General features: G+C 40.7%; 29 protein-coding genes and 2 long non-coding RNA genes across 51 annotated transcripts; 15 read left to right on the top strand and 16 right to left on the bottom strand.

Moving 5' to 3' along the window:
* Positions 1-5,429: 5,429 nt before the first annotated feature.
* LOC108875401 (guanine nucleotide-binding protein G(i) subunit alpha-1) lies at positions 5,430-15,949 on the bottom strand. Of its 2 annotated transcripts, none has more exons than XM_018664317.2 (9): positions 15,455-15,949; positions 11,879-11,921; positions 10,828-10,969; positions 9,615-9,772; positions 9,314-9,442; positions 8,412-8,541; positions 8,154-8,307; positions 6,598-6,790; positions 5,430-6,507 (listed from the first exon to the last, which is right to left on the bottom strand). In XM_018664317.2, the coding sequence occupies exons 1-8, from the start codon at positions 15,570-15,572 to the stop codon at positions 6,600-6,602; spliced, it is 1,065 nt and encodes a 354-aa protein (XP_018519833.1). In that variant the 5' UTR covers positions 15,573-15,949; the 3' UTR covers positions 5,430-6,507; positions 6,598-6,599. The 2 variants fall into 2 exon arrangements, with proteins under 2 accessions (XP_018519833.1, XP_018519832.1); XM_018664316.2 differs by having other exon boundaries at positions 5,430-6,511.
* Positions 15,950-28,039: 12,090 nt separating this feature from the next.
* On the top strand, positions 28,040-30,956 carry LOC108875222 (muscarinic acetylcholine receptor M2). Its single transcript, XM_018663975.2, has 3 exons — positions 28,040-28,265; positions 28,474-29,343; positions 29,921-30,956. Exons 1-3 carry the CDS (start codon positions 28,110-28,112, stop codon positions 30,230-30,232), a joined length of 1,338 nt encoding a protein of 445 aa, XP_018519491.1. The 5' UTR covers positions 28,040-28,109; the 3' UTR covers positions 30,233-30,956.
* Positions 30,957-33,236: 2,280 nt separating this feature from the next.
* On the top strand, positions 33,237-42,473 carry LOC108875430 (S-adenosylhomocysteine hydrolase-like protein 1). 2 transcript variants are annotated; one of them, XM_018664391.2, is made up of 17 exons: positions 33,237-33,586; positions 37,313-37,424; positions 37,883-38,020; positions 38,240-38,340; positions 38,483-38,585; positions 38,687-38,781; positions 39,146-39,252; positions 39,337-39,453; positions 39,542-39,605; positions 39,693-39,781; positions 39,915-39,985; positions 40,361-40,455; positions 40,586-40,684; positions 41,510-41,578; positions 41,743-41,821; positions 41,919-42,039; positions 42,126-42,473. In XM_018664391.2, exons 1-17 carry the CDS (start codon positions 33,323-33,325, stop codon positions 42,130-42,132), a joined length of 1,731 nt encoding a protein of 576 aa, XP_018519907.1. In that variant the 5' UTR covers positions 33,237-33,322; the 3' UTR covers positions 42,133-42,473. The 2 variants fall into 2 exon arrangements, with proteins under 2 accessions (XP_018519907.1, XP_018519909.1); XM_018664393.2 differs by lacking the exon at positions 33,237-33,586 and adding an exon at positions 36,944-37,052.
* Positions 42,474-50,682: 8,209 nt separating this feature from the next.
* On the bottom strand, positions 50,683-60,856 carry LOC108875413 (ubiquitin-conjugating enzyme E2 H). The gene is made up of 7 exons (XM_018664347.2): positions 60,710-60,856; positions 56,887-56,963; positions 56,582-56,656; positions 56,431-56,470; positions 55,800-55,852; positions 55,006-55,134; positions 50,683-53,815 (listed from the first exon to the last, which is right to left on the bottom strand). The coding sequence occupies exons 1-7, from the start codon at positions 60,760-60,762 to the stop codon at positions 53,691-53,693; spliced, it is 552 nt and encodes a 183-aa protein (XP_018519863.1). The 5' UTR covers positions 60,763-60,856; the 3' UTR covers positions 50,683-53,690.
* Positions 60,857-60,917: 61 nt separating this feature from the next.
* Positions 60,918-71,397, top strand: LOC108875293 (kelch domain-containing protein 10). 3 transcript variants are annotated; one of them, XM_051073446.1, is made up of 12 exons: positions 60,918-61,058; positions 63,771-63,929; positions 65,317-65,401; positions 66,063-66,155; positions 66,290-66,511; positions 67,461-67,615; positions 67,744-67,892; positions 67,984-68,068; positions 68,159-68,225; positions 68,326-68,373; positions 68,455-68,594; positions 69,030-71,397. In XM_051073446.1, the coding sequence occupies exons 3-12, from the start codon at positions 65,317-65,319 to the stop codon at positions 69,237-69,239; spliced, it is 1,254 nt and encodes a 417-aa protein (XP_050929403.1). In that variant the 5' UTR covers positions 60,918-61,058; positions 63,771-63,929; the 3' UTR covers positions 69,240-71,397. The 3 variants fall into 3 exon arrangements, with proteins under 3 accessions (XP_050929403.1, XP_050929404.1, XP_018519619.1); XM_051073447.1 differs by lacking the exon at positions 60,918-61,058 and adding an exon at positions 63,139-63,424; XM_018664103.2 differs by lacking the exons at positions 60,918-61,058; positions 63,771-63,929 and having other exon boundaries at positions 65,022-65,401.
* Positions 71,398-71,399: 2 nt separating this feature from the next.
* On the bottom strand, positions 71,400-81,596 carry LOC108875290 (uncharacterized). Its single transcript, XM_018664100.2, is given in 21 exon segments — positions 71,400-72,003; positions 72,571-72,679; positions 72,790-72,868; positions 72,950-73,044; positions 73,131-73,276; positions 73,413-73,525; positions 73,967-73,998; positions 74,096-74,217; positions 74,994-75,093; positions 75,349-75,532; positions 75,647-75,788; positions 75,890-75,989; positions 76,098-76,283; positions 76,412-76,459; positions 76,461-76,565; positions 77,710-77,771; positions 77,863-77,979; positions 78,406-78,514; positions 78,602-78,708; positions 78,806-78,961; positions 81,305-81,596. Coding segments are annotated over 21 exon segments (2,256 nt in total). The 5' UTR covers positions 81,375-81,596; the 3' UTR covers positions 71,400-71,929.
* Positions 81,597-85,851: 4,255 nt separating this feature from the next.
* LOC108875292 (zona pellucida sperm-binding protein 4) lies at positions 85,852-88,359 on the top strand. The gene is made up of 8 exons (XM_018664102.2): positions 85,852-86,332; positions 86,552-86,736; positions 86,853-86,950; positions 87,033-87,193; positions 87,294-87,486; positions 87,665-87,812; positions 87,893-87,968; positions 88,049-88,359. The coding sequence occupies exons 1-8, from the start codon at positions 85,903-85,905 to the stop codon at positions 88,183-88,185; spliced, it is 1,428 nt and encodes a 475-aa protein (XP_018519618.1). The 5' UTR covers positions 85,852-85,902; the 3' UTR covers positions 88,186-88,359.
* Positions 88,360-89,240: 881 nt separating this feature from the next.
* On the bottom strand, positions 89,241-93,290 carry tmem263 (transmembrane protein 263). Of its 2 annotated transcripts, none has more exons than XM_018664106.2 (3): positions 93,129-93,290; positions 91,522-91,592; positions 89,241-90,896 (listed from the first exon to the last, which is right to left on the bottom strand). In XM_018664106.2, exons 2-3 carry the CDS (start codon positions 91,586-91,588, stop codon positions 90,598-90,600), a joined length of 366 nt encoding a protein of 121 aa, XP_018519622.1. In that variant the 5' UTR covers positions 91,589-91,592; positions 93,129-93,290; the 3' UTR covers positions 89,241-90,597. The 2 variants fall into 2 exon arrangements, with proteins under 2 accessions (XP_018519622.1, XP_018519623.1); XM_018664107.2 differs by having other exon boundaries at positions 91,522-91,616; positions 93,129-93,286.
* A 172-nt stretch (positions 93,291-93,462) lies between these two features.
* si:dkey-103i16.6 (SIRT1 domain-containing protein) lies at positions 93,463-105,109 on the top strand. The gene is made up of 8 exons (XM_051073448.1): positions 93,463-94,765; positions 100,501-100,735; positions 101,442-101,654; positions 101,821-102,053; positions 102,176-102,276; positions 102,372-102,533; positions 102,642-102,854; positions 103,050-105,109. The coding sequence occupies exons 2-8, from the start codon at positions 100,509-100,511 to the stop codon at positions 103,233-103,235; spliced, it is 1,335 nt and encodes a 444-aa protein (XP_050929405.1). The 5' UTR covers positions 93,463-94,765; positions 100,501-100,508; the 3' UTR covers positions 103,236-105,109.
* ric8b (RIC8 guanine nucleotide exchange factor B) lies at positions 103,680-115,054 on the bottom strand. Its single transcript, XM_018664101.2, is given in 11 exon segments — positions 103,680-106,313; positions 108,452-108,571; positions 108,696-108,840; positions 109,035-109,179; positions 109,476-109,571; positions 110,020-110,170; positions 111,706-111,773; positions 111,775-111,801; positions 113,602-114,231; positions 114,320-114,367; positions 114,840-115,054. Coding segments are annotated over 11 exon segments (1,623 nt in total). The 5' UTR covers positions 114,924-115,054; the 3' UTR covers positions 103,680-106,204.
* A 2,111-nt stretch (positions 115,055-117,165) lies between these two features.
* Positions 117,166-135,731, bottom strand: rfx4 (regulatory factor X, 4). Its single transcript, XM_018664380.2, is given in 19 exon segments — positions 117,166-118,589; positions 121,546-121,684; positions 121,783-121,844; positions 121,846-121,949; positions 122,071-122,232; positions 123,190-123,309; positions 124,513-124,630; positions 125,135-125,229; positions 125,544-125,688; positions 125,811-125,869; positions 126,003-126,103; positions 126,916-127,079; positions 127,172-127,249; positions 127,729-127,942; positions 128,352-128,413; positions 129,802-129,925; positions 132,827-132,887; positions 133,049-133,135; positions 135,465-135,731. Coding segments are annotated over 19 exon segments (2,211 nt in total). The 5' UTR covers positions 135,508-135,731; the 3' UTR covers positions 117,166-118,316.
* Positions 135,732-138,670: 2,939 nt separating this feature from the next.
* On the bottom strand, positions 138,671-160,358 carry polr3b (polymerase (RNA) III (DNA directed) polypeptide B). The gene is made up of 28 exons (XM_018664352.2): positions 160,177-160,358; positions 159,831-159,863; positions 159,337-159,393; positions 159,195-159,259; positions 158,991-159,066; positions 158,411-158,511; positions 158,122-158,213; positions 157,863-157,980; positions 157,189-157,297; positions 156,257-156,379; positions 153,518-153,634; positions 153,299-153,433; positions 151,867-152,028; positions 150,841-151,041; positions 149,792-149,954; positions 148,359-148,512; positions 147,972-148,046; positions 147,759-147,857; positions 147,517-147,644; positions 146,231-146,440; positions 145,853-146,011; positions 145,086-145,203; positions 144,789-144,931; positions 142,621-142,724; positions 141,265-141,431; positions 140,030-140,143; positions 139,715-139,888; positions 138,671-139,036 (listed from the first exon to the last, which is right to left on the bottom strand). Exons 1-28 carry the CDS (start codon positions 160,246-160,248, stop codon positions 138,907-138,909), a joined length of 3,399 nt encoding a protein of 1,132 aa, XP_018519868.1. The 5' UTR covers positions 160,249-160,358; the 3' UTR covers positions 138,671-138,906.
* A 1,007-nt stretch (positions 160,359-161,365) lies between these two features.
* On the bottom strand, positions 161,366-163,936 carry endouc (endonuclease, polyU-specific C). The gene is given in 9 exon segments (XM_018664160.2): positions 161,366-161,781; positions 161,865-162,015; positions 162,143-162,180; positions 162,182-162,256; positions 162,973-163,094; positions 163,184-163,295; positions 163,373-163,472; positions 163,562-163,618; positions 163,787-163,936. Coding segments are annotated over 9 exon segments (945 nt in total). The 5' UTR covers positions 163,801-163,936; the 3' UTR covers positions 161,366-161,505.
* Positions 163,937-165,108: 1,172 nt separating this feature from the next.
* Positions 165,109-185,620, bottom strand: ppfibp1b (PPFIA binding protein 1b). Of its 8 annotated transcripts, none has more exons than XM_018664162.2 (28): positions 185,419-185,620; positions 179,436-179,517; positions 178,489-178,694; positions 177,385-177,474; positions 177,181-177,294; positions 176,561-176,692; positions 175,658-175,750; positions 174,804-174,896; positions 173,994-174,111; positions 173,765-173,809; positions 172,588-172,649; positions 172,413-172,497; positions 171,625-171,764; positions 171,002-171,099; positions 170,620-170,689; positions 170,224-170,398; positions 169,800-169,832; positions 169,022-169,163; positions 168,731-168,862; positions 168,306-168,456; positions 168,063-168,174; positions 167,831-167,919; positions 167,428-167,550; positions 167,203-167,328; positions 166,926-167,114; positions 166,568-166,732; positions 166,283-166,348; positions 165,109-166,166 (listed from the first exon to the last, which is right to left on the bottom strand). In XM_018664162.2, the coding sequence occupies exons 2-28, from the start codon at positions 179,503-179,505 to the stop codon at positions 166,083-166,085; spliced, it is 3,003 nt and encodes a 1,000-aa protein (XP_018519678.1). In that variant the 5' UTR covers positions 179,506-179,517; positions 185,419-185,620; the 3' UTR covers positions 165,109-166,082. The 8 variants fall into 8 exon arrangements, with proteins under 8 accessions (XP_018519678.1, XP_018519679.1, XP_018519681.1 ...); XM_018664163.2 differs by lacking the exon at positions 185,419-185,620 and adding an exon at positions 182,798-182,925; XM_018664165.2 differs by lacking the exon at positions 173,765-173,809.
* A 451-nt stretch (positions 185,621-186,071) lies between these two features.
* On the bottom strand, positions 186,072-189,031 carry si:ch211-245j22.3 (uncharacterized protein LOC563798 homolog). The gene is made up of 5 exons (XM_018664174.2): positions 188,742-189,031; positions 188,035-188,167; positions 187,747-187,896; positions 187,458-187,563; positions 186,072-186,654 (listed from the first exon to the last, which is right to left on the bottom strand). The coding sequence occupies exons 1-5, from the start codon at positions 188,810-188,812 to the stop codon at positions 186,518-186,520; spliced, it is 597 nt and encodes a 198-aa protein (XP_018519690.1). The 5' UTR covers positions 188,813-189,031; the 3' UTR covers positions 186,072-186,517.
* Positions 189,032-191,883: 2,852 nt separating this feature from the next.
* On the bottom strand, positions 191,884-202,676 carry bmal2 (basic helix-loop-helix ARNT like 2). Of its 3 annotated transcripts, none has more exons than XM_018664170.2 (17): positions 202,285-202,676; positions 197,827-197,956; positions 197,683-197,736; positions 197,418-197,459; positions 197,077-197,234; positions 196,568-196,647; positions 196,218-196,310; positions 195,373-195,490; positions 195,131-195,280; positions 194,783-195,026; positions 194,547-194,653; positions 194,146-194,296; positions 193,975-194,045; positions 193,779-193,893; positions 193,550-193,640; positions 192,774-192,873; positions 191,884-192,625 (listed from the first exon to the last, which is right to left on the bottom strand). In XM_018664170.2, exons 1-17 carry the CDS (start codon positions 202,343-202,345, stop codon positions 192,468-192,470), a joined length of 1,923 nt encoding a protein of 640 aa, XP_018519686.1. In that variant the 5' UTR covers positions 202,346-202,676; the 3' UTR covers positions 191,884-192,467. The 3 variants fall into 3 exon arrangements, with proteins under 3 accessions (XP_018519686.1, XP_018519688.1, XP_018519689.1); XM_018664172.2 differs by having other exon boundaries at positions 193,779-193,890; positions 202,285-202,675; XM_018664173.2 differs by lacking the exon at positions 196,218-196,310.
* Positions 202,677-207,708: 5,032 nt separating this feature from the next.
* Positions 207,709-213,799, top strand: LOC127142891 (uncharacterized). Its single transcript, XR_007813999.1, has 5 exons — positions 207,709-209,168; positions 209,325-210,333; positions 210,416-210,507; positions 210,759-211,253; positions 213,402-213,799. It is a non-coding gene; the product is annotated as an uncharacterized LOC127142891 (long non-coding RNA).
* Positions 213,800-214,801: 1,002 nt separating this feature from the next.
* LOC108875422 (paramyosin-like) lies at positions 214,802-219,663 on the bottom strand. Its single transcript, XM_018664360.2, has 2 exons — positions 217,279-219,663; positions 214,802-214,975 (listed from the first exon to the last, which is right to left on the bottom strand). The coding sequence occupies exons 1-2, from the start codon at positions 219,661-219,663 to the stop codon at positions 214,802-214,804; spliced, it is 2,559 nt and encodes an 852-aa protein (XP_018519876.2).
* A 3,890-nt stretch (positions 219,664-223,553) lies between these two features.
* slc17a8 (solute carrier family 17 member 8) lies at positions 223,554-234,974 on the top strand. The gene is made up of 12 exons (XM_018664264.2): positions 223,554-224,117; positions 225,687-225,942; positions 226,319-226,437; positions 228,061-228,175; positions 228,953-229,040; positions 229,732-229,818; positions 230,716-230,858; positions 230,988-231,137; positions 231,258-231,390; positions 231,960-232,070; positions 232,508-232,635; positions 233,065-234,974. Exons 1-12 carry the CDS (start codon positions 224,017-224,019, stop codon positions 233,392-233,394), a joined length of 1,761 nt encoding a protein of 586 aa, XP_018519780.1. The 5' UTR covers positions 223,554-224,016; the 3' UTR covers positions 233,395-234,974.
* A 1,632-nt stretch (positions 234,975-236,606) lies between these two features.
* Positions 236,607-248,055, top strand: nr1h4 (nuclear receptor subfamily 1, group H, member 4). Of its 2 annotated transcripts, XM_018664265.2 has the most exons (10): positions 236,607-236,768; positions 237,368-237,542; positions 240,187-240,564; positions 242,625-242,765; positions 243,788-243,930; positions 244,032-244,130; positions 244,343-244,442; positions 244,582-244,728; positions 246,734-246,847; positions 246,928-248,055. In XM_018664265.2, exons 2-10 carry the CDS (start codon positions 237,446-237,448, stop codon positions 247,164-247,166), a joined length of 1,458 nt encoding a protein of 485 aa, XP_018519781.1. In that variant the 5' UTR covers positions 236,607-236,768; positions 237,368-237,445; the 3' UTR covers positions 247,167-248,055. The 2 variants fall into 2 exon arrangements, with proteins under 2 accessions (XP_018519781.1, XP_018519782.1); XM_018664266.2 differs by lacking the exons at positions 236,607-236,768; positions 237,368-237,542 and adding an exon at positions 238,735-238,919.
* A 108-nt stretch (positions 248,056-248,163) lies between these two features.
* On the bottom strand, positions 248,164-250,493 carry c1qtnf13 (C1q and TNF related 13). Its single transcript, XM_018664270.2, has 2 exons — positions 250,258-250,493; positions 248,164-250,121 (listed from the first exon to the last, which is right to left on the bottom strand). Exon 2 carries the CDS (start codon positions 250,078-250,080, stop codon positions 249,061-249,063), a length of 1,020 nt encoding a protein of 339 aa, XP_018519786.1. The 5' UTR covers positions 250,081-250,121; positions 250,258-250,493; the 3' UTR covers positions 248,164-249,060.
* A 2,880-nt stretch (positions 250,494-253,373) lies between these two features.
* On the top strand, positions 253,374-259,648 carry ube2na (ubiquitin-conjugating enzyme E2Na). Its single transcript, XM_018664271.2, has 4 exons — positions 253,374-253,536; positions 256,837-257,083; positions 257,619-257,759; positions 258,325-259,648. The coding sequence occupies exons 1-4, from the start codon at positions 253,507-253,509 to the stop codon at positions 258,369-258,371; spliced, it is 465 nt and encodes a 154-aa protein (XP_018519787.1). The 5' UTR covers positions 253,374-253,506; the 3' UTR covers positions 258,372-259,648.
* Positions 259,649-260,676: 1,028 nt separating this feature from the next.
* nudt4a (nudix (nucleoside diphosphate linked moiety X)-type motif 4a) lies at positions 260,677-272,645 on the top strand. Its single transcript, XM_018664356.2, has 5 exons — positions 260,677-261,197; positions 265,385-265,495; positions 268,138-268,182; positions 268,477-268,564; positions 270,807-272,645. The coding sequence occupies exons 1-5, from the start codon at positions 261,099-261,101 to the stop codon at positions 271,031-271,033; spliced, it is 570 nt and encodes a 189-aa protein (XP_018519872.1). The 5' UTR covers positions 260,677-261,098; the 3' UTR covers positions 271,034-272,645.
* Positions 272,646-272,728: 83 nt separating this feature from the next.
* Positions 272,729-291,516, top strand: eea1 (early endosome antigen 1). Its single transcript, XM_018664279.2, is given in 33 exon segments — positions 272,729-272,888; positions 276,115-276,192; positions 276,306-276,418; positions 276,531-276,585; positions 276,684-276,749; positions 276,882-276,912; positions 276,997-277,101; positions 277,399-277,520; positions 278,166-278,321; positions 279,328-279,342; positions 279,646-279,762; positions 281,199-281,537; positions 281,898-282,047; positions 282,333-282,452; positions 282,664-282,699; positions 282,701-282,868; positions 283,111-283,311; positions 283,453-283,566; positions 283,708-283,863; positions 284,047-284,186; positions 284,319-284,415; positions 284,417-284,650; positions 284,746-284,754; positions 284,756-284,848; positions 284,939-285,133; positions 285,316-285,498; positions 285,611-285,796; positions 285,880-286,011; positions 286,417-286,602; positions 286,690-286,928; positions 288,167-288,287; positions 288,408-288,506; positions 288,616-291,516. Coding segments are annotated over 33 exon segments (4,203 nt in total). The 5' UTR covers positions 272,729-272,864; the 3' UTR covers positions 288,739-291,516.
* A 472-nt stretch (positions 291,517-291,988) lies between these two features.
* plekhg7 (pleckstrin homology domain containing, family G (with RhoGef domain) member 7) lies at positions 291,989-304,422 on the bottom strand. 2 transcript variants are annotated; one of them, XM_018664372.2, is made up of 17 exons: positions 304,115-304,422; positions 302,685-303,451; positions 301,858-301,880; positions 299,334-299,437; positions 298,652-298,692; positions 298,199-298,300; positions 297,593-297,742; positions 297,246-297,341; positions 296,630-296,728; positions 295,872-295,985; positions 295,266-295,440; positions 294,116-294,231; positions 293,736-293,823; positions 293,526-293,605; positions 293,279-293,432; positions 292,753-292,850; positions 291,989-292,279 (listed from the first exon to the last, which is right to left on the bottom strand). In XM_018664372.2, the coding sequence occupies exons 2-17, from the start codon at positions 303,321-303,323 to the stop codon at positions 292,169-292,171; spliced, it is 2,190 nt and encodes a 729-aa protein (XP_018519888.1). In that variant the 5' UTR covers positions 303,324-303,451; positions 304,115-304,422; the 3' UTR covers positions 291,989-292,168. The 2 variants fall into 2 exon arrangements, with proteins under 2 accessions (XP_018519888.1, XP_018519885.1); XM_018664369.2 differs by having other exon boundaries at positions 299,319-299,437.
* Positions 304,423-307,385: 2,963 nt separating this feature from the next.
* On the top strand, positions 307,386-360,781 carry itpr2 (inositol 1,4,5-trisphosphate receptor, type 2). Its single transcript, XM_018664216.2, is given in 58 exon segments — positions 307,386-307,797; positions 312,571-312,641; positions 313,271-313,389; positions 313,479-313,565; positions 314,412-314,570; positions 315,389-315,487; positions 315,599-315,682; positions 315,810-315,956; positions 316,887-316,982; positions 317,348-317,392; positions 319,185-319,336; positions 320,190-320,289; positions 320,544-320,705; positions 320,805-320,945; positions 321,211-321,369; positions 322,828-323,000; positions 323,681-323,800; positions 324,040-324,222; positions 324,407-324,658; positions 324,750-324,897; positions 325,033-325,180; positions 325,448-325,473; positions 325,475-325,636; positions 325,737-325,860; positions 325,968-326,025; positions 326,125-326,290; positions 326,633-326,800; positions 327,311-327,397; positions 327,483-327,608; positions 327,743-327,865; positions 328,153-328,353; positions 328,703-328,954; positions 329,106-329,231; positions 329,437-329,565; positions 329,906-330,026; positions 330,248-330,429; positions 330,605-330,747; positions 331,384-331,492; positions 340,864-340,984; positions 341,266-341,453; positions 341,559-341,739; positions 342,522-342,775; positions 342,877-343,077; positions 343,243-343,353; positions 343,614-343,709; positions 343,805-343,924; positions 345,715-345,849; positions 345,933-346,125; positions 346,338-346,463; positions 347,490-347,665; positions 347,790-347,954; positions 348,103-348,286; positions 349,521-349,607; positions 350,638-350,759; positions 350,908-351,073; positions 351,161-351,321; positions 357,714-357,875; positions 359,460-360,781. Coding segments are annotated over 58 exon segments (8,070 nt in total). The 5' UTR covers positions 307,386-307,705; the 3' UTR covers positions 359,541-360,781.
* A 711-nt stretch (positions 360,782-361,492) lies between these two features.
* On the top strand, positions 361,493-365,281 carry LOC127142883 (uncharacterized). Its single transcript, XR_007813983.1, has 2 exons — positions 361,493-362,906; positions 364,097-365,281. It is a non-coding gene; the product is annotated as an uncharacterized LOC127142883 (long non-coding RNA).
* Positions 364,656-371,060, bottom strand: sspn (sarcospan (Kras oncogene-associated gene)). The gene is made up of 3 exons (XM_018664205.2): positions 370,638-371,060; positions 368,677-368,763; positions 364,656-366,670 (listed from the first exon to the last, which is right to left on the bottom strand). Exons 1-3 carry the CDS (start codon positions 370,863-370,865, stop codon positions 366,311-366,313), a joined length of 675 nt encoding a protein of 224 aa, XP_018519721.1. The 5' UTR covers positions 370,866-371,060; the 3' UTR covers positions 364,656-366,310.
* Positions 371,061-371,664: 604 nt separating this feature from the next.
* bhlhe41 (basic helix-loop-helix family, member e41) lies at positions 371,665-376,478 on the top strand. The gene is made up of 5 exons (XM_018664204.2): positions 371,665-372,724; positions 372,819-372,885; positions 373,058-373,165; positions 373,317-373,428; positions 373,790-376,478. Exons 1-5 carry the CDS (start codon positions 372,663-372,665, stop codon positions 374,734-374,736), a joined length of 1,296 nt encoding a protein of 431 aa, XP_018519720.1. The 5' UTR covers positions 371,665-372,662; the 3' UTR covers positions 374,737-376,478.
* Positions 376,479-377,547: 1,069 nt separating this feature from the next.
* Positions 377,548-391,066, bottom strand: LOC108875346 (ras association domain-containing protein 8). Of its 4 annotated transcripts, none has more exons than XM_018664201.2 (6): positions 390,704-391,066; positions 384,972-385,173; positions 382,696-383,483; positions 382,286-382,483; positions 381,541-381,685; positions 377,548-379,609 (listed from the first exon to the last, which is right to left on the bottom strand). In XM_018664201.2, the coding sequence occupies exons 2-6, from the start codon at positions 385,072-385,074 to the stop codon at positions 379,488-379,490; spliced, it is 1,356 nt and encodes a 451-aa protein (XP_018519717.1). In that variant the 5' UTR covers positions 385,075-385,173; positions 390,704-391,066; the 3' UTR covers positions 377,548-379,487. The 4 variants fall into 4 exon arrangements, with proteins under 4 accessions (XP_018519717.1, XP_018519718.1, XP_018519715.1 ...); XM_018664202.2 differs by having other exon boundaries at positions 381,547-381,685; positions 382,690-383,483; XM_018664199.2 differs by having other exon boundaries at positions 382,690-383,483.
* A 2,484-nt stretch (positions 391,067-393,550) lies between these two features.
* kras (v-Ki-ras2 Kirsten rat sarcoma viral oncogene homolog) lies at positions 393,551-404,657 on the top strand. 2 transcript variants are annotated; one of them, XM_018664273.2, is made up of 6 exons: positions 393,551-394,112; positions 396,258-396,375; positions 397,283-397,461; positions 397,941-398,100; positions 399,577-399,701; positions 402,149-404,657. In XM_018664273.2, the coding sequence occupies exons 2-5, from the start codon at positions 396,265-396,267 to the stop codon at positions 399,694-399,696; spliced, it is 570 nt and encodes a 189-aa protein (XP_018519789.1). In that variant the 5' UTR covers positions 393,551-394,112; positions 396,258-396,264; the 3' UTR covers positions 399,697-399,701; positions 402,149-404,657. The 2 variants fall into 2 exon arrangements, with proteins under 2 accessions (XP_018519789.1, XP_018519791.1); XM_018664275.2 differs by lacking the exon at positions 399,577-399,701 and having other exon boundaries at positions 393,574-394,112.
* Positions 404,658-428,274: the final 23,617 nt, after the last annotated feature.

The raw sequence follows: 428,274 nt of genomic DNA on the forward strand, positions 1-428,274 counted from the left end.
CCTCCCTACAAAACAGCATTACTGTACACAGCCCCCTGTGCATTTGCAACCAGTAAATAATCCATGAAGAGCAGTGGATTCACTTTGACTGTCACTTTGCTTACTTGAGTGTCTTGGCATTTAGGTCATACTGTACGTTCTGGTTACAGCAGATGCTTTTGACACTAATTCTAAGCAGATGATGATGCAGACTAGATGGTTATTAAAGACTAACCACCACAGTGCAGAAAGAGTACTGGTATAATCCAGAAAACTGGCTGGATTAGGAGATTATATACTCAGAGGGGAAATGAATCCCTGCTTTGCTTTATTTGTGCCTCTGCTGGCAGATGTCAGAACTGCAGCTTCAGGAGGCCTGTAGCCTGCACTGAAATATAGTTCAGGGGTGAGGAAACACACACCACAGAGGGCTCAGAGTCTGCAGGTTTTCACACTAACAGCAGCTCATTTAAAGTTGATGCCGTACTAAATCGTGACATCAGCTGAGGTTGCCTTCAAATAGGATGCTAATCTGGCACCTTGTTGCTTTTTTTGTCACATAAGTAGTAGTTTTTTGTGTACAGGATAAATCATACACTAAACTGTGCTCATCTATCTATATCTGGATCAGAGTATTTCACTATTTTGGACCTTCCTTTGTGAATACAAGAGTGATAGAAGAACAAAAAGAAAAGCCATCAGCTGTCGAAGCTTTGAGCTGGAGAGTCTAAATTTGGAGACACTTCAAGCAACTCATAGCCACGCAAAGATTTTCTCCTGACAGGACAGTAAAGTACAGCAGTAGCTCTCAGTAGTAGTGTCATGGTGGCCACTCACGTGGACAGTGTAAGGGAGAGGTGTGTTTACATGAGCATTGTAACAGCATTGTAATGAAGTCCTTTGGTTTGAGAGCCATTGTGCTGCGTGATGTCTTGGAAGAGAAAGAGCTTCAAAAGCAAGAGGTGCTTTATCTTTGCTTTTCTTTTTGTGAATGTTGTAAGTTTGAGCAGCTGCAACAGCTCCATCAAATCTTTTACTTTCTGTCAGAATATTAATGATCCAAACACGACGGTTGTATTAGTGGTGATCGTACGCACCAGAAACATCCACAGAGGCTTCCTCAGGCTGTCTGTAAATACATTTGGGAGAAGAGAGAAATAGGATATTACTTTATATCATCATTATAGACAGAAAGTAATGAGCATCCTAAAGCAGACTGCCAACAACAGAAGGCAAAAATACAATAACATGAGGCAGTCTGCACACTCAGAGGGGGAATTTCAATAGAGCTTATATGGATTTAGCTCACTGCCTCCCTCATTGACTCTCTGCTTTCTGCATTTGCTGTTAGGGAAGAAATGCACACTAAGTTGTTTTTATTGCTCGGCAAAGATGGGGGGAAAGGGGGTCACCTTCACACAAACGCTCACACACTCTCAACAGGGTGAACAGACTCCTCCCGTCTTTTTCATCTTTATTTTCTCCACGGATGTGCCAGAGCTTAAAAGGAGAAAACAGACTGCAGACAAACATATTAACCATCATCTACTGCCTTCTGAGACTTTAACAATATTTGGAAGACATTTTAAAAATTTAAAATTATATAAACAATACAGTGGCATCAGTGAGATACCCAGGGGTGTGCTGGACTAGAGAAGTGGTTAAAAATCAGTTTCAAACATGCACCCACACACACTCAAATGCAACACACACACACAGTATAAGTTAATTAGACCAAATGGCTTAAGGGAATTGGCAACTAAATCACGTTGGCTTTTTCTCCAAGCTCACAATGAGATTTAATTATGCAGTGAAACTTGTGGTGGCAAGGTACACCTGTAGAAAGTCCAAACTAGAGCCAGAATGATGAAGCATTCAGGCTAATATCAGCTGATATTAGCTTATCACACAGATATTATTATATGTATCAGGGTGTATGTCAGCCCATAAAATAACTGCAGAACAGAAACACTGATGATATGTTTAAGGTAATTTAGACAGAGTGACACCATTACATTTTTCAACCATAAAATGTCCTGACTTCGGATGTATCAATATTATTAGAATAACAATGTGTGAAGCGACAATGTGAAAATAATGTGATATTGTGTTTGTAATGATGAACTGAAAGAAAATTATCACCTGTATCTGTAGGTCCTCTTGGCTTTAAGGAGGTTTAAATCCAGTTTCAGCTCATTATTTAACTCTGCTGACCACAGTTTTACTGTTCTGGTTTTCATTGTTTTCATTGACCACATGCTTCACAGCAGACAACAATACTTAGCACCAAACAACAGACAGATACATTTAGCAACTAGCTGGTGAACACAGTGGGGCATTTAGCAAATAAAGAGCCAGATATATTCTGCAGGAGGTGGTAGAGGCCAAAAACAGAGCTAAAAGAGTGTGAATATCAGACTTACAGTCACTAGTTAGCTACAAAACACTATAAACACACCTACAATGTATACAAATGCATGCAACATACCTGAATGTATAAATAGGCGTAGTATTTGCTAACAAGTTCATCATATCAACTTAAAGGGATTGTTCAGCATGCTGGGAAATACACTTATTTGCCTTCTTGAGAGTCAATATTGCTCTCATGTGTACAGTAAATAAGTAGCTAGAGCTAGCATCCAGTTAGCTTAGCTTAGCACAAAGACAGGAAATCAGGCAAAAAAGGTTTGGACTAGCTCTGTCTGTACCAAAATCTGCCTATTAACACCTCCAAAGCTCCCTGATTACTAAGTTATATGTTGTTAGTTTAAGGTTAGTTGTTTCCCCCAGTCCCGTCTTTGTGCTAAGCTAAGCTAACAGCTGCTGGTGGTAGCTTCATATTTACCACTGAGAGAATCAATCAAACCTATATCCTAACCTAGAAAGCCATTTATATATTTCCCTTTCTTTTTTTTTAAACTATTCCATTTTCAAAAATATATTTATTAGGCTTATATTTAAAAATAAGAATATCAGCCAACATATCATTAAATTATTTTTTTAAACTCCCAAACATCAGTACCAGCCTTAAAAATTCAGTATCAGTGGGTTGTAATCCTCACCCACATGGACACATTATTATCAGATAAAAAACTCAAACATAACTTACAAATTCTATTTCTTCCAGTCTTCTCAGATGTTAACTCTTTTAAGTGGTGTACAGCTTGACTACAGATCAAAAAAATGAGCTGGTTATTACAGTTTTCAAAGAGTTTCTGCAGATGGGATATGTGGTTTGCATTGGACTCCTTTTGCTTTGACTTTATGGTCAGCTGCAGTCTGCAGTGATTTGCTCTGTTTGATCACCTTCATTAGCATCATCATCCTCTTCTCTTTCACTTTTTTGCCAACTACATACCTTCGTTTTGAAGAAGCTTCATATCCACACTGTTTGATCTCCCTGGGAGGGCTTTAGGGATTAGCTAAATGACTCTGCAGTTAGCTTTTAAATCACACAATGCCTCCCAAAAATAGTGTCCTCTCAGCTAATGCCTAATCATTGTGCTTGAGCAGTGATGGCTTAGCTAAGTCTGCAAGACAGGAGTCAGCCTTGGCACTGCTGTGACCCATTTGTAGGATGTCAGTTGCCATCATTTTGCTGTTTATGAAATCTATAAAAATGGAGGGGAAAAAAGACTGTAGTATGACAGTTGCTCTGATAATCCTATCACTATCTCTAAACTAATTCCTTTAACGGTTGATTGGCTCATGAATACTGGAGAGGACTCTGGGCCACAGTTCTTGCTTTAAATCACCACAGCTTGGTAGAAAATCACTTTCTCATTCTAGTTCAGGATTAATTAGCCCTAATCTTGGGGCATTTCCAATGGAGATTTTACATAAAAGGCTAGTACATCTTTGTCAGGAACAATCTTTGTTAATTATATTAAAACTGGTGATTAGATTTTCCTCAGTTGTCTCCTTTATGATCATCAAGCAGCCATTGGTCTTGATCATTAATTACTCAATGTGTCCACTAGATGGAACTATTCACTGATGAGCAGTACTGGCAGCTGCCAATAAACCCTCCCTCTAAATATCACCCCCTGCTCAAGGTCCTGCACAGTTTTAAATACTAAAGGCCCCTTCCAGTCGAAAACATACTTTTCTTATTGTTCTGTCACTTGGGTGTTTTACATTCACTCTGCAGAATAATGTACGTGCAGAGTTTGACACTAGAAAGATGTTTTTTTATCTGCTGACTGGGGAAAGTTTCTCTGTGCTCACCTTAAATCTCAAATTAACTTGTTTCTACATGATCAGGATTTTGTGACGTCACAAGTCTGGAAACCAATCGTCGTCCAAAATGCAACAAACGTGATGAGGAAATGTGAATTCTGCAGGACACATGCAGTACTGTAACAAATAACTTTTCAGTGAAGTAGGAGATGTCCAGCAGTAAAACGTCTAAAGCTAAAACATATTTGCATGTTTATAGATTCTGGACTCACAGGGAGAAGGAGTGGTGTGTCTGCCACTCCTTCAAAATTTCTGCCAAGGAAAGTTTTTCCTTCCCACTGTTGCCAAGTACTTGCTCACAGTGAGAATGGTTGTATGATCTAGATCTGCTCTATATCAAAAGTGCCCTGAGATAACTCCTGTTGTGATTCAGAGCTATATATAAATAAAATTGAGCAGTAGAAGTAGTTTACTGAGCTTTTTTGTCAATAGAAACAGATAAATTATTAATGGAAGAGTATTTTTTATATACAGTATATATATCTGTGAACATACTATGTAGACAGGGCTCTTTAAGATTCTCTTGCTTGGCCACAAAACCCGCTCTTAACTTGGTTCATATGGTGCAAAAATACAATCATGGCAGATTTCTCAGATCCAGACTATCTGATGCTCACACTTGAAAAACCAAGACAAAAGCCTTAAGTGAAGCTGCTTTCTGTAGTTCTGGACCCCGACTGTGAATGTCAGCATCTGAATCTGAGGAGACCAACATCAGTTCTGTCCAACATCAGAAACACACAAATGAATGCAGTTTGATATTTTAGCTTGTTCAAACTTTCTGCTGTTTATTTTTTAGAATACATTTCATGTGTGAAAGCCAATATATAACATTCATTGTTATTAAGGGATGAGATGTGATTTAAGAGGAAGCAACTATGTCTATCATTTAATCTATTTTCTCTATTCATTTTAGCAAATTATATTTTTGTGACCAATGTCCAGTAAAATTCCACAGAACCAACTGTGATGTTCAAATGTTGTTTTGTCCAAACAACCCAAAACATATTAAATTTACAACAATAGAAAACATAGAAAAATAGAATCAGCTATTTAATTGATGATGAAAATAGTTGCCATTTGCTTGATCTATAGAAGCGTGATAGTTTCAGTTTTGCTTCTGTGTTATTGTTGTGTGTAGTCGGAGCAACCTTTGATGTTTGTCACCGTCAGTCAAATATTCACACACAAAAACACACAGTAGAAACAGGTGTTGCATAAGTTGCCATGGTTTCACCATAGCAGCTCTTTTATTAGCAAAATCATGGATATTAGTCCACTAATGTCCCCATCCAATGGAAACAGAGGGGTGGGGGTCTAGGGGGGGATATGTAACTTGAAACCATCACAGATCATAATCAATAACAGTGCACTTGTACCCAGCCACCTGTCTGTCTATGCACTGAACACAGATCTACATATGGTCCTACTGTCTGCTACAAGGCCGCCATTGGCATCCTCTTTTCAAAGCTTCTCTTTTACTTCGTGATTCAATTGGGAATGTTTCAGTTTGTAGCAGCGCACCAACAACGTGCGCTAATTAATTAGAGAGAGTAGCTTCTTTTTGGTCTTAGAAAAATAAAACTTTGAAAGAGGATGACAAGTAGAGGAATAAAGTCCCTTTGTTTTATATTGTGCACACACTGACACACACAGTCACTCACAATCACACAGGCTTTCGGCCTCAATCAAAACAGAGATTCCACTCGCAGCACACATGCAAACCACACATCCTGAAAGGTTTACACACAGCTCTCACAGTATGTCAGAGTCAGAGTGAATTGGTCTACAGAGTTAATTGGTCTTGCTTGGTTTGTACAAGGAACAAAAATGATACAACAATGAAATAATCAGAGAAAAAAAAAAAGATAATATGGACTCCAGGGGGCTTGGGGAGAGTTGAATGGTAACATCTACACAAACCTAACATCTAAACAAAAACCAAAAACACTGTAACTAAGGCATGCAAGGCACAAGCACCTACAAATAAAAGACAAAGTGTGTTCATTCATGGACACAAAAAAAGTGAAGGCCCCCCTTTTTATATAAAAATTAAAAATAATGATAATAAGGTAAAACAAGCACATTTTAAAAACTGTGAAAAATCCCCGGGCAGACAGTTGTACAAATATTTTACACAAAATGTTTTTTCTACACACCGTCTTTAAAACTTTTAGAGATGAACATAAGTTAATAAGAGGTTAAAAGTGACATTCTCAGCAGGGTCCATGAAGATCCCTCCAGTCAGACTCCCCTTGAATAAAGCCACTTGGTAAGTCGGCCACCAGGCTGCCTGAGTGGAAACACAACATGATCAGAAGAGGAAAAATGTAACGCGGCACACTTCATTCAGCTCGTCCTTCAAGCAGCAGACATTACCTTTAGAAAAGGCCACAGTCCTTCAGGTTGTTCTTGATGATGACGTCAGTGACGGCATCGAACACGAACTGCACGTTCTTGGTGTCGGTGGCACAGGTGAAGTGGGTGTAGATCTCCTTGGTGTCCTTTCTCTTGTTCAGGTCCTCAAACTGGCACTGAATGTAAGCTGCTGCCTCCTCGTAAGTGTTGGAGCCTGAAGGAGAGAGGACAAAGAGGAGACATTACTAGGAGGGGGAAAAAAAAAGCACACACAAAAAACTGGCCAATAAAGACCAAAAACATAAATAAAACTGCAGGCTACATAATGCCTGATATTTGTGTCACTTAATTGTTTGAATATACACTGTATAAACTACACCTGCACAAGGTAATACAATCCACTACAACTCTTCTCCTACAGCCTTCTTTTATGACACCTGTTATCGGTTTTCTTTTTTGACGCAGTCATAACTTTTCCATAATACATTTTAATACCATTTGTTTATTTCCCTCTGCCTCCTCAATGACTAACTTCTTTCACACGCTACACCTCCAGTTTGTAACAGACTTTGTTGACAAATTGGAGGTGTCAAGCTGAAATAACCCTGATGACCCCCATCATCTCCTCCAGCACCACAGGAAACATCATACAGCTGTTTTCATAGCCTGAGTAGAACTCGTCACAACAAGCAAACTGAATTTCATGTCAGAGAAAAATTGCTAAAGTAAGTTTTAATTTTGTTACAAATAACATGAATGTTGTTTTTATCTGAGCTGGCTGCTAGACTTGTTTATAAGCTGGCTTTGTGGCTCACCTGTCAGTTATCTGACTGGTCAGCAGTGGTAGTTTGAACACTGCAGAGAAACTTTACTGACACTGAACTGCTTTGCTCCGTTTCATCTGACAGTGGTGAGATTTCTTACTGGAGAGTAGCTGAAGGGAAAGGCTGGACACTTTTTGCGTTTGCTTTATCAAAACTTCAAATAAGTTTGGATTGTGAACATGTGAGCACCAAGAATTCCCGGTGACCCTGACAAGGACATATTGTTTAAACATGAAGCAGCCCACACAGTTCAGGAGCAGAGCAGAGAGGACAATAAAGAAAGATCTCTGTGTCCGATGTAGAGACTGCCACACCTTAGAGCAGCCACACGAGGCAGAAAAGACTTATTGCCTAAAAAATTGCCTTTCTGTGTTTATAACATTATTCAAATTATTGTGATGGCATAAGTTTGTTGATTTAGACTACATGTGGCTTTTTTAGCATTAATTGCCAAGCCTCCACTGCTCAGACCCACTAGTGGATTTGAGACTTCTAAGACATGATTTAAATTACCTTGTTTGACCATTCTTAAAACCTTCAAAAGGCCTTGAGTTGAGATGGTATGACTGAAGACATTTTTAAGATGAAAGGACCTGCTGACAACCTCACTAATAAGCTCTATGCTTTCACTTAAAACCTCCAAATATACTTGACATCCCCTAATGGTTTATATGCAAAATACAAAGTACAGTATTTGCATGTATAACACACCTGAACAGTGTGCGAGTGCGTCTGTATGTCTTTCTTTCTCACCTGCATATTCTGGGTAACAGATTGTGAGAGGGCTCTTTTTGATCTTCTCCTCAAACAGGTCTTTCTTGTTGAGGAAGAGGATGATGGAGGTGTCTGTGAACCACTTGTTGTTGCAGATGGAGTCGAACAGCTTCATGCTCTCGTGCATGCGGTTCTAAACGAGGGGAGAAAGGCACAGCGGTAACCAAACAGAGTTCAAAAAGCCAAATAGGGAGACTGAGTGAATCTCAGGGTGCGTTACGGTCAGACGGGTCTCACCATCTCCTCGTCCTCAGCCAGCACCAGATCGTAGTCGCTCAGGGCAACACAGAAGATGATGGCAGTGACTCCCTCAAAACAATGGATCCACTTCTTCCTCTCTGATCTCTGTCCACCCACATCAAACATTCTGCAGCGAGATCACAGAAACACACTGTTAAATAACTGTAGCACACAAACAACACATTTTACTCCTAAACATGCATCTCAACTCTTTGTGTCAGTTATTAATACTAACTCCATATTTCCCTGTAGCCATGCTGTATCCTCAAGGGGATCCTGGAAAGTATGACTCAGACCCTCACCACTTCTACTGCTCCTTTATTTAAGTGTGGACCACTTTATGACAATGTGCCCACTCTGTGATCTTAATTTGATTCAGGCAGTGGGAATGTTTATTCCCTGGTGTAGAAGCTAGCCTGAAGATCAGACTGAATCGCCATTTTGTTTCACCAAATTCATTCAGCCTGACGATGTGTGCAAGTTATTCGATTTCTGCAAGCTTTTATTGGGAGTGTTATGTTCTGTTGTTTTGCCCTAACCAATCAGCAGCGAGTGACATGTCTGTCCCGTTGACACCATTTTCAACAGTTACTAGGAGCAGTCAACATTTTTCATGTTGATTAAAAAATGTCATTTTTAAGAGTTAAGAGTTTTTTCTGTATGTTGTAGAGCTGCGTCATCTCACTCATGCTTGCCACCATATTTTGTGACTACTTTTCATTATTTGTAGCTAATTAGTCATGTAAAAAGATGACGCTTCCCCTCCCCCGAAATCTCTAATTTCTCTGACTGTTTTTCTCAACCAGCATGTCCAACACAGACAACAGTGAGAACAACACTGTACCTATTTGAATCAGTAAACAAATTGCGGGCTGTTGAACTGTGGCAGTTGTACTCACTTGAAGTGCAGGTCCTTGAAAGTGAAGTGTGTTTCCACAATACCAGTAGTTTTGACTCTGGTCCTCAACACATCCTGTTGGGTGGGTACGTAAGCGCCGTGGGATATCCTGTCCAAGTCATTTAGGTAGCTTTGGAAAGGAAAAAGCCAAGAGACAAAGAGATAAATATTGAGACTAGATACAAAAAATGTATATACTATATAAAAAGGATAGCAGTTTGCAGGCTAAGATTTAAGAATGTTATTTTGTGAGCTGCAGCTCCACATTAGTTCCCACGTATGTGTCAGTGCATCCTACTCACTATGCTGCAGAGTCGTTGAGCTGGTACTCTCGGGAGCGGCTGAAGCAGGCCTGAACTCCTCCGTCCTTCCACAGCCGCTGGATGACCCCAGCCAGCTCGCCTGTCATGAATCCCTCCTCTGCTGAGCCCGCCAGGACAAACAGCTGCCGCGCATCATCCTGACAAGACACAGCCATCTCCCATTTAAGTCATAAACCACAACTTTTCCACCTGAATTTCAGTTTTTATGTCAGCAAGGAAAGTATATGTATTTGTTAGTTACCAGTTGTTCATTTTAATTTTGTTAAAACTCAATAAAGACTGTTTATGGTGCATTTGTTGTCAAAAACAACATTTATTATATCACAGCAGAATTACAGTACAGTTGGTGTGGGCGTAATCCTAACCCACTGAATTCTGACTTAATTATGTGAAGTCATTTCTCATAAAATCACACTAAAATATTTCTGCCACTCACAAACAGCCTTGTTTGAGAACAAATTAATGATGAATTGAAAATGACAAATTAGTGTTGTCAGTTCTGGTCATTTTAGCCGCGCCACTTTGCATAAAATTAGATTTCAAAAGCTGCATGGTGTCTTCAGTGGGTCAGTGGCCAAAAATTGATATCTGTAAGAGCAGAAAATCAGGAGCCAAAAGCTTTGGCTGTAAAATTGGTCACGATGACAGAGCCAGGCCAGTCACGCTTAGGCAATGACTAAGCCTCTTGTTATGCCAGGGAAAAACAGATTTGTGAAATGAAACAGGAGTCTGTTTAAAATAAAGGAGAAATAAAATACTCAGCAGTCTGCATTTTATTTATTTGCAGCGCATGGTAATAATACACTACATCACAACACCAAACCAATGTGTCTCCAAAAAATAAGGAACATTGCTGATTATTACTGTAAAACTCACTGTTGACAGGGAGCTCTTTTGTAGACATGTACAGACACGTGCAGCACAGCAGGGTTACAATATGAACTGAGGGACACACTGACAGTTCTCATGTAAAAAAAACTTCAGCTTTAAACAAGTGAATTCATTTTGAATGTTATGCTAAACATCCACCAGCTCTGTCAGACCTGCTGCACAGGAGGGAGTGAACAGAAAACTATCCAGTGGGTCAGGTGGCAGTTGACCTCACAGCACTGAGCTATACATTAGCACCATAACACAACCTGTAATATTCCAAGAACAGCGCAAATGCCAGCTTTGTTTTCCCTTCACTCACCGCTCTGGCTGAATCAGCAAAATCAATCTTGAGGCGTCCCATAGCTCTGATGATGGCAATAATGGACTGGATGGTGTTGCTGTAGACCACGGCCTTGTACTGCTTACACTCCTCCTCTGAGTAACCTGCTTCGTGGATGATCCTGACGCACAAAGACACGACATCAGCAGTAGTCTCCAAGTAGCATGGATTCGTTAATAGATTATTATGATTAACAGAAAGTTTTAGGCTGGGAACAGCAGACTGTGGGGTGTGTTTTCCAGATCTGGATTCAGACTTTTTGTTCTGATCTGTCATCAAATTTGACCATTCTGAGATAATTAAACTGTTACAGTTTATATACATATATATATATATATATATATATTTTTTTTTTTTTTTTTTTTAAGGAAAATTTGTGTAATACTGACATTTTGTACTCATTTGTATTTTTTCATCAAGTATGTAAGTTTGTCTTGGAGGGAATTTTTGGCTGTGAAATATTCTTTGTTTATTATCTAAGTCACAACATATACTGTCCACAATTTTATCTGTGGGTCCCATTTCTGGGTGTAAAATTTATGTGTATATTGTGCCCTCAAACTTCAAACAATGGGAACAACAACATAGAATCCATAGCATGTGCAGCACTTTTTTTGCTAGAACTCTGACGGTTACCTCTAAAAAAGGTAAGGTAACATAAACTTGCAAAGTGATGACGCAAGATGATGATAACAGGTGTCCATCATCTCAATTCACTACTCGCTCTACAGTAAAATACAGTTTTATACCCTTATTATAGGGATATGTGAGTGAACAAGCAAATGATTCCTGTCACAGGGGATAAGTGTGCAGAGGGTGTCTCACCTGTTGATTATTAATAATCACAGCAGCATCAAGTGATCTGGTGCTTCTATATAGTAAAATGTAACATTAACTCTCTATGTGGTCTGAGGAGAGTGTAGGACTGAAACACTGTGTGTTGTAGATGATGCTCTGAACAAACAATACTTGAGGCGTTGGAGTCATGCTCAATGAGTAGTAAAATGTGATGTTGCTCATGCACACTTACTTCATCTGTTTAACAATTGTACTTTTCCCAGACTCTCCAGCACCTGAAACAGAGAGACAGACAGACGGGACAAAGAATTAAATTACAGTCAGTGCAGTGATATGATATTATTTTAAGTATAAATCACAGAGAGGTGGGTACACTGTCTACAGAACCTACTAAAAGTCACCGCAAGTTCATTGCTGATGACTGGAACATAAACACACTATTTTTTAAAAATACTTTTTTGTTGATAAAGGATTTGCTCTGTCATGAATCTTAATCTGTTTGACATCAGAATACTTAAAAGGATTCTGTTGTTTTTCCTCTCCTGTCATTCATTTACGTGCTTCTGTACAGACAAACTGTCACAAATAGATGTAATGTAAATCCCAATAAAATTATGGATTAATTCTTGTCAAAGGTTCTTTAATACTTCTCTGCTTCCCATTCAGTGATGGGTGACATATCTGAGAGGAAATTAATCCCTTAAAAACAGGTCACTTTATTGCACATCCATGTCTTTTTGTTAGCTTGAACAACAGTTCATCAGGCTACACTGATCAGGCATTTTCAGAGAGGCTTGCAATGATTTTGCAACTGTCTGATTCAGCAATCAGTGTGTGCAACCCTTCAGTCAACACACAAGAATCACACCTAAATTGCAAAATAAATAGATTATGATGTCAGATTAAATCTCAAACCCAAAACAAAAGATAAGTCTCTGCAAAATACACTTTCTCTAAATTCTATTTACTTTAACCTGAAGCATATCAGAGGCTTCACTGCCACAGAACGCAGTGGAGAAGTGTCTAAGGCCCAGGTTGAACAGGTCACAATGCAATTGGATTAATCAACTAGATCCTCCCGTCAATGAGATTACACAAAGCTTTAACATCCCTGGGTTAGAAACTCACAGTGCGTCAGACTGACTGGCTGGACTCAAAACTGTCACATGCATCTCATATGGACTCGTTGATTTGAGAACCATCAATACAGAACACTGTGTGAGGCAGTGTGATGGCACCACGGCCTTAAAAGGTAAAAGTTATGAAATATAAGAAACACATAATGGTGTAATTCTGACATTCATCTGAATTAGCCAAAGAGGTGTTTGGTGCACAGTCTCTCATACAGCTCTCACGCAGCTCCCTCTGAGATCCAGGGGTGTTTTCAGCTGAGCACACAACATTTTAATTACCATAACTCTGTAGGGACCCACTGCTCCCTAGTGAGGAGAACTGTTCATCAATTCTTCGTCCCATATGATAAACAGCCACACACCGCAGACACAGAGCTAACATTACCGTAAACACCGTGACACACTTAAAATTAATTTCCAAAAACATGTTCACGCTTCAATAAGCTGCTGAAATTGAAGGGCTTAATGGCTGGCAATTATGGCAAAAAGTGGGAAAAGTAAAAATGGTTCAGGTTTGTCACTAAGCTATGATGTTTGACAGAGGTACACTGGCCTGACCAGGGAGCACACATTCCTCCCAGACTATATGAGATGCAGATAGCTCCCCAGCAAACATTTAACACTGTGCCAACATCTCTTGTGTGGCTCTTCCTCTGCTACTGTACCGCAAAAATGCAGCTCCACAAAAACAAAGATCAATCTTTATGATTTGTATTTGTGGAGTACACAGTACCACTCAGAACACTCGTCTCAAGAGCACGTCATTTGCAGACTACTGCATTAATGCAAACACCCCCTGCCGGATGCTTGACAGAGCAGCAAACTGCAATATGCATGTAGGGTAAAACTGCCTTTCTCTTTCGTTCAGAGACACACACACACACACACACACACACACACACACACACACACACACACACACACACAGTGTAAAGGACACTCAACGTCACAAATGTGGAAGTGAAACACACCCATGAGTTCAAAGATATATGGTAATAGCTACATCAGATGATAAATCCACAAACCATTCCCACATGTCTCGTGCAGGTGCTTGTGGGAATCATGACAGGAAAAAAAAACAACCATGAAAATTCAAATCAAGTCCATCTCAAATGACAAACACACACAGAAGAAGCGGCTGCTGCAGCTGGGTATCGCACAGAGTGTGTGACTGTGGTATGGTCACATGTCTGAAAGTAAGTGGTGCCACAGACACCTGCCTGAATAGAGATTAACTAAAACATGCACAATACATATTGCATCTTCCAAACAGCTTGTGGACTACGTGGCTCAGGCAGACGTCGAGTTAGCACTCACTAGCTGTCTCTGTTGTGTGTATAGTTGCCACAGATGCTTATTGCTGTCCACCAGGCTGAATAGGTTGCTATGCAACCTCTCGCTCGTCTTTTCCAGACTGAAACAGCCAGCAGTGGTCATCAGCTACCGGTAACAGGAAGAACTGAGAGGAGGTGTGGCAGCTTTCTTTGAAACAATGAAATAGAGAGATGTGAATCTGGATATTGTCTGGAAGAAAAGTAACTGTTTTACCATCACACAATGTTGAACTGTGTCTTTTAATAGTCTTGAAGGCTGCATTACAGTTTAGTGATACCATTTTCTGAACAGATTTGCCTGTTCTAGCTGGATGAAACGTGAGTGCAAGGCTCTGCCTGCTTGGCCACCACATTCAAATGACCATAGTAATGTTTTTTCCATCAGACACCCGATCAGCTAACCTCATTTTAGATCACACTGAGAATAAAATCATCATTTGCCATACACAACGGATCAATACATTATACATAAAGATGATAATTGAAAAAAGACTGTACTAACTAGCAATTACAGATAAGACAAATTTTTCAAATTTTTCCTCCATGTCTGGAGTTCAAAGAAACATTCAGACTAGTTGAGCAGCATAGCTGGCATTGTCTCTAAAACCACCAGTACAAAAATGAACTAACTGCATAAAATGATATTTCCAAAAACAACTTTTCTACAGTGTATATGTATTCAAAATCTTCTTAAAAACAGTAGCTAGTAACATCCAGTGTGGCAGACTGGTCGTTTGTTTATAGGGAGTGAACCGGCCTAAAGTACGGATAGTGTTTATTTTAAGTGATGAATGGCTGCCTAACAGAAAGACTGCTAGCTACTTTGATTTAAATAATGATAATGACAGCAGTCTAGCATACTAATGACAGCTTTACAGACATTTCAGATTTGTTGAAAGATAAAATCTCATTCACAAATTTAAGCTTTCTGCTAGCTAACTAATCCGAGCTAGCGTCGGGGCGCTAACCTAGCTAAGTAGCTAACTGCTGAGCTAAATTAGCTCACTGATTTAGCGGCTGGGTGCGGTGGGATTAAAACTAATCTCACTGAACTGATAACTAGTTTATTGTCTGGGGCGATTTAAATTTGCTGAGGGGAAAAAGACAGAAACTCATGTGGGTTTCCAACTTTTTTTTGCCAACTAACGCCTCCACCGTGCCATTCATACAACGCCGTGAAACGTCTCCAACTCTGCCGCTTGTGTCGTCAAGTTATTTAACGATAAAACTTTTAATTGGGCTAAAACATAAACACGCTATAACACATGTTGACTATAAGTTTGTGGCAGGCGGTGGACGGGATTAAGACCCAGTCCCTCTGTCCCCCTGTGTTTCTCTCACCGAGAAGCAGCAGCTTGACCTCCCGGGCCGCCTTCTCTCCGTCGTCCCGCAGGTTCCTGTCGATCATCTTGCTCCGCTCCTGCGCCGCCTTGTCGTCCGTGCTCAGAGTACATCCCATCTTCTTCTTCCCCTGGCCTCCGAAAAAATAAATTAAAAAAAGGACGCAGACTACAACGCAACTTGAACTATGAGTGCATCAACATGCAAAGGCTACCGAGCTAGCATCCACTGAAGAAGAGGAGGAAGGAGGGAGTGAGTCTCTCCAGCACTCGAGATTCAAACACGCCCTTTGCTTCGCACTCAAGCTCCTGATCTCGCGTCTCAAATATTAGTTAACCTCAAAGTGCGGCCTTCAGGGCGCCTGGCTCTCCTCTTTGTGCCTGAATCATTCACGGACAAAACGGAGCAGGGAGGAGCAGGGAGGAGCAAACATCTACTGTTGCTCTGAGAGTCCAAGTCCGAAAATATTCGTTTCCTGTCCTTCGTCCAACATACCCCCGAACTGCGCATGCGCGAAAGAGCAACAAGCTTCTTTCAAAATTTTAATCTTCGTGCTGAAGTTTCGACCTGTCTGCTGTCAAATTATACATTTGTTTGATATGAAGAAGTAAATATGACTCCTGCAGCAAACAGACTAGTTTTAAAGCACTGTTTCCTTTCATTTCATTTGTTTAAAATAGCCAAAAATTCAACAGTAATTGTGGTATGTGCAAAAGCTTGTGCACCCTGCTCTTTGTAAAATCACTACTTGGTCAGTTTGTTAGGACTTATAAACCAGATCAAAGATCTGTCAGCTGATAACATCTCCAGAGTTTAGGAATTCTCTGACTCTGCAAACCCTCTGGTAATATTCAACAACCATGGTCTCCTCTAAGCAACTGACTGAGGCTATGAAAAGTTATCAAAGCACCTCTACCTTTATGTTACAACTGTCCGAAATGTCATACAGAAATGGCAGTTAAGGGGAACTATGGAAGTCAAGACAAGATCTGAAAGTCACAGGAAACATTTGGATAACAATGCACATTTGCTGGACAGAAAGGTGAAGTAAAAACCAAAAGCAAAACCCCTTTTGACTGCAAGGGAGCTTGACACAGGAGTGGTGGTGTGCCAGTACAATTGACGCACAAACAGGATCTACATGAAAGAGTCATCAGAGGGAAACCTTACCTGCAACCTCATCACAGAAGTCACTGTCTGAAGTCTGCAAAACAATCATTGTGAACAGCTGACGTTTCTACTGAGCTTTATGGCTACAATCAGTAAAGGTGTTTGTAGAAGCAGCATTTGATGCAAGAACACCTTGAAAATGGTTAAACATGAAGGCGGAAACATTCTGCTTTGGTGCTGTGTGACAGCCAGTGGCTCAGGAAACACTGCAGAAATACAGGGAGGAATGGATTCTACTAAATATCAGTAAATTCTTTAGGCAAATATCCTGCAGTCAGTCGTGAAAGTGAAAAGAAGCCAGCATTAACAATGGGACAATGATCCAAAGCAGACCTCAAAATCCACCATGAACTACTTCAAGAAACACAAGCTGAGGCCTCTGGGACGACCCTCACAGTCCCCTGACATGAACATCATTAAAATCTGTGGATAGATCTTGAACATGCAGGACAGCCTAAACATTCACAGACTGTCATGTGTCCTTTCAGGGCTGTGTAACCTCATGTCTGTTCACCATCTTTTCACTTTCGCAAAAATCAACAGAATATGTAACTTGCCTGGGGTGCCCAAACTTTTGCATACAGAGCAAAGTGTTTTAGGTACTTTTTCAACATTATTAAACACTGAAAAAAATGGACTTTGTATTTGACAGTTTTGATTTGGTAAAACAAAATTGTGTCTACTTCATTATTTTGATTTACTACTTCATTACTTTTATTTAATTAGTCACAAATGTTGATTTAATTCCCTATTTCATCATTTGTATTTATTAAGTCATATCTATCTCATAATTTGGAGCAACGACCTAATAGTTTTATTTAATTAGTAAATAAAGTAACTTATTTTCTTGTTTTGATTTAGGAAGCAATGATTTTTAACTCATAACTTTGATTTATCAAGATTATTCATTTTCATTTTTACTCTGTCTAACTTTTCATCTGTTACACTTTTACTGGTGGAAATTTGCCTCCAAAGCCAAACAGTTATTTATGGAGCAGTTCTTCCTGTCAGGTGTTTACAGTTACAGTGTTTCCCTGCCACACTGTAAAACATGATGGTGTTCAGACATTCAGGCGACAGTTTGGGCAAATCAGCTGCAATTAAACTTTAGGGATATTTGTTACGATTGGGTATGCAACACATGAATAGGACAGAGAGATATCAGTACAGTGTATTCTTCATCCATGCTGTCACTGCTGATTTGCATTGCAAGCCTCTGTCATGAACTACCAATGCTCAGTAATATCTTTGCATGAGCAGCTCACAAAGACAAACTGCTCAAACAGAGACACCATTGGTGCTGATGGGATCAAATGTTTGAGAATCTGATGTTTTAAAACAGAATGAGTAAATATATATGTGGATACAGATGGAAGAGAAAAATAGTGGTTTATTTCTTTACAGCTTTTCACAATATTCACTGAATTTCTTAAATTTGTTTCAATTCTAAATCACCACAAGTAAGTTCAAATTAAAAATGTCAAAAAGTTTCTTTGTCATTCCAATTATTAAAGAATGCAGATGAAAATACATACGGTCTCTTCAGGGATCAGGATATAAAACATTAAGAAACTTAAAGTAAGTAAAGTGTATGAATTCATCCTACTATTGTTCTTATAAAATGTAAAAGTGGACAAGTATTTGTTGAAATAATCAGAAGTTAAAAAGTCAGAATGAACTCTAAAAGAAATTTCAACAACACTGGGTACAAAGATCAGTTGGTCTGATGGCGAGGGCCTTTAGTGTTAAACATCTCTGTCAGGTGATGGAAAGATAAGCTGAGGCTCACAAATTAGGGTCACACCCTGTGGTTAAGCTTAGTCCATGACCACATCCAGGAATTCAAATGACCGGCAGATGATTGTGTGATTCAACCTCAATCAAAAGAGCTGAAATGAACAGACGACATGAATATGTCATTTCCAAGCAATGAGACGTGAACAGTTTAGATGAATAAAACTTGGATATGCATGATCCTCTGGTCATATCATTGTCTTGAAATGACTGTGTGATTATGCTCAAACATAGACACATGTGGTGCAAATATGGTGAAAAAAATCAATCCAAATCAGTCATGTTGCAGAGCAGTGCCTTCATAATGATCAGAGTTAGTTTGACCTCAAGTGAATGATCATGTTCTCAATGGTATTATTTATAAATGGGATGGGAAAGGGTTGAGTTGTGGTCATAATTCATCTCCCCACTTTGCATACAATTTCCATTGCAGATGGCTGCTGCAATATGCAAACAAGCGTTATATTTTGTTTGCTTTGCTCTAAATGAGCGTGGAAAGATTTTCCTGTGCACGTGCAACACATGAAAAGAAGAGGCCATCAGGCAAAACCCTTCTCTTAACATCAGGCAGCAAATGATAAAGCACACTAGTCAGGTTTTGAAAGGAGGATGTGTTTTGATTTTTTTTTCTGCCTGGGGAGGGGGTGTGTAGTATTGTTGCCATGGCACAACTGTGCCACAGCACCCCCAAGCAACAGGAAATGTTCTGACTCTTTCAAGTGATGGAGCCTCATGAGTGTGAGTTGAATAGTGAAATGACGGAGCACCTTGTCAGCACTCTGATGCTCGTTACGTTCCACAGAGATCAGGGCCTCCAAGTGGGAGCTATTAGTGTGTGTGTGTGTGTGCTACACAAGTCTCCATGTCACTGCACAGATTACTGCAAAACTTTCTCATTCTGTGAGCCTCAAACATCACGTCAGACTCTATGTTTAAGACATGGATGGTCAAATAATCACTGCTGAGTAACTCTAGGACTAGTCAGCGGGTGGAGGAAGATAAGGAGGACATTTACAAACAATTCAGGACGTCAAAGACCACCCTACAGTGGAGACAACCCCTCCCTAGTCCTCCCCCCGACTACATATTAATTAAGCGCCACCAGCAACTGAGCAAACTCCATCATCTGATAAAAAGAGATTGTTACTGAGCTGAAAAAAGCCTGTAAAAGCTGTGATTTTTGAAAAATAAAATGCTACAGGCACGGTTAGATAATCCCCAGTTTTAAGTTTTTAAACATCCAATCAGTTAGCCTACTGTTTCTTTTCTTTTTTTCTTAAGATATTTTCTCTCACTCTGTATTAATGCAGTGCTCTACATGACAGTCTTTTCCAGGTTTATCAGGGAGATGAGACTGTATGAGGAGCTGTTGGAGAGAAAGGGCACACATTCGCCCTGTAGATGGCAGCAGAGTCATGAAACAAACAAACAGGACAAGACAAAAACATGAGAGCTGTTGACCAGTGGCTGAAGAATGGACATTTAATGGGACCTTTACGAAAAGAACGAAACCTTTCATCTGTGTTTTTATGTGTTCATAAAACGTAGGAACTTAAAGGGGCACTCCAACAAGTTAACACATGAAGGTTGAGGTTTAAAATCAGAACAGAAAAGCCTTCATTACAAACTGTGTATGTGTGTGGTTTTAAAGATGTGAGTGGACATTCAGAACAATGTTATTGATCTGCATTATGGGATATGTAGGGTTTAGTGTTTTTGTAGGATTACCTACACTATCCTGAAAAACAGGATATCTCAGCCTCAGCTGCTTCTATTTTGACCTTCCATATTTATTGATTGATTTATTTCATCCGTCTTGTGTGAGTCCCCCAACACTATGGACGAGCACTATTAAAGGAGCTGTATATAAATTTAAAGTATCGCTACATAGCCAATGTTAACATTAGCAGCTGTTTACTTACCAAGAGCTTCAGCCATCATTATATTTTCTCTTCTGTATGAAGTGCTGCATTAATGTTTAGTGTTTTATCATTAATTTGGGAATCGGCCAACAGTATGGCAACAGAAAATAGTTGAATGTAGTTCTGCTGTACATTAGTGGCAATCATATTATCAATTGTTAATTTACAATGAAAATATACCAAACTATAGCCACCATTTGTGTCCCTATTACCATTGTATTGGAGTCACAGAGCCAAGAATCTATTCTGCCAGTGCTATTCTGATGTTATTTCCAAAATGTTTGAAAGCTCTTCCAACAGTCTGAATGAAAAATATTGTATCCATTGCATGATAAAAAAAAAAAAAAGATTTTCATTTATTTTTTACCTGTTTCTACCTGAGTATCACCACTGTTACCAAATCCAAATAAAGATGGTAGTTGAAAATGACATACAGTACATGTACATGTTCAACATAAACATAAAACAAACAAAATGTAATTATCAGTTGTGTCTTCATTGTCTATTACTTTGTATCGTATTTTTGTACATCTTATTTTCATCTGAGCAGAGAGAATGTGTTTGAATCCAGATGATTAGAAGAACCTTTGACAATTTAAGTGAGTCAAGTATTGCCAAAATTGCATGGTTATATATTTTTCAGAAAAACTGAGCTCTGTGACTTGAAGCTAATAGTAATGTATGAGGCACACAAACTAATTCATCTAAAGAGGTAATATCAGTGCCAGCAGTTGACCAGAGTCCAGGTGGACCAAATCCCAACTGGCCACAATGATGATTTATAGCCCATCTTTGATGAATCATCAGAAGAGATTATAAAGTCACGATCTGCTCGGGGCCCTGAGGAGAGTTACAGTAAATGTCTAAGTGTCATCAGCATCAGCCTATTAGCACATGATTGTAGTATACAATTATACTCAGAGAAAAATAAATCCAGAGATCACGAGAGGGGCAAAATTAGCAATATGACTGAACTTTTCTTTCTCCTGTTACGCTCTTTGTGAACTCCGTGGTTTTGTTGGTAACTGAATGCATCAGTAAATTTCAGTAAAAAAAATACAAGGCTGGTATTATGTGTTTGTCCCTTCTCCATTCAAACAGCTGCTCAGGCTCCAACTAGATGACCTCATTTCCTTGCAGCCTTTGGGCTTTTCTTCATATAGTGAAAAGGAGAGAGCTCCATTGTTAGCTGTGTTTTTCATTTTTATTATTATTCCTCAGGCACATAAGCGTGGTGGAAGACAAAAATCTGAATGAGGGTGTTCCTCTTATGGTGAGGACTCTTAGAAATGTAAATCATTTTATAAGAATTATGGTCTGAGACTGTGGTGCTCTATGTGGGCAAAGAAAAGAGGAAAGCGTATAAATATTAAGAGAAGGAATGATGGGAGAGGTGATGTGTGAAAGGGCAGCGTATGTGTGTGCGAAGAGTAATGGCTTTTATCACTCATGGTGCTATGCATCATATGCCCTGCAGCAGTGCATCCTTTATGTTTTCTTACTGTCCTCCTTTCAACTCTGAACACTTCCTGAATGTATACGAGACAGTCTGTGTTGGGCTTTTGATTGTAGGTCTGCTCGTGTGTAACTCTGCTGGAAAAAGCGTATTCCAACCCACACAATAAAACAAAGGATGAAGCCCTTTGATGAAACTGAGACCTTTAACCAGCCCATTCACATATGCACGAAGAAGGATTCGAATGAAGTTACTATGCAAAGCAATTGCCAGTGACCAGCATGACTGTACGACCCTCATGAATTATACATTCAGTGTCGAGCTTTAAAACCACACAAGCCATCGCCCAGAGGAAGCATCATGAAAACAGTTCTCCAGTTATGTTTTGACATTTCACTTGGAATCATAAGAACCATAAAGTATGCCACCATACGATACACATGTGGTCCATTTCACAAAGTACAAATGATGAATCCCTTCCTGCTGTCACAGCAGACACTTAAATATGCTTCTCATGTGGTTGTCTATAATGCCACTGCAAGGTTACAAAACTACTCTTTTGGCAGATTGCTAGTTGCAATGCAAATTGTGATTTTGCAGGGGTCATGGGCGAGGTGCAGTAACTTCTAGCTTGCTGTTTCACCCTGTTTCCAGTCTTTCTGCCAAGCTAACCTGACTGTAGCTTCAGGTTTATTGTATGACGGTGGTATCAATCTCCTCATCTAACTCTCAGCAAGAGAGCAAATAAGCGTTGAACTGTTCCTTTAACTGTTTTACCATTGATATGCTACTTATCCTAATCCTAAGTGTTGTATGGTCTATCATTAATCTTTGGTAATACTGATTACTGATTACTGATTATAATTATAATTATAATAGTAATACATGCCAGAGTTTCCTTGAAATTCAAGGAGCTTCTAGGACACAGGAAACCAAAGACACACAAAGCCACACACACACACACACACACGCACACACGCATGTCGTGGAGACAGAGAGTCAAAGCCTCATATTGATCTGTGCTCATGACAAATGGTTAAAGCAGAGGTGAAGCTCATGGCTTGTGGATAGTTGCGGACAGTTTTCTACAGAACCATCACCATGTCAAAAAAAGAAGTGAAATGTAAAATGATACAAAGGTTGTCTACAGTTTACATTATATTCTAGGAAATAATCTAACAAACTAATGTTGATGTGATCATTGTGGACCAGGACAAGCACAATAAATCATGTCATATTTTCTTGTATCACATTGTGTCTACATGTCTGGCTGAGGCCTGTTTGATGGCACGCTCCTCGTTTCATTTGCAATATATTGTTTAGTGGATAGGGTCCATTATTCTCTGTGATAATTCCATCAAAGTAAGGTCATCCACCAACTGGGGCAGACTGCGTCACCGGTTTGGTTAAAAGGTCAAAACAGCAGAGTCTTAAAGGTTAACATCCCGCAGCAACAGAATAACAGAGAGGCGACCCTTCTCTTTTGTCCTCTTTTTAATAGTGCTTTACCATTTTATTTCATGCCACAGCTACACAAACTTCTCTCCACATGATTGCCTACAGCTTTACGGCGCAGGAGAGCACGATGTGTTTGTGCTGGAGAGGCCAGTGTTCTCCATGGTTCTGAAACAAACATCTCTCTCTGTCCCTGTCTGTCTCCATCTCCTGTTTATTCAAATTTGCGACCCTAGCTTAAGGGATCCAACACAACAGTCACTAATAGCCCCTGTAACCCCTCCCTACTCTGTCTGTCAGTCTCTCTGTCTAACACACACACACGCACAAACACACACGCATACAGACTGGTTCTTGTCAGAGGAGGAGCAACATCAACGTTGGGTTACTTTCTCCTTCTCTCTCTGCTCCAGTGTGTCGACAGAAGTGACAGTAACATGGACGAAACTAAAACAGCTCATCCATGTCACTCCCTGCAGACAAGGTAAGATGACGTTTCTCTGTGGATTTCTACAAAAACTGCTGCAGGTAAGGATGCTTTTTTTTTTTTTTTTTTTTTTAAGTGAATGAACATAACTTATGGATCAGTGACTTTCAAGAGATTTTAATACCTTTTGGCTGAGGCATTAGTGAAGCCAACTATGTTTTTCAGCAAATCTAGAAAGTTGAAAAACGTATTTTCTATATTTTGAATTTCACAAAACTTCCAAGAGGGACTTCTTGGTTTGAAGTCTTGCCGTGAAGTAAAAAAAAAAAAGAAGGTTGATACAAACTGACACACAAAAGCAGAATTCTGGGAATATAATGTGATACGTCAATATATTGACTGAAATTTTACCCTGCACATGCTGTTTCAGCTTCCTGATGAAGTTTCTATTTATTGTAAAGTAGAACTGGGCTTTATTGTTCCCCTGAGGCTACTCTAGAAAACATTTATCTTCATGTCTGTCCTGAGCTGAAAGGTTTCAATCAGCCAGCAGCATCAGATCCTGACTCTGGATTCCCCTGTCTCCCTGCTCCCGAGGAATCCCCCCTGCCCTGGTTACACTGTGTTTGTGTTTAAGAGGGAAATTAGATTTCAAACAGACAGCTCCTCCCTGAAAACTGTAGGTCTACAAGATGAAATCAAGTTATGTTTGTTAATCTTTGCTCATTAACTCTCTCCTTCTCCTGTCCCCTGAGATGGACTTCCTCTGCTTGTGTGACACTGCGGTGTCCATTTTATGTTATTATTTTGCTTGTGTGTTATCTCCTCTGTGCTGTATCATTCCAGTTTTATTTTGTAGACCTTTCCACCCTGGTCACTCTGTTATTTTGTGCCCCTTTTTTTCATCCTGGCTCTGCTGCAGCACTGCAGAACAGACATTCAGTGGTTTTCTCTTCTCTCCGTTACACTGCTGTGCGAGGTCAAAACTCAGAATGATGTGAAATTTCCCACTCTTCAGATTCAGGACACACTCTTTTGAACTCACAACAAAATCTACTGACAGTAACTGGTGCAATAATATCAAGAAATATGCTGCAAAAAAAGGCCATAAAAAATATATGCTGAACTTTTCTACATTATTTTATGTCACATGTATACATACTGTATGCTTACGTGTTTTGCAGTTGAAGTCCCATCTGCACAAACATCCAAAATTATGAGATTTCCAGTCAGAAACATGCTTGCCCTGAAAAGATATAGTAAATAATAAAATAAATTTATGAGATAAAAATCTATTTTGCAATGAAACAATTAAAACCGACAACACTTTGATCCCTGTCGTCATTAAATCCTTCTTTTGATGAAACTGTGTACTCTGTGTAATGTCTGCAGTCACAGGTGTCTCCACACCTGCTCTTGTCTCTGCAAACAATCCTCTCATTTCACTGCCTCATCTGCGGATGACTACTGACTCTGCACTCGTCGTATCGCTCATGATTTCAAAGACAAGTACAGATTTTTTTTAAAACAGGGTTCACCCTGCCAGATGAGTACTACTATACCCTAGAAGCGTATTACCGGTACAGCTGTTGCAGGCAGCATCTGCTGGATCTAATTACTATGTCTCTGTGCCTGTCAAAGAAATACTGTTTGCCTCAGTGACTCTCTCCAGTTGCTCTGAACAACAATAAGGGAGGTCCAGTAATGTAGGTCTTATTTGTGTGAATGGAGGGATAAAGTGAGGACAGGCAGGCAGTAATCACCTGCTCTCTTACCAGCATCACATCACGTGGAAACATCTTGACACAGTTTGATAATATATGAGGTCCAAATTTACCTGGCAAACTAGTAGGGTTTGATATTAACTTAGTGTCCTGATTAGCCTCTAGAAACTCATCTCTGGAGAATGTGAGGCTTGTAATAAACAGCTAGCTAAATACACCTGACTGTACTCATAAAACATTATTGGAGTCATAATGAAATACTGAAATCATCTTTTTTCCTTTTTTTTTTTTAAATCACTCACTTCCTAGCTCCTACATTACCCACAACGCAGCTCAACCTCAGACAGTTTGGTCAGAGATTTGGGTGTGTTACGCTAGTAGTGGCTAATGTAGCCTCAAGCTGCTACCTTCAAGCATATATGGGTAGCAAACTGCTTAGGTCTGGTAAGCTCACGTCTTTCTCTTTTCTTTTTTTTTTTTTTATATATTTTCAAACTTGTAGTCTTCAGACCCAAACAATGCTGACTCAAGTGACATCACTCGAAGCAGTCTATCAGATTTCATACAGCTCCCCATAGAGCCACAAAAGGACCTTTAAGATTTTATGTACAAAACATATCATCAGTGTAGAATATGATGCATTGTTATAGATTAAATTAATAAACAGAAAAGTACAACTAGGTCCTCTCGCTTCTACTACACTGAAATAAATACACCCTGAAACTGCCTATGCTGCAGAATGAGTACTTTAACTTTAGATGTTTAGGTACAGTTTGCTGAAGGCATTTCTTTACTTTGAAAATCATTAATTCAGGATTGAAATTATATATAGTATTTCTTCATTTTGTTGCATTTCTACTTTTCTCGAAAGACACCCAGACACTTCCCTGACCACTCTGCAGGATATTGCATTGACATACATTAACCATTACTGCCACATGGCTTACTGTGACACAAAGCCTAACCCATAGCTAACTTTAACCTAAAGCCAAGTGGACCTATTGCCCCAGAATGAGAGGTTCAGTATGATCAGGTAAACAGACTGCTGCCCATTTCAGCCTAACCCCTAGTCTTACATTAGTCTTGTGTTTGCTCTTAATTTTCTATAAGACCAAAATGTCCTCACAACTCAAACCTAAGAATCACAGGCTGTCAAGACTAGGTCACACACACACACACATCAGCTCTTTCTCATCTGTGACAGAAAAGCCTCAGAATGGGTCTTTGATGAGTAAGTGATAGAGTTAGAGATGCCATAATGAAGTTTCATGTCGCTGTAAGAGCAGGAAGGAAACATCTCTCAGGTACAGTATGATGTTATCGTGTAGTCTAATGGAGTCACTTACAGGGTTTCAGCAGTATGCAACAACCCTCATGGTCTCATCTAAGTGTCTTTACATTGATTTTCTGATCAGAATACATCAGTTAATCACATTGTTATGCTGTGTGCATAGTGTAGGTCTATTTCTGATGTTTCTTGTTTTTTTGTTTAACATAATAGTAACTGTAATGATACTTTGCCTTAATTGTGGTGTCTGCTCGACTGCCTGGGGACATTTTGAACACACAGCCCATTACAGATACAGAAGAACAGGTATCTCTGTACACATCGTACATTGTTTAGTAGATGCTTTTATCCAAAGCACCTAACAGCACCACGAGTGCCTGGATGTTTTAGCGTGGGTGGCCCCAGTGGAAATCTGTCTGTGCACTCACTGAAACAGTCTCTCATAACTCACAGAACACCACCCAGAAATTATTCTGCAGATTAGCTTTCTTTCGCCTCAGAGAATCTGACCTGTCTCGTTATTAAAACCAAGGGTTATTTGGACATCTGTCTCAAAGAGTGAGCACACAAGCACAAATAGACGCCTGCATGCACACTCACACACTTCCCCAAAAAATGAAAATCCAGTTTTCAAAACCAGGCAGCATCTCTTCGTTATCCAGGGGCAGAGATGTTGTCAGGAAATGACTTCTTTACGCCTGCGGGATCAAATAACAACTTGACATTTTTGAATTGGCTCTCACACACAGATTAGATGCTCTCAAAGGGCATTTTATGACTTTCAAGGCGGAAATTTAAATGAACTCTCTAGAGGTGTAGATGGCCTCGTTACATGGTCTCCTTCAACCTGTCAGGTCAGATTTGATCAGACTTCCAGGTCACTAAAGATGTAGGTGAAGAGTAGCCTGGCAAAGAAACCATTCATATCCTTATATGAGCATATATTATATCTGATACCATTTAGGTCTAATCACATCTACAAGTTAATTTTACTATAGTAAACAGTACAGTATAACTACAGATATAACACCTACTGTGCAGATTTAGATATAAACTCCAAATCAGTTTCAACTTGTTATTCCTGACAGGAGTATGTGCTGTATATTTTTAAACACAGCTGCAGCCTTTATTTGCTCACCTGCCCATCCTTCACACCTGAGCCAAACTACAAGCTCAGAAACACTCCAACACCTGCCAGCTGTTTACACGCCCCGCAATTACCCATGATTTTGCATCTGAGGCTGTGTGCGGGCAGATAAATGCAGACACGAACACAAACATGTATCTAAATCAGAATGATCAAAGATACTGCAGCTGTAGAGACGCTCGTTCTTACATAATGTTTTTCATTACCAGGAACTGTACAGATGTGACTCAAGTCTAAAGCATCTGTGAGAAGGGTTTCTGAGAGGAGACAGAATGGAGACTCTGAACTCATCCCACCCCACCAACATCACCAGTATCTTCTCTGGAAGTCCATACACGACGGTGGAGATAGTGCTCATCATCCTGGTGGCTGGATCTCTGAGTCTGATCACTGTCATTGGAAACATCCTGGTCATGCTCTCTATAAAGGTTTGGGTTTTTTGTTGTGATGATTAATGAGTGTGTTTTCAGCATCCATCTCTGGACACCTTGAAAAGCACGTCCAGACTTAAGAGATAAGACCACAGCATGTGCAGCCCTGTGCAGAGGGTTAATCTAATAGAAATGAGAAAACACACATCACATTTTGCAAAAACGATTAGCATCTGACAGCCCGCTCCATGTTGTTTCTCTAAAGGTAAACAGGAACCTGCAGACCGTCAACAACTACTTCCTATTCAGCCTGGCCTGTGCAGACCTCATTATTGGCATCTGCTCCATGAACCTCTACACCGTCTACATTGTGATTGGCTACTGGCCTTTGGGAGCAGTGGTATGTGACCTGTGGTTGGCTGTCGATTATGTCGTGAGCAATGCCTCGGTCATGAACCTGCTCATCATTAGTTTTGACCGTTACTTCTGCGTCACCAAGCCCCTCAGCTACCCAGCACGCCGCAGTACCAAGATGGCGGGCCTCATGATAGCCGCGGCCTGGGTCTTATCCTTCATCCTGTGGGCTCCAGCCATTTTGTTCTGGCAGTTCATTGTGGGTGGGAGAACCGTGCCAGCAGGTGAGTGCTACATCCAGTTCTTCTCCAACCCAGCTGTGACGTTTGGGACAGCCATAGCAGCTTTTTACCTGCCGGTGGCCATCATGATCCACCTCTATTGGCGCATCTCCAAGGCCAGCCGCAGCCGCGTGAGAAGGGAGAGCAGGAAGACCTCAGGTACCAGTCTGGGAGAAGGCCCCTCTCACAGCCAGGAGGAGGGATGTGAGAGCCAGAACAACTGCATCACAACAAGAGAAGCTCAGGACGAGGCCGGAGATGGGAAGGAGAAGGAAATGTTGCAGCAGCAGCAGAACGGAAGCGGCCCATGCACAGAAGAAGGAAATGACCAGGTGGAATCAGAGAGCATTCAGCCTTCAACATCTAAAGACATAGCTGCTGTCCCTGCGTCATCACAGAGAGGATCAAATGGCAGGAAAAAGACAAACCAAACACAGCCACCTTCCCCAGAAAACTCAGCTGCTGACAGGCAAAGTCTGGTCACAAGGACACTGTTTAAGGTAAATTTGAATATAAAAGTCTGTACATCAAACAAATGATAAATCACAATATTTTAATGGCGTGGCTCTTGGTCAGTTGGTCAGTCCACCATTAAATCATGGATGGATCGCAGTAAAGGTTTTTTTTTTTTTTTTCATTCATGTTCATAATCATCAGAGAATAACACTAGTGGACTCCTGACCTTTCCTCTGGTGCCATCATGAGGTTAAGTGATCTCCTTGCTTTTACTCTATGGCCATCACTGATCTCTAATTCTGTGATTTATCACTATACACCTGCAAAACTAGTCATTTTTGTGTTAACTATCAGTATAGTTTGCATGGTAAAAAGCCTTAACTCAGTTGACGAATACATAAACATGTTGAGCTAAAAAGAGAGTGAATAATAGCTTTATATCTGTAGGTGGCCAGAAACAAAACTCCAAATGAATCATAATGTTGTCTGCTGGATATTTAAAAATAACAACTTGATAAAGTGATGTTAATGTTGTGTTTACAGCTAGCTAGCCTCCACAAGGCCAAAAAATCTACTAATATCATTTTGAAAATGAAAAATGTCCTCTTCTTCTCTTTCCAGGTAACAAAGCAGAGTGCTGTGGCAAAGTGGAAAAAGAAGGGCATTTCCTCCAGGGAGAAAAAGGTGACACGCACCATCATGGCCATCCTGGTTGCTTTTGTTGCCACATGGACGCCGTACAACGTGATGGTCCTGATCAACACCTTCTGTTCCATCTGCATCCCAAACTCTCTCTGGACCATTGGCTACTGGCTCTGCTACATCAACAGCACCATCAACCCAGCCTGCTACGCCCTCTGCAACGCCACCTTCAAAAACACCTTCAAACACCTGCTTCTGTGCCAGTACAAGAACATACGTGCAGCGCGATGAGAGTGGTAAAATGTTGACTCATGTCTGTGATGGAGTCAAAATAATGTGATAAAGAGGAAACATGATGAACATGATGAAGTGAACATATTGTTGAAATATAGACCAGGTGTGTTCTTATTGTGCACAATTTTTTTTTCAACTTAATCCAGCTGCCAATGAAAATGAAAGTGTGTTTTAAATTAATAGTTGTAATTTATTTTTAATTATTTTACAAAAGACATGGCACTGTATTATAAAGCTCCAGACATGAATGCATTGTCTAGGATGCAGTTTATTGTGAAAAAGCACATTTGGCCAAGTGTCATTTGGGCTTTTATTTTGACAGGAAGTTTTCCTCTTTGCTCCTTTTACATGAGCTTGTGCAGTATGTTGTTAGATATGCAGTCTGTTAAAAGTGTGGTTGATGTGATAAAAGAATAAGGCTACTACAAGAAGAACATAATAAACTACAGAAAAATTGTTATTATTGACATGTTGTTGTGAAAAAAGAGTGAATTAAAAACTTTTACCACACTGATTTACGAGAGAAAATAAGCAACTGTAAACTGCTGTGTGTGTGTGTGTGGTGTGTGTGTGTGCATGTTTCCTCAATGGTCAGCTTTACTCAGTCATAGCTAATGACATCTGTAATCCATGTTGTTGTGAAATGAGCCCAAAAGTGAGATTTGTCCATATCATCCCCTCCTTCATGTATAAATACATGTTTTCTGTAAATAAAAGAGATCGTGACAGAACATTTGATGTAGTATCATTTTTCTTTGTCATTAACAAAAGATGTTAACAAAAGAATAAATGCTCAGAGCCTGATTTATCGACTGCACCATCACACTGGGCTTCAGCTGGACTGGCTGCAGGTGTAGAGGGAGGATATGATGTATTTCTACACATGACAGCCTGTGGATGGAAAAGAATCTGATGCCTTTTTGTACTTGTAACAATCTGTCACTGAAAACTGTGTCAACTCTACACATGCAAAAGTTTCATTATACCCAGTGAAAATGCTGCAAATAATTGTGCAGCATACAAATATGATGGTATATTTAATACCAGAGTTCAGTCAATTATCTGTCTCTTTGTCTGACTGATGCTCATGTAACCACAACCCTAAACAAGAGTAAAGATCCTTCATAGCAAAGGAGAGGTGGTTGTGGTGGTGGTGGGGCAGGTAACCCCGGACAGATCGTCAGTCTCGTCAACAGAGTTCAAACCTTAAGTCTTCTTGCAGTGAGGCAGTAGTGCCAAACACTGCACCACCATGTCACCCCACAGACACTCGCTACAGTCACTTAAAATGCTTTCAGTGATAGAACAGATCATAGACGAACAAACCTGGCTGACAGAGAAAATAAGAGCCGCTGTAATAAAGAAAAATAGAACAAATCCATGCAATCATGCAAAGCCATGAAACAACCCTGTATAATAAAAAAAATTGACCATATAAAGGGTCCTAGTGAAAACCACTATAGCTGCTTGGGAGGGACATTTTTACGCCCCTTCCAATTTAACACCAGAGTCTGAAATTCCTGCACTGAATAGAAATGAGGATCAGAGAAACATTTATGCAGAGAGACAGAGAGAGAGAGAGGACTGGATACAATATCCCTCTCCCACTGCTCCTCCCCCCTCTGGACTGGGTGTCATAAACCTCTTCTGGTTCCCGTCAGACACAGAAACAGAACAGAGGGAATCAAACTGAAATCTTCCCACAGCTTTTGCACTAAGAGAAGAAAGGACAGAAAGTTTCTCTGTCTCAGCTGTGGGAAACCTCCTGTGGACAGCTGTGGACCGTTTACGCCCTCTAGTGGAACAGAAAGTTTGTCTCTTATTGATACTCCTGCACCTGAAGACTCACTGGTGGAAACCTGAAAGCTTTACAGTCACATCAGTTGCAATATTTGTTAAATATCTGGGATGTGTGTGTAATACTGTGTGAAAGACAATCCAGAATGAACTGTCTTTGTGTGATCACTGAGCATCCACAGTGCATGAGAATAGAAACACAATCACAAACACATGAAATTTAACAAATCAGATAAAACAACAAATCCAGGTGTAATAATGGCTCTCACAGCAGTTTACTTATATGGAGCTTCAGCAGTCTGAGCTAAACAAATCAAGTGGATATCAGTCTTTTTACCACCAAATTATTGCTTTTTGTTAGTACCCACACCACAGCACAATTAAGAAACACTGTCCAGTGAAAACTTTTGAAAACATTTAGACACAAAACAAGGACTGTGTCCTTTTGTCCCTGATCACATACATTGAAAATACATTAAGAAGAGCTCTTTTAATGTCATGAGCAATGATTACAGCAAGAACAACCTGTTTCAGTGTTCATACGGGCAACTGATGATTGTTTCAAGACAGCCATATTAAACTTAGATCCTTAACATTGTGTATTTTAAACCTGATAACTTCATTAGTCTATTTCAGGGGCCAATCACAGCACCTCTGCCCATAACTGTGGTGTGAAAAATGATTTAACTGTGCATACTTGGATCGGCCATTTTGCTTGGCAGACTTGTAACTGGAGGGGGTCGGTTGCCATGGGGCCACTATTGATGCTGGTGGAGTTTAATGTAAACATGTCACCTTGCCTGTTTGTTTATAATGTAACCCCTGGTCTGAGTTGCATCCATGTCTCTGTTATCCAGTGTTATCAAAGACAACACAAAAACAAAGAGCGGCTCCACAAGCCCAAATCCAGTAAGTGCTTATTTGTAGCATAAACAGGAGAAACTTCCAGTACAAAAAAAACTGTATGAGGGCCCAGACAGACATCTACATGAGGCTCTTTGGTAGCACTCAGGCGTTACATTCCTACATCTCCAGGTTACATTTCCTTCTGTGTCAAGATGCAGTGCTCACATCAGTGTTTACCCTGTACACACTGCATCCAGGACTAATTATCTACTTTACATTTAGTCAAAGTAGCCCAGAGCTCCTGATGTTTAGAGTAAACAGACAGCTTGCAGGAGGAAATATCAGCTATATGTAGGCAGCGTTTGGCTGAGCTGTCACTTGGTTTGCTCTCAGATCAACTGAGCAGGCATCTAATTCATTTCATTACTGGCTGCCAGAGGAGTCATGGCAGAGGAAAAGGAGCAGACAGGAGCCTCCTGGGAGGACCTGCCACTACCTGATGATTATCCTGAACCACATATGGAGGACAAAGCTGTGCTGAATGGAGAGGCAGAGGGAGATAAAGATCAGGTGGTAAAATGCAGCCCGAACCTGCTGCAGATGCTGAAGGCGGCAGAGAGCAGGTGGACCCCTCAGGGTCAGGACAGAGACAGGGCAGGGGTGTCTGGGACAGGAGAGCCTGTTACCGAAGCTCTGAAGACTGACATGGTGAGCAAGGACACTGCTACACTTCCTGACTGACTCCACAGGCAGCGTGTATCTGCATACACTCAGGCTGTTAATGATTTTAGCTGCAACATGCAGGCCTCTATCAATGTTTGACCAGCACACCCACACACATATTGCACCCATTTTATCTCTGAAAAGACAGAGCAGATGCAAAGGAGTACACACACTCTGTATACATGATAGAACAAGTGTATAAAGCCTTTTGTGGCTCCAGTGGGTGCTGCATGAAAGTTCATGTTGCCTCAAGTGATGTATCTCGAGTCTGTGCTGATTTACTCTGAAGAAAAAAATCACCTGAATATCTAAATTAACTGTCTGTGGTCGAGTGGCATTGTGGGTAATGTAGTCGCCAGGTTTTGACAAGGGAGAAGAATGACAATATATCTGGTTCTGCTGCATCAGCCGTAGATTGTGAGTCTGGCAATGTTAATCTTTCAAGCAGATACTCCAGTCATCTGTGTCAGACTTCAGTAAAGGTTGTAAGCGACAGATTAAATATATTATTGTCAACATCAGAGCAGCAGAGGGTGAGATATTCTGACTTTTTGTTTCTAGAATGGGTCTGACTGCTACATTTCGCTTAATGATAGCATCTTTTATTATACCCTCCCTGCCTGGTAAACATCCACATGACATAAATTTGACCTCTCAAGCCCAAACCAAGATAACCCTGATGACATTACTATGACATCATCAGTGTTTTATTTCTGATAGGCAAGATAATTTCTGATATACAACTGCCTCTCCATGACGCCTAAACTGATCAACACGTGTAAAATGGGCGGAGTGCCCCTTTGAGAGTGACACTGCAGAGCTGCTTTGGTAGTAAACAGTAAATTCCAGCTCTATTGTCTGATTTATTAGAAGAAATCTTAGCTGCTTTCTGTGTCCCTGAACGCCACTCTAAGGCTCCTCTGTCCCTATAGCTGTCCCTCTTCTTTGTCTCTCTCTAACAAATGAATGTATGGTCATGTATGTACAGCTCGCTGCTCTCTATTGAATCTATACCCTGAGAGCAGAGTGCACTTTACTGCACACACTCATATTCATCTTTGGCCTCAAGTAACACTTGACTGAGCTTCTCTTGATTTTCTCCATTTCTAACCTGTCTCTCTTCCCTATATTTTATTTTCCCAGAGCTCCCCTATGTAAGCCTCACAAAGACTCCATTTATTCCCATTTTCCTCTCTCTCTCTCTGTCCTCTCTCCACCTGCCACCTGGGCCTGCTGGGGCGAGGGTGTGGCAAAAGCGTCACTCTGTGAACTCTGTAGTTAGTTCAGCAGCATCAGCTTGCAGCTCTGCTGGGTGGTTGAGTGTCACTGTGGGAGCGCTCTGCATGAAGCATGAAGAAAGTGTACAGTCTAGTGAACATAACTAAAGCCAAGGACCAGGAGGCAGTGCAGTCCATCTGTATCAAGGTACCACTGCTTTTGTCTTGGAAGCACTGTTACGCTCTGTATAGTAAACATTTTTTAGCTTTCTTCTGAAGGGCAGTGAGTCAGGTCTTCGTGTGGAATTAGGTAGAAGTGACCATAAAGCTGTTTTAATGGCAGTACTTGAACAAACTAAAATAATCCTTTATAGCCTACCTGCTTTTAGAACTACTACAGCTGTGAATTTTCTTGTCTTCTCTAAGAGCAGAGAAAAAAATGTAAAAAAGGTTAAAAAGTGAATGAGTAATTTTCACTGTTTCAAGGTACAAATTAAAGCACAAATTGTGTTTTTACAGCCACTTTAATTAAGAGTAACTATTGGCTCTAATTGTAGTTTCACAGTAGCCTGCTTGAATTCAAACCAATTCTCTGAACCCTGTAAGAGACAGTTTTGTGACCATTAAGTTAACATTCACATAGCTCCAAGTCACAGCTTAATGTCTTTCTGTGTTAAAGATTAAGTAGCTGCTTGAGTAAGAACCAGCTGTACTCAAAATACTGCGTGCTCAAGAGATCATTACTTAGAAATAATGAGTTAAAGCTTTCATCAGTTCGTCTTTGAATAGGCACAAGTGCTTGAACAATATTATTTTATTTAAACTGCAAACTCCAGCTGTGTAAATATTACTTCATTTGATTTATTTACTGACTTTTTAACCTCAGTTGATTGATTGGCTTGTGGACGTCACTGTATCACCTTGTCAAAGGTAACTGAGGTCACTTTTTAAACCCTACAGACCACCAGGATGCCCCTTTGTGATGACATACTGAAACATATAACTAAAATCAGAGGAAAGTACAGTGCTGACAAAGCCCTGCAGAGATCCTCATTACAGATGTTTGCAGGTCTCAGATTTAATTGCTCCTGACGAGGATTTGAGAGCTCAGCTTGAGCAGCAGCATCACATGAAAGATGCCTAACTTAATCCTTACTGATACTGACACCTTTCCCCACTTATTTCACTAATGCAACTATAATGAATGTCATTAGTTTTGAACTGAAGGGTCGCTGCAAGAATTATCTCTGAAATACCTGGAAATTTTCAGATGACAGTTTCAGTTTGACTTGTGTGACAAACCTCTAATAAATGACTTGATACTGACCTTTAATTCACAGCTTGTTGATACTGGCACAAGGTCACCTCATTTTATATGTACTGTATATATATGTCACTCAGCCTCAGCTGAGAGTCCATTTATATTCTAAAAATGTCTTCCTGGATTCTTTATTGCTCTGTCATCTGAACTGACAACTGATGAGGAATTTGTGATGACCTTTTACAGAGGTCACAGTACAGCAGAGGGGTAGAGACACATTGCACCCCTTTAAGGGTTACTCCAGTGATCTAACATTGTCATAAAACTGGTGCACTTGATCAAAATGGTCAAAATCTATGCAGCTGAGACAGACTGACTTTTAGACCCTTGTACCACAAAGAAACTGGATCCTGCATTTCCTAGGAAACAATTTGATAGCAGCTTTCAATAACTGGTGATTCCCGCATTTTTCTCCACACACAAGCTTTGTGTTGAAAATTTGTCTCACAGCCCACAACCATGATGACATTACCATGATCACTAGGGTTATTTTCTCTTAACAAAGTTCCTCCAGCGCCACTGAGGAGATTATACAAGTGTTTACACATATACTGACCTTTACAGGTAAAATCAGTGGAGTGCTGCTTTAACTAAAATCCCTTTAGGATTATCTCCATACACAAACTTGCAGCCCTAAAGCTTCAAACAATCAATGTGTATGTGTATTTTTTTTTTTTTTTTTTTGGAGGTGGGGTCAGTGTGGGGGTGTGTCTGGGTCGGTGGGTGTGTGCATGCGTCTGCACACAAGCCCTCAGTGAGATTGCAGTCTGGGTTTTTTTTTTTTTTTTTTCCTTGGAGCTGGACTTGAAGCTCAGGCTCAGGCAGCAGAGTCAGACTGAGCAGCCAAGGAGCAAACATGGCCAAGTGGGATTCCTGTGGCAGCAGCCCAGCCTTCAGAGAGCCACACTGGATGGTGAGACAGCAACAGATACAAGGGATGAGTCAGGACATGAGAAGGAGGTGTATGACAGTGACATGCTGTGGAACAGAAAGGTGCTAGCTGAGAATCTGCTGTGATGTGCGGTGCTTAGGTGCAAATCATTATGTCTGCAGCAGGTCTGTCTGTTAGAAGCATGACGTTGATGAGACTCAGCTTGTGACCTGTAGTGGAATGATTGATGTACTCTCTCTCATCCATTCTGTGCATTTGTGTCTCCTTTTCTGTCTCCACAGCAAATACAGCTCACTGACGAGAAGCAGGAATTCAACAAACGTCCCACCAAGGCAGGTCGTCGCTCTCTGTCTCGGTCCATCTCACAGTCCTCTACAGACAGCTACAGCTCAGGTATGGAAACATGCAAACGCACGCGTATGCTCTTAAGTCTGATCACATGTCTTTGATACGTAAACTGAGCCGGTTCTGATCCCAGCAACACAAGAACCGCAGGCCCCGAGGATTAGCCTCTGTGCTTTTTCCCTCTGCTAAACCTTAATTAAAAGGAAAAGTCCTCTGTAGAAATAAGTCTCTTTAATTTGGTCCTAATCGGCTCTGTGAGCCTTTCTCAAACACGTCAGTCACTGCCAGAGTTTGTGCAGACTTCAAAGGCTCAGAGAAAAGACTCACTTAGCTGAAGTCTGATTCCAAACATGGAATCAGAAACAATAAAACCAGAGCCAAGTCATAACTGTAAAGCTTTCCAACAAATCATGTGTCTCTGTGTGACTTTAACCACATTTGTTCCAGGATATTATATTCTATCAGCTGATTGTATTCACACACAGTGACTAATGTCTGTGTTTCAGTGTGTAGCGACAGCTCTGAGGATGAATCAACACCCAGAGACAAGCTTCAGAAGACCTCCATGGGCCTCTCAGACTTCTGCATCAAAAACATCAAACAGGCTGACTTTGGTCGCAGAGAAATAGAAATCGCACAGCAAGGTAAAAACACAGTCCTCAAACCTCTGTTTATGTCTTCACTAGTGATACAAATGATACGATTTATGCAGCACACATCTGATGAGCCTCTACAGAGGAAAAGTAACACACTGGAAGAAAAGATCAAAATCAGAATATTAAGCCGTAACTATAAAATATGTGTGCATTCATGATGTGTGTCCTTATGTTGGATGTGACTGGGTCACTGTCTGTGACATTTAGAAATGCCAGCACTGATGGTCCTGAGGAAAAGAGCAGGTGGGGAGAAACCTCTGGCTGGAGCCAAGATTGTGGGCTGCACACACATCACTGCACAGACAGCAGTCAGTTGAACACACACACACACACACACACACACATACATCTTTCCTTATCTGTATTCTAGATGATAAAATAACAGTTAAAAAGGACTGACAGAGGGTTATCACATGTCCTGTTGACTCTGTATGTGTTGGACTCTTGCAGGTGTTGATTGAGACTCTGTGTGCGTTGGGGGCTCAGTGTCGCTGGGCGGCCTGTAACATCTTCTCCACTCAGAATGCCGTCGCTGCTGCTCTGGCTGAAGGAGGTAGCTGTGCACCAGCTGCTCCTCATCCAGTTTTTTATTTTTGTTCTTCTTGACTTTCTCTCTTGATCCTCACATGCTCTTTAACTCTCACTCCCTCTAAGGAACCTCAGTGTTTGCGTGGAGAGGAGAGTCAGAGGACGACTTCTGGTGGTGTATTGACAAGTGTGTCGGTGCTGAGACCTGGCAGCCCAACATGGTGCTGTAAACAACAAACAGTAACACCACTATGCTGTTATTTGTCTCAGAAAAACAGTTAACATCTCTGAGAGAATAAATCATCATTAAAACCTGGAACTGGTTTTAATGTTGTGGCTGATTTGGTTTATTCTAGTTGTGGTTTCAGCATGCTTAATGGTATCTGACTGATGATGCTTGACAGCTATACAGGAAAAATGCAATATGTTCTTAAGGAAACTTTTATTTTGATTTATTTATTTAACAATTAACAATAAATATCTTATGGTTGGGTGAACTGCGCCTTTAATTTGGCTTCCACTTCATTGTATTTAACAACTACAGTTACAAGGGCTGTGGTGATCTTGTTTTGTCACTCTTGTCAGATCCTGGATGACGGAGGTGACCTGACCCACTGGATCTATAAGAAGTACCCGGCCCTGTTCAAGAAGACCAAAGGCATCGTGGAGGAAAGTGTTACAGGCGTCTATCGGTGAGTTTCACACAAAGTCAAACCTTTCAACAGGTGCACAAAGTTATTCTCCAGCTCACACGTGTGTCTCCGACTGTGCTTCAGGTTGTACCAGCTGTCAAAGGCGGGCAGACTGTGTGTCCCAGCCATGAATGTTAATGACTCAGTGACCAAGCAGAAATTTGACAACCTCTACTGCTGCAAGGAGTCCATACTGGACGGGTGATGAATCATGTTGTGATGGTAAACAGGTAAACACACCAGTGCAGCAGCTGAGCAGAAACTTGACTGTGTTGAACTCTTCTTTCAGGTTGAAGCGAACCACTGACATCATGTTTGGTGGGAAACAGGTGGTGGTGTGTGGATATGGTGAGGTCAGTAAAAAAAAAAAAGAAAGAAAGAAATTCAACAAACTATCAAATTCAAGCAACTCTACCAACCTCTTTTCTTTCTCCTTGTAGGTTGGCAAAGGTTGCTGCGCTGCCCTGAAAGCGTTGGGTGCTGTCGTGTACGTCACAGAAGTGGATCCCATTTGTGCCCTTCAGGCCTGGTATGAATGCAGGGAGTTTTTATCAGCACAGATATGAAGTGTGTTTCCCTCCTACCAAAGGTACTCTGTAGCCAAACATCATAAAACCTTGTAAAAATTTGAACCTCACTCTCTCATCCCCTGTTCCTCTTAGTATGGACGGCTTTAGAGTGATTAAACTGAATGAGGTGGTCAGACAGGTGGACATGGTCATCACCTGCACAGGTAACCTCTGTCCTCTAAAAATTAGTGCACTTTAAGGTGATGAATGTGAGTTTTTGCTCTTGTCGTATAGCCAGCATTTGCATTAACAGCTGTTTACTCACCAAGAGCATCTTCATCCTCTCATGTTGGACAGAGGGCAGACTGGATGCTACAGTGACTTTGGCAGAGTGGTATGGGATGGGGTAGCTGGTTAGCATGCAAAATAGAAGCAAAACAAGAGTTAACGCTGATGTTAATTTCTACTGGAGACTGCACTTTCTTCTAGACAGCTGTTAATGCTAATGTTGGCCATGTGACAACAGCAAAAACTTAATAGAGAACACCATACAAATGTTTATTTCGATTGTTTTGTATTTAACTGTTATTTCTCTGTAGGCAATAAAAACGTGGTGGGGAGGGAACATCTGGACAGAATGAAGAATGGCTGCATAGTCTGCAACATGGGACACTCCAACACTGAGATAGATCTGGTAAAAACATAGACTCACACTGTGTGTGTGTGTGTGTGTGTGTGTGTGTGTGTGTGTGTTTCTACATATTTTTTATGGTTTATCAGCCTCTCTAGCTTGTGTGTGTAAAATACAGACTCTTACCTTTTAGGTGAGTCTGAGGACTGCAGAGCTGAGGTGGGAGCGGGTGAGGCCTCAGGTGGACCATGTAATCTGGCCTGATGGCAAGAGAATTGTCCTGCTGGCTGAGGTGATGATACTGTTACTGTTGTTGTTAATTAGTTCCCCTGCCAAGGGATAATGTACAGACACACATCTACTATAAAATATAGCCCTGAAGTATTGAATTTAAATTAGTGTAAAGAATTTGAACAGCCACTGGTTTATATTCAAATATGAGTGTAGGCTATATAGGGAGCTACATTGTAAGCTAATTTACCTGCTAAATTGAAAGAGTCATTGTTATTGAGATTGATAAATAAATTAAAAACTACATCTAAAGTCTTTGGCCACCATTAAACCACCAGTTTAATACAAATATGCAGACAAACCAGTGATGTTTGTCTGATGAAAATACAGCATCAAAACTTTAATGCCGAGTGAGTGAAGTGTAATAAAAAAAAAACTGAAATGTTTTAGTATAGGGTGTGGCTGGTGGCGTGTGGTGCCAAGTGGGCTTTTTCAGATTGTCTCATTTGAAGTGCTTTTCAGTGGGGCTTTTTGACTTGTTTCTGTAGGAAATGCACAAGTGTTACTAATAACATTAACGACGGCTCTGTTCAATTCAAGTGTCCCTCTCAGTGTGACAGTGAGCCTGTCTTATGTTGAAATCACTTTCACCCTCAAGTGGTGTTTCCCATGTCGTTGACCTCTGTGGCTTAATGCTAACGAGCTGAGCAGCAGGAACAGATTTACCTGAACAAGTGTGCTGCCCTTTATCAGGTGTTCATCAGGAGAGTTAGAGGGATACAAACCCTGAACTATATATTCCATAATTATTTGATATAATACATGTTCTGGAAGTCTGTAAATTATGTTCAATTATGTTCTTTAAAAGTATTTATTTTTCTCTCAGGGCCGTTTGCTCAATCTGAGCTGCTCCACAGTGCCTTCATTTGTCCTTTCCATCACAGCTACAACTCAGGTATGATCATGTTTTTTATAAAAATTTGTTTAACAAAGTACCACAGGAATCTGTTTGTTCCTCTCCAGATGGATCAAAGCAGGAGTGTCAATCGCCTCCTGTTTTGAGACTGGCAGCAGTCACCTGCAGTTGTGTTAACACAGACTTTCACTGATGTGTTTCAGGCACTGGCTCTCATAGAGCTGTACAACGCTCCAGAGGGACGATACAAACAGGACGTCTATCTGCTGCCAAAGAAGATGGGCAAGTCCTCTGCTTAAACACCCAGAAACAACCATTACCTTTATTGTTGTCCTTATCAGTACATCAAAAATGATAAAGCCTATGTTTATATTTCCAGATGAATATGTGGCCAATCTTCACCTGCCAACGTTTGACGCTCACCTCACAGAGCTGACTGATGATCAGGCCAAGTACCTGGGCATCAGCAAACACGGGCCCTTCAAACCCAACTACTACAGGTCAACACAAGTACACTATTCCTCACACACAAACAATACACACATATGATGTTTTTTGCATTTATCATGAAGCCTTTTTCAAATAGGTATTAACATCTGGACATAAAGGTGAAGGACAGAAGCTCCTCAGATGGGCTATCATGGATTTTACTCAGTCCTGAGGACAGAGCACTGACGCCCTCTACAGTCTGAAGACACAGAGACACAATATTGTGGAGATAAACACTGCAATTTAGTTCACTTTCTGATTTCTGTATCTGTTTTATGTGTTTGATTGTTCCTGGTTATAAATGTTCACAGTATCATAAATGTAATCACAGTGATTTCTGAACCAACTGAAATATGAGGAGAAACACAAAAAGCTGAATGTGTTATTATTTACTTTTCTGCTTGAAAAAACAACAATATCATTTATTAAACCTATAGGGTTTGCAGTTTGTGGTCTATTAACTCAATATCTGCTGATTATCAGTGAGGAAGAAACACATTTATACATATAAAATAGTTTCATGTTGTGATTTAAATCTAATATTGCTACTTTTATCTGGAGTTATCAATAACCTAAACTGAAGCCTCTGACAGTCTACTGATTTGAACAGATGAACTTGAAAATCAGTTCATTAACAGTTGACCTGTTGTTTTATCAGTTGTGACAGTGTTGTTGCTGTTTTAACATCTGAGGCACCGTGAAGGCAACAGTGGACCGTGAACATATTAAAGCAGTATATACTTTGTTTGGTGTCAGAAACAACCACAGATTATCTGTGCTCACACTTAACATCCATACAAACACACAGCCCTAGTCTAAATGATGACTAATGGTAAAGTGGACCCTGCTGTTGTAAACAACTACACATAAAGCCTGCAGAGACTCATTTTAATTTAACCCACTAGGGGGCGACTATTTCCTTTGAGTGACACCAGCAATGATCATAATATACAGAATATCTGACAATGAAAGGCCTCTGTGCTTCAGTCCCTCTGTAAGTAACTCCAGTGTGCTTCGAATCAACTCCCTACTCTCTCTCTCACACACATATCACAGATTTTCTTTCTTTATTCATTTATTCATTATTATTATTTTTGCTGAGCACTGACATAAAAGCTAAATCCAGCTACAAGATAACAGGGTCTGGGTTTGTTAATCTATTAATTAGGAGATGCTGTAGATGTGAGATTGTGGAGAGAGTGTGTGGGGCTGTGCATACAAACATAACATTGACTCATACACAGGAACAGATGTCCAGAGCTTTAATGTTTAGATATAGATTCAAGTTGTTAACTTTAACACTGTAATAGAGGCAGTCTGTTGGTGAATGAATTAGACTACATATGTAGACTACATGCTCAGGTACCATGCCTGGTACCACAGTGGTCCCCACTTCCCCACTGGCCTGCACTCACATGAGTACATCCTGATAGATATTCTTGTGTAATATTCAAAATATATTGATGATATAGTTATTATGAAGTAACAATCATCATTATTATGATGTAAAATGGAAACATTAAAAGAAAAATACACAACATGTGATTAAGACAACACGTGGTTAAAGATGTATTTAACCAGTTTAAATGTTTGTTTTTTATGTAATGCAGTCTATCCTATATATAGATAATTTATTAAATCACTATCATTTGTAACATGATGTCATATCTTTATTTCAGGGACTTGCTGTCACTGATACATTGAAACATTGCATTTAAAATTCCATTTTTACTAATTCAAGTAGTTTGGAGACATTTTAAATAGTGTTTTGTTTTCATATGAATCTTCTGACACTTACAGTAGCTTTACTTGCAGAATGATCAATCAGCATTAGTTTAGGTTCCTGCCAGACACTACGTAATTAACTCTTCCAAGAAAATCCAGCCGGTCATATAACAATCGTTATCTGTGTTCCTCGATTGTTGCATCCTGTCTGTGTCTGATCATGAAGAACTAAAAATATCCCCCCCCGTTCCTGGATTACTCTAATCCAGCGCCTCCCTGCGTTCATGTGTGTGTGTGTTCATGTGTGCCAAGGCATGGCCTGGCTGAAGATCCTTACTGAACAGTACACTGTGTTTCTCTGGGACAGCAGACTAAAGGTGAGTCACTAATGCTAATGCAACAAGTCTCTCTTCCTCCTCCTCCTCCTCTCTGTGATAATTAACACATAGTATTTGACAAATTTCCCTCAAATGTTTTATCACAGTGAGAATAAATCAATAAACTCACCAATAAATCAGCAACATTTGGGCCTAATTTTGATGATCTTTCTTTCACTTTCAGGTCACTTTTGGCAGCAGGTCACTTGTTCTTTGTATCATAAACTAATTTCACATGAACTGACACTCGCCACACATTTCAGATTAGTGTGAAATACCTTTATTGCAACAGAAAAGACGCACAAGAAAACAGAGCGAAGGAACAACTGAGACAACAGCAATTAAACAGCCATTAGTGCAAGAAATTAATGAGCAGATCCATTAACTTCCACACCCAATCTAATCTAACGACATCATCCATTCTCCTGTATTACCAGTATCTTATGGTCAGAGGGGGGTTAGTGAGTGAGGATGTGTGCATGTGTGCGTGTGTGTGTGTGTGCCCTTGCCCCCTCCCCCGTTAGGGGATTCTCCCTAAAGAGCTTTGATGCCTTCTCTGCATCACTACGAGGCCTAATCACCCGTACCAGCTGTCAGTGTGTGTGTTGGCCTTCCTCCTCCCTCTCTCTCTCTCTCTCTCTTTGCGTCCACTGGCACCACTTAACCTCACATCCTCTGCAGTCGGCCATAATGGACTCTCACAGTCTTCATACTGAAACATGATGAACATATACGTCAGCGGCCCTGACTGCACCTTCCAAACAAACCCTCACAGAATACGTTTGGTCCTTGTTTGAATGTGCTGTACATTTGTCCAAATAATCAGCTAATTTGTGGTGATATATTGAATTGTGTGCACTTGTACTGTCTTTTCTCCGTCTTATCCTCTCTCTGTCTACCTTCTGGCCACTGCTGCTTCATACACTCCTGATAATCTTGTTGAATTCCCCTAAAATCAGGTAAATCATGTTTGTTACACTTAAATCAAGTTCACTGTATCTGGTGTACCTGTTTCAGTTTATCTATAACACTTAAAAAAAACTAAAATATTTAAATAGACACAACTCAAAAGGCTGCATTACATCCAAAGACATATCCTATATGTCTTAGTGCATCATTTTATACTCATCTTACTGTAATTCTGCCTCTTTGGAAACTTTTGCACCTTTACAAGAATGCCCAAGTATCATTTTTGTATTTATTTCAATTTGCTTTTGACTCAATAAAAACTCACCATGTGTAATTAGTGTTTAATCGTTCTCCTCAGGTCATTTAAACCCTTTAAATTCCCAGAAACAATACAGAGGACGTGACCTCAGTGGCAGCTACGATCCTGTAAAGAGCTCTAGGTTTTACAAATGCTAATACAAACAACAGGAGTTTATGATGATGCATTTGGCTGTGGGGTTTAAAGGTTTGGTGCAACGCTAACACCACTCGCTCAATTCAGACCTCTCGTGACTGAGCAGGATCAGGTTGCACCATAAGCTGAGCCATCCGCCTCAACCTGCTACTGCGGCTAACACCAACTCTGTGGATTTACAACCATGGGCCTTCAACTGCTGGTTTCACAGCCAAACGCATGAATGCCATTGATTTATTGATTAGAGCAGATGATAGTCAGCTCAGTGCTTAATGGTCTGTGTATGGATTCATGGGTTACGGCCCAATAGTCAAAGGCCTCCTTTGGTCCATACCTTCGGTGTTTGAGGGCTAAGATTACACTCAGGGTTTGATGTCATGATCAGCTAAGTGTGGCCGAGACAATCCCTGAGGGACATCACACATCTGAGGGAGGAGAGAGGCAGGAAAAAAGAGGATTTATAATCTCTAATGATGTTTTCCTAACCAACAGACTTGTTGAAGTTTTGTCTGTAGCTTGTTCTCAGGTTATTCCTCTCAGAAATGGCTCGCTTGTTGAATCCTTGTTGAGTTTTTTATGGTGTGACTGTCAGAACGCTCACTGCTCCGCCTGCAGTCAGTCACACACCCAGCATCTACACCCACACCCCAAACCTGCCACCTAAAGTCTGTACTGATGATGAGAACTTTTTATCATCCTCTTCCTGAGATGAGTCCCGCAGTGATGGTGGAGGGGGGCGGACTGGTAAAGGCTCTCTGTCAGTTGTTGGCAAGTCTAGAACCACCGGATCCTTCCAGCCCACCAGAGTGAGTTCTACCATTGCCAAACACTGTGGAGAGAGAGTGCGCAGGTCACCACCACCAACCACCACCAGATCTGTGTGACAACCTGGGAGAGGTTCAGATTACATGGGGGATGGCGTCTCAGAGATAGAGCACGGGCCTCCATGGCAACCGGTGATATCTGAGAGGGGCGGCGTAATCGATCAGATCCTCGGTTCACCCCTCCCTCTCCTCTCTCTGTGTGTTTCTCTCTCACACAGAAGAACTCAGGAGATGCCAGAAGGTTTCATGAACAGCTGAGCGTCTGTCTCGTCCTATATTGGCACTACACATGATTGCTCAAACAGCGAGAAACAAAGCAAAAATGTGCTAGTGCCAAAATGGGCAAAGAAGATGGGGTAACAGCTCTCGGTTCAGAGCAGCTCTGTCTGCGGTTTTACATTTAAAGTTAAAGCAGAATCTGGACACGGGCACAGGCAGTGTGGTTCTGTCTCTACTCTGTTTATGGCCCTATGGTAATTCACTGATAGTGTGCTGTGACAGTGAATTCTACCAGTGCCATACACAGAACAGGAGGAGATATAAGTGCAGTTCCACATTAATGCTAACACAGCTTTAACGCTACATCAAAACCTCAATCTCTCTTCCCCCCAAACAGGAATTTTGACATCCTGTGTGCTGCTTCAGACTCAGGATCTACTTTTATGTCTGCTGACCTGTTTGTAAGGTTGGAAATGAGCAGACAGAACCATAATCAATGGCGTCCTTCTCTTGCATCTGTTTTGTCTACCTCACAGGACGGAGAGTAAATCCGGCCATGCCATCTGCTGCCGAGTCAGACCGGCCCTGCAGCGCTCATTTCCCCATTCACGCAGATTCTTTTAAGGAAATCTTCACAGATGCAGGGTTGTAGTTGTCTCTCTCTGAAAGTTACAGCTGAATTATTGTCTGGGACATTTCTAACCTCCATGAGCGCCTGCCTCCTGATCCTATAGTGAAGGTGCAGGTTCTGCTGCTCAGATTGATTCTGGCTGTAGGGAATGATGCACTAAGTGATTTTTGAGATGCTCCAAATGGGTCCCAAAGCAGGGCTCATCTTCCCGTTTCCGGGAGAGATCAATAGAGTAAAAAGCTTGAGAGAGAGAGAGAGAGAGAGAGAGAGAGAGAGAATGAGAGCATAAACAGAAATCAGAAGAAAACAGAAGTCGCTGGACTCAGCTTCATGTTTTTAGTTTCCCCTCATCTCTTGGTCACCGTCATGATTACTTGCTCTCAATCAGGAGAAAATCAAGAAGATAATAAAACATGTTCAAGTCCTTAGGGCAGAATCAGTTCCTGTTATAATCAAGGTCCCAGGGGAGGATAAACCAACTACACTTGTAATCACCGTTTTGTTTCTTTACATGGTGTTATTTGGAGAAGTCTTTGCCTCAAACAAAAACATTAACTCATCATTTCCAAATAAAAACTCTTATTTTTATGCATTTTCCTTGTGATAACTAAAGGCCATCAATACCCACTTCTTGATTTACACATACTGATAATAATAAGGTATGAAATGTGGCCTGGTTATTCTCGTTTTGGGTAGGGCCTGCATGCATTTATCAAAACCCTACATGGGACTTTGCCACACTTAACGCGGAGGCCTGTTTGTTTTTTCTCAGATATAGTACTGGGCTTCTTACCTCAGACAGTAGATCCAATATCCTCATAGCACACAACAACATATTAGTTAGAAAAAGACAAGAGCCAAGCCTCCAAATGCATCCATCAGGAGAATGTCTCCACAGCCAAAGATGAGAAAACTGCCCAGTGATGTGTCATTCAGTTGGATGGATTCGCTGGAGGAAAACTGACTTCTTCTTCTTCTTCTTCTTCTTCTTCAGCCCGCTGGTCCACACGGTGTCAGTTTTCTCTACCATATCTCCATCTCTCCGTATCGCCCGGCTCCCTGCTTGTTTGGGCTGTATGGCAGGGGATTTTCTAGTGGACAGGTAATTAGTTGGTAAGCATCTTAACCTACTGGCAGAATAGTAATCCATGCGCGCCCTCCTCCCTCCCCTTCTGCCGCCTCTATACGCAGGCCTACAGCACATTTCCTCTGCGCCCTTTACGCACAGAGCGCGCACTGCAGTGGCGATGATGAGAGACACTAGAAAACCGGATGATTGATGATTTAATGCTGCTCATATTAGTCTGGTATACTTCAAAGACAATCTGGATTGTGATCATACAAAAATGACCCATTAAAGTTAACTTTATACTACAACAGCCTGAAATATAGCAGATTGATGTTAGACGAAAAAACAAGTAAACTCCAGCTTCCATTCATTTACCCTGCGCCACTTCCAATCCTCTGTCACTCTGACTCTTTACATGCTACACAATGAAACCCTGAACCGACCTACCAGCATCCACCGGGTGTGGCATCCAGCTGCAACCAGGCTTGTAGCTCCGCTCTCTCTCTCTCTCTCTCTCTCTCTCTCTCTCTCTCTCTCATCCCTGCACGGGACTGAAAGTTTCTCCTAGCCCAGGCCTCCTCTGCTCCTCTTTATATACCGGCACCCAAAGGTCCCTCCAAGGGCTCATTTACCTGCTGTCGGTGATTATTAGACAGATTGCAGGTGGAAAAAGAGGCATCATCCTTTCACAGCTGATGTGAGTCCATCGGGGTGGGATGGGGCGGGTTTGGGTTACGGCTCTTTTTAAAGTTGACGCTGAAATCCACCCGGTCACCCTTTGTCGTCTCCATACATTATGAAGGAAGCGCAGCCGGTCGGCAGCGTCTCACCGCCCTCTGCGCACCGCTGCTTCTCCTGCTGCTCGCCTTACTCTAAAATAACTTTACTCATTATAGATGGGACAGAATTTTAAAAAGGTGATATTAATGTTTTATCACTCATGAAACTCGTTTCTCTCGATGATTAGCTGGTTGAAGTGGCTGAATTTCTTCCACACTGTCAAAATTAATTGTTAAAATAACACTGGTAGCTGTATTTCATACCACAGTATAGTTAGTGTATAACTGACAGCAGTCGTTTCAGCGTATTATAAAATATAATTCATTACTGTTTCCTCACAGTTGCCGCAGACATGGACGTACCATGAAACAGTGGGCTCCTGGGCACAGAAAAGTCGCCCACATAAGAGCAGGACCCCCGGTCTGAAACACACATAAAAAACATATTATTTTGTGTGTCTCGTCATTTTTCACCGCTGCTTTTTTTTTTTTTTTTTTTTTTTTTTTTTTTTTTTGTGTGTGTGTGTGTGTGTGTGTGTGTGTGTGTGTTTCCTTTAAAAAAAAAACGATTTGTGGTAGCGGTGGGTGTTTCTTAAAAAAAGGAACATTTTCATTTTTTTTCTTCTTCATCTGATCTGAGTTCAAAAACCGATACTGTATGAGGTAAAGTAGTTTAAGACAGATAATTTAATATGACTCTCATACGGGAGCTAATCATACAACATACCTTTTAATTCACATATTATGTTGCATTTTAAATACTTCTATTTAAAACTAAAAACATAGAGAGAAAATAATTGAATAGCTCAAAAGCTCAGTCTGTGTTACAGAGCGTGGCGTTTCTACAAAACTCCAGCCAAATTAAACTGATGTTGAAACAGGAAACCTGCTCAGAAAGAGGCTCCATGGCCACACAACTATGAATATTTCATAAGATCATTATTGTCTGCCTGTGTCTGTTAAGGTGCGTCATACCCCAGCATCTCAACATGCAGTGAAGACTGTGAAGGCTTTTTATTTATTCTTATTTATTATCATAAATCAAAAATATCCTTTGTAAAACAAAAACAAACAAGAAATCTGGAAATCTGTGGATTTCCAATCAAGTCTTAATTTTGTTTTTGTTTTTATAGTGTGTGCAAAGAAAAGTACTTACTATGGACTATCCAACTAGAAACCTTGACTTACTTTAACTTTGTTTAAATTCTGAGATAGTATTTCATAATGTGACACACTGAGAGCATTTTTATTTTATTATGACTAACATCTATTTTTACTGTTACTGTATTCAGTGTACTTAACTCTCATCAATCGACCTTTTTCACATCAGACATTTTTACTTGGTAGTACAGATGTTACTAATAACATTAATGATGGCTCTGTACTGTAAAAGTGTCCCAGTAAACCATTTTAGTGTGACAGTGACACAGCATGCACAGTACCAGGACCCTGAAACTGAAGCAACTAAATGGAATTCAGCCCATCTTGTAATATTTATACCTGTGTTTTTCCTACTGTGACAGGTCAAAATGTCTCCTCATAGACATAAACACAAAAAACAACAATTTCCTGTAGATCTGAGACATGTAGAACTTAGCAATATGATTTCATAGGTTACAGATTTTATTCTCCTTATATGTTTACAGAATAAAGATGGGAATGTTAAAAACAGGGAAAGACATAAAACAAAGTTTATTTTAAAAATGGTCTAACTTTGTTGGACATGTGCAGTCTGCAAAACAGACAGACAGGACTGCCATCTAGTGGACAGAGGAGAGACAGGCGTTAGAATCATTCAGTCAGTGTTAATTTCCCCAGGACACTATCTATCCCCAGGACATGACTTTAAATTCATTATGTATGTGACAGGTATGAAGCCCTACGAGATAAACGAGTTAAACAAATCTTTGTTTTCAAAGCTGACATTTTGAAAACAAAAGGCAAAAACACAAACTCATGTTCTTCCTCAGCTCTTGAGGTGACCTGACAGTGTGTTATACACAGAGGCATAATACTGACATAGCTCATATTAATTTTTTGTTTTTGTTTATTTTTACTTTCTTCAAGTTACAAGGGAAGCACATTTATTCATTTTTTGCCTTTAAAAAATCAGGGATATCTTGACTTGTGTCTTGGACATTGGGCTTAAAAGACAAAAATAAAAACATTTAAACAAATTATAGGCATCAAATATATGTCTCATTAATAATAATAATAAAAAAAAAACATAATACACTGATGAATCCAGATGATGACATACAAGAAGGCTGGACAGTGGTTTGTTTTTGTTGCACATGACAACTGACTGTGTATCATGTTATTCTAAGACCTACACCAACATATATTTGGTTACCAAGGCTAATTAGAGCCGTTATAACTAGGCTATTTAACAAATAAATTCTTAATGCCATGTCAAGAACTATGACATGGTAATTTTATTAACCTATGTTATTCTCAAATGAACGTAAACCCTCTTTTCAAGACACCATGGAAGAGATCCTGATATCATATTAATTCAATTTTTGCCTATAATCTTTTTTTTTCTCCAAACTGGAAAAAATAGCCCATTTTGATGGTGAAGAAGTAAGATACTTTTTGTTTCCTCACAGAAATAACACATAATACAAACTGATCTGCAATATGCGTTGAGCGCATGTTACAAACATGTACAAGGATTCAAGCCTGCATTACACACAGACCAGTGAACCATCATGAACTTTAACAGTAAACTTCTCTGGTTCACCTCCTCCACACAGTCGCCAACTTCTCGGGGGTAAATCAGGACAAAAGCTGTTGATCTGTCCACTAAAGACGAAGAAATCTGTGCCTGAATTTAAGTTTTTACTAATCTGAGATGGCCACTCAAGAGTTTGACACTTTGAAATGTTACACATTTATCTTCTCACTTAACATCAGAGTAAACTCTTTATCCCCAAATCCAGTCTGAGGAGGACTTCCTATGTGTGTTGTTGGTGTTTTTTTTTCCTTCTTCTTTTTTTGGTTCATGTAAAGCAAAACTTGCAGATCCATTACATTTTGGTCCCGCCATTTTGGAAAAACAACAGGCCATCAACAGCATGACAAAAGTAAACGCGACAGTGTTGAATGGCTGAAACAAAGAGCACTTCTGTCTGACAATGTAAATTATGTTTGATGGACACATTTGCATAAGAAAGGGGTGCAGGGGTGCAACATGTCTTTGGGGGATTTGATTCAACAAAGAGTCATCCCACAGACAAAGATGTATTAATTCTCCTCATCTTTACAGGACAATTAGTCTTTAAACTAGTGTGTTATATAAGTATTAAACCATACATTATGATAGAATTCACCACCCGCAAAAAAACGAACTATCCCTACGCAAGTCAAACACCTATTATAGTTCAACACAAGCAATAGGCAAAGTAAATAATCCCCACCAAACCCCCGCCCCGGCTCACAGAGGGCCCTGTACACAGGCGTTCTCTTCACGTCTACAGCGTTACAGCTCCACAAAGCCCTACACAAACTTCTGTGTCATGCCACAATATACAAAGATACTCAGAGAATGACAAACACTTTCCTAAAACGGAGAGGAGGAGGAGGAGGAGGAGGAGGAGGTGGGTGTTGAAGACGAGAAGGATCAGGATTATGAACCTTCTCCTCCACTTCTGCTGAGCATCTGGGTTCAGTACAACATGGGTTATCAATATGCCATGATTCTCCCTGGATTACATTCATGCATGCTCACAGGCACACACCTAGAGACACCCACCCACACATCCACACACACACACACACACACACACACACACACACACACACACACACACACACACACACACACACACACACACACACGCTGCGGCGTTGTCATGGTTGATGCATTGGTTGTTTGACGTGTGATGTGTCAGCAGGTCTGCACAGAGGGCAGTCCTGTCAACAGAGGCCGTCTGCTGCAGCCACGCCAGTCTGTACACGATGAACACGCAACTGCCCTGAGGCCTTCTGGTTCTTCAGCTCCTCAGAAGTGATGATTGTAAAGGGCAGTTCCTCAGGGCACCAGTCAAAAAACAGAAAGGTGATGTTAAAAAAAAAAAAAGGGGGGGGGGGGGGGGGATCCACGATCATCTGAAATTGAGACTGCTCAGAAATAGTGGATTGTCATCCTGCAGACCTCTGTCGGTGAGGAAAAGATGCCTGATGATGCAGTAAAATGTTGAAATGTTGAAAAACTAAAAAAAACTAAAGAAAACTCTGAGAATGTTACAACAGAAAAGCTGGTGAGGTTTGACTTGTGGATCCAAATAAGAAACTGAGTGTAAACAGTCTTGTTTTGATGACGTCCTCCTTCCTCCTGCACTGGCCTCACTGCTCAGTTTAGACTCAGTCAAGCAATGAGAGCTTTGACTGAAGCTGCTAAAGATCATGGGATTGAATGATGCACTCCTTTCTGATCTGAACAGGCTCTGTCGGGGTCAAGAGGAGGGGGAAGGGGACAGGTGACAGGTCATGAATTCCTAAGTAAGGGTTAATATTCTGCAATATCATACTGCAAATCCTTGTATAGCAATAAAAATCCTTGTGTTGCTGTAAAAAATTGTCTTGTTTAAATATGAATATAGTACTGAGTTTTTGCTCTTTAGGAAACGACAGTCAGTTGTGAGAGGTGAAGCGGACAGGATCTCCCCCTTCACTACAACTCCATGTCCTGAGCCTCGTCCTCCGAAAAGTCTGACATGGAGCTCTCAGAGGAGGAGTCGCCTCCCCCCTCCTCCTGCTCCTTTAGAGCCTCCTCTGTGGCGTACTTCTGGATGTACTCTGAAAGAGAGACATGAGGAGGGAGAAAGATGGGTGACTGAGTCCATGTGGTGTCCACAGCAACTTAGCAGCGACACAAGAGCTTTACACACTTTACACAGCCACACATGATTTCAGGTATGGCGGTCATAGATGATAAACTCCTCTGTAACTCTGTAAACCTAGTCAGAGTTAACAGCAATTAATAATAAATACTTTTACCTCTTGACAAAACGATCTCAAACGACGATCCACTTACTCAGTTGTTTAGAAGCTTTCAAATGTACTTCATGGTCTCCCTCAATAGACTGAGACTGCCGGTGATACAGAGTGTGTTTCCATCCAGTTGGTTTTGTGCATGTTTTCCAATTTGTGCTTAAACAATTTTTTTTTACACTTGACCGAGGACAAAAATTTAGTCCATTGATAAAAACAAAATGAAAACATCAGACCTGTGAGGAGGAGCGAGGAGAATATAACATTCCTCAAATTAATGCATGACACAGACACACATTGTTTCCCACAGTTTAAGGTTAGAGCGACGCTCTTGTCATGACGCCATTTTGTTGTGCCTTCTTCTTCTTCAGTGGTATAAGGGCACCCGGCTGGAGAATTAGCACCACCAGCTGTTTAGCTTAACGATACAACTCATTATACCGATGTGGCAAAAGCGGATGGATGGAAACAGGCAGTAACTCACATTTTTTTCAATTCAAGCTGAACATGAGCAACTTTTGGACAGTTTTTGGGGCTGTGGTTGAAAGCTCCAGAACAAAAGAATATGTGGACCTTGAGTTGTGATCGTTTTGTCAACTGATGTTATCATGTCTACTGATAAAAAGGAAGTAGAATTTAAAGTTAAAATTTAACTTGTTTCTATTAATAGGCACATGCACCTTCTACATTAGTAATAATAACTTTGTTTGTTCTGTTTGACTTTGTTTGACATCTGTGTGTCTGTCCTGTTAACAGCTGACAGACACACAGATCTAAAGTATTGGAAATACAGACTGTGGTTTGAATACAGTTTGCAAACATGCCTGACATGGTATCTGGACTTTTAACTTCCCTGCAAAATATCAGCTGCATGCAGGGACGCCACAGAAACTAAAGAAAACCCTCAACACCCTACACTATCCACAAATGTACTGTCTTAAAATCTCAACAGCCTCCCTATTTCAGATTTTTACTGTAAGACACCAGTGTGCTACCTTTGATCTTGTGTTTATAATCCTCTGGTCGGTGCAGGTACATGGCGGCTGCATCGCCGTTGAGAGGATCGATGGGGTTGGGATAGGCGAGCAGCTGAGGGAGGAACGACTCAAAGATGTTGGTGAGGTCTGGTGGATGTGGGGAGAAAGATAAGTCAGTACAACAAGCCTACACAGGTCGTAAGAACTGTCAACAAGCTGGACTTGTTTCCATTACTTCAGCACTGAGTCATTACAGCATGTGTGCAGCTACATCATCATCCACTAGAAATCATTTAAAACAATTTCACATGCAGGTAACACCTCAGAAAGTATTATAAAACAACTTTTTGAAGCAGTGACATACTGCTGAGATAGCTATCAATATTACTCACAACTTGATCAATGTAAATGATAAAAAATTAATGTATCTGTTGGATATTAAGGCCCAAAGGCTCAGGAAGTAATCAAAATCTGGGCGTTAATCAAAATCTGGGCACTACTGATAGAAGTTTCAAAGAGTTTTACAGTCACTGTAACGCTCACATGAACAACAGAAACAAAGAAAGTGAGAAAGATCCCCTCCACGTGAGCTTGTTCACTACATCCTGTTAGGAGTCCTCTCAGCCTCAGGACCTTCTTATCTATCAGCACTCAATGCATGACCTCAATACAAGTGGCAGTTATCACAGAAGTGTAAGCTGATTAAACTGAGATGCTCTGCCTGAAGCTAAACTGTACAGCCATTACTTTCGGTTTAACCGTGTGACCAGTGAAAACTATATGAGGCTCTCACAATGAGAGCTGTGACCTACCATAGAGAGCTGTCCATGTCTGGTTGATGACATCTAAACACACAGTGCCTGACCTGAAAAAAGATCAAACACAACACTGTGATTGATACAAAATAAGAGCCTGGCAGAGGCTGTTAAAGCAAAGGAGGGTGGATTTTGGGTGATGTCAACAAGACAAGCAGCATTTCATCAACAGCAAGTTTGTGGAAGACTTCAGTTTTCATACATGGTAGGGGGTTTAAGGGCCCTCCTCCAAGAGAATTTTACATTATTCAATTAAAAATGTGCAATTAACGTCATTTAGAACCATTACTAATACCATATATGTGTATAAAAATTTGAAAAGACAAAACTTTCTAAAGAGGTCTACTGGAGACCAACTACTACCATCAGCTCCGGGAAAACTCTTTCAATTATTTTTGCTCTCCGTGATGGTTTTACTTTAATTTGCTTAGGTGGTTCCCAAAATGGTTTGGGTGCTGCACCTAAGCCTTGTAATGGTGGGGAAAATCCATGACTGTAATATAAAAACATTACGATGTACACCAAGCAACAAACTTTACAATTATGAAAATATTTGTTCGTAGGTGTCAGGTTGTTTCCATAACATATACAACCACTGTATACTGACATTTAAAACAGTTCTACTTACGCTTCATCAATGTTGGGATGAAAGATTTTATTCATGAATCCTATAAAATAAAAAAGATGAAGCAGGTTTTAATAGGTGTCCACTGGTTGACAGCACTGCTTGATAATATAAGAATAACAGTGGTTCAACACAATGAATGATTATTTCATACCTATTGATGGCGATTTGAAGGGGTATTTATCTGGCAGGTCAACCCGAACCTTCCACACGCCCCCTTCATACGGTGCTGGAAAAAGTGAGATTGATCAATATATTCTCAAAACAAACACGCTACTTAAATAAAATGGTGTCAGATAAAACAGTGTCATTGTCCAGGTTGTTGAAAGAATTGTTCAGCATTTTGAGAAAGAAAGAGAATAATTTTTATTGCTGAGAGTTAGATGAGAGGATCGATACCACTCTCATTCATTTATATAACACTGGAGAAAAGCTGGGAAAGACTGGAGAGGCTCTTACTTCCAGGTGGTCCATGGAACTTGACCACAAACTCATTGAGTCCACTGAGGATGGTGACCTCGTGCTTGCTCTCAATGCTGATTCTTGGTTGAGGAAAAGGCACATCCAGAAACACAACCCAAACACCAGAGGCAGAAAATTCAAACAACATCAGGCGTATTTTCACCAAAACAGTCTGTGCCGCCACGTCTGAACTTGTCTGGGCAGAGATCAAACATGGGATCAATAACATGAAGCACAGAGATCAATAATGCAGCAGCCTCTGTCAGACAAACTCAACCAACAGACAACAACTCTCCTTAACAACAAAACAACTTCACTTCAGTAAAACATATCTAAAACAAAAATAAAAGCACAGTGTGTACAGAAAGCCACAAACCACAACTGTGTTAGAATCAGCAAAGTGTGGTGGGTGATTTGTTACTGGCAACAGATTATTACCCTTAATAGACATATTCAAGCAGGAAAACAACACTGAAGGCACAGACATCAGAGGAGGGTCTATCAACTACCAAACATTAAGATGATCAGTGTGCTGACGGTAAACCTGCTGTCCTCAGCTGTCTGAGCTGTAGAGAAGACTGATGGGAACTTTCATCTGTGTTGAAGGTAACCACGGCTTTAGAAGATGGAAGGTGACTTGGGTGGAGAGGATGTGTCATAATCACAGCAAGAAACTGAGTCAACTGTCTGACCGCTACACAGAAAGGCCCAGTGCACTCAGTCAACGGTGACAGATGGAAAAAAACAACAACAAAATACAAAAACCACACAAGGAACTGTTACAGTCTGTTTCATCATCCTGTCATAAATCCTTCTGTCATCTCCATCCCAGCAATCTAACCAAGGTAACATCAGGATGCCAATTTAGCGACACAAATAAGAAACGCTGGTTTACATAACTGTCAGGCAGCAAAGAAACTGTTCACGTTTACCAGAGAAGAAGGTTTAAAAAAGCTCAGTCACTCAATTGTAAAAGGTTTCAAACCACTGACCAAGAAGACAGAGTAGCACTAAATGTGATCTGAAGCAATGGGTCCTATAAATAAAACCTGTTATAGAGGCAGACTTGTGCAGTAAAAATGTGCATCTCTCTTCTGCCTTTCCCTTAGGGTTATCCATAGAAACCCGAGCATATGCTCACTCACGGGTAAAGTAACTACACAGGGGAGACCCTGTATTTTAACAAAAGCTCTCAGTGTACTAATTTATTATCAGCACTAGACAGCACTGGTTCTTATCAGCTCGATTTCCACTTGTGTGATGAAACTACACGTTTTAAATACGGAATCTCCTCACCTGCAGTCAACCATGTGGCAGTAAATCTGGTCCAGTGTACATGTGTTGAACACACAGTGATGTTTGTAAGGATGGTAAAATATCTGGGCCAGAACTGTCACAGTGGTCCAGCACAAAAAAAAATCTGATTTAAAGCCACAACATGAGACTATAAATGGTGTCTTCTGTTAAACACTGGTGCTACACTCAGGTTTGGGAACTGAAAGAGCACGATCCATAACTGCTAGTGAGAGTAGTGAGTTCTACTATCTACTCTGGGGTTTCTCATCCATATTTTATAATCACATTGACGAATAACAAAAACAGTTTTCAATTTCTCCTTTGTCTGCATCTTTTTATAGACGTGACTGCACATCCATGATCACATCTGTGGTAAAAATGTCCTTAGTTACTATCACCAAGCAGCGCCTCCTTTAAAGACTCAACAGTGCATGAACTCAGTTTACCTGGGTTTACCTGGTTTATTTATTGATTATAACATGTTCAATGCCCGATAAATATGAAAATTTGTAAAATATCTTTTAAAAAATGTAAATACGTAAATGAAAGGAATAATGAGAAGTGTTAAATTATCAAACGGATACAAGTGAATCCTGGAATTGACACTGAGTCTCAGGTCAAATGTTCTGTTTTCAAACTGATTGTGTTAAAGTCAAGTGATTTGACTGTTTAAATATTAGCCTGATTTCATACACTGATAGCATATGAAGTAAAAGACTTGGGGAAAACAAAAGACAAAAAAACAAACAGAAAAAACAATGCAACCATAACATACTCCACTATAAAGGATTAAAGTTTTACTCACTATGAGTGTTGTCATTTGGGCTGCAATTAATGAGTATTTTCATTCTCAGTTAAGATTTTGGTTAACTATTTATGTTGACTAATTTACTTTAGTCTATAAAATGTCATAAAATTGTGAAATATCCAAGCCCAGGTCAAGGTGATGTCCTCAAACTGCTTGTTTACTCTGACCAACAAGAAAAGATAAAACCAGAGGAAAAACAGGAAATCCTCACAAATTGGAACTAACATTTCTGATATGACTTACAATGACTTTATGGATTACCACGTCATCATAAATTACATGAACTACTTTGATCAATCAATCGTTTAGATGTCTCAACCCTGGTTGTGTGACCCTCGTTTTGCGACGGTAAAAACAACACGTTCACCCACTCAGATCCAAACAGTGTGCGGACCTGTCCCTGCCGTGGACTGGATGTTCCCAGCATCCCCCACCCCCTCCACCTCCATCCCTGCATGTGCCCCGGACAGCACGCTTGTTGTTCCTCGATCAGCTGTGTGTGAAGCCCCGCCCCCTGCCATGTTCCGGATGGTAACAGGCTGACCAATCAGAGAGCAGCATCTAGCTGCAGGACAAAAACAAAACAATGCAGCTCACGCTGTCAGAAAACCTTTCACGCAAACTTCACCTGAAAACTGCGAATAACGAGCCACAACAGCATAATATAACATAAAAAGACAACACCTGTCAGCTGCCGGCAAATTAAAATATAACATGATTTGATATTTAACCGCAAAGAGAGTAATATTATTGAAAAAATTAAGATTATGAGGACAATATCACATCCATTCATTTTTTTAAACTCCCTATTTTTAGCATCTCCGCAACTCTGTTAAAATTATTTTTCAGCTTCATACTCCTGACTGTATATTATGGGCTAAACACACCAACCGTGACTTATACACTATAAACACAATTTATGTTCTGTTTATCTTCAGATTTTCAACATTTTTAAAATTGGGCATACATTTTTAACAAGCACAACATGTCAACGTCTGTTTTTTTTTTGCTGTTATCTATTGTTATTAAATGTAGTTATCTGTCGACTTTCCCTGTGTCATTTGTCAAAGATCGTCTCTGTTACGCTACACCGAGCTCATTTGTTCTCTCTCGGTGTTAGCATGCTACTCAGCTAGCTCCCCCAGCGTTAGCGTTACTAAACCATGAAAAAAATACAAGTGTCTTTTCAAAGAAGAGTTTCCAAAATGTAAAAAAGTCCTCCCCAATCCTTCACATTGTGTTGTCAGTCCAGTGAGACCACATATTATTGGCTAACAGGCTAACTTATCGCTCCCGAGCTAAGGCTAACATAGCTAACACAGAGTTTAACCAGGTAGCTTTATGTTGCGACAGATAATTCTCGATGGATAGAAACACGAAAAAAACAAAAACGTTACTAATGTACTGGCGAGCTAACGCTGGTTAACAGACAAGTGAGTCCATATAAATAACATTAAACGTGTAGCTCCCTGCTAACTTAACAGTGAGCTAGCATTAAAACACACAGCTGCCCGTTTACATCACGGTGTTTAGCGCTACTCACTTTTCTCTAAATATATTGATCTCACATAGCTAGCAGCCTTATAATATACATCGTTACAACAGCCATCGGGAACAAATGATGCAATCAACACCATAGAGCTGACAATGGCTATCAAACAAGATGTGCCTATTTAATTTGGCTATTTCAGCTTGTTTATGTTCTGGGAAGGATACAGTTTCACCACGTCGGTATCCATTCGCCTCTTGCCCGGACTTGGAGACGACATTTTTGTATTCCTTTCAAGAAGTGATCTAAAAATACTGCGGCGACGAGGCTACCTCGACCTCTCAGCTTGGATGGACTGTATCAGCAGCCTTCCCAAAATGTCCATAAACAAGATCCTAGCTGCAACATCGCCCACTTTTCCTCCTCTCGGTGGATCTCCAGGGTTTGTCTGAGACCAGCTCTACCTAGTTGTGTCCTGTCCTGAGGACTCTGCCAGTGACATCAACCTCCAGCGACCAGGGTGACGAGAGGAGGGGCCCAGCTACAGAAATGTACCCCACAGAAAACAACTGCACTGTTTGTGTCTTATTTATGAGCGTGAGTGCGACTGCTGCGGTCATTTCTGCAAAGACCCGAGTTAATATTTAAACAAACAAACAAAAAAAATATTCTGGCTTCTTTGTCCAGAGGCTGCTCGAATAGTGCTAAAAAAAAGAGAGAGCGCTTGTCTATCATGTCTAGATCTATGGTGAAATTAGCTCACTTAAAGGGCTCAAAAACAAGCACATTAGGCCAAAGTTGTGTGTTTTTTTCGAAAGGACTGTCCACGAATGACATGAATCATAAATATGAATGGTTAATAAGTGTTTAGCCTCTTATCCTCATATCTTTTGAGTAAATATGTTGGTGAGGAACGAACAACTCCATAACTCTCATTACAAGGACACAAGGTAGCTTCCTCAGCAGCTTATGAGATACACCCAGCTAAAACTAATGCAGTCTAATACAACACCTATACAAATATAACAAGTCTTACCTTCATAAAGACTATAGTATAATTCTTTTAACCTGTTTTAAAGAGGTATCGATTTAATTACATGGTCATTTCGGAGGCTGTAGTTAATGCTGCTATTTAATTGCATTACATTACATTAAGAGGTGTTTCTCTTTGTCTTCCCTCAATGATATATGCAATTAAATGGATTCCCCACAACTGGAGTAAAGAAAGGAAAAACTCAAGAAATGAGAAAGCTGCACCAAGGTGAAATAAGAAATATGTATATAATATAATTAAAAACAAAGAAACAAGAAAATCTCCATGTTAACCAGGCCCATGTAGTCCCACATCACAATCCAAAACTCTACATCTGATAAGAGAAAAAGAAATAGATATAATTACAAATTAATTGGCTAATGTACTGCTAGTAAATTATATACCAATAATAATACAAAGTGGAATTGATTCAAATAAAATGGACTGAAGCCAGTTATTACACATCAATCAATAGTTTTTTTTTCTGTTCAAATTGAGATCTGCCGTAGTTGTTAAGATCCTGTTTCCATGTCTACAAAGTGATAAAGTCAGATGTCTTTGTGTCCCAAGTCAGATTCAGGTCTTAAGAGTCTCACATGACCTGAGATGGCTTGGTTGGTAAAAGTTTGACCTGCTGCTTGTCATAAGATGACAACCACAAGTAACATCCCCAAATCATTTGTTATGCTGATGTACATGCAAGACTCATCACACGCACACCTTTTACCTCAAAACTCTGGTATTCCAGCCATGTGGAGCCAAGAAGAGAGAGCTGGGTGTGACTAAAACAAAATGTCTGACTACCCATGCACCTGGAAAAGGTTAACACAAAACAAACCTTGGCTTGACATTATGAAACTGTCCATTGCCTGCAGTTATTAAACTGTTTTTCTGAGTTATCAGATCATCATGTCACTTGTACTGAAGTTATCTACACCTGAGTATGTAAATCTCTGTGTTTGTGTATTCAGGCTGTGTCCTACGGGCTGGTGACTCTGAAACGGTGTCACCTTATGGTGTGTGTTTGCACCACATTGCTCGTCGCATTATGATTTGCATTGCTTAATCATAACAAAGGTCTCACTCCAAACGCGGCAATGTATGTGGAGACACTCCCTTGAAGTCCAGTTGAAGTTGTTGTGTTCTGTCGTACAAATCCACAAGCACAATTCCTATCGCATCTTCAAAATATTAAGGACACCTAGAAGTGTGTCAACACTCAGATCTTGTTCTGTTTTGATAAACCTCCACACAGCCAGGAGCACGTCATCTCAGATATGTAACACTCTCATACGTTCCATGTTTTCAGGTTGACACAGAACCATGAAACAGCGCTTTGTTTAGCCTGTCTTACATGGCAAGTTAGAACGAGCTTTGGCAACTTCATTTACAGTAAGATCATTTATCTACTCTAATCTCTTCATGCATGAACAAACAAAAAGAATGAATGAATGCAGTGGATCTCCCAATCATGCTAATCACTTTGGAAGTCACTGGGAGGAGATTGTATTTAGGAGATTGTATTGTAAGTGCTGACCTTTAGAAATCTGTGAGTAGATTAGTTGACGGGACAAAAAGTTGAAAACTCATCTCCTGTTTAATCTCATTAACACAGCTGCAGCTCATTGTTCAGGAATTTCTTACTGTCTGTGACATTTCAAGGACCAGTTTCATTTCCTACTCGCTCTCAGTCTGTTGGGGAATTATTTGGAGAGGTAATGTTACATTAGCCACTAACACTCTGACATTCTGACAAATGATCTGTGTGAGCCTCAGGTTAACATTTTAGCCACCTGGTGAGGTGAAGCTGCAACACAGAAGGAAATTTATGAAGGAACACAGTGAACCCTGTTAAACATCAGTGACTCCAAGCTGAGTGATTGGTGAACTGCTGTCTCCACAGGAACAGGTTAGTGCAACGGAAAGTTTACCACAAGGGTTATTTTACTTTAACAATCGCAGGGCCTGGACAGACAGCGAGGGCCTTAAACGTTAAACATTAACACCAGTGAATGTACATAATAAAAACATATGTGCTGTGAGGTGTTTTCAGTGTAATGTTATGAGTGTGAACTGTGGGGAAACAACACTGAGAAGACAGACATTACAGCATGTTCAATCATTATTATTGTCACTAAAACTCTTGATTACAATTCTTAACTGTTTAATGTTTGTTTTCACACAGTCTATGTGAATGAGCTATGCTAGCTTTCCATGGGATGGCTGATCTTTCTGTTCTGTTTTGCTGCTTTCAGCCCATCCCATTGAGCCTCAAATCCAGATTACCACATGTCAGCAAAGCAGCCCCTGAAGATCTGGGGGAAAGGTTGACTCTTGGTTCAGTCGATCAAAAGGAATCTCGCCAACCACTTGTCTCTCTGCAAGTAACTGACCAGTTGTCCCTCATCTAAGATGTACAGTAAATCTTTTTTTATATCCTGCAAATAAGTAAATTTCTGTCTCATTCATTGGTTCCAGCTTCTCATTTGTTAGAGTTTGTTGCTTTTATTTGTCCAGTGAGATAGTAAATTGAATATATTTGGATTTTAGACTGTTAGTCAGAAAAGCCAGTGATTCAAAGACGTCAGCTTAAGCTCCAGGAAACTGTGACAAATATTTTCTGACATTTCACAGACCAATTCATCAGTTGATTAATAGAGAAAATAATCTTCTGACTAACTGATAATGAAAATAATCGTTTTGACATTTTTAAATGCACAGTTTTTGTATTCAGGTGCTCTGCTGCTTCTCCTCTGACTTTTACCTGTGGTACTGAGGTGTAGTAATGAGGGGAACTAAGTGCCCAGGGCCCCAACATGTGTAGGGCCCTTAAAATGTGTGTACCTAAGAGTTTATATTCATTTTAAATTGAAAACGTTGTATGTTATTAGCATTTCTGGTGGCTGATTAAACAGTATGACAGACTCTTTATTGTATCTAAATCAAAATTAGATTCTCTCAGGAGACCTCTCTTCCTTAGAAAGGTGCACATAGTTTAGTCCACTCCTGCAATACAGTGGACAAAAATAGTTTGTGTCTAAACATGATACTGTGCTAATGCTGGTGAGTTCAGGTGAGGCATCTGTGTCATTACAAAAAGTGAAATCAAGCTGCAAAGTACAGGAAAGATAGAATGGGAAAAGAGAAATAGTAAATAGGGGCCAAGGTAAAATGTTTACCACCTTTGTGAGTATAATGCCATAAAAACCAGTGACAGAAATAATGTTCTTTAATGTCATAGTTTAAGCTTTATAAAGCCATTATAGTATTTTAAGGAAAAAAACGTTCTTGGACGTCTTATATACAACATATTGGTTATTTGACCAGGTGTGACAGTGGATGTATTGAAAGAGGAAGGAGTCCCAGTGAGGCTGCATTGTTTTGGTGTTACACCCCTGGCTACTAGTCTTAGATACGTGAATGAACTGTCTCCTTATTAACCACACGGATGATGTAAAGCTTTTTATGTACCATCATATTTCAGCTTGTTCTTCACAAAGACTGTAAACATATAAAAAACTATAAACATCTCCATGTGACTCTTGAACGCGACATGCAGGGTCCCCTCTTCTTTGATTGGTCAGTTGAGGTCAGCTGTCTGTGACGTTGCAGGCAGCAGCAGGTGTGGACGGCTGCTCTGTTGTGTTTTGTTGTTGTTGTTTTCTTCTTTACTTTGGTGTGTTTGCCAGAGTCTGCAGTCTCATGCCACAGCGTTTAGTTAAAGCGAAGCGGGTTGTTGTCCAGGTCTGGGTGTAACCCCTCTCCTCCACTCTCTCCATCTCTCTGTGCTCTCCTGTAAAGATGTCGTCGGCCCAACACGACGGGACCTTCAGTCAGCTCAATAAGTTTGAGAAACTGTCGTGGAGGCCCTCCATCCGAGACTCAGGTTTGTAAACAGCACCCACCGACCGCTCTGTTGCTTTTTGCACAGTCAGCAGAGCAAACAGCGACCTTGAAAGATTAGCCCTGTGTGTAAGGTTAGTCATCGCTGGATCCGTCTTTGTGTGCACCAGGATGCTAGTTTGCCTGTGAGTTAGCGAGGCTAGCTGTGGTGCATCACCGCCACAGCACACAGGCCAAAGTTAGCTAGTGCTGCTACGGAAGCCAGAAGAAATTAGAGAGTGAATGAGCCCCCAGAAGGCATCTGCAGAGCTATTGTTATTAATGTCGTTAAATGGAGATTAACAGAGTCTGTGAAAAAGACGCAGGACGAGGGTTAGCTTCATGGAGGGGACAACAGAGCATGCACAACGTTAGTCAGCCATACCACATTGATACAGTGAAAAAAGCAGACTTAAACTGGATGTTTGATGTGCATATTTTTCATTTTTATTGTTTCACAGTACACTAGCTGAGAAGGTTGAAACTGGAGACAAAAATAAACAATATTAACTCCTATATCAGTGGCAAGAGCCTTCTGTAATGTTGCCTGCCATGTTCTGGACTGAAAAGATTCAGTCCAACGTCTGACATACAACCAGTATATAAACTATCCTTATTTCAGTCTGCCTCTGTGTGACTCTTGCTGTTTGCTGACTGACTAACAGGCTCTAAGAAGCGGGCACGGTGGCTTCAGGCTCGACGCATCTTCTCCCCCTCTTGCCCGAACCTGCGGATCCCCAACAGGTTTCTGAGAGAAGGTACAATATAGACATTGTACTGAAACCGTAATGTTGTAAAACTCATCAAGTGCTAGGCCTTTTTATGCCCAGTCTTTGTATTTGAGGACAAGATGGCTGACACAGTGTCTCTCTCTCATATGTTCTTCCCACAGGACACTGTGTGCCCCCTGCCCGCAGTGGACACCGCTGTGTTGCAGACAGCACCAACCTGTACGTGTTTGGAGGCTACAACCCAGACTTTGAGGAGGCAGGCGGGTCAGAGAATGAAGACTACCCTCTTTTCAGGGAGCTTTGGCGGTTTCATTTTGCCACAGCCACGTGGCAGCAGGTCCGCACGGAGGGCTACATGCCCACAGAACTGGCCTCCATGTCAGGTAGGAACTCTGTAGAGCCATCAGCCAGTAGGCTCAGGTTATGAAGCACTGTTTTTTTTGTTTTTTTTTTTTACAAGTGGGTCCCTGTTTTGTTTGTTAATGTGCACATGGGTGACAAAGCTACAGGTGGCTGTAATGCACCAAGAAATGCAGCAACATGCCAGCAAAGGCAGTGAAGAAGATGTGAACAACGTAGGTTCCAAACATATGAGAAAAATCAGCGTTGCAAATGATGTCTGAGGAAGAAAAGCATTAAACATGTTTGTTAGACCTCAAGGCTACACAGAATGAGCTTTGCTGAGTAACACTGTAAATAAACAGAAACTTTGTTCACACGAAAACTCCTCAGGTCTCCTTTAAGGCCCCCTGTGTAAACTGACACACTGCAAACAATCAGTGCATTTACATGAAGTTAAGTAACCAGATTACAGTCAGCCCTCTGCAGTAACCTGATTTCTACAGTGACAAAGGTACATTTTCTTGTTCTGACGAGTGAGACTTGAGCTGTGGTAAGAAAACACTTGCCTCGTGACACTTTTGCAAAAATTTCATTCTTCATCTCCCTACTTGGCTCATTTCTGCCTCGCACAGTCTGTGTTATTGCCATCAGCTGTTGATACGCATCGCCAACCTCTACAGATGGCAGAAATGTTTAACACATCGCATCAACCTCATGCGAGCAGCGAGTATTTGCATTATGCACATGATGGTGTAATGTGAGCTTCAAACAACATGGGAACCTGCTCTTTAAAGCTTTGCTCCACAGCACCTCCAAAGGCTCTAATATATATAAGTCCCATTTTATTTACTATAACTCTGAAAGAGTAGCTCAAAGCTTCAGGGAGTGAAATAAATCTGTATGTAGGTCTGAGCCAACCTTACCAGAGATACTCTGCAACACATTAAAACTGTGGTAGAGACTGACTGTGTTGGTGTCTGTCGCTTTCAGCTGTTTTACATGGCAACAACCTGCTTGTGTTTGGTGGCACTGGGATTCCATTTGGTGAAAACAATGGCAATGACGTCCACGTCTGCAATGTTCAGTACAAACGATGGAACTTGCTCAACTGCAGAGGGAAGAAACCCAACAAGATCTACGGGCAGGTAACAGTGATTGCCTCTTTATAGCTGGTTGAAAGTCCAAAAAGTTTGTTGTGTCATCATTTATTCATAACTCTTTGATATCTGTGTATTCCACATGTGAGCATCCATGAGTATTCTCCATTTTCCAGGCGATGGTCATCATAAATGGCTACCTCTATGTGTTTGGAGGGACAACAGGCTACCTTTACAGCACCGACCTGCACAGGCTGGACCTGACCACCAGAGAATGGACCCACCTCAAACCCAACAACGCACCCTCGGATCTGCCTGAGGAGAGGTCAGTCAGCAGAGATCACCTCTATTTCACCTCTGGTCAGTTTCAGTAACATTAATTAAAATGTGATGAAAACAAACACCTGATTTTACAGGTACAGACATGAGCTAGCTCACGATGGACAGAGAATATACATTTTAGGAGGAGGAACTTCCTGGACATCGTATCCCCTGGACAAAGTGAGAGGAACCAGCACGGGCAAAATGTTACATTTAAAACAAAGTGTTACTTCTTCATTTTATCCATTTAATACTGTCTGTCTTCATCAGATTCACGCATATAATTTAGAGACAAATTACTGGGAGGAAATGATGACCAAACCCCATGAAAAAATAGGTTTGTGATCTATGTTCAGCTGTTTTCTTTCTTTCCTAATGAGGAAGTTGAAAAGGACACAATGAATTCACTTTGTTTTATTTGTCATTCACCATGGCAGGATATCCCGCTCCCCGCCGTTGTCACAGCTGTGTGCAGGTCAAAGACGGTAAGGAGTATTTCACACTCACACATCTGAAAGGGTTTTTGTTTTCTTTTTAACCATGTCTCGCTCTGTTTTTACTCTTAGAGGTATTTATATGTGGGGGTTATAACGGGGAACTGATCCTGTCGGACCTGTGGAAGATCGACCTGCAAACTTTTCAGTGGACCAAGCTGCCTGCCCTCATGCCAGAACCAGCGTACTTTCACTGTGCAGCAGTCACTCCGGTTAGTAAATTTCATCCACACAGCCTTTAACTTAGCAGATTTCTCTCCTGCACAGAGGATGAAAAGAAATCTACTTGAAGGTAGACACCAGTTTTATTTGCTGAAGGGCCGCAGCTAATGTTTGTGATCATTTTCATCAATTAATCTGCTGATTATTTTTTCAATTGACTGTTTAGTCTATAAAATGTCACATAATGTTGAAAATTGTCCATCGCCATTTCTCAGAGCCTAGTTCAGTTCTGTTGATTTTAAAAATGAGAAAAGCAGCAAATCCTCACACCGGTAAAACTGGAACCAGAGAATATTTATTTCCCTTAAAAATTACTTAAACAACAAATCAGTTGTCAAAAGAGTCACTTATTTGAATAATGAATTGAATAATGGATGAATGGACTAATTGTTGTAGCTCTAATCTGTACTGCTTCTCTCCTTCAGGCCGGCTGTATGTATGTCCATGGCGGTGTCGTCAACATGTCCGGGAACCGCAGGACTGGATCTTTGTACAAAGTGTGGTTGGTGGTGCCCAGCCTGCTGGAACTGACCTGGGAAAAACTGCTGAAAACTTTCCCTCACTTAACCCAGCTGTCCACCCTTCAGCTGCTCAGCCTGGGACTGACACACACACTAATTCAACGGCTCAAATAGAGGAACACAGAGACTGAAGGAAGGCAGTACGTGATGGAACAGCACCGACTCTAACTAGGCAAAAAAAAGGTTCTTGAGAGAAAGACCAATGTCAGATGGTTATGAAAATACTTTGAATGCCTTCTAAATTTAGTCTTATGTAAATGTGTGTGCTTTTTTCCCCCTAAATTCAAAGTGCAATGTTTGAAGTTTGTCTGTATGTGGATGTGTCAGATTTGAGTTTGCACGTATCTGTCAGAAGCCATGCATCAGTGCAGAAACCAAATCACCGTATGCCGATTTCCACTTCCTCGTCGCTCAGAGGTATCTTGTGTAACACTCATCATTTATGTAGCGCATTCCTCCTTGTTTTTTTTTTTTGTTTGTGTTTTTTTTTAACCACACATTATCGTCACAGAAACTTGTGGAGCATGAGCAGGAAAAGTTAAGTTAAATGTTCCAAAGACCTCTTCTTTAAAGGAAAGATGAATGTTGCTTCTGCTTAGCTTCCACTCAGAGGCTGAGATGTGTTTGTTAATCATTGCTCAGTGTTGCCAGTCAGCTGCTGCCATGCTCACTGTGACACAGGTTAGAGATGATTGTGGTTTCAAACAGGAGGAATCTGTGACCAGTGACGCTGCTGATAATGCACATTGTAACTGTGACACCTCTGAACAGCCTAACTAGGTCAATTATTTAAGGCATCATGTTTTAGCCTCAAGGACTTTCCAGTTGCATGCTAGAATTGAGCTGTGTTATAACTCTACCGTTCAAACTGAAAATGTTCCCCTCATTGCGGGTCACATTAGGCCTTGTGATCTGACGAAAAAACCCCAAAGCCCCATCTGTGACATTGCCTCACTGTGAATATTCCTGTGCCTCTTTGATTTTTCTTCTTGGAAAAATGAAGCTGAGTTAGACATGAATTTACACACCTGTAGCTCCACCATGATTCTCCAGCCTTTTTTATGTTCTTCATTTGGTGCCTTCTGGATTTCCAAAATGTCACACACATTTTTTTTTTTTTTGTTGTTGTTGTTTTTTAAGACGTACATAATAACTCTCTGAACTGTGTGTGTATTTGTAGGTTTTATTTCCCATGAGATTTACCTGGTGCTCTCCATGTGAGCCTTTTGTTGCCAAGTTTTCCTGCTCATGATTAATCAGGAGATACCACTGCAGCTGAAGATTTTTCATTAACTTAAATCCACAGAGACATTTTTACTTATTTATTTAAATCACAGTGCTGCTGTTTTATTTTATACAAAACTTTAAATTGTAGCAGATTGTGTAGCTACATTTCTTTTTTCCACCTGATTTCACTGTTATTTCATTCTTTATGCCTAAACTCCATTTTAACCTTTTTATACTGTCACATATTATTTTTATCTTTTGGTCTTATTTCTCTTGAGAACATTGTGCTGTGGGACTTGGGACTATTTTTTTTTTTTTTAAACTAGTGACAAAGTATGAGTAGTTTGTGAGGAGTATGTCAGGCGTACTCAGGATGTAAAATACTGTGATCAGACTCAGTCTGTAGAGCTCTGCAGACATTCACCATCGTTCAAATGTCAGCAGGCTCAGTCATTTCTGTGAAATCAGATTTAGGTACGCCCTACATGATTTTGATGAAAACAGACATTTTGCTGTTACTGTAAATCTTAAATACTGTAGTGACTCTCCCAGCTGCTTGTATCGAGCCACAGGCCTCTTTCTCTCATCTGTTTGGTTAATCTCTATCTTGAATTTTGAATTTAGTTCACACATTATCTGTAACTGTGTTGATACAATATTTAGCAAAACTCATCTGAAAGTTATTGTATCTTGCCCATTTTCACATTCAAAAATTCACCTTCAGTTACTTTTTTCCTGAGTTCGACACGTTATGGCCTTATTTATATCTTATTGTGAAGCAGCAGTCTGCTTCACTACATGCTCAGACTTGGTAAATGTACTACATTGCTTAAGATTGAGATGTTTATATTTGCATCATATTTGATGTTAACGAAAGTTAAATGATCTCTTTTGCATGTCAGTTCGGTGTGCATGTCACTTTACATAAACTCGTGGGAGAAAAGGTGAATATCTCCTCAAAGGCAATTATGGCTGCAACGTACATTATGTTTTGTAATTCCTGTCTGTACAAACAATAAAAACACAGGCAGCCAGTTTTTCAGAATATTGTATTAACAGATGTTTTTATTGTTGCTATGCACAGCCAGCCATGCCACTTTTCAACTGTATTGTTTGACAAAAAGTCACTTATTTCATTAAGTCTAATAGACATGTACCATTTTTACATTTTGGAGTTAAAAAGTATACAAATGTGTCACAACAGGCCCTTAAACAAAATACCATTAGTACAGTTTCTTTACATCATAATATCCATTTGTATTGTAAAAATACTGCTTTTCTCTCCTTCACCACAGTTTACAAAGACCATAAGGACAGGACTCACAGTTAGGTATGTTAGCTTACAGACTGTACTTTTTTTCAGTAGTAGGAGCAATATGTTTGTGCAGTCAAAAAAAAAATACCTACCTGAGATTAAAAGTTTCGGTTTTGCCATTAATGCAATTTAGGATACAGCATAGAAAACATAGTACAAAAGTCCCACAAGATTATTTCGACGTCAGGGAGTGTTGTTGAAATTTGCACATTCAATTTCTTTTCTAGGTTTAACAAGTGGGGTGAAAGCCACTGATCCACACTCAACAGCCTGATGGAGATGGAGCGAAGTAATACAGAGCCAGCAGGATAAAGTAGACAACCACCAGAGCCGTACCTGAGGAAAAACAAGACCAGAAATGAAAGTGAGTAGAGCGTCTTCATGCAACTCTTTTGTCGTAAGAGGTCATTTAATAATATCACCATACTGGATTAGCATGGTTCAGTTCTTTAACATTAGATATTATCCTTGAGATACAGAAAGTCTCCTGGGTTTCTTGCTTTTTGTGTAGCCATTGTATGCAAATCAACCTGCAGGGATCTGAAATGGTCTTGGGGTGGGTCATCTATCTCAGGAACAAAGTTCAGTCAGTGTTGATATTTATAAATCATACTGAGATTCAGGTGCACACAGGGACCGTTGGGACAGCTCTTCCTGGGGCATGTTTGGCAGGTCTGCTCAGCTCTCCAGATAATTTCAGACAAATGTCAGAACATCCTCAGGATCATCAACTGACATAAAAAAGACCAGCGTACTCTTGACTTACTCAATAAGAAGCACAGTAAATGTGATGGGTTACTGATGGATCATCAACAAGATTCAAAACTTCTGAACATTATCTTTCATTTACATGTACATGAGAATAACTGCACTGTAAACATTTTTAAAACACTTGAAACTCACCCTGAAAATAATCAGACTTGCCATCCATGAAGATGTAGTTGACTACTATCACACTAAAGATGCTGGCCCACAGGTGCAGGTCACTGAATAACAGCACAAATCCCACATCCTACACAGAGCAGAGATGGGGTTTGATGACAAAAAAAAACTACAGAACAGCAAACATTTGATATTTATATGAACAAATCAATGATGAAAATGAAGAGAGAGGTGTCTTACACAGAAAGCATTGAAGAGGACCAGTATTGGAATCTGTAGCATGCAGACCTGCACAGCAATGCAGCTCCCCACCTCCAAGCTGAAACAGAGAAATATTACTTGGACACAGACATCACTTTTTAACCTGTGTAGGTACTTTCTTTAATGGGGTATTATTTACCTAAGACTGATGTTGTTTTGGAGGGCAAACTGGATACCATTAACAATCTCTGGGATCTCAGGAACCATAGCGAGAACTGTCACCCCTATGAAATACTAGAGAAATACAGAGAAATGTTGGCCAGACCAGAGGAAATGAGCAAATAAAAACTGCCTGAGTACGATCAGATGTGTGTCCTGACCTGAGAGATGTTGGGTTGGTTTAGTATGGGCTGGATGTGCTCCGTGGCGAGATCAGCACAGGCGGACATGAGCACAGTGGCCATGATGAGGATGACCAGAGACCTCCACCGTGACCAGTGGACCACCGGTCCATCGTGGCCTGTCACTGCATAGACATACACAGAGAGACAATGATGAGGTAAGTAGACATTAAAAGATGAACCCTCACTGTATTGTGGTGTAATTATACAAGGAACAATTTAGTGTTAGCTATTGGCCGTGACCATGAGAATGATTCATACCCTGTCCTTCTCCAACATGGATGTTGTAAATGTGGGAGTGTGTCTTCAGTGTGAATATCAGACCAATGAAGTAGGCAACTGGTAAGAGGGCAGACACTGTGTACACCAGTGGCCTGATGACAAAAACACACAATAAATGAGAGGGAAGAAATATACAGAAGGTATTACAGCTTACTGATTTTTTTTTAATAAACTCTAGGGACCAGATGACAGTTGTACAGGTTTGAGCTTATTTAATTATATTAAACCTTACACCAGTGCAAACCACTTTTTTTCTTAGTTTTGACCTGAAACTTGCTTGAGAACAGTCATGAGCAGGGACTGTTCTGAAAACTGCTCATCAGTGCATTCAGGGATATTCCCAAAATCTGAGACTACAGAGGCAGGAAACAAGCAAACACGAACACTGTGGTGAAATCTTGACACTTCAGACATGTCAGAAGATTCAGAAGATTCCTTGCAGCTTTGCTAAAACATGCAAAACCACCATTATGGTCCTTTAATTCTTTTACATGACAATCGATGTATAAATTAAAAAAATTATAACTTCTTACTCAACATGGCTGTGGAACAAACTGCCATTGTTCTGTTGAATAAAAAAATCATATTAAATATAGTACAGTGCCTGTCAGTCAGTGTGTGTTAGCATGTGTTTAGAGGGTTTGTGTGATACTGATGCTGACCAGATCGTAGTGACAGTTGTGGCAGACAAACGGTCCACTGCTGTTTCCTCCAGTGGAGTTGGTGCAGGCGTCACACACCAGGTTCCCGTAAGCCTTGGAGAATAGTGTGGGGGCAAACACACCTGCCATTGACAGTTAATGAGATTATTCTGCTTTTATTACTGCAGCTACTTTCAATGCTGACAGACAGGAATCACCTGAGCGCCATCAAACAATTTATTGTCAGATTTGATCCATGTGTGAACCTTTTCTGATCATGTGATTTTACTATTAACTTCTCTGATGGTCAAATTTACAAAAAAAGATCCATGTTAAACCCATTGCATGTCCACATTATTTAGGCAGGGAATCATTTGTAAATTAATTTACAAATTCTCCAACAGCAACATTTGTGTGTTTTATACTAATTGAACTATTTATTTATTTGATTATTTAATATCTGATGGAGATAAGTGTGACACAATTACGTAAATATTTTAGAATTTATTTTAGCTAACAGGTGCAGCATGAGAACAGCAGGAAAAAAAGAATCAATTCAAAAAGAATCAAATCAAAAATTAATCAGCAGCAGGTGGCGCAAGTGCTAGAACATCTGAGCAGCTACTTTTTTGTCCTCAGGAGGCAAAAACAACATGTTTGCATAAGGAGGTCTGAACTGCTCCTGCTTTTCCATCCTGTAGATGATGCAGGCAGATGCAGACAGTGTGGAACATGTCTGAGAATGAAGCACAGCTTCTCCTCATGGAGAAACTGTAGCAAACCAAATGTGAGTAAGTGAGGAGCCAGTTTCATGAGGTGGTTGGCTCCTAAAAACACAGCTAGAGAAGGGAAATCTTTCTCCTTACTTCCAGAAATGTACAGTAACTGTGCAACAGTACGTTGATTTTTGGAGACTTACCTCCTACAGAGATGAAAAGCAAAGCAGAGCTCACTCCTGTAGAGCGACTGTTGAATCTTTGCTCACTGTGTCTCAGCCCACCGATTATCATGCAAATGCCCTGAGAGGAGGACAAAGCAAGGAGCCTCATTCATACATGCTGAATTAGTGTTATGTGTCTGAATATGATTTTTGTAGCGTTAACACTGCAGTTCAGATGACACTTATAAGGAAGTGGACTAACATGCAAATTAAAAAAGTTCCACTCACACTGAGGCGAGACTAGAAGATGTATTGAGAACTTAGATTTTTTTTCTACATAATTCAAGAATTTTAAGAATGTGAAATGTGCAGTAAAATATGCAGTTTGGCTCACAGGAATAAAGAGGATGCATCCGAGCAGCGTGCCAGTCAGCGCCGCCTTAACAATCTCCTGCAGACACGGGTTGGCTGCCTGGTGACCTCTGAGCAGAGCCGTGATGTAAAAGGTCAACTCGGTGATGGAGCCAAAGGTGGCGTTCACCACAGCACCCACAGCAAAGTTACTCTGGGCTGAGATACTGCGCAGGCAAAAATGATCAACAATCAACATCAGAAACTCTTGTATGAAATTATCGGTAATTTGACCTAAAGTCACTTCACAGGTTTGTTTCAAGGTAATGAAAACAGCTCACCTGGCGATGCCCATACCAATGTAATAAGACAGGGGTATGATGGAGCCGATTGCTATGGCGAACTTGACGTCAGAGCTGGCGTACTTGTTATCTCTGTCAATATATCCGATTAGTATGGCAACTATTACTAAAGGGAGGAGGTCTGAGATGGCAGTCAAAGATGTTAACAGGTCTTCACATGACGCACACTGACACACACACACACACACATACACAGACCTCACATATCATGGTAAAGGATACTGACAGCGAACACATTGATCCCATCAACAGTGTACTTGTAGTAGTACCAGTTTGTAGCATGGTAGCAGCACAGCAGCGCTCTGGTCTCGTAGCCTTGATGCTACAGGTTAGAAAAAAAACATAAAGTAATTGGTGCATAAGCATTAAACCGACAATGAGTTATCTCTCCAGGTTTATGTGCTGCGGCTGATAAAATTCTCTCCCTTGCCTTCCTCTGTGAGGAAACGGACACATCCTCAGGAGGCAAGAGAAGGATGACAGCCAGGGTACGTGCGTTCATCTTCGAAACAGGGATGGTGAAGATCAGGATCCAGGAGAAGAAGCAGGCCAGCGAATGGATGAGCACCAGAGGGGGGTATCCCAGCAGCAGCCACACGTAGGTGGAGAAACGATGCTACACAACAAGAAGGATGCACATGGTAATGGTATCCTACACTTGATTTCCATGGAGCAGAACTCAGCAAGTCAATGGTGCTCATGTATTTTCTATATGTATGTTTTCTATATAGTGTGGAAAGTTACCCAGAAGGGAGTGCGCAGAGGTCGTCCTGGCATCTCTGCGGACTGGCACCTCTGTGGGTGAAGGCAGCAGAACTGGTGAGTTATCCTCCACCCCATCTATGTTGCACTCACAGTCTGGTGCTTGCTCACAACATCTCCTCAATGTATTTCCAATCTGGAGAAACACAACCAGAGGAAAGTGTGATTTCTGACTCATCAAAGCACAAACAGTTTCATTTAATAGGATGTAATCGCAATCACTGACACACTCTCTGGCTACAATCACACACAAGGGTACAAAGAAGGCTCTGCTATTTTTCTTAGGGAAGAAAACCCCAATTAAACAACCGTCTGTCACCAGAGCATCAGAGCCTACAGTCACGGGTCAAGTCCCATAGTCACAGGGCATACACAGACTAACAAAACTGAACCTAACTAAAACTGAACCTACAGGAAAGCCACATCTGCAGGAGAGGAAGTGGCAGCACCAATGTATTTATTACACCTGTTGACTCTATAAGAAATCCATGAACAGCGACTCCTGACACAGCTTGTAGCCAATTAGTGGATGAATCGATAAGTCTATCAATAGGCAATTATTTTGATAGTTGAATGAATTGAATGGTTTTAGTCACCTGGTCTCTGGTTGCAGCTTCTCAAATTTCAGGATTTGCTGGTTTTCATTGTAATATCTGAGAGTAAACTGAATACCTTTGGGTTTTGGACTGCTGATTGAATACAAGTGGGAAATTACAAAAGGTATTTTTCACTATTATAAATGATTAATTGAATAATAATTTAAAAAATGATTGTTAGCTGCACCACTTTAGATGATCATTATACTCTCATTCCTACAATAGAAACAAATGAGGAGTCCAGTGGAAATATTATCCAGCACCAAACACCTACCCACAGCTCTGTCCTCCATCACTGACCAACTGAACATATAAGCAGGTGTGTTTGTGTCTCTGTGGGGTGTAAACTTTAAAAAACTTTAAATACCTTATTATTGGGAATCTTCCTCGTCTTTAAGGCCTAACTTAACAAATGCACAGAGCAGAGGAAGTTCGATGGTAAACCATGTCAGCTGCATCTCCACAAGTGTATTGCAATAACAAGTTGCTGCAAATGACTGGTAGTGTTGCAGATTTGTGGTGGTGTTCAGAAAAGTAAGACTTCTGCTTTCACCACCACAAGTTAGGGAGGAATGATGAGGAAGCTGCAGGTTTTACTGTGCATCTACCAAATTTCAGTTTGTAGAAAAAGGAATAGAGACAACAGGGGGAACGTCCCAAGTGTTAACTGAACTCAGACAGTACCTCGTGGACTGACTTGCCGAATGGCCACAGGAAGTAGCAGGACAACTTCCAGCAAAGCTTCCCTGAAGACAGAGAGGGAGAAAAGAATAAGGGGAATGGCTGATGATCAGTAATGAACACTATCATTACACTTTACCTACCATCATTACCTACCATATGGCACACCAGTGACAGTGATGAACATAAGTATGCTGACCAGGAAATATGCCAGGGAGACCCACCACCCAAAGAGAAACACATACGCTACATTTCCGCATGTGATGAGATGACCTGACACCAGGAAGACAAAAAAACAAAACATTAGTGCTCCAGCAGCCACATTAACGACTTTTATTTAGTTTTTTTTACACTTGGATTTTATTTTTGCAGCTCTAGCTGTTGTTTCCTTCTGTAATAATAGAACTGTACTTGTCAAGCTGCTTATATCTGAGAACACAGTGCTTTCAGTTTCACCTCCAAATACAGTGGCTGAACTGCTTGTTTACAATTTGATCATCTCACCACTCATTTCCTGCCCTGTCAGATATTGTTGTAGTGTTCTCACATCTCAGCAATTACTTTGGTGATTTCATTGTTACCATAAAAAATACAAACAATGACCACAGCTATGAAAAATAAGGCTAATTGTAATGAACTGGAATAATCCATCTACAAAAAGCTTAAACACAACACAAGGATAGTAACGTGTACCTGTACCTGAATGTGGCTTAATGACGTTCAGTTCAGAGTAGAGCTCTTTCACGACCTCTGACCTGTCTTCAAACGGACGCTCGGTCACGTGGCTCTTCCATTTTCTAAAACCAAACTAGCACACACATCAAATATTGAGTTTACCAGCTCTGCTGAGCTCAAACCACTTTCATTTGCAGTGGAAAACCTTCAGATTTCTCACCCTGTAGTTGTTGACCAGTTTGTTGGCCTCCACTTCGTTCTCTGCTAAGATGGTTCTCTTGCTTTGGATCTCCTCCCAGTTATCATCACAAGCATTAAGGTTCGGACCTAAAATAAGCGACAACATTGATGAATAAATGTCTATAAACCTACCAGCACTGCTGTGGATAGGAAACATTTGAGGAACATGGTACCTAGTACTCACACGTGTGTGCAGAAATGCACTTTGTCGTGCACAGTGGAGGACATACGGAGTGATGTGTGGGTGGAGAGCAGGTGTCTGGAGAATTAAGCTGTTGACCTTGGTCATGGATCTGTTCATGATTGTAACCCTGCTGGGGATGATGCTCCCACGAAGCATCTGCAGCACCAAGCAAGAAACGAATTACTCTAAGAAAAAGATGTTTCATACATGTTTCGTACCATTTGTCCATGGACCAGACGGTCACGTTTCATTTCATTGCTGGTAATTTAACTGGCATGAAATAACATGATGTTTACTTATGAAGTCATAATGTAATTTAATTGATTGTTTTGACATGGTTTTGTCATTACCTATGCCACTTATCCTTAAGGGTCGTGGGGGAGGTGGAACCAATCCCAGCTGACACTGGGCAGGAGGCAGGTTTCACCCTGGACAGATCGCCAGGCAGGGCCAGTGACTGTATAATAACTTTTTCGATGTTGTTAACATATTAATAAGGTGCCTAAACCTGTGAGTTTTTAGATTGTTACGCAGTAGTACAGTCCACAGTTTCATCTATATAATGTTGGAAATTATGTAGTGTTTTCATTTAAACATGTAAAGGGAGGATTAAAAGTTGCAGACTGCTTCGCTGCTATCAAACAAGTCTTTGTCTCGAGAACAACGTCCTTGTGCTCTGACTTGTTGCTTGTCCGTGTCAGTTACACACTGTATCTGCATTGCAGTACATTCCTTGTAGTGCAGAGTCAGAGGGGCTGAGTCAAATTCTTGGCTCTCTCAGCGTTCACCGTACAGCCCAGAATCAGTGGTGACACAGCTGGGACAAAGATTCAGATGTGTTGGAATCACAGTGGAAAAAAAACTTGTATCATCCACACTGATTAAAAAATCATTACCTACTCCAGACCTTAGCGACAGAGCCATCACACGCATCGTACTCACAACAGCCCGACGCTGGGCAATCAATTCTTCACATAGAAAACAAAACATGTTTTTGCACAAGTATTGTCCATTCTGCTCTAAATACATTACCCACTGACTGTGTACAGTATTTATGTCCACACACAGACATCAAGAATCAGTGCATTTGTATCTATATGTGTCTTTTTCTAGATGTGTGTTAATGTCTTGAGGCCTTCACAGAACACTGTAAAGATGAACTTCCCCTCAGAGGCAAAAAGCGTTTCTAACTATCTTTGAACTGATCACTGCCTCTGACAGTCTGACAACAGCTGCATTTGTTCTGCAGGGAAACCAGAGGCATGACTGTAATTAAGTAAAGGGTAAAAATCGCCTTGGGTCATTTATTCATTCCTTCATTCATTTTCCATGGTTTGTCCAGGATGCTGCCTTAATGAATGAACAAATGCTAACGAACCAATGGCATCATGAGACAAGAGAGCACAATAGTCATGACTTCCCCTTTATATCTGTTCACAGCCGTCCACACACTTTTAGGTAGAGTCTTGTTTTGTTTCCTCTTTCTGTTTCTGTATTTCTGTATTTGTGTAATTGATGCCACTGAGTGTTACTGACTGTATTAGAAATTGTGCACTGCCTTGTAGCCTGATTCACTGCTCATTGTTTTCTTCTTGGGTGTAGATGAGGAAGGTTAATAATCTGACAGTTAATCATATCCCCACAAAAGAAGCTGTGTAACCAGTAGATAACTGGTCTCATCAGTAGCATTGATCAAAGAGAACAGACCATCTGTTCTTTAGTTTATCACTGCCAAGATAAACATGGGAATGAATTCAGGACAGAATTCATGAACCTGCATTAGACTGTTGAAACTTTAAAATGAGATATGTTGCTGACACAGAGTGAATGAGAAAGTCTGGACAAGGACTGAAACAATTATTACATTAATCAATTAGTCCATAAACCAATTATTCTGATAATCAATTAATCATCTAGAAGTAAGAATGTCAAACATTCCCTTGTTCCAGCTTCTCCACTCAGGAGATTAGCTGGTTTTCTCTGTTTTATTCCATTGTAAATCTAACATATTTGGGGGCTGTTGTTAGGACAAAACAAGTCATCTGAATAAGTCACCTTTTACTGTGTGAAACTGTGATGGTCATTTTATACATTCATTGAAAAATAATCCATAATAGAAATAACCAGTTGCTGATAGAGGCAAACACTACAACTTCAAGGCTGGCTGAAGGAAAAAGAAAAGGTCATATGACACTTTCGTGTTTCCTTTATACATTTATAACCTCTGTCACATTGACATCTTGGCACAGACGGCACTGGCACACATAAACACACACTCACACACGCTGTGGGAACCACCTCGTAATCAATACGACGTGACTGCCCGACATGCAACAGCTGTGTGAATACTGCACAGACCGTCATACTACTTCATCCACATAATAACTCCACGGTAAATAACAGCTACTGTTTACAATATGCTGACAGATTTAAAATGGAGATTACTGTTAAAGACACAGTCGGCTTGGTACAAATAAAGTTTTTTCAGCAGCCGCTCACCTTGTGTGTGTTCAGCCGGCCTCCTCCTGAGGCTGCTAGTGTCGGAGCTCTGTGTGGATGACACAGACATGTCCGCCGGTTAAAAAAAAAAACACACCACACCGTTAAGTCTTACATCAGTTTAGTCCATCAGTCTGCGCCGCTCCTCTCCTCAGTGAACGGACGCCGCGGACGCACTAACACTGAGGATTTTACCACTTGGAATTGTGGGAAATGTAGGCCTCCTTGGTTGAGCTGCTTAAAGGGAAAACCCACTCTAAAAACCGACTGTAAACCTGCACTAAAGTGTTAAAAGTACCAACAGTACAATGAAGAAATAATCAATTATAGTGAATATACTGAATTCAAAATTGCTCTGAAGTAGTAACAAAATATATTTTATCAAAAGTGAAAGAAATCATTAATGTTATATTGTGTATTTTAGAATACTGGGCTATTGCTTATGTATTAACGTGTTAGCAGTTGTGAAATGTTGTAGCTGCATGTGGAACTAAGTTAAACAACTGCTAGATGTTTAAATCTATTACAAGACTTGTATTTATGTAAAATTAAAAGCACCAATGCAGCTGCTGTCTAATAAATATAGTGGCATAAAAACTACATATCATTCTTAAAAATGCAGTAGTAAGTAGTAGTAAGGTTAAATTAAGTAGTTACATCTGTCCCCCCAGAATGGAAATCAAGACTTGAAATGAAGGTGACAATTTCTGCAGTTTGTCTGCTGGTGAATTTAAATAAAATTTTTGACCTTATTTAGCAGATGTTACTGTTATAGCCAAACATCTGTATTTTTCTTGCATTTGTAATTTGGTGCAATGTATCAATTTACCTTCACCTATAAAATCATTTCATTTTTCAGTAATGACTCCCAAAGCATAACAAACAAATCTGACAAAATATAAATAAACAAATGCATTGACAATGCAATACAACTGACAAAAATGAAAAGACATTTCACAAAACAAATTAAGAAACACAAAAAAGTAGCTATTTATTTACTTCCTGGAATATTGTATTTTTGCTTTTGGTTATATTTGTGAAATATTTTGTGAATTTTGTCCTATGGTCCTTAATAAATGCTTATTCTAGCTGTTGTCTCCAACAAGAAACACAGAAGAAAACCTCATATATTTTTTGTGTGTGTGCGTGCGTGCGTGCATGCGTGCGTGTGTGTGTGTGTGTGTGTGTGTGTGTGTGTGTCTTGTCTTGCAGAGACAAAGAAAATAGCTCCACAACATGGTCAGACACAAGTATTACATGGATTTTTTTCTCCCTTTTATTTTCTAAACCTCCAGCACTACAGTCAGGTTTTCATGCAAACTGCTGGCAGTTTATTTGGTGAGCACAAAGACCTATTGTACAATGCTGTGTTTTTCCCCAAAAGAAACTTTATGAAACTGATTCAGGTAAAGATAAGGGCACTCTGCTCATGGCAACTGAGTTTTTTTAAGCATTTGAACTTTTTATAGTATTTTTATATTTATAGTATTTTTATAGTATTATTATCATCAATAATTTTACATTTGGTCAGTAGATTTTTGGTTTTTGTCTTTTTGGCAGGGCAAGAATTTTGCCTTAATCTGTGCTTCAGTCAGAATGATCTTCCATTTAAAGCAAAAAAATACAACTTTTAGAAGAAGAAATAACATAATCCTTCTCTAACAAATGAAAGTTTGATGAAGAATTCACATTCATCCTTGCTCAATTCAATACACTCAGGGGCTTTGCTACTACAGCTGTGACCAACAAGCTATGTTGGCTAATGTTATCATACTACAGGTAGATAATGATGTGTAAGCCTGACAGACATTACTGTGTCAGTTTGCTGACTTTAACACTTCGATACCTGGCTGCTGTTATGCTACATTTGAAAACATTTTGTCTCTCTCAGCAGGTGATGTATTTTTGTTTCCTGCCTCTGGTCATGTTCCCATTTTCTTCATAATGATGTCTTTAAAGAAACCAAAATCACAGAATCTTTGAAACCAAAGGTGTAATGCTGTAGTGGCTACTTGTAGCCTCAAAGGTACCTTTTTAGCAAAGGTTATTTATTCTTTAAGTAGAATTACAGAGAATGAACTTATTGGTGGCAAAGACCTTTGAAAAGGTTTTTGTGACCTAATTTTTGGACTTGCAAATAAATGCTTTCATGTCAACAACTGCCATCCACACCGTGACCTGATCTGACACAGGAGTCCCATCTCTTTGTCCCTCCCAACTGATAGAGTTGGTTATATTAAGTAAATGGATGGATGACACAAATATTTAACACAAGTATCCTATAAAAAGTTTCTTTGTTCAACACTCAACTTTATATCACACATTTACCATAATATTATCATTCAAAAACATGATGCAACTCTTGGATCAAACTTATAGAACCCTTTCCTCATTTACTGTATGCTCCACACCATGTTCATAATATTACAGTGATCCTATTAATGAGGCCAAGATGTCACCTGATTTGGCATCCTTCAGCATAAAACAAGAAATTATTAAAAATAATAATTTGATATGTTTAACTCTGTCATCATTACTGTTGTTGTATTTTGTTATTAAGCCACACTAGCATTGTGACTCTGGCAATGGCAATATTGGTAAAACCACCATTTTGATCCAGAGTGAAATATCTTGAAAAGTTCAAAATCAAGATTCAGCATATTCAAGATCCCCATTAGAATGAATCCCAGTAACTTTGAGGTGAGGTCAAATTTTCATTTTGTCCAGTACCTGCACTGTTGTAATTGTAGTTGGTTCTAAATGTGAATGAATGAACATCCGCATGTTTAAATTGTCATTATGAGCATCTTTGCATTGTGATAATAGCATTAAGCTTGTGTCACAGCTGTACCCTAAGTAATACCTCAAACAGTTGCTGGCATGGCTGTGGACTCATAGTCTCGTCACAATTTCTTTGATCAATAATATCTAACCACTCAGTCTATTGATGCCTGTTTTTGTGCCACCAGTGACTGTCCAGTGCACCAGGGATGCCCACTTCATTATGGTAGTGGCCAAAGATGCCACTCTGCCCAACTGCCCAAATCACTTTCCTTCTCTGATGCTGTGAATGTATTTGAAGGAAGGATATTATTATTTCCACCATTATTCACTTTCTATGGAGAAACTTCAGGATTCATTTCAACATGACATGATCACCCTGTGATCTGTGTTGTTCAGTCTAAGAAGAGAGGACAGTGCAGTGTGCAGTGTGCACTGTGCAGTGGAAATTTGTGCAGTAGACATTTTATTTTAGAGTGGATTTTCTCTTCAATAACACGGCTCTTGCAAAGTAATCCCAGAAAAATAGGTAAATACTAACACTACGATTTCATTCATCAAATGCTATGATTGCTATGATTGAATGATTGCTATTAGCTAACTAACTTCTGCCAGATAACATGATGTTAGCTTACCAACACTAAGGTTAGGCAGGTGACTACTCAGGCCAAACTGAATCATGTCTGACATCTATATAAAATCTAATGCATTATTTTGTTGTACATCTCATTTTAAGAGCATGCATCATGGATAAGTTGATTAATTTGTCATCAGCTACTGTTAGATAACTATCTTACACTCAAGACAGCAAGAAAAGTAAATGCTTGTCTAGTGAAAAAAAAAAAAAATCATAACAGTTATCTTGAGGCACTTTTCAAGTCTAGACCATACTCTTTATATTATTATAGTAGAAGCCTATTGCAGTCAGCTTGTTAGTTTATGGATGTAATGTTACTGTGAACCATGCACAGACCTTCAGGCACAACTCACTGAGGCACTGAGGGTTTTGCATGTACAAAATTTTCTCTTTAAATGGGATAATTCCATAGTCTATATTTAATTATTTGTTTTTTGGCATCTGGCAATACTGACACTATCAGGTTGAGCTAGTGTGTAGGCAAATTTCAGAGCAGGGATTTTAAGAGAGGGCATATGAAAAAACTAAATAGGAGGGGTTATTATTTTGTAAATGTAAAAGTACTGAGTAAATTAAAAAAAAAAAAAAAAAAACATCCCACTATCATCACCATTAAAGACCTTTACCCTTTTCACCTGTTACCTCCAAAGGTACAGTAATTATTATGCAATACTGTATAGAGTCATATTTAGAAAGGTCCTTGAAATTTAGAGATCCATTGATCAAGCTTTTCAACACATTTGTCATGCCATAGATTCAGAGCTCTCAGTTTAAAACTCTATTTCTTATTTAAACTGCAACATGGTTGTTATTTTATAATAGCAGTATGAGTGAATATGTTCCTAACAGGTACACAACAGCGGAGTGGAAATATAGCCTGACCTAATTGGGGTTAAGTGTAAAACTCTCTCACATTGAGAAAATCAATACTGTGTGTTTACCATTGTGCAATGGCAAAATAAACATGGTGATAAATAAACACCACAAAGACCTTTAGAAAGGTTTTTGTGACACAGATGTTGGATTTGTCAACTGTCAACCACCCTACCTGATAGAAAGCCTTTATTGGTGTTTTTTTTAGCCCAGGGGAGGGGTCGGTCAGTAGTCGGTCACATATAAATAAGGCAGCACACATGAGTGCTACACTTGAAGACTCTTCTGGTCAATCTGCTGCGAAACCATGGCAAAGTGGAGTGTCACTTCTTTAGTGGCACTAGCACTGCTAGGCTGTGTGGTTGGAACAGATGTAGAGGAGGCTCAGGACTTTACGTGGCGGAGGCCTGCAACATCGAAGGGAGCTACACCTCCGCAGACACCAAAGATTCCTAAGCGTCCTGAACCGCCACAAGTTCTTCCGCCTCAATATCCTAAAACGCCAAAGGTCAAACCAGGTCCAGCACCAACGTATCCTCAAAATCCTCAAGCATACCATGATCAGTCTCCCCAGCAGCCAAAGGTCATTCTACCAAAGCCACCACCACTTCCTGCCCAGAGTTGTGAGGTGGCACAAAACATGAGAGTCCCATGTGGACGTCGTGATATCTCTCCTAGTGAATGTGAAGCCATAAATTGCTGCTGTGATGGCCAACAGTGCTACTTTGGAAAGGCAGGTGAGTTTTTTTGAAAAGGCTGTCATTCTCTTCAGGGACAAGGAAATGAACTTTCTTCAGATGCCTTACATACTGTACTGCAAACAGTGATGGAGGCTGTAAAAACTTTATACTCGCAAAAATAATCTTTTAAAAAGATGTTCTACATCCAAATTTTTTTGCATTTGATCAATAATATCTAACCACTTAGTCTATCGATGCCTGTTTTTGTGCCACCAGTGACTGTCCAGTGCACCAAGGATGCCCAATTCATTGTTGTAGTAGCCAAAGATGCCACTCTGCCCAACTTAGACCTTGAGACAGTCTCACTGTTGGGGGGAGGTCAAGGCTGTACACATGTTGACTCTAATTCAGGCTTTGCCATCTACCACTTTCCTGTTACTGCCTGTGGCTCCATTGTTATGGTAAGATCATGGTTTTCTATATCTATTCTCTATATTTGTGACAAGAAAAAGAAGCTTTAAATAGAACCTGTGTGAATGTTAAGTCTACAATGCCAGTTTTATTCTGCCTTTTGTAGGAGGAATCTGGTGTTATAATCTATGAGAACAGGATGACATCCTCGTATGAGGTATTAATTAGTGAGCTTGGAGGCATTACCAGGGACAGCCACTATGAGTAGGTGATCATTTTTTAGAACGTTGCAATGTTAAAACCCAGGCTCTGAAAAAGCCACTTAAAGCCAGTTTTCTCTTGTCAGGTTGCTCTTCCAGTGCAGGTACATCGGCACTTCTGTTGAAGCTCTGGTTGTACAGGTATTCCCAATAGATAATCCTCCTCTATCAGTTGCTGCTCCAGGACCTGTCAAAGTGCAACTGAGGTTGGCTAACGGGCAATGCCATACAAAGGGTTGTAATGAAGGTAAGTGTATTGCATCCTGGCAGTATTGCTGCATGTGTAGATTATTTCATAATGTTGGCTGTCACAGTAACTCTGCTATAACGTAACCCTGATCTCACAGTGGATGTAGCCTATAGCTCTTTCTATACGGAGGCAGACTACCCTGTGCTCAAAGTGCTGAGGGACCCTGTGTATGTGGAGGTTCAACTCCTTGAAAAGACAGATCCACTCCTTGTCTTAACTCTTGGTCGCTGTTGGGCAAATACAAGCCCCTACCCTCACAATCTGCCCCAGTGGGACATTCTGATAGACGGGTAACTAAAACACCAATTTACATTTTCCTGTTTGTGTGACAACATGTTGGGTATTTGTGAACTTAACAATTCTGTCAGGTCTGCTCACAAGGAATACTCAACAGAGAAACTAATGCTGATTTCCTCATTCAGTTGCATTTCATTGTCGTTACTCTGATATAATTTGCTCTCCATCCAGGTGTCCATACAGAGATGATCGCTACTTATCCTCAGTGGTTCCTGTTGATTTCTCCTCTGGCTTGGACTTCCCAAGTCACTACAGGCGTTTCCTTTTCAAAATGTTTACCTTTGTGGAAACTGATTCAATGGACCCTCAGACTCAGCAGGTAAAGAATATATCAACCATTGAGAAACAGCTGCAACAAAATATTTTCCTGTTGTTCTACCAACTCTTGTCCCTTTTCAGATATACATTCACTGTAATACAGCTATATGCGCTGCTGCACCGGGCCGCAACTGTGATCCATCATGCCTCAGAAAAAGTAAGACATGAACTTATAATCTGCAGAATTCAGGAGCAATACGCACTTAAATCTGACAATGTTTGTGTGTCTGTGTGTAGAGAGAGATGTCGAGGCTGTGGACCAGAGGACGACTGAGCCAAAGGTTGTGGTTTCTGTTGGACCTGTGGTCATGAGCGCCCCTGAGCAGTCACCACCAAAGACTGTCTTACTCAAGAACTTGGCTGGGAACATTTAGTAAAACACCTGTAGTATTAACATAGTTCAGTTACTTGTAAATGAAATCAAACAGACATACTGTAAGCTGTAATGTATGTCAAACAACTGAAGAGCCAAAAGTGTGCTGCTGAAAGAAGGAAATGAATCCCCAAAGTTATGTTGTCAAATTCGTATTAAAAAATATTGGCATTGATGTGTTGTAAATATCTTCTGATTAAAAATCATATTTCTTCTGTTTACTGTGAACAAATAGAAAGAAAAATCAATTTAACCTAACTGTTCTGACATAATAACATCATAAAACTCAGTAAAACTGATAAAACACAAAATTTATGAAATCTTATCAGTACTGTGTCTGTGTCACCTTGGTCAACAGACTTACCCAATATTGACCAGACTTATATTGTATTAACGAGGTCCAAACATTTAAGGACAAATCAGAGGAAATATTAAAGTGCGTACAGCAACCGTGCTTCATTATAACTGAGATTGTACCTCACTATTTCAAATAAATGCAGTATGTTGAATATAGCATCACAAAGACATTATCGACGGTGTACATTTTTATTTAATTTCAATAGTTAATTGAATCCCACTGGAAAAAAACTTCCCTTATTGATATCATCCAAAGGCTACTGATCTTTTTGTTCTGCAGAAATCTAAAGTTATTTTCTTCAGTAGAGGAGAGAGCAGAGTACATAAAGTTTTATATTTACAGATTGATTATTAAGGATATATACAGTAGCTAATGAACTAAAGAATGTAATAAAATATCTATGGTAGAGGTTTTCGTACAACCAAGATACAAACTACTGAAAAGAGTCATACTGAAATGTCACATCAGTATTGGCTGTAGAGAGAAAAAAGACACTTTGAACAATAAAAGTGATTCTACAAAAAATATAAATACATTTAAAAGTCTACAAATAGAGCTTTAAAGATGCAGATCAGAATCTGAAATAAAACATGTAGAAATTTTGGACTTAATAATAAACTGAAATTTTCAATGTTAGGATCATTCAAGAAAAAGTTTTGTAACACTCATTTTGTGACTGATGGAACACAATACAGTACTTACACAACATTCAGCATGTGTTTTATTTAGACAAGTTCTGAAAGTAATATTGACATTTTTTCTTTATAAATGCTCACTGTTAAGCAAACTTCCAAACATTCAGCAACACTGATAAAACATAATCTACATCATCCATCACAACTTGAATAGCATTTTACAGTTAATGTTAATTTTTCTTAAATCTGCCTTTACATGTTTGTCAGCTTAAAATGTACTTGACACTTGAAATTCAGACTGTATTGTCAAGAAATCCAGCCATCAGATTGCTACAACAATAAACACGGTCACCCTAAGGAACATGGAGGAGCACTGGAGAAACGTTAGGGTTGAGAACAAAATGTCTTTGGTACAGTAGCAGAGATTTATGCCATTATCAAGCTTCTGTGGCAGATTTATTTTTCCAAGGGAACATGTTAACATACCTCGATCTGAGTGCGACATTAACAGACATGTCACAGCAAGTATCAAAATGTAGTTAGTCAAAGGAAGTGTAACGTGTACAATGTTAGTGAATGAACTTAAACTCAACAAGCACAGTCACAGTGATTCAATTAACACTGTAACTGGAAATAAAAAGTTCATTACAACCAAAATCTTCTACTTTTTAAATATTATGACACAATACTTCTTGTAATAAACTGGACACTATCTCAAAAGTAGGAGTTGCCTTCCACTGAGCTGACAATATAACTTCCAGAGAGAAATATGAATTCAGAGGAAAACTAAAACTGTCGCAACAATACACAGGTAAAATATCCACAGTCCACAGCCAGCGGGCAATTTAGATATGAAACATCAAGCATCTTTGATCAGACTTATTTAAAGGTCTTAAAGGTGATTAACTGAAGTGTTTGTCAGTTGACGGTGAAATATTCCCAATCACCAAGAAACACCTCGTGTCAGTTATATATCGTCATTGATCAGTGATTGTCTTGCAAGTGAAAGTTGAGTGCATTTACACTCTGAGCTGTTCTCTTCCTGTGCTAAGGTTAGCTAATGCGACAGGTACAACAGTTTACAGTCAAAACAGTGTTGTGGCTTATTATAAAACATGAAACACAGACAGGTAGTTATAATCTGGTGTGTTTTCCTCTAACAACAGTCTGAGAGTCTTTGTTGGTTCTTGCTTTGCAGGTCCTTGCCACGTAACTGTATGAATGTGGGTTCACCAACAATCACATAAACAAAAACAAACTAACTAAAGAAATAAATGAAGCTGAGACCCCACACCAAAATGTGTACACTGAACTTTTAAGTCCTTTTTTGGTCTTTTCCTGCTCATAAACCCTAAAACAGGCAAACACAGTGTGAGCTCATACAACTCAGCTGTGTGTGTTCACTCTCCTCCTCACCCCATCAGTCAGACTTGTCCTTCTTTTTGCCTCCTCCTATGGGAACTTTGCTGACCACTGCAGAACCGACAGCGCTCACTCCTCCAGCTACAGCGCACACTCCTCCTTTAACCAGCCCCACTCCCATGGCAGGCACGGCGGCTACAGAGGTGACCGCGGTCTTGGTAAGGTCCAGACCCTTTCCTCCTATCCAGGTCACGCCGCCCACCGTCGCTCCTAAAGCTCCCTTGGTGACACCGTACACGCCCCCCGCCAACCTGCCGAACATGCCCGGCTGTGTCTGTGGGTGGTCCTTGTTGTTGTCTGATTTAAAAACAACAAAAGCAGCATTTTAAATTGTCCATGACACTTGGGCTGCATCTTATTTTAATTATCAGCTACACACTAAATTTCTTTCTTTCTTTTGTTTTTGGTTAATTGATCAATCATTTAGTTCATGTAAGAAAATAATGAATCACTCATTTTTGGTTTAAAAAATGGCTTAATGGGGCCTCCTGGTGGCCTATGGGTTTAAGACGCTGGCCATGTAATCACACCACCACAGATTTCCTGTCATTTCTTTGCTGTCCCTGCCAATTAAAAGCAAAACTGACAGAAAAAAATACTTCAAGCAAGAAGCTGGCACTCTTCTATGTTTTTGTTACCATCTAAAAATTGCAGTTTGTCTCTCAATACTTTCTGGCAACTCAAAATATAATATAAAGGCAGAGTTCATAGTAAAGAAGTACAACGTGTCTGATTTATGTGGGTTTTTTTTATTACAATGGGTCAAAATAAACTATATCAAGCATTGGCTGCACATATTTACAGTATGTAACTGAAGAGGAGAGCATGAATGTAAAAAGATTTTTCAAAACCATGGAACTGGGGTTGGGAGGGGATGAACAGAAATGTCTTCTTATCAAAAGACCTTTGCAACTGAACTTACCTGTAACTTCTGGCTCATCTTTGAGGTATGCAGGCATGTCCTCAGGCACCTGCTCCGCCTGACTCATCTCTCTGGGATAGAAAACGATACTATTACTGAGAAAGACAATGACACACACAATAAACACAAATTCTGCAAAATTACATCCAACAGTGCTCCTGCCTCCCAAAAGACTTTTCTCCCTGGGATCCTTAGAACATGTCTGTTATGACGTAAATCTGTGCCTCTGCTTGTTGTTGCATATTTTTATGTCTTGTATGTTAAGAGGTCAACAGCAGAAACAAATCCTGATCTTTTACATTTTTTAATTATTTCAAAATCTCAGATTGAATTATCCTACACAGCAATCAATAGTTTCACCTTGCTCTACCTTGTAAAGCATTTACTTTGAATTGAACTGTGATTGTGATGAGGCTGCGTACTGTACATGTTATTAAACACATTTATTCAAACAGACAGTGTTTTATATGTAACAGAAAGCCTGAACCTGAGTGATAATGTTAGGAATGTGGCTGTAATAGGCACAGGGCATGTTAAGAAAATAAAGCTTGCTTTGGGTGTGCTGCTGATCCCAAAACAAGGCAGACCTGTTCACAGTCACACAGCCATACTACAGGTTTAGAAACACACAGCAGGGACAGACTTTATAAACTTAAAACCACCGATGTTGAAATATTAGATGTTTAATATTAAAAGTAGCAGTAGTAGTAACTGGCCTCTAAACTGTATTTAAAAACAACAACAACAACAACAACAAAAACATCCATATTGTCAAATCGGAAATGATACACCAGCTTTCCTGACTTTTTATTTAATCTGAAAACACTGTTTGACTTTGACTATAGATCGCATGCTGTTTTGATTCAGCCGTAATGTCATTTTTTAGATCTTGGAAACTGTATAAAGCCTTGTTGAGAAGTTATGAAATCTGCTCAGACGAAAGAGTCGTTAAGTTTACGATGAAGAAAGGGGAAAGTAATATTACTTCACAGGAAGCGTTTGGCAGCTGTGGCGACAGTTAAGTACAATCATCGTGTATATCATGGGTCTCTGATAAAACACGTTAATATAAGTGAGTAATTAGTTGAATAAAGGCCTAACGTCTACGTTAAATGTTGTACGTTAGCTAGGTACAACATTTGTTAACTGCGCGTACGTTAACTTTACGTCAACCTAAGCTAACGTAAACAGGCAGTTAAAACGCGACTTGATTAAAAGTTGTCGAGTTTCTGTACTTTTAAAGCTAAAAAATAACTGGACTGGTGATTATCACGCCTAACTACAGTATGTGGTGGTTCTGTTGTCAGTCTGAGCGCCATGAGCATATTAATATTTATAGACTCTCCTGGCTGAGACGAGCAAACAGACACGTCACTCTCGAAACACAGAACATCATTTTAACGTTTTGAACCGTTAATAACCTCCATGTTTATCAGTGTTTCATCAGGCTGTGTCTCGGTCGAGAGAGTTTGCTTTGTGGCTTGTCTGCGAGATAATACGGTTCAGTTGTGTTTTTTTCATAAGTGACGCTGCTGGTTCTGCAGAAGTTCTCATGGCTGACTCTTATTAACACAAACTACACAACAACCAGCTAGTTCAGCACTTACCTTGATTTGTAACGATAACAAACGGATCCAGTCTACTGTACAGTATGTGTACGGCGCTTAAAACTAACAAAGCAAAAATAATTTTCAGGTTTTAAGGCCTGCAATTATGCAGCTGGTAGTGGTGAAGCTGACTTAGTGTTGTCTGTCTCTGACTGTTTTTGGGAGGAGGACCTCAGTCTCCACCCAGAAAAGCACACAGAGGTACACACTGTCCACAGACTGGAGCTCCAGCTGCTGGTTGACTTTACAAAAACACACGTCATGCAAACACAAGTTAGTATTGTGTGTTTGTGTGTGATAATAGCTATCAGGGTTGTGCAGTATTTGCAGTTCACTCTATCACAACTGTGCAAAAAAATGTATTTTTAAATTACTTTAAAAAATATTTTAAAATTCATTTGTGCAGAGCCGCTGAGTATAACTTTTGCAGGGAGGGGACACTCACACTGATGGGAATATCACAACACTACCTCCTCCACTCAGACTGACAGTGGTGGAAGTCCTTATTTTAGATCCTAAATCAAATCAAATTTGATTTTGAATGTATTTTATCACTGGAAAGAGTAAAAATGCATCAATGCTTGATCACCAACCAGGCAAAGCAGAGAACTGCTCCATGACCTCAGGACCCCATCCTGGAGGCCACATTTTTGCCAGCTAGTTTGTTGTGATACGATTATTTTCAAATTAGTTTGGGGATATGTAAATAACATGATAAAGTGAAATGATTAGGGCCTTCATGCCTATCTGTTTTATAGAGGAGACCTTTGTGAACATGTGTTCATTCCATTAATAAAAGAGCTCCCATTATGGACTCATTTGTGCATGAATGTAGAAGAAAGCCTAAGTTAATCTCCACTCCAGATACAACTATGATAACCAATATAAACATTTGCAAAACATTTTAACTATTAAGACATCTATCTATGCATTTATCCACCCATTTGTTATCTTCACATATTTATCTTGTACAGGGCTTTGAGTGAGCTCTATCTGAGCTCACAGCGGGTCAGAGGCAGGGTGGGATCTGCACCTGCACAGGTCACCTGTCTAAAAATACTGTTAAGACTCAAATTTGAAATGCAAAAATGAAAAGTGAGTACCAGCGAGACTGTTTGTTTTCAGGTATAAATCCACAGTAACAAAATATCTACAGTCTAGATATGTTATTATTACAACCTTAATGAAGCTAACATTTACTGCAGGACTGTTTTATGTGACTGATTAACTGGTAACTGACTATGACATCCACAGTTCCCACTTGCCTCCCAGTTTAATTTGAAGCTGGAAACCGGAAACTCCTAGTACCACGTGACTCCGGCTCTGTTTCCCGCCCGTATTCGTAATGAATTATTTAGTACCCGGAAACAGCGGCGGAGTGACAGCTCTGTCCTGTAAAACTTACTCTCCGGGCTGCGTTCAGATAAAGAGCCTGTGCTAGAGAAGAGGGAAACGTCTTTACTACAAATGACCCAGATGTTGTTGACCTGACTGCATCGGCTGGTGGACTCACAAACTCAGGAGTTTGATGTTAAAGAGGCTCAGCGAGTTGTGAAACATCCCAAGTGGCCCAGCAGTTTGCAGCAGTCTGCCGTCGTCTTTTCATCCTCCACAAGTTCCGCCTTCTGCAAAGACAGGTAGCTAAAAACAATGATGTTAATGATATCCTTTTTATAACGGTGATTGTATTATTTGTTATTAGCACAGGATTGAAAAAAACAGAGTCATTGATTTCCTGCAGAGTGGAGCTGAATTAGCCCATAAACATGTTTCAAGGAAAAAAGGATGTATATATATATATATATATATATATATATATATATATATATATATATATATATATATATTAATTTCACTCCGTAATCACGACCACATTAGTGTGATTAAGAGCAGCTGAGTATGTAATGAGTCCCTGTGCTTTTTTTTAGAGAGATAAAAGCCTAAGTTTCTAGACTGTCCTCAGGCAGTTCACTTTTTGAATGTTTTGTTTACTTCATGTGACACTGCTCAGTCTGAGAATAAAAAGGCTGTTTCTCTCTAATGAAAAACAGTTATGTATCCCCTAAGTTTAAAGCCTCCTTTCCAAAATCTGCTTTTGGTCCTATTGTTCCTAAACATGTTTGAGCTTCACTTTGCAGAGTGACGTCTGTGCAGCTACCACATCTGCTTCTCTGTGCTCACCTTAAATACTCTGCTTGTAATGTATCTATGTATCTATAAGGTATCAGCAGTCGTGGTCCAAAGTGAAACTTGCACCTGTGTGATGTGGAAACCTGCAATGCACACACACACACACACACACACACACTGAGACTGGACTTTTTTTAGTGAAGTCAGAGACATCTTGTGTCCAGCTGTTAAACACCAACTATTATTCTAAGAGTATTTTTTATTTCTCAACACGTCTGGAGGGGATTTTTTATATAACTGAATCCAGTAATGCTTGTACATTCATGTTACACATGCATAAAAATTGTAAAATCACTGTATAAAACGTTTTTAAAAAAGATGTCCACCACAAGACTTGTCAGTTTAATAAGCATCCAAAACAACACAAGATATACTATTCATTTTGTAATGATATAAAACAGAGCAAACCAAAATTTCTAAGACATTTATCAGAATTATGTTTAACTTTTGCTGATCGAGTAATCAAATCACTTTCAGCTACACAAGGTATATAATCTGCTTACCATCATGTAACTGAAGCAGCTCCATTTTGTGCTTGTGCCACATGTTATCTCTGTGTCACCAAGACAAATGGCTGTGAACTGACTGATTTAACAGGGTTAACAGTGAGTGGAAATCAAACTTTGTGGCTCTTTGTGAACCAGTAAACCCTCATGGAGAAGCTGCTAACAGTTAGCACAGTGTATGTTGCGTTGATGGTTTTTCAAAATGGACTGTTTTTCATCATATGTAATGAGATGTGAGCTCCAGCAGGTGGCAGTGTAGCCTCACTGCTAGTAACTGCTGCAAAATCTGAGACTGGATGCAAAGAATTTGTCAACTTATTTTATCTGAGCGTCTGAATTCACTCAGCAGTTGTACAGGAAGGGGAAAGTGTTGCAAGTTCAAAAGTGATTCTTTTCTTTTCTAAAATCAGGATTTGGTCACACATAGTTTGATGCAAAGTGTCCTCAGCAACAGACTTTGCTAACAGGCTGAGTTACTGTTATTTTTATTATAACTTAAAGGTAAAAACTACAAAGGTCTATGACTGACCGTCGTGACTGCTTTAGTGCTGAAACATTTAATCATTTAAACAATTGATAACTTCTTTCCAGCTGCTTTTTCCCTATCATTAAAATACGTACCAATGTATTCAATCAAATATTAATGGGTTTAAAACTGAGATTTCAAATAAAAAAATCACCTTAGTATGAGCATTTTCATTGTTTTCTAACATCACAGAGACTAAATACTTACCCCATTAATTGGCAGATTAATATATAAGCTATGATGATAATGATGGCTTGTTGCAGGATGACGTAAAAGCACAGTGATTACTTTCAGATCCTGTCGTCTAAAAACAATCTGCATGTACGTACAAATAACATCACATCCCATTATTGGTTGATTGGTGTTTAATTTAGGGCTGGTGCTTCCTCAGAGGAGTAACAGGACAAGAGTCATTAGTTAGTCATCGACCCACCGGACAAAATTAGCTCTCCACCACCCACCTTCAGCTCTGTGTGAGCAAACAATATACTAACACAAATTAGGACTCGCTGCTTTGTGTCAATTGAGGGTCCAACAAAGATGCTACACAGAGTGATATGTCATTAGTGAGCAGGTGGGGAAGGAGAACATAGAGCTGTTGCCTCTCCAACTAAGTAATGAAGAGGTTTCCATGGTGACCGGGCTGCCTGGTGCCGTCCCTGCTTTTTTTGGGGGGTGGGGGTGCTGCAGAGATCAAAGTTGGCTGTCCTCAATTCTGCTGTAAGTGGAGGGTTAAATGGTGGGGCTGCAGGGGAAAAGCCCCTCATTAAACTTAACCAAATCTCCTTTAAGACACAGCTGACATGTTACTCACCAGGTACATGTTGTTCACAGTCAATGAGGATCTGTTTTTGGATTTGTTACCTTTTTTTTCCACTCAGGCAAAAGATTTATACTGGACACAAAAAAAACAAAACAAAAAAAAAAAATTGCCACTGCTAATTATAGACAAAAGGCAGTTTATTAGTACACTATATTATCAGGAACATCATTATGAAGAATACAAACTCAGTTACAACTGATTTAACTTGACCATTGTACAATACAGGAAAAAAATAAAGATAAACTTACCAGACTTGCCTTAGCTAGTTTAATTCCTTATAAGCAGACCTGTTGATATATTGTTGAGATGATGATAGTTGCTGTTTGTGTTGTATTGTATATAAGCAAAACTGTCAAACATTTTTGGTTTCATCTTCTTAAATGTGAGGATTTGTTGCCTTTTCTCTTTTTTTATTTGATCGAAAATTGAATATCATTGGTTTTGGACTGTTGGTCAGAGAAAGTAAGGGATTTGAAAACGACACTTTAAGGCACTGGGAAATTGTGATGGCCATTTTTTACTGTTTGGGTAAGGGAAGATAATCTTTGTTACAGTATTGCAGTTGTTTTTAGTAAAGCATGAAAAACAGCCTGTATGCTGGAAAAAACAGTCTTTGTTGTCATTACCCTCTACACTGAGTTTTCACTTCTGTTGCATGTTTAGACCTCCTCTCACAACTGTGTGGGTGTGTGCAGACTGTTTTTAATGGAGCTTTTTTTACAGCAAACATTTCGTCTAGCAAAGGTGTGTTTGGTAACATTAACAGTGGTTCAGCACTGTTATGGTCTGTATCGTGTCCCGGTCAGTTGTTCTAGTGATCCAGGGGAATGCAGTGTTATTAACTACACTTGTGCTTTTGCTCCTGTGACCATAGCCCATATAGTTTGGTGTTATTTGCCAGCAGACTGTAGCTTTGCCCTCCCTAAGCCTGACTGGAGGTCTAATCAGTGTGACTGGAAACACCTGTGTGGGTGTGCAAGGTCTTTACATAGCTAAATGAAATGGGGATAAAAGATGTTGTTGTGGTTTTTAGCATTTAAACTTCTGTTCTTTCCATTTATTGTTGGGTCGTTCTCCTGTGTGTGTGTCTTCATATTCACTAGATAAAGTTTATTATCTTTAGATGATCTTTGAATCTCACATTGATGTAGTGTTTCAGACAAGAACTTCTGTTTTATCAGTGAGCAGTAGATGTTGAGGCAATGTTTCATGTTTTTATTCATTTTTGTTTATTTGACACAAACTTTTTACCTGCTGCTGGGTCCTAGCCTCTGAAGTTATAAAAGGATTACTTTTGTAAATGTATTTTTTTTTTTTTTTTTTTTTTTTTTTTTTTTTAGGGTGTGTGTGGGAGTAATGGTAAGAACCACGGTGTGCCAAGTGTTGTAAGACTGTCCTAATTCAGTGACTGTAACCCTCATATGAGCAGCTACACTCCTGGTGGTCTGGTACTGGGACACACTGGGTTCAGCTTTTTGACTGGGGAGAGTCGCGAGAACAAGTAGAGTGAAAAGCCAAGAAAGAGGAGGGAGGAGGGGGTGAGGCTCTCAAATCCTATTTAAGCCTTTTGTCATTTATACAGGGATTTATTTGTCATTAAAGAATAATAACAGCATTTGTGGCACAATTAGGCCTTTATCAGATAAAACGTGGACATTTAAAACACTGAAGGGAAATTTGATTTGATCTCATAGCACATCACTTGTGCGCCTGCGCATGCACCTTACCTTGCTTAAGATTTTTTTCCATTCAGTAAACTTTGACCTTTGCTGCTGTTTTGACTGGTTGTAACCTGCCGCTGTCTTCACCTTGACACAGATTTCTCCGGCCACATTGACTTTTGGTTTTCTGTAGATGAGCTCCCATGTTCAAGTTAACATTTTTCCCATGAGTCAAGTTTAATTTAATTTCATAATTTCCAAGAAGGAATTCGGCCAATGTATGTTTTCCCAAATGCGACTGCAGTGTTAGAGAGTGGCCTGATCATGTAGATGTGTTGGGTCTACTGCTGCTGCACTGCACCATCTGTGTGTGACCTTAATAACTGGGCTGGTGATTTATTGCCTGTACTCAGCAGTGTCTTTTTGAGAGGAGCCCAGACAAAAGCTGAGACCCTCAACCTCCTGCTGTTTTTAATAGTTCTTTAGGATGTGCAGAAGAAAAAAAACAGTAGTGATGGGGGGGCTTCTGCCTTTTTTAAGAAGGCAAAGTGAAAGAATATTGAGTGCCTAAAATGAAAGTAATTTGGAGAGTGTGACATTTTTAGATAGCTCAATGGGTTTTCTGCAAAACTTTTTAGAGCCAACATTAATATCAGTTTTAAGTTTGTTTATCACTAATTTTCTTTAAATTGTAATGTAGCAATTAAAGACAAGCATTCATATGTTATTTTCTGGCCATGCTGCTGCTTTGTAAACCTCCAGTGACCCCTCCTCTCCTCTCCCATCTCCCCCCTCCGGAGGGCGATAAGGTGCTGGAGAAGAGCTCATCTTATCTCCCCGCTGCCCTCTGAGGCAGTCGTGTTTTATGGGTTGTAGCTCTTTTGTTTCCTTGTCCTCTGCCTCTCCCTGATCACTCACACTCATTCCTCATGGAAGTTGTTTGAAGGCCTAGAATAGCTTTGGAAAGAAGCCCCCTCCTCCACCTCCTCCTCTCTCTCCTCTTCTTCTTCTACTCCTCTGTTCCCTCTTTATTGAATCCCGCCTCCATATCATTTATCTCTGCTCCCTCCACCCCCACCTTTCCCTCAGTTTGAGGGGGCCGTTAGGGGGCATCCTCTTTTCTCTCCCAGCTGGGTTTGTTGACACACAGTCAATCTAAGGTTCTTTTTCACCTCTGCCACCCCTCTTTTTAACTCTCACCCCCCCACCCCCCTCCACACCCCACAGCTTGACCCTCCGCTTTCCCTGAACAGTAAAGCTGCCACAGCTGTGGACTGTATTAGCATAGCTGCTTGGGGGGGTTACTAAATATATTGCAGCCGTTACCTTTTGTTCAACAGTTTGACAGTTTTATAAACATTTCAGCTTCTCTCCGTGCAAAGGGAGTGAGCAGGAAAGGATGCTGTGATGATTTCAGTGTAACAACTTTTTAAATATGGGACACAGAAGACGGAGGGAAAAAAACACATCACTGGAAACAAGTCAATATCTCATTAGTGCATTCAAAGAAAATCAAACCAAAAAGAAAGTGAATTGAAAAAAACATGTTTGGGAAAATTAAAATGTCATTTGGATAAATCTCGTTTCAACATTACAGCTCATAAACAATGATTGATGTTTCATTTAGGCTGAATCAATTCATTTTTTTCTTTCTTGCTGTCAACAGGTGTTGGAATGAACAGGTCCAGGTCCAGCTGGAATAAAAAAGCCCCCCAACCTCCGGTCACCAGGATAACCCGCAGCTCCAGCTCCCAGGCCAGGCACCCTGACCCCGCTGAGTCTCTGGACTCTGGGCCAGGCCCGTATGGAAAACAACGAAAGAAGCAGGCCGACTCGGCTTTGGCCCAGGACCTCAGCCAAATGAGTGTGAGCGGACAGGATGTTTATACCCTCCAGGTGAGGCCACACAACAGTGACTTTACACTGTATGAATATTAAAAAGGAGAAAGGAAGGGAATATTACAGCTCTCAGCAATCGAGAGAAGTCATGGGAAAAACACTGTGTTGTCAAGATCAGTGAAGATGGAATATAATAAAAGAAAACATGCATTAGTAAGTAGGAAAATGACCACTACATATACTTAAATGCCCATATGTACATACATTTGTATATACATGAAACAGTCATTTAAACTACACAACCCCTGGTTGAAGTGGACAAATTTTCTGGTGTCCTGTATACTGTAGTTCAGTCAGTATGTTAAAGTGTGTAAGTGTGCAGCAGCTAGCTAGGTCTGGATTCACATTTGTAATCCAATTCAAAACAAACCCATGTGTCTAAAGCCTTGCCAGCTGCCTTGTGAGGCTGTATTGGAGCTAGATGCTAATGCTAACATTTTGATCTGATAGTGGCCTAGAGGTCAGAAGATTCTTCCTCTGAGGAACACAAATGTACACACACAAATTAAAACTCTGTAAAACTCTCAGAGAAAATGAGTATCTTGAGTTGCGTGGCCCTGGCCCTGTCATTTACGCACCCTCTCACATCTCTTTTGCTATCTGAATATTTAGATCGGATAAACCCTGACAATTTAAAAAGATATTAAGTATTTTTGTTGTGTTATTATGTTGGTGATAGTTCCATATTTGTCTTTTCCTGCTTTCCAGTAAGGGAAAGATGTCCAAATATAGCAGTGACCCTGTGCAGGACAGTCAGTCCTCTGGGTCCAGATCTGCTCAGGGCAGCCTGTCTGCTACCAAGTCATCATCCCGGGGTGGCCTCGCCTCTGTGGCTCGACTGGTGAAGCTCGGCCGCTGTAAGAACGTGGTGGTGGTGGCTGGAGCAGGAATCAGCACAGCCAGCGGCATCCCGGACTTTAGGTTGGTGTCTTTGAGTTTGTTCTTTCTAAACCCTCATCTTTATCCTTCTCTCTACCATTATTTGCACTGTGCTTCAGTGTAAATCTGTTCAGTGGTTATAGAGACAGACTGGGTGAGCTTTAATGAGAAATGAACATGTAAAAATGTCTCTCTTCCCTTTTTTCAGAACTCCAGGAACTGGTCTTTATGCCAACTTGGAGAAGTACAACATCCCTTACCCAGAGGCCATTTTCAACATCGACTACTTCTCCAACGACCCACAGCCTTTCTTCTCCCTGGCCAAAGCTCTGTATCCTGGCAGCCACCGACCCAACTACATACACTACTTCATCCGAATGCTTCATCACAAAGGCCTGCTGCTCCGAATGTACACACAGAACATTGATGGACTGGAGAAATGTGAGTGAGAACATCCAAACATACACAATAACATGTAGTCCAAATGCATACTGTCAGTTCTTCAATAGATGACCTTTGTTGCTCTTAATGTTCGTTGTAATACTTGCTAATTTTCTTCACAGTATGTGGCATCCCAGACGACAAACTTGTGGAAGCTCACGGTAGTTTTGCCACAGCTTCCTGCCACTTGTGCTACACTCCGTACCCTGCTGAGGAGGCTAAGGTATGTCTGCCTCTGTGATCTAAAACCAAACATAACTCAGTAATTCCCTGCATTTAGAGCAAGAGTCATATTTCCTGTATTTGTTTATTTCGCAGTGCGCTATTATGAATGACAAAGTTCCCATATGCACATTCTGTGCTGCTACAGTCAAACCTGATGTTGTGTTTTTTGGAGAGGACCTTCCTCAGAAGTATTTCCTCCACACGAAAGACTTCCCCAAAGCAGACCTGCTAATCATTATGGGCACATCTCTGCAGGTGAACACCAACATTTTTCAGTATCTGTCCTCATTACTCTTTCATTGTTTTTTGAGAAGGTAAATGTTTAGCTCAGTTATCATCTGAACAAAAAACTCATTCTTTCAGATTGAGCCATTTGCCAGCCTGGTGAACACGGTGCGCTCCACGGTGCCACGTCTGCTCCTGAACCGACACGCTGTGGGTTCCTTTGAGAAGGTCCCACTGCGGAGAGGAGACCACATGGAGCTGGGCGACCTGGAGGATACAGTCCGGAGGTTTGCTGAAATGCTCGGCTGGAACAACGAGATCGAAGAGCTGATGAGGAGTCAGGAAACAGTGGTGAGTTCTGTCTTAAGCACTAGGCTTCTTGCAGGTTATTTAAGTCTCTGTTAAGGTTCTTTTTTAAAGAAAAGGAAAGAAAAGGTTCTAGTGATCAAACCCAAGCCAGTCCCACATACTCATGCAACTTAAGTATCTCTGGCCTCTGTTCTTAAAAACACTCCTGCTGACTGTAAAAATAATTTCTCTCTGCAGAGCATCCCTACACTGATAAACAGTGGACAGGTGCCTTTCCAGGGCAGAGGTACATCAGAGCCTCCAGGGGGGATGGAAACATCCAGGTCCAGACCAGGAGGTCAAAGAGCAGCCAGCAGTGGCAGCGAGGAGACGGACTCAGAGACGGACAGCAAGAGCTCTGCATCATCCAACCTGAGTCACTGACGCTGTGTGTTTCATTGAGGACAACACTGGAAAGGTCTGAGACAAGTTTCCTCAGTTCACACTAAGACTGCTCTCCCGTTAACTGTCCACGCATTTCTGTCCAGGTTATTTTATAATCTTACCTCTTCATCAGAGCGTTTGATGTTTATTCTGTGTTCATATGTACAAATCAAAAGGTTTATCAACTTCAACAACCATATTTAAAGCACTTATGGAGTTATTACGGGGGAGTGCCTCCATCCAGAACACTAGTAAATGTTTGAGCCCTGTAACAAAAATTTTAATGGTTTTGCAAGTGTTCTTCTACAACAGCAACAACCTATTAATGTTTAATATCAGCACAACACTGTATTTTAAACAATATTTAATAAAGGTATTATGTAATTTGCACCTTTTCTGCCCTTTATATGATTTCCGATGTATGGGTCCAAAAAAGACAAAAACTCATATTCTCCAGTTTATTAACTTTTCAGTGGACACCTCACTACATAAAATAAGAGTGGTGCTATTTACAGTATGTAAAGAATGTGCAAAAAGAACAAAATGATTCTCATAACATAGTCTTTCCAGATGGAGAGAAGGTGATCAACATGCAATTTAAATTTATCCTGTGATGATTGTGGAGGGAAAAGAAGGCATTTACATGGGAGTGTGAGAGAAAGAACTGTGATCCACGGATGCATGTTAAAGGGAAAAACCTGAAGAAATGAGAGGAGACCCCAAACAAATGGCCACTGGATGATTTAAGTATGGAAACTGTGTGACTCTTATGCTATGGCCTTTGCAGCCTCAGACTGCTGATCTATGACAAGGTGCATTGAAGCTGTTGTGGCAGCTCATGGTGGCCTCGCACCTTTACTAAGACACTTAATGTTGGTTGTCCCTTTAATTTGTCACCCAAATTATCTGCATTGTTCTTGGTGTGAAGAGGCAGTAGTATTCACAGGTCAGGTGAAACGTACGCTCACTATCAAACAACTGAGCTTAATCCTGTGATAACATGTGACACATGTTCTCTGGTTAAAGCAATTTTCATTTTCTCTAGATTGTAATCAGCAATTAAAAGACTTTTTTTCTCCTTTACAACAAATGTATCAGTAATCCAAAGCAGGATTACAATTAGGAAGCCAAATCTGTTGATTTGAAACTTGTATCTCATCATGCCGCTGACTTCAGAACTGGCAGCTTTTACATTTAATCAAAAATTGTACCAACACAAAGAAAAAATATTCTGTTTATACATAGACTAAACCTGTGGATTTATATAAAATTAGCCAAAATTTCAATCTAGAAAACAAATCACGTTACTGAGAACTGATTTAACATCATGCAGATTTGGCAAGAGTAATGTAGATTAGAAAACAATCATTTCAGTTTACACATTTCTTTGTCAAGAGTCCACAACAGGCAGAAAACATCTCATCTGTTTACTATTGTCCACCACAGGAAGCTGTAGCATCTCTTCATTCTAAATGAAAAGAGGAAGTTTTCTTGTCCAAAACACCTTTCAGTGACATGACAGTAAGCAACAAGCCCTGAATCCAGAAAGTTTCCTTGGCGACTAACTGATGTGCAACATTCATGATAATTACACAACCAAATATAGATTCACTGTGAGCTGCAAGTTCAAACTATCCACATTGGCACTGCCTGATTTCTAACTATACATCAATCCTGTGGTCCAGTCTGGACAGGCCCCATGATTTTAAACCGAGGAGAAACTTCATTGTTAACAGTTTATACTATGATTTCATGTTTAAATGTGTGTGTATAATGTGCACTTGAATTATCTAGAGATACAAACAGTGGACAAAACATGTAGCAGAAAAATAATCAAGAGAAACTTAAAAAAAAAAAAAAAGTCAAAAAGAAAAGCACAGGTGAAGGAATGATAATTTAAGATTCAATTACACTTTTAACAAACTATGACAACAGTGTTTTCCATGAGAAACACATGATCCAGCAAACATTATGTTACCTACCTCTACCCTCTCAACTTAGGAAGAAAGTAACACAAATGATGAAGGTGCGACAGTAACCACAGAGGCCTCCTATGCATTATAGTGCATTGCACATCCAAGTCCACTTCCACTTTGAAGAATGGCTTTCGGCAGCAACAAGGCCCCTAAAGTCTCCTGTGAAATGTTGAGCTATGTCCCATTTCAGGGCTGGATCATCTTAAGTGCCATTTCTAGACTGAGTATGCCGTAGCGAGCCGACAAGACCTGAACCATTTCAAAGGATACTCTGAATGAGGCTGAGGAAGGAAGAGTTTCTAGTCTGGAGTGTATAATTTTCAGCCCTCACTATCCCACAATCCACTGCACATTGGACAATTGTTTGTTGATGTGATAAGTTAAACCACATCACCTTGAACAAACTGCAAAACTTGGCCACATCACATTTACCTGATAGCGTATTTGCATTCGAGTGGTCATGAGTCTGGTAGATGTCAGCTGAACTATAAAGTGACAGTAATTAGAAGTTATAAGGACCCTTAACATTATAACTTGTAAGGTTAACTCTGGTCAGCCAATTTAGGGCTACTTCCTAATGATAAAGTGGGCTCAACAAGTTGAAAAGAGGCGCCTCAATCCACCGTTTGGGTTTCTGTGTGGGTAGAAGTCACACAACACACTACTACTACTACTACTGATGACTGCCATTATTTTAACTAGACTAATTTATAGGGTGCTATTTGTACAGCATGTGGATGTTTTGTCTGACAGCTACTCTCAGTTAAACATTTCCTGATCCAGCTCATGTAAGGGCTTTTTTGTGTAGACAGCTACACTCTGTTGACTGTAGATTTTTAGACTTTCTCTTTCGGCATTTTGCTCCTCTGAAAGACCCTCCTTCATGGGTACCATCCTCCAAAAGAAAGGATTCAGCCCTTGAAATGGGACACAGCTTAAGATGGGAGGCCTGATGGGCTTAGTCTGGAAAATGTGGCCTCAATGTGCAGAGCACTAGTCAGAGTCTGATCCTGAGTTGTCCTCAGATCGATCACAGAGTGTTTCTTCAAGAGGCGCTAACGTCCCATCCGGCCTGACGCCCATGGGTCGAATCACGTTCTGCCTGTAGACACAAAGACGAGAACATTAGATACATGGATGGAGATAAGTTAGATAAGAGGACTGCGTCAGAGCAAACATATAAACACTTGTCTTCTTGTGTATTTTCAGAGTTCACAAAATTTGTAGACAAAACCCAGCTCTGTTCAGGACCCTTTGTGTTGGGACAGTCCCAAAGAGGGTTTTCACTGGTACATCTTTACTCTCTTACATCCAGAACTCGAGGACCCTCTCTCAACAAACCCCTCCCCCCCTTCATGGACACTGGCCCCTGTCTGGCCATCCTCTCTCCCTTCTCCCCTCCTCTCCTGTGGCAGTTTAATTACAGGATCAGCGCTCAGACTAATCTCCTCAAAGCCACGGCTGCCCCTTCATCCTAATCCAATTATACCTGCACTGTGTGTCACCACTCCCTCTCTGATGATTTATCATCAAAGATTAAAAGAGGACCCATTATCATTCATTTGAAAGATTCAAATACAAATGGCCATGTAATTCCTGCTGATTCCTGCAATTAAAATTCACTTGATCCTGCAAAAACTACAGGTTAAGTTCTTTAAAAGGAGATGGAGGACAACTGTGGGGTTGTTCAATCTGAGAACGTCATAACATTGATTTAATACCATTTCACAGATGAAACCTGTAGAGAGGCATCAGCAGTCCACAGCCTCATATCACTGCTCAAAGTCAGCAGGTACAATGAGGACTAACAAGACAAAACAAACAAAAACATGGACCACCATCTCTCCCAATTAGAGAAGGAAAAAAAAAAACCACCATCTCCTCTCCTACTCATCAGTGACAGAGGCCTGGGCATCTGGCAGATGTGAGGGGTGGTGGTGGTGGTGGTGGGTGGGGCTGCAGAATATGTGCTAATTGGAGGATCAGTTAAGCAGTTAGGGGAGCGCATTCTTGCAGGGCTTTGACCGATCTCCTTAGAGCAGAGAGTGTAGTGAGGAAGCACCTCTCAGTCATCACTACGTCTCCTTCACTGTGGAGGAGAAGAAAGAGGATGCAGCCTCAGAAAGGAATCTTCCTCTTCTGGCCGCACGTGCCTCATTACAGCTCAACCCCCTCTTTTGGCCCGGCAATGACGAGGTCAGCTTTCTTATGTCTGCGCATTTGTTCACCCGCGTCTCTCCTTCTCTTCGTCCACGTTCCACCCAAATTGCTTTGTCTAGCTGTACCTCTGTCTCAGTCCACTCCCTGTCTGGCCAATGATTGGCTCCTCAGAATGAGAAGAATAAAGTCGGGACACGTGTTATTAAAAACCTGAATGCGGCACATAAAGGAACCGGGACCGACAAGCCGACTCTGTGTGCCAATTAGGTGATAATTAATGGAGTGGTGGTAATGATGCTGCAGCGGCGTGCCGGCAGCTTCCATTTACTCTGGCTGAATGCTGCAGCGTGCTGGAAGTCCGGGCCTAATTGAAGCTGCCGCTAACGGCAAGAGATTCTTCCTTTGATGAATCGGTTGGCAGGGAGAGAGCTCACTGTTACTTTTGTATAGGCATCGTGCTTGACTAACGTTAGCGTCTGCTCGCTAAGGAAAGGTCAACATAAATGTAGAAGGGCCCTTTGCAGAGGGAACAATAAATAATATGATAATTTGAGCAGGGAAAGCAACAGTTGTTCAAAGAGAAGAAAAGTCAATCATGTTAGTCGAGATTTTGCAAAAGGAAACGTAATTGATTATTTGTCAAAGAATTCTGTGTTTGTCCCATTTGTTTGTTTCTTAGCAGGATACCTGAAAAAACTTTTTTCAAATCAATCCCTCTATTCAATTTTCCATTATACAGATGCCCCCTGTCATCACATACCAACAAATCATCAACAGTAGACATGGCAACCTGCTTCTTGCCATTCTTCTAGAGAACTACTGTCTCCTCTTACATACAGTACTAAACATCACAAAAACCTGTCAAACCTGTTGGTGTGGCTCTAGATCCAAAAATCTGAACCTGGACAGGATTAAACTTAAAACTTAAACTTTTTGCCCTAACCAACACAGCCCCTCCAGTTATTGAAGGCACAGTGCTGTTTTTGGCCTGAACACCTGTTAGCTTAAATATAAATAATCCAATACATTTATCTTATGACCTTCTAAGTGCTGATGAAGATTCTGCAGAGGTATTGTTACCTTGACAACTTGTCAAACATATTGACCAGTTTCTGGGCTTCATACTCCTTCTGCTCCTCTGTCATCTCTTCGATTGGGTTCGGCATCGGTTCCTCCACGTGACCAGTGATGGGGTTGATGCTGAAACAGGCAGAAGAGCAAGCTTAATGTACAGCTGTGAATGAATTCATATATTATCAATGCGTATGCAACAATAACATAAGATTGTCAGAGCTTTATTCTAAGCCCTGGGCTGACTACTCACAAGGGTTTGGCAGACTTGTATTCCTCTGTATCTGAGTCTTCATCTTCAGAGTACTGAGTCTCTCCCCTCCCTCCTCCGAGAAGTCCTCGAGCCACCAGCAGTCCTGCTGCGTTCCCATATCCTGTGTACTTCAACAGGTTGTCCACTGGAAGATGAAATCACAAATACACAAAGGGGTGTTGCGTCACATATAAACAATGATGAGCCAAACTGCAGTTATACTAATGCAGGAGTCACTGAGTACAGACATTACTCCTGCTGCTATTCCCTTATTCTTTCATCTGATCTGCTGTAATCCCTGTTTGTCCTGTGACCCGACCACTGCTCGCCCCCTCTTACCACTCTCTTTGCAAAGAACGAAGAGAAACTCTGCAGCCGTCTGCTTCACACCCATGTCAACATGAGTCATAAGGCGAACCAGCTTGTTTCTGATGGCGGTGCCAATTTCTGGTCTGATCTTCACATCTTTCAGTGGGGGAAGTACCTGAAAATGAAAAGATTTTCAATAGTTCAGATTAGTGTTTTTTATTATTCTCATGTCACTATAAACCAGGCTGTTAAACCAAGCCACTGGATAATGAGCACAGAATACAGTCACACACTTTTATATAGCTATAATGTAATTACAGTCTGGTTAGTGTCCTGTTGAGATTTCTGTACTTTACTCGGACAATTTATGAACTCAGCTGCTCACCTTCCATATTAAAGATGCAACTCAGACAGAGCACCAGAAATGCAACACAGACTCTCTCTCTCTAAATCTGTTTGCAGCTACTGTACCTGAGCTTTGATATATCTGCGGATCTCTCTGTGGTGTCTGGATCCTTCAGTCAGAAGGCTGAGCACCGGAGTGAGTCCCTCTTTGTAGTTGGAGCCCTGCTTGGAGTGACACAGACCACAAACACTTCACAAGCTGCCCCAGCTGCTCGAGCTGCAACACTGGATAGAAGTCCACCAGTAACGCACACATGGGTAATATGAAGGAAAATTAAGTAAAGACAGGGTGGGCAGATGAGAAACGGAGTGATATGCAGTAAGACTCTGTGTGAAGATGAGAGACGGTGTACAACACACACTCAGATAAGAGCCCAGCCAGGGACTTTTGTCATGTCTCTCATGTTTCCTGTATCTCTGTACCAAGGCTTGCTGCATGTGAGTCTACCTGTGTTTGAAATATGTGTATCTTTGCTCAAAATATTTCTGTTATGTTTCGTACTGTCAGTTACAACAAGTGCACTATCTGCAACAAATGAACATGTATGTTGAACGAGTAATCAGTAATCTTTCGGTGTGTTCTGTATTGGCTGCAGAGGATGAACTTTACCTTGTCAATCCTCTTCTCCATGAAGTCTAGTAACACCTGGACTGCATCCATGTTTTTCCCACCATATTTCTCAAGTCCTCCCTGGACAGGCACGTCGATTAACACGTCCAGGCAGGACACAGGCAGGTTGTTAAGCAGGTTGACGGCATGGCTGAGAGTAAAAAAATGAATAAATTGTATTTTTTAATTATGCAAACCTTACTTGAGAGGATAAAATCAGTGGTTTCTGAGATGGTGCTGCCAAAGTGAAGAGGTCAAAATCTAAAAAATGAGGTTTAAGTAGTAAAGAGGATGATTAATAGATGAAAGCTTTGGAACAACAGCTTTTGAAAAGATGAAAGCTTTGGAGCAGTTTGCCTGAGAAGAGTTGATCCAAAGTCAAAGACCCTTGATGGCAAAGGACCAGTCACCTCTTGTTTTTAATCTACGTTTTGGAACAGCTGATGGGGAGATGCCAGATGACCTCAGGGTGCGATCTGGCTCACGTCGGTGTAAACAGGCATCTTATTAATAACTTTTCTAACATGCATCTGTCCACACTGTTTAATCTACAGATTCTGTCCAGACAGCAACTTAAGGGAAATAATGTTTTATATTTGAGAGGGGTAGAGAGAGACATTAGGTTTTATGTCCACTTTAGTAATTGTGCTCCATGCACAAGCCATACCTGCTGCGTTTTAAACAAGCTGAACAAGAGGGGAATACCTCAATAAAACAAGAAACCAGAGTAGTAAATAGTTTTAATCTAAATCCAGATTGCAGGAGTGTTGGGCCACACTATTCCTGATTTCCCAGCCAAACACGCCCTTGGTTAGTTTGTCTCTGTATACTTAGACATGTGGACAAATTATAGTAAAACGTTCCCTCCCTAACTGCTGGTGGATTCATCAAGCCACTGAGATTATCTGACAGTTGTGAAATTGACATTTTTATACTTTACCACTGTTTTAAACATTAGCCAGTAAATATTTTTACTGAGTAAGTTTGACTAATCCTAATTAAGTCAACATATTAATATAACTAAGTAGTTTAGTCACTCCCATGACCAGGTCAGCCATCAGCCTGACAGGTCAAGAGGCACATCAATCACCTTTACATGACACTGTTTAAATTTCAGTCCATGGCCAAAGATTCTTGGCATTCCTGCATTAAATTACCATGAGAATTAGATACTGCTGCAGTATTACGACAAGCTAAACGCATTTAGAAGATGAAACACCCCACAAAGCTCCAAAGAAACATCTTTGTTTTGCCTTAAGTGTTTGTTCCCATGACGCTGCAGTCTGCCACCATCAGCTATCTGTCTTAATTTGTAGTGAGCTGCGAACTCACAGCAGCTCGACGGACACTTGGTGCTTGTCCGAAGTGGGTGCTTACATGCACATCAGCAGCAGGTGATTTTCCAGTGCCGTACATGGACCTAGTTTGCTGAGTGGTGGAAGTAAGTTGTTGATCTGTGTGCTTTTCTATGCAAATCAGTTTCAACTGACGTTTGTCAAATCTCTCAGCTCTGCAGCAGTGTTCTTGTTCAACACACAAGCACCAGAGACAGAGGTGAAGATGCACAATTACATCCAGTAAGCTACTAAACATAGAAGCATTGTCGGACTGAGCCATTTTGTGCTGGTTTTGCACCCTTTCACATGCTGTACAGAGCGCCTACATTCAATACTGTAGCTCTCTCACCTGTGTGCTTCCTCTGTTTTCACCTCTGTCTCAGTCTTCAGCATCAACAGATGACGCAGGATGGCAGCGAATCAGTCGAAACTGGTGGTCATCCTCCTATCAAATCAAGGATGTACAAAAACATTAATTCCAAGCCAACCTTTTAACTGTTCAGAGAAACAGCCAAAACAGTAAGGGAAAAAAAAACACTTAAACTACAAGGACAGGAAGCCTGGAAGCAAAGGCCTAACTGCAAACTATAGGTACATGAACATTTAAAGAGGCATCACAACCGGTCTAAAGAAAAATAAGAGCAAAGCACAGAGGCAGTCTGAGGTGAAAGCTTTTTCTTGGGATTCAAAAAAGAAAGAGGAAGGGAAGTTTAGATTTCTAAGACCTCAAATAGAAAAGCGGGGTTATACATGAGCCTAAGAAGTAAAATTAAATGAAGTCATTATGATTTAAACGGTGTTAGAGGCTGCCTTTGTGGTTGTGTTTCCTTTTCAATCTAAATCGCATGAAATATGGCAAGCATGTTTGAAATACACTCTGAGACAAGACTGACAAGTTTCACTCAGATTCTCTAAAATCAGCTAGAACACTTAAACTACATCAGTCACAACTAAAACGTATTACATTCCTGACATATTGCCCTTGAGCATATGTTCTAAATATCAGCTAATCTGATTCACAGAATAAGAAGATACAAGTTCTGGTCTGTGTTTGTAGCCCATGAAAGAGAGAGAGAGTGTGTCATGTATGAGTAGCCTGAATACTGGAAAATACTGGAAAATATGGTAAGCTTAAAATCCACCTCTTTCACAGAGGATATTTTGACATGTCACAGTGAAAAAAATCCCAGGTGTAAATAATACATTAAATGACAGCTGAGTTTAATTTGGCTCTTCCAGTATCAAAGTCCTGGTGCATGCTGCCTAACTGTCACACCGGCATGTCTTATTGGGACACATTGTTACTGTCATTAGTGACACCTGCACATTTATACTGTAACAAGACAATGAGGTGAAAAAGGCCTATTCTGGATTGAATATTGTTGACAGTGGCTGAAAGACTAGGGTTATTACACAAACTAAATAAGAAAGTCTGTGCTTGCTCTGTCCAATTAGTCGTTATTTCATGATTAACTGAAACTATTGGAAAACCAGTTTAATACTGACACACATATAAATGGATTTATATGAAGCAGATTTTAGTTTTTTAAAGGGTGTCAGCTGGTAGATAGACTCATGAATCACTGTCTCCTAAATGAACCTTAAATTCTCCTTGTAGACATCTTGAGCTGTTGTAGATGGAAAAGCACATGTATATCTAATAACATTAACAATGGCTGTGCACCATTTACACGTCAGACTGGCTCGTTTGTTTCATAAGGTCTCCCCCACACACCTGATATTGAATTCACCATTGACTATCATGGCTGTCCTGGCCCTTTAAGAGCCACAGATTAATGCAGTTAAGAGTTTGCGTATAAACTGAATGTTGAAGATGTTATCTTAACTTGTTTTAATCAAGTTGCTCCACATTTTGTCACAGTTACATTGTGGGGATTCAGCTGATGTGTTTACCAGGAGTCACTGATAGTGAATTAGCAGTGAGAGGTTGAGTGCCTTCCCCAGAAAGATGTAAACAGGACAAATGGTTAGTGATTCACATAATTCAGCTGTTGTGGGGATTGGTTATATGATCTTTGTGGCTGAGGACAGTCTAATCCATAATTGAGCAAATGACTGAGCCAGGAAACATTTACCTTTACATACCTAATCTGTTCCAAAATCCTCCATTCATACTTATATCAGCGTCATAAAACAAACTGTAATTAGTGACGTGCAATGTGACTCCCTACTGTCTCATTACACACTTTACAGCCTTTGCAACACATAACCATAACACACTCACCTCACCACCAGCGTCAGACAGAGTGAGGTTGAACAAGGCCTTGAGTGCTTCCATTGCTCGCTCATTGTCCTCTGCAGGCATGGGCAGGGCCTGTGGATCTGGACGGGCCGCTTCATAGGGGCCTACCCAGCGCACATCGAGGGTGTGCTCCAGGACCTCTGTCAATAGTCTCACCGCATGCCATTCTCTCCTCAAAACCCCCCTAACATCAGGCCGCAGGGCAGACAGCAGGAAAAGAAGGCGCAGTGTGAACAGGCCCACCTCGTGATGCCATGTGCGGGCTGTATGCAGGCTGGCACACAGGCCGTGAGCCAGCTGCACATCTACACTGACCTGCTGAGCTGCAGGGCTGTTGAATACCACATTGCATAGGCACTTCAACGCCTCCACCACCACCCTCTCCTCCTCCTCTGACTGTGTGTCTTCCTGAGAGCTTGTCTGGTTATCACCTCCTTCCTCTCCAGCGTGCAGCCTCGCCATTCTTCCCAGGATCAAGATGCCTTCCCTGGTGGCTACAGGTGCGAGGACACGCTTGTCTCTGGACAGGATGCGGAGAGTCTCCAAACATGTCTTCTGACAGCTGGGCTGCACCTGTCTCCCAAGTACTGACAACACACTCTGACACAGCTTCTGCAATGATAGAAAAACACTCCCATTACAGCAAAACAGGACTAACTTAGTCATATAATAACAACCTGCTCAGATAAACAACACTTACACTCCGCAGTGCTTCTTCCTTTGGGTCAAAAGTGAAGGTGTGACTGTTCTGAAACAGAAATGATGCTCATTGATGACACAGAGCCACTAATAGTAAACATGCCTTATAACAAATGTTTGCTGTGGTTTTATTTTGGCAACCAACACTTAACACCATTGCTCAAATAAGTCTCAACCTCTTGAAAACGAACATAAATGCCTCCAAGATACTTCAAACATATAGCTAAAGTTTGCTAGCAGTGCTGTTTGATACAGGCAGCATTAGCATCATCAGCACTACGTGGGTGTTGTAAACAATGTATCAAGCTCCTGTTTGGCTCGTTCATAGTTTTGCTGCTAACATGTTTAACGATTCAACACTAGATGTCATATGACAGTGCTAACATCAGTTTAATTGGCCATTAATATGTTTAGCTAACTCAAAGTTAGCATAGCTGTTCGGCTAACTAGCTAACGTTAGCATTGCCGTTTGTTTTGGTTGACGTAAAAAAAAAAAAGAAACGAGCAGAGTCGCGTCTCACCTCTCGATTATACTGCTGCAGAAGCTTCTCGATTTCCTCCTCGTTGGCAGTTTCAAGCTGCGACAAGATATTATTCAAATCCATGGCGGATATCTAAAGAAAACGGATAGGCAGTTTGGTTTTGACGTTACCAATGACTGTTGTGCAGCTAGCGAGCTAGCTGTCAGGCTAGCTTAGCGTGTGTGTGTGTGTGTGTGAGAGAGAGAGAGAGAGAGAGAGAGAGAGAGAGAGAAAGGGAGCGAGAGGGAGAGAAAGAGAGTCAGGTGCTGTCAACAAGGAAACTCCCCTGACTGTCTCCATCAGCAGCAGAGTTGTCCTGCTCTCCACTGGGTTTATTCAGTATTCAGCACAAATATACAGTATCCGTGCGCTCACTTATTCCACTCAACAGTCAGCTGGTTATATTCAACACAAGATATCTGATCTGTAACTCTCACATTAATATTCTTATAACTGTCACCAAGTGTGAATGACATCCTCTTTTCCAGGCAGGACACATGTGGCCTATGCATATATGTAAATGTATAGTATATGTGGTCCCTATGTTATTTAAAAAGATCAAATAAACAAAGGAATCAGAACAAGCATGTAAACAACTAAACATGCACCAGTCAGCTTTAGTAGTTAAACACTAATGGTTGGAAAAGGGATGAAATGTCAGGAAATGTAAAGAAAACATGCAAATGAACACAGGAAAATGAGGATCAAGACTTAGTTTTGACTTTGTGGCTCACGTTGTGTAATTTTAAAATTAATCAATTTAAAAGCCAGTCAGGCTTATTCAGAATATTATTATATATCCCATCAGAGGTTTGGGTACTTGTGGTGTCAAAATACTTTGTTTTGAAGCAAGTTGTGCAAACATAATGTCTTCTTGTTAATCTGTTCAGTGTACCTGCTGTTGCTGCACTGGCATTGCCAATGAAACTGACTTTGATTCTTTATAAAGCAATTCTTAAATAAAATGTACTCACATTCTAAAGAAAATATGATAATTTATTGTATATGACAGTGATGCTGCAGATGTTGAGGAAGTCATAAGTGTCAGAGCCACTTTGGCATCATATCATTAACTGGGATCAGGATATCCGTTGGCTGCAGCTGCCTTGCAGTCCTGGGTTTAACCTCAGTTGTTTCTGTGCTGTGAACAGAAGATTACCAGAAAATGTGAGTGTGGATGTGTGTATTCCTCCTACAGGCTGCAGGCTCCCTTCATTATCCTAAATAAAAATATTTTAGACAATGCACTGTTGCACATGGCTGCTTCAAATGAAACATTATCCATGTGTAAATACTGTGAGTTTAGAAATATTGGCCCAGTTTGAAATCCAAAACAAGAACTGCAATTGTTATACTTTACACACAAAGTAAGAAATTACTTTTTAAATAAAAAATATATTTTAGATTGTAGAGCACATTTCTTTTATAGCCTTCTTGAGCACATGACTATTTTTAAAAACAAAAGGGGGGGATTTGGTGAAACCACAGTATAAGCAGTGTTTCAGTTAAACCTACTGGCAGCATGTTTCTCACAGCTGACACTGTCCCTGTTCACACCCACACTCACCAATCTTCTTCTAAACTCCTCAGCGGATATTGATATTGACACTCAGGTCAGGTGATTAAATCACAATGAAAGCGGTCTTTTTCTTTTTTCTCACTATAAGCAAGTTTTCTGCATTCATTCAAAGTCTCAGTTGTGAATCCTGCAGGATTTCAGCGAGACATAACACAGAGGATCTATGTTCCAATAAATACAAACCTCAGCAGGGGTCAGAGGTCAAAGGTTACGGGACTGAGGTACAATGACCCTGGCACAGCAGGACATTCTCTCTATAGAAATGTAATTCTTTCTGCAGTGTGGCCCCTGTGCTACTCACCCAACCCCCCACTGTGTTGTCACTGGGGTGCATGGAGAGAGAAGTAAAATCAGCTCAGAGGACTTCAGAAAATGTTTTTCTTTTTCAGTAACAAAACATATATCAAGATTGTGAGGGACAGCTAAAACGAAATGATGAACTTTCAAACGGCAATGAACGTCAGAAGTTATAAAGTCAACACAAATATACCTTAAAAACCTCTATTTAAAACATTTGTTCAATAACATCTTATATTCAAGCATATAAAGTATAAACAGAGCAGCACTTAAAAGATCAAGACTCTGCTCCAGTGCTGACACTGATTACGACTATTAAAACAATACAATAATGTGTTCACCGTTTTTTTAACGTTTGGACATTTTTGTGTGTTTTTCCACAGACGGAGTAAAAGAAACAGAGGACAGAACAGGCAGAATAGAGAAAGAAGACAATTTGACAAAGATGACTCACTGTTTTAGATTGTGAAATTATTTATGTGGCAACATTTTCCCCACATACACATCAGTTTCAACCGTGATAGTTTAACAGTCACCACAAACGGTTTCCAGTGCTTTTATTTACAGAAAAGTGACTAGACTTGTTACTGTACACTTTGATATTTTCCCTTTTTATAAATACCCATAGGGTAATAGGTCCTCAGTAGCTTTGAGTGCATTATAAAACACACAACCCTAGGTTAATGCGTCCTTTACTAACCATACAAAACAGAGAACAAAGTACCAATTGTGACATAGAAAATAAAGGATACACCATGTTACAAAGTTACAGAAAATACATACTATATATATATTGTCACAGGAAAACAGCAGAAAAGCTTGCGACAGAATACACTCGTACAGTTGTTTTTGAGTCACAGCATTCAATCATTAAAAAAAAAAAACACTATCCAAGATGAGGACACCTCAACACACTGATCTCGGTCTTTCATGAGTTCATATCTATCACTTGTGATGTTTTGGCTTTGTGCCACTGTATGTATCTGGTGTCCCAGGAGAGCGTTAAGGCAGTGCAGTTCATCATCTTCCTGCAGCAGACTGAGGTTTATCTGCTGCAGCGAGCTCACGACAGGATGCTGCACAGTGCTGAGCAACAAGAGGAGACGGCGGTGTCACTGAGACTGTGCTGGCGTCAGTAACAGCTTGTGACACACTGATCTGTCAGACGCTGACACTACTGTCTGACGGCAGGTGGGATGATGCACGCACTGACTTGTGAGACTGATGAGGGGGAAACTCTGGCAGAGGTGTACATTCCTAAAAACAAAGGCACAGCTTGGCAGCAGCATTGCACTCTTAAAATGATTTTGCTGCAAGTTTTGACAATCTGAATGATTTAATATTTTTTCTTCCATCAACTGCTGAAGATTTTTTTTTTTTTAGGAAATTACACTGCAATCATCAGCGTGATTGACGTAATGAGTCTTTTTGAATTGCCAGGACGTCCATACCATGATTCCTACTACCTTGCATTGGTACTCTCCACTCCCTGCTCCTCTTTTTATTTGATGAACTTGATTGGGAAGTGTTCAGAGACTTTGCATCCACCAGTTTGGCAGGCCCGGAGCTTGTACATGGCTTTCCAAATCAGTGTTTAAAGGCTATTTTGCCCAGCCCGTGGTGGCCTCTCCGTTGATGTAGGCAAAGCCGGGGAAATGCTGCGAGTGTTCGTACTCTGAGTTCCTGCGTGGGCCCAGGGGAGAGTACATGTCCCCGGAGGTGGCATAGCGGGATGAATGCATAGGTGGGCTGGTGTAACAGCTGTTAGCGGGCGACACGTCCGGCCACCGGGGGGCGACAGGTGTGGGGTGTAACCGAGGAGTGCTGCCCATCAAGCAAGGCTCCATCCGAGACATCTGGCCATTGAGCTGGTACTGTAGAGAAGAAGAAGAGCAGAGAAGTTAGTGATGTAGTAAAGTTGAGAGAAACATTAAGTATACTGTAGACAGAGAAAAGCTGCAAGTACTAATTAATTTAATTATTAATTAATCTGCTGATTAGTGTCAAGAAAAGTGTCAACTCAACACATTTGAGGAGGTGGAGTCAGTTAATGTTTTGCACTTAAGTTGAAAAATGACTCAAACTATTAATTGATTATCAAAATAGTTGCTAATTAATTTTCTCAATTAACTGACTAATTGTTCCAACTCATTTCTGACGCATATTGTAAAAAAACTGTACATCAGCCAAAACAGCTCAAGGAGTGGACACAGAGTGATAAAAACTGAGGAGAAACATTATAACTTTCTCATGGACAACCTCTTAAAATATAAATTTGGCAGGAAATTAAAAAAAAAAAAAGAAATTCAGATCAGATTTGAGAGACCATTTCAGTTTTTTCACCCCATAATTTTTGATATGAATATCTTTCATTGATAATCTATCAATAAGTTTATCAATAAAAGGCTTCCAAAAGTTTTTTTTTTCCTCTGTTATTTAGGGTTATAGCCTGATTTAATTATTCAGTTAACTATTAAATCATATTATTTGTAAATGTAAATTCTCGTAAAGGAAAAGGAAGGGAAATAAGCTTGTTCACTGATTCATCATATCTGTCTGTTAAACATAAAGCTACAGACAGCAGCCAGTTAGCTTAGCTTAGCTTAGCAACTGGAGACACAAGGATACAACAAACCTGTCTCTGTCCGAGAAAAGAAATAGTTTAGCACATAACCCCTCCTATGCAGCGAACTGTCATTTTTACACTTTGGTTTTTGTGCAAAATAAACAAAAAAGATATCATGTGTGTATAAAATTAGAGGTGCTGTCAGGTGGATTTGTATTTCCAGACAGAGCCAGAGCAAGAGTGTTAACGTTTACAGTCTTTATGCTAAGCTAAAGGTTGAACGGTTTCATTAAATGAAAGTTTACATGGAATAAACTGGTGGAAAAATGCTGAATTGTTTATTCATTTATTGGTAGCAGTCACATTTTAACATACTGAGTCAAAAAATACTGCACAGGTGGGACTCAGCCTGTGAAACTCACTGTGTGCAACTTCTTAGCTGCAGTATATAAACTCCCCCCCATGCTGCTGAAACCTCCAACTCCCTAGAACATTTACAGAGGACATGACCTCAGTGTCCCCAAATGTAGCTACAGTCCTGCTGATATCATATTTGATCCTGTGTTCATCATGTAGCACTGGGTGTGAACTGACCCTGCCAATGGTAATTTCCTGTCAGGGGAAATTGCTTCACCAGTTGTACCAGACTGGTCAAAATAGAAAATTTAAGCCACTTAAGAAAATTAGACATCAGATGAAAATATGGTTTTTCCTGTGTTATTTTTGTTGCCTATGGTGACTGACCAGAAACAGCCCTGATGAAATCTGCCTGTTGACAAAAATATTTTGGACAGATGGGGACCCGTCAAAGTTTTCTGTTCACTTCAGCTCCATCTCCAACTTCTCACACAGACAAAGCTCCGGCATTGTGCCCGATTTAAGCTCAGACAGGCTTAAAAAAAAAGTGGAAGTAGCACCCTTTTCCCTTTTCTCACTAAATATAAACACGACAGTCGATTCCATTATGAGGGATCACGGCATGGAAAAAGACAGTCAGCGCAGGTCAGAGAGCAGAACAGACGGCTCAGCTGCCTCTTGTTCACAAGCAGAAAAGAGACCATTGAATAACAATATTTTAATAAACGCCCCCTTGCCCTGCTCTGTGGCTACTGGCTCAAACAGATGAAGAGACTATTGAGAACTGGAAAGAGGAGTAACAGAGCAGGGCCCCTCTTGGCCCTGGCCTGAGCCACCTTTCACTGTCTGCTTCCGCTGTGTGGAGAGGGTGAGTCGGGGACTTTTAGAAACACTGCGAGCGCTGAGGCCCAGCTGATCTCCTCCCACTAAAAAGGCAGCGGAGGCTGGAGGGCCCTTGACAGGAAATTACCATCAAAAGAGTAAACTCACACCAGTTGCTACATTAGCTGTAACATCAGCGACTCCATCTCGTCACAATAACCCCCTTCTCAAGTGTGCATCTTCTGTCTTTACAGGACAGTTCAAAGTCTGAGAGGCCAGTTGATTGATATTTTCATCCAAAAAACTCAAGAGCTGCTGATATAAAAAGGATCTGTGCTTCAGGATTTCCCCATACACTGTTTATTAAGATTTACATATATTTATACAGACTGTATTCTGACACATACTTCAGGGCATATTTATGCACATATGCTACTTTGTCCCCTAATTCTCACAATTGAAATAGCCAACATGGCTGCAGCTCGGTATTGTGGCTGCATTAGTTACAGTTTGGACAGTCACACAGACATATTTGCACATCACGTTCGTACTTTTTTGTGTTATTTAAATAATGTGACACTGGTTTCATTCCTCTCTATGGACATCAGCATAACCTGCAGCTTTCACTGTAAACTGCTCTCAGTGATGTGAAGTGACTACATACATTTACTCAAGTATTGTATTTGAGTAGAATTTAGAGGTATTTGTACTTACTTTCCATTTTATACTGCTTTATGCTTCTATTCCACCACATTTCAGTGGGGACATTGCTCTTTTAATTCCACTACATTTACCTGACAAGCAGTTTACTTTGCAGAGTAATATTCTGTTAATATATTGTTATAGATTAAACCACCCAACAGCATGTAAGGTGGATAAAATTAGTTCCACCTCAAGAAACTGCAACATTTAAATGTAACTCATATATTAATGTTAATCAATAATTCAGTTATTTATAATATTTGTCATTTACATCTTAAGTTATACCAACATAGATTGTGATAGGAAAAGAGATTCAAATTCATTGACTGATTCCATTTTTTGAAATACAGCATGGGTGAAATACATGGGTGACTGAGACTGACCTGTGCAGACGAGCGGTGGTAGGCGGAGTAGTGGAGGGGAGCTGGGATCGCCGGCTCATGGGCCAGACTCGGGTACTGGCTCTGGATGGAGTGAGGATGCTGGTTGGCGTAGCTGCCATAGTTGTAACTACCAGTATACCTAGAATAGAGTAAGCAATTCATTAAAAAATATTCAACACATTTTTAATGTTTCCAAAAGGCTTTGAGAATTACTTCAATCATAAAAATCATAATTACCCATGTTCCTCTCTGTGGGTGTAGACTGGCATCCGGTGGGCGGAGGATGGAGGAGGGACTGGAGCAGCTGCTCCTCATACAGGACAGCTGCTGCCCGGCCTCTGGAGTGGAGCCGCCTGCTGTTGTCACTGTGTATGTAAGGGACCAGGTATATGACTGAACAGCGCCTGGTAGACACATATATAGACACAGAGACAAATGTGTTGGCGCAGAAAAACTATGTGCAGTGAATCCTGTTAACCCCTGCTTATTTAAGATGTGTGTGTGTGACTGTGTGGCCTGTCTCACCTGTGGTGGTGGGGACTCCTGTGTACTCTGGGGACACGGCTGCTGTCGGGGAGCTGGCCGAGGAGACGCCCACAGAGTGGACTGACCGAGCAGGAGAGTAGGATCCTGGGGATGGGGAGGTGGGAGTGGTTTCTGTCAGTGTGAACTCCTCCTCTCTCTCTGCTGAAGGTGCGAGGAGACGACAGGCCATTAGACAATTTAATACGAGAGAGACGCCATGTTTGGTGTTTAGACGCCAAAATAAATCTAAAATATGCGATAAATGAAAGGATAATACCCGTCTGATAAAGTTCCCTATCATCCCGATTATTACTGCAGGTTTATTACAAGCTGGCAGCTATTTATGAATTTACTATAATACATCTAATACAGTAAATAAACCATTTATAAGAGAAAGGTCTGGATATAGGTACAGTTAACTGTCCCTCACTGCACTTTCACGTCACCAGTAAAATCTACAACAGTAAAACCAAGAACTGATGAGAGGAAACCACCTCATTTGAGCACTAAACACAAAAAAGACCAGGAAGTCTGAAGAGTTTCTGATCAGTCACCCCTAAATTTAGGTCCCAACATTGTCAAGACCTCAGTAATTTGACATTTCAAGTTGTACAGTCGAGAGATTTTTATGCTTTATATAATATTTTCAGAAGCACAGAGACTTCAAATAGAAACCAGCTAATTTTTAAAGAAAAATATATGGAACAAATTAGTAACTAATAATTATTTTCATTACTGATTAATCTTAGTATTTTCCAGTTCATTTTCTCAAGTAAAAAATGAAAAAAAATGAATAAATAAAATAAATGAAAATGCGCATTATAATTTCCTAAAACTCAAGATGATGTCTTCAGTTCAGTTCAGCTTGTTTTGTCTCACCAACAGTCCACAACCAAAGCTTTTAACTTTATTATCATATAAAACAAAGAAAATCAGCAAATCCTACAGTTGGAACCAGAATTTTGGGGATTTAAATGATAAATGATTCAACCAAACATACATTGTCTTGGAAATTTCCAGTGACATGCAGCTCAACTTCTTCCCCCAATAACTACACAAGACATTTTTTGCAGATGTGCTGTCAATGGTATTGATTAGCCCTGCAGGTAGCGGTCTCACCTGTGCTGCCCTCCCCCTTCATGGCTCTCATGAGGTCGTTGGCCCTCTCCTGGCAGTGCAGGGACTCCAGCAGGTAAAGAACATAATCGTCAAACATGAGATGGATCAGGTGGAAGGATCCTGCACGCAGACACACAGGAGAAACAAGTGTTATTTAGTTACATGTAATTAATTGTGGCTTAATGATGTGGTGACGGAGAGTGAGGCTCAGTTGTGTAAGAAAAAAAAAAAGATGCCTACGCATGTTTTGGGAAAGACATAAATGACGATGACCATTAAGACTGAAGTTTCTAAAAGCATCTGTTTGATGACATCACATCCTGCAGACTGACAGGATGGCCGCTGTTATTAAAAAGAAGCGAACGCGCCTGTTTCCTTGAACCGATTCAGTGCCAGAAATATGTCAGCTGACCCCGGGGTCGCACGGAAGATGAGACTGTGGCATGTGAGGGAGTGTCACAATTGTGTCATTGTGCCGGTCACTACTGCCGCTGCCGTGCGCATAATAAACACTTGTGGCTATTCAGGGGAGCAGGGTGTAATACTGACCGGTCATAAAATGGAAAAGACAGGCAAACACGTCGGAGAGAGGGGAGGGGCGTCTTTTGTTAATTAGCTGTTTGTGCACAGAGACCTGCTTTATCAAAACACTGCAACCAGCTGTGTCTTTGATATTCATAGACAGGGCCAAAGGACACAAGTACAGGAAAGAGAAGCCATTTTCTTTTCTTCCATTTCCACAGCTCTTCACTTATTGCAAACCTAAGTCATGCACAACAAGCTATTAAAACAACAGCCATTTTACTAGTTCCTTCTCTCCTGGTTCGACAATCACATATTTGTTAGTACCGAACTCATTCATAGACAATTTCTGAATGTTTAAACCAGTTTTGGTCATTAGTGGTGATGATATGGGGTGGGAACCTGCAAACAGACTTGTCTGAACAACTGGGCCTTTTAATATGGACATCCCTGGATTAGGCTAGATAGTGTGTTGTAGAGCAGAATGTAACTAAAACTCAAAGATCTCTAAAATACCATTACAAGATACAAGACTGTGTTTGCTATGTGATGTGAAGTGATGACATTGATGCTCATTACATGATCATTTAAGAGCTATACTTTTAGTAAACTTTTTAATGAGTTCTTCAGGTTGGAGAATATAAAAAATGTAAATTGGTTTGCATCAGATTTTATTTTTTGATCAAGCAGACAAAGCACCGCTACAGTATTGTTTGTGTCCTATAAATCCATGTGGTATGGTAACTCGTGTTTTTCCCATCTGTTGCATGAAGGAATGATGATAAAGCACAAGCAGCTCACCAAAGCTGGGCGCGCTGTGGAGGGTCATATCCCGGATAACTCTGGTACCGAAACACGACCACATCAGCAGGAACTGTTGGGCCACCTTCTTCAGGCACCCGGGCCTCTTCCCTGCCACCTAGAGAGAACATTTCCATGAGAAAAGATGGGGGAAGGGTGGGGATGGCGGGGTAGAATTAACCCCTGGGTCCGTATTGGGGCTTAACCCTCAGGAACGAAAAACATGTCAACAAGTCAACTATTTAATTTGCCCCCGGGGACACGCCTTCCTATTGAACTATTGTCTGGGCAGTCCAAGACGTTTCCAGGGCAACCAAATTTTACAAGCCCATATCTGGCCGTAATGGCCGCAAATGGGAAGCTTGAAGACATCATTAACTGGGAGGATTGCAGTGTAAGTGCCTCTGTGTAAGAAAGACACGCAGGGACGAGTGGCTTTCAGACGCAGGTGTCTTTTAAAGGGCAAAATGATCTGCTGTGCAAATACTTGAAATGTTTAGTTAAAATCACTTTTCAGAGACAAACATTTAAACTTCACCCATCCATCTTGAACTACAGACAAGGTAATTTAAACAAAAATGTGCTGAGTCAGACTGTGTATAATTTTTTTTTTTGGTCTGACCTTGACGACACAGCGGTCCACCATTGAGTCCAGCCACTCGATGTACGCCTCGATCGGAGACTGCTCCTCTAGTAGACGGTCAAACTCCTGATACACTGTGACAGGAGGCAGAACATCAGGTAACATAGGATTTAACAAATGGCAAGAGGCAAATGGCATCTTCATGTGACATCTTCTGCGTATCTGTGACCTCTGATCCCGTCAGGACTGATGATTGGAGATGCTCCGCAGGGTGTTTCAGAGGAGAGTGAACTTATTTAACCTTTTGGTCTCCATCATTAAAGCTTTGACTCTGCTGGTCGTGGGAATGATTGTCCCTCAGGGTGTTGTTTTTGTGGGTGAGTTAAGTGTAACTCTCTGTCTCTGTCTGGTGTGTAAGATTGAAGTCAGTTGAAGTGCAGGGACTTACAGTGGATAATAAGCTGCCTGTGCTCCTCCTGTGAGTCCTCCATGGTGTAAAGTGTCTGCTTGGTGATGCTGTTCAAGTCCACATTCCTCCAGTCCTCCAGCATTTGGAAGGTGATGTCGGCACTGTTTATCACAGTCCGCGATGCCTGGGGACAGATATATCAACAATATTACTTACACAAACATACCCATATCCCTTATCAGCTGTGTTTGTTCATATGGATTTTATTAAAAAAAAAAAAAAAAACATTCAGACCACGATAGGCACCTGACAAAGATGGTTTAATGATGTTTGTCGCTTTAGAATCTGAGAAAATCTCCTCGATACTGGAAACAGAAAAGGAGAAAAAACATGGTTACTCCTGTGAATCATTATTTCTTCTCTTCTGTCTTTTTAAAAAAAAATAAAAATGAAGAATCTCTATTTTCTTATGATGTAAAATGGGAATTTCATACTCACATTCAAATTTGATATTTCTCAGGTTTTCAGGAAGGTCATGAAGTGCTATTTTAAGCCACTCATCAAGCTGTTTGGCAAATTTCCGAATAACCTGAGTCAAACTGTGTACATGAGGGAAAACAGAAACACAATAAATACCTCAGCTTTCAAATAGGTCTTCTACTCACAATATCAATTCATAGCAACATATATATTTAAAAAAGCCCATTACAATCCTCAAATTGTTTCTTTTGAACAAAACTTAAAGCTGAGAGCAACTGAGATGTGGTGAAAAGCTACAGAAAAAGCCAGTAAGTGGACCTTGAGTTAAGTTTTATTCACGTGTGACAAATCCACACATTTGAGAAGCTGGAACAGTGGAGGATAGTTGTTTTTTTGAAAAGTACTTCGAATAATTAACTGAGTTTTTCACCTGACTTTATCCTCCTCTTCTTCTCAAACTATCTTTTAAACGTAATTGCTCTCACATTTTCAACGTTACTTGTCAGAGTAAAGTTGAAAAATGTTGCTGCACACCCTTAAATAACTTTTTTTTGGGAAAAGAAGTAAGTACAAAACATGCTATGGAGGTGCAAGAACAATTTGTTCCACATAATAATACACTACCTATGCAGCAGTGTAATATAGTAAAAAGTATAGTATAGTAAGACGTGCATAAGTCTTGAGGTACATGATATTATTAATAAGACAAAAAGTCTAAAGATCAGTAAACTGAACTAAATGATGCTGTCACTGTTAATACAACAGTTTCACTTCACACTGAAGGTTCACACAAATAAAAACAAAAGTCTGTTGATAAGTCAGAGCAGTGAAAAACATACCTCACATCCAGCTGTAAAAAAAAAAAAAAACAGATCGGAAAATGATACAAAACTGACTCACAGTAAGAGCGAAGGTTAGAACACCCACTGACCTATCAGGCAGTGCTTGCAGGACGGTGGGCATCAGCACCCCAGAGATGGCCTTGTAGAGGATGGAGTCACAAACACCGACTATGTTCACCACCGTGGGGGAGCCGAGGACAGGGAGCATGTGGGGCGGCATGCCCTGCCAGAAGTGCAGCAGGAAGCTTTGGACCTGCGGACACCACAGACACACAATATTGTTCATTTTAACACAATTTGATTTTTAATTTTTTTTTTAATGGCTTAAAACAGAAGGATCCTTGCCTCGTCAAAGTTGGCTCGAATAACAGTGTCCAGTATCCTCTGACAGTGCGTTCTGTACATCATGATGAAGGTTGACACCTGTGGGCAACAACAAAGTATTAATCTAATTGCATCACAAGCTTAACAGCTTTTTTTTTCTCTTTTGGGGAAACTACAAAAACAGTGGTACAAAAACAGGAGAATAAATCTTGAACAAAGCATGTGAACCAATAAATACATGTAACAGGTCTACGCTGGAGCGGAGTAATATAAAACGAGCTTTAGAGATCAGCAAAACACAAACCATTTAAAATCATGGCCCCTCTTTAAAAGCCGGACAGCTAGTGCCTGTCCTTTGTCCATTGCTAGATCTTATTATCTCCCCCAAAAGATTAAGAGTTAGTGAGGAGCCAGCATATAAATCCTCAGGGTCCTTCTCTAAACGCAAACCCAGTGAAAATCCAGATAAAAGAGCCAGAGGGGGCGCAGAGATGGTGAGATGGCAGGGAGAGATGGGACGAGAGTGGTGAGGGGGGTGGGGGGGTCTGTAAGGATGGACTTTTAAAACTCCTGTTTACCCTCTCTTCTGGCAGGCTGGCGGGCAAATTTAGGTCTTTGACATTTGGAAACTCTGGCAGGAGCGTCCCCAGTTTGGAGCGTGGTGAATACGCCACTGTCTGCTTCGTGACCTCTTTCTTCCCCGTCTCGTTCACCCACGCCGCTCCCTTTTTGGAGTACATCACGTCATAATACTGAGAGCTCTCCTTCACCGCTATGCCATAGTAGTGATACCTGAGGAGGACAGACGGTGCACAGTTTGTTCTTCCCTTTGTCAGATTTTATATAAATATACAGCATATCACCGTTTCATCAAATGGCCTTCTCCTATCAGATATTTATTATTAATTTAAAAAATATTGAAAAAACCTAGATGTATGCTACAATATCAGATCTTTATTTTTATCATCTGTGATAAATCAGATAAATTTCTATCAAGCTGAGTTACTGTAGATTTCCAGTAAATTAAGAGAATAGATTTCCTTTCTTATTTAAAAAGAATGCCCCATGTTTGCTCTAATTTTTTTTTTTTGTTTTGTTTTGTTTTATTTATTAATCTATTTTTTGGTTATTTTGTTAATATTTGGACAACTGTATTATGTTTTGAATGTTTATGACAAAAACTGAAACTAATCCAACTTACTTCGACTGCCCTCTTGTTCCCAGTCTCCTGGTAGTCAACGCTGGAAACTGCTGCCTTATGATCTGTTCATTGTAGGAGAGAAAAGTTGTCAGTGTGCTGCAATTACACAGAGAGAGGATGAACTTTTTTGTTTTTGGAGTTATATCAGATTCATCTCATTCCTAACAGTAAAGAGAAAAATAAAAGGAGATGGAAACAGGTGACACAGTCAAATAAGATCTTTATAGTTGTAGAAATTACTGTATAGTACACACAGTAATACACAGTAAAACCTTATACATTACTTAACAGAAGACACTGTGCTTGTACAGTATTTTCACTTCTTTATGATTAAGGGTTTAATAAAGTTTGTCAGCAGAACAACATGAAGGTCTTATAGCTGTGTCCACAGGGAGGTCTGTGAGGAAAATAAAAGCTTTGAGAACCATCCATTTATGACATCCAGGGGTATTACTTTTTTTTCTATATCAACATTCTCCCCTCATCCATCCACCCACCCATCCTCTCTCCTTCTCACTCTCTTTCTCTTCTCCACTCCCTCCTTCTTCCTTTCCTCTCTTTTTGTCCAAAGAGATTGGCTCCTTGGTCCAGCTCCTGGTGCAGAAACTTTAGCAAACAGTGTAGCTCTCCATTGTGTGGGATGAAAAAAGAGGCCAAGCTGTGAAGTTTCTGTCAGGCCCCGCTTGATAAATGAGCAGACAGGGAGGCAGTCCGGGCCCTCTCTCGTTTTTTTGTCCTGAATCAATGAAGCCTTCCTAAAGGACACCCCACACTGCTCCAGCCACTGATCTAACATTCCGCAACATCTCACCCTTCCAAATTTCCTTTAATTACACATTAATCCAGGCCCCTTCTCTTTTTCAATATCTTCCGACAGGAGCTGTGGAGGGGCGGGGGTGGGCCCAGGGTTGGGGGTTGGGGCCAGAGTCCAGGGTACAGGGGATGGCTGGGGGTAGGAAGGCTGAGGAACTTCTTGGGGTTGTGGGAACAGACGAAAGCACATCTCCTTTGGCTCTAGATTATGTGTTCAGTGAACGACCGCAGAGCTTTGCTTCACACTGAGCTGCAGTTGATATTACTTCAACACAGCAGCCAGAGCTGCAGCACAAAACCAACCCAGGCATGAAATGGTCAGGCTAACGCTTATGGCTGATTGACTGGATGAGATTACTGCTTTCATAGGGGCTAAAACATCTGACTGTTGTTTGTATCTTCTAATACATACTAAACCCTAGAAAGCTGAGAGAAATCTCTGCGATCAATGTTGGGGTGCTGCCCTGTTTTCAAAGAACTGCTCAATTGCAGCTCATAATCATTAACCAAAAAACATTTTCACAGAAAAACACTCACTGCAGATGTTACAGACATTACAAGACAGTTTTGAGTTAAACTGGATGCAGGTGGGAATGTTGAGTTTAACCTTCATCTTTATGAACGTTTTGAATCTTACCTTTCCAAAGCTGGCTGCGTTCACTGGCTGCGTGTCGTGCTTCTCGCTGAAGTCTAGGTAATGCATGTAGAGGGCACTTCGGGGGATGCACACACCTTCGGCTATCTCATAGTTCTCCTCTAGCCTGTGAATGACAAGGAGATTCATCAGTATCTTAAAAATAAACAAAGTGTGGTACTTGTTAACACAATATTGTTAACATTAATGAGATGAAATGAGAGGTTTGTGGAATTTCTTCTAAATATGGTGAAAAATATGCAAGAAAAATATGAAGTGTGACACACAAACATAAAGAGCCACAATCAAAACTGAAAAACCACAAATCATATAACATTAAAAAATGTTTAATGTTATATTATATAATGTTATATTTAATGTTATACAATTAAAAAACAGCATCTTTATGTACATTAAAGTAGCAACAAGTCTGCACATTCACAGAAACACATCATCACATAAAGCAAGATGGACAATTAATGCATCTACATAGACGTTAAACGCTATAGATGGCTCCAAACAGCAAGCACCATGAGACAAGCTGTCTCACTTAGCAACGCATACTGCTGCACACATCTTTTCATCTGTGATATTTAGACCCTAAACACGACAATGTGGATCTTATTACTCTCAGGGTTACATCATCAACTGCTCCTGTGGTGATACATATGTAAAAGAGAATCCAAAAGCTGATTTTCCTGGTGATAGTAAGCAATCTTGTTTTGTTAACAGCTACAGTGGAAAAATTCTGATAAATTCTAGGCATATTAAATTTTTAATGAAATATTCCCAACATCGGACATTTTATATTTTCAAACCTTTTACAGTGGTCATGTATGTGTATGTGTGTGTGTGTGTGTGTGTGTGTGTGTGTGTGTGTGTGTGTGTGTGTGTGTTTGGATTTTTATCTGTAAATGGTTTCGTCATCTCCATTAAGGTATATTTTTGGTATTAGCACTGATTAAAATTTCTCTTAATGTGAAAGGGTTGTGAGTACTGCCGATTCCAATGAGCAGCAAAATGAACAGATCTCTTCACTTTCTCCATGTCACTGATTTGTATTTTGTTGTGTTGTGTCACAATCAGCTGTCTGAAAAACTTTGTTGGCATCACTGATGTGGCTCTGAATTGGTTCATCTCTTATCTGTCAGGTCTGTCTTTGTTATGCTTGGAGATGCCTCCTCTCTTTCGTGGGGTCCCCCACGGGTCTATTCTGGGTTCCCTTTTATTTACTGTCTACATGCTGCCCCGGGGGCCAATCATGTGTAGACATAAAACTGATTTTCATTGCTACGCGGATGATACACAACTGTATGTTCAGATAAAGTCTGGAGCCATAAATGTGTCCTTTTTTATCTCCTGACTTTCTGAAATTAAAAACTGGATATCCAAAAATGTGGTATTTGTTGTAATTGTTTTAAATCATTTCAACATGTTTAATCATTTATATGTTGGATTGTGTTTACTTCTATTCTTTGTTTGCTATAGAATAAAGTTATTTTTAAATGCTGTGATACTTTTTGTTTGTGTTGCAGTATTTCTGCCCCCAATGGTCCATTAAAAGTAATCATGTAATGCAGCTTTAAAGCCTCTTCACTGTCAGTGAAACTTCTGAACGTGTCTTCCAGTTTGCAAATACAAAATGTGTTGAGGGACACATCATTACCACTGACCTCTGATGTAGCATTAACCACACACATGTTTTTCAGCTTGAGAATGATTTCACCTATTTTTGTGCACACATTGATATTCAGATTTTAGTTTGAGAATTTGTGTATTTACTGTAGTCTTCGATATGTTTGGAACAACTCCTTTTCTAATAAATCAAATATTTTTATAATAGGAGGATGTTATTTCTAGTAAATTTTAATGTCTATCCTCTTTACACCCACAGCCTTAAACACTGAACCATGGAAACTATCATGTGCAGTTTGGACCAGGTCACTTCTCTGACGGACAGAATGGGAGAGTTAATGTTTAAAGGAGCAACAAATTGATTACAAAGGGGGAAATTCACAGCCTGGACCTTCATGAAGTCAGCAAACTACACATTCATTTATAATGTTGATAAAAATATTTTCTATGCCTTTATGAGATTTTTTTTTACTTTATTTCTAAATCGTATATAAATCCCTGTTATATTGCACAAATATATAGACCTGATTTTACTTTTGTCCAATACTCCTGTGAGCATGTGTCCTCTCTGGTTTAACAATGAAAAAAATCAAAGAAATCATCATTACCTTTGTAAAAGCAGATATTGTTTACTTTTAATGAAACAACCTGCTAAAATTTAATTATCACAATCATTACAAGCGCCAGTTACAATAGCATTAATGTCTATAATGCCTCTCTTTATAAAGGACATATAATAAAAGATACATTGACTCCACTCATGTTCCTCACTCTGGGTTTAAGCCCCCCACAGTGCAGGTTAAATCAGTATTAATATTCATTTAAGCCCATGTGTGTTTTGAATGCCATTAAGTGGTCATGGGGCGGTGCAACAGGCAGGCACATAGAGACTAAAAGTATGTGTGAGGTTTGTATTTTACACATGTGGAGGATGTGAAATAAATAAAACCTTATCTGATAAGATGCAAGTTTAAGGTTTGAAAAACAAAACAAATAAGGTTTCTCTAAATTATCTTCCCTGTTATTACTTAATATACAAAAATATGTTCAGTATGTCTCACAAATATTTTTTTTAAGTATTTGAGCTGTGCCTGTGATGCAGTGGAAAGAAACTAGTGTGTAAACCTGTACAACTGCAAAATAAAATGGACTTGACGTTTTACATTCTGTTATGTTGAACACAATGAAAAGCTTCAATTAAAACAATGGTTTACTAAAAAAAACTTTTTTCTGGCCACATTATATTTACATTAATTCACTATATTTGATTCTAATTATTGCTATTTGACAAAAAAAATGTTATTCACATTTTCTCACTGTTATCTCATTCAATTTTACAGATGAGTGAAGGAAAAAAAAAAAACAACAACATTTAGCTTTGTTCTTAACTTACCATTCCAGAGTAGCCGGTGTCGAATGTGGTTTAGAGGCTCTGTTGTTTTCTTTTTCTTCATCTGTAACATACAACACATTTAGGATTTTACATACAACCCACACAGTGCAAAACATTGATTTGAGATTTACAAATGACGTCTGGGAAACACACAACACAGCAGGTTACCAGATTCCTTGGTGAAGTCAGTAGCTTTAGTGTAATAGTGTTTGTCCTGCTTACGTTCATCGTTGGACATGTTCCCCAGAGACGTGTGACTGGAGTATCGCTTGCTCTCGCTCTCATTGAGGCATCTTTCAATCCAACTCTCTAAAAACACATGAAGGACCACAGATCACTTCTCAGTACCACTTAGAAAAAATACATTTTATGTTGTTATTTAGACAGAAGTGATTATGAAATTAAGACTCTGCTCAGAAGAATATAATTGTAAGAATTTAACAGTGCACCCTTTTTTTGTCATTTGGGCAAAATTAGTTTTTTGTTTTTCAATTTTCACTCAAACTGTCAATTTAAAAACTCACTTTCTGTACTAAACTCAGAGCTAAAGCTTTATTTACATTATCAGTGCCACTGCCTATATAGGACACTTTAAATGTCACTTCTGTGACAGGGCGAGCTGACAACAATCGATTGTATGGGCAGCGCTGCAGCCATGGCTCTATTTGAGATGTTTTCACCAAGACGGCAGGAATCCAGCATTGTTCCCAGGAGACCTACGAGCGTACACACTTGCTTAAAAGAGCCTGTGCGCATTACTGAAGCAGTCTGCTGGAATAGAGGCCATTGTCCTGTTTTAATTTCTACTTAGAAATAGCTCGACTGGTGTGCTTTCTGTGACCGAGCTGCAGCAAAACACCAAAGCTTTCATGTAGAAACTGCCTGACAGAGTGGAAATCCATTTAAAATTCTTTTATTTGTTTCCAAAAAAGTATTCAGTGTTTGATAATGTAGTGTAATTAAGAAGGAAATTGGGTGTGATTCATATTCTTCTTGTTTATTTAAATGCAACAAAGCATTTTCTGAATTTTATTTTTCTGTGATTATAAACTACAACTTCCTCTTCATCAGCCAGTTGTATAAAACTGAATGTCCTAAACAGGGAGAAGTAGAATATTTTCAATTAAATCAGTGAATAAAAACTCTAAACTCTAATGTAATCTAAAATGGAAATGAGCAGCAAAGATGCCTCAGAAGTTTATGCAGTACATACACCAGTAAAGTAAAAGTGCTACATGAGTTACTTCTAACCTCTTCAACAAATATTCACATAATATTTCTTGAAATTGTGTAAATCTCTTTTTTTCCTGCATGTGAACTGACAACAGTCACCATAGCAGCTGTTGCTAGGACAGACTGTTGGCAGGACGACCTGTTGGTGCAGCTCACAGGGGGATTCAGAGGAGGTCACAGATATTGAAAAGTTTTAGAAGTTTACACTTGATGAGGATCTGCATCTTGATGTTGGGCACGTGCTGACAGGAAAAAGATCAGGCTGCAGTTAGCGCCTCATCGTCTCTGTACACAGACGTGGAGGAAGATTTTTCTATTTATGTTAAATAAATGATTAGCTTACTCTTTAATTGTCTGTAGTGAAGTAGTTGATTGTAACTACATCACCACCTTTACATTACTGCTGATTATTAGTAATGTGATGCCTGTTACACAATAAAAAAACCTCACAGCCTAAACATTTGCATATTAACTTTGAATAAAACGCAACAGGTGTCACTGACATTTCTCATCATTTGCTGACAGCATTTGTTTCTGTCCACCTAAAAAAAGAAAAGAAAAGAAAAACAAACCCTGGAAATGAAAAAGTGAATCCACTGAAGTGAAGCTAATTCTCCACAGAGGCTCAGATCTCAATAAGTTGGGGATCTAAATAATTGGATTAAATTTGATCAACAAGTGAAACGGATGTTCACTCATCTATTAACACACATTCAGGACTTAACTACTTTACACTGCACTACTGCACTGCAAATGTGCTTTTTTTGTGTGTCCGAGGCTAAATGATAATTCACTGACCAAACTTTTTTTTTTTAAACAAATAACCCCACAGCATAATTAGTTTTCTTCAACCCTCTAATCAGATAATTTTACTGATGAATTCACAGTAAAATTCAGTTTGAAGTTTAATAAATGCTTTAGTTTTGGACTCAAAAAACAGAGAAATACAACAAAAAGAGCAGGTGCATGATACTTTAAAAAGCACCACATTGTTTTTATTTCTCCACCACTGATGACCAGTGCAATTTTTAAAAATAGACCGAAAATAAAAAACCGCAGGAAACTACTTGCTCAAGAAAACACTGTAGATTAAGGACTGTTCCCTGCTTTCTGTGACTTTTCTTTAATCGACGGACAAGTGTGTTGTGTAACTTAACAGCACTTCCCATAAATGTGTGTGACCAAAAAGACTCCTTCATGAATAACACAAGTAATTTAAAACTCTAAAAAAAATGAGAAAAAGGACAAAATCAACACCCAATCATCCAGACGCCTCCTCTGAATGACTACAGAGAAAGTTTGAGACTTTCAGTAAAGTGCAGCGGCAGAAACTCGCCCCAACATTTCTGAACAGAAGCTGATTTTCTAAATGCACCCATATAAGCAAGAGTTTAACAGGACTGACCTGTGGAATCCATATCAGGCTCCTCCAGCAGCCCGCAATGCATCCTCTTCCCATCAACAACACTGGCTCCTCCAAGAAAATGGCTTAGTGCACGTTTCCCCCTCCTCAGCGGCTTCTCCCCTTGTCTCGCTCAGTGTTTTCCGTGACCACTGCCCGTCACAGGAGATGTTGAGGATCTGAGGTTCGCCCAGAGAGGGGTGGTGTTGGCGGAGGAGAGGGAGGGGGAGGTGGGAATAAGGGAGGAAAAAAGAGGGGCGGGTGGGGGGGTTGGGGGGGGTAGAGACTCCAGAAATCCAGCGGGGGGAAAGCCAGACCCGTCAAAATGTTTGCTGATGTTTCATGGGAAAGGGGCTGATTTTATAGGAGCCCTGATGGGGACATGTCATTGATAGGCTTGGAAGGCTGATGAATGGCCCCAAGTCAGATGGGGATGTGGCAAGGCTCACTGGAAGTCTTTTGTGGGGCTGTTTTGAATAAGAAAAGCTCCCTCCCAACGAAAAAAAAAAAGAGGCTTAGATCTACGCAGTCCTAACACTGTGGCCTCCCCGTCTTCCATTATGGCATTTAATACGTTTTTATACACCCCCGAGCTCCAAATAAACATACATCCCTACACAACTGCGACTCCTGCCTTTTCCTTCTGATTGTAACTCCCACTTCACATCCCACGGACACTTGTTGCCACATTTCCTCCGTTTATCACCTCATCTCACCATTAAACCATCTTCGCGCTAACTTTTCCACAGAGTCGACGTGTCATGCCACGCATCCCGACAAGCTAAAACTTCACTGAGTGTGAATTTTTTTGATGGAGTTCTCACCTCTTTTTCGCTCACTCTTTTGCTGTGGCAACCTTATTTTTGGTGTGCCTCTGAGAAGAGGGAACGGTCACAAAGGGGGGGAAGTAAAAGTGCAAAGCCCGAGGCTGGGAGGGCTCTGATGGAGTGCCTGAGAGCTGGAGAAGGGAAAGCTGTGATTAGAATATGAATGGAACCACAGGAGAGGGGGAGAGGAGAGGGGAAAGAAGAGGGGAGAGGAGAAAGGCGGATTATGGCTGAATTACTCACCACACCATGGATAGCAAAGGAGGACTTTCTCCTCCAGTGCGCAGGCGTGGGCACCGTCGCCGCCGCCGCTCACCAACACACACACCGTGCAGCCACCTAGGAGCACGGGTGGGACAGGGTGACAGCAACACGCCGTGGGACGCTGTGCACAGGGTCAGAGTTGAGGGTTAAAATGGGGATGTGCATCTGTTAAGACTGATGTAGGAAGCTGCTGGAATAAGTGAAAGATGAGATGATTTAACAAAAACAGAATAATTTTTGATGCATCTTCACAGACTCTTTAAGTTAAACAAGAAAAAAACCATAACAACACTTTAATGACTCAATATTCAAAGGCCTAAATGGTGGCTGGTGCAAAGCCGTGACCTCAAAGGAGGATCTAATTAATTTCTGTCAAATAAGGAGAGGGTGGAGTCTGTATCTCCCACAGTGGACGTCCTTTTTTTTCATCCTGTTATCTGCTTATTAGAGCCTCATAAAATAGGACAGGTGCAGCCACCAAAAGACCCTCTTCCACCCTTCCTATTCTCACACACTCTGCCGGCACAAACGGATGTGTACTGCTTTTGTTCAGTGAAAAGGCCCCAGTTGAGTTGTGTGTGTATGTGCGAGTGGGGGGTATGGTTACGCTACATACGACATGTTGGTGGTATTAAGGCTTCGGTTTAAAAGAGGAGACCCTATGATTCAAAGCGACTTGTTCTTCCTGCTGACATGAATGAAGCTGTTGCTGTTTATTTCTACGTGTTGTCACTGAGCAGTGTTTGAACACCCAGCTGTCTGCTTATCATATGACGTTTAAATGAGACTGGTTCTCCTCTGTCTACTGAGAAACCTAAAAGAACACAGGTTCGATAAATAAATAAATAAATAACAGCCACAAATAAAACTCCCTGTGATGGTTTTGTGAGCAGGCACTTAGTTTCTTTTATGTGTCAACATAAAATCTGGATGTTGGTCTAATACAGACTGAGCAATATATAATATTATTAATGATTTTCAGTAAAGATTAGTTGCTTCATCAACTGACCAGCAACAATTCTTATAATGAATTCATCATTGTAAGCCATTTGTAAAGAGAAAATGCCAAAATTGTCTGTATCCAGCTTCTGAAATGTGAATAAATGTAAATATAAACTGAATATCTCTGGGCTTTGGACAGTTTGATGAAATTTTCTTGGGCTTTGTGAAAATGCGACGGCCATTTTTTTCACAGTTTTCTGGTTATTTTTTATAGAGCAAACAATTTATCAGCTAACCAAGACAAAAACCGGCATTATTAATGATAATGAAAAGAATCAATGGTTGCATGCTAAAAAAAACTAACATTAGTTACTTAAGTTTTTACTCTACACACATGAAGAATTTAGTCTAACCTAATGCAAAATATTTTACGATGTAACATTTACACATATCAGGAAAATAGCCTAATTTGACATTATACTTCTGATAAATGCTGATTATTTTCTTCGACAGACTGCTGAGTATTTCAGTGTATTTGTGTATTTTGCATCTGTCTTTGAGCTCCCAGCGAGGAGAAATGTGATCTTTCAGGTATAAGTAGGAGTGCTTTCTCACCATTTTTGGGTTTTAAAATATGTTGATTTATAATTTATGTGCTGAAATAAAATAAAAATAATTTGTATTTTACTCTGTAGGCTGTTGATCCATCATTCACCCATCAACACTTGGCAGCTGAGCAGGAGTCATCCCATTCACATTATTATTCTCACTAAGTCTATGTTTACTCTTTGTTGATGAAAAATTTAAGGAAATGCAGTTCAACAGCCAAATGTCAGATCTCTTTGCAGGAATCAAACCAGGGCTGTCACCTGGACACCTGAAGATTACACAGTACATCTAACTATATATGTCTTCTTGGTTTGAAAATCTTTCAGCAGACTTGTAAAGAATACAACCAATGATTTGTGAAGAAAAAAAAAAATCAATGTTTCTACCTTTTTAAAATACAAAAATGAAAAGGTGCTGCTGCTTTTTTCCCCCTCATATTAATATTCATACTTGATAAAATGTTGCACATAGATTTCAGAACTTTTTCTAACTAAGTACCTATTTTAATTTGTCAATAAACACTAAATACTAAGTTTTAAGTAATCAAATTGTACGAGACACAGCAGCTTTGCAATAATACTTTTGTGTTTATTATGTACACATTCAAAGAGTGTAATGGTGAAAAAGTATCAACATAAGAGAAACAGGAAAAACATGTCACTGTCCAACAAAAATCTTCAGCCTGTTTCTTGCTCCTCATTCAAAGCTCAAACAGCTTCTACAAATCAACCTGTTTCAGACTTTGTAAATGACTCTGACTCTAAACCTTTCACTCACATACACTGTTTCTGTCCCTGTCCTGCTCACTCGTTGTAACGTGACAGTTTGAGTCGGGGGATGATGTTCATGGACTGCAGCTCCTGGAACAGCAGCTTGCAGGCGTACGGGATCCGCAGGGAGGAAACATGGCAGGACGACTTACAGTAGTGACACCTGGGGAGGCAGAAAGTAAGAGTCAGACTGGACACAAACCAAAATAGTACTGACTGTACAGTCATCACGTCTGAGGACTTTTTATCCAGACTCCACGGCACTTTTTGGTCTGTGCTGTTATGTGCTAAATGATCATGTTTTGGGTAAGTGAAACTATTTCAGCATTATCACTAGCACTCATTATGTTGCAGGCCACTTCAGGGAGATGAGGCAGAAACATGTGACCTGAAAACAATTACATAATTTGAATAATTCTTTATTTTTAAGGAAACAGCTCTGAAAATATCTGGGAAATTCTTTCACTGATAAATCTGAATCCACACATTCAGATCTCTCTACATATTTAAATGATAAATTCTCAGTTTATTGTCCAGTTTCACTTTGTGATGAATGACAACCAAATTATAGCCCAAACATGCAGACTCCTTTGCCAACTAAACTATAAAGACACACATATTAACTTCCCATATCACAATTAAAATTATTGAGCACCCATAGTAACTTACTGACAAGGTCAAGCTGTACATTGATTTCCAGGAAAAACTGATCAGCAGATGGATCTATCATCCAGGCTCCATGACAGTTTCTGCTCTGCATTATTATCAAGATGATGCAGTTGTCGTGCAGTAGGATGATGCACCTTCGAACTGTAGTTGTCGACTGAACTGTTCAACTTACCAGCCAGAGTATCCCAACAGGCCACACTGGCCACAAACGTCCACCTCGAAGGCATCGCTGGAGATCATGAGACGCTCCAGCAGCAACATACTCGCTCCGTAGCCGATCAGACAGTCGCGCTCCATCTCGCCCAGACGCAGACCTCCGTCTCTGGAGCGACCCTCCGTTGGTTGCCTGTAGGTGGGACAGACACATTCACAGACAGGTGAGACAGAGGCATATAGTTTATTGATCAACCTGCTTCATTTTTTGATTACACACAGGTTTATTTCTATTCTATCATTTCTTTTAAAAGAATGTGAGTTTAGATTTCACCTGGTGAGAACAGCTCTGGGGCCTCGGGCTCTGGCGTGCATTTTGTCAAGGACCATGTGCTTTAGTTTCTGATAATACACTGGGCCAAAGTAGATGTAAGCCTCCAGTGGTTCTCTGAGGAAAATACAACAGTCAAAAATTCATATTAAGATAAATCATCCATAGATATGATGTCAACTCTACAATACAGAATATCTTCATTAGGATACAGTTCAGTAAAATAAAAATCGTTTATTACATTTTTGATGATATTTGAGGGATGGCTGCTTCTGTGTTTTTTTTAACAGGAAAAAAAAGCCCCACATAAAACAGCAGATACACCTACATTCACATGACCAAGGAACGGCCTCCACGTTGTTACAAATTCAGGCACCCTGGAGTGCTTCAGACAGATCAACAAGTCCAGTGGGATATGTTCCATTATAATTTTAGAGAGTGTGGAGGCCACTAAAGGAAATCCAATGGAGTAACATATCCTTTCTTGCACAGAATGACAATACGCTGCTTCTATATTTTTATGTGATTGTGAAATGAAATGTGAAATTTGTGGATTTTTGCTTTTTTCAACAATTCAAATTATTATGTGCTCTGGTAAGTTGTGATTCACTTCTGTGTCTGGACTTTTCATTGTCTTACACACTCAAGGATTCCTCGAATAATCACAGCTGCGTTGCTATCTTGTGGTAACGCAAGTGAGACTCTTTATGCTGAAAACCTCATGATGACGATGGTGCATTCAGGTGTCTCAGGGAAGCTCTGACATCCTACATTTGAGATCTTGCCTTTACAAGCTATGCTGTTGGAACACTAATCATAAAAAGCGGTACGGCTGCAGCTGTAGTCAGTCTCACTCTCATTCCATTTTGGGAGGCAGATTCATGCATGTATGAACTTTACTGTATCAAAAGAACACAGACATGTGAATGTGCAGCCTGGAGAGGCACGCTCCTGTGTTAAGCAAACCTGTACAAACGTTAAAGGATAAGACTCAGAAATCCGAGTGTCCTTGAACACACCAACAAGGAAGAGGGATCAAACAGTCTCTTCACAACAGCAAAAATCACAACTTTGAGAAAAGTGTTTAATAAGTTGGATATGATGAAGCTTACACAAGCTGAAATAAATAGACATAGAAAAAAATCACAACCTAAAAAAGGGACATAATTTGTGAACTGTTGAGCAGTGATGTGACGTGTTTGTGAGTTAAATGACATAAAACATCATGTTTTTATTACCCAGTGATTCCTGAGGTGACGTAGTCCTTGCCCTGGTAGTTGTATCCGTAACGGATGAGATCCTCACACACATCCTTCACCTTGCTGCCTCCGAAGGCCGTACCATAGTGAAACCGTCCATCGAGGACTCCTGCCTTCCCAGCCAGCAGCTCGATCAACTTTCCCACCTGACAGAATCAGACACACTCTCAGAGGTCCAGAAATAAAACAATGGCTCTGTCCATAACATCTATTGTGATGTACATCGTCTCCTGATACCAAATGTTGATATTGTGGGTGAGATTAGATTACACATGTACCCCTCGGGGTGGGACCAGCAGTCTAAGGATGACTGATTTCAACAATTCCACTGAGGTCGCACCCCGAGGACCCCTGACCCCATCACATAAAAGGAAACACCTACTCTCATTTCACTCTCAGGCCACAGAAACATCCTCCCGAGCCAAACATTTCAGAGTCTTTTCCATGACAACCACGGCTTGCAAACACGCTGGCACTGACAACTTCAGCAGTAAAGATCACTCAAGTTTTTACAGTGCAAGGGACAAAAAGCAGGCAGATACGGGGCCAAGTTTCATGTCATTCACATTCAGCGCCATCCTGCAGTTCAGATGTACTATGTACTGTGCACGTTTGATAAAACTTCCACACACTGCTACAGGAGGCGGCTCCGCTGGCAGCCGTCTCTGCAGCAACAAATATCTGTTTGTGAACAGTAAGATTGCTGCTTAGTGGCGTCAATGGACGTGTGCTCTGGAAGCCAATGATAACCCAGAGTGGAGAGGAACGGGGATAATGAGGGGTTTTGTCTCAGAAGAGCTGACACAAACTTATGAAGAGCGACGGTCAACACAGAGACTGAGGTGATTCAGACTGAGCTTGCAGCCAAAAAACACAAATAACAAGCATGTACAGGTTGTGGATTGGGTGTCAAATTATCACTTTTACTCTAACGCAAAAGTTGATGTAATCTCCCCGATAAATGTCGTGTAGATCATCAAAACTGAAAGGATTAGGTGATAACTGACTGAAAATAAATAAAAAATCACTTTGATAACTGATTAATCATTTGAGTAACTTTTTAAGCAAAATGCCAAATCTTGACAGCTGCTAAAATATGACAATCTGCTGATTTTCTTTGTCTTTAATGACAGTATATTGAATAGATTCGGCCTTTGAACTGTTGATCAGACAAAACAAGACGTCACCTTGGGCTATGAGAAATGTTGATTCTAAGATATTTTCATTTTATAGGAAAAAAAACAAAAACAAAAAACAAGACAATTCTGTGCAGGTTGACTGATAATGACACTGACTGTTAGTTGCAGTCCTACAAAATATGTTGAAGAGTCGTACCGTCATTCTGGAGGGATATCCGTGAGGGTTCATGATAATATCAGGACAGATGCCAGAATCACAGAACGGCATGTCCTCTTGTGGGACGATGAGGCCACAAACACCTGAAACACGCGTGCACACGCACACACACACACACACACAGAGAAACATATTGAAGTTAATACACACATCTGTGCGCACACTGGCATGACTGTACCTTCGCAGAAATCACAGATGAAGCATAATGAGCATATTTAGTTTTGCAAAAACTAGTCGATCAACATTAAACAAAAAGTTATTTATCAAAGAAAAATGCCAAACATATGTGATCTCAGTTTTAGACTAAACCATAGTAAACATTTAGTAAAACTGTTTTGTTGTGTGTATTGCTGCAGGAGGCTTGGTGTCGACCTCTGACTGAGGATGACATTTCCATACTCATGTGGACAGACAGAGTCCTTTTGATTCACATGACATGGGGGGACAAGCGCCCTGGTAGCCAGGAGTTTAAGTGTGAGGGCAAATGTTTGCAGAGGGGCCGAAGCACTCTTCCCTGGCCAGGGTAAACAGATTGTAGGCCCATTTGCAAATGAAAAAAAAGAGAAAGAAGAGAGAAGAGAAGGAGAGCAGGAAGTGGAGAAAGGTGCTTAGTTTGACTGGGAGACCGGGATTACACATCCATGACTTTCAGTTCAAGTCAGAGGAAGTGGAGGGGATCAACTGGAGAGGAGAAACTGAACCCGAGCACGTGGGAAAAATTCACTATTAGCCAGCCCAGTCAGGGACACAGCACACACAGCAGACTGCTGATGCCTTACAGGATGTTGTAACAGGATGTTGAGCGGGAACAAGTGCAACGATTTACTGGAAAGTCATCCAACAGCAGGAAGAAGGTGAAAAGAAAAGAGAAAAGGCGAGTAAGACGGGGCCAGAAGAGAAGGTGAAAGGGGAAAACAGAAGAAAGAAAAGGCAGTTAACAAAAAAGTTGGAATATCAGGGTAAAAGTAGGATGAAAGAGGAAAGGGAGGAGAAAAGCAAGTGGAAAATAGTGGAGGAGGTGGACAGAAAGATTCAGAGAGAGAGAGAGAGAGAGACACTAGTTCCCATAGCAGACATCCTCGGTGTTGTTTGTTTTGTGTGAAAGTGAATGATAAAAGAGGCATGAAATCAGCAGAGAAAGGCAAGACAACAGCAAGGGTCCAGAGCCCTCCATCACAGCTCATACAGCTCCACGCTGGCGGCTCGCACAATGGGCCCCTACTACTGACAACCTCTCCACCTCCTCCCCCACCTCCACAGCTGTGTGTGTGTGACCGGTAAATAATTAACTTATTCTGCTCTGCTGACCAGGACTTATGAGACTAGTCATGAGTAGCTGGGAGATCTATCGCTGCAGCCAAATTCACTTCTAATCAAATAACAAAACCTTGCATTTAGGATTCAGTTTGGAATTCTATTTAAATATTTGTCAAGCAAGAAAATGTGGTTATTTTCACACAAAAACCCCAAATGGAGCAAAAATACACGTGTTACAAGCTGTTCTACTTGAGCTGCAAACGCCTCATCATCACTGCTCTGAACTCTGATAAAAACTGACAATACATCAGTTGCACATCTGGGGCTTTCCACCCAGTTCTCCTCCAGCTAACCCCCCAGCGACCCCTCTCTCTTCGTCACTATCTGAGACAGAAGACATTGTCCCATCCTGAGCTGACCGCCCAGTGGCCACCGCGTTAATGAAGAGAGTAAATTATGCATGGCGCCAGTTAGCTTTTTGATTAAAACATCATACAAGCCCTCTATAGGGGAGGTGCTGCAAAACAATGAAGGTTGTAAACACTTTTTCCCCAGTAGCAGCAGAATAGTGCTGGGGTGTAATAAATTTGCATAGTCTGGCACAGGACAAAGAGCCAATTAATTGAAAAGAGCCCTTGAAAGATGAGGACAGGGGGGCAGTGACAGAGCAACAGCCACTGGGACTTGACTCAACAAATGCTCCGACACAGAGACGACCAAACCTTTTTTTTTTTGTTCAGTCATTTACAATCTTGCACAACAGTTTCAAATTTGGCCTTGAAGTGGTGAATATTAATGAAATCTGTGTGTGTGGTGCACATTCAGGTTTGAGCTCAACATGCTGCCCCTGTTTCGAAGAGTGAACGGTGTGACAGTGCTGAGGTTGGCACCTTTCTGTCCGTGACGACTGCTGAACTTGTCTCCTATCTCCGGTCTCCTGGTCTGCCTCAGGAGGATCTTGATGAGGAAAGCGTCTTCAGCGTTGGACGAGATCATGACCTTCTCGATGTACGAGTCTGTTGAGCCCTTATAGCTGCGAACAAAAAGACAAAAGGCCAAACTGACTTTTCTTTCTCAACTTTTGTGCCATGTTTTTTGTTTTCCGAGTCTGTGTGCAGTAACTGAACAGGTGAGACACAGTGAGGTGACACGAGCTGAGGTCACAGTAAATATATAGGGGTGGTCACCTGATGGGCACGTCTCTGTACTGGGGCTGGCCTGGCTGGGTACTGCCCTCCAGTGGTGTCTGGGTGACAGTTGGCATGGACTTGTTCACCAACACCTGCTTGTTCTCCACTCTCTCACCTGTGGCACACACACAAGACAGACCATAGATTACAATATGACGTTAGCACGGCCTGTTAACATAAAGTAAAGGCCATTATCTGCTCTTTAATGGGAGCTGTTGTGGCTGGGTCACTCATTTTCTGTCGTGGTCATGCTCTGAACCACAACAAGAGACTGACAAACACCAGCAATAGTGTCTCCATTCACTTCCTTTGAATCTCTTACAACTGGTTTTCAAACCACAACAGGGTGTATGTTACCTGTAAATACAATAATGTATTTCTTTTTTGTTCTCTTACTTCAACTAAAACCTAACCATTATTGTGACCATAGTGATTAATGTATCTCTCCACCTAAAGAAGTAGCTGCTTTTCAATGTGTCCAACTCGACCTCTTCTGGATACTGTGTCACCCAAACCTCTACTAAATGATTATTTATCCAACTTCACTGTTATGAAGTAATGCTTAATTAATCAGTACTGTCAGAACTAGACAGACTTCAGCCTACTGTGTTATTATGTCCCACTCTCAACATGTTCCAACAGCCATTATATCATATTAACTAAGTAAAGATCTGGAAACATCTGAGAAACACTGCTTATTCTATAAAACACTGGTCCAGAGCAGCAAATCGTGCTGGGTCTCCCTCAGTCCCACTGGTACTCACCAGGGGAGCAGATGCCATCAGCATCCAGGATGCTGTGCCTCCAGATGGGCTTGCGTGTGGCAGCATCCAGCATGGGTCCCATCACCTTGTCGAAGGTCTGATTGGTGTAACGCCGCAGTGTACACTTGGCATTTTTATAGACGAGGCACCGGCCAAACCCTGGAAAGATAACACACACATTAGAGTTTCTAAATGTCTGCTACCTGAACTGGTTGGTGATAAAAGTCAAGTCAAGTCAAGTCAAATTTTATTTATATAGCGCCAATTCACAACAGAAGTTATCTCGAGACGCAAAAACATAAGTAGTGGTAGAAGCTTCTTTTCCAGTAACATTTAGATCAGAAGACTATAAACTGCTCATTTTCAGGCAGGTCTCACCTCTGTCGAGGGAGGCTTTGTTGAGGACCAGAGCGTCCTCAATGTCGTAGCCACTGTAGCTCATCACGGCCACGGTGGCGTTCTGGCCAGCAGGCAGCTTCTCGAAGTCGATCAGCTCGATGGTTTTTGTTTTGACCATGGGCCTCTGGGGATACGCCAGCAGGTACATCAGAGTGTCGATGCGGTTCCTCTGGTTGTAGCCGATAGTACCTGGAGAGATGAATACGATATCTGTAATATTTGGAAACATCACTTATCTATAGATCAGTTATTAGAGGTGTTTGCTCCTCGTGTTGGGTGGGTCAGGGCTGGGCCTGGTTAGCACTATTTCAGTGCAGCGCAGTGGAGGAATGGGGTGAGTTATGGCATAAAGCCTGGCCTCCCTGGAAGCCTTGACATTTGTCAGATGCTATTACTTCACAATCAGGCTACAAGCACAGAGTCTGTGATAATAGGCCTGGGCCACACAACCAGATTTGCACATGTATAGGGCCGTCCACACAAAAACAGACAAGGCAGAGGATATTGTGCCAAATATAGTTCCAGTCTGTGTTTTTGTAAAGATGGGGGGAGGGGAGGAAGGGATGGACGGAGGTAAAGCAGTGGGGTTTGGGGGGGTGGGGGGTGACAGAGGTTCTTACGAATGTTAGCAGGGCCGTTTGGGGAAGTTTTGGTTACCAAGGAGCTGCGGGTGCGCACTCTGTGGTCTTTCGCAGCTGAGCACACTGACCCCCTGAGCACAGCCAGAGCAGACACAATGAATTGCTAATGACACTCTGGGTGACTGGCAGGGAAAGGGCCTCCGCACACACAGCACAATGGAGAACCTACGCAAGCGCCCCATGTTTGATGTCCGTGTGCATACACACACTGACACACACACTGACATACACTGACATACACACTGACACACACTGACACACACACACACACATAAGAAAAAACACTCAATCACACATACAAATGTATTCTGACAAGAGGTAGAGCAGGAGCAGAGTTTTGAGGGAGACGAACCAGCAGGCTTCTTGTATCTATGCTGTTTGTTATTCTAATGTCCTTTTGTATGATTTTAACTTGTGCAAATAAAACTCTACACTCTGAACCAGCAGATTTAGGAGGCTTAAGACCAGTGTTCATGCAAGATTAAATTACTGTAAGTGTGTTTGTTGGGCATGCACAGAAGTACACACTGCAGCTGTGTGGGGGATGTTTGAGGAAGGATTTGAGATCTTCACACTTTAATGACCTGCTTGTTGGCTGAAGCTACCTGCTCAGCTGAGTCTTACCCATGGCCTGCTTGCCCATAGCGCACTGGTATGTGTTCCTGGGTGACTGGTTGTGGTGGGGGTAGGGAATGAGGCCGGCACACACACCAAGCAGAGTGAAGGGCTCGATCTCCAAGTGTGTTGTGTCTCTGCAGATACAAAAAAATACAATACCAAGAAATAAATACAGAAATAAGCACATCATTTGGTTGACATGAATAAATCAGAAGGATCTTTCTCCATTTTTTAAAATTATCACTCACTTGTTAATCATGTGTTCATACAGGGCGATCTGACAGTCATTCTCCTCGTTGACATCCAGGTACTCCACCAGGCCCTCGTGCAGGAAATCCTCAAAGGATCTGGGGTCAAGAAAAGTATGTTTCAGAATGATAAAAATGAGATGACAATTTGTATGAAAAACTAATTATGCAAACAAATACATGCTCTTTAAACTCTCCCAGTAAGCAGCTCACCTGTAGCCCTGCGACAGATCTTCAATGTGTTTGTTTTTCACCATCGGCTGTCCCTTCTTCACTATGATGTACGGCCTGAAGGAGAACAACAACACAGAAAAACCAAACAATGTCAAACTAATAATGACTCATTTTTGATATTAAAAACACCACCACATGGGACGGAAAAGTTTTATAAGTTTACTAAATTTTGTAATTCTGATCCACACAAGAAAATTGAAATTTCCTGTGCACTTAAATAATATGTTGTACAAAGAGCCAGTTGTATACAGACATTTATTGAAGACCCATTACAGAGTGTGTTCTAATTAATACCTATCAATATCATTTATTTTTATGCTTCTTAATGCTTTAAGTGTAAGTTTGGACATCTACTGTCATCCCCACCTGCAGAGGCGTCCTCCATCAGACGAGATGTAGACGCAGCGGTCAGTCAAATTGGTGGAGATGGACACAAACTCGTTGATGAAACCTGCCCTGCGCATCAGTCTGAAGGTGTTGACCAGCTTGTGATGGTCTCTAATTACACCAAGAATATTACCTGTGGACGCAACACAGACATATACAAGAATATTCTATTTTATAACCTGCAAGCGACTCGGTCCTGTACAAGGTTTAACTAACGTTAAAATTATTAAACCTAGATTGAAGGAATAATCTGACATTTTGTGAAAAAGGTTTGTTTGCTTTCTTCTCAGGAGTTAGTGAGAATATTGTTTAGCTAAGCACAATCTCTGGGCGTAAGGACACACAGATACCATTCATTTCTTTGTTCAGTGTAATAACTGTCAGATGTGTTTATTTCCTGCTTGTGTTTCTCAGTTTGCAGTAGGGTTGCAACTAGCGAATAATTTCATAATCGATTAATCTGTCCATTATTATCTCAGTTCATCACCTTGTCAAAAAACTGTCAAAGAACAGTGAGCCTAATCTGACTTCTTCAAATTACTTGTTTTGTTTGAACAACAGTCTGAAATGCAAAGATGTGGTGTTTTCTTAAAATATAAGATGCAGAATGGCAACCAATTTTGACATTTGAGAAGCTGGAAACAGGAAATGTTTGGCATTTTTGCTTGAGAACAAAATTCAAAAGATTAATCAACAGTCAAAATAAATGACAAATTTTCTGGTAAACTCATTGTTTCAGCTCTGCTCTAAAGAAAGATCCATGACGGATCAAAACAGTCACAGCATGAGGTGATAATGGGAGTATTTAACAGTGAGCAGATTTGACTTTGGGTTAAATTCTAACTGAAAAACTCACATCCACAAATTTGAGGCTGAAAGAAAGAGAGAAGCAGCATGCACATACAGTATAGTGCTCTGAACCTCCACGGCTGGTGAAAGAGGAGCTCAAACTGCCTGCAGGGGTTTTTTCATATCACGTCTGACAGACAAATGACTGGAGAACAGAGGAGACACTGTGCTCTGCCTCTGTGTGAGGGCACATTTGCAGTGAACACACTCTGAAGGGCTTTGACACCTGCTGCTACCAACTAATTAAATGGTATGGCAGCTAATATAATTTGACAGTTATCAGTGGTGAGACAAACATATACAGTAATTAAGGGGCCAAGTTCTGACTCAAGAATAATACCTACTGCTGCCATGAAATTAATGACTTATCAGCCTTCCTGCAAAATACAAAATTACCTTCTGTAAACTAAACAGAATATTTTCCCCTTCATGTTCATAAGCAATGCATTCAAAACAGGGAGGATTAGACTTTCTTTTCAAGTGATCTAAAGCAAAAGCATCCAGAGTTAATTCTTTCTGTGTTTATTTATTTATTAGACTCTTCTGGTACAGAGGAGTTTTACCATTGAGGAAGACGAGGAAGACGCTCGGGTAGGAGAGCTCCTCTCCGCACAACAGGTTGACGTCCTCCACCCCGAGGTTGAAGGCCAGTTTGATGATCGGACCGTCTTCCATGTCGGTGGTGATGTGGGTCATCAGAGCCAAGTTCTTCACCAGACCACAGGCCTACAGAACCAGAACGACAACAGAAAACCGTGTACAGGTGTTTAAAAGCTTAGGTTTCTGTGTTTGATCTGAGTAACGCTGCACCTGACACACAAGGATACTACACAACAAGCATTTGTGAAAACCAATAATATTTAATAGACATCTTTGAGTCTTTGAGCTGGAACATGCAGCTCCGATCTGCTCTGTATAAGCAAACCTGACAATAACTGTTTCTCTGTTTAACGGTAGCTAATAGTCTGTAAGCATCAAAGGGGTAAGAAAAAAGAACAACAAAACACGTCAAATCTTCTCACATGGGAAATCAATGGATTTTATTCGAAGCTCTTTTTCTTTCTTCCCTTTCCTTCCATTTTTCTTTCTTTCTGGAAATAGTTTAGAAACAGGATACTGATAAAGCAGTGTTTTAAATTTTGCACAAGAATCTCACATGTACATATGTACAGTACACACCCTGAAGGTTTAACACTGACTGATTTATACCTGGTGGGTCATAAAACCAGAATCTGATCCAACATCTGAAGATGTTGAAACCTGTTATCCAGCAAAGAGCTGCAGGTTTTCAAGCACTCTGAATTGTAGGCAAAAGTGACCTATAAATTGTCTGTTTTGCGTCTTTACTTGTGATATTCTATCAAATAACAATCTGAATTTGATCCTACATTTCTGACATTGTTTGAATTTTGTTGAACCATGCCTTTGGTCGCCAAAGCTCTAAATCAGCCATCATCAGTCGATATGTGGCATCTATGACCGCTGTTGTGCCACTCTTCTCCAACAACAGTAACAACAATTTACATCTTGGACAGCCTAAAGGTCGCACAGTGCAAAGGGGCATTTATTGTCAGTAGGAACAGGTCAGGTGTGGCTGCTGCAGCTCACTCACCTCTCCCTCAGGGGTGTCGGACGGGCACAGCATTCCCCACTGTGACGGCTGCAGGGAGCGTGGCCCGCTGACCTTCCTAGTCTTCTCGAACTGGGAGGAGATCCTGGTCATCATGCCAAGAGCCGAGATGTAGGAGAGACGAGACAGCACCTGGGTGACACCCTGACGGTCCATCTTGAATCTCTTCAGAGACCAGTTTCCCTGCAGACACAGAAAAGCAAGAAAAAAATAATCCAACATATGTTTACGCTTTTCTTTATTAACCTGCTTATAAACACATTTTCATGAACAAGAAGTACAAATGAACACCAAAATTACTATATTAATTAGGCTTATAGGAGATATGCATGATTTGAATTGCGACTGTGAAAACTCTACCTGTTAATACCATACTGCAGCGATGTGACTGTGTAGTGGTCTCAGATAATGCCTGTGTAAATTCTAGTTTTGAAATATTTATGCTGTTTCACTTTTTTGTAAACCTTCATACTGATGTAAAACACCTGATAAAAAATAACGATGATGTATTTTGAAGATGTAGTGTACACCTGACTGGTACTGAGTCTTTTAGTCTTTTAAAGTACACATTAATTTAGCATGGTGGTTCACTCCTGACCTTGGCAACACACATACTCTGATAAAAAAAATAAAAATAAACTCAAGGTTCACTAACTTAGCTATTGCCAAAGCTTTCTTTAACAGAAGAAAGCCATAGGATACAGCTGAAAGCTATGCTAATAACAAAGTAATTAATCTATGACTTAAAACTCACTCTATATATGTTTTAAGAAAAAAAAATAAGTTAAAAGTTTATGTTTGTGTATGTTTGTTTTGTAACTAATCACTGTTCATGTTAATAAAAAAATCTGTTTACTTGTGTTTACCTCCAGCACTGTCCACAGAGACAGAGCTGGGAGAGACCAGATGTTTGTTGGTAAAAAGAAACATGTTCCTCCAAAGGAAAGGTGTATCCTTTTTATTTAATTATTTCATCATATTTATGGTCTCAGACCTGCGCACACTCACCGTGGATATGGCATTGACCATGCCATTGGTGATCTGATCCTGCCGCATGTGCTTCACCACATCAAACTGAGCTGCTCTCTGCTTGGGGATGATCTGATCAGCGATTTTCTTCAGCTCAGAGTTAAACTTCTTAAACAGATCTTCAAACAGCAGAGAAAGGAGCTAAAAACACAGAGAGACACCACTGTTACTAAAAACGTTTCTGACTGATATTATTCACTTGTCGAACCTTCAAACTAAACACAGAGTGAGACCAACAATCATGTCAGAGTTTGAGGTGTCACTGTTTCTTCACACAGTCTGACTCTAAGATCTCCTGGCACGTCGCATCTGCTCATGTCTCTAATCAGCGCTGAGGTGCATTTACAGTCAGATTTAATAACCAGGTGTGCCGGCTCACTGATAAGCCTGACCTGGCCTTCGTCCCAGGTCCCTGTCCTCCTCTGCCAGGCCTACAGGAGGCAACCTCTCTCACAGCCCCCACCTACCCATCCACCCACCCACCCTGTGCATTAGCATACATCAAAACAAACAGGCAGCACTGCTTGAAATTAATAAAGAAATTAAGCTTCCGTTGCGCAGCCAGGCCAATTAGTTGAATGTCAGGGAACCATAATTGGAGAGTGAGGAGATTGCTGGCGTTGTTAGTGTGTAAGCCCCCTATTGAAAGAGGGCTCTGCGCTCCCCCTCCTCCCATCTCTTGCTCCTTATACAGAGCAGGTTGGGGGGGAAATTAAAGGCCTTAAGACAGCAGTAATTACATTATCAGAGCCGGGCCTGCGGATTAGCTCAATCGCTCCAGTCAAGGCAGCAATTCTATTGTCACGGTGCTGAAAAATCCCCATGCTTCCACAGCCTTGGGATTTTGGTGCCACCACATATCTCTCCCCTGACAAAGCCAGGCTGAAATACAGGGGGAGTGGGGAGGGGTAGGGGGACGAAAACAAAACAGGGAAAAACAAAGCTGAGGGAAAATAATGAGAGTCTTATTAAAAGAAGGAGGCAGGAACAAAGATGCAGGTGAGAGATCAGGGCCAGAGCAGCCGATGTCCTTTGGTCCACTCCTGTGATCCATTCGCACTAAAGCGTGCGAGTGTTATTGGGAGGTTTCTATACACGTAATATTAATAAGCATCAAGTGTGTTTTGTTTTCTGGTGGCTCTATGAGTAAAGAAAAGGTAGTAAACACATTTCACTTACACAGAAATGAATGAAATGAATAAACACCCAGTTCAACAGGGAGCCTGAACTGAACTCCGGCTAATTTACACTTTCCTGTTGATCAGTTGACAAATTAACAAATAAACTAAATGAGTCTGATGTTTTTGTTTCAGTGTGAAATATAAGGAGACTGACTGAATGGAGGATTAAATTAGGTATTGTACAAGCTGTAAATGAGACCACATAGAGGCAAGTAGCACAGAAGCCTTACCTGTCCAGCCAACTCAAGACGTTTGTTGCCATAGTAATCTCTGTCGTCCACCTTGTTGTCGCCCTGGGCCAGGATCACCCTCCTCACCATCACAGCCAGGTAAATACACTTAGCCCGAAAGTTAAACTCCTTCACCTGCAGACAACACACAAAATTATTATATTATTAGGAATATAAAAAGTATTATCATCCAGGATTCTTGTCTGTGTGAATACATACAGGCACATGTGTGAGGATAAGAGATGCCAGCAGTTCTCTGGCCTCCTCCATCTTGGTTTTCTTGGGACCCCCCCACATGCGCTGTCTCCGCACTTTATTGCCGAGGTACCGCAGAGCCTGAGACACAGAGCAGCAGGAACAGCAGAGGTCAGTGGAGTGCTGGTATCAATATGATGAGTTTCAAAAACCAAATCAAAACAATTAAGTTTTTTCCTTTTTTATTTACAAACTTTATTTGAAACAAAATACCAAACTACTGGGTATAAAACATTTGAAAACATTAACAAAAAATGAACAAATGATTAGTAACAACAATAAGTTAATTAATAAAGTAATGAATTAAACAGTAGAGAGGGTCAGGGATGTGAAGTGATCATCTGTCAAGGATCCCACAGTAGTAGTGAAAGCCAAGACCTTTTGCGACATGCCAGAGAGCTTACTGTCATAGGAAAGATTGGGAGTAATTATAACATCATGACCATTACTATGTGTTTAATATTTTAGTCCATTAGTCAGATAACTCAGTATCTCACATAACAAAATAAGCTAATAAGCTGAGATATTCTGCCTGTTTTAACAGCAGAATAAAGGAGTAAGAGAGGGTGAAGGACATTACACAAAGGTCCCCAGCTGGAGTCATACTGGTGTTGTTGGAAGTACATGGTCAGATTTTTAGAGTCCAGTTTCCACAAGTGCTCTGAAGGTACTGAGGTATTGATATTTGATACGCAGCCCTGATCAACAATTAAAATAGCATATGTGGAATTTTCAAGAGGAAGAAAACACATGTATCAGGGTTGTGGGAGGTCAAGTGAATCACAAAGGTCATAATGTGCGCACACACACGCACGCAAGCACTTACACACACACACACACCAAACACCTGAGTCAGTGTGCCTCTGGAGCCCTCTACACAACTAGAAAAGGTCAAAGGTTAATGAGGCTGAAGACCACCCACTCTGCCCTCCATGACGCATAAAATATATGAACATAATAACATATAAATAACCAAAGGGCAACTGTGTAAAAATCAAAAACGAGTTATTGTCTATCTCAGTGATATTATGTATATACATATATTCAGTACATACACATATATATATATATATATATATATATATATATATATATATATATACTAATCTGTGTTCAGATTTTAATGTGTAAATATACATCACTAGAAAAAAAAAGATGACATTCAAATTTGTTTTAGGCAGATTACTTATCATAATCTGATAACAATGTTTCTTAAGCTTTATCTTCCTTTAATTATATAGATTTAGGCCTCATTGTGCACAATACAATGACCCAATGAATACCATGAAAAGACATCATGGAGGCTGGCAGACAGACGAACATGAGAGCTCCGCCGACCGGTTGCTAGGAAGCAAATATGGCCTCATCAATGCATCAGTGGTTCCTCTAACAACATAATCTTTATGAAAAACAAATTGGTCGATTGCATTCATCTGTAGATGTCAAAGAAAACACGTGGGCCTCCTGAATAACCCATGAAAAGCATTACTTAACTGGCCAGTAAGACAAAACCTTAGTCATCTGATCACAGAGAGACAAAGAAAATACCTTCTGTCAACAGCGCTTAATGGGCACACATCAGAGCTGTCTGATGATTTAATGTTGTTATTTATTGGTTTGCAGCTGAATCATACTGTAAAATGTATTGTATTATTCATTCTACCAATTTCTCTTGTCTAATTTAATTATTCTGAACAAGTTATGATTCAAAATGTATTGTTTAACAGGAATATTTGCTGCTTTGGACCATCAGTTTGATTACTTCGATGTGTGATTTGTCACATCATGATATATATATATATATATATATATTATATATATTATATATATATTATATATATATATATATATGTCTCGTTAAAATTTTTAAAAAATCCTTAAAGGAATAGATCATCAGTTCTGCAGTTGGGAATTATGCTTATTTGTGTTCATGCTGAGAGTCAGATGATGACCACTGTTGTGTTTGTTGTGTGACTTTCTGACTCTTGCTGTCACCTGTGAAGTTGCTAGGCAACCAGCTGAAGCTCCAATTAATGAGCTGTAGATGTGCTAACAGATGAATTTTGCTACTGTTGCTCAAAGCCAGGCTAGCTGCTAAGCTAAGCTAAGCAGCTGCAGGTTGGCAGCTCCATATTTACTGAACAGACATGAGAGCGAATGTCAATCTTCTCACTTAACTCTCAGCGAGAAAGAAAATGAGCGCTTGACGATCCTACTTTTCCTTTTCATTAGACAACATCAGAGGTTATTTCCTCAGACTTTACAAGCTTCCTCCTCATTTGTTTAATGTGATTAAAAAAAGAAAAGAAACACAGTGAATATCATCAACACATTAAACACATTAAAGTCCTGGTTCTACTCACTATTTACTTCTGCACTTGTATTTTCATATATTTTTCTTTTTTGTCATTACTATTGCTGTTTATTGTTATTGCCAGTTTTATTTTCATCCTTTGATGAACACAGTTTAAAAAAGCCTGGGCAACCAAAGCTGGAACATTTTGTTACAATGACTACATTACTGTAAAATTGTCTTTGTAAATCCAAATAAAAAGGGATTTAAAGTTCCCTCCTGAGGCGGAGTAGGACTCCCTGTGACTCCTAAACTGACTTTTATGTGTAAAATTGATGGAACACCCCTTTAATTTTTAATGAACCTGACATCAGCCACATTGCTATGGCAAGTATGGACGACTGAGGTACCTGAGTCTGTGTGAAGATCTGGGCTTTCTGGCACTCCTCCAGGCTCGGGGCGAAGCTGGCCATGACATGCTCCTCTGTGCCGATCATCTGCACTATCTCCTGGTCGCTCTCTACCCCCATACCCTGTGTGTATGACATGAAAACTGTGTCTGAACTCTGACATGTGATGAGAGAGAATAAGTGAACTCATCTAAAATGAAAAACTATTTAAATATTGACTTTGTGTAACCAGGTAAGAGCTTGCTGGTGAGGTGAAACGCACAAACAGAGGACATTTTGCAGATGGAGCAAGAGGTGAGACATAAGAAGTGTGTGTACAGGGAGGGAGAGGTGCGCTGGGAGTCATAAGGTTGTCTGACATTTGCTTATGGAAATGTGAGGCTGTGGGAACTGATCCGTCTGTCCCACACTGCATCTGAGGTCGTCTCTGCAGCCGCTGCCAAACGCAGCGAGAGACGGGGAAGAAGTCGCCCGAGTGCACGGCAAACAGAGCGAGCACGCAAACTGTGTCCTGTGGATAATGACTTCAGCTCCCAACACTCGACGCTCACAAGTTGACATGTTTGGAGAGATTTGTCCTCAGAGGGTGAGAAGTTAATGAAGCCAGCTGGCTAACTGACATTTTCATTGAGAGCAAAGGGAGACACATGAAAATGAATCTGATGAAGAAAGCACTGACTTCTACTCGCTAACTTGTAACAAAGCCTCTCACTAAATACATGTATTGTATATGTTGTATGAAATCTTCTATTAAAGACAATTCAGAGTTAAACATTAAAAGTTATTGACTGTACTCTGCGAACAAACAGACGTATTTGCTTCAGGCTGCAGGGGCAACAACATCAAAAACAACAGCTTTATCCAACATCATCAAACTGTTTTGTAGTGCCCTCTGCTGGACACATCAGCTATGTCATCAAAATCTCTCTTACCTTGAATATGATGGCGATGGGAGCGTCCTCTGACAGCGTGTTGTGTCTCAGGTAGAATCTGCCTTGTTTAACAATCATATTAGTTCTGCTTTTCTTCTCATGAGTGGAGCTGGAATTAAAAGGATGAGATAAAAAGGGTTTGACAAAGAATGTGAGTAGTTTCACAGAACAACAGGAGAACCAGAAACTAATTAAAGCAAAAATAGCATTGTTAGTTTTAGAGGATGAATGTGTTTTTCTTGCAAATGTAGTTAGAGACAGTTTCAGGTGTTTAGAGTGAGTCGATGTCAAACTTCAGGAAATATTTCTTTAACTAAAATTAACCAGAAATCTTCATGTCTAGAAATTAAATTAAGCAATAACTCACAAATCAAATTCACAGATTATATAAAATCTAATGTCTAATGTTTGTTATGTCTGAATGTACAACACTAAAAGTAAACAGAAACTTTGTTTGTTTGTAGGAAAACTCTTTAACTTTAACTGTACTTTAACTTTTCAGGTACAAATATTTAAAATGCCAAAGGTGTGAGTTTCTGACCCCAGTTTAAGAGCTTGTTTGACATGGACTGAGTCTGTGTTTGAGGTTGAAGTTTTGAGTGTTTCACTAGCGGCTGTACAGTCTGCACTCGCTTCAATAAGTAAAAATGTCAGGGGAGATGTAGTTACAGTACCTGGTAACTGAGGCTCCAACTGCGCCCTTCCTGTCCTGCTCCACAATGATTCGATTCTTGGACAGCTGCTCTTGGATCAGAATGACTTTCTCCTGACCTTTCACGATGAAATAACCCCCTGTTAAGAAACAGTGTGGTATAATTAAATCGCTACTGAGAATCAACACCAGAAAATAACTTTGGCTGTTGCTCTTATTCTGCGTCATGTTTTTGTTTCCATGAGCTTAATGTTTTTTTAGGTTGTATCATGATTGTGTACCTGGATCCAGAGGACATTCATTTAGTTTTGAAAACTCCATGGGTGTCTTTCCTGTGAGAACACAGTTTGAGCTTCGCAGCATGATCGGCATCCTGGGAAAAGCACAGCTTTATATTAATAGACACATACAAGTAATGCTCCGACAATAAGCTGTACATGACTGTTGATTGTTGCAGTTATGAAAAACACGACATCACTGAGAGTGAACATGATTTCTGCAGATGAGGTTTGAAGGTCAAAGGTTAAGCTGCTCTGGCAGGATATGATACTGTGGAACAAACTACGATACCTTCCAATGGGCAGGGCATTACGGATGATTCTCTGACTGCCGCGGGTGTATTCTATGTCCACTGTGATGGGCGCTGAGTAAGTCATGTCTCTGAGACGACACTGTAGAAACAGTCAGGAACGATGAGAGTTTGGACCATTTGGACCTGTAGAGTTATTTTAATGCTTTGACAGTGAACACTCTCTAATGTTACCAAACTTATTATTCAATGTCCTTGTAAGGGCCACAAATATTGATAATTTTAAGTTATCGAGTAACCAATTAATTAGTTAATCCAAAAAAGTTCCTTGAACCCACAGAGACGTCTTCATGTTGTTTTTTATGTCTAATCAACTGTCGAAAACCCCCAAAAATCATTTTCAATTATCTTAAACAGAGAAACCAGCAGATTCTGACATTGGAGAAGCTGGGACCTGCACATTTGACATTTTTTTTTACAATTATTAAAATTGTTGCAAATTAAATTTCTGTCAACTGACTTGTTGTTTCAGTTTTGTCTCAGCCTGTTGAACTGTAGTTAGACAAACTTAAATGCAAACAATTTAACCTGCTATTGCCTTTAATAATAACCTACACTCACCTCATGAGGAGATACTGGTCTGGTTACGTTGAAGCTTTCTTCCACATCAGGCATGCCAACGTAGATATTGAGGTATCTGGAAGGAAAACATTTAAATATCTGGATTTCAAACCGACAATAAAAGCTGACGCATGTATATCTGTGAGAGGACATTTGAGATCACTGTGAAAGTTAAAGCAGGAAAAGATGATTCATGTGACTCACTTGAGGTACCACATTGGATCAGCATCACTTGTGATTTTCTCATTTGCTTTCATTATTTTCTTTATCTGTAGAAGAGACAGTCACACTGAAATCAGGAAACTGAGGCAGCTGTAACACACAGTAATGCTGGGACGTGTTTTACCTCCACATTGATGAAGTAGTTGAATGAGTCGATGTGCTGTTTCACCAAACCTTTCACCTGGAAAACACAGTAAGCCATTATGCACAGTGAAATAAAATACAGTTTGTGATGAAGGCAAATGATAATAATTTCCTTTATGTGAGCAGAGAGATACAACAATGGAAATAAAAAACATTCAACTGCAAATCATCAAGATAAACGGAGGCCCAGTGTCAAAACCTACACATCTTATTATCTACGTCTTTAATTTTACTGGGTGTAAAAAGCCTTTAAAAGCAAGGCTTCAAATCAGTGAGCAGGACTGTTTGGTGGCAAAATCTAACTTTAGCATAAGTTTCACATTAGTGTGATGAACTTTCTCCATTTACATTTTACAATGCATATCAATACCATATTTTAAAGTTACATAAACCATGAAACAGGATATATAGATCATCAACGGTTAGTGAAATGTTTGGGATATACAGCAGGTGGATTCAGGTGTGTTCCGTTACCTTCAGGAAAGCTGGTAATAGTTTCCATTTTTCCTGTCAAAAAGAAAAGAAAAACAAATGAACACCGCATCAGGTCTGTTGTTGACAGGCACTAACTCTAACAGCTGCTCCGAATAAATGTAAATAAACGAACAAACAAAGTCAAACCACAACACACTGACATATCATTTGTAGTTAAGGTTCATATAACTCCCCCCGCGCACACACACGGACACACACACACACACACACACGCACACACACTGTATGTAAAGCTTTGTTATGTTGCTCTGTGCTGCCAGAGTCCACGTTAGCTTCTCTGTACTCGTGGTGTGAAACTTTTATTCTTTATTTCCTCTGAACTCACCGCCACAGTGTTGACAGGAGCCGCCAGCTCCTGAGGAGACATGTCACAAAACTCTCCTCCTAAAACCTCCATGGTTATTTCTCCTGTTCACCTGTGAAAACATAAAATTATGGTCATATCGTCAGTGTTGATGTGCGGCACCGGAAGTCGCTGCAACATGCGTTCATCTCGCGTGTTACGCTGTAAATCGTCCGTGCGCACGGAACCAAAGAAAGCGTTCCGCTTTTGGTAATTTTCTGATGCTGACAAATCGAAAACATGACTGTAGCTGATTTACCTGTTTGTATAATCAGGTATCCATGTATGAATGTATGTATGTATGGTTACCTTGCAAGCGTCTGGACTGTGTGAAAATACACATCAGTAAAAACTCATCTCAACATACAGTCTATGGTTATAAATAAACATTTATTATTTTGAAATACTGATAGTTTACTTGAGCGTTTGTACTTTTTCTGCATTTATCTCAGTGCTGGACTGATCCAACATCATCGAAACAAAGCAAAAAAAAAGTTTTAAATTACCAAGATTGCCATGCAAACAGGTTTAGTTTGTTTTGCCCAGGTTTTCAGATATCTGCTGCTGAACTTCTCAGAGCTTCAGAGCTGTAGAGTTGAGACTTGAACTTTACTATTTCAGCGCCAACTTTCTAAAAACTAGAAAAAGAAAAAAATTGAAATATTTTGATCTGATAAAATCGCAGAACAATAATAATAAATAGGAGAGGGAGGGGGAGACATGTCCTCACACCTGATCTATTAATTTATTAGTCTTTTGCACTGAGGAAACTCGGTCTCTGATATGTAAGAAAAAAAACACAAAACACTATTAACACAGTTTTAAAAGTGAAATGTTTAGTTAGTGACCAGCACTCAGAGAATGACCTGCAGCGTGTGTCATGATTAGTTTAAAAAGACTTATGACTTGACTTGGACCAATTCAGAGACTTCACTGTCTGCTCATATACCTCAAAATTATAACACTCTTAAATGTATTTTTGATAATATGAGAACATTTTTACTGCAAACTGTGTAGAACAACATAATGTCATGGACTATATGGTGCTGCAGGTTCTTCCACACACTCATAATTTAATTTATTACAAGACTGAAAAGAAGTGGTTTATATTACAAAGGTTAAATGAGGGTCATTTTATTTGTAGACTCACTGCATAAAAAGACACCAAATATTTGATTTTAAAAAGCAGTGTTTATTTTTATTGACACTGTTGTTTATGACAATAATTGAGTCCTGATGAAAACAGACTAACCATTTGTGCCTCATGTCATCAAACAAAGACATGGGTATCACTTTGTATGAGAAGTGAATTCAGTGCGAGTGCTGCCTGACATGTCTGCTGTTGCTGCTGAGCAGTTTGGGATACGCTGTGCCGAGGGAGCGTCCATGTCTGATGACCACCAGCTCCATCTGACACTGGTCGATGTTGACCAGCACCGTGGTGCTCCTCTCTGTGCTCATGAGGAAGATGACGGTGAAGATTGCCATCTCAAACTCTGGGCTGGTTCCGATGAAGGCGCTTCCAACGGGCTTCACCACACCGTGCCAGCTGAACTGGAGGTTCAGGACGTGGTCGTCTTGATCAGGCTGTGGACAGAGACACACAGACTTTAAAGACAACAGATAACATTGTCACACAGCTTTCTCTCTGATGAACTGTTAAAACTTACTAAGTCATGCTCCCTGGCTTTGTATCCTTTGTAGTGCAAGTGCCTGTTTTTTTCTTGCAGGTAGAACTGGATCCAGTTGTGAAAACCAATGATTTCTGTTCCAGATTTTGTTTCTCCAACAAAGACGTGCTCGAATCCACAGGAGTCCAGGCTGTTGAGTGTTTCAGTATAGGAAAACAAAATTCCTTAATTGTTTCCTGTTCACACACTGATTTGTTAATGAATCTAATCAATGGATAAGCATCTGCATCTCATCATCAGCTGTTTAGGAATCTCACCCTGTGTTTCTCTGTCTGTGGTAGAGGTGAAACCAGATTCAGGTTTAACTGATTCTTAAACAGCCTCAAGTCAGAGCTGGACTGTCCTTTGCTCACCAGGTACCTATGAGCCCGCTGTGGAGAAATCACATATTTGACATTCACATCAATGCCAACCTGACTCTGCTGCAGGACACAGTTTTAACATCTGTAACTTTCATCTCTTAATAACAGGTAAAACATTTCAGAAACCTGATTATAGTAATTTAAAAAAATGGTGAAAAAAGCATTTTCTACAGAGATATTCTGAATAATTATACTGTGAGATGCCTCTGTATTTTGTAATAAGCTTGACTAACAGAAGGAACTGCACACAAAAAAATGTGTATCTGTCTCATGGAGAGGGAGTACCAGGACTTTTGTCAACTACAATCATCAGGTCCATCTAGTCTAATGTGTTTCTTCCAGATACAACAAGTACTGCATGTCCACATTTTTCCAGTGATCCTCTTTGGGGAGAGTGCTGAGGCCAGCGCAGCATTCCACAGCTGCAGACAGATGTTTCAGATGTTTTTTTTTTTTCTCTCTGACTTTATGAAGTAATGTGTTCAGTGCTGTGCTGAGGCAGGAAGAGACAAAACTCCCACTGGAGTTCAGCTGCAGCCTCAAAACCACAAAATGTAGGAAAACAACAAACTAAAAACAGTTGGTGGGAAACAAAACACCCTCTGAGTCTGAGAGGAAAAAAACAGGTGTAAGAAATGAGGTGGAGTGAAACTGACACAAGAAACTGAGCTGTTAAAGTATATGTGGCTTGTTAGATGCAGCTTGTTGTAACATGTCATATGTACCTTCATGACTTCTGTCTGTAAGACAGCATCCAGGAAGAGATTAGTCTCAGTCTGCTCCTCTGTTGTGACTCGTTCTGTCACGCCTGTGGACCTCTCATAGTTGTCCAGGAGTTTCATGAACACTGCAGACACAGAAATCCCATTTATCTTTGTGAAGTCTCCAAATGATGAAAAGTGAGAATCTACTTCTGTCTGTTTCATAGCCACTTACAGGAGGTGGTGGTTGTGTTCTTTAGTTTGTTTTCATTAACGTTGGAGAACAGAGGCTGTGAGGCGTGATCCGGTACAACATGGCTGCCCTGACTTACAAAACTGGCTCGACCCTAGACAGTTTAAACACAGCACACATCTTTGTAAAAACAGAAGGGAGGCATTGTACGAACAAGAGCGTGCTCCGTACCTGAACAGATATGGTGTAGTCTATCGCAGGGCTCATGCGATTCACATCCAACCTCCACAGCTCATTGAAAAGACTGGACAGTTCCTGGTTTACAGCTGGTCTGGTTCAGAAAATACAAACAACTGACACATACTGACAAACAAAATAAACATGGTTACTCATGAGAGATTTTCATCTTAGCTGCTGTACCTTGATGCATTCAGTCTATTGAGAGACACTGCAAGAAGAACAAGGACTCCACAAAACCTGCACATCACACATTTGACACATTTTAGATAAATAAGTTAAAAGTGAGAAAACAAACTGCCTGGTTATTTTGGACTTAGTCAGTAGTAAATATGAATATTAGTAATATTAACAAAAAACTTTTATACTTTCAGACTTATGTTAGGGTCAGATATAAAAAATACACACCTTACAGCCGTCATACTTATTGCAAGTTTCCACTCCTTCAGCTCAGACTGCAGCAAAGTTCTCACTTGTCTGATTCACTTAGTCTCCACCAGGCACATGGACAATGTCCATTAACTGCGCATGGGCAAATCTGGACAAGTATGAACTCGTTTATCTCCGAGCTCCATGCATTCAAACTCTATAGACACCAGAGGGCGCTTTGTCGCAGGGATACAGTTTTTCTCCATGGATTTCATGCATTTCTGTAAAGAAATGATCACAACTTCAAATGCATTCATATTCTTCTTATACTGCTCCCTTCACTTTTCACATAGGTGTCACATAGAAAACATGGTTTGTAAAACATCTAACACAAGATTTCACTTGGAGGCCACAGTAGCTCCTATCATATAATCTAAACTCATGTCTCAGTCAAATCTCTTTGTTGTTTCAGCTCTTCACATTGTGTTAGAATATGCATAAAGGCACAAAACTGTAGATAATCATAAGCAGTGTTAAGTCACAGGTGAAGGATCAGACAGGATGGTGAGATGAGAGAGCAGGTTTAGGTAATGCAGATGAAGGTAGGGGTGAGCATAGGGGATTACAGAGCTATGACTGATGCTGATGAGCAGTAAACAGACTGTAGGAAATATTTTAATGCTGGTGTCTTTTCCCCAGTTAGGAACTTTTGTAAATAAAAATGCATCAAAACGAGAATAAAGCAGCAGCATCAGACATCATTCAGCTGTATAGGATTAGGACAGTGCTCACACCCTGACGCTAGTTAACCAACTCTAGGCATGTTTATTTTTATATTGTTTGCATTATAGTAAAATAAAATAAATCAACACAAACTAAAATAAATGGTATTTATCCATAGATGGAATAATAGCATGGGCTGGTGGGATTTTGGAGACAGGAGTGCATCATATGAGAGATTTTTTTTTTTTGCCCCCATGACATGTTAATGAGGACTGTTTTGATTTGCACTTTCAGATATTAATAACTTTCCATTCTCTACAATATTCAGGCACCTGCAATACAATCTCAGTTTTAATTGTCTAATAATGATTCTAAATCTTAACCTTAATCTCAGTGTTACTCTGGGTTGTTTATCATGTGGTGATTCAGTCCTCCTGTCTCCTGACCATGTCCTGCAATTTGCTCTGTGCAGATTTCTCAACATGATCAGAGTTGAGTGATGATACAAATACACAAGAGTGTAATTGATATAATACCTGTAATTCATTGTCTATTTATGTAGTTAATAATTCAGACAGGCTGCTTAATTCTTTAATGGCCATGTTTTTTTGATGTTGTCCATTTGAGGAAAATCCCAATTGATTTTGAAATTACTTTATTGATCTCGATAGATAAAAAAAAAAACACACACACACACTATCTTCTTAGGTGTGGTCGAAGGCTGCGTTACAACATCATTACTGTGAGACATGATCTTATCTCACAGATGTGAACATGTCACAACACTTTCAAATAATAACTCTGTGTCAGCCAACAGGTTTCCAATAAAATCAATTTATGGTTCAAATAAAATAAAAGACAAACTCATATACGAATGTGTTGGATTTCAATACCATGCAATGATATCCATTAGGCTTTGTACTGTATGATATGTATTGGTGCAAATGCATGCAGAGTATTACTGTTGAGTGAAAACCTGTTAAGTCCTCAGAACAGGATCAAATATAAGACAATGATCAATTAATTAACAAGATTTAGTTCTGTAGAAAAACATAGCAGCTGTTTCTGAGTTATTACTTTACACTAACTTCTAAAAACGGGGAAATCTGCTCAGCACATTACTTCTATGAAGTCCATCTCTTTTTTCCCAATATTTCTACAGTCAGAAGGCAATTTAGAAAACATATATTAAATCTATATTGGCATATTCTAGAGATCATCTTTCCACTGGTTGACACTGCAGTTCTGTCATAAAAAGAAAGATGCCGGTACATAACTGAGTACAAAATATCTCCAGAAACCAGCTGGCAGGCAAGCAGTGGTGTTGCCCTAAATGTTCCCTCTGTCCTCAGACGACAGTAACGAAGACAAAGTTCAGGAGTAATAGTGGCTACTGGACTGTAGGCTTTCACAACACCATCGTTTAAAACAGAAAAATAAAAATAAAAAAAATCAAGGACACTGTAATACTTTTGGCTCATCTCTGACTGTAACACTAAAAGGAAATGTAGGAGCATTCTTGCGTTTTGTTGAGACAAGTCTGTGTGTGGGTGAAGAGGGTTGGCACAGAGTTTCATTCACAGCAGGACCAGGTCTCGCGGTGCTGACAGTCTCATGCGTTAGACTCGTCATCTGTTACACTGGGGTTCGGTGAATTAGAAATCTCTTTGAAGAATTCATCATCTTTCAGCATGCTCTGGTAAAAACAGAGGAAGAAATATATCAACTCCACAACAAAAATATAGAACACATCAGTACAATGGTACTGATGAGCACAATGTGCTGTGTCTTGGTCAACGTTTAGATTCTTACCGTCAGGTTTTGAATACCCTCAGAGAAAGCTCCAATCTGTCTCACAGTTCCCTCAGAGTCCTCCATCTGTGAAAAGAGAAGCAGCTTTCAATAACCTGAGACCCGCAAAAGTAGAAACCACCACCACTGGTGAAAATGCAAACACAACAGAGAAATATGACACACATAATAAAATGCCTTTGACACTAGCAGATTTCAGATGTTCTTGCAGTTACATATATAACTGCTGATGTTCCAAGTGATATAAAATCATCATTCAGTTTGCTCTCTGAAGAACAACATCACCTGTTCTAGCCTGTCAAGGTCGTCCTCGTAGATTTGGAGCTCGAAGCCTTTCTGGAAGCTTCTTCCCTTTGGCATCTCTACATCCATTGGACAAACATACTCTTCGCTCTCATCCTGCTTCTTCTTCCTCAGACTGCCAAAATTACCAAACGACAGTTTCTTTGGCTGGTAGGAACGAGGAGAGAGAAGACAGAGAATTTTTGCTTTTAGGTAAAATGATGAATTCAGTATAATAGTATCAAATGTAAATACTTTATTTATACTGTTTTTTCAAAATCCATCCTCTTTCCAGCCTCATCCAGGCATCTAGCAGGAGTATTTAGATGCACGGATGGTCCATCTATAACTCATAACTTACCTTGACCTTGGTGGTGGCAGTAAGCAGAGTGTAGTCTGGGTTTTCAAGACACTCCTGTTTGAGCTGCTGGGCCTCTGAGCCAATGAGCAGGTTGAAATGTGTGGCGAGGTGGCGACGCAACAGAGTCTTGTTTGGGGGAATGTTCAGCAGCAATGCCATGGTCTCCACGTTGAACCGCGGCTCCAGAACCTGAGGAGAGGGGAGATGTATTAGGAGTGGGTGCGTTTGGGGAGAGTCTGTATTTTTGCCGGGAAGACTGAACACCCGAAACTCTCACCATCAGTCCTCCATGTACACCGCTGCCTCTCAGGTTGGGGGCGTACTCAGCGAGGTCCACGGACCGCAGCCACTCCATCACCCTGTGGTTGGTCCACTGGGAAATCTCTGCTGGAGTAATGTTGTTCTATGGACACAAAGTGCAGAAAAAGGGTGAATAAATCACAACTTTAAAAATCTAAGCAAACTGTATTATAAAATGTCAAACAGTAGAACAGGCTAAAACCTCGTCAGATGGCCTACGACGCAAGCAGTTGGGCTCGTAGTTGTTGAGTCGGAGCACTTGGATAGCTCTCTTGATACTGAGGTGATGCAGGACACTCCCCACCTTCAGAGAAAGCAGGTCATCCTGAGGGACAAAGTAAGACATCAGTGACTTACTGTAAAATTCAAGCAACCGAAGCAAAGTTCTGCTGAAGCTGTGAGTACATATATTATTAAATACAATCACAATTCCCAGAGAGGATTTAACAGAGCCAGAGGCTTCAGCTCTGTCACAAGTATCACAGACAGTGAGACCAGGCCATCTCTACTGGAGCTCAATCCTAATGTGAGATGGCAATGGAGTTGTCAGATCTATTTATCCACGGGGTCCCGAGAGGAAGCGCATGTCTCTTGGCAACACTCACCACTGTCATGTAGTGTAGCATGCGACCATCCACCCTGCCCTCATCAAACTGGGTCTTATACTGAGGCAGACCAATGTCATCCAGCCATCCTGTGAGGGAGAGGAATTAACAAAGTGTCATGAAAAGGAGATCAAGTTGACAGTCAAGTACAATTCAAAGTCAAACTGGCCAAGTAGAAATAAGAAAAATGTCCCAACCAGCCAAAAATTTTTAACTAGCAGCTGGTACTCACTTGTCACCCAGTTGTAGTCCAGCTTTCCCTTCATATCCTCCTCCTCTGAGCCCAGGGCCTGCAGAGCCAGCTGAAGCTTCTTTCTGTGCAGCGGGTGTTTGATGCCCAGCTCCTTAACATCCACAAGACGACAAGTAAGGTCTACACATCCCCGGGTACTACACAGTAGAGTTTAATAACAAGAACCATTTTGCCTGCCTGCCAGCTTTAGTAAACTTATTAAATTCTTCTGCTTCATCTCACCCTCTCCAGGTCCTGTTGTGAGGCCTGTAGCAGCGTCTGTCCAGAGGAGATCCACACACGAGCCATGTTCACATAAAGACCGAGACCCTGCTCCTGCAGCCAGTCACACACCTGATCCTTTGACCAACGTGCAAAGGGAGCATCAACATCACTGAGGAAAAGAAAAAAAAAAAAAAACACAGAAGAGCAAAAAAATAAGTAGACTTCCATAAGGTATGCTGGCTCACCCTTGTAATAGTATTCAAAAAAATAGATATGTTTAAATTGTGAGACATAGTGCATACACTTTTGATGTCTTTGTTACCCTGACAAAGACTGCTTTGTGAAAAATCCCTGCATTATGTCTACATTTCATTGTACACCAGATTCAAAACAAGGAAACCACATTCTGAGTCTCATTATTCAGGCTGAATGCACAGACTTACTTGTTGACTCGCTGGAGGTCACGAGACCAACCCAGTCTGGGTCCCGCTGTGGCTCGCACTCCACCCCTCTTGAACTCACCCTCTGGTAGGTTGTCATCCAAGTTAAATGTGGTTGACTGACTTCTTTTTAACCTTAAAAAAATATGACATTCAAGTCTAAATATAAAAACATTCTCACACAAATTATACAAAACTCCATAGTAGGCTATTTAAATTGTTTAACCAAGTTTTATTATTTAATTTAAGAGTTACTTAAAATCAGGAGGTCAAGATTCTTTATTTTCTACTCACTTCCCAAAGAGTTTCTTGATTCCCTTGGACTTCTTCCTACTCTCTGGGGTTGTAGGGAGTGTGTGGGTGCTGTCACTGTTACTTGACCTTTGCGGCAGGCCGGCCAGATCCAGATGGTCAGTGCCCTGTCGCTCTGTTTCAGCTGTACAAACAAAATGCCCACAGAGCATCATCAGCATCATGAGCATCAGTGTTGGAGACATACACAGATCAGTGGAGACAGAGGGCCAGAAAACACTCAGGCAGACAGACGACGGCCTTAGACCTAGACAGACTGAGAGGTCATGGCAGTGGGTATTAAAAGCAATACCCTCTCTAATATACATGCATCAGACACGGCTGATGTTTGCCTGAGGCTGGAATGAAAAAGCTTTACTTCATTAGACTTCATTTGTTTTAGATTTTTTGTGAAGGTTTATCCAAGATCCAAGCTGATAATTTTAGCTTTAGCTGATAATATGGATCTCAACACAAATTTGTGTTTGGGGAAGGTTTTGACAGAAACAAGAGAGAGTAAACAAATACATGCAGGCTCGCAGGCAAATCAACATAGACAACCAGCTGGCTGTATGTTGGACAGACAACATTTGTAGTGACAAGGGTGTGGTTGTTAATGCACTGCAGCTAGTGAAACATGGTATGATAAAAAGATGTCAGCCTGATGAATGAGTGTAGAAAAGGCAAAGATATTCAATCACATAGGATATGGTCAGTAGTTTCCTTTGCTTTCTTTGGAGAACTACTGCAACCCTACAATGACCTGTGGTCTATACTGTACCTAGCATAGGTGCACTCGCACTCCGGCTGCGGTCTTCATGTGTAACAAAGCACACACAATACACGACAGGGTCCAACAGAAAAAGAACAAGACAAGAGGGCAGAAATTATGATTGAAATAACAACAGGACTGGGGAGGTGGAAAAACACAGACATACATGTATACAGTTCACACACACACACAGAAAAAAAACATATATACACAGGATGAAGGGCATACAACAGCACAGAAACAGACTTCCATAATTAAATGGGGACCACAGTTTGTGTGGGCTGCAAATTATGGTCCATATAGTATACTCCATGGGTGTGGCTTGGGAAAATAAAAAAGTTGTCCGTCACACACAGTGACATCAAATACATGCTGAGTCACCTTGCAGACATAACTCCTTATCCAGCTGTTAACTGTTGTCATGTGCTCTTACCAAGGTTAGGAGTGCTGGCTGTTTTCTTGCCCCCGCGGATCTTGAAGAAACCCTTTCCGAAAGACGACCGAGCCTTTCTTGAGCCAAAGCTGTCATCCTCTGTGGTGGCAGGTAAGGTGGCAGAGGGACCCAATGGTGGCTTTTCACTCATCTTACTGATTTCTTCACTTGTATTCTGACACAACAAAAAACATTACTCACATACACCTTCAGTGTTTACAAAAACTGTGCTGGATGTGCTAGTTAAGTAGAAAATTCTGATGTTACAAAGAGAAGTTTTGGTCATGCCCACATGTATTCATAACAAATCAATATTTTTCTGAAATGCATTAATATTCACATGATATTTTTGGCAAACCTTATTATTTCAAATATAACTTCTTTTTTTCCTTTTACCTTTTCATTATTGCTCCTTTCACTCCGATCCAGGTGGTCCTGGCTGCTAGTCTTTGTGGTATCTTGTGTGCTGAAATGAGGAACAACAGCAATACACACTTCACTCATGGCAGTATAGCTGATAGTAAGCTTGTCTCGCATGGTCATGAGAAGCAGCAGTGTGGGGCTCCAGGTTAAGAAGTGCTGTTACGCACATTGTTCTCAAGTGTAACTTATAGAAGGATACTGAGACACTTCCTCACACACCGTATGACTGCAGCGAATCGACAAAGTATAGACAGAGTGTGCTACTGTGAGTAGAGTGCTGCTCTTACTATACACAGAAGTTAATATGAATATGGTATAGATAAAATATTGTGATTGGAGGATTATCATATTTTACCCCTCTACATCTGTTGGTGTGGGCTCGGACACTTGTTCTGGAACTGAGGGGCTTGGTGTAGGCGAAGGCTCTTCACTCAGTCCATTGAGACTTTCCAACTAAGCACAGATCAGAATGAGAAAAGAAGACGAGTCAAAATTAGACTGCTTAAAAGCTCAAAAGCGTGCAGTGCCTTATAATATTAACTCATATACTCTCCCGGGGCTGCGAGAAAACAGCAGTCTAAATCGGCACACACGCTTAGTGAACTGACAGGAGACGTTATTTAATTAATTAGATGTCAAGTCCTTCAACACATTTCAGAAGTGTGAAATTTAAGGTTTAATAAGATTTGAAGTTTGTTGAGGGCAAAAAAGAGTTACAGCCAATTAATAATTATCAATAAACACAACAAAAATGTTTCCCAACGAAATATCTCCATCTACATTTTTGAAACACTGAAATTGCTTGTGAAATACTGTTATAATACATATGTAAGACATCACATTTTCTGTATTGTTTAAATTACATTTTTTCATGCTGTATCCTGTTAGTAGTTACTTTTCCAAGTACCCCCTAACTTACGACTGTAAGACTGATTTTTAGATGCAAACATTTGTTACATCATATCATGCTGTACAAACCTCATCCGGGCTCTTCCTTTTCAGCTGTTGAACATCTGTAACTTCATGTTTTTCTGGTTCCACAGACACAGGGCTGGTCGACAGAAATGCGAGGGATCCATCACAATGACTCTCAACGTGCTCATTATCTTTGGTTTTCTCTGGAGTGGAGAATGAATAAGATGCAACTGAAAAGACTGTATAATTTAACATGTAAAATAAGGATTAGCTGTTTTATTTGGCACTAATCAACCCATCCCAGAGCTATGAGCAACAGAAAAAGGTTAGCTGAGATATTACAAGACAGCCTAAAAATAAAGTCAGATGAAATCTGCTGCAGAAACCTACAAAATAGGGTTGTATAAACCAGTGTAACAGCAAACAGCTCAGAGCGATACAAATACACCCATTGAAAAACAAGCAGGCCAACAGAAAACAAAGGTTGTTGTTTGCCAAGTTTCAAATGTAAGAGTGTTCTTAAACACACCAATGAGGGCATTTTCCAAAATAGCCCTTACTCTCAAACACACAGATTCGACATACATTTGAGAAAAATCAAGCTCACTACTTTTTCTCTGTGAATTATCCCTAGCTTTATCTTCAAGACTCTATGAGGAGAATTTCATATTATAATGAATAAGGATTGCATGGGAAATTGTAAATCATTATAAAATCTAAGATATGCATTGAAAATGGAATGAGAGTAATGTTAAGTGTACAGAATGTAGAGATACTGTTAGAGGTATGTACCTGTATCTCCAACAGTAAATAGGTATTATTCACCTACTCTGACAGAGGAGATGTCTCACCTTTTTTCCCTTGCACTGACATCACCATGTCTTGAACTTTCTTATACCGCAGCAGCGACTGCTTTAGTTCCTCAATCTTACGATCCTTCAAAGGAAAAGACAATTAAAATACACAGATCAGGAGAGTTGAATCCCTTAGCGTCATACAAAGTGAATCACAACCTGTCAAATGTACCTTCTCTTCATTGGCTGCCATCAGTGATTCAACTGCCTTTTTCATTCTCTGCACTTCCACATCTAGTGAGGAAAAGAAAATGGTTACAGACGAAGAACTGTAGTTCTCACAGTGTGTGGTTGAAGGTGGTAAAAGGTGGGGATGGACATTAGGCCTGAACACACAGGGTGAAAATGGAAGATTTAATATGTTCAGACCATACTGGCTGCAATATTACTGTCATCCCAGGAACATCACAGCCACATTCATTGTTTTTTAAGAATCCTTTAGGCTGATATATCATAACCTTGTGTGAGCAGGTATTTCACATATTTCACTTTTTGTAGAGCATTTTCAATTTTCAGGGCACACACTCTGCCGCGAGGCTCTGCGAGCAGTCAACCCTCAACATTAACAATCTTAGGGATCTTCTGTTATTAAAGCCTTTTCCCTGCAGATTAATTAGCTCCACAACAAAGGTACTTCAATGTGTTCTCTAACAAGAAACTGGCACGCTCTGGTCAATGCTTTTAAACAATATAAATCTGAAAAGTGTTGATTGAGAATTCCTTTGGTGGCCAATTCTAGTAATAGACTACTAAATGTGCAGAGTCAAAAAATGAAAAATGAAATTGTTCTACTTAAGTGAAAGATCACTGATGGGAGAAGGAGGAGATATGAAGACAGCACTCATAACAAAGATACTGTCACACAACACCAAACATGACAATGACATTACAGGTTATTAGCAGGGCACACACTGGTTGTTGGTGTGAGCAGTTGAAGGTATAGAGGAGTTTGGGGACAGATACTGGGTGGTACAGGAAGTGATTATTGTTGGAGGACATGAGGCAGGAGGATGAGTGAGCAGCCTGAACAGTTATGACAAACAACACAGTTCATTCCTCATTCCTGTTGAAAACACAAAAGCAGACATTCCTTGTTGCTGTTCCAGGATGGACGATAAAAACACACAGATAAGGGCCTTTGGACGACCACGGATTTGTTCAGTTCAAAAATCAGAAAAATCAAAGTTTAACAGAGATGTGGTGCTCTGTGGTCAGGTATTAGCACTCCAATGGGTTATACAATGGACAAGCAGAGTTCAGATGGCTCATGCTCGTTCATGCAAACAGGGGTTGAGATGGGTGCAGTAATAAAGTGCAATGATGAACACAAACATGAAAACCCCCCTTACGTTTTTCTTTGAGCCTCTTTCTAAGAGTTTCATCTGGATGAGAGACTAAACAGGACAAAGAATTATGAAACAAAAACTGGTTGGTTGCAGATTCTAACGTCTTGTAGGACTTATCCTAGGTATATACAAATATTACCACTTAATTATATAACATTAAGTTGAACATGTGAGGTTAATAATAATGCATGCTCATCTTCACTCAGGCTTGTGATTCGACAGGCTTCCCCACCTCTCTCTAAGGGATCCGCACCGCTCAAGGCGACGGCTTTGAAGCCTGTCTCATCCTGTAGTCTCCTCATCTCTCCGTCTTTGCCCTCCAGCTGCCTCTTCAGAATGGCTAGCTCCTCCTGTCCAACAGAGGACAACAGTGAGGATATTTCCTCTTCACAGACAACACCTCCCCCACCTCACCTCCACACTACAAACAAACCACAACACAAAGGTTCACAGATGCTGACGTGGCGTACAGACACGCAGGCCACACCTGCTCTGAGGGGTAACGCATGTGAGGTGGGTGGTAAGCACTGGTGTCTGGGAGTAATAACAAATGCAGGAGCCATTGTAAAAGAAAATAGTTTTTAACTGGAACAGGAATCAAGCATGGAGACAGACAAATTAAATTCTAATGAGATATTAAAGATGATCATCAGGGCAAATGAAATCAGTCGGATGAGTGTATGAAGGGATAAAAAAAAGACCAAAAAAAACAGAGCTCCGGCCAACTCTTCAAGTTAAAGCATACCTGTGGTTTGAAAAATGTGAATGTTTGATTGAACTGGTGTCTTGTAAATGCAGACTTTAAGATGTGGTATTTACAAATACACTTTTCAGCTTTTACTGTAAGGCACAGTTCAGTAAATGATTTAATTATTTGCAAAATATGACATCATATTGCCTAAAAAGAAAACTTGGAAAACTGCTGCAAAGCAGATTTAATGATTTTTTCCCTCAAAAATAACAAACAGAACAGGAGCCAAAGGGAGAGGTCAAAAACCATAATCATATGGCAAGCACAACAGTCATCCTGAGAAAAGCCAACCTTCATAGCCTGGAGTTTGTGCTCCTTCCTCTGTTTCTCATACTGCATCTGGCCCATTTTGATTTTCAGGCTAGAAAGCTTGGCCATTAGCGACTAGCAGCAGAGACACAAACCAAGGAAGACAGAGAAAATAGGGGATGCAAGAAGTGAAAGATAAAAGAGGTCAAGTGGGTGGAATACCCAAGATTCAAACCAAGATATTTACAGTATAAAGCACATTCAAAAATAGACAATGTTGATCAACATAGTCAAAAGTTCAAGAGCAGATTTACTCTCTGTGGTTAGAAGTGCAGAGGAGCAGTTCCTCCTTAAGTTTGAACTGAGATGAGACTTGTAACATACTACACCTTCATATCCAATGAACAAGGTATCCTACAGATCAAATGGGGTCATGGCAATCATAAATAACTCAATTCAGCACATTAAAAACAGCCACCAGGCTCTTTAACCCAGAATAAATCATGAATAAAATGTATAAATCATACTGGTAGTGAGCTGATGTGATGTTTTTTGACTCAACTAATACTGATGCACAACAGTTTTGCAATAGAGATACAATAATCCAGGAAGGACAAGACGGTGACATGAATGATTTCCTGCAGATCACAAGAGAAGTGTGAAGGCTGGATTTTAGAGAATATGAAATAAAGTGGAATGTTCTAGTGAAGTGGTTTTAACTAGTGAAGTAACTTGAATTTTAACTATTTTAAGCACACTGGGTTCCCTACAAAAGAAGTTTGTTTAGCTGAAGTAGACAGCTCCTGGAGATGAATAAACAATCAGGAAAGAATAAGATGGCAGTCTCAGAACAGTATAAACAATGGGAGTGTGCAAACTGTCCTTTGACAACTCACCTTTGTGGATTTAAGTTTCTTTTCGTACAGTAGTTTCTCACTCTCCAGATCTGTCAGTCTGTACCGCAGTTCATTAATTTCAAGAATCAAATCCTGAAAGAACAGAAAGTGCATATCACAGAAAGGTAGTAAAACAGCAAGCAAACCTAAAAGACTGGTAATACTTTAACATCACACTGCACACACTGATAAATAAGAGAACTGTGCAGACGTCCTTATTTCTTTTCAAATGGTTGTATAGAGTTTGTAGCATGAACAAACCTTCTGAACAAAATCTAAATACTTTTGAAGGGAATGAATTCATTGGAGAGCAGATGCTTCAAGGCAGCAGCAGTGATACAATTAAAGGAAGCTGCTTGTAGAAAAGAAGTGATTTATGTGGTTGTGAGGCGGAACATGGACAGCAACTTTTTGTTCCAGTGGGGTGGAAGTGACAACCATGCCGGTACACCAATAACATGATGTGTTTGAAAGCATTCCAAGTTTTCTACATAGCTTATCTGGGAGCAGAAATCTCCCCATCTGTAGTAAACAAATGACTGACATCTTAATGATTGTACAGATTTTATTAGAGGGCAATAAGTAATGTCAAAAAAAAAATGCATACCACAGTTTTTGATCTATAATAACAACAAACACAGCAGGCATATTTGTCTTGGCTAGTTCAGAGAATGCTGATGGTTCTTTTCCTGACATTTTTTTTTTCTTTCTCAACGCACAGCTGCTTTGAGACAGACACTGAAATAAGACATCCCTCTCCCACACAGGTGTCAGACAACATGAATGAATGTTTGTTTGGTGTGTGTGTGGGCAAGTGCGTGTGTGTGTGTGTACTTAGGCGAGAAAGAAAAGGACACAAGCAGAAACAAAGAGGATTCTTGTCCTAGGAATGAGCTCACATACCTCACTGTCCCTAAATCTGTCATCAAAGTCCACTCTCTCCTTCTCCATGGTGTTAAGCTTCAGCTTTAGGTTGGACACTTCAGACATCAGCTCAAGCTTCTGGGTCTCCAGCGCAGTTCTACACAGCAGCTCCTACAATGATAAATGAAGACTGTTACAAAAAAAAAAACAAAAAAAAAAAAAAAGCTCTGTGGCTGTGATGTGGTCAGTATGGGCAGCACAAATAAAACTAGCTGTCTGGGTATTGTTTTTGTAAATATCTAAAATAGTAATATGGTCACCAGCAAACATTGTGTGTAGTCTTGTTGTTTGTCCTGTTTCAGTATGATGATGATTTCCTAAAATATGAACGCTCAGTGCTTAGCGCTAAAGGTAGACACAGTCAGCTGCCAGCATGATCCCAATAGCCAACAGCAAACACAAGGAGAAGCCCTTGTTATAACAAACACTAGTAAATACACATTCATCACACACAGCAGATGTCTGCTGACAAGAGGAGATGAACTCTGATCTTCCAGCTGAAAGTCGAAGTCCATGCCACAAATGCACTAAGCTTTCACTACAGGGTGACTCTTGACCTTAACCCCCCCCCCACCCCCCAACCACCACCACCACCACACCTGTTGCAGCATCTCTTCAGTGGCGTTGAGTTTCTCCCTGTGCTCGTCCAAACACAAGTCCAGGTCCCGTATCTTCTCACCCTGAGCTTCCACCTGGTCTGTCAGAACACTCACCTGCATGGAAAACAGACATTTATAGGTCTCTGTAGTATGAGCATGAATATGAGATTTGAGTTTGTTTTTTTTTCATTGCTGGATGGGTACCTGAAGCACCAGAGACTCTTTGTCACTCTCTAATCGGGAAAGCCTTTCCTGGTAGTGGTCACCCCCACCCAGAGAGACGTGCCCATTGGACTGCAGTGACAGAAGAAAATATGGATTAGACAAAGAATCATAACATAGTTATAACCTTTAAAAGTGCAGACACAGATAAGTGGTGTGAGTGAGTTAATTCACTCTACTGATCTTAAAAACCAGGAAGGTTTCAGTGCCTGGTCATGATGGCAGATAAAATGCTTCATATCAAAGTGTGACTGGTTACACTTCTTTAGCCTGCACAAACAAAACCTTACATGGCAGAGAAGAAGGCTCACATTCAATGTGCTGAACACAGAGTGAGTTACAGCATTACACAAAAACTCTGGCATTTATCTGGCCTATAGCCCATCACTCTCCCAAACACTGTTCTGGTTCCCAAGACATTAGCGTGTTTCTTGCTGCACACTGACAACACCAGCATGTCATCTTGCATTCCAAGGGAACTCAGCAGAAAGGGACAGTCATGTTTTCGCTTAGCAAACAAGTTGGTCGTCTACTTGGACACAAGATTGTTTGCCCACGCTTGTCTGCAGTTTTAATGCAGCACACACAGTGAGCTTAATCAGCAGCAAACCAGATGTGCTAAAGCTTGTTTGGAATACATTCTATCCAGTCACGAAAGACAAAACCTCCTCCATGATTGCATAACTTCAACTGATTCCAACAACGGAAGTGTTTGTTCCTTCATAAATATTTCAAGGGTGAAATGAAAAGAAAATCTCAAAGTAAGCCAAAGCTGTAAAAAAACAAACAAACAAAAAAGCTGAGTGTCACCAGCACATACAGTATGGAGTCACTTTCACACAGTTAAAAGGCATTTTTTGACTCCTTTTATGTCTAGATAAACCAGTTATGTGACATTACCAGTGAAACTGATCTGCCCTTAGGCTATGCTTTTCTGATGAGGATACATGATCCTTAGTTCAGAAACCTCCATACCTGTGTTAGTTTCATTACTAAGTCTGCTCAATTTGACTAGCACTGTTATTTTACAGATCTTATGAGTCTCAGGCAGCACATATGTGTCTTTCCTTCATGTGAAGCTCTCACCAGATGACCATGGAGCCACTCAACCAGGCTGTCAGCTGTGGAGTCAGGGATCTGGCAGCGTAGACTCTCCCTTTCCTCTATGTCCATCAACTCCAGGACGCCCCTCAAGTCTTCCAAAAGGTGAAGTGCCCGCAGGCTGCCCATGAAGGGAGAGGTGGGCGACTGGCAGTCAAACAACCCATTGGAGTAGTCTAGAGCCTTGGAACCTGAGGTAAAGAAGCACAACCAAAACCAACCAAAAAACATTAGGAGAGACTGGAATGCAAAGAAAGACACAGATGCATCATTTCATACCTAATTAATTAATTTGAGAGGTTTTACTCACTAACACTACTGTTCTCAATAGTACAGAGCAGAAGACAATAGACCATTTGGTGACTCAGGTTCTCTTAGTGATTAAAGCACACACAGTAACAATTCACTGTCCCATACAAGGGACATTTTATGTGTTAATAATAATATTGTAGTTACTAAACAGCAGTCTGCCATCGTACTCTCAACTAAAGTGAATAATTTGAATCAACCCAGTTATTTGAGGACAACCATTAATAAGTACTAATTTGACCTTCAGGAGTGACATCCAGTATTTCTAAAGTTATATAATTATATAATAATATAAATAAACATATTAAATAGTCCACTGATAAACAATACATGTTTGCATTTACACATATCTAACAACAGCACTGTAACACTGGCAAACATAGCTTAGAGCCACACAGCCTTAATGAGGACAGAATAAATGCTTAACGCTCTTTGACAAACACAGAGCTTCAGAAACCACGTGACGACCATCTAAAATGTCAGCTGTGCAACAAACCATAACAAAACACCAGATTTACTCTTATCAATGTTGACTCAACCTGGAAGAGTTAAATACCAGAGACTGTAGCTTTATCCTTTAACACAACTGGAGAAAAATGTTGAATGCTATAGGAGAACTTTACCTGCTATAATGCCATCCATCTGCTCCAGGGCAGCTGCCAACATGTCACTGGCATCAGACATCATCTTCATTCACTGATAAACCTGAAAGAAGACAATTAAACCATCCTGTGTTTTAATCGTTCAGAAAGCTGAAAATGTATATTTTGTCTCTTTTTCTGAGAGGCATCAAAATACAGGTACAAGTACAATAGTTCACGTGAAGCAGAGCATTTAAACAAGACACTTCATAAAAATCTCTGGAACTGTAATGAGCTCAAAGCAATAATACATAAAAAGAAACACTAAGATTCCGAATAAAATGTGAAGGAATTTATTTATATTTTTTATTGTGACTACAAACTCAGCAGTGTGATGCACAAATAATAGGAATCTAGTCTATGGAATGACAAGTCACTGTGGCAGCTGCTCTGTGTACTTGACATGTGAATATCAACAGTGAAGAAAGAGGACAAATCCAGCAAACCACTTACAGTTGAGTTCAGCTTTCCCGACAGAAAAAGTGCAGTAATGTTGGCGTTAAGCATGTCATTACAAAAGGTTCCCACCCAGGAATTAGGCTTTAACTGCACTACATCCTCAGCAACCCTCTATGCCTAAAAAAGGACAGTGCCTGGTAAAATAGCATGTTTGTGAGGCAGGCTTGACTTTAGGAAAACGGATAAGCTGAGTGATATTTAAGAAAAGCACCCTAATCTAAACCATCTAAATGGTTATATGATAACCAGCCTATGTGGCAGCTTAGAAAATGAGACTGAAACAAAAACAACTTAAAGAAAACGGTATGTGCTCTGCTGAGTTGTTCTGCCCTCTTGAGCTCTATAGCTGCAGAGATCTTATGTAAATCTTGGCTGTGCGACTAATGAATAATGCATTTCAGAATATCAATCAGGCCATTTACCTAAAATATTGGCACAATGAATGTCCTGCCAATGGGACACTGGACGCTCTGTTTTGAGCTCAGTGAAGATACATTTTAGTGTCCCAGTCTTGGACATCTTCCCAAACAACACAGCAGTCCCTTTCTCTCTGGGTGTTTAATCAAAAGGCTCTGCTGTATATTCATGCATGCACAAACATGCATGCAAAGACACTCACTCACTCACTCACTCACTCACTCACTCACTCACTCACTCACTCACTCACTCACTCACACACACACACACCTTTTCTTTTAATCAGCTGCCTCACATCCTGGGAGTGCCCAACACTGGGATGTAGGACCATTTTCAAACTTTATGGAAGCCACCCACAGACCTTACACTGTTATTTCAGCATTCCTGTGGTCACATTTTCCATTATGTGTAAAATAAGCATGCACTAAAACATAAGAATCGTCACAACACACAGTAGCCAGAGAGGAGATGAGAGGAACCAGCATACCATCAGTCAGCTCTCTAGTAAAATGCTCAGTGGTTTCCAACAATAAAATTGTGAATGTGGGTATAAATACTTCTCCCATTGCCTACAGTAACTGCTTGTCCCACTTCTTGTACAAATGGGACAAGCAGACATATACCATGACATTTACAAAAGGCACAGCAGTGTGTCCAAAAGATGAAAAAGCAAGTGTTCTGCCATTTTAGTAAAACATACAAAAATAACTGAGTTTCAGAGATAACATTTCAATTGGCGTGTTTTCAGAGGGAACCTAAAAATGTCATGCTGACTGAAAAACTAGTCAGTGGCATTTTATCAGAAAGACACGCAACATTAGACAGAAAAGCAGAAGGAGACCCAAAAAAAAAAAAAAAAAAAAATCTGACAAAGAAGAGGATCAAATCCCTACATTTGGAAGATGGAACCAGTACAATTAATTCTTTATCAAAATACTTACAAGTTTACTTTTTGTTGATTAATTGTTTCGGTTCTAATTCAGATTATTATCACATAAGATAAATACAAACAGAAAATTCTCAGATTTATAAATTAAAATTAAGGGATAATTTGGATTTTTTTTCATGAAAAATTACCTTAATAATCGATCATCAAAATAGCAGCTGATTATTTTTCCATTAGTCAACTAATTGTCAACTAATAGTTTCAGCTCAGAAATACTGTTGGGGCAGACTTGCCTGAAATCTTGGGATGGTTTCACTTTTCCAATAGACTGGCATTTTAATTCAAGCATAAACAGCAGATTAAGGACAGACCTTCATTACTGTGAGAATTTATCCTTGCTGTGGTGGATCCATTGGAAAAAAAGAGTCAGGACTGGGACCAACTACAACCAACCCACTACTCTCCAAAAACCGACACAACAGCAGAAATCCAGTCTTGAACAGAGGATAACGCAAAGTTTGGATCATGATGACTCAAACTGGAATGAAGGCCTGTGGGGCATCCCCCTCAAAAAACCAGAGTCAGCCTTTCTCTCACATCCGAAAGGCAAATATGGGTAAGGTTAACACGTGGCCTTCAGCAAACATACTTCAAAAGCACCAGGCCAAGACCAGACATGCTGCTCGGAAACCTGCTGTCCATGTGTCAGTCAGTGCTAAACAAGTGTAAAGACCCTGTCTGAGCACTTCTATGGCTTCATCCTGGATCCAGTGGACACAAAGTCCAGCACAAAGAAACACCTTAATTACAGAGAAGTGCACTGTGTCCTCAAGTGGTGGGATGCATCCATGGTATGTGAGTCATATGTAAACAAAAGAGAGTTGAAAAACAGACAAGGTGACTTTGCTTACACTGTCTTTACTAAACACAGACTATGGACCAGTGTGTCTATGTCTGCAACTAATGATTATTTTCTTAAAAAGTCCACTCAGAACATATGAAAAATATGCATTATTACTTCCCAGAACCCAAGAGGACATAACCATATTGCTCCTTCTGTTCAACCAACAGTGTAAAACCCAGTTAACTATCATATATGACAAAGAACAGTAACAAATCCTCACATCTGAGCAGCTGGCACCAGTAAATGTTTGGCATTTTGCTTCAAAAAATTGTTTTAAATGATTATTGTTTATCTGAATAGTCGCAGATTCCAGGAGGGCGAGATCTGTACCTGTATCAGCCCTTAAGTATGTGTGCAAGCATACTATCTAAAGGTAACATCTCAAAAATCCCAACAAGCAAGCATCACTCTCAAAAACAAAGTCTCACTGTCTGCCCCTCTATAAGCACTACTTACACCAACCATAAGACACACAGAGAGAGCTATTGTTCATAGTATCAGGGTATTTTGACCAAAAGGCATGAGAAGACAAAGGATAGCAGAAAAAAAAACTGCAATGCAACGCTACAGTACGCATGGCATTTGCAACAGCACCTGCCTGCCTCCTGCCTGTATTCAGACCCAGAGAGCCTCAAAACAAAACCAAAGGGAAAAAAAACATTCAAAAAGCAATCTTACCCTTTGGTGAAAACAGCCATATAATTCATGGAGACATGCAGAGAATAATGAGCACAAGGGAGAGGGGGGAGAGTGGACCACTATAATGGCTTTTCAGATCCATCAGCTCTGGACCCTTCAGGCAGGGGAACCATCTTAACCCATCTTTGCTGGACACTCGACAAAAAGTGTAAAAAAAAAAAAAAAAAAAAAAAGCGAGAGAGAGAAAATCTCGTAATTCCTCAGCCCTGAATGACCACTTAACTATGCTCTTGAACACACAGGAAATAGAAGACAAAATATATGCCTCAGAGGCACTTGTGTCTGAGGGGAGAAAGTGTTTACAGCAGTCATGCAACTGGCTTTAAAAGCTCCTGTTGAGAGAAGTTGTGCTGGTGGTAAAAAGGCCTGGGGAGAGAGGAATTTACAATCTAGGCATGAATCATAAAGCACTTTACTTGAGCTTTTCAACGATAAATTTACAACGATAAATCTGTGACGATTTCTGTGGATATGAGGGGATAGATCCAAGTCTCACCGCATAATGATACTCTCCATGTTTTGAATCATGCAGGCCTTGACCCAGTCTTTACCTTCCACAAAATGTTTCCATAAAAAAAGCTTAACTCTGGCTGGCATACCTCAGTCTGTTTTACCTCACACAGTGAATGCTCTATTCAGCACTCAAAACCTTAAAGTATGCTTCAGGTTAAGCTTTTCTTTGGGCATCATCTTCTGTAGGTGTATTAAGGCACTAACCACAGTGGTGTGTCGTACACAGATGCCTGCATTACAAACAATTTTTTCTGCTGCAATTCAATCTCGTGACAGGGCTAATGTTATTGTCTCCAAGTTTAAGCGTGCATGAAATGAAGCAGTGCAGTTTAAAAGGCTGGGTGCCCAGTGATTCACCGGGTGCAGACACAGTTGAAGCATTCATCAGCCGCCTGCAGGGCGCTGCTCTGGAATAACCTGCAGCTATTTCCAACCTGAGTGAGCAGGCAGAACACACCATCACTAATTTTATGCTGCCAAACAACGAGGCCTGTATGAAAACGAGATGTGGGTGTAAAGTGAAAGGAGCCTTTTCTCTATCTTTGGACAGGCTGGAACTAAAAATAAGAAACCGAAAAGGCATCTGTGCAATGGGTGAAGCAGTGTAAACACACTGAACAAAAGATGGAAATTGGAGTTTTTTTTAAATAAAGAGCTTCCATGTGATAAAATCTTTAAGATTTTTTTCCTGCCCATATGTATGCAAAAGATCACAGCAGCAATTCATTTATGTTGGACAGCTGCACACATTCTTTTCATGTTACTCACAACTGCTCTGCTTGTACCTTAACATGACTCCAAAGTTATTCATCTTTGACATCTATGCAAAAAGAAATGCAACACTGAATACTACACATGTGGTACAGAGGGTTAGGTGATGTAAATCAAAACAGCTGAAGGTGTATGTTATTTCGCTGTGAAGAACACTTCCCAGCAATACTTCATATCAGTAAAATAACTGAAACTGTTGCTTGCTGCAGTTTTTCAAGTATTATTCCAACATAAAATCCTTGCATTTCTGCTGCTGTAAAGACAGGAAGAAGCTGTACTGAAGAGCACTGGGGGTTTCCCTACAATAATAATAATTATAATTAACATTTTAAAGGAAATCCCCAGAGGTAAATCACACAAAGAGACACCTAAAATACCACACCTAACAGCCTCAAGAGGTCTCCTGCATTGCACAGCAAAGAGTAAAACAGACTCAAAGCCATTAAATTGATGGGGATATATGGTGAGTACTAGCAAGGTTATTACCTTGAGAGCATCTGGTATCTGGTTTGCAGACAACTCTGTTGTTTTGGAAAGCATTTGAAAAGGGAGAGCAAACAGTTTTAAGAGGTCAACTGGGGGGCAATACAACAGCTGATCAAATTTCATAGCTTAAAAAAAAACAGACTCTACACAACTTTATTTACAGTCTGAGTTCATTCACCTTGGATAACATCGTCAAACTCGGTACCAAAGTAAATCTCATCAGTCAGCTCCACCTAAGGGCAACATAAACCACCCAGATGAAGTGTAGTGTGTACGAAAAAAAGGTGGCCTCGGGCATTGGGAGTAACTTACCACAATGTGAGGCAAAGTCTGGAGCTGTGGTAAAGTCATAAACTAAGGTTAGACTGACTCTCTCACGTCAGGAAACTTGAGTTTGATTAACCGTTGTCCCATCGCTGTGAGGGTGAATATTTTAGTGTAAAATATTAACGTTAACTTCCAGATAAAACTGCTAACACTGAATGACGTGTAAATAAACGTTAACAACAGTTGCTAACAACGTTTTCTTACCGCGCGATTGTCCAAAAAAAGTTAAAGAAAAGTGAAATCTAACTACCGGTGACTTGTAGCGATGCCCGAAGCCGCCCGGAAGGTATCCCGCCGGGTACATGGGCCGTTTGGGAACCGCTAATGAAATGTCACCATCGTGAAAAAACTAAAAACAAGTGACCGTTACTGCGTTAGAAAAACGTGCACATTCATCTGCACGAGCCACTACAGCCGTTTGCTTCGTCTAAACGTTAGCAACTCCTAAACCTGAGTTAGTGGGAAAAATAAATCACAGCCAAAACATCGTCAAACTCACTTACCGAATCTCTACTTCGAGGAAGTTTCAATATTTCCGTTAGTTTTCTTAATTTGTTGGTATAAAATACTCCACGGTGCTTGGTTCATAAACTTCTCTGTGCCCACCAGTGCTACCCCCCGTCCGTCCACATCGCTACGCCATGATGTCGAAGTGACAGGGTTGCTGGAAAACTTGGGACGTCACAGCTGGAAAATCCCGCCCTGCTGCCGCCTGGATTGGCCTGGGAGCAGCTTCTTTTTATACAACGGGAGTCCTGGTGCGTTCAAAGTAGCATGGGAGATGAGAGTTTCCTGCCGGATGAAACCATTGACTGTAATTGTCAAAAATGAACACGCCACAAAGATTTTTTCAAAAGCGATGACTCCTTACTTCCCTGTTTATCCGCACGAAAGCTGGCCAGTAATACCCACAATCAAAAGTTGCTTCCAGGCATAACGGTTGCCGGCTTCATCCGTATTTAAGTAAATAACGCGGGAAATTTTCCGTGTTTTTGCTGAAACATGAAAGCAGCATATTCCTCAAAGTCTGGGAGGTGCCTGCGTGTCAGTTTTACACAAGCACTGCGACATCAAGTGGCCTTCAAGTGTCGGTGGTGGACGAAATATCCTTTATCCTTAGAAATTAACAACAATGCAATGCAAAAAATAGTCCACTCCAAAGTTTTATTTAAGTAAAAGTAATGAAATATTAACAGCAAGAAGTTCTTAAGCATTTAAAAGTAACCTACAATTTAGAGAATGTGTTTTTTCAGGTTGTATATTATTGGATTACTGTTACTAATGCATTAACATTCAAGTGGCATTTTAATGCTGTAGCTGATCAAGGTGGCGTTAGCAACAAATTGCACCAGAAAACATAATACAAAATAAAACAGCAAGGCAGAAACGAATGCTAATATTGTGACAAAAAATGCTATCTACATTACTGTATGCACATTTCCTAATGCTCTCCAGTGTCTATCTTGAAGTTATTCAACAGACAGTGATATAATTTGTTGCAGCAAATGGAAGCTACACTGCTGAAATGATTCCTGGAAATACCAGTCTGAATTCAACTAGTTCACTTCTCTGCAGCCAGTGAATAGAATACCCCGCTTCAGGTCAACCATGGGTCCCCAAAGCGGTGTCCCTCCTCTGGGGCCTCTCCACCTTCACCGTGCTGGGGTCGCATTCCAGCATCTCTCTGATCCAATCATCGTCCAGCGCTCCCTCTACAAACTCCTCCAGACTGATGATGGCTACAGACATAACAAGGACAGGCAGTGATTAGAGACAAAGAACAGAGGACAGACTCTATTAATATCATCTGGTTCTGTTTCCTCCTAAATCTGTGCCTGCAAGTGTTCTTATTAGTAAGCAGGATTTTATTGTGTTTTATTGCTTGTTAACTACTGTGTCATTAAAAATGTACAAATACTGTATATAACCATGTCCTGTAGGAAGGGAATGGAAGGTCTATTCACTTAATTTTCTCAAAGTGAAGCTATGTAAAAGCTCACATTTAGCATTTATAGAAAAATGATATATCTCAATGTATTTTTTAACATTTTGTGCACATGACACATATTGTGGCTTATCTTCTATTAGATGAATTACCTCAGCTTTAGGTATGTGCTTACTTCACCTGTCAAACTCTCTGACTGAATAATGATCTTTAAGACTTGTCCTGACTGGTAAAATAAAGGGGTGTCTTTTGGTTTGCATCACAGCAAAACCTTGTTTTCAGAATTGACTTAAGGTCTTTAAGATGATAAAAACTTTTCAAAAACCACTATAGACTTTTTATTCCTTTTTATTCTTTTATCTAAATTAACATGGTACCACATTGACTTAGAAAACATGCAGCAGATTGGAAAACATATCCCCTTGTTGGATGTTTTTGCTACATGGGTCCCAATAGTCCCACAAAAACACATTAACCCTATGAGGTCAGCTTATGGTGGGAAAAAGCCCTGCAGTGGATGAGTGTGATATCCATTGTTCCCTGCTGAAATAACACTGCACCATGATTTCAAGCTGAAAGGGAAAATAATTTCTTCACCGTTATTGTCTTTATCTAATCTCACAAATATCCTGTTGGTACATTCTTCGGCTGTGAGTGGGTTGGGTTTGGTCAAAGCTGCGGCTACACTCATCTTATACACAGCCTGTAAACAAAAAAGGAAACACACACCAGTTGAAAAAGTGACAGTAATCATCTTGAAATGTGCAGCCTGACTTGTTTTGTACAGTGTTTGTGGACACACACACACACACACACACACACACACACACACACACACACACACACACACACACACACACACACACACACACACACACACACACACCTGCATGATCTCCAGCATTTCCTCCTTTGTAATGGCTCCGTCCCTGTCTTTGTCATAGAGCTTGAAAGACCAGCTCAGTTTCTCCACAGCTGAACCTTCAATAAGCATGTGGATGGCCATGACATACTCCCTGAAATCAACCACCCCGTCCTAAAGAAAAGCACCCTCATTAAAGCTTAAGACAGAATGGCATTTATCACTGCGGTCCTATTAATGCTTTAAGAAAAGCACTGGCTCCAGACTTATCAGATGTAGAGAGTATAGTGTCATTCAGCAAGCTATGCTTACCCCATTACTATCCAGTGTGCGGAATATCTGTTCTGCATACTCAGCTGACTCACTGCCCACTGTTCCATTGCAGAAATGCCTTTGAAACTCATGAAGAGTGATCAGCCCACTTGGACATTCATTAATAAACTTTCTATGACAAAAAAGAGAGACTTATTTAGGAAAAAAAGATAGAATTGTTTCTATTGTAATACACAAAGAACATGGAGGCAGTTTGAATGCAGAGTCAGATTAGTAGCAACGTGAGAAACCTGTCCTTTAAATTGAGAATTAAGAGAATTAAGGTCAACCCATCTCCAACCTGCAGAGATTACTTCTGTTTGAAAGCTTGTTTACACTTTGGGATATAAGGGCAAAGATAATTAGGCCAAATGATTTTGAACCAATTTTCTATAGCATGGTAACGTGACACTAATCAGCAGTGAGTAGTCATGGAAATGAAGCAGGGATAAAGTTACTCAAGGTTACACTGATGCTCACACAGCAAAATAAATGGAAAGAAGAGGTAAAGTGAGAAAAGGATCCGAAGTGTGTGTAGAAAATTACATATCCTACATAACAGACAGACACATAATGATGAAGTTCCTGAATCTAGCTTCACCAAAAATCCGCTGTTTTCCACTCCGTCTCCTCTGTCATTTACAGATAGAACAGAATAACTCAATAATTTTTATGCAGAAATCTCAAAAGCCAAATTAAGATCTTACCTGAACCATTCATACAGCTCTGTAACATAAGACTCCCCTCTCCTACAAGGCAGAGTAGCAGCTTGGCCCATTCTGTAAAGGAGCACCAGTTTTGCATTTACCACTGACTTTATATACACAACAAATCCCAGCTAATGCCATGCTTTCTTAATTGCACCAACCACTACCTTATCACATTTGACAAATTACTTAAAGCTAATCTTCTCAGAGAAGGGGTGCAGTAGACAGCAAATGTAATTACTAAAAAAAGATGGCTGCTGCTTCGCCATCTGCCTCACTAAGGAAACAAAATTGCAGAATGACAAGCGACAAGTGTTTGATGAAAAGTTCTGAATTTAGCGTGGCTAAAAGAGAGATTTGAAAATATGTCCAAACGTTCCTGGTGAGGGTTTAGTAAACTAATATTTATTAACAACACGACGACCTGGGAAGACAGCCCAGGCATGTTGAAAGTAGCAGCAATAATGCAATTAAACAAATACAGTAAGTGCTTCCTCTGGAGCCCACAAATCAAGAGGGAACTTATAAAAGTGGCAGGAAGTGGTACAATGGAGGCAGTAACAAGCTCCAAACTGCCCGAAATAAGCCCAAAGGTTAAGGTCCTTCCTCCTGTGCGATGACAGTTGGCTGTATCTGTCTTAACTTCCCAAGTCTAATGATGCAACATACTTTAAAAAAAAAAACAAACAAACAAAAAACAAAACAACTAAGAATAACAATAAATGACACAAGAACAGCATGCAACTAGACACAAAGCAGAGCATGAAATCAAAACATAATGTTCCCTAGCTTACAAAGTCCACTGTTTTATTTCAAATGGAGAAAGAAGCAAAATGTGTGACCTCTTTGCAAGGTTTATCACTCAGCCAAATAAGTTGAGGTGAGAGCAATGTTTTCAGGGGAAATTACAGCTACAACAGTGCAATGATTTAACAAGAAGAATGAGAACAAAAAAAAAAAAGGACTTTTTGCCCTTAAAAAAAAAAAAGACCAGCCTGCGTCTATGGCACGACTCCATAGCTCTGGTTGTTTGGTTAGGTAGTGAGTGTTGAAGCCAACATGTACAGCTCCCGTTTCATCTGTGAACAAGCTTCCACTTCATTCATGATGTGCACAGTGTGCCATGTTGCATCAAGTTAATCCAAAGATACATTTTAGCCCTCCTTTCAGTCTGCCAAGGTGGAAGAGCAATCTCCAAAAGCAACACAGGTTTATCGTGTGTCCGAGCAGAAGGAAGTCCAAAGGCACTTCAGACACAGGCAGGAGGGTCCTCGTGAGTTCAGCTGCTCCGTCCACTGGCTCCTCGTAATTCAAGCATTAGAGACAAAAGACAGTATTCTTCATGATTCACAACAACCACTTCTATCCTCGAAACTAGAGTTCTTAGAAAATCCTTAACAGTCCTCAAGAGGTGACTACAAATTGTGGCTACCAATATGAACAATGGCATGGCATAAAAGCTACAGTTCTATATACTGTGCACATACGCAATCTAAACACTTCTGACAAAAACTTGTTATTCTTAACTATCTTGGGAAAAAAAGTTAACATGTACTGACTCTGCCTTTCATTCCACTAGAGCAGTGTTCAAAGAAATGTGTAAAACGTGTGAAAGAAATGTGATTTAATAACCGTAACATACACACCAGTCTATGGGTTATTAAACAAGCTAAACAAAGTAGCTGAATGTCAGTAGTTTGCCTTCTAATTTTCTTTACTTAATAATTTGCAGAGGTTTTTTCTGGAGGTTTTGTTTGTTTCACTGTTTGAACAGGGGATGTACATAAAAGTGCTGCACTGTTTTTTTAAGCATGCCAAATCAATCATTTTATCACATCACTTGGGTCTGAACTGGCACCAGAAAGGCTTAAGCTGCCAATCTTTTTGAATTTCAGCACGTGACATATTTTAGTCAATTCAAATTTGACCTTACATCAACCACCATCACATAATGGCCGTCAAATTCTAAGATGTGCAACCGTAAGCAGGGGCAAAACAGAGCTGTAGATGAGGTAAGTGAAAACAGGATCCATACAACTTAGTGACTTCTTCAAGTTCTCACCAAATGTCTTTGCTTCCTGGAGGGTTGTTTTTTTGTTTTTTTTTTGTCATGCAGTGATGCATGATATCGGAGTGACACTTGGAGGAGAGGGAAAGAGAAATACCTTAAAGTTTATAACTAATGGAATGACAGCTCTGCATAGCATAATCCCATAACAAATTAATGCAGGTGAATGACAATGCTGTGCGCCTCTGACAAGCACAAAACATAAACGTGTCTTTTGAAAGACTGTCAGTGCATAATAGTACATGAAAAAAATAGCTAAAGCTGTGGCTTACTTGCATGATTAGAGAGCAGACAGTAAGTGTAAGAAAACAGATGTACAAGTGAACAAGTACAGACCTATTACACAACATACCATATGTATAGTGTGTAGGAAAGTATGTAAAACTTAAACTGGAGGACAAAATACTGCTACACTTCATAAGGACTGTATCATTTTTTCTATGGGGCAGCTTTGCTTCCATCACTCCCTGAGTTATCACTTCTACCATCAGACTCAACCTCAAACAAGTATTGATAAAATGTCACACATGTGAAATGGGTTTGCTGTTCAGCTGTTGCTACCACACCTCCATTTCAGCACCTCTAAAGTGCTGTTTGGCTTTGCATGAAGTAGTACTGTAGTGCTCATAAACCTGTAAGAGTTCATGAATGGTCAACACCAAAGATGACAGCTCTCTAACAAATATATGAAGGTGGATAATTTCTTCAGAGAAATATTTAATGTTTAGAGCTAGGGCAAATAACATCTAGGAATCTATAGAAGAGTACATGTTACAAAACTGAAAATATTCTTCCTATGCAAACTATCCCTTTAAGACAGATATGGCCTGAAGACAAGGTGTTTGCAATCATACTGAATGTACACATATACAGTATGTTCAAGTCAGTGTACAAGAGAGGAGGTTACTGGACCGTTTCCATGGAAAATGTTCAGATACTGAAAAGTAAAGAGAAAATCTCTGAGTGGCACATCATTAGGTGACTCTCAAAGTTAGAGGTTATGGAAGTGTGGTCTTCCGTGGTACGCTGCCTACCTACGGTTTGGATCCTGAGGGGTCACAGAGATGGGCCAGGTTGTCAAGGTGTCTTCTTCTCATTTTAATTAAACATATAGTACCTAATCAAATTACAACCTTTTATAAAACACGAAATCAGTTCAGTGCAATTTTTTTTTGCATTGTCACTCCCAACCTTTGTTCAAATGTCGGTGGAGGAGAGAAATACAAGCTGGAATCCCGAGCCATCATGATGTATGCCTTTGTCACCGTCATTTAAGTTCATGGGTTCTTCAACCTTGTGAGTTTGCCTCTTCAGTTAAACAGAGGATGACAGTAGATGTGAGGAAAGCAGTGAGGAACAGCGTTTCAGGGCAGGCAGACCGCTGTAAGGCTTTAGAGGCACATCCTCCTTCTGAAGAGGGAAAGCAGGTGTCCTTTATTGTAGTCGATCCCGCTGCTGTTAGAGCAGCCACCCGAAGACTACCCAGCTTAGGTTGAAAAAGGTAACTAATAAATTAAAAAAGTCTTTAAAAAACAAACCAAAGAAAAATCCAGAATGCTGCGTCTTGGAGTAAGCATTCAAGCAGTTCTCGTCATCAAAAAACTGATGGTCCAAAGTGTTTTTCAGTGTGCTTCAGCGTCACACTGCAAGAGAAGATTCTATAAAGACCAGTGCATCTCTTCAAAGTCCACAGCCTCGCCCAAGTTTGTGTCTGTCTCCAGGAGGCTCATGATCACTGCCATGGCTGCTTCATCGTTGCTGAGACTGCTAAGGCCTGGTCCAACCACACTGTCCAAATCCAGCTGGGAATTCTCCCCTGAAGCAAGATGAGGTGACAGAGGAAAAAAAACAAACAAACAAACAAACCCCAAAAAAACACAAGGTGATGGAGTTGTAAGTGGAGATAATTATACATGATCCAACACATTTTATAAATGAACTATTTAACAGAATGAGACAAGTACCCATGAGCGTTTCTCCTCCTGAGAACGAGGCTCCCTGGGGCTCATCTTCTGAGCTGGACTTTCCTGGCATCTCCATGTCCGTTGCCTCTCCATTTGGCACCTACAGACCAAAAGAGGAGAAAATTATAGCCCCAGCAGCAACATGGCAAGACTTTAGTCATGAAGGGGGAAAAAAAGAGGAAAGAATCAAATCTGTGCTGGTTAAATTATGCCTTTCAACCTTTGGGAGAAACTTCACCATAATTTCCAAGCACATGCAGCTGTGACTGCTTCACATTATGGTTGGTCTACCTCTGAAAAAATCTTTTTGCTGAGGTGTTTGAAACAAAACATGTAAAACCACACTGAGCTTGTAGAACCAAAATGTCAGTGTGAAACATATTTCTTTGCAAACACCTGTGTAATTTTGTTCAAGCAAAGAAAAAACACTGTTACAGATATCCATGAAGGTAGGTTATAATCATCAGCTAGTTGGACAAATAGCTGTATACATCAGTGGAAGTATTTTTACTGCATTTGGCCAAATGCTGGGACAAAAAAAAACAAAACAAACAAAAACAGTATGTTGCCATAATATTCAATGCTGACTTGGTGTTACTTCTGTGAATGAGTGATGAACTTCATGTGACGTTAGCACGTGAAGTAGCACTGTAAGACATATGCTCTAAAATAGACCTGCTCCCTGTGCAAACTACACGCCCGTAAGCACAAGCTAGCTACCTCATTAATGAATGAGACAGAGGCACCAATAACAACATACATGTACAGAAACTTACATTGTTGCTGATTTGATTGTGAGTTTGTGGAGACTTATCCTGTGGTAAACTGAACGGGCTGACGTTACCACTGGAAGGTGATGAGTTCATCCTAAAGCAGCACAGATACAGATGAATTAACACCTACAACAACTGTTCAGCATAACAACTGTAAGTGTAAAAAAAAATGCTGCTGTATTACTGTTACAGAAAAGTAGAGAGGACATGTTCTGTTGTTGTGAGGCCACACCTGTTGAAATCCAGCAGCTCATTGGCTATCTGCGTGCCTATGCTTCCAGCATAAATCATAGTTCCAGGTGTGGTGGAGATGCCTGGTATGATTGGAAGGGACTTCTTGCCATCTTCTAACAGAAACACAAAGTTAGACATGACAGAACAAAACAGAAAAATCTCCACTGATTTCTTCATATTCCGATGTAACCGACCTTCAGAAGTCTTGGAATTGCTCGACTGTTCAGACTTGTTTCCCGACCGACTGGTTCGACTGTGATCGTGCCTTGTCATTGGATGAGAAAAAAGATGAAGCTCTGATGTATATACATTGATCTCAGGTACAAAGATAGTCATGAAATGCTCAGATTGAAATGTACACTCACGATATGACTGTATTAGTTGACACTATGTATTCTACTTCTTTGGTCCAGGGATTTACAAAACTAAACCACTGACTTTGCAGAGTCACAAACGAGCCATATTTTGTTTTGAACTTGTAGCAGTTTGTCTCAATTTTCTCTTTACTCCGCAGCACTGTGGAGGAAAAACAGAACATCAGTTCAACTACCACAGGCAGAGAGCAGTACAAGCTCAGGACGATCAAACAGAGAATATGAGGAAACTTCAACAACAATCAGGATTTTCCAACACAGTGACCTACTTGAATAAATATGTCAAGATACACAGAAATCTGGATCTGGATTGGACTACATAATTAAAGAATGTGGCCTTCACCTCAATTAGAAGACAGATGAACACTAGGTCACTGAAAAATGGAATTTACCTTTTCGATGTCTATCTGCTAAATGTGGCAAGTCGTCTTGATGGAAATACTCATAGCATGATGTCCCAAGCAATTCTTGGGGAAGATAACCAAGAACGGTTGTCGCTCTGCAGAAGAAAAGGAAAAAGTGTTAAAGAGCACACAAGTTTATCAATGTTGGTATAAAGGACTCAAAAACATGTACTTTATTTATTATAAAATTGGACAGCCACTCCCTAACTGAAATTCATTTCTACCTTTGATCGACAAAGGTGAATTTTCCATCCATGGCATAGCGCGTGATGAACTCTGTTGGTTTAACTCGGACTTCTCCGTTGACCTGGGGGGATGAGTGAGAGTGGACGCGCCCCACCGCCACCAGGCAGCTGAAATGGGAGCTATCTTGCTTGTCTGCCTCACCCTCCCCCTCCGCTCCCAGCTGACTAGTAGGCCAGCTGCGCATGTAGCCTGTACAGTGAACTGTGCAGTACTTCTGTGACTCTGTGGGCGCACACAGACACAAACCACACACATCAAATAAGAGACACACATAAACAACAACAAAATATAAGTAAATTTGTTGATCTGCTGTGTCATCTCCCTACCTTTCTTTTTGGAGGTGCTGGCCTGGAATTCCTTCTCCTCCACTTTGACAGAAATTTTGTTGTACTTCATGCGGCAGAAGAAAGAGCGCCGTGCGCCTGAACACAGCCGTGCTGCACCAACTGGGAGGTCAGCCTGGACCTGCAGACCGGCTGGGAACATGACAGGAGTGTTAATGTGCTCTCTCTCACTCAATCACTTGCACGCACTCAGTCACTCACTCACACAAAAATAATTGCTTTACTTTTAGCATCTATTAGCCGTTCACGAGGGTACAATTCAGAAGCCGACAGCTGCTCCTTCACTTTTCCCATGTCTTTAGGGTGAATGTAATCAAACAGGCTCTGTCCAATCAGCTCCGCCTGTAGGAAGAAAAAGCAGCTCATCAACCTGACCTAAACACGGTTCCCATGCTGATAAAAAGAAACGTCAAAACCATTCTGCATCTAAAGCAATTCCTGCTGACAAATAACAAATTTAACAAAGTACACTACTTGTAGACTGTTGGCCCCGGAGCACACCAGATACTGTATGATTATGATCATCTGTATATCATTTCTTAAAGCTTTCTTGAAGGAAAGCACATGAGTGTCCCTTCACTCCAGTAATCCAAAATATTGAGACCCAGTGAAGGTTTAGCTGCACCAACATCATCATTAAAGCTGTTTCCAGCTGGCATCTTGAATAGCAATTTGGCAATTTTTAGCAAAACCTTAAAAAAATCTATCAAGATTTCAGAAGCACTAGCATATCACTTTGATAATGATCCACAAACTAACATACACAGCCTACAACCAGTGGTTTCAATGGCTGCAATTTTGTACGTTGTGCTTTAAATTAAAATGTAACAAAATGAAGCTTTAGGATTAATATGATATTCATCTTAACGTGAATTTACATCAAGACACATTCATGTGCTTTCTAAAATGACATGTGCATAACATAATCATCAATTTGGATTTTCTGAAGTAGTCGGTGGGTTTTGCTCTCTTAATGTTAGTGCTAAGACAACACAACCCATCTGGTGTGTCCAGGGTTTTCTCATGAACAAAGATGCTGCTGATACAGTAACAAATGTAAAAGCGTTACCCGACTATAATTTAATATTTTCGTGACGGATTCCGAGACAAAAACTATTTTCCCACGATCACAGCCCACTACAAACAGGAACCCATCTGCAGCCTGCACAACAAACAAAAACAGGGGAGAACAGAAGGAGCCAGTGTGATGACACGGTCAAGACAAAAGTAAGAGGCCTCTGAGTAAACTGCTTTAATAACTGTATCAAATGCAATGCAATATAGAAAATATTGTATTTGATATAGTTGTTTTTTTTTTTAACTAAATAGAACAATTACAGTTACAACCTCAGCAGCTCTGTTTTGCCAAAATTGTGGACACATAACTTGTCAGCTTTCACTGTCAATGTTCATGTTTACCTTGAGGACAAGGTGTTTGAGCTCCTCATTAGGAAGGAATGACGGCTTATAGTTGGCTTCAGAAAAGGAGCTTGCTGAACCTGAAAATAGAGAATGCCATTCCAATTTCAGATAAATACAATACATTTAGACAATGGTGTTAAATGACCCTTCTTTTTCATTAAAACATGGATCTTAGTTTTAAGTCATCAATCCTATCTGTGATAACATAGCACCCACTAAATGTACTGTTGAGAGCTAAGAATATGATCATGTCACTAAAAACTGTTGGATTGTCTGGCTGCTCATTTCTTTCCTAACTTTCTTGTATCAGTGTTTTCTTATTTCCAGCACAGTGTTTAATACTGGAGAGTACAGTGTTTTATAAATAGATGTGATGGCTAGAACTACAAAAATAAAGTCCAAGTTGTAAGAAACCTGAATTCTCTCTAAATTAACCGAATAAATCAGTGACAACAACATTGGGGTAAGTTATTTTTAACACTACTAGCTATCAATTGACCTGTTACCTTTAAGTGATTTGAGGTGCTGCACAGCCATTCTGAGCACAGTGAGTTTGTCCAGCTTGCGAGACATGGGGTTACAAGTTGGGATCATGGCTGATAGTTTGTCAATGAGGTTGTTCATTTTGTCCCGTCTCCTCTTCTCAATTTGGCTGTGTGGTTCCCTGCAGAGACATGAATATAGTAGTCATTTAGAGGATTCAAAGACATTTCCTACTTTGACTTTTCAAACCATCTATCAAATGTAGCATATACTCAATTTCAGAACTTGGACCCAAGTGGACATTTTAAGATGGAGTATACAAAAACCTAGATATGTTTCATAAATGTGGTGTCAAATAACCCACCTGAAGCATTTAATTTTGACATGCTGGTCCTCTCCATCTGACCTGCAGAGAAGAAAAACACACATTTGAAATGTACAAATGCCGAGCAACAGAAAAAAAAAAGCAGCACATCCTCTCATTTGAGAAGCTGGAATCAGAATTTTTTAAAAATATTTTTGCTCATACAAAATCACTGAAACCATTCATTGATTAACAAAATGGCTGCAGATTGTTTTCTGTCACTGACTTATCAATCAGCTAACCGTTCCAGCTCTACATGCAGTACCTGTTTTGGTCATCTTCCATATCTGCGTCATGGATGGAAGCAGATTTTGTATCCCTAGTGAAGAAAAATACTGACTGTTAGTAATCACTAGCATCAATTTGGGTCAGTGAATTTATGAGATTTTCTTCATACACTCATACTCACTGGTTGTCCATGCTGCCCTTGCGTTTCCGGGGCATCTCCATACTCAGGGACATACCAGCAGCTGAGGATGGGGTCATCAGGCCGGGCAGAGAGACAGAACTGCTTTGGTTTTCCTCAACCAGCACATCCTCTGAAACACATAAAACAATGAGAGGCAACTGGTTGAAAACTGATGTCATTTGCACGCATGTCAAAATGTTCCTTTGCACTGATGCATTTCCAGTCTACTCTCCCAGCAGCTCTTGACATAAGTACTACCTTTAATCTATTGACTCGTGTACATGGACAGGAAGTTTCCTTTTTATGGTAACAGTCTACACGACTTTAAAACTAATATATTTCCACTGGAAATATATTTTACAAAGTGCATGGTCGTCACACCGAAGACCAGGGTTCAAATGTGTATCTATGTACATTAAATCCATACTTTTCATGACTATTTCACAAACTGTCATGAGAATGGGTTGGCATTTCAGAAGTGATGTGATAAAGAATCAAACAGTTGAATTATCATATTGTGGGCTAGGCCAAACACCATCACTTTCTTATTAGGAGCTCATAAACAGTCTTAATAAGGCACTTACTCACAGACTGTATTTGTCACACCTCTCTTTAAATATGGCCCTCTATCAGTCCACATAGCAGACTAATAGCAACAGAGTACTCCATCTGTTAACCCTGGCTGAGATTTGAAATGATGAGGATTAAATATTTTGCTTGATAAATGACTAGAATAATTAATCGATTAACAACTGCAACTATTGATCCACAGGACTTGTATATTTGATGATGTTTAAATGTATTAAGTGCTGACCTTTAATATTTCAACAGGGGGAAAGGTGATAGAAGAGTTGACTTGTGACTAAACGGTCAAAACTGCAAAGCAAAAAGTTCATTCTTGGTCAAACACCAAGTAAATATACAACAATCCGCTCTCTTTCAAACTACTGTCTACTACTACACACCCTTAGGACAAATCCCGATAACCTTTCTCAACCAATGACCAGCCTCATAACTAACTCATAACTGGTTGTTCTGGTGTAGCTACTCTTGACAAGTTTCTCTGCACAACAGGTTCTGTCAGCATCGTTATTTCAGAGATTTTAGGTCTAATACATTTTGGCAGATGTCAATTCCACATTCAATTAAGGCTACGACCAAAAATGTATTTCATAATGAGTTCTATTCATCACTACTTCCCTGAGTCCAAATCCAAATTTATTTACATTACTGCAATATACTGTATCATGGATTAAAGCAAAACACTTGTATGGGTACTGACACTGACTCTAAATTTATATGAAAATATCTAACTAAATAGAGTATTTTTGCTTCGCACGTGATCGACTGCAGTGTTGACCTCTGCAGTGGCAGTTCAGAGTGAAGAGTAACAACAGAAAACAGAAAGGCAAAACCAAATGTCTGGAGCAGAAAGCGAAGACCTAATCCCTTGAAACAGATCATTATCTATTGTTTGGGAGCATTTTGGATTTAGGTGATAAGTGATGTTAAGCAAAAAAAAAAAATCATATTCAAAGAGTGACTGAGACTTGTGTCTGTACTGCAAAGTAACACAACTAACTTGTTCAACCACCTGGAAAAACACCACAAAATGTGGTGCAATGAATGCATGAAGAATAACCTTGCTGACCTCACTGAATCCACAAACTTGTCCAGCATCGACACAGACATCCATCACAGTGATGCTGTGTAACAGTGCTCTGTTGTTTTAACTTTGGGTTAAAACTTTTGGTACAATTTCGTTTATATTTTCTTTCTAAGAGATGCACTGTAAATAGGGATCAGTCTTATTTTGATGCAAAGATTTGTATATTAGAAGGAACGTAGCAAAACATGGAAGTGAAAGCAGTGTTCTGTTTATTTAAATGTTGTCCTCAGAGGTACGCGAGCATGTGTGTGGGAGAGAAACTCAAGAGAACAGCACGAGACAGACCAAACATGGCTGATATCCACGATACCTAATTTTAGCTCCACTTCATAGATCCTGTGACCCCAATAGCCATTAAAAAGATCAGTGACAACCTGATTTTTAATCCCACTCCCCCTGTAAAGATCTGATGGATTACAGGGTTACAGAGAAGGCAACTAGATTACTGGACATTGCACTAAACAGACATCCCTCTGCCAGCTCCCACAATCCCTCTGTCCAGCTCACGTGTTCATTAACTTGCTCATTCACTCAATCCTTGAAAGAGCATCTGCTGCACTTAAATAACCCCACGCCCTATACATCCCATTCACATTGTCACAGAGCAATAGTATTACAAGAAATGATTAGTGTCTAACTAATCTCAAGTCAAGTTTCTAAGTTATATTTTCAACATTTGTGCAATAACAGCTACAAAAAACTTTATTGCAGGGATGTTTACATTTATGCAACAAAATCCTGTGCAAAACAGCACTGACCATGGATGTGCAAGGCTAGAAAAAAAGGCTGGTCAAACTAGGTCATATTACCCAGTGCCACTCATCACAATCATACACACAGGATCTGCACAGTAAGTCCACAGTCTTTAATTGGTGCCAAGTTAATGGCATGATTTGATCTCAGTCAAGTCACCATCAAACATTTATGCTACTGTGACACACAGTTAACTGCATGATGATTAAACACGAATTAATGTGTTGTTGTAATTAATCTGTTCAGTAACAGATACTGTTGAAAACTACTCAAATGAAAGTAGACAATGAGTTCTGTGGCATCTTGACTGGGTATTAAAAAGAAAATTAATCAACCATTTAGATAATCAATTAACTTCAATCAATTAGCTTCTCAATTGTGAGACCCTGGACAAGATACTGATGATTGATGGTGACAGCTGACGATTACTTTCACAAGATTGAGTCTGATCAGTAAAAGTATTTTTAGTAGGCGAATGGTGTTTGTTGTCTATTTAGAGGTCTGCAGGCCAGCCCAGCCGATATACATTGGTGGGTCGATTTAAGCTAATTGCAGATAAATATCCAGCAGGGGTTTGATTTTCTAGTTATGGAATGTATTTGCTGATATTGTTACAATTTCCCAGGTGTTTACTGAAAGCACTGATCTGGGGAAACACCACCACCACGCTGTGGTAAATAAAATTCACAGCACTGTATATTTACTAACAGCAACTAGACAGTGTTAATGGAACCTTTACCTTTGACAGAAATATTTCTGAAACATACCGTCAAATAATTCAGCCATCTCCATATTCTTAAAACCATAAGCCTGAATACAGATGTAATGACAATTACATTAGCGGAGTATTATTTACAAAAATTTGTTATTTAACTCATCTACAGTTGTTTTGAAGCTCAGTCAGTTGTTGAACTTGACAAACTCCTCCTCTATTGATTCAAGCTTTATTAGACAATGCCAGAAAGATAAGCAATGCAACTGGCCATTGTTGTAACACACAGTCTTTCACATTATGAATTCATCACTACCATATTCTGTTTCTAAATCCAGCATATTTGAGGAAATTGAGCAATAAGCAATAAATAGAATAAATTATTCTGCTGTTTGACCTACATTTCATGTAACTATCTTGCAACCCCACGGAGGCTACACAGACGACAGAGGCATACTTCGGTCTAAAATATGTTTCCTCATTTCTATGCAATATATAGTCTTCAAATGTTTTTGATTGAACGTGACACACTTAAAAGTAATTTACAATTCTTGCCTCTATCTCACTTGTAGTCTGTCTATATTTACTGTCTATATTACTGTATATATTTACTTGATTTCAGTTATAAGGGGTGGTGAGTGTTTTTGACATCCAGGATGTTAAATGAAAATGGTACAGTTAACCTACAGTAATGCTTCGACCTAGCTAACATCAGATCAACGGTTTAACTGGTTCAGTCGCCGGGACGAGCGACCGTACATCCAGTTAGGCCCAAACAGCACCAACATTAATGTTTATTTTACATAATGTGACACCAGGTCGTCCAGAAACCATAGTCTACCAAATGTCCCAAAACTACCCACGGTGAGAAACTGTCATGTATTGTAAAACCACCTCTGACGGAATTGGCCGATTTGAGACAGCTGCCTTGGTAAACAGGCCATGCTACATTTGCTAAGCTAACATTTGCTTGGTTTGGTCGCTTGGGGTTAACATTAGCCAACAGACACCACACTACAATACATAAAGATGATATTTAATAAGGTTATCGCTCATGACAAGCCTAAATAAAGCCATATTCTGCACATTACGCTGGGTGATAGGACAAACAACGTCGTGCAGTGTTACATAAACGCCGGAGATGGCGAGTTTGCTCTACTGATCTACTGACCTAGTTTTGGAATAGCGCAAAGTTACGGGCAACCGGTGAAAAAAACACCGCCACACTTCTTTCATTTGAGGTAAATCTTAACATCGTACATACGCTGGGTCGCTCGGTGTGAACATGCAAACCAGTTAGAAGCTCTAGTAGTGTTTCATTTACCTGCCGGTTCGCCTCCTCCCGCTCTGTCACCGCCACCGGCCGATGCATTCCTGGCCGACATGGCTGGAGCCGGGGCCGGTGCGATGGGGCCCAGGACTCCAATGCATGGATGAGGCGGTCGACTACTCCGCGATATCGCTGTGTTGACAGGACAGGGTGTGAGAGACCCGAGACGCAAGCCAAAAATGTTGTACTTTGTCTTTATTTCCCCTCCCTAGACGAAGAAAAACAGATTGAGAAAGCGCAGACACAGGCACAACGACAGCAGCGTGAGCTGAAATTGGGACAGTGTGGAGAACTGGGGTCAACGCGGAAGGCAGGACGCAGTCTCCTCCTGTCGGTTCAGCGGAGTCACCGCTGCAGCTTCACGGCTCCTGTGCTCCCTTCACGTCTGTCGGAAATTATCTCCTCTGTCCAAAAGTCTTTTAAAGCACATATTCCAATCAGGTCCAACAATTACAAAATTAATTTTGTAATGGAGTGGAAATCTATCTAATTCAAGAAATATTTAATGGTCGAAAGGAAATGGTGACTTTATTGAAAAAAGGGGGGGAAATTGAGAAATAGAAAATATATTTTAAGGGAGGTATAAGTTGAACTCCAGGAGCCACTATAAAAATTTGCACAATTTCCCAGGAAATTTCCACACTCCTTAAGCTGTATCCTTGGTGAAAGGAAAATAATCCCCAGTTGTGTTACTGAAGCTAAAAGAGGAGACATTAATTATGAATGAACACAACCAGAGACTCATTTCTTAAGTTGAACACCTGAGGTCAGCAGTACATGACCATTAGCATCCAGTTGAGGAGGAACGAGGAGGAGGAACAAGAGGAGAGTGTCAAAGATGAGGTATTACAGAAGAAGTTCACTCTGCAGAGTTTGTCTGATGGCTCCACTTGCTCTTTCTCTGCTCCTGGAGCTGTTTAACTAGATCAGTCAGTGAATTCTCTTGGTTTTCCAAGTGGACTCTTCCCTCAGATCTACTTTGGGTGAGTCTAGCCTCACTATCCCTCAGCTCACACCATACCTCTTCTTACTGGCAAATGAGGTGGAAGTTTATTGGAGGTTCAGCCTTCACATGAACTCATTTAGGTAGTTTCACAGCTGTTAGGCTGCTATTTACACAAAACCTACAAAGCTCTCTTTTCTTCAAACTAGTAACTGTTTATATTGCCTGTACAAAATGTGCCAGTTTGTGTTGAGAGTGTGTTGGTGACTGGCTGTACCAGGTCAAGACTGGACAAGAAATTAATTGGGCAAGTAGTAAGTGATGTGGTGTACATGATGCAGGCATGACTATAGATGCTGTTAACATCTCATGGGTGCATCACATTGATAAGATGATACACCCATGAGATGTATTGTCAGATCAACATAGTATCCTTATGAGGAATTTCAAGCCACATTCATCAGGTATTATGCAGGTCACTAGACATAAACCATAGCTATTTAAGAAATTTACCATAAGTATTGACAGCGCACAGGAGTTGCATTATAGATGTCATTCACCACTCACATCAGTGTAATGTCACACAGATCACTTTAAACCTCACTCACAGAAGTCATACCAGTCCCATTTGAACCTGTTGCTGTCCTCGTCCACAGGTTGACCCCCATGTCAACCTCAGCACCAACTTCAGGTGGGTTTTGTGTGTTGTTGTTTTCCTCACTCCACCATAATAAAAAATTTATGACAACCTACCTACATCAGCTTTACATGGCATACATAATATACATTGCACTATACAATAAAAGATACTGCATTATCTGTCCTTTTTCATCTTTATTTTGCAAACCATTATTAAATATAATTACCTTTGTACTCTTACACCAGTACTACTACTACCACCTTTTTTGAGCAGCTTTCAAGTTATATTTTATGTGTCTAAGTGTCTAATTTCTAATTTACCTTACAGAAACAATTCCACATCAAAATGTATTTTTTGAGTTTATTTTTTATTTTTATTTATTTTTTGTTGTTTTTGTTTTTTTTGTGTGGGAGGAAACCGGAGTACCCGGAGGAAACCCATGCAGTCACAGGGAGAACGTGCCTGCATTCTCCATTTGTTTTTTTGTTTTTGTTTTTTTTGGGGGGGGCGGGGGTTTTTGATTATGGGAAGAAACCGGAAGAAACCCAGGCAGGCACGGGAAGAACGTGCCAGTGTGTTTTGGTGTTTGTTTAGAAAGGATGTTGTCCTTGTTGGAAGTTGCAGTTGGACTCTAGCAGACTGTCAAAGTTCCAGCAGTTGGCACTCACTTGGGCAGTCAGGATAGCTGCAGGAATAAGGATACCCACAGTGCTAATGCCTATATGCAAACCTGCTTTCAGAAGCCATTTAGCACAGCGACGCCACTGAGGTTCTGCAGAGGAAGTCTCCAACTGTTGAGGTTCTGTAGAAGGAACCTCCAACTGTTGGGGTTCTGTAGGAGTATCTTGTAGGGTCTGATCTCTGGCCTCCTCAAATATTTCCAGTTGTTCTGTATGTTCAGCACAAGCCCTAGATTCCTCTCTGAAATTCTGTGTGCCATCCAGTATGTCCTCCTCCTGCTTCATTGCCAGCTGATCCTTAAGATCACAGATTGATTGTCTCATTTCAGCTGTGATGTTCTGTTTATAATCAATTTCCTTTTTTAGTGTTGTTATTTGCCTGTCTCTAATCAAGATTCGCTCCTCACCATCGTCTACTTGATACTGAAGATCTTGCACAGTTAACCTCAGGTATTTAATCTCTTCAACCTGTTTCTTTCTCAAAGACTCAAGTCGGGCCATCTCCATTATGACTACGTTATTCGCCTCAATCATAAACTCTTCCTTTTCGTGAAATTCGTGCATTGCTGCCGTCAACTTTGTGATCTCTGCCTGTTTTTCCTCCAGCAGAGATTCCACATGACTCAGCTTCTGCGTTACTTCATCTTTATCACTGTGGTCTTCCTGAGCCACTTTTACTTGACACTGAAGATCACGCACTGCTGCCGTCAGATGTTCAATTTCTTTTTGATTCCTCTCTACTTCATCTGTGAGGTTTTTGTTCCTTTCATTTATGACTCTCTCATTTTCCTGGAGAGTATCAATCTGTGCCAACAGGTTTTTGTTCTCTGTCTGCAGTTTCTCTGACAGGTGTTCATGTTCAGTCAGCTTTTGCAAGAGCTCAGCTTTATCACTGTCTTCTTGTTGAGCCTCCTCTACTTGGTCACACACTGCTGCAGCAGGAGTTTCCTGTTGGCGCTCATCTCTCTGCTCCTCCTTGAGATCATGACGTGGTGGTCTCGAACCGCTTGTGAACATACAGTGCTTCCATATCACTTGCTGATTATAAGCTATTTCCTGGTCTTTCTTTGCTATTAACTCATCTTTATTCAAGATAAGTTGCTGAGCGTCCTCCACTTGGCACTGAAGATCACGCACTGCTGCTCTCAGATGTTCAATCTCTTCTTGATTACTCTCACCCTCAGCAGCGAGGATCTTGTTCTTCTCATTTAATTTTTTCTCGTTTTCCTGCAGAACACGGATCTCTGTCCACAGATTTTTATTGTCGATTCTTTGTTTCTCTGTGAGGGATTCAAGCTGGGTCAGCTTAGCAGTCATATTTTTTTTCTCTTCGCTCACAACCAATATATCCACCTCCAATTCTCTTTTGAGAGTATCATGTCTCTCACTTATACTTTTCTCTGTGGACAAAAGGTTTGAGACCCGGGCTATTTCTTCTTTAAGGTCTGGGATTTCGCAGAATGACTCACGCAGTCTGGTCAACTCAGCCACCAGCTCTGCCATGTCCAGTACCTTAGCACCCAACTCGGAATTTAGCTCTGTGTGCTGGCAGAGCAGTTTATGAAGGTCTTCCTGTTGTTTTTCGTAGTGTATCTCCTTGACCCTCAGCTTCTTTAACTCCAGCTCAAATTCCCTTACCTCTGATCGGAACATAGTGTTGTTCTTATGACAGGTCCTGCAGTCATCTGCCATCTCTGAAGTGCTTGGAGAAGTGTTGAAATTTTCTTGAGACATATTTTTTCCTCTTTCTTTCACAGGCTCTCAAAACAAACAAATATTCAGTTCTTTGTTTCAGAATAAGAATTCGTGAAATAGATGGTTGGGTTAATATGTTAGATGTGACGTCATCAATGACGTCTCATCTGAGTTCGTTTGATGACATCATCACAGACTAAAACGTCATAGAATGTTTACACTCAGGATGTTGCCATGGATTTTTTTGAACAAACTCATCTGAGTTCGTTTGATGACATCATCACAGACTAAAACGTCATAGAATGTTTACACTCAGGATGTTGCCATGGATTTTTTTGAACAAACTTTATTATCATATTAGACACTAACAAACAAACATGACATCATACAAGCATACAGGGAGACACAAGGAGTACATAATGAATATCACACAAAAAGCAGAGAGAAAAAAAAAGAAGAAAAAAATTATCTATTGATATGAGCTATAATACTTTCTAAAAGATTAGATGTCTTGAAAGCTTTCTTGTTCTTACAAATTTTACCTATAGAGTCATTAAAAGATTTGCACTCCATATAAAACAAAGTTACATTTGGCATGGCCTGGAGAAATCTAGCCTTATGGATGTGAAATTTACCCAAGAGACACAGCAATTTTATTACATTTTTAACTTCCCCATTGTTACATTCAACATTTAAGAATAAGACCATATTTTCAGTAATAGTGATCAAAACTTTATGAGATTCCCAAATCAATAAAGATAATTGAGTTAGTAGAATAGGGACATCCATAAAACAAATGAGATAAAGACTCTCTTCTCTCTTTTCTGCAGGAACATAAAGGGGGGTCTAAATCTGTTAATGAATTCATTACAGGGATAATATCTATGTAAGATTTTAATAGGTATTTCTTTAACTTAATTGGGGACAAAAAATCTATTAAATTCTGTCCAGATATTGTTACTGATTTCAGGAAACATCACTCTCCAACGATGAAATGAGTTTGGATACTGGTTATGAACAGAAGTAAAAACTGATCTAATATGAGCACTGTTACATGAACATTCCTCAAGAACCTTTCCACCCAGCCACAGAGCAGGAATCATTCCTGAGAAAGGTGTGTACAGAACAGGCGCTCTAATAAGAGACAACAAACTAGTAGGTATACTTTTGAGTACTCTGGAGTGCAAAGAGCGAGATAAGTCTAATCCTTTTCGTTGGGTGAATTCATCATATGTAGCTAGGTCCCCGTTATCATTCAAAAGATCAAAAACAAACATAACCCCCTGATCGTACCAATCTTTAAAAAATAAGGTCTTATTCTTGTAAACAACATGTTGATTATTCCATAAGATACATGTGTGAAACCCCACTGTGATTGTTTCTTGCCAGTACCCCCTCAGCTGCTGGCCATTGCCTCACAGCTGGGGATACATGGCATTTTCACATAAGTAGTCCTCTTATACTATCAGTGTATCTCACATGAATATCAGTTTCTTTCTGACAAGTCAAAATCTTTTCTTAACTTTGGTTGGAACATTTTTTCATAGCATACAGAGAGCCAAAATCCCAGCATTCTTTAAGGCCCGGGATAACAGCAGCCCCACCTCTTCCTGACGTTTTTTTTTCTTTTCTTAAATGCTATGAGAGAGAAAATGTAAGCACATGTTCAGTTTTGTAACATGGATATCGCACATGCTTCTCCTGTTTGTATCTCACCATCCTGGATTCATCATCACAGAGTGTTGCCCCTGTGGAGCCACAGGAGGACATGGTCCATGATGAAGGTATGGAATGTGTGTGATATTGTTTTAACCATTCCAGTCACTAATATTGAGGTGTCTTTCTGTTTCTCTTATTGTGTATGTACTGTTGTGCTTTATTTTGTTTGTGTTTTACAGCTTTACCTTGTCCACCCCCTCCTGTTATGCACCTTGCAACCTCTGTCCCTTCTGTGACTCCACACCAGCCAACTTCCTCTGTCCCAACCTAAGATCAGGACGTTGCCCAGTAGAACTGCTCCCACCAGCAGAAAATATACTATATGAGATGGAGGTGCTGGGGCTATGGCCAGGGTCACATCCCATACATCACCCCATGAACATGCTGTCTCTGTGGTGTTTTCCACCTCAGTCTGAGCTCATAGGCTCAATCTCTGACCTGCCATCACCAAAATACTTTCAACTGCATCCATTTTTCATTTGGAAGCCAGAGCATATGATCACAGAGAGGCTTAGGAACAATAACATCTTGCTCTGTCTTCATGGCTGTAGGTAGCTTCTTCTGGCGTAGGAAGGTACGAGAGTAATTATTGGCATCAGTGGCCAGTACTACATTTTAGCATTGAGGCAGACCTGCAAGATTTGCAAGAAGTACTGGTATACTGACAAGCCCCAGTGACTGGAGGAGCTGCCAAAGCATTTTACTAACATCGTGCCAGCTTTCCTCACATATAAAAAGGATGGCCTTTTTATATGTGAGGAATCTGTGATGGATGAGCTGAGGCGCAGTGGCAGATCACCTGAAGACATGGCAAAGCAGCTGACCGAAGTGAGAGACTATCACTGGGCTCCTCAGTCAGTCAAACACCCCTGCTCCTTTGGTAGATACTCCGATGCTGATGGCTGGTGTGGAGTATCTATTTCCTCACACTACCTGGTCGACTCCCTGATTTAGGAATGTCAGCGGCAAGAGCAGCTCTCTGTTGCTGCAAGGGACATTTGGCTGGGCCCTCAGGTCAGATCATACCTGCAAAGTGGCAAGAAAAGTCCTCGTATGCCATAATGAATGACAACTGGATGATCATGTCCTGGGTGATACTGCAGTCAGAGGGCGACTGGTCCCTTTATCCCATGTATGAGGGTCTGTCTCAATGCTACACTGCTGCTGGAGTAGAGAAGGCAAACTACCAGTGGGTGGACAGGTAAAAAGAACAAGTTTCAACTCAAAACTTTTTTATTAACTTACTGGACTTGACAAAGTTTGACATAGTAAATACTAGAATAAGATAAGATACACTTATGTCAACGCGCTCAAAGATATTTTCCAGCTGTAACTACATTTCTTTTTAATGTTGTAGGGACTGCTGCACTGCCTTCAAGGTCCTCAACCCTGGAGCTCAGGAGCACCTCTTGTGGGACTGCTGGAGGACCACAGAGGTTATTGTGGCAGAGGTGACCTCTGGACACCTGGTTAACAACAGTGCTTCAAGGAGCAAATTTAACAAGGACACATCCGTAAAGTTAGACTTGTTTCACTGCATGCGGCACATTACCAGAGAGTGTGTCTCAGAGCATCACCCTCTGTACAGCTCTTTCTGCCAGTTCATGTCAGCAGCGTTTGTTGTGGTGGACCAGGGTGATCTGCAGAATCTCAAGGAGGTGTACACCTTTTGTGGAATCTTTCCTGTAAATCCCACCAAGCAGCATATAAGAGAACACTGTAGGACAAAGGTGCCACAGCCCAGAGAGCTGCTGCAGAAAGTAGAGGATGTCCTCCATCACTTCTACCAGGCTAAGGACGTGAATGGCTTGCACCTTTTTTAAGCCCTCCATGCTGAAAGTGTGGAGGATTCAACGTGTCCACATCCTGAGAGGCTGCCTGAGCGTTCCTGTGGTGGGGGAAGGGATCCTTTATAGATACGGTGGCATTACATCAAGGGTAAAGGGGGTGCTGTTCCTATTTGGATCCCTGTGAGAGGCACCTCTCAGCAGGAGGGATTCCACTTTCACCAGGCAAAGTGGGTGGCAAGTGGGTGTCCAGTGAACCTTTTCAGGCCCAGACCATGACAGGAGTGGTGCGCTGGAACTTCCAGAGGCTGGTGGACATGAAGCAGCCTGGTGTGGAGCTGCCATCAGTCTTTGACCCTCTACCGATGACTGAACTGAACAGGTGTTCAGTAGAAGTGACTGGGAAAGCAAAATATCCCACCCTGCAGGTCTCAAACAGGGACACAGGGGAACATTTTGGCCTTCAGTATGCTGAGCCAGGCTGTCGTCCTGTTCCTCTGAACTGTGACATGGCAGCAGTCCTCTCTGCACCGCATGAAGTCCATCACTACCCCGCTACTGCAGGTCCAACAGACTCAGGTAATCCAGACTGATCACTCAACATCGATCACTGACTGACAGACAAACTGACTAAATCACTATATTTGATGCTGTATTCCAGGAGACTAGTAGCACAGCTCAGGATGATCCTGTCTTCCCAGCCTCCCTGGATAACCACAGCCAAAACAGAGACTCAGTCCTTAATGGATACAGGTAATTGAATTTGCATCACAGTTCACAACACACTCGACACTGATTAGTATTAATGATAATCATGAATATTTTTCCATTAAGAATAATTATCATAATGTAACTAGTTTATGCAAAATGTAAAAACTACAGAAAAATTCAAGATGTTGAATGGGACAAACTGAATCATTCATTTGTAATTCCAAAAAATCTTTACACAGGCCAAATATATAATGTTCTGATTCTGATTTGCCATACATCCTCCTCTCCTCAAGCCACACGCACTGGACCCATTAAGACAGGAGGCCTTATTCAAGTCCTGGACCATAGCTGGTGCACAGAACCCATGAGAGCCACTACTGATGGTCTTCTGGTTAAGTACCGTGGTGCTAAAGATCTTCTGATGCGTGTCGATGCAGAGGGTGTGCACTGAGCCCAACAACCTTCTCCATCCCACCACATGCCAACACATCTCAAGATGCATAAAGCATCTGGCAAAATTAAAAAAACACAAGCTCCTCCCTGAACACCAGCTCTGAGAAGGTTTTGGAGACACAGCAGCTATAGTTTGACCACAGGCAGCCAAACAGTCAGTGTGTCTGTCACAACTCTCCTGCCTTTCTCAGCCTTCCACCTGTGGCTTCCCCCAGGAGGAGTCACTGACCCGAGCGACTGTGGAGAGGATTGCAACAGAGATCCTGGAAAAACAGCAGCAGCAGCCACAGCTGCAGAAGAGGAAGCTGACCAGGAACTGTTTAGCCAAAGTCATGGTATGCTGACAATAGCTCTTCAATTCATTTTTTTAATCAGTCCAAAACAGTTAAGTACACTACTCACAATAAGTTAGGGATATTGTTATTTACATGAGTGCTTTTCCTATTTGGTCTGAATTTTAATGAAATAAGTAAAAGTTCCCTTTGATATTACTAATAATGAATGAGAAGAAACACCATTTTCATTAATTTAATATTTATTACCCCAAAAATTTAGACAATAAGAAGGATAGCCACAAATAACAAAAATTGACAATGTCAGTCGAGGGTGTTTCCACCATTTGCCGCAATGACATCTTGACAGCGACGTCTCATGCTCTTTACTAGCCTCATGATGTTGTTCTGAGGCAATGCTTTCCACTCTTTAACAAGTGCTACACGCAGTTCTGCCAGGTCACGTGGGGGTGGGGTACGATCATCCAGTCTCTGCTTCAGCTGGTCCCAGACGTGCTCTATGGGGTTCAGGTCAGGGGACATTGCTGGCCATACCATATGAGGCACTCTGACTTCCTGAAGTCGAGCTGTGACAATTCTGGCACAATGTGGTGGAGCATCATCATCCATGAACAGAAAGTTGGGGGTGTGCTGGCGGAATTGGGGGATGATGATGGGTTCTATGATGTCTCTGAGGTAAGAACGTGCAGTGTTTGAGCCTGACACTCATCAGTGAACAGGATGGTAGACCACTGCTGCATTGTCCAGGTCACATGGTCTTGCGCCCACTGCAAACGTTCACGGCGGTGTCTTGGTGTCAGTGGAGTCACCTGCAACAGTCGTCTGGCATTCAAGCCAAAGCGGTGGAGTCGGTTGCGAATGGTTTGTCTGGAAACCCTAGTACCCCTCACATCTTGTAAACGGGCCTGCAGCTGTGTGGCAGTTGCTTAATGAAGCCTGAGTGCATAGGTCCTTAGGTACTTGTCATCGTTGCAGTCTGTCACTCGTGGGGCTCCACTCCTGTACACACTGTACACAGTGAGACCATTACGAGGAAAACACAAAATGAGGTGTGTCTATCACCCCAATACAATTGCCTCCCTATCCCAAAAATCCCTGAAGTGAAACAAACACCGTATGTATGACATCCACTGAGTCTCTCACAATATCCCTAACTTATTGTGAGTAGTGTACTTTAACTGCTCAACTAAGGTGTTTAAGACCTACGCAGAAGACGACCTCACTAACCCCAGGATGTCCTTTGAGGAATTTTCTGGCTCTTCTTTTTTTTTTTTTTTTGAGCGGGAGCGTTAGGCAGCCAGAAAGAGGGGGGCAGAGTGGAAGAAGGTGGCAGAGGAAAGGGCAAAAAGGAAGTCAACAGTGCAGCTGCCAGCAGGCCACCTGTGCGGGTTCTGTCACCAGCCACTTAAGCAAGGCCCTGATAGTCCGCATATTCAAACTGGTTTTCCTGGGGTGCCAGGGAAGTACATTTACTGCCCCTCCAGAGTCTTTTCCCTCTATGAGGAACAGGGCATGGCCAAGGAGATGACCTGGGCAGAATTTCAGCAGTCTGCGTTTTATAGGGGGCAGATAGGTTGCTGAGAAGTAACCGCCAACGGTCCACCTTCAATCACACCCTCACATATATACCGTCGTCAGGGCTAAGTCTGGTAATTCTGGCAAGTAGGTCATGAATGTGGTGTGAATGGTTGTTTGTCTATATGTTGGCCCTGTGATGGACTGGCAGTCTGTACAGGGTGTACCCCGCCTCTCACCCAGTGTCAGCTGGGATAAGCTCACTCCGGCCCCCCTCAACGGATAAGCGGTATAGATAAAAGATTTACTGTAAATTCCATTTATTGTTTATTTGTTTTATATATTACAATTCAGAATTCTGCTTGTTTTTTAATAAAATGTCTTGGCAGTATTAATGTAACTGCTTTTATGTGGGTGGTAATAGCATAAGTGAGTAAAATAATCAGACCAATACTGCATCATACTGCACAATACAGTACAGTGCAGTACTACACAGTACTACACAGTACAGCACCGTACTGCACAGAACAGTAACTTAGTGTGCATTTTTCATCTAGTCAGTGTAATATCAAATACAGTTACCTAGTTAATAAGAATGCAAATTAATGTAAAGTTTGATTACATTTGTAGTAAATAATAGTAATAATAATAATAAGGGTGTTTTGCTGTGCACAGGAAATGAAGACGACTGTCCGCTTCTTCCCAGGAAGGATGAGGGTGACTTTCAGGAAGAGTCGATCAGAGTGAGGAGCAAGGATTCTGCTTTCACCAGGATGCCAACACATACTGTTACAGTATTCAGTTTCAGATAATAGAAAGCTGAGAAAAACTACAAATCCTCAGAGTTGAGGAGCTGGAACCAGAGAATGTTTGCTTGTTTATGATTTGTTTATGATACACTGGATTGTATATTCACTAGTAAATTCTATCTACTGTCCGTTTGTTTTATATATGATGTATTTAGGCATGTCAGTGTTGATTTTATGTGTGTAATGATGAAGAATTCAGCTTGTTTTTCAATAAAGTATCTTGAAAGCATTGCTGTGACTGTGACTATTTCATGCAGGTAGCGATAGAAATAGAAAATAAAATAATCACACCAAATACCACACCAAAATATACTCAGCTGTACACTAATTTGTAATAATTATGTCTTGTATATTATGAAGACATCCTGTAGCAACGTGCTGTGAGGAAAACGCAGAACGTTTCTTTGGATAGCCCGGGACTCGAACCCTGTTCTTTCCTGAAAGCAGCAGATCATCCTTTACACCTATTCGCGGCTGGCCACCGCGTGTCAACTGGTGATAGTCACAACTGAACATAAACAGTCACTGCCTACTTAATAGCGAGCATCAAAAACACACAGTGTTATGAAGGATACACAAGCGTGGCGACTAATTTTGTTTTTTGCCAAAAAAGTGGACAGCTATTGTCCCTACAAAACCAAACACAGCTTGTGACTGAGGAGGAAGCAACGGTCACCCATATCAACACAGCGGACTCTCATATGGCGTTCATGTGTATAGTAAGCAACTGTGCTTTTCATCTGTCCTCGGTTCACATAAACACATTGCTGGATCTGTTAAGATTCCATGTTTCCTCAGCTTCTTTCTTGCTAAAGTTGGTGGATGTGATTTTAAAGGAGGAGGTGGTGGATGTTCCCTTAGAAGAGCAGGAAATCAGTCCTCTGAGAATGGACACAGCTCTAAAGCTCAACAAGGAACCAGGCTGGTTTACATTTTACAGTGGTGCAAGTGCTAGTCTGTTTATTTCAAGAGATAACATGACAATAATCATTTACTCAAAGTCAAAGTCAGCTTTTATTGTCAATTCTGCCATATGTACGCACATACAGAGGATTGAAATTTTGTTGCTCTTGGACCCACAGTGCCGCAAGGTGAACCTAAAAGTAGAAAAAATATATAAAAAGATATTTAGAGAGCAATAATAAAAAATAGAAATAAAAATAAAACATCTACAATACAACAACAGTTCAATAAATATTCAGGAGACTCCGCAGTCTCCTCCCTGATGGCAGCAGACTGAAGAAGGTTTGTGATGGGTAGGTGATATCACCCGCAATACAGAGGGCTTTGCGGCTTTATATGCTGCATGACCAGCCGCTCAAAGCACTTCATGAGGATGGGGGTAAGTGTTACTGGGTGGTAGTCACTGAAGCAGCGGGGAGATGACTTCTTTGGGACCGGGATGATGGTGGTGGCTTTGAAGCATGTGGGGACAACAGCCTGATTCAGAGAGATGTTGAAGATGTCAGTAAAGACATCGGTGAGTTCCTCTGCACAGTCTCAGTACACGAGCAGGTATGTTGTCAGGACCTGGAGGTTTTCCAGAGATATTATGTGGTTTCCCTCACCAAACCCTCTTTAGTAAACTCCCCATCAGAGAATGGTGTCCTGTTTTTTTGCGATCTTATGAGATATCACAAAACTGGTCTTGACCGCTCCATTTCTGGATGTGTAAAGCTTGGTAAAAAGTCCTTGTTGCGTTTGCAGCTTCACTCACAAAGCTTCAGATGTCCATTCCTGCTCTGCATCGGCCAAGTTCTTGCATTTCTCAGCGTGTTTAGTCTTGTAATTGCGCTTCAGATTGTAATCTTTAAACACAGCGGTCTGTTCTCCACAAACTAAGCACACAGGTTCACCTTTGACCTCAGTAAATAAATACTTAGAACTCTTGTTAAAAACTTTACATTCTGTATCAATATTTCTTTTTTTAGCATGAGCTGACAACTTTGGAGGCTACCAGCTAACTCGCATTTTATGTCTGTTAGCTAATGCGTAAGAGCATGTACATGCACGCACACGCATACGCCTGAACGGACGTATGTACTTAATTTGAAAAAAAAAAAAAAATCTACTTCAAATTCCATTGACCGTACAGGGGCCAGTCAAGGGACTGTACTTATATAGCACTTTTCTAGTCTTTTCAAACTCACACTTTTTTTTCACCATTCACACAGCACATGTTCTATACAAAGTGCTTTTTCTATACACACACCGGAGGCAATGTAGGGTTAAGTATCTTGCCCAAGGATACTTCGGCATGTGGACTGGAGGAGCCGGGACTCGAACCACCAACCTTCTAATTGGTGGGCGACTGCTCTACCTTCTGAGCCACAGCCGCCCCAGCCAAGGAGCAGCATATGCCCAGGTCTGTTTTAGTCAGCAGGAAATAAAAGTGAACTATCAAACAGGACCCCCGCTTAGTAGACACTTGGTTTTGTCCACTGCGAATCCTACATGGTGAGCTATTACTACCACGTAACCTCACTACACATGCTAATAATCCTACAAATTATAATAAGTTTTGAATAATAATTAAAAAAAATAGACTAGTCTAAAAAATGTAAACAGTATTAGGCTATGTGGTGGACATCTAATTATCAAATGCAGGTTGAAAATAGCAAAAACTTTGCAATGTTTCAGCACAGACAATCCATTTAACATTAAATAAACAATCACTGTATAAACTCAAACAGGTATGGTCTGACATCAGACGTTTTATTTATTTATATTTTTTTGGAACAGGTGGTTGAGCAGCTCTTGCAAAGCGCAACTTACGCTCAACCTGACAGAAAATAATTTAGTTAAAAAATGACATGCATGGCCATTCCATAAGACACTGATCAACTTCAGGCCCTCCACACTTGTCTCATCCATTGCACTATACAAGATACTATACTATAAAAGATACTGCATTATTTGCATCATATTTTCTCACGTCTGCCCCTTTTCATCTTTATTTTGTAAACCATAATATATAATTACCTTTGTACTCTTACCAGTACTACTACTACCACCTTTTTTGGGAGGGGAGTCTAATGTTATGACACTAGTTTTTAATGTTAAAAAGTTCCTGTAGTTTAAAACTCAAACTCTATACAATTAACTCCATCATCATCACAGTACTAATGAATAATAGATGACAAATGTTTTGTCACCTACCTCAGCTTCACATAGTATACATTGTGCCACAAATAAAAGATACTGCATTTGCAAATTTGTACCATATTTTCTCATGTCTGCTCTGTTTCATCTTTATTTTGCCAACCACTACAATATATCATTACCTTTTTACTCTTTTCTAAACCATTCTTACCACTCCCACCTTTTTGAGCAGTTTTAAATCATATTTTACATGTGTGTATAATTTCAAATTTACCTTACAGAATCAATTCCACTTCAAAATTTATTTTTTGACTTTATTTTTTTTATTGATTTTTTTTTTTTTTTCAGAATGTGTACCATTCAATGGGCAAGTTGAGGGTTTGTCTATATGTCATCGCAGGGCTGACATATAGAGACAAACCAATTAAGCTTACCTACAATTGTGGGAAGAAACCGGAGCACCCGGAGGAAACCCAGGCAGGCACGGGAAGACCGTGCCAGTGTGCTTTGGTGTTGGTGTTAGCTCACGTTGTCTGTTTTGTTTAAAAGGGATGATGTACTTGTTGGATGTTGCAGTAGGGCTCTAGTAGGTGGCAGACACATTGCCAGTAGTTAGGATCTGTACAGCAGTTGGCACTCACTTGGGCAGTCAGGATAGCTGCAGGAATAAGGATACCCACAGTGCTAATGCCTATATGCAAACCTGCTTTCAGTAGCCATTTAGCACAGCGACGCCACTGAGGTTCTGCAGAGGAAGTCTCCAACTGTTGAGGTTCTGTAGAAGGAACCTCCAGCTGTTGAGGTTCTGTAGAAGGAACCTCCAGCTGTTGGGGTTCTGTAGAAGGAACCTCCAACTGTTGGGGTTCTGTAGGAGTATCTTGTAGGGTCTGATCTCTGGCCTCCTCAAATATTTCCAGTTGTTCTGTATGTTCAGCACAAGCCCTAGATTCCTCTCTGAAATTCTGTGTGCCATCCAGTATGTCCTCCTCCTGCTTCATTGTCAGCTGATCCTTAAGATCACGGATTGATTGTCTCATTTCAGCTGTGAGTGTACAATACTCCTCTATGGTTCCCTGTTTATAACCAATTTCCATGTTTAGCTTTGTAATTTGCTCATCTTTAGTCAGGATTTGCTGCTCAGCATCCTCTACTTGATACTGAAGATCTTGCACAGTTTCCTTCAGGTTTTTAGTCTCCTCAATCTGTTTTTCTCTCAAAGACTCAAGTCGGGCCAGATCAGCTGTAACTACGTTATTCTGCTCATTCATAAACTCTTCCTTTTCCTGAAGATCATGCAGTGCTGTCCTTAACTTTGTGATCTCTGCCTGTTTTACCTCCAGCAGAGATTCCACATGACTCAGCTTCTGTGTTACCTCATCTTTATCACTGTGGTCTTCCTGAGCCACTTTTACTTGGCACTGAAGATTACGCACTGCTGCCGTCAGATGTTCAATTTCTCTTTGATTCCTCTCTACTTCATCTGTGAGGTTTTTGTTCTTCTCATTTATGACTCTCTCATTTTCCTGCAGAGCATCAATCTGTGCCCACAGGTTTTCATTTTCCGCCAGTTTTTTCTCTGTCTGAGATTCAAGCAGGACGAACTCAGCACTGATGGTCTCACACTGATCACTCAGAGAGTTATTACTTTCCTGCAGATCCTGCACTGTTGCCAACAGGTTTTTGTTCTCTGTCTGCAGTTTTTCTGTCAGGTGTTCACATTCAGCTGACTTCTGTAATAGCTCTTCCCTTTCTTTCCTCATCTGGTTCTTAAGCTCATGGAGTGATTGTTCCATATCGCTGATCACTTGCACTTTAATAGCAGTTTCCTGGTCTTTCTTTGCTATTAGCTCATCTTTATTTAAGATAAGTTGCTGAGTATCTTCTGCTTGGCACTGAAGATCGTGCACTGCTGCTCTCAGATGTTCAATTTCTCCTTCATTTCCCTCTCTCAGATTTTCAAGGTGGGCCACCTTATCAGTGAGATTTTTGTTCTTCTCATTTATGATTTTCTCATTTCCCTGCAGAGCATCAATCTCTGCCCGCAGGTTTTCATTCTCTGCCTGTTTTTTCTCTGTCTGTGATTCAAGCAGGACGAACTCAGCACTGATGGTTTTACACTGATCACTCAGAGAGTTATTACTTTCCTGCAGATCCTGCACTGTTGCCAACAGGTTTTTGTTCTCTGTCTGCAGTTTCTCTGTCTGAGATTCAAGCAGGACTAACTCAGCACTGATGGTTTTACACTGATCACTCAGAGAGTTATTACTTTCCTGCAGATCCTGCACTGTTACAAACAGGTTTTTGTTCTCTGTCTGCAGTTTCTCTGTCAGCTGTTCATGTTCAGCCAGCTTTTGTAGGAGCTCAACTTTATCACTGTCATTTTGTTGAGCCTCCATTACTTGGTCACACACTGCTGCAGCTGCAGTCTCCTGTAGGCTTTCATCTCTCTGCTCCTCTGGATCCTCCACCTGCCTTGTGTGGTTTTTAAGACCATGAAGTGATGGTTTTGTATCGTCTGTGACCATACAATACTTCTCCATCACTTGCTGATTATAAGCTATTTCCTGGTCTTTCTTTGCTATTAGCTCATCTTTATTCAAGATAAGTTGCTGAGTATCCTCTGCTTGGCACTGAAGATCGTGCACTGCTGCTCTCAGACGTTCAATCTCTCCTTCATTTCCCTCTCTCAGATTTTCAAGGTGGGCCACCTTATCAGTGAGATTTTTGTACTTCTCATTTATGATTTTCTCATTTCCCTGCAGAGCATCAATCTCTGCCCATAGGTTTTCATTCTCTGCCAGTTTTTTCTCTGTCTGAGATTCAAGCAAGACTAACTCAGCACTGATGGTCTCACACTGATCACTCAGAGAGTTATTACTTTCCTGCAGATCCTGCACTGTTGCCAACAGGTTTTTGTTCTCTGTCTGCAGTTTTTCTGTCAGGTGTTCACATTCAGCTGACTTCTGTAATAGCTCTTCCCTTTCTTTCCTCATCTGGTTCTTAAGCTCATGGAGTGATTGTTCCATATCGCTGATCACTTGCACTTTAATAGCAGTTTCCTGGTCTTTCTTTGCTATTAGCTCATCTTTATTTAAGATAAGTTGCTGAGTATCTTCTGCTTGGCACTGAAGATCGTGCACTGCTGCTCTCAGATGTTCAATTTCTCCTTCATTTCCCTCTCTCAGATTTTCAAGGTGGGCCACCTTATCAGTGAGATTTTTGTTCTTCTCATTTATGATTTTCTCATTTCCCTGCAGAGCATCAATCTGCTGCCCGCAGGTTTTCATTCTCTGCCTGTTTTTTCTCTGTCTGTGATTTAAGCAGGACTAACTCAGCACTGATGGTCTTACACTGATCACTCAGAGAGTTATTACTTTCCTGCAGATCCTGCACTGTTACAAACAGGTTTTTGTTCTCTGTCTGCAGTTTCTCTGTCAGCTGTTCATGTTCAGCCAGCTTTTGTAGGAGCTCAACTTTATCACTGTCATTTTGTTGAGCCTCCATTACTTGGTCACACACTGCTGCAGCTGCAGTCTCCTGTAGGCTTTCATCTCTCTGCTCCTCTGGATCCTCCACCTGCCTTGTGTGGTTTTTAAGACCATGAAGTGATGGTTTTGTATCGTCTGTGACCATACAATACTTCTCCATCACTTGCTGGTTATAAGCTATTTCCTGGTCTTTCTTTGCTATTAGCTCATCTTTATTTAAGATAAGTTGCTGAGCGTCCTCCACTTGGCACTGAAGATCGTGCACTGCTGCTCTCAGACGTTCAATCTCTCCTTCATTTCCCTCTCTCAGATTTTCAAGGTGGGCCACCTTATCAGTGAGATTTTTGTACTTCTCATTCATGATTTTCTCATTTCCCTGCAGAGCATCAAGCTCTGCCCATAGGTTTTCATTCGCAGTTCTGTGTTTCTCTGTCAGGGATTGAAGCCGGTCCAGCCCAGCACTCTTTCTTTTTTCCTCCTGGCTCAGAGCCGATATGTCCTCCTCTAATTCTCTTATGTAAGTTTCATTTTTCTCCCTTACACTTTTTTCCAGGGACAAAAGGTTTGAGACTTGGGCTAGTTCTTCCTTAAGGTCTGGGATTTCACAGACTGACTCCCACAGTCTGGCTAGCTCCTGTTCCTTAACCTCCAAGTTGGAGTTTAGCTCCCTCCACTGGCTAAGCAGTTTATGAAGGTCTTTCCTCTGTTTTTTGTAGGCTCTCACCTCTGTCCTCAGCACCCGTAACTCTAAATCAAGCGTCCTTGAATGGTCCATAATGTCGTTCTCATAAACTGTTCGTCGAAGCTCATCTGGCCTGAGTATTTCTGGCTCCTCTGTCACAAACAGGTAACGTGATTCCTCTGTCATCTCTGAATAACTGCGAGAAACGTTAAAATGATCTTGAGCCATTTTTTTTTGTTGAAGATAAATCGTATTCGCAGCTTCACAAAAGACAGAAATATTGGGTTAGTTGTTTCAATGGTTATGAGTTATGCTATCAGTGACATTTTCATCCGCGCCTCTCGTGTGTATGCTTTTAGTGTGACGCAAAGCGATGACGTCATCATCAAAGAATTGTTTTCAAGAGGTGTGCGCATGACTTTACGTGTCGTTGCCAGGGATGCCTTAGGTGTGTTCGACTCTGAAGACACGCAGAACGTGTTGTACGTTTTTATTCTAAGTACTTCTCCCAAAGTTGATCTAATTTATTTGATCTCCTTCTTCTGACAGCTCATGTTTTACATATGTGCACCAACACTATAGTTTTAATCATCAGACAGAAGCTGGTCATCAGTTTAGTTCAGGAGTTTGTGACCACATAAAAAAGTAAAATCCCTCAGTTTTTTTAGCTTTCATATTTCCCCTCTTTTCTCTCTCCTGGTAATGTTTTTTATTCTCAGAGATATGTAAAAAATGTGATCTCATCAAAATCTCATATATACACTTCCATCCAGTTGTAAAACACATTAGTAATTAATCTAAAACAGACCTAAATTAATCATCATGCAGTGACCTTGTTATTTTTCCTTCTAATGTTTTATTGGAGGTACCCATAATCCAATGAAGTGACAGATGGAAGTCTGACCTGACAATCAATGAAATGCTGTATTTTGGATACATGGTCCTATCAGCTCTAAGTATGTTGTTGCTTTTGGTGTTCCTTTTTAAGAACAATGCAGAGAACAGCAGTTTCTGGTCATATCCCAAGCCAATTCACTTTTCTCTTTTCATTAATATTTTTGAAAAGTTTATTGCAAATAAATCACATTAATTCAACATCAAGAAACCTGATTTTTATGTACATTTATACATACTATACAGATTATTATATTTATACTTTTTTTTAGTTGCAGTAAGGAAATGACAACACATTATCTAAACCTCCACAGGAGATTGGGGGAGATGATTGAAGTAAGTGTACAAAACATTTAAATAGACATAAAGATGAACAAAGGACAGATAAAAAATATATCTTTAAATGCACTCCTTTATTGCAAATATTTCCTCGACATATGCAATGTTCTCACTAAACACTTACGATAAGTTTTCATACAACTTAATGTTACCCGTCAACCATCATATTTAGTGACTTCTGAGGAAGAGATCTACAACTACAGAGAGGTGCAACTATAAAATGCTTATAATTTCTCACATCGGTTTTACTTCCACAGTAAGGACTGTAGTGGATAGATGCACCATCACATCATGAACTCGTGTCACCTCCTCATTCCAAACACTAGATGGCAGGCATGATTTATTTAGAAATAAAAAGACTTACTGATATTTCTGTTCATATACTTCTTGGTTTCATGTTCAGATATTACCCTCAGAGATGATTTTACATCACAAGTCCATACATCACTTTAAAGCAACTGCTAAGTTCAACATTTGTGTTACTGTTGATTATGTCTGTAACTCCATTAGAAGGAATTATTAGAGTTGAGTCAAACAGAAACAAGAAGACTGCCAAATTGCACATACAGGGTATTTAGCGTTCAGAGTCATGTCTGAAAGTGTACATTTGTTTTCCAAAGACTAATAGTGTTTAATGCACCGCCAAACAACCCAAAGTCATCTCATCAAAAAAGCAAGAAGCATTTTCCATCACACAAGAACACACATCTTATTTTCATGCTATACAGGCAGTTCTGCTCATGTTTCACGTAATGAAGTTTGTTCTGGTACAAAGAACCTTATTTATTGAAAGAGCGTCCACTGGGGACCAAAAGTTGATTTGTGGAGTGCATAAAGAGCTGGAGCACTGGCAGCACCATGAGCAGTCACTGTGCTACAGACCATTGCTAAAACAGATTCTTAGGGCTCAGGCCCACATCATCCAGTCTACTGTTTAAATTTTAAAATCTCAATTTCTATGTTTTTTTAATGCTGCATATTTAATGATCTGCAAGGAAGGAAATTCACTCTGGAAAATTATGAGTTCCCTTGTGCTGGCAAAATAAGCATTTCAGAGAAACTCTCAGTGTGAAATGGTTAGTGATATGGCATCCAAGAACTATACATCTTTATGGCAGCAGTTATGATTTCCCTTACTCCTTCACACATGCATAAAATTTGAAAAGCCAACATGGAAAAGCTATCAGAGAATCTAAAGGAGTGTAAACCTGGAGCTTGATGGCCCTGTCTTAGATTTCACTCGCTCACATTTTACACCACAGCAGCCCGGCTTCTCCTGTCTCTCCTCAATGCAACTTGTCAAGCCCATGCATATTTAATTGTCCGTCCACTGGGCTGCTATCAGATGAACCTAACTAGGAGAAGGGGTGGTGCTAGGGAGACAATAATGATGATGACGATGATGATGATGATGATGATGATGATGTGTAAGGCAAGGGGCTGGGTTTTGGAAAACCAGCTACACCTGCCCCTCCTCACCAGGAATGGAGGAGTCATGAGATGGAGAGGAGATCGGAGCGGATCACTCAGTTCAGCTGCAGACAAAGAGAGCTCACAACGCCTAGAGACTAAAAACTGGATTCTATACTTTCATTTGCTCCCTTCCTTATTTATCAGACTTGGATGGATTTTCCAGAGATTAAACAAGTTCCAGAGGCTGTGACTGAATGGTACTTTGGACGGAGGAATACTTCAACATCATCCCCCCTCCAGCTCTTCTCTGAATCATCTCTGAAAAGGAGAAAAGAAACTCCTTGTTACCTCTGAGGGACCCTTGGCACCACTGAAAGGTGGAGCCAACCACTGGTGCCACAAACTCTGGGAGGATGAAGACTACCTTCTAGTGTGTGTGTGTGGTTTTTTATTTTGTTTTGTTTTTTGTTTTTTTGTTTGTCTTTTCTCAGAACAAAGTGTGCAAGTGAGGTGTCAAGACGCTGTTTTGAGATAAAGGTGGAGAGAAAACTTAGAAAAGAAAAATGCCTTTTGGTGGGTTAGCAGGTTTGAAAGAGCAGGTGCTTAAACCTGGGAAGGAGGAAGTGAAGAACACTGTGGGGGACTCTCTGGGAAAGCTGCAAAGGTGAGGTTTGTATGGAGAGTGGTTTGTAAAGAGACAGTGTGTGTGCAGGGTATTTTATCTACACTTTAGAAATAGCTGTTGTTGGACTGTATGTAATAAGCTCAGCCGTTTCACTCATATGTCCATATATTGTATTCAAGGTGGAGATTTTTTTAAAACAAGATTGCTCATCTAAGACAGCTGAAATATCCACTGTCAGAGAGTCTGGAAGCGAGCACATTAAGCCCAACGTGTTCTCCGAGATCCTGATGATAAATAAATATTTGATTCTTGTGCTTACCAGGCAATGCCAGTGATGTAATCACAGATTTTATTTTAAGACATTAATACATATTTCATATCTGATACATATTTTACAGAGGGATGTGTGTGTGGTGGTGGGAGTCTGCACATATAAGGGAGATTGTTATCATTTTAAGAGATAAAGCACTAAGTAGACAATTTCCTGGAAAATGAGTTTTGTGTGTGTATCATTAAAGTGTTGGACTTTTTTCATGTATAATTCATGTAGTATAATAATGGAATGTAGTGATGTTATGAATAAGTGGAACATAGGAAAAATGTAGTCGTTTGCTTAGTCAATATAATACTAATACTTATACTGACAATAATCATCATCATCATTATTGTTATTATTATGAAACATCATTTTAGATTTTTTGAAAATAGCCGCAAAACTTTATTTTCCCTTCCAGACATTCTTTCAATAAATTATTTTTTATTCAGCGCAAAAGGTGAAACAGTCTTATCCAAGAAAAAAATCAGTTGAACATCAGTTTGTTCATTCATTTCTTTGAAAAACGTATGTGACAGTTTTCATCTTGCAGTTTATACATATATGAGGTTAATAGCTTTATCCTGATCCAGATGTTTCAGCCATTTTTGGTTAATGTACCAATGGATAACACTTTTTGATACTTGAGCACATGAAGTTAATCATCACACAGTAACTCTGAACAACACTTTGCTGTCATGTGTTTTTAGGAATTTATTGTTATTATACCCTTTCTTTGAGAATAACTGATTGTGTCCAGGTCTACTATCAGACTATATTTCTGACTCATACTTTTAACCAAGAAAGATTTGAAGCAGAATTTTGATATTCTTGTGTTACATGAATTTACAGAGCAGCATATTCCACATTATATATCATGACAAGAAAGAGCAGTTGTCACCACTGTAAAGACACTAGTAGTTCAAAATATTGGGGTTTAAAAACAGAAATTCATGCTTGAAAACAAATAATGGATCCTAGTTTCCTGTCAATGTGTGTCTCACACAGCAGCTCACAGGAGCAGGTAGACTGTGAAAGAGATTAACTCTGGGTTGTGGAACAGGTGCATTGAGTGATGCACCTGAGAGCAACCTGATAATAGCAGTGCTGTGACCTTTTTAGTTGTGTGTCTCAGCTTCAACCTCCTGCCCTCTGCGAGAAGGAGAGCAGAGAGACTTGTGTTACTGTGCTTCTCTGTTGCCACATTTTGATGAAATCACAGACAAAATGGTTAGGATAGGACACTGACATGCAAATATTGCACAAAACCACATTCTATGCTATTTGCTCCTTAGGAAAATAGATGGTAGCAATGTAGAAGAAGAGGACAACATTGAACTGACTGAGGATGGGCGTCCGGTGGCATCAGCGCCACGTCCTGCCCCGCTGCTAGACTGCAGCTGTGGTGGTCTCCCTAAACGCTACATCATCGCCATCCTTAGCGGACTGGGCTTCTGCATCTCCTTTGGCATTCGTTGCAATCTTGGTGTGGCCATTGTGGAAATGGTCAACAATAACACTGTCTATATCAACGGTACTCCAGTGCTTCAGGTAGGTAGAGCAATTGAACAGAACCCCTGAATTATTGCCTTTTTAAGACTGTGTAATGTGCATGTCTTTTCTTATGGCTTGATATACCCTCAGAAAATGGTCATAACCCAATACTATAAAGTCTTATGGGGATGTATTTGGGACACTGGCAGATAGAATACACTAAATTAATGCAGTACTATACAAACTATTAGGTTAAGGTAAATAATAGAACTTAGTTTAATGTTGACAAGTGAATTAAAGTCCATAAGCAAGTGGTCATACCAGACCAAATACACTTGTAATGGCAAAAATCTTGGGTGTTGAATTGAGCAGCAGTGCATTTTAGCACTTCTGACTTCAACTTTGCATTTTTTTTTCCTCCCCCCTTTTCCAGAAAGCTCAGTTTAACTGGGACCCAGAGACGGTGGGACTGATTCACGGCTCCTTCTTCTGGGGCTACATTGTCACTCAAATTCCTGGTGGTTTCATCTCCAACAAGCTCTCTGCCAACAGGTCACATACACTTAACAACTTCATGACTGTTCACAGTTTCACTGTAACACTGTAATCTGTGTTTCACATCAAAACCAACTGAAGATTTCTGGGTTTCAGACTGTCAGTTTGAAAAAATAAGTAATTTGATGATGACGATTGAATTTGATTGGTGTGGGTGGTATTTTTCACTTCTGTCTGGCAGTTCATTTACCAAAGGATTAGTCAGTACTGAAAATAATTGTTTGGCTGTAGCCCCAGACACAGTGTGGTGAAAACTGGCACTGTTGATAATGAGACAGAAACTGTTAGATGTTACATGCGAGGTGTGACAGATGATGTCTTTTGTCGACTCTTTCCCCCAAGGATTAGCCTCAATCATGGTTGCTGCAGCCCTGATCATGTATGTTAAGGAAGGATCACAGGAAGAACTAGAAAGAGGTTAAAGGTTTGAGGTGGAGCACCTCCTCAGCCTATGCAGTTAAAGGGTTAAAGCTGTATGGTGCGGTGAGCGGTGCTGATGGAGCAGATAGCAGTCCTGTAATAAAAGCTTCACAGGAAAAGAGGACACGCCACTGACAGAGTTAATAATGAAAGATCCTGCCTCTGATTTCTCTCTGAAACACCAGCCACTGGAATATTACAAGTGTCACTTACACACTGTTTTGGAAAAAGAGAAGGAAGGGGGGGATGAGGTGAGAGAGAAAGGAGAAGGGAGCCAAGTGGCACTGTGGTGATGAGGCAGAAACTTGTGGATTGAAAGGGATGTCTTTATCTCAGTCCATGAAAGGCAGAGGCGTGATGCTTTGATATTTGAAGATATACTGGCTGCCAATATTAGACATCTACAGTAACTTTCAGACACTGGGTAGCATGTGTTTGTTGTGTTTTTACCTGTTACAGACAAAATCACAATATACAACAGTCAAGGCATTAAGCATTATTGCAGGAGTCCATAATTTCTCTATAACTTCCTAATAATTTTCCTGGAATTAACTAGATAATGTGGCACTAATAAGTGAATGTTTAATTGTATGACTGCTTGAGGGATAAAGTTCCCATTTTTGGATGTTTAGCTGACTCTAGGGTACACTGAAATGAATTCATATTAATTCATTGAACCAATTCAACACTGTCTCTGTTTTCTATCTAATCATTACATTATTTGCTCCAGGAAAAGGCCTTAAAAGAATAGTTCATTGTTCTGGGGAAACCGCTTAAGTTAGATGAGATTGATAACTCTCTCATATGTGCAGGGTAAATATGTACCAGAAACCAGCGAGCCATTAGCTCGCTAGCTTAGCATAAAGACTGGTAGATTGTCCAAAACTAATGTAATCCACCTACCAGCACATGTAGCTGTTAAAGTTCACATATTCACTCAGTTCACTAATAGTAGAAAGTGTAGAAATGGCCATCTTGGGTTTATGTGGGGGTTACAACAAATGGCACTTTTACACTACTGCCTTTTCCCTGTCTTTATGCTTAGTTAAGCTTATTGCCTGCAAACTGTTGTGAATAAGAATATTTTTCAAAATATCAAACTATTCCAAGTGATACCATAGATACATGTTTTATGTGTGATACTGATGCTACCCCCTTTTCTCTTTCGCATAAAATGACGACATTTCACTTTTTCTATAGGGTGTTTGGGGCTGCCATTTTCCTGACGTCAGTGCTGAATATGTTCATCCCATCAGCAGCAAGGGTCCACTATGGTTGTGTCATGTTTGTTCGCATCCTGCAGGGCTTAGTGGAGGTAAGTAGAAAAATGTTGGAGGCAAATTAGTGAAAATCATGACTGGTTCACTTAACACAATAGTTCAACTTTAGCTGCAAACAATGTCTCAAAGTAGTGGTTAACATGAATAACTGTAATGTAAAAAAGAAATGGAAAACCAAACTCCTCAACATGAAGTTGTGTGTGTGTGTGTGTGTGTGTGTGTGCTTGGGTGTGTGTGCGCATGTGAATTCATGCACATGAGTGGCATTTGACACTCAGGTCAGAGTGGGCCTTGCAAACATAGGCATCACATTTGCAGAATCTCAGGCTTATTTTGTTGTCTGTAGGGGCACAGAGCTCACAGCGCTTCCTTTTCTGCCCCTGTCCTTGTTGGGGGAGAGTGGCCAGGGCAGTGGCTGGGGCTTGCACACCAGACTAACCAGACTGGCAGAGGCTGGTGCTCTTCATCTTGTTCTAAGATCTGGTCCAGGGCCTCTCTGACAGATTACCGCTGATTTGACCCAAACGCGACAGGAAGGTTAACATGATCAGAAAAGCAAATGACTGTAATGGATTGGTGATCTGTCCAGGGTATACTCCGTCTCTCGCCTAATGTCAGCTGGGATCGGCTCCAGCCCGACCTTAATGGATAAGTGGTATAGATAATGGATGGATGGAAAAAAGCAAATGAGTGTATTTCCCAAACTATTGAACTATTCCTTCAAAGCATTTCCACTTTTGTCAGATGAACCCCAGGTGTCTTCTCAAGTGAAACTTTGACCTTTGACATCTTCCATACCATGTCCCTGCTAGGGTGTCACCTACCCAGCATGTCATGGGATGTGGTCCAAATGGGCACCACCTCTTGAACGGAGTCGACTGGCCACCACCTCATTCTGTGGTGAGTGTTTCCAGAGACTGCTCCATAAAACTAACTATCAATGTTTTTCTCTGTTGAAAAACCTGTTTGCTCAGTTTACACAACCTTATAAGTTAAAATGGGTCTGGTCAGTAAACAGACGTGAAAGAGCTTGTTTTGTTTTGCAGATGTAGTCCACTGCCGTGCCCCCTGAAATTAAAATAACCACGCTGCACATTAAAGTGGTACCATGACAACCCGTGCACCCAAACCCTCTTGACATTGTCTACAAATGAACACGGCTCACCTGCGTAATCTGAAGGAGCCCGTCTATTCACCTAAATGAAGTGTCACATTGCTTACTGTCCAAAAGCACTCTGGTGCTCCCTGCTCTATTCAAAACAACAGTGTTCATGAATTTGTCAGATAATAGAAAACACATTAAATCACCCTTTCTGTCAAGGCAGTGCCAATGACTCGTTTTGGCAGCATTATTTCAATTAAACTAATGTATTTCTTTGATGTGTTTTATATTAGGACACATTTTCACTATGCAGTGTGAGGTTTTTTGTTCAGTTGAAGGTTGTTTATAAGATGCAAGCTTGTGATAAAGAAATGTAAACAAGAGACATTTTTTAAGGATAAAAATGTTTGAAATATTTTTGGTTAATTATCATGTTACTGCTACCACAATAACACCTTGGCATTGAAATCTGACACCGATTGTTCCCAGGATCATATGCAGGAGCGGTGATCGCCATGCCTTTAGCTGGAGTGCTCGTTCAGTATGTTGGCTGGTCTTCGGTCTTTTATATCTATGGTAAGACTGATTTTTGAACACAAACATAAAATCACACTTCATATGCGCTCATAAATCATGTTAAAGTTAAAATATGTTCATATAAAGATGAAATAAAACAAAAGTAATTTTAAAAAAGCCTAAGATTTAAAGGAAGTCCCTCTTTCCTCCACATTTGTAAGCCATTAATAAAAACAGCCTTTGAGTTGCCAGGTGTGGCTCTGTGGTTTATCATCCAACAGGACATTTGTCTTTTTAGCTCATTAATTAACCATGTAATGGGCCACTTACCTTCTGAAAAAACCTGTAGAGAATATCCATGCATTACGAACTTATTAACATGTGTAACTGCAGCCTTAATGATTTATTCAAGAACTAGTACATATTAATTGATCACCAACATTATTACCAAATAGAAAGGATAGGTTTATAAAACCTATATGTACAGTGAACCATGCAGAATGTTTATCAGGTGTTGAGTCAACACTAGATGTCAGTTTAGTGACATGCAAAGTGGTTTTCTTAGTCCTTGACTGGCACGTTGCTCTGTGGTAGTTATACTTTGTTATCTGAATTGCTTTTGAGTTTGATTAAACTGATTAACACCCAAAATTCATACTTTGCCAAACGTGTTTTAATAAAACACTACTCTGGTTCTGCTGCGATATAATCTCATGATTTATTGATGTAAATTAGCATTTTCCTGTCTGGGCTCTGTGACTCATACCTTGCTCATTTCATTTTAATAATGAAAATTCTTGTGGTCCAGAGAAGGTCTTGGCTCATTTTAATTTGTCTGTCCTGCCCTCAGGTTGCTCTATAACACTTTGCAAAGCTTTCACTACAAAGATAAACATCTTTAAATGTACACATATAAAGGAATTCATTCACTTTTTGTTGCTGACTTTCTATGAAAAGGTGTTTTTGGGATCATATGGTATGTCCTGTGGCTCCTCCTGGCATATGGGAGTCCTGCTGATCATCCAACAATCACAGACGAGGAGAGGATGTACATCGAGTCCACCATTGGTGAAACAATGCACCAACTGAGTGTAACTGAGGTGTGTATATGTAATATGCTGCCAGTTTAAGTGTGTCACAGTGCAGTTTTATCATTCAACTAAAATCCTGACACACACAGACACACACTACATGAATGGCATACACTGATTTCTGTCTCCCAATCACAGAAATTCAAGACTCCGTGGCGTCGTTTCTTTACCTCCATGCCCGTCTATGCCATCATTGTGGCCAACTTCTGCCGCAGCTGGACCTTCTACCTGCTCCTCATCAGCCAGCCGGCGTATTTTGAGGAAGTGTTTGGCTTCCCCATTAGCAAGGTTGGCCTCACATTGTCACCAAAGCAATTTGGCTGACAATGAGAAATATCTGTAAAGACAGACTGTTCATTACAGGACTCATTTACTTTGTTGTTTCCCGAATGTGTGAACTCCCAACAGGTGGGGATCCTGTCTGCTGTCCCGCACATGGTGATGACAATTGTAGTTCCTATCGGGGGACAGCTGGCTGACTTCTTACGCAGTAACAAAATCATGTCCACCACGAATGTGAGGAAACTCATGAACTGTGGAGGTATGCCATAGTAAATTAGAAACAACACATTTTTTCATTCTTTATCTTGACACTAGAAACTAAGAGACTCTCTCATTTCATTACATTATAGTTTCACCAAGTCATAAATTTCAAATCATAGATAGTTTTGACTGTTCTAAACCATTCTTGCATTAGCCATTAGCAGCGTAAAATGCTATAAATTGAATAAGTTAACATTATATATCATGTCATTTTTTTAAAATAAGCTCTAGCAGCCATTACTATGTTAGCTTGGCAACTGATACTAAAATGTTTCTATTGTGAAAAATGGAAGTTAAAAATTCAGTAAGATTAAGTCTGATTTCTTTTGTCAGTTACTGTATTTCCTTTGCTGTGCAAGTTCCTGTAAGTTTCATAAATACATATAGGTATATTTTTAATATCTTGACCACATCCTGTAGGAATTATGCAGGTATTGTGCAGGACTTGTTTGTAACCTCAGACTCATTTCTTACAAATACTTGGTGTACATTTGAAACTGGAATGATTAATCTCTTTGTTGCTTATATGTGCTAACGCCCCACATTCTCTGGTCCCGTGTTTACCAGGTTTTGGTATGGAGGCTACTCTGCTGCTGGTGGTCGGGTTTTCTCACACACGAGGTGTCGCCATCTCCTTCCTAGTTCTGGCTGTAGGCTTCAGTGGATTTGCCATCTCAGGTATAAACAACATCTGCACCAGAGAAAACTCAAAAGTGTTTCATCTGAAATTTAAGATGTTTAGTTTGACTCCGTATTGCACCAAAAACATAAGGTTTTGGTTTTGGCAGTCATTTGAAAACACTCAAGCGTGCAGGATGTTGCAGCTACGCTCTTTTTCTGTTGTGTCACTTTATATGTCTTTTGGATTATGAAAGACTCAACTAAAAAAGGAAATGCAGTACTGCTTTTCCTTTGGGTACATGCATTCGCCTGCCAAGCTTTCACACAGGCCCTTCTCCTGAATATTTTATAGATTGTTGTCAAGGCAACAAAAAAGATCTAAATGTGCATGTGGAACTACACCATGTTCAGTTTTACAAAATATTAAAATGCCCACAAAATTTAGGAGAATTTTGTCACTGATCACAGTAATAATTTGCATACTCTGTTGTTAGGTTTTAATGTCAATCATCTGGATATTGCTCCTCGCTATGCCAGCATCCTGATGGGCATTTCTAACGGGGTGGGAACATTGTCTGGAATGGTGTGTCCCCTGATTGTTGGAGCTCTGACAAAACACAAGGTAACACTTTTAACATACATTTATTACTTGCTTCACCAGTGGCTCATACGTAGTGTGCTCCTATCTATAAATGAACTTATAGGTCCTTTATTCATCGCATCGTGTTGAAATTAGTTTATTTATGCTTTTTTTGTTGTTTGTAAAGCCATATAGTGTCCTATACTGAGGTTTTTCCCCATTATATGTATAAAACATATCAGGTTTGCTTTTTAGTGAAGTTGCTGTATGTAATCTTGCAACTATCAACGGTTATTGTTAATAATTTATTGCACTGTAAAATTTATTATACACATTGCAGCTGTAGGATAGTATTTCCAAAGCCATGAGTAATTCAGAGGATTTACAGTGTTACCTCAGTGGTGCATTGTGGAAAGATCAGTAAGTCTGCTTCTGACAGGAAATTCATTGACTCTATTCATCTCCCCACAGACTCGTCTGGAGTGGCAGAATGTCTTTGTTATTGCGGCCATGGTGCATTACTCAGGGGTCATCTTCTATGCTATCTTTGCCTCGGGAGAGCAGCAGGAGTGGGCCAACCCTGAGAGCACGAGTGAGGATAAATGTGGCATTATTGATGAGGACGAGCTGGCTGAGGAGTCAGAGCTCAACAGCGAGAACATGATGGCTCCCAAAAAAAGTTACGGAACAACAGACAATTCATCTGGTAGAAAACAAGGCTGGAAAAAGAAGAGAGGCACGACCATGCAAGAGGAGGAGGAACATTACGGGAATGGGGACTACCAGGACCGGTACCAGTGAGACCTGACTTGCCCAAACACTCAGACCCAGTCAAAGATGAAGGTTCAAATTCACACCTGTGGAACTGTCAGAAACATCAAAGAAGCACCATCACATGTACCTCAAGACCTCTCGTTTTCATCTTTGGTCAATACACCACTGTCACTACAATGTAATATAATGTCAGCAGAAAAAAAATCATATGGAAACACAAGATTTAAAAAGTCAAAATGCTAAATTTAACATATTTTTTATTAGAAACCCACCTGAGCAACAAAGAAACATCAGCAAATACATGACAAATCAGAAACTGAACAATAAATTTAATTTACACTGACATATACTGTAGACTGGTATACTTAGTATAATAAAAAGTAAACCACTAACCAACTACTGCTGTGTTAAAGACACATCAGAACAACACATAAGCTTTGATTGTACTCCATCTGTGCAAGCAAACGTTGACTGAACTTTATGTAGCTTATTTTGAAATATGTGAACAGTTTTTGACATGTTTTGTGTCAGCTATGCAACATGAAAAGAGACGTGCTTCTGGAATGTAATAATGGGTTTGGCAGCAGACCACAGTGTTAATGTAATGAGTCTTTTTCTTTTGCTTATATGTATTTGCTGTTGCTGAATGAGTGCAGTCTGTCACCGCTTTGCTGGCTCTCCTTTGTCTGAGCAGATCTCAGTTAACCATCCGTTGGTGAGGCACTTCTCCCAGAATTATAACAGCTTCATTATTTATAGAGCTCTGAGTTCATAATGGGATGAAATGGATGGTGAGTTCAGTGCTGATGTTACTCCGTGAAGCATTTAGTGTAACTCTATTTATTGTGTTTGTCTTTTTGCAACTTCTGAATGTTTGATACATGGAAAACCAGTTTGTTTCTAAAATATAATATGGGGTAATGTTTCACTTTGATCATAAAGGAGTTTAGGAAATGTACACTCACTGTTCATCATTTCTGCTACAGAAAATAGATCAATTTTGTACAGTTAATTCATATCTTATTGATTGAAAGAGCATTGATTTGATCTGCACTTTACTTGAACACACCAGAGATGTAATAAACTACATTTCTATTCTGTATTAAGATTGTTTAGAAACATAAAATCCATAAAGAGCTTCAAAGTTCTGGATTATTGAGTAATGTGCATGAGGTTATTCAACATTTCATGTCACTTTGTGTCTTCGAAAATACTATAAAAGTCATTTATCATCAGTTGGTGTCAGTTGGTGTAAGAGAGGCAGTATAGGCTAAATGCTAATGCTAACATCCTAACATCCTAACATGCTCACAGTGACAGTGCTGACATGCTGATGTCTATCAGGTATAATGCATACCACTTTTAGTATTTATGAATTAGCACAAGACATCTAAACATCTCCATCCAATACTTGTTTAGAGATTTCACTCAAAACCATAAATTTCAAAATCTGAGGATCACCAAAGTCAGTGACTTCCTCTGGCAACCATGAATGTCTGTATAAAATCTAATGGTACCTGCAGTTGAGATATTTCAGTCTGGATCAAAGAAGTGGACCAAATGACCAACACTGCCATCCCCGGAGCCACAAAGAAAGAAATAAACAAGCTGAAAAACAAATGCTATAACACTTTTGAGCCTTCTCTCTCTGTAATATAGTTCAGTTTTCTTGATTTTATTTCTTTCCCCCTCTACAACTCATTTTCACACTTTTGTTATTACTAACACAAAACTGACATAAAGGCACAGTGCACCATCTATACAAGTTACATTCTCATTATCTTCTGTAACTATGTGACAGTATAAGCTGTCCCTAACACTGCCTGTTTATGTAAGTGTGCTTAAATTAGACATTTTTAAATATCCCAAAGATCGCTCTGTTTCCCATCACACTGTGGTAAACATCCTTTGTCTTATCTGTCTTTATCCGCCTGCTTCTTTTTCACCACGGAAGACAATTAATGGAGAGGATATTCTTCGCCAGCATCAAACTTGCTTCTCCAAACTGCTGCCGCTTGAAAAGAAGCCTCTGAGCTGTACACATACACATGTTTAATGCTTACAAATAATGCTTTCTGTGCATTTGGGGAAATATGAAAATGTAGCAATTATTCCCTCTTATGTGAAAAGTATCAAGGTTACAGACTTGTTTGCTGGCCATCCTCGCAGTGCTTTTAAGTCCTTGAAAGCATGTGGCCAATTATGTCACTTCCCAGGGTGTGTTTCTGTTATTTCATGTGTACGTCACTCACAATCTGGTCTGTCTGGAATGAGTAACAAAATACCAAGGTGAAAGGAAAGACAAAAACCCAAACCAACACCTAATATCTGTTGTAGTCCTCATTGACCAAACCCAGAGAGATATTTAAAATAGTTTTAACATAACCTCACCAATACTTGTGAGAGGTTTGACTACTGTACATGTAAATTATAAATATGTTCAGTGGAGTTGAGTCTTTCCTTTCCCAGAGGCCATCTCTGCCAGCTCATTCCTCACATGCTGTCAAACACAGACCACATAGTCCACAAACAGCCAATGGCAAAGGTTCTGTTTATTTCAGAGAGACTGTCTGTTGACTCAGAAGGGCCTCCTTGGATGGAGCAACAATCCATCAATGATTAAACTATTGTTTTTGGACAAATTAAGGATTGTAAAGACATTAGGGATTTTTTTTTTTTTTTTTTTTTTGCCCTCTGTGGATGTTGATTTTAAGGATCACAAAGACAACAGGTCAGGTACATGGAGGTATTAAAGTGCCAATATAAACAAATCTGGTGTAAACTGGCACTGCACATTGCAGTGACATGATAAAATGGCTTTGATAAGTTCAAGGACAGATGTCGACGATTACCACACAGTCTGCTTTCTATGACAACCCCAATATCCTGATGTACAGATGAAAATATTGTAAAAGTACAGTGAAATGAAGTGGAATCATTTCACACAAAAACACACCACGATCCTCTGTTTTTATTCAAAGATAAAAAATATAAACCATTTGAGTGATAGCAGCTCCTCTGCTCCTCTTGCTCAGACTCATACCAGATGTTTGCGTCATGCTAATGACTGGATGTATGTTCCATGTGCGATGTTTGTGTATGTGGGTGGGATTTCTGGCCCTGGTCTGCTGGAGAATTTGTGAGGAAGCCTCTTGTCTTGTTAAGATAAAAAAGGGATTTTTTAGGGGGTGGGGGTGGAGTGTATTTGGAGGGGGGATGACATGGACAGTTTAATTAATAACCACCATCCATTTCTCCCTGACCTCAACTGATCACACATGCTCTCACTGGAGTTCAGACACAAGCAACTTAATGTTCATTAGCTAATATTGATGGAGCTGTAGCAAGGCTGAGGAAAACTGTTAGCGGGCAGGAATTCAACATTAACTGAACGGGAAAAGGTAAGAAATTTGAGATTGAGTTGTAAACACATTTTATGCTCAGTGGTGAACCAGCGACTTCTTACGAGCCCACGGTGGGCTTCTGTATTTGACGGGTAGAGAGGTATGCTTGGCTGTTGTGTGGGCTGTTAGTGTTGACTGGAGATTTCTGAATCCTTGTGGGTTGCTTTTTTATCTCAGGGGAAATTACACTGAGTTAATTAAAAAAGAATGTGGCAGGTGAGGTCTATAAAAGTAATGTCTCACATGTTGTGGCCTTGAAACCAGAAAGACTGTAGACAAACATGCCTGCTATTCAAGAGATATCTTTAAGCTCATCTACAATTTGGAATGAAATGGAACAGGACATATAATTACTATAATAAAGACTCCTTCTATGACTTGCTCTTAGGGAGGCCTGACTTTCATCCCCCACCTCTCTGCAGACAGCCACTCAACATGTCATCCCTGTGTGGGAGAGGAGAGCTGTCAGGTGTACTGATGTAGAGGTTCCCTGGTTGATGTTTAATTACTTTGTGGTGGAGATTTCAGAGCCATAAGGGTGCTCACGAGATCCTCACCATGGTTCACAAATCACACAGTTTCTGTGCTTGTTACAGAAGCAGACAGAGGCTCACTACTACTCTGTGGCCCAGTCCAACCTGTGTTTTCTGAGTTGTGCCCAACGACGCTCCTGAATGAATGAGTGGGTGGGCCCCGACATCAATGTGGTGGGACCGCTGCAAATCCCACCCAGCGATGAATTCTCCATCTCAGAGAGCTCCCACTTGTTTGGTAAGTTTACTTGGCAGAAACTAGTTCACGCAAAAACAAAACAAGACTGAACACTGCATTGACTTGAGCTCAATGCTAACATCAGCATGCTAACATGCTCACAGTGACAACATTAGCATGCTGGTGATGTTTAGCAGCTATAATGTTTACCATGTTCACTAAACACAAACAACAGCTGAGGTTGATTGGAAAGCCATTATTTTTGCAGGTATTTGGTCATGAACTAAAGTATTGGATAAACTGAAAATCTGACCACATTATGGCGCCAGAGGGGATCATCACACTGAATACAATTCATCCTGAAGGTCCTGAGGGGCACATGAATGTCTGTACAAAGTTTCATGGCAATCCAGCCAGCAGTTGTCAAGATATTTTACTCAAAACCAGAAAAGTCAGGGGATCACCATCATTGTTAAAATTCATGGAAATCCATTAGTCTGGACCAAAGGGGTGACCTGACTGACGGGCAGACTGACATTGCCAAAAGCACAACTCTTGTTTTGTTCTGCATGGACATGACAATGTTTTCACCACAAATGATCCTCCTCACCTGTATCTACTGTATACATGAGCTGTGATGGCATTAAAAATCCAGCATTACATCACATGGATACACACTTAAACAGGAGAAAGATTAAATATATGGCAAGAATGCTTTGCTATATCCATAGATTCATTTGCCTTTGAGATTACAGACAAATCCACAGAAAACATACAAAAAGCAAAAGGGAAGCAAAGAAGACGACTAATACAGCAATAGATGCCTGTTACTGTATTAATAAATAGTGGTGAGACACAAACTTGTGATTCAGTCATTTCTATTATTCAGTGTACCCTCATTGATATAAATGGGGTGGACAAAATGACACAAACACATGTCAGCATAACACACTACAATTCAGCAGCTAAAAATAACTGATAAATAATTGTCCAGCTTCTGTCACTCTTTGTGGTTGTAGTGTCACTCCACATGTGCATCTATAAATTCTTATGGCAGCACATGTTCCTTCTAATGATTGCATGGACAGGTTCATGGCTGAGCACACTGCACAGCAGCAGTCAGCTGGTACCATTACCCGAATCCAAAAATGACTTATAGGTAGCTACCTGTAATGATGAAAAGAAATGTGACTTTGTGGTTAATGAGTAGCCGTGGCAACCTTTGCTCTCCCTTGGCATTTCTCAAGCAAGCACCAAGTAGTTCAGTCCTTCATTGACGTCTTTGGGGGAAGAAATAAAAGGAGGATGATTTTTTAGTAAGGAAGGACTGACCCACAAGACAGAGCTGGACTGTGGGAATCAGAGAGGAAAGTCTCTGGACTGTCAGTGTGCTTGGTCACACTGAGATGGCCATGGTCCAGACCAAGTCTTCAAGAGGTCAGTGTTACATAGAGTTTACAATTATTGTATTAGTATTAAGAGTGTCTGTTTGTTTTAATGACAGATTTGAACACCTGACAATATTTCAGTACAGCTGAGGGTTGATTCTTGTGGACTGCACATGGTCTTTGAAACTGCACCCTTCACTCAACTGATGTTTTTCAAAGAAGTGTCATGTCACGAATAAAGCACACAGACTCTGGAAATCAGTAATGATGAAACAAGATTAGGATCCTATTAACATTCTTGTATCAGTTTCAAAAGCGCAGGTTGTTTGGAGTGGAGTTACATGTCATCCTAAAAGACAGTGTGTGCTCTGTGCAAGCGAGTTGTTAATCATTTATGGGTTTATAGTATGTGTTGTGTGCCTTACCGACTACTGCTGACTCCTGCTCTAACAAGCTTCTGCAGGGAAACAAGAAAACGAATACTTTTTTTTTCTTATCAATACTGAGGTTTTAAGGATAGAAGGTGTTGTAGGTTGCACAGATTTGTAAGGGTTGACCTGTAATGTGAAAGGGGTCACCTGTGGCGATGTTCCCACTGAAAATTATCACCACTCTGCAGTTCAACTCAGCACCTTTCACCCCTGTATTTTTACAGCCTGCAACTTAAACACTTCAGTTCAGTGTCTTCATTTTCAGCTGTTTTCAGCTTAAAAGCTCAGATGAATTATTGCAGGTTGTAGGGGTGGTGTCTTTTACAGATTTTTGATCTCTTTGAGACAAATTTTAGGATCCACAAGTAGATGTGATTTAACTTTACACTATTTCAAATAACCTTCCTATGGTGTTTTACTGCTTAACTTAACTCCAGGTTATATTATTCTTAACCTTGTCGTGTTCAGGTCAAAGCTGACCGATTTACTACTTAAAACACTCATAAATATTGTGTTTTACATCTGATTGCCTCAAGGCCTTATGATATCCTCCATACTGTGCAGTTGAACATGCATTGAATTTTGAGTGTTTTAGTCAAGCTTGTTATACCAATAACCTTGTCAAAAGTGACCGCCATAGAAAATTAATGGGTATCCCAGATTATATTCATCTATCAGATGAGAAAACATCCCCATACACACCACCCCAACACACACACACACACACAAACACACACACACACACACCACACATTTCAGACTGAACAATGTCTTTTGTGCGTACACATCTCTTTCTCACGCTTATGTGCAGATCATCTCACGTGATTTTTCTTTTGGTCAGACTCCTTTACTTGCTGTTTACTTGTTCTCCTCTTCTTTTCTTAGATATTCTGGCAGATCACAGCAGTCCTCTTCTGCAGGATCCTGACATCTTACCCTACACCAGCTATCCCAGCATGCAGTACCCCTCCATGGAGCCAACCATGTCTTCCACACCATACTACTCTAGTCAGAACTACTACCCTCAGTACAATGAAGATGAATGGTACACACACACGGGGATATATGAACTGAGGAAAGGACCACTGGAGGTTAGCTACGATGCTGAGATGGAGGAAACGTCTGCTGTGCTGCCCACTGTGTGCAAGAGACCCCGGCACATGTCGCAAGCTGGAAGGGTCAAAGGGGAAGAACTGTGTGTTGTGTGTGGAGACAAGGCCTCTGGATACCACTATAACGCTCTCACCTGTGAGGGATGTAAAGGTGAGATTCAAAATCATAACATACTGATACCCACACCGTATGTAATTTTAATCCCTTATGTGGTTTGCGTTTTTTTTTACACTGGACTGACATAATAAGGGCAGTTGATGTTAAAGGGACTGTACTTTACAGATATTTTAAACATCACAAATAGGGCTGCAACTAATTATTATTTTCATCATTAGAAAGTTAGTTTTACTCCATATTATTATAGTTTTGGCCATAAATTATCAGACAGTAATAATAAAAAATAACAAGCTGACTTGTTTTATTCAATGACTTTGAAAAAAAAATGTTGCAGAATTAGTTTCTGTTAACTGACTAATAGATTAATTGACTGATCATTTCTCTAATATAAAACATCGGTTGTACACAATGTTATGTTGTGTTGTACAGGTCCAGGCAGAGTTGCAATATATGGCAGTATAATTATGAGTAGAATGACATTTGGCACACATAGCAAAAATTACATTGTTGTCTTTAGTTGTTGACTTTTAGGGGCCACTGTGTTCATATCTACAGTCCAAACAGCAGCTGGTGAAGAGTCATGTGAGCATGTGCTGTTTAATATTCTTTGGATATGACTCATTTCACGCCTGCTAATACAAACAGATTAAATATTATTTGATTGTACTTAGCAACTCTTACTACTGCTGCTGCTGCTGTACACTGTGGCATAATGCTGTTGATTCTATGTTTAATCACATGCCAGGAACAGGCAGTAAATCCATGCAGTTAATAAGTATATCAGGTCAGATCTTCCTGAGCAAAGAGAGCATTCAGGCTGGTCTAGAGAGAACAATGGACATATGAGGAAATATCACAGTAAGAGCGAGTCCTTTACAACCTCTCCCCACATAAAAGTTATCCACACAGTGACAGTGGAGTCAAGGCCTTCAGCAGCTCCTCCCCAAGTTTTTATGACACTGTGAAATTTGCTGTGATTCCTGCCAAACCACAGGGTGAATAGATATGAGTGTAATTCCACACTGGGAGGTTGGACAATGCCAGGAGTGCAGCAGCTGTTCTGCCATTTGACTGAGAATAGGCTCAGGTCTACCTGGTACTGCTGCCAGATTGGGTTCCCTCTCAGCTTTCTGCTGTACAATGCAGGAGCAACCTGAGCTCAGTTACGCTAATGCATGTCATTGTGCTTAATGTCGTATGTCAGAATGTCTAATAACTGTTCCAAAGTTATTTTGTGTGTGTGAGAGAGTTCATGGGATTCTCTGTGTGACATTATTAGAACAGTGTGTAATCTATGAAGCTGTAATTTTATTTATTTATGATTATCATCATTACTTGTCAATCATCATGGTTACAAAAGCTATAATCCATATGGTACACTGTGCAGTAGTGGAAGTATTTGTTTACTGAAGTATTCATATCATTTTTATCAGTTTTAAGTACATATTAATTATCAGAGAAATATCAAAGTATTAAAACTCATTATGCAGAATGCCCCATTTCAAAGTGTCGCATTATTATCTACACTCCTATTATTTCGTTATTATTATTGACACATTAATATATAAGCAGCATTTTACTATTGTAGCTGGTAGAGATGGAGCTAATTTTAAACACTGTATCTACTGTTAGACGGAGAAATCTATAAGAATGCATCAAAGAAAATATCACTACAATGATATTAGTTTTTTGTAGACAGGGTCCCCATTACATACTTTGTCTTTAACAACAAGTAATAGGTTTTATTTTGCAACTGTGAATTGTCCCACTCAGTGCATATCTTGGTCATTATATATTAATATCCAAGTTGCATGCATTGTCATCAAAAATGTCTCTTATTATATTTGGCATTTGTATCCTAAAAAATGAGTACTGAGGACGCCTTGGTTGCATCAAATGAAGTACAACTTGAAGAATGAACTCAAGTGCAGTATTTGAGCAAATGTACTGAATTTGTCACAACCGCTATACTATAGTGTGGTCCAGAAGAACGTACTGTATTTGATCCATGTCGAAATGTCGAAATGCAAAGTCTTTGTATCAGCATCATCTTAACTTTGCTTGTGATGATTCTCTGCTTTTACCATGTTCAGGTTTCTTCAGACGGAGCATAACAAAGAATGCTGTGTACAAATGCAAGAGTGGTGGAAACTGTGAGATGGACATGTATATGCGCAGGAAATGTCAGGAGTGCCGGCTAAGGAAGTGCAAAGAGATGGGCATGCTGGCTGAGTGTGAGTATCACTGCTCATCTAGAGACTCTGGAACCTGCTGACAGGACGCTGAAACAATCGTTGATTACTGCGATGAGGAATGAATAAACTTTAGGCATATTTCTACTTACTGTCATGCACCAATTCAAACTAATATGTAGCATCCACATGAACACAACACACTGTCTATTCAGTGGTATCAAGAGAGGCTGTCAAAGGCTGCATCGGTGAGCCCTCATTTTCCATTCTGACATGGGCTGCTGAATTTTACTGGGGGATAGAATATCACATAACAGACAATAGAAAGGTCCAGCTTTTGTTACTGTTACAGGAATAGAAGCAGTTAAACAGACACCTTAAGCTTCATTTGAATAAAAAATTAACTGCCGGTGAAAGGAATTTGTGTTCGTTTTGGATGTTATCTCAACACCTCAGTCATCAGTATTGTCAAATACGAAGCAAGCCACAGTATGAGGACAGAAATTATAAATGTGAAAAATGCACTTGTCTCTTTAGAGGATTATTAGTTACTGGGTCTTTTAGGAACTGTCAGTTGAAAAGAGCAGGAGGACGGACTGGACTCCTGTTGCTCATAAATAGTGCAGGGAAGTTGTGATGAATATTGCAGGGTGGCAGGCTTTCATGACTTTACCTGTTAGTGCAACAAGAGCTCAACAAATTAGTCCTTTTTTGGACACAGTGTGAAAAGACAGATGCAGACAGACAAATATAGATGTGATGGAATTACAAGGTATTTTATTCTATTAAAAAATGTTATATAATAATATTAATGTATAGTATGGCTGACAAGTAAGGAGACAATGTATCATGTTGAAATATTAATGATAAAAATGACAAAAGTGTGATGAAGATTTCAAAATTCACCAGTTTTTCTATGCAGACTGGTGCTAATATTTAATACAACTCTGATATGGTCTCATGATAAATGAAAATGAGCATTCATAAGTACATGGCATGGCTGATGAGGGAAAGAGCTGTGAGGTGTTTAACACATACAGTGATACCTTCATCACTGCTGGCAGGCCTGCTGACAGAGATCCAGTGTAAATCTAAGAGGCTACGGAAAAACACCAAGGCCTCCCCGGGACAGTCAACCGGAGATGAGACAGAGGGGGCAGACAACACAGACACCAAACAGGTCACCTCAACCACCAAACCGTCAAAGGTAATCACAACTTCACCACCATGTCCTGGACCTTTTATGCAGAGAGAAAAAAGTGTCACCAGTTAATGCTGTGTGGTTTTATTTTCTCTTTTTAAATCCAGGAAAAAGTTGAAATCACCAAAGAGCAGCAGGCACTCATGAGAGTCATTGTGGAAGCATATAACAGACATCAAATTCCTCAAGATGTTGCCAAAAAACTGGTACAATACCCTTAATATTGCCTCATTTTTTATCTATGTGTAGGACAGACAGCAACAGAGAGTAGCAGCTCATGTCCACCAGCACTGATGTCAGATTAGACTGACAACATACCACTGCTCTAAAACTAAAGAGTTTTAGCTGCGTGGTCTGTCTCTTCTCAGATGATCTGACTGTTTTTCTGTGCCATTTACTGTTGTTGTTTCCCCCACAGCTGCAAGAACAGTACAGTGCAGAGGAAAATTTTCTCTTGTTGACAGAAATGGCAACTAGTCAAGTTCAAGTGCTGGTGGAGTTTACAAAAAATATTCCAGGTATTACTATTTGCAGATCCTGTCGAGACTTTTATGTGGCTGTGGTCTGTTGCGTAACACACACTGGTAGTGTAAATAAAAACACAAGTTGCCTCATTATTTCTACCTTATTGAATGAGTGGCATTATACCTCTGGCAGGCTTTCTGTCTCTGGACCATGAAGACCAGATCGCACTGCTCAAGGGTTCGGCTGTGGAGGCCATGTTCCTCCGCTCAGCTCAGGTTTTCAGCAGAAAGATGCCCAACGGACACATAGAAGTTTTAGAAGAGAGGATACGCAAGAGTGGTGAGTCAACTGATGCGGTACCTTTAAAAATGGCTGTTTCTCTACTGTAACATATCTCAGTGAAAATAACTGTGACCCTCCAAACCTCCATCACACAAAATCTAGTAATACTTGTACATGCAACTTTTAAATATGGAACTACGGTAGATTAACTCCTGATTCATGACCTTCAAGAGTCTTGGTCCTTTGCTCCACCAGTTGCAGCGGGCTGAACCTGCAGCATCATGACTTTTGTAGTTCCACCTGCAGCCAAGTCTAGTCAGCTCCTCCTTTAATAATTGATCTGTGTGATGCAGCTGGGAGATGTGTGCTGACCTGTTGATCTCTGGCTTGGTGTAGGTTACACATACACACACACCCTCACTGGGTACAGTTTCACTCATTTTAGGTGTGTGTGTGCTCGCAGCTAAAGGAGGGCATTCAAAGTGAACTCAGCTCTTGGGGTTAATTTATTAAAACACACACCAAGTTGTCTCTGGAAAGGTTTTTCCTCACACATACTGTCTCTATTTACACATATATGCCATATCAGACTGGCTGGTGGTTTGAAAGATCATTTATATGTATACGAGGTGTCATTATGTCAACTAGGCTCGGACAGTTAGACAGACAGTGGCAGTGATGGCAGAAGTGTATGTGTGTGTGTGTGTGTGTGTGTGTGTGTCTATGTGTGTCGCTGGGTCCCTGGGCGCAGCACTGGTGTGAATGGTGGGGACGGGAGATATTCACACTAAAGGCCAGTCTGGGAGAATAAGGGAGCAAAGCTGTCTGAAGAGACCATTGTTCCTTATCAAAACATCAAGAGTGCTATTGTCCACTTCTCTCCCTCTGAGCCCCACTGGCATTTCTGAAAGCTTGATGATGTGTTCGAGCAGACAGACACCCTCTGCTAGTTTGAAAACTGAGAGCAAACATTTGAAATCGTATGGAGAGCGGTTTGTGATATTCGTCCTTATTTATTACTGCATCATTACCCAAAGAAGAAAAGCAGGACTGTAAATATACTGTACAGTTTATTTAATAATGTAGTCAAGGTTTCCTCCTCCTCTCCAGTTCATCCGTAACAGTCACATCAACACAGCACAGCTCACCTTTCACCCTGTGATTTTTAGGTGAAGATTTTATAGTTAGTGTCTGAGCCTCTGAGTCATCAGCGTTGCCAAGCGCTAACTGTCGTATTATTGATTTTCCTTCACAGGCCTTCAGCATTAAAATGTCAAATGTGTTCTACAGAAATGTTACTGCAGTCTGGTTTTTGATTTATCACAGATGACGGCTGCAGCTCAGGTCCCACAGTTACCATGTGAACAACTTATGGAAAACATATAGAAAACATAAAAGGCAAATATACAGACAGTGTTTTCAGATTAGTATTTTTGATTCATAGTACTATAGATGACAAATTGTCTAATGAACTACATACTTTATGTGGAGAAATACACCTGCTGCTGTCCTTTTATGTAGGACTGAGTTTAATGTCTCTGCTGTGGATGGTCATACTGTACAGGTGAACAATAATGCAGATTACAGAGAAATGCTGATTGAATGTCCTGGCTCAAAGTGCAGAATGTTGTGCAAGACAAACTCTCTCTACTCCTCGTATATTTCCTGCTCCTCTCTCAGTAGTTTACCTCTTATTTTGAAAGGTAATCAGGGTCAGTTTAAGTAGATTGTGGGGAGATTACAGTTGATTTAAAACTGCACTGCTTAAGTTAATCAGTCAGAATCTCATTGTTGATAACGACAAAAGTTGCCCTCAAGTTGTTTGTTGTAACCACTTATCTTTGATCTGAACTCAGGCAGTCTGATTGTGGTACTGTACATGAGCTGAAGCTACTGTAAGTAATTAAACTGAGACTTAAAGACAGCTCATTACATTGTTCATGTTATCTCTGATCCAAGATCTGTGCTCCACTGTTAAACAGGAGCTCACTGTGCCAATGCACAATCAATATTTTTGAAATCTGACCATAAAGCCAGAAATCTTTTTTGTCCTCTTCTACAGGTATATCAGAGGAATTCATGACACCCATGTTCAACTTTTACAGAAGCATTGGTGAGCTCCACATGGTGCAGGAGGAACAGGCTCTGCTCACAGCCATAACCATTTTGACACCAGGTAACCTAGTATAAACAACTCACTGTGAGGTGTTTTACCAATATCAGAGCCCACCAACGGTCCACTCTTTTCTCCTCCAGATCGACCTTATGTGAAGGATCAGCAGGCTGTTGAGAGGCTTCAGGAGCAGATGCTGGATGTGCTGAGGAAGCTGTGCACCCTACAGCATCCGCAGGAGCCGCAGTACTTCGCTCGCCTCCTGGGCCGCCTGACGGAGCTGAGGACGCTCAACCATTACCACGCAGAGATGCTCACATCCTGGAGAATGAACGACCACAAGTTCACCCCGCTGCTCTGTGAGATCTGGGATGTGCAGTGACACAGCAGGAGAAGGGAAGAAAGTGGCACATTGAGGATGATAACATGAACATTTAAACTTGCAAGACAAAGTCAAGGTCCAACTGCAGGACCTGGAAAATCCCTGCACAAGCTGTTTGCCTGACCTTGATGGCGGTTTAGAGTATTTTGTGTGTTTATTTTGCTCATGGATTTTTTCATGGCTCACACCATCATCATGTCTATTTGCTGTGTAATTTATCCAACTCAGACTTGTAGAGGCATTTAGAATTATGTCAGAGTTTTTGACATAAAGAGGAAACTATTCAAAGGTTTGGATTAAGCAGACATCTTCTTACTGTGAACATCATGTAAACATCTTGACGGCCCAGCGAGATTAGACAGGCAAGTACAAACACTGGAACTTATTCAAAGCAAAGATGGTGCTCGTATGAAGTGTAAGGTTTAGATTGCATTGAGTTTAATGATGGCTTCATTTATTATTTTATTTTAACTTAGTCTTCATTTTCAGTGAGCAGTACACACACAGATACATCATCTGGCATATCTGGAAAATTGTGATCCTTATTCCTCTTTAATCTTTCTGAAGCTTTACTTCAAAAAACTGAAGTAACATATGCACAAATTACTCACTGAAATATAGACTAAATATTAAAAATAAAAATGTCGATGTCTGAGGGTTTCCCTGCTGAAATGAGGTCTCCTATTGTGTACGTAACGTAACAACAACTAACAAAAACATTTTTTTTTTTTTTTTTACACTTTTTATGCCTTATTTATGCCTACATTTAATCCAGTGCTAATGTTTCACTTCAGTGGGGCATCAGAACAAATGGACCTCAGTTTAAAGACCATAAATGTGTTTTTCCATGTTTTTGCCAATTTTCTATAATTAAAGAATATTTAACATTGCTGTTGACCATTTTAATGTATACTGTTACACTTGAACGCTGGTTCATCCTTTTTCCCTCTTTGTAAAGGTCTTTCTTGGTTTCTTTCTTTCTTTCTTTCTTTCTTTCTTTCTTTCTTTCTTTCTTTCTTTCTTTCTTTCGTTGGTATAGTGGTACCTGGCATACTGCAATTATCACTGTAGTTGTTATTAATTGAAGTTGTTGCAATAGCAATGCTGTTACAGTGCATAACAGGAGCTTAAATAGTTGTTGCATCATCCAAGTGTTCCACCCTCCCTCACTCTCACATTTCAGTGCGATCAGCATAAATGACACCTAATTTACCTTGTACTCTGTTGAATATTTTGTATCATTTGGCAAAGAAGAAAAAATAACTTTCTAATTGATTTGACTGCATAAATTTATTCAGATTAGCCTGAAATGCACACAAAACATTGATATAGAATATGCACAATATAAAAGTTTCATATTTAACATAACTATCACCTCTCATGATGTATCTCAAAGTCTCATTTTTACAGTAAGTAAATTTAACTAACAAATAAGCTTTACATCATTTACATACTTGCCCTCATGCCACACAATGTTCATTTTTACATGTAAAAAAAATGACGTTTTTCAAACATTTTAAACACACTTTTAGAAGTACATGTATTTCTGTACCAAAACCAAATTTTATAAGTTAATCAAGAATGTATCCTATATAAACACAAATAATACATTCTTTTTGTGTTTCACAGCTAATTGCACTTTAAGAACAAAAATAACCATCTTTCATGCTGGTTAGTGTCCATAATTGTATTGGAGCACCATCTTGTGGTGGAAACAAATACTAGGCCTGGGATTAACATGATTAACTGCAAAGAAAATAAAATGCAAACAAACAAAGCAGTAAATGTACTTACACTATACTGACCACAAATTCAAGATTTTTTTTCTTCTTCACCCACATGAAAATAACCTAGTATGTTCTGCTCTGATATTTAAAAAAAAAAGAAAAGACATTTAGAGGTGAGTTCTGTCCTGCTCGGTTGGAGGTGTGAGCGGCTCTGCTTCAGGATAAACCAGGAAGCCAGAGAAGGTGGTGTACCTCCCCTGGTTGCTGTAGACAGCGTAACGCTCATCCTGCTGACTGTACAGCCAAACAGTGTCACCCCGATGGAGAGACAGCAGCAAGCTTTGACTCTGCATCTCCCGCCTCTTGGACGTGTCCTCATCAAACACCATCGCCTGCACCTCGCCCTTTCCGGTCATCAGCTTCACAGAAATAGCCTTACGGGGGTGTTTCCCCACAGTGAAGGCAAAGAAGTAAGCCCCAGGGAAGTGGCAGGTGAACATGCCAGAGGTTTTATTGAAATGGCCCCCGATGTTGACATACTCCAGATCAAAGGTCAGAGGTGGCTTGTGCTGCTGCCTGCTACTCTGACCCATGAATGTGGACGTCCGGGCCACAGAGAAGGCGGACTGTGGCTGACTTCTGGCCCGGGGATCAGCCTGAGGGGGGCAGTTTGCGTAGGACAGCGCTGGTGAGGACAGGTGGTTGTTGATATAGCTAGTTGGGGAGAGGTCAGGATAGATGAGGTAACCAGAGAAGGTGATATAAGGACCAGCATTGCTGTACAAAGCATACTGAGGACTCTGCTGTAAACGCAGCCACACTGTGTCCATCTCATTCAAATCGATCATTACACTTTGGCTCTGAACTTTCCTCCCTTTCTTGCGGTAGTCATCGTACGCTATAGCCTGCACCTCTTCATCATTCTTCACGAGTATGACCGAAAGCATTTTCTTTGGAAACTTCCCCACTGAGAAGGAGAAATAGTAAGCCCCGGGGATGCGGCAGCGGAAGTGGCCAGTGTCCGGATTGAAATCCCCTCCGATGTTAACCTTGAGCCTGTTGAAGGTTACTGCCCTCTGCTTGCCTCCCACTATGCTGTTGGTTTGTGTGGCAGAGAAAGCAGAGCGGAGAGCTGTTGTCACTGGAGGGGCATGAAGCAGAGAAACTGGTCCAAGAGAGGTGATCATGATGAGTAAACATGCCAGGTAACAGTGTGTGCTCCAATGAGCTAAAAAAAAAAAAAAAAAGGAAAATCAAGGAAATGACAGTTACAGATAACAGACATAAATCACTGAAAGTATCACTGGGTTAGAATACTTAAGAATGTTTTTGCTCAGGTGGCAAAAAAAGCGCTCAATATGTACCCCGGTTTCCTTGGCCCAGTCTGTCTCTTGTACTTCCACATCTGGGCTGATTCCAGCTGTTGATGCTTCAGTGTTGGCTGACAGCCTGGAAGATTTTGTGTCTATGGTCCAGATGTGGAAGTAGTATCTGACAATTGTGCTGTATGTGGGCTGCAGTTGGCCTGAGGAACCGGGCATATATTGAGCCAGAGCAGACATAATATATGCCCAAAGTAGTTGCCTGTATCATTTTTCTATCTGGTCACAAACCTGGACCCCAAAGGCATCTCAAGATAAATCTTAGGGGGGGTCAACAGATAATTGAAGGTATAGCTCAACAATTTTATTATTTTTATTATTTTATTATATATTCACTTTCTTGCCGAGGGTGAGATGAAAATATAGACAACACTCCCATGTCTGTACGATCACATGAAGCTACAACCAGCAGCTGGTTAGCTTAGCTTAGCACAAAGACTGGACACAGGGGTAAACAGTTAGCCTAGCTCTGTTCATCAGTAACACAAACCTCCTACCAACACCTTTAAAGTTTACAAAAAACACAGAAGTGTAAAAACAACAATCTGCCAATTATGTGCCACACTATTTCTCAGTGTTAGGTTCTGGTAAGTGGATTTTTTTTTTTTTTTTACTATTGGACGAAGCTTGGCTAGCTGTTTCCCTCTTTTCAGTACTAAGTTAACCTAACTGGCTGCTGGCTGTTGACTAATATTTACCCTTCAGATATGAGAATAGCATTGATCATCTCATCTAACTCTCTATCAGGAAGTGAAAAGATGTTGAAAATGTGGAACTTTTGCTTTAAGGGGTGAGAAAGAAAAAAAAATCTTTTACAGAGCTCTTTATTCTCTCTGGCCTTTCTACAATGTTTGCCTCACTCTTGTAAATCAAAATGTTATATATGTAAGCATCTAAAAATAAACAAATCTGAAATGAAACAAAATCACAGTTTAGTTGAACTGCTCACAACTCATATCCATCACGTCGCATAACTTCTGATGAGGAATCACAAATAGACAATGCTTCATTTTAAGGGGTTACGAGCCAAAAGGGGCTGACAACCACTGTCAATATCAAACTAAGTTACACTTCTATAAACTGAGTGTTGTGTATCAGACTGAACTTGATCCATTATGTCTCAAAGTTAAATATTTCAAGTTGACAGGGAAGTCTGGTTAAGCCCTGTCTATATAGATCTTCCCACTCAAATCAAGGCTCATTGTGAGCAGCAGCCCCTGTAATGTGGCTGATACTGTCTGTTCTCTCTGTGCACTGAGAGAAGGGACTAGATTAGGTGCTGGTTCATCTGTTCCTGTGTGTGTTAAACAATGGAAAAATTTCGGAGGGTCTGTGAGGTGGGGCAGGGCAGAATGCTAAAAGACAACACTGCAAAGTATAAATGAGTTGTTACTTTGAAGTGTGGATAAGTTGCAGCAAATCAGTTAGTTATCATTTTAATGAAAACTGTGGCTTTTTGACATTTTTTTAGAGACTTAATTTGTTTATATTCCTGAAATTCTGCAATTTTCCACGTAGAAAAGCTACTAAGTTACTAAACATATTTTATAGTGTTTACATACATGTACAGAAATAGATCCATTTAAAATCCAACAAGGTCAGAAGCCCTTCAGTGATCATGACTAAATGAGCAGAAACCTTGCAGCTGTAGAGGCAACAAACATGAGTCATAATTATGGGTTCAAATTTGACACCTGGCAGTTTCCCCTGCTGCCTGTAACATGCATATTTTACAAAAGACTAATGATAGATGTTTAGTGCTAAACTGTAGCAGTGTAGTGGCAAACCCTGGGTGAGGAGTAGGAAATGACTCATACTGAAAATGAATAGTACTATTCTGATACTCTCACCTTTGGGTTAAAATAAACTTTTCACCTTTGGGTTAAAATAAACTTTTCACCTTTGGGTTAAAATAAACTTTTCAGAAAAAACATCTTGGTGTTCCAGTACAGTCTCTGTACAATACATATCTAACATCAATGTAAAACAGCGTGGATAGTATGAAGTAGATTAAGACAAAATTCAACAATAGCAACAGTGTCTGGAGACATGTAAAACTTACTATACTTCTGCTGTGGCAAATACAAAACAGATACATTTCTTATTCCATTCCAGTTATATATATATGCAATTTGCACCAAAAAGATTAACCAAGTACAAAAATATCAATCCCACCTGTTGGGCTATGTTGGGGCAGAAATGACATGCTGGACTTCTTCCTCTTCTTGGTCAGAAAATTTAATTAAAGTTCTACTTAGTTTGCTGTACTGCTAGTGTCCATGTATCAGGCCTGACACCCAAAGGGACAAGGCTTTTGTCCCTACGGATGTGTCAGGGAGGAGCTCCAAACTCCCCCCAATCTATAGCACCCATTCCAACCTGCTGTGGAAAAAAAAAAAGGAAAAATGCAGCTGTACCCTGCAGCCTTACTGGCTGCTAGTGTTACGTCTAATTCATGGTCTGTTTTGTCTGACAAAGTCTGGAAACTTAAGAGAAACCTTTGCTTTACAAAGGAAGCAGCCTTGTATAAACAGATGATGGGAAAGTGTTCCACAAAAAACCCCAAAACAAAACAAAAACAAACAAACAAAAAACACTCTATAAGGGTGATATGATGCAATAGTATGAACAATGTGGCGGATAAGTTGACACATCAGCAGTTGCAATCATAATAAATAAAAATACTTTTCAAATTGTTTAATAAATAATTGTGTCAAACGACTGTAGCCACTATTTTCATGTTGTAAAGTTGATGCCATGATATCACCTGTATTTTGTTTCACACAGCATTTCAAATATATGTCCCACATCAGTATAAAAAAAATGTTAAGAGAAATACATTAATGAAAATAAATAAATTGTTTTTGTGCTAATGTCACAGAATCAAAGGGATTCAGAAATACCATTAATACATTTCTTTATTAACTGTTTTTTTTAGGTAATTAAATTAAAAAATATATACTTTTCTGATGCTGTGACAAAATATTTGTTATCATAAGACCAAATGAAAAGTTGCAAGGCTGAGTCTGTTACACTTTCTAACCTTAATACTGATGTATGTTTACATGATTTCTGTGTTAAACACCGACTGTACATGAGATGAGCAGCTGCTCGGCTCCGCTCTCCATCCTCTGTCAGGACCACGCAAAGGACCCGGAAGACGTGTGTTCGCTGTCAATGCCAACGACAGAGAGGAGGCTCCGAGAGCTAAAAGCCCGCATTTAAGACAAGATGGCAGGACTGCCCCGCAGGATCATCAAGGTAATTGTTTCAGACTCAAAACAGCGCTGTGTGTGACTTTTCTGTCACGGCTAGAGACTCTCTGAGCTCCTGGGGCTCTGCCGGCGAACAGTTTAGTGTGCTAACGTTAGCATCCAGCTCGCTAACGTTACTTTGCTAAAGTAACTTCCGTTTCATTCCTGTGCCCAGATACACTGACACACGGCGGGTTAAAAATACACTAGCGCTTTGTAAAGATGGCGGATAAATGTGCTCTGCGCCGGGCTTGTCTTTTTTAAAGGCACTTATTACGCATGGCGGTGGTCTCAAGTTGCTACTGATCGGATTGTCATGCTAACTGAATGGCTGGCTAAACAGGCTAACTGTGCTAACCCCGGCTAGTTTGTTAGCCATGTTTCAAATTGAATGATTACATTCACGAACATTTAACAAGGTAACGCTACTCTCTTAGCCTGATACTCCCGGTATTATACTTTTAATTTAACCACACTTGAACTGAAGATGGCATGTTGTAGTTGCCCTTTTGTCTTTATTAAGTTCTTAAGGTAGAGGCTAGCCAGTTGAATCTTTGCATCATAACTTGGTCGCAAATGTGTTAAGGTAGAAACTAACAGAGGAGGATGAGACTTTATCAGACTCCCTGACTCTATGGGGCAGCATCAGCAGGTGATCTTAGCTGTGTAACTAATAAGGACTGTCAGTCTGCTCAGCATATGAAAGATGTTATTGGGGGAGTTGCATCTTTTGGCTTGAACAGCGTGATACCGTGTCGTCAATGGCGTTTGGCAGCTGTCAGTCCTTTAGTTTTAAGAGGGAGTGTCTTTTACTCTCTGCACCACCCAAATGCAAACCCATAGTTGCATAATGGAGTTACAAGAACATTTCCCTACCTTATCAGCCGTAGTACTGACTGAAAATGAACATTACTGTGCTAAAGTTATCTGCGCTGTAAGTAAAGGACAGTAGGATAGGTTGTTCCTAGCATCTTGGAGATCTTGTCACAGCTCTTCTGTGGATTTAGGCAGTTTAAGTTGTTTTCTGTTGCTTCGTGTAATCCCAGGCTGATTTTTTTTTCTTAATTTTTGTTCCTTTTTATTTATTTATTTGAAATCTTGCTGAACTGTGGTGCTAATAGACAAGCCACACTGAAGCAAACATTACTTCCTCTTTTTTCTTAAAGAAACGCTATCAGAGCGATTGTTGTAATATTGTATATTTGCAAATAACATCCATTCATTGGGTTTATTTACCTTACTAACTGGGTGTACCTTAAATTGAGATTGATCAAAACTGCATAATGGGAACATGAAGGGTGTCTAAGAGGAGGTTACACAGGTGGGTCAGTAAACAAACCACAGACAGGATGCTGGTGGGAAAAGGTGGGAAGGCTGGGAACAGTACTTAGTGGTCCGAGCCCTTGAGCCCTCAGAGCGTGTGACTGGGACTGGGAGCCCCTCTCCTGTCTGTGTTTTCACTGCATGGTTTTGTCTGTGGGTTATCTGAAACATTTCAGGAATCTCACTCACAGTTGCATTCAGGAGAAGAAAACAAGAGTGGCGACTGTTGACAAGCTGCATTTGATGTTGTGTTTTTTATACCTAGTTGGTTATACAACAGTATTTGTTTATTTATTGTCCTGTTGTAGTCAGCTGTGATGTGTATATTATAGGAGGCTGCATTTCAAACAGGCACAAAATGATACAAGGTTTGATTAGTATGTGAAAATAATCAAAGGGCCTTATATAGCAAGAAAGGAAAGGTGTTTGTTGTGTCATCAGTCACTACAGTTTGGAGAATGCAAATTGTACAGTGAAGAGTTATAGTTACTATAATGACATACAATGCAGTGAGCATGTGAGCATGAATGTAGTTTCCTTGTTGCAGTCATCTCTCGGGCATGTCACTCATGCTGCCTCGTGCATAACACAAGCCAGGTATCTGCTCCTGTTTTACAGTAAAGGTGTGTTTGTGTAGGCCACTGGGCTGTTGGTATGAGTTTGAAGTAGCCTTGCTGCAGTGGCTGATGGAAATGGCAGTAATGGTCTCCTGTGGCATGGTGGCTGAGTCAGTGTCACCTCTACAAGACAGTTACATACTGCACAGGGAGCCTTCAGATTCACAGCATTGAGTCACTGCTGTAGTCAGCGTCAACCTCCCCTCTGCCAAGCACACTACAGTCCACCTCCTGCTTTCCATCTCTGTTGTTAAAATAAAAATAACTTTTAGCTCTCAAGTGTGAACCAGGGCTTTTTTTTTTAAATCAATCCTTTAATTGATACTTTTTTTTAGTTAGGTTTTTAGTAATATCCAACCAAAATTCCTGAGGAGATTTCTAATAAGATGCAAATATTCAACACCATCAATCAGTTCAACACCATAATGTGTAGTTCCTACCAGTGCAGTTGACTGTAATGCTTGGTACAGGTGTAGCTGTGTATAAATCACAGTTGTATTTGTAGCTCTCAGAATTTATTACACTGGCTCCCAGTGTCTGCAGTCACTGAAGGAGGTGAGCACAAAATACTTAAGACTCAAGAGCATAAAACACATAACATGTATCTTTGTCAGATATCTTGGTTGCTTGGTTGTTCTGTAGTTGTTAGAGCTTTATAATCTTGCTTTTAAGAGGCTGACTGTGTTACAGTACCTTAAATAAAGAATACGCTTACGTGAATGTGAAAAATTAATAAATCATAAACATTAAACCTGAAACAATTAGTCAATTAATGGAATAGTTAAACATCAGGAAAAAAATCAACTATTTTGCTAGTCGATTAATAGTCGTCTTTTAAGCACAGATGGCAGAAGAATGATAAATATTCTCTGGTGTCTACCTCTCAAATGTTAGTATTTTGTGCTGCTCTCTGTTTTTTATCACCGTAAACTCAATATCTTTAGGTTTTAGACAGTTGGTTGAGCAAAACAAGACATTTAAAGACAACATGTTGGACTAGAAAGTGGCAACAGGCATTTGTTTTACTGCTGTTTGACATTTCATAGACTAAATGACTTATTGATTAACTGAAAAAATAATCAGCAGATTGATTGTAAAAGTAATTGTTTGTTGGAGTTCTAGTAAATGGCAATGATCTCAAAAGTTTTTAGAAAGACACAGAATGTTAATGGTTTTATCCTTTAAACTTTTTTGCCATTTACAAAAGAAGCCACTCTCATAGGTCTCCTGAACTGTATTAACACTAGAAGTTGCATCTTTAGACACTGTTGTATGCATAAGTCTGAATGGGGCATTATGGTTGAGACAGAGGTGTTTTGTTTTTTCAACCAATTAATTTTTTTTCTTTCTTTCTTTTTCTGTACCAGGAAACTCAGCGCTTACTGGCAGAGCCTGTCCCAGGCATCAAGGCAGAGCCAGATGAAGGCAACGCCCGCTACTTTCATGTGGTCATTTCTGGACCTCAGGACTCACCTTTTGAGGGGGGCACATTTAAACTAGAACTCTTCTTACCAGAGGAATATCCCATGGCAGCTCCTAAAGTACGCTTCATGACCAAAATATACCATCCCAATGTAGACAAGTTGGGAAGAATATGCCTAGACATTTTGAAAGGTAAGTCAGTAAATTATAAAGTCACAGTTACTGGTTATAGAAGATTGAGTGTTTCATGACCTTTTCTCTGACATGGAACCCATTGTCATTTGTCTCCAGCTGTTACGTGTGGCATACAGTATGTTATACTTTAAAAGACATGTATTCTTCCTCTGATAGTTGAAAGTAAATCTGCTTCATCCCAAGCAGCTTTAACAGGTACTTTGCATTTGTTCTGTCTTTGCTGTGTTGAGTCAGGCTTGTTACTGTAGGAAAGCCTGAATGTATTGTGTCCTGTGATGCTTGGCCTGTGAATGAAGTGAGGGATTTGCCCATTTCATCTTGCTCAAAAGATCAAGGCCCCTAACTGGAGCTTTCTGCTGCTACTGCTGCACATCACCACTGTCTCCTCACTGCCCCTGCAGCTTAAAATAGAAACACTATTCCTGTGCTTCCTCTTTACTCTTTTTTCAGCATCTTACACTCACTTGTCCCTTTGCTTTTTTTTCCGTCTCCATTTTAGTCTTATTAATCCCTCCCTTTTAATTTTTTTCAGACAAGTGGTCACCAGCTCTGCAGATTCGCACAGTGCTGCTATCAATCCAGGCGTTACTAAGTGCACCCAACCCTGATGATCCTCTGGCAAATGATGTTGCAGAGAGGTGGAAGTCCAATGAAGCTGAAGCCATAGAAACAGGTGAGAACTGTAATCTGTCCAGGTTCAGCTGAGGGTTTAATACACTTTATATCCAGCTCTTGTCTCGTGTGCTGTTCACTTCCCCATCTGTCATTTGGCTTAAAGGAATATTCAGCCTAGATACACACATCCATACACAAAAGTAAAACACAGTGTATAAATTACTTTGCATTTCCACAAGTGTTTGTATTTGGTGCTGCATCCTTTTTCCACTATTTTGCTATTCCATATCGTTATTATATACAGTATATGTCAGTTACTGAAATATGGTGAAACTACAATACTTCAACATTGTTTAATGAACACTAAAACTACAAATTTTCATTTTTAAAAAGCTGTTAAAATAAAAAACAGAAACATTTTTCAAAGTCCAAATAAATTCTTGCTATGTTTCTTATTCTGTCCTGACTTTGTGACAGGATACAGAGGCATAAAAGGGACGTAAGAGAGGTAGTTAGTTATTGTATTAATGACATAAAAATGAAAGCTGTAAGCAGCAGTAAGGTGTCTCAAAGTTTAACTCATGGTATTATTGTGTTTGTTTGTTTGTTTTTTCACTCCTCAGCCAAGACATGGACCAGGCTTTATGCTGGAAACAGAAATGAGGTGTAGAGCAGCCTAACAAGTGGAGACACAAATGGAAGTCAAGTGTGAACACAACTCCTCATGTTCTGCCATGACCTCTTCCTACTTCATTTGCATTTAAAGGACACAGTCTTATATATATATATATATATATATATATATATATATATATATAATATATATATATATATATATATATATAAAATAAACATGAATTTAATGTAAAGGAAAAAACAACTGCTGACAGTTGGTGATTTAAATGCACACTAGTAATGAAATGACTCGTCTTTGTCCTAACTCACTACTGTTAAAATGCATGGGCAGAGGTTTTAGATCTTCTCACCTGGCTTTCTTTGTCCATTGATTTTTTTGGAGAGGCTTTTGCCAACTGCTGCTTGAACAAGCTCGTTTAGAGGGGAAGTGGGGGTTATGGGTTTGGGGTGTCCGGAGCTGTGGAATGGGTGAGGAGAAGAAACTGGCTAGATGTGGTCAATATGGTATACATTTTATGTTTGTTTGTTTCTTTTTTTAAAACTTTGTTTTCTTGTGTTGCTGTTTGTTTATTGAAAAGCAGCTAACTACTACTAACCCACTGTATGTAGACACTCACCTGGAGACGGACCAGTTTCGTCCTTTGTAAATGGCTCAGCAGGTCACATAAGCAATCGTAGCCATGCGTCGTCTTTAAAAGTCACATCTGGCTTTATTAAATACAAAATAGTATGGCTGTGAGTCTGCCGCATTAACTTTCAACCACTCTGAGTGTAGACTTGGATGTACTGTAGGCTTGGGGATGGTGAGAGTAAATGGAGGGTAGGGTGGACATTGTGGACCTTTCCTTAGTTTTAGCACTTTGTGTATGTTTTATTACCATATCCAGTCTTTTATATGTGAATCTTTCTTGCTATTGCCATACTAACTACTCTGCTTGTTTCCCCCATATGTCATCACAGTCTAACTCTGCAAGACTCAGTGGTTTACTTTTTCCAATGGCATTTATTTCACAAAGCACAGATTACATTTAAACTGTCAGTTGTTTGATACGTGAGTGGGTGTTGGGGGACGGGGTGTGTGAGGTGAAATGCTGGGTTGTTACGGGATCAAACTGCAGTAGACTGATGAAGGCTGTGATTCTCGATTGTCGTAATTGGTCTTTGGCTGAAATGTCTGTATTCAATTCACTGTTTGTAAATTCATTCTTTCTATTAATCTGGGGTGGAAAAGTTTTCCTGCCCTCAGAATGCTTTGAAACTGTTCACCTGCATACTTTTATGTTCTGTAAATAAAATCTATTGATTAATAAATGGCTGACTGCTTGTGGTTCTTGATGGGACACATATAAGACAGGTGTGATAAATACTGCTGATGGATGTTATAAATTCGACAGGAATAGCAGGCTGGTTGGATTGTGACAGTGGTAACAATGCTCATGAACAAAGCCAGCCACCCTATTAAGACATGGACAGGCTAAACGTAGCATTTATTTTTATTAGCTCGACCACTGGTAAAAACTAAAAGCTTTTTAGCCCCTGAACAATCATGAAAAGAGTCCACAGTGAACACACATCCAACTAACCAGGCTTTGACTCTTTTAAAACACATCTGAACATTTCCACCTTTGAACATATCCCACGGTTTACGGACTGTCCTCTTACACTAGAGGGAGCCCCTGAGCTCTGTAGCTTTTATATTCTGCAGTACATGACAGACTTCACCCACTTCATCACAACAAGTATGCTACTGTAAATAGCCAGTGAGTTTGACCACGACCAGGCTGCTTCACTGCACTGAAAGTGGTTTAGAGGTTGTGTTGTTGTTGTTTCTTTGACATTTGACATTCTTTGACAACAGCAGGGAACGGCCTTATGTCTCCTTCAGTTTCAGTTTCAGGGTATGTTTGTTTTGTATTTCTGTATGTGTCCCTGTGGAAATCGATCATCCCCTTCCATGCTGTATTTAGATATATAATAAATACGTAACATAATAAAATATTTAATTTCTGTATATGTAACAGCAGATAATGATGGGAGGCAAATTAGAGACATGTATGGGTGGGATGTATGTTTGTTAAAAAAGTTGATAAACAGAACATTTTTTTTCTGAAATAAAACAGCCCTCATCTTAAACTAACAGTTTTAAATAGCCTGATTTATGCTGGTGAAAGCCACTCACATGATCTTGGATCTTGAAGTTGCCTGGTTTAGGGTTGAAGTGCTTGAAAGCAGCATTAGTTATAAAGGCTTCACGCACGCAATGTTTTTTTTTATTTTTTATGATTACTGTGCCGCGTGCAGCTGCCGGCTGTGTAAAGACACTTGATCCACGTCTGGCTTATTAATCGCCCTGTTAATGATGAACACGAGCCTCGCGGTAACGTGGGGACCTGACTGGCAGCTTGCTGCGCAGCTCTTAGGTCAGCTGGTAGCAGCTCGCCGAGCACAGATGTGAGTGAGTTTGTTGAATCATGCGTGTTGACAGCGGCACTAAACCACCATGGTAGAGCACAATATACGACCAGATGCAGCCTGACATCGTCTCATAGCACAGGAATGAATGAAGCGAAGGCACACATTTTAACTGGGATTGTCTGAAGAAGCAGAGCTGGGAACATTGGAGGGGATAACGCTGCCCCTGCTGTCTTCCACCACCGAAGCCACTTTCTCCAGCGTTTGGTTGAAGACAGAGATTTTCGCTGTTCCCAACATTTTTTTTTTCTTTTCGACGTTTCCTGGCACTCGACGATTGGGAACATATATGATGAAGTTTAAGCCTAACCAGACCAGGACGTACGACGGTGAAGGGTTCAAAAGACGAGCGGCGTGTTTGTGTTTCAAAAACGAAAAAGAGGACGAGGTAAGATGTGTTTGCTGTGGTCGACATGAGGAGAGGGCATTTACCAACAGGCTTTAATTTTGACACAGTCGTAGCTTAACTCCTGAACTCTCCCTGACTATCATACAACAGCCTCTCTTATCTGACAGTTTCAGTTTAATACTATGTCCGCGCGCTCGTGTGTGTATGAGAGAGTGCGTTCACGCGTCAGATGTTAGTTGTGGTGCTGGGCAGAGGTGACCATAACTTGGCTTAAGTGCCAAGTATTTGACCCATTAAACAACAGTAGGTCTCACAAGCTGGCACCCACTGTGACCAGCACCTACCAATTATGCAATACACCCCAGCCTATAAATACCACCTGCCATCATAAAATCTTGCATCTACATCCACTCAGACACACTTAGGCTGGCATCAGCTGATGTGGTCATTATACAAGAGTATTTCCATATCTACACATGCCATTGTGGTCACTAATCCTTTGCTGAGACACCGTACAACTCTGTTGCTGATGCATTTCTGACAACATCCCATTTTTAATTCTGTGTTTGATTGCGCTGGAGGGTTGAAACATTTATCTTTCCTATTTGGTCTGTATTTAATTATAGGACAAGAAAATTTAGCAGAGACATGACTTTTAAAGTTTTCTCACACTCCCACTAAAAAAATTGTTACCTTTAAAGTAAAGTAGGGATTTCTGTTGTTGACTATCAAATGTAACCTGTTTCCTTATACACTAGTATCAGATCTGACAGGTCAAGTCACAGAGTAATGTGGCTAATGAGAGGCTTAAATTGCAAATGGTGATATACAGTGTATGGGCGCTGACATTAAATGAACAGGTTTGAATGTTTCCCACTGTTTAATTCTGCAGCCTAAATTCACTCTTAGAATAAGCACATGAAGAACAATACAAAATACTATTTGAATTTGATACTGCTGAAACTAAGGGTTTTTAGTTATGGTAATAATTAAGTCTTTGAGTTAGTTAATATTAAAGTAGTCATAGACTGGGAGTGGGGAGGTGGCCTAGATCACAACGTGTCTGCCTAGTGACGGCAGCCCATCTCAGGACTACATGTGATAGGGGGAGTGGGGTCGTAGGGGGCTGCATAGAGGGGTTGAGTGTTACACTGTGTGCTAAACACCAAGTGACCTATCAGCTGCAATTTATAGAAACAAGGTGCAGGCACTTGCTGTCCCCTGACAGATTTGCTTTCCTGCTCCTCGCACTACACAAATTCCTCTTCCCATCACTCTCTCTCTCTCTGCTCTCCCTCTGTGACATTTGTGCTGACATATGCTAAAAGTCACCTTGATTATTGCTGATTGCACTGGAGGGTGATGAAATGGTCTCACACCATATGCCATGCTGATCTTGTCCTTGATATTCTTGATAGTCTTTGCTTTGATTGCATGTGTCTCACTTTATGTGGTAAACTATCCCATCCAGTCTGCATGCTTGGTTTACAGTCACTTCCTCAACATGTCAGCTGGAACCTAGGAGCACAAGAGCAGCTCTCTGCTGGACAGGATGACATCACAGTTGTTCATCTCTTTTCACTTTGCAATGCAACGAAAAATAAGAATTTTATTTTATTATGTTAAATCTTTATGTGATGATACATGCTTTTACTGGGTTGTACCAAGTTGTTGGTAATTTTCTTGTGCATGAATAATGCCTCAATTAACTCGTGCATCTAGTTTCCAAAATTAGAATCTGTGGCAGGGGTTGGGAAATATGGTTGAAAATAGCATCAATAGCAATACTAACAAGGGATAACAAAATTCGACAAATGGATGCAAAATCACATACAGAGTGATCACATTTATTTGCATGACATCATGCAAAGTGATGACATAAAACAGGCTCTTCAGTAACTTGTTTATATATTAACTTAAATGAGAAATATTTATAAAGCAGTATCACACAGTAGCACTGTTTGAGCACAGTATCAACAAAAATGGAAAATTATACTTATTATATTTGAGTATTTTTGCAGTTATGTTATTATGGCCTATTACTATACATGGGGTCACTGAACCAGAAATAATAATGATAATTTGAAAGAAATAGCTTTTCCTTTTATGATTTTACTTCTTGCCTCCTAATACCCAATTCTATTTAAAGCCTAGTAAAATATCTGTCAACGGAGTTTCAACTGGATTGTTATGAGGTGTGATCACCTTAAAGCTGATGTGGATGTGCCCACTCGAATCCCTTCCTCACTATGAGCTCTCAGTGAGGTGTGTGTTGACTGTTGGGGTCATTAACCTCCTCTGCTAAGCTCTCTTGTTTTCATACAGAAAGGCAACTGCTGATCCAGTGGTTTTTTGAAAAGCCCTCTGGCTGCGAGTGTGTGTGATTAGCTGCGTACGTGCAACTGCCTACGTGTTTCACATGGTGTTTGTGTGAAATTGCGCATGCATGTGTGTGTTGTGTGCATTTGTGTCAGTGAGACAGAGGCCAGTATTTCTACAGTCCCCAGGGACTATCTGTGCAGGGGCACGGAAAGAGTACTTTATATAGGCACCCTACTCTAGGTTTGCAGAATGAAATATTTTATGTAAAATTCTGCTACAATAAAGAATCAAAGGTGCAGGATTACTTTAAGAGATGCATCCTTTGGCGACTTTATATTACTATCCATATTTTAACAATCATAATCTGAAGTATGAAGTTCATGTTTTTATGCCCTACTAATCTAATAAGGAAAGTTCTAACTCTGCAGATTTTAGTGAGTAAGTGGCTACTGCAGATTCAGGTCATGACAGCGAAATCATTTGTACCTTCTAACTTGGCCTGTTATCCATACATAAATATTGACAGTGTTACCTGTGTTAAGAATAAGTCATATGGTCTCCAGAGAGTTTGTAAATGGCAGGAGCAGAGACAGAGAATGAATTTTGTCACACCCACATGCATTTAAGCATTTATACCAATGATCCAGAGCGTGTAAACAGGAGCTCTTTGTGACTTCTAAGTTGTTTTATAGTGTGATAATTCTTGATGCGGTTGATGAATGGATAAGCTCAGCTAACCTTTGAATGAAGTTCTTTCTGATTCCTGAGATTTCCTTTGGGGTTTATCTTACTGGGTCTGACCCAGTTACAGACTGAGTTACAGCTGAGGGTCACACAGCATGAAGTTTCACTCACCACAGTAATTTCTGTGCAACTGAGACCATCCTTGATTGCAGTGAAGATGTTATCATTAGTGCTCTTCACATATTGCCATAATAAAACTATCAGGTCTCAGGAGGAATGCAGACACATCTTAATGTTGAGAAACCTCTGCTGGAGTAGCAGTGTTCGGCTGTTCAATATGCTCAAAGAACTAGTTTTTATTTAACCTTTGCTGTCAAGAGAGCCATGAGAGGGTTTTCAAGTGCCGGAGGATGTAGTGGTGGCTACACGTGTCCGATTAGCTGAGGGCAGAATTCAGAAAGTATTCACACATGAACTTAATGTGGGTCAGTGTGATGCCAGATAGGGTTTGAGGTCAAATGACCTTATCTCCTGAGGGGCACTGCGCTGAAAACAGACCAAACTGCATGTGTTTGAGGTCAGTTAAACATAGTGTGTGGCTTCAGTTATTATTTGAGATTAGCAAATGATGGTTAAAATGGGCCATTGCAATGGTTCTTGTGGGACTGTTGCAGAGGTTTTTATTTTTAACTGAATTCAATTTTTAGGTCGTAATTTATGATAATATCTAATTGTTTGGCATTATATCAAAATGTTTACAATCCAGGTTTTATTGTGGCCACTTTCTGTCATATATTTAAAGAGTTGGGCTGTATATTTCAAATAAAATGATATTAAATGTAAAGTTTCATACCCACAATAATAATAAATCTGAAGGTGGCTGTTTTTTTTTAATGAGGAACAATGAACAACAGGCTGATAGATGAAAAATCACATTAGTTTCTCTCATTAACTTATTTTATTTATGTGGTGAAGGGTGTATCATGCACAACAGCCCAATCCACACCACGCTCATGTTGCATTAAGTAAATGAAGTGAATCACTGGGATGACATGTGAGGTGTTCCATACAAATGTCCTGCCAAATGAATAGCTCAGCACTCAGCTGCCACCAGACACCTGTGGTGAGGAGGGACTCGCTCAATAAACTTGGGCGTGCCGATGGCGTGTTTTTGGCACCCAGAGCAGCAGAGACCTGACGAAGGACTTCCTCCTTGGCAGGTGCTACTGGTGAGCAGCAGTCGACACCCAGACCAATGGATTGTGCCAGGAGGAGGAATGGAGCCTGAGGAGGAGCCCTGTGGGGCCGCTGTCAGGGAGGTGTTCGAAGAGGTGAGCTCCTCAGACGCATGTACAAGTGAATGTACTCACCACTTGACACCAATTTCAAACCCCCAGTAAAAACTTCAAATGTTGCGTGTTGGATGTTTTACTACAGATTACACAAACTTACAGTCACTGCTCACTGTTTTCCAAAGCCTACTGTATGCATTTAGATTGGTTTTATACCTCCCAGGGCACTGCTGTTTACAGTTCCTGCCAGTGCAGTATGAAAATAAAAGTTATAATACTATGCATGATAATGCAGATGAGAGAGAACTTTTTTGGTTTGTGTGCTCATTCGGTTGTGGGAATTTCCATCCATGTGAGCTGTGAGAGTCAGCTGATCAGCAGCATTGCTTTCACAAGCTATGTTGTCATAAAATGAAAGTGGAAGATAAACAATAAGCAAACATGGACATTGTGAACTAGGTCATTTTGTGTGTTGAAAAAGTCTGGTGTGGGAGCCAACTCCCCCAGGACTCAGATGGTGGAATTTCCCACAGTCACGTGAACGTATCAATAAGAACAGTTTTTAAAATGTCATGTCATGACTGCGTTGCCTTGTCATGATAACCTTGACACGATAAAGCAGCTAAACCCTGCAAAACCTCTGGTATGACCCCTTAACCTTACATGGCACAAGCAAAATTGCACTGTCATGAGTCAACATTGCGCATTCTAAAAAAAAAAAAAAAAAAAAAAAACTTTCTGCATGTATTCTATTAATTTTCATTGGCTAGAGGCACGGACACAAATGATCATTGTCATAAGCAGAGATTCTTGGCAGTTATTGTCGTCACTGTTCACAGTATGAGATGCTTCCGCTGTTCTGCGAGCCAGATCCAGATGAGGGATAGAAATATTTGGCAGTGATGCATAAATGACCAGTTAATTGTTCTGTGGTTTAGTAAAGCTTCTTGCTGGTAGTTGGCCAGAGCGTCCGCAGTGGAGTGAGCTGTGAGCTTCTGCCTAGTGTGCTGACAGCTTTGAAGTATGGCAGTGACATTTGGGAAGGGTTTTCAGTTACCCACATCCTGTGCCTCCCAGACCAAACATGTACCTGAATATAGATGAGCTGAAAACCAACCACTGTGGCAAGTGAACAATTCAAAACGTCATATTTTAATACCCCGCTGTCAAGTTCAGCACATCAACCAACATCAACATCACATCCATGTGATAGTTTTAATTTGTGCACATGTGTGAGATTTTTGACTCTTACTCTATTGTGTGTAATTCATCTGTAAGCACCACAGCAGTTGTAGATCAAGGTTTGACAAAAGTGCTGGAAAATATCACCACAAATACAACCATGACAGTGATAGATCTTTTGTGGTTTGTTACTATAGACAGTAACTGTGTACCAGTTCTATAATGCACGCTAATTTGAAGCAGGTTTTGAGTAAGTAGTGTGTTCAGAGTGGAAAAGACAATATAGTATGTTCAAAGGTCGAAAGACAGCATACTTATTGAAAAACACTTGATTTTTGTGTGTTTTACCACAACAGGAAATTGAGGAGCTGCTTGCAGCTGCACATAATTAAAATAAATGGCAAATTATGGTTAAACTACCCCAGAAAGATCTGTGGAAAACAAGAAACGTATTAAATCTTTTAGAAAGACATTTTTGCTTTCTCCTTGTAAAGTTCAGCTTTCATGTAGAAATTCATTCCATTTCTTGTGAACTAATTTGAAAATAAGTATATCGTTTATACTTGATATAATTAGCATGTTGTATAGATTTGGGACTAAGCATAGATTTGGGACTAGTGTGGGGTTCCACATGTCCTAACTGATCATGGCAGCTATAAAATGAGAGGATAAGTCTGAAATATGCCACACAGCAGCGGTCAAAAATGCTAAACAAAGCCATGAGCTCCTGGAAAGATTCTAGCATCCAGCAACAGAGATTTTTTTTTCTTACAAAAAGTTGATTATTCATGCCATCAGTATCCACTGACTTTAAGTATGCTGCAATTTCTGCCTTTTTTGCCTAGGAGAAAAGGGGTTGAAATCCTTAAAGCACTCTCTGCTTGTGACTCCCTCATCTCGGGGTGTAGTATGTCTCTTGAGTTTCAACTAGATAACCTAAGGAATGAGAGGTTAAATACATGAGAGTTGCTAACATTTCCACGGCAAAATTCAGTGGCCGTCGTCCCCTAAAAATAAACTTGTAACAAACTGTGCATAAGCAGAACTGGATCTTGACTCGTGCAGTGTACTTGTGTTAAGCCCCCCTGTCTCGTCATCCTGTCGTTCAGGCTATGTTTAGCTCTACCTGCTCATCTCTGGCATGTGGCTATGCTAGCATGGTACCAAGCCACAGGGTTTCCTTTCCTAAATAAGAATGTTTTTTTTTTTTCTCAACTGAGAAAATGCATAAACATTAGAACAGAGACAAGCTGTTAATACCAGGTCATGTGTTCTCGCTGTGTTGCAGCTGTGTGAAAATATCATACAGTGAGCGTTTTCATTCAGCTTTGTTAGTGTTGGAAGGATAGATTCATCAGTCCCTATGAACTTGAATAAAAAAAATCTACCTCACGAGCTATGTGCAGTGCTCAGCACTAGCGATATACAACACTGTGTGTGTGGTGACTGACATGAAAATGTATTGAATGACTTTTGATAAGATTTGTGTGTGTGTGCAGGCTGGTGTGAAGGGAAAGCTTGGCAGACTACTTGGGATTTTTGAGGTAAGCTTGTCAAACTGTCATGGAAAATTGTAATAAATTCTCTAGTGGTATATAGTACATTATTTAACAGTGTTCAAAATCCTGTGTCAGCTTAGCTGGTAACCCCATTATCATGTCTGGCATGCCTTCATGTGCCAGTCCTCAGTCTGTCAGAGCTGTTGAGATGTTTCGTTCATGTGTCGTCTATAAAAGAAACAATTAATCACACTTTATACTTCTCTTAACATAAAAGCTTTGCATGCATTGCATTTACAGAGTTCATATAAAGCTGTGTCTTAATCTGAACTTTCACAGCACAATCAGGACAGAAAGCACAGGACATACGTCTATATCCTCATAGTAACAGAGACGCTGGATGACTGGGAGGACTCTGTCAACATCGGTATGTCTCTGTGTTCAATTTTGATATTACTAATAGTTTTGCATGGAAATTTTTTTTTTTTTATCCATAAGAAATAAATAAGCAGCATATTATACAATAGTTGATAGACACAGATCTTTCACACAGACTTAAAATACAGCTGTCAGACAGTACGTCTGGTTGAACTGACTTGATTTGATTAAGGTCATCAAACCCATATTTTTGATTTTTGGGGCAATAATGCTCTTATTTATTTTTGGAAGCCACATGAGATGAGATATACTTGAATCATTTTCTCTATTTAGTCTATTTAGCTACTCAGAGGAAAATTAAAAGTGCTCCGTGGAGATTTCTTGTATACAAACAGAGTCCCTGTTTACATCCAGTGTTTCTCACTAAAACACAATGTGTGTGTGGTTGATGTTTAACAAATCTGTGGAGTGTATTTCCTTCTGTATAAAACACTTGCAACACTATTTTTTTAAACTATAAATCATGGAAGGCATGTTTCCTTTGCAGTCTTCCTCTTCCTTGCCCTTGTCAGTGCAATGTTGTGCTTCTCTGTGTATTGATCAGTGGATCAACAGAGAAGCACAGCGTTGCACAAATCAAAACATTTATGTTTAGATCATAATACTGTAGCATATAGTTATTAAGTTATTCTTATTAAATTATTCTGACCAACGTGACTGTCTTTTTAATGATAAAAAACCCATCTGTAGATGAGAGTCACAAGGTTGATAAAACATACGGCTGCATATTCAGTTCACCAGTAAATTACAGCAAAAGTTGATATTTCAAATTGTGTTCAAATTGAAGTGAATAACTGAAATCTCAGTAAAGGAAAACTATTCAGAGACTGACCTGACCTATACTGTTTACAGCCTTAAAATACAGACAGAAAAAATGTAGTAATGATTTGTCTTCTTCTCTTGAACAGTTAATAGGTATTAAATTAACTAATTCTGTACATATGCTCCATATTATTGATACTTTGTACCAATTTTTCTCTTGAACATCAGGAGGTGCAGAAAAATCCCTAAGTGAGACATTGCTTCTTTAATGTTATAATAATAAAAATCCTCATATTTAGTTATTGTGGAATAATCTAACAACATGAATTTGTCGATCAGCAGGAAATTAATTTGCAGTAATTGATTAAGTCATTTTTTAAATGACTTAATCAATTGACAATTTGGTGTTTTTCTTAGTGTTTTGGAAGTGATCAAAACAAGATCAGAATCTAATAGATCAAAAAAATTAATCAAGGAAATAATCAGCAGATAAACAATAATGAAAATAATCATTAGTTGCAACTGTTGAATAAATATTCTGTTGTGCCATTGCCCATCTTTTTTTCTCACTATTACAAAAATTGCTCTCAATGCAGAGTATGTAAAGGCATGTAATGAAGTATTGCCAAAAATAATAAGCACTATTTGTTTTGAATGTGTTTGGTATTTTAAATCTAATGCTTCTCAGGGGACTTAGTAACCGAAAACATAAACTATTTCTATCTGGTCTAGAAAAAAGTGGTCATGATTATTTACTCCCTTCACCTACAGAAATAGAGTTCACACTGTTCACAAGAGGGAGGAATGTTTGCTGTGCCCAGTTGTTTTCTAGTTATCATCACTCACCACAGCCCCCTCCTTACTTGTCCCCTCTTGCCCCGCATGAGGGCTGAGAGTGAATGGAAAGGGTTCGGCGCTGCTGGTCTAATTCGCTCTCCCCCTCTGCTGAAAGGCCAGCGGTGGTGTTGTACTTCACGGTGTCAACATAAAGTGGGTGAATCCTCCCCCCTCTCACACCACCCTCTGATTATCACAGACCACAGCGAATTCCTTTTGCAAAATGCTGTTTGGAATTGAATAGGAGGAGGTGATGGGTTTGAAGAGAGTATAAATAACTCCCAGCTGACACTTTACTAGACAGATCACTTTTATGACAGATGTTTTTTCTTTTTAAGAAAGGTTTGCTGACATGAAGACTTCATAAACACTAACTGAAGTAGGTCAGGAATGTCCATTTCCACTCTGACATTAGTGCTGCAACATGCTGCAGTTTATTCTTGAGTGTGTTGCATAATATTGTGGTAAAGCAATTTGGATGTTTTTGAATGTTTGGTAGCACGAGACCAATCTTCTTGTGGAGGGCAAAATAAGTGAAGTGTCATTGAGTGTAACACTGACCTTCTCCCTGTCAATCAGCCTAATCCATATGCTGACAACTTGGACTTGTCCTTCCTTTGATGTTCTTGCAGGAAGGAAGAGGAAGTGGTTCAAGGTCGACGAAGCCATCAAGGTTCTGCAGAGCCACAAGCCAGTCCACGCAGAGTACCTACGTAGACTCACAAACACCTGCAACCCCACCTGCGGTCCTGTGTGTAACCCGACTAACGGCAACAGCCCGAGCTCCCAAGTGACGGACAACAACGCTCCTCACTACGTCGTTTGCTCCACACAGGGCTCAGATCTAGTCAACAGATAGGACCATCAGCGCACCAGCAGTGAGCAGGACGCCAGGATGGACATCGGATCTGAAAAAGACTTGTGCATTCATTACATTGTTAACACAGCCTCTTAGTATGTACAGTACGGACCTCTCAAAGTTGATTTGAAAGCCTTTTGATGTGGGTGTGAAGAGTGCCAAAATGTTCTCCAAGAATATTTAAGATTTTATATGTATATTTTTTACCATCACCAGCTAATAGAGCAAATGTGTTCCTTTAAAGCATTAAGCTTTAGATGGATTTTCTCAGTGTGCTGCTTATGCAATGTAAAGATCCTTCTTAGTCTTACATGCTGAATATTTGATTGGCAGCAGACACAGTGTTTGGTTGGTTTCCTGGAGGCCAGTACTGGGAAGTGTTGGCTCTTAGAGGAAGTCCTATCCCCACAGTGACTCAGTGCTTAATGATGTCATTCTGCAAAACATTTTGAGGATGAGAAGCTACATGTGTATGAATATTTTTATTACAGCAAAACTAATGTCACGCCACTATGGTTCAAGTCTTCTGAGGTAAAGAGAGTGAGGACAAAGTCTACTTTGATGTGACAACATTGTGCCTCTTGTAATTACCACCTTACAAGTACACACAATATCTCTAATCAGTAGTAACAGTGTAAAATTGTGATAAAGATTAGAAGACCATCTGTGAACCAGCCACCACACTGGAATGAAGACTTAAATAGTCCTCCCTTAAACATCCTTGTATTTTACATATCTGTAACGGTGACAGGCTGAGTGTTGAATTAAACTAAATACAGTATATTGGCTGTAATAATATATCTTCTGTGAGGCAGAACAAACCTGCAGTCAAGTAATCAAAACTAGAATATGCCAAAGAAAGAAAGACAGTATTTGACACTACAAACACACAGGTTGTACCATTCAAGAAATAATACATATCTTTTGAGGAAACTGTTATTATTAAGTGCATTTGACAAATGTGATCATCTGTTCATGTCTAAGAATACAATAAGGAGGCCTTGGTTTTAGAGGGGAGTTGCAATGTGTTGTGCTTTAGTCTGATTTTATTAAGTGCCTTCACAAACACAACAGTAAAATGTGTTTAGTCTATAAATACTGTACTTACAGCACTGACTGGAAGCAGTGCAGACTGCCTTACACACACTATTGAAACCAGCCCCTTTTACTTCTCCTATATATATATATATATATATATATATATATATATATATATATATAATGCCCCTTTTCTGGTTAGATTTGAACTATGGGATGTTGAAGGAAACTTGGGTTTGTTGATACAATTGAATGAACAGTATTTAGTATGCGTTGACTGAAATTATTTATTTATGTTTCCCAGGGAACTACCCCCTCCCGTCACCAACAGGAAACTGTGACAGTTAGTCATGATGACAATGTGGCCAGACTTTGTTCCCCCCAAAAGAGTAACAGTTTAGTTATAATTACAGTTCATTGACCATCAGTGGCTCTTGTTATTAGGAGCATGGGAAATTATTTAATAACCATCTTTTCTATTTGTGCATGTGTGACAGGATTATTCTGGTATGCACCATCATGTTGTATATACAACCGTTTAAATAAGAATAATAAAAAACGTTTGTTGATAGTCCCCCATTGCCACAGTGATTTAATTAGTGCAACAGAACAGGACAGCGCTTGTGAATAATCTTGAATACAGCCAGACTGTGTCCTGCTCAACCATCCTCTCCATGACCCGCCCATTCGCCGCTGCTCCCTGAGCTTGGTCAGGTGTTCGTTGTACAGCTACGTAAGTCTTGTATTTGGAAAACTGATTGGATTTTGTGTCCGGACAAACACAGTCGAGGCCATGCTCAGACGGATACTTCAAATGGTAAGCTTCTGGGGCGACAAAGTCAGCCGTTTCGCTTTTGTTTGGTTAAACCGAGTCGTTTTCCTTGGGAGACACGGGGCCTATCCTTGTCTGTTTTCATGGTGGGATGCACGTTTTTAAACGCAGTGTGTCGCGGGTGGGCGGGGTTCTTATTTTTAGCTAGCGGGAGTTCCTCGATTGGAAAAATCTCACTACTCAGTCAGATCGTAGTGAACATATCAAGCGCTCCTTACGTGGGGTTCGCACAGCTAGCCATTAAATGCTAACATGGTTCGTTTGATTGATGCTACCCTTAACAGGGAATGTAGCACATTGGCAACTGGGTATATAACGCACCAGCAAATTAAGTTAAGGTGTCCACCTCGCCAGGGTTAGGCCGAATAAAGAATAAGTTAGCTAGCTAAAGACCTTATTCACTGAGTCGTTTAATTTTCGTGGTTTCCGTTAGCTAGCTATGTTATAGCGCTGGATTAATTCATCGTCCTGTTATCACATGCTAACGCTGACGTTAGCCACAGATTGGGAAGTCCTCTGTCAGCAGGCTCACCGCAATATGTAAATAAAAACACACGTTTTAATTAACTGGCCTCCTACTTATAACAGTAGTTAGCTGATTGTTTTACCAGCTTGTCACTAAAGTTACAGGTGGGAGTAAGATAGGATAGCTGCTTAGCCTAGCTTCTATCGTAGGACTACATTTTCCACAGTGCATTGCTAGCTGCATCATAGTGTACACTTTGAAGTCTCGGCCTGATAACCAGGAAAATCCATCTTTGAACACTTTGCATTTAGGTCAGGGTCAGTCAGACTGGTAGCTGTTACCTCAAAGGGATTTGACTGCAGACGTTTAGGAGGATAAATCTATATTAACGTTTTATGATAAGAGCTACTGTTTTGGTCCGTTATCTCTTTACATAAATCTATATCGACTCCTACTGTAGCCTGTTAAATTAATTATTCACACCGTGTAGTTAACAACACTGATATTATCATGGGCTTAGGGTCATTTTATGGGAACAAACACTCCTCCACCACATTGCCAAAATAATAATTACAATGCATTTTATTACTGTATCATGTCGGAGCTACTCTCTTACCTTTGAGCAACAACTACTTGTCTATACAGCACTGATGAAAACGATTTCAATATGTTTTCAAATGTAGGCCTAAAGGTATAGCAGGTAGACTAAAACCATGTTGTCAACCTGTTACAGTAATATGATAAATCTCTAAAAATAGAAAAACTCACATTTATGCATAAGACACATGCTTAAGTAGATGTAGTAGGGAATTTGCCTATTTTATTGTCTTCTGGTTGTTCATGTTTTTTTTTTATTTCAGTAAATCAGTCTATTGTTGGTTTATATTTGTTGTTTGTTTGTTGGAGGTAAGTTTTTCCATGATGCAAACATTCAGCCGACAATGAGGTGTTTATCAACCCTACAGTAGGCTCTGAGATGACTGGTTCAAAGTGCTAAAGGTTCCCCTCCCAACACACACAGACAGACAGACAGATATACACACACACATACATACACATACACACATACACATATTTTGACCTAGTTTATTCATGCAGACTGTCACCAGCCCAAACAAATCCTTTTTGTGAATGGCTCACCAATGGCACATCCTCTCCATGTGTTTGTGCTTCAGGCCAGTGGACTGAGCTGACTTCTGATGAACATATCCCAACCTTCCCCTGAACTGTATAGACAGTTGTTCTTTATTTTTTTCTCTCTTGCTGTGCCTGGGTTGTTTAATATGACCTGGCCAATTGCCCATTGCATGACCACACAGTTTTGAAGGGCTGCAGAAAACACTCAAAGGCAAAGACTACCCAGTGAATTGCAGCATATTAATTTTCAAAGTCACCAAGTTGAACTGGAACCTGAGGTTAAATGCACAATCATCTAGAGGGTCCAGCAGTTTGCTTGCTAAAACTATATTGAACCTTTCTAAAATATTTAGAGTCAGGTAAAAAAGTTTCAAGCAGTGAATATTCCTGTCACAAAGTCAGCTATAAAAAATGGAAAAAGATATGATATGGCTGTAAATCAAGCACTACTCAACACCAGTGAGGGAGACCACAGGCCTGTGGACACACAGATGGGAGACACCGTGCATACTTTTGCCTGGGTGCTTTATCAGTTGCAGCTTTGTGGCTGCTCGAAGAAAACAAAACAAAACAAAAAAAACACATATGACATCTGGCTCACTGTTTGCATCTGGAGGCTGAAACAAAGCGAAACCAAGTTGTGTGGTCCTATGAAATCAACATTGAGGTTTCTGGCCATCATACTCAACACTGTGTTTGATGTCAGCCAGACACCTCAAATCCCCAGTCCCACATCATCCCTACCATAAAGCAGGGTGGTGGCACCATCATGCTGTGGGGGTCCCTGCTTGAGGCCCTGAAGTGGCTGTGAAGGAATAAACAATTAACAATCCAGCAGTTGCACCTGGAAGAAATTGTCTTTTTCATATAAGATGACAGTCCCAAACATAAAGCCACAACAATGTAAGTGTCGTGGAGCAGCCAAATCAGAGACCAGACCTCATTCCAGTTGAGGATTTGTAGCTGTTGTCCACTGACAATCTACATGCAGCTTGACAGATTTTGAGCAGTTGCACGAATATCCCCGTACACTTAGGGCCCTAATCTCCACCAACAGGGTCATCATATGATTATTTTGGTGTTGTTTATTGTCAGTAAAGCTTGATTACATTCACTATCATTCAGAGTTGTAAAACTGTGAAACCTGAAAAAGTCAAGGGGATAAATACTTTTTATAGACAGTGTACAGCAACCAAAAGAACTTTTATCTGCACATAGTGTTATTAAGATACAACTGTCTTAAGTAAACATGCTTTGAGAAGTATACAAAAATCTTGTGCAAAATTTAAGTCCGATAAGTCACATCCAGCATAGTTGCTTTTGAGACGTGAGCCAGGACTGCCTCTTTTCTGGGAAAGCCCAGTGCTCTTCAGTGACATTATATATTGTTCACTTGATCCAACTTTTACCCAGTTGCAAACATTGTAAACAATACAAGTACAGGACACAAGCATAGTGTGTTGATTTACTAAAATGATGATTTAAAAATCATTAAAAAAAGGATAACAATCTGTTCTCTTAATTGCTTCTCAGGTCATTAAATGTGTATATGGGATATTAAGTGCATGTATACATTCAAACTAATCAAGTCCATTTTCTACTCTCCAGACCCCTGGGAAGGGAGGCTCCCAGAATGCAGAGTCAGAACAGCCCAGCACAGACCTCAATCATGATCAGACGTCTGAGGTAACGTGAATGTTTTTTTGTATATTGATAACTTTTTCTAACCTGCAAACCAAGGTACAGTATTGAAGTTATTGTCACATGGTTGTTTGTGATGGTGGGTTTCTGTTTTTCAGGGCTTCATCTGTCCTCAGTGCATGAAGTCTCACAACTCTGCAGAGGAGCTGTTCAAGCACTATGAGCTGTTCCATGATACCGGAGACCTCCCTGCTCATGTGGCCCCCACTCGGTGAGACTGATAATAACATTGCATACAGTAAATTATGACAGAGTCTGACATTGTGGTGCACTGATAGAAGTTAACTTTATATGTTTATTCATTCACTCTGTTCTCCTTTTAGGGAAGACCTTACGATGCTCCGGCAAGAGGTTCAGGACCTGCATGCTTCTCTCAAGGTATAAGCTGAGTTTCTGAACTGTGGCTGTTACAGATGTGTGTAAATTGTTGGTTAATACAAAGACTTGACTGTATGTGTGTGTTTTCACCTTATTAGGAGGAAAGGTGGTTCTCTGGAGAGCTCAAGAAGGAGTTAGACAAAGTCCAAGGACAACTGAAGCAAGTAATTCCCTCAAGATATTTAACATATATCTTTATGAAGAGTTGGCTCTCTGAATATGAAACTGTTTCATAAAGCATGATGGTGGTGCTTACCCTTACTGTGCATGTTCCTCTCTGTCCATTGTTTTCGCAGAATGATGGGCAGATGAGCTCAGAGGATTCAGGTCAGTGACATTATATTAAAAGAGTACCTTTGACAAAGATATAAAAATGTCATTCGCTAATATGTGGTGCTTTTTTTTCGTCAGTCCTTGAAAGGAAGTTGAATGAAGCTGAGACAGAAAAGTTCAACATCAAGCAGATGAAAGACCTATTTGAGCAGAAGGCCGCCCAGCTGGCCACAGAGATAGTAGGTTAGTGTTGGGCTGGGAAACTGGAAGGCCAGTGTCTGCATCATTTAACAACACTGAAGTACTCTTTTACTCTGTTAAGCTCAATCCACCCATTGTGTTTTTATCCAGTCTTGCATAAGCTGTTGTTCATTATTCAGCGTTTGGTTTTACAGCCTGAAGGCACAGGCTTTGCATTTTACACAGTGATAACATTTTCCTTAAGTCAGTTTGAGTAAATGTGACGACAGGTGAGGTATATGTGTTGCTTTAATTTGAATATGATTAAATGGGATATTTTTGAATTGTTGAATCCGACAGACTTAAAATCCCGCTACGATGAGGAGAAGAGCCTAAGAGAGGCTGCTGACCAGAGGCTTTCCAAATTGACTGAACAACTGCAGAAAGAGAAACAGGAGAATGAGAGACTCCAAACAGAGCTGGTACAACACACACTTCAGTTTCTATTGGTATCTGTTCTCTTTTCACCAGGCTTGACAGACATACTTTGTAGTTTGTATAGATCTTCTATGAATGTTGTGCTTTGGATCTTGAAAGAATAACATTGAATCGACACCATGAAATCAGTTTGGCTCTGAGCTGTGTGTTGGAAGAATCAACACAGCTCCTACCCAGACAGTCCCCTCATCGTTGTCATAGAAACGTGAAACAGAACTTTACTTAAAGAATTTATATCAAAGAGCTAAAGTGTACTTTAAACTAGAGATGTGTGGTTGTATTTAAGGATATAATTAGCCACAGTGACCTGTTATCTGATCTGAAATGTTCTTAAATATTCAGTGGTATAAAAAGGCTTTACACAAATATAAGTTTAGTGCTGAAAAGAGACACCCCCTGTTGATGTCTCCTGTTTATACTTCATTAAAGTGGGCTTGGATTTATTGGGATGGAGGTACAGCGCCTCATTGTTGCCATTGCCCAGATTTGTCTGGAGGCTTTCATATACACCTCAGTCATTTCTAAGGACACCGATATTTGATTTATCTCCATAACAAAGCGTCTTTTGCTCAGCTTTCCCCCGCCCAGTCTCCGTGTCTTCAACACAGTGCCTCTGCTCTGCCCCCTAGCTGCAGCGCCCAGGTGTGGAGGATGTGGAGGTCCTGCAGAAAGAGCTGGTGCAGGTACAGACTTTGATGGACCGTATGACTCGTGAGAGGGAGGAGGAGTCTGAACGCCTCAAAAACCACTACGAGCAGCTGCAGGCTAATTACACTACCTCAGAGGTGAGGAAGGCAAATTGTCTAATGTCTCGAACGTCTAATGTAGTTCTGCTGATGTGTTGGAACATTCTTGGTCTGAATTTTACATTTCACAAGTTCATAAACATGCACATTGATTCCCCCAGTTTACATAATCTACACCATTGTGTTGCTGATCAAAAATATAGTTTAGTTCTAATTTTACCCCCTTTCCATTTCACCACTCGTTTACTCAGACCACCCACTACACATTTGAAATGATCTTTAGATTCTTATTCAAAGCTAGCTATGAAATGACTTATGTTTGGATGTGCTGTCATCATGTCATATCAGATGGCTTTGTGCCTAATTCTTATTAAATGATGTCTGGTGAATAATTCAGCTTGATTTCCTGCATTTTTGATCCCAGAATGAGAGTATTTATAGGGCTCTGTCAGGCAGCTCCAGGCTCTAAAGCTCTCTCTCTGCACATTTCTGTTAATTATCCTGGAGCACAGATTAATATTTTTATACACTAAAAAACCATATTGTGAACATATTTGAAAATTGTCTGGTTTTTGATTACACAACATCTCTCAGTCATAATTAACAGGTTGCTTTGGTACAGTTTCCTGAAACAGTATCTGACTTTAATTGAGTTTTAAGTTCCATGTATGAGTGTATAATTTATGCAGTTAGTAGCTGGTCTTTAGGTCAGCCAGGGAAATGTCAAAATTACATTAAAAAAAAGTTGACAGTTAACGTTACATTCAGGTTCATGCATTGTCTGCCCCTGCAACAGTACACAGCAGTAAATACACGATCCCCTCTTTGTGTGAAATATTCTGCCTAATCCTGTGATAGTAAGATGTCATAATAAGTTGGATTAAAATGATGTTCATTCACTTTCTGAGCCCAGCAGCTCTGTGTTACAGACTCGCCTCTCACTGTTATATGGTGACTTACCTTTGTCCACGTCTCTCTCTCCCTCCCCTCCTTCTTCTGCTTCTTATTTAATGTATCCCTCTCCAACACTTACTCTTTCTTCAAGATTCATAAACTAGAGGTAAAATACGTCGTTTCAACTTGGCCCCAGATTTACTGTCATTTCTTGAGTTTTGCTTACGTTTGAAAAGTTTTTCAGAGATTGATTTTTTTAAACAGTGTGTTAACTCTTTGTGTTAACTCTGTCTTATGTTTTTGTTGGGTTTTTGTGTGACTCTAGCCTGATTGTTACTAATCCATATTGTTTTATTTTATTTAATTTTTTCCTTCTATGTCAGTCCTTCACAGTGGTGCTTCCGTTCCTTGATTATACTCTAAAATTTCTTGCTAAAAGAGTCTAATGTGCCTGTTTGTTGTATTACAGATGACCATATCCCAACTAAAAGCAGAGCTGGAGAAGGGTCCTCAAGAAGCAGCTGTCTACACACAACAGATCCACGAGCTGCAGAGCAATCTGAATAATTTGCAGCAGCTAAGCCAGGTAACACACGCACACTCTCACACCTCCAGAACAGAACCAGACAGCTACGTTTATTATTGTCATGTGACAGTTTTATGATTCTTAACAGATTACAGCAGGCACAAACATGTTTGCCGTATCATCTGTTGCACAATATACAAGATTGTGTTGGATTTTAACATCAGAAATGTTACCAAGCCACACCAGCTGCCCCTTAAGTGCAGAGCACACCATCTCACTTTCTGTAAACTTTCCTCTGTTGCTCAGCATCAGACTTTATTACAATGCCCTGCTGTCACCAGCCATCTCTGGCAACCTAGACATGTTGATAAAAATCACACGCAGCACTATAATTAAACCAGTGGGGGGGGGGGACTCTGCCATGCCAGCTTTGTCACTTGGGGTGAAATACAAATACAGGTAACTGCGCTGGTGCAATGGGAACTGGGGAATGGTTCTGTGTTCCTGCCAGAGATTAAATCCTCCCTCATCGCCCACATACATCAATGCCCTCCCTGCCAAGTAAGTTTCCGGGTAAGAGGGGGATTACAGAAATGGATCTCCAGCGCAATGACCCCACCCCACACCTCTCCTGGAAACTGGATACCCCGAGACCTGATACAGATAGTTATCCCATGAGAATAGAGACAAAAATGATGGGGCAGACAGTGAGACACAGAGGATCAGGACTAAGAACAGACAGGTGATCAACCAACGGGGATTTCGTGAGGTCTGTAACTCCAGAATTAGAGAGGAGAGACACAGCAGGGAGCTGTGACAGTGACACAAGAGAAGGACGATGACAAGGCTGTGAGAACGAGGAGAGAGGGGAAAAAAACAAAGTCTCTGCAGAGGGTCGTTAATGTTGGACAGCTGCTGTGGTGGCATTCAGAAGTTTATGGGATGCCTGTGAAGTCCAGGTGACTTGTCACACCCCCTAGTTAGCAGCACACTGTACTATTAACAACATTTTGTTCTTTATCACCTTGTTGCCAAGTTTACTGTCAGAGCTTAGATCAGGGCCAGTGCTGTACACATACCACAGTATTTCAAGTCCTCTGTCATAAAACCTCCTCAGAGATGCCATACCTCACTTTACTTTTGACTCTTGACAGACTGTTCTTTTCATAGCTTATATTCATGCCTCGGTGCAGCTCCTATCACACTAACTGTTTAATTTAGAAATGTACTAATTACCAATGGTTCATGTTTTAGTGTGGCTTAATTAATGACTCAAACCATTCCTTATTTACTTTTCAAATGGTGTTGATCATTATCCTTTTATATGAGACATTGCTCTTTCAAGGGACATTAGAATGTTATTTAATTTTACTATATTTAGTTTTTGTTATTTGTTTCCTGGCTATCAAGCCTATTCAGACACATCTTTCACCCCCATGATTCCAATACCAGTGCTCATCAGACCCTTGCTGTCTTTGTATCTTCTTCTCTCACAGAGCCTGTCTGAAAAGCTGGTGCGTAAAGAGAAGGAGCACCAGGAACTGGAGCAGTGTCTGGGAGCTGAGAAAACTGCCAAGAAGGGAGTCCAAGACAGCCTGAGAGAGAGAGAACTGGAGGTCCAAGAGCTCCAGGCTCGGGCCACAGGGGCTGAGGCCTCCCTGCAGAAGACCCAGACGGAGCTCGGAGAAAGGACTGAGGAGGTGGCAAAGCTAAAGAGAGAGATGGCGGAGCTTGAGGTGAAGCATGCGGAGCTGAAGGTTGAGAGGAAACAGCTGGAACAGCAACGGGAAGAAAAGGAGAGCCAGGGTGCTCAGCAGCAGACTGAGATCAGTCAGGTGAGAGAGACTGACAGAGACACTCACAGACTACTGCATGCAGTACAACATGACAAATGATATGAAAAGGATTTTTATGTTTGCTTAGAAGTTTCAGTTTGAGTTGTAGTTTTTCACCCACAATGGCAGAGACCCATGCAAACCTGTTTTTGCATAAAATCGCTTATGGATGAAGCAGAAGAAAATTTCAAAATAGCAGGATTACCAAGGAAAGAAAACATTATAACTTATGCACAAATATCATACAGTTATGTTAGAAAAGGACTCCAGGCATCAACCTTCTTGATCAAAGTAGCTGCTGTATTTCTTGCTGTTTGTTCTCCATCTTAAGCGTCACCCCTGTCTCTGTACTCTTCCTAGCTGCACGCCAAACTGCTGGAGGCGGAGAGGCAGCTGGGTGAGGTGCAAGGTCGTCTGAAAGAACAGAGGCAGCTGTCCGGGGAGAAACTAAAAGACCGCGAGCAGCAAGCAGCCGACCTGCAGCTCAAACTCTCCCGTGCAGAAGAACAGGTAGGCATTAAATGAAACTTTAATGATCACTGCGGGGAAAATGAATTAATGCGTCAGAACATCTGCCTTGTAAGATATAATGTACACTGTAAGATATGCTAATGTAGTTTAGGTTTATTTATTTTGCTATCTGAAAAGCAGAGTGATTAAAACACTGGAGAATCAAAGAGCTGTCTACAGTACAGTAATACACAAAATGACCATGAAAACAACATTGCTTTTAGCTTTATGGTAAAAAAAAAACAAACAAAAAAACCCCAAAACAAATGTGGTTTTCATTTTCAGTTAAAGGAGGGTGCCAGTAAGAACACAGACCTGCAGCACCAGCTGGAGAAAGCCAAGCAGCAGCACCAGGAGCTGCAGGCGCTGCAGCAAAACACCAACGGCAAACTCAGAGAGGCACAGGTACCGTTCACAAGAAAAACCCTCACATTTGAGGCATTGCTAACAATAGTGGTGAGCATGAGAGTTACCACTGAAGAGAAGCTATACTGTACAGAGGATTTTGACTTGGAATGATATGTGACATAGTCTTATACAAAGTAAATAAATAAAACTACCTGTCAAAACACCTGATGTAACCTTTCTCCTATGTCGGTTTTTCCTCATGCTATAGAATGACCTGGAGCAGGTGTTGCGTCAGATTGGGGATAAAGGACCAAAAGATCCAGAACCTGGAGGCTCTGCTGCAGAAGAGTAAAGACATTGTAAGCCAGCTGGAAGCAGAGAGGGAAGACTTATGTGCCAAGATCCAGGCTGGGGAGGGAGAGACAGCTGTCCTTAACCAGCTAAAAGAGAAAAACCACGCTCTACAGGAACAGGTGAATGAAAACACAAAACACACTCACTCACAGGTTCACGCCTATGTTGCAGTCACTTTCTTGTAGTGCAGATGTGACAGAAGACAACAAAAGATACATGCAAAACCCACACAACATTGAGAATGTACTGTCACAACTAATGAACTAACACCATATACGAAAGTCTTCAACACTGGTCTAAAACAATTATGACAGAATAATTTTTCAGCTTATGGCCTTTTGCGTATACGTGGATCTTAAAGGTGACACAGTTGACCGACAAGCTGAAGAACCAGTCGGAGAGCAACAAGCAAGCCCAGGATAACCTACACGAACAGGTCCAGGAGCAGAAGACTCTGCTGCGCTCAGCCCAGGACAGAGCCCACACCCTGGAGACCTCAGTCACTGAGCTCACCACCCAGCTCACAGACAGCAAGGAGAAAGTAGCTCAGTTAGACACCCAGGTAAGCATGTCTGTGTAGTATGTGTTGATTATGATATAGTGGTGTCATTGATTATGTTTCATTAACCGTAAAATCTGTTTTCAAAAGCTGATCCAAATGCAATGTGAGAATAACAGCTTTCGTTGGTCTGTTTTCCTGCAGCTGAAGGCAAAGACAGAGATGTTGCTGTCTGCCGAGGCAGCCAAAGCTGCACAGAAGGCCAACCTGGAGAATAGCCTGGAGACTGCTCAACATGCACTGCAGGACAAGCAGCAGGTGAGCTTCCTCTTTCTGCAGCTGATGAGCTCTGCACTTTCCTGTGTAATGTGCCATATGTCTTCCACTCCTTCACTTCACTCACTCCTTAACCTCTCTGTACTCCTCTTATCTCTCCTTCTCTCTTGCTGTCTTGTGTAGGAGCTGAATAAAGTTCAGAAGAAGGTGGAGGAGCAGGCCCAAAGGCTCAAGGAGCGGCAAGAACAGTGCACACAGCTGGAAACCAGTCTGAAGGAATGCAAAGACAAACTACTGGCCTCAGAACAGCGTGTAGAGCAGCTGGAGGGGCTCAGTAAGGTGTGTGTCTTTAGTGTGTCAGATAGAGCATGATGACTACACATACTACATCATATGTGCACAATGTGATCATCTTGTAGTCATCTTTAGGTTCATTTTCAGCCTAAATTCTTTTTGTTACTAATGCCTTAGTATGCTTAAATGTTTTTCCTTAAAAGTGAATCTGGTGTTTTAAATTGACAGAAATTGGAGTCTCAGGTCGGGGAGTTGCAGGCTACAAGAGATCAGGTGCAGCAGGAAGTAGAGAAGCTGCAGAAAGAAGGGTCAGAGGTTAAGCGGAAAGCTAAGGAGCTGCAGCGCTCGCTGGAAAAAGAGAAAGCAGGGTGAGATAAAGCGTCACAGTGTTGTAGTGTGCTGGTTTTGATGAATATATGATAAATACTTTCAAGTGATTTTTTGTTTGTTCCACTATATTTTAATAATGTAATTCTAATACATATTGTTCCTCTTTTAAGGGCTACAACACTACAAGAGGAGTTAAAGAAAAAAGCAGCTGCTTTGAGTGACATCCAGCAGCAAATGGAGCACAGTGAGCAGGATAAAGCTGCTCTGAAAGATGAATCTGGACAAGGTGACCCAGGAGGGAAACACTCGGCATGCAGAGCTGGACAGGAAAGCTCAGAGTCTGGCAGCAGACTTGCAAAAAGCCCAACAGGAGAAAGAAGCTCAAAGGAAGGAACTTGTCTCTACTCAGGAGAGCCTAGGAAAGGCTAATAAGGCACTGAAAGAGAGTCAGAGTCAGCTGGACACAGAGAGGAAGAGCCATAAGTCAGCCATGGAGGAGAAGGTGGGTTCAGCTCAGACAAATTCAATATTTTTTCTTCTATTTTATGGTTTACAACATCAGGACATTCACCAACATTAATCTGTCTCAATCCTCAGGATAAGTCCAACTGAGAAGGCCCGACAGGAGCTGCTTAAGAATAATGAGACGATCACCAAGGCAATGAAAGAATCTAAAGAGCAGTTGGAGCAGATGAAAGAGGTTTCTAAAGTTTCTAAAAAAATGGAATATCAAACACTATTGTTTTGAATGAATCACATGAGGAACTGTTCTGTGTCTACAAATTATCAGGCAGAGAAAAAGCTGAAAGGGCAGCTGACCTCATTGGAGCAGCAGCACTCAAAGACTCAGGGGGCACTGAAGGAAAAGGAGAATGAGGTAGAGAAGCTGCAGACACAACTGAAGACAACCCAGGGGTCCTTTGAAGAGGAGATGAAGAAACTGAAGGGCCAATTGACAGAGCTGCAGGAAGTCAATGCCAAGAAAGTAAGTAGCAGTTTATTTTACTGTTTATTGCAGACAACTGTTATCTCACCTAACCACATAGCTACTGCACCTTTTAAACAAGCCTGTATTTTCCACAGGCTTGTTGTGCTGTGATTACCATCTTAAAACCTCTGTAGCTGCGTATTTGTTGAGAAATGTGTGTATTTGACTCTTATCTTCAGGCAGAGGAGGAGAGTAAGTTGAGCGGTCAGGTGTCAGGGCTCAGCCAGGAACTGGCCTCTGAAAAGAGTCGAACAGCAGAGCTGCAGAAGGCCTTGGAGCAAAGTCAGGAAAGTCTCAGTAAGCTTCAGTCTGACTTCTATGGCAAAGAGTCTGAAGTTTCTGCACTGCGTCAAGACCTCAAGGTATGTCAACACAGAGACTGATAACGGCTTGACAGATTTGTCTGTGAATTTGATATTTTTGTACATTTTTTTGAGCTATTCTCAGTGACTTTCGACCTTTATCTGGCTGTAGGCATCAGAGGAGAAGCTCAGCTTAGCCCAGGAGGAGCTGGCTGCTAATCGAACCCATCAGACAGGTTTAGAAGCTCAGATCCAGGAAATGAAGACAAGCCGCAGCTCACTAGAGCAGGAGCTCACCAGACGGGCCCAGAAGAGCCAACAGCAGGAACAAGCACTGAAGGAGCTACAGAAGCAACAGGTCAGACAAACAGATTAACACACATGCACACTTGACTTGATGAGATTAAGTTAATATATTCTAAAGTGTATCTGCTCACCCAGAATCACGTTAAGGAGGAGCTGGAGAAGGAAAAGAGCAAAGTGGAGGAGCTGAACAAAGCCAAGAGTGTCCTGGAAAAGAATAATGGCAAATTAACCTCTGAGTTAAAAGCACTAACAGAGAAGAGTGAGAAGGTCAGTTACAACATGTTTCTTTTAATTTGAGGGAGAAGAGAGGCTTAAATTCAAACTGCACTTCAGAAAAATCCTCAATAGTCTAACTGTTAAATCCTGGGATACTGTAGACAATGACCACCATTTTATGTCTTCATACTGACATGACCTGCTTCCCATGCTTGTGTCTTACATAAACTGCTTAACTTTGGGTCACTGCAGGTCATCAGGGCCACATTCTTCAGTTATAACTAAGCATGCTTGAGTTGACAATTTTTCATGAGCCTGGATTTTTCAGGTCTTCAAAGCTGTCTTAAAATTGATCTGAAGCCATTGTCAGAGCAATAACTTCCCAACTTCCCAAAACAGCTGAAGCTGTCTCATTTTTTTGTTCATGCTTATGGTTACTTATCTGTTGCTTTTCAGGAGCTGGGAGAGTTACGGGAAGCCAAACAGCTGTTGATCCAGCAGAAACTGGAGTTGCAGGGGCAGGTGGAGGCGGCACAGGGTGCACTAGAGCAGGAGCAGAAAGAGCACCAGGCCACCAGGGACAGCAGGAGCCAGAGAGAGGAGCAGCTTCTTGCCCAAACCAAGGATGTCCAGGATCAGCTGGTAGACTCTCTAAATTTAAGTTCAAATGTAATTCGCTCCCTCTCATGATTTCATTTTAATGATACGATTAAACGTTTCTTTCTAAAGGTGGCAGAGAAACGAGCGAGAGAGGAGCAAGTGAAGCACAGAGAGGAGGCTGAAGCGAAGCTGGGCGCACAGGTGACGGCTCTGAATGAAAACGTGGCCACGCTGAAGAGAGAGTGGCAGGGCAGCCAGCGGAGAGTCGGTGAACTGGAGAAGCAGACGGATGAGCTGAGAGGAGAGATAGCTGTGCTGGAGGCCACTGTCCAGAACAACCAGGACGAGAGACGGGCTCTTTTGGAAAGGTGCGTTGATATTGTCTCCTCTGACTAGCCTGTCACCCTGCACATAATGCCTCCTATGAATACAATTAAAAGGCTTTTGAATGTGCATCAAAACTCACTGAAGTGTGTGGTAAGTAACAAGCAGCAGCAAGAAAATGTCACAGAGGGAACGCTTTCATTCCCTGTGTCTGAGTTGGTGACGTGGGTCACTTCCATCCACACCCACCACCACCGCAGTCAACAAGGTTTTCTCATGTTGAGCTTTTAAAGAACAAGGTTTTCCAGTGTAACTTAAGTTCCTTTAAAACAAGCTTGCCGTCAGTTCCAAGAAAAAAAACAATAAGACAGTGTGAACTGACTAAAAGCTTCTCTATTAAAAGACTGACTACATTATAACATTATCACCCTGAGCTGTTGAACATTGCTTCGGGGAAGTTTTGCCCACATTTCTCTCACAGCTTTGAATTCACCCATTTATAATCTTCAATTTTTAAAGAACTTAATTTGCCTGTGCATAAGAAATGATAATGAAATGTGAAATAGATTATATATTAGGCCTATAAAGGGTGTTGTATGTACCACACACACACAAAGAGAGAGGGTCATCCATTAGCTTGTAAAGAGCAAATATACAGCATAATACAGCAAATATAGGGAATTAAAGAATTTAAAAATCTGTCTTAAATATTTTATTGTAATAGTTACATTGCTGTCAGATGAAATTCATGGGGAAAAAACTGGTTAGAGGACCCGCTGTACTGAATAAAACTGACTGTGTGTACATGCTGTGAAAGCACCTGATTTTCCAGTGAATAACTGCTGACACACCTCTGTTTCAAAGACACTCCACCCTGTTCACATACAGTAGCTGTCAGGGATGTGTGTCATTGATGAGCTATCTATGAAAACATTCATTAACTTAGCACTGTTAGTTACTGAATATTAAGGTTATTTAAATTTGACATATGTGCTAGTGCTTCCTGCTTAAGTGAATGGGTGTAATGTGATCAGTTGAAATTGAATTGAAATGAGGCAAAAACACCTGTTAACAGCTAAGCACTGTGGTAGCACTGAGCTGTGGTGAATAAAAATCACCCAGAGGACATCATCATTATTCCCCAAGCACTGTGCTTTTAAAGTATTAATTAACAAAGCTATTATGCAGCCGGCCAAGTAGTACTGGTGATACGAAATTCTCATGAGCTGCTAATTAGCATGAGCGCACACAAATCGTCAACAGCTCTGTGGTTGTGTTTCAGGTGTGTGAAGGGCGAGGGTGAGATAGAGAAACTGCAGGCCAAGGTGGTGGAGCTGAGGAGGAAGCTGGACGATACAACAGCAGCCATGCAGGAGCTGGGCAGAGAGAACCAGTCGCTCCAGGTCAGTCGCAAAACATCAGGAGTGATAATCTTTACAAAAATGTCTGGCAGTGATGTGCAACGCTTGTCAATAGTTTCTTTGCTCTGAATGCTCTGTTGCTTTTTCTGTCTGTGCTTTTAGATCAAGCAGTCACAGAGTCTGACCAGGAAGTGGGCTGAGGATCATGAAGTGCAGAACTGCATGGCCTGTGGGAAAGGTTTTACCGTCACCGTCAGGAAGGTTAGTATAAGTTTTCTTCTCTTTATTTTTTTCTTTATAAAACCAACAGTACATAATGTTTGTTTTCTCTGTTGCCTTGTGTCTCTCCTCCTCCTCTATGAATATCCAGCACCATTGCAGACATTGTGGAAACATTTTCTGTGCCGAGTGTTCATCGAAGAACGCCCTCACGCCGTCCTCTAAAAAGCCAGTACGAGTGTGTGAGACGTGCTTCGAGGAGCTCCAAGGCTGATTTCCCTCTTTATCCCTTTACCTAACCCCTGACACCCTCACTTCCTCACACCCCATTCCTCTCCCTTACTCCAACAGGCAGAAGGCGTGTCTTTGTCGTATTTAATGTGCACTATAAAGGACAGACCCGGTGCAAAGACCCCCACCTGCATGTGACTCGTGGCTCTGCAGAGGGAAATAGACAGACAGACGCCAGAGCCAAGTGACAGGGAACAGGGTGGGATCGGTTGGGATTGTCTGTATCTGTTTCTGTGCCTTTGCTACTCCTGTGGACTGCCAGAGAGCGAGACAGTGAGAACTAAGCACCATCCATCTCTTTGAGTTCATGTTCACATCTCCATTTTTGTTTGGCTTCATTAGCAACTGCAAGGTGGCTGCTTTTGTTCATTGTGAAATGTTTGCTGTCTGTTGTCAGGAGGTGCGAGGTCAGTGTGACACTGCAAGAATGAATGGGGAAGTAAATATTGTGATAGTGATGTTGAAAATCACTGCTGCCCTACAAAGGTAAATACAGGTAACTACATTGTCCCAAAAAAATCTGTAAATGCCCAATGTAACATATTTTCTGTGTATAACTCAACATATACAACAGTCTGATCACTAACAAAAAAATGATGAATAAATCTAGCTTTTTATAGCAAGAAAGTTAAGTAATATGTAAGAACAAAAATATTTTTGTAAAATTTTTCAGTTGAACTGACAGGCTATATTTAATGTATGTAATGCAGATATTACTTTTGAACACAAAGGTGTTTCTCAAAGGGTTTTCAACTGTCAACAGTTCATTTACCCCACAACAAGGCAGCCAAAACCTGATAGTTTATCAGCTGACGTTTTGCTTTGATGTTTGTGGACAGGGTTTCATATATATGCATTATATTCTGTTAATTCACATTGGCAAAGATCGCTAGGATCCTTTTGTTAACATTGTGTTGTATAGTATAACAGCAAAAGGGAAGATATCGCGGCTTGAGATTTTTCTTTGAGCAAAATGGGGTAATTTTTTTCTTTCTTGGATTATACACGTCCAACTGTAAAAACAACAGTTGTAGCTTAAAAAATATAATCAATTTACGCACCAGCGTTTTTCTGTACAAAACTTGAGGTTAAAATAGTTACTGCATGTTTCCTTTGTGTGGCAGCGTGTTTGTGAATTTGTCGAAATTGATGTTTTCAGCCTATTTCATGACCAAAGAATGTCTGCAGCAGGAACACAGGCCAGATGAAAGCCCTGAGTTTGTTTTCATATTTCAGTATTTTTCTAATCGTCTCCTTTTGAAAGCTTGAAAGTTTTAAATCACAGGGTCTGATATTTTTATCTTGAACACAGCACGTATGACGATCTGAGAGGCTTTTTTTTTTTTAACGTACAGTCAGTTTTTGCTGTGTCACATTTCTCTTTGTGTGTTAATTTCTACAAATTGTGGTGCTTTCTGCAGACTGGTGATGCAGTCATTGAAGGTGCCTGTATGTTTATTTTTTAATGTTTTTTTCCCTGCTGCTTGTCTCATCCACACAACAGCAGTGACTACTGCTCAAGCTGTATGTGTGTTTGTTTGTGTGCATGTGTGCGTGCGTGAGTGCTCTGCTCTGAAGCAGTAACCGTGGCTGTGTGTGATGTTGCTGTAACAGAGTGTGTGTGTCTGTGTGTTTTTAGTGTTTAGGCCTGCTGTGCTTGTCTGCTGAGATGCACTGTGCGAATGTCGGCCGCTCAGAGCCTCACATTGTGCGGGGATGTCGGTGCTGCTTTCAGGTGCAGTGGTTACTGTCGGTTCTCTGTCCAACCTGCCTGAAGCTGAGAACACTGTAAAAGTTAATTCCTGCTTTGTTTAATTTATAATTGTTGACAGATATCGGTAAGATCTCTTGTTCAATTGTTGAGCAGCGACAGCCAGGTGACAATGCAGGCTGCTCTGGCATTTTGCAACAAGCAGCTTGTTTAAGACTTAGGCTTACCAAACTAACTCTAAATGCTCATATTCCTATTCCAAAAGAATGTCCATCTCAGTTGCAAACTCTAAAAAACACCTCTTTTTGCGTTGCATTGGTTTTTTGTTATGTCTACCTCAGATTGGCACAGGAAAAGCACTATTTCTTAACCTTAGACGTCACAAATGGTGTATTATTGCCTGCATTTGATCAAGCATTTGTGATTGATCTGTCAAGTTGTACAGTCCCTGAAACCTAGAGAGATGATTTGCACCTTATTTTACTGTGGGCTCATCTGAATGAGAACCCACCCACAAACATAGGACCACCAACTTTATACAGGCTTCAGCATTTCTAGCTCCAATTACCTGCTCATTAATATGAAGTCAGTCATAATTATCTTTGTAAATGTTTGTAATGAAAGAGAAAAAGGAAATATATAACACTTGTGGATGTAGAAACATGACAACAGTGAAACTGTGTGTGGATTCATCAGTGTCTTACTCATTTTTACAAAATGGCACCACAGTCCTGTGCACACTGAATTGTGGCTTGCTCCATGTTGCTCAGTTATCATGCATGATGACTTAACTGGCCTGTGGCTCACACGTTTTCTTCATGTTTAGAGTCATCATATCTGGTGGTGGTTGTGAAGGTGTGCCTTAGGCCAACATTGTGTACATCACTGCTCACCATTAGTGGTGATGTGCACTGTATTTTACCAGAGTCAGGGTGACTTCATTTCGCCTGAAGGGATGAGAGAAATAATGTAATTTCTGTTCACATGCACCAGTTGATTTTCTAATTCATTGTCATGACAAACCTAAATAAAACCTACAGTATGTTTCTATTTTCATGTGATGTTTTTGGTTACACTGCAAGAATTACTCTTACAGCCATTTAAAGTTTGACAATTTATAAAGTACAAAACACATTTAGAAATGAGCTAATTGTAGCAACCATATTCATCAATAAGCCTTATCTTCCTGGAGTAAAAAAAAAAAAAAAATCCACCAAGCAAAACCTTAAATTTGAGGTTCAAAATATATTGTCAACCTTGAAAATCTCACCTTGAGTAGCTGTTCTGGAGCTTTCAGACACATCACATGATCTTGCTCAGCAGATGGACTCTGTTCAGACGTCATGGAACTGTAAATGTTCCTTTCGTCCACTTGTTCACGCTGACTTAAACTTGAGAAAACTTAAAACTTTGTGCTGGCGATGATCATGTGTTCTCTTTAGAATTTGATGTAAACCTGATGAGAAGCTTTAAAAGACAAAGTGATGTCTGCTCTTAAAAATGAAAAACACTCAACAAGAACTTTTACTACATAATCAGACATTTATTGTACACCACTGCAGCAGCTGCCTTTAAAGGCAAACATTTAGTTAACAAAATGATCCTAGTGCTAGTACAGTCATTTACAAGACTTCAGGGGACAGTGAAGTGCACCGTTGACAGTAAAGATGTTGCTGATGGCTTCTAGTGCTGTTTGAAGGGCTCATATCTGTGAAGACTCTAGCCACATGGAGGAGCTCTTGAGTCGCGGCTGCTGAGAGTCCAGCTTCAGCAGCGCCATTACAGCATCCTCTATCTTTGACATCCACACTCTCTGAAAAACACACATGAAGAAGGTGTCATCAAGTTTACTAGGCCAGACGATATTCATGCTAAAGCTAAAGCTTAAAATGATGCCTATCCAGTGACTCTTAGAGATTTAAGAATTAATGGAAATTATACTATAATATTCCTAAAATTCGTTAACCTAATATAATGCTCAGATAAAACTCAAGACATAATGCATTTCGAAAAATCTAAAATTCTGTGCCCATACATAACTGTGCGTCCAGAGAAAATCTAAATTCATGTTTAAGTGACATACATACAAAACTGCCTTGAGAAATACATATAAATACATATATATATATATATATATATAAAAAAGGATACAAAAAACTCCTAAATGAAATCTTGTGTTGATGCTGTTCACACAGCAGAAATGTTTGGATATAATTAACATATCCACACATGAATGTAAGCAGTGCTCTGACAACTTCTCCGGAGGTCACAGCTGAATTGATCTACCTTGGCAGACTCTGACGCAGCTTGCAGGATGAACGCACCAATACACTGCTGGTAGCGGTTCTGGTGCATGATTATGAAAGAATGAGGCAGCCCTGATGCTGTGGAGAAAGCACAGAGAGACAATTCTTCCATTAAATAACATCAACAAGCAGGACTGGCTGTGAACAGAGCGTGATATTTTCATTCAGCTCAAATCAAACTCATATTTACTTTCTAAGATTACATCAGTGGTTCTCAAACTCTTTCTGGCAAGTTCACGCCCCCCCCACCCCACAATATTAATCAATCATTAACAATGATAGGGGAAGCAACTAACAAGCTGAACTGCAGTGAAATAAAGGTCACCATGATAGCATCAGCATACTGTTGTTTATTTTGCCAACATAATTCCCCCCACTTTGAGAACCACTGGATTAAATAGAAGCACTGTTAATATAAAAACGTGTCACCATGGACTACATCTAGTCTTTAAAATCCAAACAAAAACAAACAATGTCTGAGATACTAGAGCTGTAATTGTCATTACTTGAGGCGTTCAGCTGATCAATGTTCTTGAGCTGGAGTCGGTCCAGAGAGACGGGCTGGTCGAGAACAGTAAAGGTGCATCCCTCCTTCAGCAGCTGATCCAGCTCCAGGTTCTGTGGCATCCTCAGAGGGTTCTGCTCTGGACCGATGGACCTCTGCGTAGAGAGATGGGATATGAGGTGAAGTTATGATGCCTATGTGGTTACTTCTACTGAATATCTCTCACTGGTCCAGAATGAGTGACGCACCTTCTTGTTTCTCTTTATCTTTGTGATCAGCAGGAATTCGTCAAACAGGAACAGATAAACATCTATCAGCTTTGTGTTCTCTGGTGATGAACCGGAGAAAGATGCTTTTAGATTTTGCTCAAATCAAAACAATGAACGTGTAAAATGTGTTGGATTTATGCCAGCTGTACACACACACACACACACCACACCACCACACACCACACACACCTGTGAGCACCAGTTTCCCTTCATGCAGCAGACTTCTGTGAGAAATAAGATTCTCCAGAGTGACAGCCTTTAGGAGATGTTTCAGATTCTGAAAGAGAAGCAGTTAATCAGGTAAGAAGAGAACATTTTCACCTTCTGACATGTAAGCTGATACGCTGCGCTGTAAAACGTGAGTACTCTGAAAGAGTTGTCACTCGCTTTTCGTGAGATCTGATTTCACATCCAGATAAATGATTGGATCATCTTATCTGCACACAAAAGGTATTGGAGGGTGAAGTGTTGAAGTGAATCTGTGAGTTCCCTGCTTTGCTCTGTCAACACAGCTCTCACAGACACACAAAAATATTAATAGGTACACAACAGCACACAACCAGACAGACCTCAGGGACGAAGGCACGCTTGTCTCTCTCCCATACAGGCAGCCACACCAGGGCATCTCGCAACTGTTTCACTTTCTGGTAGTTGTCCAGCCATTTGACCTTTCCCTCTAAATCACCTGGGAAAGAGAAAGATCGTCAGACTCTTGACAAGAATGTTCTGCTAAAAATACTTTTAGGAATGAACTGTTAATTACTTATGAGCACAATTACATACGTTAGTCGCATTAATGACACCTTTTATCTTGATTGACAGATGTATTAGTCTTCATAGTGTGAGGGCATGGCTAATAAAACACTATCTGTCTTGTGTTTTCCTCTTTGGTGATGGTTGCCTACCAAACATGGGTGTGACAGTGTCGTGAGAGATTACAGCTCACTCAGCTTTCACAGTAAATACCCCCCCACCCCACCCACCCACACACCCAGAGGACATTGGACTACACATCTCAGCTGTGGCCACGAGTGCTCTGCGTCACCTCTGCCACACCTCTTTAATGGTTATATAAAAGTCTATGATTCAAGATCTGCGAAGCGGCGCTGTTTGGTTTCGTAAGGGTTATTTGTTCAATACAGCTAAAATGACACTGAGGTGCAGCGCTGCACAACATTTCCCACAGCCTGTCCATCTAGTTACAGAGTAAACCGCCACAACAGGTCTGCAGGCACAGGCATGCTGTGGAGAAGAAACGGTCAGGGCTGCTGGCGGCTGTCCAAGGCATGAAGCCTGTTTGCTCTGAAAGATACAAGCTGCTCTGTTTGTGTTGATGGAGATAACCTCTCTTACATCTGCTCAACATCCCTCTTGTATTTTTATGTTTGTAAACCACCTGCTAACAAACACCTGGCTAAAGAAACGCTTGAGTCATGATCAGCTGAATGACATTGCTGGGTTGTCTGACGACTGAAGCACAGTTTGTCATCAGCAGCTGATAAAATTTGTGTAAAGTGCTTCAAGGCATATAACTAGCCCTGCTACAATACATGCTTACTCAGGCAGTGAGAGTCTGCTGATAGGGCAGAGCAGAAATTCTGAGATTGCATGGGACAGTTTTAACAAAATAAGAGCATATTCTGTTATGTACTGATGTGTTTTATTAATTAACATTAAGTAAATGGAAAGGAGTCAGGTGATGATATGTGCGCCGCTCACATATAGATGTGTCCACTTGCTCCGCTATAGTCTGCAGGCCCCTGGTCTCGTCCTCTGTCTGATATCTCTTCGCAATATTCCGCAACAGCAGTGGGTACCGAGTTAGTCTCTGCAAAGGTGCCACCAACAAGTCGCGCAGCTGCAGCCTTCGGCACTGCTCGTTCCTCTCACACCACTTGGGAGAGAAAATGGGGGAGAAGAGAGAGAGAGGACAGGGTGAGAGCAGGGCTGGAAAAAGGGTGAGGTCAGAAGGGGTGAAAGAGCTCGTCACGGTGATTGTTATAACAGAGGGAGGAAAAGGGGGGGATGGGCAGTGAAAAGAGTGCGAAGAGAAATGATATCCAAGACCAAAACACAATAAAAGCCTTAACAAATACATGAGCCCGATGACAGGGAAGGTTACACGAGGGACAAATGGTCACATTCCTCTCTTTGGCAAGCCTCAGTGACACTGAACTGGTTGTTTGCTGTTTAGGCAGCAGTATTGCCTGCGTGTCCTCTCTCATACTTGGCACAGCGTTCGCCTGCCTCGTTGTCAAGGTACACGGCGTCCTTGCCACCGCTCTGTCTCTCGTGCACGCAATTTAGCGAAATCACCTCCCGTACCTTCACATAAGATCCAAAGTCCTCTCTGGGCTTCAGGCTGTCCAGATAAAGCAGAGCTGCAGAGTAGTTGAGGCAGTACTTCTGCAGGCAGTGACATATACTCTCCTGGAAGGCCTGCCAACAGATAGGAGAGTTATACAAACACTGGGTCACATCAGCCATCTATCTGCAGATAAACAGATCGTAAAAAGGGAACAACTTTAGAGCAGGAACTTATTTATTATCAAAGGACAAAATATTAAACTAAGATTGCAGAGTGTAAGAGGAAGTACAAGCTATTTCCAGACATTCGATCCAGTCAGAACTGTGCATGATTCCTTATTATTTGTATTTTATTCTGAAAAGGCTCCTGACATGTGACGTGAGACGTCAGATTAGCAACAGATATCAAATCCTATATTGAGTGAGTGTAGTATTTAACTAACATTTACCACCAGTTAATGTAATGTTGTCTGCTTCCTATCATAAGTGTAGATACAATACAAAAAACATAGAAATCATATTTTGTGTACAATAATACAACATGCAGTAACTCTAATAATCTTTAATTATTGATTATTATTATTGATTATTGCAAACGGAATTGTGTTTGATGTGTAACCTCTAGTCTCTCTAGCAAATATTTTGAAAAAAGTCAGGGTGCAACGCTTCTGTTGTCTCTCAGCTGCTTCATACAACAGAACGAATTATCTAATGCAGAATGCTGAGGCTCAGAGTCAGCATGTTAGTGTGTGTCCACGTGCAAGTGTCACACTTGCCTTGCTCAGCAGCTCCTGCAGGGTGGGCCCGCCACCCTCAGTAATCTCCAATGTGTCCTTGATGACGCGGAGGAGGTTGTTCAGGAAACCAAAGCTCACCTGAGGCAGAAAAACACTGAGTGTCAAGTGTCACTGCGCGGCCATGAGGCAGCTGTCGTAGCTCTCTCACTTTCAGTTCAACAATAGAAGAAACATTACGTAAAAGAGGAGACAGGTCAGCAGGCAGCTGTGCAGTTGCACATTAAAATGAGTGAATGAATTGATTAATGAGTAGATAGAGACAGATCCATCTTAGGAGCCAACATTAGGAATAAGGAATAGGTTACAATAATATAACTTTTAGATCATTATTATATCGTTTTAGGCTTCTCTTTGGATACTTCAAGCTGCTATTTAAGTTGTTTTTTAGCATAAAATCTTTTGTATGATGCATTAGAAACTATTCATTAACAGATTTTGTGGCATACTCTATCTTTGTTAGCAAGATTTAACATAAACTCTCTTGTAATGTTTTGATGCTGCACAACACACTGTTCATGGTGCCATGAAGGCTGCGGTGGTTTGTTGTTATTTACATACTACAGGCCTCGTGCTACTTATTTGTATGAAGTCTCACCAGGCAAAGCTCATTGAGGTTTGCGAACAGTCTCCAGGCGTCTACGTCAGTCAGGCAGCTCCTGATCTGCAGGTTTGTGAGTGTAGCCAAAAACACCTGAAAGCAACAAAAGAAGTCAGAGAGAGAGAGAGAGAATGGGCTCAGGCTATCGGTCATGCTAGTATTAAATTTCCACTGTTGTAAAGACTGGAAAATCCAAGGAAAGTTTTATATGAACCTCAATGACAGGAATGCAGTGGAAGGACGAAAAACACAAAGCAGCAGGTGTTAGATTTCATCTGGGTTTGGTCTATTTATTTCTGGTCTTGCGTGTGTGTATTTGTATGTGCGTGTGCATTCTATGGCACCTCTTTGAGAACCATGAGCTGGTCCAGGAAGTAGATGCACTCGCTGGTGAAGAGTTCCCAGATGGCCTCTTGTCTCTTGAAGCCCTGAGGGTCAGAGGCGGCGCTCACCTGGGAAGACTGGTCCCGCAGGAACTCCGCCAGAGAGTAGTCCTGCACACAGAAGAAAAAACTATTAAGAAAGACACAAAGAGGGAATATGTATCTTCCTAGAACAACTCAGAGAATGAGTTTGTATAATAGCCATATAATCTGTCACTGTAAACTTCCTAGCACCACCTTGATACACTCCAGCAAACGTATGTCAGTGTTTGTTTGTATATGTGTTCAGGGTCAACCTGACTGGTTATTGCCTAGAAATTCTGGTTCTTGCACAACACGTGTCACTTAAAATTCACAGGAGCTTCCCTTTAACTGCTGTCCTGTTATTTCTAAGTCACTTGTTAAACACAGATCTATTTGTATTGAAAATCTGGGTCTCTTAGTTGTTCGAACTCTGTGTTTGCTTGGATTAGAATTTACTGTACAGACAGAATCAACATGAAGGTTTACATAAGGAACAACATGGATGCTTAAAGACTTTTCCTGCTGCCAGAGCTCAATTCTCACCTTATACTTCTGGAAGTCAGACTCTCTCCAGTCTTGAATCTGTGCTGTTGAGAGATATTTTTCAATATCTGACACTGTGCCTGTCTGTGACTTCCCTTTAGTCTGAAAGATGAAGGAAAAGACACACAACGACATCAGATTGTTTGTGTGTGTTGATCAAGGGAAAGAAGTGTGCAGATTTGCTATTGTGTTTTGGTTATTATCTGTCCATATAAAAGTCTAGCACTCTCAAAAACTAAACTAACAAGTTCTTCATTTCAAGTGTTGACTGATTACAAAATCTGTGTGGGCCAGAAGGGATAAGAGGAACCACATTAATCTGCTTTGAGAAGTGGGTCAGAGAACAATGTCCAAACTAACTACCCACTGCTAAAACAAAGTACATCAGTACAAACCACAAGCACAACACTGGCAGCCACACAACAATCACTAACAGACAAACAACACACCTACCGTACTACGCCTTGAAAAAGGCCACTTCGACTTCTTAGTATCTGTGAAAATCAAACATGAAATGCTGATTGTTAACAAAAGTAAAAGGGCAAATGTGTGCTCTCAAACAAATGGGATTAGAATCAAACAAATAAAACAGTGTGTTAGGATAAAAACCGTGCTGGACTTGAGGAAACAACTCACAAAAAGGGCAAGTAATTTGGTTATTTCTGCAAATGTGACTGGTTACACACACAAAATAGAGCACAGACAGTGTGTGTGTTTCCCTTTTGCCTTTTGGACATAATTTGTGGTTTTGCAGACAAACTGATAATGTGAATTTTTTAAATCTCAGGCCAGAAACAGTTTTAGTGCTAATTCCATTTATATGGCTCTCAAAGTCTCTAATTAGCCTCAAATATGGATGTGTCACACACTATCTCTTTAATTTTTAACGGTCGTTGAAGAAAATGCAGATGTGGATAACTGCATCTGCATTCAAGATTTAAGATCCATTATATAAATGCAGAAGTATGTAGATGGATGGGCTACAGCCAATCCTCATAGCTCATTTTGCTCTTAAGGGTCATTGATATGTGGATCAGTTGATAGGGTTAAATCATTGACTTGGTTCACAGTGTGGGAAATAATACCATTAAAATATATATAGTATAATATGTAATTTTACCAGAGAAGTTTATACCACTTAATATGCCAGCTGCTCCATTGGAGACAAAAAGGTCTCCTGGTGAAACGTCCATGCCGGGCAGGCTGACCACCACAGAACTCCGTCTTCTTTCCTGAAGCCTGTGGGAACAGGAGGCAGACAAACACGCAAACATTAAAAGTGAATGCTTGACATTTTAAAACCAGTGTCATTTGACATCTGAGACTGGACTGTTACAAGTACCATTATTATTCTACTGTCAATGTAATACAGCACAAAGAGAGCAGACTTAGTGCAAGCCACAGGAAATAACAGAATTCCTTTTGTCATTTTACATGGCTGAAATACCACTGAAATACCATCTGCATTGTGCGGCAAATTGGCGATTAACATGAGTAGCGGAAATTTTAAAGGATAAGTGTTATGTGTCGGGCTTGTGGGGGGATGGCTGCTGATTAATGGATCACCCTATTTTGTGTGGAAGGAGGCAAGCTGTCAGTGTGCCGGTTATAAACCTCTCAGTCTCCTTTTCATAGTTAGTAACCAAGGCATGGCTGTGGCTGGAAAAACACAGGCCTGCCTTTTAGCCTCAGGCAAATCTCAAACAGCCACTGTTTTCAAGTGTTTTGACTTATCCTTTGCTATTTTACTTCAGGGACTACTGCTAAAATAAAAAATAAAAAAATCAATATTCATGTGTTGAAATTCAAACTCAGAGATACTAATAAATTTAATCCAATTATGTCACTAAGGTGTGGGTGATATTAAGTGTGCAGACTAAATATCTAGAAAGGGCATGCCCACATGAGTGGTTTCATTTGTTACAAGGATAAAAGATTTGAAACATAGTTAAACTTGATCGGTGACTGTGTGACTCCAACAATTACAAACTGTGCCAACGCCGACAGGAGACTTGTAGTCGTTTAATGTGGTTGCAGTCAGCAGAAATAACCTGCACAGTAACTAGACAGGCTGGTTTTGCCAAAGGTAAGGTTCACTTTCAGCATGCTGACACTGATCGACAGCTGGTTGGTGACCTGTGTCATCACGCTGCGGTTTCACGTCGAAATTTTTCAGGGTCTTGCCTTTAAAAAGAATAGTCCTGAAGTAGATAGAGAAGGAAGTGAAAAAGGAGAAACAAGGCTAAATCTAAGAGAAGATCATTGTTACAAAATCCATTTTAAGTCTGATAAAGGTTATCAGGACATGATCAGATCATAAGGAAGCCTGGTTTACAGGTGAGGGCTAATGTCCCTGTTTATGATGACAATACAATAAACTGGAGCAGAAGTACAAGCAAGAGGAACAATGGTGGTCCTGCTTGGTCTCTGTCCGCTATTGTATGTAAAATCTTCTTTGTTAGACTGAATGATCGGTCTTCCTCTCGCAGCAGATAACATCCCCTAATACAGTAGGTGCATTTCTGCTGCTGTGCCTGTGCTGTTGCACAAGCAGAGCAGGAGACTAAGTTAAGTGCACATGTAGGCCACATGGCTCCAGGGCCCGACCTGTACAGTCAGAGGGTAAGTTATAATCTACAACTGAACAGGAGTAACCAGGACACTTTTGTTGAACTGTGAAAGCACCAACTGTTCTTTGCACCCCCTGGCAGACACCGTGTTCTTCCTGGTAAACTGATACCCCCCCCCCACTACAGATCACTGTATAGGCAGACAGTGCTGAATCAACAGTAAAACAGATAATAGTCAGCGGGAGCAACACCTGAGCGCTGTAGAGAATACATAGCTGATGGGACAGTAAGAGAGGCACTCCTCTAAACCAGGTCAGTGCCTCCTTGCAGTTCATTCCACAGCATCTTCACAATGACATCCTGTTGCTTTTGTGACCACACAGAAAGCTCTCTCTGTGTCAGCCTCTCTGCCACGGAGAGCGCTTGTGAAAATGGGTGCTTTGTTCCCGCACAACAAGAGAAATAATGATGCCCCAAAACAAAACTGTCCCAACCAATGGCTTGCAGGGCCCGGTCACTGTAATAGGCCCACTGCCAGGGCGTAATTACTGGGACAATAGCTGCCTAATTATCCAGTGAGGGGAAGAGCCCAGCAGCCCATTAGGAGGGGTGTGGGTGGCAGTAAGAGAAAACAGCCTTAATGAGAGTTTGTCTAGCCCATACATAACCATGGGACTCTCAAAACTTAACCCACCAAGCTTATGCTCCATTAACAAAGACATGAATGACAATGAATGCACAATGGGGCTCCTTAAACCAAAAGGTCCCGTCATCCTCGCCTGCTCATGGACGTCCAGAGAGCACACGAGGCAGAGGCGTTAAGAGACATGTTACAGCTCAAAATTTTTTTGTGTGTAGATGAAATGATTTGACAGATGTTCTGGAACAAGCTGCAGCAGCGGCTCATCGTGCAAATTAGACGGGACAAAAGGGACATTTTCCTGTGGGTTATCGGTTACAGGAAAATGTTTTTACTACATTCCTGATATGCAAACATGTGCTCACAAACTTGAAAGTGAAGCCCCGGCATTTTTGGCTGAGCTGTCAGGTTATACAGGCAACATGCAAAATAGTGAAAGATACACCTACCTGTTGTAGCAGTGGTCTTTCTCCTGCAAAAAGACAAAAGTATCAGTAGGTGGGAAACTGTAACCACACATCACTGTTCACTGAAAACACACATAACAGTAGATGTACTGAGATGATTAACTTCTTTAGTTCTACACTGAAAATTAGAAACAGGCGTGAATCTTGTAGTGACCTCAAGTTTCCGATGCTCTAATTAAACTATTTACATGCCAGTCTTACTGTACGCTCAGTATTAAATACAGGGAGCAAGGACCTCCTACTGCTAACAACACCACTATATCACTTTCAAAGACATTCAAATTTGAATCAGTGTTTTAAGTGGTCGCTTGGATTCAAAAGCCTCTGATATCTGAGGAGAATGTCGGGACTCTATTGAGAATGTGCTCGCTTGAATAGCACGAGCTGATGAATAGATCTCCCCATTATCTTTTTCCATCGCTCACTGACCCCTCCATTATTGGGTGACTGCTGACTGCGGTGAATAGGGGCCCAAGGAGAGCACTTCCCAGGGCTCTCCGGGCAGTGGGTTTGGTCAGAGCTGTCAGTGCATGTAACTGCTGATTCATTTGCTGTCAAAAGCTTGCATTGTGAGTGACCACTGCAGGAGGCAATGCAGAATGAGGGAGAGAGAGTTTCCGCAAGGAAGGAATGTGTAACCATTTAATTTATAGGCTCTAAAAAATCCAAGCCAGACTACAGCACATGGCTTGTGGTCTTGCCTAGAGGTTTGCATGATGATTAGGGAAGCAAATGATTTCTGCTGGACTGTGGTCTTCTTTACTATGTTTCAGTTAAAATAATGCCTTATCCTACAAGTAAAAGCTTACCTGTACTTCACCATCAGGAAATCCAAAATCTTTAATAAGAGTAGGATGAGCACTGCGACATTCTTGTCTTGTGGAAGCGACACCATTGTCAAAAGTCCTTGATCTATGTGATCTGGTTCTCTGTCGGCCAGAGGGTGAAATGGGCTGATGATCGTGACAGATCTCTCCGTCAGAGAGGGGGCTTGCTGCAAGAGGAGACTTAACTCTGTGTACTGGGGACTGGGGGGATGTCGTGCTCGCAGAGGAAGGCTCTTCCTGCGTGCTCCCCATCCTCGCAGGATCCCGAGGATCTATCAGAGGGCGTCGGGTGCTCCTCATCCTCCTTAAAGTGGGAGATGTGGAGATGCGGCCGGGGGCCTGCCGGTCGAACTGGAAGAAAGGTGCTACCAAGCCGTCAGTGTCCCCCACAGATGAATGTCTGAGCTTGGAGTTCATCCGTGTGAGGTCTATGTGCATGATGACCGGGTTGCTGGTTTGACACTCCTTGTGCTCAAACGTCCCCGAGTCCGTTTGTGTCTGTGCATTCGCCACACCTGTGGTGACCACTTCATTTTCAGCCCATTCAATGTAACTCCAGTCCAGCTTCTTTCCGACGTCCTGGTCTTTATCCTGCAGAATAACGTGCTTCAGCGAAGACATTGTAACCTCAAAGGCATTGTAGTGCAGCAAAGATCAGAAAACGTGTGATCTAATGGTCTGGTTGCCTCGCCTCCTCTGAGTTAAGGTCAGATGATAATCCTGTTGCATTCCAACCACTCTTCAAGTCTCTGGGAGAAAAAGCAGAAATGTGTCAACACACACAAGCAAAATGAAGCAGGCTGGGCACAAACCTGCCTCCTAATCTTCTGAAAGGGGATTTGATCAGGGGTGAAAATGGTAAAGTGGCAGTGCAGAGGTCTTTAAAAGATACAGTATGACCACAGTTCAGTGTGCATTAATACATATGTCTGGGAAGGTTGGGTGGGGGCGTCAGATGAACTAGACCTGGTCAGTGGGTGAACAATGATGCTACTACATACATATTGCAGTGTACAGTAACTGCACTGTTTCTCAATATAAGGCTCGGCAATGTGGTGTGAGACACAAAGAAGCAAAGGAGCTCGTGCACCTTATTTCTTCTCTTCTGTCTCAGACTATTGTCTGGTCCAGTGTTAATATGCTGATACTGATTATCTCTTTAAATAACCTAGTGAAGATTTTAAACTACCGTTTTTATTCCAGTTTCCTACCATATCAGGTTCATTTCATTGTTTAATCAACGAGCTGTTAACTCCGAACATCCACGAGGTAACAAAGGTAAAAGAGAGAAACAATAGATCTGAGTTGTTTACAGCGATAATCAGCTGTACCGAATATCACCTGTGTGAAAGTAGATACCGCACGTGCTCGGAAAGAAACTCATTAAAATTTAAGAAGTCTGGTTTACTTACATCCAGCCGGCGCCACGCGACGACTTGAACGACTGGTGGATGGAGTGAAGTGTGACCGGGAGAGAGTCCTGCTGCTGGTGTCGGAGAGAGCGGCCTCAGCATGAAGCTAACTGATTTAGAAAAAGATAGACGTCTCTGTCCGACGGTGTTTTAGTTTTAGTGTGACAAAACACGAGTGAATGCTACAGCCCACTGAGAAACAGGTCTGAGTGGTGCGGAGTGAAGGAGGGAGCGGTTTATTGTCCGGAGCTGGTGGAAAGGTGCGACTGCTCTGCCTGCATGGGAACATCAATACTCTCTCTCTCTCTCTCTCTCTCTCTCTCCCTCTCTCTCCCCTTCACTCGAGACACACACACACACACACACACACACACACACACACACACACACACACACACACACACACACACACACACACACACACATTAGATGTATCAGTCTATTTTTGTCACAGTGGTATCACAGGAAATGGAAACAAAACATCACCTGACTGTAATCTGTAAAGAATAATATATTATGGTAAAAATATATCAAACTTTATAGTTCTGTTTATATCCATTTCAGTCTATTTTCATCACAGGTTCTCACCATTACCATTCTGTTATTTTGTATCATTTGTTTGTTTTTCTTTCATCATGGATAAGTACTAATACAGTTGTATAGTTTAGTAGGCCATAGTGAAAGAAGTATTTCCTTTACTTAAGCAACAATACCACCAAGTAAAAATACTCTGCTGTAAGTAAAAATCTGAAGTAACTAAAACTGTCAAATAAATGTATTGGAGTAAAAACTACAATATTTGTCTCCAAAATGTAGTGGACTATAAATATTAAGTAGCATAAAAAGGAAATACTCAAATGAAGTATCCATACTTCACATTTGTGCAGTCGTTGACTAAATGTACTTAGTTTACATTCAACCACTGAGGCTATGGTGGAATAATTTGGAAACATTTTTTGTCTATTTTTCTTACAGTATGAGTTATTACAGTGTATTTACAGTATACAGTAGCAGTAGTATACAGTTCTCAGTTGTGCTGATGCCACAAAGGGAAATTTCAACTAAACTGAACCATATGAAATGAAAAATAGTAACTGTAAACTCCTGTATTTTAACTTCTTATTTTCTGTTTGAGGTTTCTTTGTATCAGAATGAATACTATGCAGGTCAAGGCTGTAAACATTGTACTTCCTGGCAGATATAAACTAGTTTGTCTGTCAGCATTAAATCATTTTACAGCATAAAAATGTCAGTAGAAATCAGTGACTGAAAACTGTGTCACTGTGCCTCAGCCACAGACTGTGTCCAGGGCCTGAGGAACCAGACCTTGGTGCCAGAATGAAATAACCTTTTGTGGTGCACTTGTTTGTATTTAACACACAGACAAACCTGGAAGAGCAGCTGAATAACCTGTTGATTGAGTAAATTTCAACACTAGAGGGCAGTATAGGTTAGATAATGGGACTGACATTGCAGCTGAGACTGAACCTGTTGAGGCTTGATCTCTAGCAGCCTCTGGTGTATTGAAGTAAGTAATGCATTAAAATGCCAAAAGCCACCTCTGTCTTGTTCTTTGAGTCTCTGCAGCTCAGTTATACCAACTACAGCTGCTCAAAGCTTCCCAGTGTACTAAAAATTAGGTAAGTGATAAGACAAACATCAGCTGAATTTACATTAATGCACTTTCATGTTTTCACATCTCTGTGCAATGACTTTGACATTTAGTATGTTTTGTGGCTCAAAAATCTATAAAGGTTTCCACAGAAACATAAACAAAACCACCACTATCATCATCATCATTACCATCATCACTGTCATAATCATTGTTGTCAGTGTCAGTGATGGAAGAAGTATGTAGACCCCTTTACTTAAGAATGTGCTCCATCACAAGGCCTGCATTCAAAACCCATCTATCCATTATCTGTACCACTTATCCTTAAGGATCACCTCAGCTGACACCTGGCAATATTGGGCGAGAGGTAAAGTACACCCCTGGTACCCCACGTCCCAATATTGCAGGGGTGACATATAGAGACAAACAACCATCCACACCAACATTCACTCACACCTACTGGCAATTTACAGTCGGTTTTAAAGAAGGAAGAAAGTTTGACATTTACTTTTTTGTCTGTGTTCTTTGTTTTTTGTTTGCAAAGAGTGTCTCTGTCAGTCTTGCTCCTGTAGCAGCATGGGAACCTGTAATGGTCACACTGAGAAACAGACTCAGACTTCTTTAACCACGTCTGACTGTTGCTGTCCAAAACAAAGTGCAGTCAGGATATTGTGCATAAAGCAGCCAGACGTTTGATTGGCTGCCAGACGTTTGTGAATTAGTCTGGAGAGACAATGCCTGTGGTCTGGAACGATTACACACAACCTCAGGTTTTTGATGTAGACGAAACAGTTAATGTGAAAACCTTCTGAGACACTGTCAATGTGTGATCTATGATCTTCACAGCTGGGTGTCCTCTCTCTTGCTCAGTTGTTACTTTTAATGTGCTTTTAATCACAAATATTATTCACTTGCATTGTAGTTGTATGGATCAGTAATGTTGTATGGAAGCCCAAAGTGTTCAATATTATATAATCAAATTCAGTTATTTTAAAAAGTAATGATATTAATAAATACAGAGAAAATTATGTAATATAACGATATGACTATGAAATAATAATAATAATAAATAGAATAAATAAAGTTGTATCCTCCCACAGAATACATTGGAGGTAATTTTCATTTCATTTCATCATTGCAGTCTCTTTTTTATTTTGTAACATAATTTTTTCTATGACTTTTATTTTACAATGCCACTTTTCATCACAAAGTGTTATGTGAGTGGCAAACTCTGACACTGTAAAAGAAGCTGAATGAAATATTAGTTTAAAAAACTACTGGATTATCTCACAATTGTATTTATTTATTTAATACTGAGCACTATGGGTGTACACACAGCTACTCATCTTATCTGCTTGTCTCTTTAAATACATACATAAAATGAGTATAGTTTTCATAATTGAGACATGTTCATGTGTTTATATCCATACATTCATAAATCTTATGTAATATTCCAATGGAGACAAGTTGGCTTCATCTGGACTTTATGGTATAGCCTTGATCTCCCATACAACATATATATATATTCATCAGTTATCTGCCCCTACAGCAACAGGTTTATTGTGATGTGTAGTTTTCTCTACTTTAACGACTTGTGGGGGGCCTGCTCTGAATAAAAACAAAAACATGTCATTGAACGGAATTTGCTCACAGCCCTGACAGCAGCAGTCTCCTCCCCCTGAAGTGGATGTGAAGAAGCGCACTCTCGGGTCTGTCTGACATACAGGAAGAAGTTGAATAAGTCTCAAAAACCACAGTGTTTTCTTAAAATTCGCCGGCAATCTTTCTCAATTTTGCACTTTCGCTTTTTCTCCATCGACTCGTTCAAATGCAGAACTGGAAGAAATGAAGGTGAATCTGTGGACTGCTGCTAAACTGGAGGCGCTGTAACGCGTGGATTACTTCACCCGAAGAGAAGTGCCATTCGTTTATAAATGGAAAACCGGGACAAATCTTAAACGTATCTTCAGTCAAACAAAATGTCAGAGCACAGATCCAGTTTCCTTCACATTGGAGACATTGTGTCTCTTTACGCGGAAGGCTCGGTGAATGGCTTCATCAGTACTTTGGGGTATGTTTCTCTTGTCTGCTTCTCATTTTCTTTACTCACTGATGAGTCCACATGAGTTAATCCTCATTTATGCTCTTATTTTGAGCACTTAGCGTCCGACACGAGTTGCCGCTCACTTCATCTCTAAACGTTCACTGTGAACTGCTCAAGTAGGAACTTAAAGTGTGGGACTTGTGGACAAGGCCTGTCACCGCGCAATCTGCTGCCTCTCAGGAAATTCTTCACGTTTACGCAAATGCAACAGGAATGCAAAGCAGCGTGTTCCCCAGGTAGACAAGCGCTAATGGTTACAAGCTGTTTTTTTTTTTTTTGACGTGGTAGGATATGGGGGCCCACAGGGCGACGTAAAAAGGTGTCATGGAGGTCCTCAGCAAAATATGGTAGATCTCTAACGAGATATAGAGACATTTACAGACAGTTGATTTGCGTCTCTAGGTGAGTTTAATGGCCCCACACACTCTCCCTTGACAATTCTGCAACTGTTTGTGGTATTTATTCTAAGCATTTTGCATATAGAGAGTGTAACACTCTCTTGTGATTTTCCACATTGCAATATCAAAGTTTTAGGAGGTCTGAACCACATTTTGATTTTGGAGAGACTGATTTGGAGCTCAAAATTTTGCAGAGCAAAAAAGTTTGCAGCCAAATTCAGCCTCTAGACCTGCATTTAAAGCTGTGGTTACCAATCCCTTCTGTGGTCCACAAGATAGGAAACTGAGGGGTCACAAGATGAGTGATGGGACAGGAAATCTTAACCTTTGCCTTTTTTTGTAAAATACTCTGGTTGATAATGATTAATCGAGTGAAATGACCTGTGAAGTTTTGGAACTGCTCATACACAATAATTTACTAGTAGGGTAGGTCATTTTAATGGGTTATTGTCAAAAAGAGTTTGGGAGCCTCTGCTTTAAAGTGGTTCTTCCTTTTCTTGAAGGATGTCATAGCACATAGCCAGTCAAGTGTCGTTATAATTTCATATTTTGTGTAGGTGTGATGGAAAGTACTTTTCACTGTGTCACTCTCCACATAGCAGTGCAAAAAAAATGCTACAAGCCAAGTTTGTTTGGCTGTAGTTCCTCCTCAGCTGAAAGCTTCAGTGCAAGGTGAAATGCCAGGTGCACTCTGGCCTCTGATCCTGCAGAACAAGCGTGGAAAGATCGACTGGCCCTGAGGAATCACCGTGCCCCACCCACCTCCTCTCCCTTTTCCTCATTTTCAGTTTCTCAGTTTCTCTCTCTTTTCCTGCCTTAAATTCCTCCTGTAAGTGGTAACTTCACAAAACTTTGCAGATTTTGATATAAACACCTTTTGTTTAATTCCCTGTGCTGTAGAGGATCAAAAATAATCAGAAGTATCTGAGCAAATGGCAGCTGAAATATGTCTGTACCTTGACTTAGAACCCGGTTGTACACAACGTTTCCTTACTCGCTGTCTGCAGGAATGCACACAGCCAGTCTACTTTCTTTTGCTGAAAAGTTGCTTTTACTGCAAAGGTCTGTGCCAATGCAAATGTAAACAGCACACACAAGGACCGTAAAATTCAAAATGCAAAAGTTCATGGCAGCAATTGTTCACACCTCCTGTTGTTGTGAAGCAAAGCAGTGAAATTCTTATCAGCGATCCAATAACTCATGTAGTTTGACAGGAGTGCAGAGTATTTTATCAAGGGCTGTGCTGTGCCAGAGCTCACCAAGGTCCAGAGAGAGAGAGAGAGAGAGAAAGAGAGAGAGCGGCAGTATCTAAAGCAAAGAGCTTGAAGGAACCTCCCAGAGAGCTCAGCCCTTGTGTAACCTCGGCTACACAACTCTGCCCATGCCCATGTTTGCTTAGGATAAATGAATTTGTTCCTCACACTCCTTACATTGTTAACACTCAAAAGCCAGTTGACCTTATAAGAAACGTGAAGGTCATTTTGCTGATCCATATCCACTGGTGACCTTGACCTTTTGGATATTGTGCTTATCAGGAGGCTTTATTTTGGAGATCTGTGCTATTTTTCTGTTTCATAGTAATCAGTCACTTCACTGTATTATCTGGACCTTTCAACTCTCATTCAGGAGGCTTCTTCAGTTCAATTCAGAACTGACAATTCACTATATCGTGGCACTCTAGATAAGTAGGGATTTATAAGTGGAAGATAAAATAATGATGTCGCTGTAATTTAAGTGTTTCTGTACATACTTATTTTCCCATTGATTTATGGCTTTCACCAAAAGTGAAATCATCATAGGAGGAAGTGTATGACTCACTTACTCGGCTGCTTTGTCAACAGGTTGAAACATGCACCAAGAGAAAATGGCTGTAAAAAAGTTTTCACACATATACACTTTTCCACTGAGTTGCACTTGTTGCACTGACACATTATCAGACCTGTTGCTGTGCATTACATTCTGTAGCTTTTTTCTGCATTGTTGTCTTAGCTCACTCCACACAAGCAACAGAGCTATAATTAGCTTGTTTGTGTCCAGCCTGGTGGATTTATCTTTGGTTCATGTTTAACTCAGTTACACAGCACTTACACTCTTGCACTGGCTGTGAGTGTCAGGCACCGTCAAAGCCTCTCTGTTTGAACTAACGCCCGGCCCTCTGTGGACTCCAGATTACTTATTTATAAGCTCGGGGGACTTTTCCAGAGAGCCTTCCTGTTTAGCCATTTAGCACTTGATAATGTTTCCTGTTGGGCTCTATTGTCTCTAATTTAGATGTAACTGTGATACAGGGGTTGAGGAAATAATACGAAAACAGCCTGTGGATTGACACATTGATCAAGTGCCATGGCATAAATAGGAAATGGCTCAGCTCTCTTCAGTGCGGCTGCCAGCTTTGTATGAATTGGAGGAATTGTGCATTGCATTATGTTTCTCCTCAGTGGATGGGATGAATGGATGTGCTTGTGCACCTCAGCCCTTGGTGCAAAAGGGATAGAGGAAATGGGATGGACTCTTTTGTATAGAAATCCATAGCTTCACAGTCACATTGAATATATTTCAGCAGGTTTAAATTGCATTTATCTGTGACTGTAAAGCTGTAAGCAAGACACTAAACAGCACAAAAGAAAACACTGTGACCCTTGTTCTAAGAAAACTGGTTTTCCACACATGAATTCAACCTAGTTCTGGACTTAAATGTCCTGTTAGACCAGATTATCTCAAACTTACTTCCTCTGCTTTGACATGGTTCGGTTGGCTTGAGCCTTGTCTTGACTTAACTAAACCAATTTCATGAAGGAGGATTAAAGTTACTCTAAGATACTTCCAGGACAGGTGTAGCTTCAGATAAATGGATTATTAGTTCTGTTTGAATGAAGACCAACAAGCAGCACTGCATTTTGGTCACAAAAAGGAAAGCCTGCACATGCCCCTGATCACTTTAGTGTTTTAGGTATTCTGTTCATGAACCCCTTTTTTTCAGTCTCCATTGTTTTTCCTGGTTTCTATGCATCCAATTCCATTAAATAATGGCCCTTCCGCCATTCCTCCCTCTATGAGCCTCGTCTCCCTGAGTCCTGTCAGTGTTGACTGCTAACATGGGTGGCTAAAATCAGTCTCGTTTAACTTAGTCCAGAACTTTATAATTCAGACATAACTCATCAAAAGCCACCTTTTAAACCAGGATTAGATATTGTAGATTACTAAGGACCTGCTCCTGTTTTAGTTACACCCTGACAAACTGTCCAGTTACAAGGAAATCCTTATGCAATCAGACATTAGTCATCTTTTCCTGTCATGTTGGTACACATGTGATGTGACAGATGAATGCGTGCTGTTGCTTTACATGTTCTTTCATGAATGAGATAAATTAGCAGTGTCTGCAAATGTGTTTGTGTGTGTGTGTGTGTGAATGAATACCTACCATGTGCACACTTGGCACAGTGCTTATTTAATGCTCTTTTGCAACATTAATTTAGAACCAAAACATTTACTCAAGATATCTGTTAACACCAGCCAGCTTTGTAATTATAACTGTCAGTGACACTTGTGTAGCGTGTTAAACAGTGTGCAGCATAAAGCTGGGATGTGGGTAACAGGGCAGTTATTAACTGGATGACACTCTTCGAATGCCCTCTAATCAACCGTACACAGAAACCACATGGTTTCCTCTGGTGGCAGCAGCAGCTCACTGTACTCTATTTGTGCTCCAGGAACCCACAGTTGACTTTACCCCAATGACCAAAACAATGTTGTTTCTCAAAGATTCATTTTACAGTTTACACACACTGCTTTGACATCTGGTTTTGTTATGTAATATTTAATATATTTTCCATCCAACTGTTTTACTTGATGTGAAAACCACAGAAAGTTGGATGCCGTTTTAGCCCATTGTATCTATCTCAATACAGACCACAAGGCTGAGCAGATCTCCCCCTGCTGGGCCAGGAAGCAGAGATCAAAGTGGTGTTAAATTAGATGAGCTTCATCCAGAAATGTTCAGAGCATTGGTCCACTTATTGGGAAAGCTCTAAGGAGATAGATATGATAGTGAACAGAGCTCTTTCTTGTGTTGCCAGTTGAGCTTTTCATCCTGCAGGTGGCCAGTCAACTGTAGAGCAAGAATTCTAATGATCGACGTTAGCAGTAATCTGAGATCTTATTTTGTGTATTTGCATTTGTCTGTGATACCACACCACAGTTTGTGACATGTAAATCTTCATTTTTTTCTTCATTTTTGGCCAGTAGAACCATTGCTTATCAATTTTAGTATTTTGACATAAATGTTAAAATTAGCTACAACTACTTGTACTTAATTTTTGTCATTTTGTGCTCTTTTCTACAGACTTGTCGATGACAGGTGTGTGGTTCAGCCTGATGCAGGAGACCTGGCAAACCCACCCAAGAAGTTCAGAGGTATGTAGGAGTATACTGGATTGAAGTTACACACACACACACACACACACACACACACACACACCACACACACACACACACACACACACACACACACAGACAGTCATGTCTCCATGACATCAGAGGACATTACATTATCTGACATTCATTTCCTGGAGACTTGTGCTAACTTTAACCATAACTACTACCTGCCTATGCTGTCCCGTACTCTAACCTTAACCTAAACCTAATCTTTAAACATGTCTTTAGTATATAATGCTTTACGTTATGGCGACTTGCTTTTGGCCCCATAATGAGACAGATGTAGGTCCCCACAACATGAGTAGTACCAACACACACACACACACACACACACACACACACACACACACACACACACAAACACAAACACACTCTCTCTTTTTTTTAAACCATCAAGGCTGACCAGATCCTTTGCCCTCAGTGTTGTTTAACACAACATTGTGGTTTTCATACAGCTTTTATGTGTTAAACTGGCTCTTCAGGCCCCTGGTGGGTAAATAATCATTAACCTCAAAAATGAAGTTCTGCCACATTAGGACCCTTGAGTGGCACTTAACCTGACCCACAGAGAGTGACTCCTGTGTTGCCTGAATCTTTCTCCACTGCAGATTGCCTCTTCAAGGTGTGTCCCATGAACAGATACTCAGCCCAGAAGCAGTTCTGGAAGGCAAAGCAGGGAAAACAAGGAAATAACAACACACAGGGAGATCTGTTCAAGAAGTTACAGGTAGAACCTTTTTTATCACAATGTGCATCTAGATCCTCATTTTCATTTGCGATCCAAAAACTTTAATAAATCCCTGTTTCATTACTCAGCATGCAGCAGAACTGGAGCAGAAACAGAATGAGTCAGAGAACAAGAAGCTCCTTGGAGAAGTGGTCAAATACAGTAATGTTATCCAGGTACAGCCCATCTCTTCAGCAAACACCTGCGGTGTCAGACTGTCCCCAGTCCAGAGCTTTGTTTTTGTTTTCTTGTTTACAAAGGTTGTGTTACTGTCATCTAATCCCTGATACCAGGAGCAGTTTCGGAGAAGTCTGCAATGGTAGCGTTTGGTTTCACTGATTGCTGAGCTCTTGTTTTAGGGTTTGAATTGAGAGAAGAAACTATATGTTTAAGTGCTGTTTGAAAAATGCGTTCAAGGCACTTACCATTGTTGTGCTGCTTCAGTAAACATGTCCTATCAATAAGCAATTTGTTAGGTTTGACTTCGAAAACTTACCTCTTGTTTGTTAAATGGAATCAGGAAATGTGTTGCCTGTTAGGGCAGACCAATTTTTTTGAATCAAAGAAGAAATGACCTTCAGGTGATAACAAGTCTCTGCTGTCTGTGGCTGTGGCTCAGAGGTTAGAGTGGGTCGTCCACTAAATGGGAGTTCAGTGGTTTGATCCCCAGCCTCTTTAGTCCACATGTCAAAGGGTCTTTGGGCACAATACAGAACCCCAAATTGCCCCTGATATATCCTCAGTGTGTGTGATAGAAAAATGTAGCATGAATGTGGCTGTTAGTGTAAAGCAGTCTGATATGACTAGAATCTCTAAAAAGTGCATTTCCAATTTCTCTTGCAAAGTGGTGGAAGGTAACTAAGTACATGTACTCAAGTACTGTTGATGTACATGTACTAAATGTTTTCTTTTCCTAAGTCTTACACTTGTACCTCACTATAAATCACAGGGTAAATATTGTACTTTTTAATCCACACAGTTTTTTAAACACATATCTAAACATCCTGATTCCTCTGCCTCAGCTCCTGCACATTAAGAGCAATAAGTACCTGACAGTAAACAAGCGTCTCCCTGCTTTGCTGGAGAAGAACGCCATGCGGGTTTCATTGGACCCGGCCGGGAACGAGGGCTCCTGGTTCTACATTCAGCCCTTCTGGAAGCTCCGCAGCGAAGGAGATAATGTAGGTTTCCCTCTGCCCGGAGTCACATTTCTGTAGATACAAAGTACTGTACAGCAACTTGACATTTCTCTCTGTTTAGACTGTCAGTTCATTGTTTGTCCTGTTCCAGTAACATTTCTGATTTTGTCCTCCCCCTTTGGCTTTAGCATCCTATGGTTAAAGGTATTGCTCTTGATTGTGCATGGTGTTTGTGCATTATTAGGTCAGATGCAAAATATCATGTAAAAGCATGGATACACTGGCCTTCCCATTGCATGTAGACTCTATGGTCGAGCTTACATTATTTTCAGTCAGTTGTTACTTCTCTCTATTGTATGGAGCTGATGCTGCTTCATTATAGTTAAAATGTTTTTAATATTCCAGCACAGAATTGGAATAAATGTCATGAGCCACCCACTTCAGATGCCACAGTGTGCTTGTATACAGCTGCTTAACATGAGATACAGTCGACTGTGTGCAGTCTATTATATCTGATGTTAGACTGTGTTAGAGAGCATGTATTATGCAAGCAATGATCCAATAACAGGTAGTGTACTTTTCAGTCACCATGTCTCTCTATGCTGCATTCATGTCCTCTCACCATGGTATGAATAAACCTGTTTGCTGTGAACAGCTCAACCACCCTCTCATGTGAATCTCAGCCTGTTGCTGCTGCACATAGCACCCTTTTAAAAAGACATAAGTGTATGTTTGCAGATCTGAGACAAACCTCTTGCATGGATACACTCTTATTCTCTGTTTAATCTATGTGAACACTGCTGGAAGTTTACAAACCTGTGTCTCCTGCTGCGACATGACTTTCGATAATTTGGTTCAAGGTGGTGGTTGGAGACAAGGTGGTGCTGATGCCAGTGAACGCAGGGCAGCCTCTTCACGCCAGTAACATCGAGCTGCTAGACAACCCCGGCTGCAAAGAGGTGGGACTCATTTACTTATATTGCTTCTGTCAGTGCCGAAACATGTAGCTGTGGTGCATGATAAAAATCTTGATTTCATGGTGTTTTGTTCCCTACTCTCTGCTTCTGCAGGTTAATGCTGTCAACTGTAACACCAGCTGGAAAGTCACCTTGTTCATGAAGTTCAGTGACTACAGGGAAGATGTTCTGAAGGGGGTGTGTTGTTTTATTGCTTCTAAGTTTGTTTATTCAGTCCGTGTTTTGGAACAATTGTTTGTACTTTGCATATCTTTTTTACAGCAAAACAACAGCAGTCTCATGCTTTGTACGTGTCCTCTGTCAGGGAGACGTGGTGAGGCTGTTTCATGCCGAGCAGGAGAAGTTTCTGACCTGTGACGAGTACAAGAAGCAGCAGCATGTCTTTCTCAGGACCACGCTGAGGCAGTCTGCCACCTCTGCCACCAGCTCCAAGGCTCTCTGGGAAGTCGAGGTAAAACACTGACAGGAATAAACAGTACTGCTCTTTAATTTTGAGAATATCACTGATGCTGCTTTAGCTACTTTATTAAATTCATTGTTTTATAAGGAAATTATGTTCATTTATCATATTGTGGTGACTTTTCGGACTACTTAAATAGAAATGTGTGTTGTTCCCTCAGTAACAATCAGCCATTAACATATCAACAACATGAAGACCCTGCTAAAGCCACTTGAATCATGAACTTCGTCCAGCTTAGTTAGATAAACATGATGTATTTTTTAGACACAGTTTTGTCATAATTAAGAACTGTTTCTCACAAATTGAGGCCAGAATTTTGTCCTTTGATTGCACACACTGTAAATGCCTGCCTGTCTGCCACTTCAACCTTTGCAGTTCTTTGCAGTCCATTGTTCATTGTACTGCATGTTCCTCTTTATCAGCTTGCATTAAGTTGAAGTTCCTCTTGTCCATCTGCTGTTTGTGCCAGAAAGTGCTTATGTTACCATATCAGTTGTTGACATGTTGTTGTGCCAGTGAGACAAACACAAATTCCTGTCGTACTTGGCACATAGGATGACTCTCAGTCTGACTCATTCTGACACCGCAGCAGTAGGACAACCTGACGTTGCTGCACCAAGTGCTGAAAATGAAGACATACATCTTTGTGCAAACTAATCCTGACCCTGATGGACCAGAGAACGTTTAACAGAAATGATCCTAAAACTGACTTTATACCTGTCCTCTGTTTTTGTTCAATAAATCCAAAAGTGTGTTTGGCGTTGTAATACTCATACAGATATAAAATAAAAAACAAAAAAGTCCTGCCTTAGAACACCAAAGCACAGACTAGCTGGAGACAAAAAAGAGAAACATGATCTACAGTGTACAAAAACTGCTGCATCTAGGTGTATCATTCATGATTTTGTGTTCCCACGGCAGGTCGTGCACTATGACCCCTGCAGAGGCGGAGCCGGCCAGTGGAACAGTCTCTTCCGTTTTAAACACCTGGCGACTGGGAATTACCTCGCAGCTGAGGTGAGTTGTACTCCTCAGCTTGTGTCAGACCTTTTATTTTCATTTGTTTAATTTTGTAGGCACTCATCATTGTGTGTAATTACACAGTACTTTTTTAGAAAAGTAGCTTGCACTTACAATCAATTTGCCTCAGTCACTTTTTCTTTTTTCGAATTGAGAGCTTCTATATTTCAGTGTCTGGATAAGCACAGATGAGGGGGACTTTAGGTGATGTGCTGTAGGTGGCAGTGTTCCCATTGATATGGCTACTATCACCCATCCTCTGCTGTTGAATAGCCTGGATTTGGGTGATGGGGATGATAATGATGGGGTGATTGTCAGAGCTTTTTATATCTGACGCCGCTGACCACTCAGTATCTCTGCAGGTGAACCCTGAATTTAAAGAGAACACGGTGGAGTCCAAAGGGGAGGTGAGTCAGTCAAACAAGCACATTAAGCTGCAAAATGACATACAGCTGACTTCAGACTGGGGTGTTTTACTTGCTACTACTGACAGATTTATACATTACCTAATATACAAGGCTGATATTTACAGTTCAACACATTAGCAATGCAAATAGTTTGTTATTTTACACCACGGATGAGTCAGATAGCACTTGTCGGAGACACAACATGAGTTAGTGAATAGGAGAGAAAATTATGAGTGTTTTGGGGGGGAGAACGATTATCTCAGCAGTTATTCATTGTCTGTCCAATTTCAGGCCCTTCTCCATCTCCTCATCCTTTGGTTATGCAATACCACCAGCTCTCTCACTCACACTGATGTACTTGCACACACACAAAAACACACATACACACAAACTCTGCCAAACTCCGAATCTATATCTAGACATTTCTTTCAGCTCTTAGCTGCCTTGCACATTTGTATTCTGGCAATGCAAGGAACACGCACACAAACTCTCTCAGCCTCACACACTTTCTCATGCACATGCTGAATTTCAGACACACAGGGGGCTCCTTACATAACGTCTGGGTGTGGGGGTGCCCTGTGAGAGGAGATGGAGGGGAGGCAGACGTGCTGTCTGCTCTGCTCTACTCGCCTGTGCTAAGCTGGTGGGGTGAGTCACCAGCAGAGGGGAGGTGAGGGGGAAGGAGGAGGGGGAGGGAGTGGGAGGATAGAGAAGCTGAGGCGTTGAAGCAGCTCTGGGGAGCTTCCCATTGACATGCAGAGAACAGTGGGAGAAATTAACCCTCACCATTATCTGCTGCATCTGCACAGCGCAGACTGTACCAGTCTACATACTGCAGTGTCTAACACAGCACACAGAGAAGTCATGGCTCTCTGGCTACATTTCTGTGTAATTTGATACCTCATTAGTGTAAGAATCTGTGACAGCATAGTTTGGCTCACATCCATCTGCCCTCAGTGGGAGATTTTATCAACAGTTGATCTATCATCTATCTATCTTGATTTATTAGTATTTATTGGCGCATGTGTGGAAAGATACGGCAACCTGACACAAAACACGTCCATACTCATCCCTATGGTCACAAAAATGTACTATTTACTAGACTTACTAACCAACTGAAAAATCTTTTTCACTTAAACTAGGCTGAATCTTTTACATTATGGCAAGATATAAATAATTTATGAAGACTATAAAATGTACAGTATGTGAGTGCAGTTTAAATTTATGGCCTTGTGGTGAAGGGAGGTGAGTTAGAGTACTGCTGCAGATGAGGAGGAGAGAAGGTGCTGTCCTGCTGTGTGAACTGCTGGTGGTGCCTCATCAATTAATCAATTAGAACAATAATAAATGGAAATTATAACTTCGGATCAATCATGTGTACTCTAGTAATGTGACACAATTTAACAAATATTTCTCAACTAGAGCTGCAACTAATAATTATTATCATGAAGGTTTATGTCTTGATTAATCATTTGATTGACTTTGTCCATAAGTCATCTGAAAATAGTAAACCCAATACCCCATATAATCTGTTTAAGTTGTTTCTTTTGTCCAACCAGTAGTTTAGAAACCAAATATATTCAGTTTATTATCACATATGACAAAGAGAAGCATCAAAAATTTCACATTTGAGAATCTGGAACCAGTAAATATTTGGTTTAACTAAAACTAATTTTGTTTTTTTAATGGTTGGTCAACAAACGAAGTTATTTTAAGACGTCAATCATACAATTTCTACTGCCTGTGTGTGTATTTATCTGTATGTGTGCATCCTTGTGTGTGTGTGCTGCAGAATGAGACCGACACTGTGTTCTCCAAGAGGAAGCATCAAGCGGCAGAGAAGATTGCTTTCACCCTGGTCTCTGTTCCCCATGGGAATGACATTGCCTCTCTGTTCGAGCTTGATGCCACCACTCTGCAGCGGGCTGACTGTCTCGTGCCCAGGTCAGTAACCCACATGGGGGCAACACTAACAATAACAAGTTACGTTTGATGTGGTTGTATCCACAGGGGGCATTTTTCACTAGAGTTCACAACACAAAGCACAGCAGCTATTCTTAGAGAATCTACCATTAGAATGAGATAATGTCACTTATGTTTTACTCCAAACCACCTGCTTGTGTGAGTTTTCTTCAAGTAAGTGTCATTTTGTTGTTGACAATAGAGCAGTCTGAAATATTTTTACACTTGTTACTGGACAATTTCTCAATAAAATAGAAATGATTTTTATCATCCAAATATAGTATATTATAAAGAGTCTACAGCCATGCTCGTGGGCGAGGCTGTACTTATGCTCATCAGTGCCTTGAACTAAATGCTAACATTAGCATGCTAAAGTGCTCATAATTACAATGTTAACCTTCTGATATTTAGCCGGTATAATGTTTTACAAGGTCATATTATTTATTATATTTTATCATGTTAGTATGCTAAAATTAGTTAATCCACACTAAACACAGGCTGATGAGAATGTCATATGTGTCTCAGATATTTGGTCATAAAGTATAGATTTGGACAAATTGAAATTTTTACCTAATGTTGCTGCTAAATGAAAAATCACAGGTAAAAAAGTTCCTCTCAGGGGCAACAGTCAGGGGATCACCAAAATCAGTAGGAGTCATTTCTGTCTGTACCAAATTTCATGCCATGTCGAGATATTTCAAACAAAAATGTCAACCTTGTGGTGGCAATAAATGAAAAGACATAATCAGTCAGAGCCGTCCTGCAACACAGCTGCTTTCATACAATCAACTAGAAATAATTTCTGCTGCAAATAATTTGTCCCATCCTTCCTCAGAAACTCATATGTGAGGCTTAGGCACCTGTGCACCAACACCTGGGTGACCAGCACCAACGTCCCCATCGATACAGAGGAGGAGCGGCCGGTGATGCTAAAGGTCTAAGCAAGCGCACTCACTCACTCACTCACTCACTCACTCACTCACTCACTCACACACACACACACACACACACACACACACACACACACATTCATGCTCACATACAGTGGCTTCAGAAGGTATTCTAAAATCTACAACGCAACAAAGTGTGCAAAAAGTGATGGGGTCTGAATACTTTTTGAAACCACTGTACTCACACAAGTAAAACCATGAATGCATTACCTGAAAATTTGTTTTGGCTGTCACAACAGATTGGCACCTGTCCCACTAAAGAGGACAAAGAGGCTTTTGCCATCGTATCCGTTCCCCTGTCGGAGGTCAGGGACTTAGACTTCGCTAACGACGCCAGCAAGGTCTTGGAGTCCACGGTGAGGAAGCTCCAGTACGGCAACATCGCTCAGAATGAGAGGAGGTACAGAGACATGAGCATGATGACACTTGTGACCCCAGGTGGTGTGCATATTTTGTGATTTCACATGTTATTATTTTTTGCCCTCATATATATTTCAGGATTTGTGACTAAGCTCCTTGAGGACCTGGTTTTCTTTGTGTGTGTGGTACCAAACAACGGCCAGGATGTCTTATCTGTGGTCACGTCTACACCCAACCGAGAGAGGCAGAAACTCATGAGGGAACAGAACATCCTCGCCCAGGTCGGCAAACAAACAGTTGCACGCATACTCACACACCTCTGTCTGTCCTTCTAGTCCTTCATGTTGGAACTACATACAGATTGATCTGAGGTGTAACAGAAAGACTGACGGTGATGCCCAGAGCAAATCTTGATTGTACTGTATTTCCATTAGTGAGATATTTTTTCATAGCTACAGATTAGCCTCAAAAAGTGTGTTTAGTAAATTTTCTTGCTATTGCAGTCTGTAGATCCTCATCACTGTGTCCTTGTTTCTGTTCCTCCAGATATTTGGCATCCTGAAGGCACCATTCACCGATCAGGGTGATGGTCCGATGCTGAGGTTGGAGGATTTGGGGGACCAGCGCTATGCTCACTTCAAGTACATGTTGAGACTCTGCTACAGGGTGCTACGACATTCCCAACAGGACTATCGCAAGAACCAGGCACGTTCCCATCTTCTACACAAGTCTAATATTGAGTGTTAATTGTCATCACGACCATTAATATGGTCATTATCAACAGGATGTAGGGTGTTTAAGGATAGGTTATCAGTATAGGTTCTCTCAGGTTGTCTGGGAAAATCTGTGCAGGGACCACAGATGCTGTGATGAGGCTCCTAATCGAGAAACCTAAGTAGTGCTCTCAGTGTAGTAATCGATCAGTGGATCAACAGAAAAAATTCTTGACAGGTTTTATAGTGAAAGCTCACAGCACATTTCCTCTTACATAAATGAAATACATACAGGATAAACTCAGTACTCTCTACACTCACTGGTGTTGCTGCTACAGTTTCCTTGGTCAGATACAACCAGTGGCCAACGCTAACTATTGGCTAGCTATCCATTAAACTAACTTAATCTAGATACTTCTGACTGACTTTGACTGACATAGGACTTTATTTGTGCCACTGTTATGCTGCATCTTTGCATCACAGACAAAGTAAAACGAGAAGTAAACCTGCTAGAAGAATTTTAATTTCCTGCTTTTATTCTTGTTCCCTTCATTCTCTCTCAGCTCAACAAATAATTGCCTCAATAAAGATTTTTCCACAGAAGACATTTTGACATGTCACAGTATGGCTTAAGTCCATTTAGCTGCTTGAGTTTCAAGGTCCTGGTATGCTTCATGGCTCACTGGGACACTTGAATAGAACAGAACCTTCACGATATTCATACTCCCATTGCTTTTCACTAGATATGACAAGCGAAAATATCTGCTGTGAAAAGGCCTACACTAACTGAAGAAACTTGTGTGGAGACATTCAGTATGCTGTAATTACCACTTGTGGCCCCAGTGAGCAAAACTACATATACTTTCTACAACTAATTTCATCTAATAAAAATGCCAAATATTTACTAATTTTACTCTTTAAAAGAGGAGGATTTGCTAATTTTCTAGATTGTGTTTCATTATAAATGACATTTTCAGGGTTTTTGTGCTCAGTCAAGCAAAGTAAGTGTTGGCATGACCTAATTTTTTTCTCAAGTTTTAAGTGTGCTTGTTATTATTATTTTTGACATTTTGTAAGATAAACAATTAATCAGTGGTCAGAAGTCAGTAGATGAACTTACAAAACTCTCACCCTTAATGGAAGTAAGCAGCTCTTGACTAACCACAAATGGCTCCTGTTGAGCTGCTCAGTGGCAAACAAGCTGTGGATGTGACAGGCAGCTCTCAAGTGTATAACTGTGGGTAGCTTCATGAATGTGAATCAGGGTGTATTTTCAAAAGTTATCTTGTTGAACAAGTTCTCTCTGGATAATAGTTAAACTAACTAGATGCAGTGATTCAGCACATTTTTTTTTGCTTCTGTGTTACTTACTCTGACTTTTGTTTGAACTTCACTTCAACACCATGCATGCTAGTAGTCTTTAAAACCATGTGTTTCTCCTTCCACATAGGAATATATAGCCAAAAAGTTCTCAATCATGCAGTCTCAGATTGGGTATGAGATTCTGGCTGAGGACACAATCACTGCCCTGCTGCACAACAACCGCAAGCTGCTGGAAAAACACATCACAGCCAGAGAGATTGAGACGTTTGTCAGCCTGCTGAGGCGCAACAGAGAACCCAGGTCAGACACATATACCTCCCGAAGATTAGATGACCCAAGGGATCAATTTGATAAAAGAAAATCAAGAATGATCCTTACACTTTGCAAGATAATTAGTAGTCATACATTAGATTTCTGTTCAGGGACTGAGCACTATCACAGGAACACAGTATAATGTAGAATAATGCAGTTCAGTACAATATGTGAATCTTACCTATTGACCTTATTGTCAGGGTGTTGTATTGGAATGATCCACCTGCTTTACATGTCAAAACATACAATGCAGTACATGCTGTGAGAGACAGAAAACTCACACAAAGCATAAAGAATTTATCCAAAGCACTTACATAGTGCTTGCATGTACATATTGTTTTATTACTGATAGGGTATATTTTTATATTTCTTTATCTTTATAGTTTAGATTGGGGGTTATATTATTACTATTATTATTATTATTACTTTAATTTATCTTATTTATTTTTATTGTATATGTGACTTGGAGCACTGCAACTCAACAATTTCCCACAAGGGATAAATAAAGTATTTCTGATTCTGGTTCTGATTCATAGAAAAAGATGGCCAGACAAAAATGCTATGTACAGTCAGTGATACCACAAACTTTCATGTTTACAATCAGTTCATGTGTTTTGTGCTGGAACTTTTGTTAAGTATGGTGATTCATGTCTGGTCTTCTCTTCCAGATTCTTGGATTATCTCTCTGATCTCTGTGTGTCCAACAAGACTGCCATCCCCGTCACACAGGAGCTTATCTGTAAATTTATGCTGAACCCAACCAATGCAGATATCCTCATCCAGACAAAGTGAGTCACACCCTGTGGTATCTGTAGTTAAAACCTACTAGTTGATCCTGTCATCTTTAAACATGTTTAAACATGCACATACTCCCCACAGCATGTGAGGTTGCTGTTTCCTCCCATGTGCCTCTTATGAAATAGATATTTTCAGCAACAGCTCTGCATCCAAGTGTAATGTGTGCAGTTTGGTCTGATAACTGCTTCATGTCACACTCTCTCTCTCGCCCTCCTTCCCCAACCCCTAGACTAATCTCCAACACAGAGAACACCCTGGAGTCCTCTCTGTTGCAGGAGGAAGTGGAGGAGGAGGAGGTTTGGCTCTACTGGATCGACAGCCACAAGGAGCCTCACGGCAAATCCATCCGCCACCTGGCCCAGGATGCTAAGGGCAACCACAAGATGGATGTAGACATCATCACCTACTACAGGTGACAGTGGTACTCTTACCTTTTGTTCCGCCAGTGTGCCAAACCTTCCTTTCCCAGAAACACAAAAATGGCTGAAACAAGCAGGCGAGAGCCAATGTTTTCCCTCTTTTCTTCTGTTTTTAATGTGCAAAGCAAATCTCCCTTCACATATTCTTTTTCCTCACGTCCTTCACCTCCTCTGCAGATACCAGCTGAACCTGTTTGCTAAAATGTGTCTGGACCGTCAGTACCTAGCCATCAATCAAATCTCCTGTCAGTTACCTGTGGATCTGATCCTGCGCTGCATGTTCGACGACTGCTTACCCTACAACCTCAGAGCCTCCTTCTGCCGCCTCATGCTGCATATGCACGTGGACCGTGACCCGCAGGAGTCTGTGGTGCCTGTGCGCTATGCTCGCCTCTGGACCGAGATCCCTTCCAAGATCACCATCCATGAGTGAGCGTCTGTCTGTGTGATTGTACTTTGTATGATGCTCTGAGAATCACCTCATGCAAATTCAGATTTAAAAAGAAAAATGGTTCTACAGGTTTGAGTACGAATCCACTGACACGTCAAGAGAGGAGATGAAGAGGAAGTTTGCTCCCACAATGGAGTTTGTGGAAGAATACCTCAAAGATGTGGTCAGCCAGCATTTTCCATTTGGGGAGAAAGACAAGAATGAACTCACACTAGAGGTAAAACACACTCAACATATGCACATATTTTTTAAATATGATCAGAACACTTTCCTCCACACTCACAAACTCCATTTACATGTCTTTATGTGTCACTGTTAATTTTCTAGTCATTGATTTACTTCTCTCTTGTAGGTGGTGAATCTGGCTCGTAACCTGGTCTACTTTGGTTTCTATAGCTTCAGTGAGCTGCTGCGTCTTACACGTACCCTGCTGGCCATCCTGGATATTGTCCAGCATCCACTCACCTTCATGAACAAGCTCAGCAAGAGTCCAGAGGCTGGTCAGTGCAGTTACAAAGTATCAGTGCATCATTTCGCTGCATCAGTTTACTTTTTTGTGTAGCCCTCTTTATGTTGACAGTTCAAAGCTAATGAGTGAAACTGTATTTTCAAGTTTCCATATTTAAGACCCTAAGATAATTGAACAGGGGGAAGGGAGTTTCACAAACTGGGAACAGATAATTAAAGAGAAACATATGATTCAGCCTAGAATTATGACCAAACAAACAAACCAAAGCAAAATATGTGAAGATGAATGTCTCCTTCAGGTAACAATGTCCTGCGAACAATCCATCGGCGTTGGAGAGATGATGACCCAGATGGTAATGAGTCGAGGAGTGCCGCACAGCCTCCCCGACACCTCTCCCTCCCTGCGCTACAGCAAAGGACACTTCTTGCCAGACAATGAGGACGTCATGGTGATGGACACCAAGCTGAAGATAATCGAGATCCTGCAAGTAAGCGCTGCCTTCTGGATGTATATGGTGCTATCTAATATTTTTCACCTATGTCATAAGTGAGTTACTTTATTTTTGTGCCTTTTTCCTTCCCGTTCAGTTCATCCTGAGTGTGAGGTTAGATTACAGGATCACATACTTGTTGTCCATCTACAAGAAAGAGTTTGGGGACAAGTCCATAACTGACAGCTCTGTCTCATTGGCTGAGATGCCTCTAGTGACACGTGAGACTATTTTCTCTTGATGCAAATACTAAAGTTATCTTTTTACATTCTAAATGAGCTATTTCATCATACTTAATCAGCCTGTGTTCATTTTATTTTGTCTGTAGCTTCTGAACCAGACATAGATGAGATTGCAACCAAAGCAGAGAGCATGTTTGCAGGAAGGTAGGTGAAGTTATGCTTAACACCCCAATGTTTTAATACATTTCCGATCACTCACCAAAAGAGCTTGTCAGATGTAAGTGTGCATATGTGTGATTTCAGCTCAGAGTTGAGTGCAGTGGAGCTGGATGACGAGGGTGGCCGCACTTTTTTGAGGGTTCTGATCCATCTCATCATGCAAGATTACCCACCACTGGTGTCTGGCTCGCTCCAACTCATCTTCAAACACTTCAGTCAGAGAGCCGAGGTGCTGCAGGCCTTCAAACAGGTAGCGACATAGCAGTGACACTCAAGCACTTGATACTTGGTAAGCTGACAGAGTGCGACATTAGGCACTTCCGAAGTTAAGTGATTTTTGTTACAGTTGATGTAATCATTTTGGATTAGGAGGGTTCTCCAAAGGGGGCAGACAGCAGAGAGCCTCCTCAGCTGGAATCTAGAGCTGCATAAGCTCCCATTTTAACAACATGCTGACTTTCTAAAGTGGTGCACTGAGACTTCTTGGCAGAGATTTGCTTTCACACACGTTTGTTCTTTTAATATCTCTGTCTGGTTTATTTCTCATCCAGCGAGGTGTGTGTGTGTGTATGTATGTTTGTGTATTTTCCAGGTCCAGCTGCTGGTGTCAGAGCAGGATGTAGAGAACTACAAGCAGATCAAGGCAGACCTGGACCAACTTCGTCTGACTGTTGAGAAGTCAGAGCTGTGGGTGGAGAAGAGTGGCGTCTACAGCGGTGAAGACCTGGGGGTCAGACAGGGCAAAGAACAGAACATCGAGGTGCTGTACCATCATTTAATGGTATCCAGCATTTAAAAGCAAAGTTCCATATTTTATATTTTAGTTTGACATTTAGAGCTCTGCAGGAAGTTACTATACTTGTCTTAAACATCCCACCAGTTGTTCAGCTGCAGGGTGAACGGCTTCTATTATCTATTTGTTGCTACTGTTAATCAAGGTTGGTGGAAAGCTAATGGTGCAAGCCCCTTTGTTATATAGCTTAGTACTCAGGAATAATGAATAATAATGTCTGTTGGAACAGGAAGCTACCGCCAAATCAACGTTTATTATCGAGCCTGTAACTTGTTTTGTTTTAAAAACAGTATTCTTCCTTTTATTGTTTATAAAAAGGAATGAAAAGGATCCGTGCAGGGATTTTTCCCACCACATTATGACAAATGCTCAGTAACTAGAGGCAGGATACAAAGGTTGTTATGTGCCAAAGATAAACCTTTTGAGGGCTGAACGTGACTGAAGGTGTGTTTTTTCTTCATTTATGTGTTTTGCCAGGAGGCTGTTCTGAGCCCAGTGCAGGATGGTGACAATAAACCTCAGATTGACAGTAACAAGGCAAACAACTACATCATTGTAAAAGAGGTGAGGTCCATGACTTTATTTTCAGGTTATTCTCGTTAATCTTTCTGTTGTGTATCTATAAAATATTTGTCTGTCTCATCTGTAGATTCTACTGCGGCTCAGCAAGCTGTGTTTCCCCAGTAAGAAGAGTCGCGTGCAGCAGCAGAGGCTGCTGAAGAACATGGGGGCCCATACTGTGGTGCTGGACCTGCTGCAGATCCCCTATGAGACGGTGAGTAATCACCACGACAGCTAACTGAATTCCTTGAGTGAAATCTGTTTGTATCATGCTTTCTTGATATCTCTCTGTCTGACCTCATTTTTAATCATCTTTACTTTCGTTTGTTTGGATCTGCTTTTGCACAGAGCGATGAGAAGATGAATGAGATCATGACCCTGGCACATACATTTCTGCAGAACTTCTGCAGAGGAAATCCTCAGAACCAAGTCCTGCTACATAAACACCTTAACCTGTTCCTCACTCCAGGGGTATGTTGATGTGACCTTGCTGTACTTGTCCCTTGTTGACATGCCTTACTTTTAGTGATGTCCTCTTTTCCAGTAGAACACACAGTAGCATCAGCAGAATTAGCCTATAATAAAAAAAAGGTCCAAAACAGCAGCAGCCTGACAGTAGAGAGGTGATATGATGCCCTAGTTTTGTTATAAGCAAGAACATTTTTCTTTGTTTCTTTTTTTCTGTTACACAGATGAATCAACATTCTGTTTGTGTGAAAATGATCACTGTGAAAGACTGAATCCTGTTTTTTCACCAGTTGCTGGAAGCTGAGACAATGCGTCACATCTTTATGAACAACTACCAGCTGTGCAATGAGATTAGTGACCGTGTGGTTCATCACTTTGTCCACTGCATTGAAACACATGGGAGACATGTCCAGTATCTCAAGTTCCTGCAGACCATTGTGAAAGCTGATGGGAAGTATGTGAAGAAATGTCAGGACAAAGTCATGACAGAGGTGAGATTTTTTTATTTTATTTTTTGCCACCCACATGTAATCTCACACTGCATGGATTATGGTTATGGTTTATTAAGGTGAAAAAGAAAGCAGTTAAGGAAGAATGTTTTCTGAAAAATTATAGCTTACAGTCATTAAACTATGCGTACTGTTAAGTTTTAGGAGGCCTTAAATCGCATTAAAATAATGCAAATCAATGCTTTAAGATATACAGCTCATTGTGATATTGCCTATGTGTATATAACTGTTGTTTATATATTTATGTGTAATGGTGATAGTGGCAAGACCTCAGTTAGACCCTGAATTTGCTTCATGTAACTTTTCTTTGGGTGTCTGTTTGTGCGTCCAGCTGGTGAATGGAGGTGAGGACGTGTTGGTGTTCTACAACGACCGCTCTTCGTTCTCAGTCTTGCTGCAGATGATGGGCTCTGAGCGGGAGCGGACCGACGAAGATGGAGCTCTGGCCTATCACAACACGCTCGTAGAGCTACTGGCTGCCTGCACTGAGGGCAAGAACGTCTACACCGAGCTGAAATGCAACTCCCTGCTACCACTGGATGACATAGTCAAAGTTGTCACTGATGTCAACTGTATACCAGAGGTAGGAGCCAGATAGGTTTACCAGAAAATAATGATATGGCTTGAGTTGTATTGTAAAGATGAATCAATGATGTTTTCTAACATTTTTTGGGTACCTGAAAGTAACCAGACATCACACTTATATATATATTCATATTTTCTTTATCCCCCAGGTGAAAACTGCTTATGTGAACTTTGTGAATCACTGCTATGTGGACACAGAGGTCGAAATGAAGGAGATCTACACCTCCAGCCATATCTGGAAGCTATTTGACAACTTCCTAGTGGACATGTCCAGTGTAAGGCTCTGTCAGACTGAAAGGTCACACATGTATGCCTGATCCATCCCTAATGAGGCAGTGTATATGTCAAGATACATGAAGGCTTACTTACAGTATATGCTAGATATAGTCACACACTGCACATGGAGAGAAAAATGACAGAGATGTGATGTGAGGATTTATTTGTTCAGAAATTACACTCTGTATAATTTTTGTATGTAAGGTATGCAACACAACCACAGACCGTAACCATGCAGATCTGGCCCTGGAGAAGTATGTGACAGAAACGGTGATGGCCATTGTCAAGGGTTTCTTCAGTTCACCTTTCTCTGTCAACCACTCCAACCTGCAGGTATTGTTTTCCACCCCTGACAAGCAGGTGAAATGTGCCCGCAGAGGGAGGCTCATTCATGGCATGTCTAAAATCCTTTGCCAAGTTTTAGCTACTTTACAGTAAAAAATATTTGACAGCAGACTGCCTCCTTCACTGCACCTTCGCCTGGGACCATCTTGTTTCATTGCAGACATTTGTACCTAGGGCAGCTGCTTGAAGTGTTTTGCACACAAGTCAGCGTAAATGTCTGCTATCAGAGACAATGTTGAAGTGTTTCCATCAGGATTATATCTGTCTTTCTCTATGCTTATGCCCTTTAAAAACACAGTGTCCCCTGCTGTCTCTTCCTTTTCCACAGACAAATCAGTCTGTCTTTATCAAGCTGCTCCAGTCGTCTTTCAGGATCTACAACTGCACTTGGATAAACTCCGCTCAGAAGGCTAATATTGAGAGCTGTATCAAAACACTGGCTGATGTGGGTGAGTGTAGCTACTCAGCTGTCCAGCCTTGATGGAGAAAGAGGCATTTTAATACATTTAGATTCTATTATTAAAACAATAAACAGAATAGTATATGTGTTGATTGTGCTGGTTTTGTAACAGCAGAGGAGGGCTGCAGTTTTGGTGCCTGAGCTATGTTTGCTGTCAGAGTAGATAAAATACATTCACACTGACATCTAACCCTTTGTGGTCTTCCTCAGCTAAGGCACGGGCCATAGCCATCCCAGTGGACCTGGACAGTCAGGTCAACACTTTGTCTCTCAAGGTCCACAGCAACATGGTGCAGCGGGCAGCCAAGGACTGGAGAATCTCTGCCCGCACGCGACCACGCAAGGAGCCCCTGGGTGGCCCTGACTACAAGAACATCATTGAGAAGCTGCAGGTGCACAGACCAAGACAAGCCTGAGAGTCTATATACAGCCATACGAGCAGTGCACGGCCAAGAATTACATGAGCAGATTTCAAGTTGACTTTATTAGGGCTTTATTTATGCTTGTTAGCAGTATCAATATCTCCAGGACAGCACTGGATCAGAGCTTGTGTGTGTGTGTTTGCAGGGGGTTGTGTCCTGTCTGGAGGAGCAGTTCAGCCCTAAGGTTCAGGCAGAATTTTCCGTGCTGGTGGATGTTCTTCACAGCCCCGAGCTGCTGTTTCCAGAGGCTGCTCGGTTACGCTGCGAGAGCGGAGCTTTCATGTCCAAGTGAGTCTCTGTCCATAACCTGTGTGTACAACAAAGAACACATCTCTGCTTTTTGATGGCCTGGAGGCCACGTTTTAAAATATTAGTCAGGCTACACGGATGGCCAGCAACGTGTCTGACATAGTGGTTTGGGGTTTGATGAGTTAGGATTTTTGACAGAAGTTACTGATAGCTCTTGTTTTTTTTGCTGATATTCAGTATGTGCTAAGTTAAAGACTGGCATGTAAAGAATAATAAGTTTTTGGCAGGATGGAAGATCTAGCATTAACCAGAACCTCCACTAATTAACTACTATACCAACCAACAACTGTTACTGTTGGTCAGGAGGCTTTGGAAAAGAACTGAAAAGGAAGAAGCAACAATCTAAATGAACATTATGAATGCTATGTGTGTAAAGAAAACAAGTATTCATTGCATCTCTGGTGAGTGGAGTGCTCAAACTAACATATTAGATGTGTCATAAAAAGTAGTTTGATACATGATCAAACCTCCAGGGGTGCTGTTACTCTGTTGCTGCTGCAGCTGTCTGACCTCCCTGGAGAGCAGGAATGGAGATTTCACCTGCTGTGATCAATAAAATATTTCTTTGTTTTACTTGTGAGCCAATGACTGTACAACACTGTCACTGTCACACAGGCTCATCAAACACACCAAGAAGCTTATGGACAAAGAGGAAAAGCTTTGTATCAAGATCCTGCAGACCCTCAGAGAGATGCTGGACAAGAAGGAATGCTTTCAGGAGTCTGTGAGTACTTGTCCCTGCACGGGAAGGATGTCACTGAAACATGGTTTCATTAAATAATGTGTCACTTTACAAAGTAAAATTTCAGGATTCTACCAGAGAATTGGTGTTAATCTCTCTGACTCTCACTGTTACATAAAACCACATTAATTAGGTGAAATCATTCAAAAGTTTGCTGTGGATTTAGCGCTGTCTTCGTGTGCCAGCAGTGCTGTACTCCTATCAGCAGTGCAGTGTAGTCCTTGTTTTCTCCCAGGTCTGTCGGCCCAGAGCCCAGACTCCCCTTCATCAGTATGCTGTGGGCCTTTCTATGTTACATAAGGCAGGGAGGCACTTGAGGACACACTCACACTGAGAGGGAGAATAGGGAGGGAGGAAATAAGGGAAGAAGGAGGAGGAGGAGTGGGGGGGGGCAAGCACTGAACAAACAAATCAATACTGCAGCGAGCGGGGTGCAGGAGCCTCTCTCCTGCTGCACGCCACCCCACCCCCCTCTCTCAGCCATAGAGACCTGGAAAGTGAATGACAAGAGTTGGTAGAGGAGACTTGAGGTGGTGACTGTGTGTGTGTGTGTGTGTGTGTGTGTGTGTGTGTGTGTGTACGTCTTTGTGCACCAGAGTTGTGAAGGCCAAAGAACAAAAAAAGTCAGGTCTGTAATCACCTTTGGAAGGTTTTAGGAGAGTTTGTTGCAGCTGTTTGGGGGTGGGGGGGGGGTACTGTGCAATTCACTCAAAACAAAATATGCTACTTCTCTCTGACTGAGGAGACAACAACTCCAAAGAATCGATTATCGCACTAAACACTGTCCCGAAATAAATTGTGAGAAAGGATTTGTTCTCCTCTGACCATGTGGGATTTTATGCAGATGATTATTTTTGACCAACAATTTTTGACTGTCCTATTGAAGGCTTTTTATGTTGCATTACTTATTAAAATAGGATGGATGTATGTATGTACCTTTACCCACTCTCTCAGTGTAATTGCATTAGTAATACTGTCAAAACTATCTTTCTCAATATAGTACATGCCAGCCAGTGTCACTTACAGCTGCTTGAGGAGTCAGAGTTTTGTATTTTGTATTTGTGTTTGCATCTTGTGTCAGTCAGCCAAGATATTTTTCGAGAGGCAAATGATTCAACAGTTGTGTGGAAGAAGATCAGAGGAATTCAAAGTGGAAAAACAGTCACTTTTTAAAAGCGGCTCAGTGCATTCGAGAAGCCAGACAGTGCGGTAACGATATGTGAAATGTCAGTTTGTGTAGGTGTGCGTGAGTGTGCTCAAGCATGTATTTGTGGCCTCTCTTTGTCATATCCCTGTAGCCCTGAGCGTGGAGCTGCAGCCTCACTGCACAGGAGAGAGAGAGAGAGAGAGAGTGTGAGAGAGAGAGAGAAAACGATTGATGGAAATAATGAGAGAGGGAGAGGCAGACAGACAAAAACAGAAGGAGGGAGAGAGAGAGAGACAGAGTGACAGCATAGGCAGCAGAGGTTGGTGGCTCCCCTGGGGTGCAATTGGTGGGTGGAGGAGAGAGAAGGAGATGGAGAGAGAGTGAGCGAGGGAGGGAGGGAGAGAGGGAGAGAGGGAGGGAGGGAGGGAGGTAGTGAGGCAGCCATGTGAGGAGCCATGTGAGTGGAAGGGAAAAAAAAAGTGGGCAGCGGCTGCAGGGTGAGGGATTGGAGAGAAGCAGAGTCTGCTCAGTCCATGAGGAGACAGGGCAGGGGGTGCGCTTACGTAACAGCCTGCAGTGGCTGAGCCAGCGTCACGTGGACCATCACGTTCTCCCTCCCTCCCTCCTTACTCTCACTCTTCTGTCCACTTGCTGCCTCCCTCTTCCTCCTTTGCCCCTCCATGCTTTGTCCCAGTCTATCGTGTTCTGTCTGCTGGTCCGTATTATTCTCTCTATCTCTCTTCCCTCTAGTCCCACCCAAGCCCTGCTCTCTGTTTGCCTGGGTCATGGCCACGGTAGCTGGTCAGACAGCCAATACAAGATCTGCAGCAGTCTGAGTATATAGAGAGATGTGTTGGCTCTTATTTCTGCACTTCACTTGTTTAGGCTGTCAGATAAGGGAAGCTTTATAAATGCTTGTGCTCCCGTTTGCACCCAAGATGTCTTGGGTGAGTGAGGGTTTTTTGGGAAAAAAAAAGACTTGAAAGATTGTTTGATGCATACTGACTCTGTATTCTGAGATAACATTCAAATGTTACATTTGAGGAAATTAGCATTAAACACCATGATAGACTTTTAGTTTGAAATCTCATCTTATGCACTTTGTTTTTTAAAGAAAAAGGCTGACTATACTTTGTCATGAAAAACCAAAGCCAACAATTTGTTAGTCTGTCTCTGACATCCCCACATTGACTGTGGCACATAACTACACAACTATAAGAAATCATTAAAAACTGGTCACTAATATATATATACTCTAGTGTCTTTTTCTTTTTTCTAAAAATGAAGTAAATTGAAGTAAAAAAACAGCTGGGCACTATAATTGTCAGGAAACATCACTCAAACAGGAGTAGACATTTGTTGGGGACTATTTTCCTGCTGAATAATACACATTTAATGCGAACAGGTATTATATATATACAGGACAGTCTAAGTAGGACTGACTCGAAATAAACTGCGGTGCCTATGTTGATTGTAATGAAGGCGTGGCAACTCTGTGACTCATTTTTGGACAATAATGGAGGTCCATGGTACAGAGGAATAAGATATAATGCTTGTTTGTTAATAGGATCAGTTCATTGTTGGTTTGGTCTTGTCGTGGGATTTGTTGACAGTGAGAAAAATATTTAACATCCTTACTCTTTTGACACAATGGCAACTAACAAAATGTTTTTTGTAGTAGTGTATATCTTAGTTATTTCTGTGAACACATGCATGCAAATGTATGTAATGTGCTGTCCTGTCTATGTACGTATAAGCATGTCCTCATGTTTACAGAGGACTGACAAAGCCAGTTATGTAATAAAAAATCACTCTCACTCTCTTTCTCTTCCCTCCCTCTCTTTCACACTCATCCCTGTCATTCACACGCTGTCAGTCTCCCTGTCCGTCGTTCTCTTCCTGTCCCTTGCTCCTCTTTCTTTCTTGCTTGCCAAGTTTCACACCACCTGCCCAAGGCAAAGCAGATTTACAGATTACCACCCTCTCGATGCTAAGATCATCACATGCACACATGTAGACGGAAAGCCTCGCTCAGACACACACGCACAAACACCCACGCACACTCCCAGGCATGCAGTGCCACGCTGGCTGTCCCTGGGTGAGCTCATCCTGCAGGGTTTTCCCTGTTTATCTGTCTACTGATGGAAGTAGTGGAACATGGCTTAGATTCATCAACAGGGAGCGAGGTCAGGCAGGCAGGCAGCAGGCTGAGCTCATGGATACCTCGTATGGTTTGACCTTTGGCTGGATTCAGGCTGACACAGCATGCTGGAATCAGAAAGTTGAAGTTAGGAACAACAAAAAAAAATCTGCAACCTGAATGCTTTTATAGTTGGTGAACTTTTTAAGTAATACCAAATAATAATAATAATAATGATCATGCATGTTTTACTACCTGAGCAGAGGTTGCTGAGGTTGTCTTTCCTTCCTCTTGCCCTCACTTCTCTAGATCCACCAGTCAGGTGTCTGTTAGTTGAGTATTATGCTTTGGTTTCCATAGCAATGAGGGATTAGCACATGTTGTTTGTCTGTCTGGTCTTGCCCTGACTGGGCGCAGGAAGTCTGTGTACCCTGTGTAGAAATGCCCTCAGACCAAAAGCACAGTGCCTGCTGAACTTTTTTAGCTCTAGTGGAGGAAAGAGGTGTCTTGTAAAAAACACTTGCAATTGCTGGGCCACTATGAATGAGATTAATTGTCCCTGTGAACAGTGTTTCGACACAGTTTGTAGCCTGTTATTTGAATCTGATTGCATGTGAGTTAGGCCACTTGTGCTCGTGGAGGCACATGACGAGTGACAGGATGAATTATATGAATTACAACTTGTTTGTACTGATTGATTCCAGGTTCCTGTCTTGCTAATGCAGAGAGCTGGTGGACTAAATAATGGAAACACCATAGAATACTTTACAAAAGCCACTTTATGCATTTTGCAGATACTGTCTGTCATCATAGTCTGAGACTACTCCCTTTGCCACATCGCATAATTTGGCAATATTTGTGATGCACCAGTAATTTAGCTTGTAATTATCGACCTATTGTGCCCTTTTGAAAGTTCCTATATGCTGCCATGATAACTCACTTATGACATCAGTGATTATACCTCTATTAAAGCAAATCTGTATTCACTCAGGTAGACTATTTAATTGTGTTTGGCTGAATTGCTGTGGCAATCGTCAAAACTACTGAATGGATTGCCATCAAATCTGGTACAGACATTCAGTAGTTTTTGAGACACCCAAAACCACAAATGTGAACCTCACGGTGGTGCTAATGAAAAGTCAGGGGATCACCAAAGTCACATACATGATCTGGGAACCAGACAATATTTTGCACCAATCCAGCTAGCAGATGTTAAGATTTCACAAGATAAGTGACAACTTTGACCTGGTGTTAGTGCTGAAAAGTCACCAAAGTGAGATGGATTCATCCTCTGAGAACCATGAGTATGTGTACAAGTTGTCAATAGTTGTTGATAGTTGTTGAGATATTTTAGCCTGGAGCAAAGTGATGGGCTGACTGACAAGTCCTCAGCAAAATGTTTTTTACTTAAGGGATATTTTATTGTGAGGAGTTTCTCATATTTTGTCCATCTTTTACACATGCTCAGGTACCGGTGAGGCAGATGAGAAAAACAAACCTTGCCTTGCCAGCCAACCTAACTTCAACATCACAGTCTTTCTAACAAGCACAATCAGTGTTTAACAGTGTTAAGCACGCTTCCATAGTGATCTCTCCAGATAACAGTTGGTCTTTTGCTGAATGCTTGTTTATGCTGCTGGTCTTGTATTTCCCTGAACCAGTCTCACCAATTGCTCTCACATGTGGGCTTAATTTGTTTTGCTGATGTGCCTGCTTGTTGGGTAAAAGCATTTTATGTGCTGTGGAGTTGCAGCTTGAAAACATTGTAAATGACGGCACGTGATGCGTGCATCTGCACGTGTCTCTTAAATAAAGACGTCTTTGCAAGAAAATCTCTAATTCATCAACTGCTTATAACTTATAAACATTTAACTACAGTAATTGTCTCAGAACTTTTTCTATTATTAGTACCAGATTAAATATTTCCAGGAGTTTTAGGAACTCTTCTAGGAAATAATTTGGAAAATAACAATCCATAAAGTAAAGCATTACCATTTTGTTTCCAAATATAAATGTCTAAATGCTGTCTCTCTTTATGCTGTGAGTGAGTAAAACTCTGGTGGAGAAATATAGATTCCTGGATAAAAAATGTAAAAAGAGTTGGGTCTAACAATACTGGAATCTGCCTAAAATGAAAAAAAATGAAAAATTTCAACTGAAGAATCTAAATCTCGGCAGTGTTGCCAATGACATGACCTCAGTGTCATCTCTGTCTTCACTCTCTCTCTTCATATTCCCATAGTGTTTGCACAGAAACTGGTATAAAATGACTGTATGAGTCTTGGTTTTGTGATTTCTTTCTCTCCTGCTCAGGAAATAACCCCCTTGGTGAAGAAACCTTGCAAACTTTGAAATGGATATGTATTATATTACTGAAGGCTCGCACTTCCAGCTTTTCATTTTCCCCTCCAGTTCCAAGCTCTCTTACTCCTTAGAGACAACAGCATTCTTTATTAGATAACATGCAACACCATGCTTTTACACTGTACATGATCAGATTGAGTTTCTAACTGAAATTTAGTATCGGGTACTAATGATGAAAAATAATGCTCAGAAGGTAGAGTTTCAAACTCTGTACTGAACATAGTGTGTTGACTGAAGTTTCTGCTGAGACCAAAATGTGGTTTCCTGATGGTAAACTTGTCAGATGTTGCTTAGCCCTCACGTAGCCTATGGGGAAACTCTGCTTGTGCTGTGTCACAGTGTACTTGATCAGTGCTCCACGCTGTTTACAAAAGACACACACCCAGGGTCCTCTCTTGTTTCTGTTGTGGGAAAAAGTAACACTGAAAAGCAAACTGTTAGCCCACCCCCCCACCCCTCAATCTGAACCTTGTTTGGGTAACATTTTGCCCCTCTGTGGCTCGAGTCTCTGCTATAATCGACCTTGTCTGACCTGAGTGGCTCAAACCTCCCCCGCCTGTTCCTGGCACTGTCTGTCTTGATTCACAGCTGGTGCTGCCCTCCGCTGCCTGCGTGCGTTTCTCAGACCACCTGAAGAAGCATAGGGCAGGCTGTGTCTTTGTCTTTTTCTCCGCACATCTCTCCGGAGCTGGAGAGATCTGCAAGACAGCAGGGCTGCAAGGGGGATGGAGGAGGGAGGGGAGAAGAGGGGGGAGTGCGAGGATGCCGGAGATGGGGATCGGCAGCTCATCCCCAGCTTGGACACCAGAGCCGCAGTGTGGCGTGCCGGTGCACATTTTAAAACGCCACGACTGTCTGCTCCTTGCTAGGTTTTGTTTGTTCCTTTCCTCCTCTCCCTCACCACCTCCCCCTCCTCCTCCTCCTCCTCCTCTTCTTATTTCTGTCAGTTTTTCTACCTCTATTTCTATCTCTCTTTCTTTCTCGTGGCTCTTACATCACCTGACTGGAGTTTTTCTCGTCAATGCAGCAGCAAGCAGATGAGTCAGGCTGGGCTGACTCTCCTCTACAGCCATCCTGCCTCTCCTCTCCTCTCCTCTCTCTCTGCAGACCTAGCCAGCAGACTGCATCGCTCAGAAGGGAGGTGAACAAGAGCAAAACCCTGCCACCCCCCACCCCCTTCAAACCTCCCCCAACAAGAACGTTTCTTGCATTGGTGTTTGAGAGTAGTGCAAAACCAACACGTCCTCTGTCAGAAAAGGGGAAATGTTAAGTCAAACATGATTCAATCTGCAATCAGTCAAAGTGTGTGCATTGGGATGCATTGCCTTACAGAGTGTAGTGCTGAGTTTGTAGTTGCACTGAGTGTGTGTCTGTGCATTGCTGTGTAAAAACGAGAGAGGCTGGCTCAATGGATCCTCACCTTCAATTCAAGAAGTGTGCGTGCCTGTCTGTCTGTCTGTCTGTCTGTCTGTGTGTGTGTGTGTGTGTGTGTGTGTGTGAGTGTGTGTGTGTGTGTGTGTGTGTGTTTGTGAGACAGTTCAGCCAGACAGTGCAGGCAGACAAGCGTCTCTGCTGACTGCAGATGAGATGGAGTGTTTACTGACACAGGGAGCATCAGCTACACGTGCTCCTCCACGTCTCCGCTCTTCGGTGCATTTAGTTTGAGGCTCTTCAGCTGGACTCTGTGTGGGTGGCTTTCATGATGACGCATGGAGGTGCCTCATTTGTCTGATCTCTCACTGTCAAAATATTGACAGTCTCTTTTTGAAGGTCCCAGTTTGGAGTGTTGTTGAGAATAAACCATCAATAGTGATCACTTTCTCATTGATAATTCAGTTTTAGTGTCTAGCAGAGACATAGTTCTGTGATGTTTGCATTGCACCATATATTTATTGTAAGTGGCAACTACTTTAAACAACACTTCCAAAGAAGCTACACAAATGAGTCATATCAAGCTGAATACTAATTAGCAGTATGTGTCAGCTTTAACGGAGGTGTGACAATCACAATAAGGGAACTTGCGGAGGGACAAAGAGGCCAGATAATCACTGCCTGGTGCATCACATAAACACTGCTGAATAATGCAATGCAAAAAAGGTTCAAAGCTTATGAAAATGTATGCCAGATACAGGAAATCTGCATTAACTGAGAGGAACAGTAGATTGTTTTTATTATTCATTAATCCAACCATTAATTTATTGATTAATAAGTGAACTGTTTGGTCTATAGAAATGCCCATCAAGAGCCCAAAGTAATGTCCTCAGATTATACATTCTGTCCCAGCAACCAAATATATTTGATTTACAAAGAAGCAGGAGCAAAATTTTGGCATTTTTGCTCATCAAGTGATCATTCATTTTAATTATCAATCACCTATTAAAATTCTTGGTGATAAACCTTTTAGTGATCAGCCCATCGACTAATTATTGCTTCATAACACCGCTACCTACAGCCTAAAAAATGATCAATAAGGCGATTCAACACCTCAAACTGTTGAGTTTCATCAGAAACTGCTAGTGTTTTCAGGTGTTATTTTGTCCACCACCTGTACAATAGATCATGGAAAGGCTGATTGTCCTACTAACACGTTTCCATGGAAACCACAGGTGGCTCCCCACAGTCATTCATTCTTTTGCTCCTCCCTTCAATCAATCTGTTTATCCATCTTTTCATCCATCCTGCCACCCTGTTGATCAATAAGGACAAGGCCATTTTGAGTTGTCAGGTTGCTATAGAAACTGATGCTGACCACCTTGCTTGTGTTCTTTATATACCATCCCATCCATCTTCCATCTGATGCTTCTCTGCTGTTGTACAATAACAATAGGTGGTGACAAGCACATTGCAAGTCACCCACCTGTCAATCACTCTTGCACTTGGATTACACAACCATCATAGGGAGATTATCTCCATGAGTCCTCTCATCTCATTTCTGCTCATCTGCATCACAAGAGATAGAAAATGCAGTCTTTAAATAGATGTGAAGTAAGAGCACAGTAGTTTTGCTAATGCAGTATTTCCTAAATGTACATGAAACCTGATGGCTATAGTGTTTGCAGTTGTTAGGTAATGCAATCATGAGACAACCTTGTCTGATCAGAAAAAGTCTAAGTTGATGTCAACTTTCATTTTCATATGGTCTCATTTTCTAGACCAGAATAAAGAGACCATCAATATTAAAGATTTCAGGAAAGACCAGCACTAATTATAACAAACCTAAATATAACTGCTTTTTATCTTTTTGTTAGCTTTTTTCTGTCTCAGCTGCCAACTGAAAATCTTTCATAAAACCGGAGTTAGGATCTTGTCGTTGGACAGCACTATTATTTTCATGCTCCTCAATAAGAGGCTCCAATTTCTTTGTTGATAAGAGCATTGTTATTCTACAAGTCACCGCTCCCATCAAGGAAGAGGGGCATCATGGGATGATGGTGATCATTCCCTTTAGGTAGAAGATGAAATCTGCTCAGCCCTCTTAAGGGATGGTTTTCATGCCAGTGAAAACGCACTCACCCTCACCACAATTATTCTCTCGAATGGGACATTTCTTAATTTGTCCTTCATTTTGGCATTATCTTTATGGTTAAGTCTCACAAAATGTCTACTTTTTAAAATGTAGTAAAAATGTGAATTTCCTAGTTTGAGGCTGGTATTCTCTCAGACTGTGATATGGATTTAACATTATGATTTCTGTCTCCACAGGGAAACGAGTTAAGAAAGATTCTCCTCACACGCTACTTTGGAAATCAAAAGCTTCTCTCCAAGTCAGAGCTTGGGAGTGGAAACAGCTCATCTGGCGGCTTTGTCAAGCCGTCATCTGGAGGTACTGAAAACCCCAAATAAACCCACCCAGACACTGCAGTGCAACTCAGTGCAACTGCAGCTAACGTGACAGCTAACATGCTTCTTAGGAAAAGTGCTGTTTGACAATCACTGGCAGACTTGAGGAATCACTTTAGCCAGATTGAAAGCACCACATAAATATATACTGTATTTCTGTCCAAACAGTTGTGGAATATATTTATTAGAATGACAGTAAATGACAGTAATGTCTGCAGGTAGATCTCTTCAGTTATGTGAAATGTTAATATTAAATCTCTGCAGGAGGTACTCCCATGCTGGACTCTGACAAGCCAGGCAGCAACATGGTGGAGATCCAGTGTCTCCTGGATAATGTTGGGGCATCAGAGCTGGTGATTGACCTCATCGTCAACACCAAGAATGACCGGGTGTTTGAGGAGAGCATCCTGCTGGGCATCGCCCTTCTCCAGGGTGGAAACACACAGATACAGGTCTGTGACATAGGCATCCAAATACACATTTACTGGCTAAACCCAGAACACATTCACACGATCTAGGAGATTTATACTCATTGCCACTTTCACTCCCACCCCCAGAACTCCTTCTACACCCAACTGTACAAGCAGAAGAAATCTGAGAGGTTCTTCAAGGTTTTCTACGACCGCATGCGTTTGGCCCAGCAAGAGATCCGAGCTACTGTGTCCGTCAACATGTTTGAGCTCAGCTGCAGAAAAAGGGACGATGACAGCGATGTCAGTAGCGTCAGGCTCAAAAAAGGTACAGTCAACTAACAATGCATTTTAACCTGTCTGTACTGAAATGATACCCAATGCACCATGGATCCTCACTTTAAGTTCTGAGTGAGACCAGAAAACATTTGTCACCTCTTCCACCTGCAGCAGACCACCGTGTCAAACTGAAGGTGAGAGTAAGTAAGTAACGTTTATTTAAAGTGTACCCACTGGGTGATAATGAAGTACCCAGAGATGTGCATTTAAGTGACTCACTGAGTCATAGAGGTCATTTCCTGAGAACTGGCAAGCATTTCCATAGAAACGGGCCTGAACTGGATGAAAAGCCACAAACTCAGCTCAAATATAAACTCAAAAATCTTAGTGGTTTTACAGTATGTGTGGTCCTGAAGTTCAGCTCAGCCTTGACTTAAAACAATAGTGGCGGATAAATCCAAAATGTTGCTCTGCTGACCTCTGTGCAGACTGTTGTTCCAAACTCCCGCAGTCACATGTCAGAGGCCATGTGACGGCCCACATCACAAGCCTATCAAAAGACCATTGTATTGAGATCCAATGCTTTCATGCTACAGAACCCCACTCAATATTCACCCACTTGTTGAGGGGGGTCTCTGAATGTCATTTTTTAATATGTCTAGAATGTCATAGTGCAGGCAGACATTGCTTTCAAAAAGGTTGTGCATGTTTAAGGCAAACTTGTTAACCTCTATCCAGTGAGACCCATCTCCTGCCAAATGTTGCTGCACTGTCCAATAATTAATTAACTGACTCTTCCATCTTTATTTCTCTCTCCACTCTTTGCCCTAGGGAAAGACTCAGGCCTTCATATGAGGGAGGACATGCGCGGGCAGCTGAAGGAGGCCTCCTCAGCGACGTCAAAGGCCTTCTGTGCCTTCAGAAAGGAGCTGGATCCCGACCTTGAGGGCCTCGGTCAGAACAGTGAGATAACTGGGGCCGAGGAGGTTATAGAGGAAACTCAGATGAGCCCAGCCATCACCATCATGAAACCCATCCTACGTTACCTACAGCTGCTCTGTGAGAACCACAATTCAGACCTGCAGGTACTGGCATGCTTTTGTCATTGACAGTAAAAAGCTCAATGTCCAGTAACTGTTAACTTGAATGCTAATTGATTTTTTTTTTTTTTCTACTCTGAATCCAGAACTTTCTGCGTAACCAGAACAACAAGACGAACTACAATCTGGTGTGTGAGACTCTTCAGTTCTTGGACTGTATTTGTGGAAGCACCACTGGAGGCCTTGGGCTGCTGGGCCTTTATATAAATGAGAGCAATGTGGATCTGGTCCGCCAAACCCTGGAAACCATCACAGAGTACTGCCAGGGACCCTGCCATGAAAACCAGGTAGGGGGAGGGCTGGTTAGGTTAGGGTAGACAACGGGCATAGTTCAGTTGGTAGTTAACAAGGTAACACATTATGCATGACTTAGCAAGTAGAGACACCTTTTTTTCTGACAAATGTTTTGTTTTTGTGCTGCGACTCTAACTATACCCTTTTTAATTTTCCAGACCTGTATAGCCAAGCATGAGTCAAATGGCATTGACATTATTATAGCACTGATTGTCAACTCCATCAACCCCCTGGGGAAGCATCGCCTGGACCTGGTACTGGAGCTCAAGGTAAGCAGCAATGTCTCTGAGAGTCCCGAGAGGCTGCTCTCTATAACATACACATAACATACACTAACAAATAATTGGAGCCTTTTGGACTATACTTTATGTTTAGTTGTTTGCAGAGGTGTTCAATGCTTTTCCTCTTAAAATGAATCACATTACACATTCACATCACATTAGTAATTTTGCTAAAAAATTGCATTTGTGGAATCAATAATTCCTAAATTACAGTTGTGTGAGCTCATTAGTGGATCATTTTGTTGTAGAACAATGCTTCCAAGCTCCTATTGGCTATCATGGAGAGCCGCCATGACAGCGAGAACGCAGAGAAGATTCTCTACAAGATGAGACCCACCGAACTGGTAAGTCTGTGTGTGTAATGCAGATAAGTCCCATGTAAAATCTGTTTGCAAGTGAATACACTGGAAGGAGCAGTGACATAACCTTTGTGCTTCAGGTGGATGTGATGAAGGAAGCCTACACCCAAGGTCTAGAGAGTGAGGAGGATGAGGACAGTGTTGGAGACCAGATCAAGCCCAGAGACGTCGGGCACAACATTTACATCCTGGCCCACCAGGTAATAAAAATGCCTGAGCTTGTTTTTGTCTGTGACTGAGGCATTACTGCATTTCCTCTCTGTCTGTCTGACCTTCTGCTCACCCCAGGGCCTTCTACTGCAGGAGCTGCTCTATGTGTGTGTGTGTGTCTGTCTACACAATGACGGAAGACTGCTCTTCTGTGGATGAACCACTCTGCCAGTTTGCTTAAATTAGTTTTCAGGATGTGACACTGCTTCTGCAGACAGGTGGGCTGCAAGTGTTCACTGAGGCAGTTAGTCACTATACTACTAAACAAATGTGGTTTACCAGGGTACCAACAGCAGAGAAATGAGACGGGTGTGTTGTGCCACTGAGGAAGAAGCTGTACCGTGAAAGCGTGTGCATCTTGTGTGTCTTTCCCTACAGTTTGGAGAGGGCAGGCTGAGTCTAGCGGGTTTTCACTTCTGCTTCTTTAGAGCCAAGTGTCAGACAGGGTATTTTGGTCCAAACAACCAGACTAGTTTCATCATGACAAGGAAAGGGTTTTTGACTGTCCCACTGTTGATTTCTTTTTGACCTCAGAGTACGAGAATGCAAACACACACACACACACGCACACACACACCCGCACACACCCACACAATAATGACACACAAACTTAGAAAATGTTTTTGAAGATATTTATGGCATTAAGTGTGTGGGATAACAAGTGGATAATCAAGAGCAAATGTTGAATGAACAGCAGATCATAAAAATACAAACAGTAAAGTACTATACATATTTTTTCACATGCAACCATAGGATTTAGATGAGCAGAATTACAAAAACTCGTTATTTGTCACCCTGTTTTGACAGTTATATTCTTTTAAAAAAGCAATAAGTGCAATGTGAAAAACAAGAAGAAAAAAAAAATCCAACCCTAAAATACAGTTTCCATTACATCCCACTGTTACAGGACAGACATCTCTCAAATCTGTTATAATTATAATATAATAATATCTCCTTATGCACCGCGGTACACCCTGCATTGAAAAGTAGAAAAGAAGGAATATAAAATTTCCTCTGAATTTTTAACATCTGGCCATATTTCTCTGGCATCTGTTATTACCTCAAATAACTATATACATGTTAATATGCATAAGGTGAATTTATCCTGTTGTTACATTTAAGCAGTGACAAAGTCATCATCATTGTCAAAATGACGACCATCTCTGAGTGTGCAACATCAGGTGATATAGGGCAGCTGTTGGATAAGTTCAAATCGACATTTGGTGAATGACTGCACAAAGACCAGTACAGTCCATTTTGTCAGACAGTGCTGACTAGCAATTTTTAATTACCTGAAACAGAAATACCACAAAAGTTACTTCAAACTCTGCATCATCACATGCAGTTTGTTGAACTGCACGTGTATGTAACTGAGAGCTGTTTAACTTATCAACTTTTACTTTAGGCCACGACCTTGTATATACTTTGTGAACTATCTCTATCCATTCATCTATCATTAGTACCTCAGTTTGCGCCAGGGCTGAGCTATTAATAAGGCAAGGCTTTTTTTCTATTTAGTTTTTTCTACTGTCATGCCAAATTTCATTTTCTTGTTTTTACTCTCTGTCACTATTTAAAGCCTCGTGGTGCAAGATGTTGAGATTAATCTTGGGAATCATAGGCAAGGTGGAATTTGAATTTCTCCCAAGGGTTCATCATTGTTATGAAAAATGTAAAAGCTTTGTGATGATCTTTAATCAACTATTGACTGACGTTGTCTCATGATTCAAAGTTCCTTTTATGGTCATTCTGAAATAAAACTTTTCTTTTTGAATCCCAGCTGGCCCGGCACAACAAGATCTTGCAGCAGAGCCTCAGGCCAGGTTCGGTGTTGGGGCAGGGGTCAGGGGTGGACCCCGACAGTGAGAAGGATGACGCCCTTCATTACTATGCCAAACACACAGCTCAGATAGAGGTAAACCTCGCAGTCACTTCAGACTTTTACAATGCAATACACAGCAACCAGTAATGAGGATATACTGGATATCTATTTTCCAGATTGTGCGTCATGACCGCAGCATGGAGCAGATAGTGTTCCCAGTCCCTAACATCTGCGAGTACCTCACCGAAGAGTCCAAGGTGCGTGTGTTCACCACCACAGAGAGAGACGACCAGGGCAGCAAGGTTAACGACTTCTTCCAGCAGTTTGACAACCTCTACAATGAGATGCGGTGGCAGAAGAAGATCCGCAGTAAGTCTTTACTTTCTGAATCCAGTGCTCGGAAAATAATGATGGTAGCAGCAGAAGCAGGCTGCAGGATGGTAAATCATGATTATCATCCAGAGTGTCTGGTTATTGTTATTTCCAGAATAAATTGAATGGCCTGCAGTGATTTTGTGTGTTTGTGTGTCCCGAGTTTGTGTCCCTGTACTTACTGCGAGTTTCCTGTTCTGTTCGTGCAGAAAATAAGGCTCTGTTTTGGTTCTCACGCCACATTTCTATTTGGGGGAGCATCTCCTTCTACCTGGCCTGCCTGCTCAACATCGCTGTGGCTGTATTCTACCCATTTGGTGATGACGAAGATGAGGGTGAGTTGTTAGGTGGAGCTGTGGCTTTTTTCCCAAGATAAATCTCTTGCTGTCTCAAACCCATGTGTTTTTTAATTCATCAACCAGTGGACCTATGAGTAAATTAGGTGACCTGTGGTCCACAATTAAAATGAGATACATTTACTCCCTAATAATCAATACATCCAGGAGGAGACAAATGGATATGTGCTTTGTTCTGCACCATAAAATTGACAGATGAAAAACCAAACCAAATATAAAACCTTTTTAATTATAAAAACACCATATTCCCTATTAACCAAATAGAATTTGAGTTCTACAATCAAAAATGAGGAAGAAATGATTTCATTGTGTTGCACAAAAAGGGTCATTAGCCCGGGACTTACCTAAAAGCAAGATAAACACCCACTTTACGGTCTGTTCTGACCCATATTCTTCTTGATATTGGCATTGTATATTGAGACAGGTGACCTCATGTAATACCCTGCATAGCTCCACCCATCTTCACCCTGAGGTCTAAGCAGTCAGGTTACCTGAAAACACTTGTGTGGGAGTGCAGAGCCTTTAAACAGCATGTATTACTTTATCCTATTCTCGAACTTCTTGATTCTCTACATGGCATTTACAATATCCTAAGTGTTGTACTAGCTGTATCAGTCATATATCAGGGGCTTATAAAAATCTTACATATAATATGAGCAAAATGAGGTTGGTTGGTGAGTCATGATGCCAAGCCTTACTGATAAGTTTTACATTTTCCTGAAAGCCTCCTCTATCAATAAATCATCAAAACACTGCACTTTCCTGAAGAATCGTGAGTTTCACTTTGGTGGTCTACAGTGTGAGCTGAAGAGGAGATGGCTGTTTTGAGTAATGAAGTTGATGGTCCCTGTGGACCGCTGTTTGACATTTCAAAGTGTTGCCTCCGACTGCGTTGCGCTAAGTTAAGCTCTTAGCTCAGGTGAATAATTCATTAGAGAAATGCCACAATGTTTCAGAGTATTGATGTGTGTGGTTCCTTGATTGATATTTTACTCCTCTGTCCAGGCATCTTATCCTCGCCCTGGAATGTCTTACTGTGGGTGGCACTGGGGGTATTTACTGCATTACTTCCTGTCTTACCCAAGCCGTGGGGCATCCTGTTCTTCCTGGTCTCCCTTATTCTACGTGCCATCTACACAATGGGCCTCGGTCCTGCTCTGTTGTTGCTGGGAGCCGTGAATGTAAGTAAAGGAGGATTTGATCCAGTGTAGTAAAATGATAGTTCCATTCATGCCTCTTTATACATCAAAGCTCTTTACTTCTTTTTTTATTATTATCTCTGAGCCTTATTTTCCTCTCTTTCAGCTGTTCAACAAGCTAGTCTTTCTCGTAAGTTTTGTGGGCAACCAGGGGACGTTCACTCGAGGCTACAAAGCAGTTGTCATGGACATGCTCTTTATCTACCATTTGGGCTACGCTATCATCTGTGTCCTGGGCCTCTTTGTGCACGAGTTCTTCTACAGCTTTTTGGTGAGAAAACTCTTCCACATTTCACTTCCATTACATTGAGACTGATTGATCAGAGCAGTACGTCAGAGACAAACATTCTGATCACGCAAGAACAGTTATTCTGAATAAATCAATTTGCAGATAACTCACTGATGTTGATCTTCCACAGCTATTCGACCTGGTGATCCGAGAGGAGACACTGCTCAACGTGATAAAGAGTGTGACGAGGAATGGCCGCTCCATTATTCTGACGGCCGTTCTTGCCATCTTTCTTGTCTACTTCTTCTCCATCATTGGCTTCCTGTTCCTCAAGGACGACTTCCGCATGGAGGTGGACCGCCTTCCTGCACCAGGTCTTAACTCCTTAAACTTTTAAAAGACTCTTAATCTTTATTTTTCTGTGGTGTGGACAGTGAAGGGTCTAGACCTTCTACCTTACCTGAGGCATAGTTTGACTCCTATTGTGGCAGTTTATTATTCACAGGGCGTCCTGGTATCCTAGTTGTCTAAGATAATGACCATGTGCTTGTAGTGTCCCTGGTTGTGGCTGCGCCGCTCCTGAATTTAACCTTAGTTAACCTCAAACATGTCCTAAACCTGCACTCTTTTACAGTCCTGTCATAAACATCTGTATGTGTACTTTGTGTTTTCTTCTTCTCAGCTCAGAGATTGCACGTCCTATCGGTTAATGACTTTAAACCTCAATGCAAAAGTAAAGATAACTGATACAAACTGGGCAGTTGGTGGTTCTGCATAAATAAAATGTACAGTCTACTGTATATACATACTGAGACACATGTTTGAAAACACTGTGCAGAGTGTGGGTGTGTTAATGAGCTCCGGCACAGTGTTCAGACGGTCAGGAAGATAACCTGCTAGCACGTGCACCTGTTGCATAACCTGGTGGCCGCGCCATCCTGTGTTTTGCTGAATAGAGCGCAGCAGACACAGCAGAGCAGTGGTGGGTTATGTAACCAGCTGGGCTCACGCCTGTCTGTCTGTTAGCTGAGGGGTGAGCTGAGGCACAAGCGGAGCTCCATCAAAGCCGAGAAGCGCCCTGTCCGCACTGCTGCCGCCTTGGGCCTGCAACCCCTGCACCCCCTGCGCCCCGCCTCGGCCCTCCTGTCCCTCCTGTCCCCACCGCTCTTCTTCTCCTTCATCTTCTTCCCCCGTTGCCTCTTGATTCCCTGCCCTGCCCTTTGTCCTCCAGGCCGTCAGGGAGGAAGGCCCTTTTGGTGACACTCTGGCCCATGTGTACAGTTCTCCTTCTGCCTGTCTGCCTGAGCTGATCACACTCAAGTACAGCTCCTCTGCTGCTCAGGGCTTTGCCGGTGTGCAAATGATTTGTTAAGGTTTTTCAGCAACACTTCACCACCCACCCAGCAGCTGCTGCCTCAGTTTACATAATGTCTGTCTATATCTTTCTTGCTGATTTTAATGCTGCTGATGAGAATTATCAGGAAGGAGTTTTAATGCAAGAGCACAATTTAATCATCTCCTTTCGTCTGTGAATTCTCAGTGCTTTAATCATTAATCAACTACACATCATTCAACACTCCATTTTTTTTTCTCTTTCTTACTTTGTAGGAAAAAGGGATTTATGGAGTAACAATGGAGTTTCTGATACATGTACAAAAGATCACTGCCCTGTTTCACCACCCACCTCTGTTCCTGGTGAGTTTTATGATTAAATCAAATTAAACAATTTATTTATGTGACTTGATTTGATTTTGTTTTACAACCTATCCATTATGAAAATCACTGTTGAGTGGACAAGTATTAAGATCTTGACGTTGGGGTGTGGGTGTGTATGTGACCTTTCTGGTGGTAGTCAATTCCTCAAAGGTTACCCACACTCACACTGTCATACACTGTTTCGCACACATACACACTGAGAGGCATGCACACAAAGAAACTTGACGAGGCAGAATGGGTGACTCACACTCATGTTTGTTCTCTTGCGTCTCCATGGATCACCTGCACTATAGGGGCCCACATGTGATCTCTTCCACATCCTTCACCCTACCTCAGCAGTCATGCTGTGCATGCCATTTCCTATTTACAGCACCGTGTCTATATACATTTCATATGTGACATAAATAATCCATCACATTTCTTCATAGCACTTTAATTCTTGAGGAGGCAAAGGAGGTGAATATCATATCCTTTTGATCTTTAGTCATACCATTATCAGCTGTTCCCATGAAAAAGTGTTTTATTATCAGTCAGTTAGAGAAGTCAGCTGGGTGTTCATTCACTGCATTTGAATAATAAAGAGTTTGTCTTTCCTGAACTTGAACTTGAGTTTGCTGGTGTGCAAATGAGTCTCAAAATCTTGTGCGCACTCTTTAATTTAATTTAATGCATTTCAGTTAAATTAAGATTGATAACATGAAAATTGAAATCAGAAGTAGTGGTTATGAGAGTCATATCAATCTAACTGATGTGAAGAAAAATAACAAGTTCAGATGTACAGCATGTTCATCTGTATCAGACCAATCTTGTGTCATTTTTGGCTTATTGGATATTGATTTATCACTGGACGTCCTTTTGCTGCAACACAAATTTAGATATTAAGCTTTCACTGCTGCACATTCAGTCTTGTCATCTAATGTACTCTTTCTCTCATTTTTTAATCTTATTGGTTTTTCTTTGTCACTTGCCACTCACATGTTGTTCTGTGTGTGTGTGTGTTTTGTTGTAGATGAAGATGATGGGATAGAGCGGGTGTGCGACACTTTGCTCATGTGTATAATCACAGTGTTGAACCAGGGTCTGCGTAATGGAGGTGGTGTAGGAGACATTCTCAGGAGACCGTCTAGTAAGGTAAGAAAACCTCAAAATTAACAGTTAAATCAGTGAGTTTATTTATTCTAGCATTTTTTAATACTTAATATCTGTTTGTAAATGGCATTCATGTTCTGCCAGCATCTGTGTAAAATGATTTTCTCCTTGTTTTACCTGGATCATCCAGGAGCCTCTGTTTGCTGCTCGAGTAGTTTATGACCTTCTGTTCTTCTTCGTCGTCATCATCATCGTTCTCAACCTCATCTTTGGTGTTATCATCGACACCTTTGCTGACTTGAGGAGCGAGAAACAAAGGAAGGAGGAGATCCTGAAAACCACCTGTTTCATCTGTGGTGCGTACAGCCATTGTGGTTTAACTGGAACTGTATGCAAATGATCAGAACAGAACAGTGTATATAAATAAAGATAATGTTTTTCAGGCTTGGAAAGGGACAAATTTGACAACAAGACCGTGTCCTTTGAGGAGCACATCAAATCTGAGCACAGCATGTGGCACTACCTTTACTTCCTGGTTCTGGTGAGGGTGAAGGATCCAACTGAGTACACCGGCCCTGAGAGCTACGTGGCTCAGATGATCGCGGTCAGTAGCCCCAGGAAATAATCACACACTACCATTGTAATACGGTTTTAATTACTGTAAAAACTGCATTACACAAGCTGCTTTATCATCAAACTAGTGTGGCTACAGTGAGGCTTTTATTTTGTTTTTGCATTGTACACAACAGCGAGTGTAATAATTTAGGAATTTGAGACTGCGCTGTTTTTTAAGATGGCACACAAGCACATAAACACACCCAAGGCTGAAGGATTTTGTTATATGGAACATATGGAAAAACAAACTCATTCATTTCACATACTAATTCATATTTTGCTGGCAAGCCATAACAATCAGCACACAGATGTCCTAGTGTTGGGAGTCTTAAAGTAGTGCAGCCTTCCTCAGTGAGCAGACGTCCACAATGTGCCAGAGAAGCGTGTGCCTCTACAGCAGACGAGCGATCGAAAAAATGAGACTCAGCCTCTAGGCCTGTGCCAAGCATCCCAATTTATTCTGCTTCCCCCTCACTGCTGGAGAGAGAGATGGGTCTCTGTGCCGAGGTAGTCTCTTAGTCTGAGCTCCTAACCTGCTGGGACACAGTGTGGTTAAATAGTAATTAAACCCAGTCCAGGTCCATTATCATCAATGCACCAACTTGCTGCACTGACACACAGACAAGAAGTTGAAGGATGTAAGGGCAACTAAAGGTGTTGCCGTTAGGTTAATGGATTCATATGAAGCCTGGGAGCACAATGGCACATTTTGTGATTAACATTCGGCCGTGATGGGCATAAGAATGGTTGCATTATAATGAACAATTTGCATAACAAAAAGGTGACAGACATTGAATTAATATGCATCAGCAGGTCTTCCAACAGGTCGGTTCTCTGAGTCCAGGCCAAGGTATTGCTGTGTGATGAGGTAATGATGAGTCAGGAATTTATATTAACACCTCGTAATAAGCTGCAGAGCAGAAAGACACATAGGAGGGTAACAGACTCTAGTTATAACAAGTTTTTATGTCTATTCTGTTTCCTCATGTAGTACCTATGTGTATTATAAATGCAATACAGTCATTTCTAAGTTTATTGTCATGCCCAAGGTTTGGTTTATAACAGAAAGCCTGTGCAACAAAAAGTTTGAAAGACACTAGACAGGGAGGGAGTAAGTTAAAGATGTTTGAATTGTATGACTTTTCAAAGTTACTACCTCTGCTAGTGCTTAAAAGTCAGAATATCTCAGGTTGCATGGTGTGTAGTGTAAACAACACACAATGACAAACAGTGGCACCCAGCAGAAAGGAAGTGCAAAATAGATTACTTCAACAGATAATCTGTCTTTGGTTAGTCAGCCAACTTTATGAAAGTCTCAACTCAATGTCTCCACTCTCCCCAAAAAGCGAAGGAGGCTCTCTAGATGCAAAAAGAATCTATTTTATGCATAAAAGGTGACAAAAGATGAATAAATGTGACTGTAAAGGGCACATTTCAGGGAACTTGCTAGGATCCTCCTTTAGGCAAGACCTTAACCAGCTCACACACCGTACGTTAGTCTGGATGAGACAGCATTGGTGCAGGGACAGAGGCAGCAATGGAAAAACAGCTGAATTATAAAGTAGATTAAAGTAGATGTTGATCTCTGCAGCAGCCTGCTCCATCTGTCCTCTCCACAGTGCAGACCAGAGTAGGGTCTGACTTAGTGTTTAGGTAGGAATACTAAGTGTCAAGTCTGTAGTCTGAGTCTCCACTTGTTAAAATCCATCTTTATTGTAATCTCCTGCACTACTGCACTATAGTTTTGGGGCGACGCCTCAACATGAAGCTCCTGGACTGATTAAAACTCTGCCCTCCCTTCCCCTCTCCTTTGTTGGAAAAGAGCTGAAACTTGATGACCTCAACACACACACACACACACAGAGTCTCTGACTCTCATAATGAGTGCATCTGGTTGGGTAGGATAGAGTGATGTGGTGCCAAGCAAAAGAGTAGGATCGTGTTACACTGAGTGTCTGCTCTGTTGCTGTGTTGTGCATGTGGATGTGAATCAGTGTGCGGGTGTTTGTGTGTAAAATTATGACAGCGACTACAGGCCTAGCAGGTACTGCAGCAGCCACAACGCTGTTACATAACCCATCTCAAGTGGCCTGCTAATAGCTCAGCCCTGCCTGGCACGTGCTCTCCTGTCCCTGTCTCTCTCCCTCTCTCTCTCCTACACATATGCACATATACACACACATATACACTCAGACAAAGAGTCATTGTCACATCATGACCCTTTCATTTACTTTACAACACACATGTGACATGTTGTTTGTTACAAAAGCAGAAAAAGAAAGTAGGGAAGGAGCCTGCACTTGTGATTTAAAGTGAGGGCAGAGGTCAGAGTTTGTTTTATGAAATGTAGGTCTGTGGCTCTTTTTAAAAGCACTCAACTGAAGAACATGTTGGTGTGTGTGTTTGTGTGTGTGTGTGTGTGTGCATGCATGCGTGCGTGCATATGCGCTGGTTACTGTGGTCATTGACATTATCTGCAGACCTTAGTGGTACATTCTTTGTGTGTGGTGTGTCATTGTAACTCTTGACACTAGGTATACATAGGTAAACCATGAATATTACTATGAATGAAGTTCAACTAAAAATTCAGAGAGCTGCAGTAATGTTTATGTGATTTTACTTAAACATTGTACATTTTTCTTGAGGTATGAGGGGTGATTGTTAAGTTTTTGGCCTAAGGTAGAGGCAGATGAGTTAAACAGCTGTCAGTTACATGCACATGCAGTTCAGCTCTTTGAGTGATGATGCAGAAAGTTTGAACTTGAACTTTGAACTTTTCTGGTATTTCTGTTTTGGGTAATTGAAAATTGCAGTTCAGCACTGTCTGAGAAGGTGGTCCACAGCAACGATGATGTCATCATCACTGTCAAAATGGCGACCATGTCTGAGGGTGCCAGTTCATGTGAATAGGGCAGATGTTGGACAAGTTCAAATCCACATTTTACAGATGACTGAATGAAGGCAAATATAGGTTATTTTTCTCAGACAGTGCTGACTTGCAATTTGCAAAGACCTGAAACAGAAATACCACAAATTTTTTCAAACTTTCTGCATCATCACTCAAAGACCTGAACTGCACGTGCATGTAACTGAGAGCTGCTTAACTCCTCTGCCTCTACCTCAGGCCAGTAATGTAACAATCATCATTCATATTTTCTGTTGATCATCTAATGGATTACCATCACCAGCATTACTGAACTGCTCCATTAGAGAGGTTTTACAGAAGAATGACATGAATCAAGTAGTTATGTAAAAGATTAGATGATTACAGCAGGTTTGAAAGCATAACCTGGGAAATGGATTATTGTGTTGTTTTAATCTCAAAACTCAAAAACAAAGTGATGGCCAAATATAATCACTTTTAATTAATAATACATTATGGACATTTTCAACATATGGTAATAGTAGTAGTTAAGACAAATAGCAACCATAGCGGCAGGACAAACTTTCTAGTCTTGCTATAGTTTGATTGTAGTGTCTAACATCTGAGGTTGTTCCCACAGTCTCTTAAAAAACACCAGCTGGACTTTTCTGGTTTGTGTTTTAGCTCTCTGCACAGCTGAAGTACAGTATCTAACTCTAGTGAGACACAGTAGCGGTATGGTGACAGCAGCAAAGTGAGAAGCATGTGAAAGTCTTAAATTCACGCTCACCGAGGTGTTTCAATGGATCAGTGAAGCAACACTAAAGCCTGACTCATTCAGACAGTGCAGCACAGTACACAGTTGACTACTGTACAGTCTAATGAATAGCAACAAGACCTTGGTGGGGTAATTCAGATTCTGCACAGTCACTATTTCATGTTATCTCATTAATCTGAAGAGGATGCATCAAACAGCACGAGTGAATATATGTTCAAACAGGATATTATATTCACCATTAGTAACATGTCTTTGGTCTCTTTGTTGAAGCTTCAAGGTTATTTAATCCATCAGATATGGATGACTTGGTAAAACAAGTATCAGATAGTCCTCAGTTTCAGTGATGTTGAAGCTTTGTCTTTAAGCTCACAGAGCCTTTGCTGTGTTTTTGAAATTGTGATAAAGGAAACTATTCTTTATCATGGCCTCTTGATGCCAGAGGCCCAAATTAGCCCAAGAGTTTCAGGCAAGTTCTTATAGAATAACTCAATTCATACTGTGTAGTTCAGCAGTCATAATCGGTCTAAGTACTTCCTCTGTGGTCAGCAATGGAAAGAGTATTCTAGTCAAAAGTAAAATTAGTCAAAATGTTGAAAACAAGTACCATAAACAAGTGTTGTACCTCTGTATGGACATGTGCATGGTTACATGTGATAGCTACAAAAGGACAAATGTAGCGACAAAAGTGGCAGCCACTTCTATATCAGAAAAAAAAACTCAAATAGAGTTACATTTTTAAGTGCAAAGAAGGTCTCATTATGTCATAACGGTTGCAAAAGCGGTAGGGAAGAATGAAAAAATCTTAAGTGAAAGAGGAGTGGGATCATTTTAGAATGTATGAATACACAGAAAACCACCTGGTAACAGTAATATGTGCACTTGTAATCAGTTAGATTTCACCCCTACCTACAGTCTTCACATGCCTGCCTCAGGAAACCTTAGCTAAAGCCTTTAACTGAACTTTGAGCTAAATTAAATGTTAAGGTGCTTACATGGTAACATGTTGATTATCAACATTTAGCAGGGAATGATGCTAAATGTTGTATGCAAAATGTAACTGTTAACATGTTAACATTAGCATGTTGGCTTTAAGCTCAAAGCACAGCTGAGCCTCAAAAATTGCAGCTAGTGGATGGATAATGAACTAAATGTGAAAGTCTTAAATGTACAGTTTAGCCTGATAAAGATTGAGAAAGGGCAGCAAAGTAGAGCTGAACGTGACAAACTGAGTTTGAGATTGCCTGAAATGACAACTGTAGGGAGGATAAAACTTTTTCTCTGGTGGTAAGGGAATATTACACGGCTACTGTTGTGTCAGTTGACTTTTACTCCTGTTTTTTATCCTCAAATTATTGGTAAGAGCAGCTTTGCAGTGCCTTTCTATTCTTATGTAATGTATGGTATAAATTATTGAATATGGCATGCACTTTATAGCCAAAAGCAGAATATGTCTCAAATTTAAAACTATTTTCCAGCTTTGGACTGACTTCAATTTTAGAATTAAAGTAAAGTTTTGTCAGCGCTAGTCATTATGTAATAATAATTAGAATTTTTGGAATGGACAAGAAAAGCATTTTTTTTTTTTTTTTAACATAGTTTCTGAGTCCTGATGATTTTCACAGACAGCGTGAATTAGATTTGGAGCGGGAATCCCATGATATGTCACGGAAAACTGTGATAAACTCATTAATTAAAGAAACAAAAACAAATAACCCACACACCCCACATTCCTCTCCATCCTCAGACTCCATTTGCCTCATGTCCTCCTCTCTGCCCTCAGCGTCTCACACTGATCCGTTTTTCTATCCCTTCAGTCTATTCTTATATAAGAGTAGGTGGGAGAATACCTCACTCCTCCTACTGGACTTAATGTGGTGCCAGTCAAATCCCACTCTCAGCACCTTTTAAGTAATTTTTATCAGAGGAACTGGCAAAGGAGTATTACATAAGATCAGCTGATGGCAGTCTGTCTCTGTGAGACCTATCTCACTTTCAGAGATGCACAAGAGCATGTGTGTTGTTAAACACACACACTCGCTCACAGCTTTCTATGTACATATCCACGCACATGCTCGCCAACAGTACTCACACCCACACATGTACAAACACAGACATACACTTAAGTCCATTACATAATGCTATAGGTTCATTTTGCTCGTTGTTTTCTCATGGCATTACTGCGAAAGATTTGCTCTGTCCACTGCACTGTTGGAAAAACAGATAATAAACTAAATGTCTCAGTTCTGCATGTGAGCTTGCACACACAAGCACACGCACAGATAACACTATACTCCCAGTTGTATTCTTGATAGACGACAGTGACTCATACCCACATCAACAGTGTGTTTATGGAGTGGGTGAGAATTGAAATGCCAGTTACTGTTCATTTAGTGTATAATTGCTATCTGCAGTATCCAAGAGACAGCAGTGCTGCTTAAAAAATTTTACACTGTCGAGTGCTAAATGGAGAGCAGCCTCCATTCTGATGGAATGATTAATATTAAACCTCCACGCCTGTCTCCAGTTACCAATACCTCTCTGTTTACTCTCCTGCTGCAGTCTGGCTTTAGCACTGTAATGCTCCCTCTATGTCTATGCAAATCCTCCATGTTGTTGTCTGTGCCAACATGCTGTTGCTGCTGTCTCTCTGACCCACTGAGTCAGCTTTATTTCAGCCTTTTATCCCCTTCACCTTTCTCACTGTTCCTCTCACATCCCATCTCTCCCTGTCTCGTCCCAGGAGAAGAACTTGGAGTGGTTCCCCCGAATGAGAGCCATGTCTCTGGTGAGCAGCGAGGGAGACAACGAGCAGAATGAGATGCGCTCTCTGCAGGAGAAACTGGACAGCACTGTCACTCTGGTGGCTCAGCTCTCCAGCCAGCTGGCTGAGCTCAAGGAACAGGTAGAGTGCCACTTCAGGCCATTTTTCATGCTGTGGTGGTAAAAGCTTGAGTCTGAGCACTGTGGTAGTCTGAATTGAATGCAAAAAGCACAGCAAAATCCTCCTGTTTAAAAAATCATAGTAATATCCTGTGAAGTCTGACCTTGAGACTTATTTCACCTAAAAACACCCACAGGGCAAATGGTCACATGGAAGAGGCTATGTCAGCAGTCTCATTTAGCTATCCATCTCTGTAATGAGTTCAGTAGGCGGATTCCGTCTGAGCCTTGATGCTCCTGAATGCAGCACGACAGGTGACTATCACGTTAGCGATCAGCTCATCTCAGAGCCGCCAGTGAGCCTCTGGCTGTTTGGATGACTAGCTCTGCTGCTGCAGTGTGACTGATCACTCTCATCACCTGCCTCCCCTGCATGTGATTCCAGTCACAGGCCTGTCCTTGTTCCTCTTCTGCCAGATGTGTGAAAAACAACTCCTACTGGGGGAGGAACACACTCCAGTAAACAAAACAACAACCTCTGTCGACCTCAGCAAGCGGCAAAGCCTGAAACATCTCCCTGCTGTTTGTGTGCTGTTGATGTGCCTTTGAGCAAGACACCTTATCTCCAGATCTGATGTTTGATTAAACTTAAGGTTTATTGTTCTAATCTAGGTCTACAGATGTCTATATTGACTAATATGGAGTCATGGGATTAACCAGGATGCCACTCCACCTTTATGATAAATAGAATTTTCAGTGTAAATCACAAGAGGTGAGTGTGTTTGTGCAGATCTAGGTGAGGCCCAACCACAGTCACAAGGGGAAGTCTGCAGGTCTCACACCAGCTCTGAACACAAGACTATTTCTGACTGGGAGGAAAGTTCTGCTCCAGCTCCTCCCTCATTGCAACCTCTGCTGACCTCAGCACTTTACAGTATCTCAGCTGAGGTTACGTGTTTGTGTGTGCTCCTGCTGTATTTGTGTGGGTTTGAGGATTCTGCAGAGCATGCTCAGTTTCCTTCAATTTGCATGTACAGTTTATGGTTTACAAAACCAGTGACCTTCATTTATGACGTCAGCACTGAAACCACTGCAAATGTGATGGTTGTGGGAAATTAGAAACTTCCCCCCACGCTTATGCAACACCCAACGTGCAGGTCATAGTTCTGCACAATAACACACCCACACATGATGGTGTCCTCTAATGAAGTTTCCAAGGGACATTTTAGTTTCCACTCATAACAGTGGTACTGAATAAAGTGATTTGCATATAACTGTGGGAAAGATTTATCTCTTTTATAACATCCCAGTCTCATGTTGAGAAGTAAATTTAGAATTAAAACAAAACTGTCAGAATAATTGTCCGTTTGTGTTTGAAACAACAAGAGATTTAGAGTGTCATTTTACCTGTTCAAATAGATAAATCCCTCCCTCTGGAATGTGATAATTATGTGTGAACATAGTGGGAACATTGTGTTTTGCATAATAAAGTGCCCACAAGAGCAACAATAGCACATGCACAGGTTTGCATATCATGTGAATGTTACATGCAAAATTAAAAGCCACACTAGATTGATGTTTTTTTCTCTCACTGCATCCTCCACAGATGACAGAACAAAGGAAGAACAAGCAGAGGCTGGGATTCCTTGGTCCTCCTCAGCCCAACCATCACATCCCAGCCCACTGAGGAGCTCAAGGTTCATACAGGACACAGAGACGGGCCTCTGGAGTGCAGGCTCACAATAGAAACCAGAAAGAAATGCATTCACATAAACTCCACCTTTAAGAACAATACTTGTACTCAGACGTACACCTGCAATTACTGATGTCAAATTGCAAGAGGCCAACTTTTTACATAGTGCCTTTTCAATGAGACAAACAAACAGTGCCTCGTGTGCTCAGTCAGCCACTCCGAGCACACGCTCACATACAGAGGAACTTGACTCTGTGAATGATTGGCCAGGCACGGCACGCATCTGCCAGTGTAGTGTAAGTGTGCCGGACAGAGATCGAGGGAAGTGTTCTGGTAAGGTTAATGGTTAAGTGCTGTCAAGTTTGTGGATGGCTATGTCTTGGCCTTCATTCCTCAGCTGCCTCAGTGCTGATAGACTGGCCGCACAGAGGTCAGTGATTTGGTGTTAACAGAGAAGCTGGGGGTGTCTTGCATTTCCGATTGGCCTCCATGGGAAGAGTGTGTGCACTAACTTCAAGTATTCTCACTTTTATCCTTCGCTGATGGTATTTATAAAGAAATAAACTGGAGTGTTATTTTCATGCTGCCTCACTCATTAACTTTTCTAGATAGTAAATTGCAATCACTGAAAGTGCACTTTTTCAAAAAAAAAAAAAGGGGGGGGGGGGGGGGTAAAATGTCAAGCCTGTAACTGGAAACATTTGTTTGGGGTATTATTTTTGAATGGTTTGTGTTGTGTTTAAAAAATGCATTTGCTGAATCATTCAGTCGCCTTTTTACAGATTTCTACAGAGTATATATAGTAACAGAAATGTGAATAAAAATAATGATTACCTGTTAAGAACTTACTTGAAATCTTTTAAGTCTAAATCTTATATTGGTACATAATGTAGTACTGACTGAAGATGGTAAGCTTACAGTTCCTTGTTACAATATGAACATCCTCATGTCTGTAGAGGTGTCAGCTAATACTGTAATATTTACTGTATCTGCTCATATCATCTTCATCTTCTACTGTTTCTTAAAGGTTTTTTAGTGTAAATCATCTTTACTCGTCTCTCTTGGACTGCAGTTGATTGTTGAGTGTGACTTTGTGTTTTAAACTTGCACAAACCAATGGCAGACTATGAGTGCATGCACTTGATGGTGTCTGTCCTGTGACACTTTCTGTTTAAAAAAAGTGTAAAGAAAAATGATTTTATGTGCTCAGATGTTGTAATAAATTTGTAACAAGACTCATTGACATGCTTTGAGCTGGCAGCTTTCAAGCAGAATTTGCCTCAGTCCTTGTCATTGGGGATGAATGAGTACTCCCCCACACTCACCCTGACCCACTCTGCACCCACCCCCTCGCCCACACACTTAGTGTTTACTCACGCTCACACTTGTACTTGTCCATGAAGGGAGCACAGGACCTAAGAAAAGACCTGTCTTCATTCAGACAGAATTATATTTCAGCTCATGCTGTAGTCAACTGATATTAAAAGCAAAGTGAACAGAGAGTCGTGGATGTCATCACTGCACTGCTTTAGTTTGGCCCATCTTGTCATTTCTTTGCAGCTAATTGACAGTTGATAGAATGCACAGAGATTAAACCAGATGCTGGAATTTAACCTTTGTTTTCACATCAGTCCACTTCAAGATCTTTGCTGTTATTTGAGTTTAATACTCTTTCAAAAATAGAATTAAGTCATAAATACAGAAAAAAAAATTAAGCATGTTTCCTCCAACCAGGGGAACCTGGAACTATAGAGTAGCCCAGCTAATTTAACAAATGTCCATACATACAAATGTGATGTAAATAGCTGAAAAAAGGTAATCAGTGGTTTGAATAGTTAATAGAATGGCACTCAATAGAGCACATACTTACACCAAGGCCAAACAATCCTACATGTTTGTGTAGCTCTTATGCCTTATTCTTCAATGTTTGGGAAAGTGATAAATCCATGAATCTGCCCCTTTTACTGGATCTGCACCATAATTTAGTGGATTCTTCTCTGGCCCACACCCCATCCCTTAGCCAAGTTTGGTGCAAATTGGTAGATACATGGTTCTGCCACCCCAGGTGGTGGTAGTATGCATATGGACCTAAACATTGACAGTTTAACTGTAAGGAAATTGTTAAGTAACAATATCAACTATATATGAAATACTGTTAAGTAACATTCAGGTGAATATAATTTCAAATGAACACATTTCAAACATTTCGTGCAGCAGCTAATGTTCAAGGCTAGGTTAACAGATAATTGTGCTTGTCATCACTGCATTGCTGGTGTTGTTGAAGGGGTACTTTAGTTCATCTGACAGGGCTGTAGGGGTAAAAATCAGGGGGAAAAAAAGTTTGGAAACCACTGATCTAGAAAATGCGAAGCATCTCAAGTTACTGTCACTGAGCTCCTCTGTTTATTCAAAAGACTGTTTTTCCTTTGCAATGCAGCATGTTTATCCATAAAGAAATTAAATTCCTCTACAGGTAGGAAGCATTGGTTACATTGAGGCCTGTCATTCACATATCCTTTCACACTGTTGATGATTTAGCACTCAGTATTTTTTATTTCTTTCTTTCAGTATTTGTGGAAGTGGATAATTCTGTGGCTGGTTGATTGGTTGTACGTTTGTGTCTTTGTAACATGTTTGAAATGATAGAATCACAGAGAGGCCTCAACTGGTCTTTTATCCTGTTCCTGTCATTTACCCTCTACAGAGAAGCCCATCCTTCTTGGCTTCAGTTCGCTGTTTACGCTGGCAGGCTTGCATTTGCTCCTGCTGCCTGTGACAGCCATTAAAATTAGCTCACACAGCGCCATAATGGTGAGCAGCTGTCACAGCGTAGACAAGGAGGGTAAAGTGCAGCATTACAGGAATGCATTGGACTCAGACAGAGAAGGGAGGGGAGAGGATAATACCAGGACCATCATTACTGTCTGGTGAAAGTCTTCTTGCCATAGTGTGATACCAAACAAACATGCTCTACTGCTAACAGACTATTTTATCAGCTGAGGTTTATGTTCTGACCAGAGGGAGAGACAAACATTAAACTTTGGTGTCCACTTACCAAAGAACTTTTAAATTACTTGGGGAAAATCAGCTTAGGATAATAACACGAGATGGTCCGCCTCATTTCATCCTCCCAGTACACACTGAACCTTTTTCACACACGTGAGCAGTGTATTATTTACTCGTTGAGCACAACCTTAGACACATTTGGATCACAGTCATTTTGAATCTCTTTGCAAACCACAGTAGAGAGTCACGTGCTCAGCCTGTGTGTATTCAGTAGTGAGAGCGAGAAAACACCCAGGGAAGGTCAATAAATATGAGGCAACGTCCCAAACACCTCTGTGGCTGGAAGCAGTCTGAGTGAGTCTGGCATTTTGACTTTAATCCTCGGAGAGGACGACACTGAAATGACATCTGGCAGGAAGATTTGTTTAAATTTAAATTATGAATTTAAGCTAATTTTAGCTTTAACTGGATATAAATATAGACTGTGCATATACATATGAAATTACTGGATTAAAGTTCAGTCTGCTGTTTCAAGTTGCTGCGATTTGTGTGAATACACATATTGATCTTCTGTCTCCTTCAGTCTCCTCTAAAGACCCACAGCACCGTCAATGGCCACCAGAGTCAGATATCATTCAGTAGGGTTTTTTTTGCGATGAAAGATCAACTGACCACACAGAAAGTTGCTACCAAGCAAGGGGGAGGGTGGAAGGTCCCTCCTCACTGTCATTTTTATAAATAAACATGCCCCCGTGATGACTGGCATGTGACTTCCTGTGTCTGGCTGTGAGATTGAGCCTTTGTAGTCACATGATGCATCGACATCATAACACTAAACAAGTACATGGAAAAACACTGCAAACAGGCCTGCCCTCAATCACAAGTAGCTGCAGTATGTAGTGTCAACTTATACAGTGTGTGAAATTTATCATTCAACGGCATCAATAAATCATTCCCACAATAATACAGAAGTTATTTTAATATCCTGATTCTCTCCTAATTGTTATCCAAGAGAACTCCATCATCTGTGAAAAAGTGGATATTAAGTTTTAAAAGAAAATTAATGACAAGTGACTTAAAACATGAGAAAACACAAGAGAGTGATCCCGGAGCTCTATCAGTTAATCGCAGTCACAGTTAACTTGTTTAAATTAACACTTATGATCACAGTAAATCACAACCAGACTACGACAGAGACGACTTTGTCTCTTGCTGACGTCACAGATTAGTCATAGGTTTGGATTATGCCTTGACACTGAAAACTGCGTAATTGTTAATATGGATGACAAATGTTGTTAAAATGTGTATTTTCCCATCAATTTTAATGATATGCTGGCCTCGTGCTTCAGGAAACTGTGTTTTGTGCAGCTTGCAAATGGTTGTGGCTTGGAGGATATGTATGAGGAGTAATTGATAAGATCATGGTTTAAGGTAGAAGCAGATGAGTTAAACAGCTCTCAGTTACATGCACGTGCAGCTCAGTTCTTTGCATGATTATGTGGAAAGTTTGAAGTTTAATAACTTTTATGGTATTTCTGTTTCAGATCACTGAAAACTGCAAGTCAGCACTGTCTGAAAAAAATGGAGTATATCGGCCTTCGTGCAGCCATCCATTGAATATGGATTTGAACTCGTCCAACACCCACCCCATTCATCTGATTTGGCACTCAGAGTCCTACCTCTTCCCCAAGATGAAGAGGGAGTTCAGTGGTTGCCATTTTGACAGTGATGATGACATCATCGCTGCTGTGGACCACTTTCTCAGACTTACAATTTTCAATTACCCGAAACTGAAATACCACAAAAGTTATTAACTTCAAACTCTCTGCATCATCATTCAAACTGATGCTGTACATGCACGTGCTGAACTGCACAGGGATGTAACTGAGAGCTGTTTAACTCATCTGCCTCTACCTTAGGTCAAAAATTCCCCTCCTAGTCAGAGAGGCTCTAACTACTGATTCTCTTTCTGCTCAGTTTTCAGTCTTTACTAATGATAATGCAACTAATTGCAAATCCATTCATTTGAATATGAGTGACATCGTTTTGTGTATTAGCTGTACTGTATATATGTGGTGACAAAACAAGAAAAAGGAAACTTAGTGAAACAAAGATTTGTATTTGTGACCAGAAACAGTTTGACAGTCTTGAAATGCACATCATGGCATCTTTTTTTAATCCAGGTAAAAAGCTTCTTTCTCAAACACCACACTTAAGGCTTCTGTGAGAAATAAATAATATTTTATATCATCCCCAGTCAATCACCCCTTTTCATCACTGACAAGATAGATGTGACACTGCACACTAATTACACTCTCCCTCTGGGTACATTTCATCTAATATGGAACAGAAACCACCTCACCTTCACCATTCCCTGCTCAGCATGTATAGACTGTAGGTGATGGTTCTCAACACCTGAGATGAAAGTAACAATAAAAATAAGGCTGAACTCCGCTTAAGGCTGAGCACTTTAAAGACACAAGCCTGAAATTTTGTGGTTCTTTCATCCCTTTTGCGCTGCCCCACCTGAAGGAAAACAACTGAAAAGCTGTAAACACACTGAGATGATTTGGATACTTCAGTCCAGCTGCCTGTCTGAGTCCCCCCTTTCCTCACCCCGGCGCTTCCCCTTCTTCTTCCCCTCCCTTTGTGGCTGCAGTTGTTTGACTCCTACAGGCTGTTTGAGTCATGCTGGCTACTGGCCTGGCATCCACCTTCGCAAGCCACAGCCCAGTTCAGTCTGGATCCAGTCTCATGAAGTGTAGTCTTTCCAGGTTGTGTTACTGCTGTCAGGATCAGTTCTTACTGCATATAATTGGACTGACTGAAGTTTTACAGGGTTTATCAGCTGAAAAATACTTTTTTAATTTTTTATTTTTAACAAGGATGTTGTGCAATATTTACAGAGCTGCACAAGCTTTTAAAATAGCAAATTAATCAAAACTGGCTATTTGTGGAATGAATCCACCTAATTGCTTTTCTGTGTGACAAACAACATGAAAATTACTTTAAAACTTCAATATTATGCAACTTTTTAGTGTAAAGCAATAAGCTAATGAAGAATTCATTATTTTTTTCAATGAATTGGGATAAAAAAAATTATGTCTTAGTAATATTTGCTGCCATGTTTAGTCAGTATTTTACCTTTTTTACTGTGTGAATACTGTTTTCAAAGCTTGAGGCAGTATCATTTTACATTTGCAAACCACAGTTTGAGAACACAGTGATTCAGTATTTCACCTAGAACATCACTGCAGCAACTAAAGATGATCATAAAATCTCTGTAACTCAAACCAAAGCACATTTTACAACACATTTTGGGAGTTAAGTGCAAAACAATTATGTGCTCATAATTTGTCTCGTGCTGCAATTATATATGAGCTGTTTGTCACAAGAGCAAATGTCAAGATAATTAGAAACAATGTGAAGAAGAATTCATTATCGTGGAAAACAAATAATTGATTTAGTTTGTCAAAAATAGACTAGTTGTTTTGCTGCTTTTCATCTATGTGATTATTTTTTTCTTATAAAATCAGTACGTACAAAGTTGCTTATATGGTATACAAAATTGTGCAAAAAGCCATTAAAGTACAACTACCACAAAAGATTAATATAAACTGTCGTTAAAGAAAACACACTTTGGCACACACCACAAAGGCAAATGTCTCCATCCTACAGAGCATAATCACACAGTTGGCAGTGCCCTCCTTCCTGACCTGTGTGATCTGAGTCATCCCATCAACTCTATCTTCATCACATTAAACCTTCTGCCAGTGCTGGGTGGAGGGGGAGCCAATCTGAAGGCCAGCGAAGAAGGTCTGGTAACGGTGCTTCCACATGATGAAGACACCGACGGCGCAGACGAGAGCTTGGGCCAGGTTCAGCAAGATTTGGATCAAGAAGTAGAGCGTGAGCGTCCCGGTGATCACCTCGCAGTCACTGACTCCCTTGTAGGTGAAGGTGCGGGCTATTGGGTCTTTTTCATCCAACATGCACACGCAGTCCTCTCCAACCTGCTTACAGCTGAAGTTACTAGTCTGTGAGTGGTGGTGTCCGGCGAACGCCATAACCAGCACTGAAATGACCAGGCCGATCATGCACAGGACAAAGTAGAGGAGCTGTGGAGGGTGGAGGACAAGAGTGAGGTCATGCACTTTTACCTTGAAAGCTTTCACAAAAAAAGTGCTCTGTGTCTCCAACTCAGTGAGTTTTTTTTATCCTAGAAATCTGGCTCCTGCTTTAGTCTGTTGTCTCATGACTGACCCAGAGTGCCAAAACTGTAGCTTAGAAACAGACATGCTGGCTCAGTGCCTATGGCAAGTTCAATTCAAAGAGATTACCCACAATACTACAGGGCAGGGTCTGACCCTCAGAGTAGGAGCCCAGCTTTTACTCTGCACATAGCAGACACAGCACACAACACAAGACTGCCCTGCAGCTACAGCCGCTTCCCACCTTCAGCACACGTCCTGTGTGAGTTTAACAACCGAGTGTGTCTAAAAATACAGTTGTAAAATGTGACAGAGGCTTTGTGTTGTTTATGCAATTACACAACCTCAATAATACTAAACCTTCATCTTAATCCATTGCTTATATAACAGAAGCCCTCATTCGCTGGTGTATTTTGCTCTGTGTTATATGCTGCTTATGGAATTATGCAAGTGATGAGTGGTGCCTGATTTGAAATGGCATTTATGTTAATTTGGGAACAGCTGTGAAATCTGGAGTATAATTGGTTACAGGAAGACGTATGTACAGCAAGTGCATCAACAAGTTCTTCGTTGAACATTATGTGCTTTTCTAAATAGAAATGATCTGAAACATGGAGGCAGGAAAACAGTCAACATTCATATTGTTGTTTTCAGTCCATTTGGTGCCCTAAAACACACTTATACAACTCCCATTTGACAAACTGAGTGTCCTGACACAATAAATGAGAGTGAACAGGGATATCAGAGAGTTAGAGCCCTTATCTTCCACAACAGTAACACTTAACTTCAGAAATATCTGCAGTTACAGCACACTGTCTACTCACTCCACTTACAACTCTCCTCTTGAAAACACTGAGCCAAGGGCAATTGAAATAAATAAATGAACTGACTGTAAAGCTATAAATTCTTAAGCTAAGAATGAATATAGTAAAACCATGGGTTCATTGAACTATTTGAATTGATAACATTAATAAATTAAATCACTGTTGTTTTAAGGGCCATATGGAGACACACTGTAGAGAAATTGCAGCTCTTCTGGCATACACATTTGTTTAGTTTTATTTCTGATACAACAGTACAGCAAGTCAGGGAAAAGACGTAAGTTCTACAGAACTCAAACGCAGTTCAAGATATTCCAGCAAGGTAAAAATATTCATCATTTTGATAACTATGTTTTATAACAGTTTTTGATATTTTCAAACACTGCTTTTTAAATGTTGTATATTAAAAAATCCTGTAATTTTGGTGATTCAGACAGCCTGATGGTATTTTAAACTAATCAATACAAACACACTGGCTTTTTATCATTCCTCTCTGCAACGACCATTTTGCAAATTAGCTGCACTTCTTAATGCAAAATGCTATTGAAGTGTTTTGAAACAGTGTCTGTACATATTTGAACCCAGTATGCACACAAGATCCAGACAGGGGAAAAAAGAGGATGCCGCTTCCAAGGAGCTGCTTCTCAGCAGCAAACAATGGTGGACTGATTTTAATTGCCTAGAAATTCCAACTGCGTACAGTATATTGTATGGCTAATTAAGCTGTACGATCCAGTCGCATTAATGAATGCACTCATCCACTCATAGGAATCCCTGCAGAGCTCTTTTTAACAGGAATGCAGTTAAATGCCTTCCTCTCTATGCCACTGACAGTAGCAGTTCCCTAAGAGTAGCCATCTAACAATTACAACATTAGTGAGTAAAACATTGTTCTCAGCAAAGGTTGTCTCTGTCTGGAAAATATACTGATCCATCTGATGATGTTTGTTCAGTTTCAAAGAGTCCCGTGGTGCATTAACAAGGAACCTGGATTTGACTCCAAGGAACCTGATTTGACTCTGTATGTGTGATCACATATTTCTCTTCACTTTCACTTCTGCAGAAAATGTGTCAGGATGTGTGTAGGCTCACCTTGACAATGAATTGCGTAGACGTCCTCTCATCAGGGACGTAGGTGACACAGTACAGGATGAAGCCCAGGATGGAAACTAAACACAGCTGCAACAACACACCAGAAAATATTTGGTTAGCTTCACTCATATTGGAACATTTCTCAGCACAATACTCATTTTATTGTCTTTCATTACCACAAAGACTGAAATCAACTCATTCATTTCTGACTTGATGCATCTATGACTATATACATACTGTACCTTGTTGCCGTATATGTGATATACAGTTTGTTTGTTTGCTATTAAACACAATGTAGAAGCAAGAATCTTGTTCTAGAAATCTATTGTGGCCAGGTTTTCAGGGGTGTCTCTTAATATTGCATGATTCAGCAGTAAGCTGTCATCTGATTATATTACTCTCTCTCCCTCTCTTTCTGTGTCTCTCCCTCTCTCTCTCCCTCTCTCTCTCTCGCACACAGACACACTCACACTTTATCTCTTCAGTGCAATTGGAGTCTTGTGACTAACGTTCAGCATCTTATTTAAATGTTTTTCCCAGGTTCTTAAGCACTCAGGGTTCTCTGGAAAGTTCTTGATGACCTCAGTGTTTTTCACTTGGTTGAATCTCGTGAGCATCTAACTCGGGATGTTCGTGTCCAGGGATGTTTTTGAGAGCAGATGGCATCTGTGATAGGCTAAGATAGGATCCAAACAGGAACACTGTGTTTTTTTTTTTTTTGCAACCACCAAAATGTGATCTTTCTGTATTATAGTGATAAATAAAATCTACCTTTTGTTGTTTTGTATTACACACTGCAAAGAAACACTTAACAGTCTTATTAACTTACCCTCAAACTGAAATTTAAACTCTTTAAATTATGCTTCAGTTGCTTTTAGTGTGTTACATGTCATCTGTCAACACACCTCACCTCTCTGTGGTGCTTTAGATGAAAGAACTTTCATGGTTTTGAGTTCAACTGACATTTAAACTTTTATCTCTTTCTCTTCATGTGAAACTTAAACCTCCCTCATTACACTTCAGCTGCTTTTGGTGCTTACATGTAAACTGATATTTCAGCTTCTTTTATCTTTTACAGTTCAACTGCTTTCAGCAGTTCAGCTGTTAGTTTAACTTATGGTATTTTACAGTTAAATTCAAAGTGATTCAGAGTGATTTCAGTTGATTTTATCTCTAATGCTTCAACTGATACTTCACATGACCTCAGGGCCTCAACTTCAACTGACACTTCAACACTCCTTACATGAATCAACCTGAACTGAAACTCCCAAACATTATTTCACAAGCAAATAACTGTTGGCGTGTAAATAAAACGTTTTAAGACATTTAAGATACTTTTTCTTAATAAAATGTCGCCTTGTCAGTTCTGAAGTTACTCGTACTGTTAAATGCACTGAGGTAATTAAAATATACAACTTCAAAATTAAACCTTTTAGTAAAGTAGATGAAATTTGTGGTGTATTTATGTGTGTATTAATGTAGCAGGTGGTAAGGATGACAAGGTTTAAATATGCACTGCACATTTGCAAACAATAACAAGGTGCTTAGATACTACTTAGGTGTTCAAAGGTCAAGCTGGAACATGGCATGCTGTGATTGGCTGGCTTGTTTCATCTGCCCAGATGTTGAGGATTTGTTGGACATGCAACAAAAGCAGTAGCAGAAGGTGCAGGCGGGCTCCTGTGACTGAGACGGATTGGAGACTCAGGTGTATGCAGTCAGATGAACATGACAGATGGAGATTCATCAGAACAATAGCAGTGATTTCCCATGCCTACAGTGACCGTCTGGCTGAGACAGGGTGGGTAAGGGCCAGTGTTGTCATGCAGTGTGGTGAGGATGGACGACACATTGAGGGATATAGCTGAGGGAAACGCATAAGTATCAGAAATGGGACACTCAGGTTCCATGCAAACATGTGAATGTAGAGGCTGATGATAGAGCGTAAGGATGGAGCTTACAATGATTCCAGCCCAGTGTGGCGTCTCCCTGGCCAGGAGTGAGGGGCTGATGGCCAACATAAGGAAGGCCACGGCTGTGACGGCCACCCCCAACAGCAGCTGGAGCAGGGCGACGAGCAGAGGGAAGCGACAGGCTCTGCACTTTTTGCCGTCCTCCGACGTTGGGCTTTCATCTCGCTTCTTCTTGCCCTCCTTCTTGTCTGAGGAACCTTTCTGCCCCTGCCCCATTTCTCCTCCTGTCTTCACACTCTTTCCCCTCTCTGTCCTCTCGACTTTTACTGTTTGGGGTGGACGAGCCTGTCTGCTGTCTGCCTCTCTCCCCTGCCCTTCCCCTCCCTGCTGAGGCCTCCTCTCACCATAAGCCCAGCTCGGTTGCTATTTGGAAACAGAGAAGGCTCTGAACTAATATGGAAAACATTTGGACTGGATTCCTAAAGCAGCTCCAGTGCCACATATAGAGCAGGCAGCATACTGTGGAGGAAAGGAAGAGGAGGGAAAGAGGGGGGCAGGAAGACACTAAGGGGGACTCCAACATACGACAGTGAGACAATTTCACTTTTAGTCACATTTAAGACAAGAAAGGGAAAGTACAGCGGTAAATCAGCAGGTATGAGTTAATGAAAAACCAGCGCAGAGGAGGTCACACTTCATTTGAGATCCGGAGTGATTGGATCATTCTTTGTCAGCACTGTTACACAAGAGAGCCATATGCTGCCAGCCAGAAAAAGTCACATGACTTACAGGAAGAAGTAATGTGATCATAAGGCATGTGAGGGCATTACAGGGGCTCAGATTTGGATGTTTTTGAACACTTTAATGTTCATGAGAGGGTAACAGGTGTCACCTAGTATCAGATTAACTTCCTGGAGACGTGTGTACATTTTTTGTAATTTGTAATAACTCCTGTAATAACTGTCCAGACCTTGTTTGCTCTTGTCATTAGAGAACATATAAAAACCCATCATGAATTGAGTGACTTTTAATTATTTTTGGGAAATCTGATTATTCTTAATTATTTTGGGGGATCAGATAAATCAAAAGTATGTCACAAAACTTCAATTAGCAATTATCCCGCTAGTCTTTGTCACATTATCATTATTGGCTCTATGATTATTTTATTATTAGACAAAGACACTCGGATGAAGGTGGGAGAGCAGCGCCCATGCTGAGATTAATAAAGAACCCGAGATGCACGTGTTTGAGCACACAGCTGGGTCGGTGCCATGGTTACTGACAACGCAGCTTTGGACGCCTGGAGATGTATGAGTAGGTTACCCTGCTCTGCTCCGGGCAACAACACAGTGGCAGGCGCGCACGAATGCGCTCGCGGGCATGCGCACACGCGTTACTAAGAGGTCGCCCCATGTTTACGCTCTGTGTTTACTTCACATTAACCTCCGTGTTTTCACCAGAGATGAGCGTGGGTGTTATTTGGTTTTGGAAAGATCGGGAATTTGCAAGTTTGTTCGTTTCACTAATTATTTGTCACATAAGAACAACCCCACGTATCAGCCTGTATTCCACTTGTTACAGCAACACAAGCTCGAGCTACGAAGTTTTAGAGACCAATAATGTCAGATGCACAAAACGCTGCTGTAGTCAACTAATGCTTCTGTGGATCTGTCTGTCTCTCTGTCTGTCCCTACGCTCGTGCGCTTTTCCCTCCGCCACATTCCGCGCACGAATCACGTTTCAGCAACCTGGTCAAAATCGTTTGGACTACATCGCTATAGGAACGGCGGCTGTAACACACAGAAGGTCTAATTACCGGACTTTGTGCTGGTGCAGGCTACACGTGAGTCGGAAGCTGTTCCCCCACCGGAGGCGCGCGTGCGCTCTAACCACAGCACCGACGGCTTTGCAAAGTGGCAGCTCAGGGAACTATAGACATCAGTCTGAAGCGCAGCTCCACTGGAGGACACGCACCGTGCATCATCTCCCCTCAGCCGTCCGTGTGTGTGGATCGCAGAATAACAAACATTCCCCAAAGAAGCTCAGGAGCGGATAACCAGCAGCGGAGAAGAGATGGATGAAAGAATACCGCATTTACAGGACAGGCAGTTCATGGAGCACGCAGATTTCTTGGGGTGAGTGTCGCTTTTGGCAAACTCTGTCTAACTCTGTCTAATAAACTGTTGTGACAGCCCGGTGAATAATCGGACACTTTCCTCTTTACTTCAGGGTGGATTACCCCTCTCTCTACATGTGCAAATCCAAAAGAGGAATAAAACGAGAGGATGGTGGGAAGGTGAACGCGGCTTCTTATAGAAATCCTAAAAATCTAGTTGACTGTTTTGATTAACCAACATTCGCGTGCTTATTAAACTTGCACACATTTCATATGTCGCGTGCTACAACTTTTTATATACTTCTATATTTCTGTTTTAACACAGTAAACGCTTTGTGTTTTTGCCCGGCAGGACGCGTACAAGTTACCACACCGGTTGATAGAGAAGAAGAGGAGAGACAGAATCAACGAATGTATTGGGCAGCTGAAGGATTTGTTGCCCGAGCATCTGAAGCTGTCGGTGAGATCACGAAATTACAAAAAGTTTTTACGTGTTTAACGATCCTAAGGTTTTTTTTTTTTGTTTTTTTTTTTTTGGTTTGTTTTTTACATGACAGAGATGTCGCGAACAGCCAACCGAACCTTTGTTGTTTTTCTTTTTTTCTCCATAGACGCTCGGGCATTTGGAGAAAGCAGTTGTCCTGGAGTTAACATTGAAACATTTAAACGCGCTGACTGCTGTCACTGAGCAGCAGCACCAAAAGATTATTGCTTTGCAGAATGGTAAGATGAACAGTCATGAGGGTGATAAACAAGTTTTGTGAGAAAGCGCGCCTCTTGATGGGTTGCGTTACTAAACTGGTGGGACTACATGAAAGTTTACACAGAACGTCTGTTTGCAGTAGCAGAAAATGTCCATGAATTAAACAGATACAATGCACGTAGAGGATAATGCGCATTTTTAGGATCCCAACAGAGAAATTAAAGTCCTTGTTTCACAGATTTACATGTAAGAGGATCTGTTCACTTTGCTAGTATGCAGACATGCTGCTGATAGGCGTCCGCCTGTTGTTGTCATTGACTTATAATGAGATACACCTTAGAGAAGAACGCTCTGTTAATCTTTGAACTGCATTTTTCGCAGGGGACCGGTCGATGAAATCTTCCATTCGTGCGGATCTGGACGCGTTCCACTCCGGGTTCCAGGCCTGTGCCAAAGAGGTCCTGCAGTACCTGAGTCAGTTTGAGAACTGGACGACGCGAGAGCAGAGGTGTGCGCAGCTCATCAACCACCTTCACAAGGTGTTGGCGCAGTTCCAGCCCGGCGCGCCGCCGCTGCTCCAGCACCAGCTACCCGCCGGGGACGCACAGGATGGGCAGAAAGCTGACAGCCAGGCCAACTGCGTCCCGGTCATCCAGAGGACCCAAGGCGGGGAGCTTAACGAGAACGACACAGACACGGACAGTGGATACGGGGGAGAGGCTGAAAAGAGCGACGGCAAAGATAAAGAATGTGAGCGCAATAAGGCGCAGGGACAAAAGGCGGTGAAGATCAAGCAAGAGTTTGGAGATGAACGCGCTGCCAAGAAACCAAAGATGAACTGGCCTGGGAACGGGTTAGGGGGCGCGGATCCCACCAGGCCTGATCTGGCGTTAATGAACTCTTTGATGGGAATAAGCAGTGTGGGACAGCAGACACCGATTTGCATGCCTTTCTACTTCATCAACCCCTCTGCCGCGGCGTCTTATATGCCTTTATTCGATAAAAGCAACATTGAAAAGTACATGTACCCGGCGGCGGCCGCTCTTGCGTCCCCATTCCCCTGGCTATACCCTGCACATGCGTCAGCAGCGGCGGCCGCAGCCGCTGCCGCCGCCTTCCCCGGCTTGTCTGCGCACTTCGGAGCCTCTTCTCAGTCCAAGGACTCCCACTCTCCAGACAGCGACGAGCCACACGAGGCTGAGGAAGGCTCACCTGAGGAGCGCGAGGAAAGTCTCGCGAGTGACGACGGGGAGGGTGACGTAGCTGATACGCCCCAGGAGAACAAGAGCACCCCACATGATCAGTTTTCTGCTTGTCAAACGAGCTAATTTGTCTGTGTTACCTTTCTGTGCATTCTGCTGAGAAATTTATGTATTTTATTTTTTAAATTAGGCTAGTTTTAAAACGAGGTTTCACAGAGGAGTTTCTCGTACAAGATCTTGGAAACAGGGGACAGTTGTGACGGCGTGTGCCTTTTGCACTCATGCTAGATTAATCAATCTGAATGATTATCGACAATGATTGACGCTAGTACACGGCTGTGTTGTGCTGGATTTAGTTTTTTATCCTCTTTGATAAAAGTATTTTGAAATGGCAGCATTGGTGCCAAAACTTTGAGTACTACGATAGTGCGCAATATCCCAATCAGCGAGTCTCTTTGGATGTATGAAGTTGCAACTGACCTCTGCCAAGGTTATTAAAAGCTTGGCTGACTGTAAATATTATTACCTGGGAGACAGTGTGGTTCATTAACATGTAAATGTGCACTAAATGGGCCTATAAAAGAAGTGCTCCTGGAAGTGTAACGCCTACAGTACCTCATTCCCAACTTTGCATGGGATAGGCTTATTGGGAGGCACATTGTCCTTCCTGAGAGGAAATGAATGGTAACCCCCCCCCCCCCCCCCCCCCCCCAATCATTAACAACAAATACATAAATCAGCTACTCTAACAATCGCACATTGATGATAATGAGATAAATGGACAGGTATTATGCCGGATTTCCCTCATCTCATCTTTACAGTTTGCTCTGGTTTCCTTTATCTGTTTGTTGTTGTGAGAAAAGAAAAAAAAAACAATCATAAAGATGAAACCTTTCATTCACAAGGGGGCTGCTTGACCAGCATATAGTGCATCCCCCTGAATGAGGCATTTCTGCAAAGATGCAGTGACCTCCTGTACCTCCAGGAAACATTGTAGGATAGCACCTTATAGATCTTTGATATTGAATGTACCTGTATTTTCCCAGCTGTTAAAAAGTTTGTACCTAGGATCTTTACTCTTTGAGATGTAAAGTGCACTTTTTCTGCTTTGACACCCCCCAAACCCCCTCCCACCCAAACCGTCACCTTATCATTTTGAAAGTCAATCACTGTAGTTCTCTTTGAACCTTTTTATTGCATTGAGTTATTTTGAAGTTTAAGAAAAGTGTTTAAAAATTTTATTTTACAAGGGGGAGCAGAGACACCACATTCTTTGTGATGATTTCATTCACAATTTTAAGAAAACTAGGCTCATTTCATACGACACATCATAATCAGATTTGAAAACCCCTAGACCCAATTACATGCCAGACTATCCCTGATTCTGTGTTATATTCTATCATTATGTAAAGCCTCGCTTTTCAAATATTTGACAAAGGTGGGAAAGATACTGTGGTCACGTGACCATCAGTTATGATCACTGCTGTTTTAGGAACTTTATCTTGGCCTGTTTTCTAAGAGATTAATTCCTGCAAGTGTAGTGTTGTTCAGCTTTTTTAAGTTTCACATGTGACTGAATAAACAGATGATTTTCATGGTATTTTGCATACATGACATTGCTTTTGTAGTTTTCTTCAGCTGGTTTTGCCTCAAATCTGTTATCAACTGTTATATAAAGTGGCATGTGTGTCTGTAAATAGTTTTTGTGAATATATCATTAAGTATACATGTCTATGTCAATGTTGTAGAAGTCTATGGATTTTTTAAAAAGATTTAACTGAGCAACTGTTGCACATTTCGTTAATGCTTTACACATATGCTGTTCTAAATTATTGCTGATGAGTTGTAAAATAAATATCAAAACTAAACTCTGCAGGCTTCTTCTTATTTAACACAAATTCTGTGCATGTTCACAATCTCACTTCATAAAGTGCAGTACAACTTCAACATTCAACAACAACAACAACATTTGTGAATCTGTTTCAACAAATACCTAAGTGTGATTTTTAGGTCATGGGAAACAACACACACTGTAACACAGCAGGTTATGCATACAAAAGACAGCTTAGAATTACAATATTACTGGCAGCACTCATGACAGAACAATACTGGAAGGCCAGTAGATGAAATGTATTGTTACTAACACATAATCAGCTGACAGGTCACCACAGAGGAATGTACAGTAAGCCCAGGCTTTAAACAAATGTCATGTGATAAAGGATGATGAAGAGAGATTACTCCCAGTCTGTACAGGCTGATGAAAAACAGGGGGCCTCCATCGAGTCAAAAGCCTTAAGCAGGATCAAATCCAGTCTTTGTTGTTACCATTAACTGGCTTAGTGCAATATTATTTTGATCTTTATGAATAATATCATTGCTCCTGATTTTGTGCTTTCTAGCAATCTTGGCAACATGTAAATCCAATTAGTGCCAACTTATGCCTTTCAGGATTTGGGAAAAGAATGCATATTGCTTTGATGCAGCCGTTATCAGTGAAATCACAGTGAAGTGATAAGAACAAGTCCTCCCATTTCCAACAACACTCTTAAATTTCAGTTTTTCACAATAAGGTTCCTTCAGAATTTTCATTCACCATAGAACAACTCTGAAAGTTTAAGCAAATGTATTTTTGCCTTTATTTTCTTGAAATCATCCTCTTAGAAACCTCATATGAAGTCATGATGAATATGCATTTTATACACTGACAACATTTCTTATCACTTAATTCTTCTGAGGGAAAAAAGTGATCTCTTTTTAATTCTCTTCCAGCCATGTTGTGTCCATGCCACTACCATTACTGAGTAAATGTCGCCATCTACTGGTGAAAAGCTTGGAAAACATTCACAGCTCATAATGTACACTACAGTACAAATTCATTCTCATTTACATCCACAGGCGAATACTTGCAGTTACCATGAGCACCAGTTATGACACATCTAGTTTTGTCAGATGGTTTATTGAATCATGCAATCCAAGTCATATCAGCAGCCAGGTAACAGCCATACATCTGTCAACACTTTGCAGTATGTTAAGGCAGGAAAAAATAAAAATAAGAACAGGTTATGTACAGTCAACATCTTAAGAGTTCTCTAGAACAAATACAGTTGTAAACAGTGACAACAGCTACACCTCATCCCAGGGTGGAAAAATACACACAAGTGGTTTCTTAAAGGGAAAATCCACCTCAAAATACAGATTATCACAGGTTATTTTGAACCTAAGAATTGAAAAACAGGTCTCTCTTTAAACTGAAGAGACATCGCTGTAGTGATGATGTTTTGCATGTTTTTATAGACACAGAATGTTACAGGGTGGACTTTCCCTCAGTATCACATCAACTACTTATTCCTGGTTGACAGTGCTTCTGATCCAAACTACAGTATACAGTATGTGTTGCATGACAAGAAATAAAATCAGATTAAATGTAAATGCATTTTACAGCACATAGTATCATGGTGACAATAATACAGTAGCAAGGTGGAAAGCACTCTCACTAATGTTCTTTCCACTGACATTTCTACAAAACACTGTTAGATAAGTGATAATAATAGTTTCCTGTTTGTTGCCACTCTATTGCCATTCCCCCTGTGCAATGTGGCACTAACACATCTATCAATGCTGTAACTAAACTGACTATGATCATTGCTTTAAATTTTTTTGCTAAAGCTCTACTGTACGTTACTTGAATACACCAACTGTGGAATGAATATAAGGCACTTTGATGTGATTAGCAGCTGAACTACAACCTACAGGGGTTTCAAATCTTGGCTGTTCTGACTCATTCATACATGTATCTTTAATCACTGGTTCATTCACACACATACACACTGTAGCTGTAGCTATCCACTGTATTAATACATGCCACCATTTTTAGGTTTGACTCACTGATTTACTGTACTGTGGGTGCTCTGCACATCCTCACATGGCTATATTAAGAGCACAATCATGCAACAAGACCTGCTAATCTTTGGCCACCAATCCTTACAGAGAAACAAGCATAATACGTTTGGCAAAAATATTCTGTGTAGTCATTTAACAACAAAAAACAGCTTAAGAGGATAATTAACACTGTTTCATTGTGCAGCTATTACTGCAGGAATGAGGGCTCTGCATTTTCCTAACTGTGAATGCACCGCTTCGTAATAAAATATAATAATTCACTAGATAAAGCTGAAAAGTAAGAAAACATTTACACTAAGCCATCATTTTGGTACATACAGACAGTAACATTCTTCAGTAACAAAACTATTAACCATTTGTGCATAGTTTTAACATGAACAGACATTCAGAGCTAGAGGAATAGATTCTGCGAGATTCTAGACATAGTTTCACTACAGACACAAGTGGATCCTTCATTACTTATATAAGAACCAGTCGTTATGGCAGGTAAAATGTATTCACTGCAGGAATGACATACGATATCAAAGATATAGAGTTCATAGGTTCACATACCAAGATTCTCAAGAATACTGTTCAAAAGGCAATAGTTTTGAATCATGATGCTTGTGAGAAAACAATACAAATCATTCAGCAGGTACTAAAGTGAGAATAAAAGTACATTAAGTGGATATGTTTATGAAAGAAGTCCACAACAGCCTGACATGTTCAGACCATGCTGCTGTGTTTTTTTCTTCATGCCATAACTTCTAACTATCTTTCATGACCACCAAGTGCTCCATGACTTCCATTTCAACATCGTTCCTTAACTATTTGAGTCTTCATACTAAAGGCTGCCTCCAGGTCATTGAAACAACAGTGCATAGTAGTGTGCTACTGAGGTATCCTGTACTAAGACATCCGCATATAAATGGGTTCTGGGGTGAAATTGGCTCTTGGGGGGAGACAGAACATGTGTTTTTCTTCCATTCAGAACTGTCTCACACATAGATCCCCTCTGGGTTCAGGCCAGAACTGAGAGGGCTGTGGAGGACCCGGAGGTGACTGGACATCGGGTGGGACGACACGGGGCGCTTCAATGAGCCAGAGAGTGGAACTAAATCTGAGAAGAAAACATGTAAATGAAAGAAAATTTAAAGAAAATACTCTGATGTAAGTATATTTTAAAATTTGACTGAAAAAAACATTTCTCATTTGTGGCATGTGAGAGCTGAGTAAACTCAATTCACTGATGTAGACAAGAAGATCTGGTAGAAATCTGTGGAAAAGGTTTCAAAGGTCAAGAGCAAACTTTTGTGCTTAAATGTATTTCAAAGTTTGGTGCAAAAGAATTAGAATAACATTTTCACACAAAGTTTCAGCATATTGCATTTACCGTTTTTTTCATATGTGCACCTCAATTCCTAAAAAGTACCAATAAATTCCCTGGTTAAAAAATACTCTCCCTGCTATGGTGCCACCAGGGGGCACTGTTGAGCCGTGCAGCAAATCAACAGATGCAGTGAATTTTATGGCCCAGCACCAAAGCTCTCACTGATTTTACACACATGAAATGGAAGGTTACTAGAAGGACATGAACACTCAATTCATTACTTGTCATAATTGAAAACCATTACCATGAAGCTTAAGAAAGAGCCCCACTACTCTAAATGATGCAATGATGAAGAACGTTTCATGTAGTAAGAAAAATCTCTAGGAAGAGGTCAAATATTAAAGTTTGATTGAGACTGTGTTCACTGTTGTGTTATTTACTATTACTGTTACAATTCCATTTGCTTCTCTGTGTAAGCCATGAAATTCATTTAGGAGTGGATTGGAACAAACATTTGTTTTCTCAAATTCAGGTCAAACATGAAATACAATGTACAGTATTTACACAATAAAAATGTTTTTTTTTAAATTAACATGCATTTTTAAAGCAATGGGCAAGTGGAAAACAAAATTATTCATAGCTGTACTCAGAAATAGAGCCTTAACTTAATGTTTATGCTCGTACATTTGGATTTATACATTTATTTCTGTGTTTGCTGGTTTATTTTTTTATGTTTTCACATTTCTGTTTCAGCCTATTAACTTTGTTTGGATATCCAGCTCTTTGCTTGTAAGTGTAATTTTACAAGCTGGTGGTTATGTCTCTAGTTACAACACATGCACTGCTCTAGTCTCACCTCAAACTTGTTTCTGACAGCCAGTCTTAATTAGTATTCATGACTAATTAGGGTGTAGTACTATATTACTATAAAGTTTTTAATAAGCAGCTAGCAGATAGTTGATGTGGATAGTCTCTGTTCCATTGTGACTGCTCTCCCATTATTCAGTGCTCTTAGTTAATGTGCCAGCTCTCTGCTAGTCTCCTGTAGGATGACAGAGCTTTGGTCCAATGATCCCATCACAGAAACTGCTGAGCATGTGATAGGGGGACAGCGTGATGGAGGGAGTGTGAAGGATAGACAGAGAGAAAGTACAGTGAATGAATGACGCCAGGTCTGCCTGTATCCAGGCAGCTGTTGGCATGGAGACTATAACTGCCACTGGAGTGGGTAAAAACTAATACTACCCCCTGCCCCCTCCCCATTTTCTCTATCACAATCTTATACTCACTCACACACACTTGAACACTGAGCTAAGTCATTTTCTCTCAGCAGGCTGTCAAGACATGAGGTAAAAAAATAATAAGCACCCTGATGGAACAGAATGACTTTACTGATGCACTTCAATAAAAATAAGCAAGTCATTGCCTGTGTGAATAATGGCAACCAAGAGTAACGTGTTCCTCACACACAGCCTACTTTGACATACAATTAGGTTGTGATTTCTCTCTTGGGTCAGATCAGTTCAGATCAGTTAGACTTGACTTGGGAATATCCTTTGGTGTTAAACACACACACACACACACACATATATATATATATATACATATATATATATATATATGTGTGTGTGTGTATGTATATATATAAATCTTTAACACCAAAGGATATTCCCCAGAAGAAAAAAAAAAAACATTTAAAGTCTATAACAAAATTACATTACCTATACCATGACTGTTGTGGCTACTTTCATCCTCAGAGGGTTCAGCTGGCAGCACTGTGACTTTGGTGCCTGTCTGCTTGATGAACTGCTGCAGGTTAACTTGCCTCAGCTCCTTGGTCAGCTGCTCCAGCTCGTGCTGCATGTCCTTCAACGAAACAGCGAGAAAGAGAAAGTGATTCCTCAGGAAACAGTAGAGCATTACCAGCAGCTCAAAACTGACTCCTGCAGGCTCAGATTATATGAAACTGTGTTTGAGTATTTTTAATGTCCATGCAACATAAAAACATGTTGGGTGTCTTGTGCTGACATGAACATGATCATTCTGTTTATCATCAATTTGTTTCACTAACACCACCTCCTAAATGGTAATGTGTGTGGGAGAGAGCGTGACTACTCAAGGCACAGTCCCAACTAAAATATTGTATCATAAGTCACAGTTATGTTTATTAAACCATTTCTCACATTATTTGTCACTCTGAAAAACCCCTTCATAAGCATTATAATTATTCTAACTGTAGCACTCCAGTTAGCTAACAAATCAGACACAAATGTATATGTTTTATCCGCTTATTTTTTGTGGTATTCTCCTGATTCCAAACAATATAAAACTAATCACAGTAAAAAACAGACAGATGCTTATGCATTCTTGTTGAAGGATGGTCTTCCTTATCACTACATCACACTGTAGCATAATTTCTTTTTAAAGATCAGGGTAGAGAAAAATAGGTGCTTGAATGGATCTCACCTGCAGCTTTTTGCTGCTTTGTCCAAGTGACCTGTCAACAGCTCTGCAGCTGCTCTCCAGCTGGACAGCCTGTCTCTCCTGAGCTTTTAGCTCTGCTTTAACCCTGAGGACCTGAGCCCGAGCCTCTGCCTCACTGACCCACTGGGTCTCCTGCCGCTCCCTTTGCAGCCGCTCCTCTTCCAGACCGGCCGCCACACCCTGACGAGAGAATGAGACAAACAGCTAAGGAAAAAGAAGAACACAACATACTAAAATATACAAACGTCAGTAGGACGGCTGCTAATAGCTAAACAACCTTGATTGAGAAGAAACAACTTTGATGCTTGGCTGGTTATATTTCTTCTCCCAAAACTTGCTATAAAAATAAATTTTTTTATCCCAAAAATCTCCCACAGATAGCACACCTGTACCATTGCCAGCTTTTCTTCAATTTCCAGTTCACAGCTCTGCAGGCGTCCTTGTAGCTCCTGTAGTCTTTCCTCCAGCTGTCTCTCACTTTCTAGCTCAATCTGCAGCTCAGTGGCCCAAAACTCCTCCTCCTCCATTTCCACCTCATTCTTCCTCAGGTGCTTCTCCAGCCTCAGGATCTCTTCTATCAGCCCTGCACCTGGGTCCCCAATACACCCTCCACTTCGCACTCCCCTTCCCTCAGCCGAGGCCTGCAGCTCAGCCTCATAGGCCTCCAGCTTCTTCTCTAGCACATTGAGAGTCTCTCTCTGTATACCGACCAGTCTGACCAGATCTTCCATGCGACAGGCCCACAGGCCAGGAGATGCGCTCCCGATGGCTGGTCCTCCATGGTGGTGATTCCCACCATTTCCCAGGAGAAATCTTCGCTTGGCTTCAGCCTCCCCGATCCGCCCCCCGCTCAGGATTTCCCTAAGGCCTCTGGGTGCACCGGTGAACGTGAGAGACTTGCGGCGTGGTTCACGTCGGCGGAGGGAGCGATCGTTGGGATGACGAAGCTTGGCGAGGGGGGGGAGGCTCTGTCGGTGCAGCCCGCGCTCAGGCCCCCTGAGAGTGGGTCCTTCTGATGGGGGTCGTTCAGTCAGGGAGGGGCCAGTGCGATGCAGGATCAGCTGTACATCACCAGCGTACTGGCCCCAGGTGTTCAAGGAAGCTACAGGGCTCTCATGAGGGGCTAGGTGACGCTCTGTGTCTCGCCATTTTTCTACCAGAGTGTATCTCCCAGTGCGACCTGTAAACATCACAACAGAACAACACACTTTGGAAAAAAAAAAGTGACTTAAAACTGATTCTCATGCTTGTACACTGCAATGATTTTGACTTTTATTTAAAACTGCTTCAAACAATTTGGTATCCTGGTAGGATAACATGTCAACAAAGAAGTGTCTTCTTAAATATTAAGCAGATGCAGAAAAACATTATCATCCATTGGAATCATGTTTCATCATTTTTCTACTTAAAAGTTAAAAAGTCAAAATTTCAACCAGCTTGTCTTATTGGTTTCTGAAAACAGCTTCCAGTGGTTTTATAAGTGAGATGAGAGCATTAAGTCTCAACCATACAGTAAAAATGCAGAGTGCCAGCAACAATTAGCCACAAGGGTAGAAAAGCTACATAGATCTACAGTGTTGGGATGTTATTTTCAATGGGTATGAGAAACCCTTACACATTATATATGATTCATTGTTTATATCAAATAAGCTACTTACTGCTGTTTAGAGAAACCTAGACACAACACTTGTAGTAGTGTGTAGACAGAAACACTTGTCAACCGCCAGAGTTGACAAGTGTCAATGTCAATGTTGACTTAACATGGTGTATGTTTTTAATAATAGAAAAGGTAGAGGAGGGGGCTCTGAAGTGCTGCGTTCTCAATTTGGCAGGAGACAAGGGGATGAGTCAGACTTTCCCTCCTCCTACCCTGTGCTTTGTGGGAAGTGATGTCAATACAGTCTGCTCAACTGCCCCCGTTCCTGAAGGAGCCATATGGGAGAGGGGGGCGCTTAGATCCAAGAAAGTACCAATAAAGCCTCTGACTATGACCCACTGAATCTCAGCAAGAGCTTCATGTGTAGGCAGGAGACTCATTTGCTTCATGAGGACTTCTCAGTTAACAAAAGGTTTTTTGGAGAGCATTATACCAAGATTACAGTTGTGGGTTGATGAACACATACTGCTTTGTATTTTCTTGGATTCTCCAAGTGTGAAGAAAATTGGGCTTACAGCAAAGTAATGAAAGTGAATACTATATTAAAAAAGAAAGAACTTCAGAAGTTTTACATAAGATAGAGATATTTTAGTTGAGCATGTGTGTAAATCACTTTAAGATGGAGGTGAAACTAAAATGGAAGTGAGATTATCCTGTAACTACAGTAAAGCAACGTTTGTCTTTGATGATGAGGCAACATAGAGTTAAACACAACAGTCACAATCAACGGATAATTCATTGGTTTAAAAAAGTGTTTGCAGGTTTTCTGCTGATTAATGTCAGCCAGAAACACGACATGGGAAATTTTCTTAAGAGCTAAAACTTTGTAAATATGTGTGTGTGTGCAGACATTAGTCTAGTTACTGATGCATAGTATAGCCAGATTCATAGTAACTGCAGTAGATAAAAATAAAAATAAAAAATAGATACCATAAAGTTCTTAAAGTTGATGGCTTGTATCTCAAGTGTGCTTGTTCCAGCTTTATTTTTAATATATTTAAATTTACCTACCTATGGCCTGGGCCAGAGCAATCACCACTTCCTGGCAGGTGGTTGCCTCAGTGACCCCACAGACTACCCTCTGGACTCCATCCACCCAAACCTTGAGCTCCATGTTGGGTCAGAAATGAGGGGGCCAGTTATGGTGTTTTGGCCCCAACATTATTGAAGGCTCCAGCTGTGCAGGGCAGTTGAGGCCCCTCTGGCTACTTCACTGGGGAGGAAACAAAAGGGAAAACAGGAAACAGTTAGTCAGGATGTACTGATGGCCAGGGTTATAATGCTCAGTTGCCTTTAAGGATAAAGTATTAGTAGACGTACAAAGATGCAAACATTTGTGCCTCTGGTAATACCTCCTAACAGAAGTAGTCAAGTAAACAGAAAATAAAAAGGTACAGTGAGGCTATTTTAGCAGGAGCTTAAGGTAAGGATTGCCTGGTTGAAAATGGACAGCCAGGCCTGCCAGGACCAGCTGGCCATAACACTGTTTTGTTCTTCTCTATGAATAGGTACACGTCTGTTGGGGGTGCAAGAAGAGTGTGCCAGCAGACATTCCCAAGCCCAGTTCCTGCTTTTGTACAACGAATTACACGGAAGCCACGAAGACAGAGCAGGAAGACGGGATCAGTGACACAGAGAGGACAGGAACAGAGAGTGAAGACAGAAAATGTGATTTAAAGAAGAAAAAGGAGAGCCAGAATCACAACGTAAGAGAGTGGAGCAGCCACAAACAGACTGTAATATTGCCCACTGAGTCATTACACCAATAAATACTACGATAAATAAAAATAAAACAAAACATTAAAAGATCATGAAGCTTGTTTCCACAGAAATAACCACTGACAAATCTATAGATGCAATTTAAAGTTTGACAAAAGCATCTATGCAAATAAGAAAAGGTAAACTGGTTACTCTGATTGTCAGACTTAAAAAGCACATGTTAAAAACGTGAAGGTTAACTACTGACAGTGTATGAAAAACCCATTTAAAGGGACAGATCCTTCAAAACGTTCTTCAAGGACAGAGTGCAGAAGGGGGAATGAATGGCATCTCTCCAGATTAGTATCACTCTCCATGGATCTAACCTTCACTGCACCTACACTACTGAGTCAAAAGGACCTTTTGTTTGCCAACCCCCCACCAATTACACCTCCCCTAGCCCACGTTATTCTCTATCCACTTTCACAAAGTCACCAGCCTGTCCTACCCACAACCCACTGCTTTTCTAAATATGTTAAAGACATTAAGCAGTGCTGCAAGGTAACATTTGAAGAGGGAATCCACCAGAGCTGCAACTAATGATTATTTTCATTATTGATTATTCTCTCCATTTTTTCATCACTCAATTAATTGTTTACTTCATAAAAAGGTCAAAAATACTCATCACAAGTTCCTAAAGCCCAATGTGACATCTTCCAATTGCTTGTTTTGCCTGATTTACAGTCCAAACAACAAAAGTGTTACATAAAAACAAAGACGAGCCAAAAATGTTGCATTTCTGCAATTTTTCAAGTGTATGTTGAATGCAAAAATTAAAAGATGGATAGATGTACTTTATTGATCCCATGAGGGAAATTCTTGTCACTTGTGATGTATTAATCCAATACGTACAGTTGGTGAAATTGTATGTACGTGAATGTTACTTTTGTCGGTTGTCTGGCTCTTGATTGCTCTATTCTTGGCGTATTCACAGCTGGTTGGAAAGTGCTTTCGTCCTTCATTCAGACTGCCCTTAAATGGCATTGAAGGCTGAAGAATGAAAAGGAACAGGAAAATAGTCACACACACATGCACAGCACACTGCAAGATTTTTCTGCAGTGACCCAAAACACTGTCACCATTTTGTTTAACCCTTTCTCTATGGGGATGAGGAAACAGTAAAAGGGTCTTGATGCAAAGCAGATATGGTGGATCAGCCAAGAAAAATGTTTGGATACACTGAAGGGGGAAGGAGAAAGAAAAAAAATACTAAAAAAAAAAATACTATCATTAACAACACTTTGGCCAATGGCATATGATTCAGAGGGATTTAGACCACTGCATGAACTGCTGTGCACTGCACTGGCATTGGGAATAGCTGTAAAAAATAATTTTTATTCCAAATGTGTGTACAAAAAGCAAAAACTCAATCAAAACATAAGATTTAATATGCAGTAACGTTAAAACAAAGCTGATTCATTGCCTCTTCCTTGCACAAGCTCAAGAAGACTCAGTGGGGCATTTACAAATGTCACTCGCTCTGGTCCAGACTCATAACATTTATGTTCATTAATATTAACCCAGAAAACCCAACTGATGATACAGGCACAGCGGTGTGGGGCAGAGTGCCATCCCAAGCTCTACAAGCTCCATTCCTTTGGCCTGTCAAAGCTACAGCCTGGGGAGATGCCCGCTCCCTGATTTGTGCAGCTCATCTTATGCCAGAGAAGCATTTCATGAGGCACAGGAGGGCTTAAATTCCTGTGATTTCTATTTAAGCTCAGTTGAGAGATGATCAAGTGCAGCAAAACCTCAAACCCAGATGACTTGAGCGTCTGCATTCATTTGTTGACTCAAGATGTGCTCCTTTCTGAGCAGTGAGGTGTGTGAGCAGCATTGAGCAGCCTGCCCGCCCGCCCACTCTGCTGCTGGTGACACTTCTCCAGGCCTACAGGAGCACACTTCGCTGGCAGGGAAAAGGCTTCAACTGGCTGCTGGTGTAAACAACCTACCATATGCTCCTGTGGGGGCTCCATCACGACCAACACACTGCAGTTACATACATCATGAAAAAATACCATAGTGGAGTTTTTACTGTACAAGCCTAAAAACATGCCGCTTCTTTTGGAGTCCGTCAAGCATCACAAACTGGCCTGGGTATCGTGCAGTTGAGCAGTTTAGTGAACAAGGGGGTATCTGAAGAAAACAAAATGGGCATTCATTACAATAAAACAAAACCAAGAGTGTGCTCAACTCAGGAGAAAGCCTGTAGGGCAGCAACTGAACCAAGCTGAGAAAAATGATCTCACAGGAAAACACTAATGTTCCACGAGCACTACCTCCATGAATAGATGCTGGTCCACTCTAGTTCCTGTCTGAATTATTGACCATTGTTCACTAAGGTGGAAAACAATACAGCCAATTCATGAAGTACAGACATTTAGGCATTGTAAGTTTGAAGGAATTTATATTCAGGCAGCTAATGAAAACTAGTAACTTATTTATTATAAGACATGGAAAACTCCCTCACACTGCTGTTAATTAAAGACAATGGGATACTTCTTACAGACTGGAGCAACAGCAGTCTGTTCAAGTGCTTAAACCTTCTTGCCTATTGCTAACCAAACTTTAATTCAAATTGCCCTCCCTGTAGAGTAACATGTAATTACTAGCGATTTATACGCTGCTGTAATTGGTAACAGATCTGTTGTGAAATAGATCTCTGTGAGCAGCCAGAGACAGACACTGGTTTATTGTGGAGGCACTGGTGGCAACTCGGTTGGAACAAACCGGAGAAATCTTTTTCCTTCCTTTCAGTTCTTCCAGATTGTCATCAAGAGCTACAGCTCAGGATAATCCCTGCGCCTACAGCATATTTGGGTGGCGACAGTATACCATTATTACATGATAAATGGTAAGGACCGGACCCCTGCGGTTAAATGTTAAAGGATTTCCAAAGGGAGCAAGATAAAGAAGTTCCTCATCACAAATAAATCAGCCTGGCCTGTATACAATACTCTGTGCAAATGTAAACATCACGGAACATGGCAAAGACTGTTGCCAGAGACAGGCCTTGATCCTCCAGAATGGAAACTGATAACATCCAGGGTATGCATTCCTGGGCTGTGAGAAAGCAACGGGCCATGACTAAGAGATAAGAAAGCCATGGGTCCGTCTGCCCTGTGATCTTGATGGCTATGCAGCATGCAACAGCTGTGCAATGACACTTCAACAAAATGCACCCAAACTCAAGTGTGTTTGAAATGGATGATAATTTTAACATCCGCACACTCGTGCTTGCAACATTCAGAGATGACATGAGCAATCCTTAAACTGATGTTTCAGAAAAACTAAAGAGATGAACTGAAGTTTCGAATAGCTTTTTCAAATTTGTATTCCTTTTTTCACTATTTTTTCCATACGGTCTGCAGAATCCTCTCAGGTAATTCAGTGTTTCAGCTGCAATAGTCCACACTAACAAAACCTAATGCCTGCAATTAAGATAATTGTTGATGAATATGCAATTATAGGTGACATTCTACATTAGTAAGAGTCTAAAAGACAGTTTGCAGGATATCTTTTTAGTGTGTAAAGTTTTTGGAAAAAAAGTGTATTGTTGCCCATCTACTTAAAAAACCTAAAATACTGACAAAAATGAACAGGCATCCGACACAGCACTTCCTCAAAATTTTACTTCCAACTCCAAATTTTTACTTTTGCACCAATCTGAGAACTGGGGCGTTTGGGATTAAACCCACATCCAGTCAAGCTACGCACAACACCCACAGCTCCTGTGAGCTCTCCAGTGGTCCCTGCCCTGGAGCAAGTCCTTTTTCTCTCTTCCCCTCTCTCTCTCTTTGCCTGGCTGATATTAAACTATTAGGCTCTGGAGCAGCCTCCCCTATTTGGGAGGTCAGCGCTGGCAGGATCTCGAAACATCTGGACGGCACGTTCAGCCAGCAATAATGCCGCCTTTGTTCCCTTGCCATATTCACTGCTCACTAGCCAGCTTTGAAGAGCCAGCGGGGCAAGCAGCAGGCTCCTGCACTGGGGCAGAGGCACAGCGGGGCAAGAAGAGGCCTCTGGCCAAGGTTTACATGTTACAGCGGTTTGTAAAACATCATCTAGTGCTGAATCACACTCTTGCATATAAGCATTTATAGAACTGAAATGGTCTGACAGCAGCAACTGGAACGGCAGACACACAAGGAGTGGCACTTTTTTTTATTCCACTTATTTATTTTTCTAGTCTGTAGGTAGTTCTTTGCAGATTGGTCTTCATGGTGTTGTGACACCATTAAACACAGCAAAGACCACTGAATTATATGATTCTATTTCTAAACTAAAGCAATCCTAGAGGATCACAAAGCATAAGGCTGTGAGACATAAAACCTTGGCTGAGTGCAGCAACTCTACAGGTTGGTTCTGCTACACCTGGTTTATGTTTCTGAGTGGTGAGGACTGGGGCTATAGACGGAATTAAATTATTGGGAATAAAAATGATTTTTTTTTTTTTTTTTATACCCGGATTCTGTTATGATTACTGATATATGAAGATTTCTGAAAACCATGAGAGATTCTCATATTTACAAGATGCTCAAACTAATGAGGGACAGTTTTGTGAAGAAAATGACAAACCAACATTTTAAGTGAACGTTCTTCCAAACATCTTGGCCTGTTAATATGAAACAGCAAGATAATAAAGTCCGAATTGACCGAGAACACATAACAATGCTTTTAAGTGGTCTTATATCGCCAAATGACCGATACAGACACAAATAAAAGCAGTATTAGCTTGATATTTTGGCACTAAATATCCTGGAAGATATATAGTTGTACCTTTTAGTATCAAAAGGCACCTCTACCTCATATAGATGATGTCGAGTGGGACGAAGACGGGGAAATGGCGATAATAGGCTGTAGTGGGCTCAGAGAGTAGCCGAACTATTCTACTACAGAAATGTTTCCGTTATCTTAGCTTCACAACTACAACGGGCTCAGCTGCAGCACATTATGCTAAAATTAGATTCGTGCAACGGTCTTACCTTTGTGGTGCAAATAGGATTCAACTCAGTGCTCCCTATCCGGCAAGAAGTTTAGGAAGAAAACACAGGTAAAGACGTGAATTCCGCAAAATTTGTCCCCTCTTCACCATTGCCCAGTAAATCACTTCCAACGAACTGCGACAAAGTAACGTTTAGCTGCTGAGCAGAAAAAAACAACAACACGAGACTACGGACACCTCCGAAAACATTTAATTGACGTTTTGGTTCTCTGTCCGAAAGTTTGTGTCTGTCCTCTCTGTGCGCTAGTCCATTGCGGTCTCACCAATAAGCTGCGGAAATTGCCCCTCTCCCCGTTTCATTACTCCTGCTGGTAAATACATCGCATTGGAACTGGGACACCGCAAGGCATTGTGGACTGTTTTAAAGCTGCAATACACTCTGAGGGGGGAGGATACCTACAGCCAACTTTTACACATCCAGGAAATTTTAACAGTAGAATGATACATAGGCTATTCTGTCGATATGATACTGACATGAGGAGCCCCACCTAAAATGATACGAAATTATTAACAGTGGCTATGGGTGAGCGAGGCAGGGTCATTCCTACAAGTCTACTATACAGTGAGTCTGAACCAATAGATATTAACATAGTTTGCTTGACTGCTTTCTGGATGCCCTTGGAAACTTTGTTAAGGAACAAGAGAAGTTGAAAGTCCATGTAATTATGAAAGATGTTCATAACACATCTGTTTTCAGAGCAAAGAAAGTTGTACATTGCAATCATTCAAAGAATAACAGCCTTAAAACAACTCTTCTGAAAAAATGACTATCCTAATACTGACACATGCTATACAATTACAGCACACAAATATTAAAATGGTGATAAATACCATGCCCTTGAAGCAAGTAACATATCTTACATTTTACAGGTGTACCATAAAGGTCTGTCTTGATCAGTAAATTTGTTAGTGATATAAAAATGATGCAAACACTTAATAAATCCTTGTTACATATTATGAAAGAAATTAATAAAAACAGTCACCATGAAGAGGTGATAACATAAAAAAAATAATATCATATTTCTGCTTCACCTGACACATTATTTATACCCAAAAAAGATGAAAAAAGGAAAATGAAGATAAATTAAAACCTATTAGACCAGAGAGGCTGATGAACCTTTAGCAATGGGACCATGCATAAGTGGAGACTTACTGCCCTCTTGTGACAGAACATAACTTCCTGTTGTAATAAAATATCAGCTGGACCAGTCATGTCTCTAAATATGGTCTTTTCTCATCAATCTGCTTGTCCTTGGGGTGGTGTACTCAGTGGGTTTAAGTGCTCTTAGTCATCAAGTCTGGTTAAATCAGGATTACAGCTTTATTCTTTAAACATGAAATAATTTCTAAGGCTAGAAAGATCAGCTTAATTTTAAATAAGTGAAATAATTTCTTAATTTCTTTCATAACTTTTCGTAACTCTCGCATAATTGATCTTTGGAAAATCATTCTCAAAACTATACCATTAAAGACATTCTTCATTGCAGACATTTTAACTTGTCACAGCAGGAAAGCAGAAGGTGAATGATGGCACTTTTCCATTAGGTGTCACTCTCCTGAGTCACCAAACCTACATGAATTTCAGCCATTGTTAATATTATTAGATTTACCTATGACTTCTGTGCTATGACATGTCAAAATGTCAGCTGTAAAAAAAGTCTCTGATGTTGTTAAATCAGTTATTTATCATGTATATAATAGCATCTGTGTGTGCAGATTAATTTTACACAAAATTCACATTTGCACACTATAACTGACAGTAAATTGTGTTTGTGATTAAAAAACCCAGCATCTTCCCAGTGATATAAATATATAGTGATGAATGGCCCATGGATGTGGTTGTAAAGAGAAAATGAATTCTTGTTGAAGTGACCTTTCCACCGGTGAAGACTTTGTGAAGAATATTTCTACTCTGAATGTGAAATAATTGATGCTATAAATGTAAAAACAATTATAACTCATTCTATTTCACTGCTTTCTGTTGGACAGGTTAATCTCTAATAATACATCATGTAACACAAGTTTTCTGTTTTGCATGTAACTAATACTAAATGCAGCAGGGCATAGACACAGTGCATTTGTTTGAGATGTGCACCCCTGAAACATTATATTTATTTCTAGTCTAAAATATGTCACAGTAATTACCAGTCTCTGCACACAATAGAGCTGGTGCTCATTTAATGTAGTTGATGAATTCATTATAGCCTAAATGATTAACCCCTCCAAATTCTTTTGTCACTATGTACCAAAGAGTGTGTTTCAATGACATGGGATGTCTTTGAACATAATTTTGGTTTAAAATTGGATTTCACTTCTTTTTAAAATTACATACAAGCTGTGGTCTCTGGGCCATGCAGTGTGGAAAGCTAACAAACAAGAAGTCAATAGTGACCTCTACCGTGTCTGCTATATGATGTGAAAATACTGCATTGCCTTTCTGTATGTTATGCTCTTTATACCTCTTGTATCTCCTGTATTACTGCTACAGGCTGTTGGATTTGCCTTTAATAACAGTTCTAAAGGTAATTTTCGGGATCCATTCTCCTGCTTAAACATATTTTAAAATGTTTTGTCTGTTTGCTGTGTTGCAAACCTCGCATGTAGTTATGCACATTTAGTGCGCAGGCGGCATCCTAGTGAACACTTAGGAAAACTGACAGGGGATTGCCAAATCATTTCCTTGCTTGGGAATGACGTCTCTCCAGCACATTCCAGTTATATTTAGAGCCTATATATAGTGGAGTCGCCCCCTAGGCTTTGTTGACTCTGCAGCAGGCAGCAGCAGGGGATTATGATACCGAAAGGAGACGTCCTGAAACTGACACCATGTGACCTACACTGTTACAATATGATTTGTAATCATCAAAGCCTTAATTTGAATCAGTGTATGATTTCGGATGAGATTTAATATAAAAAAATTGGTCATATTTGCACATAAACGTCTTGTACGTGACTCATAAAGGTAATTAGGGCTTACATAAATATGTCGTTATAAATTAGACCTGTATAAATCAATAGTATATAAACATAAGACAAAAGAAAGCGTATTGTTGCCCGTATTGCGACACTGAGTCGAGTGATTTGCCCCAAACCGGTTGAAATCCAAAGCTATGCTTTCTGGGTAAAGTGCGCCCCGGTATCCGCCCATATTCGCGTAAAGGAGGCCAACCTGAGCAGCTAGGCCGGACGCTGGATCAAATGGAAAGTTCAATCGATTGATTTGTCCACTTTTTCGCATGTCCCCGCTTACTTCTGAAACGAGGTAGACCGACTTAAATGCAGGCGGTTTCGGTGTGAAATAGGAAATGCAGAGATCGTGTGAAACGAGAGGATTATCAGCTTGACTTATTTGGTCGCTACTTCGGACGCGGAACTCCAGTCGCTAAAAGGTAAAACAAATGGATAAGATTCATACATGTGTGTCCCCTAAGGGTTTGTTGCAACATTGTTCTTAATTGTGTAAATCGGCGACTGCGCCCGCCGTGTGACCACTGAAAAATATTATTATGGGGGAAATATTCATTTTCGCTGTTAGTGCAAACTACGCCCAATTGTTAACCTAACGTCTGGCCCTGCAATGCAGACCTTTGGGCTAGCCTATCAATGGCGGCTTCAAAATCTGCACCCTTCCCCATTGAATGAATGATACTGACTTTGTCCGGACACACGGCGCAGACAATGCTACATTAATGAATTAGTTGTGTAAATCACATTAGGTCAGCGCATAGGGGCGAGTTAGCTTTACTTTTTGATGCTGTGAGAGAGCTCCAGTGCTAAGCTAGCTAACTCCACAGCATACTGGTGGTTATTAAATACAGTGCTCAGAGGTTTTTCACACAACCAATCTGGCAAACCCGAGGGCACAGGGCAGTGGATTTAAATCAAACTCCTTTCGACTTTTAAGCCTGCTCTAGTTGTTATTGCCAGCTTGAACAAAGCGCAGGGGGGTTTCATTGAAAAGTGGGGAGGCCTGTTTAAACCTCGGACTAATTCCCATAAGTGGAAACTGTTAGAAAATAGCCTAATATTGACATGGCTGCTAATTAATCCTCGATTTCTCCAGTAGTCGTCTCGCCTTGTTGCTGAGTTTTCTGGTGTGATATTATTTGTACATTGTATATTTTCCATCGGGCTTAACCTTATTGTCATTTGTGTAGTAAATAAGAAGGTGGGAACTCTATCCCATTCAGATGGTGTCACTATAAGGCAACCAACAACCATGACTGGCATCATATTCTCATTTAAATACCACAGCATCATTACTTAAGTTTAAGGTTACAAACTGTAATTTACATTGTCCACATGCCCGCCCTAAAATGTGTTTTAATGTTTTTTTTTTTTTTTTATAATACTACACAAATGAGGGTGTGAAAACTGAATTCACTCATTACTGAACCATGAAATAAGCTGTATTCTGCCATTATATCCCTGTTTGTTGCTGAATAGACTTGACAGCACACATGAACTACATTCAGCCATTCAAAGGTACTTTCACTGCCTAAGAAGATGAAAAGTGATAGTATTTTTACAGGCATGGCAAGCATGTGGCAGACAGCATTCAAGTGTTGCTCAAATGGTCTGTAACATTGTTAGTAGTCTTATCTGCTCAGGTAAAGATAGATAAGAATGTTTCCCAGTGGACAGAACAGCTTCACCGTAATGTGTGTAGATCACAGACTCTGTTGGGTGTAATAAATAACATGCAGCTGATCATTTCAGGGAGCATTTTTAGGTACTGACAATACTAGTAAGTGTAGTAAAACTATACCTTTGTTGGGCAAATACCTATCAAGCCACAGTCTCCTTTTTGTTTGTATAGACAAAGCAATAATATTCAGTAGAACTCCTCCCTGACTGCAGGCTGTGCAGAGCTGTGAGCAGTATGCACTGTAACTTCTGAAAAGGCCAGCTGCCACTATTGATGGGAGCTGCTCCACAAAGCAGTGAGACAGCAGAGAGCCTCCCAGTTGCTTGTCAATTTTGGAGCCTTAATGTAATGTCATAGATTTCTGCCTGGGGCTAGTTTCTGTTGTGTGGTTGCTACTCAGAAAATACCACTGAATGTGATGCTGGATTTAGACATTTGATTCATAACTACCTTTTATTTCTTTTATTTCACTTCCTGGGTACTTGTGATATGAACTCTGTTATTTTTGTTCCACAAAAGCCAATGTAAGTTTATTTTACAGCTAGGGGCTCCTCAACATTGCATTTAGTTTTTTAGGGCTGATAATTTGATATGGCAAAGTCTCTTAAATTTAGTGGCAGTTTTGTGTTTATCTTCCCCCTTTTGCACAGTATCTCTTGCAGATCAACAGTTACATTCTGTTTGTGATGATCATAGTTTTCTTCTGCAAGCTACTTGTTTAACTCTAAAATGGGCATTTTCTAAATATAAAGGAAAATAAACACAATAGTGTGAAATCAAAATTTCCAGGGAATCAGCAATGTTATTAAAATAATACTTGACTTTCTATGTCAGTGGAAATATCTGAGTAATGTATCTAATGTAATGTTCTTTTTTGGTCCCGCAGGTGAATCATGACAGAATATAAGCTGGTAGTGGTGGGAGCTGGTGGTGTTGGCAAGAGCGCACTTACCATTCAGCTCATCCAGAATCATTTTGTGGATGAATATGACCCCACCATTGAGGTAAACACTGTGTGTGTGTGTGTGTGTGTGCATACATGTAAATATATGTGTGCATGATTGTGCATGCAAGTCCATGACCGTCTCTGTGGTTTTGTGTGTATTTTGGTATGAGGGCAGAACAAGGAGAAACTCTTCTAAAAAAAGAGTTGTAGCAGGTTCTTCTGGTTTAAGTCTTAAAAAGACACCAAACAGGTTTTTCCCTGCCTGCTTTCTCAGGGGGGCAGCAGGACTGAGTGAACACTCTTATTACAATTGCAATTAATTATTGATGTGCTTCAGCAGGTTAGAGCTTCACTATAGATTATTTGAATACTAGATAACATCTGAAACAATGGCTGCTCCCCGGACCAGACAGTAATTATTTGTGTTGAATCAGATTAAGTGTAGCAATCAGTGTGATGAAAAGTTGGAGCGCTTTGACACAGTGAAAATTAGGACCTCGTTATAATTTGATGTCAGCTGTAAAATGGAGTGCCCTACTACAACTGGAGTAGGGCAATGATTAAATGCAGTCTTGTGGCATTTTTCAGAAAAATTCTATCAATAAAATCATGTCATGGTGAAACAATGTACACAACTCTGAAATAATAATAAAACAAGCATAACATAGACTTTTCTATCACTCTTTACCTCAGGTGACTATGCTGAACATGTATATTTAGCTCATGCCATATTTAAATGTCAATATTTTATGTGATTCTAATTCTATAGCCAACTAAGGACTATATACAACTAAGGAATATAAGGAAACTTATGTCTCGACTCTCACCCACAATCTCAAAAATTGTTGCATTCTGTTATACCATAGATGTTTGAAAACACACAACTCTGAAATATGCTCTGAGTATGCTATTTGGACACTTAACCCCAGAGTCCTGATCACTTTCTGACCTCTCTCCCCATCCAGGACTCCTACAGAAAGCAGGTAGTGATCGATGGAGAGACGTGTCTGCTGGACATCTTGGACACTGCAGGTCAGGAGGAGTACAGCGCCATGAGGGACCAGTACATGAGGACAGGGGAGGGCTTCCTCTGTGTCTTTGCCATCAACAACACCAAGTCCTTTGAGGACATTCACCACTATAGGTGAGCTAGGAGACCAGAGGGCTGAAGCCTTTGTGTCCAGTGTTAATGCAGTATTTTAGTGGGAGCTAAAAATACTTTGGGGTGTCGTGCTGGTGTAAGGTGTAAGGTGCTGACCATGTAATTGCAACATCCCTAGTTTGGGCCTGGTCAGGATCCTCTGTTGCATGTCATTTGCCTTTTGTAACTGTTTATTTCTTGTCAGCTCTCTACTATCTACTGTCTAATAATGGCAAAAATGTTTTACAGTGACAAGTACAAGTATAAGTACATCTCTTACTAGTTCATTGTGTATCTGTGTACATGTCATAACAGGTTGCAGCATTGAGTAAAAATCAACAATTGCCTTATTCTCACTCTGATTATTCTGGTTATTCTGAACAGATAAAAGCTTTTTAAACATCCCATTAAATAGCCATCAGATTATGACCTGACCTGCATTAAAAATCTAATGAAATTTATGTTGTCTTTCAATTTTGCAGAGAACAGATAAAGCGGGTGAAGGACTCTGAGGACGTCCCCATGGTGTTGGTGGGTAACAAGTGTGACCTCCCGTCCCGGACAGTGGACACCAAGCAGGCTCAGGACTTAGCACGCAGCTATGGCATTCCCTTTATCGAGACCTCAGCCAAAACCAGACAGGTGAGAGTCCAGCCAGAGACGGCCACACCCTCAGGACTCAAACAGTTTAACTTTCAAATCTGTCACTAAACTGCTGTAGTATTCCACTGCAGGTCTGTAGAGCATGTTGAATGGTGAAAAGTTGCATGTGGTCTCAGGGGTATTGGCCTGATGGACATAGCTGTCCCTCTATAAATTTCACTTTGAAATCAAGTTTTATTATTCCAGACAGATAACATCACAGTTATTTTGATAAGAGTCTTTGCAAGGGCTTGATAATCTTGGCACTGGGATCACAAGAAATGTTAAAGTCTTGAGTCATGTGGTGCTGTTGATTGGTGTCACATTCAGTGGCTCTGATGGTGTTTTTTTTTTTTTTTTGGTTTAATAATAATGTTGCTTGGAAATGTCTTGGGAAATGTGCTGTGCATCGTTAAATCCTCTTTGGTTAATCAATTTTTTTATTTATGGGTGATAATGTAATCATTGCATGCTATTTTGTCATGTATATGTGAAATTACATCATCATTAGAGCCACCTGGAAAGGATCCTGCATTATAAATAATCAGCAAATCAGTAAATGTGTGTCAAGGAGTCTGCATGAGGACAAACTGTCGGTAATTACTCAGGGGGGTTAATGATTCTGCTTACTGGTTACTGTGACTGGGTGTTGGAAGATTAGCTGCGGCCTAGTCGGATCAAATGGTGTGTGTTGTGAGCATGGCCTTAGGTGGCTAACTGGCTGATGCAGTGATCTGTAAACACATCCTTCTCTGGTCTCTCTGACCTGGGTTGAATCACGGCTCCTTCTGGTGTGGGGGAAATTAATGACACAATGATTAATTTCTTACAGCTCTGTTCGCCTATTTCTACCTGAGTGTACCAATAATTCACTACCTACACTGTGCTGCTGGTGTCAGACCAGCAACTATCTCTTTCATTCTAAGCTCCCCCATGTTTCCCAAATCTCAGTGATTTTATCTGACTTCAATGGCAATCTCCCACATAAAATGCATAATCAAAATGCATGCACTTCTCCTTTTTAATATAAGGCTTAGACCATTAAAGTGATACTTCATCCTAATCTTTTTACCATCTCTCACCCACTGTTGACTTGAAAGGTGACTGTTTAAAATTAATAGTTTGTTTTTTGGTTAAAGCTTTTATTAAAAAAGAGATCTGCTCAGTATCTTCCAAACAAGAATCATTGTTTTTGCCAAAATATAGCTGCAGATACTAGCCCCTCTTCTTTGGGAAGAGGGGAAACTGCTAACCTTTTCAGCTACAAGAGATTAGTGTTTGGTATTTACATAAAGATTTAGGGTGGAGTATCAGTTTACATAGATGATGAGGGAAGACAGACGTTGCAGGTAGACCCACATCAGACAGATCCGTCTGCTTCGCTTCTTTTGTATCTGTAGGCTGTAACACATGCATCCATATAGTGTGTCCCGCTGTATTCCTCAACATTGAGGGAAGTTGTGTCTCATACTGCAGAGAGTGGAAGATGCCTTTTACACTCTGGTACGGGAGATCAGGCTGTACCGGCTCAATAAGCTCAGCAAGGAAGAAAAGACTCCGCGCTGTGTCAAGCTTAAAAAGTGTGTTGTGATGTGAAAGGGGTAAGTGTATGCAGCCACGCGCCCACCAGCTCCTGTGTGTCTGTGTATGTGTTGTTAAGTTGGGGATTGTGGAGAAGGCGATGGGATAAGACACGCAGTGACAGCTGGTGCTTCATGGGTTTTTTAAAGCTAACCTGCTGGTTTCTACTGGGGCTGTGGTGAGGCTCTAACAGGAGGCTGAAACAGCTGACGGTTTCTTCCCTTTTCAGTGTCTCTGTGTATCATGGCTGATTATTGTCTAAGATCGTTTTCACACTGGGTTCATTTACTCTAGTCCGAATGCGATCCTGAGGTACCTTGTGTTATTCTTTCCCCAAAAAGGTGCTAGTGTTTATCCTCTTTTACACAAGGAAATGATAATGGTGCGCATTTAGATGTATTTTAAGAAGAGTGATGTACAAGCAGGTCAGAGCCATGTGAGCACAATTTAAGTAACACAACCATTTGAATATGTTAAAAAAACAAACAAATAATTCCAATGAGTTATTGTGAGGTATATGAAATGTTTTTCTTAGTAAGAAAACATTTCAACTGAAATGTGTTTGTCTTCCTGTGAGAGAAGAATTGCGTTCTGACTGCACAGACGCCATGACTCAGTTGGCTCACAGCCAATTAGACTTACCTCCTTCACGTTGGCTTGGTAAAGGCTTCTTGGTCTGTGCACAGGTTCAGAAAAAGTCAATCAAATTTCCTAGCAAATTCTTCCCCAAATTTGGGACTAAACTACCAGTGTGAAAGCGCCCTAATCTGCTGAAATCAACATGAAGAAAAGGGTTTGGGCTGGTTGAGCCAACATGTGTGATTAAAAGAGATTATGGTGAATCTGGGACCAAATCATGTACTGAAATGTTTTCAAGGAGGATGTGTGTTAAGAAACTGGCAGATATGTTGTGAGCAAAAAAGTGTGTGTGTGTGTGTGTGTGTGTGTGTGTGTGTGTGTGTGTGTGTGTGTGTGTGTGTTTGTTTGTGGGTGACAGTTTTTTTCTTGCAGACACAAATCCCTTCATCTTTATTCTTTCATTTCTTGCTGTCTTTGTCACAACCTGAAGTGACCTCAGACTCTTTGCTCTGCAGCTCCTTGCAGATTCAGTGTCACATTATTGCACTATCCAAACTGTTCTAGTGTTGACGCACATGCCTCAGTGTGGCATCAACAGACACTAGCTGCATTTACATGAAGCCTATTATTCACTGGGAATCTGACTAAGAGCTCAGCAAGAATATGAAAGCCTCATTTATGCACCTCAGTCACAATAAATTGGCTCATTCAAAAAAAAAACATAATTCACTTTGAAAGTGGCAGTTTAAACCTTTTTATAAACTCTTTTTCACAGTACTTTTGACTCTTGGAATATCCCACACTTGTGTATTTAAATCAAAGCTGTTTGACTGAGGAAGATGTGCCACTCTCTCTTCTTTTTATTTATAAGGAGCTTCCTACCATTTTTCTGAGTGATACATCTTTCCTAGGGGAACTATCTTTGAATAGTTTTATGTTTATTAGTTTTAGGGTGATAAACAGAAGGCTCGCCTTCTGTTCAATAACTCTGTTAGTAGAATATTTTTATAAAACTGTTGCTTCAGTTCTAACCCACAGCAGTAAACCAGTATTGGTGCCAAGCGCTCGATGCAGGTCCATCTTTTTTTTAACAGTTTGCTTGTGTTGGCGAACTGCACATTGACTATTGGAAATGTAAACAGGACAACTTGTTCTGTCATTTTATTTAGCAGTCATTTAAACACATTGTGGGAGTATCTTGGATGGATTTTACATTCAGAAGGAAAGAAATTGGCTCATGTAACTGCAGCAACTGTTTGTGTAGTCGTCAGTGGGAACACTGCTGACTTTCACACTGTAATACATGACGTTACAGTTATGTTTAATATGTACTTTCCTCAGCTGTGTCTCCCATAGCCTGAACTTGATTGATGAATTTACCTGCACTCTGATGTGTGTCACACTGATGTATACTTGACAGAAAATCTGTTCAAATTGAAATGGACTTTGGCATTATCCAAAATGATTTTGGCCAATTTAAGTTTAATTTTTGGTTTTAACTCAACAGAATACACTAAAATGAATCTTCCATAGATACAAAGAAATGTTCGGAAAAATACTTGATTTTGTTTGCCTCTGGAAGTCAAGGCTACACATCAGTTTGATATTAAAGATTGGAGTGTTGGTTGTCTGATTTCTAGTTTTGGACACAGCTGTCAACAAAAAACTTCAATCTGTCCCAATTATTCTTTAATACAGAGGAATTGCCCTTTATATTCAACAGCCTTTTGAAATTTCACCGCAGAATCAAAGGTCCTTGTCAATTCTTTGAATGTTGTCAGAATTATTTGTTTATTATTATTTTATTTAATTTTGGGGTGTGTTTGTAGTGCTGTATAGAAATAAAAACTTTTAACTATAACTATGTTTGTTTGTTTTTTCTTTTCAGGGCGTTGATGATGCCTTTTACACATTAGTGCGAGAAATCCGGAAGCATAAGGAGAAGATGAGCAAGGAGGGCAAAAAGAAGAAAAAGAAGTCCAAGACAAAGTGTACGCTTATGTGAATAATCACCCCTTTTCAAGACAGACTAAAAAAAAAAAAAAGAAACTATGTTGAACAGTTAAAGTAATACATTTTGTACATTACACTAAATTATTAGCTCCTTCTCAATACCCACCATACTGAATACTAAACCTGACCTGATTTTTCTGCCTTTCTGTTATTTGCTACTTTGACACCAATAAGCTTTATTTTCAGTTTAGTGCCAGTTGCCCACGTGTGTTGGTCCAACAGCCTGTTTGATTTTATAGGATCATGATGTTGATTTGGATAATTTTATATAACTGCAGAGCTGTGAGCCAACTGCATCATAGCTCACATTTGACAAATTATTCATTAATAACTTAGGATTTCCCCCCCTTTGCTTAAAAGGTCATGACCTGCAAAAGTTCTGTAATGCCCTTTTTAAGTATGGGATGCCAAAGAAAGAATTTCCATCCCGATTCTTGTAGACAAAACAGACATGAAGAAAGGACCAATATTCAGCCAGATGAGATCCAAATGTCCCAGCCACTGTGTAATGTCCCCATCTCTGATGACCTCTAGATATGACTTAGTTATGTCACTGATACAAGTATGCATGCAAACTCCTACTCTTCTCCGAATGTTTTAACACCCTAATTAGCTGTTAATTAATTTTCAATTTGTCAATGCTTTGTACTGTGTGGGGAGTGATTTCTTGCCTACATGAGAAGTTTTCTTTTCTTTTTGCATGCATTGTGTCCTTGATGACATGGGTATTGCAAACTGCCTCTGGTTGATACATTTAACAGAGCCAGCAATGAGGAACTCTGACCCAAGTATAGCTTTTCAGGTTTATAAACAATAATCAGTATCTGCTTTTGTGAGAAACAAATCAACCATTTTTGCGCGATAAATGACAGATTCAAAGATCCACGATGATCTGGTTTTTTGCCCATTCTGTGATAATAAATGGGACTAGCAGCCAGGTTTTGTGTTGGTCGGCGTCATTTTATGTCGGCAGGATTGATTTCACATCACAAGCTAACGCTGAACAGCTTGTCTGACCTTACTGGTTACATATTTCCTGCTTTTCTTTACTCTAAGTCTTGACTGCAGGATTGTTTTTATCCATTCTGGCAATAATCACTCATTGCAATTTGTTACACAAGGTTGTCAGTTAAATTAATTAATTAACAATTTAAGAATTCTTGTGTCAATATTCTCCTGATAGAGGACAAAATATGTAAACAGGATGTTTGTTAGGTTAAATACTAAATGAGAGGATTTGTGATTCTCCAGTAGCTGGCCACAGAGGTGTCATGCCTTGCACATTTTCCTAAGCTGTCGACTCGTTCGCTTGTGACTGGCTAGAAAGCAGAATGCATCTTTTAAGCAGCTTTCAGGAATATTTCTCTTGGTATGGTGTCACAGGGGTTGTTCAAAATGTTTTTCAGATTTTTCCTTATGTGGAGCGTTTGAAAGCATTTTTGGATTCATTTCCTTAAGTGTTTTTTTTTTTTTTTTTTGGGTGGGCTGCCTTTCAACAGAATGATTGTCCAGCAGAGTAATTTGTCATTTTTCCCTCACCAAGCTCATGTATCGTGGTGATGTGACTGGAACTGATGTTTGTAAATGAGGCGATAATTGCCATAAAATTGGTTTTTAGAGAAAATTGTCAGGATTTATTAAAAAAAAGTCCTTGCCTTTTTCCCAGGTCAACCCATATTTCACCTTTTCCATCGCATTTACAAGCTGTTCCCTGGGGGATTTTTATAAGCCTTTTATTGTTTGCATTAGGTGCTACATTTAGACGGTAGAAAGAGCCGAGACAACATTTACTTTGTCCTGTGTGTGCTCATGAAATACACAAAATGCTGTTTTAGGGGGAGTGATGGAGTTGACACAGAAATCCAGACATGATACATTTTGCTTTCAGGATTAATGAATTTTGACCCAGTTTATTATTACCTCTTTTTCCATGAAGTAGATAATAACTGTTAATGCAATTTTAATTAAGCAACCCTCTTGTTAACAATACTGTTTCAAAAGTAGTTTTACTGAAATGTTTGAAATGTTCCTCTTCCTTTATTGCGTGCCAACAGCTGATTTCTGAAATGTATCATTTATACCTGGATCGTATTTTAACAACCTTTGTATAGTTGTGATACTGAAAGGTGCATATTTTGTAAATTGTGCTTCATTTCGTTGGTGTGTCTAAATGAATGTTGCTTTAATGGAGTTTCACTCCGCTCTGTGTATGTGACTAGAGAGTGTGACTGGGTCCAGGTCTAGGGAAGTGAATGAATGACCACTTTACAACACACCTGTTGTGGGCAGTGTAGAGTGGTGATCTGATCTCAAATGAGTCTATTTTTTGCCATGAATCTCACCACTCCTATTTAATGTGTAATAAAGAACAAAGTAAAGAGGAATTCAGCTTTGTGCTTGCTTCCTAAAGTGTCCTCTGATTTAGATCCTTTCAACCTGGGAACATAATCATTATATTGACACTAATGTGCAGTATCAAATGTCTGAATTTGCATTTTCTAAGGTTAGCATGTATTTTACTTTAGTTTCTGTCTCTGATGCCTGAAGATCACATCAGTGTTCCCCAGCAGGTGGCACTGTTCACTCACTTTGGCAGATCCATTTCTTTTAGGCCACAAAGTCTATGAAGGGGCTATTCTCTAGCCTCCAGCTGCTCACAGACAGACTGAGCCTACTTTTAGCTTTTACAAGTCATGTACATTTTTCAGAATAAACAGGGACTAAATGTGTTCACTTGAGAGAGAGAGAGAGAGAGAGAGAGGAAAAAAAACAAGTAGACTGGTAGTATGAGCGGAAATGCCCCAAAATTGCATGGGCATTTTAGTCACATTTGGTAGGGAGAAATAATTTCATGCATTGTCAAGTTGAATTAACAAAAAAGTAAAAGTAACAGCTTTACGATAATACCAGTGGTTAGAGGAGACATTTAAAGGGACTTTTTTTTTGTGGCTTATTGCAAACAAATCATTTTTCCTGTCTCTCAAAAGAAAAAAAAAGACTACTGACAAAAAAGTTTAGGTGATTATTGAGGCATTCACGCCCTTTAATTACTCTTTTAAGAGTTTAAATTCCATGAAAATGATTAACCTTATTAGCTATTGTGTCCAGTATACATGTTTTATATTGGATTAAATGTTTGAAAGGGTGACTCACTCTTATTAAGTAAATCCCAGAATTAGATATTATTCTGCGCTCCGTCCAGTGCCCTGCAGCAGTAGAGAGGAGAGCAACAATCTTTTCAATAACTGGCAGTAGCAAGTTGTTAGGTCAAATTGATAAATTTAATCAAATTCAGTACCATAAAGCAATTGTATTATCAGTTTCAGTATCAACATGAAAAGCTGGTGATTGTATTCAGATATTTGTTAAATGCAGTCGGTTTGGTGTAATGCATCTCATTTTTCTCACTGGAAAAATCTCTCATAACACTTCATTAAAATTCTGATATTCCTGATATTTTAAGCCACAAATCAAAATAAGGCAAAAATACTCCAAAGAGTAATAATTAAGACCTCCCTTCAACTGCAGCAATTGAGATGATTTAATGAATTAGTCTACAGCTCTTGTCGTAATTAGAAAATATGGCACTTAAAAACTAGCAGTCCATTAGCAGACTGTAGTTATGGAAAACTAGCCTCGCTAAAGGGATATTTGTGTTATGAAGCTCCTCATCCAAAGTTGTGCAGCTTTGATTAAACATATTCTCATCATATGTGAGCATCCTGTTCTCTTGAATAACAGGTTCACAAGGCAGGTTCAACATGATGAACAGCTAAAATCATTATGTCTACATAGCACTGGTTCTATGCAGCTGTAGTAATTAGATATTTCACTAACATCAGTTAACTAAGAGGTGCAAAAAGGCTTAATATTAGCAAATTCATCTTCAGTCACGTTACGGATAAGTGGTATAGATAATGGATGGATGGATGGATCTTCAGTCAGGATACAAAAAACTCAAAAGAAACAGACATTGAATAGTGCAGACTGAGCAGAGATAAACCCGCATTTGCTGTTGTTGTGAATGGGCCAACATGTTTCAGATGACCTTTCATGACCTTGCTTCTGAACCAGAACTAACAGGTCTGAAACTGCTCCAACTTGGTATGAAAAGATAAATATATGTCTGTAGACATACGAGTATACTATAGGATTATTGTGGGATTATTACTGAATAAGATCACTATATGGTACAACATCTGTGAGCTCTTAATTCTACTCCTCTCAACTGTCCTGCATGAATAATTGTGGTTTAATAATGATGTGTAATGTTATTACAATTACAGACCTAGGTTTCAGGTCAACTTTAATGTCTAGTGATTTACCCACGACAGCAGTCTAGTATGAAACATGAAACACGTGTTCTACATCCTGCGTCAAACGTGGGACTCTCACTTCATATTTGGGGCATTAAAGGACAACCCAAGGATCATTTTGATTCTTGCTTTTTTATTCAAAATTTTAACTCGCTCCACCCCTCTAATTTCATGTTTTTGACTGTAACTGACACATTTTAAATGTATTTTGAAAAATGTCTTTAGTATTAAACAGCACGGAGAACAACTCCAAAGATTTAATTCAGCCAGCGACAGTAATCCACAACTTCGAATGAAAAGCCAAGAGTGTTTTATGAAGTAGCAATGGAATACTAATATCAGGCTATGAACCTGAAAGAAATTCGGCTCACTTTCTTATTAATGTGCAAATTCTTGCTTTATTTTCTGCATGTGTATGGAACTTCCTCTGGGGCATGTTTTGTTCAATTTCTATACCTTTCTCTCTAAAATATAATGTTCAGCTGCTTGCGGTGGATACATTGTGACTCTTCTTTCAAGGAAAGTAAGACTCATGGTCAACCAAGGTCATCTTTACTGGGAATAAAATGTAATAATCAGGCAATGTTTGTTTGCAAAACATGTAGCTTGAAAGACAACCACAGTACCAGGAAAGTCATATATACTGAGCATATATACTAGCAGATAAAGATGATGATAAAATTACTAAAAATGGTCCAAAATAATGTGAAACAGTAACAGAAATTTTGTGAAACACACAGCACTGCTAGAATTGTCCATCACAGTACTTTAATGAAGCTGTGAAAATCTGTCTCATTGCTCCTTTAACTTCAGCCTGAGAACTCTCTTTTTCCTGTACATTGAAGACTGATTGTAATCACAAACTGAAGCTGCCTGTTTAAATTATCTAGTCACTGTATCATTAGTTGTGCAAAATCCAAACAAAAAATGCAAAATATTTAAAAATAGCACTAATGTCAACACATTTCTGCCATTTTTGATGTATGCCAGGTGTTTTAGAGGTCAACATGATCTGTGTTGGCAAAGCTTCATATAAAGTCCCTCCCTACCCTTATTTACTGCCACAGTGACAGAAGTTGTCCTCTGGCTTCAACAGGCAGGATTGTGTGTTGGAGAATGTGCTTGTTTAGTCGTATTCTGTGAAGGGGAATGTCATGTACCATCAAAGATGAGATATTTTCCCTTGCAGATTTCCAAGAAATAAATGCCAGCGAGATCATGACCAGAGACAGTATACAAGCTTCAAAAGGACAGGCCTGTGTATGTGTCATATGCAGAGAATGCTGGGGTAATTGGCTGAAAAACAATGTTTGGTGTAGAGGCAACCTGCATTTTGGATTACAGTCTTATAGCCAAAGGTGTTTATTGACATGGCAATTATGATGATCATTAATGAACCCTTTTTATGCTGTTAGCCAATTTAGAAATGGAAAGTGGCAAATGTTATTAGCTGTTTTGTTCTAATAGCCTATTTGAATTTTCTGTTTCAGTCATAATTATTCTACAGTGGATGTGCTGAATCACTTGTTTGAGAAGAAGTTAAGTTGTTTCCAAACTGTTGCTGTGAACAATAAACTATGTTAACATATTGTGACAAGCTCCATTACTCTTTCTTCTTAAACAATGGGGCTATGGTTCCTGCCACATAGCAGCCAAGAGTGAAAAAGAGAGGAGATCTAATGAATTATGCAGAGAGAGCTTTCTCTCAGCCTGACAGTCTGAAACCAGCCTGGAGAAAATTGTAAGAGAAGTACGAGTCAGTGCAGCCATCACAAATCCCCCTCCCCTTCCCCCCAGGGACCACTGAGGCCAATGCCTGTCAGTCAAGCACCCCTCCCTAAACTGTAATCTGGGACAGCACTGAGAAGCCTGCAGGTCTGATAAAGTGCTGAAAAGATGCCCCAGAAACTCTAGGCTCCTGTCAGGGAGAAGGGCGGGGGAGGAAAAGGCACAGCAAATGTTCCTAAATTGCTAACAACAAGCCTCAGACTGGTTTCACGCACAAACCACACAACCCAGACTGGCAAATCCATCTGCCCGCTTGCCCTGCGCCCACTCTATGGAGCACACTCAATCACAATCGCCAGCTCTGACCCCTGTGAACGCACGCAGAGGGGTGAGTTCACAATCATCCGACTGTCTGACCTCTGCCTTGTTAGTGCATGGAGCGAGAGAATTTCCTTTTTATTTTAATGAGGCGTGGCTTCCCTCCCTGGCAGGCAGCTGAGTGTGGGGCAGAAAGAGTGCAGTCTGGTAATGAGAGGCCAGAAGGTTCAGGTGTCTTCAAACCGCAACACATAGAAGAGACTTAATACAGACGTGTTTTCACCAGCCCTGGAGGAAACAGAGAGCTGGATGAATATTCATGGGGAGGTGATGAATTGTGTTGCCGACAGCGTCGTGCCACTTTGAAAGCCCTCATGCTGCTTCTTTTATCTCAGGAGGTCCTTGCCACTGAACCTCACGCACCACAACACAGCGCCCCAGCATCCAACTACCAATTATCATCTGAGATCATTAACTTGTTATGTTGACACAAACACTGCAATTTCAGATGCCCTTCTTTATTCAAATGGCCCTATTCACGAGGAGTGGCTGACTGAGTTGATTGGATTTTTTTTCTTGCATGCATCGCAATCACTCAACAAGTGATGTTTGGACACAAAATTAATGAACAGCGTGCAATGCTTTGAACTGTGTGCGCGCTGTATTTTGCTATGGATAAACAAGCTTCATAATATCTTTCAAAGTATGCATCAGCACAGATTGATACAGTAATGGTACGCTGTTGAATGTTTATACTTTACTCTATTCAGGCAGCAATCTCCTCATAATGATGGTAAGTCACAAGGCAGAGAGATAAAGGGATGGAGGGACAGAGGCGGAGCGGGGTGGCAGGGTGGAAGGCCTGGGGATTGAGCAGCGTCATGTTCAGCAGCCCCAGACGGGTGATTCATACCAGCCTCATCACTGGCAACAGACAGGACATCCAGGCCTTTATTACCTCCATCCATCACCATCACTTCATCAATCTGAGCTCCTGTGAGCCAGCTCTCCAACCAGTCCCCAAACACCCATCCCAATGTGCTGCCGGACAGAGATTTACACCCACCCACTAACACCCTCTCTCACTTTAACACACATACACACACACACACACACACACACACACACACACACACACACACACACACACACACACATACAGAAAGACAGAGAGAGAGACACACACACACATAGACAAAACAAGAGAGATGAGCTTCTGTGTCGACTTTAGACACACAGTGAATGAGACAGAAAAAGGGGGAGTGTGTAAAGGCCATTCTGCAGCCAGACGTGGTGTGAAGCTGTTTCCCTAAGGGCCTCTGGCTGACAGGCTATCCTGCATTCTGAAAGCCACTTACACTTCAGCCACATCATACCACCTGCTGCTGCTGACCAATGTGTCAGAGAGGCATATCATGATGGATACACTAAGTTGTGGGAGAAATCATTAAATCATTCCCACTGCTCTCCCCATTATAAAAGCCTACAAACTCTACCATATACGCAATATCAGGAATGCCTTTACAGTCTAATGCAATCCAATACATTGCAATAAATTCCACCTCCTTGTTGTTGTGTCAGAAAAATGTTGAGTGATCCCTGGTAAGACTGTAGTTTGTGGAGGTGTTGCAGTAGATTGCATTATATTTTAAAAGACAAGGCCAGCATTGTTCTGCATTTTAAAATGTCAACTAATCCCATGACAACACCAAAACCAACTTCTCTACTCAATCCCAGCCCCAAGCCCACTCCTGCTGAAGACTTAAAGCTTTAGAGCAGTCTTAATTGATTTCTTTTTTTTTGGGAACAGTAGAAAAGGCCTGAAACACAACACCGATGCATCATTACCTAATAAAGTTGATATGGTGAACATGTTAGCAAACATTTACAACACTAACACATCAAGCAGCTACAAAACGACACAAGCATTCATTTGAGGTCACATTTGTGTCCACCTAATGAATGTAAGTCCAGTAGTCATTCTCTTTTAGCTCTGGTTTGGTCTCTACTCCCAAGGGAAATATCTGGTTCTTAAACAGCAAAATTCTTCGGTACATTCAGCAGCTAATCAGTAGCTAATAGTGTCTGTCTGTGCTGTGCAGGTGGCATACAGTGGGTTTAGAGCTTATTCACTGAAAGCAGCTGAAAATGACACTGATGAGACTCGTGAGACTGAAGCAAAACATTGAAGTTGAAAGCAAAAACAATGACTTGAGAATGCTGAAATGCTCCGTAGGGCTGAGGAGAACTGCAGAGCTGCGGGTTAGTTCCCTGTGGGTTTCTCGCCTACAAGTCTCCTAAGACAGCTGAATGCTGTAGTTTTTCAGAAACATTGGTGTATTTGTTAATTATTTTTTACATGTGGATTACTGAAAATAAACGGCAGTGCCCATATTCATGGTAATAAAGGAACATGTTACCCAGAGCAACAATGTGGTTCATGGATCTGCTTTTAATAGTTTTTGAACAACAATGGATGTCTATGGCATAGATAAATATGCTAACACAAGGAAAGGGAGCATTAGTAAGTATTACAAACTTGCATGAATTCATTTGATCTGAGGAGTTGAATCAGCACCTCTCTGATATGATATGCCCATGATAATATGTCTACCTACTGTAAACAGAGACAGCACAGTAACAGTATATAAATCAGCTGCTGGTAAAAAGATATTATATAATTAAATTGGTTCATGATTAATGATTTGCTCTTATTTATTCACAAATATTTTCCTAAGTCTGTACTTCTGCTCGCAGAGTTTCTAGTTTAAATAAATCATCATTTTCAAATTAGTGTTGTATTATACACTTTTGGTAGAGAAACACATACTCCATGAGGCCATGTACAGATTGTGAAGGGGATTTAAAGGACAAAAAGAAAACCAATCACTTTTGGACATTATATCATATTGATTTATGGATGCTATTATAAACTCTTCTACCTATTCTGTACATCTACGTACACAGACCTTTGTCATAGTATATGCTGCGACTCAGAGGGTGTCATTAGAGAGTATGAATATAGCCACTTTGGGGGAGATAAATCAATGTTCTCTTTAGAGAAACATTTCACTCTGTGCCTTGTAACATTATTGATTTAGGCACCACATAGTGTTCCACCAGTGGCTTTAATTTATTAAAAAAACATGTTGAATACACTGAGATTTTTTTTCTTTTTGGCCTTTTGAGCCAGAGATTTATTTTCTTTTACAAGATCCAGTGCTTAGAACAAAGACCCGGGCTGTGAAAGTAGCAGTTTCTCAGAGATGTTTACTTGCTTGACCAAATTATGGTTAGTGATGACAGGGGAGAGAGATGGGAGGAAGGGGTTTAACCGAGGGAGAGAGGGGGAGACACTTTTAATGTAAGTGTCCATCAGCGTGGGGATGTTTGGGTAATGGTGGTTTCCCTGGTGACAAAGCGAATGGCAAATATACTAAGAGAGAGACATTTTGTGCTTTTGGGGGCACAAGTTGGGAATCTGGTTTTCAAATACCCCCTTGAGTGCTTTATTGAGATGTATTCACAGTGTTTTGTTCAAGGTCTGTTAAGATGTGTGTGCGTTTGTATGATCCTTGTGTGCTGGTGTGTGAATTTATATGCATCAGGATGTACTGTAGGATATTTCATTCACACCCTCACATGCAGATATAAATAGGCGAGCCAGAATTCAGGGGAAACTGAATAATAATTTGTTTCACTGGCAGCTATTCAAAGTTACAGTCTGTCACACTAGCGTTATGCAGAGCAAGCAGAATGTGGAATTTGATAGGAAATATTTGGTCTGCATTTGCAATAAATTTGATCAGTAAGATTTTTATTTCTATTTTTATCTTTTGCTTATACAGATGATATTTATTGTAGGGAAGATTTGAAGATCATTATACAAATTATATCATTTCATCTCCTCTGCTTCCCCTTCTCAGTGCTCACTAGCTGCTCTAATTTGTGTGACAAATGAGTGAGTAAATGTGTAGGTTTTGTGCCTTTTTGCCTATCTATGTCTTAGGCACCTACAGTATGTGTGTGTGTGTGTGTGTGTGTGTGTGTGTCAGCGTGTGGCAGCGTTATCTCTTCCTCATTCAAGTCATGTCACAGGCCAGACACTCCATTGTCAGGAGAGGCTTTCATCTGCTGACTTCAGATGTGCCTGTCATCCAGTCCAATTATACAGAGAGAAATAGGTATTGTTACACTCTGGGGATTGATTCAAGACAAAATAGAAAAGTGAAGAGAAGACTACACAGTCATCTATGGCCATGCGCCAGTTGCTTGGAGTCACACACACTTGCTCACACACACAGATTTGAAATCACATGGATGAGCAACTTCAATATCTCAGTGATAACAAATCCTTACAAGGTAACGTGGCCTCACTTCGGTCTACAGTGGAGAGAGTCTGGCAGGTAGGTTACAGTAATTTGAAATGGTGAAGGATCGTGCGCTACACCTCCGCCTCAGCCTCACTGTCAGGGTGATAGACCAGCTTTTTATGGAGATAACTCTGGGCTGATGGAGCAGCTGAGCAATACTGGGCTTAAGATGACTTCAACCTGCTGCTGAGAGCGGTTCAGAGCCACTCAAGCATCGGTCAACATCGCTGACATGAACAGTCTCATTTCACCACTTTCTGCATTTCCCTCACTGCTCTTTTGGCTCTTCTTTCTCTCTCTCACTCTCTCATACAAAACCAGAAAGGATGTCAAGAACCACCACTTACCTCCAACCACTCATGGGGAACAGCTCCAATTCATTTAATACCACCCTGCCATTACACTCAGATCATGTTTTGCTGCCATGTTAGTCATTGTTAGGCACTCAGACACTGTAGAGAGCAGCTGGAGTAGTTGTAACGGTTGAGATTTTTTTGGTGAAAGCTGTGTGGTTCTTGAAAAGTTTGCAGGGACTCTCTCAGGCCTTGTTTTAAATGTGCCGCATTATCAGGATTGTGAATGATTACCAAAGGAAACCAGAGTTCAGCCTTGCTTAGAAGCTCCATTTACCTCATCTGTCATTTCATTAAGTTTGTCAGGTGTATCCTTGTTTATACACAAGAGTTGTGACAACTCAAGATGGCAGACGTCTCAGTTTAGACAATCCCCTTATGTGTAGTCAACCCTGCGTCTCAGCCGAGCCTCCAGTGTCCTTGCTCCTGATACTGATTCACTGATGTGGAACGCAGTTGGCTGAGATGCTGGAGGGCACGGAGAGAAGGGATTTGCTCCTTGGCTAAGTCTTCTCTCTGTGCCGATTCCTTCTGGGCCACGAGAGGAGACTTAAACTCTTATATATACACTCTCAAATAGGCTCTTGCACGCATACACACAGACACATGCACAAAACCGCACACGCACATACACACACACACGACACACACATCTGTTTTCCTGCCATCAATCTCCCAAATCCACCCAGGTTGTTTTGAAAGTGATAAATTCAGCCATTTAATATCCATAATTAATAATTTATTACACCCAGCGTGCCACAGATTTAGATTAGGTAGTATTTTATCTAGGTAATAGTTGTACCCTTGAAGGTCATTCTGAGTGTTTTTCATTATTACTTCCTGAATTTTCACTCAATACAAATGTTCAGTAATGTACAGATAAAGTTGAATGGGTTACGTGAGGCTCCTTAACAGACTTGTGTTTTCTTAGACAACTGTTCACTGTATTTTTTATCTAGGTAGCCAGCCTGTTAGGACTTAATGTTGCCATATGGTTCGATGCCAGTACAACAGCCTCAAGTAAGTCCTCACAATGGATGAAAATCCATGTCTCAGTACTGTGAATACCTCTTATAAAAAGTGCTCCAGATAAAGACTGTGGACCTAAATTCAGCATTAGCGTATTAATTAACGATTGTGTTATTTTCAGCAGTGTACTTAAATTTTTTTTCAAAATGTGTGAGGTACTGTATATTTTCAGTAGCACTGGCAGCCCACACTGTGTTTACTTAGCACAGAGTGTAATCAATTAAAACCTCTCACCAAAACAATATTTCTATATACAGACACACAATCAGTGTGCACTACTGTTGGTATCACAGTTTAAGTGACAATTGTTTTATTTTTGGCGAGCTGTTACAGAGCCATTAGTCAGAAGTTAAGCAACTCACTACTGACGGCCAATGAAAAGTGAACAGAGGAGGCTTTCCCCTGATGTAGAAAACTGGCTGTGTGGATTTTCTTCCTTTCTCTTTTTGTAGTGAATAAATGTAAGTGAACCAAGTTATCTCACTGTCATCCCCCTCCACACTCCCTCCCTACGCCTGTCTCTCTCCTCTCTGTGTGTCTCTGAAATACACGCATACTCTCTCGCACAAAGGAGGGAAAGTGTCACTATGGAAACAAGGAGGCGAGATTCTAAAAGCTACCTCTTGAGACGAGAGTTAAGACAACAAAAAGGAGTCCACAGTGTCAGTGGCAGAAAAGCAGCAATATACACAGTATCTATACTTCTCCCCCTCCTGTTCCATCGCCGTGGATGTCATCATCAAGCCACCTTGTCGGCCTTTTTACCTGCATCCCTCTGCTATGTGTCTTTACCAGACTGTGTATATCTGTGTCTGTGTGCTCACATGTATGTGCATTTTAATATACTCTGCTGCATTCGTGTTGAAGAAGTGAGTCTAGTGCTGTGCCTACAGTTTAAATGCATGTGGCTCTTTAGACAACTGTGTGTGTGTGTGTGTGTGGGTCTGGGTGTAATATGCATCACACATTTCTTTAATAGGGCTAATCCATTTTAATCCCACCTGCCACTGTTACCTTACAATGATGAATGTAAGCCTAAATGAGTTGAGACGCAGAGAAATGCCCGCGGGAGACAGAGGAGGAGGCTGGGAGGTAGATGTAAGTCTCTATATTTGTGTGGGTGTGTTTGTCAGTGTGTACACTTATGTGCTTGTGTGTGTGTGTGTGCTTGTGTGAGACCGTTGCGTGTGTATTTATTAAGGTTTCTGCAGCAGCTGAAACAGGTTTTTCCTTCCCCTGCTCTGTTCAAGGCTATTTTCTGTGGGTCTGCAGGGTCACTGCTGTCCTTAGTGATGTCTCCTTCAGCTGTAATCAGCACCACGGACAGCAACACCGAGCTCCACCACCGCAGGCACCACAGCAGGCATCCATCTCAATAGACTCAAAGAGTCTCCCTCTGCTTAGCTCCTTTCCTTTTTCATTCTTGCTGATCTAAAAGAATTGGATAGGTGAAAGCAGGCTGCCCATTAGGCTTCACTCTTGATGTTCTCCTCCAAACCTTGATCTTTAACAGGGATGGAAGGGAGATGCAGGGAGAAAGAGGAAGAGGGGAAGCTAATTGTGAAAGACCTGCAGGCACCACATCTATTAATAAAACCTCTAATAGAGAACTCCTAGTGGATAAGTTTCCTCGTGATGGCAGATTCACATGCTTGATTATGAGGGGTAAAATACAGTACAAGTACCAGACTCCTGTGAATAGTAAAGTCCTAGTTTAGCACTTGTTACTGTGTATAGCACCACAGTTTTAGTGCCAGTGTCTCTCACATGCGGCGGCTTTGAAAAATAGTAGCAATATGTGGAAACAAATGAAAAAGAGAAGGGAAGGAGAGATAAAAAAAAGAGAAGCAGGGGAGGAAGAGATAGGAGGAGTTTACTACTGTACAGAATGAGTGAGTGGTTGAGTTAGGGTGAGAGAGAGGGAGAGAGCGAGACAGAGAGAGAGAGAGAGAGAGAGAGGGTGCAGATAGCGGGAGGGGAAAACCTCCTCTCTGAAAGGGATGATGTCAGTCTCTGCAGCTGAGCCCCGGTCCCCGACTCGATATGGGTGAAGACTCTCTCCTCCAGAAACAGGCTGGCAGGCACAACCATATCCACAAAGAGGGAGGCAGGGGTGAGAGGCAAACAGAGGGGAGAGGCAGGGAGAGTCTGGTGAATGAAATCCTGCAGGTACGTATGCCATGTTATCATCCATCCCTGAGTTCATTCATTAGTGCCTTTTGTTGCGTGCTGCCTGCCATTACGCTTTAAATTGCTGCCAGCATCTCATTTGTTCAAAGTAATTACCATGTTTTTAGAATGTGTCACAGCAAACCTCGGGAGTATGTGAGTGTGTGAGTGTGTGTTTTTGTTGAGCGTACACTTCTATATCCCAGTGTGCCTGGGTGAATTTGTGTGGGTGTATATATTTTAGCGGGGGTGTGGAAGGAGAGTGCTCAATGGCTCACACACAGACACACACACACACACACACACACACACACACACACACACACACACACACACACACACACACACACACACAGACATTAGTGGAAAGTTTTTAATGAAGAGGAAACTGCTGTATCCAGTCCTCTGGGGAGGAAAACAGCTTCAATTATTCAAATCCAAATCAGATGCAGGGTCCCCAGAGCAGAGGGCATGACAGAGATTTGAGATTAGAGTGTAGGGATTTGGTGTGAAGATAACCTATCAACATGAGGGGGGGGGATGCTTTTTTGTCTGTTGCGTCACTGTTACAGAGCTCTTCCTCTGTCTGCATAAGGGATTTGCCAGGTTAAAGCAATGCCTCCTGGGATACTGGTGGTCAGACAGGTAACATGGCTGTGGTGAGTCATCCTGTAACATCTGTCATTGACACCCCAGCTTCCCACTTAAGATTTCAGGTTTGCTTATGCACAAGGGGCAATGTCATTGTCAAACCTGGTAATTTGTGATCCCCCATCACAAGAGTTCAGCCAGCCTATAGGGTATGCTGTGTACTATACAAGGAAAATTGATTTTGTGTTGCTCAGAGTAGTTATGAATGTCACAGGCGGCCAGCGCGTGCAGGGTCACATTCAATAGTCAACAACAAGAGATGACATTGACAAAGGATAAAATGTGTCTTTCACCAGCAGCCATTCATTTACACACTCAGGCTGTTGGCATGCCACTCAATTAGTCACAGCGTGGATTACACTCTATGAGGGGCTCGGGGAGAGAATCACACTGGAAATCCAATTTTGTGCCACATCAAATGTCAGGGCAGATCCTTCAGATTCTCTGTGATAACCACAGAGACAGCAGAGAGGAGAAGCTGAGGGAGAGCACTGTGGAGGTAGAGGTGGAGGAGGGTGGGGTGGGGGTGTGAAGGTTATAGTGGAGAAGTAATAAGGAGTGGAGATGAAGGGGTAGGTGGGTGTGAAGAGAGTGTCTCAGGGGTATGAGAGGCTTCCCTACTGCAGGTCCAGCTTAGTATATGAGGGGTCATTTTTACTTTGTGTTTGGTCTGTGTGCAGTCTGGGAATTTCAGTATCTTACATGCACAGTAATAGTTTGGTTGATTTTAAAATGTCATGCCAGCAGGTGCCATCAAGCGATAAGGTTTTTTTTTCTTGTTGCCTATCTCACACCTACCAATTATTACCTGCTGATTTTCTGAGAATGAAGAGACAGGTGGAATGAACGTACGTGAAAGAAGTACAAATAGAATTTATTGTGGGTGCTTCATATGTAATTAGAAAACTATTCTTGCAACCAATTCAGCTAGCAAACTAATTATGAAGTGTGTTTAACAAACTTTCTTCAAAATCAGCTGTGTCTTTCGTGAGGCCAGTCGCTCTGAAGACACCTGCTGTTGGGTGCAGTGTTCCAGTCACTGCAGACACACACCAAACAGGCTTTCGTTTGTTTGCATAGCCCCTGCAGAACAACCCCATTTATTTCTGTAAACCTGGAACATCAAATAGGTACTTTTAGCTATTGTGTACAGCCTGTTCCCTCTCTGGTGCTGACTGGAATGACAAATGGTTGAGTAGATAAAGGCTCTGTTGGCAGTAAGGGACCTAGACTTCCTGCTGAGAGGCCATTAATTAGGAAATCCAAAGTGTGCTTGACTTTACCTTAATGTTTTGCCTTCCATATTGTCTTTTCCTCACTGTGATTTATTTTTATCTGCTCATTTGCTTAGTAATTCATTTTGATGTTACAACTGCCCCACTTCCTTTGACTCCTATTTCAGGTGCCATGGGAGTGTAGTTTCCCTGTGTAGTTTTCTTACTGCCAGCCCATTTGAGGATTTAAAGGGGGGTAGGCAGTGTCTTGATGGTTGTCAGGCAAAATTGGTTTGATGTCTTGATTTCAAAGATTTCTTTGTCCTCTTTGTTCACACCAGGAGAATGTGTTTATATTGAATTATTCATACACATTCTCACTGTCGAACACAAATGATTTCAGATATCATCCCAGTGGAAATTCATCACGATCCCCCCACCCCCAGTGTGCACAGAGAGGGATGCTCAGTCATTCCTTCCCCTTTTGTTCAACAAATCCCTCCCCATCCATCTATCTATTTATCTCTCCGTGATGGCTGAAGCCTCACATTCCCAGCAGAGGTGACCTGAGTGGCCCCCTCAGCCTGTGTGTCATTACCGCTGACCAGTAGCCCATCTCTATCTGCCCCTGATCTCCCGACCTCCCTGAGAGGCAGCCAACAGCAACAAGCTCCACAGTGAGGGGGGGAGGAGGGAGAAGGGGGGAGAGGGAGCAAGGGGCGATGGTGAGGCGAGAGAGGAGACAGAAAGCGAGGGAAAACAAGGGAGAGGACTGGGTATAAAGGTGAGGGGGCAACAGGAAGGGATGGAAGAGGAAAAATTGAGAATGTGGAGAAAGGAGGTGAGGTGGACAACTAGGGAAGGAAGAGGACAGAGGAAAAAAGCAAGTGAAGGGGTGAAAGAAGAAAATGGGGAGAGGCAGAAGCAAAAATGGAAAGATGTGGTGCATTGCTAGGAAGAAAATTGATGGAGAATAGAGAAGAAAAGCAGGAAAAAAGGGAGAGCGGGAGAATGAGGGTGGCGGCAGAGGAAAATAGACGGAGGGAAGAAAGTCAGAGATCAGATGAGACAGGGAGGGAGACTCACAAATGGAGTGAAAGGGAAGAGAGAAGAGATGCTATTTCAAGACCATACTTACTGATAATGTCACTCTACTTCAAAGTGCAAAGCGTTCCTGTCATGCTCCTGCATGACTGTGCCCCTGGAGAATTTCCTCATAGATCAGATGATAAAAGGATGCCTGACAGTAGGGTGTGTGGGGCTCCTACTCATTCTGTGTTACACATTCTGGGCTAAACTGTGACAAAATATACTCAGGTCCATGCTTTAATTTTTTTTGTCTTAATCAGCATACAGCTGCTGAACGCAACACCTGGAGGGGATTCATGGGTGCAGCAAGTCCAAGCACACCACATGGAGCAGGTAAAATTCAGGTACATACTGTATAAAGTTTAATATCAGCCACAATTTCTGTAATAAATTAGAAATGCAAAATGACACAAATCAGCACGACTGAGATGGAAAATACATTATAATATGAAAATTTTAAATCACTTAACATGTACAAAGAAAATGCCGCTGTTATTTGGCCTCTATTTAAATTGTTCAGCATGACATCTTAATCACAGGCATTTCATTTACATGTCTCATAGGGTTAGACGTCATTGAAGTCATCAATCATTCAGCCTTCTGGCATCATACTCATCACTGAACCCCTGACTGGCCAAGATTCCTGCAGTGTAATGAATTTAATCTCAGCTTGTAGAATGAACCATGCATCCTCTGTCTAATTGAATATTTAACTAAAATTAATTTTGCAATATTCATACAGTAGTAGTCTTTTGGGTGCTGCTGGACTCTTGATTAACTAGATACAGTAAATATTCTACAATGAAATCAAGCCTTTGCATATTTTTCTATATTTTTTAATGATTTATGTGCAGCTAAACTATCGATACAACTTCCATTGGATCAACAGCATTAATTTGCACCACGACAACACACACACACACACAACAACGGATGGTCATCCATCCTCCCACTCTGACCCTTCTCATTTGGTTTATGCTGTGTGAATCTACAAATGTGAGAGTATTCAATACTCCTGTGGTTTTGAATGAAAAGAAGGCATTCCACCAAAATCACTGAACATTTCATCATTTAGTGAACCACTTTGATATTACAGTATTACATATTACACTCTCAACAATGCATCTGCAGATATTTAACAGCGTGTCAGCCGAGAGCAACAAAAAGTGTTACAACAGGCTATCAGGGAAGTATTTCCAAGTAAATTGCTCAGGAGAGGCTCGATCGTAGTTTTGTACACAGTCATTATTTAGTCACCTGTGACAGACAACATAATGTAGATGCTAATGCTACATGATTCTATGTAGCATTAGATATATATGTTTAAGCTTAAATGATTTGCCTTACCTTGCTAAGATTTTGAACCAATTTTCAAATAATTAGTCCATAAACACAAAGATTTAAGTCTTTAGTGGAACTCAAGACAATGACAGAGATAAACAAGGGCAGATGTCAGTGTATGAAACTGTAAACTAGTATTACTCTGATGTATGACAGTTGAAAACTAAGAAAAAGACAAAAACCAAAGTTGGCCCTTTGCCTTCCTATATGAAAAGGTCTTCTTAACACTGAAGAGAAAGACCTATTATCAGACCTATGTGTAAAAACCATGCAGATTCTGTTAATGTTTACTGCAATTGAAAATATACATAAAGTATACTTTTATATCTCAATTCACAGGTATTTATCATGAATTTACAATTACATTTCACCCAAAAATATCTGTTTGACTGGCAGTGTTTGTGAAGTACCAAAGCATCTGCTCACAAGTTTATCAATCAACTTGTAGTAGACTGTGAGCCATTTGGATGAGTTCTGTGTCAAATTTACAATTATGCTTGCTGTATTTTCAGTGAGTCCAAAAATATGGTCTCTACAGGTGCTGCCAAACCAGTATTCCCACTAAATTAATTAGAGAAAGTTATTTCAACAAAAACACTGCATTCTCCACACTTCCACTGAATGTCTGCCATGGTCTCTTAAGTTGGTGTTAGAACCAGCACATCTATTGATGGTTGTTTATTACGTTTGCAGAAAGTCACAGTATGTCCATGACATCTTGTGAACATGGGGAGCATCAATAAGATCCTGTGACATATTCTGGACACACTTATGAGGCCTTGAAAAGATACAAGAGATCCTAGTGCATTATGAATGATTGTAACGACTAAAGAAACATGATGCATATTATAATGCATTGTGTAGATGTATACAATGCAATAAGCACAGCCATATTTTGATATATAACAATATGTTTATAATCAACACAGACTGATGAGTTTAAGTTTGTTGATTAGTCTGCTGGTGTTTTGTGTTCAGATCTCAATCTCAGTCAGTCCACAGTTAATTGCCGCGATTAAGTGTTTGATTTTATTCCACAACAGCTGAATGCTAGGAAAATAACCTCCTTTCTGTCTTCCCTCTTTTCTTGCTACCATTTCTCTCAGGTCTCATGGTAATTCAGTGGATGAGAACGGCTCTCTTCACATCCACCCTGTGTGTTTCTACATGTATGCCACCGTGTACTATGGCTTTTTATTCCTATGTGATGATGAAAAATGTTCGTGTAGGAATAGAAGCCATTTTACACGTGGTGAGAGAGCAACATGACAGAAGCGTCACAGAAATGAGAACTCCTTGCTGCCTGTTTGACAGTGCTAGTAGAGAAACATATGGTCGGATAAATGTACCTGTCTTCTGTTGAATGTTTCCCTGTAGTAAAGATACATTTATGCTTATCTTTCAAATGATGAGTGATTCTCATTGAAGTGCTGATCTGAAGACAAAAAAATGAAGTCAGACTTTGTCGTGTGTGCACCTGTATTTGCCTCCAGGTGCAAGCAGCTTCCACTGCTTCCAGTGTTTGATGCATGTGGTGACAGCTGCAGTCCGCAGGGATGGAAGTGGGAACATTTGCAAAACATGCCATGAACAAAGGAAGAAAAGAGCGAGGAGAGACCAATGCAGATCTTTAATAACCAACTATGAAGGAGGCACTTAGTGAACCACTTTACAACTTTCAAGAGGCACTGCATTTCCCTTTCTTCTCTGATTCTTTTTGCACATTATTAAAATAAAACTTTGACATGAAGCATTACACCAAACAACAATCTACCTACAATATTATACAATATAAGATACATACAGTATAAACAAGATAAAGCACCTTTTTTGTCCTAGTAAATACTATTCATAATTAAACAGTTGGAGTTACAGACACAGATGATTGAGTTTGTGATTTGTGTGTGGTATTATCAGTGCATGGGAAGAACTCCGAATACAGGTCTTGGGACTGTGATGTCCTTGTATGCACCTGAGTTTATACATTGGAAGCTTTCCTAATTTTGTGTTCTATCAGTCTACATATGAAGTACTTGGATGGTTTACACAGTATCTTTAATAAACAACAGAGAACCAGTAAAATCAGTTGGATGAATGTACTGTAACTGCTACAGATCTCACGTTCCCTTCCGAGGACACTGGCATTCACATTACAATAAAACACAATGTAGCACCAGGTAATGTTTATACAAAAGGCTAAAATGTCAATGTCAATGCAGTACAGTAAAGTTAAAAAAGAATACAAAATGAGTATGTTGGAAGCATGTACAAAAAGGTGCACAGACAACAGTCCAGGTCAGTTATGACGTCATTTGCAAAAAGACTAAAACTGATAAAATCATGTTATGAATGCAAAATGAACATGCATTTCTTAAAAGAACTTATTTTACTGTATTTTCAAGTATTCTTTTTTTCTTTCCTTTAGGTAAATGAAATATAATCTCTGAAATGGATAATATCCAACAAAGGAAAAGCAGAAAAAAAAGTTCAATTATTTTCCCAAATAGCATATTCATTTTTGACCCAAAATTCATATCTGCCATTCGTCCTCACATTTGTGTAATAAAAACACATGTACAAAGAAGACATAAAGTGACTATGTAAGTATTTAAAGATAGCATTTCACAGAAAAGAGCTGTGCAATCTCATTCACCATAATGAATTGTTTTAAACATTTACAGTCTCTTATTCACAGATCCCTCAAACCCCGCTCAGTTAATAGATTCTGATGTGTCCTTCCTTAAAGGAATCTTAAAGCTAGTGAGTTTTTGGCCAAACAGCTGGCTTAAGAGGTGGTTCTGGGACTCTGCTGTCCGGTAGGAATGGCTCTCCATTGACCTAACCCCCATCTTTGGCCTAGATTTATTCAAAGAATTGTTCATGGGAACTGAGGATACTTTAGAAATGGGGGGATGCAAAGGCCGCCCCAGAGATCCTTTCTTGGCTTTGTAATCCCCATTTAGAGTGTTAACAATCTCGGCTTTCTTTGGAATACAGCTATCAAGCAAACCTCTTTTTGACTGCAAACCCAAGTTTGAAGTCTTGCACTTGGAAACTATTTTGTTGCTCACAACGTCGTCCCGTACTGAGGACAGCACAGGATAATCGCTAGGTCCATCAGACTTTCTTTGCAGAGAGGGATTTGAGCACTTGCTGGGCCGAAATTTCTTTTTGGCCCTCGAGTCGACACCAAAGTTCTCTTGTGTGGCTGGAGAGGAAACCCTTTGCAGGCTGTGAGGGGATTTCATGTCCTTCCTCTTCTTCTGTGGTCTCAGAGATTCTTTGTCCTCGTTTGAGACAGGCGTGTTGACGGAAACCTTGGAGTGGAGGACTGGTGTTGATTCTGGAGCCTTGGTGGTGCTAGTTGTAGTGCTGTTTTTAGTGTTGTCATTTGTTTTGGCAGCTTTGTCTTTCATCTGACTGCTACCTTCTTGCTCAACACCATGAGATAAAGTTTGCTGTTTGCTGTCATTATTAGGAGCTTTTGACGTGTGCTGCTCATCGTCCCTCTGCTGGTCCATCACGTCAGCAGCTAATTCATGCTTTGCTGACTCAGGTGTCTTTGAAATTATTAGATTTTCTCTTAAGTTGACAAAAGAGTTCTCACTAAGTTGAAGTGAATCTGTTTTTTCCTCAGTCTCAGCTGTGTCACCTTCAGCTGAGCCTTCTGGAGCTTTATTAATCTCTTCCCCCACACCGCTGCTCTCTTTAGATGCTGACCACGAGGTTGCCTCTGCTCTAATGCAGACTGACTCATTCTCCTCTTTCACATCACATGGTTCAGTAATTGATTTTCCATTACCCTCTTTATTAGGATTAGGTGAGGGAGTTGGGTCAATTTCCTCTTTCTTGGGTGTAGCAGACTCTGACAGGCCCATGTGAATACATTTCTCAAGCTCTACAAGTAGTTCAGAGTAGTCCTCAACCATGTCCTCAGTCTTCACATTTGCATTGTTTGTGTCACTGTATTCGTTTGTGATGGTCTGTGTGGAGTCGTCTGCCGTGGACACAGAGGATTTCAAAGGCTGAGTTTCAGAGTTTTGATTTAAGTGCAGTGAGCTTACACTGGCAATGCCACTGTCTGAACTACTTTCTTGCAGACTGTCAGAGAGAATTCTTCTCTTCTTACTCACAGGCGAATCACATTCATCTTCTTTGGACGTAGATGCCTTGACAGGTCTGAGGACACCTCGGAATTTGAAAATTTTGTTCCCCCCAGACAGGTGCTTTTCCATGTGACGATCAAACTGCTCCTTCTTAGAGAAGGTATAGTTACAGGTGCTGCAGATAAAGGATTTTTTGATCACATGCATGACATCAGCACAGAGCTCACAGGTGTAGAGGGTGGTGTGTTTTGAATCCAGCTCGTCCACCTCCTCATGTGCTCTCTTCAGGTGGTCTTTAAGCGCCTGGGCCTCCTGATAGGATACAGGGCATTTGTGACACAGGAAAATCTTCTCCAGATTGTGAACCACTAAATGTCTCTGTAGTTTGAACGGCTTAGGGAACTGTTTACCACAGTGGTGACAGTCTCTTGATGGGTCTTTGCAGTTGGGATGCATCTCCACACTTTTAGATGTCTCTGTTTTGTGGAGGACCTCAAGCGGGGTTAATGTGCTCTGCTTGCCGCCTGCTCCGCTGCTGCTTTTAGTTTTGTGAACTTTTGGCTCAGCCCCCTCAGAGGTTTTCCCCTCTCCCACTGTGCTGTCTGTGGCAACAGCTTTTTCTTGCTCTTTACTGGCTTTGTTGGACTCTCTGATGGCTTTGCTGGGGCGGTGCTGCATGATTGACGTGATAAAGTTCTTCACAGCTGTCTCCTGCATGAAGCAGCCTGGAATGTCTAACATGGAACCTTGAGTCTGACCTCGCCGTGCAAACTGTGTGGCATGTTCTCGTAAATGTTCATTGTACATCCACACGTCCGATATCTCCTTTAAGCACATTCCACAGGTCCAGATACCTGTCTTGTTCTTGGCATGTTTCTCTCTCAGATGGTCTCTCAGTTGCTCCCTGGAGCTGAATTTGCGCTGGACACACATGTAGCAGGTTGGAGGCGGAGATGGGTTGTGAGATAACTTGTGAAAGTTGAGTTCACCTAGGGTGAGGAACCAAGTAAAGCACACTTTACACTTGTACTGCTTATCTTTGACCTTTATTCCACCATCTTGCCGTTTCCTGCCTCTCCGCTCTGTCACTTTCTTGGACTTGTCATCATCTCTGTTCTCCACGTCAACAGTTGCAATACTAGGAGCCACTGAGATATCTTTAGTAGAGTCAAAGAACTGAATTTCAGGAAGCTGAAATGTGGTGTTGATGTTTTGGATGTCAATACTGTGGAAGGTTTGAACAGTCTCTGGGACACATGGCTCCACAGGATATGGGACAGCAGGCAGGGGCAGAGGACAAGGTGTGGTTGGCATTTCTGGTTTACAGGCACTGGGGTCAGAGGTCACTGTCGAGGCTGATTCAAAGCCAGTGAAGTCTGTGGAGCCACTCCATTCAATTGAGGATTTATCAATGGTGCTCTCAAGTGGATTGATGACATTGTTGCCAAGCTCTTTAATATCCTCATGAACATCCTCCTGATCAGCTGGTTTAACATCTGAAAGTGGCTTGGCATCAGCCTTCAATGTGCTGTTGTGGCACATATTCAGCATGATGGCATCATCAATAGATATTGTCTCGTACTCACAGTGGTTAGTTTGATCGGCGGTGAATGTCCGCTCCACTTGGTTTTCCATGTACTGATCTTTATTTTGCATAAAAGTTTCTGAAGAAGGATAATCCTGAGTCACATTTGAGTCAGGCGATAGCTTCTGCCTTTTGTTTCTTTTGGTATACACCCTTGGGCACTTTTTCCTTTTTGCCACCTCATCTCTGGGAAACAGCTGCGAGAAAGTGGTGTCGTCGTCAAGTAAGGCCTTAAGATCGGAACTCATGCCAGGAGAACTGAGAGGGGAAGAATTCAAACAGGAGAGAGGATGTAACTCATCTGAAGAGCCACTGTTTTTCTCACATTTTATCTCAACTGCCACTTTTCTAAGAATCTCCTGGGCAAGACTCTCTGATCCATTCTGTTCACACATCTCTTCCACAGCACACAGAGTCTTTTTGGAATCATCACATTCTCTGATTATATCCTTGTCTACACATTTAGCACTTCCTGCATTATTGTCTGCACTTACTTCCCCATTTGCCATCTCTGTACATTTCATTTCCTCTGTATCCGTGATTTGATCTAGCTCCACAGTTTCATTAAGTACACTCATCTCTTTTGTTGGAGGTCGGGATGCATTGTCAAAGCCAGAGTCTGAAGTAACAGGGTGAGGGAATTCCTCTGTTACAGTAACAGTTTTGTCACTGATTTTCACCTGGTCCTCAGGAGATTTGTGGTGGCCTTGTAGTCCACTGCTTTTGAATTCAGGAGTTATAGCTTGAAGTATGTCTGTTTTTAATATATTCAGAATCTCATCAGAGAAAGGGTCGGGCTTTATGTTCACCTCACTATTTTTGTTCTTTCTAGCTTTGTTGTTCTTCTTTGCTTTTGTTGGCAGTAGAGGGTTTTGATGGCCTACTTCATCCACTGCCACTACACTTGTCTCAGTTGCCATTTCCTCTGGGACTGACTCAGTTTTTGCTGCTTTAGATATGAGAGTGCTACTTGTCTCAGGCAGCCTATCTATTTTTGTTGGGTAACAGGTCTGGGTCTGTGAATCATCTTTATGTTCTTTCTCTGTAGTTTGTGACGCTTCATAAATAAGCATAGTCCCCTGACGGTTTGATGTTGTGTTCTGTGGGGCAATGTGTTTTTCAGCTCTGACCAAATGTTTCATGGCCTTATGTCTCTTTAACCCTGGCACAGTCCGGAAACACATGAAGCAGATTTCACAGAGGACTTTCCCCTGTTGAGTGTTGCTTTGTGTCTTTTTTTGTGATATATCTTTGTTTACTTGATGCGTTACTGAACACTGGCCAGTCTCTATTGTTGGTTGCTTCACTGATGGGTCTGGTGGAAGAGGCATTTGTTCATTTTCACAGATGATGAGTGGCTTAGGAGTGGGTGGACCATCTGAAATTTCTTTTCTGAGAAGTGTACTGTCCTCAGCAGAAGCCTTGTGAGAATCTAAATTCACTGATTCAACCTTTCTCAGCATATCAGCACGAATATGCAATTGCTCAATAAGTTCATCTGGATCATGGTGAATCACCAAGTCTTTTTTTGCATTACCAGCTGAGGAATTTGTGCTTGTGATTTCAGCTGGGAGACCCAATGAAAAACATGTGAATTTTATACTCTTCTGAAGGACCAGTGGTTCATCTGATAAATTTACTTTAGCTGTAGGGTCTGTGCTTAACGATGTGTCTGTTTGAGTTTTGTTAAAAATCAGTGCAGGGTTAACACTCAGGTCACATGGTTCAC

The sequence above is a fragment of the Lates calcarifer genome, linkage group LG10 (assembly GCF_001640805.2).
Source record: "Lates calcarifer isolate ASB-BC8 linkage group LG10, TLL_Latcal_v3, whole genome shotgun sequence".
Classification (NCBI taxonomy): domain Eukaryota; kingdom Metazoa; phylum Chordata; class Actinopteri; family Centropomidae; genus Lates; species Lates calcarifer.

Excerpts from the sequence above, each read along its gene's own strand:
- LOC108875401 (XM_018664317.2), bottom strand. The coding sequence starts at position 15,572 with ATGGGATGTACTCTGAGCACGGACGACAAGGCGGCGCAGGAGCGGAGC. Across the intron at positions 9,443-9,614 it reads CTCAACGACTCTGCAGCATA|CTACCTAAATGACTTGGACA; the intron begins GTGAGTAGGATG and ends TCCTTTCCAAAG. Across the intron at positions 8,308-8,411 it reads TGGCTGAGGACGAGGAGATG|AACCGCATGCACGAGAGCAT; the intron begins GTGAGACCCGTC and ends CCCCTCGTTTAG.
- LOC108875222 (XM_018663975.2), top strand. The coding sequence starts at position 28,110 with ATGGAGACTCTGAACTCATCCCACCCCACCAACATCACCAGTATCTTC. Across the intron at positions 28,266-28,473 it reads TGGTCATGCTCTCTATAAAG|GTAAACAGGAACCTGCAGAC; the intron begins GTTTGGGTTTTT and ends GTTTCTCTAAAG. Across the intron at positions 29,344-29,920 it reads TCACAAGGACACTGTTTAAG|GTAACAAAGCAGAGTGCTGT; the intron begins GTAAATTTGAAT and ends TTCTCTTTCCAG.
- LOC108875430 (XM_018664391.2), top strand. The coding sequence starts at position 33,323 with ATGGCAGAGGAAAAGGAGCAGACAGGAGCCTCCTGGGAGGACCTGCCA. Across the intron at positions 37,425-37,882 it reads TACAGACAGCTACAGCTCAG|TGTGTAGCGACAGCTCTGAG; the intron begins GTATGGAAACAT and ends TCTGTGTTTCAG. Across the intron at positions 38,586-38,686 it reads TGCTGCTCTGGCTGAAGGAG|GAACCTCAGTGTTTGCGTGG; the intron begins GTAGCTGTGCAC and ends ACTCCCTCTAAG.
- LOC108875413 (XM_018664347.2), bottom strand. The coding sequence starts at position 60,762 with ATGTCGTCTCCAAGTCCGGGCAAGAGGCGAATGGATACCGACGTGGTG. Across the intron at positions 56,657-56,886 it reads GTTCCATGGACCACCTGGAA|CACCGTATGAAGGGGGCGTG; the intron begins GTAAGAGCCTCT and ends CACTTTTTCCAG. Across the intron at positions 55,853-56,430 it reads CATCCCAACATTGATGAAGC|GTCAGGCACTGTGTGTTTAG; the intron begins GTAAGTAGAACT and ends ATCTTTTTTCAG.
- LOC108875293 (XM_051073446.1), top strand. The coding sequence starts at position 65,317 with ATGTCGTCGGCCCAACACGACGGGACCTTCAGTCAGCTCAATAAGTTT. Across the intron at positions 66,512-67,460 it reads AGAACTGGCCTCCATGTCAG|CTGTTTTACATGGCAACAAC; the intron begins GTAGGAACTCTG and ends TGTCGCTTTCAG. Across the intron at positions 68,226-68,325 it reads CAAACCCCATGAAAAAATAG|GATATCCCGCTCCCCGCCGT; the intron begins GTTTGTGATCTA and ends TCACCATGGCAG.
- LOC108875292 (XM_018664102.2), top strand. The coding sequence starts at position 85,903 with ATGGCAAAGTGGAGTGTCACTTCTTTAGTGGCACTAGCACTGCTAGGC. Across the intron at positions 86,737-86,852 it reads CCTGTGGCTCCATTGTTATG|GAGGAATCTGGTGTTATAAT; the intron begins GTAAGATCATGG and ends TGCCTTTTGTAG. Across the intron at positions 87,487-87,664 it reads TGGGACATTCTGATAGACGG|GTGTCCATACAGAGATGATC; the intron begins GTAACTAAAACA and ends CTCTCCATCCAG.
- tmem263 (XM_018664106.2), bottom strand. The coding sequence starts at position 91,588 with ATGAGTCAGGCGGAGCAGGTGCCTGAGGACATGCCTGCATACCTCAAA. Across the intron at positions 90,897-91,521 it reads AGATGAGCCAGAAGTTACAG|ACAACAACAAGGACCACCCA; the intron begins GTAAGTTCAGTT and ends TTTTTAAATCAG.
- si:dkey-103i16.6 (XM_051073448.1), top strand. The coding sequence starts at position 100,509 with ATGAACAGGTCCAGGTCCAGCTGGAATAAAAAAGCCCCCCAACCTCCG. Across the intron at positions 102,054-102,175 it reads CATTGATGGACTGGAGAAAT|TATGTGGCATCCCAGACGAC; the intron begins GTGAGTGAGAAC and ends TTTTCTTCACAG. Across the intron at positions 102,277-102,371 it reads ACCCTGCTGAGGAGGCTAAG|TGCGCTATTATGAATGACAA; the intron begins GTATGTCTGCCT and ends TTTATTTCGCAG.
- polr3b (XM_018664352.2), bottom strand. The coding sequence starts at position 160,248 with ATGGAGGTTTTAGGAGGAGAGTTTTGTGACATGTCTCCTCAGGAGCTG. Across the intron at positions 149,955-150,840 it reads CCGACACCCCTGAGGGAGAG|GCCTGTGGTCTGGTGAAGAA; the intron begins GTGAGTGAGCTG and ends CTGGTTCTGTAG. Across the intron at positions 148,047-148,358 it reads GATGGAGGACGCCTCTGCAG|GCCGTACATCATAGTGAAGA; the intron begins GTGGGGATGACA and ends GTTCTCCTTCAG.
- ppfibp1b (XM_018664162.2), bottom strand. The coding sequence starts at position 179,505 with ATGAAGATGATGTCTGATGCCAGTGACATGTTGGCAGCTGCCCTGGAG. Across the intron at positions 174,112-174,803 it reads ACAAACTCCAGGCTATGAAG|GAGGAGCTAGCCATTCTGAA; the intron begins GTTGGCTTTTCT and ends TCTGTTGGACAG. Across the intron at positions 173,810-173,993 it reads TGCGGATCCCTTAGAGAGAG|TCTCTCATCCAGATGAAACT; the intron begins GTGGGGAAGCCT and ends TGTCCTGTTTAG.
- si:ch211-245j22.3 (XM_018664174.2), bottom strand. The coding sequence starts at position 188,812 with ATGGGCCAAGCTGCTACTCTGCCTTGTAGGAGAGGGGAGTCTTATGTT. Across the intron at positions 187,897-188,034 it reads GCACACTGGATAGTAATGGG|GACGGGGTGGTTGATTTCAG; the intron begins GTAAGCATAGCT and ends GCTTTTCTTTAG. Across the intron at positions 186,655-187,457 it reads ATTAGATAAAGACAATAACG|CCATCATCAGTCTGGAGGAG; the intron begins GTGAAGAAATTA and ends TTATGTCTGTAG.
- bmal2 (XM_018664170.2), bottom strand. The coding sequence starts at position 202,345 with ATGTCGGCCAGGAATGCATCGGCCGGTGGCGGTGACAGAGCGGGAGGA. Across the intron at positions 197,737-197,826 it reads AAGGGCAGCATGGACAACCA|GGATACAAAATCTGCTTCCA; the intron begins GTGAGTATGAGT and ends TTTCTTCACTAG. Across the intron at positions 194,654-194,782 it reads TTCACCTTTGTCGATCAAAG|AGCGACAACCGTTCTTGGTT; the intron begins GTAGAAATGAAT and ends TTTCTTCTGCAG.
- LOC108875422 (XM_018664360.2), bottom strand. The coding sequence starts at position 219,663 with ATGGAACAATCACTCCATGAGCTTAAGAACCAGATGAGGAAAGAAAGG. Across the intron at positions 214,976-217,278 it reads CAGCTATCCTGACTGCCCAA|GCTGTTGTCCCCACATGCTT; the intron begins GTGAGTGCCAAC and ends TCTCTGAATCAG.
- slc17a8 (XM_018664264.2), top strand. The coding sequence starts at position 224,017 with ATGCCTTTTGGTGGGTTAGCAGGTTTGAAAGAGCAGGTGCTTAAACCT. Across the intron at positions 225,943-226,318 it reads ACGGTACTCCAGTGCTTCAG|AAAGCTCAGTTTAACTGGGA; the intron begins GTAGGTAGAGCA and ends CCCCTTTTCCAG. Across the intron at positions 230,859-230,987 it reads ACCAACTGAGTGTAACTGAG|AAATTCAAGACTCCGTGGCG; the intron begins GTGTGTATATGT and ends TCCCAATCACAG.
- nr1h4 (XM_018664265.2), top strand. The coding sequence starts at position 237,446 with ATGAATGAGTGGGTGGGCCCCGACATCAATGTGGTGGGACCGCTGCAA. Across the intron at positions 242,766-243,787 it reads GATGGGCATGCTGGCTGAGT|GCCTGCTGACAGAGATCCAG; the intron begins GTGAGTATCACT and ends CACTGCTGGCAG. Across the intron at positions 243,931-244,031 it reads CAACCACCAAACCGTCAAAG|GAAAAAGTTGAAATCACCAA; the intron begins GTAATCACAACT and ends TTTTAAATCCAG.
- c1qtnf13 (XM_018664270.2), bottom strand. The coding sequence starts at position 250,080 with ATGATCACCTCTCTTGGACCAGTTTCTCTGCTTCATGCCCCTCCAGTG.
- ube2na (XM_018664271.2), top strand. The coding sequence starts at position 253,507 with ATGGCAGGACTGCCCCGCAGGATCATCAAG. Across the intron at positions 253,537-256,836 it reads TGCCCCGCAGGATCATCAAG|GAAACTCAGCGCTTACTGGC; the intron begins GTAATTGTTTCA and ends TTTCTGTACCAG. Across the intron at positions 257,760-258,324 it reads AGCTGAAGCCATAGAAACAG|CCAAGACATGGACCAGGCTT; the intron begins GTGAGAACTGTA and ends TTCACTCCTCAG.
- nudt4a (XM_018664356.2), top strand. The coding sequence starts at position 261,099 with ATGATGAAGTTTAAGCCTAACCAGACCAGGACGTACGACGGTGAAGGG. Across the intron at positions 265,496-268,137 it reads TCAGGGAGGTGTTCGAAGAG|GCTGGTGTGAAGGGAAAGCT; the intron begins GTGAGCTCCTCA and ends GTGTGTGTGCAG. Across the intron at positions 268,565-270,806 it reads GGAGGACTCTGTCAACATCG|GAAGGAAGAGGAAGTGGTTC; the intron begins GTATGTCTCTGT and ends ATGTTCTTGCAG.
- plekhg7 (XM_018664369.2), bottom strand. The coding sequence starts at position 303,323 with ATGTCTTCGCTGAAGCACGTTATTCTGCAGGATAAAGACCAGGACGTC. Across the intron at positions 298,693-299,318 it reads AAGTGGTATAAACTTCTCTG|ATACTAAGAAGTCGAAGTGG; the intron begins GTAAAATTACAT and ends TGATTTTCACAG. Across the intron at positions 296,729-297,245 it reads ACCTCAATGAGCTTTGCCTG|GTGAGCTTTGGTTTCCTGAA; the intron begins GTGAGACTTCAT and ends TTTCTGCCTCAG.
- sspn (XM_018664205.2), bottom strand. The coding sequence starts at position 370,865 with ATGGGGCAGGGGCAGAAAGGTTCCTCAGACAAGAAGGAGGGCAAGAAG. Across the intron at positions 368,764-370,637 it reads CACACTGGGCTGGAATCATT|CTGTGTTTAGTTTCCATCCT; the intron begins GTAAGCTCCATC and ends GTGTTGTTGCAG. Across the intron at positions 366,671-368,676 it reads CTACGCAATTCATTGTCAAG|CTCCTCTACTTTGTCCTGTG; the intron begins GTGAGCCTACAC and ends CACCCTCCACAG.
- bhlhe41 (XM_018664204.2), top strand. The coding sequence starts at position 372,663 with ATGGATGAAAGAATACCGCATTTACAGGACAGGCAGTTCATGGAGCAC. Across the intron at positions 372,886-373,057 it reads AACGAGAGGATGGTGGGAAG|GACGCGTACAAGTTACCACA; the intron begins GTGAACGCGGCT and ends TTTGCCCGGCAG. Across the intron at positions 373,166-373,316 it reads CCGAGCATCTGAAGCTGTCG|ACGCTCGGGCATTTGGAGAA; the intron begins GTGAGATCACGA and ends TTTTCTCCATAG.
- LOC108875346 (XM_018664199.2), bottom strand. The coding sequence starts at position 385,074 with ATGGAGCTCAAGGTTTGGGTGGATGGAGTCCAGAGGGTAGTCTGTGGG. Across the intron at positions 383,484-384,971 it reads TGCTCTGGCCCAGGCCATAG|GTCGCACTGGGAGATACACT; the intron begins GTAGGTAAATTT and ends TGATGTTTACAG. Across the intron at positions 381,686-382,285 it reads AAAGCAGCAAAAAGCTGCAG|GACATGCAGCACGAGCTGGA; the intron begins GTGAGATCCATT and ends GTTTCGTTGAAG.
- kras (XM_018664273.2), top strand. The coding sequence starts at position 396,265 with ATGACAGAATATAAGCTGGTAGTGGTGGGAGCTGGTGGTGTTGGCAAG. Across the intron at positions 397,462-397,940 it reads GAGGACATTCACCACTATAG|AGAACAGATAAAGCGGGTGA; the intron begins GTGAGCTAGGAG and ends TCAATTTTGCAG. Across the intron at positions 398,101-399,576 it reads CCTCAGCCAAAACCAGACAG|AGAGTGGAAGATGCCTTTTA; the intron begins GTGAGAGTCCAG and ends CTCATACTGCAG.